The following is a 576,716-nucleotide window of genomic DNA, read 5'->3' as shown; positions in this document are numbered from 1 at the left end:
ATGAGCTGAACACACAGCATGAACTTTTCTGATTCCTAGTTCTGGTGGTATTAACACTTTGTTTTAACATAACATATAAATGTCAGGGCTTCTTGTTATATGCAGAAATCTACAGAATTTAATTTGTTTTTAGGAAACTGCTTAGTGTAAATTAATTTTTTTTAACCTGTTAGTCTAATTTTAAAACTAAAAGCTTCCTATAAAAGAGATGGTGGGAACTACATGTTCTTCTATCAGTCTCGTGAAAACAAGCTTATCAGGGAAACAAAATTGTTATCTAAAAAACCAGATACACAAAGGAAACAGTAACATAGAAGTGTATAGAAGAAAAGGTAATTTAATCTTTTTCCGTACGGCTGAAGAGCAGGTTTTAGCACAAACTCAAATGGAGAAGAAGGTTTGGAGGGTAATCAGTATTCAAAAGCGACTTTTATTTTTACATTGGGCCACTGAACTCAGCCAAGAGGCAGCTGAAGCTGGAACAGAGCCCATACTTCCCTTAACTAGAGATAAAGTGATCGGTCCCTGTTGCAGACTTCCTACTGGGCTGCTAGCTGTGTCAGATAATTTTGGGGAAGCAGATGTACTGTCATCAAGCAAAACAAGCTTGTAACCTTCAGCAACTTATAGTACCCTGACTTTGAGGAAGCACTGTTTACAGAAGGGCTGTAAGGGGGATAGTTTATTTCCCATTAGTTTATCAGACTCCTGCTTCCACAAATTAAACACTTTCAAATGTTCTAGTAATGAGTTTCCCTTTTCATGTTTCTTGAGCAACAAATTACTAGGTAACACACTACCTGTCTTATTTCATTGAAAAAAAGGATCCTTTTCACTTAGCTTAACCCAGTTCTCACTGTATAATCTCTCTCTGTTCCTCTGGATTTGTTACACAAACAGTCTCTAATGGAGGAAATCATACTGATAAACTTCTAAGCTCAAAGAAGAGCAAAATAGCTTATAATAAAGACTAGAAATATGTATAGTTTGCACCTTTTCATGGCCTTTATGATATACAACCCGCTGCAGTAAAAGGGAGCCTCAGTGAACTTCGAAAACACGCGCTGATGCCAGTGCAGGCCCCCTTTTGCCACAGCTTACTAAAAAGGACCACAAAGTTTTGGGGGTTTTTGAGTGCAAAGAAAGGAAGCACCTTAAAGGGTAACTTTGACCCAACCACACACATATCATTTACATCTGAGGCAGCTGTATGTCAGGTTGCTGCTGCTTGCTGCTGCTGCTTGGAAAGAGAAATCACAAAGAGCAAGTTTTATTCTGTGTGCTGCACTGATGAGTATTTACTTTTTGTATACTTTTTTGTCATATTGGGGTATCTTCTAATTGTTTTGGCTTTTTTATGGGATCCTATTATTCTTTAATTATTTATATTTTTAGCACTGACAACATTGGATTACTCCTGCTAGGTATCTAATTTGGTTTCTGAATGAATGGGGTAAGTTGTAATTTTTTTGTGTAAATCATATTAAATGAATAGCCTTTATGTACTTATTTAGTGTTTTATGTTAAGCCCCTGATGCAGCCCCTTGTGTTTTACATTTTAGTGGGATGGCATCATAGCAGTTAATGACTATATATATATTTTTTTTTAATTTAATAACTTTTAATCCCTATATGCAGATGATTTACTTAGATCTTACTTTTATGCTTGTATATTGTATAATAGTTCTTATTCTCATTTCAGTTTTACGCCGTTTACTAAGCCTCGGTAGTGGCTGCCGAGTGGCAATGCCGACACAGCCCTTTCAAAGTGAATGGGCTGTGTCAGCATCAGTACATGGCAGTCACTAGTGTGGCTTAGTAAACAGGGGGGTTAATGTGTATGTATTTGTTTTCAATTTATTTCACATCAGTTTGGTTTATAGATCTCAGTTATAATTTTATATGCTTTTATTGGTTCAATTGTTTTTTGTTTTTTTTCATTGCCTGTAATTATTTACCCCCCCCCCCCCTGTTACTAAGCTGCACCGCATGCCGACACAGGTCATTCAAGTGAATGGGCTGTGTGGCATTAGGCGCACAGCAGCTGCTAGCCAGCTTAGTAAACGTGGGTTACAGTTATATTTTTACTTGGGCCCTTTTACTAAGCCGTGTAAGCATCTATACGTGCCCAATGCGCAAAATGGAGTTACACATGGCTACCACATGGCTCTTGCGGTCATTCATTTTGGCATGTGTCTGATACGCACATCCGAAAAATCATTTTTTATTTTTGGGATATGTGTATCGGTATGCGCGCCAAGTGGCACTGATTCACGTAGATCATTATTGCCGGTTACCGCGTGAGTCTTACACTAGGTCAATGGCTGGCGGTAAGGTCTCAGACCCCAAAATGGACGCGTGGCAATTTTGATTTTGCCGAACGCCCATTTTCGGTAAAAATTTAAAACAGGCCTTTTTTACAGGCGTCCTGAAAAATGGATTGGCACGCGCCCAAAACCCGTGCCTACACTACCGGAAGCCATTTTTCATTGCACCTTAGTAAGAGACCCGTTATTTTTTTGTGTACAGTTTGTGACCCTTGAGGCAGGTGGTCTTATCTGCTGAAACATGGTCCAATGTTGTGTCCTTTCTTGGTGCTTGTTTAATAAAGTTTGCATTTTCATCTACCCACTGACCGGAAGTCTTTGAGTCATCCCCTACTTGTGCACCAGTGATAAGGTGTCCTAGTGGAAGCTATGGAAAATAGCGCTAGGGCAAATAAACTTAGGCTTTTGAATTTTCCTTTAACTCATTTTCTTTCTCTCCTCAACTCTTGAAAAGTATGTTAAAGAAGTATTACAATTGAATTTTGAAGACTTGTGTGTGAAAGCTGCTTCCAAAGCTTGAGGAATGGACCAATATTTGTCAACTAATATTTAATGCTAAAAAATGAAGGTTCATGTACGTGGGTCACAAGAATCCGAGGGAATGGTACAATATAGGGGGGTGAAGTGCTTCTGTGCACAAAGGAAGAGCGGGGACTTGGGGGTGATTGTGTCTGATGATCTTAAAGTTTCCAACAGGTAGCAAAAGCGACACCCATAGCCAGAAGGATGCTTGGGTGCATAAGGAGAGAAATAACCAGCAGGAACAAACGGTGATAGTGCCCTTGTATAAGTCTCTGGTAAGACACCATTTAGAGAACTGGTGCAATTCTGGAGACCGCACCTACAGAAGTATATAAACAGGATGAGTCAGTCCAGAGGGTGGCTACAACATTGGTAAGTGGGCTTGGACATAAACAATAGGGACAGCCTTACGAACCTCCCACATGTATACACTGGAAGACAGGCGGGAGAGAGGAGATATGATAGAGATGTAAATATCTCAGGGGCATTAATTGTACAAGAAGTGAGCCTTTTCAAACGAAGGAAAACTCTGGAATGAGGGGGCCATACGATGAAGAGGAAATAGGCTTAGGAGGAATCTAAGAAAGTATTTGTTCATGGAAAGGGTGGTGGAAGCATGGAATGGCCTCCCAGTGGAGATTGTGGAGACGAGGACTGTGTCAGAATTTAAGAAAGCGTGGGACAAGCACATGGGATCCCTTAGGAAAAGGAAGAGTTAGTGGTTATGGAGGATGGGCAGACTGGATGGGTCATTTGGCCTTTATCTGCCATCGTGTTTCTACTTGCCTAGGGCAGTGAAATCTCAAGGACAAGAAGGGGAATTAGATCAATTGACCTCACCTGATAGTTTGGATCTTTCTAACTTTTTGGAATATTCTTGTGATAATATACCAAAAAGGGCTACTCTTTTGATTAATTTGGGTTCATCTGAACAGAAAATGATAATCCTTAAATCTTTAAAAAAAGAAAATCAGTTCCTTTTTGTGGACAATTCGTATGTTTCCTGATGTTACCAGGGCTACTCAGTTATGCCATAAGGCTTTTCTTCAATTAACGTTGAAGGTTCTAGGTATTGGAGGAGCTGTTTTCTTAAATTTCTTTGTAAACACCTGGTGACAATGAGAATAATTCATAGATTTTTTCCTGATCCTAGTCATTTGGAAACTTCTATTTAAACCAAGATTGTAACTAAAGTTTAATGTTATAGAGTCAGGCTGTCCTAGTAGGGTGTAGAATTGTTATCCTGCCATTTTTCTCTCTATATTTTTTTTTTTTTGGGGGGGGGGGGTTCCATAGGCGGTCGGTGGCCCAACTGTTTGGAGAGGCTAAAGGGGGCAGGGTCATGGGCGGGGCTTACATCCATAATTGTCTGACAACACACAGAAATAAAGTAAAATAAAATAGTCACAATTAATACCTTTTATTAATTTAGATATTAGATATGTATCATATGTCAAAGAATAAAGTGGTTGCTCAAAGCATATACTAACCACAATCGCTCAACTGCAAAACAGTAAGCACAACTTTGTGCAAAAACACACTCAGAACCTTATTGTACAATAAATATTACACTGGGCAGACCTAGTACACCAATATACCACCCAAATGGACAACATCACAGACCGTCAACACTATGAAACAAGGATCATATCACAATTCTCATGTACAGCCACAAAACATCCTTTTAGGGTGGATAGTATTCACAATGAGCTCCTGTTATTAACGACCAGATAGAGATAACAGTTCTTCAATTTCAATTTTGGCACACAGTATTAGTCATCACAAACAAAATATAAGAAAACCAAAAGCATTAGGGGCTTATAGCCCATTTAATTATGTTTAAACAAAAGAGATCTGCATGAAACAAAATATTTATTTTTTTTATTTTGACTTATAATATAAAACCTGCCTCAGAGTCAGCACCTCTCCTGAAATCCAATGTGCAGCATGCCACAATTTAGGTCTGGGAACACTAGTATACAAGCTCAGACACAGCCACACTGGGTGGATTAGTATTCACAACAATGAGCTCCTTCCTTTATTAACGACCAGATAGAGATCATAGATGATTCAAATTTCAATTTTGGCACAGCAGTATACTGTAAGTCATCACAAACAAAATATAAGAAAACCAATGGACTGCATTAGGGGCTTATAGTTATAGCCCATTAGTTATGTAAGACTAAGAGACTCAAATGGGCTGAGATCTGCATTCTGCATGAAATAAAATATTTATTTTTTTATTTTGACTTAAAACCTGCCTCAGAGTCAGCACTTACCTCTCCTGAAATCCAACGTGCGCTGCGTGCCACAATTTCCTTTTCTGGTCTGGGAAAGAAGTGGGAACACCTCAGACAGCCACTCTTAGCCAGCCTTGAGCCTTCCCTACTCAGTAATGGCCCCGCCCGCGCGTTCCCGCCTTTGCAGGAAGTTGCATCATGACGGGTCGGGAGTCCTTGTAGGGAAGGCTGACTCTGACTGGCTGAGCCTGAGGCGAAGCAGATGACGACGATCGCTATTCACTACAGTACCGCTAGCGATTAAGGCGGGACTCAGGAGCACTCAGCAGGACTCGATCATGCAGCGCAGCCCTGAAGGCTGAAGTGACTGTGAGAGTCACGCATTGGCGCGAGGGAGGGAAAGAGGAGAAACCACGACGGGGTGCAGGCAGCAAGAACGGAAAGAACAAAGACGGCGATGGAGAATGAGAAACTGCGGATCCAAGAGCTATCCTGCTGCTGTTTGTAACTTGTGGCTGGGGAGGCTTAGCCTCCCCAAGCCTCTTATACCGGGCGCCTATGGGGGGGGTTCTTCTTCTTAGTATTTCTTTATTATTTTTTTTAAATTTTATGTTTATTAGATTTCTGTAATACCAACAAGTCAAAATGCAAAAGTGGAGAGGAAGTCACATCACCGGTGAAGGATGGCTGCCTAGAAGCGGAGCTCCACGGTAGCCCAGATAAAGACGGGGGAAAATCCGGGTTAAATGAGATTCATCTGAAAAAACACTCACGAACCGCCTCTGCTAAAGAATGGCTGCCCGAAAAAAAATGGCGAAGTATAAATTTGTAGCGGGAGCTGTGGAAACAGCGAAGCGAGGGAGCGTGAGTACACCAACACGAGGGGCCAAGATGGCGCCGGAGGACTCCGAGTCCGAAATTGATCATGAGGAGCAGAGTGCAGGGGAGGAGGAGGTCGGCAATGAGTGAAATAGCTAGGTGGTTCAAAGAATTAAAAGCAGAAATGGTTGCGACCAGAAAAAGCATACATCCTCAGTGGCAGCATTACGAGAGGAGGTGAAGGAAATCGGGACTAGAGTGGCGGGAGAACAGAAGAGCAAATGGATACTATGGAGGTAGAATGGTGGGTTGGCAACCAGTAGTGCGGAGGACAGGAGATTGAGAACAGAACTGGAGCAGCCAATTGGAAAGACCTTGAGAACAGGTCGAGGCGCTGCAACTTGCGCTTTAAGGGCATTCCGGAGGAAGAGAATTATAAAGATGCACGAAAGACAGCGCAAGAGTTAAGTGCCTCATTTTACAACATGGACACGAGGACCTGGCACAGGTGGAGAAGATGGAGATACAGATTGCTAGAGCACACCGTAGTATGGGGCCAGAAAGAGGGGACATTCCTAGAGATATAGTGGTTTGTTTCCACGAATACCAGCTGAAGGAAGGAAACCATCCAGTTTATTTTCGAAAGACAAAGATGCCCATATTTCGACCCAAATTGGGAGATGGGCGTCTGTTTGCCGTGGGCGCCCAAATCGGTATAATGAAACCCGATTTTTGGCGTCCTCAACTGCAGTCCGTCACAGAGACAAACAAAGATCACGGGGGGCGTGGCGGAGGCGTGGCGAAGGTGGGACTGGGGCATGGTTATCGGCCAAGAAGAGATGGGCGTCTTTAGCTGATAATCGAAACAAGAAGGGCGTTTTTGACAAGAATTTGGTCTGCTTATTTGGACCCCTTTTTTTTCAGGTCCAGTCCCAAAAAAGTGCCCAACTGACCAGATGACCACCAGAGGGAATCGGGGATCACCTCCCTGACTCCCCAGTGGTCACTAACCCCCTCCCACCAAAAAACCCACTTTACAAACTATTTTCCCAGCCTGTATGCCAGCCTCAAATGCCATACCCACCTCCATGACAGCAGAATGTGTTCTATTCTGTGACAGCCTTTCCCTGGTTCTGATGTGGGTCTCGGGTGAGTGTGGACACCTTTTCTGTTAAGGGCACTGCAGAGTCCCATCAGCAATGCATTGTGGTGGGTGTAGGGTATGGGCTCCATGATTCACTAGCTTGTGTTAAATGCTCCCGATGTTGGTAGTTGGTAGGCTCTACTCCCATGGTGCTTTTTTCCCTCTGCCTTACTGGGTCAGAGTGTGCCCTGTTTTGTTTCCGGTAGTCCATGAGGTAATGGCCATTTTCGTAAGCCAGTTTTAGATCCCGTTCATGTGTTAGCCACGTTACAGCACTTAGCTCTTACCTTGAATGTGCTGAAAGAGGTCATTGTACACCATTCTGCCAGCTGGGACCTACTGCTAATCTCAGTACCAGCGAGACTCGTTGCAAGTGGGGCACAACCTCTGATCTGCAGTTAACTGTGAGTAAACGTGCTTATTCAAATAAAGGACGTTTTCTGCGAGATTAGTCTTCAGGTGTGAACTGCTGTGCCAAGGATATACAGCAGCAACAAGTCCTGTCCCTGGAGCACTTTTAGTGGATACTTAAGGGCACTTCAGGCAGGCAAACCCCGGCCCCCCCCCCCCCCCCCACCTGTACCACTTGTGGTGGTAAATGGGAGGCCTCTAAAACCCACTGTACCCACATGTAGTTGCTCCCTTCACCCCCAAGAGCTATGGTAGTGTTGTAACATTTGTCCCTTCCACGACCCAAATGGCTTGGATTAGGACGTTTCTGAGCTGGGCGTTTTTTTTAGTTTCCATTATCGCTAAAAAAAACCCGCCCATCTCAGAAAGGACCAAATCCATGGCATTTGGCCCGTCCAAACGTATTTTCGAAACGAAAGATGGACGCCCATCTTTTTCGATAATACGGTCTGTCCCGCCTCGTCACATACCCGTTTTCGGATATAAACGCCCATGGAGATGGGCGTTCACGTTCAATTATGCCCCTCCAAATGGCGCAAAGCCCTGCGCAATGGGAGAGATTATCTGGAATAATGCTAAAGTACACGTGTTCCAGGATTTGGCAAAATGAACCCTTCAAAAGCGGAGAGAATTTAAAGAAATAACATCCTATTTGCAAAGACCAAGGACTGCGATACAGATGGCTGTTTCCCATGGACTGCAAATTACAGTGGGCAGTAAATCACAAAGAATACAGCAGCCAGACAGAGCATGGAAAGTTCTGGCTGCACTAGGATGTACAGATTTACCTTCTGTGTCAACAGTCTCACCAACAAGGCTGTCAAATGGAGAACAAAAGCAGCAAAATGGATGGATTAAACCGAGAAGAGAACGCAGGAAGAGCACACATGCGATGGATCTGAGCAGCTCTGGTGGAGACAGGGAAAACTTGAGGAGAGACATCTGTGGCATATTTATTGTGTGTGAACTGATTTAAATAGTAGGGGATTGTTATATATCTCAGTAAAGGACTGAGTGCGAGGGTGAGTGAGTAATGCACGGAGGGGGGAGGGGGGAGGAAAGAAATATACCCAGGCAAAAGAATAGTAAAGGAGCAAAGGGCCTTCAGCGGCAAATCACTTCCTCAGGGAATTAACTGGCGGGAGAGCAACGAAGCCAGACATGGGGGGAGGGGATGCCCGAACAGGATGAAGGTGGGGACATGGAATGTTAATGGCTTGACTACCCTGGGAAACATAGCATCATTTTTAGAGAACTCTATAAAATGCAATGGATGTAGTAAGCTTCAGGAAAACATATACAGAAGAAAGGATGTCAGGATGCTTCAGCATAAGAAATTAGGAAATAGTTTACCGTATGGGGCCCTGGGGGGGGGGGGGAAGGGAGGATTGGCAATTTATATTAAGGACTGGGTACGCTTTGAGCAAGAGCCTGCCATGAGTGGGAAAGCGTGGGGCACAAATGTAACAAAAAAAATAAAAAATATATGGAGGGTCAGGGCAGATGCCTCGCAGTGTAGGGAAGGATACAAAATACACCAATTACCTTTGTAAACATCTATGCACCTAATGAGGGGCAAGGGGCTTTTTTTGAGACAGTACGGAAAGAGTTAACAAGTTTCGTCACAGGGAAGATTATTATTGGGGGGGGGGGGATTTCAATTTGACAGCGATTGATTTAGATCATTCAAAGGAGGCACCCGGAGGAACATGAGTGGGTAGGACAAAACTTATACGCTTATTTAATGATTTAGATTTGATAGATGTCTAGCAGTTACAACACCCAAGACAAAAAACGTATTCATTTTTTTCACATGCCCAACAATTTTATACGAGATTAGATGCAGTGTGGTGTTCTAGAACCTTATGGGTAGAGCTTGTAGAATCTGAAATTGGGAGTATTCACGCATCCGACCATGCCCCAGCTTGGATAAGGTTAAGGGGCTTGATGGGGGAACGAAACTTAAAAGTATGGCGGTTAAATGAGTCTTTGTTAGATGAAAAGCAGGAGTGTGATAAGCTGCGAGCAAACATAAGGGAATATCTGACCCACAATAATAGAGGAGATGTGTCAGATGGGCTGGTTTGGGATGCGCTCAAAGGAATGTTAAGAGGACATTTGATACAAAAAGGAGCACAAAAAAAGAGGGAGGCTCAGCAAAAGGAATTAGGGTTAAGACAGAAGTTAGCACATTTAGAGGCACAACATCAAGGGGGCAGGGATGGGTCAATCCCGCAGGAGCTTCTGGCCTGTAGAAAAGAGTACATAAGTAATGCCATACTGGGAAAAGACCAAGGGTCCATCGAGCCCAGCATCTTGTCCACAACAGCGGCCAATCCAGGCCAAGGGCACCTGGCAAGCTTCCCAAACATACAAACATTCTATACATGTTATTCCTGGAATTTTGGATTTTTCCCAAGTCCGTTTAGTAGCGGTTTATGGACTTGTCCTTTAGGAAACCGTCCAACCCCTTTTTAAACTCTGCTAAGCTAACCGCCTTCACCACATTTTCCGGCAATGAATTCCAGAGTTTAATTACACGTTGGGCGAAGAAAAATTTTCTCCGATTTGTTTTAAATTTACTACACTGTAGTTTAATCGCATGCCCCCTAGTCCTAGTATTTTTGGAAAGCGTGAACAGACGCTTCACATCCACCTGTTCCACTCCACTCATTATTTTATATACTTCTATCATGTCTCCCCTCAGCCGTCTCTTCTCCAAGCTGAATAGCCCTAGCCTCCTTAGTCTTTCTCATAGGGAAGTCGTCCCATCCCGCTATCATTTTAGTCGCCCTTCGCTGCACCTTTTCCAATTCTACTATATCTTTCTTGAGATGCGGCAACCAGAATTGAACACAATACTCAAGGTGCGGTCACACCATGGAGCGATACAACGGCATTATAACATCCTCACACCTGTTTTCCATACCTTTCCTAATAATACCCAACATTCTATTCGCTTTCCTAGCCGCAGCAGCAAACTGAGCAGAAGGCTTCAGTGTGTTATCGAAGACGACACCCAGATCCCTTTCTTGGTCCGTAACTCCTAACGTGGAACCTTGCATGACGTAGCTATAAATCGGGTTCTTTTTTCCCACATGCATCACCTTGCACTTGCTCACATTAAACGTCATCTGCCATTTAGCCGCCCAGTCTCCCAGTCTCGTAAGGTCCTCTTGTAATTTTCACAATCCTGTCGCGAGTTAACAACTTTGAATAACTTTGTGTCATCAGCAAATTTAATTACCTCGCTAGTTACTCCCATCTCTAAACTATTTATAAATATATTAAAAAGCAGCGGTCCTAGCACCGACCCCTGAGGAACCCCACTAACTACCTTCTCCATTGTGAATACTGCCCATTTAACCCACTCTCTGTTTCCTATCCTTTAACCAGTTTTTAATCCACAATAGGACATTTCCTCCTAGCCCATGACCCTCCAATTTCCTCTGTAGCCTTTCATGAGGTACCTTGTCAAACGCCTTTTGAAATCCAGATACACAATATCAACCGGCTCCCTTTGTCCACATGTTGTTTACTCATTCAAAGAATTGAAGTAAATTGGTCAGGCAAGATTCCCCACACAAAAGCCGTGCTGACTCGGTCTCAGTAATCCATGTCCTCGGATGTGCTCTGTAATTTTGTTTTTAATAATAGCCTCTACCATTTTCCCCGGCACCGACGTCAGACTCACCGGTCTATAATTTCCCCGATCTCCCCTGGAGCCTTTTTTAAAAATGGGCATTACATTGGCCACCCTCCAATCTTCCGGTACCACGCTCGATTTTAAGGATAAGTTGCATATCACTAGCAGTAGCTCCGCAAGCTCATTTTTCAGTTCTATCAGTACTCTAGGATGAATACCATCCGGTCCAGGAGATTTGCTACTCTTCAGTTTGCCGAACTGCCCCATTACGTCCTCCAGGTTTACCGTGAAGTCAGTAAGTTTCTCCGACTCGTCCGCTTGAAATACCATTTCCGACACCGGTATCTCACCCAAATCTTCCTCGGTGAAGACCGAAGCAAGAATTCATTCAGTCTCTCCACTACCTTTTGGCCGGCTTCCTGCTTTTAATATACCGAAAAAAAAATGTTACTATGTTTTTTTTGCCTCTAATGCTATCTTTTTTTCGTAATCCCTCTTGGCCTTCTTTATCTGCGCCTTGCATTTTTGGTTTGACACTCCTTATGCTGCTTCTTGTTATTTTCAGACGGTTCCTTCTTCCATTTTCTGAAGGCGTTTCTTTTAGCCCTAATAGCTTCCTTCACCTCACTTTTCAACCAGGCCGGCTGTCTTTTGGAGTCCCGTCTTTCTTTTCTAATTCGTGGAATATGTATGGCCTGGGCCTCCAGGATGGTATTTTTGAACAGCGTCCACGCCTGTTGTACAGTTTTTACTCTCTCAGTTGCTCTCAGAGCTACAACAACTTCAGATTAGGCAGATGGAATTTCATAGAAAAATGTTACAACAAAAGTTTTTGAATATGGTAATAAAAATAGTAGAATGCTGGCTCGCAACTTACATCAGAGACAAATGAATAACACCATTACAAAACTAAAAAGGGCAGGGGATAAATTAGTTCATCAAGATAGGGAGATTAGAGACCAATTTGTTCGATACTATACAAAGCTGTACTCAAAGGAGACCACTGTTACCAGATCAGATATACAGGGGTACCTTGCACAATTAGGCCTTAAAAAGTTAACAGAAGAACAGAAGAAGAGATTGGAAACACCTATTACATTAGATGAAATATTAGGAGTAATCAAAAGCTTGAAAGGGGGCAAAGTACGGGCAATGGATGGGTATGCGGCAAAATTTTATAAAGTGCTGGGACAGGAATTGGGACCTCTCTAAAGAGAGTGGGGAATGAGTGCTACAAAACTGGGGGGCTCCCACCTAGCATGCATATGGCAGGTATCTCAGTCATCCTAAAGCCCTGGCGAGATCCCACACTCTGCAGTTCAAATAGGCCCATATCTTTAATTAATGTTGATGTAAAAATACTAGCTAAGGTCATGACAGACAGAATGAAAAAGATCTTACCCCTTCTAATACATGTAGACCAATCGGGTTTCATATATCAACAGCAAGTGGCAGATAATATTAGACGATCACTTAATGTAGCATGGGGAGCCCAACAACATGAAGAAGCATTGCATTCTTAACAACTGATGCAGAGAAAGCATTCGATAGAGTGGAATGGGAGTATCTATGGGAAGTGCTGAATAGAATGGGGTTTGGTTCAGGAATTATAGGTTGGTTGAAGGGCTTTTATGTGGCTCCTGTAGCAAAGATTAAAGTGAATGGGGGATATTCAGAGCAGTTTAACATTCAAAGAGGCACTCGGCAGGACTGCCCACTTTCTCCCTTACTATTCGCATTGGCAATTGAGCCTTTAGCACAGAAGGTCAGGGAAACACCTAATATTAAGGGATTTCAAGCAGGGGGAAGGGAACATAAAATCGCATTGTTCGCTGATGATATTCTCTTTTACTACTACTACTTAACATTTCTAAAGTGCTACCAGGGTCACGCAGCGCTGTACAATTTTAAACAAAGAAGGACAGTCCCTGCTCAAAGGAGCTTACAATCTAAAGGACAAGTATGCAGTCAATCCAAAGGAGTCATTGCCCAAAGTGTGTAACGAGCTTCAGACCTTTGGAGCATTATCTGGCTTTAAAATAAATTATGAGAAATCTGAGTTAATGGGGATAACGTTGACTGAGCAGGAACTTGATAATTTGATGCATTCCTTACCCTTTAAAAAGCAAGTAATAGTTTTAAATATTTAGGCATACAACTTCCCAAAGACCTCACACAGTTATATGTGCTGAATTATGTCCCTTTGATGAGAGCGTTAAGAATGGATTTGAGCAGATGGAAAAATGGATGGCTGTCCTGATGAGGAAGACTAGCAGTGATAAAAATTAATATTGTTCCTAGACTATTATTTTTATTCCAGACTTTGCCAGTGCGGGTCCCTAAGGGGGATTTAAATAGACTACAAACAGACATATTAAAGTTTACATGGGGAGGGAAGAGGGCACGGATCTCGAAAAAGATTCTATGGGGAGGGGTGGAACAAGGGGGGAGAGGAATGCCAAATATTATATGGTATTACCACGCTGCCCACCTTAAACAGATAGCAGAATGGACTAAGGGGGAGAATTCCCTAGTGAAGCAACTAGATCAGGAGCTCACACCAGGTAGGAATTTAGATGGGAGTCTGTGGGCATCGAGGATAAAGGAGGATACCAAACAACTAAAAATCTGCAACCCCTTTGTTGCTCATTTAACATACATATGGGACACAATGAAACCTAGATTTCAGAAAGGCAGGAAATATCAACTCTAGCTCAGATAACGCAAGAACCAGAATTCCTGCAGGGGGGGAAGGAGGGGTGTTCCAGGAATGGAAGCGGAAAGGCCTACAGTGATTTCGGGATCTACTTGAGGATGGGAGGATGAGGGAGTTTTGGAGAACTCCAACGGGCATATGAGTTACCAGTAAGGACTAATTTGCATATTGCAGATCAGAACCTTTATGAGAGAGGACAAGGCTCGCATAAGGAAGACCCCTTAGAAAGGGAGGTGGTGGAAAATCTGTGGGTAACCCTTAGTACAGGAGGGAGGGACATTTCAAGGCTATATAGATATTTTAGTGGGAGTCTGATACAGAAATTATCATTTATGAGATCTTGGGAGAAAGACCTGCAGACTGAGTTTAGCTTGGAAAAAATGGGAAATGATGTGTGTTGAAGTGAAAAAAGCGTCAGTTTGCATGTTAATAAAAGAAAATGCTTATAAGGTGATAAGCAGGTGGTATTGTACGCCTGATAAAGTGAAGAGAATGTTTCCTACTGCCACAGATATATGTTGGCGATGTGGAGTAGAGCAAGGCAACTATTTTCATGTTTGGTGGTCCTGTGACAATCTTAAACCCTTTTGGGAGGACATTACGAATTATTTGACTCAGTCTTGGATACTAAATTCCCCATGGACCCGAAAACGACTGTGTTGAGTCAACCTGTTAAAATAAACATTATACCTTTTTCAAATATGTCTCCCTTATTGATTGGAAAGAGCCTATCTTCCCTCACTCTTCTCTTTTTTCTTCCTGTATTGTTTCGTGGGGATTAAATGCACCTCCACACTTTGTGTGGCTTCCTTTTTTAGTTAACAGATAAGTAAAATGAACATACTACTACTACTACTACTACTACTACTACTTATCATTTCTATAGTGCTACCGGACGTACGCAGCGCTTCACACTTGAACATAGAGAGACAGTCCCTGCTCAATAGAGCTTACAATCTAATTATGACAGACAGACAGGACAAGTAAGGGATAAGGGTTAGGACAGACAGGACATATCAGAGATAGGGGGCAGTTGAAGGTTTAGGAGTTAAAAGCATCATCGAAGAGGTGGGTTTTTAGCCTAGATTTAAAGATGGCCGGAGATGAGGCTTGGCGTACCAGCTCAAGAAGTTTATTCCAGGCATACGGTGCAGCAAGATAGAAGGAACGGAGTCTGGAGTTAGCGGTGGAGGAGAAGGATGCAGATAAGAGAGATTTGCCCAGTGAGCGGAGTTCCCGGGGAGGAGTGTAGGAGAGAGAGAGTGGAGAGGTATTGAGGAGCTGCAGAGTGAATGCATTTGTAAGTCAGTAAGAGGAGTTTTGAACTGAATGCAGAAACGGATAGGGAGCCAATGAAGTGACTTGAGGAGAGGGCTAATATGAGCATAACGACACTTGCAGAATATTAGTCGTGCAGCAGAATTTTGAACAGATTGAAGAGGAGAGAGATGGCTCAGTGGGAGACCTATGAGAAGCAAGTTGCAGTAGTCTAAGCAGGAGATGATAAGAGTGTGGATGAGGGTTCTGGTTGCATACTCAGAAAGGAAAGGGCGAATTTTGGTGATGTTATAGAGGAAAAAACAACAGGTTTTAGCAGTCTGTTGAATATGTGAAGCGAAGGAGAGGGAGGAGTCGAAGATGACCCCAAGGTTACGTGCTGATGAGACGGGAAGGATGAGCGTATTACCCACAGAAATAGAGAAAGGGGGGAGAGGAGAGGTCGGTTTAGGTGGAAAGATAAGAAGCTCAGTCTTGGTCATGTTTAGCTTCAGATGGCGGTGAAACATCCAGGCAGCAATGTCAGACAGACATGCTGAAACTTTGGCCTGGATGCCTGCTGAGATTTCTGGTGTAGAGAGGTAGATCTGGGAGTCGTCGGTGTAAAGATGATACTGAAAACCATGGGATGAGATCAGAGTACCAAGCGAAGAAGTATAGATGGAGAAGAGTAGAGGTCCCAGGACAGATCCCTGAGGTAACTGACAGCGGGATAGAAGAAGAGGAGGATCCACCAGAGTATACACTAAAAGTACGTTTGGAGAGATAAGAAGAAAACCAAGAAAGAACAGAGCCTGGAAAACAAAGCAAGGATAGCATATCGAGGAGTAAGCTGTGATCGACTGTGTCAAAAGCAGCAGATAGATCAATAAGGATGAGGATAGAATAATACCCTTTGGATCTGGCCTGCAGCAGGTTGTTGGAGACTTTAGTAAGCGCCGTTTCGGTTGAATGACGGGAGCGAAAGCCAGATTGAAGTGGATCAAGAATTGCTTTAGATGATAGGAAGTCGAGGCAACGATGGTGAACAGCACGTTCAAGCATCTTGGATAGGAAAGGGAGGAAGGAGATGGGGCGATAGTTGGAGGGACAGGTAGGATCCAATGAGGGTTTCTTTAGGAGTGGTGTTACTACGGCATATTTGAAGGCATCGGGAACAGTCGCAGTGGAAAGTGAAAGATTGAGGATATGACAGATGAAAGGGATGACAGTGGGTGAGATAGTGTTGAGTAGATGAGTGGGAATAGGGTCAGAGGAGCAGGTGGTTAGTTTTGAGGAGGAGAGAAGGAGTGTAGTTTTGTCTTCAGTGATTTCAGGAAAGGAAGAAAAGGAGGCGGGGGTTGGGGGGTTGAGAGAATAGACTAAGGGAGGGAGAGGTGGGGGTGAACTGGTTGAGAATTCAAGTTTAATCTTGTGGACCTTATCGTGGAAGTACTCAACTAGAGTCTTGGGAGAAAGTGAGGGGGAGTTGGAGGAGAAGGCACTTTGAGGAGAGAGTTGAGAGTGGCGAAGAGGCATCAAGGGTTTGAGCCAAGAGAGTTTGTCAACTGGATGTAATAGTCCTGATTGGCGAGGAAAAGAGCAGACTGGAAGGAGGTCAGCAAGAATTTGAAATATATGAAGTCAGCATGGGCACGAGATTTTAGCCAGAGGCGTTCGGCAGAGCGGGCGCAGGAACGTAAGTAGCGGATTGTAGATGTCAGCCAAGGCTGGGGTTTGGTGCGTTTTACAGGACAAGGCATGGGAGGAGCGAGAGTGTCCAACGCAGAGGAGAGAATAGTGTTATAGGCCGAGACAGCCTCATTGGCGGACTTGCATACCATAGCGGTAGAGAAGAGATTTGAGACGTTGGAGGATAGGGTCGAAGGGTTGATAGCCTGAAGATTCCTAAATGTGTTGCTTAGGATTGGACGTGCCTGGGGAGGAGGGTGTTTAAGTGTGAAAGTTATCAGATGATGGTCGGAGAGGGGAAGAGGTGAGGCGCAGAAATGGGAGAGTGAGCAGTTTGAGGAGAGAATAAGATCGAGACAGTGTAGTATCTTGTAAATCATTATGTGAACTTTAAAATTAATTCTTTCTCTGATGGGGAGCCAGTGAAGCTTCTCTTGAAGAGGTGTTGTGCTATTGAATCTTGACCTGCCGAAAATAAGTCTGGCTGCCGTGTTTTGGGTAGTCTGGAGCTTTTTCAGTATTAGGGACTTACATCCTAAAAGGACACTGTTGCAGTAATCTGCATGTGTGAGTACAGTGGATTGTACCCATACTATGGGGGCAATTCTATAACAGAATACCCACAATTAGGCACCCAAAAGGAGCTTGGGAGGAGCCTATTCTACAAAAGAATGTAGGTGCCTACTCACCTTTATGGAATATTAGCCTTGCAGGATACTAACACACCTAACTTTTAGTCATGAGCACTTATGCGGCTGGCATAAGCGCTAGTATCTAAATGCCGCAGATGCATGTGTAACTTATGGTATTCTATAAGTTACACGTATCAGGTTGGGTGCTGCCCATGCCCCTCCCCTGTGTACATCCCCCTTGCAAATACGCATTATGTAAGTTAAGTGGGTATTTGCAGAATAGCATTTAGACAGCATGTTGGCATATATGCTAGTATTCTAAAGATTTGTTAGCGCCTATTTTACAAAATTGCCCTAGCAGTGTGCAATTGGCAGGAAACTAAAAAGGAGAAATTTATATGAAGATCCTGTAGAATATAACCAAGAAGCAGAGTGGCAACACAGCATACGAGAGAATTTGGGAAAGGTAAACATGTAAGCTATGGAATAGCCTAAAATAAAAACAAAAAATTTGGAAAGCAGGTTAAAAAGAGCCACAAACTAGAAGAGTCCTGAGCCACATGGAAATACCCAGTTTCTGTCTCAAACAGTGAAAATCACTCCACCAAGTCCTGGTAAGCTGAAAAAGATCAGACTTAACACCATAATGGTTTATATCAGGAAGGATATTTCGCCGACCAAGAGAACCAAATAATGTTTGGAGTATACCAACTATGTGGGTTTAATTTACCTATCCCTGGAAGCCTCCCACTTACCTGAAGCATTCTTTGGCTGCCTTTAATTTAAAGGTTTGTCTATGTGCAGGAGGATCACAGAAGATTTGCGTGACTCTGCAATTCCCAGTGTTTCTCTGTGGTATTTTTTATCACAGAGATAAGAACAGTGGCTTTATACTGCAGTGGAGTTTTTTCTTTCTTCACTTGAGAACTTGTTGGATACAAAGATTAGCAATGTTCAATATCTGCTACAATTATTAAGAACTGGGTTTTGTGTGCCCTTGTGTTTTTTTAGGGCTCACTGACTGATCTTTATTGAGATTGTGCTCTGATGATACACAGAGACTGAAGAAACTGCAGTTTAGGGTTTATGTGCAATGTTCTTTGTGGGATTTACATATGTGATCGGGGTATAAGTCTGGTGTGGATGGCAGTGTGAGTGAGTTGCAGGGATACTATTTGGTAATTCTTTTAATGCACTGGTTTGTTTTCACTAATAAAGATTTTGTAATTTATATAGAACAGGAGTACTGTTTGTTGTTAATGTTTTAGGTACCTCCTATTATATATATATTCCCTATTAGGATTAAGAACCCAAAAATTACAGACCAATAACTCGTCAAACAGATCAGCAAAACAAAAGAGAAGAAACAGCCAGGAAAGGTAGCAGTCAATTATCCAAACAGAACTGTTTGGCGATGTGCCATGAAAGAGGTATTACTGCTTCCTTGAATTTCTTCAATACTCGAGTAGTCTTGGAGATCACTGGATGACATCACTGCCATTAGTACCTCAGTGAGGAGCCAAAGTTCTGTTTGGATATTCAACCACAGTTGCAGGGACATCTTGCTGAAACATAGCCATGTCAGGTCTCCACTTATAAATCCTTGGGTTTATACTATCTCTGTCAGCTGGTTCCATTCCTTTATTTTGCTGTTTCATACAGTGGATTTGCTCCTTCTCTTCCTTGCCTCACTGCAATAGTTACCAACAGAATGGTAGTGCTATATAAATGCTAATAGTAGTAGTAGTAATATATTCCAATAAGAGGGGAGTATATGCAGAAGCATAGCCAAGTTAAAGGCGCCAGGGGAGTGGAAAGCGGACTTCTGACAGCGCTGGCGCATGCTTCAAACGTGACAGATCACATAAAAAATAGGCGCCGTCGCAAGTCCGTTTGGGGAGTGATTGCTCCCCTGGCGCCCCCCAGCTATGCCACTGAATATATATGGGACCAATGACCAGTTAATGCTAAATAAGCTATTATGGTCAGGGCTAAGGAAAGCTGAAATTTCAGTATACCACTGATTTATTATACTACTACTACTTAGCATTTCTATAGCGCTGCTAGGGTTACGCAGCGCTGTACAAGTTTAGCATGGGGAAGGACAGTCCCTGCTCAAGAGAGCTTACAATCTAAAGGTTACAAACTATGTAGTCAGTGTAGGTAACTTACAACTTAGGTAGTCAATGTAGGTAGCTTACAATCTAAAGGTTTTAAACTATGTAGACAGTGGAGGTGACATGAATGGGGAAGGTGGTTAGGCGCCAAAAGCAAGGGAGAAGAGATGGGCTTTGAGTAAGGACTTGAAGATGGGCAGGAAGGGCGCATGGCGTACGGGCTCGGGAAGTCTGTTCCAGGCATAAGGTGATGCGAGGCAGAAGGGGCGGAGTCTGGAGTTAGCGGTGGTAGAGAAGGGTACAGATAGTAGTGATTTGTCCTGAGAGCGGAGGTTATGGGTGGGAACATACGGGGAGAGGAGGGTAGAGAGGTAAAGGGGGGCTGCAGATTGAGTGCACTTGAAGGTCAATAGGAGAAGCTTGAACTGTATACGGTAGCAGATCGGGAGCCAGTGAAGCGACTTGAGGAGAGGGGTGATATGAGAGTATCGATTCAAGCGGTAGATAAGACGTGCGGCGGAATTTTGAACAGATTGAAGGGGGGATAGATGGCTAAGCGGGAGGCCAGTGAGAAGAAGGTTGCAATAGTCAAGACGAGAGGTAACGAGCGAGTGGACGAGGGTTCGGGTGGTCTGTTCAGAGAGGAATGGGCGAATTTTGCTAATATTAAAGAGGAAGAAGCGACAGGTTTTAGCTGTCTGCTGGATATGGGCAGAGAAGGAGAGGGAGGAGTCGAAGATGACTCCGAGATTGCGGGCTGAAGAGACAGGGAGGATGAGGGTGTTGTCAACAGAGACGGAAAGTGGGGAAAGAAGAGAGGAGGGTTTGGGTGGAAAGACAAGGAGCTCAGTCTTTGCCATGTTCAGTTTCAGATGCCGGTTGGACATCCAGGCAGCGATGTCAGAGAGACAGGCCGAAACTTTGGCCTGGGTTTCGACTGTGATGTCAGGAGTGGAGAGATAAAGCTGGGTGTCATCAGCATAGAGATGGTACTGGAAACCATGTGATGAGATCAGCGAGCCCAGGGAAGAGGTGTAGATCGAGAAAAGAAGCGGTCCAAGGACAGATCCTTGAGGAACCCCAACAGAAAGCGGGATGGGGGTGGAAGAAGAGCCATTAGAAAATACTCTGAAGGTGCGTTGGGAAAGGTATGAAGATAACCAGGAGAGGACGGAGCCCTGGAACCCGAATGAGGACAGTGTGTCAAGAAGTAAATTATGATTAACGGTGTCAAAGGCGGCCGATAGGTCGAGGAGGATGAGGATGGAATAGTGACCTTTGGATTTGGCAAGGAACAGGTCATTGCAGACTTTAGAGAGTGCTGTTTCTGTCGAGTGTAGTGGGCGAAAGCCAGATTGAAGCGGATCGAGGACGGCCTGAGAGGAGAGGAAATCGAGGCAGTGGCTGTGGACAGCGCGTTCAAGTAATTTGGAGAGGAAGGGTAGAAGAGAGATGGGGCGGTAGTTGGAGGGACAGGTGGGGTCAAGTGAAGGTTTTTTGAGAAGTGGTGTGACTACAGTATGCTTGAAGGTGTCAGGGACAGTAGCAGTGGAGAGAGAGAGGTTGATGATGTGACAGATTGAGGGGATAACTGTAGGAGAGATGTTGTTAAGCAGGTTGGTGGGAATGGGATCAGAGGAACAGGTGGTGCACTTAGAGGAAGAAAGAAGGCGAGCAGTGTCCTCTTCGGTGATCTCAGGGAAGGAGGAGAAGGAGGCCAGGTTGGGTTGGTTGAGGGAGTGGGTTAAGAAGTCACAGGGAGGAGAAGGCTTGGAAGTGAATTCAAGGTTTATCTTCTGCACTTTATCGCGGAAGTAATCAGCTAGTGTTTGAGGAGAGAGTGAAGGGGGGGGTGGGAGCGGAGGGCACTTTAAGTAGGGAGTTGAGGGTGGCGAAGAGGCGACGAGGGTTGGAGCCAAGAGAATTGGTTAGTTGAGAGTAATATTCCTGTTTGGCAAGGAATAGGGAGGACTGGAAGGAGGAAAGCATGAATTTGTAATGGGTGAAGTCTGGCAGGGTGCGAGATTTCCTCCAGAGTCGTTCAGCAGATCGGGAGCAGGAGCGAAGGTGACGGATGCAAGGGGTTAACCAGGGCTGAGGATTAATGCGCTTAGTGGGGCGAGAGACAGAAGGTGCTAGGGTGTCCAGGGCAGTGGAGAGAATTTCATTGTAGGTAGAGACAGCCGTGTCGACAGATTCAGAAGATGAGATGGAAGGGAAGAGATTGGAGATGTGAGAGGATAGGGTAGGGGGGTTGACAGCTTGGAGATTCCTGAAGGCAGTGGTTATAGTTGGGCGAGGTTGAGGGGGAGGGTGGTGAAGTGTGAGGGTGATTAGGTGTTGATCTGAGATTGGAAGGACTGAGGCACAGAAGTTGGAAGGTGAGCAGGAAGAGAAGAGAACGAGGTCAAGACAATGGCCATTATGGTGAGTAGGGGTGGTAGAGCATAGTTGGAGGTTAAAGGAGGATGTCAGAGAGAGGAATTTAGAAGCGTAGGAGTTGGATGGGTTGTCAACGTGAATATTAAAATCACCAAGAATGAGGGATGGAGATGAGGGATCAAGAAAGACGGTGAGCCAAGCGTCAAAGTCAGTAAGGAATGAAGATAGGGGCTTATCAGGGGGGGCGGTAGATGACTGCAACTCTGAGTGGAGTCGGGTAAATAGCCAGATGGCATGAGTTTCGAAGGATGAGAAGCAGTGAGACTGTAGCAGGAGGAGGGGTTGGAAACTACAGGAGGGTGAGAGAAGAAACCCAACGCCTCCACCGCGTGCATCTGGGCGGGGAGTGTGGGAGAAAAGATATCCTCCATGGCATAGGGCTGCGATTGAGGCAGTGTCGTTAGGGGTTATCCAGGTTTCAGTTAAAGCAAGCAGTTGAAGGGAACGGGAGATGAATAAATCGTGGGTGAAGGAGAGTTTGTTGCATACTGAGTGGGCATTCCATAGGGCACACGAGAAGGGGAGGGAAGTGGGGGGGAGAAGGGGAATAGGGATGAGATTGGAGGCATTCTGGGACCGGTTACGTGGATATGGAGAGGAGAGGTGAGGGGGACCTGGATTGGGATTGATGTCCCCTGCGGAAAGTAGAAGAAGGAGTAAGAGAGTGCGGAGGAGGGTGGGGGAGGAGGGTCAACGAAGATGACGAAGACGGGATGTGTTAAGGAGGAATGGGGATGGGTTAATGGTGGGGAGGAAGTGTAGAAGGTTGAGAGCTAGGAATGATGAGGGGGGCAGGAGAGCTGGGGAGTGGATGGGAGGGGACAAGGGTGGACAATGAGTTCCTGAGGTAGACAGTGGAGGGGGAGGGGGGAAGATGTTAGGAAGGGACAGGGCGATGAAGAGGATGTGTATAGGGGCCATATATAGGGCTAAGGTGGATGCGGATAAATGTGAAGTGGCTAGGAAGGCAGGAAGGCTAGGACTGGGACAGCAGGCAACAGCTAAGGTGTAGGGAGTGATAGTGTCTAGAGGAATTCAATCAGCAGTTGGGATAGAGTAAAGGAATTCAGTCAACAGTTAAAGTAGGTGTACAATATGCATCAGAAGTCGAGGTAACAACTTCCAATAAAAAAAAAGCTTCCAATAGCACCCCATTTTTCTGAAAAATGAATTACCTGAAAATGTACAAAATAAACTTTATATTTATTGAGTACATCAAGTTCACCATGAAAACGTAGCAACCCACTCTCCAACTTATTATAATAATAGTTTGTCATTCCTAACACCAAGATCAAGCAAGACATATTTCAGGGAGACCCCCTGTTGCCACTCTTGTTTTGTATAGCAATTAATCCATTGAGTACCATTATTAACTTTTTGGGCTGTGAGTTAGATTTAAACCTAAAGACTGTACAGTCCAGCAGTAATATCACTTTTACTGTTTGTAGGTGAGTTGAAGTGCTAAAGTCCCAGTGATCAACACCTAGTAGAACGCCTCGGTTTAGTAAAAAGCTTTACAGATGACATTTGGTCTGGACAAATGTGCTATACCAACACTTCTTAGAGGAAAATTGAGCAAAAGTGAAAACATCTCTTTGACTGATGAATGTAACATAAAGGAACTTGGACAGGAAGGCATATATAAATATCTAGGAGAATAAGAATGAGCAACAATCAAGCGTAAAAAATCAGAACAGAATATTGCAGGAGATTAAAATTCAAACTGAAAAGTGTTTTAACATCATGGAATAAGATATATCATCAATCAGCTTGCCATTCCTATATTTTCACATGGCTTTGTAATTGCAGACTCACTACCTAAATATGTAGATAAATGAACAAAAATACTTCTCCTTGTTCACATAATCTATAAGAATCAATGTATGCTGAGACTGTACATTCTTGAGTCAAAGGAGGAAAGGTTCTTATAGAAGTATATATATATATATATATATATATATATATATATATATATATATATATATATATATATATATATATATATATATCCCTTCATTCTATAATCTTGCATGCAAAGTTTTATGCAAAATCCATAGCGCAAGATATGGTACCAAGATCCAACTGGCATGTAACTGCAAAGGGCATGGATATGGGTGGGTCAGGATCATGGCCTGCACTTATGCGCTAAGATTCTAGAATATTGTCAGTTATATGCACAGCTGCAACATTTAATTGCAATCATTTATACCAAAAATATATAACTGCATAGAGCAATTCCAATCATAAACTAAACCATATATTTGCTCTAATTGTTAGATCTTAATTCTGCATTTAGAACAATTAATGTTATTTAATTTTTAACAAATAGCCTCATAAGCCCAGGGTACCATTTAAGTTTAGGACACCAACTGTGTGGCTACATCATTGGCTCCACCCCCAGCCAAAAAAACTACAGAGAAAAACTTTCAGGCTAAACACTAACTGAGAGAAAAGTCTGTAGTCAAAAAAGGCATATAGGGTGTATTTTACAATTAATTTTGAATCAAATACTAGAACTATATCTAACTACAACCGCTGAAACTCTAAAGCTAGTTAGAAGATAAGAGGTCAAAAAGTATCAAATACAAATATCAAAAAACGGAATTGAAAAAATACTTAGCTCCTCATGTGGTCTCACATGATGCCTCTATAGTCTTTATTTTCAATACATCCGTTAACTCCAATGGTGTAGTGTATTCGATTGAGATCAATTTTCACTCCGACTCAACAAAATTCCACACCATAATCTTTCATTTCTCATTTCTCTTTCTCGACAGTTATAGGACTCCCACTGTTTCGCTACTTCATCAGGAGAAAAACAAAAGAGAGCAGAAAAACAATTTCCCTTCTTATCAATGCGAGCAAATGGCTACAAGATGGCGACTGATTATATAGGACGCCCTCAGGTATGGCTCCTCCCTAAAATGACATAATCTTGTACTTGTAGATATTCCACCAACCACAGTCAATAAAATGCTTCCCATTCTAATTGTCCATTTAAACCTTTGGGACTTACTGTTTGTAAACAATATATCCACCTTTGTTCTTTTTTGGTGGAGAACTCTTGAAATGTCTCCTCATCTCCCATTGTTGATCAGCTGTTCGATCACTATGCATCATAATTGGTTGAATGAATGTTTCATAGTAACACGGTGTTTAGACAGAGGCATATGTAGTTTCTCAGATTGTATACCGTGCTTGTGCTCAATTAATCGTGTCTTTAACATGCGTATTGTCTGCCCTATATATCTAAGGCCACAGGGACATGTGATCATATAGACTACAGCTTTCGAGGTACAATTCATGCAGCACTTTATATAAATCCATTTGTTGTTGATCAGGTCCCAAAATTTATCATTTACTTCCATGATATCACACATAATACACATATTACATTTATCAAGACCAATATGAGATATTTTTCCGTTTGTCCATATGTCAGAATGACATTATATGTCCGCCAAATTTGCACGTCTAGAATATGATACCATACATTTCTGATCAGCAAAAACCTTATAGTTGTAAGAATATTCCAGTGTTTATAAATGATGTTAGCGATTTTAGGAGATAAGGAGGTGTATTGCATAATACATGGAGTGTTTTGTGTTGCTGCTTTATATTGTTTGGGCTCTAATAGAAATTCTCTATGATTAAATAATGCCCTTTTATACGCATGTTTAACAATTTTTTTCGGATATCCCCTTTCTTCTAATATACCAGCCATAAGAAGCCACACCTAAATGTTGGCGCATTAATGCCCACTTACACTAGTATTCTATAATGGCAATTACGCATGTAGTTGCTGATTTTTAATTCATGCTTAACAAGCACCATCCTAGCATCTAAATTTCAGTGACCTTTTCAGAATGAACCCCACAGTACACTAAAGTCTCCAAGCCGACTTAACCACATTGATCTACATGTGCAAACAGTGTTGACGTATGAAAGAAAACGACCAGAATCCAATCATTAAACTTGGACAAGCATTCCAGTGAGCAGAAGGAACAAGTGAAGATCCACCATAAGAAAGGAAACAACATAATTTGCAAAACAAGAGAAAAAGCTATTTAAAGAACTAGATAACAAATAAGTGGAAAATACACAAATACAGTGGGAAATACAAAGTGTTACCCCAGGAACCATACGTGGATCAAAACCAGACACATGAATGATTATGGAAAGGAGAAGTGAAACGTAAGAATAAGAGATTAATAGCCTCAGGCTAGGACAATGAATTATGGATGAGATGGCTCACATCAAGCATAGAAAAATAATGGAAAAACAGACGTGTAGATTCTGTAAGAAAAAGTTGGAAGTGATTATTTTGTAGCTGGCTGCGCAGTTCTAATGGGAGATAATTTATATACAGAAAGGCACAATAAGGTGGCATGTCTCATCCATTGTAAACTGTAAAAACTACAATATTGCTGTACTGTAAAAGCACTGGGATACAACGCAAAGAGAATTATGGAGAATGAAGAGGGTGTTCCCATTCCAACCAATAAAAAGCTTGATGAAAGAAAATCAGACAGTGATAAAGCAGAAAAACACAAGAACAACATTGATAGTAGAGGTGTCAGTACCAAGCAATTATTCTGCGCATTAAGTGGAGAAAGTGAAGATACTCAAGTACCATGCAATGCAATCAGAGATCAAGAAAATGTGGCAGAAATATACAAATTATTCCCATTGTATTGTGAGTCACAGGCTTGATGAAATACAATTTCCAAGCACACTTTGATAGGTTGCCTTTACATATTATAACCTATGAAATCCACAAGGAAGCTCTCTTTGGGCTGTTACGAGTATCACATTCAGCATTAGTAGTAAATTTGAGAGATTGAGATCATATTCTGCATACTCTGCCTTAAGAGCGAGGTTCATTAGTGCCACAGTATGCACAAAACAGTCCCATCTGAAGACGTCCCCTAAAGATTGACAAGACTTCCTCCTACTCTAGACATTATACCCTCAATTAATTGTGCTAATAACGTCCACTGCCAACACTGCTCTATTCATTGTTGTCCTCCATCTACTCCTTCAATATGAATATACCTTTCTCTAACTTACATTGCTTTTACATTTAGATCTTGTTTGTTCTATGTCTCATTTTAATGACACATAGAACAAACAAAAGCTGAAGACAATTATAGACCAGACCCAGAAGCAGGTTCCCAAAACATGGACCATGTCGGTGTGGGTACATTCATGCTTCATTAAAACTGCTAACAAAGCTAAGTAGCTTTTCATTTATATAAAAATTTAAAACTACAAAAAGTTTCTTAGTAATTATTAAATTTGGTAGACCGATGATGACTAAAGTGAGCCACTGGGCAGTGTCTCAGTTTGAAACGAGTAACGGCTGAAGTCTGATGGATAACGTTGAGAACTTTAATATCCTTAACACTATTTAACATACTAGTGCTGGGCTTTACTACTTTTGGACTGTTTGCCCCATTGTGTAATTTCGTACTAATTAAATTGATTTACATTATACATCACGCATCTGACAAAATAGACCTGCCCTTAAAAGATCACATCTCAACAAGTTTGTATTGTTCTACAAGTTTCTGTGGGGGTTTTGTCACACAGGGACACCAGTTAACTTATGGAGATTACATTCCTGCCTCTTCATAAAGTGAAGATACTTACCTGTAGAAGGTATTCTCCGAGGACAGCAGGCTGATTGTTCTCACATGTGGGTCGACATCCGCATCGGCCCAGAAATCAGCATTTTGCAAGCAAAATATATAAAAAAAATTTGCCAGTCTTCTGGCGCGCGTGCAGCACATATCGCGCATGCGTGGACTGATTTCCAGCCTGTCGCGTGAACGCGTTCCCTCAGTTAAATCAAAAAGCATAAAAAGAAGCAAATAACTCCAAAGGGGAGGTGGGCGGGTTTGTGAGAACAATCAGCTTGCTATCCTCGGAGAACACCTGCTACAGGTAAGTATCTTCGCTTTCTCCGAGGACAAGCAGGCTGCTTGTTCTCACATGTGGGGTATCCCTAGTAACCAGGCTCACTCAAAACAATGAACATTGGTCAAATGGGCCTCGCAACGACGAGGACATAACACAGATTGACCTGAAACCATAAACAACTAACTGAGAGTGCAGCCTGGAACAGAACAAAAATGGGTCTAGGGGGGTGGAGTTGGATTCTAAACCCCTAACATATTCTGCAGCACCAACTGCCCAAACCGACTGTTGCATCGGGTATCCTGCTGAAGGCAGTAGTGAGATGTGAATGTGTGGACTGATGACCACGTTGCAGCCTTGCAAATCTCTTCAATGGAGGCTGACTTTAAGTGAGCCACTGACGCAGTCATGGCTCTAACATTATGAGCCGTGACATGGCCCTCTAGAGTCAGCCCAGTTTGGGCATAAGTGAAGGAAATGCAATCTGCTAGCCAATTGGAGATTGTGTGTTTTCTGATGGTGACTCCCCTCCTGTTGGGATCGAAAGAAACAAACAACTGGGCGGACTGTCTAAAGGGCTTTGTCCGCTCCACGTAAAAGGCCAATGCTCTCTTGCAGTCCAAGGTATGCAAACTGCTTTTGCCAGGGCGGGTATGAGGATGGGGAAAGAAAGTTGGCAAGACAATTGACTAGTTTAGATAAAACTCCGACACCACCTTTGGCAGGAACTTAGGGTGCATGCAGAGGACTACTCTGTTGTGATGAAATATGATATAAGGTGCATATACTACCAAGGCCTGAAGCTCACTGACCCTACAAGCTGAAGTAACAGCCACCAAGAAAATGACCTTCCAGCTGGGTGAGAATGACGTTGAGATCTCATGACACTGGTGGAGGTTTGAAAGGGGGCTTTGACAAAAGCAAACCTATCATGAAGCGAACAACTAAAGGCTGTCCAGACATAGGCTTACCCTCCACACGGCGATGAAAAGCACTAATCGCACTAAGGTGAACTCTTACAGAGTTGGTCTTGAGACCAGACTCTGACAAGTATAGAAGGTATTCAAGCAGAGTCTGGGCCTAGCTGTCACACCAGACAGCAAACTTACTCCATTTGAAAGAGTAACAGCTCTTCGTGGAATCTTTTCTGGAAGCAAGCAAGCAAGACTCGGGAGACACCCTCTGAAAGTCCCAAGGAGGCAAATTCTAAGCTTTCAACATCCAGGCCATGAGAGCCAGAGACTGGAGGTTGGGATGTAGAAGCGACCCCTAGTTCTGAGAGATGAGGGTTGGAAAACACTCCAATCTCCACGGTTCTTCGGAGGACAATTCCAGAAGAAGAGGGAACCAAATCTGACATGGCCAGAAGGGCGCAATCAGGATTATTGTTCTGTGGTCTTGCTTGAGTTTCAGTAAAGTCTTCCCTACTAGAGGTATGGGAGGATACGCATACAGAAGGCCTGTCTCCCAATGTAGGAGAAAGGCATTTGATGCTAGTCTGTCATGGGCCTGAAGCTTGGAACAGAACTGAGGGACCTTGTGATTGATCTGAGTAGCAAAAAGATCCACCGAGGGGGTGCCCCATGCTCGGAAGATCTTGCGGACTATGCCCATATTCAGTGACCACTCGTGAGGTTGCATTATCCTGCTCAACCTGTCGGCCAGACTGTTGTTTACGCCTGCCAGATAAGTGGCTTGGAGAAACATGCCGTGACGGCGAGCCCAAAGCCACATCTGGATGGCTTCCTGATACAGAGGGCGAGATCCGGTACCCCCCTGCTTGTTTGTATAAAACATGGCAACCTGATTGTCTGTCTGAATTAAGATTACTCGGTTGGACAGCCGATCTCTGAAAGCCTTTAGAGGGTTCCAGATCACTCTTAATTCCAGGAGGTTGATCTGAAGACCTTTTTCCTTAAAGGACCATGCTCCCTGAGTGCGGAGCCCATATACATGAGCTCCCCACTCCAGGAGAGATGCATCTGTTGTCAGCACTTTTCGTGGCTGAGGAACTTGGAATGGTCGCCTGAAAGTCAAATTGGATCGAATCGTCCACCACTGAAGATAATTCCGAAAGTCGGAGGACAGCTGGATTACATCCTCTAGATCCCCCGCAGCTTGAAACTACTGGGAAGCTAGGGTCCATTGAGCTTATCTCATACGTAGACGTGCCATGGGAGTTACATGAACTGTGGAGGCCATGTGCCCCAGAAATCTCAACATTTGCCGAGCCATGACCTGCTGAGACACTCGAACCATGGACACCAGGGACAGAAGGTTGTCCGCCTTTGCCTCGGGGAGATAAGCTCGAGCTGTCTGAGTGTTCAGCAGAGTTCCAATGAATTCCAATTTTTGGACTGGGATGAGATGGGACTTGGGATAATTTATGACGAACCCCAGTAGCTCCAGCACCTGAACAGTCATTCGCATGGACTCCAGAGCACCTTCCTTCGAGGTGCTCTTCACCAGCCAATCATTGAGATAAGGAAACACATGCACTCCCAGTCTGCGTAGAGATGCTGCAACTACAGCTAGGCATTTTGTAAACACTCTGGGCGCAGACGCCAGGCCAAAAGGCAGTACACGGTACTGAAAGTGCTGTGTTCCCAGCCGAAATCGAAGATACTTCCTGTGAGCTGGAAGTATCAAAATGTGTGTGTAAACATCCTTTAAGTCCAGAGAGCATAGCCAATCATTTTCCTGAATCATGGGAAGAAGGGTGCTAGGGAAACCATCCTGAACTTTTCTCAGATAAGACATTTGTTCAGGGCCCTTAGGATGGGACGCATCCCCCCTGTTTTCCTTTGCACAAGGAAGTACCTGGAATAGAATCCCAGCCCTTCTTCCCCTGGTGGAACGGGTTCAACCGCTTAGGCCTGTAGAAGGGCGGAGAGTTCCTCTGCAAGTACCTGCTTGTGCTGGGAGCTGTAGGACTGAGCTCCCGGTGGGCAATTTGGAGGCTTGGATTCCAGACTGAGGGTGTATCCTAACTGGACTATTTGAAGAACCCACTGGTTGGAGGTTATAAGAGGTCACCTTTGGTGAAAAAACATTAACCTCCCCCCAACTGGCAAGTCGTCCGGTATGGACACGTTTACTGAGGCTATGCTGAACTGGAGCCAGTCAAAAGCCTGTCCCTTGCTTTTGCTGGGGAGCCGTATTGGCCTTAGGTGCATGCGGTTGACGAGAACGAGCGCGCTGGGACTGAGCCTGGGCAGGTTGCCGAGAAGCAGAAGTGTACCTATGCCTAGGATAGGAATAGGGAGCACTCCTCTTCCCTCCAAAAAACCTCCTAGATGAGGAGGCAGTAGCAGAAGACGTCTGGCGGGCGAGAGAATCCATAGCATCATTGTGCTTCTTGATCTGGTCAACTAGATCCTCTACTTTCTCACCAAAAAGGTTATCCCCCCGGCAAGGAACATCTGCCATCCGCTGCTGGACTGAATGATCCAGGTCAGAGACACACAGCCATGAGAGTCTGCGCATCACTATACCTTGGGCAGTGATCCTGGATGCTACATCAAAAGTGTCTAACGTACCCCTGGCCAGGAATTTTTGACATGCCTTCTGCTGCCTGACCACTTCGTGAAAAGGCTCGGCCTGCTCCAGAGGGAGTGCATCAACCAAGCTGGACAGTTGCCTCACCGAGTTCTGCAAGTGGACGCTCGTGAAGAGCTGGTAATTCTGGATCTTGGCAGCGAGCAAAGTGGCCTGATACGTCTTCCTCCCAAAAGAGTACAAGGTTCTAGATTCTCTGCCTGGGGGTGCCGAGGCATAGTCCCTAGTGCTCTTGTCTCTTTTGAGGGTGGAGTCCAACACCATGGAATTGTGAGGTAGCTGAGACCTCATAAAACCAGGTTCACCGTGGATCCGATATTGGGATTCAGCTTTTTTCGAGGTCACAGGATTAGACAGAGGGAACTACCAGTTTCGAATAAGCACTTCCCTCAGTACATTATGCAAAGGAGCCGTTGCAGCCTCTCTAGGATGAGAAGGATAATCCAGGACCTTGAGCATCTCAGCCCTGGGTTCATCCTGAACCTCCATAGGGAAGGGAATAGCCGCTGCCATATCCCGGACAAAGGAGGTAAAGGATAGATTCTCCGGTGGAGAAAGTCTCCTTTCTGGTGGAGGGGAAGGTTCAGAGGGAATCCCATAGGACTCGTCAGAAGAAAAGTACCTGGGATCTTCCTCCTCCTCCCATGAACGCTCATCTTCAGTATCGGACAAGACATCCCTTGCAGCAGTCCGAAACTGAGCCTGCCTCAACGCTGAGGAGCGATGTCCTCGATGGCGGTGCTGAGAAGTCGACACCCGCCTGGACTGCGGTGAAGCTTCCTCCACCGATGTCGAAGGGAAGTCAACCTGGGTGGCAGCCAACACCGATGCTGCAGGCGGCACCGAGGTCGGGAACCTCACCACAGGCGAAGGACCAGATGCCGCTGCAGCAGACAGTACTGATGTCGATGTCGAAGGACCGGACCGAGCCCCAAAAAGCTTTTCTCATTGGGCTTCTCGAGACGCTTGGGTCCGTTTCTTCATACGAAGACACAGACTTCAAGCGGCTGGGATATGGTCGAGCCCAAGGCACTGGATACACCAGGCGTGGGTATCGGTACCTGAGATGGTCCGGTTGCACCGAGTACAACGTTTGAAGCCGCTGGGTGTCTTTGATGACAGGGAAGGAAAAATGGCTTCGGCAAAATCAAAGACACGATTGTGCCTATAAACCGAAAAAGGGCACAAAAAAGAAAGAAGATAACCCAACCGCGCGGCCTAAGCCAGCTGCATCGAAAAACAAAGGAAACTTGAAAAGGAGACAAACTAAAAGACACTATGGGAACTTTTTTTTTTAACTGACAATTGTAAGTAAATAAAGAAATGATTAGCAACAAATAGCGGAAAAAAAGTCGAAGACTCTTTTCCTGGGCCTGAAAGGAGCGGAGATCAAAACCTACTGCACCTCAACGCGGAAAAAGAAAAACTGAGGGAACACGTTCACACAACGGGTGGGAAATCGGTGCGCGCTGCACGCGCACCAGAAGACTCTGTCAAAATTATATTTTGCTTGCAAAATGCCGATTTCTGGGCCAACGTGGACTTCGACCCATATGTGAGAACAAGCAGAACAAGCAGCCTGCTTTTCCTCTGAGAAATATAGAGTATATATCAGTGGTTCTTAAACCTGTACTGGGGGACCATCAGACAAATCAGACTTTTAGGATATCCATAATGAATATACTTGAGGAAAATACACATGCAATGGAGGCTGTGCATGTAAATCTCTCTCTCTCTCTCTCTCTCTCTCTCTCTCTCTCTCTCAATTAATATTCATTGCAGATGTTATGAAAACCTAACTGGCTGGAGGTCCAGTTAGGTTTCGGAACCACTGGGATATCTTATCCAATGCAGAAAATCTGAAGAAGGCTACTATTTTGGAGAAACAAGATGGAAATTTGAAGAAAAGAAAGAGCCTAGACAGACGCAAGATAACACATCACAGAAAAAAAAAAAAACCCAAGGTGACACTCTAAAGGGAAATGTTTTTCCAGACCAAATCACTGCACTGACCTTACATTCAAGATACTAAAAATGAAATCTTCACAACTACGCAAAAATGTAAGACACTGAAAATGAAAATGATCAAACACATTGAAACAAAGGTGCTTAACAAGGATATTGATTTCCTCACTCATTGCCTGATACAGTTCTCCTGTTGTTATATATTCAACTGTTTGTCTTCCTCACTTTTCTTTCTCCATCCTTTTACTTTTCCAGCTGTGGAAACAAACACCATCATACCACCACAACCCTTAATTTACAGTAGTTGTGTAATTGGGCAATATTGGCAGAAGCACATTATATACTGACCTAAAGAAGGGAGTTTAGTTCTTGAAAGTTAGTCACAAATCTATTAATTAGTCCAATAAACAATGGATCTCAACTCAGGTCTTAGGACACACTCAGTTAGTTAGGTTTACAGGATACCTATAACGAATATGCATGAGGTGAATCTACAAATAATGGAGGCACTGCATACAAATTTTGTTTTGTCAAATCTTGTTTATAAACATTTTATCAAATTACAAATAACTCCTTGCATTAAAAGACTTATAAGTGATACAAGGAAACAGTTCTCTTACTCGACTAACACATGGTATGATATCCCTCTTCTTCAACCCCCTCCTTCCCCCAACAATGTTTGAAGCCACTGGGAGTCTTCGATGACATGGAAGGGAAGACCACATTGCTTTGTGCTTTGGGAACTTAAAGATTGGGGTTTAAAGGAGGAATTGTAGGTTAGTGTTAGGCAAAATAAAAATATAAAAAGCAAATTTTAATGACTAATCTCCATAGTCTTTTCCACTTAGTTTTAAAAGCTTTGTACCACAGCATCAATAGAATCTAACAGGCACTGTAGGATCTAGTATTAAGGAGGAATAAAAAGAGAGAGAGAGGGAAAAGCAAGCAGGACCTAGTTTAGTATTAAGAGGGGAATAAAAAGAGAGAGAGAGAGAAAAGCAAGCATCATTAACTAGTTGCCGTGGAGGGGCATAATCGAACGAAAACGTCTATCTCCATGGGCGTTTATCTCCGAGATTGGGTCCGTGAAGGGGCGGACCGAACCGTATTTTGGGAAAAAATAGACGTCCATGTTTTATTCGACAATTTGTGAGTTGGGCGTTTTTGTTTTTCAGCGATAATGGAAAATGAAAGCGCCCAGCTCAAAAACGAATAAATCCAAGGCATTTGTTCATGGGAGGGGCCAGGAGTCGTAGTGCACTGGTCCCCCTCACGTGCCAGGACACCAACCGGGCACCCTAGGGGGCACTTTTACAAAAAAAAACAAAAAGGTAAAAGAGCTCCCAGGTGCATAGCACCCTTCCGTTGGGTGTTGAGCCCCCCCAAATCCCCCTCAAAACCCACCATCCACAAGTCTACACCATTACTATAGCCCTAAGGGGTGAAGGGGGGCACGTACATGTGGGTACAGTGGGTTTGGGGGGCGGTGTGGAGGGCTCCCATTTACCAGCACAAGTGTAACAGGTGGGGGGGGTGGGCCTGGGTCTACCTGCCTGAAGTCCACTGCACCCCCTAATAACTGCTCCAGTGACCTGCATACTGCTGCCAGGGAGGTGGGTATGACATTAGAGGGTGAACATAAAAAGTTGTGAAACGGCATATTTTTGTGGTGGGAGGGGGTTTGTGACCACTGGGGGAGTCAGGGGAGGTCATCCCCGATCCCTCCAGTGGTCATCTGGTCATTTAGGGCACATTTTGAGGCCCTATTCGTGGAAAAACAGGGTCCAGGAAAAGTGCCCTAAATTCTCGCTAAAGACGCATATTTTTTTTCCATTATCGGCGAAAGGCGCCTATCTCTGATCGGCCGATAACCACGCCCCAGTTCCGCCTTCACCACGCCTTCGACACGCCCCCATCAACTTTGTCCGCATCCGCGACGGAGTGCAGTTGAAAACGTCCAAATTCGGCTTTCGATTATACCGCTTTATTCGTTTTTGTGAGATAAACGTCTATCTCCCGATTTGGGTCGCAATATAGGCGTTTTTCTTCTTCAATTATAAGCTGGATAGTGTACAAATCCCTTTTCCCATAGTTTTAAACTGAAATTTGCTCTAGAAATAGGCATTATTCCCATAGTTTTAAACTGAAACCTTTTCTAGAAGTAGAAACTAAACAGCCAAAAACTCTTGTTCTAAAAGGCAGTTATTTTCTGTTCCTTGGCTGCTGGAGAGGTAGCTCATCCAGCGACCTCAATTAAGTGTTAATTGTTAATTGTTCTAAAAGGTAGTTATTTTCTGTTCCTTGGCTGCTGGAGAGGTAGCTCATCCAGCGACCTCAATTAAGTGTTAATTAAGGTGTGGGGAAGTAGAATACTTGCATAGGTTGCTGAGTCAGCTTCAAAGAGCCTGTTTAAAAGAGGCCCCTTAGATTCAAAACTATATAAAGAGGAAAGGTCCCACTGAACTTTCTTTCTGAGAAGTTCTGAGAGAAGAGGAACGCTACTTTGCTTTGTGCTTTGGGAACTTAAAGATTGGGGTTTAAAGGAGGAATTGTAGGTTAGTGTTAGGCAAAATAAAAATATAAAAAGCAAATTTTAACAACTAATCTCCATAGTCTTTTCCACTTAATTTTAAAAGCTTTGTACCACAGCATTAACAGATAGAATCTAACAGGCACTGCAGGATCGAACTGGTGGAGGAGTAGCATTGTATATTAAGGACAGCCTTGAATCAAATAGATTGAAAATTCTGCATGAAACAAAACACATCTTGGGATTACTATTGATTGAAATTCCATGTGTAAAGGGGAAAAGGATAGTGGTAGGAGTGTACTATCGTCCGCTGGGCCAGGATGAACAGACGGATTCAGAAATGTTAAAGGAAATTAGGGACGCAAACAGACTGGGCAACACAATAATAATGGGTGATTTCAAATACCCCGATATTGACTGGGTAAATGTAACATCAGGGCATTCTAGGGAGGTAAAATTCCTTGACAAAATCAAAGACTGCTTTATGGAGCAGCTGGTACAGGAGCCAACAAGAGAAGGAAAAATTCTAGACCTAGTCCTTAGTGAAGCGCATGATCTGGTGCGGAAAGTAATGATGCTGGGGCTGCTTGATAACAGTGATCATAATATCATCGGATTTGATATTAGCTCTGAAGTAAGTGTACAAAGGATATCAAATATGTTAGCGTTTAACTTTAAAAATGAGAACGGTGAAAGGAAAACTTAGAGGACCAGCTGTGAGGGTCAAAAATGTACATCAGGCATGAATGCTGTTCAAAAACACCATCCTGGAAGCCCAGGCTTTATGTTTGTGCAGCGCTGCGTATGCCTTGTAGCGCTATAGAAATGCTAAATAGTAGTAGTAGTAGTAGCAGGCTAAATATGTTCCACGTATTAAAAAAGGAGGACGGAAGACCAAATGACAGACGGCATGGTTAAAAAGTGAGGTGCAGGAAGCTATTAGAGCTAAAAGAAAATCCTTCAGAAAATGGAAGAAGGAACCGACTGAAAAATAATAAGAAACAGCATAAGGAATGTCAAGTCAAATGGAAGCGCTGATAAGGAAGGCTAAGAGGGGCTTTGAAATTTTTTCAGTTATATTAAAAGCAGGAAGTCGGCAAAAGAATCGGTTGGACCGCTAGATGACGGAGGGGTAAAAGGGGCAATCAGGGAAGACAGAGCCATAGCGGAGAGATTAAATGAATTCTTTCCTTCGGTCTTCAACGAGGAAGATTTGGGAGAAATACTGGTGCCAGAAATGGTATTCGAAGCTGACAAGTTGGAGAAAGTGAATGAATTCTCTATAAACCTGGAGGATGTAATGGGGCAGTTCTACAAATTGAAAAGTAGCACATCTCCTGGACCGGATGGTATTCATCCAAGAGTACTGATAGAACTTGTGGAGCTATTGTTAGTAATATGTAATTTATCCTTAAAATCGAGCGTGTGATCCAAGATAGCCACTGACTGAGACAGACTTGTTTCAGAGCTCCTCCAGATTTTACTGTTACTCTCTAATTACCTTGTAATGCCGAAGAGAAGGGGCAGAGCTGCTGCTACTGCAGCCCAGCAGCAAAGACCTTTGATATCTTCTGGCTTGATTGAATCTTATCTGCAACGAGCTCAGGTTTCGACAGCAGCGTCAGTGAGCGGTTCGCTGGAACAGCCCAGGATAGGAGACCAGGAGCTGAACCTTGAACTGGAAGTTTCTTTGAGCCCCGACACAAGGGCCCCTCCTCCCCAGCCTGTGAGAAGTAGTTCTCCGGTGGCGGCATCCTTAGCCCTGAATACCGAAGTGTTACAGAGTGGAACTGGACGGGAGGCAGTGTTAGTCTTAACGGAGAACGTGGGAGATTTGTCAGCTTCTTCCCTGTTATCTCACACTGCCGGAAAAACACAGGAGGAGTTGCAAGGGACATTGGAAGGTGAGAAACATGTTTCACAGGAAGAGAGTGAGAGCATTGCATTTGCTAAACTTTTTCAGAAACCAGATGAAGTGACATTGGACAATCTATGGCAGTTGATTGCAGAAATAGGGAAGTTTTTGTGCCCCCAGATGAGGAAAATAAGAAATGAAGTTGTGATATTAGATGGGAAGGTAACAGAAATTGAGAATGAGGTGAAAATAGTTAAAGCAGATTTGACTAAACAGGAAAAGGATGTTTTAGAGTTGAAATCACAGCAAACAACAATGCTTAAAGACTTGGTTAATTTAAGGAGAAAATCAGAAATGCTGGAAAATTTTTCAAAATCTAATAATCTGCATTTTATAAATTTTCCGCAACAACCACTTATCTCCCCTCGGGAGATGCTAAAAAATTACCTCAGAGAAATTCTAGAGATAGAAGATAAAGATATGCCACCCTTTTCACAGGTTTTTTATATACCTGTGAAGGGTTTGGATCCTTTACAAAGGAATAATATTCAGAATGCACAACCATTGGATGTTTCTGCCCTTCTTGAAATGTTGGATTCAGAACAGATAACACCAACTACTATGTTGGCCACAGTAGCGTTACCTTCGGACAGGATCTGGATTTTAAAGAAGTTTTTTCAGAATAAAGAAAAAACCTTTCGTGGTTTGCAAACTCGTGTTTTTCCAGATCTAGCGAGGGAAACGCAAAGGCGACAACAAAAGTTTTTACAGATGAGACAGGAGACACTTCAACTTGGCGCAACTTTTTACCTTAAATATCCTTGCAAATGTTTAATCTCCTATCAAGCCGTGAAATATGTTTATTTTGATCCTGACCAATTGTCATCTTTTTTAACATCTAAGAGAGCTCCTAGTTAAGTAAAGTTGAATAGAAACTCGTCTGTATCTCAAAATTTGATTTATAAAGTTTTTTACCTGATTTCTCCTATTTAGGAATCTTGGACTCCTGTTGTGGACTTTATTTTTAAATCAGTTTATTAAGTTTTACAAAGTGAACATAGAAGGAACATTTCTACTACATAGAAAAATCTATGACAAAATCTCCACGACAAATCAAATCAGTACATTGCGAAGGGCAAAGGGCCTTGTGTCTGATAGCCCCGTACCTATAGTACCTCCTTCTATATTTAATCATTTGTATTAAAGATCATACAAACATTAAAACCTTAAATAACACATTTACATTATCATGGCAGATACTCCAAAAACATTCCAGAATGCTAACCACCATTGTATGCAAACCATATTAACCTTTATTCCCCCCCCTTTCCCCCCCCCCCCCAATCCCTCCCCCCCTTTCCCCAGTCCTCCCTACCCCTTCCTACCCTCCCACCCAGATATCTTTGTTACGTTTACCTCCCCTCAACCGGCTCTAACCTATCATGTGAGTGAGTTGACCAATAAGCTACGAGCTCTACCCGAGAGCGCCTGCACGTATGGTTCCCAGACCTCCCAAAAGCGGCGTCTACTTTTTGGACTATTGTGCACACTTCGTGCCTCCATTGTCACCAGTGAATGTAACATATTTCTCCATAGCCAGTATGAGGGCCCCACGTCCTGGGTCCAATGTTGCAATATGCTTTGTTTCCCAATCAAAATAGCCTTATAGAGGAATAATCTCTCCATAGGTCTCAAGTCTTTCCCACTCCCACCTAGTCCTAGCACTATGCTTTGTGGCAGCAAACTTATCTTTTTATATATCAGGGACTCACAGAATTCCATAATCTTACCCCAAAACTTCCTAATTTCAGGACATTCCCATAGCATATGATATAGGGACGCTCTCTGAAAATTACATTTAATACACTTAGGCTCTTGTATATTTCCAGTATAGTATGCCTGTATGGGGGAGAAATACCCTCTCAAGATTATCCTAAATTGTATCTCCCTGTGTCTAGCACTGGTCACCTTGTATGCAATCTCCTTCAGAAACTGGGCAATGTCACCGCTCCTAATCTCCACCCTCATATCTGCTGACCACCTCCTGGCCACCTCTCCGAAATCTCGCTGCATCATTACCATACCCAGTTGTCTATAAAGCACAGACACCGAGGTCTGCTCTCTGCCCGGAGGCAAGAATAAGTTCGACAATAAGTCATATATCCCTCTATCACACTTGTTCCTTTGCAAGTGCGATATATAGCTATGGAGCTGAAGATAGTCATACCAACTCACATGCTCAGTTCCCACCATATCTACTAGGGCCTCCCGAGTGATTATCTCCCCCGAATCCTGTATCACATCCGCCACCAACACTACTCCTTCCCGTGTCCAACTCATTAACCTCTTTTGGTTCCCCCCTTGCCCAAAGTCCACATTCCCCGCTAACGGAAGCATATCCGTACTATATGGGTTCTTATTCAAACGTTGCAATATATACTGCCATGTGCATCTCATGGGTTGTAATAATACGTGCTGGCTCCACCCCTTAGGGAGCACTTCACTCTTAGCATGCAGCATATAATACGGATGATATGGCCTGAACAATTCTTTCTCATAGCTCCATGCTGTATACTCCTCTGTTTCTAATATCCAGTCTGCCAAATGTCTCGACAAACAGGCCCAGTTATATTGTTTAATGTCTGGCAATCCGAGGCCCCCCTCTGCTCTTCTCCCATACAAAAATTCCAACTTAACTTTAGCCTTCTTCCCTCCCCAGCAGAACCGGGACACCATCCTACGGAGTTTCTTAAGATCTTTTGTTAGTAACAGAATTGGCAGCTGTCGCAGAACATATAGCCATTTTGGAAAAATCATCATGGCAAACAGCCCTACCCTACCGCTCAACGATAGAGGCAATCCCTCCCACAAAGTCAACTGGTGTTTCGTATGATGTAACAGTTCATCCACATTCCTTCTATATAATCGACTCAAATCCCCTGTTAGAATGATACCCAGATATTTAAACTCATTATCCGCCCATCTCAACGGGAACTCTCCTCTCCATTGCTCTCTTACTATATTAGAGGTGGGCAATCCCTCCGACTTCTGGGTGTTCAATTTGAATCCTGAAAATGCCCCATATTCGGCAAAAACCTCCATCAACACCGTCAACGACTGCTCAGGTCGAGCCAGATGGACCAAAAGATCGTCCGCAAAGGCCGAGTTCTTAAATTCCCTGCTACCCAATTTCACTCCTTCAATCTCTGGGTTCCCTAAAATTTCCCGAATCAAGGGATCCAATGTGATGGCAAAAAGTAATGGGGACAGGGGGCATCCCTGTCTAGTTCCTCGATTAATCACAAAACTTTGAGAGTACGACCCATTAACCAACACTCTCGCCGCCAGATTCTTATACAATATTGATATCGCTTGAGTGAAATATCCCTCAAATCCATACGCTCGCAGTGAGGCAAATAAAAATTCCCACTCAACCCTATCGAATGCCTTTTCGGCATCGAAACTAATCAATAATGAATCCCCTCCTTCCCTACGCATCCTGTCCATTGTGGCTAAAATCAGTCTAATATTTTTCACACTCTGTCTCCCCTGAACAAACCCGACTTGAGGGGCTGCCACTATCTTAGATAACACTCTGGCCAATCTCGATGCTAGTATCTTCGCCAATAATTTAGCCTCGTAGCTAATTAAAGATATTGGTCTATAGGAGTCGGGGAATATCGGATCCTTCTCTGGTTTCAGAAAAACCATAATATCCGCAAGACGCAAGGACTGCGGGAGCTCCCCCGATTCAACCGAAGTATTGAAAGCATTGACAAGGGATTCTCCTATATCTAACCCTAGTATTTTATATAGCTCTGCCCTTAAGCCATCCGGCCCTGCTGCCTTATGTAGTGCACTACCTCTGATTTCTCTAAGCACCTCATCCACTTCTATCTGTTTGTTTAGCTCCATCCTCTGTTGCTCCGTAATTCTAGGCAGAGTGACATTCTCAAGATACATATCTGGGTCTAGATCATCAGCATCATTCTTTGCATACAACCTCTCATAATAATCATGAAACACTTTCTGAATCTCTGCATCGGTGTGTACTAGTGCCCCCCCTTGATTCTTGATCGCCATCACTCTTCTCTGTCCCCTCGCTCTTTTCACTAATCTTGCCATCATTTTCCCTGGCTTATTGCCGAACTTATGTAATTGAAATTTATAATAAACAGCAGATTTACTTGCTCTCTGATGCAGCAACTCATTCAAGGACGCTTGTGTGGCCAGGAGTTGATCCCCGACCCGACCTCCAGAATGTTGCCCATATGCCCTTCTTAAATGTACTAACTGTTTCCTCAATCTTATGATTGCTTGATATCTCTGTTTCTTCTTCCTGGCACTAAACGCAATTATTTCACCCCTTAAGACAGCCTTCCCCGCTTCCCAGTAAAGGGTCAGTGTGTTTACATGGGGGGCATTATGAATTGTATATTCTTTCCATCTCCCCCTGATATATGTCCAAAATTCTGGATCGTAATACAGATTCAGAGGGAAGATCCAGCGATACTGTTTGCTTTGTAGCTGCTGATCCCTGTATTTGATATATATAGCCGCATGATCCGATATTATCGTCGGATCAATATCGGCCTCCAATATCTCTGCAAAACTCTCTTCATCTATCAGCAAATAATCGATTCGTGATTGTGTGTTGTGAGCTCTAGAATAATGTGTATAATCTTTAAGGTTTGGATGTAATACCCTCCACACATCTACCACCCCCAATGCGCCACATATCAGGTTTATGCCTTTGTTAGCTCCAACAGCCTTGCCCGCACTAGTATGAGATCTATCCATCTTGTGATCCGCTACCATATTGAAGTCTCCCCCTATTATTTTATGCTGTATATTAAAGCATTGAATTTTACTTATGAGGGTCTGATAAAATTGTTTACTGTACACGTTAGGAGCATATACATTCACTATTAGAAATGAATTACCATTCACCTTTACCTGAGCCAGTATATATCTCCCTTCCTCATCAAGACATGATTCTTCTATCACCACCTGCAAAGATTTATGGAATAATATCGCCACTCCTGCTTTTTTCCCTACCGCTGGGGCTTCTAGCATGATCCCCACCCACCAGGTTTGAAGCTTTGCATGCTCCTGGGACGTTAAGTGTGTTTCTTGTAGGAGCGCTACATCAGCCCCTTTCTTTTTGAGGCTATGAAGTATTTTCTTGCTTTTTATAGGAGAAGATATACCCCCCACATTCCAGGAGTAAACTTTAAGTCCCATTACGTTATACCTGTTGATGCTGGCCTTATCAAGTATACTACGTCTAGTGCCCAGCAGGCCCGGCGTCCCAGCAGCGCCGCTCCCGCTGTTCTTCCCCACAAATGCTCATTAATCCGCTCCCTCACCTCCATTTGTATACACTGTATTGCCCGTTGAGATTCAACTACCCAAGACCTTCCCCTCCCTATCCCCCCCAATCCCTCCCTCCTCCCAGCTCCCCTTCCCCTTCCCCCCCCTCCCGTTCCAAATGGTAATCACGATATAACACCCACACTCTCCCAATCAACATATCCCCCCTACCCATCAGCTCCCCCTCTCATTCCCAGCATATTATACAGGCTCATCTACCTCATATTATCCATCATACTGATCGTTGGCTATCTGTCTCCCTCTCGGGAGGCAGAAGCCTATTCCAGATACAGTTAACTATATAAACCCCTTCAAATAAAGTCCCAACAGAAACTTTAGGCATTTTTATAATCCCATATACACATACAACCTCGAGACTCCTGCATATGAGCTTACAGAGAGTCCACTGTGCAAACTGCGGATTCTCACGTTTGCATATAATCTCGATCAGACTCGTGCTCACTCCGGAGATCTACTCCAATCCGGCTCATCTACTTAAACTCTTCAACTGCCCATTTTCAGTCTTTGGGGCTGTCTCTCCAAGTTCGTTTGCCATACTCTGATCAAAATTGTCCCCAGTTACTATATCCAATTTTATCTGTCCTTCCCTCTAAGGGAATACTGGAATCTGGATCATAGTTCTGTACTTGCTTCCAATTTATAAACATAACTGAAACCTTAACCTCAAAACCTGGTATTATCCCATATGCTCGTTCAGCCACGAACCGCCATCCGGTGCGCAGTCCAAATGTCCGCAAACCAGTCTCCCAAGGCTCTATTCACTTTTATTGCAAACTGATCTTCACTCTTCCCAGCTTTCAATATCTCCCTTCTAGGTATTTTCATGGCGTATCCTGCGCATTCCCGTGTTGCTGCACATATTCTCTCGCTGCCTCCACTTTATCAAAAAATTTTGTAACTCCATTAATAGAGATACGCAGTCTTGCAGGGTATAGAAGTGCAAACTTTATCTTTTTCTGGAACAGGTCCGTGCACAATGGCGTAAAAGTTTTTCTCAATGCTTGCACCTGTTGAGAATAATCCTGAAAGCACAGGATTTTCTTACTTTGATAAGTCAGGGTGTCCCCTCCTCGTATCGCTTCCAATATAGCTTGCTTATGTCGGAAATTGAGGATTTTCAAAATCACCACTCGTGCCCTGGTCTCTGATGGGCGTAAGGGCCCCACTCTATGTGCCCTCTCCACACAGAAATTATGTATTTTATCCTCTATATGCAGGGACTGTGGCAGCCACCCCTCCAAGAATGCTGGTAATTCTTTATCTATTAGTGACTCTGGGAGCCCGACTAACCTCAAGTTATTTCGCCTGCTGCGATTCTCTAAGTCGTCGAGCTTAGCCTCCAGGCTCTGCACCCTTTTCTCCATTTTCGCGGTGATCTCCTTCTGGGCCTCAGCTGCCTCCTCGACCTCTGATACTCGCTGCAGCCCTTCGTCCAGCTCCAAACTCATGCTATCGATGCGCTCGTGAGCTTCTTCCGCTCTATCATAAAGTTGTTGTAAATTTTTATCTAGGGCCGCCTCAACCGCCGCTGTGATCTCGGCAGTGATCTCCGTCATCCATACAGAGCCTGCTGTAAGTTCTCCGATATCACGCTGGTCGGCCATTTTGTTGTCAGCCTGCTTAAGTCTATCTCGCTCCTTTCTGACTGTTTTTGTCGCCATTCCGCTTCTTCTCTCGGTCTTTCCGATCGCGAGTCAATTCCCCCAGCTGAGGAGTGCGAAGCTGTGCCTTTTTCCGCCGTGGGCTCGCCAATTCAGCCGATTATTGGGTTAAGTGGGCACAGAGCTGAGCTTACCAGCGTCTGCCCTGCACCATGGCGTCACGTGATCCCCTGTTGTGGACTTTAAATGAAGCTATAATATTTAATTTGTGTTATGAATAATATCTTTAGATTTAATTGTAATAGTGGATTTTTCTTTACAAGTTTATACTTGTTTACTATGTATAAAAACGATAAATAAAATATAAAAAAAAATAAAATTGAGCGTGGAGGGTGGCCAATGTAACACCGATTTTTTTAAAAGGTTCCAGAGGAGATCCAGGAAATTATAGACCAGTGAGCCTGACGTCGGTGCCGGGCAAAATGGTAGAGACTATAAAGAACAAAATTACGGAGCATATTCAAAAGCATGGATTACTGAGACAAAGCGAACATGGATTTAGTGAACATAGTAACATAGTAGATGACGGCAGAAAAAGACCTGCATGGTCCTTCTAGTCTGCCCAAGATAAACTCATATGTGTATACCTTACCTTGAATTTGTACCTGTCTTTTTCAGGGCACAGACCGTATAAGTCTGCCCAGCAGTATTTCCCGCCTCCCAACCACCAGTCCCGCCTCCCATCACCGGCTCTGGTACAGACCGTATAAGTCTGCCCTCCCCTATCCTAGCCTCCCAACCACCAACCCCTCTTCCCCCCACCTGCTCCGCCACCCAATTTCAGCTAAGCTTCTGAGGATCCATTCCTTCTGCACAGGATCCCTTTATGCATATCCCACGCATGAAGGGAAATCTTGTCTCATCAATCTATTACATTTCTTTGAAGGGGTGAACAAACATGTGGATAACGATGAGCCAGTTGATATTCTGTATCTGGATTTTCAGAAAGCGTTTGACAAAGTACCTCATGAAAGACTCCAGAGGAAATTGGAGAATCATGGGATAGGAGATAGTGTCCTATTGTGGATTAAAAACTGGTTAAAAGATAGAAAACAGAGAATAGGATTAAATGGTCCATAGTCTCAATCGAGAAGGGTAGTTAGTGGGGTTCCCCCAAAGGTCTGTGATGGGACCGCTGCTTTTTAACATATTTATAAATGACCTAGAGATGTAAGTAACTAGTGAGGTAATTAAATTTGCTGACGACACAAAGTTATTCAATCGTGAGAAGTTTGCGAAAAATCACAAGAGGACCTTATGAGACTGGGAGACTGGGCGTCTAAATGGCAGTGCAAAGTGATGCATGTGGGAAATAGGAACCCATATTATAGCTAAGTCATTCAATTTTCAACTTTAGGTGTCACTGACCAAGAAAGGGATCTAGGTGTCGTCGTTGATGTTACTTTGAAACTTCTGCTCAGTGTGCTGCTGCAGCTAATTATGAAAGCAAATAGAATGTTAGGTACTATTAGGAAAGGAATGGAAAACAAAAATGAGGATGTTATAATGCCTTTGTATCGCTCCATGGTGCGATCGCACCTTGAATATTGTGTTCAATTCTGGTCGCTGCATCTCAAAAAAGATATAGTGGAATTAGAAAAGGTGCAGAGAAGGGCGACGAAAATGATAAAGGGGATGGGACAACTTCCCTATGAGGAAAGGCTAAAGTAACTAGGGCTCTTCAGCTTGGAGAAAAGGTGGCTGAGGGGAGATTTGATAGAGGTCTATAAAATAATGAATGGAATGGAAAGGGTAGACGTGAAGCGTCTGTTTACGCTTTCCAAAAATACTAGGACCAGGGGGCATGCGATGAAGCAACAAAGTAGTACATTTAAAATGAATTGGAGAAAGATTTTCTCCACACAACGTGTAATTAAACTCTGTAATTCGTTGCCAGAGAATGTGGTAAAGGTGGTTATCTTAGCACAGTTTAAAAAAGGTTTGGACGACTTCCTAAAGGAAAAGTCCATAGACCATTATTAAATTAAACTTGGGGAGGAGGTCACGTGATGCCACGGTGAAAAGCAAACGTGGGTGAGAAGAGCTCCTAGGCCCTGACCGACCAAACAGCTGCTAAAAAGCTGCAAATTCCGACCTTTATAATCTGAAGAAGATATAAGCCCGCGCTGGAGACACGGTGATCGGCGGGGCGACCTCAACTTCAATGGCAGCGAAAACAGCACGGAAACAAAGAGAGAAACAAAAAGCACTGGAAACCTCCAAAATGGCGGAGATAGAGAGCGGAGGCCCTAGTTCGGTGAGCTCAGCATGGGTCGCGGAGATAATAACGGAAGTGACTCAAGCGCTGAACCAAAATCTTGATCATAAATTTGATAAGATAACGGGTAAATTGGAAGCACTGGATGGTAAAATGGAGGCCCTAAAGGGAGAATTCGCAATGTCGTGCCAAAGAGTGTCCGATTTAGAAGATCAAATGCAACAGATCACGGCGGATAAGGACTCGTTAAAAACTAAAGTGGCAGAATTGGAGTCTAAGCTAGACGATATTGAGAATAGATCCCGGAGAGGAAACCTTCGCCTGGTGGGCCTGCCAGAGACAATTTCGGAAGGAGAGCTGAGGACATTTCTAGAAGATTGGCTCACTAACACTCTCAATCTACAATCAACAGCAGGCCCGTTAAGAATTGAGCAGGCACACAGGCTAGGACCCAAACGTCAAGGAGAATCCCGCCCGAGAATTGTCATAATTAAACTTCTTAATTATGTTCACAAAGTGGACATTCTCAGAGCAATTAGAGTAAAAGGATCCCTAACATATGAAAATAGGTCGATCCTTTGCTTTCAAGACTTCTCGGTGAGAGTCTCACTCCTTCGACGGGCATATTCGCAGATCTGTTCGGCCATGCACAAGAGGCAGATTCAATTTGCATTCAATTTGCCGTCTGAAGGTATTCTCCGACGGCAAAGCAATTTTTTTCGAAACTCCGGAGGCAGCTAAAGAATACTTGAACCAGCTGCCACAGTTACAACAAGCACACTGAATTAGACAAACAGGGAGAGAGGAGTAAGAAGAGACAAATCAATATGGTGAGACAAGGAGTTGACGGCTATAATTGGGATGGCTTGGTCTTAATTGGAGGGATCTGATGTTGCTTTCTGTGGAACGATGATCTGACCAATACAACCACAATACACAGACACCTCGACCTGCGCCAGACCTGATCTGACCTGTGTTTTGATGGCTCATATGCAATCAGAAAGAGGAGATTGGGTAAGATACTGTCAACATGGATCCTCACACTTATGCATCTCAGTGGCCATCTCTTGTAATGGATAATCAGATAATGAGCAGATTAACATTTGGGACATACCAGTTACAGCTGATTTATCCTGATTCGTCATAAACTATGAATACTGACTTATTAATGGTTCATCTTTAATAAAGGGTATACCTCTAGAGGCAATAACGAACTGATAATAAGAGGGGTGGAATGTAATAATTCAAGAGGGCTTGTGGGATACTGGAGGGAGAGGTTGCGTGTTTAAGAATAAGTGGTTATTCCCGAAGTTAAGCATTGTTGTTTTCAGTTGCTGGCAAAACAAACAAAACAAGCAAAGAAAGTTGATTGAACGGCTGTTTAAGGGGCTGTCTCTTTTGAAAAGAAAATGGGTTACATTGCTTTAGAGTTAAATATAATTCGTGTTGGAACAGTTATTATATGTATGAGTAGAAACAGGGGTGATTAAGGAGGTAATAGGAAAACATGGGCTACGATGCCTTAGCGTTAAATATAATTCATGTTAGAACTGTTATATGTATGAGTAGAAACACGGGGTAACCAAGGAGGTTAACAGAAAGAACATGGGCTACGTTGCTTTAGTGTCAAATATAATTCATGTTGAAGCTGTTATTATGCATATAAGAGAACCATGGGTAATCAAGGAGGTTAATAGAACGGGGATTGAGCTAGGAAGGAGATAGATTGGCTGCTTTGGAAGGGAGGGGAGGAGTCTTACTCTTGAGGTGATCTACTAGGAGTAGCCCGTCACAGGCAAGCTGTGGATGGGCAGTCCTCGCAAGAGGATGTATAAGATCACATGGGATACTAGAGGGGGAGGGCAGGGGAGGGAGGGGTTGGGAGGGAAGGGTGAGGAGTTAGATAGAGGGCTAGAGGGAGGGTGTCAGTGGGTGGGAAGGGGGGGAGGGTGGAAGACAGGGCTGACTTCGACTCTGTGCGGTCACACACTGAGATACAAGCAAAAACAGGGGGTCTTTCAACCCCCCAGGGCGATGAGATCTATTAATAGGAGTTCCAGGGTGGGGTTAGAGGCTGGGCTGACCCCTCCCACAACAGATAAGTTGAAGAACCTAAGAGAGAAAGGCTCAGAGGAAAAGGGATGAGACCACTAAAATTTATATCATGGAATGTGGGAGGGGTTACGTCCCCGATTAAACGGCAAAAAATTTTACAGCTCTTGAATAGACAAAAGGCCGATATAGTGTTTCTCCAGGAGACCCACCTGTCATCGGTGGAACATGCCAAATTTAAGAGATGGTGGGTGGGCCAGATACTAGAAGCGCCAGCCCAAAACCGGAAAGCAGGAATGTTAATACTTTTTAGGAAAACCTTGGAGATCCAACCACAGGGCTGCTGGCGGGCGGGAGATGGTAGATTTATCATAGCGAAAATTAAGATCAACCAACAGGAATTGTTACTTGCAAATGTCTATGCCCCGAATGTTTATGATGGGGCCTTCTTTCGGTCGCTGGTCCATGCAATTGGCAAACATGAGGGTGTTCCAGTAGTTATGGGAGGAGACTTCAACACGGTTCAAGACCCCAACCTGGATACATCAACAGGCCGTAGAGCTGAGAAAGGAGTGAGAGCAAGAGGTATATCTATGCTCTGTGAATCTCTGGACTTAATTGACGTGTGGAGATTGTTACATTCTGATGAACGAGATTACACACATATATCAAGGGCTCACTCATCTCAAGCGAGGATTGACTACTGGTTGTTGTCTAGAGATCTTTTTTCCATGGTCCGGGACGCGGGCATAGGCTCTTATGGAGTATCCGACCACGCTTATGTGTGGTGGACTATGCAGACCCAGGGGGGTCCTCAATTTGCCTGGCGGTTCCCCACATATTTAATGCATGATAACAAATTTCGGGAACATATTGCCAAGCAATGGTTGGATTTTCAAAATAATAACGCAGCACACAGGATAGACCCAGTATTATTTTGGGAAACAGCAAAGGCGGTTTTAAGGGGGGTAATTATAGCCTACACGAGTCATAAGAAAAAAATGAGGGATAAAGAGATTATTCGGTTAGAACAGCAGATCAGAGAGGCTCGCAGGTACTGGGGAACTCAACCCACGATAGAAAATAGAGAACATGTTCTGGCGTTGCAGTTGGCTTTAAACAGCTTGCTGCACACCCGAGCAATGAAATCCTTACAGTACTATAAATACCAACTTTATCTGCATGGCAACAAACAGGGGAAGATGTTAGCTGGCTTGCTTAAACGCAAACAAGGGAAACAAAAGATATTACAACTTAAAAACCCGGAGGGAGATTTGGTGAGATCGGATAAGGAAATAGCAGCCACTTTTCGCCATTACTATCGGGAGTTGTATTCCAACCCACAAACAGATGAGCTAGAAGGTAAACTTTACTTGGAGGGGAGGGATCTACCATCTTTAACGATCGCACAAAAGTCGGGGCTAAACCAAGAAATTACAGAAGATGAAGTACATAGAGTGATACAACAGGGGTCTTTATTCAAGGCTCCAGGACAAGACGGCTTTCGCTATGAATTCTATAAAATACTGGGTCCTCAGATAGTGCCCGCTCTGACAGCCCTTTACAATAAATTTGTGGAGAAGGGAGAGTTATCGGATACACTAAGAGCAGTTCAGATGGTAGTGCTACTGAAGCCAGGCCGGGATCCACAACACCCGTCGTCCTATAGACCGATCTCTCTACTAAACGTGGAAGCCAAGATGTTTGCTAAAATTCTGGCTAACAGATTGGCGGTGATATTACCGTCCTTGGTGGAAGAGAGCCAGGTGGGTTTTGTGAGAGGTTGGACTATAGCAAAGAATATGAGAAAAATAATTGCTTCTATGATGTGGGTGGAGAGGAACGAAGCGCCTTCTCTCCTCATAAGTTTTGATGCAGAGAAGGCGTTTGATAGGGTCAACTGGGATTTTCTATTTTCGGTTTTAGAGAGTTATGGGTTTGATGGATTCTGGGTCAAAGCAGTGCGGGCCTTATACGAAGCTCCAAGAGCAACGGTTTGGGTGAACGGAGTAACCTCAGAGCCCATCAATATTCAACGGGGAACGAGGCAAGGCTGTCCATTGTCGCCTTTGCTATTTGTCTTAAGCATCGACCCCCTGATAAGAGAAATAATGTCAAACCCGGATATTACGGGGGTGGCGGTGGGTAGACAAGAGTTTAAGATTTCAGCTTTTGCTGATGATCTCCTAGTCCACCTGACAGATCCAGAGCGATCTTTACCAGCTTTGATGGATAGCATCGCTGAATTTGGGGATTTCTCGGGATTTAAATTAAACCTTGATAAATCTCTGGCTTTACCAACGATTCCCTCGATGCGGCGAAGATGGGTAGGACCGTTTCCCTTGAACTGGGCCTCAAGATATTTTAGATATTTGGGCATTAAACTCCCTTATAAGACTTTCCTGATCCACGATCTAAATGTCTCACATTTGTTGGAATACAGCGAGCAGAGCCTGTCTCGGTGGAAGTTACTCCCGATCTCTTTGAGTGGCCGAATTCAGCTATTCCGTATGATTTTATTTCCTAAATGGCTGTATACCTTACAAATATTACCGATCAGACTTTTGAAGAAAAATATCAAGGCTTTGCATAGGCTGATCTCCAAATTCTGCTGGCAGGGGAAGAAACCAAGAACTTTGTTCAGACATTTGACAGGGACATGGCGACAAGGAGGTTTGGGCCTACCAGACATACAAATATATAATTGGGCCTGTTTGCTACGACATCTGGGAGACTGGGTATTGGGGAAACAAATTTATACACCTATACATATGGAACAAGCAGTGCTGGGCAAATGGAGTATTTTCTCAGTGATTCACTGCCCTACTGTGCAAATCCCGGTAGAATTGAGAGGGAATGTTCTGGTGCAGACGATCAGGGCAGCATGGATATACCTGGTGACCTTGCTTGGAGGGAATCCACAACAAACAGATCACATTCCTTTGGTTGGAAATAGGGAATTCCTTCCGGGCAATCATAATATATCTTTTAAACGTTGGGAGAAGACTGGGATACGGTATGTTAAGGACCTGTTAGATGCCGAAGGACGATTACAAACCTGGGAGGTATTGTTGGCTTCAGAGAAAGTAGAATATAGAGATCTGTTCGCATATAGGCAAGTGCAACATTATATTAACAATTTTGATACAGGAAATCTGCAATTCTCCATACGACAGAAGATACTAGATTTCTATGAACCCATTCAGGACCGGGGAATATCGGTGTCTAATTTAAAGGCAGCATTAGATGTGATACAGCCAAGGCAAGATAAAAGTGAACTGCAAACTAGGTGGAGTCGGGAGTTGGGCATACCAGCCGCATCATTGGATATGGTTCGATTGGTGGGACGTATCCCATCAGGCTCGATCAGTGCAGAGCTCCGGGAATGTAATTTCCGGGTGCTGCACAGAGCATATCTAACACAGGACCGACTCTTTAAAATAGGAGGGGTAGACTCCCCGACTTGTCCAAAATGTAAGATGGGTATAAACTCCTTTCTACATGCATTTTGGGAGTGCATCCATACTCAGGCTTTCTGGAACGAGGTGACAGCATACTTGGAGGGTTTAGGAGGTGGGCCTCTGAATAGATCAGCAACAGGGTTTTTGTTAGATAAATATGAGGATTTTGGGCCCCAGGATAAGCATTTTAAAATGTTGCTTCGAAAGGCAGGAATGCTGGGGAAACAGGTAGTGCTGGGTGTGTGGACCAGCGACCAAGTCCCATCATATTGGCAATGGAGGAACAGGTTACATGGCTTGCTTTTGCTGGAATTGCAATATGCTCGTTTGACATTTAAGCGACGGAAGTTATTCCTGGAAATATGGGATAGGTATATCCAGTCCCTGCCTCACAGAGCCCGCAGCCTTGTGTTGAACTCCCTTTCGGGATAACGGCGGAGATAAAACTGAGGATATGCTATAACTTCAGAAGTCTGGGACTTACACGCCCTGGGGGGGGGGGGGAGTCGAGATTGTCCATGCGCCTAGGACGCACTGAGTCGAGGAGGTGGGGGGGGAAGGGGGGGAGGAAGGTTGGGGGGGGAGGGAGGCAAAGAGGGGGTTTGATTTGTGATAAAGGATAACGAAAAGGCTAGCGACAAACTGACTTGTGTTAACAACCCATTTGATGGACCGGGAAACAAGGAAGGGGGGGACCCCCGGGGGGGGGGGGGGAAGGGAGGGAGGGCTCAAAAGGGTAGAGACATTCCCGAATAACAAGGGTAAGGAAGGGGGGGAGGGGTGGAAAAAGGGGGGAAAAAACCTATTGATGACTGTTTAATGCAGGATAATGTATGAACAAAACTTGTACCGCTGTATATTTGGATATTGTATGGTTTGTTCGGTTTCATCACCTTCATCAATAAAATTGTTGAAACATAAATTAAACTTGGGGAAAATCCACTATTTCTGGGATAAGCAGTATAAAATGTTTTGTACTTTTTTGGGATCTTGCTAGGTATTTGTGACCTGGATTGGCCACTGTTGGAAACAGGATGCTGGGTTTGATGGACCTTTGGTATGTCCCAGTATGGCAATATTTATGTACTTATGTACGTGCGATTGTTTAAGACAACGCTCATGCTTGGTTAGGAATAAGTCAATGTCGAAAGTGTGCTGCAAAGCCACTTCACTGATCTTGAGAGTATAAATAGCATTGTAACATCTCCAAGGTGTCAGACCTGTGAGTTCTTGTACCAAGTAGAGCGCTGCCGAGCCCGGTACTCAGACCAGGTTCTGCTTGGCGGCCAGACAACCCCGGGTTTCACCTGCGCTGACCGCCATTCCCCAGAGGTTGAGCCCCTAGGTGCGGGTGGCCTGAAGGGCTTACGAGATGGAGCAGGAAGCGGGGTGATGAATGTGACGGCCAGACAGGCAGCAGGCAAGAGAGTGATCCAGGTACAGGCAGAGTCAGTAGGCAGGCAGCAGGTACGAGAGTAATCCAGGTACAGGCAAGGTCAGTAGGCAGGTAGCAGACACAAGAGTAATCCAGGTACAGGCAAGGTCAGTAGGTAGGCAGCAGACACGAGAGTAATCCAGGTACAGGCAAGGTCAGTAGGCAGGCAGCAGACACAAGAGTAATCCAGGTACAGGCAGAGTCAGTAGGCAGGCAGCAGATATGAGAGTAATCCAGGTACAGGCAAGGCCAGTAGGCAGGTAGCAGACACAAGAGTAATCCAGATACAGGCAGAGTCAGCAACGAAGAACAAAGTAGAGAAGAAGAACACTACTGAGCAAGTAACACCTACCAAAGTAGAAGCCGAAGCAAGGAGTCTAGGGAGAGCTCAGCTGATAAAGTGCTAGCGTCTGATGTTAGCAGGGAGAAGGGGCACAACCACAGGACAAGAGCAGGGGAAGGAGGAACCAGAAGACCAGTAGGAGAGAAGCAAGGGAAGCCAGGCAGAGGAAGAGCAGACCCAGGTGGGTGGAAGCAAAGCAATCAAGGAGCCTGGAAGCCAGGCAGAGAGAGAGCAGAGCCAGGTGGATGGAAGCAAAGCAATCAAGGAGCCTGCAGCCAGAGAAGAACTACACACACATGGCTCAGGGCTGTGCTAGTCAAGTGTGTGTGTCGACTGGACCCTGCGCAGCCCAAGGATGCCACTTGCATTGAGTTAGGGGACATGACACAAGGTTGATACAGCATTCAGAAAAATAGGAATGGCTTCCACTTCTCCTCCATTAGTCTCAGTCGTATCATCATCTGATTCTTCCTTTGCTGACGATGTCGTCATCAGTTGGTTGTTCACAAGTCTCTACAGCGTCATCCACAGTGACAAAATCCATGAATGTGCTGTTCCAATACAAGAAACTGCATAGAGGAAAGTCATCTTTACTGTCGCCAACAGTTTCTGCACTAGTAGAATTTTCAGTTTGAGGTGCATCGTAAGTGGCACACAAAGTATTATGAAAGTAAGCTTTACTAAAACAATTTGCAATCGTCTGCTGGGTAACAGAGCTCCAAGCTGAACACAGCATTTGCATTGCATCAAGAATATCGATTTCAGACTTAGTTTTATTTTCAACACTCTAAATTAAATGCTTTGCCACAAATCACTTGTACTTCACCTTGAGGTTCTTTATTACTCCCATATCACATGGTTATAAGAATGACATAGCATTCGGTGGCAGAAATGCTAGTGTTACAGTGTCCATATTGTCTATCTTTGGATGTGCAGGGCAGTTGTCCACAATAGTCAATACATGCTGTTTCTGTGCTTTAAATCATCTGTTCAGTTTCAATAGCTAATAGGTGAAAATTTCTGAAAGTATACTCGGTCAGTAGCGTTTTAGCGTTCTTAAAGCAGCAAGGTCGCTTGAACTTGCCAGTGATTAACAGTGGCAGTTTTTTACTGCCATCCATATTTGCACAAACCATTGCAGTCAGGCATTCTTTACTTTGTTTGCCACCATGACATGCGTTACCTTTGAAGCACATGTTCTTATCAGTAAGTAGGTGGGAAAAAAATGCATGTCTCATCAGCATTCTCAACCACCTCTCCTTCCCTTAGGTCAATCTCTCAACCGTCCTTAAACCCCCGCCTCCTTTTCTGAAATTACTGAAGAGGAAACTGCACATTTTCTTTCCTCCTCTGATCCTATTCCCACCCATCTACTCAGCACTATCTCTCCTACTGTCATCCCTTTTATCTGTCATATCCTTAATCTTTCACTTTCCACTGCGACTGTTCCTGATGCCTTCAAACATGCCGTAGTCACAACAGTGATCAAAAAACCTTCATTGGACCCTACTTGTCCTTCCACCTATTGCCCTATCTCCCTCCTCCCTTTCCTGTCCAAGATACTTGAATGTGCTGTTCACCGCCGTTGTCTTGACTTTCTTTCAACCCAAGCTATTCTTGATTCACTTTAATCTGGCTTTCGCCCTCATCACTCAACTGAAACAGCACCCAACGGTCTCTATTCTATCTCATCCTTCTTGATCTATCTGCTGCTTTTGACACTGTTGATTACCGCCTACTCCTTGATACGCTGTTCTCATTTGGATTTCATGGCTCTGTTGTTTCCTGGTTTTCTTCTCATCTCTCCAGGAAATTTGTTTGTGAGTGATTACTTCTGGTTACTCACGCCTTGATACAGCACTTCTCTAGCGAAACTATGGCCAGAGTCGGTGTGCTGAACCAATGACTCACACATTTCCCTGCACTCGCACTTGAAAGCTAAGTTTGGATCTGATTCTTTCATGTTTTATTTGGATCCCTCATATACTCTGTGGAGATAGCATTTATGTATATCAAAGGGATTTTTGCCTATGACGAAAAATATACCCAACATTTACATACATAAAAACTCCACTCTTGTTATTAACCTATAACTATTGGGTTGGAGGTTGGGCTTGAATCAGAGGCTTTTTCCCTTACCCTTTCAAACAATACAAATGCACCTCACAGAGTTATAGTTGTTGTGTTCTTTTGAGAGTTTTCTTTTGCCAATTACCTTGAGAGTTATATTTATATGACTGGATTTGGTACTCTCTTCCCTTTCATTGGTGATATATAACTATCTTTCTTCTCATCTCTGCCATCGTACTTTTAGTGTACACTCTGGTGGATCCTTATCCACTTCTATCCCACTATCAGTTGGTGTACCTCAGGGATTTGTCCTGGGACCTCTTCTTTTCTCCATCTATACTTCTTCCCTTGGTACTCTGATCTCATCCCATGGTTTTCAGTATCACCTTTATGCTGATGACTCCCAGATCTACCTTTCCACACCAGAAATTTCAGCGGGAATCCAGGCCAAAGTATCAGCCTGCCTGTCTGACATTGCTGCCTGGATGTCTCAACGGTACTCCATCTGAAACTAAACATGACTAAGACTGAGCTTCTTATCTTTCCCCCTAAACCAACCTCTCCTCTTCCCCCATTCTCTATTTCTGTGGATAACACTCTCATCCTCCTTGTCTCATCAGCTCGTAACCTTGGGGTCATCTTCGACTCCTCTCTCTCCTTCCCTGCACATATTCAACAGACTGCTAAAACCTGTCATTTCTTTCTCTATAATATCACCAAAATTCGTCCTTTCCTTTCTGAGCACACTACCTGAATCCTTATCCACACTCTTATCACCTCTTGCTTAGACTATTGCAACTTGTTTCTCATAGGTCTCCCACTAAGCCATCTCTCTTGTCTTCAATCTGTTCAAAATTCAGGTACACGACTTATATTCTGCCAGTCTCACCCTCTCCTCAAGTCACTTCATTGGCTCCCTATCCATTTCCAAATGCAGTTCAAACTCCTCTTATTGACTTACAAGTGCATTCACTCTGCAGCTCCTCAGTACCTCTCCACTCTTATCTCTCCCTGCACTCCTCCCCGGGAACTCTGTTCACTGGGTAAATCTCTCTTATCTGCACCCTTCTCCTCCATTGCTAACTCCAGACTCCGTTCCTTTTATCTTGCTGCACCATATGCCTGGAATAGACTTTCTGAGTCTACATCAAGCTCCATCTCTGGCTGTCTTCAAATCTAGGCTAAAAGCCCACCTTTTTTATGTCACTTTTAACTCCTAACCCTTACTCACTTGTTCAGCACCCACTTTTATCATTCCCACCTTTGTAACTCCCTTATACCTTATTTGTCCTGTTTGTCTGTCCTAGTTCGATTTTAAGCTCTTTCGAGCAGGGATTGTCTCTTTATGTCCAGTGTACAGCGCTGCGTACATCTAGTAGCACTATAGAAATGATAAGTAGTAGTAGTAGTAGTAATATCACGTGGTTGGTATGATGACAAGAGATTTGGGAGACTTGATGTCGTTGATTTGCTGATGATGTCCTCATCCACTGCTGCCACTTCACCACACACCTCACGAAACACATTTCCATGTCTGTCCTTGAATCTGTCAAAGCAACCACAAGAAGAGCGGAAGAAACCAAAAGGACCAGACTGAAAACCGATAGTAAGAGCACCAAAATAGTTTTATTAGGACCCTACACAGTCCGTGTTTCAGCCGGAAAGGCCTTCCTCAGGGGTCTTCAAATTGACGTATACAAATGTTGCCTCCAAAGTTGCATGGAATAAAAACAACTGAGTGCAAAAACGCTGGTGCTATCTAGAACGGAGCCTAGATACAAAATGCATTTCTTGGATAACATGTCGGATTTTTCATGCAGCAGTGGGCCATTAACTGGAACGTTCCATGATCACGCCAAATGAAACCACTTTAACAGCACTGATTCGACATCTTTGAATGCTACCATATGCAAATACTTTCTATTAGCAGTCGCTGACACGTCTTTCTCTTTCCTGCCATATCTGATTTACTGTTTGTTTTGCAAGATTTAGTATGGAACACATGACTGACTGTTTTTGACCATTTTCAATGTCATTTATATTTTCGCTTTCAAATCCAATGCCGTCTGTTTACATTAAGACCAGCTGTCAGTTAGTTCACTCTTAGCTCTACCGCCGTGCCTGTCTCTTGTATACATGATACAAAAAAGCTTCGGAACTGTAAAAAGGTCTCTCATAACTGGAAGTCCATTATAACCAAGTCCACTATAACCGAACTGAAATACATTGGATGTCCTATTCTCTCAGCTGGGACTAAAATTTTAGTCCACTATATCCAAGTGCCCCTTATATCAGGGTCTACTGTATTTATTTATTATTAAGCACTAATCATACTAAGATGAACCCTTACTGAGTTGATTTTAAGACCAGACTCTGAAAAGTGTAGAAGGTATTCAAGCAGGGTCTGTGTAGGTCAAGCGCAAGGATCTAAGGCCTTGCTGTCACACCAGACGGCAAACCTCCTCCATTTGAAAAAGTAACTCTTTTTCATGGAATCTTTCCTGGAAGCAAGCAAGACTCGGGAGACACCCTCAGAGAGACCCAAGGAAGTGATTTCTAAACTCTCAACATCCAGGCCATGAGAGCCAGAGACTGGAGGTTGGGATGCAGAAGCTGGCCGCTGTCGTGGACAAGATGCTGGGCTCGATGGACCCTTGGTCTTTTCCCAGTATGGCATTACTTATGTACTTATGACCCCTGGTTCTGAGTGATGAGGGTTGGAAAACACTCTAATCTCCATGGTTCTTCGGAGGACAAGTCCAGAAGAAGAGGGAACCAGGTCTGACGCGGCCAAAAAGGCGCAATCAGAATCATGGTTCCGCAGTCTTGCTTGAGTTTCAGCAAAGTCTTCCCCACCAGAGGTATGGGAGGATATTCATTCAGAAGGCCCTTCCCCCAATGAAGGAGAAAGGCATCCGACGCTAGTCTGTCATGGGCCTGAAGTCTGGAACAGAACTGAGAGACCTTGTGATTGATCTGAGTGGCAAAAAGATCCACCAAGGGGGTGCCCCACGCTTGGAAAATCTTGCGAACTACACTCGAGTTGAGCGACCACTTGTGAGGTTGCATTATCCTGCTCAATCTGTCGGTCAGACTGTTGTTTACGCCTGCCAGATACGTGGCTTGGAGAAGCATGCCATGAGCGCGAGCCCATAGCCACATCTGGACAGCCTCCGGACACAGGGGGCGAGATCCGGTGCCCCCCTGCTTGTTGATGTAATACATGGCAACCTGATTGTCTGTCTGAATTTGAATAATTTGATTGGACAGCCGATCTCTGAAAGCCTTTAGAGCGTTCCAGACCGCTCACAACTCCAGGAGATTGATCTGAAGACGTGATTCCCGCAGGGACCAAGCTCCTTGAGTTTGGAGCCCATCTACATGCACTCCCCACCCCAGGAGAGATGCATCCATTGTCAGCACTGTTAGAGGCTGAGGAATTTGGAAGGGGCGTCCCAAGGTCAAATTGGATCAAATTGTCCACCACTGAAGGGAATTGTGAAAGTTGGTGGACAGCTGGATTGCATCTTCTAGATTCCCTGCAGCTTGATACCACTGGAAAGCTAGGGTCCATTGAGCAGATCTCATGTGAAGGCGGGCCATAGGCGTCACATGAACTGTGGAGGCCATATGGCCTAGAAGTCTCAACATCTGCCAAGCTGTGATCTGCTGAGATGCTCTGGCCATGGAAACTAGAGACAGAAGATTGTCTGCTCTCGCCTCAGGAAGATAGGCACGAGCCGTCTGTGAATCCAGCAGAGTGTCGAGGGTGGTTTCCCGCTGGTGGAGCTGCTCGACCACTTGCTTGACTTTCTTGCCATAAATAGGAACATCCGCAAGCCACTGCTGGACTTGATTATCCAGGTCAAGAGTCTGCGCATCACTACACCTTGAGCAGCGGATCTGGATGCAACATCAAAAGAGTCGTAAGCACCCCTGGACAGTAATTTACGACATGCCTTCAACTGCCTGACCACCTCCTGAAAAGTGCTCTGGAGGGAGCTTATCCACCAAGTCTGCCAGTTGCTTCACATTGTTCCGCATGTGGATGCTCGTGTAGAGCTGGTATGATTGAATCTTGGAGACGAGCATAGAGGACTGATAGGCCTTCCTCCCAAAAGAGTCCAGGGTTCTAGATTCTCGTCCCGGGGGCACCGAGGCGAAATCTCTAGAACTCCTGGCTCTCTTGAGAGCGGAATCCACAACCATAGAGTCGTGAGGTAACTGCGACTTCATCAACTCAGGTTCTCCATGAATCCAATATTGGGACTCAGCTTTTGGGGGGATGGTGGGATTAGTTAGTGGTTTCATCCAGTTCCTAAGCAACGTCTCCTTAAGGACATTATGCAAAGGGACAGTGGATAACTTCTTAGGTGGCGAAGGATAGTCAAGGACCTCGAGCATCTCAGTCCTGGGCTCATCCTCAGATACCACAGGGAAGGGAATAGCCTCAGACATTTCCTGCACAAATTAAGAGAAATAAAGGCTCTCCGGGGGGGGGGGGGAAGCTTTCTTTCTGGTGAAGGAGTAGGATCAGAGGGAAGACCACAAGACTCCTCAGATGAGAAATATCTGGGATCCTCCTCTTCATCCCACGAGGCATCCTCCTCGGTGTCGGACAAGAGTTCTCTGACTGCAGTCCGAAACCAGGCCCATCTCGACTCCGAGGAACCACGTCCTCGATGGCGACTTCAAGAGGTCGACTCCCGTGCCGGCAGCGATGAAGCTCCCTCCAGCGATGTCGACGGGGAGTCGACCTGGGTGGCAGCTGAAGCCGATGCTGCAAGCGGCTCCGGTGGCGAAGACCTCACCACAGGCGGAGAGCCAGCTGCCACTTCCATCAACGGTACCGAGGGCGCAACCACCCCTGGTACCGGAACAGACTGACGCAGCAGCCCTTCCAGAAGACCTGGGAGAATGGCTTGGATGCACTCATCCAGAGTCTGTGCCGGGAAAGGCTGTGGGGCCGGTGCAGGAGTCGGAAGCAGAACCTGCGAAGAGTGAGGAGGCGGTACCGGGCTGTCCGAAGACCGACGCACCGACACCTCTTGAATGGAGGGTGAGCGGTCCTCCCGGCATCGACGCTTCACGGTTGCCGAATCCTTAGACGCCCTGGAGCTCCTGGTACCGTGCGTGGAAGGAGACCGATGACGATGCTTCTTAGCCTTCGCTCGATGCATGTCATCGGCACTCCTCAGTACCGACGAGGACGTGGAATCCACATGCCTCCTCGGGGTCGGGTCTGAAAGTGGTCGGTCCCGGTGGGCCTGCACAGCAGGAGTCATCGAGGCAGGTGGAGACCCACTTGATGGCTCACTGCTCCCAGAGTGTGGTAGTCTCCAGACAGCCATTACCTGCGCTCCCGATGTTGATGCCATCTCCGGTGCCAAAATCGACAACGCCAGCCTAGGTACCAACGTCAATGCCGAAGAACCGGGCAATACTCCAAATATACGATCCCGCTGAGCTTGTCTCGACACCTGTGTACGCTTTTTAAGGCTAAGACACACCTTACATGTGTCTGGGCAATGGTCGGGCCCAAGGCACTGAAGACAGCATGCGTGGGGGTCGGTACCTGAGATCGCCCGGCTGCACCGAGAACACTTCTTGAAGCCGCTGAGAGTCCTCGATGACATGGACGGAAAAATAGCGGCGGCAGTGTCAAAATTCTCGACTGTGCCAAAAAAGGAGGGCACAAAAATGAGAAACCGCAACGAAAACGAAAGGAAACTTAACAGGGAAAAACTAAGAAATATAGGTTAGTTTTTTTCAGGTTTTTTTTTTAAAGAAGAGAAACAGCTCAGACAAGAGCAAAAAACGATAAAGAAAGCGAAAATTCACGAAAACAAAGGCTCTTCTCGAGGCAAAACGGAGAGACCGCAAGCAGCCACTCCCTCACCAAGGAAAGAAAAGAACTGATCGGGGCTCTTGCGCGACAGGTGGGAAGATGGCCGCGCCTGCGTGCTCAAAGGCTTTAGCAAACTTTTGTTGCTAGAAAGATTTCCCTTCCTGGGGCTGCCGTGGACGTCACCCATCAGTGAGAACAAGCAGCCTGCTTGTCCTCGGAGAAACCAGATACTATTCAGCAGTTTTCACTAAATGGTACAGCAAGATTAAAACATCAGGCCAAAAGATCAAAGGGTCTCTGATGTGCCATATATCATAAGTCTGTGGCTCAATTATCTGTTGTATGGATTTCCTCTGGAAGTAGATAGAAATATAAATGTAAACTCACAGGGTATAGCTATGACTACTTTGCAGTCTACTTTGCAGTCTTTGGTTCTGGTGTCCCTGGAGGATCCAACCGACATGTTCTGATAAAAGAAGTCCAGCAATGCAAATCCCTTTTTGAAAATCCCTTATAAGTGGTCCATTCATGGCTGTATACACTTTTTTTTAAAGGTTGCACTGCACTTAACCTCAGCTTGTAAGAGACAAGATGCCTCTTCTTACAGGCTATTTTTGCCAGTGGTCTCATCCAGCAGCTCCTGCTGTAAAGTTGTAGATTCCAATGGAAACAGATGGGCAGCCACCAGCAACTCTTTTACATTATGTGGTGCCAACCACACATACTGCAGATTTACAGTGGCCTGAAGGTTACCTGTTTTCAAGGTTTCCCTCATGCACTACTCTTTTTCAACTTCCTGTACATCCCATTTTTTTTTACCTTTGCAAAATTTCATCTTTACATAACCTTTTTTGATCTGATGCTTGAACTGCAACATGTCAGTAGTCTTTTCTTCAGCACTGCCTCCAGAAGCTCACAACTTATCACTCATTTTTAAAGCTCTTAGACTTACAAAGTTCCATAGATTACTATGAAACTTTATAAGTCTAAGTGCTTTGAAAATACACCTCACAACATAATAGTCACTTGCATAAGTGTTTATGTATGGGTTTAGTTTAAAGATTCAGTATCACAATGCAGCTCTGCTACTCTCAGAATAAACAAAAAGACTTAGAACGGCTTTAATTATGATCTTATTTATGTTTTTTTTCCCATATCTATCCATCCACTGTTAAATTTACAGAGTGAATTTACATCCACATTGTAATTTAACTACTGGTTCTACTCATGCATACCCACTGTTTCTCAGGTATGTTTAACTAATATTCGGCCTGCAGGCTTCTGTTTAACAAACCATCTGCCTATTAATACGGAAAAAGTGATGTCACATTAGTGAATAATACATTTTACTCTGACTGTGGAATTTGTATGAGTTGAAAGTAATTGCTTCTCAAATGTTCTCTGAACCTTAGAAATAGGTAAGTTAGCTCTAGCAAACTGTTAGCTCCATCTAATGGTAAATCAATGAAGAGCTGTCTAACAAACCTTTTCCACAAGGCAGTGTGACAATATAATGCACAAGGAACATACAAAAGGAAGGACAGTAACTGACAAGCTGCGGGGCAGATAAAATTAAAAACTCTTCAATTGACCTGGTATATAAGGAATATCAGAAATATGCATATTATTAAAATGAAAGATATATGTTGTAATAGGTAACAGATTCCTGTCTCGCCATAATGAAGTATGGGACTGAATTCTAATTGGGCAAACCCTCAGCACTCAGCCGTAGTGTGGATTTTCAATTTACATGAGCAGTGAGCTTGACAGCGGTATATTCCTACAGATATACAGATGGATTTCCCTTCATGAGGAAGCCCCATACAATGACCTACTTGTGTCTGCAAAGTCAGAATTAATCAAGACCTTCGTTACTCAGCAGAGATTTCCGTGCCCCAGAGAAATGCCCTGTAACTTGCGTAAATATCCTCTTTCTCTGTTACAGATGGCTCTGACAACACAAGAATGGTGTAGACACCACAGTATTCTAAATTATTGGATGTTCATAGCGTTTGATGAAAGGAAGCAATAACTATTCTTGCTAGAGAATAAATGCATTGCAGTGTTGTATTTTATATTTACTCTGAATATACATAGTGCCTAGAAACCAATTAGAGATACTAATGACAGTCACAGATCCTTCAATGCATTTTCAGTTTTAGTAGATCAATAATGCCCCCCCCCCCCCCCCAAACACACATGCACTTTTTTTAAACTCTGGGCTTGGTGATTCTGGGCAGAGTGAGAATGCGGTGGAAACCTACGCCTTTGAGAGTAGTTTGGTCGTGGCCCAGGCCAATTCAAAAACCACCTAGAAGAACAGGCTGCAGCAGGAGGCTTCCAAGACAGGGTCTGGATGGTATCAGTATGATTCTTTATGAGTTCAGCAACCTCCTCCAACCTTGTCCCAAAAAAGACTGTCTCCTTGGAAAGGGACATCCACCAACTTCTCCTGAACCTCTGGCTCTAGGTCAGAGACATGTAGCCATGCAAGTCTGAGCATCCCCAAACCCATGGCGGAGAGAGCCTGGATGCAATATCAAAAGAATCATAAGTGCCTCTGGCCAGATACTTCCTGCACTCCAGCTGCTTACTGGATCAGCAAGACAAAGTGTACTACGTATCAAAGATTGCAAGTCAAGGCTCGTATACAGCTAGTAGGACTGGATCCTCCCCATCAAGTCTAGTGTCCGAGCCTCTCTACCTGGGGGTGCTGAGGCATGAGTCCGGGGGCTCCATGCTCGTTTGAGGGTGGATTTGACAACCACTGGTGAGGCAATTGTGCCCCCTCGAATCCGGGAGCCTTCTGGATATGATACTGCGTATCCACTTTCTTAGGCATGACCTGCACGGAGAGAGGAGAGTCCCAGTTCTTTGTCAGCACATCTTTAAGGGTAGGGTGCAATGGTATTCTGACCTTTTCCTTAGGAGGCAACTCCATAGTCTAGAACAACCATCATCTCTGCCCTGGGCTCCTCCTCTGTCTCCACCTTAAATCGCATGGGAGAAGCCATCTCCTTGACGAAACTGGTGAAAGAGAGACCCTCAGGTGGAGATTTACGCCTCTCGTGAGGTGGGGAGGGATCATAAGTTACCTCAAATGACTCCTCATCAGAGAAGTAATGAGGGACTTCTTTTAAGTTCCATGAGTGGTCCCAGTCATACTCCTCACTATACTCAGACCGGACTGAGTCTATGCCTGCCCCAGCTCAGTGGAACCACATCCACGCCCCAGAGTGCTGAGGTACAGCCCTATCCTCAAACTCTGGGGAAGCTTCCTCCCCTGACATCGAGAGTAGTACTGCATGAGTCGATGTCGCCATCAACACCCTTCAAGGTGCCAGAACCAAGGATCTCTCTACAGGCGTGGATGGATCCTCAGAAAGAATCTGGGGCTGATCCACTCCGCAGTTGGCACAAGTGCCCTCAATGCCTGAGCAGACTGTAACTACAGTATCTGTGCCAGTTCCTCCCTGAGGAAATGCACTAGCAAAGGCGGGGGTGCTGGGATAGAGGGAACCTAAGAAGGTGTCAGTGCTGAACTGGAAGTGGGAACCTGGCTGCTCGGAAACTTGTGCACCGGCACCTCTACCAAAGAGGGAGAGTGCTCCTCCCAGTGCTGGCATTTCTCGGGTATTGGCAATGCTGATCCCCCCGGCACAGTACATCAAAGAGGACCGATGCTTATGCTTCTTGGACTTCCCACCGACGTTCAGGATTTTGGTCCTTTGGTGCTGATGAGGACAATGTCGAACCCATACGTGCCCTTGGTGATGGGTTTGATGCTGACCATTCCTGGCAACCTCCTCAATGCCGGTGCTCTCCCAGTGGTAGTTGAATTCTTAGCAGCCATAGAAGTCGATACTTCTGGTGCCAATGTCGATGGATCGGCCTTCGAAGAGCCAAAAAGTCTCTCCTGTTAGACCTGCCACACCCTCTGTGTCCTCAACTGTATTTATAAACAGAAAGAACAAGAGTTAGGCTCATAGTCAGACCCAAGGCACCTGATGCACCAAGAGTGTGGCTCTGTCATGCAAATCACCCGATTACACTGGGTGCAGCTTTTGAAGGCACTGGGGGGTTTCGTGGGCATTGAGAAAAGAGTTGCGGGAAATTAAACTCCTCAATTGTGAACTGTAAAAAGGGGCAGCGTCCAAACTGAGGTCGGTGCTCCAGCCCAAGTGGGCCTAGCAACTTGTGAAAAAGAAAGGAAACTTGAAGAGCCAAAAATACTTAAAAAAATTAAAGGGTTACAGAATAAAATAAAGAGGAAGGATATAATAGCTGTGAAAGAGACAAAAATACTCACATGGGAAGGCACTGTTAAACATGAGAAAAAACGTACTGAGAGGCATGTCAGGCAGGAAGACACCAGCGCCTGTGTGGTGGGAAACTGCTGGAAATTTCTACACTCATCTCACTAGTCAGCGTCCGCACCAGACTCTCAGATGATGTCACTCAGCTGTGAGACTAGTACTGGCCTGCATGTCCTCTGAGAAAATCTTGTTCTGTTTCTGGTCCGATTTTACTCATATTTTATTTATTTATTTAATATACTTACACTGCTATTCTGCCTAACCTTTACAACTTTTTAAGTTATATCTAAGTATTACGTTGATTAAGGTGATTACAAATATAGTTTGAGGCATTGGCAGGAAAACATTGAAATGGCTTTGAACCTCCAAAAGCACAAGTTAACTTCCCCACACTGTAGTTCAGTTATTTTGTGTATTTTAATTCACATCAGGTTCATGAGCTGGATTTACTGCACATGCAAGAAAGGTTCTGTAGAGATGTAGAGCTAAATTATAATAATTACAATAATACACTTTCAAAGAAAACAGATCTGTACAAGAGAATCACCTGGTTACATGGTTCCTGCCCAAATTGCTTACAATCTTGGTGCAAGCCCAGAGAAATTAATTGTCTTATTCAAAGTTACACAAAGAATTAAAGGGAGGGAGGGAGGGAGGGAGGGACTGAAGCTAAGACTCCAAAATTCACAGCTGTAATCTGACCAAAGAATTTCACTAGTAATAATATTGCAGCATTTTTTATTTGTGGTCCTCTGTAATACCTCTCCTTATTCCTTTCCATCTAGCTCTTATAGAAATCCTGTAGCTTTCTTCTCTGTAGTTATCTCCCAGTGCCTCCCCTGCTATATGGAGCCTATTTTTGGTAAAGCATTTCTCTACCACCTCTGAAGAATTACAGTATTTCCAGTCTTGCTCTCTACATAAAGAAAGTGGTATTTGGCGCAGTAATCCCCTCAAGGGCTTGTGAGCACCACCACTACAGCCATCTCTACCCTGCCTGAGGAGCAGGAGTTGATACCAGGCAGTGGCGTTCCTAGGGGCGCTGACACCCGGGGTGGTCGCCGATGCACCCCACCCCTCCCCTCGGTGCAGCGCGAACCCCCTCGTCACCCCCCCACCCCGGCGAAAGAACCCCCCACCGGGTGCATGCCGCCGCTGGGGGGGTGCTGCGCGCCGGTCAGCTTCGTTGTTTCCATGCTCCCTCTGCCCCGGAACAGGAAGTAACCTGTTCCGGGGCAGAGGGAACATGGAAACAACGAAGCTGACTGGCGCACGGCACCCCCCCTGCGGCGTGCAGCCGGGGCGGGCCACACCCACCGCCCCCCCCTTAGTACATCACTGATACCAGGATATTTATTTATTTATTTATTTGGATTTAGCTCACACTTTTTCCAGTAGCTTAAGATGAGTTAAATTCAGATACACTAGGTACTTTCCTATCCCTGGAGGGCTCACAATCAAAGGGGTACTTTTACTAAACTGTGGTAAAAAGTGGCATTAGTGCATGTTTATGTGGGTCATTCTCATGCACTAAGGTCATCTGTACTGCATGGGTAAAATAGTCGAATTCCAGCTTTTTTCTATTAATAGCCACGTGCTAATTTTCCCATTATGTATGCGGTAAGGACTCATGCTCTAACCAAATGCTAATCAGTCAGCACGTGAAAATGTACTGCTACATTAATACCTGTTTCCGCCAGTCATGCTAGAAAGATATTGTGATTCACAGTGTCAAAAGCTGCTGAGAAATCTAGCAGTAATAACAATGAGGCAAATCCCATGGTTTCTGTGAAGATCGTCTAGTAGGGATATAAAGAACGTTTCTGTTCCACAACCGGGTCTGAATCCAGATTGACATGGATCTAGCCAGTTTCTCTCTTCTACCCAATCACTGAGTTAAACACAGACTGTTTGTTCTATCAGTTTTCCTAGAAATGGGATGTTAGATACTGGCTGGTAACTTTCAAGTTTGTCAGAAGGAATGGATCCTAAGGAGCTTAGCCGAGATTGGGTGGCAGAGCCGGTGGCGGGAGGCGGGGATGGTGCTGGGCAGACTTATACGGTCTGTGCCCTGAAAAGGACAGGTACAAATCAAGGTAAGGTATACACAAAAAGTAGCACATATGAGTTTATCTTGTTGGGCAGACTGGATGGACTGTGCAGGTCTTTTTCTGCCGTCATCTACTATATGTCCTGGTCAATGTTGTTCTTCTTTAGCAAAGGATGCACCAGTACCCTTTTTAATGCTATTGGTAGTTGCCCATTAGAAAGTATACATATGTGATACATATGTATACTTGATCACGATAGTATCACATCATACCTTATGCTATGAGTTTATCTTGCTGGGCAGAATGGATGGACCATACAAGTCTTTATCTGCCATCACTTCCTATATTATGTATGTTATTTTTATGGTACCTTCTATGAGGCCCCTGCTTGCCTGCTGTACTATCTTTGATGATCAGGTAGTTGGTCGAAGATCTCTTAGGATTTTGCCAAGGCCCTCCTCTGCTTTGGGTTAAAAGAGTCTCCATATGTCTGTGTCATAAGAGGGCGAATTTGTGTGCTCCTAGCTGACTGAAGGCTGGGTGAGACTGCATGTAAATCCTGGTAGAGACTTTTAATTTTGTTGGCAAAGTATGCAGCAAAATCATTGCAGTTCTATTTTGACTGGGCAAGCTGGTTCTGTTGTGGAGGTTGCAGTAGGCTGTTAACTATACTATTACTATTGTCTCTAAGAAGCAAGAGAAGGAAAAAAATAGATAGGCTGAAGCTGAATTGTTGATTATACTAAATTCAGAAAGTCAATTGAAAAATGTTTACAAGAGCTGTTTCTCAGCAAGTTAAAGTACAAACAATTCTGACTACTGGAAGGTGAAACAGGCTATAAGAATTTTTTCCATGAGAGCCTCAATGCCACAGTGACTGTGTTTAATGTCACCAATGGTTTGTGGTAAGATACTTTAAAACCATACAAGAACGTAAGACCTTTGAAGTCAGAATGATTGAATATTTTAACACCCAACAGAAAGGACTTAACAAGGATCTGGGGTTCATAGCCCATTATAAACCATAAAGCTGTATGTCTCTGTTGATCACCCTCCCCTCACCTATCCACACCCACCCTGTTAGAATATCAATGATATGCTTTGATGTCCCCATGCATACTTCCTACCCACCCCCTCCTCCCACCCTGTCAGACTGTCACAGTAATGCTTGAATGTTTTCACTTATAAACACTGTCAGCTAGCACATTTGCTTATTTCCGATCTGAGGAAGAAGGGCAACCTTCGAAAGCTAATCAAGAAATGTATTAAGTTATGTCCAATAAAAAAGGTATCATCTTATTTTCTTTTCCATGTTTTATTTTGTTTGATTTCTATTGATAATGGTAAGATACCATAAAGCAAAGAAAAAATAATATGGTTTACCTTTTAACATGAACTGGGTCAACCACTCAGAATCAAAATGGTGAGCTACCTTTTCTATGATTGTCATGCAATCTCATGAAGAATATAGACTGGCACTCATGAGCATTTTATTGTTTGACCAAAAATCATACAGATGGCTATGAATGGTTGGGACAATGTTGAGGTGGAATGTAGGGAGAAAGATTTGCAGAAATGTTCAGGTAATGGCTCACAGAGCTACATTTAGTTAAGTCTGAAAGCATCTCATTGAAACCAATCAGAGACACAGACATCTTTCTGTGTAACACTAATCTGTAAATCACAGCCCACATGCAAAAATGCTGAGCTTCACCTCAGATTTGCAAGGAGTAGCAGGAACAAAGATCATTGCTTTGGGAACAAAGAGACACACTTCTGGTCATAGGGATCCCTGACTGATTATGAATGAGAAGATATCTGTATTGTGCTGTAGGAGTGCACCACTGGACCTTGGACGCAAGTGGGCCATCAGGACAAGCTCAAGCTTTACGGATGATACAGATGGACTTTGCTTTCTGCAGAATACCTCTGCTTTTGCCTTTTATGGCATGCTCTATACTTAATGAACTGAACTTTAACTGTGCCTTAACCACAAGCTGTCAGCTACTGCTGTTTTTGTTCCTTTCTGTATGAGACAGGATGCAGGTGCTTTAGATAAGCTGCTTGTAACCGTTAGATGCCAAGGCTTGCACACAGACAATCAGCATGCATGTAGGAGCCACATGAATAGATAGCCTTGGAGGTTGTTGCCAACCCCCACCCTGCATCTCTGAGCCTAACGGACCTTATCTCCTCAGCCATAAAGAAGCATTGTGCTATGTGTGTGTGTAGAGAAGAATGTTAAGTTTCGTTTCCCTGGCCAGTACCGTTTCAGTATTATGACGTGTGTATGTACTGTGAACTACAAATGTGTACTGTAAGAACTACTCAGGTTTACTGCGCATGCCAAGTGTGATGCATAAGGTGCCTAGTGCGCAGGCCCAGCAGGGACGTATAAATGTGAGTGTCAGATGATTTCTGACACACAGTATTCTGAGATTGTACTCGGGGCTGTGCATTGCTAGCAATAAAAGTTGCTTTGTTTTGGAACCAGTTTGCCTCTTGTCTCCTGATTACTTTGCCGAGGGACCTGTTTCATTGGCGACCCAGATGGGACTGGCATCGGCGTGAAGCCAGGAGCACAACAGGGAAATGGATTGTACTCTTTCCCCTCCCACTGCCGGCGGATTGGATCACCGAGTGTGTGCGCTCAGTGCGTCACCGTGTAGAAGGAGGCTATCGTCTGGTCTCCACCCTCATCCACCAATCCCAACCACTGGAAGGCGGTTGTAGGCCCCTTCCGGCCTGCACCATTACGACCCCGACTGGACTCCAACAGTTCCACAGATGCCTCCAGGGCAACCTCACTGTCTGCCATAGCCCCGCTAGACCAAGGTACTACAATGTCACCCTCAGTGTAGGGCTCCCTGCGTATGTCGCCGGGCCCCCGGGAGTCGAGGGAGATGGTATCCTGTATTACATAAATTCCACCCGCATTCTTGCCGGTGGTATTCAAACCGTGGCTACTCTCACTTTCGACGTTTGTGCCGCCATGGACAAACACCCTTGGTCCCGTAAGTGTGGAAGCCAGAGTTGGCGTAAGGCATATATAAACGATCACAAGTATGTCTGTCCCTTTAGTCCAGACATGAGATGCTGCTCCCCTTGGGTTTGGCTCCCATGTGCCGGCGACACTCGGGCCTCGGGCTGGGAACGAGTATGCGCTTATACGGGTGGAGGATATCCCGGGTGTACCGGCCTGGGCGAATTTCGTCGAGGCTCTTGTAACTATGTGTCCCTAGACTGGCCCATCCGAGGCCACGACATGCCCTGGAGAGGAACGTGGGGCCTCGGCATTGACGGCGGCGGAATGGATCCGATGACTTATATTACTATATACCAAAGCCTTGAAGCAAAGTCTCCCACGCACTATCAGACCACTGTTGTTGGGTACCAGGAGGTATTCGATGAAATCGCTCGCGCTGAGGAGGCGGCGACTAAGTTCCCCATCTCCCCCGAAGCTCGGAACATGTTCCTCAACCTGGCCGAGAACGTCGCTCTCTCTCTAGGGATTGCTAATTGTTTCGTCTGTGGTGGAACCGATATGGGCGAACAATGGCCCTGGGAAGCAAAAGAAATTCATCAGCACATGTGGGACGCTCTGAACGTCACCAACATCACCTTTCCTCGGCGCCCGAAGCCCTACGAATGGGGCCTGAGAACCAATATCATAGGCACCCTCTGCGCTAGCCGAGCGCCATCGAACCGTTATTCTGTACCAGTGGGAGATTCCGCTTGCACGGGGGTCCTTCAGTTTAATGGAAGCCGAAACACCTGGTGGCAGACGGACAACCTGCCCGCCCCGGAGCCCATCTGGACTGAACCCACCTTGAACACAACATGGACATACGGGGGAAACGTTTCCCTCAAGTGGATAGCCCCGGAGGGCTACTACTACATCTGCGGTCGCAGGGCATATGAGCAACTCCCAAACCGCTGGTACGGCACCTGTCTTCTGGGTACCGTCCGACCTAGTTTCTTCCTCCTGCCCCTGCGTGTAGGCGAGACGTTAGGTATACCTCTCTACATGGAGCAAGGGCCTGGAAACGTTGACAGACGAAAACGATCCCTTTGGGACAGTAAGCCTAAAGTCCAGATAGGCGCCTGGAAGGACAACGAGTGGCCACCAGAACGTATCATTCATTATTATGGACCCGCCACATGGGCCGAAGATGGCACGTATGGCTACCGCACCCCCATCTATATGCTAAACCGTATCATCCGCCTACAGGCCATGCTGGAAATACTCACCAACGACTCGGCCTTTGCTCTCAACGTCTTGGCACGACAGAACACCAAATTGATCACCGCGGTCTACCAGAACCGCCTCGCGTTGGACTATCTATTGGCCCAGGAGGGCGGGGTGTGCGGAAAATTCAATCTCAGCAACTGCTGCCTTCAGATCGATGACCAGAGTCACGTCATCAAGGAGGTCACTGACCGCATGGTGAAGTTGGCCCATGTCCCTGTCCAAACATGGAACAGCGCTTGGGATTGGACGTCTTCACTGACCGACTGGCTCCCGAACCCCGGGAGCCTCAAAAGTATCCTTATCATGGGTGGCCTGTTCTTATTATCCTGCTTAATAATACCCTTGTCTCTTCCCCTTGCTTTCAGGTGTCTCCGCACTACCATGGAAAACATTGCCGATCGTAGGGCGGCGGCCCAGCTTATGGCCCTCCAGATGCATTCCCCCGAATCACAAGACGACGCTGACGAAGCAGAACCCTGTTCTTTGCAGGCAATAGGTGGGCCAGTGCCCTTGTGACAGCACAAGTCCGGCTACAAAGGGGGGGGGCTCCCCTAGGGACCCCTCGTCTCAACCCCGGCGAAGCAATCAACGGCTGCGCAAGGGCTTAGGGCTCGGGTGTTGCCTTCCCCACTAATGACCCCTGTCTTTTCTTTTCTTTCCAGGGTTCGTGGAGGTGATACTCTCCACCAGAATGGATGTTCAAGTATCAAAAGGGGGGAATTGTAGGAGTGCACCACTGGACCTTGGACGCAAGTGGGCCATCAGGACAAGCTCAAGCTTTACGGATGATACAGATGGACTTTGCTTTCTGCAGAATACCTCTGCTTTTGCCTTTTATGGCATGCTCTATACTTAATGAACTGAACTTTAACTGTGCCTTAACCACAAGCTGTCAGCTACTGCTGTTTTTGTTCCTTTCTGTATGAGACAGGATGCAGGTGCTTTAGATAAGCTGCTTGTAACCGTTAGATGCCAAGGCTTGCACACAGACAATCAGCATGCATGTAGGAGCCACATGAATAGATAGCCTTGGAGGTTGTTGCCAACCCCCACCCTGCATCTCTGAGCCTAACGGACCTTATCTCCTCAGCCATAAAGAAGCATTGTGCTATGTGTGTGTGTAGAGAAGAATGTTAAGTTTCGTTTCCCTGGCCAGTACCGTTTCAGTATTATGACGTGTGTATGTACTGTGAACTACAAATGTGTACTGTAAGAACTACTCAGGTTTACTGTGCATGCCAAGTGTGATGCATAAGGTGCCTAGTGCGCAGGCCCAGCAGGGACGTATAAATGTGAGTGTCAGATGATTTCTGACACACAGTATTCTGAGATTGTACTCGGGGCTGTGCATTGCTAGCAATAAAAGTTGCTTTGTTTTGGAACCAGTTTGCCTCTTGTCTCCTGATTACTTTGCCGAGGGACCTGTTTCAGTGCTACAAGACAAAGCTAAATAAATATTTCTTTTTACCTCATACTTCGCTGTGACTATTTGAGTTGTTTATTTCTATACTGCCAGTATAAAAAGAGTTCCACAAAGGAAGGAAGGAAACTTCCAAGCTGTTCAAGCAACTGCCCTCAGAGAAAAACTGAGGGGACAGAAAAGTCTGTAAATAAAAACACTAAATAGGCCCTTTCAGAGGCCCAACAAACAAGGAGCCCAGCGCCAATGCTGTTCACTGTTTCCCACACCACCAACAGACTTTAGCCAACACAGGAACTATAAGAAAATCTTAACTCAACACAGTCAGGCAGTGGTGTGCTGGTAAATTTTTAACAACAGGCTCTCTCCCCCATCCACCTCTGCGCCCCCCCCCCCCCCCACACCCCACCCCACACACACAAATTGCAGAGCTGGCTATTCCCAGGGAGAGAGTCAGCTGGTAAAGTATTAACAACAGGCTCTCTCTGCGGGCAAAGCCTGCCCTGCAATTTGGATGGGAGGGGGAGACCCAGGGGTGGACTTGGGGGGGACACAACACATTTATCTCCCCCCCTACCCGTGTAGGCATGCTAGGCATTCCTTTACTGGCAGGGATACTGAGCCCCACAACCTAATAAATTGACTGCCACCGATCCCCACTGCTTGTTTCTGGCTTTGTGCAGCATGCTGGGACTTTTTGCGCATTCTCAGAGCATGTACAAGAAGTCCCGACTGCCTGGCATGCTGCTCTGCGCAGGAAACAAGCAGCGGAGAGTGGCAGAAGTCTATTTGGCTGGTGGGACATAGCAAAAACAAAAAACTGTACATATGTATGTTGTAAACATATGTATGTTGAAGACTAACTCAAAATAACCTGGCTGTTCCTTAACTGTTCCTTGAAAATGCGACCATACCAAGCCTCTGTGGTAATGCTCCACTAATAACTTAAAAAATTAACTGGATTTCTTGAAGGATTATATAAACTTAGGATGCATCATGACTAGGGACACACACACACACACATATGCTTATTTATTCAATATCACAATTCTTCATACAGTGTCCCGTCTTCCGCCGGGACCAACACTCACCTGCTCGCCGCCGGAACCAGTGGGCCGTGGGGCCCGGGGCCGCCACGGATGGCCGGCCATTGCCGCAGGTCCTCCGGTGCCCGGCTATCGACGGCCAGGGGGGAGGGACGGCTATTGCCTTCAGTCCGGCCACAGAGGATCGCCGGTTGTTCCCGCCGTTGACCGGCTTTCCACTTCCGGTATGGAACCCCTGCAACATGGCGCTGGCGAAGGATAGCCGGCATCTCTTCCGGTTGCGGGGCCAAGCAGGGGAAGCAGTGACTAGCGTCACCTTGGATTGGTTACGTGAAGGCTCAACCGCAGGAAGCACCAGCTGGGGTCCTGCGCTAATGAGAAGGCCTACTTAAGGAGCCCCACTCGTCCTAGCCAGTGTTTCGGCTTCTCGTTCCTGAGAGCTCCGCATCGTTGGATGGAACTCTGTACCTTGCTAGCTGCTATTGCCTGCCTTGACCATTGCCTGCTACTGACTCGTCTTGACCGCTGCCTGCCTTGACCATTGCCTGCTACTGACTCGTCTTGACCGCTGCCCGCCTTGACCATTGTTTGCCTCTGACTCACCCTGACCGCTGCCTGCCTCTACCTCTGCTGCTGTTGTCCGCTACGCCTGCTGCCCAGTCCACCCAGGACCTCGGACCAGTTGGCTCCCGGGAATCCAGAGCCTGCGCTGTCCACTCGGCCTGTCCGCCCCCTATTCCAGAAGCCTTGTAGGCTGCCCGCACCTGGAGGCTCAACTTCCAGGGAACAGCGGCCTTCCCAGGCGAAGAGTGGGGGTGGGTCGGTTGTCCTCTGGAGAAGGAGGGGTTAATCACTCCACCATCTCCGGCCGGATCCAAGGGCTCACACCAGCGAAGCTGCTCCTCCTTTGGCGGAGCAAGACAGTAAGCCGAAGCCATGAGCTCGCCGACTCCACCCGACTTGAGGGACCTGGCGAGGATCCTGCAGCAGCAGCAGGAACAACTGAATGCCCTGTCAGGGGCTCTCCAGAATGTGTGCTCACAGCTCAACTCCAGGCAAGCCCAGGCGCAGGCTCCACCAGCGGGTCCCCGCTTGAGTGCCACATTTGCGGGTCCCCGCTTTCCTGAGCCTAGCCGGTTCGACGGGACCCCAGAGAGCTGCCGGGGATTCCTGAACCAATGCAATCTCTACTTCGAGATGCAATCGGAGGCCTTCGCCTCGGACCGAACGAAGGTCTCCTATGTGCTCTCCCTCCTCACCGGGTCGGCCTTGGCCTGGGCCTCACCCCTCTGCGAACAGCGGGACCCTATGCTCACGGACTTTGAGGAGTTCCAGCGCTGATTCCGGCTCGTCTTTGATGTTCCTGGAAGACCATCCTCCGCGTCCTCGGAGCACCTGCGGATTCAGCAGGGGTCCGGGACCATGGGCGAATACGCCGTGCGGTTCCACACCTTAGCCTCAGAGCTGCGTTGGAACTCTGAGGCCCTGTCTGCGATCTTCTGGCAGGGACTACAGGGCCGCATCAAAGACGAACTGGCCGGCCAGGACCTTCCCCCAATCTTGGATGCCTTGATCACGCTCTGTACCCGGATCGATACGTGCTTCCGGGAGAAGGCCCGGGAATGGGCCGAACAGCACAGGACCGCGGGGCCTGGGCCGCGGCCACGGAAGGTTCCCTCACCTCGAGAGACTCCCGTTGGGCAGGGCAGTATCCCGGAGGAGCCCATGATCGTGGGTCGGCAGCGATTGGCTGCCTCAGAGCGAACCCGTCAACGCTGGAATAACCTGTGTTTCTACTGTGGGGAAGCTGGACACTTGATTGAGGCATGTCCTACTCGACCGGCGGGAAACGCCGAACCCAAGGCCCCAGCAAGAAGGACGGAACCCTCAGGCCCTGTATCGATTACCGGGCCCTGAACACCATTACGGTTAAGGACCGGTACTCGTTGCCCTTAATTCCAGAGCTATTTGACAAACTTCAGGGGGCCCGGGTATTCACTAAGCTGGACCTGAGAGGAGCGTACAATCTCATCCGGATTTGACAGGGCGATGAGTGGAAAACCGCGTTCAATACTCACGAGGGGCATTTCGAGTACTTGGTCATGCCCTTCGGATTATGCAATGCCCCGGCGGTTTTCCAAAAGTTTATCAACCACGTGTTTCAGGATCTCCTCTACTCATTCGTCATTGTCTACCTAGACGACATCCTGGTATTTTCCCGGTCCCCACAGGAACATGTGGACCATGTAACCAAGGTCCTCAGGCGCCTAAGGCAACACCGACTATATGCCAAGCTAAGCAAGTGCGTATTTCACCAGTTGGTGGTGCCCTTCCTGGGCTATATCATTTCCGGGCATGGGCTTCAAATGGACCCGGACAAAGTGAGAGCAATTCGGGACTGGCCGCAGCCTCGGAATTTAAAGGCCCTACAGAGATTTCTGGGCTTTGCAAACTATTACCGCCAATTCATCCAGCACTACTCCCTAGTCACGGCTCCCTTGACCGCTCTCACCCGGAAGGGAGCGGATGTGCAGCACTGGCCAGGCCCGGCGCTGGAGGCGTTTGTCGCCCTAAAGAAGGCTTTCTTGTCGGCTCCCATCCTCCAAAGCCCAGACCCTAGTAAACCTTTCGTGGTGGAGGTGGACGCCTCGGCCGTGGGGGCCGGGGCCATTCTCTCTCAGGTCACCTCCTCTGGGAAACGACTGCGGTGCTTTTTTTTTCTCACGGAAGTTCTCCCCCGCCGAGAGGAACTACACGGTGGGGGATCGGGAGCTCCTGGCCCTCAAGCCTGCCCTGCAAGAATGGAGGTACCTGCTGGAAGGCGCCGAACACGTTTTCACAGTAGTAACAGACCACAAGAACCTGCTGTATCTCCAAGGAGCCAAGAGGCTAAATCCACGACAGGCTCGGTGGTCCTTATTTTTTGCCAGATTCCAGTTTCGTCTGGTGTTCCGGCCCACAGAAAAAAACATTCTTGCCGACGGCCTGTCCCGGTGTTGGAGGCCCCCCGAGGAGCCTGAGGACTCGCAGCCTATGTTGAACCCGGAGTGCCTGCCAGCAATGCCTACGTCACTGGTACCTACCCCGCTGGTACCTCGCCAGGACCGGAGGAGAGCGATGCACTGGGCCCACTCGTCAGCGTTTGCGGGGCATTTTGGGTTCCATAAGACGTTGCACCTGGCCACGGATGGCACAGGACGTGCTTCACTTTGTGTCTTCCTGCCCCGTTTGCGCCAGGACCAAGTCAACGGTAGGGCGGCCGTGGGGGGAACTCCAGCCCATGCCACAAGGCCCCTGGGAGGAACTCTCCATGGACTTCATCACCGATTTACCTCGCTCCCAGGGGCATACGGTAATCTGGGTGATAGTGGACCGGTTTTCCAGGATGGCCCACTTTATTCCCCTGAAGGGACTCCCCTTGGCAGCCACGCTGGCCACTTGTTTCGTCCAGCACATCTTCCGCCTGCACGGGCTCCCCATACGGATCATCAGCGACCGGGGAACCCAATTCACCTCACGGTTCTGGAAGGCGTTATGTGCCGCCTTAGGAGTCAAGGCCCACTTCTCGTCCGCCTACCATCCTCAGACAAATGGGATGGTGGAACGTATTAACCAGACCCTGAAGGGGTTCCTCCGAGCCTTCGTGAACAACCGCCAGGACAACTGGGTGTCACTCCCTCCATGGGCAGAGTTCGCCTACAACAATAGCCTACACTCGGCCTCTCAGCAGTCCCCGTTCTCTTTGGTGTTCGGCCGGCACCCCCGGCTTCCTCCGGCTATCTCCTCGGAACCAGATATTCCTCAGGTACAGCGGGTCCTGAACAGTATGCAGGACACCTGGAAGACGGTCCGCGAACAGCTGCGGAGGGCAGCTGCCAAATACAAACTATACGCGGACCGCTGCCAACGCCCCGCGCCTGTGTTCCAACCTGGGCAAAAGGTCTGGCTAAGCACCAAACACCTACGGCTCCGGCTGCTGTCTCGACGGCTAGCGCCAGCTTCATCGGACCCTTTTCCATTCAGGAACGAATTGGGACCGTCACCTACCGGCTTCATTTGCCCAGGTCCCTGCGGGTGCACAACGCACTCCACGTATCCCTCCTGAAACCGTTTCAGAGGTCCCGCTGGCATCCACGAGGGGAGGCATCGGTGATTCCGAATTCCGAACCAGATCCAGAGTTCGAGGTTCAGGAGATTGTAGACTCCAAGTGGAAAAGAGGGAGGCTGTATTACCTCATCTCTTGGAAACACTTTGGTCCAGAGGATAACTCATGGGAGCCAGACTCCAATGTACACGCTCCGGACCTAGTACACGAATTTCATCTATGCTATCCACAGAAACCCGGACCACGGGAAGGAAGGGGGTCTTCCGGGGGGGATACTGTCCCGTCTTCCGCCGGGACAGTACACATTTGTAGTTCACAGTACATACACACGTCATAATACTGAAACGGTACTGGCCAGGGAAACGAAACTTAACATTCTTCTCTACACACACACATAGCACAATGCTTCTTTATGGCTGAGGAGATAAGGTCCGTTAGGCTCAGAGATGCAGGGTGGGGGTTGGCAACAACCTCCAAGGCTATCTATTCATGTGGCTCCTACATGCATGCTGATTGTCTGTGTGCAAGCCTTGGCATCTAACGGTTACAAGCAGCTTATCTAACACTCACCTGCTCGCCGCCGGAACCAGTGGGCCATGGGGCCCGGGGCCGCCACAGATGGCCGGCTATCGCCGCAGGTCCTCCGGTGGCCGGCTATCGACGGCCAGGGAGGAGGGACGGCTATTGCCTTCAGTCCAGCCACAGAGGATCGCCGGTTGTTCCCGCCGATGGCCGGCTTTCCACTTCCGGTATGGAATCCCTGCAACATGGCGCTGGCAAAGGATAGCCGGCGTCTCTTCCGGTTGTGGGGCCAAGCAGGGGAAGCGGTGACTAGCGTCACCTCGGATTGGTTACGTGAAGGCTCAACCACAGGAAGCACCAGCTGGGGTCCCGCTCTAATGAGAAGGCCTACTTAAGGAGCCCCACTCCTCCTAGCCAGTGTTTCGGCTTCTCGTTCCTGAGAGCTCCACATCGTTGGATGGAACTCTGTACCTTGCTAGCTGCTATTGCCTGCCTTGACCATTGCCTGCTGCTGACTCGTCTTGACCGCTGCCTGCCTTGACCATTGCCTGCTACTGACTCGTCTTGACCGCTGCCCGCCTTGACCATTGTTTGCCTCTGACTCGCCCTGACCGCTGCCTGCCACTACCTCTGCTGCTGTTGTCCGCCACGCCTGCTGCCCAGTCCACCCGGGACCTCGGACCAGTTGGCTCCCGGGAATCCAGAGCCTGCGCTGTACGCTCGGCCTGTCCGTCCCCTGTTCCAGAAGCCCTGTAGGCTGCCCGCACCTGGAGGCTCAACTTCCAGGGAACGGCGGCCTTCCCAGGTGAAGAGTGGGGGTGGGTCGGTTATCCTCTGGAGAAGGAGGGGTTAATCACTCCAGCGTCTCCGGCCGGATCCAAGGGCTCACACCAGCGAAGCTGCTCATCCTTTGGCGGAGCAAGACATACAGCCACAAAACAATCTTTTAGGGTAGATAGTGTTCACAATGAGCTCCTTTTATTACCAACCAGATAGAGATAAGAGTTTTCAGTTTTGGCACAGTATAAGTTATCACAAGAACAAAATATAAGAAAACCAATATGGGCTGCATTAGGGGCTTATATAGCCCATTTATATAAACAAAAGAAATCTGCAAACAAAATATTTATTTTGACTAATAAAACCACTTCCCCCTGAAACATGTTCAAAACAGAATAATCCATTTGCGTATCTAAAAGGTAAACTTCTACAAAACAGATGAAGTTCTGATTCCATGTGTGCCCCAATGAAAGGAGAGTTTAATTCTACTTCCATTTAATTTCAATATATTCTATCAAACTTTATAACACCAGGCTTCCCATGGTAGATTACAACAACAACAACAATTAAGAGTGACCCATCAAGAAACAGGATATCCTCACTGAAATTTGGCCATTCATGCCCATTGCCATTGCCCTCTTTCTCTCCCATCCAGAGTAGTGTTCCATCTTGCCCCCCCCCCCCCCCCCGTCCTTCCTTTTCACATTTTATGATCCCCCCCCCCTGGCTGCAGCTTGCTGCTCTTGTCAAACTAGCACTAGCAGCAGCAGAAAATGCAATGAAAAATGTCAATTTAAATAAATAAATATTAGATCGCGCCGCGGGGCCTACCTGGCTGGAATGGAAGTGGTGATCCAACCCAAGATTCTTCTACCGACGAGGAGGACGACGATAGACTAGTGGCCGGCGGCAGGGGTGTGTGGAGGAGTGCACCAGCAGTGCAGCAGAAGGCGCTACTACCTCGTGGCCAATGAAGAGTACAGTCAAATACGAGCTGCCTGGGACGGAGAGGAGCCAAACTAACACCTGCAGGAGCCGAAGCAGGAAGGACACGTACTCACTGACAGGCAGGGTGCCGCAGGGGCGTCGTGACGTTGACAGGGCGGGACTCGGAGAGGCAGAGAGAGAGCAAGAGGAGCCGCTGGGAGGAGGACGGCGTCCTGACGTCGACAGATGGGCCGCTGGGCAAGACTGGGAGACACAGGAGAGGCGGAGAGAGAGCAAGAGGAGCCACTGGGAGGAGGTAGGAGTCGTGACGTCGACTCGGAGACTGGAGAGGTGGGGAGAGAGAGCTGACAGCTGAACAACCGGCTCGCTAAATTCCTGAAAAAGTGCGAGCCAGCTCCAGCACACCACTGCAGTCAGGCCTACTCGAGCCTGCTGCCATCAATGCACCCACTTAGGCAAACATGGCTTTCCAGCTCAGGAGATTCTTGCTGCCTTTGTGCAGAATGGGACTGCCCTGAAAAGACTACCTCTGAATAGAGGAAGACAGGGGAGAAATGGACCCTACTGCTGAACTGAAGAGAAAACATCCCCTCTTTGGGGCAGAGTCCATCAGAAGAGACAGACAGGGAACAAGCCAGAAAACTCCAAAGGCTGAACTAAAAAGAAACTGTTAGCTCCCCTACCAGACTTCTGCAACATGTGGAGGGGCATAATCGAACGCAAACGCCTATCTCCATGGGTGTTTATCTCCGAGAATGGGTCCGTGAAGGGGCGGGCCGAACCGTATTTTCAAAAAAATGGACGTTTTTGAGCTGGGCATTTGTTTTTTTTAGCGATAATGGAAACTAAAAACGCCCAGCTCAAAAACGTCCTAATCCGAGCCATTTGGTCGTGGGAGGGGCCACGATTCGTAGTACGCTCGCCCCCCTGACATGCCAGGACACCAACTGGGCACCCTAGAGGTCAGTGCGGTGGACTTCAGACAACGCTCCCACATGCATAGCTCCCTTACCACTGGTGCTGAGCACCCAACCCCCCTCCCCCAAAACCCACTACCCACAAATGTACAACACTACCATAGCTCTTAGGGGTGAAGGGGGCACCTACATGTGGGTACAGTGGGTTTTGGAGGCCTCCCATTTACCAGCATAAGTGTTACAGGTGGGGGGGGATGGGCCTGGGGCCACCTGGCTGAAGTGCACTGCGGTACCCACTAAAAGTGCTCCATGGACCTGCATACACGCAGGCCTCTAGGACTTGTTGCTGCTGTATAACATTGGCACACCAGTTGACATCTGAAGACTAATCTCTCCAAAAACGTCTTTTATTGGAATAACCGCGTTTACTCACAGTTAACTGCAGATCAGAGGTTGTGCCCCACTGGCAACGAGTCTCCCTGGTACTGAGATTAGCAGTAGGTCAGAGCTGGCAGAATGCTGTACAATGCCCTCTTTCAGCCACATTCAATGTAAGAACTAAGTTCTCTAACGTGGCTAACACAGGAAAGGGAACTAAAACTGGCTTACAAAAATGGCCACTACCGCATGGACTACAACAGGAAACACAACAGGGCACACTCTGACCCAGTAGGCAGGGGGGAAAGCACCATGGGAGAAGAGCCTACCAACTACCAACATCATGAGACTAACACAAGCTAATGAAATTACGGAGCCCAATACCCTACACCCACCACAATGCAATGCTGATGTGACCCTGTACTGCACCCAAGAGCCACATCTGACCCAGGGAAAGGCTGTGTGTGACAGGATCGAACACATTCTGCTGTCATGGAGGTGGGTACGGCATTTGAGGCTGGCATATAAAAAAAGTTTTTAAAGTGGGTTTTTTTTTGGTGGGAGGGGGTTAGTGACCACTGGGGGAGTCCGGGGAGGTCATCCCCGATTCCCTCCAGTGGTCATCTGGGCAGTTGGGGCACTTTTTTGGGACTTGTTCGTGAGAAAAAAGGGTCCAAAAAAAGTGACCCAAAATCGCAGTCAAAACGCCTTTTTTTTCCCGATTATCAGCTAAGGACGCTCATCTCTCCTCGGCTGATAACCACTCCCCAGCCCCGCCTCCACCACGCCTCCGACACGCCCCCATCAACTTTGTTCATTCCCGCGACGGAGTGCAGTTGGAAACGCCCAAAATCGGCTTTCGATTATACTGATTTGGGCGCCTTTGCGAGAAAAACGCCCATCTCCCGATTTGGGTCTAAATATGAGCGTTTTTAACTTTCGATTATGAGGCAGATAGGCATACAGAGCAGCAGAATAAGCTTTGGAGGGGGAGGGGCGGAGGTCAGAAATCCCCTGCCCCAAAGAAGCCCCCAGTGGCTGACATGCATCCTGAAAAAGCAAGGCACATCGCAGGACCATCAGATTCCTTCTGGAAAACTTAGCCCTCTAGAACCCATCTGCCCGAGATGGGCATAAAAACTCCCCCAATCAAGAAAAGTACTGAGACCAAGCTCTCTTAAGAAGAAAGGTTCAAATTAAGGGTCCCAGAGCTGAGGAGATCCTGCTCAGACGATATAGAAACAGCTTAAAGTAGTTCTGTTCTTCCCTTGGATCCTCTTGCATAGTGGGGGGGGGGGGGGGGGGCAGTTTGAGAAGAATTTGTGCCACTGCCCCAGCTACATGCAAACAGTTTCTGACTCAACAGTGATTTTGGTAAAAGAAACCAAAGGCTGGAGAAAATAAAGGGGAATCCCCTGTATCAGCAGTCTCTAATGGAACACAAGGTCCTATAGGAGAAGCCGCCCCTCCCCCTGCCCACATCAAGGCCGCAGGGCGGGAAAGGATCAGAGCTGATATCAGGAGAAAAGAAAGGGCCGCGCCAGCAAAAAGGCATGCGTTACCGCCATTTTAGCGTGGGAAAAGCTGCTCGGGGAAGGGGAACTACAGCACTTCCCTCCTCAGCGTTCAAACACGCCACCACACAGAGTCCCGCTGCGGAGCATCTGCTACAGCAGCGGGAACAGCTTTCAAATGCCAGCGTCACCCACATTAAAGCACAGTACCCCCGTGCCAAAAAGAGAAAGACAGGGACTCAATGAACAGCAGGTGTCTCCGGAGGAGAAGCAGAGTCCCACAGACACAGCTGCCTAACCAGCACACAGACTGAAAGCACAGCACTAAGACAAGGAAACCCTGTATTGCCCGGTCCTGTCAGAAATCTTCTGGGTTTTTTTTTAAACACTAAATGAAGGCAAAGGAGCTCTCTTGGTTTTGTTTTTTTTTTACTGGTGAGGAAGGCTAGAGCTCTAAAGACCGGGAGGCAGGTACCCAGAAGACTGAGTATGCCCCCAAAGTCGGCACCAGCCAGACACCCCTAAACTCAACTGGCCCACAGGACCTAGGAGTATCCCCAACAGACAAATCCAGGAGCTGCTGAAGCGTCGTCCACCACCTGCTGGAGATAGATATGTACTGAGGTGAAGGAGGAACTGGCCGTCTGGTATCACTGCCTTCAGCTTTGTAATCTCTATCTCTACCTGCTGGTAGATGGACACAACCCACCAGTTCTTGGATTCATCTGCTGCATACGCTAAGGAAAGACTATTATAAAGAACAAAATTAGAGAGTATATACATAAGCATGGATTAATGAGACAAACCCAAAATTGATTTAGTCAAGGGAAACCTTGCCTCACCAATCTACATTTCTTTGAAGGGGTGAATAAACATGTGGATAAAGTGAGCCAGTTAATATTGTGTATCTGGATTTTCAATTTGCATTTGACAAAGTACCTCATGAAAGACTCCTGAGGAAATTAAAAAGTCATGGGATAGGAGGTAATGTCCTATTCTGGATTAAAAACTGATTAAAAGATAGAAAACAGAGAGTACGGTTAAATGGTCAGTATTCTCAGTGGAGAAGGATAGATAGTTGGGTTCCTCAGGAGTCTGTGCTGGGGCCGCTACTTTTTAACATATTTATAAATGATCTCGAGATGGGAATAACTAGTGAGGTAATTCAATTTGCTGATGACACAAAAGTATTCAAAGTTGTCAAATTACAAGAGGAGGAGTGGCCTAGTGGTTAGAGCACCAGTCTTGCAATCCACTGGTGGCCAGTTCAAATCTCAATGCTGCTCCTTGTGATCTTGGGCAAGTCACTTAACCCTCCATTGCCTCAGGTACAAATTTAGATTGTGAGCCCTCCTGGGACAGAGAAATATCCAGAGTACCTGAATGTAACCCACCTTGAGCTACTACTGAAAAAGGTGTGAGCAAAATTTAAATAAATAAAATAAGAAACTGGGAAACTGTAAAAAGTCAAAAGCTGCTCCAGTTGGATAGGCAGCAGAAGCATAGCCAGGTTATGATGTCAGAGGGAGCAGACCTTCTGTTAAATAGGCATCTGTGTGAAAGCTGAAGGGCTGATCCACATAGGCATCATTTTATTCAAAATGTGTTTGTGGGAGCGGCTGCTCCCCTTGCACCCCACCTAGCTATGCCTCTGATAGGCAGTGCCATAAAAGGTGGCGGACAAAAGATTATTTTGTTATTTATTTGACAGCCTTTTAATTTATTTGAAAGGTTCCCATATGTAGATATAAATATCTTGAAATAAAAACTGAGTATCTCTAAAACAGCTTCAAAAATTATTGTAGCTGGTGGAAACAGCACTAATAAAGGCTGTATTTTGTGCTCATTTTTCTACACTGTTGTATACAATACAGTAATACATGGCCAAATTTCATTGAGGATAACCTGTTTACTGATGGATTCACCTTAACTGTTGTAATCTACCTTGGGAAGCCTGGAAGTAAAATTAAACTCTCCTTTCAATGGGGCACATGGAATCACATCTTCACCTCATCTCTTTTGTACAAATGGATTATTCTGTTTTGAGCATGTTTCAGGGACAAGTGGTTTTCATAAATCAAAATAATAAAAATAAATATTTTCTTTCATTTCATCTTTGAGTTGTTTAAACATAACTAAATGGGCTATAAGCCCCTAATGCAGTTCATTGGTTTTCTTATATTTTGTCTTTGTGATGAGTTTTATTGTACAAAACTGGAAATACGAGGATAATAGAATTCAGTAACATTCAAAACATATTAATTAACATTATAATTGTGTTCGCATTTGGGTAATAACTGAGAAAGTGCTGTTGAGAAATGACTTGAAGAACAAATAAATATATATCACAGAACTGGAAAATGTTGGCACATTTAGACGGACTCAGGACTTCTGCATGAAGATATATTCAATAATGAGGGCAAAGCTCTCTCTTTTAAACTGTAGCAATAAACAATATTATGTGCATTTTTATAATATACCACTGCAGTCCACAAAACAAAAGGAGCAAGTTCCCACAAACCATTTTTATCTTTTGATCTAGGCACAGGAAAAAAATGTTTTTAAATGCTCCCAGGTTTTAACCTAATTCATGTTTGATGTGGGATATACATGTCATAAACAGCATGATATTGAATAGCGTTGGAGAAAGGGGCGAACCTTGGGGAACCCCACAAGAAGCTTTCCAAGGTGCAGAATGATCTGGAGTGCCTTTGACCTGGTATGTTCTTGTTGACAGAAAACCCTTAAGCCAGTGTAACACGCACTCAGTTTAGCACGGAAATGGTTCTGGTCACAGCCCTGTCGGATTTTAAAAGGGACATTTCTGTTGGTATGAAAATTTTACTGATGCAGTTCAACATGTCCAGCGCGTTTGATATGGTGGACCACACCATCTTACTACATCTACTGGACACCCTAGGCATCGGAGGGTGCGTGTTACACTGGTTTAAGGGTTTTCTGTCAACAAGAACATACCAGGTCAAAGGCACTCCAGATCATTCTGCACCTTGGAAAGCTTCTTGTGGGGTTTCCCAAGGTTCGCCCCTTTCTTCAACGCTATTCAATATCATGCTGTTTCCCCTTGCAAACCTAGGCCTGAAACCATTTATCTACGCAGATGACTTAACCATCTCCATCCCCTTCCATACCTCATTAGATGAAATCACAGATTTGATCGAAGCGAGTTTTTCCGTCTTGGAACATTGGGCCGAGGTATTCCGGTTTAAGATCAACAAAGACAAAACTCAGTGTCTTGTGCTTTCGTCCGTCCATGCCAGATTTTCCACCAACTCCCTTGTCATTAAAGACCAGACCCTCCCTATTTCACAGAGCCTTAGACTTCTGGGTGTTGAGCTGGACCCTCACCTGCACCTGGATCCGCAATGTGGAGGCTGTAGCGTGTTAGGTTTTGTCTCACCAGAGAGCTCTTCCGCACTCTCGTTCACTGGCTAGTTCTGTCTCGCCTGGACTACTGCAGTGGGATTTATGCAGGCTGCCAGGAGCATCTACTGAGGAAATTCCAGACTGCCCAGAATACTGCTGCAAGACTCATCTTGGGCAAACCGCGCTTGGTTTCTGCGCAGCCCCTACGTTTCAATCTACACTGGCTACCTGTGAGAGAACGAATCGCATTCAAGATCTGCACTCTGACACATAAAATAATCTACGGCTTAGCTCCGGAATATATGATTCCTCTAATAGATCTCCCACATAGAAATGCCATCACAACAGCACGCACCTTTTTACAACTACATTATCCATCTTGCAGGGGTGTTAAATATAAGCTTCTTTTTGCCTCTACTTTCCACTTCTCCAGCCCGAAGACTAGGAACGCTCTTCCCCTGTACCTAAAATCGCAAGCTGACCACCTTCTTTTCAAGAAGCTGCTGAAAACGTACCTTTTTGAACAAGTGTATTCTATTAGTAATTCTGCTGTTTAGCCATCCTAATTGCTGCTAACGTTTTATCCTTATTCTACTGCTAAATTCATGTGTTGTACCTTTTTAACTTTTGTAATTCAAGGAAGCCACATTGTGTCTGCATTTGTGGGAAAATGTGGGGTAGAAATGAACCGTAAATAAATAAATAGAAACTCTGAATGTTGAGCACCCGATTCTCATAACATGAGGTCTGTTTTAGTGGTGCTTTACCAGGAGAAAAAATGCACCAAGACAACACATGCTAGGGAGTCCCTAAAACCAGCCCCTCCAAATGACACACTGATTATGATTTACAACATATTACTACTCTACCAATGAAAAGTTATTCCATTATTATACTTCCTCTGTGAACATCTGTGTGCTGCACAATCTGGCATTTTGAAAATATAGGTGAGATTAACAGTAGAATACCAAGGGTGGGGCAGTGGGTGCAGGTTATTTAGGGGGTGCTGCCATGGGCATCTTTCCCTCCCTCGACTGGTGCAGTGCTGCCATGGACGTCTTCATCCCCCCCCTCCCCCCGACTGGTGCGGTGCTGCCATTGGTGTCCCGTCCCCGTTCCCCCAACTAGAGTGGTATCGCTCTCCCCTTCCTCTCTCCACGCCCGCACCACCAAAGGTCTTTAGAGGCCTCCGGCAGCATCAGCAATGTAAGTGCTGCCTTCAGCCAGTCCCGGAAGCCTTCTCTGTACAGCATCCTGCCTACGCGGGACGCTGTATAGCTGAGGCTTCCAGGGCAGGCCAAAGGCAGCACTTTTATCGTGGACGCTGCTGGCGGGCCTGAAAGCTTGGAGGCCTGCAGGATCGGAGCGGGGTGGGGGTGGAGGTTGGAGGGAGAGTGATGCCAGACAGCCCATAGGGAAAGGGGGGGGGGGGTGGAGAGAGGAGGATGTGATGCCAGACCTAAGGGGAAGAGGGAGTAGAGAGAGGAAGGAGAGCCATGCCAGACCTCAGGGGAAGGTGAAAGGGTGGTAGAGAGAGGAAGGAAAGCGATGACAGACCACAGGGGAATAGGAAAAGGAGGGTGGAGAAAGAAGGGAGAGTGATGCCAGACCAAAGGGAAAGGAGGAAGCGAGAGCAAGGATGAAGAGTTGGAGAAGAGGGGGAGGAGAAAGGTGAGACACATGAGGGAGGTGAGACTGGGAAAAAGATGGATCTGGGGAGGGGAGAACGAAATGCAGTACTATGAAGAAGGGGAGAGAAGAGGAAGAGATACCAGTCCTGGGGTGGGAGTGCAGGAAAGAAGGGCGATGAAAATGATAAAGGGGATGGGACAACTTCCCTATAAGGAAAGGATAAAGCGGCTAGGGCTCTTCAGCTTGAAGAAAAGATGGCTGAGGGGAGATATTACAGAGGTCTATAAAATAATGAGTGGAGTGGAACGGGTGAACGTGAATCGCTTGTTTACTGTTTCCAAAAATACTAGGACTACAAAGTAGTAAATTTAAAATGAATCTGAGAAACTATTTCTTCACTCAACATGTAATTAAACTCTGGAATTCATTGCCAGAGAATGTATTAAAAGCTGTTAGCTTAGCAGGGTTTAAACAAGGTTTGGTCGGCTTTTGCGGATGACTTGCTAGTTCATCTCACACAGCCTTTTCGGTCCCTTCCCGCATTGTTGGAGCTTTTCAGGAATTTGGAGATTTTGCGGGGTTTAAGCTTAATTATACTAAATCTTTAGCATTGGCTTCCGGAGAGGATCAGAGAGGGGAATGCGGTATGGACTTTCCGCTTCAATGGGCAAAGGTTCTTTTAGTTATTTGGGGCTCAGGCTGTCTATGAAAGTATCGGATATATATCATCTGAATGTTAAGAGACTATTATGAGCTACAGAGGAAAGATTACGTAGTTGGGTGTCTTTGCCACTTACATTATATGGGCGTATACAGCTGTTCTGCATGGTGGCATTTCCCAGATGGTTATATTGCTTACGATTATTACCTGTCTTTATATGTCAACAGGATCTTAAATGGCTTTATTGTCTAGTTAGGCGTTATTGCTGGGGAGGGAAGAAAGCTAAGCTCCCGTTATCTTTGCTGATGGGACATTGGAGAGACGGGGGTTTGGGCTTGCCAGACTTGAAGCGGTACAATAGGGCCTGTTTGTTGAGGCATTTGGGAGATTGTTTTTTTGATCAGGAAGATTACACGCCTAGGCAGTTGGAGGGCCAGTATTTTGCCCCTTGTCATTTTTATTTTTTGTTGCAGGCACCCAGGGATAGGGTCCCAGAATATCTACGGACTAGTCTGTTACTGTCTTCTTTGCGTATTTTATGGAGAGATTTGATGCGTATTTGGGGTTTGCACCTGGGTACATCGGATTTGTTACCAATATGGGGGAATTTGTTTGTTTAGACCAGGGATGGATAATAGGACATTCTGAACCTGGGAGCGGATGGGTATCAGTCGATTGGAACATCTTTTGAGTGCTAAGGGAAAGTTATTAAGTTTAGGGGTCTAAACTTTACATATAATCAAATAGTGCATTATGTGAGGACCTTAGACACGGAGGCTTTGAGTTCTAAGCATTGTTATTGGGTGAGACAGTTTTTTCACTGGGGCGGAGAAGATCGGTTGTCGGTCTCGGGCCTTTATAAAACGCTGGGGAAATGACCACATACTAAGGATCGGGAATAGATACGAGAGCGCTGGGCACGGGATATGGATAGACCTAGCTTGTTATTGGATTTTGATATACTGACTTCTAGGATTCCGGAGTTAAATGATAATGCGGGCCTCTGGGAGTGTCAGTTTCGCATCTTACATAGAGCATATCTTACGAAGGCCCAGATTTTAAGATGGGTGGAGTGGCAAATTCTTTGTGGCGGGTGCCTGGGTCGTTGTTTCATTGCTTATGGGAGTGTTTTCAGGTGCAGAAATTTTGGACCGCTATTTTGAGTTATTTGACTTCTTTGTTGGGTTCTAGAATTGTGTGTTCCCCAGTTGGAATATTATTGGATAAATACGAGATCTTTGCGTTGCACAGCAAATCGGAAAAGCAATTGATTCGTAAGACTTGCATGGTTGGTAAACGGCTGCTTTTAAGTCAATGGGTAGGGGATTCTCTCCCGGACTTCTGGCACTGGAGAAATAGATTACACGAGTTGATGTTGTTTGAGCTACGGGCGGTAAGAGGTTCTCCCAAAAGGAGAAGAGGATTTTTGGACATTTGGGGCCCATATATTCAATCGCTACATACTCGGGGTAGAAGTATGGTAGTTAATTCACTTTCATATGGGCTAGGATAGGTTGTGGACTCCCGGTAGATTATGGATAAGGACGACACCTTCATGGGGGGGAGGAGTTGGAAGAGGGGGAGGGGAGTAAAGGGGGGGTTGTAGGTTTATGTATAGGGGGGAGGAGTATATGTTAGGTAGTGGTAACATTGAATTTGTCTTCAAGTAGCCTTTGGGAGCATTTTTTAGTTTTAGAAATATTCAAATAGCATGGGAGGGAAAATCTTTAAACACTCGTCCCATACCCTTTTATGCTTTTTTTTTTGGCCATGTTAACCTTGTCTCTTAGTGTAGATACCTTAATAGTGCACACTGTTATTGATGTTTACATATTGTGAATCAGATCTAGATTTTTAAGTGGGAACGCCATATGACTAGGAGGAGGGCTGTGGCGGGGGGAGGTGTAGTTATGTTGAGCAATGAGGATAATACCCTCAGGTCATAAGAGTTCGGACCCTGCAGGGTAATGTTCTTCGTTTGGGGGGAGAGCATAGTTTAGGTTGTATAGGGGGTGGAAGTGAGATTGTTATATTACTTGGAATTAAGATGTGGGTAGGATATGAGGGGAGGGGGGGAAATGTAAAATGTAGGATGGTCGATCGGGATATCTCGTTACTTTCTGGTTTGTTTTGATTTGGTGTTTGGTAATACATTGGAATGATGATTGTTACGATGCCTTTAGCATCAATAAAAACGTTGGAAATAGATGAGGGGTGGGTGGGAGAAAATGTAAAATCTTAATAATACAGTTGAATGATTTTATCTATGTGTATAAACATGGTAGGATACTCAAATGATTATCAGAGCAATATTACGGTTTTAATGTTAATCATCAATAAAAATTATTGAAACATAAAAAAGGTTTGGATAGCTTCCTAATTAATAAAATGGACTTGGGGAAAATCCACTGCTTATTTCTAGAATAAGCAGCATAAAATGTATTGTACTGTTTTGGGATCTTGCCAGGTACTTGTGACCTGGATTTGCCACTATTGGAAACAGGATGATGGGCTTGATAGACCTTTGGTCTGTCCCACTATGGCAATACTTATGCACTTATGAGAAAGAAAGGTGAGGGACATGGGAAGGGAAGGGGACACAGAAAGCAGATGCTGAATATGGAGGGAGGGATGGGGCACCGAGGGCAGATGCTGACCATGGGGGGGGGGGGGGGGTGGGTGAATAGGGACAGGGACACAGAGGGGAGGTTATGGACAGCAGAGATAGGGAGCCAGAGGGAATGATGATGGGCATGAAGAGAGAAAAAAGTCAAATAGATTCTGGAAAGCAGAAGATGGATATGGATGGGGAACAGAGAGAGCAGAGATAAAGATGGAGAGAGGGGGAGACACTGGAATGCATCATTATATATTTATAAATGAGTTAGAGATGGGAGTAACTAGCAAGGTAATTAAATTTGCTGATGACACAAAGTTATTCAAAGTCGTTAAATCGCGATAGGATTGTGAAAAATTACAGAAGGACCTTACGAGACTGGGCGGCTAAATGGCAGATGACGTTTAATGTGAGCAAGTGCAAGGTGATGCATGTGGGAAAAAGAACCCGAATTATAGCTACATCATGCAAGGTTCCACGTTAGGAGTTACGGACCAAGAAAGGGATCTGGGTGCCATCGTCGATAATAAACTGACACCTTCTGCTCACTGTGCTGCTGCGGCTAGGAAAGCGAATAGAATGTTGGGAATTATTAGGAAAGGTGTGGAAAACAGGTGTGAGGATGTTATAATGCCATTGTATCGCTCCATGGTGCGACCGCACCTTGAGTATTGTGTTCAATTCTGGTCACCGCATCTCAAGAAAGATATAGTAGAATTGGAAAAGGTGCAGCGAAGAGCGACTAAAATGATAGCGGGGATGGGACGATTTCCCTATGAAGAAAGACTAAGGAGGCTAGGGCTTTTCAGCTTGGAGAAGAGACGGCTGAGGGGAGACATGATAGAGGTATATAAAATAATGAGTGGAGTGGAACAGGTGGATGTGAAGCGTCTGTTGACGCTTGCGATGAAACTACAGTGTAGTAAATTTAAAACAAATTGGAGAAAATCTTTCTTCACCCAACGCATAATTAAACTCTGGAATTCGTTGCCGGAAAACATGGTGAAAGTGGTTAGCTTGTCAGAGTTTAAAAAGGGGTTAGTTTCCTAAAGGACAAGTCCATAAACCACTACCTAAATGGACTTGGGAAAAATCCACAATTCCAGGAATAACATGTATAGAATGTTGTACGTTTGGGAAGCTTGCCAGGTGCCCTTGGCCTGGATTGGCTGCTGTCGTGGACAGGATGCTGGGCTCGATGGACCCTTGGTCTTTTCCCAGTGTGGTATTACTTATGTACTTTTGTACTTATCATTTTAAAAGGAGAGAGGGGGCACAGGCTGGATAGAAGAGAAAGAAAAGGCAGGCAGTGGATGGAAGGGGCAGAGAAAGTGGGCAGACACCATATGGAAAGGGGGAGAGGGCAGACGCAGGATGGAAGAAAAAGAGGGCAGAGAGTAGATGTAAGGGGCAGAGAAAGCAGACAGACGCTAGATAAAAGGGAAAGAGAAAGAGAGCAGATGCTGGATGGAAAGGAGAGAGTAAAGAGAAGATGAGGAAAGCAGAAACCAGAGACAACAAAGATATTATTTATTTTTGCTATAGAATAAAGTAGTATTGAAGCTGTGGTGATAAACAGAAAATGAAAGTAAGGTGATCTTTTTATTGGACTAATTTTAATACATTTTTTTACTAACTTTCAGAGACCAATACCTCCATCCTTAGGTCAGGACAGGACTGTAATAGCAGTATACTGCACTGACCTGAAGAAGAAGGTTTTGGTCTCTGAAAGCTAATTGAAAAATGTATCAGTCTAATAAAATGGTATTATCTTATTTTCCATTTTTTGCTTTATTTCTGTTTGTTGTAAAGTGGTGATTGGTATTTGTCAGTTTTTTTAAATGTACGTCTGCTATCTTTATATTTTTCACAGTACTAGGGGACACGCATTACTGTTTCTGTGCTGTTGCATTGTATGCAGAATCTGGCCTCTTGGGGGTTCAGTTTAATTTTTGTCTACATATTTCTATTTTAGTTTGTGGTTACTTATTCTAAACTGGGTGAGGATGTATCTGTTTTTCTATGTTTGTGAAAAAGACATGGTTTTCTGTTGCAGGATCATTTTTACTAATCTGGCTTGTTTAGTTTTACAATGGGTGTATTGATGTTCTAGTGCTCACTGAAGAGTTTAAGATGCTGCCTTGCTGCCTTTCCTAGGTACACCCTTGTTGTGTGATTTATGGATTATTACATAAGCACATAAGCACCACCACGCTGGGAAAAGACCCCAAGTTCCTCAAGCCCAGCACTCATCTCCGACAGCGGCCAATCCAGGCCCCAAAACTGCAAAACCCCAAAATTTAATAACGATCAATGGACTGTTTCCTGTCAGAAATCTATCCAGGCCCCCCTGTAGAACTCAGCAAGGCTAGCTGCCGTCACTACCTTCTCTGGCAATGAGTCCAGAGTCTAACTAACGACCTGAGTAAGAGAAAAACTTCTTCTCCGATTCATTTTAACCTACCACATTCTAAGTTCATCTTGTGTCCCCTGGTTTCTATTATTGTGTAGAAAGTGTAAACAAACGCTTCACATCTGTCCGCGTCTAACCCCACGTATTATCTTGTAAACCTCTATCATATCACCCCTGCAGGCCGCCTTTTGCTTCCAGGCTAGAGTCCTAGCCGTCTTAACCTCTCCTCATAGGTAGTCGTCCCATCCCTTTTATCATTTTTGTTGCCCTTCTCTGCATCTTCTCCAATTCATTTATATCTTTTTGAGATGAGGTGACCAGAACTGAACAAAATACTCCAGTGCGGTCCGCACCATGGAGCGATATAACGGCATTATAACATCCTCATGTTTGTTTCCATCCCTTTTCTAATAATACTCAACATTCTGTTCGCCTTCTTAGCCGCCGTCAGCACATTGAGCTGAAGATTTCACAACGTCCTAATCCACAATGACTCCCAGATCCCTTTCTTGGTCCGTAACTCCTAAAGCGGAACCTTGCATAACATAGCTGTAATTCAGGTTCCTCCTTCCACATGCATCACTTTGCACTTGTCACGTTGAACTTCATCTGCATTTGGACGCCCAATCCCCCAGATCTATGAGGTCTTCTGGTAATCTTTCACACTCCTCCCGCGACGAGACGACCCTGGATAACTTGTGTCATCTGCGAATTTAATTACCTCACTAGTTACTCCCATCTCAAGGGCATTATAAATATGTTAAAAAGCAGCGGTCCCAGCACAGACCCCTGAGGGACCCACTAACTACCCTTCTCCATCGAGAATAATGACCATTCAACCCTACTCTCTGCTTCCTATCTTTTAACCAGCTCTTAATCCATAATAATACACTGCCTCCGATCCCATGACTCTCCAGTTTACTTTGGAGTCTTTCATGCGGCATTTTGTGAAAATATAGATACAACAACATCCACTAACATTATTTCATATAGAGGAGGGGGTATTAAAAAAATGATTGTCCCCAGGTGTCAAATACGCTGTTACGCTCCTCACCTGGTTCCAGGCCTGCGCAGCCGATTGGCTGGCGAGGCACGGTCCGGCAGAGATAGCCGGCTATTTTGGATGTGGTTTCTCCAGGATAGGTCTGTTTCTGTTTCCTATTTCTGGCAGCCGTCATCTTGGTTGGATCAATGTCCGCAGCCATCTTGGATAGCTCAAGAGTCAGCCATCTTGGATAGATCTTATCCTAGGAAGCCATCTTGGTGTTGATTAGCTTCAGTCAGGAAGCCCATATTTGGACGTAGGCATCTCTGCTGATGGGGCAGCCATCTTGAATCAGCTGCACATGTTTGAGATTGATTCCAACACTATTTAAAGCCCTGCCTTCAGTCCTTCATTGCTTTGGCCTCAATTGTTCTGAGGAGTTGCTGTCGATTCTGTTCGCAGACTATCTTCTGTTCCTGGTTTCCTGTGTACTGGACCTTGGCTAGTTTTCTTAGATTTCGCTTGTTTGCTGCCTGCCTTGACCCTGGACTGATTTTGACTATTCTTGCCTATCGGAGTACTGGTTCTGGACTGTGTCTGTTCTCTGCCATCCTGGTCAGCGGCTGTGCAAACCACCGCCGGTTCCAGAAGTCCTGGTGGCCAGGGCCGGGCCAACACGGTAGAGCGGGGTAAGCATGCAGGGAGCGGCGCCCCCCACCTTGCTCACCTCGCTCGCCCTCCGCTCCCCACTGTTCAACTGCCCCGCACTCTTCTCCCCCCCCCCCCAACATCCCTTTTCTTTTCTTTTTCTTTTAAATTAACCTCCGTGGCGGTCCAGTAGCACAGCGTCAGTGGAGGCGGCGCTCGCGCCGACGTCTCTAGCCTTCCCTTCGCTGTGTTCCGCCTTCTTCTTGTTTTTTTTAAATGTTTATTTATATATTTTAACATACATTTCAAAGTATATTGCCTGTAGTTTACATTTAAACATCCCATATCCCCTCCCCCCTCCCTCCCTTCCCCAACTCCCTGCCCATATGTCTCTTCTATTTCATTTTCAATAGTCCTAACACTGCTGCACCCGTGGTTAAGTTTATGATGTATTTCGGTCTTTGCACTTTAGTGGCGTTCAGAGCCGCGGTGTCATCAGCTGGGGCGCATCAAGGTCGATCCCGGCTCGATGCCTCCACTCTTTGTACTTATCCCATATTTTTAAGAACTGGGCTACTTGTCCATTCTTTATTGCTGTCAGTTTAGACATTTGGTAGAAGTAGTCCATTTTATATATCACCTTCATTACTGGGGGAGTCGATTGTTGCTTCCATGCGGATGCCACCGCTATCTTGCTCGCTGCCAAAAACATGGAGGCCAATCGATGTAGAGGTTTCGAAAGTCCTGTAGGTCGAAAGTGTAGTATGCAATGGTCCACTGTTAGTGGATACTCTTTGCCCAGTATTTGTTTAAGCATGTCCAACAGTTCTCTCCAGTATCTTTGTATTTTTGGGGCACGTCCACCAGAGTGTGTAGCATGTCTCCCTTCATTGTACATCCTCTCCAGCATTGATTCGACGCTTCTGGTATCATTTTGGCTAGTCTGTCCGGGGTGTAGTACCAGCGATATAGTATTTTATATCCATTCTCTATAATGGCACTACTCACAGAGCTACTTAACAAAAAACCCCATGCCTTCTCCCAACTGTGTATATCATGTCTAGTATCTGTGTCTTGTTCCCATCTCTGTGTGTATTTCAATATGGGGGTTCTATGTGCTAATAGTGCTGCATATATTCGTGTTATACATCCCTTGGTGCTACTCCCACCCATTGCCCGTTCCAACTCTGTTTCCTCCCCCTGCAACTCTGCCCTCGCTTTTCGAAGAATGTAATTTCTAATTCTGGAGTAGTAAATTAAATGTTGTTGAAGATCATATTCCTCCTGCAGCTCCTCATAGGAACGTACTAACCCCCTCTTCCCATATTTGTCCTAGCTGTTTTAGCCCTCTCTGTTCCCATTGTTTATACACTGTATCTCCCTCTTCCCATGCAAAACCTGGTGCTCCCCTAATGTGCATCTTTCGGAAATATGTTCTATTTGGGCAATACTGTTGACGTATCGTGTTCCAGGTCAGGAGTGGTGATTGTATTGCTATTGGCAGAAGTGCCGCCATTGCTCTAATGCGCTTTCTAGGTTGCCAGAGCAGCATGGCTGGTTGATGCATACCCACCCACTGTTTTTCTATCTGAAGCCATGGTTTTGTTTCAGTGTTGACCCAAGTTACCAGTATCCTCAGCTGTGCTGCTTGATAATATCGATAATAATCTGGTACTCCCATACCCCCTTTTTTTTTTGATTGATAGAGCATTTCCGCTCGAACTCGCGGCGGCTTATGCTTCCATATATATGCAAATGTTTTACGCTTTAGTTGTCGGAAAAATTTATTGGGGATCGGTAGTGGCAGTGCTATGAAAAGATATAATATCTTGGGTAAGATCATCATTTTTATCACTTGTATTCTGCCTATCCATGATAGCTCCAATCCCTCCCATCGATCTAGGTCTTTGAATAGCTCCCGCATTTTAGGGGGAAAGTTCGCTTCATATATATCCGTTAATTTGGGTGTAAGATTGACCCCCAGATATCGCAATGAGCGAGTTGCCCATCGCAGTGGGTATTGCTGTTTTATGGCCTTGGTAGCTTCTCCGGACAGGTTCAGGCCCATTAATTCTGATTTAGTCATATTTATTTTAAACCCTGCTATTTTCCCAAATTGCTGCAGAGTTTGTGTTATGCCCTCCATGGAACCCTGGGGATTTGTCACAGTAAGCAAGATATCATCTGCGAATAACATGATTTTATGTGTCTTTTGTCCGATGCGGACGCCTTGTATCTTGGGGTGTAATCGAATATCCTGGGCTAGGGGTTCCAGTGTTAGGGCAAAAAGCAGAGGTGACAGGGCGCATCCCTATCATGTCCCTCTCTCCAGTGTAAAGGTTTCAGAGCATTCCCCATTAATAATCAGAGCCGCTAGTGGTTGTTTATATAATTGTCTTATCCATGCTATAAAGCTGCCTGTTATCCCCATTTTCTTTAGTACTTCAAACATGTAGGGCCAGTGAACTCTATCGAACGCTTTTTCGGCGTCAAGTGACAGAAGTACCGCTGGTTGCTGCGTGCTATTGATCTCCTGTATAAGATGTATGGCTCTTCTTATGTTATCAAATGTCTGTCTACCCTCTATAAACCCCGTTTGGTCATCTCGTACTAATTGCTGCATAAACATCTGTAGGCGCTTGGCCAGAATCTTCGTAAAGATTTTATAATTTGTGTTTAATAACGATATTGGGCGGTATGAACCGCAGTGTTTCGGGTCTTTCCCCGGCTTTAGCAGTATAATTATATGTGCCAGCCTCCACGAGTAGGGCAATTTTTCCTGATGCTCAATCCCATTTAAAACTCGGGCCAGTAAGGGGGCTAATAGATTTCTAAAGCTCTTATAAAATTTATTCGTAAACCCGTCTGGCCCTGGCGCTTTTCCGTTTGGTAGGTTACTGATGGCCCACTCTATCTCTTTTAGTTCTATCGGCGCCGAGAGTATGGCGCTTTGGTCTGGGGTGATTTGGGGAAGCTCTACCTTTTCCAGGTAAGTCTGTGTTGTTTGAGGGCCTACGTGAATCTCATCTCTATACAAGTGTTTATAGAAATCCAGAAAGGCCCGGCTAATTTCCTTAGTTGTGGTTAATCTTTGCCCTGTGCTTTCTTCTTAAGTATGGATATGATTTTTGCTTTTATGCTGCTTCAGTTTATATGCTAATAATCGGGACGCTTTATTACCAAATTCAAAATGGCTTTGTTGAGTTTTTTGCAATGTTTCCGCCACTTCTGCTAGCTGGAGTTCCCTAAGTTCCAGTTGTACCTGGTGGCATCTCTCCGCTGCGTTAGTGGGCGGATTTCCATTGGCCATTGTTGTTTTGCAGTGTTTCTAATTCTACATGTAGTTTGTGTTTTTGCTTGCCTTCTGTCGATTCTATGGGCCTGCAGTGAGTATAATTTGACCTCTTAGGACTGCTTTTAGGCCTCCCATACTATCTCATCTCCTACTTCCCCCGTATCATTTTCGCTAATGTATGGGTTTATATCTTCTTCTAATTGTTTTATAAAATTTTGGTCTGCTAGCATACTATCATCCATGCACCATGTCGGGGGGGGGGGGGGGTGGGGGGCAGTCTATTAGTTGCACTTTTTTAGTTGTAAGGTTAGTGGGGCATGATCCGACCATGTTCTATTCTGTATTTGAATTGTTTGCACCTGTTGCAGTACAGCTCGCCCTCCTAGCCATAAATCTATTCTGGAGTATGATGCATATACTGCTGAATAATATGTGTAGCTACGAGATGTGGGGTTATAATGCCTCCATATATCTATCATCTGCCATTTGGATAAAAACGTATGTAGTTTAGCTCGATCTGTTCGTGCATATCGTATCCCCTGTGTGGAATTATCCATTGATTGGTGGGGCGTTAGGTTAAAATCCCCTCCAATCAGTAATTCTCCCTCTATGTATTTTGCTATAAGTTCCGATAGTTCCTCATAGAAGGAGCCCTGATGTTCATTTGGGGCATAGATGTTTAGCAAGGTAAAGACCTCTGTCCCCAAGCTTATTATCAGTAATATATATCGGCCATCTCTATCTCTCACCACTCTCCGCACCTGCCACATGTATCTGTGTGTCAGTGCTATCAGTACCCCCTTTTTTTTGTTCTCTTTGTGACTAGATGCAAAATATATATCCTTATACCGTCCATGTCTACATAGCTTTTCATGCCTTGGCAGCAAATGCGTTTCTTGCGCAAAAATTATATCTGCCCTGAGACGCATTGCCTCCTTAAAAAGGAGTTGGCGTTTTGCCGGGGAGTTTAAGCCCTTCACATTGATAGTGAGTAAGTCAACAGTGCCCATCATGTCCTTCTTTGTTAGTTTCTGCCATATCCTCTCCTTCTCTGTTACTCTCGCAACCCCTCTGCCTCAAAAGACCATATCTATCTTGGTGCAGCAGTATCAGTGAATATTACCCCCCTCTATCCCCATGTATCCCACTCCCATGACCGTTATCACCTGTCATATTTGGATCAGGTGTGCTGGGGTAAAATGTGACCGTCCCGTGTCCCTCTGCTTACCAGTTAGCTATTTCGTATACTGTTTAAACATAGTTGAACATTTTAAACTCTTCTCTAATGCAACATTAACACATTAACCTTTATATTCCTGCTTTAACTTAACAGTGGCATTACAGTTCACTTACTACCTCTCAGTCCTTAGTAGTAGCTATTCTGTGTGCGCCATCGTGCATCTTCCATTGCAATGCTTTTTGGTCGCTAGATTCTGTGTTATCGATTTAAGTTCAAGTAGTCACCCGATCTCCACTTCTCAGTGCAGTATCCGATTGCTGACGCTGTAGCCGTCCTTTTCCTTTTGTCACTCTCTGCCATCTGGGTCTCTCTCTGCGCGTTGCCCCCATTTCCCGCCTTGGCGCCATCGTGGAGTGCAACTCTTTGTCTGGAAATATCAATGCCGCTTCTGCCACCTCTCTGATTTGGTGTAATTTTCCTTCTTTATAGAAGCGCAGGGCGAAGGGGTGACTCCATCTATATTGAATGTTCTGCGTGCGTAATGTAACAGGGGGTAGAAAGAGGGAAAAAAAATATAAAAGTTTTTTTTATTTATTTTTACCTGGGAAGGTCCGGGTAGGGGGGCTTCTGGCGTCGATGACTGGGAGCTGAAGAGAAGGGGGGGCGCTACTGGAGGAACAGCGCCGTTTTTGAACTCCCGGGGACGCTTGGACATGTCCCCGGGAGTGAAGAGGGATGTCCTAGAAAATGAGGTGATGCAGGGTAGGCCGTTACTCCGGTTGTTTGCGGGGCTGCGCTGATGGAGGTAGCATCGGGCCGATTTTGGGCCCGTTGTTGTGTTCGGGGCTGGCCGTCGAATCGAGCGCTGGAGCGAGAGCGCTGGAGCGATGCACTGTGGGGAGCGCGTCGGGGTTTTGCGGGCCAATTTCGGCCGAGGAGGGGGCCATTTCGTGACTGGAGCCAGAGGAAGATGGCCGGCGATTCGCGGGAGTCGTGCGTGAGCGTGCATGAGGCAGCGTGCCTCATGCACGAATCGGCGGCATGAGTCTTCGCGTGTAGGCCAAAGCCGCGGCCTAAATTTTGGGCCGGCTTCGGAGCTTTTTTTTGTTTTGGCTCCGTTTTCGCGTTGGGACGTCGTGGACCGGAATGGAGGGAAGTCATCGAGTAAGGAGAAAATCCCGGATCAGGTAAGGGGTCACTTGACCCAAAATGTTAATCGGTTGATTTTAAATTTGCATAAATAGCGTTTTTATTTTTAAAAATTCGGGGTTTCTAGTTATTTAAATTTAGTTTTCAGATTTGGGTTCTGGGAATTTTTAGGATTTTTGTGTGTGATTTAGTTTTCAATTTTAATTTTTAAATAGGGGTTTTGGGCGAGCGTGGGTTTAACAGGGTTAGGAAGGGTTAAATTGATAAATTTGATAGGGCAAGTTAAGGAAGTATTTATTGAATTTTTGGAAGGGTTTTACTGAGTTTGGGATTTTTGGAAGGGGTTTAGGTGGAATAATGGCGGGCGAACGTTAAATTGTGGTATATTTAAATTCTAAAAATACAGTTTAGTAGGGAATGGGAAGTTTAGTGGGCATAGTAAATTTGGGGTGATTTAACAAATTTATTGTCATTTTTAAATAATTTAGGAATTTCCCATTGATTTCTATGGGGATTTTTTATTTAAAATGGAGATTTAGTTGTGCTGCTCAGCATTCCGTTTGTCAGCAGGCAGCTGCGGAATGTTGAGCAGGACTTAGGATTGGCTACTAGGGTTTGGAACCCCAAGCTGAAGGGTCCGTTTCCTAGGAAACGGCTTGGTGGACAGTTGGTCAGAGTGGTTTTGACCTTCAGAGAGTGAGGAAGCGCTGTGGTGTTGTGAGTGTGGAAAAGTGATTTTGAGTGAAAAGAGGAGAACAAATAATTACAGGGTAATAGAATTATTAAGGATAGTTAGGAAGTATGTATGTGTGATTAAAATTTAGAGTGAAGAGTGTTCCATTAAATTGATTTTGAGTTTGCATGTCCTGGGTGAGTAAAAGGTGATTGAGAGTGAAAGTTAGGTTAGATAAGGTGAGGGGGGAGGTTAAGTAGTTGAGTTAAGTATTTTTTTTAGGTTGGGTTTTGGGGTTTTAGGTGAGGTAAAGGAAAGTATCTTGAAAGGCTGTATATGAGTGCAGGGAAGATGAAGGAGCGGAATGTTGGGAAGTAAGGCTGGCTGTGGAATGTTGAGCTGCACTGCTCTGCTGCAAGTGATCAGACACTCTGTTTAGCCTAGGGCATATATAAAAGAAAGCCTAGAAATTGACATAGAAGGGTGTTTAAGTTAATTTTTGTTTAATTTTAGCTAGTGTGCCCAGTTTATGATTATAAATTCCCAGAAATAGAATATTCTAAAACATTTAAAATAAGAAGGTAGGGTTTTGCTCCCATTTTATTTATTAAGAGAGAGGTGTAGCACAAAGACGTCACGGAGGGAAGAGTGGACATCCGAAGTTTGGGCCCCACCGCAAGAAAGATCCTGTGTACAAATTTGGCGACAGCTAAGTACAATTGAATAACAAAGAGAGTTAAAGAATACAGATAACAGAAATAGACAAAAGTAATTACTTACCTTAAGTCTCCCGGGAGTAAAGATCCTTGACACCTGTAAAAGAAAAGAATAACAAAGAATCAAATTCTAAAAAAAGGTGGGTCGCTGAGTATAGGGGTTTTTCTTAAACATATACATTTTCTTGTCTAAAAAAGGGGTAGGGTGAATGTTATAGTACTTATCTGATTTGTTCTTGTCTGCAATGGTAAAGTTGAGAAACCTGTAAAGAAAGGAAAAGTTAAAAGGTTAATGTTGTGTAAATGTATTGATTCAACTAAGGAAACTGATAATAGAAATTATAGTTCAATTATTACAAAACTGTTTACTATTTTCATGCACTGAAACTGTTGATGTTATTAAATAAATATCAAATTATTACATCTTACAAGCTAGTCTGGTTTTCCTCAGAATCAGGAGTAATCCAATTTTTAGTTTTTTTTCCCCCTTTAATTCTAGGAAGTAAAGGGCGGGGTTAGTGACCTGTGCAGCTTTCTGACGCTCAGTGGTGTGAAAGCTGGGAGTTGGCCACGACTAATACCATCAGACTTCCAGCCTAACACTGTTAACTGAGCGTGAGCAAAGCTGATTACAGTAAGTATTGAGTGATCGGGCGTAGTTCTGCCCGTCGTCGCAGCGTAGAAGCCGCCAGATCTTGATAAAGTTGAATCTGGTGTGTATCCCATTTGAAATTCGGCTTTTTACTCAGTGCTGCCTGCATTATTTTCTCTTTCAGCTTATAGTCCACAAAGCCGGCTATCATATCTTTCGGCGGATTATTTCTGGGTGCTCCAAGCGATCGCTGTGCCCTCGTCTTTGTATCACCGAGGGATCTTTATCTATTTGTATTTCCTTTAGGATGGCGCTTGCTATTTCTGCACTGTATATTCACAATCCGCATATAGGGGAATCTCAGAATACCATCGAGTTCTGATGTTGTGACGTCTACTGCGGTTTTCTATATCCTCCATTTTGTCCCATATTTGTTGGATGTTTTCCTTTCCTCCGCTTGTTGCTCCGTTACAGATTGCAGCAGTTCGCTTTGGTCATCTAAGCGCTCTTCCGTTTCTGCTACTCGCGTTCCTAATGCAGCAATATCTCCTCTGAGATCCGCTCCCAACGTGATTAAATCAGAGCATAAGGCTTTCAATTCTCCTGTTATTTCTTTTAGCCAGTCTTGAATCTCTAGGATTGGTTCATTTTCGCCCGTTAGCGATTCCTCTTGTGTAAAGAAGATCTGGGATTCCTGCGGTATCTGTTCTTGTTGAACCGGCCGCTCCTCCGCTGGGCCTTCCGCCATGCTGTTTTTCTTTTTTGGTACCGCGGCCTGCTATGTCGACGCGCTGGATCCCGTGTACGCGAAACCCGCCAGCGAGTGCTTTATTGTTCGAGCTGCCATGCGTTTTACGATCACCTGATGTTCCGCTATTGTCCGCGATCGCTGATTTTATTGTAGCTTCGCGCTAACTGCTTGTATTTTCCACTTTTCTTCGTGGGACAGCCAGAGCTCTTTGCTCAAGCAGCCATCTTGGCTCGGTGACGTCACTTCCCCCCTGTTCCGCCTTCTTCTGACGTCAAGGAAATGACATCAGAAGAAGGCGGAACACAGCGAAGGGAAGGCTAGAGACGTCGGGAGCGCCGCCTCCTTCACTGACGCTGCGCTGCTGGACTGCCACGGAGGTAAATTTAAAAAGAAAAAAAAGAAAAGGGATGTTGGGGGGAGAGAAGAGGGCGGGCAGTTGAACAATGGTGAGCGGGAGGGGCAGGGGAGAGACGAGCATGGATGGGGAGGGGAGAAGAGGGCGGGCCAGGCCAACTGGGACATGATGGGAGCGGGAGGACAGAGGAGAGAGGGAGCATGGATGCGAGGGGGGGTTCATGGAAGGGGAGAGAGGGGAATTGCTGGATAGGGATTAATGGAGGGGTGACAGAGGAGCATGGATGGGAGGGGCATGGGCTCAGGGAGAGAGGGGAATTGCTGGATAGAGGGATGAATGGAGGGGGCAGGTGACAGGCAGCATGGATGGAGGGCAGGGCTCAGGGAGAGAGGAGAAATTGCTGGACATAGAGGGGAGGGAAGAGAGATGAAGGAGATGAAATGAGGGAAACGGAAGAGAGGAGAAAAACTGCACATGGATGAAGAAAATAGGCAGAAGCTGAGGACCAGACATGAAGAAGAAAGGAGGAAAGGAAGAAATAAATGGAAAGGAAGCCCTGGAAACGGAGTTAAGAGGACAGATAGCAGCAGACTCAGATACTGGGCCAGCATGATCATAAAAAGAAAGTCACCAGACAACAAAGGTAGAAAAAATCATTTTATTTTCATTTTAGTGTTTGGAATATGTCCACTTTGAGAATTTACATCTGCTATCTTATTTTGCAATGTATAGCCATTTGTTTCTAAGAATATTGCTGACAATTCCTGTCAGTGTGGTGAGCGGTCATTTTCATGGGGGGGGGGGGGGGGGCCGCCGCCGCCAACTGATAGTCTGCAGGGGAGCGCCAGAGACCCTAGGCACGGCCCTGCTGGTGGCCACCTGCAGCTGGGAGCTCAACTCTCGGTGAATAGTGGTCGCTTCCCAGGGATTGTCTGGCTGCCTGACTGAATGCGGCATCACTCCATCTCAGCCGTGCTCAGTCGGGGCACAGGGGCTCACTACTACCGGGTCATAACATACGCTAGGTATGCAACTGGAGATTAAATAAAAATGCTACCAACAATAAACGACGACAATGTTGATGCAGCTGCTCATAAGTTTGTTTGCTTGTTTTGAATGTACACAGAACGATGGCTGTGTGGGGAAGGGGAAACAGAGACAAATCTAAGTGGCTTCAACTTTTTGGCATCACGCTGTCTCCTGTGCTCAATCAAACCTCCTTACTCCTAATACTAGTACCCATTGATATCAGTAAAGTTGTCAATTCTGCAGTAAAACCGTGGAATTGGGCTATTTCCAGCTCCTCCCCACGGGATTTTTTTGGGCTATTTTTGTCTTTTTGGGCTAATTTTTTGCGGGTTGCGTGATTTTGTTTTTATTGCTGCGGTCTGGCTGCTTCTTAACTGCTCGACCAATAGAAGGTGAGATCTGGTCCTCTTTAAAATGCTGCCTGTGCACACCTTTTTTTTCTCTCTCTCAAAGCCATAAACTCTTTCTGCGTGGCCTGCTCTGCCCTTATGCAGCTGCGCTTCTCAACCAGAGGAGGCAACTGCGAGGACTGAGGTGTTGGCTCTGGTAGCGGGTCCCCTCCTGATCCGCTCTCCGAGTCAGACAGCAGATCATCAGGAGGGGGGCCATGGCCGCCACCAGAGAGGAGGAGGCAGAAGACAGCAGTGAGTGAGTCAGGTCGTGACTCGGAGGGGAAGAGATCCCAGCCATGAGCAGCTGCATCCACCTTGTCATGCTTTATTGTTGGTAGCATTTTTATTTAATCTCACTTATATTTTCAAACACGCTAGCTTGTGCAGCATATGGATGTACACAGAGGAAGTATAATAACGGAATAACTTTTCATAGAGTAGTAATCTCACTATATAAATGACAAGTGACCGTCTCACCCGCAAATGCGCAGTAGAGACTTCCCTCTCTGTCCTGCCCTTCCGTCAAGACGTGATGACGTCAGAGGGCGGAACAGAGAGGGAAACGGCCGCTGCCGCCTGGAGAAGAAGCAACATTGCCGGCGCACCAACCTCCATCTCCAGTGTCACTGCTGCCGCCACTCCCACCCCCCTCCATATTTGACCCCCTGTACTGACATGACAGCGCCTCTCACCTCTGTGTGGAGCAGCGCTTTCACATGGAGATGAGAGGCGCTCTCAAGTCTGTGCAGGGGGCCCGGCACGGAGGGGGGAGGGAGCGGCGGCGAAGAGGGTAGCTGGAGATGGGGGGAGGGCAGGGGGAGAGAGGAGGATTGCTGGACATGGGGAGAGAGCAGGTCAGAGAGGAGGGTTGCTGGACATGTGGGGAGGGCAGGGGAGAGAGCAGGGCTGGTGGACAGGGGGGGAGGCCAAGGGAAAGAGCAGGGTTGCTGGATATGGGGGGAGGGCAGGGGAGAGAGGAGGGCTGCTGGACATGGGGGGGAGGGCAGGGGAGAGAGCAGGGTTGCTGGACATGGATCGATGGAGGGGAGGGGAGGGCAGGGGAGAGAGGAGGGTTGCTGGACCTGGGGGGGGGGGCAGCAGAGAGAGGGAGGGTTGCTGGACATGGGGGGAGGGCAGCAGAGAGAGCAGGGGTGGTGGACAGGGGGAGGCCAAGGGAAAGAGGAGGGTTGCTGGATATGGGGGGGGGGGGAGGGCAGGGGAGACAGGATGGTTGGTGGATGGGGGGAGGCCAGGGGATTCAGGAGGGCTGCTGGACATGGGGGAGAGGGCAGGGAGAGAGCAGGGTTGCTGGACATGGATAGGGGGAGGGCAGGGCAGGGGAGAGAGGAGGTTTTCTGGACATTGATGGATGGAGGTGAGAATTATTACATTTTACAAAACACAAATCCCGCCCGTTTTAACGGGCTTAACGGCTAGTTTGTTATAAATCGTAATCAGTGTGTCATTTGGAGGGGCTGGTTTTAGGGACTCCCTAGCATGTGTTACATTTATGCAGAGATTTTTTTCACCTGGTAAAGGGCCACTAAAACAGACATCATGTTATGAGAATCAGGTGCTCAACATTCAGTTTCTATCTATTTATTTACTTATTTATAACATTTATTTACCACATTAAACATGATTTAGGTTTAAACTGGGGGCATGTAAAATCTTTTTCTCCTGTGTCTAGATCAAAAGAGAGCGATGGTTTGTGGGAACTTGCTCCTTTTGTTTTGTGGGTGGATGGATGAATTATGAATTTGTGCTAATTATGATGATGCTGCTGATTATGGTTCTGATTGTGCTAATTATGCTGCTGCTGATGCCAATTATGCTTATGCAGATTATGACTCTGTTTATGATTATGCTGCTGATTATGCTTATACTGATTCTGCTGATTACAATTATGCTGCTGATTACGATGATTACAATATTCATATTGACCTTATTAATATTCATATTAATCTTATCAATATTTATATTGTGCTATTTTGGGGCTACTTTTGGGTGTTTTCAGCATCTGGCAACACTATGCAGGTCCCATAATCCACCAGGATGGAGAATGTAAAAGTGTAGGATCGATTGGCCTCAAATATCCCACTCCTTCCTGGAAGCTCTGAAAAAGGGTTCTGAGAGAGACTGGGATGGGCTGGGGGACAGAGAAAGAGAGTAAAGTTGCCAAGTTGGTGTGAATACCGCCAAATTGGGCAATTTCCTGCAACTGCCTGCGGGATTTCTGAGATAGCCACATGTTGCTGGTTTTTGGGTGCTTTTTAGCTCATGGTCGCAGGCTGGGTGCTGTTTTTCGCTGCCTCTGCAGCCATGGGTTAAGAATGTGTCACTAGTCTGTGCAGCAGTGCAGCTCGTCCCGGACTCTCTCCCCTGAGCTCCCCATGCTCTTATTGGTCCTAATTGGACCAAAAGGAGGGTGAGGGAGGCAGGATCCATGATCAATTGATCATCCGGCGCCATTTCAGCTGATGTGCTGTGCTTCTGTCCTGTCATCGTGGTGTCTTGTGGTGGTGGCGTGTGTGCTCTGCGTGCCTTTTTTCTCTCACAGTCTCATAACTCATCTTGACTCACTCTGTCAGTGCCAGTGGTGGTTAGGTGGTCTCTGTGCCCCCCAGGCCCCTTCCCCCTGACCACAGGTCCTCCACGTGGCCTGTGCCTTTGCTTCGCCCCAGCCATGGCGTGGACACAGACGCCAGTCATGGTGTGGCTGTGGAGATGGGTCCCCTTCTGATCTGCTCTCAGAATCAAAGCAGATCATCACGAGAGAGGAACCTGCAGCCGCCACCAGAGAGGAGGATGGAGCCGGAGCGAGGAGGCAGATGAAAGCGTGTGAATCCGGGTCTGGGACAGAGGAGGAGGGGGAGGGAGCTGGAGCAGAGTTATGAGCTGCTGCAAGCCTGCAACCAGTGCACGTTGTTGTGATTTATTTGTTGGTAACATTTTTAGCTATTCTCACTTATATTTTCAAACATGCCAGCTTGTGCAGCATACGGATGTACACAGAGAAAGTATAACTTTTCATAGATAGAGTAGTAATTTGTTATAAATTGTAAAAAGTGTGTCATTTGCATGAGCTGGTTATAGGGCCTCCCTAGCACGTGTTATATTCCTGCAGAGGTTTTTTTTCCCCTCCAGGTAAGGGCTACTAAAACAGACATCATGTTATGTGCTCAACATTCAGAGTTTAAATCTATTTATTTACTTATTTACAACATTTATAAGCCACATTCAACATGGTTTAGGTTGAAACCCAGAAGTAAAATCTTTTTTTTCTCCTGTGCCTTGATCAAAACAGATAGATGGTTTGTGGTGGGAACTTACTTGCTTCTTTTGTTTTGTGGGTGGATGGATGGATGATGAATTTGTGCTAATTGTTATAATTATGATGATGCTACAGACTGTGGTGCTGATTATGCTAATTATGCTGTGCTGATTATGATTCTGATTGATTATGCTGCTGCTGCTGCTTCTGTTTATGATGATTATGGTTACCTTATTCATATTGACCTTATCAATATTTATATTAATATTGTGCTGCTTTGGGGCTGGAAACATTTTCGCCATCTGGCAACAGTGATTTGCATTGAATAGTGTGTGTGATTGGTGGGGGTGGGGAGTTAGGCTGAGTTTCTGTGGATCTTTGCTCAAAAAAGGCTCCTAAAAGTATCAAAAAGCTACAATTTAAAGGGAGAACTACGGTGGAAAGAAGTTTATGTTGTTTAATGTGCATATATTTAGTTTCAACAAACAAACAAAAAGACTACCCCACTTTACTTAAGGGACTCTCGGCTAACAGGAAAGGCGGGAAAGAAAGCCGCTTGCCCTGTGAACGGTAATTGGCCGCCGCGGCATCAAACTCTTCGCAGTTTTACGTCACGCGTGCTTCAAGATTCTGTTTCTTTACCTATTCCCCACCTCACACGCGTTAAAAAAAAAAAAACACAAAACAGTAAAGTGGCTCAGCCTCTCGAAAGCGAGACGTGTACCTCGTATCGAGCTGCTTTAAGTGGTTTGCCAATTGATTAATTTCTCCTTGGCTAATTTGCAGGAATATGGCTGAAGGTGAAGACAGCTGTTTGGACTCAGGGAGAACGTCGTCGGCTTTATCTGTTCCTTGGAGCAAGGGTGTACATCGAGATGAGAACAATGGCTTCGGCTCTTCTCTTAGGCCTGCGAGCTTCGAATGGTCTCTGAAACGATACGGTCGCTTTATACCTAAAGGTGCCGCGCGCTTGGGCTCCGAGGGGGATGATCCCGCGTCCTCTTGGAAGGTGAGAATCAAAGGCACGGTTACCCCTTAGTGATATTTGAGGGAACAACATGTACTAGCCGTTTTAGCACTGAGAGTTTTGGAAAATAAGCGCGATGTCGAATGCAAGTAGAAGCTGTGGTTCTTAGTGGGGTTGAAAAAACACGAAATAAACGTGGATTTCCGTTTCATTGTTCAGTATGGTCTCGTTTTAAAAGCAAGAATAAATAACCATCTGCAGCTGAATGAACAAGATATATTAGGACAGTCACAAATCATCTTCAAGATCAGCTTTCTGACCTGTTATGGAAGCCTTCATTATTGTACTTTCTCATTATTTTTTGGAATATTGTTCACAAAGATAGTTGAACAGAGGCTATAGGGACAGGTGCTGGTTTCATTAAATATCTTTGCGATACAGGTTTGTTTGTAAAGGACTCAAACATCCATAAGAATAGAGGTGGCAGAAGGGGTAGATGGTGTCTACATAATAGAAGAGAGACTTAAGTGTGGTTATAGTCAAAGATTTTAGTGTAGTGATGTGATACAGTGTGACAAGGCCCTGTACAAGTTGTTGGTGAGCAAGTGAGGCCTCATATAAAAGAGGAGGGATAACTGTATAGGTCATGAAACACTTATCATCCCTGACAGCAGAAGGAGCTCAAGAAAAACAGCTCAGTTGACTTCACTCCCCATATAGAGAGCTAATGCAACATTTATCTGGTTCTTGTGTAGCTTGGTGGAGCAACTTGGAGTAATTTGCTCCCCAGGCCCTTTGGGGACAGACTAGAGAGCTAGGATTGTCTGAGGCAGGTCCACAGAGTCCAGGGGTGCTAAACCCGGTGGTGCAGGTCCCTCCCCTGTTAGCCCATCTCCCTCACAAGGTTTGTGCTGCAGTTCCTACTGTCCTCCCCTGTTTTTGGGAGGGGGCCAGAAATGACTTCTTAAGTGTCAGTCAATTTCATTTTTTGGAAGAAGAAAAAAAGCCTTCAGTGCAGCCTCTGCCCAGACTGTCTCCAGGTTTCCTATGGTGCTGTCATACTGGGGCTTGGTCAGGGTGTAGTGTCTGAACTGATCACACTCCTCCCTCCCCCTCCCCCAACACCTTTAATCCACTTGTTTCCAGAATGCTGGGGGAGGGGTAGGGAAATGACATGCTGCAGGTAAGCTATGACAGTTCATTGTGTTGGCTGATTTCATTTGGCCTGTCTTGGAGCATGTAGATATCAGATGGGCAGGTGTGATCTGTGGAAGTTTAGTACCAAGCCAAAAATGAAGCTGGAGAGTACTGAGCCATGGCCTATGGTGTATGTGTGGAAAAAGACCTGGTCAGCAGCCCTGTATTAGGATCAGAAGCATTTTTGTTGCTACTTTGCACCATAAATATATATGTAAAACATGATGGGCTCTTTATCTCTGATAGAGAAATGGGGGCTTTTTTTGAAAGCTACATGGCGGAGCCTGCATAGCTCCAGTTTTCTACGGAGTTAATATTTTAGCAGGCAACTTCATATGCCTGTGTTATGGACTTTTCAGCAGCCTCCCTTTGAGCCTTTGTCTCAGTTATCGTTAAAGGATCTCACTTTGAAGTCTGTGTTCTTAGTGGCTATAGTTTCGGCATGGAGTGTCTCCGAGTTACAGGCCTTATCCTGTAGGGATCCTTTTCTGCATTTTACCGAGGCGGGGTATCGCTTCGAACAGTGCCTGCGTTCTTGCCCAAGATTGTATCTCATTTTCATATGAATCAACAGGTTCACCTTCCGACCTTTCGTAAGGAGGATTATCCCTCGGATTTTAGAGCGTGAGGTGTTTGGATGTTCGTCGTATTCTCCTTCAGTACATGGAGGTAACGAATGAATTTTGGAGTTCTGATCATCTGATTGTCTTGTTCGCCGGATGTAAAAAAGGTCAACAGGCTTCTAAAGCCACAGTTGCACGTTGGTTGAGAGAGGCGATTACTTCTGCTTACATTTCTTCTGGGAAAGATCCGCCGCCTCAGGTTTGAGCTCATTTGACTAGAGCGCTAGCAACTTCCTTGGCGGAATCAAGTCTAGTATGCCTGGAGATTTGCAGATCGGTGACTTTGTCGTCATTCCATACATTTTCCAAACATTATCGTCTGGATGTGGTGGCTAGAGCGGACGCCGTGTTTGGGGCGTCTGTGATAGCAGCTGAAGTCTCGGGGTCTCACCCTGAGTAATGACTGCTTGGGTACATCCCTCCAGTCTCTCTGGATTGATCTCTGGGACACTATGGAAGGTAAAATTAGTTCTTACCTGATAATTTTCTTTCCATTAGTCCTGACAGATCAATCCAGAGGCCCGCCCTGTGAGTTGATGTACTGTTATTGTTTCAGAATGTTTAAGTTTTTTTGGTTACATGGTTCGTTTGATTCAGCATTGGTTGGAACGAATATTTTACTTCCTGTGAGCTGCATGAGTTCCTCTTGCTTTTGCGGTTGTAGGGTATCATTTAAGCAATTGGATTGGCCCTGGGAGCGGGGTGTCTCTTTTACCTTATGCTTTGGTAGCGACAATACTGAGGTTTGGGTGGCTGTGTATGACCACATATAGTGAGCCTCAGAAGTTCTCTCTATCTCCGCCTGCTGGCAGAGGGATAACCCACCAGTCTCTGGATTGATTTGTCGGGACTAATGGAAAGAAAATTATCAGGTAAGAACTAATTTTACCTTATTTTCTAAGGCTTTTCTGGGTAGCTTTCAGATGGTCCATGAGAGAAAGTAATCTGTAAGAGAATCCTGTATTCATGTGTGTTCATTGGCCTCCCCTCCCATCCCTTACCGCCACTCTATGTGCTTTCTAATATATCTGATAGCTGGAGTTGGGACCTCCTCAGGCTAAGACAGCTGATTTAGCCTTAAAGTGACCCTGGCTCAGGGTTTTATATTCTCTTCCTAGTCAAGAGACGGATAAATTCTTGGGAGAGTTATGAGATAAGGACAAACCAATTGAAGGGAAGTACAGTAGGGCTTTCATGATGAAAGATCGAGTCTCTTCTAGTCTCTCTTGTCCCAGGTACCTATATGCAGTGCTCCATGATTCATTCCATTTTGGGCCCAGCATCCCCAAACTGAGGCCATAGTGACCTGCAGGTAAGTGTGCAGAGGTTTTGAGCATCCATAAGTGGGAGCTAACAGCTCCTGGATAGGTTAACAGCTTGCATGACGGAGGTGTATACTTGAAACTCCTTTGGTTGGATCCTCAACATTGCAGAAAGTCCACAGAAGATTTCATAGGGGTTCATTCGATCCTTTAAAGCGTGCATCTTGAAAATATTTTTCTTTAAATACAGTTTTCGTGGTTTCAATATGTTTCTCTAAGACACATTATGAAGCTATAGGCCTTGGCATGCAGAGATCCCTATCTGTCTTTTAAGGACGCCTCCTCCCTACAGACAATTCCAGCTTTTTGTATAAGGTACTATCCCCTTGTCATCTCAGTCAGCCAATCTGTTTGTCCGCTGTTTAATGCCATCAGAGATTTAGAATAGTCTTTACAAGCTGCATGACTGAAGAGTTCTGCTTTATTTGAAGCTACCTAATTTCTTCTGGAAGTCAGATTGCTTGTTCATTTTATTTAGCTGCTAGTGCAAATTTGATGCATAGTCTAAATCCTCCTGGTGTAGGTGAATTAAGGAAGTACTAAAGCACTGCGTTAGCTTCATTCTACAAGGGCTCAGGCAGCTTCATGGCCAGAGATCAAGGCAGTCACTCGGGGACATTTGTAAGGCAGTGACTTGACTTTCTGCATACCTTTATCAAACTTTATAGACTGGATGTGCATGTTAGAAAGGTTGGCACCTTTGGTAGGGCAGTTTGGGGGAGGGGGATGGGCCACATTTTCAGATTCCTCCTGGGTCCCAAAGCTTTGAGACATCCCATGCATCTGGACTAGTCTAGCACGATGAAAGAAAGGCAAAACTTTGTTCTTATTTGATGATTTCCTTTCCTCAAATTATGCTAGCTAGACCAACCCAGTTCTTAGGAAGACTGCAACTTTGAAGGTAACCCTTGATGATCTGTTTCAGTCTGCTGAGTTAGCTTATTGGTACATATTATGCTGCAAGAATAAATCGTTGTTGGGAAATCACTTGTTGCTAGTGTGCTGGGTGTTTCTCATGTTTGGTTTAATTCCTGTTTTTTTTTTTAAGTTACATTTGTACCCCGCGCTTTCCCACTCATGGCAGGCTCAATGCGGCTTACATGTACAGGTACTTATTTGTACCTGGGGCAATGGAGGGTTAAGTGACTTGCCCAGAATCACAAGGAGCTGTGCCTGAAGTGGGAATCGAACTCAGTTCCTCACTTCCCCAGGACCAGAGTCCACCACCCTAACCACTAGGACACTTCTCCACTTCTGTTAGTCCTTTCCTTCAACAGCTTTCTCAACTGTATGGTTTTCAAGATTCATTGTTGCACATTATACCTTATCCTATATAATAATTTGCACCTCCAACGTTCCATGTCTGGCTGTCTGGGTTCGGAACATCTCCTGATGTCAGCCAGCCTCCAGCGTTCCATTCCCCCTCACTGTCCTGCCCTCGCGTCAAAACGTAATGACGTCAGAGGGCAGAACAGTGAGAGGGAAGGGAACACTGGAGGCGAGCTGACATCAGGAGGGATGTTACGAACGGGACGGAAGCCAGTGCCAGCCAGCCAGAGAACATTCAGGTACAAATCAAGGGGAGGAGAGAATCGCGGGACATCGACGGGAGGGAGGGAGGGAGGAAGGAGAGGGAAGGGCAGGGCAGAGGAGAATTGATGGACATGGATGGGATGGGAGAACAGTAGAGGAGAAAATCGCGAGACACGGATGGGAGGGCAGGGAAGAGGAGAATCGCTGGACATGGAGGGGAGGGAAGAATTGCTGGACATGGAGGGGAGGGCAGGGGAGAGAGAAAAAAAAAGCTTACATGACAGCCTTCCTAGGGCCCATTTCATTGTTGAGGAAATGGGCATGGTTCCACTACTAGTATAAGGTTACTAACAAGAGCCAGGTCTTTGCCTCTATCTGCTGGCAAGTGGACATAAGCCACACATCCTGGACTGGACTAACATGATTCAAGGAAAGGAAAGAACATTATCAAAGATGATCAAAATTTTGCCATTTTTAATTGATAAGGATAGTGTAATGGCTTATTCTCTGCTTTTTTGGTTCTTAGATGGTGCACTTTTCTTTTATTCCATATTTCATCATAGATGGAAAACAAGGATGACTACATCTAGTAGCGCTATAGAAATGATTAGTAGTAGTAGTAGTACATCCACATTGAACTGGCACAATGGCTACAGGGGGCTAGAAGCTCTCCATAAATCAATGCATCATTACTGTTCTGCTACGCAGGCGTGCTATAGTTCAGATGCCAATGGGGAAAATGTCTTGCTTGGCAAGTGCTGAGCATGATGCAAATCTGGGTACCTTGTACAGTACATGTTGCAAAGGTTTAACAGATTTTACGTGTAATCTCTGACTGTTTTTTTGTGTTGGGGGGGGGGGGGGGGGTTGTTTTTGTTTTTTTTTTTGCAACAAGTACTATGCCTGATTTTATTTATTTTAGGAATGGATTTATTTGAATTCTAATTTTATATTTCTGGAAAAACTGTTGCTTTATTTTTCTTATCTTCATATAGAGGACTTAATTTAATTTTCTCTTTAAGGAGCTTCTTTGCTTGCTTGCTTGCTCTAGGAGTTTTGTTTTTAATTTATAGAAGGCGTTTATTGAAAGCCTCAATATGCAAAAGTACAACAAGCAAGCAAAAAGTATAATAAATGTAAAATACAAGCATTTATCGAACTCGGGGGGGAAATACCAAGAGGAAGCTAGCAAATACACAATCTTCCAGATTTTTATATTGTTTGAAAAATAAGAAAGCATCCCCCTCATAAAGGGACCAGGTCTTTGATATGTGGAGTACCTCAAGGATCACCATTATCACCAATACTCTTCAACATGATGATGATCCCACTGGCAAAGTCCCTATCCAACTGAGGCCTCAAGCAGATGACGCCACAATCTGTATTCCCTTCAGTCATGACTTAACAGAAATAACCAATGAAATCAATGACGGCCTGAACATCATGGACTCCTGGGCAAACTCATTCCAATTGAAACACTCAAAAAACACACTGCCTCATCCTCTCATCTCAACATAACAAGTACAAACCCACATCCATAAACACCCCAGAACACACCCTCCCTACCTCAAACAGCCTAAAATTACTCGGCGTCATAATCGACCGTAACCTTACCCTTGAGAGCCAAGTAAACTCCGTAATAAAGAAAATGTTTTACTCAATGTGGAAACTCAAACGAATAAAACCTTTCTTCCCAAGGGAAATTTTTTTGAAACCTAATACAGTCAATGGTCCTAAGCCATACAGACTGCTGCAACGGAATCTACGCGGGATGTAAAGAAGAACTCGCAAAAAATCTCCAGACTGCCCAATACACAGCTGCCAGGCTGATATTTGGTAAAACACGCTTTGAAAATGCTAAACCCCTCTGAGAAAAGCTACACTGGCTCCTAATCAAAGAATGGATCATCTTCAAAATCTGCACCTTGGTCCACAAAATTATCTATGGCATAGTCCCAGGATACATGATAGACCTCATAGATCTACCTACCAGAAACAGATTTGGATCATCACGATCATACCAAAACCTACATTACCCAAATTGCAAAGGACTGAAATACAAAACAATGTATGCATCCAGCTTCTCCTACCTAAGCGCACAACTATGTAATGGACTCCCTAAAGCTGTGAAAATAGTCCATGACCATCTAAACTTCAGGATCACTAAAAACCACCCTCTTCAAAAAGGCCTACTCCACTGATCCAACGTAATGCAACACAACCAATGATCATACTGGACAATATACAATCTTCACCCCTCCCATCCTCATGGTGCCTGATACACAAGTACCTCAATTCGACCACAATATAACCTGTATTTGTTAACAACCGACTGGTGAACGCCTGTACGGTACTATGTAAGCCACATTGAGCCTGCAAATAGGTGGGAAAATGTGGGGTACAAATGTAACAAATATATAACAGAAGTTATGCCAGGGAATGCCAAAAAAATAAGAGGGACAGTCGGCACTGCTTCCAAGAAAGGGGCCCAAATGCGCTCCTACTTAGCAGCCGACGCCTCTCCGCACCTAAACACTCCATGTCACAAATATACCACAACTTAGTAATCCAGTGAGACACCAAGGGCACTGCTTTGTCCTTCCAGTGGCGAGCCAAAGTGAGACTAGCAGTGTGGGCCACCTGGTAGTCCAGCAAAGATTGCAAATAAGTGAGTCCCGGTGATTTTTTTTTTACCAAATAAAGGTAATGAGTAGAAATAAAATCCTACTATATAAATGAGGAGTGACCGACGTGCTGCGCATACACAGAACAGCGCAGCACATCACAAATCTCTTCCGAGTTCTGACGTTGACCGGCGAGCACCAGGCGGGGATCGTCCGACAGCAGCACCGAGGTGCACTCCGTCTCCGACAGGTATGATGAGCTGCTGCTGCCGCCACCGCTGCTGTAACCCGGGCGCTTTCCTCTGCCACCATCCCCCGGGGCGGCTTTCCTGGGCGGGGGCTTGGCTGCACCCGTTGTTGCTCCGACCGCTTTTTTGCCCATTTTAATGGGCTCAACGGCTTGTAAAACATAGAAAAGAAAATAAGATGATACCTTTTTTTCTCCGAGGATAAGCAGGCTGCTTGTTCTCATATGTGGGTGATGTCCACGGCAGCCCCAGGTCCGGAAAATCTTCCTAGCAACAAAGCTTGCTAGAGCCTTTGTGTGTGCGGGTATGAGTATTGTCGCGTGAGAGTCCCACTTCAGTCTTCTTTTTTGTGCGGTCAGAGCGGCTGTTTTTTGGTTGCTCTGTTGCCCCAGAGAAGAGCCTTCACTTCGGCGGGTTTTTTTTTTTTGCCAAGTTTCTTCATTCATTTGTGTCAGCTCGCGTTTGAGCTGTTTTTCCTTAAAAAAAAAAAAAAAAAAGACAACATTTTCCTTTATTTCTTTTTTTTTTTTTAATTATTTATTTATAATTTGCAATAATATTCAAGACATACAATCTTTTCAAGACACACCAATAAGTGAAACATAATAAAGAAAAATTATAACAAGGAAAACACAAAGTTACATTTGGTGACTTTAGCCCACATTATGGGGATCCAAGATTCAAAGTTAAACCAAAGGGACTTGGCATAATAGGAAACAATTTCTGATAACATCTCAGGCTCTACATTATCTATTTTCTGCTAAGACGTATGGACTTATCTAGTTGCCTTCTGGGCTTTAAGAAAATCGTTCAATTGTTTATCATCATAGAAAATATATTTCCGATCTTTAAACATTACTAAGCATTTACATGGAAAACGAAGCTGAAAACGTGCCTGTAAAGAAAGCACTTCCGTTTTCATTTCTAGAAATTTCTTTCTGCGTTGTTGAGTCCATTTCGATATGTCAGGAAATACAGAAATTTTACCACCAAGAAAATCTACATTTGCTTTCTGAAAATAATTCTTTAACAGCATTTCTTTGTCTTGCAAGAAGACAAATGTCACAAGTAATGTTGATCTCAGTTTTATCTCTTCCCTGGATTGCTCCAGGAAAGCCATTAAGTCTAGCGTGGGCATTTCTCCTTTCAATTGAGGCTCTTGTAAAGTTTCTGTAGTATTTTTCACCGGTAAATAGAATACTTTTTGTAATGGAGGTAACATCTTTTCAGAATATTTTAATTGTTCCTTCAAAAGTCTGAAGAACATCTCTTTCGGCGAGATCATGGCACACACCGGGAAATTGAGTATCCGTAAATTCAAATTTCTCATGTTATTCTCTAAATTCTCAATTTTTCTAGAGATCAACAATTTTTCAGCCACCAATTGCGATTGAGTAGCTTGTATTTTAGAAATATTCTGTTCATTATTCAGTTTAGTGGAAAAAAGTTCCATTTTGCTTTTCATGTCTTTAATCTGAGAAGAATTGTTCAATGATACTGTAATAAAGGATGTACAAACCTTATGAAGGTTTTCCAGAGCAGTCCATATCGCCTCCAGTGATATTTTGGCCGGTCGTTTCAGGGGCTGAAGCGCTTCCGCGCAAAGCAGAGATTCTGCTTGCTGGTCGGCGTCAGTCTCTGGGGCTTGCATTAGCTGGCTGTCCTCCCAATTCTCTCCCATAGCTGCTGTTTCCATCGGAGCCTGCCTCCCCTTCAGGGGCGCTATACTTCCAGCCTCTGGAAACAATGCTCCGGTAGCTTATGGGATTGGTGGGGTAGCAGGACCCAGCGGACTGAGCGAAAAATCGCTCTCCAAGCCAGTATTGTCCCTCGTACTGGCAGTGGATACGCCCGCAGGTGTAGACGCCAAGAAAGCTGAGATAGATGTTTGCCTCAGTCCTGGGGTCTCCGTCCGAGGGAGAGGAGGTCCCCTCGGTTTCCCCTTTCGCTTAGGCATGCTCTCTCAGAATTATGGGTAAGAATAAAAGGAGGTAACGCTGAAATTTGAAAGTAGTTCTAGGGAGCAAAAAATCTCTGCTTCCTGTCTATTCGGCCATCTTGGATCCACTATTTCCCATCCTTTCCTTTATTTCTTAGTTGGCCCCTATAAGTTTCCTTTCGTTTGCATGTGCGGCCTTTTTGGCTGCCCGTACAGGTTTTCTCCCTTTTTGTGCCCTTCTTTTGGCACCATCGCGAGTTTTGATTTCGCTGCTGCTATTTTTCCGTCGATGACATCGAAGATCGCCAGCGGCTTCAAGAAGCGCACTCAGTGCAACCAGGCAGTCTCAGGCACCGACCCACACGCATGGTGTATTCAGTGCCTTGGGGCCGAGCATTGCCCCGACGTGTGTAAGTTGTGTCTTAGCCTTAAAAAGCGGACACAGGCTTCGAGACAAGCTCAACGGGAACGTCTGTTTGGATCTTTGCCCGGTACTTCGACGTCGACAGCGGTACTGAGGTCGTTGTCGATGTCGGCACCGGAGAGTGCATCGATGTCAGGAGCGCAGGTAATGGCTGTCCAGAGACCATCACACACTGGCAGCAGTGAGCCATCGAGTGGATCTCCACCTGCCTCGAGGCCCATCGGGACCGTCCTCTTTCAGACCCGACCCCGAGGAGATGTGTAAATTCCACGTCCTCCTCGTCGGTACCGAGGGGTACCGGTGACGTGCCTCGAGCGAAGGCGAAGAAGCACCGTCATTGGTCTCCTTCTCGTCACGGTACCTAGAGCTCCGGGGCGTCGAGAGATTCGGCACCCGTGAAGCGTCGACACCGGGAGGACCGCTCACCCTCCATACAAGAGATGTCGATGCGCCGGTCTCCGTTCAGCCCGGTACCGCCTCCTCGGCAGATTCTGGCTTCGACTCCTGCACTGACCCCACAACCTTTCTCGACAGACACTCTTGACGAGCACCTTCGAGCCATTCCGGGGATTCTGGAAGGGCTGCTTCGACCGTCTGTTCCGGTACAGGGGGTGCTTCCGCCCATGGTACCGTTGATAGATGCGGCGGCTGGCTCCCCGCCTGTGGTGAGCTTTCCGATGTCTGTCCCGCCGGCACGGGAGTCGACTTCTTGACATAGCCATCGAGGACATGGTTCCTCGGCGTCGAGACGGGCCCGGTTTCGGACTGCACTTAGCTCATGTCCGACACCGAGGGAGAGGCCTCGTGGGAAGCAGAGGAGGACCCAAGATATTTCTCTTCTGAGGACTCTTGTGGTCTTCCCTCTGACCCTACTCCTCTAGAGAGAAAGCTTTCTCCCCCGGAGAGTCTGTCTTTCTCTTCCTTTGTTCAGGAAATGTCTACGGCCATTCCGTTCCCTGTGGTATCTGAGGATGAGCCCAGGGCTGAGATGTTCGAGGTCCTGGACTCTCCTTTGCCACCTAAGGAGTCTTCCACTGTTCCTCTGCATAATGTCCTCAAGCAGACATTGCTCTGAACTGGATGAAACCATTATCTAATCCCACTATCCCTAAGAAAGCGGAGTCCCAGTATCGGATCCATGGAGAACCTGGGTTGATGAAGTCCCAGTTACCTCATGACTCTGCGGTTGTGGATTCCGCTCTTGAGAGCTAAGAGTTCTAGAGACTATGCCTCGGCGCCCCAGGGTGGGAATGTCGAACTCTGGATTCTTTTGGAAGGAAGGCCTATCACTCCTCTATGCTCGTGTCCAAGATTCAGTCGTAGCAGCTCTACACGAGCATCCACTTGCGGAATAATGTGAAGCAACTGGCGGACTTGGTCGATCAGCTTCCTTCGGAGCAGGCCAAGCCTTTTCAGGAGGTGGTCAGGCAGCGAAGGCGTGTCATAAATTCTTGTCCAGGGGTGCTTACGACTCTTTTGATGTGGCATCCGGGGCCGCTGCTCAGGGTATAGTGATGCGCAGACTCTCATGGCTGCGTGCCTCTGACCTGGATAATCGAGTCTAGCAGCGGCTTGCGGATGTTCCTTGCCGGGGGGGGGGGGGGGGGGGGGGGGGGGGGGGGGGGGATAATATTTTTGGTGAGAAAGCCGAGCAGGTGGTAGAGCAGCTCCAGCAGCGGGAAACCGCACTCGACAAACTCTCCCACCGGGCGCCTTCAGCATCTACCTCATCAGGTAGATGGTTTTTACAGGAGAAGGAGGAATGCTTCTTATACTTATAATAAGCGTAGGTACAATCCACCTTCCAGACAGCCTGCTCAGGCTCAACCCCAGCGCACTCATTCACGTCAACAGCGTGCGCCTCGACAGGCCCCTGCAGCTCCCCAGCAAAAGCAAGGGACGGGCTTTTGACTGGCTCCAGGCGAGCATAGCCGCAATAAAAGTGTCCGTGCCGGACGATCTACCGGTTGGGGGGAGGTTAGCATTTTTCCGCCAAAGGTGGCCTCTTATAACCTCCAATCTCCAAATAGTCTGGTTAGGATACTCCTTCAATTTGGTCTCCAAACCTCCAAATTGCCCACCGGGAGCTCAGTACTTCAGCTTCAAGCACAGGCAGGTACTTGCAGAGGAATTCTCTGCTCTTCTCAGTGCCAATGCGGTCGAGCCCGTGCCACCGGGGCAAGAAGGGCTGGGATTCCATTCCAGGTACTTCCTTGTGCAAAAGAAAACGGGGGATGCGTCCCATCCTACACCTAAGGGCCCTGAACAAATATCTGATCTGAGAAAAGTTTAGGATGCTTTCCCTGGGCACCCTTCTTCCCATGATTCAGAAAAACGACTGGCTATGTTCTCTGGACTTAAAGGATGCTTATACACACATCCCGATACTGCCAGCTCACAGGCAGTATCTTCGATTCCGTCTGGGAACACAGCACTTTCAGTATTGTGTGCTGCCCTTTGGGCTCACCTCTTTCCCTCGGGTGTTCACCAAATGCCTGGCGGTTGTTGCAGCGTCGCTACGCAGGCTGGGAGTGCATGTGTTCCCTTATCTCGACGATTGGCTGGTGAAGAACACCTCGGAGGCAGGAGCTCTACAGTCCATGCAGGTGACTATTCAACTCCTGGAGCTACTGGGGTTTGTCATAAATTACCCAAAGTCCCACTTTCTTTCAGTTCAGAGACTAGAATTCATAGGAGCCCTGCTGGACTCGCAGACTGCTCAGGTCTACCTCCCTGAAGCGAGGGCAAACAATCTTCTGTCGCTGGTTTCCTTGGTCAGAGCGTCTCAGCAGATCACAGCTCGGCAGATGTTGAGGCTCTTGGGCCATATGGCCTCCACAGTTCATGTGACTCCCATGACCCGTCTTCACATGAGATCAGCTCAGTGGACCCTAGCTTCTCAGTGGTATCAAGCTGCAGGGGATCTAGAGGATGCAATCCAGTTGTCCACCGCATTTCACAATTCCCTGCTATGGTGGACAATTCGATCCAATTTGACCTTGGGGCGTCTCTTTCAAATTCCTCAGCCACAAAAAGTGCTGACAACGGATGCATCCCTCCTGGGGTGGGCAGCTCATGTCGATGGGCTTCAAACTCAAGGAGTTTGGTCCCTCCAGGAGAAGCGTCTTCAGGTCAATCTTCTGGAGTTACGAGCGGTCTGGAACGCTCTAAAGGCTTTTAGAGATTGGCTGTGCTATCAAATTATTCAAATTCGGACAGACAATCAGGTTGCTATGTATTACACCAACAAGCAGGGGGGCACCGGATCTCGCCCCCCTGTGTCAGGAAGCTGTCCAGATGTGGCTTTGGTCGCGCCATCACGGCATGTTTCTGCAAGTCACTTATCTGGCAGGCGTAAACAACAGTCTGGCCGACAGGTTGAGCAGGATAATGCAACCTCACGAGTGGTCGCTCAACTCAGGCGTAGTTCGCAAGTGGGGCACCCCCTCGGTAGATCTTTTTGCCAGTCAGATCAATCACAAGGTCCCTCAGTTCTGTTCCAGGCTTCAGGCCCATGACAGACTAGCGTCAGAAGCCTTTCTCCTTCATTGGGGGAGGGGCCTTCTGTATGCATATCCTCCCATACCTCTGGTGAGGAAGACTTTGCTGAAACTCAAGCAAGACCGTGGAACCATGATTCTGATTGCACCCTTTTGGCTGCGTCAGATTTGGTTCCCTCTTCTTCTGGAGTTATCCTCCGAAGAACCGTGGAGATTGAAGTGTTTTCCAACCCTCAGAACGAGGGGATGCTTCTGCATCCCAACCTCCAGTCTCTGGCTCTCACAGTCTGGATGTTGAGAGCGTAGATTTCCCTTCCTTTGGTCTTTCTGAGGGTGTCTCCCGAGTCTTGCTTGCTTCCAGGAAAGATTCCACAAAGAGATGTTACTCTTTTAAATGGAGGAGGTTTGCCGTCTGGTGTGATAGCAAGGCCCAAGATCCTCGTTCTTGTCCTACACAGACCCTGCTTGAATACCTTCTACACTTATCAGAGTCTAGTCTCAAGACCAACTCTGTAAGAGTTCATCTTAGTGCTATTAGTGTTTATCATTATTGTGTGGCAGGTAAGCCTATCTCTGGACAGCCTTTAGTTGTTCGATTCATGAGAGGTTTGCTTTTGTCAAAGCCCCCTGTCTGTCAAACCTTCTACGGTGTCATGGGATCTCAATGTCGTTCTCAACCAGCTGATGAAGCCTCCTTTGAGCCACTGAATTCCTGCCATCTGAAGTACTTGACCTGGAAGGTCATTTTCTTGGTGGCGGTTACTTCAGCTCGTAAGGTCAGTGAGCTTCAAGCCTTGGTAGTCCATGTTCCCTATACTAAATTTCATCCTAACAGAGTAGTCCTCCGCACTCCCCCTATGTTCTTGCCAAAGGTGGTGTCGGAGTTCTATCTGAACCAGTCAATTGTCTTGCCAACATTCTTTCCCCTCCTCATACCCGTCCTGCTGAACGTCAGTTGCACATATTGGACTGCAAGAGAGCATTGGCCTTCTATGTGGAGCGGACAAGCCCCTTCAGACAGTCCGCAAAAATGTTTTTCTTTCGACCTGAACAGAAGGGGAGTGGCTGTCGGGAAGCGCACCATTTCCAATTGGCTAGCAGATTGCATTTCCTTCACTTCCACCCAAGCTGGGCTGACTCTTGAGGGTGATGTCACGGCTCATAGTGTTAGAGCCATGGCAGCGTCAGTGGCCCACTTGAAGTCAGCCACTATCAAAGAGATTTGTAAGGCTGCGACGTGGTCATCAGTCCACACATTCTGTCTCATTACTGCCTTCAGCAGGATACCCGACGTGACAGTCGGTTTGGGCAGTCGGTGCTGCAGAATCTGTTCGGGGTTTATAATCCAACTTCACCCCCCTAGGCCCATTTTTGTTCTGTTCCAGGCTGCACTCTCAGATGTTTCTTTGTAGGTCGATCTCTGTTACGTCCTCACCGTTGTGAGGTCCAATTGACCACTGTTTATTGTTTTGAGTGAGTCTTGGGGCTAGGGATACCCCACATGTGAGAGCAAGCAGCCTGCTTGTCCTCGGAGAAAGCGAAGTTACTTACCTGTAGCACTTATTCTCCGAGGACAGCAGGCTGATTGTTCTCACAAACCCGCCCACCTCCCCTTTGGAGTTGTACCTTTTCTTTGGTTTTGCTTTCTAAGTTGAGTGAAGCGGGACTCTCTAAGTTGACTGAAGATTGCCGCACATGCGAGGTGTGCGTGCCCGCACGCTCGAAGGCTCTAGCAAGCTTTGTTGCTAGGAAGATTTTCCGGACCTGGGACTGCCGTGGACGTCACCCACATGTGAGAACAATCAACCCGCTGTCCTCGGAGAATACCTGCTACAGGTAAGTAACTTCGCTTTATTGGACTAACAATAAATTTTTTTATTAGCTTTCGAAGGTAACCCTTTATCAGATCAGAAATAAGCAAATGATGATAAATAACAGTGTATATAAGTGAAACATCAAAGCAGTCTCACAGGATGAGTGTGGGGTTGGTTAGGTGAAAGACGGGGAGAGCCAGGTGGATGAGGGACAGGAGTTATGCATGGTGATAAGAGGGTGACAAAACAGTAGAATTTTATGGTTTATAATGGGCTAGAAAACCCCTTTGTTAAGCCCTGTCTGGTGGGTGTCAAAATATTTAATCATTCTGACTTCAAAGGTCTTATGTTTCTGGATTGCCTTAAAGATTTCTTTTAGCATTCTCACCATAAAATCATTGATACAGTGTACTGGTTTTGTAAAATGCTGCCCCACAGAAGTGACATCCTGGTTTGCACTGGCATTTTTTATATTATGTCTATATAAATTAAATCTTTTCTTTAGCATCTGGCTTGTTTCTTCAATATAGCACCCTTTGATCACACTTTTTGCATTGAATAATATATACCTCATTGGAAGATGAACATGGGAAGGATTCCTTTATGTTGAATATTTTTCCTTTCTGAATGACTGTGGGATCCTGTGAAATGTTTTGGCAAAGTTTGCAGCTGGATATATTGCAAGGATGTGTGCCACTCTCTTTTTTTTGAGTTTCTATCGGGAGGTTGCCTTTCACTAATTTGTGTTTTAAGTTGGGTGACTGTCGGAAGGCCAGCACTGGTGGGGATGGGAATATCTCTCTCAGTAGTTCATCCTTCTGGAGTAGTGGCTGTAGATCTTTTATGATTTTCTCAAATTTCCTAGTTCTGGGCTGTATGTCACTACAAGGGGGAATTCTGTCTGTGGCTTTCTTCTTGTACTGTAGCAGATTCTCCCTGGGTGTTTTCAGGGAGGAGGCAACATTCTTGGATATTATTTTGGAGTTGTAGCCTTTTTGTTTGAAGGATTCAGTCAGGATTTTGAGGTGTTTTTCACTGTCCCCTGTGTCAGAGGAGATATGGTGGTATCTTGTGGCTTGGCTGTGACTAATGGATTTTTGTGAGGAGTGGAAGCTGGAGTTGTGGAGGTAACTGCATTTGTCTGTAGGTTTCTTGTATATAGATGTTTGCATGTAGCCATTGCTGATTGAAATTGTGGTGTCCAAAAAATTGACTGTTTCTGGGGAGTAGTCAATTTTGAATTTGATTGTAGGATGGTATGTATTGAAAGAACTGTAAAATTGTTTTAGAGTTTCTTCCTCCTGAGTCCAAATTATAAAAATGTCATTGATTATTCCGGTAGTATTTTAGGGGTTTAGTCTGATATGTATTCAAAAATGTCTCTTCCAGTTCAGCCATAAAGAGGTTAGCATATTGCGGTGCCATCCTGGTGCCCATCGCAGTGCCCATGATTTGTAGATAGATATTGTTAAAGCGGAAATAGTTGTGAGTTAGAATAAATTTGATTAATTTTGTAATAGTTTCCGGTGAGTATTGATGGCCCAAGGTGGATGTTTTTAGGAGTTTCTCACAAGCAGCTATGCCATCTGCATGGGAAATGTTGCTGTATAGTGATTCCACATCCATTGTGACCAGAAGGGTACCCGGTGGTAACTGATATTTATTTTTTAATTTATTTAGGAAGTTTTGTATGAAGCTGTTTTCTTGTGCACAAAAGGTTTCAGAATCCCCTCTAAGTCCAGATATTTCCTCCGTGAGTGTGCCAGTACCAGATATGATTGGTCTGCCAGGGTTTCCAGGTTTGTGGATTTTGAGTAGCATGTAGAATGTGCCCGCAGAAGAATGGTTTGGTATGAGTTTATTCAGATGTGGCGGTACTTGTTTTGGAAGTGTTTTGATAAGGTCTTTCAGCTGTTTTGTATAATCCTGCGTGGATCCCAGGTCCTCCAAATAAGAGTCCTCACTTCACAACACAGTTCTTAATGGCTGGGCTAGTTAAAAAGTAAAAAGTGCTTAGTTTGGATACAAGCATAACTATCAGAAGGCAAAAGCTGATAGGAGTCAGAGAGGGATTGAAAAGATATAAAAATTAATCATCATCAAAAAAACTGATCCCACATGGACAAGCCCAATTGAACTCATTGGGAAAAAAACACCTCTCCATCCCCCGGCGGTAACAACTGGTTTACCCGCCAGCGGGTATGATGCAAAAGAAAGCTGTGAGGAGTTGCAAAAAAAAAAAAAAAAAAAAAGAATCCCAATAAGAAAAAAGTAGCAGTAATGTTAGGACAGAATTGTTGGTGGTAATTGCTATTTCCATATCATCATGCTGATCAATCCATAGACTGGTGGGTTGTGTCCATCTACCAGCAGGTGGAGATAGAGAGCAAACTTTTGCCTCCCTATATGTGGTCATGTGCTGCCGGAAACTCCCCAGTATGTTCTCTATCTCAGCAGGTGGTGGTCACACACAGCAGCAGCTCTGGCTAGGCCTCCAAGCCTAATTTTTAGGTTTTGTTGAGTGCCTGGGGTTGAGGGCTCTTCTTGAGCAAGTGCAAACCTGGTGGCGCCAGGTCCCTCCTTTTCTCCCCCCTCCCGCTGGCTCCGTAAAAAAAAAAAAAAAAAAAAAAATTTTTTTGAACGTCCTTAAAGGCGTTTATTTCGACGTTTATTTAAACGTTTATTGCAGCTACTCACTGGGACACCAGGTCGTTACAGCTCGGAGCGGAAAGCAGGTAATTTTTACCTTTTTATAGCGGGCAGGGGGTTCCCCGATTGATCTCCTCGTGGCCTATGGCGTCGGAGGGCGAGGGCGCAAAGAGTCGCTCCCCGGATCGCTTGTGCGCTTCTAGAGGGGATGCGGGGGTCTTAAAGTCTGATTCGCCCTTGTTGGGTGACAGTTTCGTGACCGATGAGTGTCCCGGTCCTTCCTCCGGTGTGGCGGTTTTTCCCGCCATAAATGCCCATCCTCCGCTGCTCGCCTCCGCCATCTTGGCCGGCCACGCGGCTCGGACGGCTTCTTCTTGGGCCGCCCTTGAGGTGGGAGACGTTAATGCCATGAACGCCCTTAATTTGGGCGACGGCACAAAAGCGGCTAAACTTAAGCGCTGTTCTTCCCGTGTGGCTCCTTCGCGGAGTGTCGCACCGGACGCCATTTTGGATGCGCAGCATGTCTCTCCCCCGCTCTTGCGAGCGCCGGTTGAGAGTGCGTCTAGGGCTGTAGCCCAGGCTGCGGAAGTGCACAGTCTGGGGGGTTTCTCCCCCGAGTTTGTTTTGCTGCTGCATCAGGCCTTCCTTATGCAAAACGCTGCCCCTGCTCCCTCGTCTGGTAAAGAGGTTGAGGCCCCCAGAGGTAAACGCCCTCGGGTTGATTCCCAGGCCTTGGAGGACTTTGTCTCCTCCGATGTAGATGAGGGCAGCGTTTCTGAGTTCTCCCAATGGTCCTTTGCGGATTCCTTGGAGGAGACGGATCCCCGCTCGGATGGAGCGGATGACCCCTCTGCAGCGCGGCTCTTTAGCTCAGAGGATTTGCCCAACCTGTTAGTGCAGGCCATGGGCATTTTGAAGATTTCCTCTCCGGAGGACGTCTCTCCCTCAGCCCCTGTTGGTTCTGCCATTATGCTGGGGACGAAGCGCCCGCCTAGAACCTTCCACGTGCATGATGCTATGCACACCTTAATTTCGGCTCAGTGGGATGTCCCGGAAGCGAGCCTTAAAGTGGCTAGGGCTATGTCCCGCCTCTATCCTTTGCCTGAAAGTGAACGTGAGGCCTATCTGTGGCCTACCGTGGATTCTTTAATCACTGCGGTGACTAAGAAAACGGCGTTGCCGGTGGAAGGTGGCACGGCCCTAAAGGACGCCCAAGACAGAAGATTGGAGGCGGCCTTAAGGTCGTCCTTTGAGGCGGCTGCTTTAAGTGTGCAGGCCTCAGTTTGCGGCTCCTATGTGGCCAGGGCGTGCCTGACTATGGTGCAGCGGGCTTCCCCCTCGGATCATTCCTTGAGGGCTGATTGGCCGGCCCTGGAATCGGGCTTGGCCTATTTGGCAGACTTGCTGTATGATGTCTTGAGGGCCTCAGCTAAAGGCATGGCTCAGACAGTCTCTGCGCGGCGGTGGCTTTGGCTGAAACATTGGTCTGCTGACCACGCCTCTAAATCCCGCCTGGCTAAATTGCCTTTTAAAGGCAAGCTGCTCTTTGGGGTCGAGCTGGACAAAATCGTGACCGATCTCGGCACGTCTAAGGGCAAGAAGTTACCAGAGGTCAGGGCTCGGGCTAGTACTCGCCCCGGTACCTCCAGAGGACGGTTTCAGGAAGCCCGTCGGTACTGCCCGGGCAGGTCGGGCTCTTCTGCCTCCTCTTCCTTCAAGAGGAACTTCTCCCCCAAGCAGCATTCCTTTCGCAGAGACCGCCGTCCCGGAGGTGCTCCCTCCGGTCCTCCCCCAGGGTCTCGTACCCAATGACGGGGCCTTGGTCCACCCCCCAGTGCAGATTGGAGGACGGCTGTCCTCGTTTCTGGGCGAGTGGACCACAATAACTTCAGACGCTTGGGTGCTGGAAGTCATCAGACACGGCTACAAGCTAGAGTTCTGCCGACCCTTAAGAGACGGGTTTGTACTCTCTCCCTGCAAGTCTCCGGTCAAAGCTGTGGCAGTGCAGCAGACCTTGGACAATCTGATCCGCCTGGGTGCGGTCGTTCCGGTGCCAGAAAATCAGCTTGGCAAGGGACGTTACTCCATTTACTTTGTGGTACCAAAGAAAGGAGGTTCTGTACGGCCTATCCTCGACCTCAAAGGGGTCAATCGGGCCTTGAAAGTTCGGCACTTTCGCATGGAGACTCTTCGCTCTGTTATAGCGGCAGTGAAGGCAGGGGAGTACCTGGCATCCTTGGACATCAAGGAAGCGTACTTGCATATTCCCATCTGGCCTCCTCATCAACTCTTTCTGCGTTTTGCAGTACTGGGCCGACACTTACAGTTCAGAGCCCTCCCGTTCGGGTTGGCTACTGCTCCGCGGACCTTCTCCAAAGTAATGGTGGTCATCGCGGCCTTCCTGAGGAAGGAAGGAGTACAAGTCCATCCTTATCTGGACGACTGGTTGATCCGAGCCCCCTCTTATGCAGAGTGCGGCAAAGCTGTGAACCGGGTGGTTGCTCTTTTGAGCTCCCTGGGGTGGATCATCAACTGGGAGAAAAGCCAGCTGCGCCCAACTCAGTCCCTGGAGTATCTGGGAGTTCGATTCGACACCCAAGTGGGCAGAGTGTTCTTGCCAGACAATCGGATTGTCAAGCTTCAGGCTCAGGTGGACCAGTTCCTAGTAGCCTCTCCTCTTCGGGCTTGGGACTATGTGCAGCTGTTGGGCTCTATGACGGCCACGATGGAAGTAGTGCCCTGGGCCAGGGCTCATATGAGACCACTACAACACTCTCTGCTGCAGCGCTGGACTCCGATGTCGGAGGATTATGCTGTGCGCCTTCCCTTGGACCCAGCAGTGCGCAAGGCGCTGAGCTGGTGGACGCAGACGGACAAGTTGTCTGCAGGAATGCCTCTGGTGACCCCGGAGTGGATTGTCGTCACGACGGACGCCTCTTTGTCGGGCTGGGGAGCCCACTGCTTGGGAAGGACAGCGCAGGGGCTCTGGTCTCCTGCAGAGGCAAAGTGGTCTATCAACCTCCTGGAACTCAGAGCCATTCGGTTGGCGCTTTTGGAGTTCATCCCGGTACTGGCGTTGAAGCCAGTACGGGTCCTGTCGGACAATGCCACGGCTGTGGCCTATGTCAACCGCCAGGGAGGTACCAAGAGCGCCCCTCTAGCCAAGGAGGCCATGAATCTATGCCAGTGGGCGGAAGCGAACCTGGAACAGCTGTCAGCGGCCCACATTGCCGGAGTCATGAATGTCAAGGCGGACTTTCTCAGTCGCCATACCTTGGAGCCCGGAGAGTGGCAGCTATCTGCTCAGGCGTTCTTGGGCATCACGAAGCGCTGGGGCCAGCCGAGCCTAGATCTGATGGCGTCATCGGCCAATTGCCAAGTGCCGCGCTTTTTCAGCAGAGGACGGGACCCTCGATCCCTGGGAGTAGATGCTCTTCTCCAACAGTGGCCGACACAAGAGCTCCTCTATGTGTTCCCGCCCTGGCCCATGTTGGGCAGGGTGCTAGACCGGGTGGCAAAGCATCCGGGCCAGGTAATCCTGGTGGGTCCGGATTGGCCCAGACGTCCCTGGTATGCGGACTTGATCAGGCTCTCAGTCGACGATCCTCTGCGGCTGCCAGTGGAGCAGGGTCTGTTACATCAGGGTCCCGTGGTGATGGAGGATCCCTCCCCCTTTGGTCTTACGGCCTGGCTTTTGAGCGGCAGCGTCTGAGGAAGAAGGGCTTCTCAGACAAGGTCATCGCCACTATGCTGAGAGCGAGGAAGCGCTCTACTTCTACTGCTTACGCCAGGGTTTGGCGTACCTTTGCAGCGTGGTGTGAAGCAGGCTCATGTTCTCCATTCACTGCTCCAATTTCTTCAGTGTTGGCATTCCTGCAAGAAGGTCTGGAGAAAGGCCTGTCGCTCAGTTCCCTTAAAGTCCAGGTAGCGGCCCTGGCTTGCTTCAGGGGCCGCCTGAATGGTGCTTCCCTGGCTTCGCAGCCAGATGTGGTGCGTTTTCTCAAGGGAGTTAATCACCTGCGCCCTCCTCTGCACTCGGTGGTGCCTGCGTGGAATCTCAACCTGGTGCTAAGAGCATTACAGAAGCCGCCTTTTGAACCCTTGTCGAGGGCATCTCTGAAAGACCTGACGTTGAAAGCAGTCTTTTTGGTGGCTAACACTTCAGCCAGAAGAGTTTCCGAGCTCCAGGCACTCTCATGTCGAGAGCCTTTTCTGCAGTTCACTGAGGCAGGAGTGACTATTCGCACAGTGCCTTCCTTCCTGCCCAAGATTGTTTCTCGCTTCCATGTGAATCAGCAGCTCTGTCTCCCTTCCTTTCGTAGGGAGGACTACCCAAAGGAATACTCTGCTCTTAAATATCTGGATGTGAGACGAGTCATCATCAGATATTTGGAAGTGACCAATGATTTCCGGAAGTCGGATCATCTGTTTGTCCTGTTTGCAGGTGCCCTCGTAAGGGTCTGCAGGCTGCTAAGCCTACAGTGGCAAGATGGGTCAAGGAAGCCATTGCAGCGGCTTATGTGGCCGCGGGGAAGGTGCCGCCTATCCAGCTGAAGGCTCACTCCACTAGAGCTCAGGCGGCCTCGATGGCAGAGGCCGGCTCCGTCTCCTTGGAAGAGATATGCAAGGCGGCAACTTGGGCATCGGCCCATACATTCTCCAAGCATTACCGCTTGACTGTGACGGCACGGGCGGAGGCCCGGTTTGGAGCTTCAGTGTTGAGGTCAGGGATTTCAATGTCCCGCCCTGGGTGAGTACTGCTTCGGTACATCCCACCAGTCTATGGATTGATCAGCATGATGATATGGAAGGTAAAATTATGTATCATACCTGATAATTTTCTTTCCATTAATCATAGCTGATCAATCCATAGTCCCTCCCAGATATCTGTATTGTTTATATTCTGGTTGCATTTCAGGTTCAAGTTTAGTCTTCAGTTCCTGTTCAGGAGGACTTCGTGTTCAAGTTTTTCAATGGATTCTTCAAGAGTTGAGACGAATTTGTGTTACAGTGAGCTGCTGCATTCCTCTCCCCTCCGTTTTACGGGGCTGGATTGAGACTTAAATTCTGCCAGCACTCCCTCCCGCTTCGTGCGGCTGTAGGGCAGCTTTGTACCCTTCCCGCTTCGGCGGTGTTAGGGTCAGTCAGCTCCTCCCGCGGTTGCGGTTGCAGGATAAGCCAGATCCCCCCCGCATCGGCGGGTGTGGTGTCCCTCCCCCGCTCCGCGGGGATGAGCTGGACGGATTCCCCTCCCCCATGTGTGGGGATGAGCTGGGTTAATTCCCCTCCCCCGTTTCGGCGGTGGTGAGCTGGGCAGAGTGTCCCTTTGTGGGTGTAATTCTCTTAAGTGCTGAGTCCTGCGGATGGAGCTTTGATATCGACATACTGAGGAGTTTCCGGCAGCACATGACCACATATAGGGAGGCAAAAGTTTGCTCTCTATCTCCACCTGCTGGTAGATGGACACAACCCACCAGTCTATGGATTGATCAGCTATGATTAATGGAAAGAAAATTAACAGGTATGATACATAATTTTACCTTGTGTAGAAGCCAAATAAGGTGCTTCAAAAGGAGATGGCCCAACAGACTCTGTTCCAAATGAACCCGCAGCTTGGAGGGGAAAGCCTGAAACCATTCGATCACTGCCTGTGGTGCGAGATACTACCCAAACAAATTTGGGACACCCATCCCACCAAGCCTGTGCCCTTGTACAAAAATGCATCAGGGAGTCGAGGTCGCTTATTTTGCCACACAAAACAAATAAAATGGTCCTGAAGACCAGACAGAAAAGCCCACGAAAGATGTAGCAGTATCACTTGAAAAAGGTATAATAAATGAGGGACAACATTCATTTTCGGGACACCCAGCCCACCAAGCCTGTGCCCTTGTACAAAAATGCACCAGTGAGTTGAGGTCGCTTTATTTGCTACACAAAATGAATAAGACAGTCCTGAAAACCAGACAGAAAAGCCCATGAAAGAGACAGCGTATAATAAAACGTATAATAAACTATAATAAAACGTATAATAAACTAGGGACAACGTTCATTTTGAAAGTAGCAATTCGCCCAAACTATGAAAGCTCTAAGGGAGCCCAACGTTCCAGGTCTCGATCCAACTCCTGAACCAAAGCTGGGTAATTGCCTGAAACAGAGCAATGATGACATCAGGAATCTGCACTCCCAAATAACAGATTTTCTTAGAGGCTCGCTTAAATGTAAAAGAAATCCGTAACGACTCCATCAGAGAGGAGCCAAACCGACCAGGAGGCCCACAGGTTTAGAAGCATTCAGTTTGTAACCTGAGACTGCAGAGTTTGCCTCGATTTCCTGCAACAGAGAGGACAGGGAGACCAGGGACCAAGTGAATGATAATATAACACATCATCAGCAAACAGTGTGACCTTGAACTCCCGCTTCCTCCCCCTGTACCACCCCATAAATGTTGGTTCAGTCGGATAGCCTCCGCGAAGGGTTCCATGACGAGCAAACAGAAGGGACCAGGGACCAAGTCAGCGTTTCCCAAACTGTGTGCTGCAGTGAACTCTCGGGGGTGCAGTGGCACATCTTGACCTCCCTCCCACCGCCCACAATCCAGCATTGCTCCCTACTTCCCCTTTCGCAGGTCCGGAATCTGCGGCTTCTTGCTTCTTCCCCCGCTGACACTGCAGTGCTTGCAGCTTACATTTTCGGGTCTCCACAATTCACATAGGCACTGTGTGGACTTTCCTCTGCCGGCTCTGGCCCTCATAATAGGAAGTAGCATCAGAGAGGGCCGGACACGGCAAACTGGGAAGGCCCTGGAGTGCCTGCCTGTGTGAATCGTGGATGGCCCAAAAATGTAAGCTGCAAGCACTGCAGTAGTGGTGGGGGGAAGAAGGAAATGGCAGTGATCCTGGACCTGAAGGAAGGTAGCTAGCGATGCTAGATTTGGAGAAGGCAGAGGTGTGCTGGATTTATGGGAGGAGAGGGGCTGCAGGGAAAGGGAGACCCATGTGGCCTGGGGGGGGGGGGAGGTGCGGAGACCCATGTGGCTAGGGGGAGGGGTGCTGCGAAGATTTGCTCAGTCACTAAGGGTGCTGTGAGCCAAAAAGGTTTGGGAACCCCTGGACCAAGTCAATGACAGCACTGTTTGCTGATGACGTGTTATACTATCTTGAACTCCCGATCCCTCTGTACCACCCCACAAATGTCAGGGTTCAGTTGGATAGTCTCTGTGAAGGGTTCCATGACAAGAGCAGACAAAGAGGGACAATGGACACCCCTATCAGGCACCCTGCAATTAGAGGAACCACCCTAGTTACCCCCATTGACCCGCACACAAACTTTGTGTGAAGCATAAAAGCCTTGAATCTAAGAATGATAAAAGGGGACCACCTCGAACTTTGCCAGGATTTTATCAAGAAAGACACAATTAACCCTGTCAAGGCCAAGAAGGCACATAGGGAGAGGCCTGCTTTGAGCACCGTATAACAAATCAACCGTTCTCCAGACATTATCCATTGCTTGACACTACAGCACAAACCCAACCTGGTTTGGATGAATAAGTGAAGAGAGAACCGAGGCCAACCTATTTGCCAAGTTTTTAACATCGGTGTTCAAGATAGAGATGGGGCGATAAAATGTGCATTCCATCTGGTCTTTGTTGGGCTTTGGAAGGACCTCCAACCAAGCTTCTATCATAGGTGTTAAAAAGGGGGCTAGATCGACAGCAAAGGCCTGGTAAAACTCGGTGGTAATGCAAACATAAAACAACTTTCATAAGTGCAGAAGCATGACAGAATACAAAAAGTAAATGTCCATGGAAGTAGAATGTCATCTTATGCAAGTCCAGTACTTGCAGGATTGACGACTTGTAGTTTCATGGATGACAAGTCACTTTGTTAGTGCAGTTCAGATAGTAGCTGTAGCAAGCAAGCAAAACACAGAATGCTGAATGTAGTGCACAGAACATCTTTAGCATGTAGATTGCATGTAGCTGCAAGCTTATTGTTGCAGATTTGGTACAGTGCATCAGGATAGCAGTTTCCTGAATCTGCAGCACGTGAGTCAATGCATACGTGTGGTTGTTCATATAACATGGTTGATGCACATCAAATCATGTGCATGATAGATAATATATAACAAATAGCACCGCAATGAACAAAAGCAATAATAGACAAGTAAGCAAGTGCAGTATGATATGGAAGATTGCTTTTACATAACACACCCATCTGATACAAGTTAAGTGACCTTTATTACATATATATTACATATATGCAGACGATGTCACAATTTATATCCCATTCAAACATGATCTAAATTAAGTCACTAGCGAAATCAACCAAAACCTCTAAATCGTGTACAACTGGGCGGATGCATTCCAACTAAAACTTAACGCAGAAAAAACACAATGTCTTGTACTCACCTCACTACACAACACAAAAAACTTCTCCACAATAATCACACCATATTTCTCCCTGTCTCACAAAACTTGAAAATTCTTGGAGTTACCATCGATCGAAACCTCACTCTCGACGCCCATGTGAAGAATACGACGAAAAAGAAGTTCCACGCCATGTGGAAACTCAAAACGAGTAAACCCCCTTCTTCCCGAGATACATCTTCCGCACCCTGGTACAGTCATTGCTAATAAGCCATCTGGATTACTGCAACGCACTGTACGCTGGTTGCAAAGAACAGACTATCAAAAAACTCCAAACAGCCCAGAATACTGCTGCCAGACTCCTATTTGGAAAAACAAAATATGAAAGCGCAAAACCACTAAGAGAGAAACTTCACTGGCTTCCACTGAAGGAACGCATTGCATTCAAGATCTGCACGATTATATACAAAATCATTCACGCAGACGCCCCAATCTACATGCTAAACCTCGTGGACCTACCTCCCAGAAATGCCATAAGATCATCTCGCAAATTTCTCAATCTGCACTTCCCCAGCTGTAAAGGACTAAAATACAAGCTGATGCATGCCACTACCTTCTCATACACGAGCACGCAGCTATGGAACACACTACCTACAGACCTGAAAACAATCGACGAAATAACTAATTTTCGCAAATCTCTGAAGACATATTTCTTCAACAAGGCCTACAAAGAGAACCTATAACCTCATTAATCCACTTCACCAACCCACCCAGCATTGAAAGTCCACCTTCTATACTCCACCCCTAATCACTTCCTTCTTTCTTCCCTTACTTAATCTCTGCACATCACTTATTGTATCTGATATCCTGGAATGTCAATGTCATAACAAAACTATGTAAGCCACATTGAGCCTGCAAATAGGTGGGAAAATGTGGGATACAAGTGCAATAAAATAAATAAATAAATAAATAAATAAATACAGGCAGTAACTAACATATATGTGACGTATCAGTGAAGACAAATTCTCAGAAAGGGAAAGTGAGAAATAGGTAGAGAGATACTTTGAGGGGCATAATGGAAAGATCGTCCAAATACGAATTAGGACGTTCTTACGAAAGCGTCCAAAAATAGACATGTAAAACCGAAAAATAATATGTGCGTTTTTCGATAAACGATTATCCCTGTAGCAAAACAATCAAATGAGGAGCGCATAAGCGTGACAAAATTGGGCACCCTAACACGGTCGATTATTGCAGGTGCAAACGACCAAATCAGAAAGTGTGTAAAAGAATGCACATAGGTGTACCGCAAGTACAGTACATGTTGTTCTGGCCATCATACTGGAAAATATGAGGAACGCGTATATGTGTCAACTACAGAAATATCTTGCTGCTCCACCCATACTTTCATCATATGTGCCCATCTGCATGTCTGGATCTGCATGCACTGTACACCTACTGAACATGCAGCTATATGCATATTGTGTATATGTGAAAAGGGTCGGGTGGGGTGCGTCATACTCATCTATATAAGGCACGTTCCACACACGTGCAGGCATGTGCACGTCAAAGACGTCTATGCTTACGAGGGCGTCCACGTGCTGATAGGGGCCATATATGGAATGGTCATCCATATATGGAGCTGTGCATGAAACGACGTCCCTCACGCAAGGTCGTCTATATAAGGCACTTGTTTTCCAACACGTGGAAAAATGGCGCAGCGACGGGAGCCGAACTTCGGGCAGGAGGAGAGCCTGTTGCTGGTGCGCCTGTGCCTAAGGCACAGGCTCTTTGTCCAACACCACCACCTGCCCCCCAGGCTCCAGGCCATGCGAGCCTGGTCCCGCATCAGGGACAGGCTGGAAAGGTAAGGTTATGGGCCAACCCCCCTCCCCTCCTGTACCTACACATATAACAGCTCCGTCATCAATGTTACCACCAGTAACTGGAGTATCCATGCAAGGATCATGAGTAATATAGGAACATGCACAATCACTAATAAATTGTATGTTATTGAAACGACGACCATTCCCACATCCCTACAAGAATGTATTTCGTTACTTATGTGACAATTATGTTAGTGTTATGTGACAATTTCGTTAGTTATGTGAAGGCCACATTTTCCAACCTCTCTTTGCAGCCTCTATGTGGCTTACAACGTATCCGAATAGTGGAAACATGAGACCAGTGAAACGTATACCATACTGTATAACATGGTCATGATAACACATATAAAGTAGTTTAACAAGCATACATTATAATGTATACAAACGGTACTTTCTGGCCTCATGCTCACCTCTCTGGCATCATCTGCATAGGAACCAACTCGGTGGCTGCTGTGGGTGCTTGACCACCCCCAATATAAAAGAAATGCCTTGTATGTATGGAGGGAGGGGTAATCTCCACTGGGGGTTCCACCCCCAAAATGGTAAAAAGGTGGCTCCTATGATTCAGTACCAATGGAGGTGTTCCCCCCCCCCCCCCCCCCCAACACCATTGACCCTCTCCTCTCTGGTATTTGAATACCAAATGAATGTGTGCAGAGGACACAAAGGATCATCCCCCCCCTTACCCCTGCTCTACAAATTTATATCTTACAGACGGTTTGGAGTGCACCGGGACCTGGAGTCCCTTAGGAGGCGGTTCCGCCGTGTGAGGCGAGAGAGGCCCGACCTCATCCGGGCGGTGCGAAGGCACCTCAGGGCTCGCCGTAAGTATTCAAAAACAGGACACCTGTACAGATTTGTAAATACACTTCTTGAATAATGCGAATGTGTTGTACAATATCAATTCCCATGTGCCTAATAGCCAACTAGTAAGTAATAACATATCTGTCCCAGATCAAGGATGCAGGTTGCAGGGGTTCTCCCGTGAGTGTGGCTGCAACTTCCGACCATCCCCCTGAGATGATATGCCTCACTTTACTATTCCCCTTTCTGTGGTGGCTGATTAGTGTGTCCTGGTAGACCTGCCTGAGGCCCTACTTTTACTGCATGTCATGGCCTAGCTCACATAAAAGTTTTGTGCTCAACACCCTTCCCACTGCCCCCCCCCCCAATAAATCCTACAACAACTGCCCATCAACCCCTTGTTGCATCTCACAATGCAAACATGCTGGTCAGCAATGAATTTGGTATGGCAACATGTCCTGTGTGGTGTGTGTCAGAGGAGGTTCCAGGGTTCTTTGTCATGTCATCTGATGCAGCTCATTCCCCATGGGCATAGGCTACGCCGTACCACACCCTGCCCCATCTCCTGCCTCACACCACCCAGCTACTGCACTATGCAAGCCATGTTGTATGCGCTGATCTCAATCACACTCCTTTTACATACACAGGGCTCCACCACCAGCAAGCCGAGCGGGAAGATGAGGAGGGCCACCACCTCCAGGAGGAGGAGAAGCAGGAGGAGCTGGAAAGCCACGAGGAGGAGGAGGAGCAGGAAAGCCAAGAGGAGGAGGAGGAGCAGGAAAGCCAAGAGGAGGAGGAGGATGAGGAGGCGGCGGCGGCGGCGCCTGCACAGGAGGCGGAGGAGGAGGAGTCGTCGGGCTCGGAGGAGGGGGTCCTCGTCATAGATGAGGACTATATGGAGGCCCCCTCCCCACCTGTACCAGCAGCAGAGCCCTCTCCCTCCCCTCGCCCATCCAGATCTCCTGCGGCAGCACCATCACCTGCCCCACTGCCTTCCCCAGGGTCTGCTCCGTCCCCTGGGTCTGCTCCATCCCCTGGGCCTGCTCCAAGCCCTGGGCCTGCTCCAGCCCGTGCCCCACCTCCAGCAGCCCTAGGCGCAGGGGCCACGATGCGCCTCCTGCAGCAGCTGGTAGATGGCCAGCAGCAGCTAGTAGTTGGCCAGCACCAGCTGCTGCAGGAGGTGAAAGCCCTACGGCAGGGCAATGAGCAGCTCCAGGGCCCACTAAGGGTACTGCTGGGCCTGCTCATTGCCCTGCTACAGAGGGCCTTAGAGGGCGTGCCCGCTCTTGATTTAAATTGGGGGGGGGGAGACTGTTGGGGGTGTAGGGAGTGGGTGGGGGAGGGAATTGTTGGGGTTGTGTGTGTGGGGGGAGGGAAATGTTGGGGTTGTGTGTGTGGGGGGGAGGGAAATGGGGTTGTGTGTGGGGGGGAGGGAAGTGGTGGGGTTGTGGGGAGTTGGGGGGGAGGAGGGCATTGTTGGGGGTTATTTTGTAGGGGTGGGGGTGGGGGGAAATAAATGTTTTTCTTACACTATAACTATCAGGGTGTGTGTGTGTTTGTCTCCCTTGTGCATTACATATAAGCAAATGGTGCTGTTGAGTTGAGAGGAAGGAGGCAGCAATATGCATAGCATTAAATGTGCTGTGTGAATGAGAAGGTGATGTATGTCTGAGAATGTTGGCCATACAGAAGGCCACCTGTTCATTCCAACCTGCATGGCCATATGTGCAGGGGGGTTGGGCCGGGGAGCCTGGATGGATATTTGTGTTCATGAATACAAATGGCCAGCCAGCATCTCTCCCTCCCTCCCTCCCCTCCACCATACTGACCCACAACACAGAGTGCCATCAATAAGAGATTAATAGTGTACCACGTGTGATCTGCCAAGTAGACACTTCCACATAACCCCAGGTAGCACATACACAGTGTTTGCTGTCTGATGGTCACATATCCTTACCCACAAGCCACATTGGTGGGGGGGGGGGGGGGGGCAAGAAGGACCTACAAACAGCTGGCTCATATTTTCACATTCAATACATCAGCTACATAAGTACATAAGTACATAAGTAGTGCCATACTGGGAAAGACCAAAGGTCCATCTAGCCCAGCATCCTGTCACCGACAGTGGCCAATCCAGGTCAAGGGCACCTGGCACGCTCCCCAAACGTAAAAACATTCCAGACAAGTTATACCTAAAAATGCGGAATTTTTCCAAGTCCATTTAATAGCGGTCTATGGACTTGTCCTTTAGGAATCTATCTAACCCCTTTTTAAACTCCGTCAAGCTAACCGCCCGTACCACGTTCTCCGGCAACGAATTCCAGAGTCTAATTACACGTTGGGTGAAGAAAAATTTTCTCCGATTCGTTTTAAATTTACCACACTGTAGCTTCAACTCATGCCCTCTAGTCCTAGTATTTTTGGATAGCGTGAACAGTCGCTTCACATCCACCCGATCCATTCCACTCATTATTTTATACACTTCTATCATATCTCCCCTCAGCCGTCTCTTCTCCAAGCTGAAAAGCCCTAGCCTTCTCAGCCTCTCTTCATAGGAAAGTCGTCCCATCCCCACTATCATTTTCGTCGCCCTTCGCTGTACCTTTTCCAATTCTACTATATCTTTTTTGAGATACGGAGACCAGTACTGAACACAATACTCCAGGTGCGGTCGCACCATGGAGCGATACAACGGCATTATAACATCCGCACACCTGGACTCCATACCCTTCCTAATAACACCCAACATTCTATTCGCTTTCCTAGCCGCAGCAGCACACTGAGCAGAAGGTTTCAGCGTATCATCGACGACGACACCCAGATCCCTTTCTTGATCCGTAACTCCTAACGCGGAACCTTGCAAGACGTAGCTATAATTCGGGTTCCTCTTACCCACATGCATCACTTTGCACTTGTCAACATTGAACTTCATCTGCCACTTGCACGCCCATTCTCCCAGTCTCGCAAGGTCCTCCTGTAATCGTTCACATTCCTCCTGCGACTTGACGACCCTGAATAATTTTGTGTCATCGGCGAATTTAATTACCTCACTAGTTATTCCCATCTCTAGGTCATTTATAAATACATTAAAAAGCAACGGACCCAGCACAGACCCCTGCGGGACCCCACTAACTACCCTCCTCCACTGAGAATACTGGCCACGCAATCCTACTCTCTGCTTCCTATCTTTCAACCAGTTCTTAATCCATAATAATACCCTACCTCCGATTCCATGACTCTGCAATTTCTTCAGGAGTCTTTCGTGCGGCACTTTGTCAAACGCCTTCTGAAAATCCAGATATACAATATCAACCGGCTCCCCATTGTCCACATGTTTGCTTACCCCCTCAAAAAAATGCATTAGATTGGTGAGGCAAGACTTCCCTTCACTAAATCCGTGCTGACTTTGTCTCATCAGTCCATGTTTTTGTATATGCTCTGCAATTTTATTCTTAATAATAGCCTCCACCATCTTGCCCGGCACCGACGTCAGACTCACCGGTCTATAGTTTCCCGGATCTCCTCTGGAACCCTTCTTAAAAATCGGAGTAACATTGGCTACCCTCCAGTCTTCCGGTACTACACTCGATTTTAGGGACAGATTGCATATTTCTAACAGTAGCTCCGCAAGTTCATTTTTTAGTTCTATTAATACTCTGGGATGAATACCATCAGGTCCCGGTGATTTACTACTCTTCAGCTTGCTGAACTGACCCATTACATCCTCCAAGGTTACAGAGAATTTGTTTAGTTTCTCCGACTCCCCCGCTTCAAATATTCTTTCCGGCACTGGTGTCCCCCCCAAATCCTCCTCGGTGAAGACCGAAGCAAAGAATTCATTTAATTTCTCCGCTACGGCTTTGTCCTCCTTGATCGCCCCTTTAACACCATTTTCGTCCAGCGGCCCAACCGACTCTTTGGCCGGTTTCCTGCTTTTAATGTATCTAAAAAATTTTTTACTATGTATTTTTGCTTCCAACGCTAATTTCTTCTCAAAGTCCTTTTTTGTCCTCCTTATCTCCGCTTTGCATTTGGCTTGGCATTCCTTATGATCTATCCTGTTACTTTCAGTTGGTTCTCTTCTCCACTTTCTGAAGGATTGTTTTTTGGCTCTAATGATTTCCTTTATCTTACTGTTTAGCCACGCCGGCTGACGTTTAGTCTTTTTTCCCTTTTTTCTAATACGTGGAATATATTTGTCCTGAACCTCCAGGATGGTGTTTTTAAACAGCATCCACGCCTGATGCAAGTTTTTTACTCTGCGAGCTGCTCCTTTCAGTCTTTTTTTCACCATTTTTCTCATTTTGTCGTAATCACCTTTTCTATAGTTAAACGCTAGCGTACTTGATTTCCTAGTTTCACTTCCTTCAATGCCAATATCAAAACCGATCATATTATGATCACTGTTATCAAGCGGCCCTCGTATCGTTACCCCCTGCACTAGATCATGAGCACCACTAAGGACTAAGTCTAGTATTTTTCCTTCTCTTGTCGGCTCCTGAACTAGCTGTTCCATGAAGCTGTCCTTGATTTCATCAAGAAATCTTATGTCCCTTGCGTGTACAGATGTTACATTAACCCAGTCTATATGCGGGTAATTGAAATCCCCCATTATTATTGTGTTGCCCAGTTTGTTTGCGTCCCTGATTTCCTTTAACATTTCCGCATCTGTCTGTTCGTCCTGGCCAGGCGGACGGTAGTACACTCCTATCACTATCCTTTTCCCCTTTGCACATGGAATTTCAATCCACAGTGATTCCAAGGAGTGTTTTGTTTCCTGCAGAATTTTCAATCTATTTGATTCAAGGCTCTCGTTAATATACAATGCTACCCCTCCACCAATCCGATTCACCCTATCACTACGATATAATTTGTACCCCGGTATGACAGTGTCCCACTGGTTATCCTCCTTCCACCAGGTCTCAGAGATGCCTATTATATCTAATTTTTCATTTAGTGCAATATATTCCAACTCCCCCATCTTATTTCTTAGGCTCCTGGCATTCGCATATAGACATTTCAAACTATGTTTGTTGTTCCTAAGTACATCATGCTTAGTACTTGACAGTATTAATTGGCAATCTTTGGTATATAATGCTGAGGAGAAAAGGGGAAACAATGGGAAACCCAATAGATGGATGGTTACTTCATCACAGTTGCAATGTAATACTTGTGTTAGAGAAGGGCACAAATAAAAATGGTGCTCATTATTTGCAGCTGTGATCACACTTTCTCCAGTAGTAGATCAAGGTGTGTTACATTCAGGTATTCTGGGTTTGTCTCAAAGTTTGTCCCTGAAGTGACTTGCCTTAGGTGGGATTTGAACCAGCAACCTTATGATTATAAGGCTGGTGCTCTAACCACTAGGCCACAGCAGCCACCAGGCTTTAGCCACCTGCAGGTACTTTGGGTTGGGACCTGAACACACAGCCCTCTCCCTCACCACCACGTCTTAGGCCTCAGTGGCAGTACCTGTAGCCACCTTGAGCATTTTGTCCAGGCTACCGATTAAAAAAAATGTTCATGTTCCCTACTACCTATGGAGGAATTTAGGAAGGTGTTCCATAATGTCCTAAACACATCCATTGCATAAATCATTCTCCCCTCCCCCGCCTATGGACCTTGAGAATGGGTGGCCACTTCATAAATGGGGACTGGGGTACACCACATAAACAAGGAAGATGGAACCTACCGGGAACCAATACAGCAGTTCCAACAGCTGGGCCACACCACTGAGGACCTGCCAACCCCACAGTACAGTGCACAGGAACCTGGTGAAAAGAGAGCTACCTAAGATCTGACTCCAGACTACATACAGTGAATGCACACTCCTTGACTATGAGCACAAAGAGAAGAGGTGGCAGACAAATGAGAGCTTACCATGGACGTCTGTTTCAAGACTGTGTAGTGCGCCTTTTATCTTCTGGAACATTAGCTGCACATCTCCCTGATTGAAATGACCCTTACCGAGGGGTGCTTGATTTGGGGCGAGTGTAGCAAATTCGTGGCCCCCACACACTGCCTGCTACAACCAGGCAGAGAGAATGGGAGAAAGGAAGGGAGCATCAGGGGATGTGGAAGAGAGGAAACGGAAGGCGTGGTAGCTGAGGGCCAGCAATAATCCCCCCCCCCCTAAATACACAGGTGTACCCAAGCATACATTGCTAAACACAAACCTTAATATAAGTGAGGGTAAAACCCTGTAAATGATTATTCTCCGAGGACAAGCAGGCTGCTTGTTCTCACTGATGGGTGACGTCCACGGCAGCCCCTCCAATCGGAATCTTCACTAGCAAAGTCCTTTGCTAGCCGCACCGCGCATGCGCGGCCGTCTTCCCGCCCGAAACCGGCTCGAGCCGGAAAGTCTTCTTTCGTCCGCACTCGGTACGGTCGTGTTTTCGCCGTGTCGAGCCCCGGAGAGTCGACCTCGCGCGTCCTTTTTCGACGTGTTTTCTTCGGAAAATCCAAACTGCTTGGGAAGTGCTCCGGAAGCCCTCTCGGGTTTCGTTTGCCCCTTCCCGTATTTTTTCAGATTTTGCCCCGGTAAGTTTTCTTTCGTCGTCGGGGTAGGCCTCTTTTCGGCCTCGGTCGAGAATTTTTCTCCCTTAAAGTTTTGGTGCTCACTTTCGACATTTCGGATTTTGATTTCGCCAGCGTGATTTTTCCGCCCATGACATCGAAGCCTTCCAGCGGCTTCAAGAAGTGCACCCAGTGCGCCCGGGTAATCTCGCTCACTGATAGGCACTCATCGTGTCTTCAGTGTCTGGGGGCCGAGCACCGTCCTCAGAACTGTAGTCTGTGTTCCCTGTTACAAAGGCGGACTCAGGTAGCGAGATTGGCCCAGTGGAACGTTTTGTTCTCGGGCTCTTCGTCGGCATCGACACCAGGGTCATCGAGTGCATCGACGTCGTCAGCGTCCAGACCTTCATCCTCGGCCGCCAGTGCATCGAGTGCATCGAGGCATCGGCCCTCTGCATCGGCGCCGAGACATCGGATAGCTGCATCGACGTCGGTGGTACCGGGACCTCGTCTGCTGATGTCGTCGGACGGTGGTGCATCGTCAGGAGTGCAGGTGAGGGCTGTCCATTCCCCTGCTGGTGGCGGTGAGCCTTCGGGTGGGTCTCCCCCTACCCTGAGGGCTCCTGCGGTACAGCCCCCCCCGAGATCGACCTCCTTCGACCTCGGCCCCGAGGAAGCGACGGCTGGATTCTACGTCCTCCTCGTCGGTGCCGGGGAGCTCCGGTGACATGCTTCGGAAGAAGTCGAAGAAGCATCGACACCGGTCTCCTCCCCGCGTCGGCACCGAGAGCTCTGGGTCGCCGAGGGAGTCGGCACCCAGCAGGCATCGGCACCGAGAGGACCGCTCACCCTCTGTTCAGGAGGTGTCGATGCGCTCCACTCTGGACAGCCCGGAACAGGTTCTGACGTCGACGCCTGCATCGACCTCCATGCCTTTCTCTGCAGCCGCTCTGAACGAGAGCCTCCGGGCCGTTCTCCCAGAGATTCTGGGAGAGTTGTTGCGCCCTACCCCTCCGGTACCGGCGGTGCTTGCGCCTCCGGTACCGTCGAGCGTGGCGCCGGCTGGCCCATCGCCCGGGGTGAGGTCCCCGACGTCGGTACCGCGTGCGGTGCCGACTGCGGCCACCTCCCAGGAAGGCTCCCCGACTACGTCGGCGGAGGGAGCTTCGCCGATGCGCGCAAGGGAGTCTACCTCTCGACGCCCCCATCGTGGACGTGGCTCCACTGAGTCGAGCCGGGCGAAGTTGCAGACACAGGTTCGTGAACTTGTGTCTGACACCGAAGGTGAGGCCTCGTGGGAGGAAGAGGAAGACCCCAGATATTTCTCTGACGAGGAGTCTGAGGGTCTTCCTTCTGATCCCACTCCCTCCCCTGAAAGACAGCTTTCTCCTCCTGAGAGTCTGTCTTTCGCTTCCTTTGTCCGGGAGATGTCTACGGCCATCCCCTTCCCGGTGGTTGTGGAGGACGAGCCCAGGGCTGAAATGTTTGAGCTCCTGGACTATCCTTCTCCACCTAAGGAAGCGTCCACTGTTCCCTTGCACCATGTCCTGAAAAAGACATTGCTTGCGAACTGGACCAAGCCATTAAGTAATCCCCACATTCCCAAGAAGATCGAGTCCCAGTACCGGATCCATGGGGACCCAGAGCTGATGCGCACTCAGTTGCCTCACGACTCTGGAGTTGTGGATCTGGCCCTAAAGAAGGCTAAGAGTTCTAGGGAGCATGCTTCGGCGCCCCCGGGCAAAGACTCTAGAACCTTAGACTCCTTTGGGAGGAAGGCCTACCATTCTTCTATGCTCGTGGCCAAAATCCAGTCTTACCAGCTCTACACGAGCATACACATGCGGAACAATGTGCGGCAGTTGGCGGGCTTGGTTGATGCGCTCCCCCCTGAGCAAGCCAAGCCTTTTCAGGAGGTGGTCAGGCAGCTGAAGGCGTGCAGAAAATTCCTGGCCAGAGGGGTGTATGACACCTTTGATGTTGCGTCCAGGGCCGCTGCTCAAGGTGTGGTGATGCGCAGGCTCTCATGGCTGCGTGCCTCCGACCTGGAGAATAGACTCCAGCAGCGGATTGCGGACTCGCCTTGCCGTGCGGACAATATTTTTGGAGAGAAGGTCGAGCAGGTGGTAGAGCATCTCCACCAGCGGGACACCGCATTCGACAAGTTCTCCCGCCGGCAGCCTTCAGCCTCTACCTCTACAGGTAGAAGATTTTTTGGGGGAAGGAGGACTGTTCCCTACTCTTCTGGCAAGCGTAGGTACAATCCCCCTTCTCGACAGCCTGCGGCCCAGGCTAAGCCCCAGCGCGCTCGCTCTCGTCAGCAGCGTGCGCCTCAGCAAGGCCCCGCGGCTCCCCAGCAAAAGCAAGGGGCGAGCTTTTGACTGGCTCCAGCAGAGCATAGCCGACATCCAAGTGTCAGTGCCGGGCGACCTGCCGGTCGGGGGGAGGTTGAAAGCTTTTCACCAAAGGTGGCCTCTCATAACCTCCGATCAGTGGGTTCTGCAAATAGTCTGGCAATAGTCCCTCAATTTGGCCTCAAAACCTCCAAATTGTCCACCGGGAGCTCAGTCTTACAGCTTCCAACACAAGCAGGTACTTGCAGAGGAACTCTCCGCCCTTCTCAGCGCCAATGCGGTCGAGCCCGTGCCATCCGGGCAAGAAGGGCTGGGATTCTATTCCAGGTACTTCCTTGTGGAAAAGAAAACAGGGGGGATGCGTCCCATCCTAGACCTAAGGGCCCTGAACAAATATCTCGTAAAAGAAAAGTTCAGGATGCTTTCCCTGGGCACCCTCCTCCCCATGATTCAGGAAAACGATTGGCTATGCTCTCTGGACTTGAAGGATGCCTACACACACATCCCGATACTGCCAGCTCACAGACAGTATCTGCGATTTCAGCTGGGCACACGTCACTTCCAGTACTGTGTGCTACCCTTTGGGCTCGCCTCTGCGCCCAGGGTGTTCACAAAGTGCCTGGCTGTAGTAGCAGCGGCACTTCGCAGGCTGGGGGTGCACGTGTTCCCATATCTCGACGATTGGCTGGTGAAGAACACGTCCGAGGCAGGAGCCCTGCAGTCCATGCAGATGACTATTCGCCTCCTGGAGCTACTGGGGTTTGTGATAAATTACCCAAAGTCCCATCTTCTCCCAGCACAGAGACTCGAATTCATAGGAGCTCTGTTGGATTCTCGGACGGCTCGCGCCTATCTCCCAGAGACGAGAGCCAACAACTTGTTGTCCCTCGTCTCGCGGGTGCGAGCATCCCAGCAGATATCAGCTCGGCAGATGTTGAGATTGCTAGGCCACATGGCCTCCACAGTTCATGTGACTCCCATGGCCCGCCTTCACATGAGATCTGCTCAATGGACCCTAGCTTCCCAGTGGTTTCAGGCTGCTGGGGATCTAGAAGACGTGATCCACCTGTCCACGAGTTTTCTCGAATCCCTGTATTGGTGGACGATTTGGTCCAATTTGACTCTGGGACGCCCTTTCCAAATTCCTCAGCCACAAAAAGTGCTGACCACGGATGCGTCTCTCCTGGGATGGGGAGCTCATGTCGATGGGCTTCACACCCAAGGAAGCTGGTCCCTCCAGGAACGCGGTCTACAGATCAATCTCCTGGAGTTGCGAGCGATCTGGAACGCTCTGAAGGCTTTCAGAGATCGGCTGTCCCACCAAATTATCCTAATTCAGACAGACAACCAGGTTGCCATGTACTATGTCAACAAGCAGGGGGGCACCGGATCTCGCCCCCTGTGTCAGGAAGCCGTCAGCATGTGGCTCTGGGCTCGCCGTCTCGGCATGGTGCTCCAAGCCACATATCTGGCAGGCGTAAACAACAGTCTGGCCGACAGACTGAGCAGGATTATGCAACCTCACGAATGGTCGCTCAACTCCCGAGTGGTGCGCCAGATCTTCCAAGCGTGGGGCACCCCCTTGGTGGATCTCTTCGCATCTCGAGCGAACCACAAAGTCCCTCAGTTCTGTTCCAGGCTTCAGGCCCCCGGCAGACTGGCATCGGATGCCTTCCTCCTGGATTGGGGGGAGGGCCTGCTGTATGCTTATCCTCCCATTCCTCTGGTGGGGAAGACTTTGTTGAAACTCAAGCAAGACCGAGGCACCATGATTCTGATTGCTCCTTTTTGGCCGCGTCAGATCTGGTTCCCTCTTCTTCTGGAGTTATCCTCCGAAGAACCGTGGAGATTGGAGTGTTTTCCGACCCTCATCACGCAGGACGAAGGGGCTCTTCTGCATCCCAGCCTCCGGTCCCTGGCTCTCACGGCCTGGATGTTGAGAGCGTAGACTTTGCCTCTTTGGGCCTGTCAGAGGGTGTCTCCCGTATCTTGCTTGCTTCCAGGAAAGATTCCACTAAGAGGAGTTACTTCTTTCTATGGAGGAGGTTTGCCGTCTGGTGTGACAGCAAGGCCCTAGATCCTCGCTCTTGTCCTACACAGACCCTGCTTGAATACCTTCTGCACTTGTCTGAGTCTGGTCTCAAGACCAACTCTGTAAGAGTTCACCTTAGCGCAATCAGTGCATACCATTACCATGTGGAAGGTAAACCGATCTCAGGACAGCCTTTAGTTGTTCGCTTCATGAGAGGTTTGCTTTTGTCAAAGCCCCCTGTCAAGCCTCCTACAGTGTCATGGGATCTCAATGTCGTTCTCACCCAGCTGATGAAACCTCCTTTTGAGCCACTGAATTCCTGCCATCTGAAGTACTTGACCTGGAAGGTCATTTTCTTGGTGGCAGTTACTTCAGCTCGTAGAGTCAGTGAGCTTCAGGCCCTGGTAGCCCAGGCCCCTTACACCAAATTTCATCATAACAGAGTAGTCCTCCGCACTCACCCTAAGTTCTTGCCAAAGGTCGTGTCGGAGTTCCATCTGAACCAGTCAATTGTCTTGCCAACATTCTTTCCCCGTCCTCATTCCTGCCCTGCTGAACGTCAGCTGCACACATTGGACTGCAAGAGAGCATTGGCCTTCTATCTGGAGCGGACACAGCCCCACAGACAGTCCGCCCAATTGTTTGTTTCTTTTGATCCCAATAGGAGGGGAGTGGCTGTAGGGAAACGCACCATATCCAATTGGCTAGCAGATTGCATTTCCTTCACTTACGCCCAGGCGGGGCTGGCTCTTGAGGGTCATGTCACGGCTCATAATGTTAGAGCCATGGCTGCGTCGGTAGCCCACTTGAAGTCAGCCTCCATTGAAGAAATTTGCAAAGCTGCGACGTGGTCATCTGTCCACACATTCACATCTCATTACTGCCTGCAGCAGGATACCCGACGCGACAGTCGGTTCGGGCAGTCAGTTCTTCAGAACCTGTTTGGGCTTTAGGATCCAACTCCACCCCCCGAGGGCCCTGTTTTGTTCTGTTCCAGGCTACACTCTCAGTTAGTTGGTAAATTTTTTTAGGTCAATCTCAGTTACGTCCTCGCCGTTGCGAGGCCCAATTGACCATGGTTGTTGTTTTGAGTGAGCCTGGGGGCTAGGGATACCCCATCAGTGAGAACAAGCAGCCTGCTTGTCCTCGGAGAAAGCGAATGCTACATACCTGTAGAAGGTATTCTCCGAGGACAGCAGGCTGATTGTTCTCACAAACCCGCCCGCCTCCCCTTTGGAGTTGTCTTCCCTTGTTTCTCTTTTGCTACATACGAGACTGGCCGGCTCGAGCCGGTTTCGGGCGGGAAGACGGCCGCGGTGCGCGCGGGCGCGCGAGGGCTAGCAAAGGACTTTGCTAGTGAAGATTCCGATTGGAGGGGCTGCCGTGGACGTCACCCATCAGTGAGAACAATCAGCCTGCTGTCCTCGGAGAATACCTTCTACAGGTATGTAGCATTCGCTTTACGAACAACCGGCAAGGTCTCAGTGCAGGAAATGGCAGGTTAAATGGCAATGAAGAAAGGGAAGGCAGGTGGAGACGCCCTTACTTATCTACTCATAATCGAAATCATGTGCTCCTAATTGCTATCTCAGCTGGGCACGCTTAGGAATTATGTGTATAATTGAAAAACAAACGCCCATGTCAGAAACGCCTATTCCCCCGTCTCAATGGGCGTTCTTGGCGACTATATAAACGCCCACTCCGTATTTTCGATAACCCCATTGGTACAATGCCGCCGTGTATGCCCCTGACCCAGAAGGGTAATTTTTCAGAAGGTGAGGTGGAGCTCCTGGTGCAGGAGATACAACAGAGGCACCGGAGTCTGTTTGCTCCCACAGGGCAGAGGCTGGCTGCAACCACAAAGCAGCGCGAATGGGAGGCAGTACGGGACAGCCTGAATGCTGTGTACCATTCTGGGAGAGACGTGGAGGATTGCAAGAGAAAGTGGCGGAAGCTGAGGAGGGATGTCAGGAGGAAGGCGGGGGCCAATCCCCCAGGCCATGACACAGCCAACCTCACCCCCATGGAGCTGATGGTGCACTCCCTCCTACCCCAGGAGGGCATCCACGGAATTGGCTCCCTCGACACCTCGGCCCAGGCTGAGGACTCAGGTAGGTGTTTCATTATGCAGTTGGGGTATCTGTTGTGCTGCAGTACACTTGTGTTATAGAATTTGGGGCCAGGGGGAGGGAGGTGAGGAGTGGGGGGCAGGGGGAGGGAGGTGGGGGGGGGAGTGTCTCTGGCTGTCTTTATGTACATTAACAGGCCACCTTTATGATGCTGTTGTGACCTGGTAACCCCTACTCACTAGCTGTGTACCCTTACTCCCTATCCCTACCGTTGTCATTGGGTTTCCTCTTACTTGTCCTGTGTGCGCATCTTAATTGAATTGTAAGCTCTATTTGAGTAGTGGTAGTGTTCATGTTATCTCCTCGGGCCCAATTTCTGCTGCTCTTACTTGGGGAAACACTCTACGATCTACCAGAATGTAATCTATGCGCGATAGGGTGCCATGCGCTCGCGAGAGATGGGTAAAATCACGCTCCGGGTGTAAAGTCCGCCATGCGTCTATTACGTTGAGCGAATGCATAAACTGAGTAAGGGCTCGTAACCCCGGCCCTCCCCTGATAGCTCGTCTGGGCGAGGAGCAGTCCAATAAGGGTTCTGATACTAGATTAAAGTCTCCCATTATTAGAAGTGGCAAAGACTTATAGGGAAGGCATACTTGTATTATGTGGTCATAAAAGGATCTATCATAGAGATTGGGCCCATACATTGCCACCACCAGGTATTCTTTATGCTTTAGCCAGAGATGAACAATCGCGTATCTCCCCTGGGGATCCCCTTCTATTAGTTGTGATTTAGCCGCAAGGCCCTTCCTAACCAAAATGGCCACCCCACTCCGCCTCTCCCCCGCCGAAGCTCCATGCACCTCGCCTACCCAAGTGCGTTTCAATTTTTGATGTTCTTCTGTGGACAATCTAGTTTCTTGGAGACAGACCACATCTGCCCTATGCCTCTTTAACGCCAGCAGGATCTTGGCCCTTTTTATTGGAGATGTTATGCCCCCCACATTCCACGTTATGAACCTAACTGGGTTCCCCCTCACCATTAACATAGTTTGTTACCTCATAGTGCAGTGATTCATAATGGGGGGGGGGGGGGGGGGCCTCCGGTGCCCAGCTCCACCCGGGTCCCAAACTCCTTGCTAAGATTGTACGTCCCTCCTTCAAGCCCCGATTCCTCAGACTGCTCCATCCTCGCTATCCTCACCGCTTCTCCCGTGTAGTTCTTTCCTTATCGTTGCTCCCACCCCTTCATTCATCCCATAGCAATACCCAAGCCACCTCCCGCCCCCTTTCGCCCTCCACCTCTCCCTCCCTTCTTTCTCCCTTCGTAACATCTGCTAGGAGACTGTGGATCTGGCAATGGCAGGACTTTCCCCTCCCCGCCTCCTGCTCCCTCTGACCCTCCGTTATATAACCTGTGAAACCACAATGCTCTTTATCAACAATAACATACAACCTTATAACGTTTTCACACTCTAGGACTTCCATTAATTTCCAGGGTAACCCAGAGATGTCCAGCTTGACACCTAGATTCCTTCTGAGTGTCATACCTCCATCAGCAGCTGTTGTAGGGAATAGTCTTGAAAGATCCTTACCGGCGCTCCTTCGTAGAATAGGTTGTTCCATTTTGCTCAGGCTCCCATTCAATATCTCTGTTTTGTGAATAATGTTATGCACTTTTACAATCACTATTCGGGGCCTCGTCTCTCTTTCCTGCCTCTTCCCCAGTCTATGTGCACATTCCAAACAAACTGGGCCCAGGCTATCCGACAACGCAAACTCGTCTTCATCCACTGCTCCAGCTGGTGTACCTTCTCCGGGATGCCCACTATTCTAAGGTTTGACCTTCTGGATCTATTTTCCAGGTCATCTAATAGGCTGTCCTGGGCTTGCAGCTTCTGCCGTAGTGTAGCTATTTGGTTCGCCATTTCTTTTCCCGCTTCTTCTGCGTCCGAGAGCCTCTGTTCGATCTCCCCCGTGCGCTGCACCGTCTCATCTACCATGCCTTCTAAACCGGCAATTTGCTCTGAGAGCTGTTTTAATTGTGGCTCCAGTGCCGTTTTCACTGCTTCTGTTAGTTGCTGCATTTGGGATGTAGAGAATAAATGCACAGGCGGGGTCGGGCTCGCCACCATCTTAAGCTCTGCGGCTCCTCTAGTTTTCTCCAGCTCTTTTTTCGCTGTTTTCGCCGGCATTCCTGCAGCGCCCCTCACCACGAATTTGTCCATACACTGGGGGTCTTCCGGTGGGAGTTTTTGCTGGTTTTGGCTTGCTTCCTACGTGGGATCTGGCTGAGCGGAGGAGGGTTGCCCGGAGAAGAGAGCTCCTGCTTCCTCTCTCCTCAGATCATCACGTGATCTCCCCAGCTATGTACTTTTTATATTCCAGATATTGCATGGACTGACTCCAGATTAACAGAAATATCTTCACATAAAGCCTTCATTGGAGCCAGGGACCCTCTGATACTTTGTCCACCAAATTAAAAAAATGTCATATACAGTGGGGGAAATAAGTATTTGATCCCTTGCTGATTTTGTAAGTTTGCCCACTGACAAAGACATGAGCAGCCCATAATTGAAGGGTAGGTTATTGGTAACAGTGAGAGATAGCACATCACAAATTAAATCCGGAAAATCACATTGTGGAAAGTATATGAATTTACTGTCTCCTATATTGGAGACAAATGTTGGAACTCTCTCTCCCAAAATCTATTAGATTTCATCCTAACTACTTACAGTTCTGAAAATTGCTAAAAACTCATTTCTTCACCAGTTCATTCCAGAATTCATTACATTAGTTAATGTAACAATAACCAGTTGATAATCTTGTCTCTCTTGTTTTGTAAATCAGTGTGTACACTATTTTTAGTTTATTTGCTAATCTGTTACTCTCCGCCATTTTATCATACTACTTCACTATTTGTTGAAATTCAAACTCTGTATTTTTAATCTAAACTGTAAGCCACATTGAACTTGAGCTTGTCTTCGGGATAATGTGGGACATAAATATCATAAATAGTAGTTTTCTTCCTTTAGTCCCAACAGATAAACCCAGAGGCCCTCTGTTCAGTGTTCAGTGTCTGTATATATGTTTTTCTTGTATGAGGTTTTTAGGTCTATTTGTTTGCCGATGCTGTCTTAACAAAATTGAAGAACAGTAGCAATGGTGCATAAAAGGACAGGTGAAAAACAGAAGGCTGTCTTTTCATTGCTGAATGTGTAGCCGTCCGGCTATGTTGCTTTCTACTGTTTCGTGTTTTCCAGTTTCCATTGGTCCCCCCCCCCCCCCCCCCGGCAGATTTTCATCTTTGTTCCATTCTTTCGTTACTGCTTTATCGCAAATTCTGGAATTGAAACTGCTGCACAGTATTCTTTATGGTAGAGCTGTAGTGTTCTCTCTATCTCCACCTGCTGGTAAATGGACATAACCTATAAGTCTTTGGATTGAGCTGTTGGGACTAAAGGAAAAAAAATTATCAGATAAGGACTAATTTTTTCTTCCTTGAGTTCTGCCCTTGAAGACTTAAAAGGACTCATTGAGTTCTCTCTGCTCTGTTCTTCTCTCTCTAGTGGTGTATCTAGTTAGTTGATTGGTTTAAATTTATAAGGTAAGTGGTCAGATGGGGTTCTGGATCCAATACAATGGACTTAATTTTGCTTTAGAAGTAGCATACTGGAGAATTCCAGGAGGCGCCAGCCCATATATCTGTGATGTCACTACTGGTAGGAAGGAGAAATAATGGTACAGACTGGTCTAGCTGGACTCAAGGAAAGGAAATACAGGTATGACTAAAATTTCAGCTTCCTTAGCGTCCCTCCGGACCGGTCCAGTAACTGACTCGTGTGGTTATGTACTCCTTCCTTCCAGCTGGTGGAGACTGAGAATTCTGAATCTCTAGAGCCCATAAGAGTCCTACACAACTAGCCTTAGATTCAGTAAACTCAGTCTCCAGCAGGTGGAAGGAGGTGAGTCTTTAGTCTCTCTCTTTTCTCTTTATTAGGTTTTTCTATTTAAATCTTTTAAAGGGGATTTGGTTGAGGCTGTGTTTATTCTTCTTTTTTGCTGTGCCCTGGGTAGGCTTTCTTGTGACTGGGTGCAGTGCACACCGCAGTCAGCCTTGGGGTGTTACACCTGGGGGGAGGGGGGTACCCGGGTCCCTCCCTATCAATACCTCCTGGTCCCGATATTTTATTATTTTCTTGGGGGACTGCTCAGTCTCTTCGGAGGAAGAGCACTGCAGCATCAGGAGAGGCAGCCTGTTCTAATTTGAAAAAAAAAAAAGGAACGATTTTCAGAATCGGCAGAGGGCCAGTTTCTAGTGGCAAACGGCACAACAGCTCTAGGACTGGGTAGTTTTAGGCTGTTGCCAGTTGGAACACGGTTGCTGTGGGTACTTAAGGTCTGGACCCGCGGCATGGCCGAGAAGCTGCGCCGGTGTCAGGTGTGTCAGTGCTGGGGTGTGGGCTCCTCCGGCGCTTGCAAGTACTGCACCGCCATTCAAACAGCTGATCACCAGTTCTGGTGGTTCTTTCAGTTTCGGCGGGTTCGGGGAGGCTTCGGGTGCGGCGGTGGCGGTCCGGCCCCGTTCCTCAGACTCGGTTCGCGCTCCCGTTTAAGCGGGAATGGCGACCATTTTGAATGATTCAACTGCTGGGGAGGAACGCCTGTAGTTACTTCTGAGGGACACTTGGCTGCAGGACTTCAGTGTTCTGGTTTTCAGGAGGGAGGTTTTCCTCCAGAATTTGTTGTTCAAATGTACCAGGCCTTCCTTCTCAAGCAGTCTGGTGATCATTTGCTGCCTTCTGCTTCTCCAGGGAATCCTCCACCTATCCGTATCCCTGTTTGAGAGGTAGAGAGGCACTACGGAGTAGGTTTGGGGGTCTCTAGGAAGATCAGATCTCGGACCAGGATTTGGATATGCCTGCTTTAGAGGATATGGAGTTTTTAGAGGAGTCGCAGTTGGAGGATTCTAGTCCTGCAAAGGCAGAGTCAGATTCTTTTTTTCCAGGAGAAGATCCTTCGGTGGTCTGTATTTTTCATAAAGAGGACCTTCAGGAGTTAATTTCTTTGGTGGCGGACACTCTACATTTTGAGGAAGATCTCCCCGCTGTTCCTGAGGTGCGTAAGGTTGATTTATTGGTTAAGGGCATTAGACGCTCGGGGAAGATTTTCCCTATGCATCAGGATATTAGGGATATTATCCAGGCTCAGTGGGATTCCTGGATGCTCCATTTCGCTTGGCTAGGTCAATGGTTCAGCTTTATCCAGTTTCTGAAGAGGATAGATCCCTTCTGAAGGTGCCTGTGGTAGATGCTGTAGTATCGGCGGTGACTAAGCGCAATACTGTTCCGGTTGATGGTGGTACTGCTCTTCGGGATGTGCAAGAGCGTAGGCTTGACGCGCTTTTGAAGACTTCTTTTGATGTCTCCTCTCTGGCTGTGCAGGTGGCCATTTGTGGTTCTTTGGTAGCTAGAGGCTGTTTTCGTTGGGCTGAGCGAGTTTTGGACAGATATTCTGATGACTTCTCGGCAATTGATTTGGAAGTGGCTAAGATTGAGACGGGTTCAGCATTTTTGGCGGATGCTTTGTATGATTTGTTGAGGGCATCATCTAAGTCTATGGCCCTTTCAGTGGCGGCTCGTAGGTCTTTGTGGCTGAGAGGCTGGTCTGCGGATGTAGCATCTAAGTCCAAGTTAAGTAAGTTCCCGTTTCGGGGTTCTTTTCTGTTTGGCCCTGATTTAGATAAGCTGGTCAATAGTTAGGGAGATACTAAGGTCCCTCATCTGCCAGAGGATTGTTCTAGGGCTTTTCAGCGTTATTCTGGATTTAGTCGGGGTCGAGGACGAGATTTCCGTCGCCTTAGGGCTGTCAGAGCTGTACAGCCGCAGCGATCTCTTTTCTTTCAGAGGAATCAGTCCTTTCGTGGGATCCGTAGGGGAGATAAGGATTCCTTCTCTTCCTCTCAGTCCTTTTCCCATCCAGCCCAATGAAGGTGCGAGGGCCTTGCCTCTGGTTCCAGTGGGAGCTCGTTTAGCTCTCTTCTTTCAGAGGTGGGTCCAAATCACTTCAGATCAGTGGGTCTTAGAGGTTATTCGAAACGGGTACGCCTTAGAATTTGCTCGTTGTCTCCCTGCCGTTCTCGGCTAAAATCAGAGGTGGTGCAGGACACACTGTTAAGGCTTCTCCAGCTGCAGGCAGTTTGCCCAGTACCTCCATCCGAACTCAAGCAAGGTCGTTATTCGATTTATTTTGTAGTCCCAAAGAAAGAAGGTTCCTTCCGGCCAATTTTGGATCTCAAGGCGGTCATTCGATCACTTCGGGTTCCCAGTTTTTGGATGGAAACTTTGTGCTCAGTGATAGTGGCAGTCAGGACGGGAGAGTTCCTTACCGCTTTGGATCTGACGGAGATTTATCTGCATATTCCCATTCGGGCAGCGCATCAGCGGTTTCTCCAATTTTCAATTCTGGGAAAGCACTTTCAGTTCCGCGCCATTCCCTTCGGTTTAGCCACGGCATGGCGTACTTTCACCAAGGTCGTGGTAGTTGTCGCAGCGGCACTCAGAAGGGAGGGCATTTTGGTTCATCCTTATCTGGACGACTGGTTGATTCGCACAAAATCAAATCAAGGTAAGTTATACACAAAAAGTAGCACATATGAGTTTATTTTGTTGGGCAGACTGGATGGACCATGCAGGTCTTTTTCTGCCGTCATCTACTATGTTACTGTGTATCAAGAGAGCCTTCAGGTCACGAATCAAGTGGTCCAGCTTCTGCAATCTCTTGGTTGGGTGGTCAATTCTGCCAAGAGCCGGTTGGTGCCATCGCAAACCCTGGAATATTTGGGAGTCGTGTTCGATACAGCGCAGGGTCGGGTTTTTCTTCCGCAAGATCCAGTCTCAGATTTCAGCCTTGTTGCACAGCCAGATTCCATGTGCTCGAGATTATTTGCAGGTGTTGGGCTCCATGTCAGCATTGATACAGGCTGCTCCTTGGGCCAGGGCGCACATGCGCAGTCTTCAGTCATCCCTCCTGTCCCGGTGGTCTCCTCAGACGGAGTCAGTACACGTGAGGTTACCTTTGTGAATGCCAGAGCGCAGCAGCTTGTACTGGTGGTTGAGGACGTCCAATTTGATCAAGGGCATGCCATTAGATCAGCCCAGCTGGACATTGCTAACTACGGATGCCAGTCTCAAAGGCTGGGGTGCCCATTGCCCAAGGTCAATGGTCTTAGTCGGAGACATCCTTGTTGATCAATCTCCTGGAAACCAGGGCGATCATGCTAGCTCTGGTGGCGTTCTCTTCCCTACTGAAGGGCAGGTCGGGTCACGTTCTTTTGGACAATACGACCGCCGTAGCTTATGACAATCGACAGGGAGGAATGAGAAGTCGCATGCTACATCTGGAATCATGTCCTGGGCGGAGGCTCATCTAAGTGCTCTGTCGGCGTCTCATGTGGCAGGAACGGAAAACATGTAAGCAGATTTTCTCAGTCGAAATCTTCTAGATCCCAGAGAGTGGGTTCTGGGATTGCTGGCCTTTCAGGCAATAGTAGATCAGTGAAGGTGGCCAGTAATGAGTAGCCAGTAATCTACTGGCTACTCAACTCAACGCCAAAGTAAGTCATTTCTTCAGTCGCAGAAGGGATCCACGGTAATGAGTAGCCAGTAATCTACTGGCTACTCAACGCCAAAGTAAGTTGTTTCTTCAGTCTCAGAAGGGATCCATGGGCGGGGGGCGGAGGGGATGGATGCTTTTCTTCAGCCATGGCCCCACGGGCTTCTACACGCGTTTCCTCCATGGTCTCTGTTGGGGAGAATTCTACAGCGAATCGATGCACACAAGGGAAAGGTGATTCTGGTAGCTCCAGATTGGCCTTGCCGACCTTGGTACGTGGATCTTCTGCGTCTTTTGGTTGCCGGATCCTCCTCCTCTTTGGTTGCCGGATCATCCCGGTATACTTGTTCAGGGGCCGATTCTTCATCCAGATCCGGCTTGATTTTGTCTTACGGCCTGGCTTTTGAAAGGGCGCGTTTGACAAAAAGAGGTTATTCTTCCAAAGTCATTTCTACTATGCTTCATTCGAGTCGTCGTTCCACTTCTCTTAATTATATCAGAATTTGGCGAATATTTGAAGCCTGGTGTGTGGATCGAGATATTTGTCCTTTATGTGCTTCGGTCCCGCAGATGTTGGATTTTTTTACAGCATGGTTTTGATAAAGGTTTGGCCCTGGCTTCCCTAAAGGTTCAAGTGGCGGCCTTATCGTGTTTTCGAGGGCGTGTACAGGGCAAATCTTTGGCGTGCCTTCCTGATGTGTCTCGTTTTTTGAAAGGAGTTGGTCTTCTGCGGCCACCTTCGAGAGTGTTGTTTCCGGCTTGGGATCTTAATTTGGTCTTGTCAGCTCTTACTAGGCCTCCGTTTGAGCCCGTTGGTTTGTTCTCTTAAGGATTTAACACTTAAGACTCTGTTTTTGGTGACCATTGCTTCGGCCTGACGGGTATTGGAGTTGCAGGCTCTTTCGTGTAGATCGCCGTTTTTGGAGTTTTCAAAGGAGTGTGTTGCGTTGCCGCCTGTTCCTTCATTTCTTCCTAAAGTGGTCTCTCAATTTCATCTTTCTCAGTCTCTGGTTTTGCCAGTCTTAGGTTTGTCCTTGGGTTCGGAAGCTGAACGCAGATTGCGGTTTCTCGATGTTAGACGAGTTCTTAGACATTATTTGAAAGTGTCAGAGCATTTCAGACGTTCAGATCATTTGTTCTTATTAGGGGTTCCCGTAAAGGTCTAGCAGCTTCTAAACCAACTCTGTCTAGGTGGTTGAAGGAGATGATTCAGTCTGCGTACATTATTTCTGGTAAACAGGTTCTGTGGAGAATCAAGGCTCATTCTACTAGAGGGCAGGCGACCTCTTGGGCCGAACGTTGTTTGGTCCCTCCGTTAGAGATTTGTAAGGCGGCTACTTGGTCTTCTTTGCATTCTTTTTCGAAGCATTACAGATTGGATGTCCAGTGCCATCAGGAAGCGGTTTTCGGGGCAAGGGTTCTCACGGCAGGTTTGCTAGGGTCCCTCCCTTAAATTGTACTGCTTTGTTACTTCCCACTAGTCAGTTACTGGACCAGTCCAGAGGGACGCTAAGCAAGGAGAAATTAGGTCTTACCTGCTAATTTGCTTTCCTTTAGTCCCTCCAGACCGGTCCAGATCCCTTCCAGATAAATCATCAGTGTATATAGGAGTTAGTTGTGGCATATGGTTTTTAGTTTTTGGTTTCCACTAAGAGCTGTTTTGTAGTTTGTATTTTAAAATTAAGTAATACTAAGTTTATTATGACAAGGAATTTTCCATTGAGCAGTTCGGCACGGAGGTGTTGCTATCTTGCTCGGAATGGTTTGGCTGCTGACATTCCCAGTGGCAAAGTGGAAGACGTGTTTATACTTTATTCTTCTTCTGCTTTACTTGTTTACTGAATCTATGGCTAGTTGTGTAGTACTCTTATGGGCTCTAGAGATTCAGAATTCTCAGTCTCCACCTGCTGGAAGGAAGGAGTACATAACCCACGAGTCAGTTACTAGACTGGTCCGGAGGGACTAAAGGAAAGCAAATTAGCAGGTAAGACCTAATTTCTCCTTACTGCAAATATGAGGAGAATGGCATACTTTATCAAAATGAGTAAGGGGGCTGGACAATTAGATTATTCATCAAGTATTTTGAAATGTGGACTCTCTCATTTCAAACCCGCATCTCCTTTTCTAAATTTTCTGTAGGTTTTGGAGTCGGATGAAAAATCTGGTTTACTTACACTTAATGTAGTTGGATCGGGTCACTTCTTCATATCCCAGGGACAAACATTACTGGTATGTTTTCAGTTCCAGGTACAGATATTTGAACACGTCTTTTTACATATAATTAGGAGCCCATACTGTGATTTTTCCTTAATCTGATTTCTTGCTAATTGAGATTTGAAAATGATTATCTTGTGAGGTTAACTGATTTATGGAAACATTTTTGGGTTGCATCTGTTTCTTGTTATACTTTCAGGTACATGAAAACAGTGAAAACTAATGACACATTTCTTGTCATTCTACTCACAGCATCATCAGCAAGCTGTTAATTTTTTGGTGACTAAAGTTTAAGAAATTAAATATATAACGAGACATGGAAAAAGCAGACAAGCTGCTAGTTAACTGGAAAAGCCAATATGGTGTTTTGAGGAGAGGTCTGGTCTATATTTCCTTCCAGTGTCCCCTAGGTCAGGGGTCTCCATTAGCCATCTCCCAGTCAGGTTTTCAGGATTTTCCCAATGAATATGCATGAGATTTATTTGCATACATTGCCTGCTGAAACACCAACTGGGTGAGGGCCGATTGTTGGAAACCTGTGCCTTAGGTGTTTGTTTTTTGGGGGGAAGTTCAAGGGGAAAATGTGTCATCCCCTCCCGAGTTACAGAAGACACCCTTGTTGCCACAGGCATCTACAGTGATGTGGACAATTTTTTGCCCCCTCCTCATTTCCCCCTATTTCATATATGTCACATGGAATATTTTCTAATAATTAAATAAAATGCAATGTTAGGGGAAAAAACTGAGTAAGCACATACAATTTTTACCTTATTATATTATTTAAGGAACAAAGTTGTCCAAAACCTATATCACACGTGAGAAAAAGTAACTCACTCTCTTACTCAAAACAGTTGACCAAATTTAATTGATAATTAGATTTAGCTGATTGAACACAGCAGGATTGATTGCAGCCAGCCCTGTTGAATCAAAACCTCACCATATCAACATCACGAGAGTGAGATAATCACAAGAACACTATACCATGATCAAAGGTAATTTCAGAAGAAATTAGGAAATCTTTGTTGAAAGATGTGCCTGGAAAGGGTTAAAAAGCCATTTCTAAGTCCTTGGACTCCACCAAACCACAGGGAGAACCATTACCTCTAAATAGAAGACTTAGACCAGTGGTGAATCTTCCGGAAGTAACTAGCCTGCCAAATAATCCAAGGGTTCTGTGACAACTCAATGGGAAGTCACAAAACATCCCAGAAGAACATCCAAAGAATTGCAGACCTCTCTAGCCTCATCCAAGGTTGGTGTGCATGAATCCACAATAAGAGTTGGCAAAAATGGGATTCATGGGAGAGTAAGAAGGCAGAAATCATTGTTATCCATGCATCAATGCTCATCTCATATTTGCAATAACACACCGTGGATGATCCCTAAGCTTTTTGGGATAGTGTTCTATGGACAGATGAGTCAAAAGTGGAACTCTATTTTTTCTCCAAGGACAAGCAGGCTTACATATTCTCACACATGGGTAGACACCAATCTGCATCACCCGGGTCCAGCATTTATGCCAAAATAAAAAACAGCTTCGTGAAGCAGGAGCCACGCTCCACTGCACATGCACGAGTGCCTTCCCGCCCGCCGCGAGAATGCAGCTCTCTGTTTCTTTTTTCTGTGTGAAGAGAAGCTGCACTTTTTGGTTTTTCTTCACACGTCCGGTAAAGAGCTGTTTTTGAGTGCCTTCGGCCTTTCTTTTTTCTTTTTATTTCAGCTTTGTTTCTCTTTAAATCCCCCCCCCCCCCCCCCCCCCCCCAAACCCTTATTCTATTAGTCTAGTTTTGCCCACGTGTAAGTTTTTAAATTTTTCATTATGGGCTGCTTTTTAGCCCTGACTCTGGTCAGGTACTCCCTTTTTTTTTTCTTGCCTTTGCCTTTTTTTTCAGACATCATCAAGTTGTTTGATTTGGCTGGTGAGGTCTTCCCGTCCATGCCCATGAAGATTCCCAGTGGCTTCAAGCGTTGTACCCGGTGCAACCGGATTATTTCGGGAAAGGATACCCATTCTTGGTGTCTGCAGTGTCTTGGGCCCGACCACAGCCCTGCTAACTGTGTTCTCTGTCTTCGTATGAAAAACAGGACCCAGGTTTCCCGGGAGGCTCATCTCGAGAAGAGTTTTGGAACAAAAATCTGGTTCCTTGACATTGGCATCAGCATCGAGGTTGGAGGCGTCGGAATCAATGTAGAGTGTCACACCAGCATTGGGAGCATCAGTAAGCGTGGCTGCTTCGAGACCTCAGGACGCTGGGAGCAGTGAGGCATCTAATGGGTCTCCACCTATCTCAAGGCTTCCTGCTATGCAGGCCCCCTTGGGTCCGTCCATTGTCGGACCTGACCCCAAGGTGGCAGGAGGATTCAATTTCGTCCTTGTTGGCACCGAGGAGTATGGGTGACATGCTTTGGGCAAAGGCCAAGAAGCACTGTCATTGGTCACCCTCGATACACGGTGCTGGGAGCTCCGGGGCAGTGAGGGATTTGGCACCTGAGAAGCGTCGGCACTTGGAGGACTGCTCTCTCTCCATACAGGAGGTGCTGATACAATTGTCTCCAAGCAGTCGAGGTCCTGCTCCCATATCGGCCCCAGCGGTTCTGCAACCTGTGCCTCAGCCAACACCCCAGCTTTTCTCGATGTTGACTCTCTCGATGAGCGCATCCGGGCCTTGCTCCCTGAGCTGCTGGATGGCCTCAAGTGGCGATGTGCTTTGATGTTGGGGGTGCTTGCGCTTGCCATACCTCCTGCTGTGGCCCCGCCTGGCCCTCCGTCTATAGTGCGACCTCTGATTCCAGCGCTGCTTCCGGCCTCGGTGTCGACTGCCACCCAGGCCAGTACCCCCTCGATGTCGATGGAGGAAGTTTTGCCGGAGTGAAAGCGGGAGCCAGGCTCTCGAGGACATGGCTCCTCGGCATAGAGAAGAGCTCGGTAAAGAAACATCTCTTAGGGAGATTTTATCCAGCACCGAGGAGGAGTGCTCATGGGAATCGGAGGAGGATCCCAGATACTTTTCCTCGGACGATTCTTAATGGAATTCCTTCTGAGTCTTCCCCACCACCTGAGAGAAGACAGGCTCTCTGGCAGAGACTTTCTTTCCCATCTTTTGTGAAGGGAATGACTGATGCCATTCCATTTCCTTTAGACGTGGAGGTTGAGCCCAGGGCCAAGATGCTCAAGGTCCTGGGCTATACATATCCTAAAGAGGCTGTGACGGCTCCTCTCCAGAAGGTACTCAAGGCAGTCATTGTGAGGAACTGGGCGTCCCCTCTGTCGGTCCCTGTTGATCCCAAGAAGATTGACACCCAGTATCAGATTCACGGTGAGCCTGGTTTTGTAATGACTCAGTTGCCTCACGACTCTATGGTGGTGGAATCTGCTCTCAAAAGAGCCAGGAGTACTAGGGACTATGCCTCGGCTCCCCCAGGCAGAGAAGCTAGGACCCTGGATTCTTTTGGGAGGAAGATGTATTAGGCCTCAATTCTGATCTCCCGTATTCAGTCATTCCAGCTCTTCACGAGCGTTTACTTGCGAAACTCGGTGAGACAGCTGTCAGATTTGGTCGCTATGCTCCCTCCTGAGCAGGCCAAGCCTTTTCACCACGTGGTCAAGCAGCAGAAGGCGTGTCGCAAGTTCTTGGACAGGGGCACTTATGACACTTTTGATGTGGCAACAAAACAGCAGATACAAAACAGAAGAATGTTCAAAAGTTTGTTGATGATGTCAAACACCAGACTTATTGCCCGACACAGGCCGTGTTTCGCCCAAGAAGGGCTGCGTCAGGGGCAAAAATCTCAGAGATATCATTCGTCGTAATAAATGTTCTCCGAGGACAAGCAGGCTGCTTGTTCTCACGACTGGGTTGACGTCCACGGCAGCCCCCACCAACCGGAACAAAACTTTGCGGGCGGTCCCACACGCAGGGTACGCCCACCGCGCATGCGCGGCCGTCTTCCCGCCCGTGCGCGACCGTTCCCGCTCAGTCTTTTCTTTTCCGTGCTGGAGAGAGCCGCGTTCGTCTCTCTCTCTGTCAGCCCCGGAAACCGGATCGCACTTTTGCCGCGAGATTTTTCTTCGTTGTTTTTTTCTTCGTCGCTTCTCCGTTTTATTTTTTGTTTAAAAAAAAAAAAAACCGAGAAGAACTTTGTTTTCCCTCGTCTTTTTAGCGGGGGCGTCTCATTGCGGCCTTCTGGCCGCGCGGTCGATTTATTTTTCGAGGTGTGAATTTTACCGCCACCATCGACGACTTTGACTTCGCCGACGTGATTTTTCCGTCGATGTCTTCGAAGGTCCTGAGAGGATTTAAGAAGTGTGGTCGGTGCGGCCGGCATATCTCGCAGACCGACACTCACGCTTGGTGCCTCCAGTGCCTCGGGCCGGAGCACGATACCAAGACGTACACCTTGTGTCTCGGTTTACGGAAACGGACACAGGTGGCGAGGCAAGTTCTACGGGACCGTCTTTTTGGAACTTGCGCCGGCCCCTCGAAGTCGACGGCATCGGTATCGACGGCTGGATCTTCGGTACCGGTACCGATGTCCGCGAAATCGGCACCGACGGCACCGACCCCAGGAGCACAGGTCCCGTCGGCCCGCCGGTCTTCCGGAGACGGCAGGGGTGAGCGGCCGCGTGGGCAATCGGCCCCGGTTACTCCCTCTACCCAGGGCCCTCGGGACCGAACCCTGTCGGACCCGATCCCTCAAGGCCGAGGGGGATCTACCTCCTCCTCTTCACTACCGCCGAGCGCCGATGACGGGCATCAGAAAAAGACAAAAAAGCACCGTCATCGGTCGCCCACGGCGCATGTGGCTCCCGGCTCCAGAGACGATTCGACGCCGAGGAAGCGGCAGCGCCGGGAGGAGCGGTCCCCCTCTGTGGTAGAGGTATCGTTACGTCAGGGCGCCAGCACTTCGGTGCCGTCTCCTGGACCCGAACAGCTTCCGGCACCGACACCTCTACCGGCCCCCTCGCCTATCCCGACAGCGGGCCTGGACGAGTGCCTCCGAGCCATCCTTCCGGGGATCCTGGAAGGGGTGATGCGCCAGACTGTGCCGGCGCCGGGGGTGCTTGCGTGCTCTAGCCCGGTGCCGAGGCCTTCGACGCCGACGCCGCTTGCGCCGCTGGTCTCGACCGCCACGCGGGTGGAGTCCCTGTCGACGTCGATGGAGGGAGCTTCATCCCCGCCGGTGCGGGAGTCCACCGCACGATGCCGCCACCGAGGACTCGGTGCCTCGAAGTCGAGCCGGGCCCAGTTGAGGTCTGAGCTACAGGAGCTCATGTCCGACACCGAGGAAGAGGCCTCGTGGGGGGAGGAGGAGGACCCCAGATATTTCTCCTCAGAGGAGTCTGTGGGCCTTCCCTCCGACCCCACTCCTTCACCAGAGAGAAAGCTCTCGCCACCTGAGAGCCTCTCCTTTGCCTCCTTCGTCAGGGACATGTCGATTTGCATTCCCTTCCCTGTGGTCTCTGTGGATGAGCCGAGGACTGAGATGCTCGAGGTCCTCGACTATCCATCACCACCTAGAGAGTCCTCCACGGTACCGTTGCACAATGTCCTCAAAGAGACACTGCTTCGGAACTGGTTGAGACCTTTATCTAATCCCACCATCCCCAAGAAAGCGGAGTCCCAATACAGGATCCACTCAGACCCAGAGTTGATGCGGCCTCAATTTCCTCATGACTCGGCGGTCGTGGACTCTGCTCTCAAGAGGGCACGGAGTTCGAGGGATACCGCCTCGGCGCCCCCGGGGCGGGAGTCTCGCACTCTGGACTCGTTTGGGAGGAAGGCCTACCAATCTTCAATGCTCGTGACCCGCATCCAGTCCTACCAGCTCTACACGAGCATACACATGCGGAATAATGTGAAGCAACTGGCGGACCTGGTCGACAAGCTCCCCCCGGAGCAGTTCAGGCCTTTTCAGGAGGTGGTCAGGCAGCTGAAGGCGTGCAGAAAGTTCCTGTCCAGGGGTATATATGACACCTGTGATGTGGCATCTTGTGCTGCGGCCCAAGGTATAGTGATGCGCAGGCTCTCATGGCTGCATGCCTCTGACCTGGACAACCGCACCCAGCAGAGGCTGGCCGATGTCCCTTGCCGGGGGGATAATATTTTTGGTGAGAAAGTCGAGCAGTTGGTGGACCAACTACATCAGCGGGAAACCGCCCTCGACAAACTCTCCCACCGGGCGCCTTCAGCATCCACCTCAGCAGGTGGACGTTTTTCTTGGGCCGGGCAGGCTGCGCCCTACGCCTACAACAAGCGTAGGTACAGCCAGCCGGCCCGAAGGCCTCCTCAGGCACAGGGACAGTCCCAGCGCGCTCGTTCCCGTCAACAGCGTGCGCCTAAGCAGCCCCCGGCGCCTCCACAGCAAAAACCGGGGACGGGTTTTTGACTGGATCCATGGGAACATAGCCGCCATCAAAGTGTCCGTGCCGGACGATCTGCCAGACGGGGGGAGGTTAAAACTTTTTCACCAAAGGTGGCCTCTAATAACCTCCGACCAGTGGGTTCTCCAAATAGTGCGGTGCGGATACGCCCTGAATTTGGTTTCCCCTCCACCAAATTGTCCTCCGGGAGCCCAATCCTTCAGCTCCCAGCACAAGCAGGTACTTGCAGAGGAACTCTCCGCCCTTCTCAGCGCCAATGCGGTCGAGCCCGTGCCACCCGGGCAGGAAGGGCAGGGATTCTATTCCAGGTACTTCCTTGTGGAAAAGAAAACAGGGGGGATGCGCCCCATCCTAGACCTGAGAGGCCTGAACAAATACCTGGTCAAAGAGAAGTTCAGGATGCTTTCCTTGGGCACTCTTCTACCAATGATTCAGAAAAACGATTGGCTATGTTCCCTGGATTTAAAGGACGCATACACTCACATCCCGATACTGCCAGCTCACAGACAGTATCTCAGATTCCGCCTGGGCACACGGCACTTTCAGTATTGTGTGCTGCCCTTTGGGCTCGTCTCTGCCCCACGGGTGTTCACGAAGTGCCTCGTGGTGGTCGCGGCGTATCTACGCAAGCTGGGAGTGCACGTGTTCCCATATCTCGACGATTGGCTGGTCAAGAACACCTCGGAGGCAGGAGCTCTCCGGTCCATGCAGTGCACTATTCACCTCCTGGAGCTGCTGGGGTTTGTGATAAATTACCCAAAGTCCCATCTCCAGCCAGTCCAATCTCTGGAATTCATAGGAGCTCTGCTGAATTCTCAGACGGCTCAGGCCTTTCTTCCCGAAGCGAGGGCCCACAACCTCCTGTCCCTCACTTCCCAGACCAGAGCGTCTCAGCAGGTCACAGCTCGGCAGATGTTGAGACTCCTAGGTCATATGGCCTCTACAGTTCATGTGACTCCCATGGCTCGTCTTCACATGAGATCTGCTCAATGGACCCTAGCTTCCCAGTGGTGCCAGGCCACCAGGAATCTAGAAGATGTCATCCGCCTCTCCATCAGTTGCTGCACTTCACTGCACTGGTGGACCATTCGGACCAATTTGACCCTGGGACGCCCATTCCAAATTCCACAGCCCACGAAAGTGCTAACGACGGATGCATCTCGCCTGGGGTGGGGAGCTCATGTCGATGGGCTTCACACCCAGGGTCTGTGGTCCCTCCAGGAAAAAGATCTTCAGATCAACCTCCTGGAGCTCCGAGCGGTCTGGAACGCACTGAAGGCTTTCAGAGATCGGCTGTTCTGTCAAATTATCCAAATTCGGACAGACAATCAGGTTGCAATGTATTACATCAACAAGCAAGGGGGCACCGGATCTCGCCCCCTGTGTCAGGAAGGCGTTGGGCTTGCCAGTTCGGCATGCTTCTCCAAGCCACATACCTGGCAGGTGTAAACAACAGTCTGGCCGACAGACTGAGCAGAGTCATGCAACCGCACGAGTGGTCGCTCCATTCCAGAGTGGTACGCAAGATCTTCCGAGAGTGGGGCACTCCCTCGGTGGACCTTTTCGCCTCTCAGACCAACCACAAGCTGCCTCTGTTCTGTTCCAGACTACAGGCACACGGCAGACTAGCGTCGGATGCCTTTCTCCTCCATTGGGGGACCGGCCTCCTGTATGCTTATCCTCCCATACCTTTGGTGGGGAAGACCTTACTGAAGCTCAAGCAAGACCACGGCACCATGATTCTGATAGCGCCTTTTTGGCCCCGTCAGATCTGGTTCCCTCTTCTTCTGGAGTTGTCCTCCGAAGAACCGTGGAGATTGGAGTGTTTTCCGACTCTCATTTCGCAGAACGATGGAGCGCTTCTGCACCCCAACCTTCAGTCTCTGGCTCTCACGGCCTGGATGTTGAGGGCGTAGACTTCGCTTCGTTGGGTCTGTCTGAGGGTGTCTCCCATGTCTTGCTTGCCTCTAGAAAGGATTCCACTAAAAAGAGTTACTTTTTCAAGTGGAGGAGGTTTGTCGTTTGGTGTGAGAGCAAGGCCCTAGAACCTCGTTCTTGTCCTGCACAGAACCTGCTTGAATACCTTCTGCACTTATCAGAGTCTGGCCTCAAGACCAACTCAGTAAGGAATCACCTTAGTGCGATTAGTGCTTACCATCATCGTGTAGAGGGTAAAGCCATCTCTGGAGAGCCTTTAGTCGTTCGATTCATGAGAGGCTTGCTTTTGTCAAAGCCCCCTGTCAAGCCTCCTGCAGTGTCATGGGATCTCAACATCGTCCTCACCCAGCTGATGAAACCTCCTTTTGAGCCACTGAATTCCTGCCATCTGAAGTACTTGACCTGGAAGGTCATTTTCTTGGTGGCAGTTACTTCAGCTCGTAGGGTCAGTGAGCTTCAAGCCCTGGTAGCTCATGCTCCGTATACTAAATTTCATCATAACAGAGTAGTACTCCGCACTCACCCTAAGTTCCTGCCAAAGGTGGTGTCGGAGTTCCATCTTAACCAGTCAATTGTCTTGCCAACATTCTTTCCCAGACCGCATACCCGCCCTGCTGAACGTCAGTTGCACACATTGGACTGCAAGCGAGCGTTGGCCTTCTATCTGGAGCGGACACAGCCCCATAGACAGTCCGCCCAATTGTTTATTTCTTTCGACCCCAATAGGAAAGGGGTCGCTGTCGGGAAACGCACCATCTCAAATTGGCTAGCAGATTGCATTTCCTTCACTTACGCCCAGGCTGGGCTGACTCTTGAGGGTCATGTCACGGCTCATAGTGTCAGAGCCATGGCAGCGTCGGTGGCTCACTTGAAGTCAGCCACTATTGAAGAGATTTGCAAGGCTGCGACGTGGTCATCTGTCCACACATTCACATCACATTACTGCCTCCAGCAGGATACCCGACGCGACAGTCGGTTCGGGCAGTCGGTGCTGCAGAATCTGTTTGGGGTTTGAATCCAACTCCACCCTCCAGGACCCGAATTTATTCTGGTCAGGCTGCACTTTCAGTTAGTTGTTCTTCGTAGGTCAGTTTCTGTTATGCCCTCGCCGTTGCGAGGTTCAATTGACCTGTGTTCTTGTTTTGAGTGAGCCTGAGAGCTAGGGATACCCCAGTCGTGAGAACAAGCAGCCTGCTTGTCCTCGGAGAAAGCGAATGATACATACCTGTAGCAGGTGTTCTCCGAGGACAGCAGGCTGATTGTTCTCACCTACCCTCCCTCCTCCCCTTTGGAGTTGCGTTTTTACTCATTTTGCTTGTCATTCAACTGAGCGGGAACGGTCGCGCACGGGCTGGAAGACGGCCGCGCATGCGCGGTGGGCGTACCCTGCGTGCGGGACCGCCCGCTAAGTTTTGTTCCGGTTGGTGGGGGCTGCCGTGAACTTCAACCCAATCGTGAGAACAATCAGCCTGCTGTCCTCGGAGAACACCTGCTACAGGTATGTATCATTCGCTTTATTCACATGAACCTTGAAATGCTAGGTTCTTGATAGAATAATGAGTTCTTGAAAAAACAGCAGGAAGGATATACTAATGACGATCATCACATGCCTTTCCTCCAGTGCAGACTCTCATGGCTATGTGTTTCTGACTTGAAACACAGGGGATTGCAAAGTCACATAAATCCTCTGTGATCCTACACACAGTCAAACCTTTAATTTAAAGGCAGCCATGAAGTGTTTCAGGCAAGTGGGAGGCTTCCAGGGATAGATTAATTAAACCCACACCGTTGGTATACTCCAAAGTTCCCCAATGCGAGACCGCATTTCGTAGCTCTTCCTCAGGGGGAACCACCCCTTATAGCCTATAACATATCAACAAAATAGCATAACTAACAATCGCTCTTCAAATAAATACAATACATATAAATATACATTGTAACAGCTACTCACCAATGGGACCAACGTCCAGGCAGGGAATCCTAGCCCCGCCTCCAAGCTTCCAGCTCATAAACTGCAACAAAGAATGACAGGCTAAATACCAAACAGTGAAAAGGAAACGCCCTTAACTTAAAGGAACAGAGTCTCAAATCCATTCAGTTTCCAGATTAAACCCTCTAGGGGTCACAGTATCCCACTGAAAAATATAACGCTGCTCAATAGCCAACAACCGAGCAGTGATATCCCCACCTTCCCCCTCAGGGGTGGGCAGCTGTACTAGCACAACACATTTCAAATCTTCTAAAGTGTGTTTACATGAAGCCCAATGAGCTACTAGAGGAACATCCTTTTTACAGATTCTAAGATTATTACTAACATGCTCTGCAAGCCTCTGCTTTAAACGTCGCTTAGTACGCCCGATGTAATATAAGGGGCAAGGGCATATAATACAATATACAACCCTTTCACTATTACAAGTGGTGTTGCTATGCAGATAGAATCTTTTTGTAGTATGTGGGATAGTGACCCAACTAGTGGGGATAGAATGCTTACAGTAAACACATTTCCCACAAGGGGAATGCTGACCAGCACTCTTATCTGAAAAAGGGCGTTTCTACAATTCACCGAGGTTAGCCTGTCTACTGTACGCAATTTTAGGGCGTTCCTGAATTCAGAATGAAATGACAGAACGTGGTTGTCCAATTTTTGAAGCCCGGTGAGACAAGGGAAGTATACATGCCAAAGCCCTCCCTTGCATAACTTGTCTAGGCAAGAATAACCACTCTCTCTGCGCATATAAAGCTCTTTTATACGCCTTTCTGACCACCTTTAACGGATAACCCCTTTCTATAAATCTGACCCACGTTTCTTGCCCGGGTTTTGAATTCTAAGACAGAAGAACAAAGTCGACGCAGCCTAAGGAACTGACCCACAGGAACACCCTTTCTCAATGCTACATGATGATGACTAGAATAGTGCAAAAGGGTGTTCCTGTCGGTCGGCTTCCTAAAGATTGTAGTCTGAAAACCCCCATTATCGGACTTGACAATATTAATATCAAGGAACGCAATCATCTTTTTATCTACCCTGGCAGTAAACTGAATGTGAGGATCAGGAAAATTGAGGTCTGCAATGAACGACATAACTCACTCTCTGGCCCGTCCCAAAACAGGATCACATTGTCAATATATCTTTTCCATAAGACAATATGATCACACCAAGGGGAAGCGTATACAAAGTTATTTTCAAATTGTGTCATGTAGATACAGGCCAGAGAGGGAGCAACCGTGGCCCCCATAGCGACCCCACTAACTTGAATGTAGAATTTATCCAGAAACTGAAAATAATTGTGACAAATAACCAGCGTTAACAATTGGCACAAAACTGACACCTTAGCATCTGAGATCGCAGATTTAATGAAATATTCACATGCTAGTTGTATTCACCTGGCGTTGTGGTATACAGGTATTCAGAGAGACCACATCCAGTCCAACCATAAGGAGATAAGTACATAAGTACATAAGTAGTGCCATACTGGGAAAGACCAAAGGTCCATCTAGCCCAGCATCCTGTCACCGACAGTGGCCAATCCAGGTCAAGGGCACCTGGCACGCTCCCCAAACGTAAAAACATTCCAGACAAGTTATACCTAAAAATGCGGAATTTTTCCAAGTCCATTTAATAGCGGTCTATGGACTTGTCCTTTAGGAATCTATCTAACCCCTTTTTAAACTCCGTCAAGCTAACCGCCCGTACCACGTTCTCCGGCAACGAATTCCAGAGTCTAATTACACGTTGGGTGAAGAAAAATTTTCTCCGATTCGTTTTAAATTTACCACACTGTAGCTTCAACTCATGCCCTCTAGTCCTAGTATTTTTGGATAGCGTGAACAGTCGCTTCACATCCACCCGATCCATTCCACTCATTATTTTATACACTTCTATCATATCTCCCCTCCTCCTCTGACCTCCCCGTCAAATTCAGAGAGTCCAGGATCTGTATAAAGTGACTGGAATCACGTACATAAGACTCCGCTCGGCTAACAAAAAGGCTCAGAAACATTTCCAAGTACTTAGTAACGGGCTCCAACACTGAATCACATGTAGACACAATAGGACGACCAGGCGGGTTCTCAACAGACTTATGGACTTTAGGCAAAAAATATATATAAGGGGTCCTAGGGTGTCACGATTGTGCCCATGTTTCATGCTCTCATGCATCTCGCCTCCTGGTGTTTAGACCTGGTGGCTGCGATGGACTGTCTGTTTGCTGTTTCCCATGGTCCAGAAGTCTTGCCGGTCCGGTCCGGATCTTCCAGCCTTCCAGACTGTCTTGGGATGTTTGGAACTTAGCACACCCTTACCTGGTGAACTCCCTTGTAATGTTGCCTTTATTAAGCACCTGGGAACTTTCAGGCTTGGCCTTGGCAACAGAGGTCTTCAGTTGTGTTCTTGTCCTTGTTGGTCTGTTGTGGTTCCTGCCCTGAAAGCTTGCTTTGCCTGCCTTTGACCCTGATGGTTTCCTGGTTTATTCTGCTTTGCTGCCTGCCGGTAAGACTCTGCTGTTTTCCTGGATTATTCTACTGATTGCCGCCTACCTTTGACCCTGCTGGTTTCCTGGTTTATTCTACTGTCTGCTGCCTGCCCAAGACTCTGCTGGTTTCCTGGTTTATTCTACTGTCTGCTGCCTGCCCAAGACTCTGCTGGTTTCCTGGTTTATTCTACTGTCTGCTGCCTGCCCAAGACTCTGCTGGTTTCCTGGTTTATTCTACTGTCTGCTGTCTGCCCAAGACTCTGCTGGTTTCCTGGTTTATTCTACTGTCTGCTGCCTGCCCAAGACTCTGCTGGTTTCCTGGTTTATTCTATTGTCTGCTGCCTGCCCAAGACTCTGCTGGTTTCCTGGTTTATTCTATTGTCTGCTGCCTGCCCAAGACTCTGCTGGTTTCCTGGTTTATTCTATTGTCTGCGGCCTGCCCAAGACTCTGCTTGTTTCCTGGTTTATTCTACTGTCTGCTGTCTGCCCAAGACTCTGCTTGTTTCCTGGTTTTTTTCTTCTGTCTGCGGCCTGCCCAAGTCCCTGCTTGATTCTTGGGTTACTACTGATTGCCGTCAGCCTATAGACTCTGTTGGGTTCCTGGTTTCCCTTCTGCTTTGCTTTCCAGTAAGACTCTGCTTGTTTCATGGACTATTCTCCTGCTTTTGCTTAGTGCTTCTGTTCCAGTCCAGCTGCTCCAGTCCGGCCTATGCCCGTCTGTCTGTGGTCTGCCTTGCCTCCTGTTTGGGTGATTTGCCTGCCGCTCCTCGGCAGTGGCCCAAGGGCTCACTTTTCCTCATCAGCGTGACATAGGGTTAGAATAACATAAAAATCGTTGTTCTTTAGTGGTAAACATACCCTCAACCACAGCAGCATGCACTAAGGTCTTAATATGCTGTTGCAATGATGTAGTTGGATCACTTTCTATAAGCCTATAGTGCTCTATTTGCTGAAGTTGACGTAAAGCCTCAACGTCATACTTCTGTCTGTCCATTATGACTGTAGAACCCCCCTTTGTTGGCCCGTGTGATCAAAATCTGATTATTATTGGCTAGTTCCTGTATCCCCTGCCGATGTTCAGAGGTAACATAAGGGAAATGTTTTTGTTCCACCCGTTCCAAATCAGAGAGAACCAATCTCTGAAATGCTAAGATGGAAGCATCAATCGGGCCCGGGGGGACCCATCTGGATCTGACACCAGACCTTGGAAGATGTATCTCATCAGTGCTCTTATCTGAAGAATTACCAAAAAAACAGGCGTAGTCTCAAGTCCCTAAAGAACCGAAACAAGCCCCTACGGGTGGAGAAAGCGTCGTAAGAATTAGAAGGGACAAAGGAGAGGCCTTTACCCAGGATCTCCCTTTGCCCAGGGCTCAAAACGGCCCCGGAAATATTAATTATGTTGTTTTCTTGATTCCCTTCCGTAATTTCCCTCCCGCCTTTGTTACCTCTTGCCTGGGTTCGGCAGGAGTCTCTTGCATTTCTTGTAGCTGTTCGGGCAGGCGTAAAAAAGAACGATAAAGAGTTAGATAAAGAACCACCCGCCCCAGGTGCCTGCATATAGGCAATGGTACCACATTTATTATTTCTGCCCTTAGCAGCTTCATCTTCGCCAGAAGAGTCACTAGAAGACATTTTGAAGTGAACACGTCTACTTTTAGGGCACCCTTTACGACCCCTATTTCTCCTGTCCATCCAACCGTAGACGTATCCTTTCGTATAATCATATTCGTCTCGTGTGTACTTGGATATTTTCAGAGCCCTTTGTTCAAGCCGGTATTGCTCCACTTTTTGATTATGCTCATCAAGTTGTTTCTGATATAACCCAGCATCCTGAACGCTCTTAATACTATCCTGTTTAGACTGAAGGTCTTCTCTGTATCCCGTAATTTCTTCCTGCAGTGCATCGATTGTAATCAACATAAGATCAAGCGAACATTGTGTTATAACGGAGTTCCATTTGGCAACGTATTGCTCATTTCCAAGGAACCGAGGTTCCTTGTTCATGCGCAGACCGCGAGGAATGCTCTGCACATGACAATATTCTATTAACGCTGCCGAATGCAACTCCGCTCGTATCAGGGCTTTATGCACCTGATACACCTCATCCCAATCACTGGCCCATTCTGACTGGACATCCGAGAACAGGTGAACGCCACCTAGAAGCTCGGAGATACGATCCCTGGAAAGCCCCGCCTTAGACTCCCAGTTAGCAAAAGCTATGCCCCTAATCACAGATAAAATAGTCCTAATAGGGGATATGCATACAATAGGAAGTACCTAAAACATTAATAGCAAACAGTACTCCTGTTCAATATAAATTACAAAATCTTTATTAGTGAAGATAAATCAGTGCATTAAAAAACTACTAAATAACATCCCTGCAACTCACTCGCATTACCATCCACACCACACTTATACCCTGATCACATATGCAAATCCCACAGAGAGCATTAAACATAAACCCTGAATTGCAGTTTCTTCAGTCTCTATATATCATCAGAGCGCAGGCTCAATGAAGATCAGTCAGTTAGCCATAGATAATAATGGCATTCAAAACCCAGTTCTTAGTAGTGGTAGTAGATATCGCTGATCTTTGTATCCAACAAATTCTCAGGTGAAGAGAGGAACAAAATCCTCACTGCAAACAATGTAAAACCACTGTTCTTGTTCCTATGATAAAAAAAACACACAGAGAAACACTGGGGATTGCAAAGTCACATAAATCCTCTGTGATCCTACACACAGTCAAACCTTTAATTTAAAGGCAGCCATGAAGTGTTTCAGGCAAGTGGGAGGCGTCCAGGGATAGATTAATTAAACCCACACTGTTGGTATACTCCAGAGTTCCCCAATGCGAGACCGCATATCGTAGCTCTTCCTCAGGGGGAACCACCCCTTATAGCCTATAACATATCAACAAAATAGCATAACTAACAATCGCTCTTCAAATAAATGCAATACATATAAATATACATTGTAACAGCTACTCACCAATGAGACCAACGTCCAGGCAAGGAATCCCAGCCCCGCCTCCAAACCTTCCAGCTCATAAACCGCAACAAAGAACGACAGGCTAAATACCAAACAGTGAAAGGAAAACGCCCTTAACTTAAAGGAACAGAGGGCTAGATGCATCAACCCTGAATTGCAGTTTCTTCAGTCTCTATATATCATCAGAGCGCAGGCTCAATGAAGACCAGTCAGTTAGCCATAGATAATAATGGCATTCAAAACCCAGTTCTTAGTAGTGGAAGTAGATATCGCTGATCTTTGTATCCAACAAATTCTCAGGTGAAGAGAGGAACCTACACTGGCTACCTGTGAGAGAACGAATTGCATTCAAGATCTGTACTTTGACACATAAAATAATCTATGGCTTAGCTCCGGAATATATGATTCCTCTAATAGATTTCCCATCTAGAAATGCCATCACTACAGCACGCACCTTTTTACAACTCCATTATCCATCTTGCCGGGGTGTTAAATACAAGCTTCTTTTTGCTTCCACTTTCCCCTACTCCAGCCCGAAGACCTGGAACGCTCTTCCCCTGTACCTAAAGTTGCAAGCTGACCACCCTCTTTTCAAGAAGCTGCTGAAAACGTACCTTTGTGAACAAGTGTATTCCATTAGTGACTCTGCTGTTTAATCATCCTAATTGCTGTTAACGTTTTATCCTTATTCTACTGCTAAATTCATGTGCTGTATCTCTTAACTTTTGTAATTCATGGAAGCCACATTGTGTCTGCATTTGTCGGAAAATATGGGGTAGAAATGAACCGTAAATAAATAAATAAAATAAATAACCAAACGTTAAAAAATCTAAATCGTAAAAGTGCTTAACGAATTTGAAACAACGAAGAATGCACAAAACAAACAGCTCAGAAATGTTCGGTGCAGTATTGAAAAGTACAATGTATCAAGCGTTCGTAATCCCCGTCGTTAATTTGTCCCTTAAGCATGCGCAGAGCAGCCACAAACGTATTAAACCTACGTAGGTTGCTTACGTCAGACTGGGGCGTGCGAGGGGGGGATCCCGACCTGCAAGCCTTTTAGCTGTCTGATCTAGTAGTTGAAGATAACTAAAAAGAACGACCCTCGTAAATCCCCTTTTGTAACAAAAGACCTCTTTGCAGCTTGTTTACAGTACTGAGAAAATTGGCTTCAGGGGCTAGCAGAGCGTGTTAATTTTCAAAGCTGTGGGAGAAGGGGAGAGACAGGATTTTTAAGCTGCAGGGAGAAGCAGTATGTTTTGTTTTGTAATGATGCAGGGGAAAGTGGAGAGCCACGTGTTTGTATCTCACTTTTCTTTTTAAACATGCTGGCTTGGATTTTTATGGTGCAGGGGGCAGCGGGGAGATGATAGCTCAGGTGTTAATGACAGGTCTGAGCGCATGTAAAATTTCTGACAGTAAATGATTCGTTGCAATCGTCGGTATGGTTAGTGCATTCCGAATTGTCCACATTTCAATGGTAGTTTCTCCTTTGCATTCCGTTTTCGTTAGCTGCTTGCTTCATAGGAAAAAGGCCTTTAATGCATGCAACGGTTAGGAATTTCCTTCGTTAAAGGGTTGTTAGAGGGTCGTTAAGGCTTAGTTCATCTAGCCCAGAGTTTCAAATCCATTCAATTTCCAGATTAAGCCCTCTACTACCACTACTAAGAACTGAGTTTTGTATGCCATTATTATCTATGGCAAACTGACTGATCTTTATTGAGCATGTGCTCTCATGATATATAGAGACTGAAGAAACTGCAATTCAGGGTTTATGTTTAATGCTCTCTGTGGGATTTGCATATGTGATCAGGGTATAAGTGTGGTGTGGATGGTAATGCGAGTAAGTTGCAGGGATGTTATTTAGTAGTTTTTTAATGCACTGAATTATCTTCACTAATAAAGATTTTGTAATTTATATTGAACAGGAGTACTGTTTGCTATTAAATTTTTACTGCCAGACCCTCGACCATTCTTCTAACTTTTGGAGATCCCTTTTCATCGTTTCTACTCTATTGGCTATCTTCGTGTCATATGCAAAAAGGCAAACCTTTCCTTCCAACCCTTCATCAATATCTCTCACAAATATATTAAACAAAATGGGCCCCAGCACCGACCCCTGAGGAACCCCACTGCTCACCATCCTTTCCTCCGAGTGGATTCCATTTACCACCACCCTCTACCACCTGTCGGTCAACCAGTTTTCTATCCAGTTCACCACTTTCAGTCCTAAGTTCAGCCCTTTCAACTTATTCACGAGTCTTCTGTGGGGGACCGTATCAAAGGCTTTGCTGAAATCCAAGTAAATTACATCTAGTGCACGGCCTTCATCCATTTCTTTTGTCACCCAGTCAAAGAACTCAATGAGATTCGTTTGGCAGGATTTTCCTTTGGTAAAGCCATGTTGCCTCAGGTCCTGTAACCTGTTGTTTTCTAGAAAGTTAACTATCCTTTCTTTCAGCAGTGACTCCATTATTTTTCCTACCACCGTCGTGAGACTTACCTGTCTATAGTTTCCCACTTGTTCCCTGTGTCCACTTTTGTGAAGAGGGACCACATCCGCTTGTCTCCAATCTCGCGGAACCTCTCCCATCTCTAAACATCTATTAAATAAATCTTTAAGAGGTCCCGCCAGAACCTCCCTGAGCTCCCTGAGTATCCTGGGATGTAATCCCATCTGGCCCCATAGCTTTGTCCACCTTCAGATTCTCCAGCTGTTTATAAACTCTTTCTTCCGTAAAGGGCGCAGTATCTACTCCATTCCCAAATATTCCTTCAGCAGCCAACTGCGGTCCTTCACCAGGATTTTCTTCCGTGAACACCGAAGAGAAGTAATTATTTAGCACATTCGCTTTATCCTCCTCAATTTCAACATAACCATTCTCATTATCTTTCATTCTCGCAATTCCATTCCTATCTTTTGTCCTTTCTCCAATATATCTGAAAAAGGTCTTGTCACCTCTCTCTACATCTTTAGCCTTTTTATCTTCCACTCGAGCTTTCTCTAGCCGTATTTCCCTCTTCGCTTCTTCGAGTTTAATCCGATAATCTTTTCCGTGATCCTCTCGTTGCGTTCTTTTGTATTTCTTGAACAAAGCTTCTATTTCTCTTGGTTTTGTTTACTTTCCTCGCGTAAAGATCAGTCGCGTTATTTATAGCAGCCTTCAGCTTTGACCACTGTTCCACTTCTCCTATGCCTTCCCACTTCAAACAGCTCCTTTTTCAGGTATTCCCCCATTTTATAAAAATCAGTACGTCTGAAATCCAGTACTTTTAGTTTTGTGCGTTCACACTCCGCCTTTGCCCTTATATCAAACCATATTGTGTGATGATCACTATTACATAGGTGGGCACCCACCCAGATATTTTGAAACGCTTCCTCCATTCGTGAGCACTAGATCCAGCATCGACCCTTCCCTCGTGGGTTCCGTCACCATTTGTCTGAGCAAGGCACTTTGACAGGCGTCTACAATCTCCCTACTTCTTTCCGATTCTGCAGATGGGACATTCCAATCCACATCAGACAAGTTGAAATCTCCCAAAAGTAGCTTCTTCCTTTTCATACCAATCTTTTGAATATCCTCTATCAGATCCTTGTCTAGCTTCTCTATTTGTGTTGGAGGTCTGTACATAACCCCTGTGTGGATACAGGTTCCATCCTCTTTCCAGGACGATCCATAAAGCTGCTTCCTTTCCCCAGGTGCCCCGCATTTCAGCCGCTCTGATATTGTCTCTAACATACAGCGCCACTCCTCCACCCCTTCGACCCTCTCTATCCTTTCTAAAAAGATTATAGCCCGGTATAGTCACATCCCATTCATGGGAATCATTGAACCACGTCTCTGTAATAGCAACAATAGCCAAGTTTTCTTCAAATATCAGGGCTTGCAAGTATTGAATCTTTTTACCTAGACTACGAGCATTTGTGCTCATTGCTTTCCATCTGCGTAGAGAATTTAGGTGGTTTTCTGTATTTAGATGACCTTTCCCTCTGCCATCAAGTTTATTCTGGGGGTGACTTTCCGAATTCCCTTGTTTCCTTTTGTCACCCCCGCCTTCTATTTTTAATGTCTAGAAACATACTGTCTGAATTTCTCCCCAAGGATCCTTTTTCCCATCACCGAAAGATGTAGCCCATCATTACAGTACAGCCTGTTATTTTTCCACGTATTACCCCACCCCCCCTTTGTGACTAAAACCTTCTTTACACCAAGATTCAAGCCACTTATTGAACTCCACTGTTTTGCGTAGTCTTTCTTCTCCCTTCCCCCACGTGGGAATTACTTCAGAAAAAGCCACAGTCCGAACCAAAGATTTCAGTCCCTCCCCAAGCTTCTGGAATGCTCTCTGTGTTGTAAATTTGCTATTGTTGGCCAGGCCATTTGTCCCCATGTGAATTACATCATCAATATTCGAAGCCTCACTCTCTTCTTGGATCACTTTCAGAATTTGGTCTGTACATAATGATGCAGCACAGCAAAAGAATGACAGGGACAAAGGTTGGGAAGGTGAGAGCTTCTGTGTCACTGTCACGGTTGTGTCCAGGTTCCTGGCTTGCAATCACCTCGGGCCCCGGGAGTTAGACCCGGGGAATGCTGCGAATTGATGGTTTACCGTTTCCCATGTTCCAGAAGATATGGTGGTCTGGTCCGGATCTTCCAGCCCTCCAGATTGTTTTGGGAGTTTTTTGGAACTAAGCAGTATCCGTACCTGGTGAACTCCCTTGTGGGCTGCCTTTATTAACCACCTGGAAAGGTTCCTAGTTGCCTTGCAACAGAGGTCCTCAGAGGAGTTTCCTTTGGTGGAAGTCATTTGCAGTGCTGCTGAGTTTTTCCTGTTTTAGGTTTTGACCCTGCTTGTTTGCTGACTTATTCTACTGACTGCTGCCTGCCCAGACCCGGCTTGTCTTCTGACCTACTCTTCTGACTGCTGCCTGCCCAGACCAGGCTTGTCTCCTGGCTTGCTCTGCTACCGGCGGCCTGCTCTGCTCCAGCTGGGTTCCTGGAGCCTTTATCCTGCTGGTCCCTGCAGTTCTGCTTTCCTGCCCTGCCCGGTAAGTCCTGCCGACCGCCTGCACTCTGGGGCTCAACCCCAGAGGAACGGTGGTTAAGTGCAGGTGAAGTTTTGGGCTATTGCCGGTGCAGTTGGTGCCTGCCTGCGCTGCCTCAGCGGCAGTCTTTGCTGGAGAGTTCCGACCCGGGGTGCCGGGAGGTCTGTTCTGTCTGTCCTGTGTTCAGGTGATTCTCCTGCTGCTGCAGCTCCTCGGCAGTGGCCCAAGGGCTCACTAAACCTAGAAGTACCGCTAGAAGCGTGACAATCACAGATCTTAGTCTACCTGAGTCTACTGTGACCCCATCTATTCCTCTGTTGTTGCATTCTCTGTGGCAGTGGTGGTGGTAAATTGGCAGGGAATTGAGTAATCCTGGATGCTTTTTTAGTTGAAGCCAATTCTTTCTTTAATTTGTTGATCTCATCTTTCAAAGCTGATAATTGGAGACAGATAGGACAAGCGCTAAGACTCCAGATAGTTTGCCTTAGGATTAAAGCATAACATGTATTGCATTGAATAAAGGACATATTGATGTGATTCACCTATGATAGGGGTAACAAGGTATAAGATTGACCAATTATAGTGTAATGAAGATACTTGTCCCTTGACTGCCCTATATAAACGGAGTTCAGCTAGAGGAGGATGGGAGAGGGGAGGGAGGGTGGGACTAGGACACAGGTAACCTCAGTTATCAATCAAACCAATTCTGAAAATGCCCAGCGTAGCTCACAGCTCCCAAGGTAAAGTGAAGTTCTGTTTTTTTTTCCTCTACACAGTTGTACATAAATTGCCCCTCCTTCCAAGGTGTGAGTCACTAGGTGCTATGTAACCAAATTGATGTAATTAGGTCTCTGGCACTGAAGATTCAAAACCTAATTCTAATAAACACAACTTTGAGACACCAGAACCAGAGTCACCAAATTTTGTTTAACCAAGTTAATTGGATTAAGTCGCTTGGCACAGGTAGAAAACACAGTTCTAGTAGAGCACCTTTAAGACAATTGCGGCATAAAAATATGAAATCACTGGCACAGAAGTTCAACACAGTTCAAATAAGAAACTACCAGCATAAAATTATGAAATCACAATGCAACAACAATTGTAAGTTATAGGCAATAGGATAGAAAGGTTTAGAGAGGACAGACCCTCAACAAGTGAAAGGACAGGTTTTTTCGGTTTGCTTTTTTTGTTAGATGAGATATAAGAGTCAAGGGTTTTATCAGAAAGATTTTAGGACACAGGTAATCTCAGTTACCAATCAAACCAATTCTGAAAATGCCCAGCGTAGCTCACAGCTCCCAAGGTAAAGTTTTCCTTGTGCAGTTACTTCCTTGTGCAGAAGAAGACAGGGGAGATGTGTCCCATCCTAGACCTAAGGGCCCTGAACAAATATAGTCTGAGAAAAGTTCAGGATGATTTCCCTGGACGCCCTTCTCCCAATGATTCAGAAGAATGATTGGTTATGCTATCTGGACTTAAAGGATGCACATACACGTATCCCAAAGCTTCCTGCCCACCAGTAGTATCTTTGATTTTGGCTGGGAACACATCACTTTCACTACCATGTGTTGCCTTTTGGCCTCGTGTCAGCTCCCAGGGTCTTCACCAAGTGTTTAGCAGTAGTTGCATCATCACTACGCAGACTGGGAGTCCATGTGTTCCCATATCTCAACAATTGGCTGGTGAAGAGCACCTCAGAGGACAGTGCTCGGGAGTCCATGCAGATGACTGTTCGGGCGCTTGAATTACTAGGCTTTGTTTTAAACTACCCCAAGTCATAAGTACATAAGTAATGCCATACTGGGAAAAGACCAAGGGTCCATCAAGCCCAGCATCTTGTCCACGACAGCGGCCAATCCAGGCCAAGGGCACCTGGCAAGCTTCCCAAACGTACAAACATTCTATACATGTTATTCCTGGAATTGTGGATTTTTCCCAAGTCCATTTAGTAGCGGTTTATGGACTTGTCCTTTAGGAAACTAACCCCTTTTTAAACTCTGACAAGCTAACCACTTTCACCATGTTTTCCGGCAACGAATTCCAGAGTTTAATTATGCGTTGGGTGAAGAAAGATTTTCTCCAATTTGTTTTAAATTTACTACACTGTAGTTTCATCGCATGCCCCCTAGTCCTAGTATTTTTGGAAAGCGTGAACAGACGCTTCACATCCACCTGTTCCACTCCACTCATTATTTTATATACCTCTATCATGTCTCCCCTCAGCCATCTCTTCTCCAAGCTGAATAGCCCTAGCCTCCTTAATCTTTCTTCATAGGGAAGTCGTCCCATTCCCGCTATCATTTTAGTCGCCCTTCGCTGCACCTTTTCCAATTCTACTATATCTTTCTTGAGATGCGGCGACCAGAATTGAACACAATACTCAAGGTGCGGTCGCACCATGGAGCGATACAACGGCATTATAACATCCTCACACCTGTTTTCCATACCTTTCCTAATAATACCCAACATTCTATTCGCTTTCCTAGTCGCAGCAGCACACTGAGCAGAAGGTTTCAGGGTATTATCGACGACGACACCCAGATCCCTTTCTTGGTCTGTAACTCCTAACGTGGAACCTTGCATGACGTAGCTATAATTCGAGTTTTTTTTCCCACATGCATCACCTTGCACTTGCTCACATTAAACGTCATCTGCCATTTAGCCGCCCAGTCTCCCAGTCTCGTAAGGTCCTCTTGTAATTTTTCACAATCCTGTCGCGATTTAACAACTTTGAATAACTTTGTGTCATCAGCAAATTTAATTACCTCTCTAGTTACTCCCATCTCTAAATCATTTATAAATATATTAAAAAGCAGCGGTCCTAGCACAGACCCCTGAGGAACCCCACTAACTACCCTTTCTCCATTGTGAATACTGACCATTTAACCCCACTCTCTGTTTCCTATCCTTCAACCAGTTTTTAATCCACAATAGGACATTTCCTCCTATCCCATGACCCTCCAATTTCCTCTGTAGCCTTTCATGAGGTACCTTGTCAAACGCTTTTTGAAAATCCAGACACACAATATCAACCGGTTCCCCTTTGTCCACATGTTTGTTTACTCCTTCAAAGAATTGAAGTAAATTGGTCAGGCAAGATTTCCCCACACAAAAGCCGTGCTGACTCGGTCTCAGTAATCCATGTCCTCGGATGTGCTCTGTAATTTTGTTTTTAATAATAGCCTCTACCATTTCCCCCGGCACTGACGTCAGACTCACCGGTCTATAATTTTCCGGATCTCCCCTGGAGCCTTTTTAAAAAATCAGCGTTACATTGGCCACCCTCCAGTCTTCCGGTACCACGCTCGATTTTAAGGATAAGTTGCATATCACTAGCAGTAGCTCCGCAAGCTCATTTTTCAGTTCTATCAGTACTCTAGGATGAATACCATCCGGTCCAGGAGATTTGCTACTCTTCAGTTTGCTGAACTGCCCCCATTATGTCCTCCAGGTTTACCGTGAAGTCAGTAAGTTTCGCCGACTCTTCCGCTTGAAATACCATTTCCGACACCGGTATCCCACCCAAATCTTCCTCGGTGAAGACCGAAGCAAAGAATTAATTCAGTCTCTCCGCTACGTCTTTGTCTTCCTTGATCGCCCCGTTTACCCCTCAGTCATCCAGCGGCCCAACCGATTCTTTTGCCGGCTTCCTGCTTTTAATATACCGAAAAAATTTTTACTATGTTTTTTTTTGCCTCTAATGCTATCTTTTTTTCATAATCCCTCTTGGCCTTCTTTATCTGCGCCTTGCATTTGCTTTGACACTCCTTATGCTGCTTCTTGTTATTTTCAGACGGTTCCTTCTTCCATTTTCTGAAGGCGTTTCTTTTAGCCCTAATAGCTTCCTTCACCTCACTTTTCAACCAGGCCGGCTGTCTTTTGGACTTCCGTCTTTCTTTTCTAATTCGCGGAATATGTATGGCCTGGGCCTCCAGGATGGTATTTTTGAACAGCGTCCACGCCTGTTGTACAGTTTTTACTCTCAGTTGCCCCCCTAAGTTTTTTTTTTACCGTTCTTCTCATTTTATCATAGTCTCCTTTTTTAAAGTTAAATGCTAACGTATTTGACTTTCTGTGTACAGTTACTTCAAGGTCGATATCAAAACTGATCATATTATGATCACTGTTATCAAGCGGCCCCAGTACCATAACGTTTCTCACCAGATCATGCGCTCCACTAAGGACCAAGTCTAGAATTTTTCCTTCTCTCGTCGGCTCCTGTACCAGCTGCTCCATAAAGCTGTGCTTGATTTCATCAAGGAATTGTACCTCTGTAGCGTGTCCCGATGTTACATTTACCCAGTCTATATTTGGATAATTGAAGTCACCCATTATTAAAACATTGCCCATTTTGTTCGCGTCTCTGATTTCTTTTATCATTTCTGCGTCTACCTGCTCATCCTGGCGAGACGGACGGTAGTACACTCCTATCACTGTTTTTTTCCCTTTTATACATGGCATTTCAACCCACAATGATTCAAAGGTGTGATTTGTGTCCTGCTGAATTTGTATTCTATCTGAGTCAAGGCTCTCATTAATATACAATGCTACCCCTCCACCAGTCCGGTCCACCCTATCACTACTTTGTACCCCGGTATGACAGTGTCCTACTGGTTATCCTCCTTCCACCAGGTCTCAGTAATGCCTATTATATCCAATTTTTCATTTAGTGCAATATATTCCAACTCTCCTATCTTATTTCTTAGACTCCTAGCATTTGCATATAGACATTTCAGAGTATGTTTGTTGTTCCTATTTGCATGATGCTTAGTACCTGACACTATTGATTTGCCATCTTTTGTCTGATCTTTGGTTGTATTTAAGGGCACCTGGCCTACCACGGTCTGTTGTGCAACCTCAGTATCCAGAAACCCTATCTTCCCTGTTTGTGAAGTATCTTTGCAAGATACCTTTTCCCGAACCATGCGCTTTTGAGCGACTGTCGGCCTTCCCCCCATTTCTAGTTTAAAAGCTGCTCTATCTCCTTTTTAAATGCCGACGCCAGCAGCCTGGTCCCACCCTGGTTAAGGTAGAGCCCATCCTTTCAGAATAGGCTCCCCTTCCCCAGAATGTTGCCCTGTTCCTAACAAATCTAAAACCCTCCTCCCTGCACCATTGTCTCATCCACGCATTGAGACTCCGGAGCTCTGCCTGTCTCTTGGGCCCTGCGCGTGGAACAGGTAGCATTTCAGAAAATGCTACCCTAGAGGATCTGGATTTGATCTTTCTACCTAAGAGCCTAAATTTGGCTTCCAGAACCTCTCTCCCACATTTTCCTATGTCATTGGTACCCACATGTACCAAGACAGCGGACTCCTCCCCAGCACTATCTAGAATCCTATCTAGGTGACGCGTGAGGTCCTCCACCTTCGCACCAGGCAGGCAAGTCACCAGGTGATCCTCACGTCCACCAGCCACCCAGCTATCTATATGCCTAATGATCGAATCACCAACTACAACAGCTGTCCTAACCTTTCCCTCCCGGGCAGCACTTGGAGACATATCCTCGGTGCGAGAGGATAGTACATCCCCTGGTGGGCAGGTCCTGGCTACAGGAGTACTTCCTACTTCACCAGGGTGATGCTCTCCTTCTAGGAGACCTCCCTCCTCCAAGGTAGCACAAGGGCTACTAGACTGGAAGTGGTACTTCTCTACAACATCCCTGTAGGTCTCCTCTATGTACCTCTCTGTCTCCCTCAGCTCCACCAAGTCTGCTACTCTAGCCTCAAGAGAACGGACACGTTCTCTAAGAGCTAGGAGCTCTTTGCATCGGGCGCAAACATATGACATCTCACCAACTGGGAGATAATCATACATGTGACACTCAATGCAAAAGACTGGATAGCACCCCCATCTACATCCTGTCCAGCAACTGGAGTTCATAAGAGCCCGGCTCGACACACAGAAAGTTCGAGTCTATCTCCTGGAAGCCAGAGCATACAATCTTGTCTTGCTAGTGTCCAAGGTTCGAGCCTCTCAGCAGGTCACAGCTCGGCAGATGTTGAGGTTGCTGGGCCACATGGCTTCCACAGTGTACGTTACACCCATGACACATCTTCACATCACACCAGCTCAATGGACCTGGGCTTCTCAGTGGTATCAAGTCATGGGGAATTTGGAGGATGTCATCCAAGTGTCCCCAGAGCTTGCTCGCTCTCTTCAGTGGTGGACCATTTGATCCAATTTGACTCTGGGACTTCCAACCAAATTCCTCAGCCACAAAAGATGCTGACGATGGTTGCCTTTCTCCTGGGATGGGCTTCACACTCAAGGAACTTGGTCCCTTCCAGGAAAGAAATCTTCAGATCAACCTCCTGGAGCTTCAAGCAGTCTGAAACGCTCTAAAGGCTTTCAGAGATCGGCTGTCCCATCAAATTATTTTCATTGAAACAGACAATCAGTTTGCAGTGTATTACATCAACAAGCAGGGGGGCACTGGATTACACCCTCTGTGTTAGGAGACTGTCCGGATGTGGCATTGGGCTCACCATGGCATGTTCCTTCGAGCCACTTATCCGGGGGGGCGCAAACAACACCCTGGCCAACAGGCTGAGCAGGATAATGCAACCACATGAGTGGTCTCTTCATATTGGCATGGCCTGCAAGAGCTTCCGAGCGTGGGGCACCCCTTTGGTGGATTGTTTTGCCACTCAGATCAGCCACAAGGTCCCTCAGTTCTGTTCCAGGCTTTAGGCCCAAGACAGACTAACATCAGATACCTTCCTCCTCAATTGGGGGACAGGTCTTCTGTATGCGTATCTTCCCATACCTCTAGTGGGAAAAACTTTGTTGAAACTCAAGACCGTGGAACTCTGATTGTGACTGCTCCATATTGGCCGTGGCAGATTTGGTTCCCTCTTCTTCTGGAATTATCCTCCGAAGAACTGTGGAGATTGGAGCATTTTCGGACCCTCATCACTCAACGAGGGGTTGCTTCTACATCCCAACCTCCAGTCTCTGGCTCTCACAGCTTGGATGTTGAGAGCTTAGAATTTACTTTCTTGGGTCATTCAGAGGGTGACTTCCGGGTCTTGCTTGCTTCCACTAAGAGGTGGTGTTCTTTTAAAAGTAGGAGGTTTGCTGTCTGGTGTGAGAGCAGGCCCTAGATCCTCTTACTTGTCCTACACAGACCCTGCTGAGCACATTTTACACTTGTCAGAGTCTTGGTTTCAAGACCAACTCTGTAAGGGTTCATCTTAGTTCAGTCAGTGCTTATCATCAGTGTGTAGAAGGTAAGCCTATCTCTGAACAGCCTTTAGTGCAGTCCGTACTTATCATCAGTGTGTAGAAGGTAAGCCTATCTCTGGACAGCCTTTAGTTGTTTGCTTCATGAGAGGTTTGCTTTTGTCAAAGTCCCCTGTCAGACCTCCACCAGTGTCATGGGATCTGTGCCCCACAAATAAGACAAATAGACTGGAGTGGGCTTCGACAGCAACTCCAGCAGTTAGAACATAAGGATAGGGCCGGATAGACTTCTATGGTCTTTGTCCCAGAAACACCAAAAAAGAACATACTCAAGTGTATAATATCACACTCATGAATAGATAATGAGTGTGACTATTGGGCAGACTGAATGGACTGCTCAGGTCTTTATTTGCCATCATTTACTATGTTACTATTAATTCTCTTTGCTTCTGGGCTGATGGGCAGACTGAATAGACTGCTCAGGTCTTTATTTGCCATCACTTACTATGTTACTATTAATTCTCTTTGCTTCTGAGCTGATGCGCAGACCTTAGCTCTGACACAGGAACGAGCATCAGATGTCACCTGACCTACTGGCATATGCATGTGGCGACCTGTCATCACACAGTGCCAGTGAATCAGAGACAAATCTTACATGTGTGCACCAGAGTGTTCCAAGTTCCAACTTCCATTTCTTCCTTGCCTGCAGTGCCGAGGCTCAAATCCAGAGAGAGACTGAGAGAGCTGATCGGAATTTTTATGTACCATTAAATTCTTGCGTATCCATACCAAAGGGACTAATATATCAGTTTTTTATACCAATAAAGAACTTAATATATACTTGTTCAACGATTCAATAATCATATTTTATCAATGTTGCATATTCATACAAAACATTGCAAATACAATAAATCACAGTTACAAAAAGCCACAAAAATAAAAAATAAAAATATATTCAAAGCATACAAACATTCAAAGCAGATGATGTCCGATTTTATCTTTTAGCAGTCCCAAGCATAGTAATGTAAATTACCACTTCTTATAAGAGCCAAAAGATGAATCATTAATTGTTGTAATAGTTCATTCCAAGCTTTATATATGTAGACGAGACTCTTTAATGTGGAAACAAACTTTCACTTGCGACTGATCAAATTCTCAAACACTCCATTTCCGGAGCTAAAGTATTCACAGCTGAATCAGAAGATCAAATTCAAACCGATATCTCGACGTCACACATCACATAAGTGAGTGTTCAGACATGCTACCCAGCATATCTTCAAGAGTATATCTGGTACCAACTGAAATGTTCACCGTTGAATTGGAAAGCTGCTTTCAAGCTGCTAACTCAATGCCACACCTCATCTGAATTAATGTGCCACGCATTCTGACAGACGAAACTCTAATATTCTGGTCCCAACACTGGCCGTGTTTCCTTCTTTACTTCATCAGGAGACCTTATATATTGAACACTAGTAAAAAAGCCCCGTTTCTGATGCAAATGAAACGGGGGCTAGCAAGGTTTTCTTCTGTGTGCATGTGGGAGTGTGTGTGTCCCTGCCCTCTCTCCCCTCCCCTCTCTGAGTCCTTCACTGTTACAGAGAGAGCGATTTGATGTGTTTTCCTTCACTGTTTGTGTTACAGAGAGAGCGAGGGCGGGGCAGACACTCATGGGGAAAACGGATATCTCTGTCCCTGCCCTCTGCGCCCTCTGCCCTCTCTCCCCTCCCCCTCTGAGTCCTTCACTGTTACAGAGAGAGTGATTTGATTTAGTGCTTTGCTGTGTTTTCCTTCACTGTTTGTGTTACAGAGAGAGCGAGGGTGGGGCAGACACTCATGGGGACACCGGATATCTCTCCCCCTTCACACTTCCGGCTTGAGGCTTCATAGAACATTGGTGGTGCCTTTTATATAGAGAGCTTATACATGATTACTTCACTATACATACATACATACATACTAAACATACAATCAAACTGAAAAAATCACAATACCTTAAGCAGCCTCATATCGTAATTAGATACACCAGAGTTAGCAGTAGCTCCCGCTATACGGACATCATATCCTGTGTGATACAAGCTGATGGAAAAACTATTTCCTTTTATGCTGTCAACAATAATGGCCAATCAACCTCTTTGTCCATTGGGTTCAACTGTGTTCCAATTAAATATCAAACGCTGTTATTTTCTAATCAACTGCTTTTCAACACAGCCTCTACCCTTGAGGACATGGACAAGTACTATAAACGGCAAATCTTGAACCAGATGCCCATGTTGCAGCCAGTGATTACAAGGGGGGTGTCAATTTTTTGCAATCTAATATTGCTTAAGTGTTGTGCTATGCGCATTTTAATTTTGCGCGTAGTCTCACCAATGTACCAGAGCTGGCATGGACAACGTATCCCATACACAACATTTTATGTATTACAATCTGTTTTTGATTTTAAGTAAAATTCACGGTTGATGTTCTTAACCCATATTTTATCAGCACAAATTGCATGTCTACAATATACACATTTATCACATTTACTGTGACCCCCTTCTCCACTAACTCGTGTCTGGATGCATGATTTATTACACAGAGTCTCACCCACATTTCTGTCCCGTGTACATGAAAATCTAGTTTTTTCAACTAACCCTGCATTTAGCGATAATATATTCCAGTGTTTCAAAATTATATTCTGAACCAATCGCTTTTGTTTGGAGTATGGCAATATACAATTAATATGCTCACTTTGTATTTTCCATTGTCTGTGCATAAGCCAACATCGCTGAGTGTGTTTCGCTCGTTTATATGCTGAGCGAACAATCCTCGAGGGATATCCTCGCTGACATTATTTGTGCTTGATGCACAAAATCAGGTTCTTGCAAACACAATCTTTTTATCCTTAAAAATTGTCCAAAGGGTATACTTTCTTTTAAACGTCTGGGATGATGACTATTGAAATGAAGGATAGTATTTCTATCTGTAGGTTTGCGATAGACACTGCTAATAAATTTCGTTTGTTCATACTTAATATCCATATCCAAAAATTGTACCTGATTCCCTAATGATTGTTTTTAAAATTGAATGTTCGAATCACAATTATTTAGATTGTCCACAAAAAAGCCCAATTCATCTTGTGAACCAGACCATATGAGCAACACGTCGTCTATGTAGTTTTCCATGCAAGAATTTTATGAGCATTTTCAGAGCTATATACATATTGTGTTTCATAATCTGCTATATAAAGACACGCTACTGTTGGACAGGTGGGAATAGATTGTGACGGGTTAAATTCTTGTGGGGATGGGTGAGATTCCAGTGGGGACGGGTAAGATTCCAGCAGGGACGGGCGGGGATGAGTAAGATTTCTGTCCCTGTGCAACTCTCTAGTTGGAAGCATAGGAGCCAACTTTTCAAAATTATTGGGGGTGCTAGGCCCAATGAAAATAACCCCTCCCTAGACATATACATAGAATTTTCTCACTATTGGGGGTGCTCAAGCACCCACATCACCCACAGAGCTGGCTCTTATGGCTTGGAAGGCCTAAAGTGGATCCTGTTTAGGTACGCTCTGGTTATTCGCCTATGGGGTATTTAAGCATGGAGTCCTTGAGGGGACCGTCTGGTTTTTCTCCTATCTTGGGTTTTGGCACAGTGTCTTTGTGGAGACCCTCTAGTTGTTCTCCTGTTGGGTGTGAGGGTCCTTGTGGGGACCCTGTGTTGTTTCCCCTTTTTTTTTTTTTTAGCACATGGTTGCGTGTGTGTGTGTAGTGTAGGAGTTCCCCCTGGTGTTGTGTTTTTATGCATGTAGGAGTCCCATTTCAGCCCTTACTTGGATTTCTTGGTGCCTTTCTGTTTTTTTTTCTGCTTCTGTTCTCTGTTGTTCAGTCCTATCTGCCAGTAGCCTAACCCTCTGTGGGGGAGGGATTTATTTATTTTTTGCATTTATACCCCGCTCTTTCCCACTTGATAGCAGGTTCAGTGCGGCTTACATAATCTCCGAGGACAAGCAAGCTGCTTGTTGTCACGACTGGGTTGACGTCCACGGCAGCCCCCACCAACCGGAACAAAACTTTGCGGGCGGTCCCGCACACAGGGCACGCCCACCGCGCATGCGTGGCCGTCTTCCCGCCTGTGCGCGACCGTTCCCGCTCAGTTTTTTTCTATTCTGCACTGGAGAGAGACGTATCGCCGTTTCTCTCTCTGTCAGCCCCGGAAACCGGATCGCGGCCTAGCCACGAGCTTTTTCTCACTTCGTACGCGTTCGCGTATTTCTTTTCTTTTTCATTGTGTAAAAAAAAAAAAAAGTGTCCCCTCGTCGTTTTTAGTCGCGAGGGCGCTTCGTTGCAGCCTTGTAGCTGCATGGTCGTTTCTTTTTCGGGTGTGCTTTTTCACCGCCACCATCGACGACTTTGACTTCGCCGACGCGATTTTTCCGTCGATGTCCTCGAAGGGCCTGAGCGGATTCAAGAAGTGTGGTCGGTGCGGCCGGCAGATCTCGCAGACCGATACCCACGCTTGGTGTCTCCAGTGCCTCGGGCCGGAGCATAATACCAAGACGTCCACCTTGTGTCTCGGCTTACGGAAGTGGACACAGGTGGCGAGGCAAGTTCTTCGGGACTGTCTTTTCGGAACTTGCGCCGGCCCCTCGACGTCTACCTCGACGGCATCGGTGTCGACGGCCGGATCTTCGGTACCGGTACCGATGTTGGCACCGACCCCAGGAGTACAGGTACCGTTGGCCCGCCGGCGATGGCGGGGGTGAGCGGGCGCGCGGGCAATCGACCCCGGCCACTCCCTCTACCCAGGGCCATTGGGACCGAACCCTGTCAGACCCGATTCCTCGAGGCCGGGGGGGTTCTACCTCCTCTTCATCTCTACCGCCAAGCGCCGATGACGGGCACCGAAAGAAAACCAAGAAGCACCGTCATCGGTCGCCCACGGCGCACGGGACTGCCAGCTCCGGCACCTCGAAGGGATGACTCGACGCCGAGGAAGCGGCAGTGCCGAGAGGAGCGTTCCCCCTCGGTTGAAGAGGTGTCGCTGCGTCAGTCCGCGGGTGCTTCGGTACCGTCTCCTGGACCTGAGCAGCTTCTGGCACCGACACCTACACCGGCCCCCCTGCCTTTCCCGACAGCGGGCCTTGACGAGTGCCTCTGAGCCATCCTTCCGGGGATTCTGGAAGGGCTGATGCGCCAGGCTCTGCCGGCACCGGGGGTGCTTGCGCCCCCGGTGCCGTTGATGGAGGCGCCGGCGTGCTCTAGCCTGATGCCGAGGCCTTAGATGGCGACGCCGCTTGCGGCGCCGACCACCATGCAGGTGGAGTCCCCGTCGATGGAGGGAGCTTCGTCCCCGCCGGCGCGGGAGTCCACTGCTCGACGCCATCACCGAGGACGTGGTTCCTCGCAGTCAAGACGGGCCCGGTTGAGGTCTGAGCTGCAAGAGCTCATGTCCGATACCGAGGAAGAGGCCTCGTGGGGGGAGGAGGAGGACCCCAGATATTTCTCCTCAGAGGAGTCTGTGGGCCTTCCCTCCGACCCCACTCTGTCACCGGAGAGGAAGCTCTCACCCCCTGAGAGCCTCTCCTTTGCCTCCTTCGTCAGGGACATGTCTATTTGCATTCCCTTTCCCGTGGTCTCTGTGGATGAGCCGAGGGCTGAGATGCGCGAGGTCCTCGACTATCCATCACCACCTAGAGAGTCTTCCACGGTGCCGTTGCACAATGTCCTCAGCTTTGGAACTGGCTGAAGCCATTATCTAACCCCACCATCCCCAAGAAAGCGGAGTCCCAATACAGGATCCACTCTGACCCAGAGTTGATGCGGCCTCAATTGCCTCATGACTCGGCGGTCGTGGACTCTGCTCTCAAGAGGGCACGGAGTTTGAGGGATACCGCCTCGGCGCCCCCTGGGCGGGAGTCTCGCACTCTGGACTCGTTTGGGAGGAAGGCCTACCAATCTTCCATGCTCGTGACCCGCATCCAATCATACCAGCTCTACACGAGCATTCACATGCGGAACAATGTGAGGCAACTGGCGGACCTGGTCGACAAGCTCCCTCCGGAGCAGTCCAGGCCTTTTCAGGAGGTGGTCAGGCAGCTGAAGGCGTGCAGAAAGTTCCTGTCCAGGGGTATTTATGACACCTGTGATGTGGCATCCCGAGCTGCGGCCCAAGGTATAGTGATGCGCAGACTCTCCTGGCTGCATGCCTCTGACCTGGACAACCGCACCCAGCAACGACTGGCGGATGTCCCTTGCCGGGGGGGATAACATTTTCGGCGAGAAGGTCAAGCAGTTGGTGGACCAACTACACCAGCGGGAAACCGCTCTCGACAAGCTCTCCCACCGGGCGCCTTCAGCATCCACCTCAGCAGGTGGACATTTTTCCCGGGCCCGGCAGGCTGCACCCTACGCCTACAACAAGTGTAGGTACAGCCAGCCGGCCCAAAGGCCTCCTTAGGCACAGGGACATGCCCAGCATGCTCGTTCCCGTCAACAGCGTGCGCCTAAGCAGCCCCCTGCGCCTCCACAGCAAAAGCCGGGGACGGGCTTTTGCCTGGATCCATGGGAACATAGCCGCCATCAAAGTGCCCTTGCCGGACGGCCTGCTGGTCGGAGGGAGGTTGAAAGTTTTTCACCAACGGTGGCCTCTGATAACCTCCGACCAGTGGGTTCTCCAAATAGTGCGGTGCGGGTACACCCTGAATTTGGCCTCCACTCCACCAAATTGCCCACCGGGAGCCCAATCCTTCAGCTTCCATCACAGGCAGGTACTTGCAGAGGAACTCTCCGCCCTTCTCAGCGCCAATGCGGTCGAGCCCGTGCCACCCGGGCAGGAAGGGCAGGGATTCTATTCCAGGTACTTCCTTGTGGAAAAGAAAACAGGGGGGATGCGCCCCATCCTAGACCTGAGAGGCCTGAACAAATACCTGGTCAAAGAGAAGTTCAGGATGTTTTCCTTGGGCACCCTTCTACCAATGATTCAGAAAGATGATTGGCTATGTTCCCTGGATTTAAAGGACGCTTACACTCACATCCCGATACTACCAGCTCACAGACTATCTCCGATTCCGTCTGGGGACACGGCACTTTCAGTATTGTGTGCTGCCCTTTGGGCTCGCCTCTGCACCACGGGTGTTCACGAAGTGTCTCGTGGTGGTTGCGGCGTATCTATGCAGGCTGGGAGTGCATGTGTTTCCGTATCTCGACGATTGGCTGGTCAAGAGCACCTCAGAGGCAGGAGCTCTTCGGTCCATGCAGTGCACTATCCACCTTCTGGAGCTGCTGGGGTTTGTGATAAATTACCCAAAGTCCCATCTCCAGCCAGTCCAATCTCTGGAATTCATAGGAGCGCTGCTGAATTCTCAGATGGCTCAGGCCTTTATTCCCGAAGTAAGGGCGCAGAACCTTCTATCCCTTGCCTTTCAGACCAGAGCGTCTCAACAGGTCACAGCTCGGCAGATGTTGAGACTCCTGGGTCATATGGCCTCCACGGTTCATGTGACTCCCATGGCTCGCCTTCACATGAGACCTGCTCAATGGACCCTAGCTTCCCAGTGGTGTCAAGCTACCGGGAATCTAGAAGATGTCATCCGTCTGTTCCTCAGTTGCCGCAATTCGCTGCACTGGTGGACCATTCGGACCAATTTGACCCTGGGACGTCCATTCCAAATTCTGCAGCCCACGAAAGTGCTGACGGATGCATCTCGCCTGGGGTGGGGAGCTCATGTCGATGGACTCCACACCCAAGGTCTGTTGTCCCTCCATGAACAAGATCTTCAGATCAACCTCCTGGAGCTCCGAGCGGTCTGGAACGCGCTGAAGGCCTTCAGAGATCGGCTGTCTTGCCAAATCATCCAAATTCGGACAGACAACCAGGTTGCAATGTATTACATCAACAAGCAGGGGGGCACCGAATCCCGCCCCCTGTGTCAGGAAGCCGTCGGGATGTGGCGTTGGGCTTGCCAGTTCGGCATGCTTCTCCAAGCCACATACCTGGCAGGCGTAAACAACAGTCTGGCCGACAGACTGAGCAGAGTCATGCAACCGCACGAGTGGTCGCTCCATTCCAGAGTGGTACGCAAGATCTTCCGAGAGTGGGGCACTCCCTCGGTGGACCTTTTCGCCTCTCAGACCAACCACAAGCTGCCTCTGTTCTGTTCCAGACTACAGGCACACGGCAGACTGGCGTCGGATGCCTTTCTTCTCCATTGGGGGACCGGCCTCCTGTATGCTTATCTTCCCATACCTTTGGTGGGGAAGACCTTACTGAAGCTCAAGCAAGACCACGGCACCATGATTCTGATAGCGCCTTTTTGGCCCCGTCAGATCTACTTCTGGAGTTGTCCTCCGAAGAACCGTGGAGATTGGAGTGTTTTCCGACTCTCATTTTGCAGAACGATGGAGCGCTTCTGCACCCCAACCTTCAGCCTCTGGCTCTCATGGCCTGGATGTTGAGGGCGTAGACTTTGCTTCGTTGGGTCTGTCTGAGGGTGTCTCCCGCGTCTTGCTTGACTCTAGAAAGGATTCCACCAAAAAGAGTTACTTTTTCAAGTGGAGGAGGTTTGTCGTCTGGTGTGAGAGCAAGGCCCTAGAACCTCGTTCTTGTCCTGCACAGAACCTGCTTGAATACCTTCTGCACTTATCAGAGTCTGGTCTCAAGACCAACTCAGTAAGGAATCACCTTAGTGCGATTAGTGCTTTCCATCATCGCGTAGAGGTAAAGCCATCTCTGGAGAGCCTTTAGTCGTTCGATTCATGAGAGGCTTGCTTTTGTCAAGGCCCCCTGTCAAGCCTTCTGCAGTGTCATGGGATCTCAACGTCGTCCTCACCCAGCTGATGAAACCTCCTTTTGAGCCACTAAATTCATGCCATCTGAAGTACTTGACCTGGAAGGTCATTTTCTTGGTGGCAGTTACTTCAGCTCGTAGAGTCAGTGAGCTTCAAGCCCTGGTAGCTCATGCTCCTTATACCAAATTTCATCATAACAGGGTAGTACTCCGCACTCACCCTAAGTTCCTGCCAAAGGTGGTGTCAGAGTTCCATCTTAACCAGTCAATTGTCTTGCCAACATTCTTTCCCAGACCGCATACCCGCCCTGCTGAACGTCAGTTGCACACATTGGACTGCAAGCGAGCGTTGGCCTTCTATCTGGAGCGGACACAGCCCCACAGAGAGTCCGCCCAATTGTTTGTTTCTTTCGACCCCAATAGGAAGGGGGTCGCAGTCGGGAAACGCACCATCTCCAATTGGCTAGCAGATTGCATTTCCTTCACTTACGCCCAGGCTGGGCTGGCTCTTGAGGGTTATGTCACGGATCATAGTGTTAGAGCCATGGCAGCGTCAGTGGCCCACTTGAAGTCAGCCACTATTGAAGAGATTTGCAAGGCTGCGACGTGGTCATCTGTCTACACATTCACATCACATTACTGCCTCCAGCAGGATACCCGACGTGACAGTCGGTTCGGGCAGTCAGTGCTGCAGAATCTGTTTGGGGTTTGAATCCAACTCCACCCTCCAGGACCCGATTTTATTCTGTTCAGGCTGCACTCTCAGTTAGTTGTTCTTCGTAGGTCAATTTCTGTTATGCCCTCGGCGTTGCGAGGTTTAATTGACCTGGGTTCTTGTTTTGAGTGAGCCTGAGAGCTAGGGATACCCCAGTCGTGAGAACAAGCAGCCTGCTTGTCCTCGGAGAAAGCGAATGATACATACCTGTAGCAGGTGTTCTCCGAGGACAGCAGGCTGATTGTTCTCACCTACCCTCCCTCCTCCCCTTTGGAGTTGCGTTTTTTCCTCATTCCTTTGCTTGTCATTCAACTGAGCGGGAACGGTCGCGCACGGGCGGGAAGACGGCCGCGCATGCGCGGTGGGCGTGCCCTGCGTGTGGGACCGCCCGCGAAGTTTTGTTCCGGTTGGTGGGGGCTGCTGTGGACGTCAACCCAGTCGTGAGAACAATCAGCCTGCTGTCCTCGGAGAACACCTGCTACAGGTATGTATCATTCGCTGTATGGGTTACAAGGTATCACAGAAGTAACATATTTGTAGGATATTAGAATTATGGTGTGGTTGTATAGAGTAGGACAAGAGGAAGAGATGTGGAGGGGAGGATTGAGGTATAGGTAATATTAGTGGTGTGGATTGGGTCGTTAGAGTAGGCTTGTTTGAAGAGGTACGTTTTCAGCAGCTTTCGGAAGGGCAGATGTTTGTTGGTTGCTCAGATGGATCTTGGTATGGCATTCCAGAGTTGGCTGCCCATGACGGAGAAGTTGGATGCGTAGTAGGTTTTGTATTTGAGACCTTTGCAGGTGAGAAGGTGAAGGTTGAGATATGTTCGAGAAGATTTGTAAACGTTCCTGGCTGGAAGGTCGATCAGATTGGTCATGTAACTTGGAGATTCTCTGTGGATGATCTTGTGGATCAGTGTGTGAACTTTGAAGTTTATTCGTTCTTTGATAGGGAGCCAGTGGAGTTTTTCCCGGAGTGGTGTTGCGCTTTCGAATCATGATTTACCAAAAATGAGTCTGGCTGCCGTGTTTTGGGCGGTTTGGAGTTTTTTCAGGATTTGGGTTTTACATCCAATAAAGATGCTGTTGCAATAGTCAGCGTGGGTGAGTACAGTGGATTGTACCAAATTGCGGAAAGTTTTTAGGGGGAGGAATGGTTTCACTTTTCAGTACCCACATCATCTTAAACATCTTCGTCATGGCTTTTGCATGAGTTTCTAGAGTTAGGTGGTTGTCTAAAGTTACTCCTAGGATTTTTAGATTGTCGGATATTGGGATTGTGACATCAGGGGTAATCAGGGTAGTTGAGAGTAGAGCGTTGTGATGAGAGGATGAGAGGATTAAGCATTACGTTTTTTCTTCATTTTCATCTTGAAAGTGTTAGCCCAGGAGGTTAAAACGTTCATGCCAGTGTTTATTTTATCAGAAATTTCTGCTAGGTTGGATTGGAAAGGAATGAATATGGTAATGTCATCTGCATAGGTGAAGGGGTTTAGACCAGATTTGGATAGGGATTTGGCCAGAGGAATCATCATAAGATTGAAGAGGATCGGGGATAGAGGCGATCCTTGGGTAACTCCGCATTTTGATGACCACGCAGACGATATTGATGTGGTTGATTTGACTTGGTAGGATCTAGTGGTGATGAAACATTTTATGCATTTAATGATGTTTCCGCGGATCCCTAGTTTGTCCAGTAGCTTTGTAAGAATATCGTGGTTTACCATGTCAAATGCGCTGGATAGGTCGAATTGCAGAAGAAGTATGTTGTTTCCAATTGAAATTTCTTGTTTGAACTTGGATATTAAAGTAGTACTGTTTCTGTGCTGTGTGCAGGTCGAAAACCCAATTGTGACTCATGTAGTGTGGAGAATTTTTGTATAAATTCGTTAAGTTGGGAGGTCACTCTGTTTTCCATTAGTTTGGTCAAAAGAGGGATGGAGGCCACAGGTCGGTAATTAGTGATGTCGTTTGCTGGTTTCTTGGGGTTTTTTGGTATTGGTGTGAGTAGTATATTGCCGTGTTCAGAGGGGAAGGAGCCTTGTTGAAGTAGGAAATTTAAATGGGTGGTGAGGTCTGTAATGAATCATGCTGGGGCATTTTTCATTAGGTAATTGGGGCATGGGTCCAGGTGGCAGTAAGACTTGGAGAGTTTGGATACTGCTGTGGAGATTTCTTCAGTGCCGAGGGGGGTGAAGTTTGTCCAGGATCGATCTTCCTGGATCCTCTCTTTAGGTCTCTCAGCTGTCTCTTCGGACGCAAAATCCAATCAGCTGATGGATGCTTCGTTCGCCATGCTGCTCGGTGTTTTGTGCTTGCTGTCTGGTCCACATTGCTGCCCAGTCCACGTTGCAGTACCCCCAGGTACGTGGTCCATGCTCTCAGTGCTGCCGACTTCGTCTGCTGGCTCTGCTGTAAAGGACTCCCCTGTCAAGGCCAGTCCGTCTCCCTCAGCCCTCTGGGGGCTTGAGCGTGGACTTTTTGTGCTGTGGTCCGGCTGGCAGGCCATTGCCGGTGCTACGACCCGGGTCCCATGTGGGTTAGAAGGTTGGGAGGCTTCATTGCCCTTCTCCACCCCTCGCCGGCTCTCTGTATAGCCTCGGGGTCAGCGAGGTCAGGACAGAACCTAGGCCTCCGTGCAGGGCAGTAGGGAGCTACCCTCAATCGTGCTGTGCCGATGTTGTGGGCGCCCGCCGGTTCTCCTAGAAGTCTGGTGAGAAGCCGGGTGTCTGGGCACCTCTGTCTAGCTGAAACAAGCGGCTAGGTGACCAGTCTTGGGGCCAAGCGGGAAGGCAGTTTCGAAGCTCACCTCACTGGCACCCGTATAGCTAACCAGGTAATGTTATGACTGCTTTTGATGCAATCCTAACCATGCCTGTTAACTATGTGGGCCTCAGCACTGAATATTGCCGATGCTCACATGGCTCCCAGCTTCACCACCTGCCTACTTTAAAAGTCTGGTAGGTGCTGATGTTCATCGGCACTGTCTGGTTAAGGCTCTCCAGCCCATTTAAATCGCTTTGACTAATTGACCCAGTATGTGTACGCGTATCTGTTTTGCATATTTACTTGTGAATGTTCTCTTTTTTTTCATTAGTGGCAGATTTTGTGCAATTTTGTTGAATTATTTTTGCCCCGACATGCAGACATTCTTGACCAGTGGTTAGCCATCGGTGGCTTGTGGGGGCCTGCTGCCCCCTCAGTTTAAAATTGGGTCCCTTGAAATTTGGCTGGCAGAGTCCCCCAAGCTGAAATTTTATAAATATTGCAGTTGTATGATTTGAAGAGCAGATCAGTGAATTAATAATAAGTCTGTTTCATTTTATTTTTTTTTAAGTTAGGATTTCTGCTAACTGTACAAAATTATCATTACTATTTCAGGAGGGCTTCTCATTAATTGATGCTCATAAATGGTTAAAGATAGGAAGACTAGGTGACTGTCTATTGTTTGGCTCAAAAATAAAGGTAAGGTGGAGTTAATGATTTACTTATCTCCTTTTGCATGGTTTTCATTTTACTTGCATTAGGCATCCATAAAGTAAGTTTTCCAGTATTTTTCTAGATCACAGCTGAAAAAGCAATGTGTATAAATACTAACGAGAGAGCATATTTTTAAAGAAGCTGAAGATCTGGTTCTTTGAACAAGTATTATTGGAGTTAAAAAGAAAACCAAAGAAAATCCCACGTGGAATGTGGTCAGCAAAAGATAGTGGGAAGTGGAGCAGGTTCCAAGATGGCGTCTTGAGCTGATGTGCGTGAAGCAGTCTCCTTCGCCCGGTGAAACGCTGCACATTCGAGTTCCACAGACCCGTAATGGGGAAGAGGAAAGGGAAACCCAATTTGTCTATCTCCACAGGCAGGGTGAATCCCACTCCCATGCGCCAGACGACACTCGAGGAATCGGGACTGCGAGCGTGGGGAACTGAAGCGGCCACTTTGGGAGGTCCGGAAGACCTGTTTGACCAAAGCGCCGAAGGAGTTTCGCTGAGCCCTCCTTCATTAACAGTGCCCCCAAGACCAGGAATGGATAGACTGGCAGTGAGTGAGCAGCGCGCAGAACCCGGAAATCGGACCCCTGCGGCTGAATGTGGAGACTCCGCAGCCTCGTCGACGCCAGAGGGAACATCAGGCCAGGCAGGTTCTCTGTCGGAAAGAAGCTCAGGCGTGCCTTCCTTAAGTTTTGAGGCCTTGAGAAAACCAATGTCTGTTACACTGGAAACAGTATGGGAAGCAATTCAAGCTGTGAACAACACCTTGCAGCAAATCTCTAGTACTTTAAGGGGAGAAGTGGCTGAACTAAAACAGGCTCAAGTAGGGGTGACAAACAAACTTGCAGAGCAAACAAACAAGATGGTAATTTTTGACAAGGATTTGAAATCAGTAAATTCCTCAACCTTAATGTTAATTAAAGACAGTAACCTCCAACAGCGCAAGATAGAATATTTAGAGAACCAGATTAGAGGTAATAGTCTGTGTTTTCTAAACGTTCCTAAATCTCCTCTTATTCCAGCTCTAGAGATAATAAAAAAATATGTCAGAGAAATATTGGGAGTCCCCGCTGAGGGTTTCCCACCTATTACTAGGCTACAATATATCTCTGGTACTGGGGGGGAGAGAATTACTAAATGAGCCATAAGCCGCTTTAAATCTAACTGATTTCTTAGAGAACTCTATGGAGGTTATCACAGAGAGAACAACACTGCTGGTCACATTTGCTCTGCAACTTGACCACAACAACATATTCAAGCTTTATTTCCGCCACATGAACTCTCCTTTCCTTGGATCAAAAGTGCAGATTTTTCCAGATCTTTCTAGAGACACTTGAAGAAAAAAAAATTTTTTCTTTTGTTAAAAGAGAGAGTTCTTCGAGTTGGAGGGACTTTCTTGTTAAGATTTCCTTGTAAATGTTATGTTTCTTTTAATTCCACGAATTATATTTTCTTTGATCCAGGAAAATTAATTGAATTTATTTCCTCTAAAGAATAATGCTGTAATAGTTTAGGATTGCTAGGCGCTTATTACCCGGCTATGACTTCACCAGCTCCTTCAGCTCATGTTTTTTTTTTCCCTTTTATTGAGTATAGTATTACCTAGATCTTGGATCCATTATTGTAGACTAAATAATTTGAAATTTTCCTGTTTACTTATTTTGATATATTTCTTTGATATCTGAATTTATGTTATATTACATAAATGTAAATGCATATAATCTATAAAAAAAAAAAAAAAGATAGTGGGAAGTTCGAGAAGGCTTGAGAAAGACCAGGTACACAAGGGGATCATCACCAATCTATTACTTTGAAGGGGTGAACATACATTGAAACCCTCTGCTCAGTTTGTGGCTGCAGCTAAGAAAGCAAGTAGAATGTTATTAGGAAAGGAATGGAAAACAAAAATGAAGGTGTTATAATGCCTTTGTATTGCTCCATGGTGTGACTGCACCTCGAATATTGTGTTCAATTCTGGTCACTGCATCTTAAAAAAGATATAGTAGAATTAGAAAAGGTACAGAGAAGAGATCACGTGACGCTGGGCTAGATAGTGGATGTCACTGAGCTGAGCTCCCGGACCCCCTCACTTAAAATCTAATCCCATGCTGCCTCAGCCTCTTTATTTCAATTTAATACTTGCAATACTACTTGTTGGAGTCTTCGGCTAGCAGACAGGTGTGCTTGCTCCCCAGCCCTGCTCTGCGATGTCATCCAAACCGCCAAAAAAAGATGGAGCCTGAAGGTGTGCAGGAGAATCCAAGATGGTGGATGAGGACTCTTCAAGCCCGAAATTGGTGGGCTGCAGAGATCATGGCAGAAGTCTCACTTCTGCTGGAATCTTCGGTAGACACTAAACTGCAAAAAATCTCGGACAAACTTGAAGCGATGGATGGTAAATTGGAAAACATATTCTCAGATCTCTCCACTTACCAATAGCATCTCTCTAATGCGGAGGGTAACAACAGGATACACGACCACATGCCATCCCGTTGCGAAGCCCAATTGACCAATGTGTGTTGTTTTTCGGTGAGTCTGGATGCTAGGGATTCCCCACTTGTGAGAAGATAGAAGCCTGCTTGTCTTCAGAGAAAGCGAAGATACTTACCTGTAGCAGGTATTCTCCAAGGACAGCAGGCTTCATATTCTCACAACCCCTCCCACCTCCTTTTGGAGTTGTCATGCGGTGGGTGGGAAGGCACTCGCGCTTGCATAGTGGAGCACAGCTCACGCTCCACAAAGCTCTTGTCCTCTGAGAATACCTGCTACAATTAAGTATCTTCGCTTTATTGTTAATGTATGTGCCCCCTCTGAAGGGCATAGCAAAATTTTGGGACGTTAAGGGAAAAAAAAAAGAGAGCTATGGGTGAGTTGTCCAATAAGTATCAGATGTGACTTCAACGTCACAAACTAGGCAATATCCCAACCTCTTCATTTCACCGGAGGAGGAAAAGGGGGCAGAGGGCAGCTGCACAGGGTACAAGAGAAAGTGATATGCAGGAAATTTATGAATTTTCTAAGGGTACCTTTGGCACATTCTCCTTCCTAGGTTTGTCTTCCTTTAATTTTTCCCTATTGTAATTCTCTTTTTTCCAAGGCTTTCGTGCCCAGGACATAGGATAAATAATCTAAAACATCGCCATGAAACTCATTGCTGGCGCTGAAAAATGGGACCATGTAACACAGTTGTTGGGGAATTTTTGGCTGGCGGGCCTTGGGGATCCCCGTCAGCCACATCATGCTACTAGGTGGTCTTGAGCCCACCCATGGCTATTCCACTGCCTCAAAATACTCTGAGAGGGTTACGTCCTTCCTTGGTGAGAACTTTCTCCAAATAGTTCACCGAGGGGGTTAAAATTCAGTTCTGAGCACCAGGCTGTGCTTGCAGAGGAAGTCTTTTTCAGGCCCGCACAGTTGAACCCATGCCATCAGAATATGAAGGGAAGGGATTCTACTCCAAGTACTTCTTCATGCTGAAAAAGATTGGGGGAGGGGGGATTTCATTCCATTCCATCTTAGACATAAGGACCCTGAACAAATATTTGGTCAAAGAAAAGTTCAAGATGGTTTCCATGGACATTCTCTAATTCCCATTATTCAGGAAAAACAATTGACTATGCTCTCTGGACTTGAAGGATGCTTACACCCACAAGCAGATATATCCTTGTCATAGGAAGTATCTCAGAGTAGGAAAACACCATTACCAGTACAATGTCCTCCTGCCTTTTGGTCTTGCGTCCACTCCCAGAATATTCACAAAGTGTCTTGCCAAAGTTACAGTGTCAGTACACAGATTGGAAATGCATGTGTTTTCTACTACTAATCATTTCTATAGAGCTACTAGATGTACGCAGCACTGTACACATTATATACAGGTACTTTCTCTGTCCTTAGAGGGCTCACAATCTAAGTTTTTTGTACCTGCGGCAGTGGAGGGTTAAGTGACTTGCCCAAGGTCACAAGGAACTGCAGTGGGAATTGAACCAAGGTTGCCAGGATCAAAGCCCGCTGAACTAACCATTAGGCCACTCCTCCACCTGGACGATTGGCTGGTCATGAACACATCCCTCAAGAATCAATGCAGAGAACCATTCGGGTGTTGGAGCTACTATGGTTCATCATCAACTACCTAGTTCAACAATTGGAATTCATAGGAGCCGTGCTAGGCACAGTTGCATAGAGCCTTCCCTCCCCCTTCCAGAACTGATGCCATATCCAGCATCATGAATTAGGTTTGACACAGCCAGGAGTTTATAGCTTGGCAGTTGTTGAAGATGTTGGGCCATATGGCCTTTACTATGCATGTCTTGCTTTTATTTAAGGCAGACCCAGTGGACTCTAGCTTCTCAATGGTGTCAAGCCAAGGGGAACTTAGCAGATGCCATCTCTGTCACTCCAGATCTTGCGGAGTCACTCTTGTGGACAATTTGGTCCAGGGAATGCTATCCCAAATTCTTCCTCCACACAAAATGCTAATGGCAGATGTGTCTAACATGGGCTGGGGAGCTCATGGCGCTGGGCTTCACACTTGGTGTCATTGGTCCACTCAGGAGACCCACTTTCATATCAGTCTCCTGGAGCTCAGGACCATTTTGAATGTTCTAAAGGCTTTCAGAGATTAGTTGGTGCACCAAATTATTCTCATTGACTTCCACTGTGGCGGTCATTCTGAGTAGACGCGCTTAAATGCGCTTTCTGCTCCCTCACCAAAAATTACCCCCCCCCCCCCCCCCCCCCGATACCTGCCTTTGAAATCTTCTGAGTTGGATTCTGTGAAGTGTTAGATAAATCTGAGATGTGATGCTTGTGTTTCTAATTCGGGATGCCTCAAGTGCTGAAGCAAATATCCACTCCCAGCATTAAAGATCTTTACGCTGGTAAGGCCGCCAAACCCCAGGTGAGCGAAGATTTGGCTGGGACAGGAAGTGGAAGCCTTCTAGGGGATGCATCCGGCTCTCCAGGTTCTTTGTTGAGTGCCGGTCATAATGATGTGCTGGAATGGGTTTTGGTGGAGTTGCATGCAGCAAATTCAGATATTGCAGAGGCTGTTGTGCTTAAGTTAGAAGAGACATTTGCTACACTACAAAACTATTTAGAGGAGGTTGAGAGTCATCTGCACATGATGTAGGGGGCACAGGAGTGATCGGATGCCATGTCTATCTAACAGAAATGGCAAGTGGATCAACTATGAGATAAAACTTGAGGATTATGAGAATCGTGCACGGAGATCGAACTTGAGAATTGTGGAGATGCTGGAGGGGCAGGAGGGCTCGAGGGGATGAGAGCTCATCCATCATTTCTGCTTAAAAGCTTTCTGGACCCTCGGACCCAGCCCCCATATGAGATTGAGCTCATCGGGAACTTCGCCCTAAGCCAGACTGGCAGATGCCTCCTCGAGAGCCTTCATCATTAAAATGTCACATTTTATTGATGTAAGATTCTTTGAGATGGAAATAAAGTTGGGAATAGTGGTTAGGGTGGTGGACTTTGGCCCTGGGGAACTGAGGAACTGAGTTCAATTCCCGGCACAGGCAGCTCCTTGTGACTCTGGGCAAGTCACTTAACCCTCCATTGCCCGCCGCATTGACCCTGCCATGAGTGGGAAAGCGCAGGGTACAAATGTAATTTAAAAAAAAAAGGTCAATTTTCTGTTGGGATATGAGGGATGAGTCAGTCAGATGAACTTATGGTAGCCACCTGGAATGCAGATGGCCTTAATCCAGTCAAGAGAAAGCGGGTTTTGAGACACTTGAGATCCCTTAAGGTTGATATTGCTGTTACAAGAAACTAAACTAACCCAAGTCTATCTTCAAGGAAGGGACTGGGTGGAGCCCCAATCCTCTACTGCTACTTTTAAAAAGAGAAGGGTAATAATTCTCGTTAGAAAGCATATTCCATTTGTAATTTATGTTCAGGGAGGGGATACTGTGGGTCGTATGGCATGGGTGACAGGTAAAATAGATACCTGGGAATGTATTATTGTAAATTTATATGTTCCTAATGGAGTGAAGGATTTTTTTTTTGTAAAGCTTTGAGATGCATTCATTCAAATATAGTGGGTGACTTAATTTTAGTGGGTGATATGAATTGTACACTAGGCAAAGCAGGTAGATTGCAGGGTTCAAGTTGGGTAGCATACAGGGAAGGGAAAGATCTTAGAGATACTCTAAATATTATTTGGAAGATGTTTGGAGGCTTCATAATCTAGGCAGCAAAAAATATACATTTTACTCAGGTAAATATCACACCTGCTTTTGTTTGGATTATTTCTTTACAGAGTGTTGTTTTGTCTTGCTGGTCTGACTTGGTAATTCACCCTATTCTGATATCAGATCATTCTTTGGTTACGTGGGTTGTACAGATGGCATCGCCTTATCAATCTCCTAGGGCATTACTTGCGAATATATAACTATTGCAATCGTTGGAGGTACAAAACGTCCCGAGGACAAATTGGTCAGAATATTTGGCTATAAACAGAATAAATAAAACAAACTTGGCTATGGTATGGAAAGCATGCAAGGCATACATGAGAGGGGTGCTTATTAAGTTGGCAGTTCAACATAAACGAGAGAGGGATAAAAAAAAAAGGCAGACCCTATTAGACAAAATTGCTCAAGTGCACAGCCTTCATATAAGTAATCTATCTTCTGTGTCTTATACTAAACAATTAAATCTGAAAAAGCAACTGGATGCCCTGGATATTAATATAATCCAATATTTATTACATCATACTAAACAAGATTACATACAGGGGGGTAATAAGATGGGTAAATTCCTGGCCTGGCAATTATGAGAGCAACAGAATGCTCGTTGGGTGAAGAAAATCATGAGGTTGCCGGGGATGGGTAAATTTTCTCATCGGGATATAGTGGAAGAATTTATATATATTTTTTTTTTTTACAAAACTTTATACTCCTCTGAATTGACATGTTTTGATGCAGCTATTTCGCAATATATTCAGGAAGTTGAACTTCCAAGGGTGGCAAATTTAGATAAACTTCGGCTTAACCTCAGCTACCTCTGGGAGTGTTATCTGTCACCTGCGTAAGGGGAAGTCACCTGGGCCTGATGGGTTTCTTGGAGAATATTACAAATTGATATCCAATGATGTGGCTGGGGTTTTAGCAGATATCTTTAATCAAATTCTGGATAGTGGCACTTTAACCTCCCTTTCTGTATAAGGCTAATGTTGTGGTCTTGCCCAAAGCGGGCAAAGATTTAACGTTATATGCAAGTTTTAGACCTATAGCACTTTTTAACTTGACATGAAAAGTTTTGCTAAAATACTGGCTTCCTGGCTGGAGAATATTTTGCCTACTCCTATACACTGTGCTCAAACAGGTTTTGTCGAGGGGAGACAGATAGGGGATAATGTGCAAAGGGCACTTGACTTGATTGACTATCTCCACCAGAAAAAAATCAAAGGCTTTTGTGGCGCTTTACATGCTGAGACGGCATTCAATTGAGTCGAATGGCAGTTCTTGTTTGAGGTAATGGATCAGATAGGATTGGATGGGGCTTTTGGTACATGGGTTTGGGCTTTGTATGCCCATCCTATGAGTTCCATTATGATGAATGGGATTTCATCTTCAGAATTTTAAATTCACAGGGGAACAAGATAGGGCTGCCCAATGTCCCCTTTACTTTTTGCTCTTGCACTAGAACCCCTAGTTCAGAAAATTTGAAAGAATTCTAATATATAATCAATTCACATAGCAGGTGAGGAACATAAACTTCTGCTATATGCTGATGATGCATTAGTATTTATGGAAAATCCAGTTGCTTCCTTACATCATTTACTATACGAGATCCACTCATTTGGGGCTATTTCAGGCTTTAACGTAAACATTGATAAAACTGAAGCATTATGTTTTAATCTTTCAGCCCAGGAGCAACATCTGATCCCATTTACGATAGCTACCACTGGTGCTAGGTATTTGGGAATCAATACAGTGGCAGATCTGAAACAGTTGTATGCCCTAAATTATGATAAACTTACCATGCAAGTTCAATCCTTATTTGCTAGATGGGATCGTTTGTGTTTGATATGGTGTGGTATAGTGGCTGTGACCCAAATTTTTATTCTTTTTTTTTTTTCTCATTTACCCATTGCCATCCCAAAGACTCAATTTTGAATTTGTGTTGAGCAGGGACTGGCTTTTCATGTTAATTTGTACAGCGCTGCGTAAGTCTAGTAGCGCTATAGAAATATTTAATAGTAGTAGTAGTAATTTGGGACAGGCTGTTTCAGGGCTTTATCTGGAAGGGCCAAAAACTAAGGTTTTGGCTCTCTACCCTCACCTTGCCGAGGGGGGGGCGGGGGTTGGACTTCCTGGTCTGCATTTATATGAGGCTGCAGTGCTGAAAGCTCTCCGGGAGTTTTATGTTGAACATCCACATATTCATTGGGTTAGACAGGAAGCTGCATTATTGACTCCTACCTCGATTTTTGATCTGGGAATCCCTCCATTCATCTATAGTACATCCCCCACACTTGTTTTTGGATCCTCTGAGATGAGTGTGGGCGGGGTATGGGCTCAGTGGCGGGTGCTAGTAAATTTAGTTCCATATCATCAAGCTGATCAATCCATGGACTGGTGGGTTGTGTCCATCTACCAGCAGGTGGAGATAGAGAGCAAACTTTTGCCTCCCTATATGTGGTCATGTGCTGCCGGAAACTCCTCAGTATGTTCTCTATCTCAGCAGGTGGTGGTCACACACAGCAGCAGCTCTGGCTAGGCCTCCAAGCCTAATCCTTAGGTTTTGTTGAGGCCTGGGGTTGAGGGCTCTTTTGAGCAAGTGCAAACCTGGTGGTGCCAGGTCCCTCCTTTTCTCCCCCCTCCCGCTGGCTCCGTTTAAAAAAAAAAAAAAAAAAATATTTTTAAACGTCTTTAAAGGCGTTTAATTCGACGTTTCTTTAAACGTTCATTGCAGCTACTCACTGGGACACCAGTTCGTTACAGCTCGGAGCGGCAAGCAGGTAATTTTACCTTTTTATAGCGGGCAGGGGGTTCCCCGATTCTTCTCCTCGTGGCAATGGCGTCGGAGGGCGAGGGCGCAAAGGGTCGCTCCCCGGATCGCTGGAGCGCTTCTAGAGGGGATGCGGGGGTTTTACAACCTGATTCGCCCTTGATGGGTGATAGTTTAGTGACCGATGAATGTCTCGGTCGTTCCTCCGGCGTGGCGGTTTTTTCCCGCCATAAACGCCCATCCCCCGCTCCTCGCCTCCGCCATCTTGGCCGGCCACGCGGCTCGGACGGCTTCTTCGGGGCCGCCCTTGAGGTTGGAGACATTAATGCCATGAACGCCCTTAATTTGGGCGACAGCACAAAAGCGGCTAAAGTTAAGCGCCGTTCTTCCCGCGCGGCTCCTTCACGGAGTTTCGCGCCGGACGCCATTTTGGATGCGCAGCATGTCTCTCCCCCGCTATTGCGAGCGCCGGTTGAGAGTGCGTCTAGGGCTGTTGCCCAGGCTGCGGAAGTGCACAGTCTGGGGGGTTTCTCCCCCGAGTTTGTTTTGCTGCTGCATCAGGCTTTCCTCATGCAAAACGCTGCCCCTGCTCCCTCTTCTGATAAAGAGGTTGAGGTTCCCAGAGGTAAACGCCCTCGGGTTGATTTCCAGGCCTTGGAGGACTTTTGTCTCCTCCGATGTAGATGAGGGCAGCGTGTCTGAGGTCTCCCAACGATCCTTTGCGGATTCCTTGGAGGAGATAGATCCCCGCTCGGATGGAGCGGATGACCCCTCTGCAGCGCGGCTTTTTAGCCCAGAGGATTTGCCCAACCTGTTGTTACAGGCCATGGACACTTTGAAGATTTCCTCTCCGGAGGACGTCTCTCCCTCAGCCCCTGTTGGCTCTGCCATTATGCTGGGGACGAAGCGCCCGCCTAGAACCTTCCACGTGCATGATGCCATGCACACCTTAATTGCGGCTCAATGGGATGTCCCGGAAACGAGCCTTAAAGTGGCTAGGGCTATGTCCCGCCTCTATCCTTTGGCTGTGAGTGAACGTGAGGCCTATCTGTGGCCTACCGTGGATTCTTTAATCACTGCGGTGACTAAGAAAACGGCGTTGCCGGTGGAAGGTGGCACGGCCCTAAAGGACGCCCAAGACAGAAGATTGGAGGCGGCCTTAAGGTCATCCTTGGAGGCAGCTGCTTTAAGTTTGCAGGCCTCAGTTTGCGGCTCCTATGTGGCCAGGGCGTGCCGGACTATGGTGCAGCGGGCTTCCCCCTCGGATCATTCCTTGAGGGCTGATTGGCCGGCCCTGGAATCGGGCTTAGCCTATTTGGCAGACTTGCTGTATGATGTCTGGAGAGCCTCAGCTAAAGGCATGGCTCAGACAGTCTCTGCGCGGCGGTGGCTTTGGCTGAAACATTGGTCTGCTGACCACGCCTCTAAATCCCGCCTGGCTAGATTGCCTTTTAAAGGCAAGCTGCTCTTTGGGGTCGAGCTGGACAAAATCGTGACCGATCTCGGCACGTCTAAGGGCAAGAAATTACCAGAGGTCAGGGCTCGGGTTAGTACTCGTCCCGATCCCTCCATACCGCCCGGGCAAGTCGGGTTCCTCTGCCCCCTCTTCCTTCAAGAGGAATTTCTCCCCCAAGCAGCATTCCTTTCGCAGAGACCGCCGTCCCGGAGGTGCTCCCTCCGGTCCTCCCCCAGGGTCTCGTACCCAATGACGGGGCCTTGGTCCACGCCCCAGTGCAGATTGGAGGACGGCTGTCCTCGTTTCTGGGCGAGTGGACCACTATAACTTCAGACGCGTGGGTGCTGGAAGTCATCAGAGATGGCTACAAGCTAGAGTTCTGCCAATCCTTAAGAGACGGGTTTGTACTCTCTCCCTGCAAGTCTCCGGTCAAGCTGTGGTAGTGCAGCAGACCTTGGACAACCTGATCCGCCTGGGTGCGGTCGTTCCGGTGCCAAAAAATCAGATTGGCAAGGGACGTTACTCCATTTACTTTGTGGTTCCAAAGAAAGGAGGTTCTGTCCGGCCTATCCTCGACCTCAAAGGGGTCAATCGGGCCTGGAAAGTGAGGCACTTTCGCATGGAGACTCTCCGCTCTGTTATAGCGGCAGTGAAGGCAGGAGAGTTCTTGGCTTCCTTGGACATCAAGGAAGCGTACCTGCATATTCCCATCTGGCCTCCTCTCCAACGCTTTCTGCGTTTTACAGTCCTGAGACGACACTTCCAGTTCAGAGCCCTCCCTTTCGGGTTGGCTACTGCTCCGCGGACCTTTTCCAAAGTAATGGGGGTCATAGCGGCCTTCCTGCTAAAGGAAGGAGTACAAGTCCATCCTTATCTGGACGACTGGTTGATCCGAGCCCCCTCTTATGCAGAGTGCGGCAAAGCTATGGACCGGGTAGTTGCTCTTTTGAGCTCCCTGGGATGGATCATCAACTGGAAGAAGAGCCAGCTGCGCCCGACTCAGTCCCTGGTGTATCTGGGAGTTCGATTCGACACCCAAGTGGGCAGAGTGTTCCTGCCAGACAATCGGATTGTCAAGCTTCAGGCTCAGGTGGACTAGTTCCTAGTAGCCTCTCCTATTCGGGCTTGGGACTACGTGCAGCTGTTGGGCTCTATGACGGCCACGATGGAAGTAGTGCCCTGGGCCAGGGCTCATATGAGACCACTACAGCTATCTCTGCTGCTGCGCTGGACTCCGATGTCGGAGGATTATGCTGTGCGCCTTCCCGTGGACCCAGCAGTGCGCAAGGCGCTGAGCTGGTGGACGCAGACAGACAAGTTGTCTGCAGGATTGCCTCTGGTGACCCCGGAGTGGATTGTCGTCACGACAGACGCCTCTTTGATGGGCTGGGGAGCCCACTGCTTGGGAAGGACAGCGCAGGGGCTCTAGTCTCCTGCAGAGGCAAGTGGTCTATCAACCTCCTGGAACTCAGAGCCATTCGCTTGGTGTTATTGGAGTTCATCCCGGTACTCGTGTTGAAGCCTGTACGGGTCCTGTCGGACAATGCCACGGCTGTGGCCTATATCAACCGCCAGGGAGGTACCAGAGCGCCCCTCTAGCCAAGGAGGCTATGAGTCTTTGCCAGTGGGCGGAAGCGAACCTGGAGCAGCTTTCAGCGGCCCACATTGCCGGAGTCATGAATGTCAAGGCGGACTTTATCAGTCGCCATACCTTGGAGCCCGGAGAGTGGCAACTATCTGCTCAGGCGTTCTTGGACATCACGAAGCGCTGGGGCCAGCCGAGCCTAGATCTGATGGCGTCATCGGCCAATGGCCAAGTGCCGCGCTTTTTCAGCAGAGGACGGGACCCTCGATCCCTGGGAGTAGATGCTCTTCTCCAACAGTGGCCGACACAAGAGCTCCTCTATGTGTTCCCGCCCTGGCCCATGTTGGGCAGGGTGCTAGACCGGGTGGCAAAGCATCCCGGCAGGGTAATCCTGGTGGGTCCGGATTGGCCCAGACGTCCCTGGTATGCGGACTTGTTCAGGCTCTCAGTCGACGATCCTCTGCGGCTGTCAGTGGAGCAGGGCCTGTTACATCAGGGTCCCGTGGTGATGGAGGATCCCTCTCCCTTTGGTCTTAGGGCCTGGCTATTGAGCGGCAGCGTCTGAGGAAGAAGGGCTTCTCAGACAAGGTCATCGCCACTATGATGAGAGCGAGGAAGCGCTCTACTTCTACTGCTTACGCCAGGGTTTGGCGTATCTTTGCAGCATGGTGTGAAGCAGGCTCACTTTCTCCCTTCACTGCTCCAATTTCTTCAGTGTTGGCATTCCTGCAAGAAGGTCTGGAGAAAGGCCTGTCGCTCAGTTCCCTTAAAGTCCAGGTAGCGGCTCTGGCTTGCTTCAGGGGCCGCCTGAAGGGTGCTTCCCTGGCTTCGCAGCCAGATGTGGTGCGCTTTCTCAAGGGAGTTAATCACCTGCGCCCTCCTCTGCACTCAGTGGTGCCTGCGTGGAATCTCAACCTGGTGCTAAGAGCATTGCAGAAGCCGCCTTTGGAACCCTTGTCGAGGGCATCTCTGAAAGACCTGACGTTGAAAGCAGTCTTTTTGGTGGCTATCACTTCAGCCAGAAGAGTTTCCGAGCTCCAGGCGCTCTCATGTCGAGAGCCTTTTCTGCAGTGCACTGAGGCAGGAGTGACTATTCGCACAGTGCTTTCCTTCCTGCCCAAGATTGGTTCTCGCTTCCATGTGAATCAGCAGCTCTGTCTCCCTTCCTTTCGTAGGGAGGACTACCCAGAGGAGTACTCCGCTCTTGAATATCTGGATGTGAGACGAGTCATCATCAGATACTTGGAAGTGACCAATGATTTCCGGAAATCGGATCATCTGTTTGTCCTGTTTGCAGGTCCTCGTAAGGGTCTGCAGGCTGCTAAGCCTACAGTGGCAAGATGGGTCCAGGAAGCCATTGCAGTGGCTTATGTGGCCGCGGGGAAGGTGCCGCCTATCCAGCTGAAGGCTCACTCCACGAGAGCTCAGGCGGCCTCGATGGCAGAGGCCGGATCCGTCTCCTTGGAAGAGATATGCAAGGCGGCAACGTGGGCTTCGGCTCATACATTCTCCAAGCATTACCGTTTGACTGTGGCTGCACGGGCGGAGGCCCGGTTTGGAGCTTCAGTGTTGAGGTCAGGGATTTCTATGTCCCGCCCTGGGTGAGTACTGCTTCGGTACATCCCACCAGTCTATGGATTGATCAGCTTGATGATATGGAAGGTAAAATTATGTATAATCATACCTGATAATTTTCTTTCCATTAATCATAGCTGATCAATCCACAGCCCCTCCCAGATATCTGTACTGTTTATATTCTGGTTGAATTTTAGGTTCAAGTTTAGCCTTCAGTTACTTCAGGAGGACTTCGTGTTCAAGTTCTTCTTTCACTTGGATTCTTCAAGAGTTGAGACGACTTTGTGTTACAGTGAGCTGCTGCATTCCTCTCCCCTCCGTTTCACGGGGCTGGATTGAGACATAAATTCTGCCGGCACTCCCTCCCGCTTCGTGCGGCTGTAGGGCAGCTTTGTACCCCTCCCGCTTCGGCGGTGTTAGGGTCAGTCAGCTCCTCCCGCGGTTGCGGTTGCAGGATAAGCCAGATCCCCCCGCATCGGCGGGTGTGGTGTCCCTCCCCCGCTCCGCGGGGATGAGCTGGACGGATTCCCCTCCCCCACTTGTGTGGGGATGAGCTGGGTTAATTCCCCTCCCCCGTTTCGGCGGTGGTGAGCTGGGCAGAGTGTCCCTTCGTGGGTGTAATTCTCTAAGTGCTGAGTCCTGCGGATGGAGCTTTGATATCGACATACTGAGGAGTTTCCGGCAGCACATGACCACATATAGGGAGGCAAAAGTTTGCTCTCTATCTCCACCTGCTGGTAGATGGACACAACCCACCAGTCTATGGATTGATCAGCTATGATTAATGGAAAGAAAATTATCAGGTATGATTATACATAATTTTACCATGCTATAGTCCTAGTTCTACTGATTATTTTAGTTCTCTCAGGGAGGGGATTGGCATTACTTGACTGGGATCTTTGTTCTGAGATGTTTTGTGAGGGATCTCTAGTGCAACTACAGGAGTGGACTGATTTCAAAATTCTTTCAACTTCGTGATCTCTTATTAGGAGCAGATTCTCATAATAATTTAAATAGTGCTTCTACTCCATTGGAGACAGTACTTTTTAAAATTCTGAGTAGGAAAGGCATACTGTCTTGAATATATATATATATATATATATATATACAGTGGGGGAAATAAGTATTTGATCCCTTGCTGATTTTGTAAGTTTGCCCACTGACAAAGACATGAGCAGCCCATAATTGAAGGGTAGGTTATTGGTAACAGTGAGAGATAGCACATCACAAATTAAATCCGGAAAATCACATTGTGGAAAGTATATGAATTTATTTGTATTCTGCAGAGGGAAATAAGTATTTGATCCCCCACCAACCAGTAAGAGATCTGGCCCCTACAGACCAGGTAGATGCTCCAAATCAACTCGTTACCTGCATGACAGACAGCTGTCGGCAATGGTCACCTGTATGAAAGACACCTGTCCACAGACTCAGTGAATCAGTCAGACTCTAACCTCTACAAAATGGCCAAGAGCAAGGAGCTGTCTAAGGATGTCAGGGACAAGATCATACACCTGCACAAGGCTGGAATGGGCTACAAAACCATCAGTAAGACGCTGGGCGAGAAGGAGACAACTGTTGGTGCCATAGTAAGAAAATGGAAGAAGTACAAAATGACTGTCAATCGACAAAGATCTGGGGCTCCACGCAAAATCTCACCTCGTGGGGTATCCTTGATCATGAGGAAGGTTAGAAATCAGCCTACAACTACAAGGGGGGAACTTGTCAATGATCTCAAGGCAGCTGGGACCACTGTCACCACGAAAACCATTGGTAACACATTACGACATAACGGATTGCAATCCTGCAGTGCCCGCAAGGTCCCCCTGCTCCGGAAGGCACATGTGACGGCCCGTCTGAAGTTTGCCAGTGAACACCTGGATGATGCCGAGAGTGATTGGGAGAAGGTGCTGTGGTCAGATGAGACAAAAATTGAGCTCTTTGGCATGAACTCAACTCGCCGTGTTTGGAGGAAGAGAAATGCTGCCTATGACCCAAAGAACACCGTCCCCACTGTCAAGCATGGAGGTGGAAATGTTATGTTTTGGGGGTGTTTCTCTGCTAAGGGCACAGGACTACTTCACCGCATCAATGGGAGAATGGATGGGGCCATGTACCGTACAATTCTGAGTGACAACCTCCTTCCCTCCGCCAGGGCCTTAAAAATGGGTCGTGGCTGGGTCTTCCAGCACGACAATGACCCAAAACATACAGCCAAGGCAACAAAGGAGTGGCTCAGGAAGAAGCACATTAGGGTCATGGAGTGGCCTAGCCAGTCACCAGACCTTAATCCCATTGAAAACTTATGGAGGGAGCTGAAGCTGCGAGTTGCCAAGCGACAGCCCAGAACTCTTAATGATTTAGAGATGATCTGCAAAGAGGAGTGGACCAAAATTCCTCCTGACATGTGTGCAAACCTCATCATCAACTACAGAAGACGTCTGACCGCTGTGCTTGCCAACAAGGGTTTTGCCACCAAGTATTAGGTCTTGTTTGCCAGAGGGATCAAATACTTATTTCCCTCTGCAGAATGCAAATAAATTCATATACTTTCCATAATGTGATTTTCCGGATTTAATTTGTGATGTGCTATCTCTCACTGTTACCAATAACCTACCCTTCAATTATGGGCTGCTCATGTCTTTGTCAGTGGGCAAACTTACAAAATCAGCAAGGGATCAAATACTTATTTCCCCCACTGTATATATATATATATATATATATATATATATATATATATATATATATATATATATATATATATGTGTGTGTGTGTGTGTGTGTGTATACACACACACACACAGTGCAATCCACTTAAGTGCAAGGGTCTGGGACCAAAGAAATGCATGCAGTTAACCAGAGCGTGCACTTAACCGTTGTGACCCAAAGAAGCTTGACATCTGATAAACATATGTACAGTACTGTTTATTATTATACGTACAGTGTACAGTCTCAGTTAACTGACATTAGGCTGGCTTGAAGTAATCAGTTGTAGTCCTCTGTACACTCTTGGGTCTGTGAGTTCCATAGACTACGTCTGCCAGACGATAAAAACTGTCATAGCACTGACATCCAGTGGCCTCCAGATAGGCCCGCACAGTGTTGAGACTCTCCAGCACTCTTGCAAAAGTGACAGGAGGAGGTTGTTGAATTTCGTCAGCATGTGCCTCGCTGCTCATTTCTTCATCTGTTCCATCATCAGCTGTTGTTGCCGGCGTGCAGGTGCTTATCTCAACATCAGTGCTGTCTTCAGCTGTTTGTAGATTGTAATCAACAGCTACATAGCGATGGAACTCCTCTTCAGTAACACTGGCTGGGATGTCAATAACCTCTTCATCTGACGCATTTGCAACAGCTGCATCTGTTTTGTCCCTCTCCACATCCTTAACAAAGCTTGCCTGCTTGTAGCAGTTCACAATGGTTGCCTATGTAACATGATTCCAGGCTTCTTTCTGCATATGTAGGGAATCCAAAAGTGATAGATTACGAGCCAGTTCAATAGCACGTTTATCCTTGCCAGTCTGGTCATCCATAACGCTCATCAGACAACATAGCACAAGAGCCCGATAATGTTGTTTGAAATTGGGTATTATGCCCTGATCCATAGGTTGGATCAGAGAGGTAGTGTTTGGTGGCAGGAAGACCATCTTGACGTTAGACAGCCTGACATCGTCCCTGTGTACAGCACAATTATCACAAAGCAGTAAAATCTGATGGTTTTGTGCCCGCATTCTAGTGTCTAACTTCTTTTAGCCACTGCTTCCAAATTTCCCCAGTCATCCATGAATTTGCATTAGCCTCGTATGACACATGAAATCACTTAACTTTCTTGAAGCAACGGAGCTGTTTTGCTCTTTCCAGTGACGAGGGGTTCCAACTTCTCACTCCCATCCATATTGCAGCAAAGGAGGATTGTCAGTCAGTCCTTTGATGTTTTACCTCCAGTAGTTTTGGCATGTTTGAATGCAAGTGTTCCATCAGGAATCGCTCACCAGTAGAGAGCATTTTCGTCAGCATTGAAAATGTCACGAGGTGCAGACTCATTCAAGATGGTAGGAAGAACTGAAACAACCCAATTTTCAGTACCAAAAAGTCATCAGCGTCTTGTTTCTCACCATACTGTTTCTTGAATTTTATGCTGTTCTTTTCCTTCCATCTTTCCAACCATCCAACAGTGGCTTTGAATTCAGTCAGTCCAAGACTTTCTGCTACCTGGTTAGCTTTCTTCATAAGCAGTGGACCAGGAAACTGCTCCTGACTCGAGAAAACCACTGAAGAAGAGCATCTTCTACCTCCTCAGCTTTTCCCGCCCGTTTTCTTTTCCGTTGTGGATTTGTGTTGTTTTGCCAGTCTTCCAGAAGCTGCCTGTGTGTGGCTGAGCAGTAAAGTTAATCTTACACACTGTTAACCCCATCATAGCATATCTGTCATACCCATTCCAACAAAACAGGATGACTCTTTTTCTCTGTAATAATTGTGGTGCTTTGGTTTCAAGGCCAATCATCTGGAGACTTAAGGCTTGTCCTATCTGTCATCAGCTCGCTAGTTTAAAACAGGAGCTCAGTAAAGTAAAGCAGGAGTTAGATGCACTTAAAGCAACTTCTAAGACTGCACAACATCATACTGCACAGAATCAAGCCAAATTCACACCAATGCCTCAAAGGATACAACCACCTAAAAATAGATGGTTCATGGTAGGTTCAGGCAGACTTCGATATGTGACACAGAAGCATCCGCCCTCACAAGTGTTGCCCCTACAGAATTCTTTTGCTCCATTACAGCACTGTGATGCTCCTGAAAACAGAACTGAGGCGGAAGAAAAAGCAATGACGGTGGAACAAAAAGATATGAAGGTACCCAAAGAGAAAAAACACCCCCAAATCAAAACTGTTGAAACACACACCAGAAAATGTAGATGGAAAGCAATGATCATAAATGCTCGCAGTCTAAGCAATAAAGTTCATGACCTTCAAGCCCTGATGTTGGAGGCAGATTTAGATGTTGTTGCAATCACAGAGACATGGCTAAATGGTTCCCATGAGTGGGATGCAAACATACCAGGCTATAATCTATTTAGGAAGGATAGAGAAGGTCGTAAAGGTGGAGGAGTAGCTCTGTATGTGAGAAATGACATCAAGGCAACTGAAATGACAGGGACCTGAGGAAAGGAAGAAGCGATATGGATCACCTTAAAAAGAGATGATAAAACCTCTGTCCACGACACAGTTGGATGAACTAGATAAAGATCTGGTCACAGATATCTATAAGTTGGTAAAGAAGAGAGAGGTGCTGTTGCTGGGAGATTTCAATCTGCCGGATGTAGATTGGAAGGTTCCGTCTGTGGAATTAGAAAGAAGTAGAGAGATCGTGGATGCTTTTCAAAGTGCTCTGCTCAGACAAATGGTGAAGGAACCCACAAGGGAGGAAGCGATGCTGGATCTGGTGCTCACAAATGGGGATAGTGTGTCAAATGTCAGAGTGGGTGCCCACCTGGGCAGCAGTGACCATCAAACAGTTTGGTTTGCTATGACAGCTGAAGTGGAGGCGGCCACTCAAAACTCAAAGTCCTGGATTTCAAGCGTGCTGACTTTTAGTAAAATGGGGGAATACCTGAGGGGCTGGGAGGACGAACGAGAAGTGGAAGGACAGTGGTCCAGGCTGAAAGAAGCTATAAATAGAGCCACAAACCTTTTATGTAAAGAGAGTAAATAAAAGCAAGAGAAAAAGGAAATCGATAATGGTTCTCCAAGTAAGTGGCTGAAAAAACAAAGGCTGAAGAGTTAGCATTCCTGAAGTACAAAAAAACTCAAGAAGAGGAACACGGAGAGGAATACCGGATAAAACTGAAAGACGGCAAGAGAGAGATACGTCTGGCGAAAGCGGAAGAACAAATGGCTAGAAAGGTAAGGAGGGGTGACAAAAATTTCTTCAGGTATATTAGTGAAAGGAGGAAGACTAAAAAGGAAATTGAGACTGAAAGATGCTGCAAACCTCTATGTAGAAACTGATGAAGAAAAAGCAAATTTGCTAAACAGATACTTTTGTTCTGTTTTCACAGAAGAAAATCCTGGAGAAGGACCGCGATGGACTGACAAAAGTATATATGAAAATGGAGTAGATATAGCACTGTTCACGGAAGAGAGTGTGTATGAACAACTTCAAATCTAAAGGTGGACAAAGCCATGGGACTGGACGGGATCCACCCCAGGATATTGAGGGAGCTCAGAGAGGTTCTGGCGGGTCCTCTTAAAGATTTGTTTAATAAATCTTTAGAGATGGGAGAGGTTCCGTGGGAGTGGAGAATGGCAGATGTGGTCCCTCTTCACAAAAGTGGTGATAGGGAAGAAGCTGGAAACTGCAGGCCGGTAAGCCTCACTTTGGTTATTGGAAAAGTAATGGAAGCGATGCTGAAGGAAAGGATAGTGAATTTCCTGGAAGACAATAAGTTGCAAGAGACAACATGGTTTTACCAAAGGGAAATCGTGTCAAACGAATCTCATTGAATTCTTTGACTGGGTGACCGGAGAATTGAATTGAATCAGGGACGTGCTATGGAAGTAATCTACTTAGATTTCAGCAACGCTTTTGACACTGTTCCCCACAGGAGGCTCTTGAATAAACTAACCTGGCTGAAGATAGGACCCGAAGTGGTGAACTGGATTAGGAACTGGTTGACGGACAGACACCAGAGGGTGGTGGTAAATGGAATTCGCTCAGATGAGGGAAAGGTGAGTAGTGGAGTGCCTCAGGGATCGGTGCTGGGGCTGATTCTGTTCAATATATTTGTGAGTGACATTGCCGAAGGGTTAGAAGGTAAAGTTTGCCTTTTTGCAGATGATACTAAGATTTGTAACAGAGTGGACACCCGGGAGGGAGTGGAAAACATGAAAAAGGATCTGCGGAAGCTAGAAGAATGGTCTAAGGTTTGGTAATTAAAATTCAATGCGAAGAAATGCAAAGTGATGCACTTAGGGAGTAGAAATCCAAGGGAGATGTATGTGTTAGGCGGGGAGAGACTGATATGTACGGACGGGGAGAGGGATCTTGGGATGATAGTATCTGAGAATCTGAAGGCGACGAAACAGTGTGACAAGGCGGTGGCCGTAGCGAGAAGGTTGCTAGGCTGTATAGAGAGAGGTGTGACCAGCAGAAAAAGGAGGTGTTGATGCCCCTGTATAAGTCGTTGGTGAGGCCCCACCTGGAGTATTGTGTTCAGTTTTGGAGGCTGTATCTTGCGAAGGATGTAAAAAAAAAATTGAAGCGGTGCAAAGGAAAGCAACAAAAATGGTATGGGATTTGCGTTACAAGACGTATGAGGAGAGACTTGCAGACCTGAACATGTATACCCTGGAGGAAAGGAGAAACAGGGGTGATATGATACAGATTTTCAAATATTTGAAAGGTATAAATCCGCAAAGGAACCTTTTCCGGAGATGGGAAGGCGGTAGAACTAGAGGGCATGAAATGAGATTGAAGGGGGACAGACTCAAGAAAAATGTTAGGAAGTATTTTTTCATGGAGAGAGTTGTGGATACTTGCAATGCCCTTCCTCGGGAGGTGGTGGAGATAAAAACGGTAACGGAATTCAAACGTGTGGGATAAACATAAAGGAATCCTGTTCGGAAGAAATGGATCCTCAGAAGCTTAGCCGAGATTGGGTGGCAGAGGCGGTGGGGGGAGGCGGGGATGGTGGTTGGGAGGCGGGGCTAGTGCTGGGCAAGACTTCTACGGTATGTGACCTGAAAATGGCAGATACAAATCAAGGTAAGGTCTACACAAAAAGTAGCACATATGAGTATCTTGTTGGACAGACTGGATGGACCATGCAGGTCTTTTTCTGCCATCATCTACTATGTTACTGAGGTCTTTCTGCTTCGTGAAATTTGACTGGGATTGACATCATATTGTTTAGCAATAGATGCTTGACTTTGTTTTCTAATTTTTTAAGAACTTCTATTCGTTCAGCCAGTGTTAAAGTCTTACAGTTCCGCCGCGCCGACGACCCCGATGTACGCCCTAACAACATTCTTTCGCTTATTCTGCCTGTGGCAGTTAAAGAAGCAGTAAACTTGAAATCTCGTTGGTTGTCATGCGCCAATCGGTTCCATATTCCATGCGTGTGCTTATGCGGAGTCTTTCCTGCAGAGGAATGGTCTTGAACCATGCATATAAGCGAATCTTGCACTTATCAGTGGTGCGGTATACCAAACTTTGTTCCCATAGAAATTGATGGTGCCAAAAACGGGTCCGAAGTACGGCATGCAGTTAAACAGAGCATGTGCTTATCCGACGTGCACTTAAATGGAGTGCACTGTATATCCCTAATGGACCGTGGGGCTGTTTCATCTTTTTCATTTCAGCAAGCTTGGGAAAAATGGTTGGGGAAATCATTGAGAGAGGAAGTTTGGAAGCAGATCTGTTGGTATGTTCATAAATTTCATTAATTACTAATTGTGGCAAAACATTGGGTTTCTGTGCCTATGAACTGTATCGTTTTGTTGATGACGTGTTTTTCTCATTGTTTTGCTGCTGATATGTGTATCTCCTGGTTGGCCAGCAGATGGCGATTGTTTTCTTTAAAGCTGTTCCAGAAGCGACAGTTTTTTCTTTTTCCTGCCTGTGAGGTAATTAGTCTCAGTTTGGAAGTAGAAGGATAAAGACTTCTCTGCTGAGACCCTGTGATCAGTTATATTCTGTAACTGACGAGCAGCTATATTTCCTGTACTTTCCAGACACTATTCAGGTAGGGATAAAATGTTTAGATAGTTTATAATTAATCCTTTTCCAGTTACCTGTTATTGTATTCTGTTTTCCCATCTATCTGTTTTATAGTTCACTTTTCAATATTTTATGAGAATAAACATAATTGTTCACTTTGCTTGTCTGGACTCACTAAGTATCCTGGTGGTTTGGGTTTGTGGGTGCTTTCTGGGAACTGCTGGCTATCACTATTGCTCTCATTTGTTTTTCATTTTTCAGTATATTACAGTTGCTTTTATCATCTTACTCCTCCTTTGGTAGTGGAGAAACATTGAGTAGGTGGGTGTCTTATGCATTCCATTCAGTTCTTGTTTGTATTTACACGCATAACAGAATTATGATAGTATTATTTGGAACACTGATTCTAAAAATACATTGTTTTTGACTTTTTAATGTGATATTTTACTATATATATATATGTATATTTTGATTTATGTGATATTTTACCATATATATATGTATGTTTTGATTTACCTGTTCTTTCATATATATGTTAATTCTGTGGGATTTAGATTGAATTTTTTAATTTTAATTTCATGTTCTGATTATTTATTACTTATTATATATTATTTTGTTTTGTAGCCCCTGAAGCAGCCCAGTAGGGCCAAACAAGGCCTGTGTCGGGCTATTGTATGCATATTTTAATATATTATTAAAATCATTTTTATCCATCAACGATCTGCTTTGTATATTTTCCATCTTGGAGTTTGCAGATCGTCTGCCCCTTTGTTTCCTTGAATCCAAGCTTTCTGGTCAGAAGTGTAGTCAGAGGTGGACTTCAGAAAATTGGGAGGATGATCCTTTGTGTTTATTGGGATCCCATTCAGAGGTCTCTCTTACATGGTACCAGCATTAACTTTAGCTCTTGCTGCCATAATGGCCATAGCTTGTCATTGGAACTCTGTACAAGGACCTTCTAACTCCACATGGCTGGCTGTTTGTATGGAACTGTATAGTTTTGAACAACTCACATTTTCACAAAGGCAGGACAGCACTGTTTGCCTCAAAATGAGCTCCATTTCTGCTGGTTTCAGGGTGATTTCTTTCCTTGCTAATGTGTACTTGGGATTTCCTGCTGTCCTATTAGTTAGTCTTAATTATTTTTGGACTTTATTTCATCTCTCATGTCTCTCTGTTAAGTCAAAACTAATTTATGTTAATGCATGTTGTTACTATTGGGATCACTGTTTGGGTCCCGTTGCGAGTAAGGAATTCTAGGGTGGGTTGAGAGGGAGGGGGAAGAGTGTAGGGGAATTTTAAGTGCCACTTCTGTACCGATATTGGTTTGAGACATTGTATTGTTTCTTGCTTTGTGGTGTTTATAAAAATTATCCTCATTCAAACGGACAATCAGGTTGCAATGTACTGTGCAAGCAGGCAGGCACAGGTTCGTACTTTGTGTGTCAGGAAGCAGTTGGGTTGTGGCAGTGGACCTCCAGCCATGACATTGTGCTGAGGACCCCATACCTAGAGGGGAAAAACAACAGCATGGCAGACAGACCGAGATGGTTGATGCAACCACCCGAGCAGTCTCAGTATGGACATTGCCCAAGAGATCTTCTGAGAGTAGGGCACCCTCTTGGTGGATCACTTTGCCACTCATCTCAACAACAGTTGTGCTCCAGACTGAGATCACATAGCAGACCAGCACTGGATGTCCTTTCTCCTTGATCGGAGGAAAGGCCTTCTGTACACGTTGCCTTCCATATCTCTTGTGGGGAAGACTTTGCTGAAACTCAAGCAGGACTAGGGAACCACAGTCCTCATTGTACCTTTACTGGCTGAGGTAGATATGGTTCCTTCTATTTCTGCAGTTATCCTCTGAAGATCCAAGGAGACTGAAGTGCTTTACGATGCTCATCACTCAGATTGATGAGCATCATAAAGTCTCTTCTGCATCTCAACTCCAATCCCTAGCCCTCACAGCCTGGATTTTGAAAATTAGGACTTGCTTCTTTTCATCTATCTGAGGGTATTTCCAGGGTCCTGCTTGCTTTCAGAAAAAAATTCCACTAAGAGAACATAATTTTAAGTGGAAGAGGTTTGCCATCTTGTGTGAGGCCTAGGCCTTAGATTCTTTTTCCTGCCCTACAAAAGCTGTTTGAATACCTGCTGCATCTGTCTGAGTCTGGTCTCAAAACCAACTCCGTAAGGGTTCACTTCAGTGCAACTGGAGCTTACCATCACCGTGTGGAAGGTAAACCCATCTCTGTACAGGCTTTAGGTATCCAATTTATGAGAGGTTTGCTTTTGCTTAAGCCTTCAGTGAAACTTCCTATGTTGTCATGGGATCTCAACTTCATTCTCACCCAGCTGATGAAAGCTCCTTTTGAGTGGCTTGACACTTGCCATGTAAAGTTCTTTACATGAAAAGTTGAATTTCTGATGGCAGTCACGTCAGCATGTAGGGTGGTGTCAGATTTCCATCAGTCAATTGTCTAACATTTTTTCCAAAACCTTTTATCCGTCCTGGTGAACATGCACTGCACAGTTGGGCTGTCAGCAAGTCTTTGCTGTCTATCTGGAGTGGACTAAAGCACACAGAGAGTCCACACAGTTTTTTTTTTCTTTTGACCTTAACAGGATGAGGCATTTTATCCAGTTGGCTAGCTAGCAGATTTCATCTCCTTCATTTATGTCTAGGCTGGGCTGATACTGGAGGGTCATATCACAGCTCACAGCATTAGTCATGGCTGCAATTGGTCCACTTGATGTCAGCCTCCATTGAGAAGATCTGCGAAGCAGCAACATGGTCTTCTGTGCACACATTAATATCTTAATCCTTGAGCAGGATTGCCGACACAACAGTCAGATTGGTGAGACAAATTTGTTTAGAGTCCAACTCCGCCCTCCTAGGTCCATTTTTAGTCTCTGCCAGGCTTCATCTACATGATAGGACTGTATATAAGTTTTAGATTAATTGGTTGCAAGTCTCTATTGTCCATTGTTTGTTGTTTTCAGTGAGTTGGTAGCTAGGGATTCCCATCTGTGGAAATATGACTGCCAGTGTCCTCTGAGAAAGTGAAGTTACTCATCTATAGCAGATGTTCTCCAAGGAGAGCAGAACACATTATCATATACCACTCCCACCTCCCATAAGAGTGGTATGCCTTAACCTTTTATACTCAACTGCTGGTCCAGCATGATTGAGAAGAGCGGGAAGGTACCCGAGTATGCTAGTATGGGGCTGCCAAAGACTTCGTTACTGAATGCTGGGCAACATCCGTGCCGGGCTGCTTTAGAGGACGTCACTCATGTGAGTAATAAGTGTCCTGCTGTCCTTGGAGAACACATGCTATAGGTAGCATTGCTTTTTATGAAGGCCGTACAAATTGTGTAAAATGTAGCAGCTAGATTAATGACGGGTGTAAAGTTTAGGGACCATATAACACCTTCATTGATGAATTTTCACTTGTTTCCAGTGGTCCTATGTGCCAGAGTTCGCTAGTCTAGGTATTTAAAACACTGTACGTGGTTAAACTGTCATGTTTGGGCCTTTCTATTGATGAGTATATACCAACAAGATCACTGTGTTCATATTTGAAAAGATCTAGAAAACCAAGGACTCGCACTCAGCCATGCCTGTTTGTGGGCACCTATTCTTGGAAGCAGCTGCCAGTTGGACTAATATTCCTGAAAGATTTGATGGATTTCCATAGAATCATCAACCTTGGTGACTTCTAATATCCGCTACCTACGTTCCTGTACCCGCTCCGCCGAACGCCTCTGGCGGAAATCTCGGGCCCTTACTGATTTCTTACACTTTAAGTTCATGCTGACCTCCTTCCAATCTGCTCTTTTACGCACCAAACAGGATTATTATATCCAACTGACCAACTCTCTTGGCTCTAACCCTCGACTTCTCTTCACCACATTGAACTCTCTCCTCAAGGTGTCCCCTCCCCCAACTCCCCCTTCATTATCTCCTCAGACCCTTGCTGAATTCTTTCACGACAAGGTTCAAAAGATAAACCTTGAATTCTCTACCTCGCCACCTCTCCCTCCATTAGTCCGTTCCCCTCTCTCTCCTTCCCTTCATTCCTTTTCCTCCTTTCCTGAAGTTACTATAGAGGAAACTACTCTTCTCCTTTCTTCCTCAAAATGTACCACCTGTTCCTCTGATCCCATTTCCACCCACTTTCTTAATGCCATCTCACCTGCTCTTATTCCTTTTATCTGTCACATTCTCAACCTCTCACTTTCCACTGCAACTGTCCCTACTGCCTTTAAACATGCTGTGGTCACACCTTTCCTTAAGAAGCCTTCACTCGACCCATCTCCCTCCTCCCTTTTCTCTCCAAATTACTTGAGCGTGCTTGTTCACCACCGCTGCCTTGATTTTCTCTCCTCACATGCTATTCTTGACCCACTACAATCTGGTTTTTGCCCTCTCCACTCAACCGAAACTGCGCTTACTAAAGTCTCCAATGACCTATTACTGGCTAAATCCAGAGGTCTCTATTCCATCCTCATTCTTCTTGATCTTTCCGCTGCTTTTGACACTGTCGATCACAGCATACTCCTCAATACCCTGTCCTCACTTGGATTCCAGGGCTCTGTCCTTTCCTGGTTCTCTTCCTACCTCTCCCTCCGCACCTTCAGTGTTCACTCTGGTGGATCCTCTTCTACTTCTATCCCTCTGCCTGTCGGCGTACCTCAGGGTTCTGTTCTTGGTCCCTTCCTCTTTTCTATCTACACTTCTTTCATTAATTTCATCCCATGGCTTTCCTACCATCTCTATGCTGATGACTCCCAAATCTACCTTTCTACCCCTGATATCTCACCTTGCATCCAAACCAAAGTTTCAGCGTGCTTGTCTGACATTGCTGTCTGGATGTCTCAACGCCACCTGAAATTAAACATGACCAAAACCGAGCTTGTCATTTCCCCCCCCCAAACCCACCTCCCCATTCCCCCCGTTTTCTATTTCTGTTGATGGCTCTCTCATTCTCCCTGTCTCCTCAGCTCGAAACCTTGGGGTCATCTTTGACTCTTCTCTCTCCTTCTCTGCTCATATCCAGCAGATTGCCAAGACCTGTCGTTTCTTTCTTTACAACATCCATAAAATCTGCCCCTTTCTTTCTGAGCACTCTACCAAAACCCTCATCCACACCCTTGTCACCTCTTGTTTAGACTACTGCAATATGCTTCTTGCTGGCCTCCCACTTAGTCACCTCTCCCCTCTCCAATCGGTTCAAACCTCTGCTGCCCGTCTCGTCTTCCGCCAGGGTCGCTTTACTCATACTACCCCTCTCCTCAAGTTGCTTCACTGGCTCCCTATCCGTTTTCGCATCCTGTTCAAACTTCTTCTACTAACCTATAAATGTACTCAACTCTGCTGCTCCCCAGTATCTCTCCACACTCGTCCTTCCCTACACCCCTTCCCGTGCACTCCGCTCCATGGATAAATCCTTCTTATCTGTTCCCTTCTCTACTACTGCTCCTGACTCGAGAAAACCACTGAAGAAGAGCATCTTCTACCTCCTCAGCTTTTCCCGCCCGTTTTCTTTTCCGTTGTGGATTTGTGTTGTTTTGCCAGTCTTCCAGAAGCTGCCTGTGTGTGGCTGAGCAGTAAAGTTAATCTTACACACTGTTAACCCCATCATAGCATATCTGTCATACCCATTCCAACAAAACAGGATGACTCTTTTTCTCTGTAATAATTGTGGTGCTTTGGTTTCAAGGCCAATCATCTGGAGACTTAAGGCTTGTCCTATCTGTCATCAGCTCGCTAGTTTAAAACAGGAGCTCAGTAAAGTAAAGCAGGAGTTAGATGCACTTAAAGCAACTTCTAAGACTGCACAACATCATACTGCACAGAATCAAGCCAAATTCACACCAATGCCTCAAAGGATACAACCACCTAAAAATAGATGGTTCATGGTAGGTTCAGGCAGACTTCGATATGTGACACAGAAGCATCCGCCCTCACAAGTGTTGCCCCTACAGAATTCTTTTGCTCCATTACAGCACTGTGATGCTCCTGAAAACAGAACTGAGGCGGAAGAAAAAGCAATGACGGTGGAACAAAAGATATGAAGGTACCCAAAGAGAAAAAACACCCCCAAATCAAAACTGTTGAAACACACACCAGAAAATGTAGATGGAAAGCAATGATCATAAATGCTCGCAGTCTAAGCAATAAAGTTCATGACCTTCAAGCCCTGATGTTGGAGGCAGATTTAGATGTTGTTGCAATCACAGAGACATGGCTAATGGTTCCCATGAGTGGGATGCAAACATACCAGGCTATAATCTATTTAGGAAGGATAGAGAAGGTCGTAAAGGTGGAGGAGTAGCTCTGTATGTGAGAAATGACATCAAGGCAACTGAAATGACAGGGACCTGAGGAAAGGAAGAAGCGATATGGATCACCTTAAAAAGAGATGATAAAACCTCTGTCCACGACACAGTTGGATGAACTAGATAAAGATCTGGTCACAGATATCTATAAGTTGGTAAAGAAGAGAGAGGTGCTGTTGCTGGGAGATTTCAATCTGCCGGATGTAGATTGGAAGGTTCCGTCTGTGGAATTAGAAAGAAGTAGAGAGATCGTGGATGCTTTTCAAAGTGCTCTGCTCAGACAAATGGTGAAGGAACCCACAAGGGAGGAAGCGATGCTGGATCTGGTGCTCACAAATGGGGATAGTGTGTCAAATGTCAGAGTGGGTGCCCACCTGGGCAGCAGTGACCATCAAACAGTTTGGTTTGCTATGACAGCTGAAGTGGAGGCGGCCACTCAAAACTCAAAGTCCTGGATTTCAAGCGTGCTGACTTTTAGTAAAATGGGGGAATACCTGAGGGGCTGGGAGGACGAACGAGAAGTGGAAGGACAGTGGTCCAGGCTGAAAGAAGCTATAAATAGAGCCACAAACCTTTATGTAAAGAGAGTAAATAAAAGCAAGAGAAAAAGGAAATAGATAATGGTTCTCCAAGTAAGTGGCTGAAAAAACAAAGGCTGAAGAGTTAGCATTCCTGAAGTACAAAAAAACTCAAGAAGAGGAACACGGAGAGGAATACCGGATAAAACTGAAAGACGGCAAGAGAGAGATACGTCTGGCGAAAGCGGAAGAACAAATGGCTAGAAAGGTAAGGAGGGGTGACAAAAATTTCTTCAGGTATATTAGTGAAAGGAGGAAGACTAAAAAGGAAATTGAGACTGAAAGATGCTGCAAACCTCTATGTAGAAACTGATGAAGAAAAAGCAAATTTGCTAAACAGATACTTTTGTTCTGTTTTCACAGAAGAAAATCCTGGAGAAGGACCGCGATGGACTGACAAAAGTATATATGAAAATGGAGTAGATATAGCACTGTTCACGGAAGAGAGTGTGTATGAACAACTTCAAAATCTAAAGGTGGACAAAGCCATGGGACTGGACGGGATCCACCCCAGGATATTGAGGGAGCTCAGAGAGGTTCTGGCGGGTCCTCTTAAAGATTTGTTTAATAAATCTTTAGAGATGGGAGAGGTTCCGTGGGAGTGGAGAATGGCAGATGTGGTCCCTCTTCACAAAAGTGGTGATAGGGAAGAAGCTGGAAACTGCAGGCCGGTAAGCCTCACTTTGGTTATTGGAAAAGTAATGGAAGCGATGCTGAAGGAAAGGATAGTGAATTTCCTGGAAGACAATAAGTTGCAAGAGACACATGGTTTTACCAAAGGGAAATCGTGTCAAACGAATCTCATTGAATTCTTTGACTGGGTGACCGGAGAAATTGAATTGAATCAGGGACGTGCTATGGAAGTAATCTACTTAGATTTCAGCAACGCTTTTGACACTGTTCCCCACAGGAGGCTCTTGAATAAACTAACCTGGCTGAAGATAGGACCCGAAGTGGTGAACTGGATTAGGAACTGGTTGACGGACAGACACCAGAGGGTGGTGGTAAATGGAATTCGCTCAGATGAGGAAAGGTGAGTAGTGGAGTGCCTCAGGGATCGGTGCTGGGGCTGATTCTGTTCAATATATTTGTGAGTGACATTGCCGAAGGGTTAGAAAGGTAAAGTTTGCCTTTTTGCAGATGATACTAAGATTTGTAACAGAGTGGACACCCGGGAGGGAGTGGAAAACATGAAAAAGGATCTGCGGAAGCTAGAAGAATGGTCTAAGGTTTGGTAATTAAAATTCAATGCGAAGAAATGCAAAGTGATGCACTTAGGGAGTAGAAATCCAAGGGAGATGTATGTGTTAGGCGGGGAGAGACTGATATGTACGGACGGGGAGAGGGATCTTGGGATGATAGTATCTGAGAATCTGAAGGCGACGAAACAGTGTGACAAGGCGGTGGCCGTAGCGAGAAGGTTGCTAGGCTGTATAGAGAGAGGTGTGACCAGCAGAAAAAGGAGGTGTTGATGCCCCTGTATAAGTCGTTGGTGAGGCCCCACCTGGAGTATTGTGTTCAGTTTTGGAGGCTGTATCTTGCGAAGGATGTAAAAAAAAAATTGAAGCGGTGCAAAGGAAAGCAACAAAAATGGTATGGGATTTGCGTTACAAGACGTATGAGGAGAGACTTGCAGACCTGAACATGTATACCCTGGAGGAAAGGAGAAACAGGGGTGATATGATACAGATTTTCAAATATTTGAAAGGTATAAATCCGCAAAGGAACCTTTTCCGGAGATGGAAGGCGGTAGAACTAGAGGGCATGAAATGAGATTGAAGGGGGACAGACTCAAGAAAAATGTTAGGAAGTATTTTTTCATGGAGAGAGTTGTGGATACTTGCAATGCCCTTCCTCGGGAGGTGGTGGAGATAAAAACGGTAACGGAATTCAAACGTGTGGGATAAACATAAAGGAATCCTGTTCGGAAGAAATGGATCCTCAGAAGCTTAGCCGAGATTGGGTGGCAGAGGCGGTGGGGGGAGGCGGGGATGGTGGTTGGGAGGCGGGGCTAGTGCTGGGCAAGACTTCTACGGTATGTGACCTGAAAATGGCAGATACAAATCAAGGTAAGGTCTACACAAAAAGTAGCACATATGAGTATCTTGTTGGACAGACTGGATGGACCATGCAGGTCTTTTTCTGCCATCATCTACTATGTTACTGAGGTCTTTCTGCTTCGTGAAATTTGACTGGGATTGACATCATATTGTTTAGCAATAGATGCTTGACTTTGTTTTCTAATTTTTTAAGAACTTCTATTCGTTCAGCCAGTGTTAAAGTCTTACAGTTCCGCCGCGCCGACGACCCCGATGTACGCCCTAACAACATTCTTTCGCATCCCTCCTGGGGTGGGGAGCTCTTGTAGATGGACTTCACACTCAAGGAGCTTGGTCCTTTCAGGAAAAAGATCTTCAGATCAACCTCCTGGAACTGCGAGCGATCTGGAACTCTCTAAAGGCTTTCAGAGATCGGCTGTCCAAACAAATCATTTTAATTCAGACAGACAATCAGGTTGCTATGTATTACACCAACAAGCAGGGGGGCACCGGATCTCGCCCTCTGTGTCAGGAAGCTGTCCAGATGTGGCTTTGGGCGCACAGTCATGGCATGTTTCTGCAAGCCACTTATCTGGCAGGTGTAAACAACAGTCTGGCCATCAGACTGAGCAGGATAATGCAGCCTCACGAGTGGTCACTGAATATGGGAGGAGCCACCAAGATCTTCCGAGCGTGGGGCACCCCCTCGGTGGATCTTTTTGCTACTCAGATCAATCACAAGGTCCCTCAGTTCTGTTCCAGGCTTCAGGCCCATGACAGACTAACGTCAGATGCCTTTCTCCTACATTGGGGAGCAGGCCTTCTGTATGCGTATCCTCCCATACCTCTAGTAGGGAAGACGTTGCTGAAACTCAAGCAAGACCGTGGAACCATGATTCTGATTGCGCCCTCTGGGCCGCGTCAGATTTGGTTCCTTCTTCTTCTGGAGTTGTCCTCTGAAAAACCGTGGAGATTGGACTGTTTTCCGACCCTCATCACCCAGAACGAAGGGTTGCTTCTTCATTCCAACCTCCAGTCTCTGGCTCTCATGGCCTGGATGTTGAGAGCTTAGAAATTGCCTCCTTAGGTCTTTCAGAGGGTGTCTCCCGAGTCTTGCTTGCTTCCAGGAAAGATTCTACAAAAAAAGTGTTATTCTTTCAAATGGAGGAGGTTTGCCATCTGGTGTGACAGCAAGGCCCTAGATCCTTTTTCTTGTCCTACACGGACCCTGCTTGAATACCTTCTACACTTATCAGAATCTGGTCTCAAGACCAACTCTGTAAGAGTTCACCTTAGTGCGATTAGTGCTTATCATCGCCATGTAAAGGGTAAGCCTATCTCTGGACAGCCTTTAGTTGTTCGCGTCATGAGAGGTTTGCTTTTGTCAAAGCCCCCAGTCAAACCGCCACCAGTGTCATGGGATCTCAACGTCGTTCTCACCCAGCTGATGAAAGCTCCTTTTGAGCCACTGAATTCCTTCCATCTGAAGTACTTGACCTGGAAGGTAATTTTCTTGGTGGCTGTTACTTCAACTTGTAGGATCAGTGAGCTTCAGGCCTTAGTAGTGCATGCACCTTTTATTAAGTTCCATTACAACAGAGTTGTCCTCTGCACCCACCCTAAGTTCCTGCCAAAGGTGGTGTCGGAGTTCCATCTGAACCAGTCAATTGTCTTGCAAACATTTTTTCCCCATCCTCATACCCACCCTGGCGAAAGCAGTTTGCATACCTTGGACTGCAAGAGAGCATTGGCCTTTTACGTGGAGCAGACAAAGTCCTTCAGACAGTCCGCCCATTTGTACAGCGCTGCGTAACCCTAGTAGCGCTCTAGAAATGTTAAGTAGTAGTAGTAGTTTGTTTCTTTTGACCGCAACAGGAGGGGATTTGCCATCGGAAAACGCACCATCTCCAATTGGCTAACAGATTGCATTTCTTCACTTATGCCCAGGCTGGGTTGACTCTAGAGGGCCATGTCACAGCTCATAATATTAGTCAAGGCTGCGTCAGTGGCTCACTTAAAGTCAGCCTCCATTGAAGACATTTGCAAGGCTGCAACGTGGTCATCAGTCCACACATTCACATCTCACTACTGCCTCCATAGGATACCCGACACGACAGTCGGTTTGGGCAGTCGGTGTGTTGCAGAATATGTTCGGGGTTTAGAATCCAACTCCACCCCCTAGACCCATTTTTGTCCTGTTCTAGGCTGCACTCTCAGTTAGTTGTTTATGGTTTCAGGTCAATCTATGTTGTGTCCTCACCATTGCGAGGCCCAATTGACCAATGTTCATTGTTTTGAGTGAGCCTGGTTGCTAGGGATACCTCACATGTGAGAATAAGCAGCCTGCTTGTCCTCAGAGAAAGTGAAGATACTTAACTGTAGCAGGTATTCTCCGAGGACATCAGGCTGTTTGTTTGTTTATATGCTTTTTGATTAAACTGAGGAGGCACGCTCACACGACGGGCGGGAAGTCATCTGCGCATGTGCGGTGAGCGCGTTAGGAGGCTCTGGCAAAACTTTTTATTTTTGCTGGTGAAAAATTTACCATTTCCTGGGCCGACACTGACGTCGACCCACATGTGAGAACAATCAGCCTGCTGTCCTCAGAGAATACCTGCTACAGGTAAGTATCTTCGCTGTTCTCTTAGGCTTTGCAGCTGGCATCACAATTGTTGCAGTTATCGGATCTCGCTGCATCTGAGTAAGTGGAACAGAGATTTCAGCCATCATGTGACTAAAATGTCGGTTCTGCTTACTCAGATGCGGCAAGATCCAGACAACTGGAACAATTATGTGATTATTTTTTTAAAGTTTTTATCTTGTTTTGATGAGATTGATGTTCTATTGGAATCTGCTTGAAACTTTGAAGTTGGGGGCTAAACATATCCTATATAATAATTCTCACCTCCAACGTTCTATGTGTCTGGCTGCCTGTGTCCGTGGCTTTCTTGGTCTGCTAGGCTCTGAAGCCCAGGCTGACGTCACACGCAGCACTGACCAACCGCACGACAGCAGCACGAGACCCCACCCTCACCGCCACGCCCCTCCCCCAATGGTCGCCGCCGCTCACCCCTCCCCTCCGCCAAGGTCGCTATCGCTCCCCCCTCCACCTCCCCAGGTCGCTACCCCCCCTCCCGAGGTCACCGCAGCCACTGCTATCCCCCCACCCACTGAGGTCACCTCTCTCCCCTGCCCCCCTCCAGCCACCCAGGTTGTCCAGCGAATTCTTCAGGGCAGGCAGGAAAGATCCTCAGTCTTGCCTGCCCGCTGCTGGCGCTGACCCTCCCCCACTGCCGGTTCGCTCTTCAAAATGGCCACCGAGACTTCAGTAGAAATCTCGGCAGCCATTTTGAAGAGTGATCCGGCAGCGGGGGAGGGTCAGCACCGACAGCGGGCAGGCAGGCAAGACTGGGGATTTTTCCTTCCTGCCCCGAAGCATTTGCTGGACAACCTAGGTGGCAGGAGGGGGAGGCAGGGGAGAGAGGAGAGTCGCTGGACATGGGTGGCTGGGGGGGGGGGCAGGGGAGAGAGGAGAGATGCTGGAAATGGGTGGCTGGAGGGGGGCAGGAGAGAGGAGGGTTGCTGGACATGGGTGGCTGCTCACATAGAGTCTATGTATCGCGCACACACTCTCTCACACTCTGTCTCACACACACTCTCACACACACTCTCTCTCACACTCATGGTGTCTCAGATACGCAATCGCACACACTGCCTCACAGACACACTCGCAACCAGTCTCACTCTCTCTCTGTCACACACACACACACTTGCACATTCACTCTCTCTCTCACACAGTCACTCTCACACACACTCTCTCAAACATACACACTCCGAGCAAATCCTTGCTAGCGCCCGTTCCCTTTGTGTCAGAAACAGGCCTTTTTTTTACTAGTATATAAATAAGTGAAGATACAATGTATGCTCAGAAGTTGTTTTTTATCTAGTAATTTCTGAACTCTAGAGTTACTTTTCCTAGATGCATCATCCACTTGTGTGGATGATTCACCCTGCTAGTTAATAGAGAATACTTTTATTTCTTCCTACTAATTAAAACAGATAATCTTCTAGGATTTTGCTTCGTTCAACTTCCTTAAAATTTCAAGTTTTTAAGAGTGCTAAATTCTCTTTTAGAAAAGCTTAAACAACTATATTAAATACTAGTATAAATAAAAATTTGTATAATTAAAAAAGAATTTAGTGGGATGCATGCTAAAATAACACTTATTTTTGTAACAGAATGAGAGCCGTATGTTCCGTGTACAGTTCAATGGAGAATCAAAAGAGCGAGCACTGGAATGTTGCAGTAACTGTGTACAAAAGTTGGAGTTATATGTATCTGTCCAGGTATCTAATGGGCAAAGTCATGAGCTTCCTGAGAAAAGCTACAGTCAGACTTCTCAAGAAAACAACCAGGGAATAAACTCACAAGATGCAACAGGGCAAAATAGGGTAAGTGTGATACAAAATGCAAAGTCAAGAGAAAATTTAGCAGCATTGTATGTTAATATAAAGCAGGTGGATAAGAAAAGCTGAGAAAAAGTATTAAAATTACTACAGTCTGAGAAATCAGGAAATATTATATAAATGGGAAGTAGATTTTGTAGGGCATCAATGGCCACAAGCACAGTATTAGTACTAGGCTAAATAGTGGAACTACTAGTACTACTACTTAACATTTCTAGAGCGCTACTAGGGTTACGCAGCGCTGTACAATTTAACAAAGAGAGACAGTCCCTGCTCAAAGAGCTTACAATCTAATAGAACCTATAGCTTTTGGTTTGGAATGGAATGATTTTGAAATGTTCACATAATTATGTTAACCCCCCCCCACCCCCACCACCAAAAAACCAAGAATACTGTTTAAAACCTTGTTAAATTATCTTAAAAGGTACTATACAAAACCCTGGAACACAGGAGAGGGAAGCTGAAGTACACTCAACACAGGAGCAAAAAATAGTACAAGGAGCCTTTAAGGGTAGAAGCGCCAACTCAAAATTTTAATTGATTAGACCAGACACTGTCCATGTTTCAGTGAAAACTGCCTGTGTCAGAGATGTATCGGTATGGATGATGTTCAATTTTGTCAAATCTGTAAAAAAACAAAATCTGGGGTGGTAGTCTCCTTTCACTATTTTGAGACACCCCAGGAGGTTGTGGGGGGGGGTTGACCGATTTTACAAAATTGATCATCATCCGTACCGAAACAGCCCTGACGCAGGTGGTTTCGTCAAAACACAGACTGCGTCTCTGGTCTGATCAATTAAAATTGAGTTGACCCACGCCCCCTTTTCTTCCTCCAAATGCTGGCATGATCCGCCGTAGTGTTTGAAGGACCAGCGGGGGGGGGGGGGGGGGGTAGGGGGGGGGAGGGGAGTTCGGGTAGACAGATTCCAGACCCATGGGTGGAGAGGAGAGAGTGAAGAGACAGCCAGACCCAGACATGAGGGAGAGAGGGGGAAGAGGAGAGTGCAGTTTCAGGCGGCTCCTATTATTGGCAGCCCTGGGTATTTTACCAGGCTTGCTCAATGGTAGTTATGTCCCAGACCTTGGATCTGATTGCTGCCATTGCATCTCAATTGTTAACTTTTGCAGTTGGTCTCTAATTCATTGGTCAGATCATTATTTTTGTAATGTTTACTTTGAATTATAATATCTCTTGTCCTTGTGACTCTGCTATCCAAACCTCACTACAGTCTATTCAAGCCTCATTTTAAGTTGTGACATCATCAGCAAAGTCCTTTATAAAGCACCTTGGAACTCTCATGCTTTGCTTTTGCAAGAGGTCTGTTAACCTTGTCTTTGTGTTCCCTATTTGGATCCAGTTCCTGCTTGGCTTTGTTCCTGCATGCCTTGATTCCTGCCTAGCTTTGTTCCTGTGAGTCTTGTCCCTGAACCATGTTCCTGAAAGCCTTGCTTTTGTAAACCTTGTTCCTGAATCGTTACTCCTATGTAGTCTTGTCTCTGTCTACCTGTGTTTCTGTGAGTCTTGTACCTGAAAGCCTTGCCTCTCTACACCTTGTTCCTGATGCTTTACTCCTGTGTAGTCTTGCCCCTACCTACCTGTGTTTCTATGAGTCTTGTACCTGAAAGCCTGGTTTCTGTAAACCATGTTCTTGAAGCTTCACTCTCGTTCCTACTTAACTGTGTTTCAATGAGAATTGTACCTGAAAGCCTTGTTTCCATGTGTTTTGCTTTTGAATCCTGTTCCTGAAAGCCTGGCACTTGTTGTAGCCAAACCCTGCTCTTGGTTTCTGTTACAGTTTGACTCCACTTCTGACTCCTGCTTTAGTCTAGCCCTGCTCTTGACTCTTGCTACAGTCTTTCCTGATCCTTTCAAGCCAAGTCTGTTCCTGGTTCCTGATCCTAAGTCTGTTCCTGGTTCCTGATCTTGCCAAGCTAAGTCTGGCTATTGCCTTGTCTATAGTATTGCTTCTGTTCTCCGAGGACAAGCAGGCTGCTTGTTCTCACTGATGGGTGACGTCCATGGCAGCCCCTCCAATCGGAACACTTTCTAGCAAAGTCCTTTGCTAGTCCTCGCGCGCCGATGCGCACCGTGCATGCGCGGCCGTCTTCCCGCCCGAACCGGCTCGTGCCGGCCAGTCTTCTTTTGTCCGAGCTCGGTATGGTCGTGTTTCGCCGTTCGCGCCCCAAAGTTGACCTCGCGCGTCGTTTATCGACTTCGTTCTGAAAAAAAAAAAAGGTGTCGGAAGGAGACCTTTCTGGTTTTCTCCCTTCCCGTGCTTCCAGTCTTTGCCCCGGTAAATTTTCTTTCGTCGTCGGGGTAGGCCCTGTTTAGGCCTCGGTCGAAGTTTTTCTTCCCCCTATTTTTGCGGTGCCATTTTCGCCATTTCGAGTTTTGATCTCGCCGGCGCGATTTTTCCGCCCATGACATCGAAGTCTTCCAGCGGCTTCAAGAAGTGCACCCAGTGCGCCCGGGTAATCTCGCTCACTGACAGGCATGCGTCGTGTCTTCAGTGTCTGGGGGCTGGGCACCGCCCTCAGGCCTGTAGTCTGTGTTCCCTTTTACAAAAGCGGACTCAGGTAGCGAGATTAGCCCAGTGGAACATTTTGTTCTCGGGCTCTTCGTCGGCATCGGCACCGGGAGTATCGACTGCTTCGACGTCGTCGGCGCCTGGACCTTCATCTTCGCCCCCGATTGCATCGAGTGCATCAAGGCATCGGCCCTCTGCATCGGGGCGACATCGAAAGGCCGCGTCGGCGTCGGAGGTATCGAGACTTCCTCGTCTGCTGATGTCGTCGGACGGTGGTGCTTCGTCTGGAGTGCAGGTGAGGGCTGTCCATTCCCCTGTTGGTGGCGGTGAGCCTTCGGGTGGGTCTCCCCCCATTCCGAGGGCTCTTGCGGTACAGCCCCCCCCGAGACCGACCTCCTTCGGTCTCGGCCCCGAGGAAGCGACGGCTGGATTCTACGTCCTCCTCGTCGGTGCCGGGAAGCTCCGGTGACATGCTTCGTCCCAATGCGAAGAAATGCAAAGTGATGCACTTAGGGAGTAGAAATCCAAGGGAGACGTATGGGTTAGGCGGGGAGAATCTAATAGGCACGGACGGGGAGAGGGATCTTGGGGTGATAGTATCTGAGGATCTGAAGGCGACGAAACAGTGTGACAAGGCGGTGACCGTAAGTAGAAGGTTGCTAGGCTGTATAGAGAGGGGACTGACCAGCAGAAGAAAAGAGGTTTTAATGCCCCTGTATAAGTCGTTGGTGAGGCCCCACTTGGAGTATTGTGTTCAGTTCTGGAGGCCGTATCTTGCTAAGGATGTAAAAAGAATTGAAGCGGTGCAAAGAAAAGCTACGAGAATGGTATGGGATTTGCGTTACAAGACGTATGAGGAGAGACTTGCTGACCTGAACATGTATACCCTGGAGGAAAGGAGAAACAAGGGTGATATGATACAGACGTTCAAATATTTGAAAGGTATTAATCCGCAAACGAACCTTTTCCGGAGATGGGAAGGAGGTGTAGAACTAGAGGGCATGAAATGAGATTGAAGGGGGGCAGACTCAAGAAAAATGTCAGTAAGTATTTTTTCACGGAGAGAGTAGTGGATGCTTGGAATGCCCTCCCACGGGAGGTGGTGGAGAGGAAAACGGTAACGGAATTCAAACATGTGTGGGATAAACATAAAGGAATCCTGTTCCAAGGTGATGGATCCTCAGAAGCTTAGCTGAGATTGGGTGGCATAGCTGGTGGTGGGAGGCGGGGCTGGTGGTTGGGAGGCGGGGATAGTGCTGGGCAGACTTATATGGTCTGTGCCAGAGCCGATGGTGGGGAAGTGGGGCTGGTGGTTGGGAGGCAGGAATAGTGCTGGGCAGACTTATACGGTCTGTGCCCTGAAAATGACAGATACAAATCAAAGTAAGGTGTACACAAAAAGTAGCACATATGAGTTTATCTTGTTGGGCAGACTGGATGGACCATGCAGGTCTTTATCTACCGTCATCTACTATGTTACTATAACTCTATTAACTATATTCTTTGTTTGCATATGCAGAAAAACCCACAGAAGCCCAGAGAGGCTCAAAAAGAGTACATTTTGTTAGCCAGGTTCTAATTGTCTACATCTGCACAGGGCCACCGAGAGACTGAGTCGGACCCAGGGCAAGGCCCCCCCAAAGGATCGCTGCTGCTGCCCCCCTAATTGCTACTGCTGTCGCCTCCCTCTCCTGCTCCCAGGCCGCTGGCGCCACAGTCCACCAGCTACCTACCCTCAGCTCCCTTCTGTCTGCCATCCTACCACCTTCATTTAAAAAAATAAATAAATAAAATCTCAGTCGGCAGTGCAGCGCCTTCTGTATGAAAGCGGCAGATCGCCTCGGGCGGGCCTTCCCTCACTGTGTCCCGCTGTCACGGAAATAGGAAGTTACATCAGAGGAGGGCAGGACACAGTGAGGGAAGGCCCGCCCGAGGCGATCTGCCGCTTTTACACAGAAGGCGCTGTGCTGCTGATTTCGAGATTTTATTTCGTTTTTTTAAATGAAGGTGGTCGGATGGCAGACAGAAGGGAGCTGAGGGTAGGTAGGTGAAGACTGGGGACTGCTGCGCCGGTGGCCTGGGAGCAGGAGAGGGCGAGAGACCCCGGCACCGGGCCCTCCTTGGAGTCCCGGGCCCGGGGATTTTTGCCCCCCTGTCCCCCATCTCAGCGGCCCTGCATCTGCACTTGCACCAACATCAGGTTCATTGGTCTGCATGGCTACTAGACCTATGTCCTGACACTGGTAATGGATGTGCATCAAGTAGGTCTCCATTTGTCTCAACGCCAACCACTGTACAGGGCCCCCAGGACAGGTCAGCATCGGATCCAACACTGAAAAGATGGGAGAATTCGACATTGTTCTCGTCGGTACCAAGGGGTGTCGATGGTCGGCATCAGGCAAAGGCCAAGAAGCACAAACAATCTCCCTCAATGCATGGTGCCAGGAGCACCACTGCGCTGAGGGATCCAGTACCTGAGAAGCATTGGCACTAACAAGAGCACTCCCCCCTCCATCAAAGAGGTGCCTGCACAGAGGTCTCCAAGTAGCTGGGACCAGCTACCTGAGTTGACACTGACTGTTCAGCAGGCTGTCTCTGATCTGCCAACCCTTGATGAGCAGATCCGAGCCATGCTCTAAGAGAACTTGGCAGGGCTTCTACGGCACAGTGTATTGGCTTCAGGGGTGCTTGTGCCAGCCATGCCTTTACCATCTGCCTTGCAGGGCCCTCAGCCTGTGGTGAGGTCACAGATGCCGGTGCCGTATTCGGTATTGGAGTCAACAGCTGCCCATGCGGGTTATCCCTCAGCATCGGTGGAGGAAGCTTCACCGGAGTCAAGCGTGAAGCCTGCATCTCATTCCAGGCAGAGACATAGTTCCTCCTGCTTGAGGCAGGCACAGTCTCAGTCCTCCCAAGAGGAGCTCTTTTGCTGATTCTGATACGGACCGCTCAGGAGCGTCTGGTGATGATCCAAGGTATTTCTCAAAGGAGGAGTCCTATGGGATTCCATCAGACCCCTCTCTGGCAGAGGAAAGGAGCAAGCCTCCACCAGAGAGTCTCTCCTTCCCTGCTTTTGTGAAGGAGATTGCGGCTGCCATCCCAATTCAGGTGGAGATGGAGGACAAGCCCAGGGCAGAGATGTTTGAGGTCCTGGACTATGACTCTCTATCTAGAGAGGCCATAAGTGTCCCACTTCACTAGATCTTATGTGATGTTCAGATGAAGAATTGGGAGTCTCCTCTGTCCTTGTCCTCCCCCCCAAAATTGGCACCACATATCAGATTCACAGTTCACCTGGATTTGATAAGCCACAGCTGCCTAATCATTTTCTGGTGGTGGAAGCCATATTCAAAACAGGCCAGAAGTTCTAGAGACTTTGCTTTGGCAACCCCAGGCAGAGAAGCTCGAACTCTGGACTCTTGTAGGCGTAAGATGTATCAGGCCTCAATTCTCATATCCAGTCATACCAGGTCTACACAAGCCTTTACTTGTGGAACCTAGTGTGCAGTATGACTGATTTGTTAGATTCTCTTGCACTGGAGTAGATCAAACCTCTTGGCCAACTGGCCAAGCAGGAGAAGGCTTGTTGCAAGTTCCTGGCCAGGGGCACATATACTTTTGATGTGGCGTCCAGGATTTCTTCTCAAAGTACAGTGATGCACAGACTCTCATGGCTGCATCTGCCTTGGACCCAGCGGTCCAGCAGGGGTTGACGGATGCCACTTGCTGCGGAGATAACCTTTTTGGAGAGAAAGTAGAGGAGATCACAGAGCTCATCAAGAAACACACTGATACCATCAACACTCTACTGGCGAGCGCCTTCTGCATCCTTCTCTACTAGGTTTCAGAGCAAGTTGAAGAAAGGTCCCTACTACTCTGAGGCGTGGGTAAGCTGCTTCTTTCTCCACTCAGCAAGCTGAGCCCCAGCGTTCTCATTTTCATCAACAGCATGCGCCTAAGACCCAGCCAGCTCCCCAGTCAAAACGAGTTTTTGACTGGCTCCAGCACAGCATAGCTGCAGCCAAAGTAACTGTTCTGGATGACCTACCAGTAGGAGGGCTGATGAGATTTTTCCAAGAAAGGTGGCCCCCTTGTAATCTCTGGCCAGTGGGTTTTTCATATAGTCCATCTCGGTTTCGCCCTATATTGGCAACAGAGACCACCAAATTGTCCTCAGAGCATTTTTCTTCAGCTGTCTGCACAAGGAAGTACTTGCAGAGGAACTCTCCATCCTTCGGAAGGCCCATGTTGTCGAATCCATTCCTTGGGGGAAGAAGGGAAGCGATTCTATTCTAAGTACTTCCTTGTGCCAAAGAAAACAGGGGGATGCATCTCATCCTAGACCTCAGGGCCCTGAACAAATTCCTGGTCAAAGAAATGTTCAGGATGGTTCCCTTGAGCACCCTTCTCCCAATGATTTAGGAACAAGATTGGCTATGCTGTTTGGACTTCAGACCACAAGAGGTATCTTCAGTTTTGGGTAGGAACATATCACTTTCAGTACCGCATCATGCCATTTGACCTCACGTCGGCTCCCAGGGTTTTCACACTATATATAGAGGTAGTCATAGCATCGGTACGCAGACTGGGAGTCCATGTAGCTCCCTACCTGGAGATTGTCTAGTGAAGAGCATGTCTAAGGAAGGTGCTCAAGAGTCTATGTGGGGAACTATTCGGGTGCTAGAGCTACTAGGGTTCATTTTAAACTACCCAAAGTCCCATCTGCTCCCGGTTCAACAAATGGAGTTCATTGAAGCCCTGCTAGATTAACGGCAGGCGCATACTTTTCTACCTGTGCCAAGAGCTCATGCCAGCCAGCAGGTCACGGCTCGGCAGATGTTGAGATTATTAGGTCACATGGCTTCCACTGTGCATGTCACTCGCTTGGTACGTCTTCACATGAGAACCACCCAGTGGACCTAAGCCTCGGGGGAACCTAGTGGATGTTATCTCAGTGACTCTAGAGTTGGTTTAATTCCTACTCTGGTGGGCAATTCGATCTAATTTGATCATGGAACTTCCATTCCAAATTCCTCAGCCCCAGAAGATGCTGATGATGGATGCATCCCACCTGGGGTTGGAAGCATCACTTTAGATGGGCTTCACACTCAGGGTGCTTGATCAGTTCAGGAGACAGATCTTCACATCAACCTCTTGGAGCTCTGGGCAATCTGGAATGCTCTAAAGGCTTTCAGAAATCAGCTGTTCAACCAAATTGTGCTCATTCAAACAGTCAGGTTGCGATGTGTTACACCAACAAGCAGAGGGGTACAGTATCACACTCTGTGTCAGGTGGCTCTCCGGATGTGGCAATGAGCTGTCCAGAACAGGATAGTTCTTAGAACTACATACCTGGCGGGCAAATCCAACAGCCTGGCAGACTGAGCAGGGTCGTGCAACCGCACAAGTGGTCACTCGGCATGAGTGTTGCCCATGAACTTTTCAGAGAGTGGGGGCACCCCCTCAGTGGATCTCTTTGCTACTCCTTTACAACCCAGAGTCCCCCAGTACTGCTTCAGGCTCACAACATACGACAGACTAATGTCAGATGCCTTCCTCTTCCTTTGGGGGAATGGCCTTCTGTATGTGTATCCTTCCATCCTTCTCATGGGGAAGACTTTGCTGAAACTCAGGCAAGACCAGGGAACCATGATCCTGATCATCCCATATTGGTCCAGACAGAACTGGTTTCCTTTTCTCTATTATCCTCCGAAGAACCTTGGAGTGTTTTCTGACCCTCATAACACAGAATGAGGGATCTCTTCTACATCCCATCCTTTAGTCTCTGGCCCTCACAGACTGGATATTGAGAGCTTAAAATTTGTTTCCTTGCATCTTCCAGAGGTTGTGCCTAGGGTTTGTTGGCTTCCAGGAAAGATTCCACTAAGAGGTGTTATTCTGTGAAAATGGAGGTGGTTTGCAGTCTGGTGTGAGAGCAAGGCCCTAGATCCTCTTTTTCTTGCCCTACACAGACCCTGTTTGAATACCTTCTGTACCTCACTGAGTCTGGTCTTTAAAACCAACTCTGTAAGGGTTCTCATCAGTGCAATTTATGTTTATGACCATGTAGAAGATAAGCCCATCTCTGGACAGCCTGTAGTTGTTCACTTCATGAGAGGTTTGTTTTTGACAAAGCCCCCTGTCAAACCTCCACCTGTGTCATTGGACCTAAACATCATCCTTACAAAGCTGATAAAAGCTCTTTTTGAGCCACTCTATTCCTGTACTTGACCTGGAAGATCTTGTTTTTTGTGGAAGTTACTTCAGCTCACAGGGTCAGTGAGCTTCAGGCCTTAATCGTGGATCCACCTTACCCAAAATTGCATCATAACAGAGTAGTTCTCCACACATACCCTAAGTTCCTGCCTTATGGTAGTGTTGGAGTTCCATCTAAATCAGTCTGTCGTCATTCCAACAGTTTTTCCCAAACCTCATGCCCATCCTGGCGAAAGCACTTCACACTTTGGTCTGCAAGCAAGCACGCCACGTAAAAGGCCATGAACTAGGCCATTTAGACAGTCCACCCAGCTTTTTGTTTGTTTTGATCCCAACAGGACAGGGGTTGCTATCGGGAAATGCACAATTTCTAATTGGCTGACAGATTGCATATCTTTTACTCATGCCCAGGTTGGGCTAACTCTTGAGGGTCATGTCAAGTCTATGAAAGAGATTTGCAAGGCTACAACATGGTTTTCAGTCCACACATTTACATCCCACTATTACCTTGAGCAGAATACCCTATGAAAGTCGGTTTGGACAGTTCTACAGAATTTGTTTGGGATCTAGAATCCAACTCCACCCTCCTAGGCACATTTCATTCTGTTCAAGGCTGCATTCTCACAACCAGTATGTATATAGTTTCAGGTTAATTGACTTTTTTGAACTTGCTGTTGTGAGTTCCAATTGTCCCAGTGCTGTTTTCTGTGAGCCTGGTAGCTATGGATTCCCACATGTGGGAATTGACTGACCTGCTTGTCCTTGGAGAAAGCGAAGCTACTTACCTGAGTATTTCGCATACAACTGAAGACATGTCTTCTGTACATATCTTTCATCTTTGCACTGTTTTTGATGTTATCCTCCCGATTTGTTATATGGGATCAGTTTCTTAATTTTGTTAACCCGCTCTGAACCTGTTTTGGGGATAAAGCAGACTATTAAAGCACAACATAACATAATTCCTTCGAATGACATGGTACTCTGTACACACCCCCAAGGTTGTGTCAATTTTATCAACTCGATCATGCTCTTTCAGTGTTTTTGCCAAAACCTCACTGATCTAGAGGATATTCTCGTCTGCTCATTTGACAAAGGCGGCCATTAATATTTTGCTTGTCAGGATTCAGTGGGTAAGAATATGTTCACAACTGTTCATCTCTTTCAACCTGAACAATCTAAACTCTCGGGTTTTCAAACATAACTAACTGCATATTCGTTACTGTTCACATGGCTTATGAAAACAGTAGGTGCCTCATTCTAGGCTGCACAACAATTTATTGTTTGCAAACAGTCCACACCTGTTGCTATCCTGAGGGGGATTTCACACTATCCCTGTTTAGGCTCTCTCTAGAAATAGTTTATTCAGTATGTTATAAATAATTCAGGACTTAAGTGAGTGCGTATTACAGTGGTGCCTTTTCACTTGCTGTACCGGGGGACCAGATTGATATATTGTCTTATAGTTTTAATGGAAGTAGTTGTAAAGTTCATTAACATTTGTTTGAATAGTAACAGTTTTTTTAATAAGATGTTGAATATCCCTGTTTAATGGCACAAGTTATTGATTTTAGATGTCAAGTGTCATTCTCACAGCAAAGTGATGTATTAAGAACATAATGAGCCACAGGCCCATGAAGATATGTCATTTTTCTGATTGCCTTTGAAGAGCATACCTCTCAATTTCTGCCTTAAAAAACCCATAAAATAAAAAAAAAAATACATTGCAATAACCTTTGAAACTTATTTGTTGTTCTGTTGTGATATATCTTCTCTTTTGGCATTGAACTTGCTCTGCTTCTCCAGTTAGGTGCTAGATCTTTTTGTGAAATATAACCCCACTGTAAGACTAGTGTAAAAAGCTAACAAAGTTATAATGCTCAAACAGTATAAATTATTACAATAAAGACATTTATTTGGATTCTGTTTATTTTTCCTAGCAAAGTCAACATGCAGCAAATTCTGATGAACCTGTGCCGCTAATAGCTAAAGATGGCTATATATCTGTAAAACAGATATTAAAGGTACTGAAGAATGCTTTGCAAATGGGGTTGGCTAAAGGTTGGGTTTAAGGCAGAAAATCTGGTAATTTATGTTTAACTACTAACAGCTGTGAGCTGTTAACTCTGAGTCTTTGTTGGTAAAGTATTATTGTTGCTGTAAACTCTACACTTACTACTGAATAAATATAATGGATTCAGCCTCAAATTCTAAAGAAATATCAAACAGATTTGGAATATAGCCATCACAGTATTACCTGAATTACCAGTTTCAACTCGATCAATTCAGGTTAGCTAGGCTGATGTTTACTACTACTAATCATTTCTGTAGTGCTATTAGATGTACACAGTGCTGTACACATTATATTTAGGTACTTTCTCTGTCTTAGAGGGCTCACAATCTACATTTTTTTTGTATCTGGGGTAATGGAAGGTTAAGTGACTTGCCCAAAGTCACAAGGAGCTGTAGTGGGAATCAAACCGAGGACACCTTGATGAAAGCCCGCTGCACTAACCATTAAGCTACTCTTTTCAGCTTGCCTGAAAGCTCAACAAATCCTAGGTGCAAGAACACCATACCAATTGGGATTTGTTAGTCAACATCAGTGTTTGAATATGTATACCTTAGAGATGCGGTGATAGAGTCCTTCGAGTCTCTTCTCATACATCTTCTGACATAGACTCCATACCATTTTAGTTAACTTCCTCAGAACCACTTCGGTTTTTTTTTTTTTTTTTTTTTTAAATCCTTCTAGACCATATTTTGCTAAGGTATTAAAAAAAAGGCCGTTCAGAAAGAAGTGACCAAAATGGTGTGGGGTCTGTACCAGAAGACAAGAATATGTATATGCTAGAGGAGAGAAGAGAGGGGGGGGGGGGGGCAATATGATACAGATGTTTAAATAGTTGAACAGTATTCATGATTAAATGGAGAAATTAGATCTTTTTTGCTAATTTTCTTTCCTTTAGTCCCACCGAATCATTCCAGGACTTGTGAATGTTGTTCCTCTTGACCAGCACATAGAGAGAGTATAGAATTGTGCTATGCCTTAATAGGAATCTAGAACAATAACCAGATGCTCCTTAAAAAGCTTAACGCAGGTTTAGAAAAATCACTATCCCTTTAACCTAACTACTAAATTATATGCTAAACTTTCTAAAAAAGGGAGCATTAGAAGGTAATCAGCAGTTTGAAACTTCTATGATCATTTTTAACCTTTCTTCTTCATAAGTCCAAAGTTCTTCATATATATTTTAATTTGTTCTATATTAATATCTTTCATTTCAAGATAAATCAACAAGAAATCCAAAAATGCATCTGTCCATATGACCATCTCTGGGAAAAGGTAACTAAAGTCACCAGAAACAAAATAATGAAGTTTTAATAAATTGTTAGACAAACAATTTGTAATACAACAGTCCAAACACCATCCTTTTATGTAAAAAAAAATAGTTACAGAAGTTCAAACATGTAACTTTTGCAGACTGCTTATGGACCCATGACATGAAAAATTGACCATTCTCAACATATTGGATCTGCTACTTTAGTCACCTTTTCCCAGAGACGGTCACATATCGATTAGTTCTCACAGATATCTGAAAATATACCAGAAACCAGCAACCAATATGGATACATATTTCGACCAATTATGTCAGAAGATGGGGACCTAAAATTCTCAAAATATGGAGTCATTATCGTCATTTGAAAGAAAGGTCTATTACTAATGGTTAAAAAAAAAATTATATATATATATATATATATTTCACATTCTTATGGGGAATAACCTCCTCATGTTCTCAGTGAGCATTACAGATTCAGTATTATAAAAGTGATGATTGATATAATTAAAAACTGATTAGCTGATTATTGAAGTCCAAGCCCATTGTTTCTATAATACCAAAGTTCATCGATTCAAACCATACAATGAAGAGTGTTTGATGCTTAAATACAATTTTGTTCCTTATAATGTAGTAAATATTCATAATAATCCTTCTAAAACCATTTCCAGAACTCTAATTTCAATATTGTGATTTTTAACATGCCAGTGTTCCACCTAAGGAGGTTTAATTGACAGGAGATGGCATCACGTAATAAGGCTGAAGCCGTAGCCACCATCTTGATACATTCATAACAAAGCAAACTATTGGTCCATGCCAAGCCACACATAGTCCTTATTTCTAATAAGCGTTTGGTATTGTTTTGGGTGACTCAGAACGGTGGCAAGCTCCACTTACTACTGGCTTCAGGCCAGATAATGAGCCAAGCACACTCCCGCCATCCCATGTCAATTAAACCTCCTTGGTTCCACCAAATTGCAGACTCCACATTATTCAAAATGTGGAGTAATGTGCTCAGACCTTGAGATTCCAGTGATCAGTTATACTGCTGCGCATTGGATGACCTGCAAAGCTTGGATTTGGGATGATGATATTCTCCGCTATGTCTTCATTTGATGCGGGCATAACTAGCTTATCAGATTCTGAGTTTGACATTTTGGTGGTGTTTCTGATGTAGCCAAATCACATAATCCTGAGAGTCAGCATTTTGTGCCAATTCCTCTTTCCTTCCTTCAATTAAGTAGTTCACTGTATGAAATAATTCTCTGGGTTTATTTAGGGAGGTTTTAATCTTATCTTTGAAGTACGTTTATATTCAAATCATTTTGATCTTATATATTTTTTCCATATTCTCTTCACAGCTCTTAGATTTTTTTCTTGCTGTGTTAGTGTTGGTGTGAACCAGTAACAGGTCTATCCTGAGCTCTTCACTTTTACCTTTTTCTTTGGTGCTGCTTGATCTAAGGCATCTGTTACTGATTTTGTCCAGTGATAACCATATCATTTTGACTCTTTCTGTATCTGTTGAGAACTTATCTGCTAGACAAGCTTTTAGGTCTGCTAGCTCAAAGTTGGACATTGTCAGTAACGTTTTGACTTCTCTGACTTTTACTCTTAAAATCTTTCACTGAGAGTTTGAACATTACTAGAGCATGATCAGATCATGCAATTTCTTGAACACAGGATACAATCAGGAACTGAAATAGAGCAGGTGATAAATATATTAGATCTAAGACGTGGCCTGTTGAGTGTGTAGAGTCTTTCACGATTTGTCTAAATTGAAATTGTGGCAATAGCTAGATTGATGTGTTTCCAGCGTTGCGCTGGTGCGATGTGAAATCGCCGTTCAGTTAAGTAAAAGGGCTGCTGTTTCTTGTTTTCTGTTTTTTCCATACAATTTTCCTTTTAATTGAAGTTTAAATACAATTGAAATCAGTATATTCCCTAATTTTAATTTCAAAAGTTTAAAAATCCCAAAAAATGCATTCCAGCTCAAGAGGCAGATGATTATTTCAGATTTTTTTTATATTTAATTTCTTTTATTGATTTTCATCAAACATAAGAGCTCACAACATAGCAACAAGTAGCATTTTACAAAACATGGCAATACCGGAGCTCACAATGAAGAGGAAACTATCCACAGCTAAGTACAAAGTGAGTGAAAAAAAAAGAGAGAGATAGAAAAGAGGGGGGAAAAAGGGAGGGGGGCTGGAGGAAACAAATCATAGAATAAAGCATACATAGGCCATAAGACATCTAATTTAGTGCTTAGTTCTGTACAGTGCCAAAGTAAGATACAAGTGGTAGCCATTTCTCCCTATATAAAGCAAAGCAAGAAGATTTCTTTGCGAGGTGTAATTCGAATTTGTAAATTTGAAGCACTAAGTTCCAGCATTCCTGGTAGGTAGCTTGGTGTAATGATTTCCAATGTAAGAAGATTACCTTCAGCGCTAAAGGTATCATGGTGCTAACTAGAGTCCCTTCACTGTGAGTCAGCAACCCCTTGTAGTACTGATCCCTGAGAATCACAAATTTATAAGTAATTGAGCCAGGAAGGTGAAAAATGGCTACCAGTTGTGACCAGATTTCAAGCCAGTAGCTACGAAGGCACACACAGTCAAATACAAGGTGTTTTATGTTACCCACTTGAGACTGGCAAGACCAGCATACACTAGAGTTAGAAGGAGCAATAACATGCAACTTATATGGCGTCCATAGAGATCTATGCATGAAGAAATACATAGACTGTGCTGTAGTTGAAGAGTTAGAGCATCTGAAGAGGGACTGCCAAAGCTGCTCCCACAGATTATCTGATATAGGTTGCTGTAGGTCTTCCTCCCAACATCTACGCAAACCTGTGCATTTGGTGCGGGACTTGCTAAGAAGGTACTTGTAAATGTGGGAAGCAGCGTGACCAGTATGCTGCAGCTTCACGTTAAAATCCTTAAGCTCTGGGGTTTGGGCCAGGAACTGCGTTTGTAAACTACCTCTAGTTTTCTTTTTTAACATGGAGGTAAGCTGAAGCCATTGGTAAAATTGGGTGTCTGGGAGTGCAAACTCAGTTTTCAGATCTGAGAAGGTTTTCCATGTCTGCCTACTCACATGAATCAAATTTTTCAAGGACCAAATTCCTATACACTGCCACTGAGACCACGAAACTTGCTTATTGTCAATTTTAAAGTTAGGGTTATTCCATATAGGGGTGAGTGGCGTATCAGACCAAGGGATATCCATCAATTTATCTAAGGATACCATTAATTTATGGGCGGTGTTAATGATCAGATTAGAAACAATGCCCTTAGTAAGACGCATGCCAATGATATGGCAATGCGCTAACTAGGTCACTAAGGGCTTGTTCAAAGATTGTCTAGACCCAGACCCGGGTGTTTACCCAGCAGACAGAACCTGGACCAACTTCGAGACACTATCAGAGGATATTATCTCCCAAATGCTCAAAAAATATGCCAAATCTCACTGCAAACTAGACATATGTCCAAACATCCTCATGACATCTGCTCCTCAACAATTTATAACAGACATTATGAAACACTTGAACTATATGTTACAAAATGGACTCTTCCCGAAGGAGAAAGGAAACATTCTACTCACCCCCATACCCAAAGACGCAAAGAAAAGTGCCAGCAAACTAACCAACTACAGGCCAGTAGCTTCCATTCCCTTAATAACTAAACTAACGGAAGGATTAGTGACCAAACAACTCACAAACTATCTAAACAAATACTCGATACTCCACGACTCCCAGTCAGGATTTCGGTCTAACCACAGTACTGAAACAGTACTAGTTACTCTCATGACCAAATTCAAACAAATGATCGCAACTGGAAAGAACATACTACTTCTACAATTTGACATGCCAAGCGCTTTCGACACGGTTGATCATGGAATACTACTACATATCCTTGAGTACTTTGGAATTGGAGGTAAAGTTCTCAATTGGTTCAAAGGTTTCCTAACCACACGATCATACCAAGTGACGTCTAATTTGATTACTTCAGCCACATGGACACCTGAATGCGGAGTCCCACAGGGATCCCCCCTCTCGCCGATTCTATTCAACCTAATGATGATACCTTTAGCCAAACTACTATCAAACCAAAACCTCAACCCATACATATATGCAGACGACGTAACGATCTACATCCCATTTAATCAAGATCTAAAGGAAATTTCCAATGACATCAACCAAAGTCTCCAGATCATGCATTCATGGGCGGATGCATTTCGGCTGAAACTTAATGCCTAATACTCTCCTCTCATCATAACAAGAACAAATTCACCGCCATCAACACACCAAATCTGAAACTTCCAATATCGAACACCCTAAAAATTCTTGGAGTCATCATCGATCGACACCTAACACTTGAGAGCCACGCGAAAAACACAACCAAGAAGATGTTCCACTCAATGTGGAAACTAAAAAGAATAAGACCTTTCTTCCCAAGGACTGTTTTCCGTAACCTGGTACAATCATTGGTGCTCAGTCATCTAGACTACTGCAACGCGCTCTACGCTGACTGTAAAGAGCAAATAATCAAAAAACTTCAGACAGCCCAGAACACTGCAGCTAGACTCATATTCAGTAAAACAAAATATGAAAGCGCTAAACCTCTACGAGAGAAACTACATTGGCTCCCACTTAAAGAACGCATCACGTTCAAAGTATGCTCCCTAGTCCACAAAATTATTCACGGAGTTGCACCTGCCTACATGTCAGACCTGATAAACTTACCACCCAGGAATGCCAAGAGATCATCCCGCACATTCCTCAATCTGCACTTCCCTAACTGCAAAGGTCTAAAATACAAATTAATGCACGCATCAAACTTTACCTACTTGAGCATACAGCTATGGAACGCATTGCCACGCAACCTAAAAACTATTTACGAATTAACGAACTTTCGCAAACTGCTGAAGACCCATCTCTTCAACAAGGCATACCACAAAAATTAACAAATGTGAACATATATAACTCCTACACATATATTCAGAATTGTATTACAAAATCTGCTTGTTATACTACTATAATGTTTCTTCGTTATCATGTTGCCCAAGATCCTACTGTAATACTAAATGTATATTTTCTAATACATTTCCATTATTCATGGTGTATTGTAAGCCACATTGTGCCTGCAAAGAGTGGAAAATGTGGATACAAAGGCAATAAATAATAATAATAAAATACAATAAATAAATAAATAATCAAACTGACACACCTGGGTGGGGGAAATTACATTTACAGGAGCTATCCATTCCATGCCCTGCCGCATATGAAGGCTTTATGGTAAAGCAGTAGATCAGAATTTCACTCCTCCATCCGTTTTGGAAGCTTAAGTTTACTCAGAGAGAGATCGTTGGCAACCCAAGGCTCCATAAAAAGTTTGAAAGCATCTTTTCCAAACGCTTATAAAAGGCCAAGGAATAAAGAGGGATCATGCCAAGGTGTATGTATTTTAGGGACTATCATCAGTTTAATAGTATCCAGTCTGCCCCAGTGAGGTTTAAGGGGGGCCAGGCCGCCAGTGAGGCCTCAAACCTTCGAAGTTACTTTGTCAGAGTTAAGTTTAATGGTGTTGGAGAGGTCTCTACAAGAGGACACCAAGATACTTTATAGAAGAGGATACCCATTTACAGGGCAGCTCTGGAGCGGTAAAAGGAGTACAGATGTCATTCAAAGGCATCATTTCTGTTTTATCCCAATTAACTTTATATCCAGAAATTTTTGAGAATCTAGATATAAGGTTAAAGAGGGCTTTCAGAGATGACTGAGGGTTGGTGAGATATAACATGTTATCATCCGCATATGCTGAGAGTTTGAACTCCTCCGAGCCTAGATGGATATCATAAATATCAGATGATTTTCGGATTGCCATTAGGAGAGGTTCAAGAGCCATATTGAATAACAAGGGGGAGTTGGGACAACCTTGCCTAGTACCTCTATGCAAATCAAATGAGTTAGAGATTTCACCATTAGCTACTATACGGGCCAAGGGCCAGGAGTATAGCAGCTGCACCATATGGCTAAATGGGTCAGGGAAACCAAATTGCTTAAGCACAAAAACAAATATTTCCACTCTACCCAGTCAAAGGCCTTTTCCACATCAAAGAAACCGACAATATGGTATAGCCCTTGACCGAGCAAAATGTGTAACATGACAGAGCAATCTGGTGTTGTCAGCACATTTCTGGCTTAACAAACCCAAGCTTGATCCCTTGTGACGAGAGACGGCATAATGTTCTCAATCCTGCAGCACAAGATCTTTGCATATATTTTATAGTCCGTATTTAAGAGCGAAATGGGTCTGTAATTCTGTACGAGGGTGCTGTCTCTGTTGGGCTTGGGCCGCACTATTAGATTGGCATCCAGAAAGCATCCTGAAGAAGCAGTCTCCAGCAACTCGTGAAAATAAGCCAGCAAGTGAATTGATATAGAGGAAGAAAAGGCCTTTAAAATTCCGCTGGTTTGCCATCTGGGCCTGGCGCTTTACCTAAAGGTAGCTTATTAATTGCAGAAATTATTTCATCCAGGGAGATAGGTTTGCTAAGTTGCCTGATGCGACTGTCTGAGACACGTGGTAACTGTAGTGGTGATAGAAAACGATGAACATCACTGTCTTGTACTGCAGAGTCTGAAGAGTACAGGGACCTATAGAAGGATTCGAAAGCTGCCAGAATTTGAGGAGAGGAGGTTAGAGATAATCCTGCAGGGGACTTGACCATTGCAATTCTCTGACTTGTTTTCATGCCCTTTAGATAGGTTGCCAGCAGTTTACCAACTTTATTTGCTTCCGAATAATATACGGCACTCTGTTTAAAGGCGATCACAGTAGAAATATTTGACAGCAGTGAGTTGTACTGCAGTTTGAGCGACTGAAGATGATGTAGAGAAGACTTGGACGATGAGGTGTAGAGCGACACTTCAAGTGCATGAATTTCCGCTTCCAGATCAGTAATTTTAGCACTATTAACTTTGCGGGCATGAGAAGAATAGCTGATTACTTCCCCCCTAAGCCAGGATTTATACGCCTCCCAGACTACTATAAAAGAGGGTACAGAGTCTTTATTGTCACTGAAAAATACAGCCGTATTTTGAGAGATATGCTGTAGAAATAGAGTCTCCGACAACAGGGTGACATTAAGTCTCCATAGTAAAGAGCTAGGCTTGCTGGCTGTCCAAGCAAAGTCACAAGATATGGCCGTGTGATCGGAAACTGAGATTTCATGTATTTTTGTAGCTGTCAGCATAGGAATCAAGTCCTTAGATCCCAAAAGGTAGTCTATTCTGGAGTAAGTGCAATGAGGTGCTGAGAAAAAAGTATAGTCTCTGGTCTTCGGGTACATCAACCTCCAAAGATCAGCCCAACCATTAGCTTGCATGAGGTTATTGAGTTGCATCTAATCCGGAGCTTGGCAGGTCTGCAGTTTGAAGATCTATCCAAAAAAGGATCAAGTGGAAAGTTGAAGTCACCCCCTATGATGGTGTGACAGGTAAGTGCTTGCTGCCTTGATGTGTTACAGTATGGAAGAACTTGGGGTCGTCTGTGTTTGGGGCATAGACATTTATCAAAACAATGGGGATGCCCTCCAGAGTTCCTTCAAGATGGGACCATCTACCATCACTATCGCTGACATGAGAAATTAACTGAAAAGATAAGGACTTTTTGAGGAGAGTAATAACACCATTCTTCTGCCCGGATGCAGGACTGAAGAAACCCTTGTCAAACCATTTACCCAAAAGTTTAGAGCTTTCCTTAGCATCAAGATGAGACTCCAGCAAAAAACAGATATCTGCTTTTTTATTCCTCAGATATACCAGTAGTTTTTTTCCTTTTCATGGGGTATGAGAGACCCTTTACATTAAGGGATAGGATACACAGATTTACCATTGAGATAATGATTTATCAAATCAAATTTGCCAATCCTTACAAACAGGCAAGTTCTCATAGGAAATACATAAGGCAACAGGTAAGGATAGTAACCTCCAGCAAGGTTGGACAAAAATAGAGGGATACAAGGAACACAAATAAAGAAGGAAAGTATGCTCCATTGAGGAAAAAATAGAGTACAAATAAAATATATCAGACCATGGCACATAAGACCAGTGCAGACACGCTAGGAGGCTGTAGCCAGTTTATAATCCAAGCAGAACAAAAATCACTTAGCAGCTGCAATGACAGACCCTGAGGAGCAGGGAAAGGCTGCAGACAAGTTGGACCACAAAGAGTTAATGTTTTAGACTATCCTCACTGTTATGGAAGCTCTGCAACTCTGCAGAATCAGTGTAGTGCTTTGTGCTGTTTTGCAGTGATACCCGCAAAGCTGCAGGGTATAGGAGACTGTACTGAGCCCCCACTGCTTTGTTTCGGGCGCATGTCTAGAAACAGCTTCCGCTTTTTAACAGTCTCTTTTGAAAAATCTGGAACCAGCAAGAGCCTTGCCCCTCCATGATACACTGAGGATTTGGCTCTGAAAGCCTTAAGGATTAGCATCACCTGGTCGTGACGTAAGAACTTCGCTAAAATTGGGCGGGGGTAGTTTTTCCCATGGATCGGCTGTTGCGATATGCGATGAGCACTTTCCAAATCAATTGTGGACTCTGCTGGTATTGTAGCGATATTTCCAAAGAGGGTTCGCAAAAAGAGAAGCAAATCTTTCCCCTCTGCCTTCTCAGGGAGCCCCAGAAGCCGAACATGGTTCCTCCGCAATCCATTAGAGAGATTTTCAATCTTCTTCTGCAGCAGATCCAGCTTACTCAGCTTACGTGCAGCTTCCAACTGAAGAGAATCATGGGCTGACATCCGGTCTTCGAGGAACTCGATCTGAGCATTAAATTGAACCAGCTGGGTGGAAATCGCTGCTAGCTCGTTTTTGATTTCAGTAGTGGAGGTAAGGCTTTGCTGCATTAATGCTCGTAAAACTTTTACATAGTCAGCGATGGTCTCAGGCATTCCCGGGGGTAATGGCGTCTGAAGGGCCTTATCGGAGGCCAGAGCAACGTCCGATTTGTTGCGCTTTGAGGCAGGGTGGTGAGAATTATCAACCCTATTTGTTTTTGATGCCATCTCAGCAGAGGTCCCAACGCAAGGCAGCAACTTACTGAAACTGAATTGCTGGCTGCTACGGGTCAAAACGGTAAAGCTGGCGAGGAGAACCACCTTAGGCATCCATGCCGGTTAAGGTCGCGGTCTAGAACCGATTATTTCAGAATTTTTGCTGCAGATCTGAAATAGCTTGAAAACCTGACTGGCAAGGGATACTCCAGGACCGACTTAGGAAACACTGCCCTAAAATACTGAAAGAACTCAAAACATAAAATTGCAGATCTGCTGTTAGTGATCTGTAACCTCTCATTAAAATCATCTGTAGTACCTGAACACTAGAAAGCAACCAATGTAATGCCAATTTTTTAAAAAAGGGTTCCAGGGGTGATCTGGGAAATTACAGAGCCTGATATCAGTCTCAGGCAAAATAGTGGAAACTATTATAAAGAATAAAATTACTGACCACAGAGACAAACGTGATTTAATGGGACATAGTCAATGTGGATTCAGCCAAGGGACGTCTTGCCTCACCAATTTGCTTCATTGTTTTGAAGGTGTGAATACTTGTGGATAAAGGTGCGCCATTTGATATAGTGTATCTGGATTGCCAGAAAGCTTTTGACAAAGTCCTTCACAAGAGACTCGAGAGAAAATTAAAGAGTCATGAGTTAGGAAGCAGCATTCTGTTGTAGATTAAGAACTGGTTAATGGATAGGAAACAGAGGGTAGGGTTAAATAGCCATTTCTCTCTCTGGAGGAGGGTGAATAGTAGAGTGCCCCAGGGATCTGTATTGGGACCAGTGCTGTTTAACATATTTATAAATGATCTAGAAATAGGAATGACAAGCAATTAAATTTGCAGATGACACAAACTATTCAAAGTTGTTAAAACGCATGCAGACTGAAAAGACCTTAGGAAATTGGAAGACTGGGCATCCAAATGCAGATGAAATTGAATGTGGACAAATGCAAAGTGATGCACATTTGGAAAAATAATCCAAATAATTAGTTACCTAATGTTGGTTTAGGAGTCAGCACCCTAGAAAAAGAGCTAGGAGTAAATGAGGACAATACGCTGAATCTTCCACACAGTGTGTGGCAGCAGAAAAAGAAAAGGCAAAACAATGCTAGGAATTCTTAGGACCTTACCTTGAGTATTATGCAGGATTAGAAAAGGTTTAAAGAAGAGCAACCAAAATGATATGTGGAAGGAATGCCTCTCATATGAGGAAAAGCTTAAGAGGTTAGGGCTCTTAAGCTTGGAAAAAGATGGCGAGTGTGTTGTGTGTTGTGTGTGGTGGGGGGGGGGGGGGGGGTGGATATGATAGAGGTCTTCAAAATCCTGAGTGGTGTAGAACGGGTACATGTGAATTAAATGTTTATTTCAGAAAGTACTAAGGCTAGGGGACACTCAATGAAGTTACATGGTAATACTTAAGTAGAGGAGTGTGGTAACCGTGTTAGTCCACTCTTAAGGTTATCAATAGAAATCAAACAAAATAAAACATGGAAAAGAAAATAAGATGATACCTTTTTTATTGGACATAACTTATCTTATTTTCTTTTCCATGTTTTATTTTGTTTGATTTCTAATGGTAATACTTAAAACAAATAGGAGGAAATTTTTTTTCACTCAATGAATAGTTAAGCTCTGGAACTCATTACCAGAGGATGTGGTATCTGGGTTTAAAAAAATGTTTGGACAAGTTCCTGAAGGAAAAGTCTATAGTCTGCTATTGAAATAGAAATGGGGAAAGCCACTACTGTCCCTGGGAATAGTAGCATGGAATCTTGCTACTGTTTGGGATTTGGCCAGGTACGTGTGACCTGGATTGGCCATTGCTGGAAGCAGGATACTGGGTTAGATAGACCATCTGCCTGCCCCAGTAAGGCTATTCTTATGTATGTTCTTATGATAAGCAGCAGTTACACTAAAGTGAACCCTAATAGAATTGGTCTTGAAACTGACTCACATGTAGAAGATACTCAAACAGTTTTTATGTAGGACAGGAAAAAGAATCCAGGGACTCACCCTCACACTAGATGACAAACCTCTTCTGTTTAAAAGACTTCCTAGTATATACTTTTCTGGAAGCTAACAAAACCTGAGACACATTCAGGCTCATTTTCGAAAATGAAGGATGCCCATCTTCCGGCACAAATCGGAAGATGGGTGTCCTTCTCTCAGGGTCGCCCAAATCGGCATAATCAAAAGCCGATTTTGGGCATCCCCAACTGCTTTCTGTCACGGGGATGACCAAAGTTCACGGCAGCATGTCAGAGGTGTAGCGAAGGAGGGACTTCGGCGTGCCTAACACATGGGCGTCCTCGACCCATAATGGAAAGAAAATGGGCGTCCCTGATGAGCACTTGGATGACTTTACCTGGTCCTGTTTTTCTTACGACCAAGCCACAAAAAGGTGCCTGAACTGACCAGATGACCACCGGAGAGAATATTTTGAGCCAGCCTCAAATGTCATACTCAGGTCCATCACAGCAGTATGCAGGTCCCTGGAGCAGTTTTAGTGGGTTTAGTGCACTTCAGGCAGGTAGACCCAGGCCCATTCCCCCCTACCTGTTACACTTGTGGTGGTAAATGTGAGCCCTCCAAAACCCACTGTATCCACATCTAGGTGCCCCACTTCACCCGTAATGGCTATGGAAGTGTTGTACAGTTGTGGGTAGTGGGGATTTGGGGGGGGGGGGGGGCTCACCACACAAAGTAAGGGAGCTATGTACCTGGGAGCAATTTCTGAAGTCCACTGCAGTGCCCCCTAGGGTGCCCGGTTGGTGTCCTGGCATGTGAGGGGGACCAGTGCACTACAAATGCTGGCTCCTCCCATGACCAAAAGGCTTGCATTTGGTCGTTTCTGAGATGAGCGTCCTTGGTTTCCGTTATCGCCGAAAATCAGAAACGACTAAGTCTAGGGATGACCATCTCTAAGGACGACCTAAATGTCAAGATTTGGGCGTCCCCGGCCATATTATTGAAACGAAAGATGGATGTTCATCTTGTTTTGATAATACAGGTTTTCCTGCCCCTCCACCGGGGCGTTTTGCGAGGACATCCTCAGCAAAACTTGGGCGTCCCTTTCGATTATGCCCCTCATCATATAAGTTGAAGGAATCCACCAGTTCCCTATCAATATCCAAAATACTATAATAAAAGGACTCAAATTGTAATTAGTCTCTAAGGGTCCTTTTACAAAGGTGCGCTGAAAAATCGCTTGCGGTAGTGTAGGCGTGGGTTTTGGGCGCACGCCGATCAATTTTTTAGCGTGTCTGTAAAAAAGGCCTTTTTTTTTTTTTGCCAAAAATGAACATGCGGCAAAATGAAATTTGTTGTGTATTCATTTTGGGTCTGAGACCTTACCGCCAGCCATTGACCTAGCAGTAAAGCGAAGTTACATACCTGTAGCAGGTATTCTCCGAGGACAGCAGGCTGATTGTTCTCACACGTGGGTCGGCGTCCATGGCGGCCCCCAGGAACGGAATTCTTCCATAGCAACAAAACATTTGCTAGAGCCTTCAAGCGCGCGAGCGCGGCTATCTTCCTGCCCGTTGCGCAAAAGCCCCATTCAGTTAGATCAAAAAGCAATAACAAGGAAAAGGACAACTCCAAAGGGGAGGTGAGCAGGTGTATGAGAACAATCAGCCTGCTGTCCTCGGCGAATACCTGCTACAGGTATGTATCTTCGCTTTCTCCGAGGACAAGCAGGCTGCTTGTTCTCACATGTGGGGTATCCCTAGCAGCCAGGCTCACTCAAAACAACAAAAAAGGTCAGTTGGGCCTCGTAACGGCGAAGACATAACAAGGATTGACCTACGAAGCATAACTGAGAGTGCAGCCTGGAAAAGAATAAAAATGGGCCTAGGGGGGTGGAATTGGATTCTAAACCCCGAACAGATTCTGCAGCACTGACTGCCCAAACTGACTGTCGCGTCGGGTGTCCTGCTGAAGGCAGTAGTGAGATGTGAATGTGTGGATTGATGACACGTCGCAGCCTTGCTAATCTCTTCTATAGTGGCTGAATTCAAGTGAGCCACCGACGCCGCCATGGCTCTAACACTATGAGCCGTGACATGACCCTCAAGAGTCAGCCCAGCTTGGGCATAAGTGAAGGAAATGCAATCTGCTAGCCAATTGGAAAAAGTGCGTTTCCTGACTGTGACTCCCCTTCTGTTGGGATCAAAAGAAACAAACATTTGGGTGGACTGTCTGAAGGGCTTGTCCGCTCCACGTAAAAGGCCAATGCTCTCTTGTAGTCCAAGGTGTGCAACTGACGTTCAGCAGGGTGAGTATGAGGACGGGGAAAAAATGTTGGCAAGACAATTGACTGGTTCAAATGGAACTCCGACACCACCTTCGGCAAGAACTTAGGGTGCGTGTGGAGGACTACTCTGTTATGATGAAACTTGAGATAAGGAGCATGTACTACCAAGGCTTGAAGCTCACTGACCCTACGAACTGAAGTAACAGCCACCAAGAAAATGACCTTCCAGGTCAAATACTTAAGATGGCAGGAATTCAGTGGCTCAAAAGGAGGCTTCATCAGCTGGGTGAGAACGATATTGAGATCCCATGACACTGGAGGAGGTTTGACAGGGGGCTTTGACAGAAGCAAACCTCTCATGAAGCGAACTACTAAAGGCTGTCCAGAGATCGGCTTACCTTCCACACAACAATGAAAAGCACTAATTGCGCTAAGGTGAACTCTTACGGAGTTGGTCTTTAGACCAGACTCTGACAAGTGTAGAAGGTATTCCAGCAGGGTCTGTGAAGGACAAGAGTGAGGATCTAGGGCCTTGCTATCACACCAGATGGCAAACCTCCTCCATTTGAAAAAGTAACACTTCTTCGTGGAACCTTTCCTGGAAGCAAGCAAAACATCCAGGCCGTGAGAGCCAGAGACTGGAGGTTGGCATGCAGAAGTGCCCCCTTCGTTCGTTCTGAGTTATGAGGGTTGGAAAACAGTCCAATTTCCACGGTTCTTCGGCGGACAACTCCAGAAGAAGAGGGAACCAAATCTGATGCGGCGGTCTTGCTTGAGTTTCAGCAAAGTCTTCCCCACCAGAGGTATGGGAGGATATGCATACAGAAGGCCCTTCCCCCAATAAAGGAGAAAGGCATCCGACGCTAGTCTGTGGTGGGCCTGAAGTCTGGAACAGAACTGAGGGACCTTGTGATTGATCTGAGTGGCAAAAGATCCACCAAGGGGTGCCCCACTCTCGGAAGATCTTGCGAACCACACCCGAGTTGAGCGACCACTCGTGAGGTTGCATAATCCTGCTCAATCTGATGGCCAGACTGTTGTTTACGCCTGCCAGATACGTGGCTTGAAGAACCATACTGTGACGGCGAGCCCAAAGCCACATCAGGATGGCTTCCCGACACCGGGGGTGAGATCCGGTGCTCCCCTGCTTGTTGATATAGTACATCGCAACCTGATTGTCTGTCTGAATTTGGATAATTTGATTGGAGTCGATCTCTGAAAGCCTTTAGAGCGTTCCAGACCGCTCTTAACTCCAGAAGATTGATCTGAAGGCGCTTCTCCTGGAGGGACCAAACTCCTTGAGTGGGAAGCCCATCGACATGAGCTCCCCACCTCAGGAGGGATGCATCCGTTGTCAGCACTTTTTGTGGCTGAGGAATTTGAAATGGACGTCCCAAGGTCAAATTGGATCGAATTGTCCACCACTGAAGGGAATTGTGAAAATCGGTGGACAGCTGGATTGCATTCTCTAGATTCCTTGCAGCTTGATACCACTGGGAAGCTAGGGTCCATTGAGCTGATCTCATGTGAAGACGGGCCATGGGTGTCACGTGAACTGTGGAGGCCATATGGCCTAGAAGTCTTAACATCTGCCGAGCTGTGATCTGCTGAGACACTCTGGCCATGGAAACTAGGGACAGAAGATGGTCTGCTCTCGCCTTGGGAAGATAGGCATGAGCCGTCTGTGAGTTCAGCAGAGCTCCTATGAATTCTAGTTTTTGAACTGGAAGAAGATGGGACTTTGGGATAATTTATAACAAACCCGAGTAGCTGCAGGAGTTGAATAGTCATCTGCATGGACTGTAGAACTCCTGCCTCTGATGTGTTCTTAACCAGCCAATCATCGAGTTAAGGGAACACATGCACTCCCAGTCTGCATAGAGACACTGCAACTACTGCCAGGCATTTTGTAAAGACCCTGGGCGCAGACGCCAGACCAAAGGGCAGCACACAATACTGGAAGTGCTGCGCTCCCAGACGGAATCAAAGATACCTCCTGTGGGCTGGAAGTATCGGGATGTGTGTATAAGCATCCTTTAAGTCCAGAGAGCATAGCCAATAGTTCTCCTGAATCATGGGAAGAAGGGTGCCCAGGGAAACCATCCTGAACTTCTCTCGGACCAGGAATTTGTTCAGGGCCCTTAGGTCTAGGATGGGACGCATCCCCCCTGTTTTCTTTTGCACAAGTAAGTACCTGGAATAGAATCCCAGCCCTTCTTGCCCTGGTGGCACGGGCTCGACCGCACTGGTGCTGAGAAGGGCGGAGAGTTCCTTTGCAAGTACCTGCCTGTGCTGGAAGTTGAAGGACTGAGCTCCTGGTGGGCAATTTGGAGGTGTGGAGATCAAATTGAGGGAGTATCCTAGCCGGACTATTTGAAGAACTCACCGATTGGAGGTTATGAGAGGCCACCTTCGGTGAAAAAAGTTTAACCTCCCTCCGACCGGCAGGTCGTCCGGCACGGACACTTTTATGGTGGCTATGCTCAGCTGGAGCCAGTCAAAAGCCTGTCCCTTGCTTTTGCTGGGGAGCCACAGGGGCCTGCCTTGGTGCACGCTGTTGACGTGAACGAGCGCGCTGGGGATGAGCCTGAGAAGGCTGCCGAGAAGGAGGATTGTACCTACGCCTATTATAGGCATAGGCAGCATTCTTCCTTCCCCGTTAAAAAATGTCTACCAGTTGAGGTAGAAGCAAAAGGCGCTCGGTGGGAGAGATTGTCCATAGCGGTTTCCCGCTGTGTGATCTGATCAACCACCTGCTCGACTTTCTCGCCAAAAATGTTATCCCCTGGCAAGGGACATCCGCAATCCGCTGCTGTACTCGATTGTCCAGGTCAGAGGCACGCAGCCATGAGAGTCTGCGCATCACTATACCTTGGGCAGTGGCTCTGGATGCAACATCAAAAGAATCGTAAGCACCCCTGGACAGGAATTTACGATACGCCTTCTGCTGCCTGACCTCCTCCTGAAAAGGCCTGGCCTTCTCCGGAGGGAGCTTATCGACTAAGTCCGCCAGTTGCTTCACTGTGTTTCTCAAGTGAATGCTCGTGTAGAGCTGGTAGGATTCAATTTTGGCCACGAGCAGAGAGGACTGATACGCCTTTCTTCAAAAAGAGTCCAGGGTTCTAGATTCCCTCCCCGGGGGCGCCGAGGCAAAATCTCTAGAACTCCTGGCTCCCTTGAGAGTGGAATCCACAACCATAGAGTCGCGAGGTAAGTGCAACTTCATCAACTCAGGTTCTCCGTGAATCCGATATTGGGACTCAGCTTTCTTGGGAATGGTGGGATTACTTAACGGTTTCATCCAGTTCCGCATAAGAGTCTCCTTGAGCACATTATTCAGAGGAACTGTGGATGACTCCTTAGGTGGCGGATAGTCAAGGACCTCGAGCATCTCAGTCCTGGGCTCATCCTCCGATACCACTGGGAAGGGAATAGCCACAGACGTTTCCCAGGCAAATGAAGAGAAAGACAGACTCTCTGGGAGAGAAAGCTTCCTTTCTGGTGAAGGCGTAGGATCAGAGGGAAGACCACAAGACTCCTCAGAAGAGAAATATCTGGGATCCTCCTCTTCATCCCGCAAGGCATCCTCATCGGTGTCGGACAAGAGTTCCCTGACTGCAGTCTGAAACCGGGCCTGTCTCGACACCGAGGAGCCATGTCCTCGATGGCGATGTCGAGAAGTCGACTCCCGTGCCGGCGGCGATGAAGCTCCCTCCAGTGGTCGATGAGGAATCGACCTGGGTGGCAGCTGAGGCCGATGCCGCAGGCGGCACCGGCATCAGAGACCTCACCACAGGCGGAGAGCCAGCTACCGCTTCCATCGACGGTACGGAGGGCGCAAGCAGCCCCGGTACCAGAGCAGACTGACGCAGCAACCCTTCCAGGAGACCTGGAAGAATGGCTCGGATGCGCTCGTCAAGAGTCGGTGTCAGAACCCATGGAGGTTGAGGAGGCGGTACCGGGCTGCCCAAAGACTGACACCTCTTGAGTGGAGAGTGAGCGCTTCTTCCAGCGTCAGTGCTTCACGGGTGCCAAATCCTTCAATGCCCCAGAGCTCCCGGTACCGTGTCTGGAAGGAGACCGATGATGATGCTTCTTAGCCTTCGCTCGATGCATGTCATCGATACTCGGTATCGTCGAGGACGTGGAATCCACACGCCTCCTCGGGGTCAGGTCCGAAAGTGGTCGGTCCTGGTGGGCCTGCACAGCAGGAGTCTTCGAGGAAGGTGGAGACCCACGCAACGGCTCACTGCTCCCAGCGTGTGGTGGTCTCCAGACAGCCATTACCTGAACTCACGAAGTCGATGCCATCTCCGGTGCCGATATTGACACCGCTGACCTCGGTACCGATGTTGACATTGACGCCGAAGAACCGGGCGAAGCTCCAAACAGATGATCTCGAAGAGCTTTTCACGACGCCTGTGTCCGCTTTTTAAGGCTAAGAGACAACTTACATGCGTCTGGGCGATGGTTGGGCCCAAGGCACTGAAGACACCACGCGTGGGGGTCGGTACCTGAGATCACCCGGTTGCACTGAGTACACTTCTTGAAGCCGCTGGGAATCCTCGATGTCCTGGGTGGAAATATAGCGGCAGCGAAGTCAAAATTCTCGATTGTGCCAAAAGTTAAGGGCACAAAAATGAGAAGCCGCGACGGAAGCAAAAAGAAACTTAAAAGGGCAAAAAACTAGGGAATAAAGGGTCGTCTTTTTTTTTTTTTTTTTTTTTTAAGTTTTAAAGGGAACAGGCTTAAACAAAAGAAATAAGCAAAGGAAGGCAAAAAAATTTCTGAAAAACAAAGACTCTTTTTGGGCCGAAACAGAGAGAGACCACAAGCAGTCACTCCCTAACAGCGGAAAGAAAAGAACTGAATGGGGCTGTTGCGCGACGGGCAGAAAGATGGCCGCACACCCGCACGCTCGAAGGCTCTAGCAATTGTTTTGTTGCTATGGAAGAATTCCTTTCCTGGGGGTCGCCGTGGGTGCCGACCCACGTGAGAGAAGAAGCAGCCTGCTTGTCCTCGGAAAAAGACTTACACAGTAACTGGGTGGTAATGACCTACGTGCGCCAAATGCCACTTGGTGCGCGTCTGTCACGTGTGCTCTAAAATAAAAAAAATTTTCAGATGCGCATATCGAACATGTGCCAAAACTGAAATTACTGCAAAAGCCACAGCGGTAACTCCATTTTGGCATGCGTTGGGTGCACGTAGATGCTTACGCGGCTTAGTAAAAGGGCCCCTAAATGTCTGTAATCATAAATCACTATACAGACTTCTCTAGTTATATACCAAATATTTAAAAGCATAAAACTTTATTTTGAAAAAATAGATATTAAAATCTCTTATCATACCACCCTTTGAGAAACAGAATTTTTTCTAATCACCAAACCCACTGATTACATGAGAGGCATTATTATTCAATATTTGGTATATAAATAGAAAAGCCTTTATAGTGATTTATGACTATCAATATCCAAGCCAAGAGGGTTAGGGACTAAAGGTCAGGAGGCGGTAGGGATCCCAGATCCTGTTTGAAAACATTCCAGTCTCTATGGATCTCTGGAGGAAAGCTCCAGAAGAGGAACAAACCATATCTGTCTCAGCCAATGGGGGGTGATCAGAATCATGGTTCCTTGATCCTGAATTTTAGAAGAGTTTTCACTGTGAGTGAGAACTCTTCCTGTAACTATTAGATCTTTTGCAGTTCAGAAAGTTTTTTTTTAAAACAAGGTTATTGGAAAATTTCCTGAATTGAGTGTCTAAATATGAGATATATTGTGTTTTGTTTCAATTATTGTCTGCTTTTGATTGTAGCTTCCCAGGTATGCCTAGTTTTCCTTTAATTTATGAACCGCATAGAACCCACAAGATTATTTCAGTATAAAAGTTTTTTTTTTTTTTTTTAGTTTTGTTTAGAAGCTGCCTCCTGCAAATGAGTGAGGAAGGCATCTGAGGTTGGTCTACCATGTGATCCTAGCCTAGAGAAGACCTGAGGGACTTTCTTGTTGAACTGAATGACAAAAAGATCTATTGAAGTAGTGCCCCATTCTTGAACGATCTGGGTTCTTCCCTCATCCAGAAACCACTCGTGAGGTTGCATAATCTGACTCATTCTGTCTGCCAGACTGGCCCCGAGGACCATCCCTTGTGAGATGGTCCACTACCACTTTCTGACTGCTTCCTGTCATGGCAGGTATAATTCTGTTTCTCCATGCATGCCAAATGTAATCCATTGCAACCTGGCTGGCTGAATTAGAGTAATTTGATTTGATAACCAATCTCTGAAAGCCCTTAGAGTATTCCAGATTGTTCTTAGCTCCATGAAGCATTTTCTGAGCAGACCACAGACCCTTAGGGTGAAGCCTATCTACTTGTGCTCCCCATTCCAGGTTGGACACATCCATCATTAGTATCTTTTGAATTTGAGGAATTGAGAAGGGGATATCTTTTGCCATATTGAATTGCATTATTCACCAGGACATTGAGCCTATGAGTGGAGTGGAGTGATGACAGGTATGGCGTGGTAACAGATACCTGAACTTGAGGTATGTAATGGGAGTTACATGAACTGTGGAGGCAATGTGGCCTAGCATCCTCAACATCAGAACAGCTGATACCTGCTAATACTCATGCATTTGTGCTACTACTGCTATGAGTCAAGATTCAGTGTTGGAAGAAATGCAGACACCAAAGTCAAGTATAGTAACACTCCGATTAATTCCAGTTTCTGTGAAGGGCTTAGATATGGTTTGGGATAGTTTATAATGAACCAGTACAAAAAATAGAGCAATTAGAATCAGTAAACTATCAATACAAAATAGAAATTCCAATAATACCATGAAGCAAACAATTCTTAGAATGCTTCCCCCATACTTCAGAGTGTCTTAAAGAAATTTAATAGGGAGGAAATAGCCTCAAAACCCACACCAGAGCTAAAGCATTGCTCCCGGCTCAAATGGGTAAAGTTATCTCACCAGCTGAAAAAAAACCTCCCATTATAGCACACAGGCTTAACAAATGTTTAAACATTCAGTACTCGGTGCTTTAGTGTTCAATCTCTTATACATTAGAACACTTATCTGTATAAACTTCTTTCAGCTGGTTATATGGCCCCACTGATGGTGGCCAGTGTTTCACATAGGAGCTGTTTCAGAGTATTAGGACCATATTTCTAGAAAAACAATACAAAACTCGTCGGTATTACAACAAAATACTTCTGCTCCCAGAAGGTGAAAGCTTAGGTTTTTTTCCCCTTTCACAAGAGATATGTTTAGGGCTGCATAGTATTTTGATTTCAGTTTTTCAGTGATATTTTCTTATTACTGTTTGGCTTTTTTGTTTTTGCTAACGATGATGGTAGTTGTCTTTATAATTTGGTTAATAGTATATTTTGTTATCATTGATATTTTATATTTTAAATTCTGCATACTATTTTAGGCAATTTTAAGTCAGGGAAGGCATTTTAGAAATCTTTTAAACAAATACTTTCAACACTGTATCCAACACTGATAAAAACAAGCTATATACCATGGACTAACTTTTAAGATACCCATTTGTGACTAAAGTAGCAGAGAATGGCCAATTTTTCATGTCATGGGTCTATAAGCAGTCTGAAAATATATTTGAACCTGTAATGTTTTTTTATTTTTTTCATATAAAAGGATGGGTTTGCATTGTTGTATTACAAATTGTTTGCTCTAACATAATTCATTAAAACGTCTTTTTTGTGTTGCTGGAGAGTTTAGTCACCTTTTCTCAGAGTTGGTCATATTTAGTGAAAGAGCTGTAAATAGAGAAAAGATTAAATCTTTCTGAAACCACAGCAACTTTCAAAATCTACATAGTTCAATTCAATATCTTTCATTGGGTGACTGATAAAAGATTTACTCATACTGCTCACAAAAGGCTGACATAGAAACATTGAAAAAAATGAAAGCAAATAAAGACCATTTGGCCTATCCAGTCTGCTCATCCATGCCATCTACTATTCCTTTCTCTCCCTTAGAGATCCTATGTATCTTGCTAAGGATGTAAAAAGACTTGAAGTGGTCCAGAGGAAGGTGACAAAAATAGTATGAGGCTAGTGCCAAAAGACATACGAGAAGAAACTGGAAGACCTGAATATGTATACCATAGAGGAGAGGAGTATTCGGGACTGTCGGGGTTGGGTCATAGAACCAGGACACAGCTTCTCCCAAAATAAATACGCTTAGCTGCACATTCTTGAGACACCAGCCTGGGCAAGCACAAAAAAAGAAAACTATACACAAAATCTTATCACATTAGCAAATATTTATTCTTACAAAATTAGCAGCAAAGCAGAAACTAGGTTCTTAGAAAGAATAAGGGGGAAATTGGATACATAAGTGAAAGGTAAAACAGCAGGTGGAACACCTACTAAGTCCCTGGTTCCCCAGAGACTCAGGACTGTCGGAGCCCAACCTGCCTGTAGTTTCTGAGTCATAGTAACATAGTAGATAACGGCAGAAAAAGACCTGCACGGTCCATCCAGTCTACCCAACAAGATAACTCATATGTGCCACATTGTGTATACCTTACCTTGATTTGTACCTGTCTTTTTCAGGGCACAGACCGTATAAGTCTGCCCAGCACTATCGCCGCCTCCCACTACCGGCTCTTGCCACCCAATATCGGCTAAGCGCCTGAGGATTCATTCCTTCTGAACAGGATTTCTTTATGTTTATCCCACGCATGCTTGAATTCCGTTACAGTTTTCATGAAGCTAATAAATTTAAAACAAACCGGAGAAAATATTTCTTCACCCAACATGCAACTAAATTGAAATTCTTTGCCAGAGAATGTGGTAAAAGCAGTTAGCTTAGCAGGGTTTAGAAAAGGTTTGAATAATTTCCTAAAAGAAAAGTCCATAAAAATTTAACATGGACTTGGGAAAATCCACTGCATATTTCTAGGACTCTGCACCATAAAATCTGTTTTACTGTTCTGGGGATCTTGCCAAGCACCTTGTAACCTGGATTGACCACTGTTGGAAACTGGATACTAGGCTTGATGGGCCTTCAGCCTGTCCTAGTATGGCAACACTTATGTTCTTATGAAAACCAGAACGGCTGGGTGTGTCCTGAGGACTGGGTTGAAAACCTGTCTAAGTATTGCAGTGCATTTGGTCAACAACTGTGACAACACAATATCCCTTTCAAGAGCATACTTTATCCATTAAAACAGAAGCTTTCCTATACAGCATTCTTAGGAGCCATATGTACAACCCTTTACCCCATAGCTTTAAAACTTAAATTTTCTGCCACAGCATTAACAGAGTCTCCAGAAGGCACAGTAGGGCCTAGTTCAGTCTTAGAAAATAAAAATAAAAGAGAAGCAAGCATTAACTAGTTAGTGTACAACCCTTTACCCCATAGTTTTTAATTTTCTGCCACAGCATTAACTGATAGTCTCTAGAAGGCACAGTAGGACCTAGTTCAGTCCTCAATTTCACCCACTCCCCAACTCCCACCCACCCCTAGCTCAAATCTTCATTTATAGTCAATTCTAATTAGGACAAGAAGTTTTCATTAGAGTTTTAATTGTTTAATTTCAAAGAAGCAAAGACTAAATAAATTACACAAATCTTAAGGCTCTTTATATTCATCTGACATCCCTAATACCTTAAGAAGTTTTAATTGAACTCTATAATACTAAGATGCAGACATCCCAGCAGTGAGAGGGGTGCTATCCAGTCTTTTGCACTGAGTGTCACATGTATGATTATCTCCCAGTTGGTGAAAGGTTATGTGTGTGTACTTGATGCAAAGAGCTCGTAGCTCTCAGAGAACAAGTCTGTTCTCTTGAGGCTAGAGTAGCAGACTTGGAGGAGCTGAGGGAGAAAGATACATAGAAGAGGCCTACAGGGACGTTGTAGAGAAGTTCCACCTCCAATCTGGCAGCCCCTATGCTGCCTTGAAGGAGGGAGGACTTCTAAAAGGAGAGCATCACCCTGGTGCAGCTGGAAGTAATCCTATAGCCAGGACCAGCACACCAGGGGATGCAATGTCCTCTCGCACCAAGAATGTGTCTTCAGGAGCTACTGCCCAGGAGGGAAGGGTTAGGATGGCTGTTGTAGTTGGTGATTCAATTATCAGGCATGTTGATAGCTGGGTGGCTGGTGGACGAGAGAATCGCCTGGTCACTTGCCTGCCTGGTGCGAAGGTGGAGAGCCTCATGTCACCTAGATAGGATTTTAGATAGTGCTGGGGAGGAGCCGGCTGTCTTGGTACATGTGGGTACCAATGACATACAAAAATGTGGAAGAGCGGTTCTGGAAGCCAAATATAGGCTCTTAGGTAGAAAGCTCAAATCCAGAACCTCTAGGGTAGCATTTTCCGAAGTGCTACCCGTTCCACGTGCAGGGCCCAAGAGACAGGCAGAGCTCCGGAGTCTCAATGCGTGGATGAGGAGATGGTGCAAGGAGGAGGGTTTTAGATTTCTAAGAAACTGGGCAACAATCTTGGGAAGGGGGAGCCTATTCCGGAAGGATTGGCTCCTTTTGGAAACAGGATGCTGGGCTTGATGGACCTTTGGTCTGTCCCAGTATGGCAATACTTATGTACTTATGATGGGCTCCATCTTAACCAGGGTGGGACCAGGCTGCTAGCATCGGCATTTAAAAAGGAGATAGAGCAGCTTTTAAACTAGAACCTGGGAGAAGGCAAACAATCATTTATTTATTACATTTGTACCCTGCGCTTTCACATAATGCAGACTCAATGCAGCTTACATAGTAATTTGAAATACGAAGTCATATAATAGAAATTTCAAAACATTATAAGTTGAGCTTGATAGTGTATATGCTAAGTTGAGCTTGATAATGTATGATTAGGATAAGAGAGGGTAGACAGGATAGGATAGTATAATTTGGGAGAAAAGGGGGAAGGAGGGATAAAATAAAGGGGAGATGGAGAAGAGAAGGATAGGTTGAGTAGAGGGGGAATGGGGAGGTGGGGTAAATAAAACCAATGATGAGGTCATCATCTAAGTCAGAACAGAATTGGGAGTGGAGGTTGATGAGATTAGGTTGGGACATTAGGATAGGCTTGCTTAAAGAGATGAGCTTTCAGCATTTTTCTAAAGGGCAAGTAGTCATTCAAAAACAACAAGGTGTCTTTCAAAGATATCACCAAAACAGGGAAGATAGGGTATCCCGATAGTGAGGATGCAAAAGAGACCATAGCAGATCAGGTGACCTTAAGTAAAAATTCTTATATATCTTCTTTCAGCTGGTTCTGTAATATGTCATTGTCTTTATTACATGGCTGAGGAGGCACATAAAAGTTGCATTTCCTGGGTCCTCATTGGGCACATTCTTCGTTAGAAACTTATTACAGTTATACAAAGTAAGGGTCATAGTCCTGGGGAAAAGGTCACATTCTCAGGAACCAGTTTGTTTTCCTGTTCCATCTTTTCTCCCTCACCTTAGCGCCAAGGTCTCATCACCTGTCCTATATTCTTTCTTCCTATACCATTCCAGCCATAAATACAGTGCTGATGAACACTGGCCCCTATCTCCAGCTGGCTTCCTCTTTGATGCACACATAGTCGTGGACATAATTATACAGTAGCAGAGTTCCTCTCCTCAGGAAAAAGGTGGGTTTTCTGAGGTAATTGTTTAATTGCTTTGGCCTGAGCCATGCAGAGAAGTGAATGTTTTTGATCCACAGAGAAATGTATTCAATATCTCACCACTTGTAGATCTGTACTGGGCCTTCATATTTACTAGGCTATATTTTCAACAGGAGGTACAGGGGAAATGGGATACAGATGTTTAAATACCTGAAAGGTATTAGTATAGAAACAAATTTTCGAGAGAAGGGAAAATGGTAAAACTATAAGATATGAATTGAGGTTGTGGGGTGGTAGACTTAGGAGTAATGTCAGGAAATTCTTTTTCACAGAGAGGGTGGTTGATGCCTGGAATGACCGCACGAAAATCTTCACTTGAAATCATAAAATAAACTAAATTGTCACATGTAATACATAAAATAAAAGTTTTCCTGTCAAGAAATCTCTGAAACAATAGTCTTTCGCTTCTTTCAAAAAGAGAGGCTAATTTTCAAAGCACTTAGAGCCCTGTTTACTAAGCTGCGTTGCATCTTTATTGTGCATTAACCATGTACGCACCTACATGGTTAGTGCATGCGCTAATTGCAGGCGCGTTAAAAACACTAATGCACCTTAGTAAGCAGGACCCTTAGACTTACAAAGTTCCATAGGTTACTATGTAACTTTATAGGTCTGTGTTTTGAAAATACGCCTATTAGTCTGTTAAAAAAAACCCCAAAACCCACATCATTGGGGAAGGCATTCCAAAGTATCACCATCTGATATAGAAGGGACCTTTCAAATAGCTTCCCATATTTTAACCCCTTTGGATTAGGGAAGTAGAGCCTCATAGAAGGTCTTAAAGTTCCCTGTCCCTGACCCAACAGTGCAGGCAAGAGTGGGACCATGTAAGAAGGTGCCTGACCATACAATTGTCACAACTGTCAGGAAGTCCAGCGTACTGAGCCCTTGGATCACTGCCAGTGACCGGCGGCAGCAGCAGGTGAACCACTCAAACAGGAAGAGAGGCTGAACACAGATAGGCTGGTACAAGCAGGACCAGAGCTAGCAAGATTGGAACTGAAGCTGTTGGTAGGCAGGGCTGGAATAAGCAGGACTGGAACAGGATTCTCGAACAGGTTTGGCTGGAACTGGATGCTGGAACGGGCTTGGCCTGGCTGGAACTGGATGCTGGAACGGGCTTGGCTGAAACGGACTTGGCTTGGCTGGAACCAGATGCTGGAACGGGCTTGGCTGAAACGGACTTGGCTTGGCTGGAACCGGATTCAGGATTCTCAAACAGGGTGGACACAAGCAGGGTCAGAACTAAAGCTGAAGGCTTGCAGGGCAGACACAAGCAGGATGGGCACTGAAGCTAAAGACAAACAGGGCAGATACAAGCAGGATGGACACTGAAGCTAAAGACAAACAGGGCAGACACAAGCAGGATGGACACTGAAGCTAAAGACAAACAGGGCAGACACAAGCAGAATGGGAATTGAAGCTGAAGGCAAGAAGACAAGAACTAGCAGAGCTGGGACTGCAACAAGCACACACAGACGAAAACTCAACTGAAGACCTCTGTTGCAAAGGCAAGTCTGAAAGTTCCCAGGTGCTTAATAAAGGCAATTACAGATGAGGTCACAGGTGAGGCTTGGCAGCAGAAACTCCAGGGCAAGTCTTGAGTGCTGGAACATCAGGACTGGAATGAATTCTGGAACATGAATAGGAAATAAGAAGACACACAGCAGCCATAGGGCCCGGCCACCAGGAGGTGAGGTGAGGTGAGTGCAGTCACAACTGCGACAGTACCTCTCCCTCAAGGCTCCCCTGGTCCCCCTGGGAGGTCTGGGCTTCCAGGGATATTTTCGGTGGAACTTGCTGGTGAGTTTAGGTGTACGAACAGGAACCACAGAACTGGAAGTTGATAGCAAGTCTATATAGGTTGAAGACAAGGCTGGATCCTGCAAACAGTGCTAGAGTAGTACTACAAGCCACGGACTGCCATGGGCTGTCCTTGAGACCATAAGCTCCCCTGACAACAGGAACGTCCTGAACCCTATAACTCGGGTCCAGTTCTACAGGCATGGTATGAGATAAGTCTTGAGGAGTCTTTTTAGAACCTCTGTTGGAGGGAATCTTAATCTTGGATGTAGTGCAGGTTTCTACCTGAAGCTGACTGGTCCAGGGCAAAACACAAGCGGTGGCCAGAAAAACCGCAGCGGCATCAGAGTCCTGAGACTGAGAGTCAGTAATATCAGTCCAAGCGTCAGAATCTAGGTACGGCTGTTCGCCTATCATACTGCAAGCATTGGGGACGAGACAAAGTTTTCTGCAAGAATTGCTCCAGTCCGTGATCTCACCTTTTCCCCAATTTAGGGTCGGATTGTGTCTCTGTAGCCAAGGTAGACCCAGTACGATGGGTTGCACTGCTGTCTAGAGGACATATAACTACTACTACTACTTAACATTTCTAGAGCGCTACAAGGGTTACGCAGCGCTGTACAAATTAACGAATAAGGACGGTCCCTGCTCAGAAGAGCTTACAATCTAAAAGACGAAATGTCAAGTTGGGGTAGATGAGATTTCCTGAGAAGAGATGAAGTGATTAGGTGCCGAAGGCGACATTGAAGAGGTGGGCTTTGAGCAATGATTTGAAGATGGGTAGGGAGGGGGCCCGGCGTATGGGCTCAGGGAGTTTGTTCCAAGCATGGGGTGAGGCGAGGCAGAAAGGGCGAAGCCTAGAGTTGGCGGTGGTGGAGAAGGGTACTGAAAGGAGGGATTTGTCTTGAGAGCGGAGGTTACGGGTAGGGACGTAAGGGGAGATGAGGGTAGAGGGGTAAGGAGGGGCTGCAGATCGAGTGCATTTGTAGGTGAGTAGGAGAAGCTTGAACTGTATTCGGTATATAAGGTGATGTCTTCCTTGTGGTCACCAATACACAAGCGCATCGGAACCGTTTGTGTGCTTACATATCCTTGAATGCGCTCATAGACTGAAAAGAGCGGAATGGTTTTAGGTAAGTCTTGTGTAGGAATGTTAAATTGGTGGACCAGGGATTCATCTATAAAGTTTCCCCCAGCCCCAGAAAAACTTCAGTATGCTGCTCTCTTTGACCTAGATCAAGCACTGCTGGAATTAAAAATTGAGTATGAAGAAAACCAGAAGATAAGCTTACTATGGTGCCTGCGGTCAGACCCTGATCTAGGGACCCTGGTTTATTTGGGCACCTGCCTGCATAGTGTCCAGTATCACCACAATACAGACATAGGTTGAGGCTCCGACGCCTCTGCTTCTCGTGCATCGAGATTGGAGTATGACCCAATTGCATGGGCTCTACAGGTTCCAGGGGAGAGGCCTCCCTAGGACTAGGATCCTGTGACGCATACCGATAACTCAGTCTCTTAATGCCTATTTTTTCAGGGGAGCGCTGTTCTCGGCTATGCTCCTGAAATTGAATATCTGTCATATTGTAGAGCCCAGTCAGGTCGTCTAGTCTGTTGGAAGCTCACGTCCGGCCAACTCATCCTTAATTTGGGGTGTCAACCCCTGCCAGATCGCGACCAGACTCTCGTTCCAAGCCAGTTCAGAAGCCAGAGTGCGGAACCTAATGGCATAATCGCCCAGCGTCCGCATACCCTGCTTTAATCTCAGGAGCACAGAAGCTGCAGATGTAACCTTTCCAGGCTCTTCAAAGATTTGTTTAAACTGTTCCAGGGAACTATGGAGGTCATGAAGCACCGGGTTATCCCTTTCCCAGAGAGGAGAGGCCCATGCTAAAGCTTGACCGGACAGCAGGGAAATAATATAAGCTACCCGGGTTCTATCAGAGAGAAAGTCTCAGGACTGAAGCTCAAAAATGATTTTACACTGGTTGAGAAAACCTCTACAGTCTTTGGGATTACCGTCATATCTTGGTGGTGCCTTAAGATGGATACCTGACATTACAGGAGCCAATGCCGGTACTGAGTCCGAGCTCAGAGGAACTGAAGCTTGAGAAACTGCTGATTTCAGGTAGTGGTCCTGGAATGCCTCCATAAATTTATGTAGCTGGTCTATGCGTGTCTCCATGCCTTGCTGGAGCAGGTCCATGTGTGTGGACAAACCTTGGATGAGTTCATGATAATGTAAAAGCTGAAGAGAGTGCTCCTGGAGCCTTTGCAAAGCGGATGGTTTTAGGGTATTATTATGGATTAAGAACTGGTTGAAAGATAGGAAGCAGAGAGTAGGATTGCGTGGCCAGTATTCTCAGTGGAGGAGGGTAGTTAGTGGGGTCCCACAGGGGTCTGTGCTGGGTCCGTTGCTTTTTAATGTATTTATAAATGACCTAGAGATGGGAATAACTAGTGAGGTAATTAAATTTTCCGATGACACAAAATTATTCAGGGTCGTCAAGTCGCAGGAGGAATGTGAACGATTACAGGAGGACCTTGCGAGACTGGGAGAATGGGCGTGCAAGTGGCAGATGAAGTTCAATGTTGACAAGTGCAAAGTGATGCATGTGGGTAAGAGGAACCCGAATTATAGCTACGTCTTGCAAGGTTCCGCGTTAGGAGTTACGGATCAAGAAAGGGATCTGGGTGTCGTCGTCGATGATACGCTGAAACCTTCTGCTCAGTGTGCTGCTGCGGCTAGGAAAGCGAATAGAATGTTGGGTGTTATTAGGAAGGGTATGGAGTCCAGGTGTGCGGATGTTATAATGCCGTTGTATCGCTCCATGGTGCGACCGCACCTGGAGTATTGTGTTCAGTACTGGTCTCCGTATCTCAAAAAAGATATAGTAGAATTGGAAAAGGTACAGCGAAGGGCGACGAAAATGATAGTGGGGATGGGACGACTTTCCTATGAAGAGAGGCTGAGAAGGCTAGGGCTTTTCAGCTTGGAGAAGAGACGGCTGAGGGGAGATATGATAGAAGTGTATAAAATAATGAGTGGAATGGATCGGGTGGATGTGAAGCGACTGTTCACGCTATCCAAAATACTAGGACTAGAGGGCATGAGTTGAAGCTACAGTGTGGTAAATTTAAAACGAATCGGAGAAAAGTTTTCTTCACCCAACGTGTAATTAGACTCTGGAATTCGTTGCCGGAGAACGTGGTACGGGCGGTTAGCTTGACGGAGTTTAAAAAGGGGTTAGATAGATTCCTAAAGGACAAGTCCATAGACCGCTATTAAATGGACTTGGAAAAATTCCGCATTTTTAGGTATAACTTGTCTGGAATGTTTTTACGTTTGGGGAGCGTGCCAGGTGCCCTTGACCTGGATTGGCCACTGTCGGTGACAGGATGCTGGGCTAGATGGACCTTTGGTCTTTCCCAGTATGGCACTACTTATGTACTTATGTACTTATGGTTCTACCAAGCTCATGGCCTTTGCAATCTGTCACAACTGTCAGGAAGTCCAGAGTAGTGAGCCCTTGGACCACTGCCAGTGACCGGCAGCAGCAGATGAACCACCCAAACAGGAAGCGAGGCTGAACACAGACAGGCTGGTACAAGCAGGACTGGAGCTAGCAAGATTGGAACTGAAGCTGTTGGTAGGCAGGGCTGGAATAAGCAGGACTGGAACAGGATTCAGGATTCTTGAACAGGCTTGTCTGGAACCGGATGCTGGAATGGACTTGGCTTGGCTGGAACCAGATGCTGGAACGGACTTGGCTTGGCTAGAACCGGATTCAGGATTCTCACACATGCTTGGCTGGAACACGATTCAGGATTCTCAAACAGGACGGACACAAGCAGGGTCAGAACTAAAGCTGAAGGCTTGCAGGGCAGACACAAGCAGGATGGGCACTGAAGCTAAAGACAAACAGGGCAGACACAAGCAGGATGGGGACTGAAGCTAAAGACAAACAGGGAAGACACAAGCAGGATGGGGACTGAAGCTAAAGACAAACAGGGCAGACACAAACAGGATGGGAACTGAAGCTGAAAAGAACTAGCAGGGCGGGACTGCAACAAGCACACACAGACGAAAACTTAACTGAAGACCTCTGTTGCAAAGGCAAGTCTGAAAGTTCCCAGGTGCTTAATAAAGGCAATTACAGATGAGGTCACAGGTGAGGCTTGGCAGCAGAAACACCAGGGCAAGTCTCGAATGCTGGAACATCAGGACTGGAATGAACTCTGGAACATGTCTGGGAAATAAGAAGACAGTCCACAGCAGCCATAGGACCCGGCCACCAGGAGGTGAGGTGAGTGTAGGCATGGGATACAGTCACAACCATGACAACGACTTAAGTCATTGTAAGCTTTTTAAACATTACTCTTTCCTCAATGGGAAGCCAGTACAAACTCATACCTTGTCATAGAACATAATCGTACAGCTAAATTCTGTATTTTTTGGTCTCTTAAACAATTATAAATATTACAGTAACCTAGCTGTGTTAATAATAAAGCCTGTACCAGTATCCTAAATTGTTCAAAATTAAGAACATTTTTCTAAGTTTCCTCAGTGTCAAACACTTTCCTTGCTACCTGAAGTAGTAAGGGTAATGTAGATTCAATAGTGATATCTTCAATGATACTTTCAATTGAAAGTTTAACCCATTTAACATAATGGATTTACAAGAGGTATCGATCTTAGGAAGTATTAGCCATAAAAACTTGGTTTTCTCCTTGTTTAGTTTTAAAAGGTGGATATCCAACCTTCAACTTTTAAGATAAAACTTAATTTAGCTTCAATGTCAGGCATTAAATCTGCTAAGGACAAAGAATAATCTCATCGGCATAAATGTAGACTTCCAAAGAAAACATCATAATATTTAATAGAGTGGGAGATAGTGGGGATCCTTAAACAATCCTACAGGACATTGTCCATGTTTCTCATAATATACCTGATATTTTAACCTTATACGTTTCTAATTTTTTAAACTTATTTTTGTTCACACATAGGAATTCAAGTAATAACTTCAGAAAACCACCTAAAACTTATGCAGGAAAGACGGGCAGTCCACACAAAAAAAATAGGATGATAATTATTTACTAACTTGAAGATCCTGCTTGTTTAGACATGCTCCCTTCAGCATCTTCAAAGCAGGGACAATTTTCACAACACAGTTTCATTCATGAAACAAGACCATCTATTTTGTTGGTGCACTGTTTGCATTTTGCATGCCTGTCTTACCCATAGGTACAGGAACATAATTCTTGCAAATGGGGTCTCTTATGTTTTCCCTTCTATAGTTTCCTCAGTAGATCTCAAATATCAGAGCCAGGTTCATTTAGCATCAGAAACTTCTGCTTCACATTTTTTTGTTGCACTTTCTATTTCTCACCCCAGTCACTTTGCATATGTATAACTAGATTACTTTCTGTTCCCAGATGTACTCTGTCTCCTGAAATCATATATTCATTGGCCTTCTTTATCTTTACTCTTTTAGAAAAAAGGACTGAAACCATGTGTTGACTACGAATTTCATAGAATATAACTAAAACTCTAACAACTAAAGGAGAACACAAACTCTATAGAAATAATTCCAACCTAATAAAAGGAGTTTGAGTTATAAGGTTGGTTTAAAGGTGTCCCAATCAATTGTAAGGGAAAAGAACTTCCACCTTAAGTATAACATGTATATCAAAAGGAACCTCAAACCTCCACACAAGGGACCATCCCAACGGAATTTATCACACCTTGTATAATTCAGAGTCCATTACTATCATAGGTTCCACCCAAGAAGGAAAAGGAGAAAAAAACCCCAGACGTAAAAACTCAAACTACATGAGAAAAAAAACGAATGGGATGAAAAAACTCTCTTTCCTTCTTGTATCTACCAATTGAATGGACACCTCACCCAAACCAACCCAACCTAGGCTGTTCCCTCTCTCAAAGGACTATGCAAAGAACACTCCTGAGAGGAATATCTAAGTCCTTGTAAGATAGGAGGAAAAACTAAGGGGCAACAGTCTAACCACCCCCTACACCTTAAATGTAATCCCCCTAAAGACCCAACTTACTAGAAACATACCAGCCAATATGTCTAAAAAATTACTTAGCTTAGTCCAAACAGGGCTATTTCATTGAAAAAATACCCCTCAGAAGGTCTCCGGAGCCTTTCAAAAAATCTTCAACTGAAAAAGATGCCAGCCCTCTAAATCTTCGGCCGACGACAAACGCCAGCCCTCCAACAAGAGCGCCTTGTTTCACCAACCTTATGGCTGCCTCAGGAAGGGCACTTACAATTCATCTAACATTGGAGGCTTGGTTTTCAGCGTTATTTTTCACAATGTTTCTATTTTCTACCGCAGGAGGCATTCCCGGCAGTAATCAGCAGTGCAGCCACATTGCTGCACACTGCCTGAGTAGCGCGTATACCCTTACCACCAAGTAAAATAGGTGGTGGTAAAGACTTGGGCAGTAAATAGCTGCACGCTACTTTTAATATTAGTGCACAGCCTTTTACTGCCCCATTTAAAAAAGGCCTTTTTACCCATCGTGGTAAAAAAATGGCCCAGCGTGCTCCAATTTCACACGCCCACACTAGCACAGACCACTTTTTACCACAGCATAGTAAAAAGGCCAAGTTCGTCTTTAGCAAAATTTGTCTTCTGAACATATAAAACTTATGTATGTGGGTGTGGGTGAGCAGGTATAACTTTAAACAGATAAAAATATGATTTTTAGCAATGGCACTTATATTTTGTCACAAAGAGGCCCTTTTATTAAATTGCTTTAAAACACTAACAAACATGTAATTTCACTTATCTCAAAACATGTTAAAGCATTTTGTGGTAATTTGCCCATACGCACGTTAAGTGCATGCTATTTAATTTAAAAAAAATGTTTTTGGGATGGGGCACGTGGTGGGTGGGGAAAGGACTTTCTGATTAGCATGCACTAACTAGATAATGCAGACTTAATATGGGAGCAATTAGCACCTCCTAAATAGGTGGTAAGTGTTCCTATGTTCTTTTGTTTTGTTTTGCAAATCTTGCACATGAATGGAAAAATTAGCACAGGTCCTGCAAAAAACCAAAATGATAAAAAGTGCTACATTAGTACGTGCTATGCCCAGATTTTGGACCCTCAAAAATCTGTATAACTTTAAATGGATTTCTTATCCATTTAGTTGGATTTTGCTCATACCTTTTTCAGTAGTAGCTCAAGGTGAGTTACATTCAGGTACACTGGGTATTCTGTGTCCCTGGAGAGCTCACAATCTAATTTTTTTTACCTGAGGCAATGGAGGGTTAAGTGACTTACCCAAGATCAGAAGGAGCGGCAGTGGGACTTGAACCAGCCAACTCTGGATGTCATCAAGACTGGTACTCTAACCACTAGGCTGCTCCTCCACTCCAATTAATGCATATTACCTGCATTACCTGTTACATTAATAGCTAAGGTGGAGAGGGGCAGACACTGTGCTTTAGTTAACACAAAGGTCACTGCTGTGTATTAACATAATGCAGTTTACACAGTGTTAATGTATCTATATAGTAATCACATTTCTTCTGCATTAACTGAATGGGAAACCAGGGAACACACCCAAACAGTTAACACTGAAGTTTTCCAGTCATTACTGCACCTATTTTGGCCATTAACATAGTGATTGTAAATTCTTACTGCACTTTAGTTTATAGAGCTCTCAAAATAATAAACAAAATGAGGAGCAAGAGGCCCATCTAGACTGTCCAGTTTCATACCTGGCACAAGGTTACTTGTGCCTCAATTATTCACCACTGACCCATGCATCTTTCACAGACATTAGCCTCTGAAAAGCCCCCACACCAGGCAGGCAATAGGACAGTGCCTCAGTGCTCCTGGGGAGAATAACACAATTTACGAGGCTGATTCCAAGGTGCAGCATTCATGCATCATGAGGGGGTCACTAACCCGAGGTACTGCGTTATTGCAGGTTAGTAACTCCCACAGTAAATTAAAATCTGATATTTTACCAGAGACTAGTAAACTGCCCCCTCAGGCAGTGATTCTATAACAAAGGTGCAGCAGTCCTATCTTTTTCTTTACTAATTGTAATTTCTTTTCTTACTCTGACTCACATTAAAACATTTTTGGAAATGTAAATCACGGATTTCCAAATGACAGTATATAAAATATCAACTAAACTGTAAACGTTACACACCAAATACAAATGTAAATTATTTGAATATCAGCATATGTGCATGTGTATGCCAAAATACACCTAAGCGCACATTTTACAGAGCGGGTGTACACATGCATGGAGTGCAGGTTGAACTCACAGGTGCTTAACTTCTGGAATATTTTAGGTTACACACAGAGCTCTGGCAGTCAGGCATGAGCATTTACACTAGCTGCATGACTAATGTAAGTGCTGGTGAAACAAGCGAATACATCCAGTTGCACTAATATTTTATCAAGGAATGTAGATGCCTTTGCTCCTTTATGGAACTGGCTCAAGACATTCTGACATCCACATGTGGCAGCAAAGCCTAACACTGAAAACTGACTTCAGTATTGTTTTATTTGACATTTATTATACTGTAAAATCAGTCGGAGGGTTTTTTCAGGGTAGCTATAAATAAAATTACTATTCATATTATCTTTAAGCTAGGCTCATTTTTTAACAAATTTAAAGAGAACATTTAAAAATCTAGTTTTTTTTTTAAACATAAGTAAACAATTTTTATTCAATCTGTCACTCCCTTTGTGATAAAACCGACCACTGTAAAATAACTGAATGCTGTGCACCAGAATAACAGTGGTTGTTTTGCACCTTTCAAATTCCAAGTATTGCTTCACTGCCAGTTATTAATTAAGGGGGTCTTTTACAAAGCCGCACTAGCATTTTTAGCTTGCAGTAAAATCAGCTGGCGGTAAACGCCGAGTTGTCCGTAGAAATATAATGGGCATCTCGGCATTTACCGCCAGCTGATTTTTACCGTGAGCTAAAAACGCTAACGTGGCTTTGTAAATGGCCCCCCAAATTTACAAAGTGGTTTCTGGATGCTTAATGATTTTTCAAAAAGAAGTCTTTAAAAGATAGTTATGTAGCCTCTCTCTCTTGCGCTTCTTGTAAAGCCCAATACAATCTAAATAAAGCACTTAGTTTATAAACATGGACAGAGGAATTTTATGTTTATAAATAAGGTGCTTTAGAAAAGCGATGTAGCAGCTGTTCTCTGAGGACAGCAGGCTAAGTATTCTCACATCTGGGTGACATCTGATGGAACCCAGTACGGATAATAACTAGCGAGATGATTGTAGAAATTTCTAGTAGCATCCCACCGTGCATGCGCAAGTCCCTCAGTCATGTAAAATAGCTAAAGAACACAACTATTGTCCTTAGAGAACACCTGCTATAGGTGAGAAACCTCGTTTTCTCCAAGGACAAGCAGGCCAGTTGTATTCTCACATCTGGGAATTCCTAGCCTCACCAAAAAACAACAATGCTAGGAGAATAGGAACTCCAAATGTCAAGGCCTGAAAGTCAAGTAACCTGAAACTATTTACATACTAGCTGTGAAGGTGCAGCCTGGAACCTAAGAAAACTGGGCCTAGGAAGTGAAGTTGGATGCTAGAGAACAAAAGATAGAAGGCTAAGGCTCACCTGGCAAGCTAAGGTATGCAGTACACGTTCGCCAGGATGGGCATGTGGTTTTGAGAAAAGTGTTGGCAGAACGAGTGACTGATTAAGATGGAACTCCGACACTACCTTAGGAACGAACTTAGGGTGCGTGTGAAGAACTACTCTGGTCTAACGTAGTGTAAGGTGGATCTGCTACTAGGGCCTGAAGCTCACCGACTCTGTGAGCTGAAGTTACCGCGACCACAACTTTCCAGATCAAATACTTCAGATGATAAGGAGTCAAGTGGCTCAAAAGGAGCTTTCATCAGCTGGGTGAGGACAATGCTGAAATCCTGTGACACAGTTGGAGGTATGACAGGGGGCTTTGTCAATAGCAAACAAGTAGAGGCCGTACAGAGATAGACTTACCATCTACACAGAGATAAGCACTAATTGCACTGAGATGAACTATTACAGAGTTTGTTTTCAAACCAGACTCTTAAGTGCAGGAGGTATTCAAGCAGTTTTTGTGTAGGACAAGTGAGGAGATCTAAGGTCTTGCCCTCACACCAGACCTCCTCCACTTAAATGAGTAATGCCTGTTAGTGGAGCCTTTCCAGGAAGCCAGCAGACTGCAAGACACACCCTCTGGCAATCTAAGGATTCAAGTTCTATGCTCTCAACATCCAAGCTGTAAGGGCCAGGGATTGGAGTTGGGATGTAGAAGGGATCCCTTGTTCTGCTTGATGAGGGTTGGGAAAACATTCTGATCTCAACAGATCTTCGGAGAACAACTCCAGAAGAAGAGGAGACCAGATCTGCCTCAGCCAATAAGGTCGATTAGGATCATGTTTCTGGTCTTGCTTCAGTTTTGGCAAAATCTGCTCTATGAGAGGTATTCAAAGATATGAAAATAGCATCCAATGCTAGTGTGACCTGAGCCTGGAACATAATTGGGGGACATGTATTTGAGATGAGTGTCAAAAAGATCCACCAAAGGGGTGCCCCACTCTTGGAAGACCTTGCGGTCTACGTCCATGTTGAACGACAACTTTTGCGTCTGCAAAACCCTGCTCAGTCTGTCCAGAAGACAGTTGTCTTTTCCTGCTAGGTATGTGGCTTGGAGGACCATTCTGTGAAGGACTGCCCACTGCCACATCCCCATTGCCTCCTGACAAGGAGTAGGATCCTGTACTCCCCTGCTTGTTCACAAAGAACATTGCAACCTGGTTGTCCATTTGAATGAGAATAATTTGGTTCTGTAGCTGATCTCTCAAAGCATTTAGGGCATTTCAGATGGCCCTGAGCTCAAGGAAGTTGATATAGTAAGCTGTTTCCTGAGCAGACCAAGTACCCTGGGTGTGAAGCCCATATCTACATGAGCTCCCCCATCCCAAATTGGATGCATCCATTATCACCACCTTCTGAGGTGGAATTTAGAATGGCAATCCCACAGTCAAATTTGACAGAATTGTCCATCAGAGAAGGGCATGAGTCAACTCTGGAGGAAAGATTACATCCACTAGATTCCCTACCACCTGAGACAACTGGGAAGCTAGGGTCCACTGGGCCTCTCTCGAATGGAGACAAGCCATGGAGGTTACATGCACTGTTGATGCCATGTAGCCCATTAATCTCAACATTTGACAAGCTGTGACTTGCTTGTAGCTTCAGACTTGCGAGGCAAGTGTTACCAAGGCCTCTGCTTTCACTTGGGGAAGAAAAGCCTGAGCCTCCAATTTATCGAGCAGGGCTCCTATGTATTCCAATCACTGAACTGGGAGAAGCTGGGATTTGGGGTAGTTTATAACGAACCCTAGTAACTCCAACACCCGAATAGTTAGGTGCACTGACTCTGTTGCTCCCTTCTGTGATGGGCTCTTGATCAGCCAATTGTCCAGTTAGGGAAACACCCAGTTTGTGCAAACATTCTGCAGCTACCGCTAGACACTTGATGAATACCCTAGGAGCTGACATGAGGCCAAATAGTAGAATGCGATACTGGTAGTGGTGTTTCCCTATTTGGAATCTGAGAAACTTCCTGTGACTGGGAAGTATCGAAACATGGGTATAGGCATCCTTTAAGTCCAGAGAGCACAGCCAATCATTTTCCTGAATTAAGGGAAGTAGGGTGCCCAGGGAAATCATCCTAAACTTTTCTTTGACAATGAATTTGTTCAGCACCTTTAGGTCTAGAATGGGACAAAATCTCATTTTTCTGGGCACAAAGAAGTACCTGGAATAGAATCTCTTCTCTGGTGGCATGGGTTTGGCCTGTAGAAGGGTGAAAATTTCCTCTACAAGTACCTGCTTGTGCCAAGGGTTGATAAACAATGCTCTCGCGGCACAATTTGGTGGTCTTTGATGTCAATGCAGGGCGTAACCAAAATGGACTATTTGAAGAACCTACTGTCAGAGGTTACAAGGGGCCATCTTTGCTGGAAAAAATTCAGCCTCTCCCTACAGGTAGGCCATCCAAGACAGTAGCTTGGACTCCAGCTGTGCTCTCCTGGAGCCAGTCAAAAGCTCATCCCTTGCTTCAACTGGGAAGCCAGCTGAGACTTCCAAGGATGGGACTGGCGAGGCTGAGAGTTCTGGGCCTGCTGGGCAAAGCGAGAAGGCAGCAGAAACCTACACCTTTGTGAGTAGGGTCACTGCCTAGTCCTGCTAGAAAACCTTCTAGATGAGGAGGCTGCAGCTGGGAGCTGCCGAGACAGGGACTGGTTGTTTCTTTGAGGTCAGCTTGTCTCCTTGGCAATGTATGTCCGCCAACTTCCAAGCCACTGGCTCTAGGTCAGAGACACGCAGCCATAATAGTGTGCGCATCCCCACACCCATGGCAGAGAGTCTGGATGCAATGTCAAAAGAATTAAGTGGTTATGACTATACTTTTTGCACTCCAGTTGCTTACAGGCCAACTGGCAAAGCTCTGCGGCCTGCTCCTGAGGGAGAGACTCTACTAGACTAAGTGTACTGCGTAGCAAAGATTTCAAATAAAGGCTCATGTAGAGCTGGTAGGACTGGATGCGAGCAATAAGTATCGAGGCCTGATAAGCTTTCCTCCCAAACGAGTCTGAGCCTTTCTACCTGGGGGAGCCGAGGCATGAGTCCTGGAGCTCCTAGGTTGAGGGCAGATTCAAAAACCAGAGTGTGCTGAGGCAGTTGTGCCTTCTTGAGTCTGGGATCCTTCTGGATACGATACTGCATATCCACTGTATTAAGTGCGACCTGCACCAAGAGGGGAGATACCCAGTTCTTCGTTAGTGCATCTAAGGATAGGGTACGATGGTACTGTGATCCCTTCCTTCAGAGAGGCAACTCATAGGCCAAAACAGATAACAATTCTGCCCTGGGCTCCTCCTCTATATCCAACATAAATGGGATGGCCGAAGTCATCTTCTTGATAGAACCAGTAAAAGAGTCCCTGTAAGTCTCCTCCAAGAAGAAATGAGGGTCTTCTGAGTACCATGAGTGGTCCTAGTCATACTCCTCACTGTACTCAGACTGGATTGAGTCTGTGCCTGCCCCAGCTCAGTGGAACCATGTAAGCTCCTTGAGCAGGAACTGTCCTTCCATGTTAAATTGTACAGCGCTGCATAACCCTAGTAGCGCTTTAGAAATGTTAAGTAGTAGTAGTACAGCGCCAAAGTACAGACTTACCCTCAACATCGATAGTAGTACTGCATAGGTTGATGTCGACCCCCCTTTGAATTAAGGGTGATGTCTCCACAGGCATGGTAGGAGCCTCAGAAAGAATCTGGGTCTAATCTGCAGTTGGTACAAGTGCCCTCGATGCCTGAGCGGAGTGCAACTGCAGTATCTGTGCCAGCTCCTCCTTGAGCATGGTTCGGTACCACTCATCAAAGGAAGGCAGCAGCAAAGGCGAGGGAGCCGGACAGAGGCAGCTTCAGAAAGAGTTGGCACTGAACTGGAAGTGGGAATCTGGTTGCTCAGAGACTTGCACACCGGCACCTCTACCAACAAGGGGGGCACTCCCCCCAGTGCTGCTTGTGGTGCCATGCATTGAAGAGGACCAAAGCTTATGCTTCTTGGGCTTCCTCCAACACTCAGCATCGCGGTCCTTCTGTGCCGAGAATGACGACGAACTCATTAGTGTCCTCCTGTGTCGGGTCTGATGCTAACCGATCCCAGGTCCTACTTTGGGCACCTGATGTCGAGAGAGGTGTAAACCTCCTTGACGCCAGTGCACTTTCAGTGAAGTCTGACCAGCCATAGAGGTTGATGCATCCGGTGCCAATGTCAATGGGTAATCCTTCGAGGAGTCAAAAAAATCTTTCTTGCTGGGCCTTCCGCGCCCTCTGTGTCCTCAACTATTTGCAAATAGAGAGAAGAAGTTAGGCTCATGTCCTGGCACAAGGCACCCAATGCATCAAGAGTGTGGGTCCATCACAGATATCATCCCGGTTACATTGGGCGTACCTTTTGAAGCCACTGGGGAGCTTTCGACATCAGAAAAAGAATTGTGGCTAAATTAAACTCAATTTTGAACTTTAAAAAGGAGCAGTGTTCAAATTGAGGTTGGTGCTGTTGCCTGAGGGGCTCATTTTTGAAAGAGAAGGACGTCCAAATCGGTATAATCGAAACCCGATTTAGGACATCTCCAACTGCACTCCGTCGCAAGGATGGCCAAAGTTCTAGGTGGTGTGTCGGAGGCGTAGTGAAGGTTGGACTTGGGCGTGCCTAACACTTGGACGTCCTTGACCCATAATCAAAAAAACCAAGGACGTCCCTGACGAACACTTGGACGTTGTCACCTGGACCTGTTTTTCTTACGACTAAGGCACAAAAAGGTGCCTGAAATGACCAGATGACCACCGGAGAGAATCAGGGACGACCTCCTGTTACTCCCCCAGTGGTCACTAACCCCCCTCCCACCCTCAAAAAACATCTTTCAAAATATGTCATGCCAGCCTCAGATGTCATACTCGGGTCCATGACAGTGCATGCAGGTCCCTGGAGCAGTTTTAGTGGGTACTGCAGTGCACTTCAGACAGGCAGACCCAGGCCCACCCCCCCCCCCCAACCTGTTACATTTGTGGAGGAAACAGCGAGCCCTCCAAAACCCACCAAAAACCCACTGTACCCACATCTAGGTGCCTTCCTTCACCCATAACGGCTATGATAGTGGTGTACAGTTGTGGGTTTTGGGGGGCTCAGCACACAAAGTAAGGAAGCTATGTACCTGGGAGCAATGTATGAAGTCCACTGCAGTGTCCCCTAGGGTGCCCAGTTGGTGTTCTGGCATGTCAGGGGGACCAGTGCACTACAAATGCCGGCTCCTCCCACAACCAAATGGCTTGCATTTGCTCGTTTTTGACATGGACGCCTTTGGTTTTGCAAAATCGCCGAAAGTCAGAAACCTCCTTGTCTAGGGACATTCAAATTTAAGGATTTAGACGTCCCTGACGGTATTTTCGAAATGAAAGATGGATGTCCATCTTGCTTCAAAAATACGGATTTCCCCACCCCTGGATTTCGCCGTTTTGCAAGGACGTCCAAATTGGAACTTGGACGTCCCTTTTCGAAAATGCCTCTTCACGTGAACTTAACAACTCAAGAAAGGAAACTTGAAAATCCAAAAATACTAAAAGGAAACAAAATAATATAAAGACTATAGGTAAAAGATTTGCAAAAGGGAGAATACCACCCATATGAGAAGGCACTGCAATATGAGAAAGGGAAAAAATGCACTGTGAGAACACGAAGATGCATCCTCTCTGCTCTGCGAAAAAACGAAGATTGAGGGACCTGGGCATGTCAGGCTGGAAGGCACCAGCGCATGGGTAGTGGGACGCTACTAGAAATTTCTACAATCATCTTGCTAGTCAGCATCCACACCAGGCTCTGTCGGATGATGTCACCCAGATGTGAGAATACAACTGGTCTGCTTTCCTTGGAGAATCTTTGTTTCACCTTTTCAGATAGTAACAAAGCTGAAGGTGACATTTATCTATGTTTACTAGCATTATTCAAGAAAGGCTTGCACATTCTTTGCCTATAAGTCATCTTTATTGACTCAAGACCCTATATCTGCATTATTATGCACGTTAAAATCATGCCCTCTTTTCTCCACAGTCAGTACTGAAAACTGGATTTGAGCTGCCCATTGCCTATCAATATTCTGCATGGAGTGCTGAGGAACTGGAGCCCTTTCTGCGGTTGTGCCTTTTGGATAAGAACTTTCCTGCTTTTGTGGAAGAGGTAGAAAAGAAACTGCAGAAGCTTGCTGAAGACTGATGTAACTGACAAAAAAATAATATTCTGTGAAAAATAAATGCAGAACTATAGAAGTATATGAAATATGTTTTTCAGTCATTTGTGTTTTATTTTTTAAAAACAGGTGAATCAACTTTTCATACATCATTGCATTTCAACAAATACACAGAAAGCACAAGTTCATGCATCTAGAATTAACACACCACATAAAACCCCTGCATTCATTATATTGTTCTACATTCTCTAAAATCAACTCAAAATATTAGATTTGGTATACATAACAGTATTATATCTATATCTCTATATATAGACATATAAATATAGATACATAGATATATATATATATATCTTGCATAGAATAGAACCATGCGTGTGGATATTTTCAATAACTTTAAAAAAAAACCCACTAAATTATAAAGTTTGTCTGAATTGAATGTACAAGTCTAGAATTTTTCAACACATCAGTGCAAAAAACAATCTAAGATATTTACATGATTTAACAAAAATGGACTTAAATATATCTAGATCATATAGATATATATATAGACATTCTGAAGTACTTTTTCCAATAACAGTACCAGGCTATAGAAAGTTGTTTTCAAGTCTCTAGTAAGATAACCCAGCTCTTTTCTAAGGGTTAAGCCCTCGCTACAATTCAGTTTACTTTCTTTGGGCCTCTTATCAAACCCTGCTATCAGTCCCCAGTGTGGCAATGCCGACAAAGCCCATTCACTTTGAATGGGTTTCATTGGCATTGCTACGCAGGAACCACTAGAACAGCTTGATAAAAAAAAAAGGCGCTTTGTTAGGTACTTAACACATTATTCATTAAATGAACAAAGCAAAATGCAAAGGAATGAAAATCAGCAACTTACAGATGAATAAAAAAAAAACAAAACACCCAGTATTTACCATACTTTGATTCCCCACACATTTAACTTTCACCCTACACCTAAAAATACATGTATGTACATAAAATGTGTATATATATATATATATATTTTTTTTTTTAAAGTTTTGATATCCTTTAGAAAATGTATCACTAGATGGCAGCAGTGCAACATTTTTAATAGATTTCGCATTTGAAGGTATTCTACATTCTTGTCCTCGAGTTACAGGGACAGAGAGGAAATGGCTTAAAAATAAACATAAATGACTGATGCATGTTTAAATGTGGATATACCTACAACTGCTCAGGCTTGCTGCTATTGACTGCAAAAATATCCCCATTTAAAACTATCATAAAATACCTATTCACTGTCACAGAACATTTAAAAATTAACCAGTAAACAAATATTTTTCATTTGTTACTTGAAAGTTAACCATCAAATCAATATTGAAAGCCACTTATGCCGTCAGTACTAGGTGCTAACTGCATAGTTGGGTTTTTTTTTTTTTTTGTTTGTTTTTAATTCAGTGCCGGCAAATGAATAAATTTTGATGGACAACTTGATCTACAGCCAAACTTTGGCCATATAAAATGAGCAGGGGAAGATGTATTACATGGGTGGGGGTCAAGATATTAGTTGATAGTAGTGATATTCAGCTGCTATACAGATAAATAGATCTGTTTAGGAGGAACCACACAAATAGCAGTCCTAACTTTAAGCAAAAAGACTGCCTATTTTTCAGTGGAGGCCTGCATATTAAGTAGTACCTCAATGGATAGAGCCATTGAATATCATACACAAAAATAAGCAGATAAATCAAATCTTTATGTGGCTGCCATGCCTTTGAATATTCCTCCCACTCCCCATATTTTTCATCATTAGACCAAAATATATCACAAAACAAATGATAAAATGCTAAATGTATTTAGCTCCTTCCTTACAACAGCAATGACTGTAAAACCAAGAATTTAACAGCCAGTTAAGTGAAGTGTCAGAAATTTGGGGCATAGAATACTTATGACCTCTTCAATAAAAGGGGAGAAAAAACAGTTCATGCACATGATCTGGCCCTTATAGGTCTTTACTTTTCTAATAGTTAAAATACTTTTAATTTAAAAATAAAAAAGCAAAATCCACAGCACATCAAGACTGAAAAAAAACCCTGAAACTATCTAAACAGCAGCACGGTTAAAACGTGTCTAAGTCACCCTTACAGAAGGGTCTAAATAAGGCATGCTTTAGACAGTTTATCCGGGCTCACTTTAAAAAAGATAAAAAGGAATATTTAAATACGACTGAAGCCTGATGCAAGAATTCCAGCCGTTTGGTAGGTCAGTTTGTAGTCAGTCTTTCAAGAAACCTAGATCTCTGTGGGGAAAGAAAAGGGGCGAGAAGAAAGAAGAAATCAAGTTAGCTCTCAATTTCCACAACAAAAGCCACACTGAAAAGAAAAGGATGAACCTATACATGAAGGCCCATTTTACAGAAGAGTGCCAAGACAGAAATTGAAATGGCCAAATTGAGGACATTCAATATTCTGGCAGTATTTTACAAAACCAATAAGCAGTGTTTATGTGTAAACGAGGGAAAAGTCTCAACTGCTACGGCAATATTCAAAAATTGTATTTGTTTAATTGCACGTAGAAAAAGTCATCACTGACTGAAAAACCCTCGGTGATTTTTTTCAATTTTTCCAATTAATATTTTTTGAATTTTGTATTAATACTTGCAGTTTGAGGGTTCATATCCCTTTAAAACACGAACATTCAATGTCCTAAAAAAACAGAGTACATCAATTGCACTTATTTCGCCATGTTGTCCTCCTAATAATGCGCTGATTCCTACGGTCCCGTTTCGGTTGTCTTCGTCAGGGAACCAAGCAGCACAGAGGTCTCAATAACTTAGATACTTTGTCTTTATCACAAACGTTCCTCAAAAATTGTCGTCAATTTTTGAGGAACATTTGTGATAAAGACAAAGTTTCTACATTGTTGAGACCTCTATGCTGCTTGGTTCCCTGATGAAGACAACCGAAACGGGACCGTAGGAATCAGCGCATTATTAGGAGGACAACATGGCGAGATAAGTGTAATTGATGTACTCTGTTTTTTAGGACATTAAATGTTTCATGTTTTAAAGGGAAATGAACCCTCAAACTGCAAGTATTAATAAAAAATTCAAAAAATATTAATTGGAAAAATTGAAAAAAAAAATCACAGAGGGTTTTTCAGTCAGTGATGACTTTTTCTACGTGCAATTAAACAAATACAATTGCCTACATGTATTCCATATAAGATGGGGAATAAATCTATAAATTTACATTCCGTCAGGGGTCTCCATGCATAGCATCTTTCTGAAATTGCCATTTATATATGTACGTGGTACACATATAAATACTGCTATTTATACATGGAGAAGCTTTCAAAATGACCTCTTAAATATGCTGCCAGCTACAACTCAGAAGGACAGGGGATGTTAGTCTAATAAATGTATCCTATTGTATGAAACTGTAAATTTGGAAGTTGTGTCCATTTTAATGTTTAACACGGTTGCTGTGTTGACCAATGGAAGACAAAGAAAAAAAAACAACAACACATAAGGGGTATGTTTACTAAGGCATGTTAACATTTTTAATGCGCCTATAAGTTAAGGTGTGTTAAATGCTAACATGCCAATACATTCCTATAGGTGCGTTAGCGTTTAACATGCATTAAAAATGCTAACGTGCTTATAGCGTGCCTTTGTAAACACAAGCTTAAATTTCCAAATTCTATGTTATATTTATGCTGCCCTGGAGTAATTGGGGAGAACGCAAGAGTGCTTTCTCTAAAAGAAAATAAAACATTTTTTAAAAGGGATTCTTGTGATACTTTGAAATTTTGCAGCACCATATAGCTATTTCCTGATGCAGAGCTTCGGCTCAAAACCTGATCGTGCTGGCTTTTCTGTCTAATTGTGTGCACTTTACCACATTTATAAGGAACAGTGATTGCCAGATAAATCCTTTTTTTTTTTTAAAGGTTCTTTGCACAAAATAATATTGGATGATAATTAATGAAATACTTAAGGGCTTATTTTCAAAGCACTTAGACTTACAAAGTTCCATAGGTTACTATGAGGCGTATTTTCAAAGAACTTAGACTTAGAAAGTTACGTGGAGGGCCATTTTCGATATGATGTCTAAGTCCGACTTTGGACGTTTTTCTGAATAGGAAAGGTCATTTGCAAAAAAGAAAAATGTCTTCCCCCCCCCCCCCCCCCCCCCCCAAAATACTGTTTTGAACAAGGTTTTGTGATTTGGACATTTTGTTAAGTACATAAGTATTGCCATACTGGGAAAGACCAAAGGTCCATCAAGCCCAGCATCCTGTTTCCAACAGAGGCCAATCCAAGTCCATTTTTGAGAAGAAAGAAAACAAAACACATCCAAGTGCAAAACACACAAAATCAAGCCATTTGGACATAGGAGCCAGCATTTTTAGTAGATTGGTTCCCCAGACATCCCAGGAAAGCAATAGGGCACCCTAGGGGGCACTACAGTGAACTTCATAAAATGCTCCCAGGTACACATTTCACCAATGCTCCCTTATCTTGTCTGCTGAGCACCCTAAAAACCCACCATCAACAACTGTACACTACTACCATAGCCCTTACGGGTGAAGGGGGCATCTATATGTGGGTACAGTGGGTTTTGGGAGGGCTCACAGTTTTCTCCACAAGTGTAACAGGTAGGGGGAAGTATGGGCTTGGGTCCACCTGTATACAGTGTAATGCACCCACTACTAGACTACTCCAGGGACCTGCATGCAATGCTGTAATGGACGAGTATAACATCTGAGGCTGGCATGTAATGTTTTAAATCACATTTCTGGGAGGTGGGAGGGGGTTAGTGACCACTGGGGGAGTAAGAAGAGGTCATCCCTGTTTCCCTCCAGTGGTCATTTAGAGCATCTTTTTGTACCTGATTCGTTACGAAAACAGATCTAGCTCAAAACGTCTTAGTTTTAGCCCTGGACGGTTTTGTTTTGTTCCATTATGGCTGAAAAACGTCCAAGTGCTATAAATGCGCAGATCCCGCACTTAACATGCCCCCTTGTGATTTGAATGCACGTCTGCCGGACCTCATAGAAAAACGTCTTAAAATTGGTTTTCAAAATACCAATTTGGACATTTTTGTGAGAAAAACGTCCAAATGCAGATTTATGGCAGTTTTTGGACCTTTTTCTCTTTTGAAAATTAGCTCCATAGTAACCTATGGAACTTTGTAAGTCTAAGTGCTTTGAAAATGAGCCCCTATTTAACTTTGTTCTTTGAAAATACGCCTCTATTTTAACAAGCATTTATATAAAAATTGGGACTTATGATTATAATAAGATAAACAGTAAGTGAAAGTGCTGCATTTATTGGGCATAATTTATTGCCCTATATATGATGGTGCCACCACAATATAAAGATGAAATAATTTGTATAAGGATTAATATGATTTTCCTGAAAAGCATCTGCTTTCTGGGAACTTTAATATGGCTGGAGTGTTTTAGGGGTTTTTGCAGAAGGCATGTTTCTTATTCCTTCAATATAAATGTTGAGAAAGCAGGGACTAGCTGCCCTGCATCTGTAGACATTCATAGGTTTGGAGAGTAGAAACCTAGTTTTCTACTAATTGTGTATGTGAGCTTTGTATGGCAAACAGTACTTTCCAGAAGGAGAACCTTCCCAGTGGGGGTAATGGTAAGAGACATTATTTTGGAGGAAAAACTGAAATTGTATAAATACTAAGCCAAAAGGCAGTTTCCTGTCTTCTATCAGTAAAACCACTGCACCACCGCATGTGCTGTGCCATTGTACAAATATACTGTATTTGGCTGACCAAGTCAAGACACCCATACTAATTAAACACATCACTCGAGTACAGTAAGGAGTCAGAGGTAAGAGGAAGAGAGTAAAAGATTTCCATTGATGAAGAGGAAGATTCAGAGGACAACCCCAGGAGTTAAGATAAGGAGTTTCAAACAGAAGTGACTACATGCAGTCACATCTGAGCAAAATATCCAGAAACTACAAGTAAACATAGTGGATGACATCAGATAAAGGCTGCATGGCCCATCCAATCTGCCCAACAAGGTGGTCAGAGCTGTGTAATGGAAAGATTTTAAAAAATGCTTTTCAACTCTGTCTGAGTGACCGACAGTGCACTCTGGATCTGTATTTTTGATTAAAAGTAATTCTGTTTGTGTGAAAATGATTTGGAATGTGGAAGAAGATAAGACACGGCTCTATATATTTCAATATTTTTTTTTTATTAAGAACATAGTACAAAGACAGTAAACCATAAGTGTAAACTTAACATTGCGGCAATAACCTCTCATATGACAGGGTTAAAGATATTGCAAAATAGCTATCAGATTTATGATTTAGTAACTTTTCTCCCCCCTATTCCCTTTTACCCCCCGTCCCCCCCTTCTCAAGTTGGTATGCTTTACTAACTTCATAATGATATTAGCCTATATCATCTAAAAACTTCTCTGTAACAAAAGTTAACCATGATACATATTGAAACTCAGTTAACATATACCATAAGAGATCCTGATAAACAGGGCCAAAACTAGTCTTTAATCTTCCTAACCTAAATCTCTTCTTCCTTATCTCCCCAAACTTCCCCCCTCCCTTCCCCTCCCCGTGCATTGCTTACAGGCAAATTCTCTTTACTGGTTCCAGGGAAGTCTATTCAAAATATGACTTCTCGCCTTAGGTGATATAGTGTTTATGTATGCCCCCCATATTGCTAGGAACCTCCGCTGCCTTCCCGGCGACAGTCCTGCCCCTCTAGATTCCCATGTCAGCAATTCTTGAAGTCGATTCCTCCAGTGCCAAAAGGAGGGTGGGCAATCATTAGTCCAATGAAGTAGGATGCATTTTTTTCCCAAGATGCAGGCCTTGCTAAGAAACAATTTCTCCCCCTTTGTGGTTCCTATCCAGTGAATACAGCCCTTTCAAAAGTTAAAGTTATTGTGCGCCCCAACACCTTGGTCAAGTATTTGCCAATAGCCGACCAAAATAGTGATATTGACCTACATTGCCAGATTCCATGAAAGAAGTTTGCCTCCAACCTAAAGCATTTCCTACAGTGCTGTGTAGTCGATACTCCTGCTCTAAAAGCTTGTCTCTGAGAGAAATACGCCCGATGGATAGTGCGAAAGTGACACTCCTGTAATTCTGCATTGTGTACTATGGCTACCCCACTCTGAAGAGCTGACGATATTAACTGTGTAGAGATGTTTTTGCCCGACTCTATGCTCCATCTATTTGCTACCTCTGTCAGATCCCGTTCCATTGCGAGTCTACCCAATTTACCATAAAACCAGGACACTGAGATTTGCCCCGTTGCATCTCCTTCTAATAATTCTCTTAATTGTCTCCCAAACCGTGGGTGCAGGCTATCTGGCGGGAGGGTGTTCACATAATGAGACAACTGCCTGTACGCCAACCAGGCAGCCATCCCCTGCCCACATTTCTCCAAAAAGTCAGTATACGAGAGCAAGGATCCGTCTTCCATTACCAGCTCATCCATCGAATGGATTCCCTTATTCTCTAACAGTCGGAAAATCCTATTTTCATCTCCCGGCCTAAATGACACATTCCCCCTCAAAGGTAGCCATACACTTCCTCTACTATCCTGCCCCCAATACATGAGCACTGTTTTCCACACATGTCTCATTGACTTTAACAGTACACTTCCTCTTACTTTTTCTGGCAAATCTCTCCTTGGAGAATGCACTAGGGAAACCAGGTGCCAAGGCCTGAAGAGGTCTCGCTCAAGTTCCACATGTGTATAAATATCTGAATCCATCAACCAATCTCTCAAATGCCTTAAGACACGGCTCTAATTAATCTGGTATGTGCAGGGGGAGGTGAAGCATGTTTCAAGTTCAGGCTGGCCACTTGGACAGAGAAACATGTGACCACATTCCTACATTTTCAAGCATATTTTGTATGGCTTGTTCACCTAAACAGAGAAATCCTTAAGCATTCTGTGATTTTCCTTAGCTCTGAAAATGAGTTTTAGCTTAATAGAAAGGGAAGCTTTTGGCAGCGAAATTAGAAACTCACCTATGAGCAGACGTGCTGCAAAGGAAGATCGCCTGGTCACAAGGCTTCAGGTTTTCGCTGAACGGGCTTCCCAGCTGACGACAAAAGCCTGAATGTAGTGATGTGAGACCAGTGATGTATGTATATTATAGTCCTTTATTATTGCTTCTCCTGGTCAAGAGACTCCTGGCTTTGCTTGGATGTAGTGATGCATGACCAGTGAGGTGATATGTCTTTATTATTGTTTATCTTCAGTTATATAGCTTAATCATTGTGTATCTTAGACAATAATGACTTATACACGCTCCGTTTGAAATGAACCTCTAATAAAACTCTTGTTTACCTAATACAAATTCAAAAGAACTCACAGTAATTGTTGAGTAGTCTGTGTTAGTGAGGCAGGCTGTAAAACTAGAGCAGAACAAGCTGTGACTGCAACTCCGTGTAGATTACACTCATAAGAATATAAGAGTAGCCATACTGGGTCAGATCAATGGTCCATCTAGCCCAGTATTCTGTTTTCCAAACAGTGGTCAAGCCAGGTCACAAGTATCTGGCAGAAACCCAGATCGTGGCAACACTCCATATTACAAATCCCAGGGCATGTTCAGATACTGGCATCACAAATAGGGCAGTCAGCAATTCACCACAATGCCAACCACATAAAGGCAGTTTCCATACTCAACTATAAATCCATCTAAATATAAACATTTTTCTCCAGTTTTGTAGCCCATGCTGGTTCTAATCTCAAAATGGCTACTGCGACCTCCAGCGGTAAGCTCGCGAGACTGCCACTTGAAGTCATGGCAGCCAGTTTTACTATGCAGATGGCATGGTCAGAAGCAAGTGAGGATTCACTAGACCACCATGGCAGTATGGTAGGCCTGGGGGGAGGGGGGCTCATCTGTTCGAGGGAGGGTAAAAGTAAGTGGGAGGTCTGCCAGTTTGGAGAGGCAGGGCAGGCAGTGGGAGGAAATGGGAACAATGATGGACACCCAGACACCACAGAGGTGGGCGGGAGGGAGGTCTCAAATACAAACATTCAATTTTTGATACCTTTTCTTTGACCAAAACATTTCAATTTATATTTGAGTATAAATGGTATATTTGATGTAATCCTGGAAGAGTGGTTTTATAATTTTGGCTGCAGCATAACATTTATTGTCAATCATTGATTAAACCAACAATCCAACAAAAGTTGGTTTTCTGCCAGGTACTTGTAACCTGGATTGGCCACTGTTGGAAAACAGGATACTGGGCTAGATGGTCCATTGGCCTGACCTAGTATGGCCATGTTCTTATGACAACATTTTACTATTGTAACTCCCATCCTTAAAAAATACTCAGTTCTACCAGTTGGGATTTAATATAACACAAATCTTTAGCCAATCCCCTACCTCCTCTCTTTCAGTGTGTATATATTTAGGTTAAGTTTCAGTTCACAGTAGCTCTTCTCAGAATTGCTTCTAAATCAGTCGTTATTTGGATATACTGACTCTGGAATGGGACACAATAAGGATAGTTTTCAAAGGGATTTGTTCAAGTAACCAAACACATATGCGGGTAAATTTTAACAGGCTAAATATATACATGCTGTTTCATGGTGCATGTACTTTTAGCTGTAGGAATGAGAGATACGGCAAAGTACACATTGGAATTTCAATTTGAAATCCCCTCACATAACCTTACTATGCATACATTCATTTAAAATAGGTGCAAAGTTCATGTGTGCAGCTCTACATATAGTCCACAAATTTTCAAACTCTTTGGTGAGTTTACCTTTGAATATTAGCTTGCAGATCGCACCTGCAAGCTATATGTAGGGCTTAAGGTTATATCAATAACTCATACAAAAGCACTTCTTTTTTCCTCTTTTTGACTGAGCTGTTTCTTCTGTTCCTATGAGCTTCTAACTCAATTAGAATCAGCCTATTCTGGACTATAGTACCATGAGCCTTCATTTGCAATTACCTGGGGTTTCCTATCCTTATTGTCTCTTGCACCCAATTCATTTACCCCAATCATTTCTAAGACAATCCTTGGTTAAGCCAGGCACCATGGCTTAACTCCATTAGGTTTAACTGTTTTATGATAATTGATACTTCCTCACACTAGGTGCTGTGAACAGTGTTTCCACAAAGTGGCCAGTATACGGAATGGAAGATCTAAGACAGGAGTTAGATCTAGGGTTCTGCACAGGTGCAAATTTAAGACTGCAAGTCCTCCGGGGACAGAGAAATTCCTAGTGTACCTGAAGGTAACGCACCTTGAGCAACTACTGGAGGATTAGAGGTAATGAAGGTTGAAATGGGGCAGACTCAGGAATATTGTCAGGAAGTATTTTTTCACCGATAGGGTGGTAGATAACTGGAATGTCCTCCCGTGGAAGGTGGTAGAGATGGAAACAGTAAAGGAAGTCAAAAATGAATGGGACAAATACAAACAAATCCTGTTTAGAAGGAATGGATCCAAAGAAGCTTAGTGGATTAGGTAGGGAAGCCAGAGCTGGGCAGATTTCTGCGGTCTGTGCCCTGATAGAGGATGAACAGATTTGGATGGGCTGGAGTGCAGCTTTTCAGGGGCTTTGACAACAACTTCAGAAATTTTAGAACAAGGCCAGTGCCGGACAGATTTCTATGGTCTATGCCCTAAAAATGGCAATGACAAATACCATATGTGATACATATGGTATCACATCATACCATATGTAATGAGTTTATCTTGTTGGGCAGACTGGATGGACTGTACAGGTCTTTATCTGTCGTCATCCACTATGTTACTGAAAAAGGTATGAGCTAAACACAAAACTCATATAACAGCACTGCCATTGAGCCATCTGGCTTACTTAACAGCTTTTTCTCTACTTTTAATACCTACCTTATTGCAGCTTCTCTGCTTAGGGGTGTGGACTTGGATCCCTTTAATAGGGGAAACTGCTTTTGGCATAGAGTTCTTGGCCCAACAGTAGGCTAAAGACCAGGGTTGGCTGACTAATGTAGGAGGGGGTACCTTCAGCTTGGTGGGAACTGTTTCTAGTTTCTAGCTAATAATGCTAACTGCTGTGCCTTTTGACAAGGGGGGGGGGGGGGGGGGAGATCCACAGTGCAGTGATATTGCTGAAGATCAACTGGCTCTATCATTGGGTAGAGCACCAAGATGGAGGTGGAGGCGGATGGGATTTGATATACCGCCTTTCTATGGTTACAATCAAAGCAGTTTGCATATTATATACAGGTAATTATTTTGTATCTGGGGCAATAGAGGTTAAGTGACTTGCCCAGAAGCACAAGCAGTATTTGAACGATTTTCACTCTCTCTCTGTGATGATTTATCTGAACCATATTGGTATGAGTTGGCATACTTATTATAAATATTTTTTCTTTCATCATTCTCCATTTTCAGGTACAGTCATTTCACTTCCAATTGTCACTTGTCTTATAACTTTCTGTAACTTCGCACCAGGGGCGTATCTGCGTGGGGCCACAGGGGCCTGGGCCCCCGCAGATTTCGCCCTGGCCCCCCTCCCGCCGCCAACCCTCCCCCGCTGACGTTGTTTACCTTTGCTGGCGGGGACCCCAACCCCCACCAGCCGAGGTCCGCTTCCGCCTGCTTTTAAAAATAATTCTTCAGCTGGCGGGGGACCCCAACCCCCGCCAGCCGCCGAGGTCTTCAAAGTTCTTGTTCGTCGTCCTCCTCCGTGGCCATGCTGTACGCTGCTGATTCGGAGTCTGTCTGACGTCGCACCACGTTGTACGCGCGTACAACGTGGTGCGACGTCAGACAGATTCCGAATCAGCAGCGTACAGCATGGCCACGGAGGAGGACGACAAACAAGAACTTTGAAGACCTCGGCGGCTGGCGGGGGTTGGGGTCCCCCGCCAGCTGAAGAATTATTTTTAAAAGCAGGCGGAAGCGGACCTCGGCTGGTGGGGGTTGGGGTCCCCGCCAGCAAAGGTAAACAACGTCAGCGGGGGAGGGTTGGCGGCGGGAGAGGAGGTGGAGAGAGTCGTTGGTGGCAGGGGGGGCTCTGGCAATGGCGGGGGGGGGGGCGGTGGTGCCGGGGGGGGGGGGCTAAATGTGCCCCCTCCCTCTGGCCCTGGCACCCCCTACTGCCAGAGTCCAGATACGCCCCTGCTTCGCACCAGATATACTTCTCTCCATATCACTACCTAATCATACATCTCCCAATGTCTGTGTTTCATTGTGATGGTGTCCATATTATAATTTCAGTATCATTTTTTTTTAATCTTTTATTGATGATTATATACCTGAAACCAAGGTTTTACCTGTATCATTATTTGATTGTTTACGTTTTGCTGTGATTTTTAAATACCACTTTTGATTTTAATGTTTTAGACCTCTGAAAAAGGTTTGTTGCCGAAACACAGCCCATGTAGGGTCCTTTGGGTCATTTTACTTTGGTGAATAAACTTTTTGGATGCTTTTACTCTTTGTTTGCATTTGTCATTTGGATTTTTCTCCACTTTCATCCCTGTCAATTTGTCCAGTGATATGGAGGGACAGTGGATTACTACCCATCTATTCAAACAAGCCTATCCAAAAGACCCAGATTAATCTCATGAACCCATCTACCTTACATATACTGAAGAGAAAACGACATTGACCCAGAATCTATCTCCCACCTTACCCTCCTCTCTCTATCACCTGTCTCTACTTACCTACCCATCCATTTACTACCCATCCATCCTTTTATTATGTTATACTTAATTTCCTACTTTACATAACAAAATTCTGTGTTACCTATTACTATGTAAGCCACATTGAGCCTGCTTTTAGTGGGAAAGTGCGGGATACAAATATAATAAATAAACACCTTCTTTTTGGTCACAGGTGGTGTGCTCTGATTCCCCCCCCCCCCCCCCCCGGCCTTTCTATGGCCCAGTGCTATGAGGGACAGTGGATTACTTCCTCCTTTTTAGTCACCATGGGGGGACCCATGGCAGGCAGTTGACAGGACCCCGTTGCAGCTCACTTGGGCTCAGGTCAGCTCCATCACAATCTTCTCTTCCTGGAAGCCCCAGACCCTTTTTAGGGTTGTGGCCTGGCCCCAATGAAGGGACGTTTTTTCATGTAAGGCTATTTGGTGCTGGTGCTTGTCGCACATTTAACTTTGCACATGGCATTCTCCTCTCTGGCTTACATGAGTTAGCATACTTGAGATTGAATGTGATGATCATCATTTATTTGTATGTTGGGTGGCTACTCCTTCTTTTATGACCCTTTGACAGAGAAGCTCAACTGTGGCCTAGTCCTCCATACTCTTCGCATATGTTAGCTGTTACAGCCCTGTGCTGAGGAACAGGTATTTCCTTGGCACTGCACCCAGGGACCTTATGTTTTCCTATATTGTTTGGGGGAGGGAGGATTAGATGTTTTTGTTTCTCCCATCCAGCCAGTAGTTTCACAGTAAGACTTATGTGGGTCCAATTTGCCTTCTTAGGTCCGCCCTTCGAGCCATTCTTTCCAGGAAGTCTCTCTGAGAAAGCTATCTAGAAAAGCCTATCTGGTCACCACGGTCATATTTGCGTAGGAATCCATTTTAACATCTTGTTGAAATTCGCTCTTGCTGAACAGTTTTGCACTGTGGTCCAAGGTTGCTTTGCTGTTCTTCTCAAGCAAGCAATTGACTCCAGCCTTCACCCACATTATGCAAATTAATTCTTCTGTGGCCCATTGTGCCTTGGTCTTTCTTGGGGCTTTACTCAGGTACCCAAGGGTAACAGATTCCTTTCACTTGAAAAAAACAAACAAACTGTTTTTGGATTTCACTCTACTTTACAGGCCACATAGAGGTGTAGCATTTCAAAATCCAAGATATCCAGACGAGTTAAAGAGGACAGAGCTGAGTCCCCTTTCCACCTTCAAGGACCCCTGCCCAGAGCGGCTACTTTTACAATCAATTGGTGGTTTGGGGGGGGGGGGGGGGTCATAGGGTCTTCGGGCAAAAGCAATGTCCAGTCTCTCCTGCCTTCAGAATAGTGCAACTACCACTAGGGGTCATATTTCCTTATAATGAATTATCATCTGTGTGAGACTACCTCCTAGGGGCGCCTCTGAAGGCAGCACAAGACTGGGCATCACTCCTAACATAGTAATATATTAAGTGACACAGATAAAGACCTGAATGGCCCATCCAGTCTGCCCAACAGTCACAATCATTCTCAATTCTAGATTAAATCCACAATGAACGCAATATTATACACTTGATAATGGTCCTTCTTTGTTGTTTCTGGGACATAGACCATAGAAGTCCGCCCAGCTTTGTCCTTATGTTCCAACTACTAGAGCTGCCATCAAAGCCTATCTGAATCAGTCTTGTCATTTGTGGGACACAGACTATAAAAGTCTGCTTGGCACTGTCCTTACATTCCAAATTACTGGAGTTTCTGTCAAAGCTCTCTTCAGCCCATCCTAAACCAGATTGCTATATGCGGGACTCAGACCATACAATCCAGGCCAGGACCGGCCTTAGTTGATACAGCCAGAGTTGCCATCTAAGCACCACTTGACATGCAAACACATATGTAACCCAAGTTTTGGGTTTTTTTTATACCATTCATTTTTTAATTAGAGATCCTCTGTGTTCATCCCACGCCATTTTGAATTCCACCTCAGTTTTTTTCTCCACCTCTTCCCCCGGAAGGGCATTCCAGGTATCAACCACCCTCTCTGTGAAAAAGAATTTTATGGTATTACTCCTAGGTCTACCACCCCATAATCTCAATTAATTTCCTCTAGTTTTGCCATTTTCCCTTCTCTGAAAAATATTTGTTTCTATATTAATACCTTTCAAGTATTTAAACGTCTGTATCATATCTCCCCCTCTCGCCGCTTCTCTAGGTTATACATATTCAGGTCTTTCAGTCTCTTCTCATGTGTCTTTTGGTGCAGTCTCCATATCATTTTTGTCACCTTCCTTTGAACCGCTTCAAGCCATCTTACATCTTTAGCAAGATACTCCAAAACTGAACACAATACTCCAGGTAGGGCCACACCAACGACTTGTACATGGGCATCAACACCTCCTTTCTTCTGCTGGTTACACCTCTCTCTATACAGCCTAGCATCCTTCTGGCTACAGCCACCGCCTTGTCACACTCTTTTGTCTCCTTCAGATCCTCAGATATTATCACCCCAAGGTCCCTCTCCCTGTCTGTGCATATCAGCCTCTCACTGCCTAACACACACTTCTCCCTTAGATTTCTACTTCCTAAGTGCATCACTCTGCACTTCTTTGCATTGAATTTTAATTGCCAAGCATTAAACCATTCTCCTAACTTTTGCAGATCCTTTTTCATGATTTCCACTCACTCTGGGGTGTCCACTCTGTTACAAATCTTGGTATCATCCGCAAAAAGGCAAACCTTACCTTCTAAACCTTCAGCAATGATGCTCACAAATATACTGAACAGAATCAGCCCCAGCACCGATCCTAGAGACACACCAGTACTCACATTTCCTTCCTCTGAGTGAATTCCATTAACCATTCCTGCCTAAAGACTCCCTGGATTCTAACCCCCAGACCACCAATGATTTTAAAGGTAGCCCTAGTGGGGGCAGAGGGTGTCTTGAAGCCAGGAGGGTGTTTGAGACCAGATGGAGGACCCAGCTCTGTTGACCCGATGTTCCCAGGCTGTGGGAATAAGGCTGCTTGCAAGCAGCATTATTTTCTCGCTCCATGATTCAGCAACTGGGATCCCACAGGTTGCTGAATCCCATGGGGAATCATGGTGCAGTACAAGATTAATTTTTACATCACCTTGATGAATTCCTCCCTAAATCCACTTGTTTCTTTTAATACTTAACTGCCTGAAACAGAAAGGGAATTTTTCTCACCCTTTGGCAAAGAAAACCGATCTTGAGCTGAGTAGGTACTGAAGATAAAATAGCTGAAAAGGTCACTCTAGCAAACTAATTACAGAGTTAAAGATCAAAGGAGCTTGTTGGAAGCATTTCCCCTTAAAAATAATACATTGCAAGAGCACACAATCTCTGAGTAAATGAACTTTGCTGGAAAATTTGGTGACAAAGCTTGGTGGTAGAAGAGGCATAGTAGATTTATGGATAAACCCACTGAAGAACAAAAAGTTATTCGCTTATTTAGAATCTAAAATTCATTTGCCTTAGCTTTATTTAGTCATCTTTCTAACCTACCCTCCCCAATTCCAAACCCCCCCAGGCACATCTCTTATAGTCAATTATCTCAGTTAAGAGGACAAGAGTAAAATTTGTTAGCATAGGCTATCAGCAAGTGATTAACTCTAAACATCAGTTTACCTGAAGTTCATTTTATTTACTTATTTATTTATGACATTTATATCCTGCATTATCCCAAACAAGTTCGGAATTAACTTGGCTAACAATAAACATTTGCAAAAAGTACAATACAATTAGTATTAGAATACATAGTAATAATATACAAACTTCCCTACTATTGAACAACAAGAGCAGGGTTCCAAGCATGCCCCAGAGCTAACAATTACAAATGGGAGTAAGGGACTTACTAAATAAAAATGCTTTCAACAGCTTACAAAATAAGAGGTAATCGGTAACATCTTAATGGATTAGGCAGAGAATTCCATATGTTCGTACCTTAATAGATAAAGCCTGCATTATGAATAGATTTATAATGAAGTTTCATAGAACTTGGGTAATGAAGGTTGACATAGTCCCTAGATATAGTAAAAGCATTTTGTAAAGGCAGTTATCATCAGGTTTTGCATGTAGCAAGGTAATAAACCATACAAAATTTGCTAAACAAGTATACAAAGTTTAAAGGTAATCTGAGAATTTATTGGAAGCCAATGTAATTTAGCCAAGAAAGAAGTTGCCTTGGTATAACGAGGAACTCTACAAACAAGATGAGCAGCGGTGTTCTGCGCTGATTGTAACTAAAGAGTACTTTAAACCTGAGTAAATAGCATTACAATAGTCAAACTTAGAGAATACTAGTGTTTGGACTACAGAACGGAAGACTGAATTCAGAAAGAAAGGTCTCAATCGCTTTAGCCTCCACAATGTATTAAAAACACTGGATATCACCTTAGACACTTGAGGTTTAAATGACAGATACTGGTCAATAGTTATACCTAAGATTTTCATAGTGGTAACTAATAGGTAAGTCATTATCGATAGTGAAGTTCCTAATAGCCACAGGGATTAGTCAGGATTAGGAACTTGGTTTTGTCTTTGTTTAGAATTAATATGAACTCAGCAGCCCAGGTTTCCATCAGATTCAAACCGGATTTGATAGTAGGCAAGATTTAAACTATATTATCTATACATGGGATGTAAGTGGTGATATCATCGTCATACATAAAGGTATTAAAAGATCTAGATTCCAGTAAACTACCTAGTGGAGTCATCATTAAACTGAACAGAATGGGGGAAAGAGGGGAGCCCTGGGGACCACCACAGAGGACCAAGGTGGAGGCATACGATCAGTCTGCTTTACTTGATATTGTCATTGAGACACAAGCACCAAATAATAGCATAACATACACCAAATAATTTTAAGGGCCTTTTTATTTCTTTAAGTATCTTTAGTCCCTTAGCAAATATAACTAAATTCACCAATAATAAGATACAAACAGCAGCAGTTCAGCAGTGAGATGGGTGCTATCCAGTCTTTTAAACTGAGTGGCACATGTATGATCTGTCAGATGGTACAAGAAGCTCCTGGCTCTCAGAGAATGAGTTCGATCTCTGGAGGCTAAAGTAGCAGACGCAGATAAAAGGTATCTAGAGTAGACTCCAGTCTAGTAGCTTCTATGCAGCTCTGAAGAAGAGAGATCACCTGGAAGGAGAGCATCTTCTGCCCTCCAGGGGATGCAATATGCTCTCATACTGAGAATATCTCTTCTCTGAGGTCTTGTGCCCAGGAGAGAAGAGTTACGACAGCTGTTTGTAGTTCACGATTCAGTTACTAATATGTAAATAGCTGCGTAGATGGTGGGTATGAAGATCATTTGGTTATTTGCTTGTCTATTGCAAATGTGGCAGATCTGATGCATCACCTAGATAAGAGTTTAAACAATGCTAGGGAGTAGATGGTTATCTTGGTACATGTAGGTACCAATGGCATTGGAAATGTTGAAGAGAATCTCTAGAAGCCAAATTTAAGCTCTTAGGAAGAAAGCTAAAATGCAGAACATCCAAGGTAGTATTCTCCCAAATGTTACCTCTTCCATTGGCAGAAACCAAGAGGCATGCAGAACTTTGGAATCACAATGCATGGATAAGATGAGAGTGCAACATGAGGGATTTAGATTAGAAACTGAGCAACATTCTGGGGAAGGGGGAGTCTATTTCTAAAAAGATGGGCTCCGCCTTATCCAGAATGGAATGAGGCTGCTGGCACTAACATTTGAAAAGGAGATAGAGCAGTTTTCAAATAGAACTTGGTAAATAATTGCTCAGGAGCAGGTTACAAGATACAAATCAATATGGTTGTATTATAGAAAGACCAGGTCAAACGGTCTTTTTTTTTTTTTTTTTTTTACTGTTACTGAAGAATTAGCTTAAGTTGAATGGCAAACAGTTAAATGGCAAACAGTTGCTTAGGAGCACATGGTTCAGAGTAAGGTATTTTTGAAAGATACTGCAGAGAAGTTAGGCCACCTAATAGAGCTGTAAGAAAGAGAAAAGTGGCCCAGATTGCAAACTATCACCTTCTAAATACGTTGTAGATACAAACAAAAATAACACTTTGAAATATCTCTATACAAATGCTAGAAGCCTAAAAAATAAGATAGGAGAGAGAATATAACACTGAAATTTTGTTAGTCGCAATGGAGTTATCGACTGAATTTTCTACTATGATTTTTCTGATATGGAGATTCCAGTCCTACGTGTAGTGAATAATTTAGGAGTGTTGTTTGATTTAGTATTGTCTTTAAGGCCTCACATTCCGTCTGTAGTGAAGACGTTTTATTTTAAGTTGAGGCTGTTGAGCAAACTATGACCATTAATATCAGAAACAGATTTTCAGAAAGTGTTATAGAGCCTCGTATAGACTGGGCTTGATTACTGCAGCATTAGATACATTGGTTTGCCAGCTACTTGTATCCAGTCCTTGCAAATTGTACAAAATTCTGTTATTCAATTATTGTATGGGTTGGCTAAGAATGAGCATGTTTCACCTTATCACAGGAAAATGCAGTGGTTTCCTGTGTTAGAGAGAATTAAGTTTAAACTGTTGACATTAATTCATAACAGTTTATATCAGGAGTCATCATGTTATTTAATTGTTTGTGCTGGTATAAGCCTGCATGAGCAGTTCACTCGGACACTTCCTATTTGTTGGATTCAAGAGACGCTACAGCTCCCTTACAAAATCTACAATTGAAAGACGAATACAAGATTTAATATATCTGATAGAGAAAGATATAAGAACCAAAATATCTGATGGTGAAAGACTCCTGATGCAGGCCCTGTATGCCGAAACACAGCTCTTGCTCACCAAACATTTAAATTCTATTTTTTATCTTGTTCATTGACCATTAAAATTGTATTTTTTAACTGGATTTTTATCTGAAGCGTCATATTTTTTATTTTTTAGTCATCTTCACTGTTTTGATAAAGTAGTTTTCAACATAGCCATCAAGCCAGAATTGGTCACAGGAATCAAGGCCCCCACCAAAATTTAGAGCCAAAGCTAGTTCATCACTCTAGGGTGGCAGCAGTTGGGGTTTGGTGGCGGTGGGAAGTGGTGCATCTTACCTCCTCCTCTTTCCTTCCTGCCTCTGCCACCACACTCCGAGGAAAGTGGATGCACTGTCTGTGCGAGGACTTGAAGTAAGGCCTGAGCTCATGCACTGTTGTACCAACCCACCCCCAGAAAGGAAGTCCTGCATTGGAAGGGGATGGGATGAGACAGCACTTGAGCATGTGCCTCTACTTCGAGGCCCTATGCCCAGCGCTCAATCCTCTTGCCTCTTATGCTCCAGAAGAGGGGATGGCAGCAACAGACTTGGTAAGCAGAAGGGAAAAGGAAAAATACTGTATCTAGAGGGTGAGTGGGAGAAGGAAAAAAGATATGCCGGACTGGGGGGGGGGGGGGGGGTGTAGAGTGGGAAAAGGGAGATACCGGACTGTTTTTTTTTTTTTGGGGGGGGGGGGGGTAAGGGGGAAAAGGGAGATGCCAACTGTTGGGGGTAGTGTGAGAAAAGGGAGACACTGGACTGCTGGGGGGGTGAGAGTAGGAAGAGGGAGATGCTGGACTGTTGGGGGGGTAGATTGGGAAAAGGGAGATGCTGGACTGTTGGGGGAGGGGGAAGGGTAGATAAAGGGAGGTAATGGACTGTTTTGTTCAGCTTCTTGCATCCAGCCACTCCATTCAGGTCTGTAGAGGGACAAAGGTTGAAGTAGGCAGAATGACTGAGCATGGGGTGGAGGCCTGGGGCCTGCAGGAGAAAGTATTTTGATGTAACAGAACTGTTGTAATAGTCATATTGCTACCTCTTGCTAGGTAGAGTTGTTGCTCCCAGGGGTACAGTCTCCAAATGGGTTAGTTTTGAACATACCATGATATGTGGAGTATTATCTCAGTCTCAGATTTAATATTACCACTCATCATAGTACTTCCACCATGCCAAAGAGTTTTCTTCTGGAGTTTATAAGATGTAACACGTACAGAGTATCAACATGTGCTTGGAAATTGCTTTCAATCAAGCCTGTGGAACCAAATACAATAGGAAATATTTCTGTATTTTTCTGCAATATTTTCTTGGTTTTTGACTGCATTTCTTGGTACTTGAGGATCTCCCTCTACACAATGGACAGAATAATCACTTGGCACTGGTAGTTCTATTATCAATGATCTCAGGTTTTTTTCCTTTACCACAATGATTTTCTTGCATCAAGCTTATGAGTTAGACAGGAATGTCCCAGGTGATCACAACCTCTTCATTCTCCATAGTTCTGTTAGGGATGTGATCCCACTATGGAGACTGGGCGTCTAAATGGCAGAGTACATTTAATGTGAGCAACGTGTATCATTTAAAGTGATACACGTGGGAAAGAGGAACCTGAATTATAGCTAGGTCATGCAAGGTTCCACATTAGGAGACACCGACCAAGAAAGGGATCTATCTAGGTATCGTCGTTGATGATATCCTTTATAGCCTTCTCCGGGGTGACTCCCAGGTCCACTCAGGGCCTCCGCTCTAGGTGCCTTGCGCCATTAGGCGTGCGGGGCATTTTTCTCTTTACATTTATTTTTCTCTCAGTTATTACTTATGGCTCCAGTACACTTTTTCTTCTTGGTACTGTCCCTTCCTAATCTGTTTCTCCATCTGAAACCACTGTACACTGCAGGAACACATTGTCCACCCTCTGTACTCATCATCTCACCATCTCTTTTTTCCTCTTCCTTTTTCTCAGCTCTCAACCTTCAACATTTCCTTCCTTCCATTCATCCATCTCCTTTCTATCTGAGTACATCTCGCCTTCGTCGCTGTCGTCATACCTCTCCTACTCTTCTCCATACTCGCTTGCTCTTTCTCCTGCTCTCCGCTGGGGACATTAATCCCAGTCCTGGTCCTCCACATCAGCTCTCATCCTATTTGTGCAGGTCACACCGTAATATCTCCAATCTAATTTTTATTCCTCTCCTCCCCCCTTCTTCCCTGCCTTTCTCTTGCGCTCTGTGGAATGCCTGCTCTGTCTGTAACAAACTTTCCTACATCCATGACCTCTTTATCTCTTGTACTCTCCATCTGCTTGCCCTAACTGAAACTTGGCTTTACCCTGAAGACTCTGCTTCAGTCGTGGCCCTATGCCATGGAGGATATCTTTTCTCCCATACTCCTCGCCCGGTTGGCCATGGAGGTGGTGTCGGGCTACTACTTTCACCCTCTTGTAGATTTCAACCTCTTCTTCCACCTCAGTCTCACTGTTTTTCTTCCTTCGAAGTCCACTGTATCTGTCTATTTGCTCCTCTGCCTCTCCGAGTAGCAGTCATTTATTGACCCCCTGATAAGTCCCCTTCTTCCTTTCTCACTGACTTTGATACCTGGCTTTCCTTCTTTCTTGAACCTTCATCTCCTTCCCTCATTCTTGGGGATTTTAACATTCATGCTAATGATCCCTCTGACTCTTATGCTTCTCAGTTTCTTGCTTTAACATCCTCTTTCAATCTTCAACTGTGCTCCACTGCCCCCACTCACCAGAATGGCCACTGTCTCGATCTTATCCTCTTCTCAAACTGCTCACTCTCCAGTTTCTGTGCCTCAACTCTTCCCCTCTCTGACCATCATCTGATAACTTTCACACTTAAACACCCTCCTCCCTAGTCCCGTCCAATCTTAACCACTACATTTAGGAACCTTCAGGCTATTGACCCTTCTACTCTGTCAAGTGTTTCAAATCTCTTCTCTACCACTATGTTATCCAAGTCTGTCAATGAGGCTGTCTCTTCCTATAATACTATTCTCTCCTCTGCTCTGGATACTCTCGCTCCTCCCATTCCCCATTCTGTAAAACGTACCAAACCCCAGCCCTGGCTGACCTCTATAATCCGCTACCTACATTCCTGTGCCCGCTCTGCCGAACGCCTTTGGCTGAAATCCCGTGCCCATGCTGACTTCATACATTTCAAATTCTTGCTGACCTCCTTCCAATCTGCTCTTTTACTTGCCAAACAGGACTATTACATCCAGTTGACAAATTCTCTTGGCTCAAACCCTCGACATCTCTTTGCCACACTGAACTCTCTCCTCAAAGTGCCTTCACCTCCAACCCCCACTTCACTTTTCCCCCAGACTCTGGCTGAGCACTTTCATGATAAGGTTCATAAGATTAAACTTGAATTCTCAACCAGGTCACCTCCACCTCTCCTTCCCTTAGTCCATTCTCTCAACCCTCCAACCCCTGCCTCCTTTTCTTCCTTTTCTGAAATAACTGAAGAGGAAACTACACGACTTATTTCCTCCTCGAAACTACCTGTTCCTCTGATCCTATTCCCACCCATCTACTTAACACTATCTCTCCTACTGTCATCCCTTTTATCTGTTATATCCTCTATCTTTCACTGTGCACTGCAACTGTTCCTGATTACTACTACTACTACTATTTAGCATTTCTATAGCGCTGCAAGGCATACACAGCGCTGCACAAACATAGAAGAAAGACAGTCCCTGCTCAAAGAGCTTACAATCTAATAGACAAAAAATAAATAAAGTAAGCAAATCAAATCAATTAATGTGAACGGGAAGGAAGAGAGGAGGGTAGGTGGAGGCGAGTGGTTACAAGTGGTTACGAGTCAAAAGCAATATTAAAGAGGTGGGCTTTCAGTCTAGATTTAAAGGTGGCCAAGGATGGGGCAAGACGTAGGGGCTCAGGAAGTTTATTCCAGACGTAGGGTGCAGCGAGACAGAAGGCACGAAGTCTGGAGTTGGCAGTAGTGGAGAAGGGAACAGATAAGAAGGATTTATCCATGGAGCGGAGTGCACGGGAAGGGGTGTAGGGAAGGACGAGTGTGGAGAGATACTGGGGAGCAGCAGAGTGAGTACATTTATAGGTTAGTAGAAGAAGTTTGAACAGGATGCGAAAACGGATAGGGAGCCAGTGAAGGGTCTTGAGGAGAGGGGTAGTATGAGTAAAGCGACCCTGGCGGAAGATGAGACGGGCAGCAGAGTTTTGAACCGACTGGAGAGGGGAGAGGTGACTAAGTGGGAGGCCAGCAAGAAGCAGATTGCAGTAGTCTAAACGAGAGGTGACAAGGGTGTGGATGAGGGTTTTGGTAGAGTGCTCGGAAAGAAAGGGGCGGATTTTACGGATGTTGTAAAGAAACGACAGGTCTTGGCAATCTGCTGGATATGAGCAGAGAAGGAGAGAGAAGAGTCAAAGATGACCCCAAGGTTTCGAGCTGAGGAGACAGGGAGAATGAGAGAGCCATCAACAGAAATAGAAAACGGGGGGAGCGGGGAGGTGGGTTGGGGGGGGGGGGGAATGAGAAGCTCGGTTTTGGTCATATTTAATTTCAGGTGGCGTTGAGACATCCAGACAGCAATGTCAGACAAGCACGCTGAAACTTTGGTTTGGATGCAAGGTGAGATATCAGGGGTAGAAAGGTAGATTTGGGAGTCATCAGCATAGAGATGGTAGGAAAAACCATGGGATGAGATTAATGAACCAAGGGAAGAAGTGTAGATAGAAAAGAGGAGGGGACCAAGAACAGAACCCTGAGGTACACTGACAGGCAGAGGAATAGAAGTAGAAGAAGATCCACCAGAGTGAACACTAAAGGTGCGGAGGGAGAGGTAGGAAGAGAACCAGGAAAGGACAGAGCCCTGGAATCCAAGTGAGGACAGGGTATTGAGAAGTATGCTGTGATCGACAGTGTCAAAAGCAGCGGAAAGATCAAGAAGAATGAGGATGCAATATTGACCTCTGGATTTAGCCAGTAATAGGTCATTGGAGACTTTAGTAAGCGCAGTTTCGGTTGAGTGGAGAGGGCGAAAACCAGATTGTAGTGGGTCAAGAATAGCATGTGAGGAGAGAAAATCAAGGCAGCGGCGGTGAACAGCACGCTCAAGTAATTTGGAGAGAAAAGGAAGGAGGGAGATGGGTCGGTAATTAGAGGGACAAGTAGGGTCGAGTGAAGGCTTCTTAAGAAGAGGTGTGACCACAGCATGTTTAAAGGCAGTAGGGACAGTTGCAGTGGAAAGTGAGAGGTTGAGAATGTGACAGATAAAAGGAATAAGAGCAGGTGAGATGGCATTAAGAAGGTGGGTGGGAATGGGATCAGAGGAACAGGTGGTACATTTTGAGGAAGAAAGGAGAAGTGTAGTTTCCTCAATAGTAACTTCAGGAAAGGAGGAAAGGGAATGAGGGGAAGGAGAGAGAGGGGAACGGACTAGTGGAGGGAGAGGTGGTGAGGTAGAGAAAGCAAGGTTTATCTTTTGAACCTTGTTGTGAAAGAATTCAGCAAGGGTCTGAGGAGATAATGAAGGGGGAGTTGGGGGAGGGGGCACCTTGAGGAGAGAGTTCAATGTGGTGAAGAGAAGTCGAGGATTAGAGCCAAGAGAGTTGGTCAGTTGGATATAATAATCCTGTTTGGCACGTAAAAGAGCAGATTGGAAGGAGGTCAGCATGAACTTAAAGTGTAAGAAATCAGCAAGGGCCCGAGATTTCCGCCAGAGGCGTTCGGCGGAGCGGGTACAGGAACGTAGGTAGCGGATATTAGAAGTCAGCCAAGGTTGGGGTTTTGTACGCCTTACAGGGCGGGTCATCAAAGGTGCAAGAGTGTCTAAGGCAGAGGATAGAGTATTGTTGTAAGAAGAAACAGCCTCGTTGACAGACATGGATGGTGCCACAGTAGAGAGGAGGTTTGAAACATGGGAGGATAGAGATGAAGGGTCAATATCGTGAAGATTCCTAGATAAATTAGATAAGATAGGACGGGACTGGGAGGGAGGAGATTTAAGTGTGAAAGTTATAAGATGGTGATCAGAGGAGGGAAGATCAGAGGCAAGGAAACTAGAAGGTGAACAGTTGGAGGAGAAGATGAGATCAAGACAGTGACCATTTTGATGAGTGGGGGAGGTGGGGCATAGTTGGAGATTAAAGGAGGACGTTAAAGCGAGTAACTTGGAAATATAAGAGTTGGAAGGATCATTAGCCGGAATATTAAAGTCACCAAGGATGAGAGAGGGGGAGGAAGGATCATGGAAGAAGGCAAGCCAGGCATCAAAGTCACTGAGAAAGGATGAAAGGGACTTATCAGGGGGACGATAAATGACCGCTATTCGAAGAGGCAGAGGAGAGAAAAGGCGGATAGAGTGGACTTCAAAGGAGGAAAAACAGTGAGATTGAGGTGGAAGAAGGGGTTGAAATCTGGAGGAGGGAGAGAGAAGTAGTCCAACACCACCCCCATGGCCAGCAGGGCGAGGAGTATGTGAAAATAGATAACCGCCATGACACAGGGCTGCGACTGAAGCAGAGTCATCAGGGCAGAGCCAGATTTCTGTTAGGGCGAGCAGATGGAGGTGGCGCGACATAAAGAGGTCCTGGATATAGGCGAGTTTGTTACAGATAGAGCGGGCATTCCAAAGGGCGCAAGAGAAGGGCAGAGAAGAGGAGGGGAGTAGAGAAATAAAGATGAGGTTAGAGAGGTCGCGGTGAGATCTGTAGAGTTGGGATAATAGTTGGTGATGCATGTTTGATGCCTTCAAACATGCCATAGTCACACCACTCCTTAAAAAACCTTCATTGGACCCAACTATTGACCCATCTCCCTCCTCCCTTTCCTATCCAAGATACTTGAACGTGCTGTTTACCGCCATTGCCTTGACTTTCTTTCATCTCAAGCTATTTTTGATCCACTTCAATCTGGCTTTCGCTTGCTAAAGTCTCCAATGATCTGTTCCTGGCCAGATCCAAAGGTCTCTATTCTATCCTCATTCTTCTCGATCTATCTGCTGCTTTTGACACTGTTGATCACAGCCTACTCCTTGATACGCTGTCCTCACTTGGATTTCAGGGCTCTGTTCTTTCCTGGTTTTCTTCTTATCTCTCCCAGCCTACCTTTAGTGTATACTCTAATGGATCCTCCTCTACTTCTATCCCACTGTCAGTTGGTGTACCTCAGGGATCTGTCCTGGGATCTCTTCTTTTCTTCATCTATACTTCTTCCCTTGGTACTCTGATCTCATCCCATGGTTTTCAGTATCATCTTTACGTTGATGACTCCCAGATCTACCTCTCCACACCAGAAATCTCAGCCGAAATCCAGGCCAAAGAATCAGCCTGCCTGTCTGACATTGCTGTCTGGATGTCTCAGTGCCATCTAAAACTAAACATGACCAAGACTGAGCTTCTTATCTTTCCCCCTAAACCAACCTCTCCTCCTCCCACATTCTCAGTGGTATCAAGCTGTTGGGGATCTAGAGGATGCAATCCAGCTGTCCACCGATTTTCACAATTCCCTTCAGTGGTGGACAACTCGATCCAATTTGACCTTGGGACGTCCTTTTCTAATTTCTCAGCCACAAAAAGTGCTGACAATGGATGCATCCCTCCTGGGGTTGGGAGCTCATGTACATGGGCTTCACACTCAAGGAGTTTGGTCCCTCCAGGAAACAGGTCTTCAGATCAATCTCCTGGAGTTGCGAGCGGTCTGGAACGCTCTCAAGGCTTTCAGAGATCAGCTGTCCAATCAAATTATCCATATTCAGACAGACAATCAGATTGCCATGTACTACATCAACAAGCAAGGGGGCACCAGATCTTGCCCCGTGTCGGGAAGCCGTCAGGATGTGGCTTTGGCCTCACCGTTACGGCATGTCTCTCCAAGCCACGTATCTGGCAGGCATAAACAACAGTCTGGCCGACAGGTTGAGCAGGATTACGCAACCTCATGAGTGGTCACTCAATTCGGGTGTCGTTCGCAAGATCTTCCGAGAGTGGGGCACCCCCTCGGTGGATCTTTTTTGCCACTCAAATCAATCACAAAGTTCCTCAGTTCTGTTCCAGGCTTCAGGCCCACGACAGACTAGCATCAGATGCTTTTCTCCTGCATTGGGGGACAGGCCTTCTGTATGCGTATCCTCCCATACCTCTGGTGGGGAAGACTTTGCTGAAACTCAAGCAAGACCGCGGAACCATGATTATAATTGCTCCCTTCTGGCGCATCAGATTTGGTTCCCTCTTCTTCTGGAGTTGTCCTCCAAAGAACCATGGAGATTGGAGTGTTTTCCAACCCTCATAACTCCGAATGAAGGAGCGCTTCTGCATCCCAACCTCCAGTCTCTGGCATTCACGGCCTGGATGTTGAGACTGTAACTTCGCTTCTTTGGGTCTTTCTGAGGGTGTCTCCCTGGTTTTGCTTGCTTCCAGGAAAGATTCCACGAAGAAGTGTTACATTTTCAAATGGAGGAGGTTTGCCGCCTGGTGTGATAGCAAGGCCCTAGATCCTCACTCTTGTCCTACACAGACCCTGCTTGAATACCTTCTACACTTGTCAGAGTCTGGTCTCAAGACCAGTTCTGAAAGGCTTCATCTTAGTGCAATTAGTGCTTTTCATTGTCGTGTGGAAGGTAAGCCTATCTCTGGAAAGCCTTTAGTTGTTTGCTTCATGAGAGGTTTGCTTTTGTCAAAGCCCCCTGTCAAACCTCCACCAATGTCATGGGATCTCAACATCGTTCTCACCCAGCTGATGAAGCCTCCTTTTGAACCACTGAATTCCTGCCATCTGAAGTACTTGACCTGGAAGGTCATTTTCTTGGTGGCTGTTACTTCAGCTCGTAGAGTCAGTGAGCTTCAAGCCTTAGTAGTGCATGCTCCTTAGCTCAAATTTCATCATAACAGAGTAGTCCTCCGCACGCACCCTAAGTTCTTGCCGAAGGTGGTGTCGGAGTTACATCTGAACCAGTCAATTGTCTTGCCAACATTTTTTCCACGTCCTCATACCCGCCCCGCTGAACGTCAGTTGCACAACTTGGACTGCAAGAGAGCATTGGCCTTCTATGTGGAGCGGACAAGCCCCTTCAGACAGTCCGCCCAAATGTTTATTTCTTTTGATCCCAACAGAAGGGGAGTTGCAGTCAGGAAACGCACCATTTCCTATTGGCTAGCAGATTGCATTTCCTTCACTTATGCTCAAGCTGGGCTGACTCTTGAGGGTCATGTCACGGCTCATAGTGTTAGAGCCATGGCAGCGTTGATGGCCCACTTGAAGTCAGTCACTATTGAAGAGATTCGCAAGGCTGCGACATGGTCATCAATCCACACATTCACATCTCACTACTGCCTTCAGCAGGATACCCAATGCGACAGTCGGTTTGGGACGTCTGTGCTGCAGAATCTGTTTGGGGTTTAGAATCCAACTCCACCCCCCAGGCCCATTTTTATTCTGGCTGCACTCTCAGTTAGATGTTCTGTTTCGTAGGTCAATCCTTGTTATGTCCTCGCCGTTGTGAGGCCCAATTGACCTTCTTTGTTGTTTTGAGTGAGCCTGGGTGCTAGGGATACCCCAGTCGTGAGAACAAGCAGCCTGCTTGTCCTCGGAGAAAGTGAAAGATACATACCTGTAGCAGGTATTCTCAGAGGACAGCAGGCTGATTGTTCTCATAAACCCGCCCACCTCCCCTTTGGAGTTGTCCTTTTCCTTGTTATTGCTTTATAATTTAACTAAGAGGGACTCTCGCACGACAGGTGGGAAAGATGGCTGCATGCGCGGTGCGCGCACCCACGCGCTCAAAGGCTCTAGCAAACGTTTTGTTGCTAGGGAAGATTTCCGTTCCTGGGGCAGCCGTGGACGTCACAATCAGCCTGCTGTCCTCGGAGAATACCTGCTACAGGTATGTATCTTTCGCTTTCTTGGTGGCTGTTACTTCAGCTCGTACAGTCAGGGCGCTCCAAGCCTTGGTAGTGCATGCACCGTATATCAAGTTTCATCATAACAGAGTAGTTCTCTGTACTCACCCTAAGTTCTTGCCGAAGGTGGTGTCGGAGTTCCATCTGAACCAGTCAATTGTCTGGCCAACATTTTTTCCCCGTCCACATACCTGCCCTGGCGAAGACAAGTTGCACACCTTGGACTATAAGAGAGCATTGGCCTTTTACATGGAGCGGACAAAGCCCTATAGACAGTCTGCCCAATTGTTTGTTTCTTTTAATCCCAACAGTAGGGGAGTCGCCATCGGAAAACGCACAATCTCCAATTGGCTAGCAGATTGCATTTCCTTCACTTACGCCCAAGCTGGGCTGACTCTGGAGGGCCATGTCACGGCTCATAATGTTAGAGCCATGGCTGTGTCAGTGGCTCACTTAAAGTCAGCCTCCATTGAGGAGATTTGCAAGGCTGCAATGTGGTCGTCAGTCCACACATTCACATCTCACTACTGCCTTCAGCAGGATACCCGACATGACAGTCGGTTTGGGCAGTCGATGCTGCAGAATCTGTTTGGGGTTTAGAATCCAACTCCACCCTCCTAGGCCCATTTCTGTTCTGTTCCAGGCTGCACTGTCACTTAGTTGTATTTCTTTTCAGGTCCATCTCTGTTATGTCCTCGCCGTTGCGAAGCCCAATTGACCAATGTTCATTGTTTTGAGTGAGCCTGGCAGCTAGGGATACCCCAAGTGTGAGAACAAGCAGCCTGCTTGTCCTCGGAGAAAGCGAAGATACTTACCTGTAGCAGGTATTCTCTGAGGACAGCAGGCTGATTGATCTCACAAATCCGCCCTCCTCCCCTTTGGAGTTCTTCATTGTTTTTTTGCTTTGGACTACACTGAGGGACTTACTCACGCAACGGGTGGGAAACCGGTCCACGCAGTGCGTGCTGCTCACGCGCCAGAAGACTCTGGAAGATTTTTTGACATTTTGTTAGCAAAACTTTTGATCCTGGGTCGACGTCCACATCGACCGAAGTGTGAGATCAGCCTGCTGTCCTCGGAGAATACCTGCTACAGGTAAGTATCTTTGCTTAATGGCTCAAAGTTGGCAGAGAGGTTTGGCCTTTTCTGATATTCACTGTTCTGAAATATTGCAGACACCATCTCTTCATCAGTCTTCAGGACATAATGTTTCAACTGATATGCTGAAGTTAACTGAAATTCATTGAAGGTTACTGCAATTAGAATTACACACTGCCACATTAGTAGATTATTGTACACAAGTTTATTCCTCAAGGATTGCGAATGCAAAAGCATCTGACACTTTTTGATGACCATGAAAAATCTGTTGAAAATTTAATGGTATTTTAAGCAAATATACATTGGATTTGATGTTGTTATTAATTCAAACTGGTCGGGAAAAGTTAGTTGATGAGAAATGTTTATCAACAGTTATCAATAAGTGTATAGATTCTACTCAACTACAGGAATAGGATATTAAAATTAAGAAATATTGACAGGAGTTAAGACTATAAAAATGAAAAACACTAACAGGATGAGAAAGAAGTGTTACAAGAAGGTATGTATATCCCTAGATGAACAAAGGATAAAGATATGTCTAATGCCAAACAAGTTACTTTTAATGTCCTGATATTCATCCAGCGATACTGAAAATGGAGAGTACTTTTTTTTTTTTTTTTTACAGAAAGGGTCTTGACGTGACGGGGGAGACAATGCAGGAGGAAGCAGGCCATCTCACAGGTTCGCTCTCAGATTCAATCTCAACATGTTGTAATATTACCTGGAGGCATATTTTCAAAGCACTTAGCCTTCCAAAGTTCCATAGAAACCTATGGAACTTTGGAAGGCTAAGTGCTTTGAAAATATGCATCCTGGTGATCAATTAAGTTCCATGGAAATGTCTTCTTTCTAAAGGTTTGTCTTTTGTTCCCTCTCAACCACATGATACGATTCAGTTTTGTGTCAATTTGGATGGGACAATCAATCTATGGTGTATGAGCAGTTGACAGACACCTCCATGACCTATTGATTCGGCATTGTTGACATTTAAACATGGTTTTACAGGAGATGGCTTCTTAGGAATCTAATCCTCAATATATACAACATTTTTCTGCAAAGGAACATTGTGCTTTGAAAACTTAAAGCAGATAAAGGTGGGGCAATTGTGGTGTTAGATAATCTTGACTATGTTAAAGAAGTCAAGTGACAATTGTCAAATGTGGCTGTATAAAAATGCCAGATGGTATGACCGATATGTTGAAGAATAAGATTCTAGATAAAGAAATCCTCGGTGATCCATGATGCCATAAATGAACAGCATCTTGACATCCTAGAAATAAGTGAAACCTGGCTAGATGAAAGTGGGGGTTTACCACTGGCTGAACTATGCCCAACAGGTTTCAACATCCAACATCAACCAAGACCAGGAAGACAGGGTGGAGGGGTAGCAGTATTGATTTGGTACACAATCAAACTGCGCAGAATATCCATCCCCCAGCTACATGGATCAGAATCTCTTTTAATCCAACTTGAAGAGAAGCCAATCTGGCTGCTCATGATTTACAAAGCACCTCGTAACAACACATTATCGTGCAAGAACGCCTAGACCTGATTACTCAAGTGACCCTGAATTACCCTAGGCTGGTGATCATGGGAGACTTCAATCTACACATCAAAACCCCAGACAAAACCACAGCTGCCTTTCTGGACACAATGACAGCACTAGGATTTACATAGGTGATCAATTCCCCACGAAAAGGGTCACATACTAGACCTGGTATTCTACAAAGGGGTGGATATCCCAGAATTCTGGGATAACAGTATTGAAATAATATCCCTATCTTATGGTCAGTCCATTTTCTAATTAAATTCTCCCTAAGTGACCACCTGAAACAAATGGCACCTCCCAGAGTTTGGAAGGAGATCAGAGAAAAAAAAGCTGACCAATGAGAATTTCCTAGAGGCCTTGGACTATCCACATATAGATGAAAAGACAACAGTGGCAGAACAAATTGACATCTGGAATACACACCTAGCCAAGACCTTAGAGAAAGCAGCACCACTAAAAAAGGTCTTAAGCCCCACTCACAAACGCTCACCTTGGTTTTCTCCAGAACTTCGGATCCTTAAACACGAAGGACGAAAACTGAAAAGGAGATGGCGCAAATCTCACCTGGATGAAGACAGGCTAAACTGCAGGAAGCACATGGCAAAGTACAGCCAAGCCTTAACAGCAACCAAAAAACAGTATTTCTCTCAATGCACTGCACAGACTGCCAATTCAAGCAAGCAGCTGTTCAGTAAACAGCCTACTGCAACCCCCACAACAAAACCAGCCTGCCCAGTCTAAACTGAACTGCAATGATTTTGCTGCACACTTTGCCAACAAAATTAAAAGTCTTCACCAGGATTTACAGGCAATCCCACCCAGTGCCCAACCAGTCAACCAGGGGTGCACAAACTCGCCCCCTCCTAACAGAGACAGATGGAACACTTTTAACCTAATGACAGAGGAGAGCCTTGACAAAATCCTAAAAGTCCTTCGACCAACTACCTGCTCCCTCGATCCCTGCCCATCAAAGATAGTGCAGCAGGCAAGTATGGGCCTTATAGAAGGTGCCACAAAAATTGTGAACACCTCTCTGTCTAATGGGCAACTACCAACAGCATTAAAAAGGGCAGTGGTTCGCCCTCTGCTGAAGAAAAATAACCTTGACCAGGACAAACTTGAAAGTTACAGGCCAGTATCTAACATCCCGTGTTCAACTTAATGAATGGCTAGAAAAGAGTAACTGGCTAGATCCATGTCAATCTGGATTCAGACCTGGTTATGGAACAGAAACGGTCCTCGTATCCCTGCTAGATGATCTTCACAGAAACCGAGACAAGGGATTTGCCTCAATGTTAGTACTGCTAGATTTCTCAGCAGCTTTTGACACTGTGGACTGGCAGAAACAGGTATCAATGGAACTGTACTTGCCTGGTTCAGATCCTATCTATCAGACAGGCAACAATCCATAATGATTGGTAGCAACTCATCACCACCATGGACACTGACCTGCTGAACAGAAAAAAAGCAATAAATGTTTTCAAACCTCAAACGCGGCACCGTAGACAGCCATCAGGCATTGGCTGTCGGCTCTGCAGCCGCTCCTCCTCTCACCTCCACGTCACTGCCCCTGGAGTAAGATCCCGGAGGAGCGCAGCGATGTGAGAGGCGAGAGGAGGAGCGGCTGCAGAGCCGACAGCCAATGCCTGATGGCTGTCTACGGTGCTGCATTTGAGGTTTGAAAACATTTATTGCTTTTTTTCTTTTCGTAGCGGCCGCTGCTGCTCAACAGGAGAAGCAGCAGCGGCTGGACAGCGTTACCAGTGGCAGCTGCGGGTGGCGAGGGGGTTTGATGCGCCTGGGGGGGGGGGGGTCACTGGACATGGGTGGCTTGAGGGGGGGGAGGGGAGGGTCACTGGACATGGGTGGCTGGAGGGGGGCAGGGGGGAATAGGAGGAGGGAGGGATGCTGGACATGGGTGGCTGGAGAGGGGGCAGGGGAGGGTCGCTGGACTTGGATGGCTGGAGGGGGGGCACACACTCACTCTCACATACACTCTCTCTGACACACTCTGTCTATCACACTATCTCTCTGTCACACACACACACAGTCTCACACACACTCTCTCGCACACATACTATGTCTCTCTCTCATTCTCTCTCTGACACACACACTCCATCTCTCAAACATACACACTCTGAGGAAAACCTTGCTAGCGCCCGTTTCATTTCTGTCAGAAACGGGCCTTTTTTTACTAGTAACAAATAATAAAAGAAGCAACGTGAAATCAGAGATCAAGCGTATATTTCAGTAGGACTTAGCACAGTAGAGCCCCGGATTATTCATATTTGAATTTTAATCACTATTCAGCCGAATACGAATAACATATCTGGGGCACTATTTGGAATCGAAATGAACATGACTAATCAGTACAGCCCTAATATATAGATAAAGTTTTACAGCCAATGATAAAAAATATTTAAGTCTTATGCGTGGGATATGACTTATTTTTTGAACATCATACAGGACTTGGATAATATTGTACAAACAGCTCTACTGGCAACTGTGGATGTGCAAGCCCTTTATACAAATATTCCACAATGTGAAGCTTTGGGAATTATACAACATCAGCTGGCATTACATCCACATACTTTCTTTGTTCCTACAATATATGTCATAGAGCTTTCTTCAATTGCCCATCACTCTAATCATTTCATATTTGAGGATTGAATCCACTTACAAAAATCCAGTATTCCCATGGGTGACTCTTTTGCTCCAGCCTTAGCTAGTTTATATATGGGTGATTTTTTAGTAACAATGGGTGTATCCTTCTGTGTTTTTTTCAATGTGTTTTGGGTTGATTTCAGTATATGGTTGATATATATATATATATATATATATATATATATATTAATCTGAAGTGGCTCTAAGTTCCATTATCACAATTTGAGGTTTATATATGTTTATGTTTATTCACGTGTTAGATATACCGCTTGCCAAACGCTGATCAAAGTGGTTTACAATTATAATAAAAGGTCAACAAATTACAAAGGAACACCAATTTATGGACAGGACAGATAACACAGTTATTCAAGGAAAGCCAAATGAAAGATCAAGGACAGGACACAGCATAGGAAACTGACAAGCAGAGTGCTTTCAAGACTTCCAAACTTACTAGATTCAACTGTCAGGATTTGACAACCCACAGGCCAATTCACAAAAATATGTTTTTAAACTGGACTTAAAAGATCAAAAAAGGTGGTTATAATCTGATGAATTTTGGTAGTTCATTCCACAGCCTTGGGGCTAAATAAAAGAAAGCTGAAGATCTTGTGCTTACATAATGGGCTATTTATTTAACAGGGGAAGCGTCAATCGACAACAGTCTAATGAACAGAGACCATGTTGGAGTGTAGTTGCCATTCTACTATTAAGTTTGGCACCATCAAGTCATTATATATTTGGATGTATAACTAACATTGGAGGAAGCCACTTCACTAAACCTATGGATAGGAATACTATTTTACATTTTGACAGTATGCATTCCAGAGCTTTAAAATCCAGTTTGCTGTTTGTCCAGTTTTTGAGATATCATAGAATTTGTCATTCTTTTGCAGAATATTGTCATGCATTAATAATGTTGACAGAAAAGTTGATAGCAAGGGGTTACCATAGACAATTCATTAAGCAGGCAAGAAACCCAGCATTGTACAATAATCAGGATTGTTTATTCCAGGCAAGGACACTGAAGAACAACCATTTATCTAAGTGATGTGCTTGTATTATTGAAAAATGCTTGACGATACTACAAGTGCATACTTGTTTTTCAACATAGAGATAGATGATTGTTTATGCCAGGAATAAACATTTAAAAGATGTATTATATAAATCTGATTATCAGGTCCTTCGCTGCAGCATACTCACTGTGGACATTGATATACGAGATTACTCTGGAAGGATCACAGTGGAAGGACCACAACACAGGTCAAACCATTTGGTTTAGATATGCCAGTATTTGTAATTTGCTATAGTTGAAATAGGGATTTTTAGGAGGAAAAATATTTACCCTGACAAAACTACATTATCTCCCCCCCACCCACCCGAGTATATTAACAGCAAAGTTACGGAGTTCTTGCTGTCATCATTAACTGAAAAAGCCTCCCAAAGCACCAACATTTTTAACTAAATATTTTTCAAAGTTGCAAACACATTTAAAGTGCTATGACGCCTTCTGCTGCTGTTCCATGGCCACAATAGCTAGCATTTCCACTTGCTACATCAGGGTCCATGGAGCTAATAAGGAACTCCAAACTTGTTGCTGTTCAACAGGATTTCCAACTTTGAAAAATATTTAATTACATATTTTGGTGCTTTGGGAGTTTTTTTGTCAGTCAACGGTGACAGCGAGAACTCGGTTGCTATTATAAGAGTGTTTATTGGAGTCTGTTGAGGCTTTTTCCTTCCATTTGTGCATTTTTTAAATATATAAGCTTTGTATTAATATACTCACGTGCATGGGGGAAGAGACTGTATTTAAGGGCCACTATTTGTAATTTGCCCTTGTGACTTATGTTATACTGGGCAGACCTCTTACTGGTTTAAGGTTAGATTGAGTGAATATGAATATTGCATTTCACGACAAAAGCTTAAAAAGCCTATGGTTTGTTATTGCATTCAACAGCACACTTCTGATCAACTGAAATGCTGCAGGGAGCTCCGGAGGCTGGAATTTGGCAAGCGATTTTCCGTTTGGATGTGAATGTAAGTAGGAATTTTAGACAAGTGGAGTCTAATCTGACCTCGTTGGTCACTAAAGTGTCTACACTGGATAAAGACACTGAAACTGGAGTACAAAGAATTGATAGCATTGAGAAAAACCTGAAAGATATGCAGGAGGTGCAAAATAAGGTCATTTGTGATTGTATTTTATTACACTGAAGATATGAACAGATGCACAATAATATGAAGAAATGTAATTTGCGATTTTTGAACTTCCTTAATATGGTAGCAATGTCACTTAGGGCTTCTTTTACAACACAGCAAATGAGAGGAAGCCCATAGGAATTAAATAGACTTCTTCTCATTTGCTGCACCAAGTCGGTAGTGCGACTTTGTAAAGGAGGCCCTTAGAGAGCTACTTAAGAAGTATATGATAGAATTCTTAACATACCTGCAGAAGCTTTTCCACCTATTAGTAAAGTCTATTATTTGCCATCCAAAAGGCTGGTTTCTGGTAGTCAGCATTTGAGTGGGGACCCTTTGCCTGAATTTCCAGATAGTTTGGACATGGCAGAGTTACTGGAGACATCTATGGATTATGTGGACTGTTAGCTACTTTTGCATTTGAAATGGATAGAAATCATGCACTGACATTTTTTTTCAACACAGGTCTGAGCTGTTTTGTCAGAATATTAGGTGTTTTCCAGATGTTTGCAGAGAAACTCAGGTGGAAAAAATGGTGGAATATTTTTTTCTTCATTTTCCTGTAAAATGTTTGGTGAAATTTGATACTATGTTTTCTTTGACCTTAAATACCTACAGAACCTAAATTTTCGATGCAAGTGGGTGATCCTGATCAGAATGAAGAAGCTGTTAGAATGCGGTTAAGAGTTTCCACAGCTCCATTTACCAGTTTATTTTTGTAGTTTTCTTAGTACTACATCCCTTCTTGATTTTTCTTGCTCTCTCCCTTCCTTTTCTTGGGGACTAAGGGATTTCATTTTTGTTTGTAATGTAAGTTTGGGGTTTTCTGTTTTTTTTTTTTTTGTAATTACTTTTGTATCCTGTTTTCTGTTCTAGGGAGGAATTTTCTTGAATTGTAATTCTGAAATTTCAGTAAATACAAAGTAAAAGATTTTAAAAATGCTTTGTAATCCTAGATATTTCGCCAGTGTTGTAATTTTATTGAATAGACTGCAATCGATTGATATTACAGATAAAGTGTTGAGTTGGTTTACTCTCTTTTTGCAAAATAGTTTCTGGTTTCTCAAAAAACTAAGGTATCTGATTTGAGAAGTATAAAAACGAGTGTTCCACAGGGTTCTTGTTTACTGATTGTTTTATTTAATATTTTTTGCCGCCATTATGTTGATTATTGAATTGCTATACATTTTAGATTCTATGCTGATGATATTCAGTTATTGTTACCTGTTGATGGCTCTTAAAAATACATTTGACAAGTAAAAGTTAGTGATGCAAGCCGTTTATAGCTGGATGAGAGTGGACAGTCTGAATGTCAATAAAACAAAAATCCTATGGTTATCAACTTATGTCTCAACAGAAATACCCACATTGTTTCATTTTGAGGGTGAAGATATACTCGTTGCACATAATCTACAGAATCTGGGGGGTGATGGTGGGCTCTGGTCTTACAATGAAATTACAAGTACATAAAAATGAGAGAGATGTTTTCTTTAAATTGAGATTAGTTAGGCAATTGAAGAATTTGCTGACCCCTTATAATTTTTGATCAGTGGTTCAAAGTCTGACAGCCGGTATGAACATATTTCACCGGTGCTGAAGAGTTTACATTGGCTTCCTATAGAATACCATATATAGTACAAGATTATTTGTTTGGTGTTCAAGATTGTAATGGGTCAGGTCACCAAAAGTACTTGCTGCAAAGCTGCAAGTGCATCAACTAAGAAGATCTTTAAGAACTGTTCAGTAGTTAATACTGGATATACCATCATATCGTGTGATAAGGTTAAATGAGTTCAGGTCATCCATTTTTTATACAGCAGGTCCACTCACTGTGGAATAATTTACCAATGAGGCTAAGAAAGATTCAAGATGTAAAACAGTTCAAATGGGATTTAAAAACTTTTCTCTTTATACAGGTATATGAGGAGGTGAAAGAATTGAATTAAGATGACAGGAATTGTGCTATTACTGTATTTAACATGCTGCTTGTATTAGATAGTTTCATGTGTGATTTATATGAAGAATGTGTAGGACGCATTTTGTACATTTAAATCTCTTATCTATGTGTTATATATCGACCATTATTCCAGAACAGATTCACAGCAGTTCACAATCTAAAAAATTCTCAAGAGACAGGTTATAAAAAACACACTCAAGAACATTAAGGGCCCTGCTTACTAAGCCATGCTGTAGGCGCGTGCTAAAAATTAGCACACACTAAAGCTAGAGACACCCATATATTCCTATATATTACAGAGCCCCTAACAGTATTATAATTTAATACTGATCAATTATATAAATATGTTTTCAGCCCCTTCCTAAAAACTAAATAAGATGGTAGTGTTTTCAAGCTCACAGATAAGGCATTCCAATAATGTGCACCCAAGAAAGGAAAGGAACCCTCAAATTGATTTTACTCTAACACTCTTCAAAGACGGGAAACCCAAATCTAGGGTCTGTTGAAAACACAAATTTCTCCCAGAAGACAGAATTACCAACAGATCGCTCAATTCTGCTGAATTCAGCCCCAAAAATTGACTTATAAATTAGACATAAAATTTTAAACCTAATATGTTGTTCAATAGGAAACCAGTGGAGATCTTTCAAGACAGAGGACACACTTTTAACACGACTCAATCCAAAAATTAATCTTGCAGCAGAGTTCTGCAAAAGATGTAAATGCTTACTCAATTTACTAGTTACCTGAGAGTACAGTGAATTACAATACTGCAACTAAGGTAACAGAATTGGCTAAAGACAGAAGATAAATTAAGTGAACTAGACTACCTTGTTAGCATTGATCAATGGATTTACATTTCTGAGGCAATATTAAATGACATAGCTCTAAAAAGGAGGAGAAAAATTAGACAAGGGAAAGAAAACCTGCAGAAAGCTGGAGAGAATTTGAAGAAAAACTCAAAGTATATCAGATAGAGAAGCATGGAGAAAAGCAATAAATGTTCATAAATTTCAAATCAAGATAGCTAAACAAAACTACTTTTCAGAGAAGATAGGGAAGGGCAAATCGGACGTGAAGAAACTCTACCAGATATTAGATCAGCTAGCGAAACCATTAAGCTGTACGACCACTCTCCCCTCAGTGATGGCCTTGGCACATTGTTTTGAAAAGAAGATTACAGATGCAAGCTTAGCAATTAAAGGAAAAATAGTGGGTCAACCAGATTATGAAGAAATTCTCTCAAGTGGGGATATGAAGAGAGGGATGAAAATGGAATATGCAGCAGATAAGTACTAGACTGGATTTCTTCCAGTCTCGGAAGAAGAATTCAGAAGAGCAGTGCTAAAATATTCCAAATCTCAATGCATGTTAGACAGCTGTCCAATCTATTTACTAAGACACCCTTGGAAAGCAATGGATAACTTTAAATAAAGGCATCTTCCCCAAACAGCTAGGCATGATATTACTCACACCCATCCCAAAAAACCCAAAGTGAGACTTGGGAGATGTTACCAACTACAGACCAGTGGCCTCTACCTCTGCATATCAAGGTCCTAGAAAGTATAGTAGCTTCGCAACTCACCAAACATTAGCGAAGTTTAACTTTTTACACCAAAATCAATCAGGGTTTAGGAAAGGCTTACCGAGACACTGTTGGGTACATTATTCAGTGATCTTAGAAAGTTCATGAGCTATGGTCAACAAGTGGTGATTATGCAATTTGACCTTTCCAGCACGTTGGACGAAGTTAATCATCAAGTGCTACTCCTCTGGCATAGGGGGCCAGGTTCTAGATTGGGTAAGGATTCCTAGGTTTCAGATCTTACAGTGTGAAGATGAATGGGATTTTGTCAGATGAATGGCTGGCTGGCTCACAGTGGAGTGCCACAAGGATCCCCCCTCTCCCAATATTATTTAATGCTCTGATGGCCCCATTAGTTGTTTTTTTTAATGGAAAGAGAGGGAATAAACTGTTTCTCCTGTGCAGATGACATTACATTATACTTTCCTTTTTTCAAGAATAAGGATGATGTTAATTTAATATCTCATGGTTTCACCTTAGTGGAGAAATGGTCGATGAATTTCTGCCTCAAATTAAACCGTGAGAAAACCAAGTACTTAATTGTCTCAGCACCCAACATTGATTTGTCAGATATACAGCTGAGCCTCAATGGCACCTCCCTGAAAACCGTATCAGAACTAAGAATATTAGGGATCCTAGTGGACAGACATCTGAACCTGGAAAATCACTGTCAAAAGGTAATAAAAGCATTTAATGTCCTTAGAAAACTCAGACGAGTACGTTACCACTTTAGTGTAGATAATTTCAGGCTGATGGTACAATCCCTCATCCTAGCACAGATTGACTACTGCAATGTGCTACACGTCGTTTGCTCCACGTCAGTTACGAAAACTGCAATCGGTACAAAACATAGCTGCAAGATTAATCTTCACCAGGCCACTATAATATCAAATTTGAATTGTATAGTTATTAATATCTCCTACTCAACAATATTACTCTGCACAGCTGTACTGTATTTAATCACCATACAGTTTTTAATTTTATGGACCATCAGAGGTATGCTTCCACAAGTCCCTATTTTTTAAATAAATAATCTCTAGTGAGGAAATCAGGTAAGTGGAAATAGGCTTCCTTGAGATCCAGAGCCATAAGAAACTCACCTGTGCAAACAGAAGCTATAGCAGATAGTGTTTCCATCCTGAAGTGGGATAACTCAGAAACCAACTGACGTCTCTGAGGTCCAGAACTGAACGGAAGGACTCCTCTTTCTTGGATATGATGAATACACGGAATACTTGCCTTTTCTCCAGTCCTTCTTGGGGATGGGAACCACAACTCCTAGGTGGAGAAGGTTGGACAGGGTGGCTTCTACAGCCCGTCGCTTTTAAGAAGCCCTGCTACAGAGGGATATAAAAATGGAATCTACAATGGGGCAGGAGAACTCTAGCTTGTAACCTTCCTTGATGATACTCAGCACCCACTAGTCAAATGAAAAAGTGGCCAGACAGCCGATGATTTATATTCCCAGGAAACAGACTGAGACAGAATCCATTTAATTACTTTCTGAGAAGAAAACACTAAATAAATCACACAATATACCATATAATCGTAAGGTTACATAGTAACATAGAGGCATAGTTTCAAAGCACTTAGCCTTCCAAAGTTCCATAGAAACCTATGGAACTTTGGAAGGCTAAGTGCTTTGAAAATATGCCACATATTAACATAGTAGATGACAGCAGAAAAAGACCTGCACGGTTCATCCAGTCTGCCCAACAAGATAAACTCATATGTGTATACCTTACCTTGATTTGTACCTGTCTTTTTCAGGGCACAGCCCGTATAAGTCTGCCCAGAACTATCCCCTCCTCCCAACCACCAGCCCCGCCTCTCACCACCGGCTCTGGCACAGACCGTATAAGTCTGCCCAGCACTATTCCCCGCCTCCCAACCACCAGTACTGCCTCCCACCACTGGCTCTGGCACAGACCGTATAAAAGTCTGCCAACCACTATCCTCGCCTCCCAACCACCAACCCCTCTTCCCCCCACCGGCTCCGCCACCCAATTTCAGCTAAGCTCCTGAGGATCCATTCCTTCTGCACAGGATTCCTTTATGTATATCCCATGCATGTTTGAATTCCGTTACCATTTTCATCTCCACCACCTCCCGCGGGAGGGCATTCCAAGCATCCACTCTCTCTGTGAAAAAATACTTCCTGACATCTTTTTTGAGTCTGCCCTCCTTCAATCTCATTTCATGTCCTCTCGTTCTACCGCTTTCCCATCTCCGGAAAAGATTTGTTTGCGGATTAATACCTTTCAAATATTTGAACATCTGTATCATATCACCCCTGTTCCTCCTTTCCTCCAGGGTATACATGTTCAGGTCAGCAAGTCTCTCCTCATACGTCTTGGAACACAAATCCCATACCAATCTCGTAGCTTTTCTTTGCACCGCATCAATTGTTTTTACATCCTTAGCAAGGTACGGCCTCCAAAACTGAACACAATACTCCAGGTGGGGCCTCACCAACGACTTGTACAGGGGCATCAACACTTCCTTTCTTCTGCTGGTCACACCTCTCTCTATACAGCCTAGCAACCTTCTCGCTACGGCCACCGCCTTGTCACACTGTTTTGTCGCCTTCAGATCCTCGGATACTATCACCCCAAGATCCCTCTCCCCCTCAGAACATATCAGACTCTCACCGCCTAACACATAAGTCTTTCGTGGGTTTCTACTCCCTAAGTGCATCACTTTGCATTTCTTCGCATTGAATTTTAATTGCCAAACCTTAGACCATTCTTGTAGCTTCCGCAGATCCTTTTTCATGTTTTCCACTCCCTCCCGGGTGTCCACTCTGTTACAAATCTTTGTATCATCCGCAAATAGGCAAACTTTACCTTCTAACCCTTCAGCAATGTCACTCACAAATATATTGAACAGAATCGGCCCCAGCACCGATCCCTGAGGCACTCCACTACTCACCTTTCCCTCCTCCGAGCGAACTCCATTTACCACCACCCTCTGTCGTCTGTCTGTCAACCAGTTCCTAATCCAGTTCACCACTTCGGAACCTATCTTCAGCCCATCGAGTTTATTTAAAAGCCTCCTGTGGGGAACCGTGTCAAAAGCTTTGCTAAAATCTAAGTAGATTACGTCTATAGCATGTCGATGATTCAATTCTCCAGTTACCCAATCAAAGAATTCAATGAGATTCGTTTGGCACGATTTCCCTCTGGTAAAACCACGTTGTCTCGCATCTTGCAACTTATTGGCTTCCAAGAAATTAACTATCCTTTCCTTCAGCATCGCTTCCATTACTTTTCCAATAACCGAAGTGAGGCTTACCGGCCTGTAGTTTCCAGCTTCTTCCCTATTACTACTACTACTATTTAGCATTTCTATAGCGCTACAAGGCATACGCAGCGCTGCACAAACATAGAAAAAAGACAGTCCCTGCTCAAAGAGCTTACAATCTAATAGACAAAAAATAAAAAATAAGTAAGCAAATCAAATCAATTAATGTGAACGGGAACTTTTGTGAAGAGGGACCACATCTGCCATTCTCCAATCCCTCGGAACCTCTCCTGTCTCCAAGGATTTATTAAACAAATCTTTAAGAGGACCTGCCAGAACCTCTCTGAGCTCCCTCAATATCCTGGGGTGGATCCTGTCCGGTCCCATGGCTTTGTCCACCTTTAGCTTTCCAAGTTGTTCATACACACTCTCTTCTGTGAACGGTGCTATATCCACTCCATTCTCAAATGTACTTTTGCCAGTCCCTCGTGGTCCTTCTCTAGGATTTTCTTCAGTGAAAACAGAACAAAAGTATCTATTTAACAAATTGGCTTTTTCTTCATCATTACCTACATAGCGGTTTGCTGTATCTTTTAGTCTCACAATTCCCTTTTTAGTCATTCTCCTTTCACTAATATACCTGAAGAAATTTTTGTCGCCCCTCCTTACATTTCTAGCCATTTGTTCTTCTGCTTGCGCCTTTGCCAGACGTACCTCTCTCTTGGCTTCTTTCAGTTTCATCTGGTATTCCTCCCCGTGTTCCTCTTCTTGAGTTTTTCTATATTTCAGGAACGCCAACTCTTTAGCCTTTATTTTCTCAGCCACTTGCTTGGAGAACCATATCGGTTTCCTTTTTCTCTTGCTTTTATTTACTCTCCTTACATACAGGTCTGTGGCCCTATTTATTACTTCTTTCAGCCTGGACCAATGTCCTTCCATTTCTTGTACGTCCTCCCAGCCCATCAGCTCCTTCCTCAGGTATTCCCCCATTTTACTAAAGTCAGCACGCTTGAAATCTAGGACTTTGAGTTTTGAGTGGCCACTCTCCACTTTAGCTGTTATATCAAACCAAACCGTTTGATGGTCACTGCTTCCCAGGTGTGCACCCACTCGGACATTTGACACACTATCCCCATTTGTGAGCACCAGATCCAGCGTCACTCCCTCCCTCGTGGGTTCCGTCACCATTTGTCTGAGTAGAGCACTTTGGAAAGCATCCACGATCTACTTCTTTCCGATTCCACAGACGGAACCTTCCAATCTACATCCGGCAGATTGAAATATCCCAGCAACAGCACCTCTCTCTTGTTTCCCAACTTTTGAATATCCACGATCAGGTCTTTATCTAATTTCTCTGTGTCGGAGGTCTGTAAACAACACCCACGTGGACAGAGGTTCTATCATCTCTCTTTAAGGTGATCCATATTGCTTCTTCCTTTCCCCAGGTCCCTATCAGTTCAGTTGCTGCGATCTCATTTCTCACATATAGAGCTACTCCTCCACCTTTACGACCCTCTCTATCCTTCCTGAATAGATTATAGCCTGGTATGTTTGCATCCCATTCATGGGAACCATTGAGCCACGTCTCTGTGATTGCAACAACATCTAAGTCTGCCTCCAACATCAGGGCTTGAAGGTCATGAACTTTATTGCTTAGACTACGAGCATTTGTGGCCATCGCTTTCCATCTATATTTCCTGGTATGTGTTTCAACATTAGTGATTAGTCTTTTCACTTTGGGTACCTTCATATCTTTTTGTTTCAACTTCATTGCTTTTTCCTCTGCCTCAGTTCTCTTTTCAGGAACATCACAGTGCTGTAATGGAGCAAAAGAATTCTTTAGGGGCAACACTTGTGCGGGCGGATGCTTCTGTGTCACATGACGAAGTCTGCCTGAGCCTACCGTGAACCATCTATTGTTAGGTGGTTTTATTCTTTGAGGCAGTGGTGAGAAGTTATGATTCTGTGCAGTTCTAGAAGCTGCTTTAATTGCATCCAATTCTTGCATTACTTTACTGAGCTCCTGTTTTAAACTAGATAGCTGAAGACAGATAGGACAAGCCTTAAGTCTCCAGATGATTGGCCTTGAAACTAAAGCACCACAATTATTGCAGAGAATAAAAGTCATCCTGATTGGTTGAAATGGGTATGAACAGGTGTACTATTCACTCCCTTCCTTCTTCTTTCTTCCCTCACAAAATTTCTACACAATACTAAATGTATCTGCTATCCTGTAACGACAATGTTTACAAAACTATGTAAGCCACATTAAGCCTGCAAATAGGTGGGATAATGTGGGATACAAATGCAATAAATAAATAAATATCCCTAATACTTTAAGAAGTACATAATAATACTAAGATGCAAACAGCAGTCCAGCTGTAAAGGGGTGCTATCCAGTCTTTTGCACTGAGTATCACATGTATGATTATTTCCCAGTTGGCGAGAGGTTATAGGTTGATGCAGAGACCCCCTAGCTATCAGAGAATGAGTCCAATCTCTTGAGGTGGAGTAGCAGACTTGGAGGTGCTGAGGGAGACACAGCAGTAGAGGAGGCCTATAGGGGAACTGTAAAGGAGGCCTATAGGGGAATTGTAGAGGAGGCCCACTTCCAGTCTGGTAGCCCCTGTGCTGCCTTGGAGGAGGGAGGTCTCCTAGAAGGACAGCATCATTTTGGCGAAATAGGAAGTAATCCTGTAGCCAGGACCTGCTCATCAGGGGATGCAATATCCTCTTACACCAAGGATTTGTCTCCAGGAGCTTCTGCCCAGGAGCGAAGGATTAGGACAGGTGTTGTAGTTGGTGATTCAATCATTAGGCATGTAGATATCTGGGTGGCTGGTGGGTGTGAGGTTTGCATGGTCACTTGTCTGCCTGGTGCGAAGGTGTAGACCTCACGCATCACCTAGATAAGATTTTAGATAGTAAATGAGTGCACCAATGACACAGGAAAATGTGGGAGGGAGGTTCTGGAAGCCAAATTTAGGCTCTTAGGTAGAAAGCTGAAATCCAGATCCTCCAGGGTAGCATTTTCAGAAATGCTTCCCATTCTACACGCAGGACCCAAGAGGCAGGCAGAGATCCACAGTCAACGCATGGTTGAGATGATGGTGCAAGGATGAGGGATTTGAATTTGTTAGGAAATGGATAACATTCTGGAGAGGGGGGGGGGGGGGCCCTGATCCGAAAGGATGGACTCCACCTTAACCTGGATGGAACCACGCTGCTGGCACTAACTTTTAAAAAGGAGATTGAGCAGCTTTTTAAACTAAAATGGGGGTAAAGCCGAAAGTGGCCCAGGAGCACATGGTTTGGTGTGGAGTATCCTTGAAGAATACTATTGAAACAGGACATTTAGGGAATCCCAATTAAGAGAGATTTCAATAATGATGAAAGTGTATAATGGGAGAACAGAACAAAGGAGGCAAATTAATCTCATCAACTTCATAGCAGCTTACAGATGCTAGGAAAAAACATAATTTGAAGTATCTATATATAAATACTGGAAGCCTAAAAAATAAGATGGGAGATTTGGAATATATAGAACTAAATGAAGAGATAGACGATATAGGCATCTCAGAGATCTTGTGGAAGGAGGACAATCAACAGGACACCTAAGAACATAATACCACCCATACTGGGTCATATTAACGGTCCATCTAGCCCAGTATCCTGCTTCCAGCACTGGCCAATTCAGGTTACAAGTACATGGCAGAAACCCAAATAGTAGCAACATTCTTTGCTACCAATCCCAGAGCAAGCAGTGGCTTCCTTCATGTCTGTCTCAATAACAGACTATAGACTTTTCCTCCAGGAACCCGGATACACTAACTGCTATCACATCCTCTGGCAACGAGTTCCAGAGCTGATCTATTCTTTGAGTGAAAAAATATTTCCTCCTATTTGTTTTAAAAGTATTTCCATGTAATTTCATTGAGAGTCCCCTGGTCTTTGTACTTTTTGAAAGAATGAAAAAGCGATTCACTCTAATTCGCTCTCCACCACTCAGGATTTTGTAGATCTCAATCATATCCCCCCTCAGCCATCTCACTTCCAAGCTGAAGAGCCCTACCCTCTTCAACCTTTCCTCATATGAGAGACATTCCATCCGCTATCATTTTGGTCGTTCTTCTTTGAACCCTCTCTAATTCCACTATATCCTCTTTGAGATATGGCGACCAAAATTGAACACAATAATCAAGGAGAGGTTGCACCATGGAGTGATATAATGGCATTATAATATTCTTGGTCTTATTTACCATCCCTTTCCTAATAATTCCTAGCATCCTATTTGCTTTTTTCACCGCCTTCGCACACTGAGCATATTCAAAAGAATGGATTAATGAGACAAAGCCAACATGGATTTAGTGATGGGAATTCTTGCCTCACCAATCTATTACATTTCTTTGAAGGGGTGAACAAACATGTGGATAAAGGTGAGCTGGTCAATATTGTTTATCTGGGTTTTCAAAAGGCATTTGACAAAGTATCTCATGAAAGACTCTAGAGGAAATTGGAAAGTCATGGAATAGGAGGCAGTGTCCTGCTGTGGATTAAAAACTTGTTAAAAGATAGAAAACAGAAAGTAGGGTTAAATAGTCAGTATTCTCAATGGAGAAGGGTAGATAGTGGGGTTCCCCAAGGGTCTGTGCTGAGACCACTGCTTTTTAACATATTTATAAATGATCTAGAGATGGGAGTAACTAGTTAGGTAATTAAATTTGCTGATGACAAGGTAAAATTATGTATCATACCTGATAATTTTCTTTCCCTTAATCATAGCCGATCAATCCATAGACTGGTGGGTTGTGACCATCTACCAGCAGGTGGAGATAGAGAGCAATCTTTTGCCTCCCTATACGTGGTCATGTGCTGCCGGAAATTCCCCAGTATGTCGATATCAAAGCTCCATCCACAGGACTCAGCACTTAGAGAATTACACCCACAAAGGGACACTCTGCCCAGCTCACCACCGCCGAAGCGGGGGAGGGAAAATATTCCAGCGCACCACCGCCGGGGCGGTGGGCGGGAAACCACACCCGCCGACGCGGGGGGAACTGGCTTATCCTGCTACCGCAACCGCGGGAGGAGCTGGCTTACCCTAACACCGCCGAAGCGGGAGGGATACAAAGCTACCCTACAGCCGCACGAAGCGGGAGGGATCACTGGCATAATTTAGTTATTAATCCAGCCACCGCCGAAACGGGGGGAGAGGAAGCAGTAGCTCACTGTAACACAAAATCATCTCAACTCGAAGAGACTTCAATTGGAAGAACTTGAACACGAAGTCCTCGTGAACAGGAAATGAAGACTGAACTTGAACCTGAAATATAACCAGAACAAAAATCAATACAGATATCTGGGAGGGGCTATGGATTGATCGGCTATGATTAAGGGAAAGAAAATTATCAGGTATGATACATAATTTTACCTTCCCTATCATCAAGCTGATCAATCCATAGACTGGTGGGATGTACCGAAGCAGTACTCACCCAGGGCGGGACATGGAAATTCCTGAACGCAACACTGAAGCCCCAAACTAGGCCTCGGCCCGAGCAGCCACATCCAAGCGGTAATGTCGTGAGAAGGTATGAGCCGACGACCAAGTAGCCGCTCTGCAAATCTCTTCCAAGGAGACAGATCTGGACTCCGCCATCGAGGCTGCTTGTGCTCTAGTAGAGTGTGCCTTCAGCTGAATGGGCGGAATCTTCCCTGCCGCCACATAAGCTGCCGCGATCGTCTCCTTGACCCAACGTGCCACTGTAGGCTTAGATGCCTGCAGACCCTTAAGAGGGCCTGCGAACAGCACGAACAGGTGATCCGACTTCCGGAAATCATTGGTCACTTCCAAGTATCTGATGATGACCCGTCTAACATCCAGGTATTTGAGCGCAGGGTACTCCTCTGGGTAATCCTCCCTACGAAAGGAGGGTAGGTAAAGCTGCTGATTCACATGGAATCGAGAAACAATCTTGGGCAGGAAGGAGGGCACTGGGCGAATCGATACTCCTGCCTCAGTGAATCGCAGGATCGGCTCTCTACACGAGAGAGCCTGGAGCTCGGAAACTCTTCTGGCTGATGTGATAGCCACCAGGAAGACCGCTTTCAGCGTCAGGTCCTTCAGCGATGCCCTTGGCAAGGGCTCGAAGGGAGGCTTCTGCAAGGTCCGTAGTACCAGACTGAGATTCCACATAGGCACTATAGAGTGCAGAGGGGGGCGCAGGTGATTAACTCCTTTGAGAAAGCCTACCACATCTGGTTGTGAAGCCCCCTTCAGGCGACTCCTGAAGCAAGCTAGAGCCGCCACCTGGACTTTCAGTGAACTGAGCGACAGGCCTTTCTTCAGCCCCACTTGCAGGAACGCCAACACTGAAGAAATTGGAGCCGTGAAGGGCGATACAGAGCCTGCCTCGCACCACGACGCAAAGGTACGCCAAACCCTGGCGTAGGTGGTAGAAGTAGAGCGCTTCCTCGCTCTCAGCATAGTGGCAATGACCTTGTCTGAGAAGCCCTTCTTCCTCAGCCGCTTCCGCTCAAGAGCCAGGCCGTAAGACCAAAGGGGGAGGGATCCTCCATCACCACGGAACCCTGATGTAAAAGGCCCCGCTCCGCTGGCAGCCGCAGAGGGCCGCCCACCGAGAGTCTGACTAAGTCCGCATACCAGGGACGTCTGGGCCAATCCGGACCCACCAGGATCACCCGGCCCGGATGCTTTGCCACCCGGCCTAGCACCCTGCCCATCATGGGCCATGGCGGGAACACGTAGAGAAGCTCCTGTGCAGGCCACTGCTGGAAAAGAGCATTGACTCCCAGAGATGGAGGGTTCCGTCCTCTGCTGAAAAAACGCGGCACTTGGCAATTGGCCGAGGACACCATCAGATCCAGGCTCGGTCGGCCCCAGCGTTTCGTGATGTCCAAGAACGCCCGAGCAGACAGTTGCCACTCTCCGGGATCCAAGGTATGGCGACTGAGAAAGTCCGCCTTGACATTCATGACTCCTGCAATGTGGGCCGCCGACAGTTGTTCCAGATTCGCTTCCGCCCACAGGCATAGCTTCATGGCCTCCTTGGCTAGAGGGGCGCTCCTGGTACCTCCCTGGCAATTGACATAGGCCACAGCCGTGGCATTGTCCGACAGGACCCGCACAGGCCTCCGCACCAGTGCCGGGAGAAACTCTAGAAGCACCAACCGAATGGCTCGGAGTTCCAGGAGGTTGATGGACCATTTTGTTTCTGCAGGAGACCAGAGCCCCTGCGCTGTCCATCCCAGGCAGTGGGCTCCCCAGCCCATCAAACAGGCGTCCGTCGTGACAACAACCCACTCCGGGGTCGTAAGAGGCATTCCTGCGGACAGCTTGCCTGGCCTCAGCCACCAGCTCAGCGCCTTTCGCACCGCTGGATCCAAAGGAAGGCGTACGGCGTAGTCCTCCGCCACAGAAGAGAGTGCTGTAGTGGTCTCATATGAGCCCTGGCCCAGGGCACTACCTCCATCATGGCCGTCATGGAGCCCAACAGCTGCACATAGTCCCAAGCCCGAACAGTAGAGGAGGCTAGGTACTGGTCCACCTGGGTCCAAAGCTTGACGCTCCAGTTGTCCGGCAGGAACACTCTGCCCACTTGGGTGTCGAATCGAACTCCCAGATAATCCAGGGACTGAGTCGGGCGCAGCTGGCTTTTCTCCCAGTTGATGACCCATCCCAGGGAGCTCAGAAGAGCAATGACCCTGTCTGTAGCTCTCCCGCACTCCGCATAGGAAGGGGCTCGGATCAGCCAGTCGTCCAGATAGGGATGGACTCGCACTCCCTCCTTGCGGAGTTGGGCCGCGATGACCACCAATACCTTGGAGAAGGTCCGCGGAGCCGTAGCCAACCCGAACGGGAGGGCTCTGAACTGGAAGTGTCGGCCCAGCACTGCAAAACGCAGAAAGCGCTGATGAGGCGGCCAGATGGGAATATGTAGGTAAGCTTCCTTGATGTCCAGGGAGGCCAGGAATTCTCCCTTTTTCACCGCAGCTATTACTGAGCGGAGGGTCTCCATCCGGAAGTGCCGAAGTTTCAAGGCCCGATTGACTCCCATGAGATCGAGAATAGGCCAAGCAGAGCCTTCTTTCTTTGGCACCACAAAGTAAATGGAGTAGCGCCCCTTGCCAAGCTGATCTACTGGCACCGGGACCACCGCGCCCAGGCGGATCAGGTTGTTCAAGGTCTGCTGCACAGCAGCTGCTTTGACCTGAGACTTGCAAGGAGAGTTTACAAACCCGTCTCTTAGGGGTCGGCAGAACTCTAGCTTATAACCGTCTCTGATGACTTCCAGAACCCAAGCGTCTGAAGTTATCCTGGTCCACTCGCCCAGAAACGAGGACAACCTTCCTCCTATCTGCACTGGGCCATGGACCAGGTCCCCGTCATTGGGTACGCGACCCTGGGGGCGGGCCGGAGGACGAACCTCTTGGACGGCGGTCCCTACGAAAGGAATGCTGCTTGGGGGAGAAGTTCCGTTTGAAGGAAGCAGAGGCAGAGGAGGCCGACTTGCCCGGGCGATACCGACGGGCTTCCTGGAATCGGCCCTTAGAGGAACCAGGACAGGCACTGCCGGCCCGAGTCCTGACCTCCGGCAACCTCTTGCCCTTAGACGTGCCCAGCTCCGTCACGATCTTGTCCAGCTCATCCCCAAAGAGCAGCTTGCCTTTAAAAGGCAGCTTGGCTAGGCGAGATTTAGAGGCATGGTCAGCAGACCAATGCTTAAGCCAGAGCCACCGCCGCGCAGAGACTGTCTGAGCCATACCCTTGTCCGAGGCTCTCAAAACATCATACAGCAAGTCTGCCAAGTAGGCCAAACCCGACTCCAGGGTTGGCCATTCCGCCCTCCAGGAAGGGTCCGAGGGGGAAGCCCGCTGCAAAACAGTCAGACACGCCCTAGCCACGTAGGAGCCGCAAACCGAGGCTTGCAAACTCAGAGCGGCCGCCTCAAAGGACGACTTTAAGGCTGCCTCCATTCTCCTGTCCTGGGCGTCCTTCAGGGCAATGCCACCTTCCACCAGCAGCGCCGTTTTCTTAGTCACGGCAGTGATTAAGGAATCTACCGTGGGCCAGACAAAGGCTTCCCGTTCCCCCTCAGGTAAGGGGTACAGACGGGACATAGCCCTGGCTACTTTCAGGCTCACCTCAGGGGCATCCCATTGCGCTGAAATTAAGGTCTGTATGGCTTCTTGAACGTGGAAGGTTCTAGGCGGGCACTTCGTTCCCAGCGTAATGGCGGAGCCAGTAGAGGTTGAGAGAGAGCCTTCCTCCGGAGAGGCAATCTTCAAAATGCTCATGGCCTGCACAAGCAGATTGGGCAAATCCTCTGAGCGAAAAAGCCGCGCTGCAGAGGGGTCGTCTGCTCCATCCGAGCGAGGATCAGTCTCCTCCATAGATTCCGCTAAGGATCTCTGGGAGAACTCAGACACGCTGCCGTCATCCACATCAGAGGAGACAGAGTCCCCCGAGGGTGGAAGATCCACCCTAGGGCGCTTAAGCATAGAGGCCTCATCACCCCGATCAGAGAGGTGAGCAGGGGCAGTGTTCTGCATAAGAAAGGCCTGATGCAGCAGCAAAATGAACTCAGGGGAGAAACCCCCCAGTCTGTGCATTTCTGCAGCCTGTGCCGTGGCCCTAGAGGCGCCCTCCATCTGCGCTCCCAGTAGCGGGGGAGAGGCGTGTTGCGCGTCCAAAATGGCGTCCGGCGTGAAAAATCCGAGAAGGAGCCGCGAGGGAAGAAGGGCGTTTTAATTTTGCCGACTTCTTACTGTCGCCCGATTCAAGGGTGACCAAGCTGTTAACGTCTCCCATCTCGAGGGCGGCCCAAGAAGAAGCAGACCGAGCCGCGTGGCCGGTCACGACCGGGAGAGCGGCCAGCGGGGGATGGGTGCCTAAGGCGGGAAAGGCCGCAGCGCCGGAGGAAAAACCGGTGAACTCTCCTGGCTCCGAAAGCGCGCCCAAAAAGGGCGACTCTACCTTCGAGCCCCCCGCTTCCCCGCAAACGCGTTCCGGGGAGCGTCTTTTCACGCCCTTGCCATCCGAGGCCATAGCCACGTGGAGACCGTTCGGGGAACTCCCTGCCCGCTAGTAAAAGGTAAAAATTACCTGCTTCTTGCTCCGAGCAGCGACGACTTGTTCCAGTGAGCAGCTGCAAATGGATGTCCTTTTTGAAAGTTTAAAAATTTTTTTTTTTTTTTTTACGGAGCCAGCGGGAGGGGGGAGAAAAGGAGGGACCTGGCACCACCAGGTTTGCACTTGCTCACGAAGAGCCCTCAACCCCAGGTACTCAACAAAACCTAAACAATTAGGCTTGGAGACCTAGCCAGCGCTGCTGCTGTGTGACCACACACCTGCTGAGATAGAGAACATACTGGGGAATTTCCGGCAGCACATGACCACATATAGGGAGGCAAAAGATTGCTCTCTATCTCCACCTGCTGGTAGATGGACACAACCCACCAGTCTATGGATTGATCGGCTTGATGACAGGGAAAGTTTATTCAAAGTTGTTAAATCGCAAGAGGATTGTGAAAAATTACAAGAGGACCTTACGAGACTGGGCATCCAAATAGCAGATAACATTTAATGTGAGCAAGTTCAAAATGATGAATGTGGGAAAAAGGAACCTGAACTATAGCTATGTGACGAAAGGTTCCACATTAGGAGTCACCTACCACAAAAAGGATCTAGGTGTCATTGATGATATGTTGAAACCCTCTGCTCAGCGTGCAGTGGCAGTGAAGAAAGCAAATAGAATGCTACGTATTATTAGGAAAGGAAAGGAATGGAAAACAAAAATGAGGATGTTATAATGCCTTTGTATCGCTCCATGGTGTGACCACACCTTCAATACTGTGTGCAATTCTGGTCCCTGCATCTCAATAAAAGATATAGTGGAAATAGAAAAGGTACAGAGAAGGGCGACAAAAATGACAAAGGGGATTGGATGACTTCCCTATGAGGAAATGTTGAAGTGGCTAGGGCTCTTCAGCTTGGAGAAAAGATGGTTGAGGGGAGATATGATAGAGGTATATAAAATAATGTATGGAGTGGAATGGGTAGACGTGAATCACTTGTTTACTCTTTCCAAAGATATTAGGACTAGGGGGCATGCAATGAAGCTACAAAGTAGTAAATTTAAAACAAATCAGAGAAAATACTTCTTCAATCAACGTGTAATTAAACTCTGAAATTCGCTGCCAGAGAATGTGGTAAAAGCAGTTACCTTGGCACGGTTTAAAAAAAAGGTTTGGATATCTTCCTAAAAGAAAAATCCATAAGCCATTATTAAAATGGACTTGTGAAAATCCACTGCTTATTTCTAGGATAAGCAGCATAAAATGTATTGTACTGTTTTGGGATCTTACCAGGTACATGTGAACTGAATTGTCCACTGTTGGAAACAGGATACTGAGCTTGATGGACCTTCAGTCTGTCCCAGTATGACAACGCTTATGTTCTTATGACTGCTTCTTGGAGCAACTGGTCCAAAAACCAACAAGAAGGGGAGCTATTTTGATCTAGACTCTAGTGGAATGCAGAACGAGGTACGAGAGGTAATGGTGTTGGATCTGCTGGGAAACGGTGATCATAAAATGATCAAATCTGAGCTGATACCTAGAATGAAGTCACTAAAAAAATCTACTGTAGCAGCAATCAATTTTCGAAAGGGTGACTGACAAAATGGTTAAAAAAGCTGAAAGGGTTGGTTGCAAAGGTTAACTTTAAAGGGAAACTTGGCAAAATGATCCATTGACGCAGTATTTGCCGATCAATTCCTCAGCCATGAAAACCACCTTGCAAATATAGACAATGAAAGCGACCAAGAGAGTACCCTGTATCGATGCTGTCTTGTATATTTGGGTATATGGGACAAAAGTTGTGGAAGGAGATTCCTTTGGAGTTGAGGGTGACATATTTTATTACTTTTAAGAAACATCTGAAAGGCTGGTGCTTTCAGAAATATTACTGCTCTTAAGTGTTTGAAATGATTATCTAGTCTCATCTTGAGAACTGATTAGATACTATATTTTTTTATTTTAATTTTTGAATGTTTAATTTGTAATTATTGCATTTTGTGTTTTAATTTTATTCTGTAACTCAAGCTAATTTGGTGAGGTGTACCATCAAATAAAGTCAAGTCTGAAAACAACAAATTCAGTAGTTTTTTTGTTGTTTTTTAGTGCTGCAGAATTGGAGGAATGAAGATCCACCGGGGGGGGGGGGGGAGGGAGGACACTGGTATACCCCTCCCCTGTGGCTTATAGACCATGCTTCCCCAGGGCACCTCCTAACTCAACTGGGTTCCAACTGCCTAACTGGCCAAGAGCTGCACTGCTGCTGGTGATATAAAAATACTGAAGTGTAAGAGCTGCACAAGGTCCTTATAGGAGAGAACACACTTCTGTACTCAACCTGGTGAATGGACACAATATCTACACTTCCTGGACTGATCTGGCACTAAGGAATAAAACATTTTAAATGATCTGTTTCATGAAGTTGCCTCAGCAGAACACTGTTTACAACTCATATCAAAATTAAATACTTTGGGCCGTATGACATTTGAAATCAACTGATTAGAACTTGCAAAATAAGAAATGCTGCAATCGGGCCTCTTGAAAAACCTAAAACCGTCAAAACCTTCTAACTAGCATTTTATTTAAAGACTTGTTTTCCTGACTGAACTGTTGCGTTTCCACAAGATGGTACTGCATTAACAGATTAGATGTCAACACAGTCCTCCACTCCAGCATAGAGGTGCAGCTTAGTGGTTAAGAAAGCAAGCTAGCGCCAGCTGCCATATAACCTTGAGCACGTCAGTTCACCCTCCGCTGCCTCAGTTATCAAGCCTACATTGTGAGGCTTCTGTCTGGGAACAGATAGCTACCCACCATATCTGAATATAACTTGCCTTGAGCTAACAATGAAAAGATATAATCTGAATCCAAATAAATACAAGCGGTGAAAGCAAGCAGAGCATGGCTCATGGAATTCTTTGGCTTTGGTCATGGGGATGCAGGGGTGGTTTTGGAGGGATGGAATAGGTAAGGGGTTGAAGAGTAAGTGGGGCAGAGTTACAGGGCATATCGGTGGATAAGTGGGATAGTTTTTGGGGTGCGGCAGTTATAGGGGATTGTTCTTGGGAGTGAAGGCATTAGGGGTGGGTAGTTGGAAGGCAAATGATTTGGAGAAAGTGGGGAGACTGAAGGATAGCTTTGGTGTTAGGGGATAATGCATGGGATACTTTGTAGGATGGTGGAGTAGTTGCAGGGAGTAATTTTAAGGGATGGGGCCATTTGGGGGTAGTGGGGCAGTTGCAGGGTTGTAATTTTAGAGACTGGTATGGCAGTTGCTGGGAGGCTGAAAAGATAGTTTTGGGGTAGGGGCACTTACAGAAGGGATAGTTTTTTTGTGTGTGTGTGTGGGGGGGGGGGGGGCAAACCCAAGTGAGAAACAGTATGCAAGTTTCTATGCTGCAGAGGTTTATATTGCTTCTCTCACAGAAATGCTCTGGACCATTTTTTAGGAACTTATTTCTCTGGAACTTTCAGTTCAATGGCCTATTTTCGACTCTGATGTGTCAATTCACAGGTTTCATCCCAATCTATTAAATTTTCAGAGAATCATTTTGGTCCCAGAATTCTCAAACTCTTCTGTATAATTCTCTCCTACTTCCTTTAGGTTGGAAAGAATAAAAATCAAAATTAAGTGTACTTCACAGTACTACAGCCACAGAAGACAAAAGCAATGAAGACAAAGCATGTATAGAAACAAACAAAATGAAGGGAACCAGAAAAGAAGTTAATGATCCACAGAAACAAAGTATGTATATTAGCGATCAAAACCAATTTAAGTATTGAAATTTATTTCAGAAATAGGCTTGGGATATAGGAGTCATCAGTATGTGTAAGTTCAAGGAGAGCTGTCCACAACAACACACTATTCAACTTACTGTATTCACTTTGTTAGGCAAATGGACCATAACAAACCTTATTTTTATTTTAAAGTTTAGAGCAATAAAGAATAAAATGTAGCCAAAACTTAATTTGTCTCGTGCAGGGGTTCCCGACCCAGTCCTGGGGACACACCTAGCCAGTCAGGTTTTCAGGATACCCTCAATGAATATGCATGAGATAAATTTGCATAAAGTGGAGTTAGTGCATTTAAATCAGTCTCATGCATATTCATTATGGATATCTTGAAAACCTGACTGGCTAGATGTGTCCCAAGGACACCCTGGTCTAGTGTAAAAAAAAAATGGGTATGTGAACAGCAAAGTTGCTTACCTGTAAAGCTTTATTGAGTGAGAAATTGGTTTACAAACCTATATATATTAGGAAGGCTGAGATGGTAAGTGGTTGGAAAACACAAACCCATATCACACATGTTGCACTTAGAAAGCATGCAAGTTACCAGGCTCCTTAAGATGTACATACTTACATCACAAGCAGTGTTTTTTAATTTGTGTTTCTCTGTCGCAAGTTTTTATCTTTGTGATTGTTAGTAGAGTTGGTTTTCCTTAGGATAAAAGAAAAATAACTACATTTAAATACTACAGTACAGTAGTACAGTGAATTTTCCAGTTGGTCATATATTAATCCATAAAAATTAGAACACTCTACAAGAGGGAGAGCAAATTTCTTTCAAATCTCCCTTCGATACCTGCATATAGTGACATTAAGACCAGTCTTCCAAGAACTAAGGGCTCCTTTTACAAAGTGCCACTACTGATTAGCATGCGCTAAATGTGAAGAAGCCCACTGGAACAGAATGAGCTTCTTTGCTTTGTAAAAGGAGCCCTTCGAAAGCTAATCAAGAAATGTATTAAGTTATGTCCAATAAAAAAAGGTATCATCTTATTTTCTTTTCCATGTTTTATTTTGTTTGATTTCTATTGATAACCTAAAAGGAGCCCTAAATTTTTAATGAACTTACATCCACCTCAAAATAAGAAAAATACGAGGGATCATTTTTTTTCCTAATATATATGTTCCCAAAATATAGAGAAAACATACTGCATGGAAGAAAGATACATTTATACCACTAACAAACATGTATTACTAGGCAATTCTGAATTATAGTCTGCCCAGGGGATTGCAGCAAAGAAGTGGGAGGGGAAGAATAATGAACCTGAAACAGAGGCTTTATACAGACAGAACAAATCACACATACAAAATAGATTATGCCATGGACTAGCTCTCAGAACCCAGAAAGATTTGTCTTTCTGAGCATGTGTAGGAGTTCCCACTCAGTCCTTTTCCTGCCCATGTTTCTCAGCTGGGTTTCATGCTTTGAGGTCAACTCTCTGGGGACAGGGGATAGGTATGCATGTCTGAATTATCCTGCTATCCATACAGAACTCCCATTACAAGATGCAACTTTCTCAGTTGACAGGTAAGATGAATAAACCAAACAAGCAGGGACTCCCAGAGCTATGGATTCTGCTCTATTATTGTCCTTTCTCTGGCACAAGCCCTGCAGACACTGAAAAGGTGAGGAGTTGAGTCAATTGAATAAATTATGCAGCATAGCTTGCTCAAATAAACTGTCCATTCTGGGTAGTTTGTCTAGTAGGTGGAGCACATTGCTGCTTTCTCTGTGTTCTGTCACAATGGAAAAGATTTGTATGTGATCAATGCTGTCATGGTTCTGGTTTGGCGAGTTTTCACTGCCCCTGAACCTTGCTGCCCTACTAGATTGTAGCAATGAGAGATCCAAGCTATGAGGTACACTCCGTCACAGAGGAACCCTAATCATTTGAATCATAAGAGTTGAACAATGCAACTTTTCTTTTATGTAGTAATCCAGTGCTCTGCTACAGTCCAGCATATACACTGGTTCCTCCCCTTTAGTGTTCCGAGGCTTGAGGAAGGTTAGGAGCACTAATGACTAATTGATGCGCATGGGGGGATGGGGGACTTGGTGACTGCAGACCACTACTCTTATTATAAAACTAGGTGTAAAGGCAAGTAGGAAACTAGCCAACAGAGTGACTGAGTTGTAGATGCTCAAGTCACAAAAAGGGACAAGGTCTTTCAGGTTAGAAATTTCAGGTATGGTGTTGCCATGGGCTCACAGGGAAGTCTCATGAGCTCTGCAATGACCACACTCAAATAACGGACTGGCAATTTCTTAGCTGCTAACAGTGTACCATGGGCCTTCATAAATCTGGCACTAAGGGGTGAAAGGAAACAAGGTTTCTTTATATATACAAAAAAACTGGCTGCAATGTGCCAAGGAAAACCTTTAGGGATGAAATGGGTGAGATCTGACAGTAGGCATGTTTTACATTTTTTTGTAATTCCTGGGTATTAACCAGAATCTTATTCCTTAAGCCGCTCTGAACTAGTGCAAGTTATAAGGTTTGGTATTATTATTATTATAGACGTCAAACTCACCAAGATGAAAACCTCCATTTAAAGCTGTAGATCGTCTTTGTTTATCACTGCACCATTTACAGTGAGAACTTCAAGGGCCACAGAGGAAGGCATTCAACATTCAAGCTTTTAGTGCCAGGGAACACAGGTTAGCTGACTAGCTGATTTGGCCCCTGTGGCTCTCTATAAAGATCTTCACATGCCATGGTACGCTGTCTTATGTCAAAAGGGGCATGACCAAAGGGGTATGCCTCTTCAGACACAGGAGCCAAATTATGACAATTGGGGGTGCTGAATTCATGAATTCAACACAAATTCCTCCCCAGGTCAAGAAAGAAAAAAAATGGCCAACTGTGACTATCAGTGACCAGCCTGTATCTAAATGTCAGGAGGAGGGCAGGAAATGTGGATTTCAGGAAGACTCATGTAGCTAAAACAAAGACTAGGGAAGTACTCAAATTCCTTCTAGTCTCTCCCTTCAACCCATCCACACCACACATTACCCCCTAAACAGTGCTTACCAGTCTCTCTCTTCCCTCAATCCATCTACATTCATACTCTCACCCCCACCTCCACTGTTTCATATTCCCCACCAATTTCTTCCTTCTTCCTCCTTATCCACCTCTTCCCCCTCCTTACTCCCTTCACACTGTTTTTAAAAAAGTTTCCCTTCCCAGAGAGGCATAATTTAATTGCTTAAATTTGGAGATGGGGGTTTAATAGCTCTTTGCCTATTCCACTTCTTACATCCTCTGCTCCTCTTTTATCCTTGATCCAGCATTCTCTTTCCCTCAGCTCTCCAGTAAGTTCCAAAGCATCTCTCCTTAGCTAGTCTCCCCTTCCATAAAGGTTTTGCTCTCCCATCCCTTTACTGCTTCTCACTTCTCACGCTTCTCTGCAGGTGATACTTCCTTTCATTATCAGGTTCTAACTCATTTCTCAGTTTGTGACTCTCCATGTCCCACTGGCTTGGAGCATTTCCCTACTCTGCTCTCCCTAACCGCAGGCACATCCCTGTTTTCTGGGACTGGACCTGCTTCCCCATTGCCCGCAGGACTTCTTCTGGGACTCACAAATTCCAGGTCAGTGTCAACCCCATGCCTACAGAGTCCACTTGAGCTTCTCTGCCATATGCCCACCCTGAGCCCTGGAAGCAAACTAAGGGTCACAGATGGAAATCTCAGATTACATGCTGGGTGGGACAGCATGTTCAGCCTACATGATGCTGCTCTAACACCCACAAAACTGGCACCTATGCCTACAGAGCAATCCTGTACTGACTGAAGCATGGCCATGTACAAAGTGGGGGAGCTAAGATCAAGACATAGAAGTCTATGTTGACTCATCCCCTTACTCAGCTGAAATCCTTTAGATGAAAAGCTCAAGGATTCATGGGAGATGAAAGGGCAGGGATTTAAGGTCATATGGACTCCTTTGTAATAACTGGCTCAGGACCTATGCTGGTAGAGACATCATTGAGCCCAGCTCCTACTCCCTATTATGCTAGACTTGGACTCTCCTGGTCAAAGCCCAGGGAGGTTGAGCTTTGTAAAGGAGGAGATTTATAAACCAATCCAGATGGATTTAAACAAGACTGAGGGGATTAAGGCTAACATTTCAAAGGATAACCTGGGGAAAGCGATGGCCTATGCTGTAGTGATGAAGATGCTGATTAATGCTCTAATGCAGCTCATCAGTCAGACAGGGCAGTGTCTTCAAATAAGTTAGGTTTGCGCATAGCATTGATAGTAATGAACCTCACTTTTAAGCCAAGGAGTAAGTGGCGTATAATCTCAACTTCTCAAATTTACCGCCTATGCTCACTGTAGTACTTGCATCATGACAAAGAAAGCTTCTTTCTGGAGTTTATAAGGTGTAAAACATATAGGCAACATATCAAGTTGTGCTTGAAAATTCCTTTTAATCAAGCCTGTGGGATCAATGTAATATGAAATTTCTGTATTCTGCCACATTTTCTTGGTCTCTGACAGCATTGCTTGGAATTTGAATATCTTTAAGCTGCTCATGGTACTCATCACAGACAAAATCTCCATTGCACTCTTGCCTTTCAATTCCTGAGTATCACTAAACCTGAATATCATTCACCTAAAATGACAACATGCATCAATTATATGCAATTTTACCTCTACTTTTTTAAAACAAAAAAATTGTATAAAGAGAAAACATTCTTGGGAGAAAAACATAATATTTACAAAGTGGGGTGACCTATAAAACTAAACTGGGGATAAGAGACTTCATTTCTAATGAAGGCTTCAAGGCATGGCTACTCCCCTTCTCTTTGTCCACTTGATGCACAAAATAATCCTTTGGGACTGACATCTATTATCAGTACCACTCACGTTTTTCTCTTTTAGCACAATGTCTGGTTTTCTTGAATTAAGCATCTTATCGATTGGAATGGAATGTTCTAGGTGATCATAACCTCTGTTTTCTATAATTCTCTTATGGTCATGATTCCAATGCTTTTCTAGTACAGTGATTTTGTCATGTTTACAAAGTTTCCACTGGATGAGACATGCCAACTTAATATACTTTTCATTAGTTAAACCTTCTCTCATCAGAACACTGCATCCAACTACAACATGTATAACCATTTCCAACTATTCTTTACAATATTTATATATGTCAATATTACTAGCTTTTCTTTCTCTTACAGTTGCTGTGAATCAACTTGTCTGTAATCCAATCTCCTCACTATCAATCTCTAATTCTTTGGTTTTAGTTCACATCTCCATAACCATTCAACTGTCCAGTTTTGACAGACATATGGCTCCTGAAGTAACACTTTATATTCCCACTGTATTTGTGCATTTGCCACTTGCTATTTCTTGTTTAATGATCTAATTCTTTAATTTTTTTTTCTCTTGCTTTGCAAACTCTTGCTTCCTTCCCTGTGTGTACTTGTGGATTCTCTACTCGTTGGAATGCTTGTTCAAGTTTAATATTGACAATGGATTATGGACATTTACTTTCATAATTTAATACTTTTTAAGTACTGGGGATCAGTTGAAGTTATTAAATAAACTAGCAGGCCTATGACAGAATTTTCTCTTTGAGGCTCAAGGAGTGAACAAGTCTTGGCACACACCGACTCTTACAAATTACCTCACGAGGATGGAAAAATTTTCTTGTTTGCACATCCAGCTTCTCAAGATCTTTAGGAAACCACTCAAATTCCAAAGTTGCAGGGACTGCCAGCTGATTAATAACTTTTCTTACATTTTTCCATGATGTTAATGCACTTTCAATATCAATTTTAGTCTCCTGTAATATTCTTTACTGATCTATTATTTCAGTGATTTAAGCTTCATTGTTGCTCCTCCTCCACTCCTAGATTTTTGTATAAACCATCCTATTCAAACTCCTTTAGCTCACAGTAAGTCAGAGGGATGCTTTCAGTTTAGCTCAATTTTCCTCTAAGATTGCCTTAGCACATTTATCCAAGCCAAAAGCCATCTGAAAGTCACCCGAGCAGCTTTTCATTACATGGAGCTGTTCCACTAATTGTTGGTCACTGGAACTGAAGAGCTTCAAGTCATCTTCAAACAGTTAAGTGTGATGTAACCTCTGAATCATTACCATCTTCAGGATTCTGTATCCCAAGCAGTTAATGAGTACTCAGTGGATTAAGTGCCAGTGGGGTCCTTTGAAGCTGGTGATATTTTCTTTGTACCTCTGGTTCTCAGATTTCCTTTTCTCTGAAATCTTCTAAGGAAGTTTTCTATTTGGAGATTGATGGCTAAGATGGAGATGGAGCTGTCTCTCACAAGTGTGCAGTTTCTCCAATGCAACAGTAGATAAACTGACCTCTTTGGAAGGAGATTCTGGGGAATGTGCTATTACATGTGAAAGCCATCTTAAAAGAAACGAGGCCTTGAAAATATCCAATAGTGGGTTGAGCAAGGACAACACAGTACTCAAGAACAAACAAAAAAAAAAATGAAAATGTGATACATTGTGATTACAGAATTTTCCATTTTCTAGTATGGTTGCTCCCTAAAACAATATTTTCTTGAGGTTTTTTGTTTAAACAGTTATACTCTGTTAAGAGGGCTAAGAGTAATGGGAGATTTGATTATTTAGAACAAGATAATTTACTTTACTATAGCCTTCTTTGAAGGAGGCCAACAGAGCCACTTGATACTTCAAATAAATTAAATCAGAAACGTTAAGTAGCTAAGTCTCCAGCCAATACAGTTTTGGTATTAACAGAAGATCAAACTGTATCTTTTAAGAAGTTATACTATAAGTAGGGCTGCACATCGATTATAAATTTTAATCGCTTAATTAATTCCCCTTGCATGTCTTCCTCTACAGTGCAAAATATAGACAGCAATTCTCAAAGCTGACCTACTTCAATTACTAAACTGAAAATAAGTCATTTTTCAAAACTTTGTTGTCTGGTGATTTTATTTTTCTAATCATCTTGCTCCCCATCTCTGGTTCTGCTTCCCTCTATCTGTGTTCTGAACCCTGTTTCCAGGAATTCCTTTCCTTTCACTATTTCTTTTCTCTCCTCCTTTCTTCACTTGCTGCCCTATATCCATCTTTCATGTTCAATCTTCCTTCTCTCTTCCCTTCCATTCTATCCATAGGCAGCATTTATTTCCTCTCGTCACTTCAATCTATGTGCCAACAATTCCTCCCTTTCTTCCCATCCATATGCATTTCACTATTTTATTCCCTTCTGTCCCCTCAAATCATATCGAGCATCTCCTTTCTTTCTTCCATTCTCTATTTCCAGCATATGTCCCTCTGAAGCCCCTCCCTCAGGTCAATGCAGTCCCACATCTCTCTTCCTCCTTCTCCCGTTGGTCCCGGCATCTCTGCCTGCCCATCTTTCTCCTTCCCCACGACCCTGTAAACTTGCAGTACTAAAGACACACTGCTTCTGTCCAGCCTAGAGACCTCCCCTCTGTATCATCCCACCTACCAGAAACAGGAAGTTTCAAAGGAGGCAGGACACTACAGAGGGAGGGGCTCAGGACTGGAAAGAAACAACGTGTCTTTAGCGCTGCTGGCCTTAAGGGCAGCTTTGGAGGGCTGCCAGGGGGAAGGAGAAAGAAGGAGAACGAGAGTTGCCGGAACGCATGGGGGGAAGAGGCAGAGTAGCCAGACCACAGGAGGGAAAGGAAAGGGAGGGAGCGAGAGGAGAACCTAATGCATTAATTGCATTATATTTAACATTAATTAAAATTTTAACACATTAAATGTGCAGCCCTAACTATACGACAGTGTTGTGTTATACCACAGGACAGGGTACATGAAAGGGTTGTGATATGTATGTGTGTATATCTATATAAACACATATACACACACACCAACCTTGTACAAAACTTTGTTTTAACATGCTTTAATAAGACAAAATCCTTTATTAAAATTAAGTAAACTTCAAGAAGTTGAGCAATGTAACTGGTTTTTAATGTTCATTAGGAAACAGGCAGTTTACTTACATAGGTCCAGCTGGCTCATCATCTGCACGAAGAATTTGATGGCAACCCAGGGAGAAAGGAGAGAGAAATTACAAAAGAGAGTTAGGAGAGTTTTCATTCAAGCATGACCAATGAGCTACAAACTGATCTCTCTACAGCATTAACTAGCCATTCTCTTGTTAAGTGCAGAGGTTCATGGAGTTACTTGTTCTGTATTTGAGTTTAATGGCAGATATGTTGTTTCAATGGGTTTTCTGTTAACACTTTGAATGCTCTGACATGAAGAACTGCAACTGTAGCGGACAGATTGTTGCAACATCCAACTATGAAAAATTATCTTGTCCTCAAGTTCCAGTGGTTCACTCTGGTAAATAGATGAGAAGACAAACCAACATCAGTTGTAAAATCCTGCTGCTTGTTTTCTTGTACTGGAAACATTCCGTTTGGGCATGATGGCTATATGGCATACCATTACCCCCCTACAGAGACATACTACCCTTTAATATACTACTTTTCTAGATGTTTTACAACTACAGCGATTTTCATTTGCCAGAACTATATGTGAAACTTCCAGTTATTCATACACTTATTACATGGATTAAAGTATCTGCCCTCCTCCAACAGAAGACTTCAGCTACTCACAAATTAACCAGAAAGCTCTAACCTGCTTCTTCTAGCAAAACAAAAGAAATACGCAAAATAAAATAATGCATTTTTTCTTGTTTTCTTTTGTTTTGGGCAATGTTATTTTCCTGCCAATTTGAAAATTAAGACCAATTAGACATTTTCAAATTTATTATACTATTTGAACTTCAATGTTTTAGTACTCTACAGAAAACATAATTAGTACTGTAAGCCACACAAATTTAGCTCCACTTTAAATGTGCATGTACTAAAACTACTGGGAACCAATTGCACTGCCTAAGATTTTTTTTTTTTCAAAACTACAAGCACATGACCTATTGCTTTTTGATTTTCACTGAAGTCTATAAGAAACTCTCAGCAGGATTCCACAAGAGGACTAGTGCACATGAAGCAGTTAAATGGAGAAAATTACAGTCTTTTACAAGTGTTGGCGTCGGCATGAGCACAAACTAGGAGTAATGTCTTTCCTCTCCTTCAAAAAAGGGACATTACTCCACCTGTATCTCGAGGCAACGGGTAGGCAAAGCCGCCGCCAGCACAAACAGTGACCAAGAACAAAAAAATATAATATTCATAAAATCAAATACAAAAATAAAACAAAAAAACTACTAACCACAAGCCCACAATTTCAAAAACACAGCCAAAAAGGAACACATCAGCGACACACCAGTGTCCACAAAATTCCATTACTGATAATGTGCTGCCAGCCAGGGAACAGAGAACTGGGGAAGACAACCAGATGGGTTGGTGTGCTGTATATACAGAAAAGATATACAGTGACACAGCAGGATCTGGGACACACAGCACACAGCAAATTAGAGTCTTCCCTGCACACAGTTTAGACTTCCAAATAGATATAAAGCCTAAGCTGCATTCCTTAAATTTAAACTACAATTATGGGAACCCAATCACAGGATTAGTTTAGTAAGACAGATATTATAATAGCAATGTCCTGGTTAAAACAGACAAATTCAACACAAGATAGTAACTTGGCTACAAAATAAGTACTTTATGGAAGTAAAAACGGGCACAAGATGTTATGTTTTGCTAATTTCCTACAGATAAGAACTGATTAGCTCTGGAAGGGTGTTAAAAATACATTTATATATAGCTGAAGTGTATATTTTCAGAGAAAGTTAATTCTATTGGGTTATTCTATATTGTTTCACTTGGAAACTGCCTCATGCTTGCATAGTGATGTTAAATAGGTGTGATGGCAGTTAGTATTATTTGCTGCCCAATGTAAAAATGGACAATGTACCCACTTCCCCATGGATTAAACGGAATTTATAAAATGAGTAATACAAACTGCTTGAAATGTAAATAGGCGGTTTGTCTGAACTACCGCAAAAGCCCGCAGTACAGAACAATACAGAACAAACAGAACAGACCAAGGTCCTTATGAAGGAGTCAGGGTGTGGGAGAACAAAACAAATATTAGAACAAAAAAATTAAGGATTAAATGGAAAACTAAAATAAAAATTAGTTGTGAAACGTGAATGAAGAAACTTGAAGTAAAGTGTTAACATCATGAACTGTGCATCTTATAGACTGAAGCGGAGATTAGACAAACTCGAAAGCATGCAGATCTCTCACTTACCACCATTTTTTAAGGGTATGATGCAATTGAGGGGGAAAAAAAAAAGAAGTCACAATAACCGACAAATATCAGTAATAACTCCTCCCTCCAAAAAAAATAAAAAAATCCCTCTGAGTGAAAAAGATGGGAAGCTTGTATAATTGCCTACTCCACAAGCACACTGGTAAAATCAATTAATACTGATGGAAACTGAAGCCACAGTAAATCTCTGGACTGGATGATGTGCAGTATGTGAGTGTAAGTGACTACCGCTGTTCCAGGCCAGTTAATATTCAGATTGACATACTAGAAGAAATGCAAAAATTCTTAAATATCTTAAATTTGGGAAAGGATCTGCACACTGAGGGTACATGATTTTTTATTTATCTATTAAATTAGATTACTAACAGTTATTTTATGGTTAATACATGGTTAGCTACTTAGGGGGCAATTCTGTAAAGGTCGGCAAAAATTAGGCAAGATGCAGTGCACTAAGCGCTAATTCTATAATGGCATTTGGGCACCAAGAATGCTAGCTTGTTGGCATTTACATGTCAACATTTAAGCATGCCCACTTACAACCACATCAATAGCAGGCGTAAATGTGCATCCCAAAATGCACCTCCCTTTGTGCACGCTACTTGCATTTACACACGAAAGCGAGTTGCACTCTAAAGATATAGAACAGTGCTTAGCGCTCAGCTAGCACATATGTACCTAAGTGATGATATTCTACATACAACTTACACATGCCATTGGTGCCTAACTTTAGGCAACTGGTTATAGAATGAGGGAGGTTATGTCTTTCTAGAGTATGTGTGCCTATTTATATTACAAGCTATTTTCAAGAGATATAGTTGTAAAACAAAATTCATATGTATTACTTTTTTGGTTCTGCACTTTCCTCCAGCTGTGGCCTCCATTGGGTTACGGTGCCATAAGCCTTCCATTCACAATTACCTGGTTTCCCTCCTCCAATTTTACAACCTTATCTAGACCAGTCATTACAGTAACAGGCTTTGTAGCGTCCTCCAAAACCAGGTATATGGGCATCTTAAGTCTGGCCCCTAGATGCTGCTGTGAATAGTCATTGTAGCAACCTGTAGTCCCAGCCAGCCTTGAAAACAGAAGCTGTGCCTGGGAACTGAACCACGGTCTTCTAGACAGTATTGTACATCAGTGAGTCAGCCCAAATGTAACACTATTTGAACAAAGGTGTACTTTACTATTAAACAGTAGCACTAGCTCACGAAACTGGTATTATACTTGCACACTTCTATGAAAAAAGGATGCTCACTTGAAATAGTTAAATAAGGGAAATTAGAAAGGCTTTTTTCTTTTATGCTGCAAAGCCATTAAATAGCTATAATTAGACTGGTATAGTGTGGGATCTATCTTCAGTTTTATTTATTAAATCTCTATGGTGATGAAAGTCATTTAGTAAAATTAGGGTGACAAGCTTAAGACTTCAAGATTTGTTCATTATGAGCCTAATTTTAAATCGTGGTGAACTTATGTGAAAGGAACAGAAAGGTGCCTATTTTAAGGTTATTTTACAAAGTCAATACAGACTCCTTTTTTTCTGTTATAAAATAGGCTCCAACAGTATGCAAATGCTGACCTACAACATTTTCAAGATCTCCAAACCTGATCTATATTAGGTTTGGCGATGCTATACATGTGTGCTTGTCCGTTATTATGTACCCAAGTATTTCATAAAACACACGTACACATCACAACTCCACCTCTGCTCTGCCCAAACTATGCCCCCTGGAATGCCTATATATGGATCATATAAAATTAGGTGCACACTTTCTATGCAGGTACTTTTTATATATGTGGTCATACCATTCATTATATGAAAGCTTTTTTTTCCGTGTGTAAAACAGAATTTACATGCAGAAAAAAAGCTTCATTAAAATTACCCCCTCCAAGGGTAAGTTTCAAAAGTCTTTTATCTGAGTAACAATCTGAGTAAACTGACTTGTCTGAAAATTGCCCCCCGAGTAGCTAAAAGTATGTGTGATGTTCACAATATGTGTTTTTTCAGCTGCATTAAAACAGACATCCCTTGGGCATTTTCTATGGCACATGTATGATTTCATTCTCTTCAATATGCAGAGGCTCATTTAATACACAATCTATATTGGCTAATTTTTAATCTGAAACTATCTGCATGGTTTCTTTTTGAAAATCAGCATCAGTGTCTGCATGGTAGTCACAAGCCACTCAAAACTGACCCCTTCTGATTGAAACATTCTTTTTATTTGCATTTTGGTCACTGCACAGCCAAAGCAGTTTTTAGGCTGGTATTTATAGCATGAAATATATCTTGTAGCACTATAGAAATATATGGTAATAGCACTAGAATATTCTTTATAGCTCCTTATAAATCAAACATTTCTTAGCAGGAATGCTGATTTTCAATGAAGAGAACATTTCTGATTGTTCATAAACCAAGAACTCTCTTAAATTCATACTTGCTTAGCTTACTGAAGTCTAACAGGTCTACAACAACCAACATAGCCACAGTGAAGAAGATGGTTAGCACAATCACTATTTAGTTGGCAAACTTCTCTCACTTGCTTTTGAAGCTGCTGAATGCCACTGTCTCATAAAATGTGATTTGGATAGGATCCTGTGTTTTAGCAAGAAGCATTACCATTCTTTTCAGGAAGATTCATAGTTTTACTGGATTTAGATAAAAGGCTATAAAATACTACATCAGACATCCATACACATTTCCATTTTTCCACAGAAAATGTGTGTCCTGATATTCAAACACTGTGGTTGGCCTTTAATTTGAACACTGTGGCTAGTGTTTTATTTATTTACAGTTTCCTTGATATCCTGCTCAGTCAACGAGGCCCACTGATAAGCACACAATTCAATAAAATACCACATACACTACATAAAACACATGAAAATTCTCCTCCCCTATCTGAATCATAGCCAGCACTGAACATTTGCAATATTCAGCCTGCTCTATAAATAAACATTAGGACAATTCTTTTTTATGTCCTAAAGTTATTCAATTAGCTTATGCAGACAGCATAATTAATATCATCACTTTTCAGAAAACTTCCAGATCCACCTTTGAACTGCCCTGGCACCAACTGGGTACTGCTTAGGCAGAAAGGATTTTTAATGCCGCTATCCAGACAGTGCCACTGAATATCCATAGATAGCAGTGCCTAAGCTATTTATCTGGATACTGGCTGACATTATCCAAACAAATAACTATCAGACCTTAGAGCCTGATACTCAGCGCTGCGTACGCCTTGTAGCGCTATAGAAATGCTAAATAGTAGTAGTAGTAGTAGTACTTAACTAGGGAGGAAAGGCTCTTACTCATTTAAGTAGCGATGAGAAGTTCTGAGAGGAGAGGACATTTCTGTGTGTAAGTGACATTATTTTATTCTGTGCTTGGTAACAAAGATTGGGTTTAAAAGAGAAATTGTAGGATACTGATAAACACAGTTAAAATTAAAAAAAAAGCAAACTTTATTAGCTAGTCTCCATACCCTTTTCCCCATACTTTTTAAAACTTAAATTTTCTGCCACAGTATTAACAGATAGTCTCTAGAAGGTACAGTAGAGCATACTTCAGTCTTAGAAAAAAAATTAAAAGAGAAGCAAGCAGTATTAACTAGTTTCCATAGTGTACAACCCTTTTCTCCATAGTTTTAAAACTTAAATTTTCTGCCACAGCATTAACAGATATCTAGAAGACACAGTAGGACCTAGTTCAGCCCTCATTCCTACCCACCCCTAGCTCAACTCTTCATTTATAGTCAATTATTCTAATTAGGACAACAAGAGGGGAGTTTTCATTAGAGTTTTAATTATTTAGTTTCTGAGAAGCAAACACTAAACAAATTACACCAATCTTAAGGTTCTTTATATTCATCTGATATCCCTCGTACCTTAAGAAGTTTAAATTTTATACAACTCTAAAATACTAAGATGCAGACAGTAGTCCAGCAGCGAGAGGGGTGCTATCTAGTCTTTTGCATTGAGCGTCACATGTATGAGTATCTCCCAGCTGGTGAGAGGTCATATGTGTGTGCTCAATACAAAGAGCTCCTAGCTCTCAGAGAACGAGTCCGTTCTCTTGAGGCTAGAGTAGCAGACTTGGAGGAGCTGAGGGAGACAGAGATACATAGAGGAGGCCTACAGGGACGTTGTAGAGAAATCCCACCTCCAATCTGGCAGCCCCTATGCTGCCTTGGAGAAGGGAGGTCTTCCAAAAGAACAGCATCACCCTGATGTAGCTGGAATTCATCCTGTAGCCAGGTACCAGCACACCAGGGGATGCAATATCCTCTCGCACCGAGGATATGTCTCCAGGAGCTACTGCCTAGGAGGGAAGGGTTAGGACAGCTGCTGTAGTTGGTGATTGGATTCTAAAGGCTTGTAGATAGTTGGGTGGCTGGTGGACATGAGGATCACCTGGTCACTTGCCTGACTGGTACGAAGGTAGCAGACCTCACGCATCACCTAGATAGGATTTTAGATAGTGCTGGGGAGGAGCTGGCTATCTTGGTACCTGTGGGTACCAATGACATAGGAAAAAGTGGAAGAAAGGTTTTGGAAGTCAAATTTAGGCTCTTAGGTAGAAAGCTCAAATCCAGAACCTCTAGGGTTGCATTTTCCGAAGTGCTACCTGTTCCACACACAGGGCGCAAGAGAAAGGCAGAACTCTGGAGTCTCAATGCGTGGATGAGACGATGGTGCAGGGAGGAGGGTTTTAGATTTCTAAGGAACTGGGCAACATTCTGGGGAAGGGGAAGCCTATTCCGGAAGGACGGGCTCCATCTTAACCAGGATGGGACCAGGCAGCTGGCATTGGCATTTAAAAAGGAGATAGAGCAACTTTTAAACTAGAACCTGGGGGAAGGCCAACAGTCGTTCAAAAACGCACAGTTCAGAACAAGGTATCTTTCAAAGACATCACCAAAACAGGGAAGATAGGTTGCAAAAGAGACCATAATAGATCAGGTGACCTTACATAAAAATCAGACAAAATATTGCAAATTAACACTGTCAACTAATGAGCAAGATGTAAATAGGAACAAACAACATAGTTTGAAATGTCTATATGCAAATACCAGAAGCTTAAGAATAAGATGAGAGAGTTAGAATATATTGAACTAAATGAAAAATTAGATATAATAGGTACCTATGAGACTTGGTGGAAGGATAACAACAAGTGGACAGTGTCATACCAGGGTACAAATTATATCGTAGTGATAGGGTGGATCGAATTGGCGGAGGGGTAGCTTTGTATGTTAAGGAAGGCCTTGAATCAAATAGACTGAAAATTCTGCAGGATAAAAACACATCTTGGAATCCCTATGGATTGAAATTTAATGCGTAAAGGTGAAGAGGACAGTGATATGAGTGTGTTACCGTCCACCTGGCCAGGATAAACAGACGGAGATAGAAATGTTATCAGAATTTAGGGAGGCTAACAAACTGGGCAACACAATAATAATGGGCGATTTCAAATACCCCGATATTGACTGGGTAAATGTAACATCAGGGCATGCTAAAGAGGTAAAATTCCTATACGAAAGCAAGGACTGCTTTATGGAGCAGCTGGTACAGAAGCCAAAAAGAGAATGAAAAATTCTAGACCTAGTCGTAAGTAGAGCGCATGATCTGGTGGAGGTAATGGTACTGTGGCTGCTTGATAATAGTGATCATAATATGATAAGATTTGATATTGGCTTTGGAGTAAGTAAACATAGAAAATCCAATACGTTAGCATTTAACTTTCAAAAAGGAGAATATGACAAAATGAGAAGAATTGTGAAAAAAAATTAGAGGAGCAGCTGCGAAAGTCAAAAATTTACATCAGGCTTGGATGCTGTTCAAAATTACCATCCTTGAAGACCAGTCCAAATATATTCCGTGTATTAAAAAAGGAGGAAGACCAAACAACAGCTGGCATGGTTAAAAAGTGAGGTGAAGGAAGCTATTAGAGCTAAAAGAAAATCCTTCAGAAAATGGAACACGGAACTGACTGAAAATAGTAAGAAACAGCATAAGGAATGTCAAGTCAAATGCAAAGCGCTGATAAGGAAGGCAAAGAGAGACTTTGAAAAAACCAATGCGCTGGAGGCAAAAACACATAGTAAAAAAAAATTTGTTTTACTTATATTAAAAGCAAGAAGCCAGCAAAAGAATCTGTGGGACGACTAGATAACCAAGGGGTAAAAGGGGCAATCAGGAAGATAAAACCATAGCGGACAGATTAAATGAATTCTTTGCTTCATCGAGGAAGATTTGGGAGAGATGCTGGTGCCAGAAATGGTATTCAAAGCTGACAAGTCAGAGAAACTGAATGAAATATAAATCTGGAGGATATAATGGTGCAATTTGACAAATTAAAGAGTAGCAAATATCCTGGACCAAATGGTATTCAACCCAGAGTACTTCATAGAATTGAAAAATTAACTTGCGGAACTATTGTTAGTAATATGTAATTTATCTTTTAAAATCAAGAATGGTTCCAGAAGATTGGAAGGTGGCCAATATAATGTAGATTTTTTAAAAAGGTTCCAGAGGTGATCCTTGGAAATTATAGACCAATGAGCCTGACGTCGATGCCGAGCAAAATGGTAGAGACTATTATAAAGAACAAAATTACTGAGCATATTCAAAAGAATGGATTAATGAGGCAAAGCCAACGTGGATTTAGTGAAGGGAATTCTTGCCTCACCAATCTATTACATTTCTTTGAAGGGGTGAACAAACATGTGGATAAAGGTGCGCTGGTCAATACTGTGTATCTGGGTTTTCAAAAGGAATTTGACAAAGTACCTCATGAAAGACTCTAAGAGGAAATTGGAAAGTCATGGAATAAGAGGCAGTGTCCTATTGTGGATTAAAAACTTGTTAAAAGATAGAAAACAGAAAGTAGGGTTAAATAGTCAGTATTCTCCATGGAGAAGGGTAGATAGTGGGGTTCCCCAGGGGTCTGTGCTGGGACCGCAGATTTTAACATGTTTATAAATGATCTAGAGATGGGAGTAACTAGTTAGGTAATTAAATTTGCTGATGCCACAAAGTTATTCAAAGTTGTTAAATCGCAAGAGGATTGTGAAAAATTACAAGAGGACCTTACGAGACTGGAAGACTGGACATCTAAATGGCACATGATGTTTAATGTGAGCAAATGCAAAGTGATGCATGTGGGGAAAAGGAACCCGAATTATAGTTATGTAATGCAAGGTTCCACATTAGAAGTCACTGACCAGGAAAGGGATCTAGGCATCAACATTGATGATACATTGAAACCCTCTGCTCAGTGTGCAGCACCCACTAAGTAAGCAAATAGAATGTTAGGTATTATTAGGACAGGAAAACAAAAATGAGGCTGTTATAATGCCTTTGTATCGCTCCATGGTGCGACCGCATCTCGAATATTGTGTTCAATTCTGGTCATTACATCTCAAAAAAGATATAGTGGAATTAGCAAAGGTATACAGAAGGGTGACAAAAATGATAAAGGGGATGGGATGACTTCCCTATGAGGAAAGGCTAAAGCGGCTAGGGCTCTTCAGCTTGGAGAAAAGATGGCTGAGGGGGAGATACAATAGAGGTCTATAAAATAACGAGTGGAGTGGAACGGGTAGATGTTAATCGCTTGATTACTCTTTTGAAAAATACTAGGACTAGGAAGCACACAATGAAGCCACAAAGTAGTAAATTTAAAATGAATTGGAGAAAATATTTCTTCACTCAATGTGTAATTAAACTCTGGAATGTATTGCCTGAGAATGTAGTAAAATCAGTTAGCTTAGCGGGGTTTAAAAAAAGGTTTGAATGACTTCCTAAAGGAAAAGTCCATAGACCATTATTAAAATGAACTTGGGGAAAATCCACTGCTTATTTCTAGAATAAGCAGCATAAAATGTATTGTACTGTTTTTGATCTTGCCAGGTACTTGTGACCTGCATTGGCCAAAGTTAGAAATAGGATGCTGGACTCGATCGACCTTCGGTCTGTCCCAGTATGGCAATACTTATGTACTTATATGTACTTATGACCAGGTCATACCTCAGTTTTCGGTGGCACATAACTTGATAGTGTCACTGAAAGTCTGGACAGATGTTGATAGCACTATCTGGTTATTGCTAGGTTAGTCTGAGGGTTGAGTCTGGCGGAGCTGGGAGCTACCCAGTTAGTGGCTATTTTCAAAAAGGCTGTCCTAACTTTATCCAGGTAGCAATCTGGGTACTGGTCTGAATATCACCAGTACCTGGATCAGTGCTGGCAGCTGTTGAATAACTGGATATTGAGCACCAGTATCTGGGTGCATCCTGGCCCTGAATATGTATAGAAAAGCCCAAAGTGACCAGTGTTTAAAAAAATAAAAAAAACAGACTGACCACCAGAGTTCCAATATTGCCCCCTTAAATTTTTAGCTGCACAGGAGACCAAGTACAATATGCATGCACCATAACCGTCAGGCTGAGTTTGCTACTGCCACTCCCCTGACAGGGATCTAAATGAGATTGTAGTGGGCCATTATCACAAACACCAGGCTTGTCTGTAAATCAGCAGCTGTTCTGGAATTTAAAGTGCCATTTTTCAAGTGCTCCAAGGGCAGATATGTTTGCTCCTGTGAAGACAAGCCCCTGTTGGCAAAACCACTGCACACCACCACTTGCAACCCCAGGACCGTCCATTCAAATGCTTATTTGCCTCTATGCTCCAGTCCTGAAGATAGTTAAGAACTATTTCCTCTTTCAAACTGGAAAGTAGACCTTTTGGACACTGCTGTAACCAAAAGGACTCTCAGTTGCTTTTCTTTGTGCACCCAAGCGTACAGTCTAACCATGGCACTGTTCTCCCTTCAGAGTGTTACTATGCAAAGATTGGAGTTATAAACTTAGCAGGCCTATGTAGACTATCCATAAAGAGCCTCTAGAGACATGCACCTCCTTCCTCAATCCCTTCAAACTCCCTAGCACATCTTGTGTCTGTGTTAATAGAGTAGTTCTTCCTGATGTAGGATCTTTCAAACTGCTGAACAATCTTTCTAGTCCCCTGAGCACCAAATGGACACTCTTAGATAGGCCTGCTTGTACTGCAGCCAGAGATGGGTTCGCTAGGTCCATCTCATAAGCATGACACTGACTCAGCCTGAAAGTCCTGTGTTACCAAAAGGATGAACTTAGGAAGATGACTCTTGGCTTCAGGAGAGTCCTGAGCCAACGGTCCCAAGAACAGACCCAAAATTCCCTCTAGGGTACATACAGGTGGTGCAAGTGATCTCTGCCCAAAACCCTCTCTGGAGTAAGTGCAGGTGGTACAGGAGGAATGAAGATTGTAAGCTCCTTGAGCAGGGACTGTCCTTCCATGTTAAAATTGTACAGCGCTGCGTAACCCTAGTAGCACTTTAGAAATGTTAAGTAGTAGTAGTAGTAGTAGTAGTAGTAGTGAATGATGTCCAAAATGGCTATCATTCCCATCATTTCAGTGCTGCTCTGGATTCCAATGACTTATGAGGAACTACCATGGCTCCCCAGATCCTCCTCAAAGGGCATTCAAACCTCCCCAACTATGGGGCTGACACCACCTTCCTTTGGCTGTAGCTTTATTGGCAAACCTTCGCTGCTCAGTATTATTACAGCTGCTGCCAGAGTAGGAATTGTGCTCCACTCTTCTTAAAGTACTGACATTTCAGAAGGTAGCAGAACTGTCTTCCAAACTAGATCACCACTGTGGGCAGCTTATGACAGAGCCAGCCGACATATGAAGCTTTTTCATCAATGGCATTTACTGTTCTGCCACTCCTTGCAGGACTAACTCCAGGCTCTCTCAGTTCTCATTTGGCCGACATTGGATCTGTGGCTGCATGCACACACACCTGCCATAATCAAAAAGTCTTCCTGATGCACCTACCCTTTCCTTCTACTCCACTCATCTTTAGCACATTTATATTTTTTTTAAATAAAAACTGGAATGGATGGGGGAGGAGGTAAAGGCTGAGCCACAAAGGAAGGCTAAGAGTGGGGAAAAAAATCTGGACTCTTCCCCGAGACAGTGGTTCCCAAACTTTCTTGGTTCTCTGCACCCTTAGTGTTAAGGAATTTAGTCATGGTGCCCCTAGGCCACACAATGCCTCAGGTCTTCTTCTCCCCCTACCCCCTTTGTAAACCACCCAGGTGTTACAGTGTTTTATGTATAAAGTCAACAAAATAGATGGAGACACTCAACCTAATCATAGGATAACGAAGACTAAACTGTATCTAACTGCATCTCATGCCCAGTCTGTCCCAGTTGCAATTATTGTGAAGCAGCAACACAAGACATACACAGACTTTGAAGACCAAGAGGTACAATACAGATTAGCCTACCTAAAACAACCCTTTTAATAAATATATTTGATTTCTGTTTCTTTAAAATTGTTTTTTTCTAGTTTATCATTCTTTTTGGTCAGTCCCACTCACCTTCCTGATGCTCTCAGCCACAGAAGCAGGAACATCCAGGTTCTGGTACCACCACCAAACCCCACTGGCCTCTTGGTGGCGGGTTCTCTGGAGCTTCCAACCTCTGACCTGTCACTGCTGCTGCATTGTGGGCACCACAGCAGCAGCTAGCTCCTAGAGGCTCTCTGGCCTATGGTAAGCCCCACAGCTCTGAGAAGATGGGGAAGAGCAGCAGCCTGGTGAGGAAAGAACCTGAATAAGAGCAACGGCGCACCCTCTGTCAGCCACAGACAGAACAAGGGAAGGAGGCAGCAGTGGCTAGGTCTGCCCAGGAGTGAGCACTGCTGCCAGCTTTCACTGGCTTAGTGTTTTCATTAGGTGGGGGAGGGGGAGGAGGAACACAAAACTTGAGTCCACGGATGCCACAATTTTAAAGGGGGTTCACAGCTCCACTGCGAGTTTCCTATAGTGCAGAGTTTGGGAACAATGACAGAAACAAAGGGCCAGGATGCCCCAGCTGTCCAAACTTAGCCAAGAGACCAGTTCTCCAATAGAGCTCAGAAGTATACCTTCAGATCCATGGATTGTGTTTTCCATCGCTGAATACAGAGACAAACTGAAAAGTAATTCAATGGAGACAGGGGAAAAACTAGAGAGAAGCTGACTGACAGGAAGGCCACACATATGAGAAAAGCAATTCTTTAATTTACTTACCAAGAGAAAGTTACAATTTACAAATGCTAGTTTCTCTTTTTTTTTTTTTTTATTTGAAAAATAATTTTTATTAAACACTCCATCAATGATATCATACATACACTCAGCTAACCAGCTGCGCAGTTGTACAAACAAAGTGAACTTCAATTCAACCAGTTTCAAAACATAAGTGATTTTCTCCCCTACCTCCCCCCCTCCCCCCCTTCTCTTTCATGGCTGAGCATTAATAGCAGTGGTCCATAAATGTTCTAAATGCGTCCACTCCGTCGCAGCAGGCTCATATCTGCCCATCCTTCTGTCAGTTAGTTGCTCTAGTCCCACTATGTTCCGGAGTCTCGTTTTCCACTCTATAATTGTAGGACCCCCTCTCTGTTTCCAGTGGGCGGCTATCTCCAGCTTTGCAGCTGCCAAACATAGTCTTTTTAGCCGCTTCTGCCACTTCTTGCCCCTTTTATTTCCCCACCCCAACAAACACCACTTCGGCTCTGCAGGGAATTGGGTATCCAAGATAGATGTCAAGCACATAGCTATTTCTTCCCAGAAAGTGCGTACAGGGGTACATGTCCACCACACATGCAAAAAACTACCCAATTCTTCTTAACACCGCCAACACTGGTCTGAAGCAGTGGGGTACATTCGTTTTAGCCTATCCGGTGTGTAATACCATCTACTTAGAACTTTGTAGGCGTTTTCTTTAATTAGCACACATACAGATGCCTTTTTCACCTCCATGCACACCCGTTCCCATTCCTTCACACTCAATTCACTATTCAAATCACGCTCCCATGCTTTCATATAAGGTAATTTAATCAAAGTGCTTCCCCTAATATACCTATAAAGTCTAGAAATACCTCTCCTCCCAGAGTGACCCATATATTTCCCAAGGGCTCCTGTTCCCTCGGGTCTACTTGTAGCCACCCGTCTGCTCATATAGTGCTTAACCTGCAGGTATGCATAATAATCAGACTCCTGCAGGTCAAACTTCCTCCGTAGTGCCCCAAATGCTCTCAGTGTCCCATCTGACAGTAAATCCTAGAATCTCCACAGGCCCTTTCTATGCCACTCACGAAGTGTACCCCCCGCCCTGCCCAGCTGGGAACTCAGCTTCATGGACGATATGAGCCAATGTTGAGGTTTTAACTCCCTTCTTAAGTTTACTTTTCAGCCCATCTCATGTACGCTGCAAATGCACTATGAAAGGATTTGCAGTTCCTCTGTGGGAGGTATACATCTTCCTAGACCCCCACAATCCCCTTTCAAGGTTACACCTGGGCTCCAAATGTTGTTCTAGGGTAGCTACTGGTGCCCTTTCTCCCTTACTCCATTTCGCCACCTGCTTTAATTGTGCTGCTTGGTAGTACCATATGATGTTGGGCATCCCCCTCCCCCCTTCCTCCACTCCTCCCCACATAATTCGCTTGGATAACCTTGCCCGTCTCCCCCCCACCCCCCCATGCAAATACAAATGCTAGTTTCTCATATGGAGAGCAGGAAACACAAACATGTGGTCTGCCACTGCCTCTCCAACGTAATGCTCTGGTTCAATTGTTTATATATGTTTTGTGTTAAGCACGGCTTCACATTACTTCAGCACTTATCTTCCTCAGAGACCATTCTGTTCTCTATACTCACCATCTATTTTCCCTTAAGTTGCTAAATCACATTCTTCTGTCCATCCATAATTGCACCTTTCCCATGTCAGCTTGCCCGTAAGGGTATAAATTCCTGAGTTTACACAGGCTCATGTTCTTTAATAAATTACACGCTTCTTTATTATGCGTTACTATATACTGCGGTTTCCTCCGCTCTCTTCAACAATGCTTAAAAAAATGCATGTACACTTTGCTTCTTTCAAATCTGTGAGAATTTTCTCTCTCTTCACCACTATTGTCCTGTTTACGCACTGAATGTGTTTCGCTTACTGCGTCTTCAGGGGTTTAACTTCCCTCTCAATATTTCACCCCCAGTGCGTTTCTTTCAAGCGTCTTCAAAGATTTAACTTTTCTCAAATTGTAGGTTGCATATGCACAATGGGGCTCCTCCAGATGTAAGGAGCAGAGGTGGACGGGATGGGTGCAGAGGTGGACTGGGGGAGACAGCCTGTTAAAAATGTACCAGCACATCACTGCCTACAGCTATTACTGAGAAAGATGCCAGCTAAATCCAGAAAAAAAAGCAAAAAACATATTCAAGGCAATCACTTTTGGTGCTTAATTGATGCACGTCTCTCTATGCACAAGCTTATTGAATTGACTTTCAGATACTTGAAGAAACTGTGTTCTTTTAAGGAAACTGGAATCAAAGTTATTGGTTGAATGTTTAGGATCAATAAAAAATGTAAACAACTATGTGTACATGCTACATTTATTTTACACCTGGACCATGAGATCAACCATGCAATCCAAAAACGTAATCGTGTTTGATTGTGCGATTAAAACCTTTAATCGATGAGCAGCCCTAGTATATAAAAACTAAATACTTAAAGTATGTTGTTGAATCGCACAAAGGGGCCCTTTTACCAAGCTCTGGCAAAAGAGGGCTAGGGCTGGCGTGTGTTTTACACGTGCGCTGAGGCCCCCTTTTACCACAGCTGGTAAAAGGGAAGGTCTCACTTTCCTGCAGGAAATGGTCAGGCAGCAAGTACAGCATTTGCTCAGCGGCCATTCCGGGGGGGGGGGGGGGGGGGAGCCCTTACCGCCACCCATTGAGCAGCACTGCCCGATTACTGCCAGGTACAATCCGGTGCTACAAAAATAAATACATTTTGTAGCGCCGGAAATGACGATGCAGTAGAGGTGGGAAGTACCGCTGGGCTGCTGCAGTAGCCTGGTGGTACTTCCATTATAGCGAGCGGTAAAGCCCTCGTTGGGCTTACTACCGCTTAAGAAAAAGGAGCCCAGAATGTCTAATGCCTGCACATTTGTCCTGGCTACAGTACTAAGGAGTTGGGGGGCTATGTCTTGGTACATAGGAATGAATCTTGGCATAGCATGTCCAGCTGGACACAAAACTGCTATAGTCAAATGTGTGTCTAGACAAAAGTTGGGTTTAGATTGTAAGCTCTTTGAGCAGGGACTGTCTTTCTTCTATGTTTGTGCAGCGCTGCGTACGCCTTGTAGCGCTATAGAAATGCTAAATGGTAGTAGTAGTAGTTTACCAGTAAAATTTCATGCACTGACAACCCTGCTATATTGTGTCAGAGCAAACTGTTGCTGTCTCTCGCATTTCTATTTCTAAAATACAGTGACTCCCACAGCAGAATATAAGAAAACTTAAAATGCTTAATAAAAAAAAAAAAAAATATATATATATATATATATATATATATATATGAAAAGGAAGAAAGGCAAATGCTGAAAAATTTCCTAGCGTCAACCTTTACTTTTCAAACCAGGTTTAAAGCTGAAAGCAATGCACAAAAGCAACTACTGATAAGCAAAAGATACTGTAAGAACAGTTCTATTTTGGAAGATAGATCCAGCCAAAAAAACATACCATTCAAAGTTCTCCTTCATACCTTTTTTCTGTGATCATTCCCTACATCCCCACCCGTTCCCATCCGCTCCCTTGTGGCTCACCATTCTGCTGCTTTTTTTCCCTTGCTCCTAAACTCTAGAATGAACTCGCTTCTTCTATTAGGTCTGAGTTATCACTCCACGAATTTAAAGCAATCCTTAAGGCACACTTCTTTAGACTGGCATTTAATGTTTCTTTAGATTAATTCCTCCAGTGGGTGCCTGCTTGGTGACTTGGTACTCAGTTTTGGTATTCTCCTTCCACCACCTGCTGTCTGTTATGCATGTGCTCTGTATGCTTGCCTTACCAGTACAGCTACAAACCAGTCACTCCAAAACAGAACAGTACCAAAAACTAATACAGAGCTCGTTGATATCTTCCTCTACCCCATCCTCTTCCCATGAAGGAACCCCCTCCCCCCCCGAAAACTAATGAGTAAGCAAAGAAGAGGCAGGGTGAGAGGTCCAACGTACATATGGGTCCCAAATCTTACGGTATGTTAATAAGTGTCCTGTACGCAAAGCTGTTAATTTAGACATCAGATGAATATAGTCCAACTTGCGCAGAATCATCCAAAGGCCAGGAAGCGTGGGGCACTTCCATGCCGCTGCTAAGACAAGTTTGCTGGCCATAAACACTTGCATGGCTAAACAGCGAGTAGGCCTTTTCATTCCTCAAGGTTTAAAGTGCAAAAGGCAACAGTCCATTTTCATAGGGTAGGAAACTTTGGTTACACTAAAGACAAATTTCAATACCATAGTCCAAAACGCCTGGGCCATGAGGGAAGGCCCACCAAATGTGAAACATATCTCCCTCCAGCCCACACTGGTGCCAGCACAAAACTGACCCCAAGTGAAACATCCTGGCCAGTCATTGTAGAGTATAGTACCAACAATACAGTATTAATATCCGTTTCCTACTAAAGTGCTAGATATAGACACCTGAATTAGAGATTTAAACATCTGTTCCCATTGTACATATTTATAGGATATGCCCAATGCCCTCTTCTATTTCGACAAATAGTACAAAATAGGTTTGCGATATGAAAGGAGAGCTCTATTAATCCTGGAAACACCACCCCTTCTTCCCCCACCAGCCAGCGTTCGTTCAAGGAAAGTCTCTGCTAAACCCAGATCGCCCTTCGCATAATAAAGTCTTGGAGTTGACAATATTGGAAGACATTGGACGGAGGGAGTCCATATTCCTCGATAGTATTTCTCCCTCCTCCCATATCTGACCAAGTTCACAAAGGCCCAAGCCCTCCCAAGAGCAATAACAGGAGTCCAAAGTCCCTGGAGCAAACTGTGCGGCGAAGTGGATAAATATGTGTGTGAAATACATGCGGTCCGGAAAAAAATTGTCGCAGATCTTGCGCCAAATGGCTAGAGGCCACTGAAGCAGAGAAGGTGCCCCCCCAAATGATCTCCTTGAGAAGTCGAAAAAGGTAGCCAAGGCACTGCTCTCAAAGGATAGGGGTCCAACCACGTCTGCTCAACCAATTTCCATGCCTTACTCATACCCTGAAGTCAGTCAGCTAGAATTCTAAGGTGTGTCGCCTGATAATATAAAAGGAAGGAACGAAGGAATTCCCATCCCTTCCTGTGTACGCATTTGATGCATTACCTCACTACGTACCTGTGGTAGCCTCTTCTTCCAGATGAAGGAAAAACCCTACACTGTAGGTCTCGGAAAAATTTCTCAAGTAGGGAAATAGGAGTGCCATAAATAGGTTTAGTATTTTGGGGAGCAAAATCATTTTGACTGCATTAATACGCCCAAGCCAGGAGATTGTCAGTCCCTCCCATCGATCTAATTCCAAAAATAACTCACGCACCTTGGCGGGGAAATTAGCCCCATACAGATTATCTAAACAACGAGTAAGATAGATTCCCAGGTAACGGATATATTGCGGTGCCCAGCAGAATGGAAAACAGGATTGCAGCAAGGCCACTTGCTGGCCATGGATATTTATATCAAGGGCCCCCGACTTATTTAGATTGATTTAGAAACCAGAAACCGCACCGTACTCCTGTAATATATCTGACACCAGTGGAAAAGATATGTTTGAGTCCACCAAAGTGAGAAGTATATCATCAGCAAAAAGAAGAGCCCGGGATTCAGTGTCTCCATGCCAAGGACCCTTGACATCTGGGTGTGCGCAAATATTGATGGCTAAAGGCTCAATAGCTAGTGCAAAGAGCAGAAGGGACAAAGCACACCCCTGTTGCGTACCCCAGAAAAAGGACGGGAGCAGTGGCCATTAACTCAGACAGCTGCACATGGTGCTGTATAGATAAGGTGACGCCAATGAGAAAATCGACCAGAGATACCAATCTTGTCTAAAACAGCAAAGGGGAACGGGCAATGCACCCTCTCAAATGCTTTTTCAGCATCAAGTGACAATAGGTACAGAGGGGTCCCGGTGACTTGGGCACTATGTATATTAAAGGTTTGTCACCCCTGAATGAAACCAGCTTGGTCTTCGTAAATCAAAATTGGGCGTTGGCGCTGTAGATGGGAGGCCAAAATCTTGGTAAAGATTTTATAATCAACTCTCAGAAGCGAAATAGGTCTATAAGAGCTGCATAGTTGAGGATCTTTGCCTGGTTTGGATATGACCATTATGTTGGCTAAGTTCCAGGTCCCGGAGTGGTTAGCCCTCATCGGAGGAATTAAACACTTGTAAGAGCAATGGAGCAAAGATTTTAGTATCCTGCTTACCCTCTGAGAAAGATATTTACAAAATAGGATTAAAAGTGATTGCAGTCACTGTAATTACATGTAGAGAAGCTTCTACTTTGAACTTATTCTAAAACTTTGTTGAATTGTTTTTATAACTTGGTGCTAAATATATACCATGCAGTCAATTCCTCTTATTGAATGTTTCTAAGGGTAGAAGATGGGAAAGAGCAACACCATATTTGATTCAGATGCACTGGTTATCTATATAGGCACAAATCAAATTGAATATATTGATGCTAGCCTTTAAGATCTTATATGGGCTAGCACAGGAGATACGTGTGACCGGATGACTATATTCCAGATTTAAATTTGTATTCTATAGAGGCATGCAGATTATGTGTTCCCCCAAACTGCTTTGTTTGAAAGGTTTGTAAGAAGTAACAATAGGAGTTTGGCACTGGGTAGACAGCAACTATCCTTTCATGTGAATTGTTTGCAGAGGTTTTGAGGATTTCATATATATACAATACATAGATTTCTGTTAAATAGGGATCTTGCTTTTATGTAACTTTGTAATTTTATGGTAAATGTTTAATGACATTTGTTTTATACTATATGTGATCGGTCTTTGACCCTTTTTTTAGGTGATAAATGGCATAAAAATGACAAATTATTCCTTAAATTATATCTGTTATAAAAAAGGAAAAGAAAATTATACTTAAATATCAGCATACTAAAATAAACCAAAATAAAAACTTATTTTATCTAAACAAAGAAACATGTTAATATGCAGAAACAGAAAATGACGACGCAAGTGTTTGATTCAAACAGCTATTTTCTAAAAAGAGAACAATCAGACCCAAAGACTGAAAGACTGTTCCAGCCTCCCCAGTTTCACTACTGATGTTAACCTTATAGACTACTTAAAATTCAAACTTTACTTTCACTTTCCCAAGCATAAAGTCCCTCTGTGGTTATCTCAATCTCAAATTCCAATTCTTTTGGTGGAGTCACTGGGAGGCTTTCAATCAATCCACTACCGTTTCTGTGAAGAAATATAAACACTGAACATGAGATAAAGACAATGGGGCCGATATTGAGACTGTGGGAGGGAGCCCGGCTAACTCCCATGGTCAGCAGCGAACCCAGAAATTCCATGCCTGGGCTGTATCCAGCAACTGGCACTGAATTTCTGAGGGGCTCTTTTGCCACTAATAACATATCTGATTAAGTCGATATTCATTGGCTGACCTGCTAAATTATAGCGGCCAAAGACAGACCTGCTATTTACAAGGGTCTATCTGGCCACTAATCTTAGCTGGTCAGCCAATGAATATTAGCGCTAACCGGCTATGTTGCATTATATAGCCAGTGACTGGGCTAGTTGCTAAGTGGCAATATTCAGGTGAGATAGCTGGCTATATCATGTTGAATATTGGCGCTTAGCCAGCTTAAGGCTATGTAACCAGCCAGGAGACGTTCCTGGTTGGTTAAATAGTTTTAAATATCAGCCAGAATATGGTCAATTAAGTGTGGCCATCAGCACCTCCTGCTTAGCTTCAGAATCCAAAATGAGAAAGGGGATAGAATGGACTCCCATAAAAACAAAGTCTAAACAACTTACAACAGGACTACTTGTGGGTCATGACCGCAAATGGAGTCACAAAACCTGCATCATTTGGAAGGCTGCACATAGAACTGTCAATAACCCATGCAACAGTGTGTGTGTGTGTGGGGGGGGGGGGGGGTCATGTGCTTTCTGTGGTCATTGGCATATGGCTATTCAGCTTGGAAAAGAGACAGCTGAGAGTTGGAGGTGAAGAGGTAAATAGACAATGATTATTTGCCCTTTCAAATAGTGCTAAGACTAGGGGATATTCTGTATGAGCAAAACAAGCACTATGAAGCACTAAATGTATTCCTATATAACAAAGATATATGGGACTATAATACACGGCATTATCCAGCATTAATAACCTGACTTCAAAATGCAGACTCAAGCTTCTTCCATCTTTCAATGCAAAGCCTATCTGCTGAAGCTGTGACGTTACATACAGACGAAGACTGCTGACAAGGGTCTCGATGTGCTCAAACAAGATTGTTATCAGCATTGATGTCATGGCCAGAACAGCCAAGGAATTACCCTTGTAGTTGGAGAGCCACTGTGGCTGGCAAATTGCACACTGTTTATGAAACTTCGGCTTCTTGTCAAGGTGAATCCTTCAATGTGGTGCCAGTGAGACAATCAGGTGTCCCTTGAAGCCACAATACTTGAGGTAAACAAAGTTATGTATTCGTCATCCCAAAGGCCAGAATATACATCATTAGCACTGCCGCAGCCCAGGATTTCTGTATAAAAAAGGGGCTCTTATCTGAGGCAAAGAGCTGCTGTGTTGACATTTCACACAAGGAGCAGACTGCACTGAAGCTGACTGAACATCTGAGGAACATGTTGCCACCTGCTAGAAGTCTGCATCAGGCAGTATGTGTGCCATGTACCTTCGTATAAATGCGGTGGGTTGGGTTCAGTGTGACTTTTACTTAAGAGTCTAGTTAGGGATTTATGTGTGATTACTCTGAGCTGATTTTAGGATAGGACTTCCTGTGTCTTTATTTTTGCCTTCTTTGCACATTATCTTTGCTGCTTTTGTAAATAAACGCACACTCTATTTTTATAATACTTGGTTGTGGAGTTAGTTATTTCTATTATTTAGGGCATAGTGAGCTTGAATCTAAGGACAAGAGGGAAGACATTTGCTTCTGACACTTCACTCACTAAGGATGGTATTACCAGAGACCTATTCCTTTTAGAATTTATGCTGTCAGATACCCCAATAACATCCCAAAAAGGGTTGTAGCTTTATGTGCCCAACAATTCTATGCAATAAGAGCAGTTTTAAAGCAAATTGGAAAACATATGTTTTCATTCAATCTGCAAACAAATTGCGAACTTTGTTGCCAAGGCAGTTCGTACAACTGGGTTTAAAAAGGGTTTGGACAAGTTCCTGGAGGAAATGCTTGTTTATAGAGAATGTCCTAGGAATATAGTTAAGAACTGCCTATAGGAAAGCATTATATAATAGCCAGGAGCTGTTGTGCTCTATTACCATGGAGAGGAGAAATGAAGTGAAAACCGGTGTGCTGCAATACAGTAGAGGGAGTAGACAACTGGTGGAGATCTTGAAAGACCACTGGTTTAGAGGCTTAATAGTATTTCAGAATAAGAGAATACGTCTGACATACAGAAGAGGCAAGAATTTTAAGGAGCTTTTGTCACCTAGTATGTTACCCTATGGGAGAGCACGAGAGAGTATTGTGGCTGACATTCACCCTGTAAGAAACGCTTAGTATGTGATGTTATATTGGACACTACAAAGTTTGGAAATCATAGAGAACACAAGGAATATAAATTACAGTTTACCACATTGAATATGTGGTTTATATCATTCAGTGCCCTTGTCCTCTGATATATGTAGGGCAGATGTCTAGAAAATTAAAAAATAGACTGATTGAGCATCGTAGTGCTTTGCATAGGAAAGTGTTAACTGCATTACTTGACCACATTAGTTTGTTGATCTGAAATGCTGTGTCATTGATCATGTGGAAAGCAATGTCAGAGGAGGAGATTTAAAACTGCATCTTTTGAGATGTGAACAACATTGGATATACAGACTGGGATCTGTGCAACCTAGAGGTTTAAATATGAACATTGAATGGATTCATTTTTTCTAAAACAGAAGTAAAATCTGGCGTGGATTGGGAGCAATAATTCCAGTAATGCGTTCCTTGATGAAGATCTGAGTGTTTGATTTTGGCCAATCAACTGTTTTTGAAAGAAGAAAATTTAACCATATGAGTTTCTGACTAAAGAAAATTTATCCAATCCAGGACTGGGCTCTGGGAAGTAGTCTTGATTGAAAGCAGTTTAACCATCTGGGTACTTCTTTTTTCAACCAAGGTTTTAAATGGATGGTGCTTGAGCCAATATGTTTTTTTTTTTTTTTTTTGGGGGGGGGGAGGTGGGGACAGAGGTTTGCAAGATGGCTGTTGAGCCAATTAAAACGGCTTTTTGTGTGTGTGTGTGTGGGGGGGGGGGGGGGTAAATTTTTTATATTTGAATCTGATTGGCAGGGAAAGTTTTCTTTTAATGCTCAACCATGTATGCTAAGTAGCCATCTTGAAAGTGCTCAGTTTGGAAAGAATTTCAAGCAGCAAGTGTGTTTACACTGGTGAAAGGTTGCTGTTTTTACTATGTTTTCCTAATGATATGTTTTGTTTTTTTCAGCAGTTTCTCTTTCTCACAGCACTAACCTGCTTTTCAAATGAAAGAGTAGAATCCAAAATGACTTCAATACTCTAGAGAAGAAATTCTCAAAATTTCTCCTGAACCTAGAAACCACAAAGCTATTTGGAATATTTTCACCGAATCAGAGTATCTTAGTCTTTTGTTTATTCAAACATAAAAAAATGTTTAGTTACCCAATTATCAATATAAGAAATATAATATTTAGTAGCACTCAAAGTACTATCCAAAGTCTCCATCACCGGACAGAGAAGGAATATATCATCCACATAAGATAATACTGTAATTTCTCACTCAGAAAATAAATTACCCAAGGAACCGAGATAAGCCCGTGACCATAACACAACCTCAAATTTGTTATCAACCGTAATGGCAATTGCCACTAAGATACTTTGTAAGCCACATTGAGCCTGCAAATAGGTGGGAAAATGTGGGGTATAAATGTAATAAATAAACATTAAAAAGTGAAGGGGATTAGCGAGCAAGATGGCCGCTGCCATGGACGCGTAGAGCAGGGCTTCACCTGATGTTTCCATATTACCTCCTTATCTGGTTCTTTCTTACGTGGAACGATGAAAAAACAGAAAGGGAAGCCTTGTGTGGCCAGAGATGTGCCACAGAGGAGTCTACTGGACTGAAGCCACCATGACATACTGCTCTGTGCCTGAGGAAGCCACACTAGCCATAGGTTGTAGTCATGAGTCACTGGCTCTGGCCTATGGCATCACATTCAATACTGATGGCATGGAGCCCAGAACCTGGACATAATCCCATATGCAAGAACTCGTCATTTGAATCAAGAGGCACATTTGGTTCTGCAGTGTGATCCTTCTTTGATCTGGCAAGAACACTTTGCCCTAAGCCATGTTGAAACAAACTCCCAGATAGTCCATAACTTGTGTTGAAACTAGGTGATTATCCATACTAAGCACTGCAAGAGGAAAATCATCTTGGCAGTGGCTCAATGACTCTCCTGAGCAGAAGCAGCACATACCAGGCATTCTTCTAAATAGGGATGCACTCTGATCCCTTCCTTCCTCAGAAATACTGCTGCTACTACTACTACCATAACATTGGAAACGGTTCTGGGAGGTGTTGCAAGGCCAAAGGGCACTGCCTGAAACTGAAAATGCTGACCCAAAATCGCAAACCTGAGAAAACACTGATAAGGCAGCCAAATGGGAATATGTAAGTATATTTCCTTTAGATCTAGTGCAGCAAGATACTCCCCAGGCTGAACCAGTGCCATAACCGAGCGTAAGGTCTCAGTTTCCAAATACCTGACCTTTAGAAACTTGTTGACCTTCTTGAGGTCAAGCACAGGACGTAGAGTCCCTCTTTTCTTTGGCATCACAAAGTAAATGCAGTAGCGGCCTTGGTTGTGCTCATAAAAGGGCACTGGAACCACCACTCCGATGTCCTTTAAGAAGAGGAGTGGAGAGAACGCTGCCCCCTTGCAAGAACTCTTGCATGGTGATTCAAAGAAAAAAAATCTATGATGGGAGTGGAGAATTCTAATTTATAGCCTTCTTTAATAAGTTCTAATACCTATTGGTCTGTGGTAATATTGATCCACTCCTCAAAGAATTGGGACAACCGCCCTCCAATCATCTGCTGTGAATAGTGAACTCGGACTCCATCATTGTGAGGGACAAGCAACTGAGGAGGACTTGGAACCTTAACTGGAAGCTCATTTGTCTAAACAAAAAGAACTGCTTCTGTTGATACCTGAGCTTCTGAAAGGAAGATGACCTACCAGGCCAATAGCTCTTGGTATCCTTAAGTCTGGAGCAAGCTTGCAGAGATCTAAAGGAGCTCCTACGCTTGTCTTCAGGCAGACACTGAGTTTTAGAGTCACCCAGGTCCCTGACCAACTTTCTCAGATCCATTCCAAAAGAAGCATTCCCTTAAAGGGAAGTTTTGTAAGGTGATGCTTGTAAGCAGCATCTGCAGACCAGTGCCTCAGCCACAATAAATTTTTCAATGTTACAGTTAATGCCATCTCTTTGGCACATGCGGGGATAAGATCATACAAGGAGTCCCACAAGGTAAGCTAAGCCATTTCAGTGTAAGGAAACTCACAAGATAATTGTGAAAAATAGAGCAGATACTTCAAAGGAGAGCTTTAAAGAAGACTCCAGTTTCCTATCCTGAACATCCTTTAAGGTTACTCTGCCCTCTAAAGGAAGGGTGATCTTTTGGTCACCACTGTTACACCACATGTAGCAATTTTAGCTTAAGCTATTCCTGAGAAATGGGATGAAGACATGCCATATCCCTGGCTACATTAAGGCTGGCATCCAGACTAGACTATTGAGCAGAAATCAATTCCTGCAAAGCCTCATGAACAGGGAAAGCTTTAGGCAGCATTTTGGTGCTAGTCATCTTAGGATTACAGTCAGAGGAAGCCTGAGAATCAGGAGCAGAAACATTAAGAACTTCCAGGGCCTTTGTAATAAAGGAAGGTGATTCCTCCCTATGGAAGACCTTAACCACTGTAGGATCATCAGCTTCGTTACTCAAAATTTCTCCCTCTTCCAGCACTTCTGGAACATGAGCCAGCTGAGATGCTGCTGACAAGCCCCCTTCAGACAGAGAAAGAGATGGAAGAGAAACAGATTCCACCTCAAAAATAGCCTCTAAATGTCTTCTTCAGGAGGAAGGGTCCAGTTGCAAAAGTTGTGAAGCTTGCAGAGACCCTGTACAGCTGACGTGCAGAGGCTGTGCAGAAGAAAGAGGTTCAGAGTGCTGAGAAGAGCACTTAAGTAAAAAAAAAAAAAAAAAGCCCTGTAAAGCAACAAAATAAACTTTTGAGAAAAGGTTCCTGGGAAAGTCATGGGAGACTTCAAATATGGCAGAAAAATCAGCAGCATAGTAGGAAGGTAAAGTAATATTAGAAGCTTGAATCGGCAGAGAAGTCCCTTCCACGTGGGAGATACATCGCGCTGAGGCAAGATGGCCACAGGCATCAAAGAAATCACCGCAGAAGGCAGCGAATGCTGCCACGCGTCTCCTGCACAGGAAGTTGATGTCTCCAATAGCGGGAAATCATTCTCAGACAAATTAACCCCCAACAACCCGCCAGATGTTGCTCTAATGGTGCTCTGTGCTTACCAAAGTGAAAGCAGCGTTTTACAGTCTCAGCCACCTCCAGGAAGAATTGAAAGTAAAACCATATAAAAATTTATCGGTGTACTCACCAAAATAGTGAGAGTATTATGGAGTAATTTTTCTGCTAAAACAAGTGATAGACAGAAGCATAGCCAAAAGTCCCCCTTTGAGCTGCCTCAAATACCCCTTAGTTCCTTTTATTAGGGGTTTTTTTTGTTTGTTTTTTTAATCTGTGAGGAAGGAGAACAGGGGAAGCAGCTGAAGGGGAGGTTTTGGGGGGGGGGGGGGGGCGGAAGGGACCTGGCACCCACCAGGTCTAGCACCGCTTAGCCTAGTTTCCCCAAAGCTCAACTGAACCAGGAGACCCAGAACAGAAGACAAATGCAAGATGAGACCAGGAGCTTGACAAAGAGCATTCACTGCCTGCTGGAAATAGAGATATACTTGCAAACTGACCAAGGAGCATACCATCCCATGAGAGTTCAGTTTAGTGCTCTATCTCCACCAGCTGGTAGATGGTCATAATCCACAAGTCTCTGGATTGATCTGCCGCTGATGACAAGGAAATAGCATATTCAACAAAGCCCCACAGTTAGACACAAGACTTCGGTGAAAACAAAAGAACATTTAAACACAGATATTATCACTAAATGGAAAACTCCTGACAAACATACTAATGACAATACCCTGCAGCAAATTAACCTGAAAAAAAAAAAAAACAGGATCAGTATTCTTCTCCTGAATACCATGATTTGTATATATACAAGTATGTATACAACCCAATGTCCTCTTTCTTCTGTGGCAGTGATTTTCAACTCAGTCCTTAGGACATACCTAGTCAATCAAATTTTCAGGATACCCACATGCACAAGATAAATTTGCATGCACTACTTCCATTGTGTGAAAATCTCTCTCATGCAGATTCACTGTTAATATACTGAAAATCTTACTGGTTGGGTGGGTCCACATGAAACATTTCTCTAGTATAAAAGGGGAATGACAGAAGTTATTGTATGAAGGTTTTCTAGTGATTACAGAAGTTATCATTGAAAGTCCATCTACCACCCATGTTGACATTCCACTGAACCACCAAAGTAAAAAAAAAAAAGTGGTTTACTAGATCTCTTTCCCACCCCATTTTTATTTTTAATTGTACAAAGGAAAACACACTCAAAAAAAAAACTGTAAGGGCAAGACCCAGAAGACCTTAGGCCAATATTCCTGTATTATCAAATATCTGATACCTAGAATTCTTGCTACAACAAAAAAGAAAAGAAAAAAATACAAAGCATACAAATCACAGATGCTAATCAAAATTACCTTATACTTGCTGATTTTTATTTTATTTTTTTACTTCAGAGGGGTCATCCTGCAACATACTTACCCTACTACCAATAAGATCCTGATCCACCACTATCCCCCCCATCTTCCCAATATTCTTGCACAGGCCCTGCAGCCAGCAATCCTGACCACTGATCTTCTGATAATACCAGAGGTGCTGGCCCATGAGTTTTCAACATTTTCACAAAGTCTCACAAGTCCTGAAGTATGTGGATTATAAGAAGCTGTATGTCAGAGGACTAAATATGTGTGGTCAACCTTATGCCCAGCATAGCTGTAACACTGCAGGAAGTGAACGGGAAATATACCTCCAAATTAAAATCTGTTAGATATTTTTTCCAAGTGACCTATGTTGCCACCATTGGAGAGAGAGGATTCTAGGCTTGAAAAGTGACTAGAAATATCACACCCATTCAGATCAATGTTGTTTCCTATAGAGGCAGACCAAAACTGCTTTTTTTCAGTTTTGGCTGAAACCAAAACCACTACCTACACTGTCTAAACACTTTCGGCCAAAGCAAAAACCAAAAACTAAAATTTGGTTGTGTGAATGTGAACCAATGAGGCCCACTGGGGATTGTCAAAGTTTGCAGTCAGCAGCCTTCTGCTAAACTCACAAGAGATTATTACCCTCCAGTCCCAGGAACTGCAAGCACAAGCTGAAAACTTAGAAAGCCATTTTAACAAGGACTTCTCAACAAGTTTGGCACTTTTAGGTTCCCAAGTCAATGCAGATGTAGCTAAATATCCTTCGAGTCAGGACCATTATAAGAACGTGTAAAAAAAAAAATCATGATTACCAGCTTCTTATGCTTACCCAAACTGTGCGCAAATAACAAAAGAAAGTAGCACCAAAGTGCCCGTTTTGTATTTAGTTATAAAACTGAGTATGAACAAGCAGGATATAAATTTTTACTAAAATAGAGTAATAAGTCCAGATACTGATCTACATGGTGGACATTATACTAGCCTAATGCACTATCCAAAATAAAGAAAAAAAAAACACACACTGTGATGAATATATGCTCTGAAAAATTATGATCAAGAGCAATACATTTCTCAAATTATTTTCTAATACATAAACTTCATTTTAATATAACATTTCCCTACTAACACTATAAACTTACTAGTACTTGTGCTTGAAAACAATCACTGCAGGTTCCTTTCTCATAGAATGTACCATCTGTTCCTCTGATCCCATTCCCACCCACCTTCTTAATGCCATCTCACCTGCTCTTATTCCTTTTATCTGTCACATTCTCAACCTCTCACTTTCCACTGCAACTGTCCCTACTGCCTTTAAACATGCTGTGGTCACACCTCTCCTTAAGAAGCCTTCACTCGACCCTACTTGTCCCTCTAATTACCGACCCATCTCCCTCCTCCATTTTCTCTCCAAATTACTTGAGCGTGCTGTTCACCACCGCTGCCTTGATTTTCTCTCCTCACATGCTATTCTTGACCCAGTACAATCTGGTTTTCGCCCTCTCCACTCAACCGAAACTGCGCTTACTAAAGTCTCCAATGACCTATTACCGGCTAAATCCAGAGGTCTCTATTCCAGCCTCATTCTTCTTGATCTTTCCGCTGCTTTGACACTGTTGATCACAGCATACTCCTCTATACCCTGTCCTCACTTGGATTCCAGGGCTCTGTCCTTTCCTGGTTCTCTTCCTACCTCTCCCTCCGCACCTTCAGTGTTCACTCTGGTGGATCCTCTTCTACTTCGATCCCTCTGCCTGTCGGCATACCTCAGGGTTCTGTTCTTGGTCTCCTCCTCTTTTCTATCTACACTTCTTCCCTTGGTTCATTAATCTCATCCCATGGCTGTTTCTACCATCTCTATGCTGATGACTCCCAAATCTACCTTTCTACCCCTGATATCTCACCTTGCATCCAAACCAAAGTTTCAGCGTGCGTGTCTGACATTGCTGTCTGGATGTCTCAAAGCCACCTGAAATTAAACATGACCAAAACCGAGCTTCTCATTTTTCCCCCCAAACCCACCTCCCCCCCCCCCACCCCCCGTTTTCTATTTCTGTTGATGGCTCTCTCATTCTCCCTGTCTCCTCAGCTCGAAACATTGGGGTCCTCTTTGACTCTTCTCTCTCCTTCTCTGATCATATCCAGCAGATTGCCAAGACCTGTCGTTTCTTTCTTTACAACATCCGTAAAATCCGCCCCTTTCTTTCTGAGCACTCTACCAAAACCCTCATCCACACCCTTGTCACCTCTCGTTTAGACTACTGCAATCTGCTTCTTGCTGGCCTCCCACTTAGTCACCTCTCCCCTCTCCAATCGGTTCAAAACTCTGCTGCCCGTCTCGTCTTCCGCCAGGGTCGCTTTACTCATACTACCCCTCTCCTCAAGACCCTTCACTGGCTCCCTATCCGTTTTCGCATCCTGTTCAAACTTCTGCTACTAACCTATAAATGTACTCACTCTGCTGCTCCCCAGTATCTCTCCACACTCGTCCTTCCCTACACCCTTCCCCGTGCACTCCGCTCCATGGATAAATCCTTCTTATCTGTTCCCTTCTCCACTACTGCCAACTCCAGACTTCATGCCTTCTGTCTCGCTGCACCCTACGTCTGGAATAAACTTCCTGAGCCAGTACATCTTGCCCCATCCTTGGCCACCTTTAAATCTAGACTGAAAGCCCACCTCTTTAACATTGCTTTTGACTCGTAACCACTTGTAACCACTCGCCTTCACCTACCCTCCTCTCCTCCTTCCTGTACACATTGATTTGATTACTTAATTTTTTAACTATTAGATTGTAAGCTCTTTGAGCAGGGACTGTCTTTCTTCTCTGTTTGTGCAGCGTTGCGTATGCCTTGTAGCGCTATAAAAATGCTAAATAGTAGTAGTAGAACCTAGCTTTTGCACGCTGCAAGTTTTAATTAAAATGCTGCATCTTCATTATACACAACAGTGTCTGGAAATTCTTTAGGATCATACAAATATCATCCAAGCCAAAATATATATAATTAAAAAAATGAAAGATCATATTTTATCTCCAAGCAAAATAGCCTCCACACTCATGGACCTGTGCTAATGACAACTAACTAAAAACCACCTCAATTTGAACTACTTCAACTGCACTATTCCAGGCTTCACTGGCTTCCTGTCACTGAGCAAATACAGTTCAAGCTGAGCATTACTACTTCTAAAATTCTCAATGGGGAAATTCCAAACTATATGCTAAATTTAACATCTTTGTTATGTGGCCCCTCTTCTAAACATGATACTTGTAACCTGTTTCACCTTGCACTTGCTCAGATGACGTTTAATGTGAGCAAGTGCAAGGTGATGCATGTGGGAAAAAAGAACCCGAATTATAGCTACGTCATGCAAGGTTCCACGTTAGGAGTTACGGACCAAGAAAGGGATCTGGGTGTCGTCGTCGATAACACACTGAAACCTTCTGCTCAGTGTGCTGCTGCGGCTAGGAAAGCGAATAGAATGTTGGGTATTATTAGGAAAGGTATGGAAAACAGGTGTGAGGATGTTATAATGCCGTTGTATCGCTCCATGGTGCGACCGCACCTTGAGTATTGTGTTCAATTCTGGTCGCCGCATCTCAAGAAAGATATAGTAGAATTGGAAAAGGTGCAGCGAAGGGCGACTAGGAGGCTAGGGCTATTCAGCTTGGAGAAGAGACGGCTGAGGGGAGACATGATAGAGGTATATAAAATAATGAGTGGAGTGGAACAGGTGGATGTGAAGCGTCTGTTTACGCTTTCCAAAAATACTAGGACTAGGGGGCATGCGATTAAACTACAGTGTAGTAAATTTAAAACAAATCGGAGAAAATTTTTCTTCACCCAACGTGTAATTAAACTCTGGAATTCATTGCCGGAAAATGTGGTGAAGGCGGTTAGCTTAGCAGAGTTTAAAAGGGGTTGGACGGTTTCCTAAAGGACAAGTCCATAAACCGCTACTAAACGGACTTGGAAAAATCCAAAATCCCAGGAATAACATGTATAGAATGTTTGTACGTTTGGGAAGCTTGCCAGGTGCCCTTGGCCTGGATTGGCCGCTGTCGTGGACAAGATGCTGGGCTCGATGGACCCTTGGTCTTTTCCCAGTATGGCATCACTGATGTACTTATGTAAATTTCCAGTGTTTAAGAACTTAAAATCAGTTAAACGTCTCATTCTGTCTATTCAGTACTCACTACCTTTACCTTCAGAAAGCATCTAAAGGCTTTCCTATTCAATAAAGCGAAGATACATAACTGTAGAGAGTATTCTCCGAGGACGAAAGGCTGATTGTTCTCACAGTTGGATCAACGTCCACGGCGGCCCCAGGAATGGCAATTTTTCAAAGCAAAAATTTAAAAAAAAACTCTGCCAGAGCCTTCTGGCGCGCGCACCGCGCATGCGCGACCGTCTTCCCGCCCGTCGCGTGAGTTCTCCCGCTCAGTTATATCCAAAAGCAACAAACAACAAGAACAACAACTACAAAGGGGAGGTGGGCAGGTTTGTAAGAACAATCAGCCTGCTGTCCTCAGAGAATACCTGCTACAGGTATGTATCTTCGCTTTCTCCGAGGACAAGCAGGCTGCTTGTTCTCATAGTTGGGGTACTCCTAGCAACCAGGCTCACGCAAAACAATAAAGAAAGGTCAATTGGGCCTCGCAACGGCGAGGACATAACATAGATTGACCTACAAACCAGAACATCTAACTCAGAGTGCAACCTGGAACAGAATAAAAATGGGCCTAGGGGGGGTGGAGTTGGATTCTAAACCCCAAACAGATTCTGCAGCATTGACTGCCCAAACCGACTGTCGTGTCGGGTATCCTACTGAAGGCAGTAGTGAGATGTGAATGTGTGGATTGATGACCATATCGCAGCCTTGTAAATAACTTCTATAGTGGCTGACTTCAAGTGAGCCACTGACACCGCCATGGCTCTAACACTATGAGCCATGACATGACCCTCAAGAGTCAGCCCAGCTTGGGCATAAGTGAAGGAAATGCAATCTGCTAGCCAATTGGATATGGTACGTTTCCCGACTCCCCTTCTGTTGGGATCAAAAGAAACAAACATTTGGGCGGACTGTCTGAAGGGGCTTGTCCGCTCTGCATAAAAGGCCAATGCTCTCTTGCAGTCCAAGGTGTGCAACTGACGTTCAGCAGGGCGGGTATGATGACGGGGAAAAAATGTTGGCAAGACAATTGACTGGTTCAGATGGAACTCCGACACCACCTTTGGCAATAGCTTAGGGTGCGTACAGAGAACTACTCTAGGCTTGAAGCTCACTGACTCTATGAGCTGAAGTAACAGCCACCAAGAAAATGACCTTCCAGGTCAAGTACTTCAGATGGCAGGAATTCAGTGGCTCAAAAGGAGGCTTCATCAGCTGGGTGAAAATGACGTTGAGATCCCATGACACTGGTGGAGGTTTGAAAGGGGGCTTTGACAAAAGCAAACCTCTCATAAAATGAACAACTAAAGGCTGTTCAGAGATAGGTTTACCTTCTACACGACAATGAAAAGCACTAATTGCACTAAGATGAACCCTTACGGAGTTCGTATTGAGACCAGACTCTGACAAGTGTAGAAGGTATTCAAGCAGGTTCTGTGTAGGACAAGAGCAAGGATCTAGGGCCTTGCTATCACACCAGACATCAAACTTCCTCCATTTGAAAAAATAACACCGCTTCGTGGAACCGTTTCTGGAAGCAAGCAAAACCCGGGAAACACACTCAGAGAGACCCAAGGAAGCGAATTCTACAATCTCAACATCCAGGCCGTGAGAGCCAGAGACTGGAGGTTAGAATGCAGAAGCGACCCCTCGTTCTGAGTTATGAGGGTTGGAAAACACTCCAATCTCCATGGTTCTTTGGAGGACAACTCCAGAAGAGGGAACCAAATCTGACGCGGCCAGAAAGGAGCAATCAGAATCATGGTTCCGCGGTCTTGCTTGAGTTTCAGCAAAGTCTTCCCTACTAGAGGTATGGGAGGATACGCATACAGAAGACCTGTCCCCCAATGTAGGAGAAAGGCATGTGACGTTAGTCTGTCGTGAGCCTGAAGCCTGGAACGAAACTGAGGGACTTTGTGATTAGTCTGAGTGGCAAAAAGATCCACTGAGGGGGTGCCCCATGCTTGGAAGATCTTGCGGACTATGTCCATGTTCAATGACCACTCGTGAGGTTGCATGATCCTGCTCAACCTTTCAGCCAGACTGTTTACGCCTGCCTGATACGTGGCTTGGAGAAACATGCCGTGACAGCGAGCCCAAAGCCACATCTGGACGGCTTCCTGACACAAGGGGCAAGATCCGGTGCCCCCCTGCTTGTTGATGTAGTACATCGCAACCTGATTGTCTGTCTGAATTAGGATGATTCGATTTGACAGCCGATCTCTGAAAGCCTTTAGAGCATTCCAGACCGCTCGCCGCTCCAGGATCTGAAGACCTTTTTCCTGGAGGGACCAAACTCCCTGAGTGTGAAGCCAATCGACGAGCTCCCCACCCCAGGAGGGATGCATCCGTTGTCAGCACTTTTTGTGGCTCAGGAATTTGAAAGTCGAATTGTCCACCACTGAAGGGAATTGTTAAAATCAATGGATAGCTGGATTGCATCCTCTAGATCCCCCGCAGCCTGATACCACTGGGAAGCTAGGGTCCATTGAGCTGATCTCATGTGAAGATGCGCCATGGGAGTCACATGAACTGTGGAGGCCATATGGCCTAGAAGTCTCAACATCTGCCAAGCTGTGATCCGCTGAGACGCTTTGGCCATGAAAACTAGACACAGAAGATTGTCTGCTCTCACTTCAGGAAGATAGGCACGAGCCATCTGTGAGTTCAGCAGAGCTCCTATAAATTCCAGTTGCTGAACAGGGAAAAGATGGGACTTGGGGTAATTTATAACAAACCTGAGGAGCTCCAGCAGGTAAATAAGTCATCTGCATGGACTGTAGAGCCCCTGCCTCTGAAGTGTTCTTCACCAGCCAATTGTCGAGATAAGGGAACACATGCACTACCATCTGCGTTGCGACGCTGCAACTACTGCCAGGCATTTTGTGAAGACCCTGGGTGCAGACGCCAGACCAAAGGGCAGTACACAGTACTGAAAGTGCTGAGTTCCCAGTCGAAACCGAAGATACTTCCTGTGAGCTGGAAGTATCGGGATGTGTGTATAAGCATCCTTTAAGTCCAGAGAGCATAGCCAATCGTTTTTCTGAATCATGGGAAGAAGGGTGACCAGGGAAACCATCCTGAACTTTTCTCGGACTAGGAATTTGTTCAGGGCCCTTAGGTCTAGGATGGGACGCATCCCCCCTGTTTTCTTTTGCACAAGGAAGTACCTGGAATAGAATCCCAGCCCTTCTTGCCCTGGTGGAACGGGCTCGACCGCATTGGCCTTGAGAAGGGCGGAGAGTTCCTCTGCAACCACCTGCCTGTGCTGGAAGCTGAAGCACTGAGCTCCCGGTGGGTAATTTGGAGGCCTGGATATCAAATTGAGGGAGTATCCTAACCGGACTATTTGAAGAACCCACCGATCAAAGGTTATGAGAGGCCACCTTTGGTGAAAAAATTTTAACCTCCCTCCGACTGGTAAGTCGTCCGGCACGGACACTTGTACAGCGGCTATACTCAGCTGGAGCCAGTCAAAAGCCTGTCCCTTGCTTTTGCTGGGGAGCCACAAGGGCCTGCCTTGGCGCACGCTGTTGACGAGAACGAGCTCGCTGGGGATGAGCCTGAAAAGGCTGTCGAGAAGGAGGATTGTACCTACGCTTGTTATAGGCATAGGGTGCATTCTTCCTTACCCGGAAAAAACGTCTACCAGATGAGGTAGAAGCAGAAGGCACCCGGCGGGAGAGATTGTCCATAGTGGTTTCCTGCTGCGTGATCTGATCAACCACTTGCTCAACCTTCTCACCAAAAATGTTATCCCCCCAGCAAGGGACATCCGCAATCCGCTGCTGGACCGAATGATCCAGGTCAGAGACACGCAGCCATGAGAGTCTGAGCATCACTATATCTTGGGCAGCGATTCTGGATGCAACATCAAAAGTATCGTAAGCACCCCTGGACAGGAATTTACAACACGCCTTCTGCTGCCTGACCATCTCCTGAAAAGGTTTGGCCTGCTCCAGAGGGAGCTTATCCACCAAGCCCGCCAGTTGCTTCACCGTGTTCCTCAAGTGAATGCTTGTGTAGAGCTGGTAGGATTGAATTTTGGCCATGAGCATAGAGTCCTGATATGCCTTCCTCCCAAAAGTGTCCAGGGCTCTAGAGTCTCTTCCCGGGGGCGCCAAGGCAAAGTCTCTAGAACTCCTGGCTCTCTTGAGAGCAGAATCCACAACCATAGAGTCATGAGGTATCTGTGACTTCATCAACTCAGGTTCTCCGTGAATCCGATATTGGGACTCAGCTTTCTTGGGAATGGTGGGATTACTTAATGGTTTCATCTAGTTCCGCATAAGTGTCTCCTTGAGCACATTATGCAAGGTAACCGTGTATGACTCCTTAGGTGGCGAAGGATAGTTCAGGACCTCGAGCATCTCAGTCCTGGGCTCATCCTCAGATATCCCGGGAAGGGAATGGCCACAGACATTTCCCGGACAAATGAAGAGAAAGAAAGACTCTCCAGGGGAGAAAGCTTTCTTTCTGGTGAAGGAGTAGGATCAGAGGGAAGACCACAAGAATCCTCAGAAGAGAAATACCTGGGATCCTCCCCTTCATCCCATGAGACATCCTCATCGGTGTGGGACAGAAGTTCCTTAACTGCAGTCCTAAACCGGGCCCATCTCGACACCAAGGAACCATGTCCTCGATGGCGATGTCGAGAAGTCGACTCCCATGCCGGCGGCGATGAAGCTCCCTCCATCGATGTCGACGGGGAACCGACCTGGGTGGAAGCCGATGCTGATGCCAGAGATGGCACCAGCGGCGAGGACCTCACCACAGGCATAGAACCAGCTGCCGCTTCCACCGACGGCGTGGAGGGCGCAAGCACCCCCGGCACCGGAGCAGACTGATGCAGCAACCCCTCCAGAAAACCTGGAAGAAGGGCTTGGATGCACTTGTCTAGAGCCGCTGTCAAGCAAGGCTGCGGGGTCGGTACAGGAATCGGGGTCAGAAACTATGGAGGTCAAGGAGGTGGTACCGGGCTGCCCGAAGACCGACACCTCTTGAATGGAAGGTGAGCGTTCCTCCTGGCACCGATGCTTCACGGGTGCCGAATCCTTCGACGCCCCGGAGCTCTCGGTACCGTGCTTGGAAGAGACCGATGACGATGCTTCTTCGCCTTTGCTCGATGCACGTCATGCAGACTCCTTGGTACAGACGAGGACATGGAATCCACACGCCTCCTCGAGGTCGGGTCCGAATCTGGTCGGTCCCATGGGGCCTGTACAGCAGGAGGCTTCAAGACAGGTGGAGACCCACTCGACGCCTCACTGCTCCCAGCGTGTGATGGTCTCCAGACAGCCATTACCTGCGCTCCTGAATTCGATGCCATCCCCGGTGCCGATGTCGAGGAACCAGTCGAAGCTCTGAAAAGTCGGTCTTGAAGAGCTTTTCTCGACGCTTGTGTCCGCTTTTTCAGGCTAAGACACAACTCACACATGCGTCTAGCTTTTCCTATATGAGTACGAAGATGTGGAATGCACTACCAACTCACCTGAAAATGATCAACGAATTAAATAGCTTTCACAAAGCTTTAAAAACCTCTCTCTTTAATAAAGCCTACCAAGAGAACCCATAACGACTTGAACACAACCCTCACACTCCATTATTCAGAATCTCTCACTGTACAGCTGCATAACCAGATCCTCTTGTTCTTTGCTATCTCTTTGTAATCACCAATTGTATTTCTTCCCTGTTGTGGCAATGCCATAACAGATCTTTGTAAGCCACATTGAGCCTGCAAATAGGTGGGAAAATGTGGGATACAAGTGCAATAAATAAATAATAAATAAATAAACTTACATGCGTCTGGGCGATGGTCGGGCTCAAGGCACTGAAGACACCATGCTTGGGGGTCGGTACCCGAGATTGACCAGCTGCACCGAGTACACTTCTTGAAGCTGCTGGGAGTCCTCGATGACATGGACGGAAAAATAGAGGCGGTGAAATCAAAATCCGCGATTGTGGCTCAAGGAAGCACACAAAAAGGAGAAAACGCGTATGCGCGGCCTAAGAGGGCCGTGATGGAGGCGAACGGAAACTTACCAGGGTAAAAACTAAGAGGTAAGGGAAAGTTTTTCTTTTTCTTTTTAAAAAGAACAGAGGGAAAAGAAATAAAAGAAGAAGAAAAAACAAAGTAAAACTTCGAAATTCGGCAAAGGCTCGTTCCCAGGGCTGAAAAGAGAGACTACAAACGCAGCCTCTCTCTACCGCAGAAAAAGGGAAACTGAGCGGGAGCACTCACGCAACGGGCAGGAAGACGGCTGCGCATGCGCGCACCCTGCGCACCAGAAGGCTCTGGCAGAGTTTTTTGATTTTTGCTTTGAAAAATTGCTGTTCCTGGGGCCGCCGTGGACGTCGACCCAACTGTGAGAACAAGCAGCCTGCTTGTCCTCAGAGAAAACAGGTTATCAAATGGATAATTTAAAGCTTGACAGGTATGTCAAAGTAAGTGGTTATTGTAAGTTCTCTCTCTCTGTTTGTGCTTACTGTAACTCCTAGACAACTGGTCTAGCCTAGCCTAGTCTATCTAACTTTTGTAATCCATCCTTGAACTCTATAGGTAAAGGCAGAATATAAATACAGGTGTAACATAATATATCAAGTTTTCAATAAACATACATAAGGGAAGATCAGAAGAGATGCTGGGTGAGAGTGAAGGTGGAAGGGAAGAACAAGGAAAGTTGATGGAAATGGGGTGGGGTGGGAGGGAGACGGAAGAGAGGAGAGATGCTCAGCTGATAAAAAGCTACAGAAAACAGCAGTAAAGAGAGAGCTTGGAGACTGGATGGTGAGGAGGTATGAAACTTGAGAGGCAGAAATGTCAAATGAATGCAGGGGAGGAAGTAAAGAAGACAGGAGCAGAGAAGAGAAATGACAAGACAAAAGGAGCCCTGGACAGTGAGCAAAGTTAAAAGAAAGAAGAACCAGAGTGGGACCAGTAAGATTTGAAAAATAAAATCAGACAACAAAGGTAGAAAAATTAATTTTATTTTCCCATTTACTGACTGGAATATGTCAGCTTTGGGAATTGACATCTACTAGCTTTATATTTTGTGCAGTACAGGAAGAAATGCATCTTTCAATTTTCTGGTGGTGTTTGGTTTTTCAGGTTAATTTTTATCTGCATATTTCTAATTTGTGGTCAATTATCCTGGGTCCATTTGTGTTCTGCATGTGTGAAAAAGGCCTGATACTCAGTTTTCAGAGGCTCTCTGTTTTTGGGTGCCTTGGGCGTGGAGGGGGGAGAGAGAGCATCATCTTATTCTTCACCTCAGGTAGCAAACTGCCTTAAGCCGCCCCTGAGCAGTGGTGGCGCTGAAAGGAGGCAAGCGTGGTACACACTCTAGCTGTGCTGCCAAACCATCTACCAATCAGTCCTTAAACTTTTCCCCATGCAACCTTGCAGCAAGTAAAGCACTAAAGCTCTCATTTATTGCTGCAGTGGTGCCTGCCCCCAGTCCCCACTTTCTTGGGAAGTATATGGTGCTATAGGAGCCCATCATAATTCTTCTGCCTGAGGCCCATTCAGTCCTAGCTACGCCACTGACTGATGTGTGACCTTGGGCAAGTCACTTCATCTCCTGTTGCCTCAATACCTACTTGGATTGTAAGCTCTTTGAAGCAAGGACATAGCTAATTTGTATAATTATCACCACTGTACAGTGCCAAGTATGTCAGTAGTGCTATAACATAAGTGTTTTAGAGTCATTTTTTTCAAGGAGATTGAACTACAGCACCATCATCTTTGCTATGTTTTGTAATGTATGCTAATGATTTTAAATCACTTTGTTCCACCCTGAACGGGATTGTGCTTTCAAAATATCATTTTTCTTTTTATTTGAAAGTTATGTAGCTGCATTAAAAAAAAAAAAAAAAACAAAGCAAAAGAAGCCTTTGAAGAATTGCAAATAAGCCTGAATGAAAAAAAGTGACAATGCTTAGAATTTTACCAACCCCCCCCCCCCCCCCCCCCCCCATGTTTTAGCTGGAATGCTTAATTAGGTCTGACCAACTTGATCTAAATAGAAGAATGGGATCCTGTTGCTGGCTAATACACAATGATGCAAATCAAATTACGCTCTGCATTAGATCGGTATATAAACCACAGATACCCATCAGTCATTTAAAAAAGAAACTTCAACATTCTTTGCTTCAGTGCTGATTTTCTTAAAAAGTACCAGACCAGTGCTAGCAATAGGCTCTACCTTCCACTCCAAGTACTACATGAAAAATGAAGAAATGTGCTCTGGCAGAAAATCAGCCATGTTTAAGTCACATCCAAAAAGAGAAAAATTCATCTTCGATGAACTTGAGCTTTGGCTAGTTGATTTGAGCTAATCTCTGCATTTTCATTATGTATTTTACTCTTTAAGAACATTGCCTGTGCTTTTTCTTATTGCTTTTCAGAGTAAAGTGCCTATGAAACCTTTAAGTTGAGAGACTCCTTAGTGTATGAAAAGCAGAGTGACAGATGTGGTTTGTTAAGAAACTCATTTTAACAACTTCATCATGGTGCCCAAGATCCAGTGAAGCCAGTGGCGTACCAAGGGGGGGGGGGGGGGGGGGCAGTGGGGGCAGTCCGCCCTGGGTGCACGCTGCTGGGGGGTGTCGCGCGATTGTTGGCTCCGAGTCCGCTCGTTCCCTCCCTGCTGTTCCTTCTGCGCGGAACAGGTTACTTCTTGTTCCGGGGCAGAGGGAGCAGCAGGGAGGGAACTAGCGGACTCGGAGCTAACAGGCGCATGGCACCCCCCCCCCCAGCAGGTAAAAATGCACCCGGGGGGGGGGGGGTCCCGCTGCACCGGGGGGGGGGGGGGTGTAGTTTCGCCGGGGGGGGGGGGGGGGGGGGCACATCCGTGATCCACCCCGGGTGTCAGCCAGGCTAGGAACGCCACTGAGTGAAGCAAAGACTTCAGAACTAAAGACACCAATAAAACTTTCCAGTTGGTTGCCATGCTATCCATGTGTTACTCAATCTCCAGAAACACATAAATGAATTAATCAATGTGAATCCACAACCATTTACATTTCACAAGCATAATGGGTACAGGTTTTTCTTAATCTTTGATTTAAAATATTTCAGATGTGCAATAATTCTGACAACATACTTATTTTCACATCAGGTTCAATCAAGGAAATAAAGTATGTCTAAAACACTAGACTGCGACAATTTAACACTAGTGACTAAAATGGGTTTTCATTAACCCTCTCTTACATAGTAACATAGCAGAGAAGTTTTCCAATTCACTTCTTTACAGCCTGTTACAAATAATTTTATGAACACTTACCATCTGGAACTTCATCTGGTCTCTTCCGTTTCTCATAGACGACTATGATAATGACAAGAATGATGATTTCAGCCAATATGCCAAGGAAAGGCCACAGTGGGGCGAGGTGGCTGCGTACTCGTAGAATGGTGACAGATGCAGTGGAGTTGACTGTGTTAGAGGCATTGCACTGGTACTTGCCAGGGTCCTCACTGATCTGGAGATCTATAATGCTAAGTTCTGTTGAGCTCTCTTTGTTTGAAATAAAGAAGCGTCCAGAAGAATTATTAATATCCTGTCACAAACAGCAGATAGGGAGAATGTGAGGAAGAATTCTTTATGAGAAAAAAAACATTGCTCACTTCATTACAAACAACTAAACTGGTATTCATACTGTGATGCTACATGTGAACTGTGCCAATATAATTTTTGGTATATGCTACCAGCTGTGCTGGGAAACTTAAATTTTGAGATGATATGTTGAAATATGCTTTTAAAGAACATGCCATTAGCATCAAAACCAGGTGAAATAAATACACACTAGCAGCAAAGGATATATTCCTTAGTAATCTTATATTGGTTCAGAATAGATTTTGGTGTTACAAAAAGTTCAGGATCTTTCCATTGGACTGGGCCAATATTTAAACCTCATAGTTAGCAGTTTTTTCTTTTGTTTGTTTACGTCAGCTGTGGCATTTAATCATCCATATATATTTGGCACCACTATACATACAGTCAGTGACACTGGTTATACGTAAGGCCAACATTATCCATATAGCTAAATGGTTTAAATTAGGACAGCCTTTTTTTTTGGCCTAAATTAAAACACTCAGCTATAAAGGATAGCGGCTGAGTATCACTGGTTAAGTATAGTTGAGTGGAATGCCCTTGCTCTGCCCAGATATTATGTAGACAGTGCCTGGAAGGTCTAAGAATTTTCAGCAGCACTGTCCATAAAATGCCACTGAAAATTTACATTCAGGGCATTTAAATATTAAGTGGCTGCCACTAAACATGCAAGTGCTTTTGAAAATCTGGTCCAATATATCTATAGAGACTAAGAGTTATGACTTTTCTCCCTTTATAGTAAGCCAGTCCAAATGAACCCCAACTAAACACAAATCACGCATGTACTCTCTGTACAGGTCCTTCCTGTCCCACTTCAGGCCAGTAAGTGGCAGTGCACCTGTGATGGCAGAATGCCTTGTACTACTGAGAAGTTTTGACCAGTAGGTTATGACGAGGTATAAATACAGCAAAACAAAAACAGAAATAAATTGGAAGAGCAATAAAATATTGGCACACACCACACAGCTATTCTTCCTCTTTATCCACTTCCTGTCTAAACAGGAAGCATGCAAGAACAAAGACATTAAGGAAATTTAGTTGGGAGTGAGCTCTTGCTCTATCCTTGAGCTGCCAGCCTTCCAACTCTGTTCCTACCATGGCATAAGGGAGGTTAGATGGGGAGGAAACATAAGAAAATGGCTCTGGAAAATTCCTCCTGTTGTTTTTGAAAGTAATATTTTTCCAAGCTTTGTTTTCTTTTTGGTTTTTTTTTTACTTTTTTTTTTTAAATACATTTAACTATGATAATGAATAGGAAAAGCAAATGTGTGGTCAATGAGCTGCATCTCATAAATGGCTCAACATGACAACCAGAGAATGACTGAAGAGACAAGCAGTGCTAGCAAAGAACACAACTGCAGTTCATAGCAATGTAGTGAAAAGAAAAACTCTGTGCTCAGTGGTAAGCAACCTCAGTTCCTAATGTCCTTACAGTGCATGCTTCCTGTTTGAATGGAAGCATGAGCTAATGGGAAAATAGGTGGCAGGATTACAGGAGCAATTGAGTACGCACGCAGTGCCTTTATTGCCCCAGCCATTGCCAGAAGGATTTGATTGTCTAGAAGGAGGTGTAGAGACGTCATAGAGGCTGGGAATGGGAAAGAACCAGAAAGGGAGCAACTGGGAGCAGAGAGAATGAGAGTCAGATGAGAGAGAAGGGGCTACTAAAGGTCAATAGCTGTATTCATTCTGCTAGCACTTCTGTGTCCCCTCCCTCAAAAAAAAAAAAAACAACAACAACATAGCAACTCATTCTGAAACAATTCTTACCCTGTGAATCTATGACTACGGTTATACATTCAATACACACAAATATCTATATAATCTATATCTATATATGTGCACTGCCTCCATTGTGAGTGAACCTCTTTCATGCATATTCATTGTAGATATTTTGAAAGCTCGACTGGCTGGGTGTCCCCCAAAGTCTGGGCTGAGAACCACTGACTGATACATACACATATTTACTTTCCAGAAATATTTGAAAACTATTTTTAATTGTGCCCTCCAAGTTTCCAAGTTTATTAAAGTCTTGTCATACCGATCAAGGACCATCTGAGTGGTCTATATTTAACTATTATAGAAAAGTATAGATAACACACAAAAAGAGCAACAAAAGAAAAAGAAAGGAAAGCAGGAACTCCATTTAATAAATAGGAAAGGAATAGAAAAAGATGTAAAAAGGAACAATACTGCACATCTCAGTCTTTTCTCCCATCCAACAGCATATTCTGTGATTTAGAAAGGGAAAGGAGGTGAGGATTTGGTGACAACGTCCTTGAAGAAGAAAGCTTTAGATTATCTTCGAATTTCAATATGGAATTTTACAAATCTTAAATTATTTGGGAGGGCGTTCCAAAGACTGAGACCCATCACAATGAAAAATTTGGTTCTGATTAGAGACTTGCACGGGAACGGGGTTTGCGGGAATCCCGCGGGGACGGAAGCAGTTCTCGTGGGGAACATATCTATAGAATGATCCCCTAACAGCTTGCATCAAGGCACCAAAGCTCAACTTTGGGCCACAGACCTTAACCTGCACCACAGAAAGCCAGGCCACATGACAATCCTGCTGCACCAATCCACACTGGAAGCATAAAGTTTCAGGACTTATTTTTTTGCCTCCTCCTGCTGTTTGGGGAGCACAACCAACTGGTCTAGCAAGATACGGACTAAAGAATGAAAAAGAAGAGGGAAGCAGAGAGAGATCAACTGAAATGGAAAACAAGACATGCTGCTGAATTTTGAAAATGTTTTGTACAGTTAGATGACTCTCAAAATAATCTACATGAAGAACAAACAGGGCATTAAGAGTTGGCAGACATCAAGGAGCGATAAGGACAAATTTTACAAATACTGTAAAAGAGAAAACAAAGGTGCAGACAGCAGAATTATGAGCACATGAACAGAAAGGACAAGAGTATTTGCTCTGTTATTGACCAGGCCACAAGAGCACTGTTATACAATCAAGAACAATTGGTTGCAGAATTTCAGTTTTATGAAACCAATTACCAGTAGATATTAGACAAGCTGGAGTATTATATAACTTAAAAAAAAAAGGGCATGGCAGCTCATGAGCATTTATGTAAATGACAAAAAAAAAACCAGCTGCAAATTATTGGAAAGCATAGGAGGGGGACAGTAACAATGTTATGACTGGGGATGTGAGCCCTTGTGCCCCGATTGAGCATGGCGAAGATGGAGTGCACCGCACTCGGTCAGGCAGCCAGACAACCCCTAGCTTCACCTGCACTTAGCCACTATTCCCCAGGAGTTGAGCCCCTGGGTTCAAGCGGCCAGCAGGACTTCCGGAACCGGCGGGGTTGCAGGACCACCGACCAGACAGGTAGCCAACAGACACAGTCCAAGAGCCAGGAAAACAGTAGAGCTGAGAATAGTCAAAATACAGTCCAGGGTCAGAGGCAGGCAGCAACACAACGCATGGTCAGGAAACAAGCCAAGGTCTGGAACACCGAAAATACTGGAAACAGGATAACCGACCAGGAACACGAATGTGGACCACGACCTCTACGCAGCAGAAGCCGAAGCAACGAAGGGCTGGAGGCAGTGCCTTAAGTAGGGAAGGAATTAGGCTCAAGCATGTGCAGCTGATTCAAGATGGCTGCCCCCATCAGCAGAGTAGCACAACGCCCAAATATGGGCTTCCTTCCTGTTCTTGTATACAAGATGGCTGCCCCCTCCTGAGCTAGCCAAGATGGCAGCTGTCCTTGATCCAACCAAGATGACGGCTGCCAGAAATAGGAAACAGAAACAGACCCATCCTGGAGAAACCACATCCAAAATAGCCGGCTATCTCTGCCAGACCGCGCCTCGCCGGCGAATCGGCCGCACAGGCCTGGAACCAGATGAGGAACGTAACACATAACAGATGGCAAAATACAGGCTAGCAGGGTCCATCATCTGCCCAGTAAGGTGGCTACAGTCATACCTAACATTCCAGGCAGAACATGAAGGCTACCTCCTCTATGCCTTTGTTTAGGATTGTACCTTCTGCTCTGTGCAGATGATACTCCTCTATATCATTTGGTTTGCTTTGATCTCATCCTCTTACTAGATAGGAATCCTGTGTGTTTATCCTACACCTTTTTCAATTCTGTCATTGTCTTTGTCCCAACCACCTATACTGGGAAGGTGTTCCAGGCATCCACCACCCTTTCAATGAAAAAGCATTTCCTGATATTACTCCTTTGGATTTCTCTACCCAAAATATATCACACTGCATTTCTTTACATTAAAGTTTAACTGCACAGCTTTTGCTCACGCTTCTAATTTTTGTAGATCACGTCTCAAATGTTGTCTACTCCTCCTAGGGTTTCTACTCTGCAAATTTTTGTGTCATCTGTAAAGGCTAACTTTCTTCTAACTCTTCAGCCATGTCGCTTACAAAAACATCAATCCCAGGACCGATCCCTGAGGCACTCAACTGCTTAACTTTCTTCTGAGTGAATTCTATTCACCATCACCCTCTGTCAGTCAATCAACTTCTTATCCACCACCTTGGGACCCGTATCCAGGGCACACAGTTTACTTATAAGCCTCCTATGAGAACAGTATCAAACACTTTGTGAAATCTAAGGAGACCAAATGCCCTCAATCTAGTTCTCTGTCACCCACTCAAAATTTAAAAAAAAATCAGATTTGATTGGCACGATCTTCCTTTACTAAAACCATGTTGCCTTGAATCTTGCAACCCTCTTGATTCTAGTTCACTATCCTTTTCTTTAGCAGCATCTCCATGACTTTTCCCACCACAGAGGTAAGACTTGCCTGCTAGTGGTTTCCCCACCTCTTCTGTAATACCACTTTAATAGAGACCACATCAGCCCTCCTCCAATCCCATGGAATCCCTCCTATCTCCAAGGATTTATTAAATATATCCTTTATAGCGGTATTTTCCAAGTCCAGTCCTAGAGTACCCTTCGCAAGTCAGGTTTTCAGGATATCCACAATGAATATGCATGAATTTGATTTCCATGCACTGCCTCCATTATATGCAAATCTCTTTAATGCATACCCATTGTGGGTATCTTGAAAACCTGACTGGCAAGGGGTACTCCAGGACTGGACTTGGGAAACACTGCTTTAGAGGACCTGACATAATTTCTTGGAGCTCCCTCAGTATCCTAGAATGTATTTCATCCTGTCCCATGGCTTTATCCACTTTTATTTTTGCAAGTTGTTCATAAACGCTCCTCTGTGAATGGCATAATATCTACTTCATTCCCACATGTGCCTTTGGTCAATCATTTGCAGTCCTTCTCCAGGATTTTCTTTTATGAACACTAAAGGGAAGTATTTGTTTAATATTTCCACATCACTCTCTATACATGGTGCCTCACAATCTTCAGGTTTTGTAATTCCACCTCTGGTCTTCCTCTTCTCCCCAATATACCTGCAAAAAGTCTTTTCACACACATCCCTCCCTTTTATATGTTTAGCCATTTTGTTTTTTAACACTTATACATTTGCCACCCTGATTTCTCCATCTTTCAGCTCTGTCTGGTATTCTTTTCTGTGTTATTCTTGTGATCTTCTCTATTTTATAAACATGGATGAAGAAGCTAAGCTAGAAGTTGTTTTGGATACTGTTTTGAGGATTTAATCACATATTTGTAATGTTTCATTTTTTAACCACATTCAATGTGGTTGGTTTTATGTTGTTTTTAACAAGGAATGTTTTAAATCTATGATTCATTCAGATGACTTATCTGAAATGTCAAGTGGCTGAATTTAAAGGAGAAAGGAATGCCATTACTGCTAATGAATCCTGTAGTAGCACTGGGCATATGCTCATTAGTAAGAAAGAAAAGAAGCTGTGTAGCCCCCTGGATGAGTGTATGTTATTTTCTAATCTCTTCGAGAGATTAGAAAATAACATGCACTCATCCAGGGGGCTACAGTAGTAAGAGACTTGGGTACCTGTGAAATAGTGGTAAGAACATCCAAAGAGGTACTTTGCATGTCAAGAATAAAGTGTAGATGAAAAAGAAGGAAAAACCCAAAATGAAACCCTGAGGGGAAAGTAACATAAGGATGACAGAGTGGAACTGGAGTTATAGATCAGAAATTTAAATAGCCTGGAAAGTTATAAAGTGAATCATGTTTGGAAGTCACTAAACAGGCAGAGCACAGTAAGGGGGTTGAGGAAAATAGTAAGGGTTTTGAGGAAAATAGAATAGCCTATCACAGAGGTGGATAAGGGGGCCTTACAGGTACGAGGGCTGAGGACTGGACACGAGCAAGAGCATTAAGAAGTCTATGACAATAATCAATGTAAAAATCCTGCTGGTGCCATACAACCATTGACAATGCCCAGAAAACTTGAAAAGCTTTAGTACCCCAAAATAAACTACTGAAGTGAGTTTAGGTAATAAGACTTGTAGGAAAAACCTAAACAAAAAGCCAGCAGACCTAAAGATCACTAACATTATTAATTCTATGAAAATGTCAGTAGCTGAAAACAAGATAAAAACATGTATCATTTTTTTAAACTTGTTTTAACAGCAAGTACAGCTTCATTAAGCATACATTCTCAACAATTAGCAATATACAGAATCATTCCAACAGCAAGCCACTAGTGACAGCATTCTCATTAGTCCCAATGCAAGTTAAACCTTACTCATGATTTAACAAGATGCAAATTGATTACACCAAGAGAGTGTGGATAGTATCTGTGTATTTGAGGTCAGCAACCTCTTCCACTTTCTCTCTAAACAAGTTATCCCCTTGGCACAGCATGTCAGACTTCTCTTGAACTGCTGGCTCTAGGTCAGAGACATGCAGCCATGAGAGTCTACGCATCCCCACACCTGTTCTAGAACGTCTGGATGCTACATCAAATGTATCATAGGTACTACTAGCCAGATGTCTACTCTCCATCTGCTTACTGGCCAGCTGGTGAACTTCTGCGGCCTGCTCTGAAGGAAGCAAATCCACCAGAATCAGTGCAACATTTACCAAACACTCCAAGTACAGGCTTGTGTACAGCTGGTAGGACTAGATGCAGGAAATGAGCAATGAGGCCTGAAAAGTCTTTCTCCCAAAATGAATCCAAAGTTCTGGGCGCCGAAGCACAAGTCCAAGAACTCTTGGCCCGCTTAAGAGCGGATTTGACCATCATGGAGGTGTGGTGCAACTGTGCCTTCTCAAATCTGTGAGCCTTCTGGATATGATACTGCATACCCACCTTTTTGGGTGTGACCCGCACCATGAGGGGAGACTCCCAGTTCTTCATCAGTGTGTCCTTAAGGACAAGGTGCAATGGTACAGTGACCCCTTCCTTATGGGGAGACTGATAGCCCAGGACATACATCTCTGCCCTGGGCTCCTCCTCCATCTCCAACTTAAATGGGACAGCTGCAGTCATCTCCCTTACAAAACTGGTGAAAGAGTGCCTCTGGAGAAGATTTCAGTCTCTCTTGAGGAGGAGAGGGATCAGATGGAATTCCATATGACTCCTCCTCCGAGAAGTAATATGGATCCTTATCTGACTCCCATGAGCGGTCCCAATCAGACTGCTCACCATACTCAGGAGCAGGTGAATGAGTACATACCAACCTTGCTGGGGTGGAACATGTCCACGCTCCAAGGAGCTTTGAGGAGCAGCTCTACCTCCAGACTCCGGGGGAGGCACTGCCTGCCCAGGCATCGACACCGACGACCAGCGAAGCCTATGGGCGGGACCAGAGCTTGAGAGACAGGAAGGCCGAAGGCGCATCGAGCGAAGAACACGCGCTTCGCTGCCGCTGCACGCCGCCTTAACCCCGACTCAGAGGACGGTACGCTTTTTAAATTTCAGGAGGAGGGGGGTCCCTGGTGCTGGGAGGGAGGGAGGGAGGACGGGCGGGCTGATGCTTGTTGGGTTAGAGGGAGGGAGGGCGGGAGGGAGGCCGAACTGGTACTTGGAGGGAGGGAGGGAGAGTGGGCGGACCAGCGATGGCGACGGCGCACTTGCCAAGGGAGAGGGCTCTGCGTGCCCTCTCTGGCACGCGTGCCATAGGTTCGCCATCACTGTTACAGGGGAAGAAAGTGAAGAAGGGAGGAGGAGAGAAAAGATATTGTGAAGAGAGAGGAGGCCCTGAAAATAGAGTTCAGAGCACAGACAGAGGAACAGAACCAGAGAAAGGGAATAAGATAATTAGAAAAATAAAATCACCGGACAACAAAGGCAAGAAAAATAATCAATATGTCAGTTTTGAGAATTGACATCTGCAATCTATATTTCACACTATATGGGTGAAAATGCAAGGGGGACACTTCATGCGACAAATCAAGCGATCAAAACTTTTGATCGCGATTGATCGTGCGCTTGTGCCTTTTGATCGATGGACAGCCCTAATAAATGAATAGCTAAATAAATAAATACATTTTACGCCTACATAAATTTTTACAACAGATAACATTCCCACTTAAGCCTACAATCTGCCTGCTGATGTATGATGTTCATCATTAAATAGGCCTAATGTAAACAAACTTAAACTGGTATAGCACACTCACATGGGGTTGTAAGAATGCATAAAATGCAAAAATACAGTACTTAACTTTCTGTTCAATAGATATTTATCCATTTGCCAATTCAGAACAAACACAATATAATGAGAATTTATACCTCCAAATTTATGAAGAAAACAAGTTGGCTTTTTGTATATTTTGAAATTCTTCTTTCATTTCATACTCCAGTATATACTGTACCCTTTTGAATTTTCCCAAAGCGATAGAATACCTTTTCTTAGACAAAATACTCTTTTCAAAAAATAAAACAAAATTTCTCCAATTGCAATATAAATAAAATACCCAAGAAACTTTCCCCCATCCCCCAAAAGATGAAATGTATTCATACCTGTTAATTTCATTGCTTGAGTCCTACTAGACCAGTCCAGACACGTGGGTTGTGTCCCTTTACTAGCAGATGGAGATAGGGAAACTAAACTGTCCCAATGACACCACTGGTACAAGGGCTGGTGCAAGAAGGAATCCTTCAATATGCTAATGACAAAGCAAACCGGGAAATAAAAAAGGAGACATGAGAGGGGTTATTTTAAACCCCCTTCAGGAACCTAACCAGAACTAAACAATCTTGCAGCAAGCTCTTCAATATTTCCTGAACTAGACAGGCTGCAGGCTAAATCCCAGTGGATCTCAAACCAGTCTTCCATGGTGGGTCCTAGACTGTCCAGTAGGACTCAAGGAATGGAGATTAACATGTACGAATACATTTCACCTTCCTTATTGTCGAATTAGACCAGTCCAGACAAGCAGGATGAACCACAGCTGTCCCTGGGGTGGGGGGTGGGGGGGGTGGGGGGGGGAGACCAAGCCCATTGAAGAACAGCCCTGCCAAAAGCCATATTGCCCTTAAGTGCTTAACAAATGAGCACAGTGACAATCAGGTCGACGCTCTGCAGATATCTACTGGTGAAACTGCTCCAGCCTCAGCTCAGAAAGGTGCCTGTACCTGAGATGGGTGCAACAGCAGTCCCTTGGGAACCACTTTGCGCTGCGGAATATACGCATCCCTATGAACATCTTAATCCAGTGTACTATGGAGGATTTAGAAACGATTTCTCTCTTACCCGGCACCTGAACAACCAACCTATCCAACCTGCAGAAGTAATTTTGACCTCTAATTATAGCAAAATGACTAACATCCAGCTTGCTAATCTTTCTAACATTTTCAGAATCCCTGCTATCCACGAAGACAGAGAGAACAATTGCCTTGTTCAGATTAAAGGGAGAGACTACTTTGGTTAGAAATGACAAGATTGACCAAGTTGAAGTGTCATTCACATGTCGAGCGCATTCGACATGGTAAACCATAATATACTGCTAAGACTACTTAGCCACTTCGGGATTGTAGGAAACGTACTCAATTGGATCAAAGGCTTTTTAACCACCAGAACATACCAAGTAAAATCAAATTCAAACATATCATCACCGTGGAAAGCAGACTGCAAAGTACCTCAAGGATCACCATTATCACCAATACTCTTCAACATGATGATGATCCCACTGGCAAAGTCCTTATCCAATCGAGGCCTTAACCCATTCATCTATGCAGATGATGTTACAATCTACATTCCCTTCAGACATGCCTTGACTGAAATAACTAATGAAATCAATGAGGGCCTGAACATCATGGACTCATGGGCAAACTCATTCCAACTGAAACTGAACACCGAAAAAACACACTGCCTTATCCTCTCATCCCAACATAACAACTACAAACCTGCAACAATAAACACCCCAGGACACGCACTCCCTATTTCAGACACCCTAAAAAATACTCGGAGTCACAATCGCCCGCAACCTCACTCTCGAGAGCCAAGTAAAAACCGTAATAAAGAAAATGTTCTAAGCAATGTGGAAACAAACGAATAAAACCTTTCTTCCCGAGGGACACCCGTAAACTAATACAATCAATGAACCTAAGCCATGCAGATTACTGCAACAGAATCTATGCGGGATGTAAAGAACAACTCACAAAAAATCTCCAGACCGCCCAAAACACAGCAGCCAGACTGATATATGGTAAAGAGTCATTCCATGCCAAGTGGTCTAAAATTAAAAAAAGTTCCCACCATCATGTTCTCCAATTTTGTTCAAGTTTTATCTGTTGTGCGAGTCAGGTGTTAAACGAAGTTTCCCAAAATTTGAGGTCTCTAACTGCAATAGTTGCAGATCTAGACCCCCTTTTCTGAAAGGTTGTCAGTCCATGAGCACGAAACATTTACCAAAATGCCATTTTTGGGATCTAATAAAATCCAAACACATTTATAAGAATGGCTAAAAAATTCAAATCCTACTTAATGGCTACTTAATGGTGAAGAAGGGAGCTTCTGGAGGACTCAATAAGTCCATGCAATACAGACAAAGCAAGTTTAGGGCTACAATCACTAACAAAGGATGGCAACCCAGGATGGAAAGATATAGGGGGCCTCCTGGCAGAGCTAGGGTTGCTGCAGGGTGTTGATTCCTGTCGAATTGGCTCCCTTCTTGAAAACAAAGGCCACTTTGTGCTTTTTCCTGATGCCACCAGATCAAAGTGGGATACTTCCTACCCCCCTCTCCACCCAGCCCAGAAACTGGGAGGCTTCTGAACACAGTTCCAATTCCCCTGGGTTCAGTGCCTGATGACTCATGAAGTCTGCTTGCACATCTTAAGCATCCAAGAAGCCCCTGCGGCATTCCTGGTTTCTCCTTGTTTGCTGATCACCACCAGTGTGATATTGTCCGACATCACCGGACCACATTCCCACCAAAAAAGGGAGGAAGTGCTGCAGAACCAAAATGGATAGCTCTCATCTCCAGGAGGTTAATGGACTACAACACTTCTAGCTAGGGCCATCTTCCCTGGGCTAGGTTGCTGCAGCAATAAGCACCTCGGGCAAAGACGACATCTGTGATCACTACTATCCAACTGGAAGGATCAAGCAGACCACCTCCCCAGAGTAGGCGACTTATCTTTACCCACCAAGCTAATTCCCACATCTGGATGGGAATACCGATTTTGAAATCCTCAGAATGAATGGCCCACTGAGACAATAGCAGTTGCTAAAGGGTCTCTTGTGAGTGCGTGCTAAGAACCCACCTTGAGGGTCACTGCAATGGACTCCAAGAGACTATAGGTACTTCCAGACTCATAAAGGTGGCCTGAATGCAAAGAGTCCTCTTCTGAGCCTGGAATTTGTGCAACCTCTCTTCCTGGAAGAAAACCATCCCTACCCTTGTGGGGGAAAAAAAATCACCAGAAGTACAGTACTCCAAAATCTGTGAATGGATCAGCTGACTCTTGGCATAAATCAACACCTAACCAAGGTGCTCCACAAAACACAGCCAAGGTAGCTTGCCTGGAGTTGGACTCCAAGTCCACCTGGATCAGCCAGTTAACCAACTAAGAGTGGGCTTAAATGTCCTGCTGTTGGAGGAATGCACCATCACTTCCATGAACTTGGAAAAGGTCCAAAATGCTGTGGCCAGATCAAATGGAAGGGCTCTAACTGAAGTTGGCTGCCCAGTATGCAGAAGTGCAGAAAGCATTGTGGTACTCTCTTATCAAAGGAGGTATGATTCTGTCAGATCCATGGAAGTAAGAAACTCTCCCAGTCAAACTGCAGCAACCATGAACCACAAGGTCTCCATCCGGAAGTGAGATCGTAGGACAGCACTGACTCTTCCAAGTCCGGGACAGGATGGAAGGAACCCCCCCCCCACCCCTTTCTTTGAGACCACAATGTAGACAAAGCAGCAGCTGTGACCCCTCTGCTGGTTAGGAGGAGGACACTAGTTCCATGGCTTCTAACTGAAACAAGCAGTTCATTGTCCCTCTCAACACCTCTCCTCAGGCATGGAAGCCACACAAGGATACCATAAGGTATCAAAGGAGTTCAGCAAATTCCAGGGTGCAACCCTGCTTTACAGCTTCCAAGAATAATGAATCTGATGTGAACAAGGCCCATATGGGATAAAAAGAACTGAGCCTGCAGCCTACCACTACCTCAGAGGGACCCTGCCTAACAGGTACCCTTGATGGTAATGGCAGTGGAGGAGCAGCCAGAGTACCAAGCCCCTTTTACATAAGTATTGCCATACTGGGACAGACCAAAGGTCCATCAAGCCCAGCATCCTGTTTCAAACAGTGGCCAATCCAGGTCACAACTACCTGGCAAGATCCTAAAACAGTACAATACATTTTATGCTGCTTATCCTAGAAATAAGCAGTGGATTTTCCCAAAGTCATTTTAATAATGGCTTAAGGACTTTTCTTATAGTATAATTATACAATATCCAAACCTTTTTTTAAACCCCGCTAAGCTAACCGCTTTAAGCACATTTTCTGGCAATGAATTCCAGAGTTTAATTACATGTTGAGTGAAGAAAAATTTCTCCAATTCGTTTTAAATTTACTACTTTGTAGCTTCATTGCATGCACCCTAGTCCTAGTATTTTTGGAAAGAGTAAACAAACGATTTACGTCTACCTGTTCTATTCCATTCATTATTTTATAGACCTCTCTCATATCTCCTTTCAACCATCTCATCTCAAAACTGAACAGCCCTAGCTACTTTATCCTTTCCTCATTGGGAAGTCATCCCATCTCCTTTATCATTTTCATCGCCCTTCTCTGTACCATTCTAATTCCACTATATCTTTTTTGGGATGCGGTGACTAGAATTGCACGCAATATTTGAGGTGTGGTCACACCATGGAGCGATACAAAGGCATTATAATGGCATTATAATGTCCTCATTTTTGTTTTCCATCCCTTTCCTAATAACACCTAACATTCTACTTGCTTTCGTAGCTGGGACCATAGCTTTCGCCGCACAATAAGCATAGGGTTTCAACATATCATCAACGATGACACCTAGATCCCTTTCTTGGTCGGTGACTCCTAATGTGCAAACTTGCATGACGTAGCTATAGTTCTGGTTCACCTTTCCCACATACATCACTTTGCACTTGCTCATGTTAAACGTCATCTGCCATTTGGATGCCCAGTCTTCCAGTCTTGTAAGGTCCTCTTGTGATTTGTCACAATCCTCTTGCGATTTAACAACTTTGAATAACTTTGTGTCGTCTGCAAATTTAATTACCTCTCTAGTTACGCCCATCTCTAGATCATTTATAAATATGTTAAAAAGCAATGGTCCCAGCACAGACCCCCTAGGGAACCCCACTATCTACCCTTCTCCACTGAGGATACTGACCATTTAACCCTACTCTCTGTTTTCTATCTTTTAACAAGCTTTAAATCCACATTGAGTACACTACCTCCTATCCCATGACTCTCCAATTTCCTCTGGAGTCTTTTGAACACTGAAAGGATAGCCCTATGTGGTCTGTAGACCTAGTGGGCAATCTAATAGGCTGTTTCTCTTGCCAAAAGAGTACCCAGTCTCTAGGGCAGGACTTGCTCCCAGCTGACTGCAAGGAAATCTGCGAACAGTCCTCCATCAACCACTGGGGTTTGACTTTGTCAAGGTACCCATGAGTTTCTCCAAGTCCCCACCAAAGTGGAGTCGGCCCAGACAAGCAATTTGCTTAGGCATGACTTGGAGGTTGAATCCATTGCCCAATAGTGAAGCAACAGCCATCTGTGAGCAACCATAATCAATGCCATGGACTGGGAGGAGATGTGGATGGAATCTTACAATGCATCAGCCTGGAATTTGACAGCTGCACGGGAGAGAGGATGGCATGATTCCCGTGGGGATCCCCTCTAGGTCTGCGGGAATCCCACAGGGATTGACCCAGGTCTGTGGGGATCACATGGGGATGGACACAGGTCTTGCAGGATCCCCGTGGAAATGCATGCCAATCCGAGCTTTGCCTCCCCTCCCCTGAGCCGCAGACTGCCCTCCCGGCACATATCTCAAGCTATCCAGGTGGTCTAGTGGATTCTTCAAGGCAGGAAAGATCCCTACTCTTTTCTGCCTGCTGCCACTGATCCTCTCGCAGCTGCCATTTTCTTAGAAATGGCTGCTGAAACTTCCAGCCTCACGAGACTTGTTCTTTATTGTTGGTAGCATTTTTATTTAATCTCACTTATAGCATGGAGGGGTATAATCGAACGTCGCCAGCGATCTATTTTGGCGGCGGCACAACAGCTGGCCGGAACCAGATGGCCGGCCATCTATATTTTCGATAATACGGTTTAGCCCGGCCAAATGCCAGAGTTCGCCGGGATTGAGATCGCCGGTTTTGTTTTTCAGCGATAATGGAAATAAATGCCGGCCATCTCAAACCCGGCGAAATCCAAGGCATTTGGTCGTGGGAGGAGCCAACATTTGTAGTGCACTGGTCCCCCTGACATGCCAGGATACCAACCGGGCACCCTAGGGGGCACTTCTAAAAATATTTTAAAAAATACAAAAAAAGCTCCCAGGTGCATAGCTCCCTTACCTTGGGTGCTGAGCCCCCCAAAACCCACTCCCCACAACTCTATACCATTACCATAGCCCTTATGGGTGAAGGGGGGGCACCTACATGTGGGTACAGTGGGTTTTGGGGGGGTTTGGAGGGCTTAACATTTACCACCACAAGTGTAACAGGTAAGGGGGGGATGGACCTGGGTCTGCCTGCCTGAAGTGCACTGCACACATTAAAAACTGCTCCAGGGACTTGCATACTGTAGTCAGGGAGCTGGGTATGACATTTGAGGCTGGCATACAGGCTGGTAAAAAAAGGTTTTTATTTTTTTAGTGTGGGAGGGGGTTGGTGACCACTGGGGGACTACGGGGAGGTCATCCCCCATTCCCTCCGGTGGTCATCTGGTGCGTTGGGGCACCTTTTTGAGGCTTGGTCGTGAAAATAAAAGGACCAAGTAAACCCGGCGAAATACTGATTAACGCCGCTTTTTTTTTTTCCATTATCCGTGAAAGCCGGCCATCTTGTAGCTACGCCCATGCCTGGCCTTTGCTACGCCGCCGACACGCCCCCATGAACTTTCGCCGGTGAGGCGACGGGAAAGCGGCGATGCTGTCAAAAAAGCCGCTTTCAATTATACCGATTTCACCGCTTTTCAGAGATCGCCGGCCATCTCCCGATTTATGTTGGGAGATGGCCGGTGATCACTTTCAAAAATAAGCCTGATAGTAACATAGTAGATGACGGCAGAGAAAGACCTGTACGGTCCATCCAGTCTGCCCAACAAGATATTTTCAAACATGCTGGCTTGTGCAAATGGATGTACACAGAGAAAGTAAGTATAATAATGGAATAACTTCTCATAGGCACAGAAGTAATTTATTATAAATCGTAATCAGTGTGTCATTTGGAGGGGCTGGTTAAAGGGACACCCTAGTACTATTATATTCGTAAAAAGATTTTTTTTGTTCCGGTAAAGAGCCCGATGCAGTCTGCAAATTACATGGACCTACTCAGGTCCTAAGGTCCCAGAGGATCCACAGAAAGAGCCTTCAACTAAGCCATATCCAAAAAATAGAAGAAGGCCCCTCTGACCTCAGAACATCCCTCTATGGGTCCCCCTGAATAGGCATCAAAATGGCTGCCATTCCTGCCAAAGACAGGAGAGCCATGGCTGCCACGCTGAACTCCCGACACAATAGCTCCCTTGCTGCTGGTGCTTTCCAGAGCTAGCAGGAGCACCTCATAAATGGCACCAACAAAGCAGGGCAGAAGGGGCTGGCAGCAATATAAAGACGTTCAGGGTATGAGGCATCCAGACTGGACTCCAGTGGCAACCCTCCCATAGAAACAAACCTTGGACCAATCCAATATCAGGACTGAGACCAGATTGCCCACCCTGAAATTGCCTTCCTGCCCCCTCCCCACCTCTCCCCAGCACTGCCTCTGTACCTACCATGCTGCACCGACTGGTAGGCTCTTCCTCCCCCCTCCAAAAAAAATAAAATAAGATGAGAGAATAAAGCACACAAAATTAAACCCTTGTTAAGTACCTTTTTTTTAAAACAAGGTTTGGGGGCAGGGGAAGGGAGACACACTTGGATGTGACTTTGCCCAGGTCCCCAAGAGTTCCTCCACGTCCTCACACCAAAAAGGAGGCAGCCCAAACAGGCAAATACTTAGGTCTGCTCCTCTGGCAGGGGCCCCCCTAGGGACCTGTGCCAGCTCAGCCAGCAAACAAGAGCATATGATCTAAAGCTCAGGGATGAAGACTTCAAAAGCTCTCCTGGCTCAACTGGTATAAGGACTGTGACCCAAACCCCAGGAGCAACAGCTCAAGGACCAGGAACCAAGATATAACCGCCAAATCCTAAGAAGGTCCAAGGCAGTGTACTAGAAGTAAAATAAATAAATCATATAGTTTAAACAAAAATTACAGCTACATATTCATTAAACAGATACAGGCTGTGGACTGTAACCCAGGGAGTCAGACCTAGCTCACCTAGACCTCATTGCACCAGTCCAAATAGGATTCCAGCCTGTACCAGTCCTTATACCGGTGATATCACTCAATAGTTCAGTTTCTGTAGCTCCATCTACTTCTACTACTAACTAGGGTTAGATAGACATTCCTCTCAACGGAGGAGGGTAAATAGTGGAGTGCAGCAGGGATCACTACTGGGACCGGTGCTATTTAACATATTTATAAATAATATGGAAATCAGAACGATGAGTGAGGTGGTTAAATTTGAAGATGACACAAAACTATTCAAGGTTGTTAAAGTACATGCAAGACTGTCAAAAACTGCAGGAAGGCCTTAGGAAAAATGCAAACTGATGCATATTGGAAAGAATAATCCGAATCATAGTTACCTGATGCTACGGTCCACTTTGGGGGTCAGCACTCAAGAAAAAGATCTTCTGCTCAATGTGCGGCAGAGGCCAAAAAAAGTAAACAGGATGATAGGAATTATTAGGAAAGAGAGGAATAAGAGCAAAAATACTATAAAGCCTCTGTATTGCTCCACGGTGCGACCACACCTTCAGTATTAAATTCAGTTCTGGTCGCCACATCTCAAAAAAGATATAGTGGAATTAGAAAAGGTTCAAAGAAGAGCAACCAAAATGATAAAAGGGATGGAATTCCTCTCATATGAGGAAAGGCTAAAGAGGTTAGGGCTCTTCAGCTTGGAAAAGAGACGGATGAGGGGAGATATGATTGAGGTCTACAAAATCCTGTGTGGTGTAAAATGAGACGCGTATCGACTTTTTTACTTGTTCCAAAAGTACAAAGCCTAGGGGACACTCAAAGAAGGTACATGGAAATACTTTTAAAACAAATAGGAGGAAATATTTTTCACTCAACAAATAGTTAAGCTCTTTGCCGGAGGATGTAGTAACAGCAGTTAGTGTATCTGGGTTTAAAATAGGTTTTGACAAGTTCCTGGAGGAAATGTCCATAGCCTGCTACTGAGACAGATATGGGGAAACTACTGCTTGACCTGGGATTGGTAGCATGGAATGCTACCACTATTTGGGCTTCTGCCAGGTACTTGTAACCTGGTTTGGCCACTGCTGAATACAGAATACTGGGCTAGATGGACCATTGGTCTGACCCAGTATGGCTATTCTTATGATCTTAACCATGTTAGCTGGTTAACACAGGATTGACAGCTAATACGGAAGGAGGAATGAAATGGGCAAGGAATGCAAGTTACAGTGTGTAGCAACTACTGCCACATTAACTAACATGCAGGTGTTTCATTGCATTATCTACAAAAGAAAGGAGTGAGGCGGATCCAAAGGGGATGTCAAAATAAGAGTATTTATTGTGAAAATCGTAAAAACGACCCGACACGGCCGTGTTTCGGCACAAGGGCCTGCCTCAGGGGTCAAACAAATCTGTCAAATTGTAATAAAAAATGTTTGACTTAAAAATGATGTCAAGATCCTGGATGTATAAAACACTACATCTTTTATTTCTGTACATCCAAGAGGACTACCGAGGCAACCACAGTACTTCGTCCTGTGACCTAAATGTTTGTAAGAGAGCAAAATCTTCCTCAAAACAACAGTTTGAACATTGAAGATTGTATAGTGATTGCCACATTAGAAATGAGTTTAAGTAATCCAGGCCAGGCCTGCATTCTAAGGTTGACCTTCCAGCACTGACCTTGGTGGTAGGAAGTTCAAGGTCAGTGCTGGAAGGTCTGCTTTGAGGAAGATTTCACTATTACAAACATTTATGTCACAGGACAAAGTACTGTGGTTGCTGCGGTAGTTCGATCTTGACATCATCTTTAAATCAGACATTTTTTTTTATTACAATTTGACAGATTTGTTTGACCCCTGAGGCAGGCCCTTATGCCGAAACACGGCCGTGTCGGGTCGTTTTTACGATTTTCACAATAAATACTTTTATTTTGACATCCCCTTTGGATCTTCCTCACTCCTTTCTTTTGTTGCTCACATGCATTTCCTCCTCTTTTGTTACCCTCATGGCATTATCTGCCATTCCGTTAATGCAGTGTAAAAACATTTGTCCTATATTAACAAAATGGCAAAATTCTGGGAACACTCCCTAAAGTTAAAACCAAAGTCTTGAAGTTATTACATACTAGGTGAATCTCTTCCTAAAGGCAATTAATAAATCTTAATAAAGTTTGATTAACCCAGGGTAATCACAAAACCTTACAGCACTTTAGCAGACAAGCCCAAAAATTAATTGGTTATATGCTAGCACTTCCTTCCACTCTTCTTTAATCATGTTCTAATAATAAAAGGTGAAATAAAACAAAGATGAGTTCTGCATTAAAAAAAAACCCAAATACTCACTACAAAGATGTTGTTCATCTCCTTACGCCAAATCCACGCAGGTTGCGGGTAGCCTACTGACTTGCAGTATAAAACAGCTTTTTGTCCTTCATTTTTATTTTCACTTCTTTTATGGCCAATAATTTCAGGGGATGCTACAAACACAAAGGTAAACAGCAAAATTCCATTACAGGAAATAAAAAAACCCTGAATATTTTGCTACGTGTCCTTCAGCAAGCTCTAGAAATTTAAAATAAAGAAATGCATAATATTTGTGATCTGAAAATGGGCTATGCTAAAAAAATTCCATCTACCTCAATCACTTAGCTGTACAGCATTAGTTTGTCATGCTATATACATTTACAGAGAAACACTGTAAAATTAAGAGAAATATTATTTATATCTATATAGTGTAAAGCAATGATTCTCAAAATTGTTCTGGGGGAACCTCACCTGATCAGGTTTTCAGGATATCCACAATAAATAGCATAAGACCTTTGAATACCAAGGAAGCAGTGTATGTAAATCTCTCTCATGCATATTAATTGTGGATATCCTGAAACCTGACTAGATGGGGTTCCTCCAGGACAGATTTAGGAATCAGTGATGTAGAGAGTCGGATAATCTTAATATTTGCTTTAAAAAAATCCAAGGAATAAGTTCACATTATCCAAATTCCTCCCATTACAATCTAAGAGAATATGCATTAAAGAATTCAGACACCTTAATGTGTGTTATTGCTCTGGCAAATTGTTTTGGAATTATTTTTGCTATGGTGTATCTGGAAATTTGCTCGTTAGCAGATTAGTGGAACAAAATCTAGCTAATTCAGATCCTCATGAGTTCATAAAAACAAATAAGAAGGGGTAAAGGTAAGGGAAATGGGATTTGATATACCGCATTTTTATGGTACAATCAAAGCAGTTTACATAGTAAGCTTACAATCTAAGTATTGTACCTGGGGCAGTGGATGATTAAGTGACTTGCCAGACACCCCACTCCTACCAAACTCTTGAGCCATCAAAAATCCACCTCTCAGAAGCTCCCCTTGCCATCACTAGACCTCAGCCCTCAAAACTAATCCAGCTTTCACAGCTGCGATCTTCCCGTCCCACCCAAATGCTTTGATGCTTTAAAAATAAATAAATCTATCTCTAGCCCTGGCAGATTGTAATCTGCCCCTTCCACCACTACAAACCTACTCACTTTCTTCCACCCCTACCCCTCACATACTATGTGGAGGCAACAAATCCCTCTATTCCATTTGTTAAATCCTTATGGTGTACTGCCTCTCTCTACAATGTAAATCCATGTTATCTAATGGGTCGCCCCCTCCCCCCCCCCCCAATACACTGCTTACAGTAAACAGGTCACCGCAGAAAGGTTATCCGCAAATGAAAGATGCAGTGCCTTTGAGTCTTCACATCCTTGAGCATTTTTTCACCTTTTGCTGTCTAAAAAATAGATAATGGAAGAACTAAATGATTCATGTCAACAGCAGCCGCCATAAGAAATTCTGGATAAATGTCTACCAACTTTGCACAGAAGTTTTTGCCCATTCTTCTTGGCAGAGTAGCACAGGCATAGAACAAGCATCAGGGATCATCTTTTGACTGCAGTCAAAAGCAACAGACTTTCCATTGAATTTAGGTCTGGGCTTTGGGCCACTCAAGAATAGTCACTTTCTTCCTAAGTAATAGTGTTAGCATGGTGATGTGATGTTTGTTTCATGCTACATGTCACTTATCATCAAAACCAAAATGGTCCTCTTTGGTCTCATTAGATCATGAAAGGTCATGATCTATACCACATTGGAATGTGGTATACATCATTCAGTGTAAAAAATGTGACGAAGGGTGCTATATTGGAGAAACAAGCCAGATGCTAAAGACAAGATTTAATTAACATAGACATCATATGAAAAATGCCAGTGCCAGCCAGGATGTCATGCCTGTGGAACAGTACTGAGGGACCTTGTGTTTGAGTTGAGTGGCAAAAAGATCCACCGAGGGGGTGCCCAATGTTCGTAAGATGTTGCGGGCTATGCCCATATTCAGAGACCACTTCTGAGGTTGCATTATCCTGTTCAGTCTGTCGACCAGGCCGTTGTTTGCACCTGCCAGATAAGTGGCTTGTAGAAACATGCTGTGATGGAATGCCCAGAGCCACATCTGGATAACTTCCTAACACAGACAGCGAGATCCGATGTCCTCCTGCTTGTTGGTGTAATATATCACAACATGATTATCTGTCTGAATGAGGATAATTTGATTGGACAGCCAATCTCTGAAAGCCTTTAGAGCGTTCCAGATCACTCGGCGCTCCAGTAGAACACTGCATTGCCTATAAGCATAAATTTGAAGATCTTAAATGCTGTATTGTGGATAGGATATAAGGAAATATCAGAGGGGGAAATAGAAAATTAATGTTGCAAAGAAGGGAGGCTAAATGGACTTTTATGTTGAAATCTTTAGAACCCGGTGGCCTGAACAATAAAATCGATTGGCATACGTTTTATTAAAGAGAATGCCAATCATCAATACCACGTCTCCGGATGTAGTCAGAGTTGCAGACAGCTGATTTCAATGTTCTATTTAAAGTCCAGACTCAGCTTGTGACGTGTAAGCGCCATGTTCTGAAGAAAGTAATCTAGAAGTTAGTATTTCAGCGGTTTACTTTATATCCGTGTTTTGTTTAAAATGTACTGAAACATTGACTGAATCTTTTTTGTTTTAGAAGCAAACAGCTCGAAAAATTAAAGTTTATCGGCAACATGAGTCCCTGAGGAAGCCTCGAGATGGTGAAACGGTGGCGCCGTTGGACCATAAGTGTTGCTCTGATATACTTTCGGGCGCTTTCATTTAAAAGTCATGTAAAAGTTTTTGGATTCAAGTCATATGAAGCATTTTGTGTAAATCACAGCATTGAGCACTGTAAAAATATAAAAAAGGAAGGTTTATATGCATCCCTATGATAGAGACTCATCGACAGGAAAATATACCTGCCGTTAACCTAGGACTATTTTTTGTCCAATAGGTTTCTGAGGGATTCCCTTCCAAATATTAAGTACACCTTAGCGGTCTAGCCATATACTAGTGTTATTTTCTTGTTTTGTATAGTTTTACCTTATTACGACACTAATCCTGCTGTATTGATCTGATTTAGCATTGATCTGAAGGTTCGTTTCCTGGAGAGAGAGAGATGCATCCGTCATCAGCACTTTTTGTGGCTGAGGAATTTGGAATGGGAGTCCCAAAGTCAGATTGGACCGAATTGTCCATCATTGTAGAGAGTGCACAAGCTCCGGGGAGACTCAGATGACATCCCGTGGCTTGATACCTCTAAGAAGCCAGGGTCCATTGAGCAGATCTCATGTGTTTTTCTTTATTCAACGCGTAGTTAGACTCTGGAACTCGTTGCAGGAGAATGTACTGACAGCAGTTGGCCTTGCTGAGTTTAAAGGGGGTTTAGAAAGATTCCTGAAGGAAAAGTCCATTGAACATTATTAATTTAAATTTTTCTTTTGTTTTTGGGTTTTTGCCAGGTTCTTGAGGCCTGGATTGGCCACTGTCAGAGACAAGACGCTGGGCTTGATGGACCCTTGGTCTTTTCCCAGTATGGCGGTGCTTATGTACTTATGAAGACGTGCCATGGGTATAACATACACTGTGGAAGCCATGTGGCCCAACAATTTCAACATCTGCTGAGCTGTGACCTGCTGATATGTTCAAACCTTGGAAAAGGAAGAGAAGGTTGTCCGCACATGCCTCTAGGAGGAAGTCTCGGACATTCTTTGTATCGAGCAGGGCTCCTATAAATTCCAATTGTTGAACAGGATGGAGATGGGACTTGGGGTAGTTTATTACGAACCCTAGTAGCTCCAGCACCTGAATAGTCTTCTGCATGGATTCCTGAGCACCTACCTCCGAGGTGCTCTTCACCAGCCAATCGTCGAGATAAAGGAACACATGAACCCCCAGTCTGAGTAGCAACGCTGCAACTACCACTAGACATTCTGTAAACACCCTGGGAGCTGACGCGAGGCCAAAGGGCAACACGCAGTACTGAAAGTGATGTGTTCCCAGCTGAAACCAAAGATACTTCCTGTGAGGTGGAAGTATCAGGATGTGTGTATATGCATCCTTCAAATCCAGAGAGCATACCAATTGTTCTCCTGAATCATGGGAAGAAGGGTGCCCAGGGAAACCATCCTGAACTTTTCTCAGATTAGAAATTTGTTCAGGGCCCTTAGATCTAGGATGGGAAGCATCCCCCCTGTCTTCTTCTGCACAGGAAAGTACCTGGAATAGAATTTCTGTCCTTCTTCCCCTGGTGGAACAGGTTTAGAAGGGTAGAGAGTTTCTCTGCAAGTACCTGCTTGTGCTGAGAACTGAATGAATGTGCTCTCGGTGGGCAAGTTGGATGTTTGGATATCAAATTGAGGGTGTATGCTAGCCAAATTATTTGAAGAACCCACCGGTCGGAAGTTATGAAAGGGCACCTTTGGTGAAAAAAACTTTAACCTCCCCCCAACCAGTAAGTCATCCGGCATGGACACTTTTATGGAGGCTATGCTCTGCTGGAGTCAGTCAAAAGCCTGTCCTTTGCTTTTGCTGGTGAGCAGCAGGGGCCTTGGTGGCATGCTGTTGATGAGAATGAGCGCGCTGGGGTGTAGCCTGAGCAGGCTGGTGAGCCGCAGCAGCGTACCTACGCCTAGCATAGGCATTAGAAGCACTCCGTGGCCCATGAAAATACCTCCAACATGAGGAGGTGGTGGCAGAAGGCACCCGGCGGGAGAGGGAAGACATAGCATCAGTGTGCTTCTTGATCTGGTCAGCCATCTCCTCAACCTTCTCTCTGAAAAGATTATCCCCCCCGGCAAGGGGCATCCACCATTCTCTGCTGGACCGAATAGTCCAGGTCAGAGACACGCAACCGTGAGATTCTGCGCATCACTATACCCTGGGCAGAGATCCTCAATGACACGTCAAAAGTGTCTTAAGTGCCCCTGGCCAAGAACCTGCGACACACCTTCTGCTGTTTGACCAGCTGGCCAAAAGGCTCGGCCTGCTCCGGAGGGAGAGCAATAACCAAGTCAAACAGCTTCCTCACCGAGTTCTGCAAGTAGACGCTCATGAAGAGCTATGATTGAATATGGGCAATAAGCATAGCGACCTGAAACATTTTCCTCCAAAAAGAGTCCAAAGTTCTAGCTTCTCTGCCTGGGGGAGCTGAAGCATAGTCCCTAGTACTCTTGGCTCTCTTAAGAGCGGCTTCTACCACCATGGAGTAACTGAGACCTCACCAACCCAGGTTCCCAGTGGATCAGATACTGGGTATCTATCTTCTTGGGGACCACAGGGACAGAGGGGACGCCCAGTTCCACACAAGGACTTCCATGAGTACCTCGTGCAGAGGAGCCATCACTGCCAGGTGGAGAGGTGTAGCCAGGACCTTCAGCATCTAAGCCCTGGGCTCATCCTCCACTTCTACGGGGAATGGTATGGCCTCAGCCATTTCCAGCACAAACAAGGTGAACGAGAGGCTCTCAGGTGGAGGGGAAGGTTCAGAAGGGATTCCATAGGATTCATCAGAGGAAAAGTACCTGGGATCCTCCTCTGACTCCCACGAGCGTTCCTCCTTGGTATTGGACAGCACTTTCAGGGACGTCCGAGACCATGCCCACCTCGAGAAATCGGTTCTTGCCTTGAGTCCGGCGAAGCTTCCTCCACCGATGCCGAAGGAGAGTTGGCCTGGGTGGCAATCAACACCGGGGACGTAGGTGACACTAGTCCCGAGGGGCCTGTACAGCAGGAAGCCTCGAAACAGGTGGAGACTCACTCAATGTCTCACTGCTCCTAGTGTCTCTAGGCCTCGCAGCAGCCATCTGTACCTCGATTCCCGATGTCTATGCCTTTCTCGACGCTGATGTCGCCGACCTCGAAGGACCGGGCCAAGTTCCAAAAAGTTTCTCTCTCTGAGCTTCTTAGGAATTTTGTGTCCTTTTCTTCATACGAAGACAAAGGACACAATTTGCCAGGATATGGTCGGGACCAAGACACTGAATACACCAAGAATGTGTATCAGTACCCGAGATGGTCCGGTTGCACCGAGTACGTTTGAAGCCACTGGGAGTCTTCGATGACATGGAAGGGAAAACGGCTTCAGCACAATTAAAACACTTAATTGTGCATAAAAATAAAAGCACAAAAATGGGAAGCCCGACCGAGCAGGCCTAAGTGTGGCCATGTGAGAAAAAATAAAGAAAACTTATACTCGAGCTAAAAAAACTAATTAAGTATAACTGTGTGTGTGTGTGTGTGAAAGAATAGTAAAGGGAAAGAAGAAAAAAAAATTGTTGTGAAAAAAAGCACGAAAAGGCTCTTTGCCAGGCGCAAGGAAGAAGCAATGGCAAAAAGACCGCTGCTCCTGACGCAGAGAAAAACTAAGGAGCGTGGTCGCACGGCAGGCGGGAAGGCACTGCACACATGCGCGGTGCAGCACGCGCACCAGAAGGCTCTAGCAAAGTTTGTTCTTTTTGCTATGCATTATGGCAATTCCCGGGCCGATGTGGATTGTTGACCCACTTGTGAGAATAAGCCTGCGTGTCCTCGGAGAACTGATGCTGCGGGTGAATGCTACATACTAGCCACCAATGCATCCCCAGCATCCAATAGAGCTCCAGGGCCCTTGGAGAACAATGTTTAAATCAATGGACTTGACTTCTCAGCACAAAGCTTTACATGTCTTCAAAGACCTCTCCTGCCCATTGGCAGAGTCCCCTGCATTGCAGGCATCAGCTATGAGTATCTGTAACAGACATAGTCCTTCTGCACAGGATGCACTTTTGAAAACCAATGGAGGCTTTATTCTCGGACATCTTATCTGGTAAATAATATATCTGCTGCAAAAGAGTCAATTTTGAATGTAGGTAACCCTGACTGGGAGTCCAAGGTCGTCAAACCAAGGCCTACATTGGGCTGTGTGGGGAAAAAAAAAAAGAAAATATAAACAATGACTGAAAAACCTAGTTAAGATACTAACTAGATGTTGACACTGCACCATAGCAGGGATTCAATCCCAACACCCCCCCCCCCCCCCCCCACCTCCACCGGAGGTTTTGAATGTTGGTTCCGTAATATCTCCAGCTCCAACTGCTCTGGGGAGTGGAAGAACTGATCCAGAAATCAAGTCCAGGTTTTCTTCAAGAGAGGCTCCAAGCCAGCCCCAGTTTTTTATACCTTATAAACATTATGGTATGCTGTTTCTAATATGAACATATGTCAGGAAGTATTTTTTCACCGAGAGCGTGGTGGATGCTTGGAATGCCCTCCCGCGGGAGGTGGTGGAGATGAAAACAGTAAAGGAATTCAAACATACATGGGATAAACAAAAAAGAATCCTGTTCGGAAGGAAGGGATCCTCAGGAGCTTAGCGGAGGATTGGATGGCAGAGGCGGGGCTGGTGGTTGGGAGGCAAGGTTAGTGCTGGGCAGACTTATACAGTCTGTGCCCTGAAAAAGACAGATACAAATCAAGGGGCTGGTGTTTGGGAGGTGGAGCTAGTGCTGGGCAGACTTATACGGTCTGTGCCCTGAAAAAGACAGATACAAATCAAGGGGCTGGTGGTTGGGAGGTGGGGCTAGTGCTGGGCAGACTTATACGGTCTGTGCCCTGAAAAAGACAAAATACAAATCAAGGTAAGGTATACACAAAAAGTAGCACATATGAGTTATCTTGTTGGGCAGACTGGACGGACCGTGCAGGTCTTTTTCTGCCGTCATCTACTATGTTACAATCCTGCTTATAATCGAAAGAGAAAAACGCCTATATTGCGACCTAAATCGGGAGATGGGCGTCTTTCTCCCGTGGGCGCCCAAATCGGTATAATCGAAAGCCGATTTTGGGTGTTTCCAACTGCAATCCGTCGCGGAAATGGGTAAAGTTGACGGGGGCGTGGTGAAGGCGGAACTGGGGCGTGGTTATCGGCCGAGTAGAGATGGGCGTCTTTAGCTGATAATCGAAAAAAAGGCGTTTTTACCGCGATTTTGGGTCACTTTTTTTGGACCTTTTTTTTTTTCACTAACAAGTCCCAAAAAAGTGTACCAACTGCCCAGATGACCACCGGAGGGAATCGGGGATGACCTCACCGGACTCCCCCAGTGGTCACTAACCCCCTCCCACCAAATATAACCACTTAACTTTTTTTCCAGTCTCTATGCCAGCCTCAAATGCCGTACCCACCTCTATAACAGCAGAATGTGTTCTATCCTGTGACAGCCTTTCCCTGGTTCTGATGTGGTTCTCGGGTGAGTGTGACAAGTTTTCTGTTATGCGCACTGCAGAGTCACATCAGCAATGCATTGTGGTGGGTGTAGGGTATTGGGCTCCATGATTCCAGTAGCTTGTGGCAAATGCTCACGATGTTGGTAGACTCTACTCCCATGGTGCTTTTCTCCCTGCTTACTGGGTCAGAGTGTGCCCTGTTTTGTTTCCGGCAGTCCATGAGGTAGTGGCCATTTTTGTAAGCCAGTTTTAGATCCCTTTCACGTGTTAGCCACATTACAGAACTTAGTTCTTACCTTGAATGTGGCTGAAAGAGGGCATTGTGCCAGCTCTGACCTACTGCTAATCTCAGTGGCGTAGCTACATGGGGCCTGAGGGGGCCTGGGTCCCCGTAGATTTCAGTCGGGACCCCCCTCCAGACGTCAGCATGCAAGGAAGAAGACTTTTCTCTGCAGCAGAACGGTCGGACAGGACGTCGGCTGGTGGGGAGTGGGGTCCCCCGCCAGCAAAACGGAAGGTAGGCGGCGGCGGGGGAGGGTTCGCGGCGGGAGGGGGGTCGGCAGAGACGGGGGACGACAATGGCGGCGGGAGGGGGGCGGCGGGGGGGGGGGGCTAAAATGTGCCCCCTCCCCTCGAGCTCTGGACCTCCCTCCCACGGAAGTCTGGCTACGCCCCTGCTCAGTACCAGGGAGACTCGTTGCCAGTGGGGCACAACCTCTGATCTGCAGTTAACTGTGAGTAAGCGTGCTTATTCCAATAAAGGACATTTTCGGAGAGATTAGTCTTCAGGTGTCAACTGGTGTGCCAATGTTATATAGCAGCAACAACTCCTAGAGGCCTGCGTGTATGCAGGTCCATGGAGCACTTTTAGTGGGTACCGCAGTGCACTTCAGCCAGGTGGCCCCAGGCCCATCCCCCCTACCTAACACTTGTGCTGGTAAATGGGAGGCCTCCAAAACCCACTGTACCCACATGTAGGTGCCCCCTTCACCCCTAAGAGCTATGGTAGTGTTGTACATTTGTGGGTAGTGGGTTTTGGGGGAGGGGGGTTGGGTGCTCAGCACCCGTGGTAAGGGAGCTATGCTTGTGGGAGCGTTGTCTGAAGTCCACCGCACTGACCTCTAGGGTGCCCAGTTGGTGTCCTGGCATGTCAGGGGGACGAGTGTACTACGAATCGTGGCCCCTCCCACGACCAAATGGCTCGGATTAGGACGTTTTTGAGCTGAGCGTTTTTAGTTTCCATTATCGCTAAAAAAAAAAAAACAAACGCCCAGCTGAAAAACGTCCATTTTTTCAAAAATACGGTCTGTCCCGCCTCTTCAGGTACCCGTTTTCAGACATAGATGTCCATGGAGATAGGTGTTCGCGTTCGATTATGCCCCTCCACGAGGCATGTTTTCAAAGCACTTAGCCTTCCAAAGTTCCATAGGTTTCTATGGAACTTTGGAAGGCTAAGTGCTTTGAAAATATGCCTCTATGTTACTTCGTTTCTGATGTCCACAAAAAAAAAAAACCAAAAAAAAACAATATTTTCCAAAATGTTTGGTCTTCAAATATATTGCCTAGCAAGCATATATAGTACTCTGACAGGACAGAAATGAAATTATTGCTTATCACAAATTTTATCAATAAAAAATCACATCATACCTTTTACTTCAATGGTAGAATTGGCTGAAGGATGGAAGGTGAGAAAGGTAAACACACAAATGTACTCTCCCGAATCATCCGTTTTGGCTTTTGAAATCCTATAGACATGAGATCAAAGCTGATCAGTATGTACATGGGTGGGGCACACTAAACAGAAAACATAATAAGGATGTCAACTACTAGTCACACTACAGAATTGCAGCTTACTTGTGTTCAGTATTGGTGGCATTTTTCCTACTGCCAGGAATCTCTTCCCCATTCTTTTCCCAATAGCTGGAGTTGAGAGGGCTGGGATTAGTGGTCAGGTTACACTGAAGGATGAAAGTGCCAAGTGGGTGAAGGATCACATTCTCACTTGCATTAATCTTAGGTTCTGAAACAAAGTGCACAAGACAAAATTTTAAATCTGTAACAAAGCCAGAAAGTACCCAGCTCTACCTGGAGCCTGCAGTGGAGCTTGCACATATAACCAGGCCTGCTTTAGAACATACAGCAGAGCCAAACTGCATCCAAATCTACTTAGTCTGCTCTAGAGATAAGACAGAACCAGTCCAGTGTTAAGGCCAAACACACATACCTTTTCACAGAATATAATAGAGTCAAACAGTTAGCCCCTTAACATCTAAGGCTTTATGCAGGTAAAAACAAATACTCAAATATAATGTACTTACAACTGAGACATGCATTAAAGGAATGTTATTAACAATGATAAAACAGGAAGAAGAATAAATATTCAGAAGAAAAATGCAGTCACTCTAAGATTTATATTTTAGTAATGTCTTCATTTTTTAAAAAATTGTCTTAACGGAGTCCTGATACCTCAGTGAAATGGCCGACCTTTGTTTACAGCTTTAGAGTGTTAATGGAGCTCAGCAGGATAGGCCAATCCTGTTTCAATATTTGTATGTCTTTGTTAAAGCACAAGAGAAGAAAATGGCAGTAAGAACAAAAAAAAAATTGCTAACTTGAGAAAATCTTTGAATTATAATTTAAATGACAAGTGTTTAGAAAAAAAGGGAATTTACTATTTTATGTGGCTGATTGAATCTTTTAGCACTAATTTTCTTTTGTGATACAGCAACAGAAGCAACGGGATTGGTCCACCATGGTAAGTTTCTTCCCAATCAGCTGCAGATGAGTGTTACTTCAATCAGCTGCACAGAGGATGTAAAACCAGGGTCATTCCCCACCTCACCAGCCCTGATAGCATTTCTGTTGATAGTTACCATAAACATGCTAGGCATTGCATCAAGATCAGTTACGGTGAACAAAAGTTGTGAAGGTTCCTAAAATGTTAGTTTTAGAATAAAATTTGCATTTTGGGGAAGAATTTGCTAGCATGGGCTTTGGAGTTCCAAAGCAAATTCATAATATATAGCTGTTTTAATTACCAGTAATTCATGACTACGAAATATCAGAAAAGGATTTTAGTTAATTTTGTTCAGTGATGACTATTGGAGCTGTTGAGCAAACTTTTCTAACATACAAAAGGATCTGAATCACTAAACCGGAAAAATAAAAAAGCTGTCACAGCATCACATTTATCTTGTTTACTAAGCTGCACTAGCGGCTGCCTCATGTCAATGCCGGCACAACCCGTTCAAAGTGAATGGGCTGTGTAGGAATTTGCACACAGAAACCACCTGCATGGCTTAGTAAATAGAGGGGAGGGGGTTAATGTTTGGTTCATGGCTTCCAGGCCATAATATATAATTCAAATTATTTTTCTACCAGTTTTCTGATTAAATTATCCTCAATATCTCAGCAATCTTGTGTTTCTCTCACCTGTGATACCAGGTTGTTGGATGGCTACTTACACCACACATGGTAAGAGCACACCATAATTTTTCTAGGCCATTGTCACTTCACAGTAAAAACTACTTTCAACTAGCAATTTAAGTAGTGTTGTTCTAAATCTTATACATCAAATACTTATAGTCAAGTATTTCAATTTTTCATCATTGGGATAAATAAGCAAGCTAATACTTATAGCTAAAATTAAAACACACAGTATTCAGAATAAGCTGGTATATAACCTATTGCATTTGTCAACACTAGGAAAAATCCATTAGCAAGCAACAGTTATAAAAATTAAACTGTATCTATGCAGTCAAACATATCACCAAGAAAAATATACAGAATAAAATGGCATGTTCTGTTTTACTCTACACTGTGCATGCCTGGGGTACACAATAGGTTTAAAAAAAAACAAAAAGAACAAGAAAATAAAGCCTACTGAATCACAATAAAATCAGAAGATCGATAGGATGAAGTCTGCAGTCAGCCTGAAAAATCAAGGTTACTAGGGAAAAGGCACCAGACAAATGATTCACAAGGTTAGGACTACATCTGTGGATAAAGACAAAATTTGTACACCAGGTCATCGGAGCTCCTGACTTCACAAATAACTTCAGTTCTTTAGTGCAATTCTGGTAGGCTTACTGTATCTGAAGGCTGCAATATCTTTTGCTGAACCAACATTTACACTCTACATCATGCTTGGTTGAGCAAGACTGCACACATCTCTTTTCAGAGTGAACTGAACGAGAGACCTATGTGGTCTCAAAAGTTCACACATTATATTGTTTTTGGAAAACACTTACCCCCTTGTTTACAAAGCTGCGCAGCAATGCCAATACAGCTCATTTAATGAGCTGTGTCGGCATTACCGTGCGGCTTTATAAACAGGGGGTTTACTTTGGTTCAATAAACGATATCAAAACCTGCAAAGAAATCTAAACAAAACATTTAAAGGCTTTTATACTGGATTCAAAACACAAAATTTAGCCATCTGGGTAAAAAGTACAAGATGACGAAGGAAGGAAACCAAGAGAAAAAGTATCACAGGTAGACATAAAACACAGGAAAAGAAAAACTGTTTACATCATTTGATCATAAAAAGCAAAAGTGAACAATGACATGACAGACATGTCAACAAGTGGCCAAACCTGTGGTAAAACTATATAAATGTGAAATGAAGGCATGTGGAAATATACTGGTATAAAGTTCTCATTAAATGGTTTAAGTGTAATAAGCAGTCCTTGGAAAGGTTTCCAAGAACATTTCTAAAAGCAAGCAAATATAAACAGAGTAAAAGAAAATCTTTTCTTTCATTTTTCATCACATCACACTTTCAGAATACTAACCAAAAATAAAGATGCTTATGCCACAAGCTGCTGCCCCTGCAGTTAATGCAATGGCAGTTATATGTCATTATCAAGAGAACAGAGCTGACCTAGAAAATCATACATCTTTGCTTTCTACCAACACAACATTCATCTCTTCTACAGGTTCTTCTATGCACTTTTTTTTGATACAGTAGAAACGCCAACAAAAATCAGAGCCACAGTGAAACTGGGCCACAGTTTCTTCTCTCTCTCCAGTTTTGAAAATGCACTAGCCATGCCCTATAGACATAATCAAGGCAGCTTTCTCACACCATACCCTTAGAAGACAGGACTTCAGAGGCTGTGCTCGGTACCTTCCAGAAGGAAAAATTGCAGAGCAGAATATGCTGTTTTCCGTGCAACAATTTTAGCCCTTGTCTCTGCACAGTCCATTAAGAACATGAAGTCATTTGAAATAAAATTCCTATGTCATTTCATGACATCTTCTACTGGTAACAACAAAAAAAAAACACACCTTGAAATTTCACATTTCATCTAGAAATTCACCCTATGAAAATTAACAAAACCAAAATAAAATGAAAACTCTTGAAAACACAAGAAACGAAACAAAATGAAATATTCTGCCATACACACACCTAGGGGTATGTTTACTAAGATGTGTTAGCGTTTTTTACGTGCCTGTTAATTTAAGGCGGGTTAAACACTAATGTGCCTATACATTTCTACGGGTGCGTTAGCATTTAACATGCGCAAACCATTTACACGCGTTAAAAACGCTAACACACCCATAGTGCCACTTAGTAAACCTAGCTCCTAGTGTCCATTACACAGTCAAATAGGGAACTGGACAATCACATAAGCATACACCAGTGGTTCCCAAGTCTGATCTTGCAGGAACCCCTGTCAGTCAGGTGTTCAGGATATCCAAAATGAATATTCATGAGGGATTTGCAATCCCTCTCATGAATATTCATTGTGGATAGCTTGAAAACTTAAGTGGCTGGGGTGCCTCCAGGACCAGGTTTGGGAACTACTGGCATATACCACAGCTCATGTTAATATGTTACAATTGTTCTTTTCCTCCCCCACTCCTTTATTCAAAGTCGTTAAATCGCAGGAGAATTGTGAAAAATTACAAGAGGACCTTACGAGACTGGGAGTCTAAATGGCAGATGATGTTTAATGTGAGCAAGTGCAAAGTGATGCATGTGGGAAAGAGGAACCCGAATTATAGCTACGTCATGCAAGGTTCCACATTAGGAGTCAGTGACCAAGAAAGGGATCTAGGTGTCGTCATTGATACGTTGAAACCTTCTGCTCAGTGTGCTGCTGCAGCAAAGAAAGCAAATAGAATGTTAGGTATTATTAGAAAACTAGTAAAAAAGGCCCGTTTCTGACACAAATGAAACGGGCGCTAGCAAGGTTTTCCTCGGAGTGTGTATGTTTGGGAGAGTGTATGTGAGAGTGTCTGTTTGAGAGTCAGAGTGAAAGTGTGATTGTGTGAGAGAGAGCGTGAGTCTGGGTGTGAGTGTGTTTGTGAGAGAGTGTGTGTGTGAGAATGAGAGTGTGTGCAAGTGTGTATGTGAGACACAGTGTGAGTGAGAGTGTGTGTGTGTGGGCGAGAGAGAGAGTGTGTGTGAGACACAGATTCTCTGTTTGAGTGAGTGTATGAGACCAAGCGAGTGTGTGAGTGACTGTGTGGCACATAGAGAGTGAATGTGATACAGTGTGAGACAGAGTGTGTGAGAGTGAGAGTCAGAAAGACATTGTATATGAGAGAGAGAGTGTGAGCCGTGCCCTCCCAATCCATGGCCATCTGTCCCCTGCCCCCTCCATTCATCCTTTTCCAGCAATTCCCCTCTGTCCCTGAGCCCTGCCCTCCCAATCCATGGCCATCCATGTTTGTCTGTCACCTGCCCCCTCCATTCATCGCTATCCTGCATTTCCCCTCTCTGCCTGAGGCCTGCTCTGCAATCCATATCCATCCATGCCCATCTGTCCCCTCCATTCATCCCTATCCAGCAATTCCCCTCTCCCTGAGTCCTGCCCTTCCAATCCATGCCCATCCATGCTCATCTGTCACCTGGCCCCTCCATTTTTCCCTATCCAGCATTTCCCCTCTCTGCCTGAGGCCTGCTCTGCAATCCATATCCATCCATGCCCATCTGTCCCCTCCATTCATCCCTATCCAGCAATTCCCCTCTCCCTGAGTCCTGCCCTTCCAATCCATGCCCATCCATGCTCCTCTGTCACCTGGCCCCTCCATTTTTCCCTATCCAGCATTTTCCCTCTCTGCCTGAGGCCTGCTCTGCAATCCATATCCATCCATGCCCATCTGTCCCCTCCATTCATCCCTATCCAGCAATTCCCCTCTCCCTGAGTCCTGCCCTTCCAATCCATGGCCATCCATGCTCATCTGTCACCTGGCCCCTCCATTTTTCCCTATCCAGCATTTCCCCTCTCTGCCTGAGGCCTGCTCTGCAATCCATATCCATCCATGCCCATCTGTCCCCTCCATTCATCCCTATCCAGCAATTCCCCTCTCCCTGAGTCCTGCCCTTCCAATCCATGCCCATCCATGCTCCTCTGTCCCCTGCCCCCTCCATTCATCCATTTCCAGTAATTCCCCTCTCTCCCTGTGCCCTGCCCTCCCAATCCATGCCCATCCATGCTCCTCTGTCCCCTGCCCCCTCCATTCATCCATTTCCAGTAATTCCCCTCTCTCCCTGTGTCCTGCCCTTCCAATCCATGCCCATCCATGCTCCTCTGTCCCCTGCCGCCTCCATTCATCCTTTTCCAGCAAGTCCCCTCTCGCCCTTCCATGTCCCCCCCCCCCCCCCGCATCCATGCTACGCTCTCTCCCATGTCCCAGCCTGGCCCGCCCTCTTCTCCCCCCCCCCCCCCCTTCGCATCCATGCCCCTCCCCCCTTCGCATCCATGCATCTTTTTTTTTTTTTTTTATTCTTTTTAACTTTACCTCCGTGGCGGTTCGTGCAGCGAAGCGTCAGGGAAGGAGGCGGCGCTCCCGACGTGTAGCTTTCCCTTCGCTGTGTTCCGCCTTATTTTGAAGGCGGAACACAGCGAAGGGAAGGCTAGACGTCGGGAGCGCCGCCTCCTTCCCTGACGTTTCGCTTCCGGATTTGTTTGTTTTGTCGCGAGGGCGGGGCAGAGACGGCAGGCTGAACCCTTCAGCCTCAGCCTGGGAGTGACGTCAGATGGCTTCAAGGCTTCAAGGCTTCAGGGTTTCAGGGTTTGAAGCTTCCGGCTTCAAGTTTCCGGCTTCACAGAACGTTGGCTTCAGAACGTTCACGGTGCGTTTTATTATATTAGATGAATGGAAAACAAAAATGAGGACGTTATAATGCCTTTGTATTGCTCCATGGTGTGACCGCACCTTGAATACTGTGTTCAATTCTGGTAGCCACATCTCAAAAAAGATATAGTGGAATTAGAAAAGGTGCAGAGAAAGGTGACAAAAATGATAAAGGAGATGGGACGACTTCCCTATGAGGAAAGGATAAAACAGCTAGGGCTCTTCAGCTTGGAGAAAAGATGGCTGAGGGGAAATATGATAAAGGTCTATAAAATAATGAGTGGAGTTGAACTGGTAGACTTGAAGCGTCCACTTTCCAAAAATACTAGGACTAGGGGGCATGCGATGAAGTTACAAAGTACTACATTTAAAACGAATCTGAGAAAACTTTTCTTCACTCAATGTGTAATTAAACTCTGGAATTTGTTGCCAGACAATGTGGTAAAGGTGGTTAGCTTTGCAGAGTTTAAAAAAGGTTTGGACGGCTTCCTAAAGGAAAAGTCCATAGACCATTATTAAATTGGACTTGGGGAAAATCCACTATTTCTGGGATAAGCAGTTTTAAAATGTTTTGTACTTTTTTGGGATCTTGCCAGCATTTGTGACCTGGATTAGCCACTATTGGGAAGAGGATGCTGGGCTTGATGGACCTTTGGTCTGTCCCAGTATGGCAATACTTAAGTACTTTCTTGAGCCAAAGTATGTCAATACTTATGTACTTTCTTGAGCCAAAACCTATCACTACCTTCTCCTCCCTCTAAAACCCATTTATTATTAAACTAGTAAAAAAGCCCCGTTTCTGATGCAAATGAAACGGGGGCTAGCAAGGTTTTCTTCAGAGTGTGCATGTGGGAGTGTGTGTCCCTGCCCTCTCTCCCTCCCCCTCCCCCCTCCGAGTCCAGTCCTTCAGTGTTAAGTTTCCTGCTGTTCTGTGTTTTTGTTACAGAGAGAGTGAGGGCATCTCTCTCCCCTCCCCCCTCTGAGTCCTTCACTGTGTGAGATTTCGTGCTGTGCTGTTTTCCTTCACTCATGGGGAAACCGGATATCTCTGGCGCTTCACACTTCCGGCTGGAGGCTTCATAGAACGTTGGTCTTGCCTTTTATATATATATAGATAGTTCCTTTAGTGAAGTATCAAACCAGTAGTCTATACCCTACCCCTGAGAATCTATGAAATGCTAATAAATACTTATCACAATGTTATCATCATCAACTAACAGCATAACCTTCCATTGTTTGGTGTCTCCTGTACCACTCAATGGTACCCATTAGCATAGCTGGTATTAATAAGAACATGTTCCCGTAGGAAAAAGTTAACAACATCCTATAACATACAGTATTTGCCAGAATAGTTAAGAAAAAAAAAAGAAAAACATAGTAACATAGTAAGGGACGGCATACAAATACCTGAATGGTCCATTCAGTCTGCCCAGCAGTCACATTCATTAGCAATTCAATACTTAAATCAACAATGAACGTGATATTATTGATCTTTCTTTGGTGTTTCTGGGACACAGACCATAGAAGTCAGCCTGGCTCTGTCCTTGTTCCAGCTACTGGAGTTGCTGTCAAACCCCATCCAGCCTATCCAAATCAGTCTTGACATTTGTGGGACACAGACCGTAAAAGTCTGCATGACACTGTCCTCACGTTCCAAATTACTGGAGTTTCCGTCGAAGCTCTCTCCAGCCCATCCTAAACTGGATTGCTATATGTGGGACTCACACTGTACAAGCCAGCCCAGCACCGGCCTTAGCTGATGCAGCCAGAGTCGCCATCTAAGCACCACTTGACATATGCAACCCTGTGACAAAACAAATAGCCACCCTCCTGACACTCAGAGGGTCTATCCTCAGCACAGCTCAGGTCTGCTTGTACCTGCCACTTGTGCTCTACACTAGCACCCTCCTCCCACCGACTGGGTCATAATCCCCTGTAGGCGAGTCTCCCGTTCCCAAATTATCCCCAGTGATTTCTAGGTTACTGGAGGCCACACTTCCAGTGGTTCCTCAATTCCCAGAAATCACTCACAGACCTAACACACAAACCACCAGGATTCTTTATCAGTCCAGACAGGCAGAACAAACAAACGTGTTTATTCTCATAAAATTATTGAACAGTGGACAAAAATGTGCAAACAGTAACAAGTAATTGAAAAATGGATCAATTGTAACACTAACTAAATATTTGCATACTGGCTAAACAGTACCTGGGAAGATCAGGACATATAATTCAACGAGCCTCCGCAAAGAGAGATGTCTCTCTCTTCTTCCTGTGCTAAGACTGAAGCAACAACCAGCCACTGCTGGATAATTTCAAAACTCCAGGTCAATCAGAGCCCAGAACAGTCAAGTTTCAAATAAAAACTGGTTACATCACTACAGGCTCTTCCTATTATCTGTGTGACAACTAAAAGAAAGAGAAGTCCTCTGTATCAGCTTTAAGCATAAACAAGCACCATCTGCTGGCCAAACAGGAGAAAAGAATTAGGCCAACCCATAAAGGGGAGCCGCCCACAACCGGGCTGAAGGCCGACAAAGACAAGGGGGGAGGGGTGGGGAGGTTGAGTTAAGAGAAGGGAAGGGAGTGAGTGGGGAGGAAGGAGTTAAAGAAGAAAGGGGTGGGAGATAGGTATTGGAAGAAGGGAGCAGCGTCTGGAGAGGGTGTCATTTTGTGTGCAACAGGCAGGAGAAGAGCAACGCTGGCCCACCCACCCGCCCATGTGTTCTAGTGTGTGTTGTCGCAGCAGCAGGCTACTAGAGTTATGCAATGGCAGTGCCGGGTACACAGCACCTTAGCAGGTAACATTGCGAAGTGATGTAGTAAATACGTGTTGAAATTAGTTGTTGGAAGTTGCAAAAAGCAAATTTTATGGCTGCATGTTAGCAGGTTTGGGAAGAACAATGGCACACAGCTTGTCTCCTGGCTTACACGGCAAGGGGGGCCCAGAGCTGTGACTTGGAGAATTGGAGGTGCATCCTTACATGGGATGCATCAAGAGACATCGTGTGCTATGACAGACAGCACTGAGGAGGAGCAGGGTGCTTGGACACTGAGGAGGAGCAGGGTGCTTGGACAGCACAGCCTGTGGAGCAATAATAAAGAATAGGAGGTAGCTGTGTACCCAGGAGAAGGTTATTATAAGTGGTATTATATGTTTATGGTTGAAAAAATGCAATGTTAAAGGCCTGGCTGCGGCCTAAATAAATCCAAATTTATCAAAGAAATGGTTTCTGGTGCAGTATTGTGTATCAGAAAATTGGTATGTCTGAGTGAGTGCCGAATGCCCGAGTTGTGTACTTCAGACATGTTTAAGACAGGAAAATATCCAATATATTTTACAGGCTTAAAACACAGTTTCTTCACAAACCCTTTAAGTTTTGTTTTTAATAATATCATTCATTTTCTAGAGATCCTCTTGTGTTCATACCACGCCTTTTTGAATTCCGCCACTGTTTTTTTTCCACCACCTCCCTCAGGAGGGCATTCCAGGCATCAACCACCCTTCTCTGTGAAAAAGATTTTTCTGTCATTACTCCTAAGTGTACCACCCCGCAACAACTCATATCCTCTAGTTTTACCACATTCCCTTCTCTGGAAAAACCCACGGGAAATAAAATACCTCAGAATTAATAGCTGACATGTTAAGCTGTCTGAAAAAACACATTTTACCAAACCTTTCCAAAAAAAGAAAAAAAAACCTCGCTCTGCAGTTCTCTCAAACTATCAGTTTTTTCTGCTCTCATCTCTAGTGTGGACAACCTCCAGTTTCTCTCTCTTTGAGGCAGATGCAGCAACCAAACGTAAAAAAATCAAAATCGTTAAAGTCCCTAACGATTTTTAAAAAACGAAAAATGCACCAAAAAAAAAAGTCACACATGCTCAGATCGGTATTGAAACTTACAATGTATCAAAGAATCACAATACACATCGGTAATCGGCCCCTAAATCATGCGCAGAGCAGCCAAGCGTTTTGCTGGCTGCTCTGCGCATGCTGCAAACGTAAAAACAAACAAAAAAAAAAGCCACAACACATACACGTGGCTACCCGGTCAGCAAAATCCAAAAACAAAGGATCAGGAGGGGGCAAGGGCGCTCGTCCGAGGCGTCCTGTATGGACGGCCTTGCCCCCCCCCCCCCCCCGCTGCTCCCCACTTTCCGCCGCTTTCCCACCCACCATGAAAAAGCAAAATGCTAGCTGCCCCGGTCCCCCTCCCTTCCTGTTCTTGTGTTCTGCAGAGCTAACTCCGCCTCCCGTCATTCTTCCGCCCCGCCCCCGCTGCCCCCCCTGAGGTCGACTACATCGCTCCCCCCCTCCACCGAGACCCCCCTCCCTATTAACGACCCGAGCAGCGCCTCTCACCTCTTTCTGAAGCGCTGCACGGGCAGGAAGATCTGTTGTGTTGGTTGTAGAGTCTCCATGACGTCTCTTCTTCCCTGGCCTAGGCCCCGCCTCCTTCTGACGTAAATAACCTACGTCAGAAGGAGGCGGGGCCTAGGCCAGGGAAGAAGAGACGTCATGGAGACTCTACAACCAACACAACAGATCTTCCTGCCCGTGCAGCGCTTCAGAAAGAGGTGAGAGGCGCTGCTTGGGTCGTTAATAGGGAGGGGGGTCTCGGTGGAGGGGGGGAGCGGCGTAGTCAACCTCAGGGGGGGCAGCGGGGGCGGGGCACGGGGCGGAAGAATGACGGGAGGCGGAGTTAGCTCTGCAGAACACAAGAACAGGAAGGGAGGGGGACCGGGGCTGCTAGAATTTTGCTTTTTAGGGGGGGGGGGCCGCGGAAAGTGGGGAGCAGCGGAGGGGGGGGGGCAAGGCCGTCCATACAGGACGCCTCGGACGAGCGCCCTTGCCCCCTCCCGACCCTTTTTTAATTTTTTTTATTTGATGTGTTTTCTGACGTCCTTTGGACCAATCACAGCGCTTTTAGCTCTGCTAATGCGCTGGGATTGGCTCAAAGTTTGTTTATTTTTTCACTTAATGATTTTTCCTGGCACAGAGCTGTCCTAACGAGAGGTCCAGACCTCTCGTTAGATTTCCTGCCTTTTTCCTGCGTAAAGGCAATCGGAAAAGGTTTGTGCATCTCGTTTCAATGGGGTTTTTACACTAATTGCTCATCTCCATTCCGTTTTCGTTAGCTGCTAGCTTCCTCGGTAAAAGCCCTTTGATGCATGCAACGGATCAAATTTTCCTCGTTGGAGGGTCATTAAAGGCTCATTTAGCTTTAGTGCATCTGCCTCTAAATCTCTCTCTCTCCATCCCAGCAGGAGCCCTCAGTTTTGTCTCCATCTCTCTCTCTTAAATCCCTCCCTGGGTACACACATCCCCCATAGTTTTCTCTTAACTCCCATCCCCAGACAGATACACATAGTTCTTCTCACAACCCCCGCTCACATATCTCCTTGCTCTCTTTCTAAAACCTTTCTTGTCAGATCCAGCACACACATACAAGCTGTATTTCTGAAATCCCTCTTGCGTTCCCCTTCTTTCTCCCCCTTCCCACATATACTCCTATATCTATCTCTGGGCCTCCTTTCCCAACTTACCCCACCACAACTCCCTTTCAATGCTCAACCCTCCTCAGAACTGACAGCTCTCTCTTAAGCCCGCCCCTCCTCCATGCACAATCTCCCCAAAGCTTTCTATAAATCTTCCCTGTATAATTTCTGTTCAGTCTCCTTGTCCCACTTCACCTGAGGTATTCCCAGCATGTGGTGCACACCTCACCTATAGAACCCCCTGGCTTCTCCTTCTCTTCTACCCTTCCCCTCAGCAGCACACATATACAAGCATGCAGCTCACTCACCTTATGGTACCCTCACGCAACCCCCACCCCCCAGCTTATAAGCTATCTTTTCTCTCTCCCCTCCTATTTGTGCTGAAAATCAAGAGCAGGAGGAGAGTGGATACATACTGGGCTGCATCAACCTCCATTGCCACACTGGCTTAAACTGCTAAATGTGAGCACATGGGATACAACAGAGGCTTGCAGTTCAAATTCAGCAGTCGGAACCAGCGCAGCATGAAGCTGATCTCACATGAGAGGGAGGTGAGACCGAGGAAATATGAAGAATAAGCTAGGGGATGTTATGAGAGGAGGGCGAGCACACCAGGGGTACTGGTGAGGTTGGTGGGGGAAGCTGTAGGCCTCTGTGTGTGCAAGGGGGGTAGGGGATTTCCAATAGTGCCAGTTGCCATGTCTGCTTGGGAACTCTGCACAAAATCTGCATTCTGTAAAGTTGGCAGACAATTCCCCCAGATGTATTGCTTGAATGTTAATATACTGCTATGTATATGTGTCTGTACAAAGTATCGGATAATTCAACATAAAATAATGAAAGCATATAACTCAGGTTTAGCTTGAATATCCATCATTAGAAACACATGCATTTGGCATTGCACTGGATGAAACCAGGAGGGAGGGGGACGTTATCAATATGGGCTACTGTTAAGACTGGTTATTTACTGTTAACCTGGGTTATTAGTAACTAGATCTCATTACATAAAACAAGGCCTGTTATAAAATTGAACAAGTTAGTGGTAAAATAACCCATCTTTACAGAAGCCCACATTGAAAAAAAGTTCATTGAAGGGAGAAGTTAAGTGTCTTAAAATCTATACATAAAATAGAAAGGAAAGAGCACCTACAATAGCAAATAAACTAGAAAATTCAAATTCTGATTACAAAAGGTGATCAGTTCTATAAACAGGACTTTTGATTTTAGGTTTTCAATTGACAGATAAAACAGTTCTTATGAAATAAATATATATAAAAAATAAGAGAGATTTTATTAATAAACACTACATCCCTTAGCATTCTCTCCAACACCCCCCCCCCCCAAAAAAAAAAAAAGTGTGACTTGTATCCTCTAATTCCACTGGAAAAGGTATCCAGAAATAACAGCTGTGGTGCAAAAACACAGATTTCTGTACCCTCAAAGAACCCCTAATTAGCTGGAAAATGAACACTGAAATTTACAAGTTATAAACACCTAAGAACAGAGGGCCCTAATTATATTCTTCTTCTTCCATGGCTTTTCCACTGTTGTCTTGACATTCAAAAAGGTTGCTTTGGTATTTTAGCACTGTGTGTCAGATAACACAATTGCCTACCAGGTTCCCAGCTTGCAATTCCAAGAAATATTCTTGTTTTTCTTGCTATACAACACCTTTCTCATAGCTGACAGTATGCTGTAAACAGCACAAGTTTCCATCAATTGAGTAAGATGGCAGAGCTTTGGCGTTTTTAATAAACAAGTTACTGGGTATCCTCAGAACTGGGGGGGGGGGGGGGGGGAGATTCTTATACTATTCAATTTAAAAACAAATATGGGGAAGATTTAGCAATGAATAGATATAAAAAGTTGACAGCATTTCAACCGTCCAATTTAAGGCTACAAATTAAAAGGCCCCTTTACTAATGTGTGCTTATCACATGCAAAAATGCACTACAATGAGACACGCTCAGGATCCCACATTAATTCTGGGATCGGCACACACTAAAAAATTGGTTTTATTTTTTAGAGCAGGGGGCATGTTTAGAGGCAGAGAGTAGGCGTGCCCTGTGCTAATCGGATAAAACAAGTAAATTGCCACACACTGCCTGATTAGTACAGGGTTAGAATGCGAGTCCTTAGTGCCTAGTAAATAAGTGGCTGTAAGCCTCACGTGCTAATTGGAAAATTGACGCATGGCCATCAATGAAGAAATAGAAATTGTGGCCATTTTACAGCCACACTAAAAGTGGCCTCAGCGCACGGGGAAGTCCCACGCTACTGATACCATAGGCCACTTTTTAGCACAGCTTAGTAAAAGAGCCCCTAAGTGACATAATACCAGCACTATGTAACTTTTAGCCACAAAACAAGATCATCTATGGCACAGTTCCAGAATACATGCTAGATTTAGTTGACTTACCACCCAGAAACAGATCTAATTCCTCCCAATCTTATTTAAATCTACACTATCCGGATTGTTTTGGCATCAAATACAAATCTATATACGCCTCCAACTTTCCTTTTTTGGGTATTCAACTGTGGAATGCCTTACCCAAATTAGTTAAATCAACCCAGAACTATCTAAAGTTTAGAAAATTATTAAAGTCCATCCTATTCAAAAAGGTCTACTCTCCAGATGCAACTTAAACTGATCAATTTCTTTGGTTTCAAATAATCCAGTGACACTTAAACCTATTTTCTTTACTATTCTGTTGTTTAATATAATGCCAATCTTTAATTTACTGTTTGTACTGTTTAAATTTACTATTTGTACTGTAGTCCTGATATGCTTTTGTAAGCCACATGGAGCCTATAACCAGTGGGTTAATGTGGGATATAAATGCTTTAAAAATAAATAAATATACTTTTTTATACTCCTTTGTCCCACTAGTGTTTTGTAACCACACTGCAAGGTTCACAGAGCTCTAACCCAGTAATGCACCTTTACAAAGAAATGTATTCTTAGAGGAATATAACCTGAGAATTAACTGAAAAATATAAAAAGTTTAATGTCCTATATTAATCCAAGCCAAACAACTGTAGTTAAGGTTTATTTTGACATACTTCTGCTTCAGAATCAAACATGCTCAAAATCAAGACATTACGTGGAAAATACCTCACAACAGGCCAACACATCATGGCAATTCATCCTAATTCACTGATTTGCTATTAATCACCACAAAAATACAAGTCATCCAAAATACTTTATTTTGGTAAATCAACACTTATTTACATATACACTACACATTATTATATGCACTAGACATTATTTTGGTTATTTATGAAAGACCATACTAAACAAAAATATAGGCGACAATCTATAAATTGTTGCCTCCTTTTTGGCACCCCAAAGCAGCACAGGGAGCACAAACTCTATAACAGCATCAGGGCACCCTGATGCCGTTACTGAACACTACTGTAAAACCTGCATTGGTACACCAAAAAGAAGGCACACTCGCTTATGCCAAGTCAATGGCAAGTGTAGGAGGGTACACCTAGAATTGTCAATCAATGCGTGCATCTGGATAGTAGTACTCTATAAGATGTTCACATTGATGGGTGGCACTCCTGCATCCCATCCTTGTTCCTCCCACATGAACACACTCCTTTCAATTAAATGCTGTGCCACTTACACACAAGATTACGAAATAGCACTTTGGACAAGCACGTGCATGGTGCCTATTCTACATTTAGGTGTGCTTTATATAGAATAGCTCTCCACATTCCTAGAATTCAACAATAATAATTTAGTAAAATCGGTTCATAAAATTTTGTGGAGCAAAAATAAAACCTATCAAATTAAGGGCCTGGTTTACTAAGCTGCTCTGTAGACGTGCACACTTTTTAGCACGGGCTAATGATAGAGACACCCACTATATTCCTATGGGTGTCTCTAGCATTAGCGCGCGCTAAGAAGTGTGCGTGCCTACAGCGTGGCTTAGTAAAACAGAGCCCTGGGTTTTGAACCATATATCTTAACCTACATATATATATAAACTTCCCTGGCAACTGCAACTTCACTATTTCAGTACTTACAGTTTCTGATCCTTCCTGTCAAAGACAATTTTTTTACAGTGGAGTTACTGCGGTACTTTGAGGTTGTATGCTTTTTCATGTTCATAATGGCATTAGTTCAACATCCTAAGGCAGCTACTTCGAGCAGAGCTTTAATGTGATTGTTGTTTATTATTACCAGCTGCTATAAAACGAGATCCCTGACGCAGGACATATCAGGTCATCAGCTACTTACTGTATATGCTGGTTGGAATAACGACTGCCTGATTCCATAAAGTGTTTCCATCACCTCACTACATCTGTTGATCTTAATCTTCCTTGTGAGGTTTTAGTCCTTCTCTGTTGATGTGTGAAAGTCTTTTAAAAGCCATGATTCCACAGGCTGAGTTTTGTTTAACATACCAAATATAATAAAACAACTCCCGACTAATAATTTTCAAGAGATAAGACATTTTTTAAATCACATATGGATGCCAATTTAAAGCATGCTTCAACGCAAATACTTAAAACACGATCATTTAAACCAAACATGCTTATAGCTTCCAGAAATACCTGGCATACCTTAAATTAACCTTGACAACTGGCACTACTGCTCATTTTAGTCTAAACCATTTATGTACATGAAAATCTGTGATAAACTCCCATCTCTCTCTGTACACCACGTTCATCAGAAAAACGTCCCAAATCTCAGCCTGTTTGCCTGACATCATTGCCTTCTTTCTGTGTCTGTGGATGGTGAAGTCAGCCATCCTCCCAGTTTCCTCAACTTATAAACCCAGAGACATCTTTAATACCTCTCAACACAAATCCAAAACTATGTGCAATTTCTTCCTTTTTTTTCAGCATGCTACCAAAATATTCATTCACTCATCAACTTTTGAAAAGACTACTGCAAGCTGCTTTTTGCAGCTCTCTATCTACTACAACCCAGGGGCGTAGCCAGACAACAGATTTTGGGTGGGCCAAGGCAAGAAGTGGGTGGGCACTGAGTGTTCTCCACACCACCACCACCAAAAAAGTATCTAAACTGGCAGGAACACGCGTCTTTCCACCTTGGCAATCTGCAGAAGGCATGCGCTGAAAACTGAGAATGCGCAGGTTCCGGTATCGTTGAGAGTAGCGTTTTTGTTACCACTAGGCGGAAGTCTTCAGCTGATGGAGCTTTGGATCCCCACCAGCTACCACTAAATGTGTACTACCGTTGGGTGGGCCTGAGCCCTAAGTGGGTCGGCCCTGGCCCACCCAGGCCCACCTGTGGCTACTGTGAAAAGGAAGAGGCTGTCCTACCCTGGTTAGGCCCCTAGAGGGCGCTGTTCCCCTAAAATGTCCAGGGAGAAGGGCTGGGTGAGTCAGTAAGGGGATGTATAGCAGGAGGTCGCTAGGACCGAGGAGAGTCCTGGAGAAGGAAACAGGTGCAGCAGGTTATGGGCTGGGTCCTGTTTGGCCATTAAGCACTTAATACCCCACCTGAGTTGTGAGGGGGAGGGGAGAGCTAGCAGCTAAAGAAGAGAGCTGGTAGCTGAAGCAAGAGGATCCCCATGAGAAGTACTGGCTGAGCCCTTTGGACTGGTGGTGAACTGTGTGCAAAGCAAGGAAGCTGGCTGGGGTAAGAAGGCCCTAGAGTGTCAGGTATAAGAACTGTGTGTTACAAGGAAGAACTGTGTGTCCAGGTTACAAGGAAGGACTGGGTGTCCATGTTACAAGGAAGGACTGTGTGTCCAGGTGCTTAAGCTGGAAGATTGAACTGAGTAGGAAGAAATGTTTAAGCTGGAAGAACTGTTTAAGCTTGTAAAAGTGTTTTAAGCTGGAAGAGGTGTGCCCCAGGAAGTGGGAATAAAAGATTTGTATGAGAAATATCCTGTTGGTGAGACCTGATTATGTTTGCCTTTTGAGAAGCAGGTCACCCTGAGCAGAAAGGGGTAGTAGACTATTTTGCATAAAATCTGCATACTGAGAACCAGCTCACCCTGAGTGAAAGAGGGACCTGGGATCCTGAGGTGGGAGCTTCAGCTTCACAATAGCCTCATCTTCACACTACACCACTGCTACAACCTATTCAAAATTCAGCTGAAACACTCATCCTCCAACATCACTACAACCACCTCAGTGATAACTTTGGCTGGGCATCCACTTCTGTGTACAATTCAAGCATCAACAAACTACGATCACTCTGCAGCTCTCCTCACTGCCAATCTCTCTCTACAGCACTCTTCATGAGCTCCGTTTATCAAGCAAGTTGTACCTACCTGTGTCCTTCTCCATTGGCTAATTCTGACTCTGCTCCTTCTATCCTACTCCACCATATAAAAAAAATCCTAACCTTTTTGAGGTTGATTTTAAAATGGTAACGATTTCTCCGTAACACATGTAACTCATGTAAATTTGTCTTGACTAAACTGTAAGCTTCGGGAAGTAGGAACTGTCTCTTATGTGTATCTCTGCACAGTGTGGCATATACCTAGTAGCACTTTAGACATAATTCACAGAACAACTGATTTTATTTTATGCTCGAACATGTACAGTAGCTTCCAAGAAAACTGCTTAAAGTTCTGAGAGAGAAATTTTGTTCATTTTAACAGCTGCTTTGACTAGTAGCATTTCCATTCCTCAGTGTACAGAAAAAAAAGATATTGGTATGTATCCATTTTTAAAGATGGTAAAATGTGACAAATACGGTCTCTCTCAGTTTGGCTGAAAATCATTCTTATCAATTTGTTTCCAGACCCATTGCTATCTACGGGGTACAGGGGGCCTGCTTTGAAGGTGTAGAGGAGAATAGAGGAGTTGTCATTTGGCCAATCGCATTGGAAATATTTTGACAAGAATTCAAACAAGCCTGTCTGCTCCTCACTTCTCCCATATCCTATGGTTGATCTCAGCAACTTGGCAGGAAACAAAGCACAAGCAGTTTAAAATTCTAGCACAGAAAGTGCTGGTTTCAAACTTACTGTATCAAAAAAGGGGTAGAATAGAAAAAACATCCAAAGAGCACAAAGCAAGTCTCCAAGGGAGAAGCAGCATTGTTTTAGTGTCAGAGAAGCTAGTTTGAAAAATCCGTCAGACTCTGCGTTCAGAGAGACTGCATAAACAAGTCTGAGAGAAAATGAATCCAAAGAGTACAAAATGTCAGTCATCTATTACTACTACTTATTTCTAAAGTTCTATCAGGTGTTTGCAGTGCTGTACAGAAACAAGACAGTTCTTTAAAAAGCTTATAATCTAGTCCTGAATCATGCCTGGAAGGCATAGGTGTAGAAATTGTGGCTTAAGCAGAAGGAAAGTAGCTGATGATCCTGAGAGATCTAGGGTCAGCAATAGCACAGGCAGACAAGGAGAGAGAGAGAGAGGACATCTTCAATTCCCTAAAGTCCAAAGCCAAGCTAGAGATTTATAAGGAATATTCCAAGGTGGCAGCTAGCTGGAGAGTCACAAGAAGAGCTCCAAAATGTGATCTAAAATGGAAGGATTCTGTTTCCTGCAGAGCTGCCACATTCAAGCCAGCACTTGTGCTGACATTAAAATTGTGCGCAGAGATGCACAGATAAGCAGCAGCTTGGGCTATGGCAATGTGGCCACAGGTATGAGGCCAAAGGGCATGACCAAAGGGGTAAGTCCCTTTGAAGCAAGAGAGCAGCCATGTGAGGCTAGATATAGTAGACTGGTGATGTATTATTTGAAGACTAAGATTACTATGGGTAAATGAAAGGGTTACAGACATTATGTGGTTACAAGCCTTATGGATTCACGTGTAGTAATGAGATTGCAATCAGCGCCCCCCCCCCCCCCCAAAAAAAAAAAAACCCTGGACTCACATATTACCCACAATGGGATTTTTATAAATATGGGATCAGAGACCTCCCTAAGCCCTATTCCTCACTCCCCAACTCCATCACCAGCCAGTACACACTCTCCATCCAATTGTGTGAAATGCATTGGGGAAGAACGGATAATAAGGCACCCTAAATGTGTTGGTAAGCATGGATTGTAAAGGAGATGAGACTTCTAAGTCAGTGATTATCAGCCCAGTCCTCAACACACCTAACCAGTCAGGTTTTCAGGATGGAAATGATGCATTGTAAATAACTGTCACAAATTGAATGCAGTGAAAAACAGGTTCAGGCTTTTTAAGCAAACTAGGCCTGTAAAATCATAGCATCTCTCAGTCCTGATACTTCACTGAAGAAATGTGACAGTCTGATTAAGTTAATGAAGCTTGGCAGAGTTACAAGGTTGGCAAGGGTTGTGTACATCTGGACATATAGGCATGCTGAGAAAATATAAAAAAAATAATTGGGCCAGGTGCAGAAATGTTAAATTTAAGGATGAGCAAAGCTTGGAGATAAGAAAACGTACTATGGTTGAAACTTGGTCATAATTGGATAAGAGATAAGAAAGTTGGAACTTGGGCATAATTGGATGTATGTGCAGATTATGATGAAATTGCAGGTGGTCAAATGCATAGGCTAATAGAAAATAATGGTAGAAGAAAAGTATAAATACTGGCAAACTTGATAAGCCAGTCGGAGAAGCCAGTAACCTGTGAAGGCACAAGCCATGTGTCACGACGTGCTGCTCTCCCAACAGCTAGCTGAATGCCTGAACTGCAATGCCTTTCTCTGTTAAAGTTTGCTTTTGGTGAGTATGAAATAAACTTATAAATCTATCCCAGTGTGTCCTTCTGATTATGGAGCTCAAGGTCAGAGTAATTAGTGGGAACATGCTGATTATTAACAGCATGCAAATTTATAGTAGAAACAGAAGAACAGTCCTCCACAAATCTGAAACCAGAGCAACAGGTGACGAGATGCAACCCACTTCTACATGTGCACATTCTTTACTATAGATATAACCAGACTCGACGTGGGACGAGTTTCAGCCATTAGGCCTGCGTCTGAAATCCGACCAAGAATAATCACACCAATGAAAAGATGTAGTCCAACTAAGCAGACACTTTTCAAATTATTTATTTTATTTATTACATTTGTACCCCATGCTTTCCCACACATGGCAGGCTCAATGCGGTTCAGTTTGTTCAAAGTGCATATTTAGACTGGTTACATAACAGAGGGTTTGTTGCAATAACATCCTCTGCATCTGCTTAGTTGGACTATATCTTTTCATTGGTGTGCAATTTAATCACATCTTAGATACTTCATGTGATATTTCTTGGTCAGACTCCTGACACAGACCTATTGGCCGAAACATGGCCCCTGTCGAGTCTACTTATATCCATAATAAAGAATCTGTCCACACCTATAGAAATGAGTTGTGTCTTGTATCAACTCCGCTGTTCTGTTGCTCTGGCATGAAAATTTATCTCTTGCATATCCTGAAAACCTGACTGACCAGGTATGTCCCAATGACTGGTTTGAGAACCCCTGCTCTAAGCTGATGGATCTTGAATGCTAATATTGCTGGGGAAAAGGAGGATGGTAAGGTGGGTTTAGATGTGGATTCCTCTTCCTCCTCAATGGATCAGAATTTATTTCAAATGGTGGTAGTCAAGCCTGTTTTCCTGGGAGAAATTGAGGGCAGAGTAGGAATCCATCTATCCCAAACAGGAAAAGTCTCCATTTTAGAACTATAGAGGCTAATTTATTGGATAAAAAATACCTTGACCAGCTGTTTTACACAGTTATACAAATTCTCTGTGGATATGGCATCTACATTTGCAACTTATGATGCCTTGATTGAAAACTGCCATTTTCAGATTCAGGATCATAAAAACAAGATAAGGAAATGAAATCCATTAATGCAGCCTCAGCCAAGGGAAATCAAGCGTTGTGTAATAAGGCTGAGATTTTAGAAATCAAGTACTACAATAATTTGAGATTTAATTCCCTTCTTAATATGTTTAAGGATTATTTTCTTAATGTATTGAGTTATTTTACCTTCTTCCCTCCTGGCTACATCTAATGCTCATTATATTCCTGGTTCTTATCTTAGACTCGGGGGGGGGGGGGGGGGGGGGGAGGGGAGAGAGGAGAACTTGACCATTTTTTCTTCACGTAATTAGTTTATTTTGATTTATTAACCTCATGTATGAAGAGATTCAACCAAAGCAATGTACAAACGATACAGCTTGACAAACAACCTACATGTATTTACAGGACAACAATAGTAAAATGACCAAATATCAGCATAACACAGAAAAATAAATTAAACTTGTAGATAAATTCTAGTAATAGCAATACTGATACAAAATCGGCAATGTACATCTTATAACAGCACAGTAAAACATTGATATAACAGAACTATGATAAATGTCAGCAGAATACAAATGATACACCACCCCAGGCAACACATTAGAAACATTAATGTAAAACAGATGTATGATGTCAGCACAATACAAATGAAGCATCTTAATTGGCAACACATTAGAACTCTCACCTAACTGATATGATGCTCACAATTTCAGCAAAATACAATGAAACATCTAAATAGGCAACAGGGAGAACAAGTGAAGTTTGGAGGTGGACAAAACAGGTAAAACAAAGCACTGGGCTAAGTAGGTGACTAGACTGAAGGCAAATTGTATGTACAGATACAGTGTGTGCAGCAAACTAGTCCAGAAGCACAGTGAAAAAGATAGTTGCAACAGCTATTAAAGATTTCTGAAGAGGCAAGCTTTCACCTGCTTACTGAAATAGAGGTAGACTTCAGTTAGGCATAGCCCCTGTGGGAGTGAGTTGCAGACTGTGGGAGGTACTCCTGAGAAGGCTCATTGGAGGGTCTCACATTTGTATGATTTCCTTGACAAAGGTACAGTTAAGTATGATCCTTGAGAGACACTTGGCGCCTCAAATGAGTGTATGGGACTAAATTATTATTATACTCTGGTCCATTTGTATGGAGGCCTTAAAATGAGAGTGTTTTAAATTAGACCCTGTAGGGTACCTGGTAGCCAAAGCAGTTTTGGGGGAAAGGGTATGATGTGGCTATGCTGCTTGCAACCCTCTCATTAGTCATGCTACAGAATTCTGAATTAACTGTTTTCTGATCAATATACAGGCCATTACAATAGCCTAGCTATATTATCACCACAGCTTGGAACACTAAGACCAGACTTGTTTTCTCAATGTACAGGAAAAGATTTTGTAGTTGCCGCAAGTGAGAGAAGCAGTTTCTAAAAGTTGCCTGAATTTGTGGGATCAAAGTAAGCGATGACTCCAGCAATATCCCAAGATTGCTGGCCTATAATTTTATGGGAAGCTTGTAGTTTCCAAAAGGGATTTTTATCTAAAAGGTACCTGTCCTCATGTGTTAGGAACCCACAGAATCTCTGTTTTATTTGGGTTCAGGCAAAGTTTGTTGGGTTTTTTTTGTTTGTTTTTGCCCATTCTTGAGTTGCTGTTAGGCAGACAATTTATTCAAAGCTGTGGGTAGATATGGTTTAAAGAGCTGTATAACACTGATATCAATACAGAAATATGTCCACCAAATAAAACAGCTCAGCTAGAGGATTGAAAGTACATATTAAATAGGGGACAATATGGATCCCTGGGGTACCCTTCCGTTCAGTGCCTAAGGTCATATTATGTTAAGGAACAGAACTGATAAATGTCTGACAGCATTTGAACCATGCAAATATTGTGCCACTGATACCTATTTCTGCCAGCTATTCAAGCGTCATTTGTGGTTGTGTCAAAGGCTGTTGAGAAATCCTGCAACTCTAGTATTGAGGCAGATCCCCTGTCATGATTTATATGGAAATAGTAAGGCAGGGATACAAAATTTCCTCTGTTCCATACTGAGTTTCCTTCCGTTTTTGAGTTGAATGCAGACTGTTCCCCAAAGTTTTTCTAGAAAAGAGATGTTAGATACTAGCTGATAGTCTGAGATCATGCTGGTCAAGGGAGATTTTTGCTTTTTTAGTGCTGTTTGCAGTTGCCCTTCCATAGAAGAGTTAATTTTATGGCCGCTTCAATGGCGCCTTTGTTTGCCAGCTGTGTTATCTTTTCTGGGTAAGGATCAAAGCAGAAGAATGCATGCCTACATTAGTTCTTACCTGGGTTGTCTCTTGAAATAGTCACTCATTTTTCTTTAGTGACTTCTGTCATTTCCCTCATCCACACTGATGTTAGGAGCTATCAAAAATGGGGCCTTCCTCTCCCTCTGGACACTTTAGTAAGTATCTGCATAACATTTTTGGTTAGTTTCCCCTCCCCCCGCCCTCTTCCCCTTTCATCTTAGAAATGTGGTAATACTGTATTTGAAGATACTTCAGCAGCTGCCAATTTGGAATATCCTACTTATCCTTTGCTCCCTTTCCTAGCCCCATTAGCTGTTCTAAATATCACCCCATTCTTAGTAGTGCAATCTACCCAACCCTGCTAGAAACTCAAGATTTCCCACTATCTAAATGGATGAGGTTATCAATAGAAATCAAACAAAATAAAACATGGAAAAGAAAATAAGATGATACCTTTTTTTATTGGACATAACTTAATACATTTCTTGATTAGCTTTCGAAGGTTGCCCTTCTTCGTCAGATTGGAAATAAGCAAATGTGCTAGCTGACAGTGTATATAAGTGAAAACATTCAAGCATTACTATGACAGTCTGACAGGGTGGGAGGATGGGGGTGGGTAGGAGGTATGCATGGGGACATCAAAGCATATCATTGATGTCCCCATGCATACCTCCTACCCACCCCCATCCTCCCACCCTGTCAGACTGTCATAGTAATGCTTGAATGTTTTCACTTCTTTCAATTCTTCTTCCACCAGTCCCAAGCTTTTCAAAGGAGAAATTAGGTCTTACCTAATAATTTTCTTTTCATTAGTTCTTCACACTATTCCAGGACGTTTGGGTTAGATATGTCCATCGACCAGCAGGTGGAAATAGAGAATACAGAACTGAGCTCCACTATAGAGACCCCTACCACCAGCCCTGTTCTTCAATATAAGTCATCAAGCAGGAGATAAAGAGAATGAGACCAGGAGCATGTTCTGCAACATAAACACCAAAAATCACTTAACAACCTGAAGGCCTGGCCCCTTGAAAACAGACTCAAAAGGAAAGTGTACAGAGCTGCCAAGTACAGCGTTGAAACATGAGTGGGCTCTTGGAATAGTGTGAAGAACTAATGGAAAGAAAATTATCAGGTAAGACCTAATTTCTCCTTCCATTATGTTACTTTCCACTATTCCAATATGTATGAGAAGTTCACAAGCTAGCCCCCAAACACGGCCTCCGACTGCACAGCAATACCAACTCGATAGTGTTTACTAAAGGTATTTAGCGACTCCCATGCCACCACCTTACAGATATCCACCAGAGAGGAGAACGAATTTTCTGTCCAAGAAGTCACTGTACGCCTGGTAGAGTGTGCCTTCAATACCTGAGGGGGAGACTTCCCCTCCAGAACATAGGCCAGGGCCACAGCCTCCTTCAACTAATGAGCAATAGAAACATCGGGCATCATGAAACCCAACTTAAGAGGACAAAAAGCCTACCTGAATGATGAAAGTCATTCATTACCTCAAGATAGTGCATAAGCGCCCTACAAACGTTCAGAAGCCTCAGAGGCATACTGCGCCCCCACATCTTCTACTGGCAAGGTAGTCTTATTGTGACCATCATCACTGAGTCCACCTTAGGCAAGCCAAACTTCTCCTAACATAGTAACATAGTAAATGACGGCAGATAAAGACCCTGTATGGTCCATCCAGTCTGCCCAACAAGATACTTTATATATACCCGAGTTTGATTTGTCTTTGCCTTTCTCAGGGCACAGACCGTAGAAGTCTGCCCAGCACTGTTCTTGTACTAAGTTCTGAAGCTAACGTCGAAGCCCCTTAAAATTTACAATCAAGCCCATCCCTATCTATTCAGTTACGATCAGGGCATAGACCGTAGAAGTCTGCCCAGCTCCTGTTTTGATTTCCAATGACCGCCATCGCCACCCAATCTCCACTAAGATTCCGCTGAACCATTCCTTCTAAACAGGATTCCTTTGTGTTTATCCCTTATATCCATATTAGATTAAAATGCTTAAAAACAGAAAACAATAACGTTCATATTTAAGAGAATGATCTAATGTATGAGGTCTGCTACCTTCACATAAAGCAGTCAGTTTACATGGTGATCTACATATCCACCAGCTACCAAGCTATCTACGTTTTTGATGTACAGCACTGTGTATGCCTTGTAGCGCTATAGAAATGATAAATAGATAGATAGATAGATAGATAGATAGATAGATAGATAGATAGATAGATAGATTTTATCCCACAAATGTTTGAATTCCAATACCATTTTCATCTCCACCACCTCCCGCGGGAGAGCATTCCACATATCCACCACCCTCTCCATTAAAAGAATACTTCCTCACATTAGTCCTGAGTCTGCCACCCTTCAACCTCCATTCATGTTCTCTAGTTCTACCGCCTTCCCGTCTCCGAAAAAGGTTCGTTTGCAGATTAATATCTTTCAAATATTTGAACATCTGTATTATGTCACCCCTGTTTCTCCTTTCCTCCAAGGTATATATGTTCAGGTCAGCAAGTCTCTCCTCATACAGTTTGCAATGCAAATCCCATACCATTTTTGTAGCTTTTCTTTGCACCGCTGCCAGTCTTTTTACGTCTTTAGATGTGGCCTCCAAAACTGAACACAATACTCCAAGTGGGGCCTCACCAACGACTTGTAGAGGGGCATCAACACTAGGAGTATCCTAGTGGTTAGTGCAGTGGACTTTGATCCTGGGGAACTGAGCTCAATTCCCACTGCAGCTCCTTGTGACTCTGGGCAAGTCACTTAACCCTCCATTGCCCCTGGTACAAAACTAAATACCTGAATATATGTAAACCACTTTGAATGTAGTTGCAAAAACCTCAGAAAGGCAGTCTATCAAGACCCATTTCCCTTTCCTCTGCTGGTTATGCCCCTCTCTACGCAGCCTAGCATCCTTCTGGCCACGGCCGTCGCCTTGTCGCACTGTTTCTCCACCTTCAGATCCTCAGACATCAACACCCCAAGGTCTCTCTCCTGAGTCAAGCTTACTAATTTCTCTCCTCCTATTTGGTATCTCTCTTTTTGGTTTCTGCACCCCAAGTGCATCACTCTACACTTCTTGGCATTAAATTTTAACTGTCAGACCCTCGACCATTCTTCTAAGGTTCAGAGAGCCCTTCTCATCGTCTCTACTCCCTCCAGGGTATCCACTCTATTGGCTATTTTTGTGTCATCTACAAAATGGCACAGCTTTCCTTCCAATCCTTCAGCAATATCTCCCACAAATATATTGAACAGAATAGGCCCCAGCACTGACCCCTGAGAAACTCCACTGCTCACCTTTCTTTCCTCTGAGCGGATTCCTCAGACACTAAAAGATAGAATAGGGCCATGACTCTCCCTACCTTCAGGCCTTTGTCCGGCACGCTCTACTCTGCAGTAATCAGATCTTGAATATACGGATGCATAGGGAACACTTATGATGGACCCCTGAGGCTTTTCATAAGGCCCATGGACTGCCCCCCCCCCCCCATGGAACCCCTGAGGGTTCCTCTATAGAGTGCTGCCAAAGCCTCAGAAATCAGGGAGCCTAACTCCTTCCTGTGGAATAAGTGAAGCATCCTTGGGTCATCACCTTCCTCCAGAGGGAGCTCACCCTCCTCCAAGGGCTCCTTCAGCGAGGGCCCCTCAGAGCACAGATGCCACCTCCAACAGATTAGAAGTCCGAGACCAGGTCTCCTCAGGGTCCTCTGAAACCTCCTTTCTGGGCCTCTTGGAAGCAGGGAGAGCCACCCTAGCATCCACAACCATAGGAGCAGAAGAGCCAGACTGAGGAGAAGCACCTTGCTTCAACAAATAGGCCTGGTAGAGCAAGAGGATGAACTCCAGAGAGAAGAGCAGGCCCTGACCCAGAGCCCCCCCCCCCCCCCCCCCCACGATGCAGCAGTTAAATGGCACTGCCCCAGGGATCCAGAGCCTGAAAACAATTGCTGCGAGGGACCACTCACCACAGCCGTCGGCTCTGTGTCTCCCCCTCCACTCAGAACCACTGGTCTGCACATTGTCCAGTGGCCCAAAGAGGAACAGCAACCCCCACACACACAAAGAGCACCTCCATGGGAGCTACCATCGCTGACACCCATCAGCTGCGCGGGGAATCCCTTCTTTGCTCTGTTTTTTGTTGTTACTGCCAGATAAGCCTTGTTTTGTTGTTTTAATATTCCACTCCACAGCATCAATAAGGGATTCCGAGGCCCCACTCACCAGAGGAAAATCACAGTACATTGCCCACCGATCCAAGGGCCAAAGCCACCCCCTGCTCGCACCCCCAGGCTCAGCACCTGGCCCGCCTCTCAGTTTCTTCTTGTTTTTGTTTTTTTGTTGTTGGTTTTTTTTTAATTTTTTTAGAAACCTGCAATGCAGGTTGCTGAACAGGCTCCACACCAGGAGAGCAGAAGAAAAAAAGGGGAAATGCAGAAGTACCCCAGGCAGGAAAAACAACAAGGACCCAACACCACCAGGTATGTCACCACTACCACTGCCCACTACGCTCACCTGGGATCCAGCTAACTAGACTAGGAGCCTAGGCCTCAGAATCAGAGACAGAGGAGTCTTGTCCATCCACCTGCTGGAGATAGAAAATACTGAAGAATTGGGCTGTTGGTAGGGGTCTATATAGTGGAGCTCAGTTCTGTATAATCTATCTCCACCTGCTGGTCGATGGACATGACTAACCCATACGTTCTGGAATAGTGGGACGTAATGTAATAGAAAAGACTTTAGGAAGCCCACCCAATAATCCAAGTCCTTCTATTGACTAATCCCCAATTGCAATACATTTTAAAATCCATACAGAGTACATCCCTCCAGCAGTACTTCCAGTGAATACCTTGCTTCTCCTGTATGCAGCTCATGTCTCCACTTCATTAGAGATTAAGCACATCCCTCCAAACAGTACTTCCAGTGAATACCTTGCCTCTCCTGTATCTCATGTATCCACTTCAATAGAGATTAAGCATACAGTTGTATATCAGATTAACTCACTCCCCCTTTCTCTTTATCTAAGATCAATTTGACATAACGTACTTAGCATTTCCAGACCGCTATATTTGAGTTTTATATAACTGAGAATTATCCTCTCCTATCTGCACACCCAAATTGGTATCATCTGCATAGAGTACTATTTCCAGCAAGGAGATTAGTAACTCCTTTCACTTTGTGTAATGGGTTTTGATCTGTTCCAGTATCTCTGTTAGATTTTTCTGATATGACCTGTTGTTCAGTAAAGTACTTAGGTATACCCTAAGACATTTTATCCCTCCTTTAGCCCATGGCAAGGGGAAATCAATTAACCTTTGACATTTGCATCACAAGGTTACTGCAAGCACTTACAACTTCTATAACCCAGAGAATGACCCAAATTGTTGAATTAGTTGATCACTTTCCCCATATCGCTAGATTCAAGATCACTCTATTTAACCTATTGGCCAATAATGAAGCTATGGTTTTTCCACCTTAATGAGATGGGCCTATACATACATACACAGGGCTTAATTTGGACTGGTCATCATTAATTTGAATATTATATTGCAATTGTGGCTGCATTTCTAACAAAATAGCATTGTGTCTGTCCAAATGGAAAGCATGATCCAAGGTGAAGGACTGGTTCCATGTGCAAGATGGCTGTAACTTGAACTCTTCATGAAGAAAGTGGCAAGGTTGAGAAATATACATGATAGTGAGAAATACATCAGACTGGAGGAAGAAGGGGAGGAATATGTAGAAGCTGATAAGGATAAGGCAGAATTGCTTAACATATATTTCTATTCTATGTTCACAGATTAAGGGGCAGGAAAAGACTGTGCAGTCAGAGTTGGAATCGATAAAAAATGTACCAAATCTGAATCCATCTTCAAAATAAAAACTAACAGTTACATACTGTACGGTCTGTGCCAGAGCCGGTGGTTGGGAGGCAGGGCTGGTGGTTGGGAGGTGAGGATAGTGCTGGGCAGACTTATACGGTCTGTGCCAGAGCCTGTGGTTGGGAGGCGGGGCTAGTGCTGGGCAGACTTATACGGTCTGTGCCAGAGCCTGTGGTTGGGAGGCGGGGCTAGTGCTGGGCAGACTTATACGGTCTGTGCCCTGAAGAGCACAGGTACAAATCAAAGTAGGGTATACACAAAAAGCAGCAAATATGAGTTATCTTGTTGGGCAGACTGGATGGACTGTGCAGGTCTTTTTCTGCCGTCATCTACTATGTTACTATGTTACATGGTTAAATTTATCACTTTATACTTGCATATTTTTTGTCCTGTGAATATCTAATATCAACATCCATAATGTCAAAGAAGCTTTCCATGAAGTCAGCTGTTATTTGAGCATTATACCATAACTCCAGATGGAAAATAATTTTGGGTAACAATGTATGACACAGGACCCAGATGCTGTGGTGCCAATGTCAGTCCATATTCAGGCAGTGATAAAAAATGCTCCTACAAGAGCTTCCAATCTCGAAAAACATTTACAGTGCTTTCATCCAGAAGTATTGAAAGCTGAGAGAGAAACATGACAGCAAAAGCATGGAACCAATACCCAGTACTTCCAGCCAGGAAAAGGACCAGAAAACTTCAGACATCACACACCCTGTGTTGTGAACACTCTGCAGCTGGCAATAAGAGAGAGTCTGCAAGAAGGACATGCTGCTACTCTGATTAGCAAGGTGAGGAAAGTAGTTATTGCTGCCAGAACATCTAAAGTTGATGCTATTTTGAAGAGATAAGCCAGAAAAGGGGCAATTATTGATAAAGCCATATGATGGGGCAGTACCTATTTACTGATTTGGTGCTTGCTTGATCTGAAACCCGATCTGAAACCCTTTTCTGTGGACATACCAACACTCAAGTGATGCTAAGTGAAAAATCAGTGGACAAAGGTAAGAGAATTGGAAGAGTTCCTTCGTCACCCATTTACAGTGACTAAAAAATTACAAACTGAGGATTTAACTACAGGTATATTCTTGAAGGAGTGGAAGAACCTGATGTTTCATCTGTCCCAAAAAGGAGAATTAATTGCAGATGGCATTTCTGCTTGAATGAAGAAAGGCACAATTATTATAAAATAAGTTTCCCTTGGCAGCTGTTTATGTAGACCCAATGAACCGGCTTCTTCTGGATGATTAACAGCTGACCAAAGGAAAAGGTGCTCTGTGTGAGGTTGCAGTTAGAATGAATGGGTTGCATGTAATGAATGTAACTAGTGAGGTAATTAAATTTGCTGATGACACAAAGTTATTCAAAGTCATTAAATCACGGGAGGATTGTGAAAATTACAAGAGGACCTTACGAGACTGTGAGACTGGGCGTCTAAATGGCAGATGGCGTTTAATGTGAGCAAGTGCAAAGTGATGCATGTGGGAAAGAGGAACCCGAATCATAGCTACATCATGCAAGGTTCCACGTTAGGAGTCACGGACCAAGAAAGGGATCAAGGTGTCTTCGTTGATGATACGTTGAAACCTTCCGCTCAGTGTGCTGCTGCGGCTAAGAAAGCAGATAGAATGTTAGGTATTATTAGGAAAGGAATGGAAAACAAAAATAAGGATGTTATAATGCCTTTGTATCGCTCCATGGTACGACCGCAGTTCAAATATTGTGTTCAATTCTGGTCGCCACATCTCAAAAAAGATATAGTGGAATTAGAAAAGGTGCAGAGAAGGGCGACGAAAATGATAAAGGGGATGGGATGACTTCCTTTTGAGGAAAGGCTAAAGCGGCTAGGGCTCTTCAGCTTGGAGAAAAGGTGGCTGAGGGGAGATATGATAGAGGTCTATAAAATAATGAGTGGAGTTGAACGGGTAGATGTGAAGCGTCTGTTCACGCTTTCCAAAAATACTAGGACTAGGGGGATTGCGATGAAGCTACAATGTAGTAAATTTAAAAAGAATCGAAGAAAATGTTTCTTCAACTCATCATGTAATTAAATTCTGGAATTCGTTGCCAGAGAATGTGTTAAAGGCGGTTAGTTTAGCGGAGTTTTAAAAAAGGTTTGGATGGCTTCCTAAAGGAGAAGTCCATAGACCGTTATTAAATGGACTTGGGGAAAATCCACTATTTCTGGGATAAGCAGTGTAAAATGTTTTGTACTTTTTGGGATCTTGCCAGGTATTTGTGATCTGGATTAGCCACTGTTGGAAAACAGGATGCTGGGCTTGATAGACCTTTGGTCTTTCCCAGTATGGCAATACTTATGTACTTATGTAATGTCAGGAGGAAAAAGTTAAGGAGGCTGAAGACATTGCAGCACTAACATCAACTAAGGATGAATTTTGATAAATATCTGGATCAGAAAGAGAAACTGAAAAGAGTGATATTCATCAAAACTAATAGTGCAAAAAGTAATTCTTTATATCCTGAAATTGTTAGAGATAATGCTCTGGTGGTTACTGCTTCTTTACCACCGACCCAAGTTAGCGTTGAGAGGTTATTCTCTGCTCTAAGAATAATTAGATCAGATTTGAGGGCCTCCATAAATGAGGATCTGACTAAGGCAATTCTTTCTCTGAGGACAAATTCTTCAAACATTTATTACAAAATGTCTCCTGTGTGCTATCGGATTCCTCAATTTGTGAACTTGCGCTGGATATATTACAATAAAGTAAAATTTTTGAGAGTTATAAATAATTTTTCCTTATATATCAGCTTTTCTGTAGAAGTTCATTTTTATTATTTTGAATTATTTATAAATAAAAAATATTAAGTGTGTAACAGTGTATTGCATATTTTCATTTGACAGCATTTTTTTGTTCAGGTTCTTTGTCCAACCTTCAAATAAATATATGTTGTGGTGTATTAGGATATTTTTTATATACAAAATTAGGACTATGTTTCTGTAATTAATAGAAGTTGTCTTAGATTTACTATGCATGGTAGAAGTTGGAGTCGGAGTCAGAGTGCAAAAACAAAACAAAACAAAAAGCCAGACGAGTCAGAGTCAAAGGTTTGGTGTACCAACTCCACAGCCCTGACAGGAATACAATCACAGAAGAAAAAACAATTAGGAATGTAAGTGTGGTAAATGATTTTCAGAGGACTGTGTTTATGAAGATCTAGGTAGGCAAAGCGATTGGGCTGGATGGCATACATCTGAGGGCACTGAAGGAAAGGTTCTGATGGCTCCAATATCTGACCTTTCCAATGCTTTTCTAGAGTCAGGAGCAGAAAAATGGAGAAGGGCGGATATGGTCTCCCTCCACAAAAGTGGAAATAAGGGGGAGGATGGGAACTACAGGCCAGTCAGTCAGACCTCTGTGGTAAATAAATTAATAAAAATGCTTTTAAAACGGAAAATAGTGAGCTTTTTTTGGAATTAAATGGACTGCAGAAACCAAGGCAACATGTCTTGTCGGACTAATCTGATTAATTTCTTTGGGTAACCAGACAGTTGGATAAAGGGAGAGCACTAGATATGGTGCTCTTAGATTTTATCGAAGTTTTTGTCACAATTCCGCACAGATGACATAAATAAACTGAGTGCCCTTGGTATGAGCTCTAAAAAGACTGACAAGGTTAGGAACTGGTTGACAAAAGACAAAGGAACTCTGAGGAAGGGAAAATTAGGTTTTTACCATGATAATTTTCTTTCCTTTAGTCATAGCAGATGAAGCCATTACGTATGGGTTGTGTCCATCAACCAGCAGGGGGAGATAGAGAGCACTCAACTTTTCACAGTGCCTCATGGCCAGCTAGCTCCACTGCGTCTTCAGTATTTGAAGCTTCCAAAGCAGTATGGCATACCGCAATGGGAATAACATGAACTTTCCTCACAGCGAACGATGGCCCCTAAACAAGGGCATGAACTCAAAAAAGGAGGGAATGAACTCATCCTCCTGGAGGGAATAAACTCGTCCTCCACTTTGTATAAACGGAGGGAATACTTGCATCCTCCTGGATGGAATAAACTCATCCTCCCAAAACATGAACTGGAGGGAATGAACTCATCCTCCTATAACTGTAACAAGAATCCTGAAGACTGTTTTCCGACTCCCCAAAAAAGGAATATAAATTCAGGAAACAAGAACAGCAACTAAAATCAGAATCACTGCAATACAGACAATCATACAGGGAGGGCTCATGGCTTCATCTGCTATGACTAAAGGAAAGAAAATTATCATGGTAAGAACCTAATTTTCCCTTCCTTGTCATCAAGCAGATGAAGCCATTACGTATGGGATGTAACAAAGCAATCCCTAAATAGGGTGGGAACAAGCCACACCACGCGCTAGCACCTGTGCTCCAAAACGCGCATCCCTCCTGGCAGCCACATCCAGCCTGTAATGTCGGGCGAAAGAGAGCTTAGAAGCCCATGTTGCAGCACTGCAAATCTCATGAAGAGATAGTGCTCCAGTTTCCGCCCAGGAAATCGCTCTTGTGGAATGTGCCTTAAAGGCTTCAGGCGGAGCCCGGCCAGACAGCAGATATGCTGAAAAGATAGCTTCTTTGAGCCAACGGGCAATAGTGGGTTTAGACGCTGAAGACCCTCTGTGAGGACCTGCAAACAGCACAAAAAGATGATCAGAGGTCCTGAAAGAATTTGTAATTCGTAGATACTGCAACAGAGTCCTGTGCACATCCAAAAGCTGCAACTGCCCAAATGAATCTGGAAACTCCTCCTCAACAAAGGAGGGAAGAAAAACAGGCTGGTTTAGGTGAAACGCTGAAACCACCTTAGGCATGAAGGAAGGCACGGTCCGAACCGTGACCCCTGACTCTGAGAATTGCAGAAAAGTGTCTCTACAGGACAGCGCCTGGAGCTCTGACACCCGTCTCGCCGAGGTAATTGCCACTAAAAAGACGGCCTTCAGTGTCAAATCTTTCTCTGAAGCACGCCGAAGTGGTTCAAAGGAAGCCCCCTGAAGGGCCTTCAATACTAACCCCAGGTTCCAAGCTGGACAAGGTGCCCGCACGAGAGGATGGAGCCGAAGCACCCCTCTAAGAAACCGTGCCACATCTGGATGAGCAGCTAAGGACACACCTTCAACCTTGCCAAGCAGGGAGGCCAATGCTGCCACTTGCACCCGCAGGGAATTATAGGCCAAGCCTTTGTGTACACCATCCTGCAAAAAGTCCAGAATCGGCGAGACAGGAGCCCGCAACGGAGAAAGCGCTCTTGAAACACGCCAGACTTCAAACTGGCGCCAAATCCTGGCATAAGCCACGGAAGTGGAGCGCTTACAGGCCTGCAGGAGAGTGGAAATTACCTTATTTGAGTAGCCTTTATCTCTCAATTGCGCCCTCTCAATCGCCATGCCATGAGACCAAAGCGGCAGGCGTCCTCCATGGCCACCGGACCCTGTGACAACAGGTGCGGAACCAGAGGTAACGGAAAGGGAGCCTCCAACAGCATCTGTCGGAGGTCCGCATACCAAGGCCTCCTGTGCCAATCCGGGGCGATGAGCACCACTTCTCCTGGATGCAGCCGAATCCACAGGAGCACTCGCCCTATCAAGGGCCAAGGAGGGAAGACATACAGCAAGCCCAGGGGACAGGGTTGAGCCAAGGCATCCAACCCAGCAGAGCGAGGATCCCTCCGTCTGCTGAAGAAGCAAGGGACTTTGGCATTGGAACTGGTCGCCATAAGATCCATGACTGGCTTGCCCCATTTGGCACATATCTGCAGGAATACATCGTCTGCTAGTTCCCACTCCACTGGATCAATCTGATGCCTGCTTAGATAGTCGGCTTGCACGTTGCTCTGACCTGCAATGTGAGCTGCTGACAGGGACTGTAGATGCAGCTCGGCCCAGTGGCAAATTTGTTCGGCCTGCGCAGCTAGAGCTCTGCACTGAGTGCCGCCTTGTCGATTTATGTAGGACACTGCTGTCGTGTTGTCCGACATCACTCGGACAGACAACCCTTCCAGGGTCACTTGAAAGGCCAGAAGAGCCAGAAACACTGCTTTCAACTCCAGGCGGTTGATAGACCACTCCGTCTCGTTGGGCGTCCACAGACCCTGGGCATGCTTCCCCTGGCAATGTGCGCCCCAGCCCTTCAGGCTGGTCACCACTAGGCATCAATCGGGGAGCGCCAGCGGCATTCCCCGCTGTAACATGCTGTCCGAGAGCCACCACTCCATACTGAGGCGGGCCGCAGGGAGCCAAGAAAGTCTGCACTGATAATCCTGAGATACTGGAGACCATCGTTGAAGTAGAGAATACTGTAGAGGTCTCAGGTGCGCTCTCGCCCATGGCACCACTTCCAAGGTGGCCGTCATCGATCCCAACAGCTGGACAATGTCCCAAGCTCGCGGGCGGGGCATCCTCAGGAGCAGACGGACCTGATTCTGAAGCTTGCACCGCCTTTGCTTGGGAAGAAACACATAGCCCGAGGCTGTGTCGAACCTGACCCCCAAATCTTCTAGAGATTGCGAGGGGGTCAGCTAACTTTTGGCCATATTGGCGACCCAGCCCAGAGATTGAAGGACTGAAACCACTCTGGCTGTAGCTAGATGACACTCTTTTTCTGAGTCTGCTCTGATGAGCCAGTCGTCTAGGTACGGGTGAACCTGGATACCCTCTCGCCTGACAAAGGCAGCTACTACCACCATTACCTTGGAGAAGGTTCGGGAAGCTGTGGCGAGGCCAAAAGGCAAGGCCCGAAACTGGAAATGTTTTCCCAACACCGCAAACTGCAGAAACTTCTGGTGCGGGGGCAAAATTGGAATGTGCAAGTAAGCTTCTTTCAGGTCCACAGACGTGAGAAACTCTCCTGGCTGTACCGCCACAATGACGGAGCGCAGGGTTTCCATGTGAAAATGCCGCACTCCTAAGGACTTGTTTAGCTCTTTTAAGTCCAGGATTGGGCGAAAAGACCCGCCTTTTCGTGGCACCACAAAGTAAATGGAGTAGCGGCCTAGACCTTGTTCGGCGGGAGGCACCGGGGTCACTGCCCCTATCTGGCACAGATTGTGCAAAGTCTCCTCTACCGCCGCCCGTTTGGCGGCAGAACCGCATCGGGACTCCACAAACACGTCTCTCACCGGGGCATCGAATTCTATTCGGTATCCGTCTCTGATCAGGTCCAAGACCCACTGATCTGCGGAGATTTTGGCCCACTCCTCGAAAAAGAGGGAAAGTCTTCCTCCGATGACAGGAAACGAGGAGGGGGCCGGCGCACCATCATTGAGAGGGTTGCCCCTAAACTCCTGGCCTTGAACCGGCAGCTGCGGAACGTTTGTCCGAGCTAAAGTAGTTTCTTTGCTGAAAGCGGGCACGAGAAGTGAACCCAGCAGCACGCCCCGGGCGGTACCTTCTAGCTTCACGGAAGCGAGGTCTGTAAGAGGAGAGGACCACCTGACCCTTAGAGGAAGGCTTCGGCCTATCTTCGGGCAAGCGCTGAGGTTTGGAATCCCCCAGGCCTTTAACAAAGTTTTCCAGCTCCTCACCAAACAGGAGAAGGCCTTGAAAGGGCAACTTCACAAACCTTTGCTTAGAGGCCATGTCCGCCGCCCAATGTCGTAACCAAAGAGTGCGGCGACCCACCAATGCTACAGCCATTTGTTTAGCCGAAACTCTGACCATATCATAAAGGGCGTCAGCCAAAAAGGACAAGGCCGACTCCATCCGCGGAGCCACTTCAGATAAGGTCTCTGCTCCATCACCGGGCTGTTCCACTGCCTGCTGTAACCAAGCCAGGCAGGCTCTAGCAGCATAACAACTGCAAGCAGACGCCCGAACAGTGAGACCTGCCAAATCAAAGGACCGCTTCAGAGCTGAATCAAGCCTGCGGTCTTGAATATCCTTCAGGGCAACACCTCCTTCAACAGGGAGGGTAGTTCTCTTTGTCACAGCCGTGACCAGGGCATCCACTTTAGGCATTGCAAAGCGAGCCAAATGTTCCTCACTCAGAGGGTATAATTGCCCCATAGCCCTGGCAACCTTCAAAGGTCCCTCGGGGTCAGCCCATTGAGCCCAAATAAGCTCTTGGATGGAGTCATGCAAACGAAAGGCTCGAGCAGGCTTTCTGGTACTAGCCATCCTTGGATTAACAGAGGAGGCTGTGCCACTCCCAGGATCTTCAATCGAGAGGGCTTGTAAGGCATCTGAAATAAGCGTGGCAGCTCCTCGCAGTGGAAAATCCTCACCAAAGACGGATCATCAAGCTCCTGTGGCAATTCTGCACCCAATTCTGGCTCCTCAGCCCAAGAAGTTCTGCCAGACTCCTCAGAATCCTCATAGCCCGACCACGGGGGGGAAAAGGGAGGTGCGCCACACTCAGAAGGGGAATTAGCCCTTCTGCGTTTATCAGGAGGATAAGAAACAGGCAAAGCCAACTCCAAAAGGCCAGGATCCAGCGGGGGGGGGGGGGGGGGGGGGGGGGGGGGGCAGGCAGAGGGTCCGAAGATCCCTGTGGAAGAGCTCTTTTAAGCATGTATGCCCTATGCAGCATTAAAACAAAATCAGGGGAGAAAACCTCTCCCTGACCGCCCAGATCCTGCCCAGGGCTATCAGCTCTATTATTAGCCTCACTCAGAGAACCCCCCCCCCCCCCCCCGGATTCAGGGCTCTCTGTCGCAACGGAGGCCGCGCCATGTGGAAAATCCAAAATGGCGTCCGCTGCCAGCTCAGAGCGTGAAAGATCGCTGCTCGCCATGCTCGGGTCGGCTCTACCGTCTGTACAGCATGAATTACAGAGCCCCGCTGCTGATTTGCGCTTGCCACATTTAGAACAGTGCTTTACAGTCTCCGCAGCCATCGCCGAAAACGGCAGTAAAATTCAAAAATGGCGGTTCGCGCCAAAAACGTCCCGATCGCGGGCCCACCCCGGAGTCAGAAAACACTCTTACCTCACTAGACCGAGTATCACAGCTCCAGTCCTGCAGAAGAATCTCAAGAAAAAAAAAACCTCTTTTCCAAAATCGCTGCGCTAAAGCGCGACGTGACTAATTATTTATTTACTTTTTTTACTTTTTTTTTTCTTTTTCTTTTTTTAACGTTGTGAGGAAAGCAGAGGCAAAAGAGGTAAATAAAATCACTCCAGAGGCTCAGATAAGTGGGAAAGGCGAACCAATGTGCCTGCATCCACTGAGTGGGAAAGGACAGGGAAAAGCAAGCTAATATGTCCACATCCACGGGGGCATGGGTAAGGCAGGGAAAGGGCTGACCTATGTGCCTTCAAAGTGAAGCTGCTATAGCCTCTAACACCCCGGCTAACAACTGGCAAGCCAGGAGCCACCCCCAGGCAGATTTTTGATGAAGCTCGAAGAAGCTGCAGCCACCCTGCTTGGGGAGCTAGCTGGCCATGAGGCACTGTGAAAAGTTGAGTGCTCTCTATCTCTCCCTGCTGGTTGATGGACACAACCCATACGTAATGGCTTCATCTGCTTGATGACAAGGAAAAGGGAGATTAAAAGTGGTGCGCCAGAAAGATCACTGCTTGCCCTGGTTCCTTTCAACATTTTTTTGTGAGATATCTGGTAAGGTTTCCCTCTTTGCAGATGATACCAAAATATGCAATAGGATAGACACCCATGATGACATAGATAACATGAGGAGGGACCCAGTGAAGCTTCAGAAATGATCCAGAATGTGATGGCTAAAATTTAATACTAAAAATGTAGGGTGATGCTTTTGGATTTAAAAAAAAAGAAAAAAAACTGAGGGAGTGGTAAAGTATAAGAGAAGTATTTCTATGCACTAAAAAAGCAAAACTTGGGTGTTATCATAAGTGATGACCTTAAGGTGGCCAAACAGGTAGAATAAACACACAGGAGTGGCAGAATGCTGGTGACAGGCTGGGAAGATGAGAAAAAAGTGACCAAAAAATAGAGGCAGAATCAAATCAAATGGCACAAATGGTGAGTGAATAGGACTGGAGTTGAATATCAAAACACCATCCCCCACAGTATGGTAAAAGTAACTTTAAAAAAAAGCCAGATGCAGACACATTTTGACTTACGCCTGCATCAGGGGCATGAAATACAAATATAAATATTTCAACATACAAATCAAATACACAGAAAATTGCCACACTACACAAAAAGAGATAAATACTGTCTATCAAATACTGTATTTGACTGAATCATCATGAATTTAAAGAAACTCACAAACTTACAAAATAAAAAGCAATAATACATTACTACTTTTCTGAACTACATCTAAATCAATACTACAAATTAATTATAAGAACAAATGATACTGTGATATAACTAAAACTAAAGGTGCTAAACCAAATGTTACAAACCTTATCCTGAAATACGTGAACACACTGTTACTATAACTCAGCATACAAAAGCTGAGTGCAAATATCATCATGTATCTTGGCATCTTATTGACACTGTGGTCCTTTTACTAAGCTGCGGTATGCGCTAGTATGCACTTAATGAACGGTGCTTGAGCATGAGCTGCAGTAAATTCCCAATCACTGTGAACTAAAAAATATTTTTAATTTTAGCGTGGATGGGGCTTGACTGGGGGGGCAGAGAGCAGGCATTCCAGCACTAATCATTCCGTGCATTCACATTGCTGGGCACTAACAGATTAGCGCAGGGTTACTGCGGAAGCCCTTACCAGCCACAAAATAGATGTCAGTAAGTACTCTCACAATATTTTTTTTAATGGCTGCTCACTAATGGCAACATTAGCGCATGGCCATTAACTGAAAATTTTTTTTTAAAAATCTGCCATTTTCCAGCTACATTAAAAATGGCTTTAGCACAAGGGAAGAGCGTACTAAGGCCAACTTTTACTGCAGCTTGGTAAAAATGACCCCACTGTTTCCAACATGAATTTTTTAAAAATTCCCTAGCTCATCTAATTCATTTCTATCTTACCATACCATAGATCCTCAATAAAAATATTCACTGAAATTCAAGGCTGCAAGGCATAAAATTAATGAAAGGACCATCACAGACCTTTCATGATTTTTGCCCCACATTTGTAACATATTTGTTTTTTTGAAGTTGAAAAGTCTCAGATGATAAACTAATCAAGAAATTTGGGTATGTGTATATTTATATTATTCACTTGTGACTTGGTTGATCTGCAGAACCCATAGAAAATGAAATGAGTCTTATTTATATAGGGGCCCTTTTACCAAGCTACGGGAAAAAAGGCCCTGCGCTGGCAGCAGGGGACATTTTTTCCGTGCGCCAGAGCCCTTTTTACCGCAGCAGGTAAAAAGACCCCAGGCACACAGGTCATGCAACAGGGAGCCCTTACTGCCACCCACTGAGGTGGCAATAAGGGCTCCCGTGCTAACTCGGCAGTAACTGAGCAGCGTGCGGTGATGCCCGATTACTGCCGGGTTATCGCCGCACAAAACATTTCCGGGGGGGGGGGGGGGGTCTTCTCCCCCCCCAGAAATGGCGCACACTGGGAGCGGAAGTACCGCCGGTGACCGCATTGGGCCAGAGGTAGTCCTGAAAAAGCGAGTGGTGAGCCCGCATTGGGCTTACCGCTGCTCTGTAAAAGGGCCCAACGGTATCATATGGCTGAATTCTTGCAAGTCCTGGGGTGACACTCCTCCCCCTTTCAAGCATGTTCAATTATAAAATTAGATGGCAGATTCCTTTCAAAATCTCACTCCCTATGACATCCTTAGACTTATAGAAGCTTCCATACTTTAAAGTTCTTCATCAGGCCCCCTCCAAATATTTTGAGACCCCAGTAAACCTAACATGCTGTGTAGATTACTTATTATCAAAGTCTGTTTTATATTTTATATACGAATGTACATATACATTTATATATATACCCATGCATATATCAGACCTCGACAAATTTTCATTAAATCTGGGATTCAATCCAAAATATTTGGAGCCAGAAGCTGAGACCTGTCTCGCTTCTCATCCTCCACTCCTCCAACATTGCCCACAGTGATTTTTTTTTTTTTTTTTGGGGGGGGGGGGGGAGATGGGCTGGAATTCCCTGCCAGATCAGCAGTACCTCTTTCAGAAACTAATCTACTAAGGCTTTTTTTCCTATTCTCTATCCCTGGGCAAAGGAACTTTAGTAAATCAATATCTTAAGGTGCTTTGGCAAGATACTGACAAAAGCTACCAGTCTCACATCCCAAAGTATACTGTCAGCTGTGTGACAGCAATGCCTTGATGACAAGAGAAACAGAGAGACAACTGCCTCTGTTTCACATATCACCATGGTCTAAGTCCCCCCTCCCATGCGCTCTATACCACCCCCCCCCCCAATCTTCACCCAGTCTCTCTCGTGCCCTCACCCCAACAGCCTTCACCTGGTCTCTTTGTGCAGTGGTGTCTCTAGACAGAAATATTTAGGGAGGCAGGAGAAGGGGTGCAAACCAAAGTGACATTTCTGGACATCACAGCCTTCCTTGCCCCACATTTAAAATTAGCTATAAGAGATACCACAACAAAAAGGATCCAGTAGTATTTATGCATAAATAACCCCCAAGTCAGTTTCCGCCACCCAGTACAATTATCGATCAATGGATTCTTCTACCTGAAAGCGATATGAGGTGTATATTGAATCGGACAAAATATCAATTGAACTTTGTAGCTCTCATTTCTGTAATATACCCATCACATTTCTCCAACAGTGGAATAAAGACATTTCCCCTTATACCTCACTGTACAAAACATATAAATATTAAAACTGTTATTCCTGCCAGACATTTTCTGAACACACAAACCTGCAAAAGAGGTACTCAGAACCTGTATAGTAAACACCCTACCAAAAGAGCACTAACTCATAGAAGTGCAAGAACTCTACCCATGAAAAGGCAACACTACAAATATTACACCAGGTTCTAGAATACCTATACTCCTTAAATTGGGGAAACAGAACAAATGAAACTGCTCAAATCCTTACACAAGAACTATTTGCTAGAAGAATTCCACACTTCAATCACACAGGCAAACAACAGACCCTCAGCAAATACAGAACAAGGTGCCATAAGTTAGTGATAGATATGAAGGCAATAAATGAACTGGAGTCACTAAAGTCAGACAGCATATACAGCAAAACTGGATAAATAAAAATGCATTTCCACATGTATTGAGCAAAATAGAAAGATATCAGAGATGCACATTTCACAAAGCTAACATATTCCCCAATTAATATAGTCAAAGTAAAATGTTTGTTTCTACCTTTGTTGCCCGGGCATTTTATTTTTTGATTTGGATTTGTTTACACCTTTTCAGTAGTAGCACTGAGTTGATCCCCAGTCTCTCTTTTCTACTTTCCTCTGTCTCTCTTCTAACTCTCATTCCAAGATCTGCTATTATTTGATATTTCTTCTCTCATCCTGACTTCCATTCTTCCCCTACATTTGTCTGACACTAAACTTTCAGTTTTTTCCTCCATTTCTTTCTTTGAATCCTTACTATCCACTCAAAATTCAGCTTCCTTCTCACCCTCTAGTTCTAAATCTCTCTTGATTTTTCAGCTATCAGCTTTCCTCCCTCTTAGCCAATCTTCATTCTTACCCCTTTCCCTAAACTTCACATCTCCCCGTCTCACTTTTTCCTCAGGTACTTATTCCTTTTTTTCACCCTTTCTGAACAGCTAAGGTATTTAACTGTAGCAGGTGTTCTGCGAGGGCAACAGGCTTTATTATTCACACAAGTGGGCAACGCCAACCCGCATTGCCAGGTCCGGCACTTATAAAAGTATAAATAGAGTTTGTGGAGCGCGAGACACGTTCCACAGTGCATGTGTGAGTGCCTTCCTGTCCGCCACGAGAACACGGTCTCCTCAGTTTTATACTACAGCAAAAATAAAGTAAAAATAACAAAGGAGACAACTCCAAGAAGAGGTGGAAGGGATTGTGAGAATATAAAGCCTGCTGTCCTCGGAGAACACCTGCTACAGGTAAGTACCTTAGCTTTCTCCAAGGACAAGCAGGTTTATCAATTCTCACAAGTGGGGAATCCCTAGCATCCAGCTCACCAAAAACAACAAACACTGGTAAATTAGGTCTCGCAACGGCGAGGATACAACACAGATTAACCTAAAACTTTATACAATCTGAATGAGAGTACAGCCTGGAATAGAATAAAATGGACCTAGGAGGGTGGAGTTGGATTCTAGAAGATTCTGCAACACTGACTGCCCGAACCGAATATCGCATCAAGTATCCTGCTCAAGGCAGTAGTGTGATGTGAATGTGTGGATTGAAGACCACGTTGCAGCCTTGCAAATTTCTTCAATGGAGGCTGACCTCAAATGGACTACCGATGTGGCCATGGCTCTGACATTATGAGCTGTGACATAAGCCTCCAAAGGCCAGGCCAGCTTGGCCGAAAGTGAAGGGATGCAATCTAACAGTCAAATTGAGATGGTGCATTTCCCGCTGGCAACCCCCATCCTGTTGGGATCAAAAGAAACAAAAAGCAGGGCAGACTGTCTGTGGGGCCTGATCTGCTCCACGTAAAAGGCCAATGCTCTCTTGTAATACAAGGTGTGCAAGCTGCTTTCGCCAGAATGGGCATGAGGTCAGGGAAAGAATGTTGGTAAGACAATCGACTGGTTCAGATGGAACTCAGACACCACCTCTGGCAGGAACCTAGGGTGAGTGCAGAGGACTACTCTGTTGTGAAGAAACTTAGTATAAGGTGCATCAGCGAATACTACAAACCTGTAGAAGGTATTCTCCGAGGACAGCAGGCTGATTGTTCTCACTGATGGGTGACGTCCACGGCAGCCCCTCCAATCGGAATCTTCACTAGCAAAATCCTTTGCTAGCCCTCGCGCACCGATGCGCACCGCGCATGCGCAGCCGTCTTCCCGCCCGAAACCGGCTCGTGCCGGCCAGTCTCATATGTAGCAAGACAAAGAGAAGGGAAGACACAACTCCAAAGGGGAGGCGGGCGGGTTTGTGAGAACAATCAGCCTGCTGTCCTCGGAGAATACCTTCTACAGGTATGTAGCATTCGCTTTCTCCGAGGACAAGCAGGCTGCTTGTTCTCACTGATGGGGTATCCCTAGCCCCCAGGCTCACTCAAAACAACAACCATGGTCAATTGGGCCTCGCAACGGCGAGGACATAACTGAGATTGACCTAACAATTTATCCAACTAACTGAGAGTGCAGCCTGGAACAGAATAAACATGGGCCTAGGGGGGTGGAGTTGGATTCTAAACCCCGAACAGATTCTGAAGCACTGACTGCCCGAACCGACTGTCGCGTCGGGTATCCTGCTGCAGGCAGTAATGAGATGTGAATGTGTGGACAGATGACCACGTCGCAGCTTTGCAAATCTCTTCAATAGTGGCTGACTTCAAGTGGGCTACCGACGCTGCCATGGCCCTAACATTATGAGCCGTGACATGACCCTCAAGAGCCAGCCCAGCCTGGGCGTAAGTGAAGGAAATGCAATCTGCTAGCCAATTGGATATGGTGCGTTTCCCCACAGCCACTCCCCTCCTGTTGGGACAAAAGAAACAAATAATTGGGCGGACTGTCTGTTGGGCTGTGTCCGCTCCAGATAGAAGGCCAATGCTCTCTTGCAGTCCAATGTGTGCAGCTGACGTTCAGCAGGGCAGGAATGAGGACGGGGAAAGAATGTTGGCAAGACAATTGACTGGTTCAGATGGAACTCCGACACAACCTTTGGCAAGAACTTAGGGTGAGTGCGGAGGACTACTCTGTTATGATGGAATTTGGTGTAAGGGGCCTGGGCTACCAGGGCCTGAAGCTCACTGACTCTACGAGCTGAAGTAACTGCCACCAAGAAAATGACCTTCCAGGTCAAGTACTTCAGATGGCAGGAATTCAGTGGCTCAAAAGGAGGTTTCATCAGCTGGGTGAGAACGACATTGAGATCCCATGACACTGTAGGAGGCTTGACAGGGGGCTTTGACAAAAGCAAACCTCTCATGAAGCGAACAACTAAAGGCTGTCCTGAGATCGGCTTACCTTCCACACGGTAATGGTATGCACTGATTGCACTAAGGTGAACCCTTACAGAGTTGGTCTTGAGACCAGACTCAGACAAGTGCAGAAGGTATTCAAGCAGGGTCTGTGTAGGACAAGAGCGAGGATCTAGGGCCTTGCTGTCACACCAGACGGCAAACCTCCTCCATAGAAAGAAGTAACTCCTCTTAGTGGAATCTTTCCTGGAAGCAAGCAAGATGCGGGAGACACCCTCTGACAGACCCAAAGAGGCAAAGTCTACGCTCTCAACATCCAGGCCGTGAGAGCCAGGGACCGGAGGTTGGGATGCAGAAGCGCCCCTTCATCCTGTGTGATGAGGGTCGGAAAACACTCCAATCTCCACAGTTCTTCGGAGGACAACTCCAGAAGAAGAGGGAACCAGATCTGACGCGGCCAAAAAGGAGCAGTCAGAATCATGGTGCCTCAGTCTTGCTTGAGTTTCAACAAAGTCTTCCCCACCAGAGGTATGGGAGGATAAGCATACAGCAGACCCTCCCCCCAGTCCAGGAGGAAGGCATCCGATGCCAGTCTGCCGTGGGCCTGAAGCCTGGAACAGAACTGAGGGACTTTGTGGTTGGGCTTGAGATGCGAAGAGATCTACCAAGGGGGTGCCCCACACCTGGAAGATCTGTCGCACTACACGGGAATTGAGCGACCACTCGTGAGGTTGCATAATCCTGCTCAACCTGTCGGCCAGACTGTTGTTTACGCCTGCCAGATATGTGGCTTGGAGCACCATGCCGTGACGGCGAGCCCAGAGCCACATGCTGGTGGCTTCCTGACACAGGGGGCGAGATCCGGTGCCCCCCCTGCTTGTTGATGTAATACATGGCAACCTGATTGTCTGTCTGAATTTGGATAATTTGGTGGGGCAGCCGATCTCTGAAAGCCTTCAGAGCGTTCCAGACCGCTCGTAACTCCAGAAGATTGATCTGCAGATCGCGTTCCTGGAGGGACCAGCTTCCTTGAATGTGAAGCCCATCGACATGAGCTCCCCACCCCAGGAGAGACGCATCCGTGGTCAGCACTTTTTGTGGCTGAGGAATTTGGAAAGGACGTCCCAGAGTCAAATTGGACCAAATCGTCCACCAATACAGGGATTTGAGAAAACTCGTGGACAGGTGGATCACGTCTTCTAGATCCCCAGCAACCTGAAACCACTGGGAAGCTAGGGTCCATTGGGCAGATCTCATGTGAAGGCGGGCCATGGGAGTCACATGAACTGTGGAGGCCATGTGGCCCAGCAATCTCAACATCTGCCGAGCTGTGATCTGCTGGGACGCTCGCACTCGCAAGACGAGGGACAACAAGTTGTTGGCTCTCGTCTCTGGGAGATAGGCGCGAGCCGTCCGAGAATCCAGCAGAGCTCCTATGAATTCGAGTTTCTGCACTGGGAGAAGGTGGGACTTTGGATAATTTATCACAAACTCCAGTAGCTCCAGGAGGCGAATAGTCATCTGCATGGACTGTAGAGCTCCTGCCTCGGATGTGTTCTTCACCAGCCAATCGTCAAGATATGGGAACACGTGTACCCCCAGTCTGCGAAGTGCCGCTGCTACTACAGCCAAGCACTTCATGAACACTCTGGGCGCAGAGGCGAGCCCAAAGGGTAGCACACAGTACTGGAAGTGACGTGTGCCCAGCTGAAATCGCAGATACTGTCTGTGAGCTGGCAGTATCGGGATGTGTGTGTAGGCGTCCTTCAAGTCCAGAGAGCATAGCCAATCGTTTTCCTGAATCATGGGGAGAAGGGTGCCCAGGGAAAGCATCCTGAACTTTTCCTTGACCAGATATTTGTTCAGGGCCCTTAGGTCTAGGATGGGACGCATCCCCCCTGTTTTCTTTTCCAGAAGGAAGTACCTGGAATAGAATCCCAGCCCTTCTTGCCCGGATGGCACGGGCTCGACCGCATTGGCGCTGAGAAGGGCGGAGAGTTCCTCTGCAAGTACCTGCTTGTGTTGGAAGCTGTAAGACTGAGCTCCCGGTGGACAATTTGGAGGTTTTGAGGCCAAATTGAGGGTGTATCCTTGCCGGACTATTTGGAGAACCCACTGATCGGAGGTTATGAGAGGCCACCTTTGGTGAAAAGCTTTCAACCTCCCTCCGACTGGCAGGTCGCCCGGCACTGACACTTGGATGTCGGCTATGCTCTGCTGGAGCCAGTCAAAAGCTCGTCCCTTGCTTTTGCTGGGGAGCCGAGGGGCCTTGCTGAGGCGCACGCTGCTGACGAGAGCGAGCGCGCTGGGGCTTAGCCTGGGCCGCAGGCTGTCGAGAAGGAGGATTGTACCTACGCTTACCAGAAGAGTAGGGAACAGTTCTCTTTCCCCCAAAAAATCGTCTACCTGTAGAGATAGAAGCTGAAGGCTGCCGGCGGGAGAACTTGTCGAAAGCGGTATCCCGCTGGTGGAGCTGCTCTACCACCTGCTCGACTTTTTCTCCAAAAATGTTATCCGCACGGCAAGACGAGTCCGCAATCCGCTGCTGGAGTCTATTCTCCAGGTCGGAGGCACGCAGCCATGAGAGTCTGAGCATCAGCACATCTTGAGCAGCGGCCCTGGACGCAACATCAAAGGTGTCATACACCCCTCTGGCCAGGAATTTTCTGCACGCCTTCAGCTGCCTGGCCACCTCCTGAAAAGGCTTGGCTTGCTCAGGGGGGAGCTTGTCCACCAAGCCCGCCAACTGCCGCACATTGTTCCGCATGTGTATGCTCGTGTAGAGCTGGTACGACTGAATTTTGGCCACGAGCATAGAGGAATGGTAGGCCTTCCTCCCAAAGGAGTCTAAGGTTCTAGAGTCCTTGCCCAGGGGCGCCGAAGCATGCTCCCTAGAACTCTTAGCCTTCTTTAGGGCCAAATCCACAACTCCAGAGTCGTGAGGCAACTGAGTGCGCATCAGCTCTGGGTCCCCATGGATCTGGTACTGGGACTCGATCTTCTTGGGAATGTGGGGATTACTTAGAGGCTTGGTCCAGTTCGCCAGCAATGTCTTTTTGAGGACATGATGCATGGGTACTGTGGACGCTTCCTTAGGTGGAGAAGGATAGTCCAGGAGCTCAAACATTTCAGCCCTGGGCTCATCCTCCACAACCACCGGGAAGGGGATGGCCGTAGACATCTCCCGGACAAAGGAAGCGAAAGACAGACTCTCGGGCGGAGAGAGCTGCCTTTCAGGAGAGGGAGTGGGATCCGAAGGAAGGCCATCAGACTCCTCGTCAGAGAAATATCTGATGTCCTCCTCCTCTTCCCACGAGGCCTCACCATCGGTATCAGACACAAGTTCACGAACCTGTGTCTGAAGCCGTGCCCGGCTCGACTCCGTGGAACCACGTCCACGATGGGAGCGTCGAGAGGTAGACTCCCTCGCCCGCACCGGCGAAGCTCCCTCCGCCGACGTCGTCGGAGAGCCTTCCTGGGAGGCTACCGCAGTCGGTACCGCAAGCGGCACCGATGTCGGAGACCTCACCCCGGGCAAGGGGCAAGCCGGCGCCTCACTCGACGGTACCGGAGGCGCAAGCACCCCCGGTACCGGAGGGGAAGGGTGCAACAGCTCTCCCAGGATCTCTGGGAGAACGGCCCGGAGACTCTCGTGCAGAGCGGCTGTGGAGAAAGACATGGAAGCCGATGCAGGTGTCGATGTCAGAGTCTGTTCCGGGCGTGGAGGCTGTTCCGGGCTGTCCAGAGTGGAGCGCATCGACACCTCTTGAACAGAGGGTGAGCGGTCCTCTTTGTGCCGATGCCTGCTGGGTGCCGACTCCCTCAGCGACCCAGAGCTCTCGGTGCCGACACGGGAAGGGGACCAGTGTCGATGCTTCTTCGACTTCTTGGGACGAAGCACGTCACCGGAGCTTCCCGGCACCGACGAGGAGGACGTAGAATCCAGCCGTCGCTTCCTCGGGGCCGAGGCTGAAGAAGGTCGGTCTCAGGGGAGCTGTACCGCAGGAGCCCTCAGGGTAGGGGGAGACCCACCCGAAGGCTCACCGCCACCAGCAGGGGAATGGACAGCCCTCACCTGCACTCCAGACGAAGCACCACCGTCCGACGACATCAGCAGACGAGGAGGTCCCGGTACCACCGACGCCGACGCAGCCTTCCGATGTCTCAGCCCCGATGCAGAGGGTCGATGCCTCGATGCACTCGATGCAATCGCGGCCGAGGATGAAGGTCTGGACGCTGGCGACATCGATGCACTCGATACTCCCGGTGCCGATGCCGACGAAGAGCCCGAGAACAAAACGTTCCACTGGGCCAATCTCGCTACCCAAGTCCGCTTTTGTAAAAGAGAGCACAGACTACAGGCCTGCGGGCGGTGCCCAGCCCCCAGACACTAAAGACACGACGCGTGTCTGTCAGTGAGCGAGATTACCCGGGCGCACTGGGTGCACTTCTTGAAGCCGCTGGGAGACTTCGATGACATGGGTGGAAAAATCTCGCCGGTGAAATCGAAACTCGTAATTGCGGTAGGCACCAAAAACGAGGGGAAGAAAAATCGACCCGAGGCCTGAAAAAGGCCTACCCCGAAGACGAAAGAAAACTTACCGCGGCAAAAACTGGAAGTAGCGGAAAAGGAAAAAAGACCGAAAAGGTCCTCTTCCAAAATCCTTTTTTTTTTTTTTTTTTAGTAGCGAAACCAAAAAGGAGACGCGCGAGGTCAACTTAAGGGGCGTGAACGGCGAAACACGACCGTACCGAGCGCGGACAAAAGAAGACTGGCCGGCACGAGCCGGTTTCGGGCGGGAAGACGGCCGCGCATGCGCGGTGCGCATCGGCGCGCGAGGGCTAGCAAAGGATTTTGCTAGTGAAGATTCCGATTGGAGGGGCTGCCGTGGACGTCACCCATCAGTGAGAACAAGCAGCCTGCTTGTCCTCGGAGAATACCACTAAGGCCTGAAGCTCACTGATTCTACGAGCTAAAGTAACAGCCACCAAGAAAACGACCTTCCAGGTCAAGTACTTCAGAAGGCAGGAATTCAGTGGCTCGAAAGGAGCTTTCATCAGCTGGGTGAGAACGTTGAGATCTCGTAACATTGGTGGAGGTTTGACAGAGGGCTTTGATGAAATCAAACCACTACAGGCTGTCCAGAGATGGGCTTACCTTCTACACATTGATGATATGCACTAATTGCACTAAGATGAACCCTTACAGAGCTGGCCTTTAGACTGAACTCTGATAGGTGTAGAAGGTATTCAAGAAGGGTCTGGGTAGGACAAGCAAGGGGATCTAGGTCCTTGTTCTCACACCAGACGGCAAACCTCCAACATTAGAAAGAATAACACTTCTTAGTGGAGTCTTTCCAGGAAGCCAGCAAAACCCAGGAAACACCCTCCGAAAGACCCAAAGAAACAAACTCTAAGTTCTCAACATCCAAGCTGTGAGAGTCAGAGACTGGAAGTTGGGATGTAGAAGTGTTTTCTTGTTCTGCATGATGAGGGTTGGAAAACACTCCAATCTCTACAGTTCTTCAGAGGAGAACTCCAGAAGAGGGAACCATACCTGCCACAGCCAGTGTGGCGCAATCAGAATCATGGTTCCACAGTCTTGCTTCAGTTTCAACAAAGTTTTCCCCACTAGAGGTATGGGAGAATATGCATACAGAAGACCTGTCCTCAAATTGAGGAAGAAGGCATCAGACACTAGTCTGTCCAGGGCCTGAAGCCTGGAACAGAACTGAGGGACCATGTGGTTGATCTGAGTTGCAAAATGATCAACCTAGGGGGTGCCCACGCTCGGAAGATCTTGCGGGCTATGCCCATATTGAGAGGCCACTCATGTGGTTGCATTATCCTGCTCAGTCTGTCAGCCAGGGTATTGTTTTTGCTCACCAGATAAGTGGCTTGAAGGAACATGCCATGCTGGCAAGCCCAGTACCACATCTGGCAAAGGATCACGCCTTCCTGACACAGAGGGCATGATCCGGTGCTCCCCTGCTTGTTGATGTAATTCATTGCAACCTGATTGTCTGTTTAAATGAGTACAATCTGAAGAGACAGCCTTTACAGCATTTCAGATCACTTGCAGCTCCAGGAAATTGATTTGAAGATTTGATTTCTGGGTGAACCAAACACCTCGAATGTGAAGGCCATCTACGTGAGCTCCCCATCCCAGGAGAGATGCATCCATCATCAGCACTTTTTGTGGCTGAGGAATTTGGAATGGAAGTCCCAGATTCAAACTGGATTGAATTGTCCACCACTGAAGAGAGCTTACAAGCTGTGGAGACACTTGGATGACATCTTCCAGGCTCCCCATAGCTTGATACCACTGAGAAACCAGAGTCCATTGAGCAGATCTCATGTGAAGACGTATCATGGGTGTAACATACACTGTGGAAGCCATGTGGCCCAACAATCTCAACATCTGCCAAGCTGTAACCTCTGAGAGGCTCGAATCTTGGAAGCGAGTGTGTCAAGTGTCCGCTCTCGTCTCCAGAAGGTCACCTTGAACCTTCTGTGTATCAGGCGGGGCTCCTATGAATTCCAATCGCTTGGCAGAGCAAAAATAGGACTTGGGGTAATTTAAAACAAACCCGAGTAGCTTGAGCACCCGAATATTCATTCGCATGGACTCCTGAGCGCCGTCCAGAGAGGTGCTCTTTACCAGCCAATCGTCGAGATATGGGAACACATTGGATCTCAGTCTCTGTAGCGATGCTGCAACTACCACTAGACATTTGGTGAAGACCCTGGGAGCTGACGTGAGGCCAAAAGGCAACATGCAGTACTGAAAGTGATATGTTCCCAGCCAAAATCAAAGATACTTCCATAGAGCTGGAAGTATCGGGATGTATGTGTGTCCTTTAAGTCTAGAGAACGTAGCAAATTGTTTTTCTGAATCATTGGAAGATGCCCAGGGAAACCATCCTGAACTTTTCATGGACTAGGAATTTGTTCACGGCCCTTGGGTCTAGGATGGGACGCATCCCCCCTGCTTTTTTCTGCACAAGTACCTGGAATAGAATTGCTGCCCTTCTTCCCCTGGTGGAACAAGTTTGACTGCATGGGCCTTCAGAAGGACAAAGAGTTCCTATGCAAGTACTTGCCTGTGCTGAGAGCTAAATGAATGAGCTCTCAGTGGGCAATTTGAAGTTCTGTGATACCAATTGAGTTACTATTTAAAGAAACCACCAGTCTGAGGATATAAGGGGCCACCTTTTGTGGAAAATTTTCAGCCTCCCCCCAACCGGAAAGTCATCCGGGTCGGACACTGTTACTGCGGCTGTGCTCTGCTGGAGCCAGTCAAAAAGTCATCCCTTTCTTTGACTGGAGAGCAGCAGAGGCCTTTGGTTCACACTGTTGAAATGAACAAGCACGCTGGGGTTGAGCCTGAGCAGGCTAGCAAGCAGAAGGGTTGTACCTACGCCTCTGATAGTAATAGGTACTCCTCCTTGGTTTGCCAAAAGTCCTCCTAGCAGAAGGCATCAGGCGGGAGAGAGAAGAGAGAGTATCAGTATGTTTTTTGATTTGGTCAGTGACATCCTCCACCTTCAATCCAAAAAGGTTATCCCCCCCAGGATGGGGCTTCCGCCATCCTCTGCTGAGCAGAATGTTCCAAGTCAGAAATACGCAGCCGTGAGAGTCTGTGCAGTGCTATACTATGAACAGAGATATTGGATGCCACATCAGAAGTGTCGTAAGTGCTCCAGCCAAGAACTTTCGACACGCCTTCTGCTGCTTGACCAACTAGTGAAGTGACTCAGCCTGCTCCGGAGGGAGCATCTCAGCTAGGTACCACAACTTGCACACCGAATTTCGCAAGTGGATGCTCGTGAAGAGTTGGTACGATTGTATATGGGAGACTAGCATTGACGCCTGGTACATCTTCCTCACAAAAGAATCCAGGGTTCTAGCTTCTCTGCCTGTGGGCGAAAACAGGCATAGTCCCTGGAACTCCTGGTCCTTTTGAGAATGGATTCCACCACCATGGAATTGTGAGGCAACTGAAGGTTATCAAAACTAGGTGTGCTGTGGATCTGATACTGGGTGTCGATCTTCTTGGGCATAACCGGGACCAAAAGAGGGGACTCCCAGTTTCTAATGAGGACTTCCTGGAGTACCTCATAGAGAGGGCTAATCACAGCCTCCCTAGGAGGTGACGTGTAGTCCAGGACCTCGAGCATCTTGGCCCAGGTCTCATCCTCCACTTCCAAAGGAATGGGAATAGAATCAGACATTTCATTAATGAAAGAAGAGAGTGAAAGGCTCTCAAGAGGAGACTTTCAGAGGAAAAGTACTTTGGATCCTCCTCTGAATCCCATGAGTGCTCCTCTTCAGTGTCAATAGAGTGTCGAGTCCAAACCTGCCTCAACGTGGAGGAACCATGCCCTCAAGAACGGTGTTGAGAAGTCTGTTCCCGCCTCGACTCCGGCGAGGCTTCCTCCACTGATGTCAAGTGCCAGCTTTGGTGGCAGTCGACACCAGAGCTGCATGCAGCCACACTGCAGGCTGAGAGCCAATCGAGGCTGCAACGGTAGGAAAGGCAGGCGTAAACACCCCCAATGCCGATGCAACCCGTTGCATGAGGCCATCCAACAGCTCAGGAAGCAAGACCCAGATGTGCTCATCGAGGGCTGACACAGGGAAAGGCTGGGGTGCCGGTTCAGGAGCAGGTTGAAGAACTGCTGGTGTCAATGCGGGAGCAGGGTCTTGGCTGCTGGGAGCCTGGCGTATCAGCACCTCCTTTATGGAGGGGGAGCGGTTCTTCCGGCGTCAATGCTTCTTGGGTGCTGAATACATCGACGCCCCAGAGATCCCGGCACCATGCATTGAGGATGACCAATGACGATGCTTCTTGGCCTTCGCCTGAAGCATGTCACGGAGGCTCCTCAGTGCCAACAAGGATGACATCAAAGCCACATATCGCCTCAGGGTCGTGTCCAACGATGGGATGGTCCTGGAGGACCTACACAGCACAAAGCCTTGAGGCAGGTAGAAACCCACTTGATGCTTCACTGCTCCCAGTATCTAAGAACCTAGTGCAGGCATGCTTACTGACACTCCCGATGTAACGCTCAACATAGATGCCGACACCTCTGACCTCAATGCTGACATCAAGGACCGGACTTGGTTCCAAAAATCTTCTCACGCTGAGCCTCTCTGGAAATCTGGGTCCTCTTCTTCATGAGAAGACAGAGAACACAGTTAGTGGGGCTATGGTCAAGCCCAAGACATTGTAGACACCAAAAATGGGAGTCTGTCAGGAATTGTCCAGTTGCACCAAGTACAGGCGTGTAAAGGCACTGGGAACTTTCGTGTACATGGAAGAAAAAGCTTCCTCAGCTAAATTAAACAAATCGATGGTGCCTGAAAAAGGGGCACGGCATGATAAAAAAAGAAAGGGAAAGTTTTCAGCCAAAGTCAAGGCCTAAAAGCTGACTGATGACGACGAAAAAGGAAAAGAAACTTAAACCCGGAGAAAATAAACTAAAAACTTAATGGAAACAAAGAAAGGAGGTTCCACAACAGAAACACAATAATGGGAGAAAAAAGGAATGACAAATAGTCGAAAGGCACCAAAAAACTTCTTTAGGACCGAGCAATTATTATTATTATTTATTGCATTTGTATCCCACATTTTCCCACCTATTTGCAGGCTCCATGTGGCTTACAAAAACCTGTTATGGCATCGCCATTCCAGGAGATAGATACAATTGGTGTTATAACAGATTCATGGATGAGGAAAAAGATCTAAACAAAGTTATAGAAAGATAGTTAATAGAATAGGGTGAGGTGGTGAGGTGTTATAATTAAGCTATGGATTCCCATTGTAGGCCTTGTTGAAGAAGTGGGTTTTCAGAGATTTACGAAAGCTAGTTATGTCGTTTATCGTTTTCAGATCAGTTGGTAGTGCATTCCATAACTGTGTGCCCATGTAGGAGAAGCTAGTGGCATGTGTTAGTTTGTATTTTAATCCTTTGCAGTTGGGGAAATGCAGATTGAGGAATTTGCGGGCTGATCTGTTAGCATTTCTAGGAGGTAGGTCCACGAGGTCTTGCATGTAGCTCGGGGCATCTCCATGGATGATTTTGTGGACAATCGTGCAGATCTTAAACGCGATACGTTCTTTGAGTGGGAGCCAGTGCAGTCTTTCTCGTAGGGGTCTCGCACTTTCATATTTTGATTTGCCAAATATGAGTCTGGCTGCGGTATTCTGGGCTGTTTGAAGTTTCTTGATAATTTGTTCTTTGCAACCGGCGTATAGTGCATTGCAGTAGTCTAAGTGACTCAGCACCATTGATTGTACCAAGTTACGGAAAATGGATCTCGGGAAGAAAGGTTTTACTCGTTTGAGTTTCCACACGGAGACAGCAAAAAAAACAATCATATCCTCTCCTCCCCGAACTAGAAAAAAAACTGGAGACCGTATTCTCGCAGAAGACAAGAAGGCACATGTGCTCCACAAAGCTCTATTTATACTATTAGAAATCCCGGACCAGGCAATGCGGGTCGGCGTCACCCACTTGTAATAATTAATAAGCCTGTGTGTTCTCGGAGAATACTACATTTCCATCCTCTGTACTCACCCATAACCATGCTCTCATTTATTTTCTTCTGTCTCTCACCCCCTCACTGTCAACAGATCCTTCCCTACTGGTCAACCCTTTCTAGTCACTTTCTCCTGTCTCTTACCTTCACCCAATTTCTACCTACCCCAAATTTAATAACTTCTCCAGCACTATTTCCATCCACCTTTCATTCAACTCCTTGCCAAGCCCACATGGTTTCTCCATCATGGTTCCCATCTCTCCTAATCCAGCTATCTCCCCTTTCTTTCTCTACCCTCACAGCCTAACATCTCCCCATCGTCTCTGCTTTCCCTTCCACCAGCATAGTCCAGCATCTATTTCCCTTTTACCTCTCTTCTTTGCCCCTCCCCCAGTCCAGCATTACCCATTCCTCTCTTCCCCCATAGTCCAAAATATTTGTTCATCTTCCCCGATCCAGCATTTCCTTTCTTTCTTCTTATATCTCTCCCCCCAACACACACACACACAGAGTCTAGCATATCCCTATCCCTTTTTACTAGGACAGTCTACATCTCCCCTCATCTCTCCTCTTCCTTCTTTCTCTGGTAGTCTGACATTTTCCATTTAGTCCCCCACTTCCCCTTCCCCCCATCCTAGGGGGGTCCAGCATCTCCCACTCAATCCCTCCCTCCCCAAAGAGGTCTATCATATTCCCTTTCACTCACCTTAACAACACCGAATGGGATAGGAGAAACAGCTGCAAATCAGCAGGAAGGTCGGCAGTTAAAACAAGAACACAGTGTGAGACCTCAGACTTTGTGTGTGCTTAAGGCAGGCTGCACATCCCTGCCCAGTCTAACAGAAAGTATGCATTGAGTGGGAGGGGACACAACCTGCCTTTAGCACAGATAAAGGCTAAGACCCCCTGCATTACTGGCCCCAATAGGAGTACCTATTACTATCAGAGGCGTAGGTACAACCTTTCTGCTTGCTAGCCTGCTCAGGCTCAACCCCAGCGTGCTTGTTCACGTCAACAGTGTGAACCAAAGGCCTCTGCTGCTCCCCAGTAGGGTGGGATCTCTATAGCCAAAGGCTCGAGGACAGACTCGAACCAACTCCCAAATTGGAGGTCGGAGTACAACTCAACAACCTCAGAGGAAATGAAAGACATACCCAGCACGGGTAAAACAGGAAAACACATCCCACGTTATTCAAGAACAGGGAACCAGACTCCTCCAACAGAAAAGCTCGCCCATCCACAGACTGAGAAAAGGCGAAATTCGGCGAGAAGGGGATGGAACCCCCCCAACACCGAAAACAATCTATATATCTCCAAGCCGCAACACATAGATCGATAGCTGATACCTCTCGAAGAAGAGACAGCAATACACAGAACAAAGGTAGAGCCCAGCAGGACCCCAAAAGTTCCTGAAACCGTACCAGCCAGAAAGAAAGAAGCATCTATTGCCACGCCAATCTGCTACGGAACCAGGAACGCGGTCCGAGCTGAGAAACCTGCCTGTATGAAAGAACATCATTCTCGAAAACCAAGAATGCCTGGTTCCTCACCAGAGTAAGAGAGCCATCTAGCAGCCACAGCAGCAAAACAGAGAAAACTGCCAGCCCGACTCCCGCAAGGCGTCAAAGCTGAACCTGCACAACCAGAGCACCAAACTAGATGTCCACCGAGTGACTCGTTGCAAACGAGAGGCCCATTCCCCAAAGAAGAGCAACAGACCACCGAGGAAACCTGCCCAACAGCCAACAAGGGAGTCAACCGAACGAAAGAGATAAGCCAAGCTAGCATCAATTGCCACCTATTGAAATGGTGTCAGGCCACAGCGGAGCGAGATGATTCCAGCTACCCTTCCAGAGGAGAGAAATAACCGTCCCTGACGACAGAAGAAAGTCTACTTGCCGGCCCGACTATACCTGTCAAAGAAAGAACCATATGCCCCGCAAAGAGAAGCAGTAAAGTACAGCAGAGAAATACTGCCATACTCCCTTCCAGCTCGTAGCCAATACCGAGAAGTCTCAACAGCAGCTCAATAGTAGTAGCTCGGCTGACCCATAAAGCAGTCCAACACTCAAAGGCATGGACCAACACACTACACCGAGAAGGGGAGAAATGGCCGCGCATTATTGTCCTCGATGGAACAGACAAAGATCTGCCATGGTCCCCATGTTTTTTGCGGGATATTTAGACTCTCTTTTTGTTGGTTTGGCCCCGAACAGGCACCACCACCAGCATAGAGCGTGCTAGCTCCGCCACTCAGAATTAGAGGAATATTACTCATCCAACGAAGGAGGAGAAAACGAGCGACAGGCACATATTCCGAGCTTGACTAAGGAAAGCTCGACCGCCCCCTGGAAGACAATTCTGGGCGTTTCGAGAAACGCAGATCCCACCGTCCCGAAACAGCACAAGGCCTGACATACAGAACAACCAGAACCAGACCAAAGCCAGATGGTTTCAGTAGAAACAAGACTCGAGGTGTAATGATGACAAACAATGACAACTTCAGCCGAAGCTAGGCTCGTCAGCTCCGCCAGGGCCAGGCCCGACGGCCTCCATCGAAGCAAGGCCCTATGGCCTCCGCCGAAGGAAGCAAGGTCCGACGGCCTCAGCCGGAGTCAAGCTCGATGGCCTCAGCCGGAGTCAAGCTCGATGGCCTCAGTCGAAGCCAAGCTGTCCGGCCTCCGCCCGAACAAGGCTGTCCGACCTCAGCCGGAACAAGGCCGACCGTCCACGGCTAGATAAGACTGTCCTAAGCCAGAACAAGACCAACCGGCTTCATCCGGAACAATGCTCTCTGGCCTGAGCTGGATCAAGCTCGATGGCATGAGCCGGAGCAAGGCCCGACGGCCTCAGCCGGGTTCTACGATCTCAACCGGAGCCGGACTACAGCCTCCACTGGAACGAGCTTCAATGCCTCTCACATATCCCGGTCTAACGTCCACGACAGCACCATGTGGAAAGCCGTGGACCAGGGCCCCCGAGCCACAAAACAGCGAAATCATCAGATGGTGAATCCCAACAAAAACTGGGTTAACGCTGGCAGACAGGAGAAAATCCCGACGCCCTAAGACTGGGCAACGACCAACACCCGTAGCCGGAGCAAAAAACGAGGACTACCCATGTCACACCCAAAATGGAACAAAAGTCTGCACAGTTCAAGACTGGCCATAGACAGCAGCATGGGCACAGAGGGGAACAAACCCCTCTTCCATGCCATACAGACACCCAGCTTCTCTGTGCAGTCCAGACCACCCCTACAGGCAGAAACAAAGGAAGGCAGAAGTCTGCTGCACAGAAGAAAACTGCAAGATGCTGCTTGCCAAAAATGCTGTCCAAGGACAGCTTCAGGAAACTAGCCCAAAGCCTGCCCAAGCCATTCCTAATACTGGAAAAGCGGCAAACTCCACGGTAACCAAAAAACCTGCCTACTGCAGACACAGGAACAGCAGCACGTCACCTGCGGCGAAGTCTGGCAAAGGCGAAAACCAACAGCGCACCACGTCCGTAGACTGAAGCCAAGCCTATCCAAAAACACCCGGAACACCCTCAGAGACCTAACCGGGCTCAGTGCTGGAGAAGGAGCAGGCCTCCACCTCTAGAGGCTTAACAGCCATAAAAAGAAAATAATAACCACCGCTTAAGGGGAAACACACAGAAAAAAAATCTGAAAAAGCAAATGAGCCCATGCCTTCCTCTAGAAAGATGCATAACAGGGCAACCGGGAGAGCTCCGATAGAGTCTAGCTGCCGCCAACAACCCTGGTCTTCCAGTACCATAGGCTAGATGGAAACTGAAAACCAAAGACAGTGCTAGCAGGACCCAGGGTGTCCCAGAATGGCACTAACTAAGCAAAAATGCAGCAAACCATCCACTAGCAACAAAAGCCCTTCTAACCGTAGGAGAGGTATACCACACTGTGAGAAGGACCGGAACCTCAGAGCCTGGCACAGGGAAACCCAGACAGACAAAAAGAACATTCCATTGCTGCAAAACAATGCTGCCTAAACCAGCTAAGAGACGAGAGACGCAAGCCATCTCGTGAAAGAGCGAACTCAGTCCTAGAAAATCTCTCACCACATCAGAGGACAGCAGACAAGAAAAACCATGAGGAAGAACAAAGTTCCCTTATCCCTCGCTGGAATCAGCCGACGAAAAGAAGTCGGGTCGGACAAAGGCCCTACCGCCTCGCGCCCAACACCTCCGCTAGCCCTCTGAGCGCACTCCCGAGAAAAGAACCGCGAAACTGCAGGGAGCCTGAAAGCGTCTCGCTAAACAGTCAGCAGCCCAAAATGGCGTCCGCGACGGCAAGATCCCGCCAAAACTACAGCGCTGTCTAGCAATACCAACGGAGCACTAATAATGTTCTCCCTGCCAGCGCCCAAACAGCAAAACAAAACCCAGCTGCATTCAGAGTCCCGGAAGCCTGACGAACCGTTCAGAACGGTAAAGAAAGAAAATTACACTTACCCCATAGGAAAGTAGTAATAGAGCCCCAAAGGAAGGAAATACCAGCTGAAACCTTTTTTTTTTTTTTTTTTAAAGAGGCAGGAGTTGCAGGGAACATCAGAAGCGTAGTTCCAAAGAAGGCCACCAAGCCTGCTGACAGGGAAGGGGAGGGACCTGGCACCATCAGGTGTACCCCTTACTGGCTCAGCATGGCCACGAACCCCTAGCTCAACTAATCCTGATGGAACAGGCTAGGAGCAAATCCCCATAAGCTCAACTAATCCTGAGGGAACAGGCTAGGAGCAAATTTCCATCTGCTCAACTAAACCTGAGGGAACAGGCTAGGAGCACATCTCAATCCAGAGATCTGCACAGGATATGTCTATCCACCTGCTGAGATAGAGAGAATAAGAGAGTAAGATGGCTGCACATGCCTACATATAGTAAGACTCTGAAGTTCTCTCTATCTCCACCTGCTGGTAGAGGGACACAACCCACTTGTCTCTGGATTGATCTGTGGGACGCTATGGAATGAAAGTTTTCTGCATTTGCATGCCCAATACACAGTGGCTGCGAACTCCTTTTTTTGGTGGTGGGGACAAAAACAAACCAATCTTCAGCCACACCCCCAAACTCTCTAATTGCTGATACTGTGTTGGGCAAAATATTAATAAGATCATGGCCGCAGGGGCTCACCTCATTCTAATGCCTATACCAAAACATACACACACCCCTTTCCCCACAAAATACCTGTAGAAGCCTCAAGAATTGTTCCCGCTCTACTGTGCTCCTATAGACATCCAACATATATGCATATATAGAGGTAAATATATACACATTCAGCCATAGGCGTACACACATTTTCTTTCAACAACCTATCCAAAGCTGAACATTTCTTTTTTTTAATTGACCAAGGGCAAACACAAAACTCTAAGACTTCTAAATGTATTGACACAAGAAAGACAATTCTATAAGCTGGCACCTAATTTATACAATAGTAACATTTATGCGCATGACTGGCTCTAATAATTGATAGCTACATACATAAGTTCCAAATGCTAATCTATAAACAGTGTGCCTGAATCACACTCTGCATGCAGCTGTCGGAGGGGAGGGTGTATGTGTCCACATGCAAGTTATAGAATGCTATCAGTTGCATGTATTACATGGGGCACTTAGACACGCCAACTTACGCCAGCCACTGACCTGTTGTAAGTAGAAGTGCAGACACGCAACTTACGCCAGCCACTGACCTGTTGTAAGTAGGAGTGCTTAACTTTTGATGCACCATTGTGGCTTTGCGCTAATATTCTATAATGGTTTTGGCGCACTCTTAAGCCGTTATAGAATTGGCACTATACATGCACCTAAAATGAGGCACCAATTTATAGAACTGCCACCATGGTGTCCAGTTTCAGAAATAAAGCATAATGCAATTGATTCCCAATTCAGCACACCCCATACATCACCACAAAATAATTAGCTCATGCTAATCAATTAAAATTGTTAGACAACGCAAATACAACACAGCTCCACTCTACCTACAATCAGAACTGTTTTTCTCTTATATCTGCTGTTTAAATTCCTGTTTAATCCAATTGGTTATCTATATTATGTCATCCATGCTCTCTATGCAATACTAATTGTTATCTTCCAATCTAGTATTTACCAATCGATACATTGTAAGCCACATTGAGCCTGTAAATAGGTGGGAAAATGTGGGATACAAATGCAACAGATAAATAACTAAATCTCTGCTGCAAACGTCAGAAGACAAGTGTCAACTTTCAACTGAACCAGCTTAATCCCTTCAGTAATGGCAGTTAAGTCTCCTATATCAAAACACAACAATACTATCACCCAGAAATTATGCTTGTTGCATATTTCAAAAAATCACTACCTAGTATTTAGCTGTAAAAATCATCACATTTCAAAAAGTGTGCCATCAAGGCTGTCTACTACAATCCAAACACTAAAGTTTCTGTGGGACTGAAAAACCCCCTCACACAAAGGAATGAAGGAATTCAGAGAGCTCCGATGAAAGGACAGAAGAAATGGAAGAAATGGGTTAGCTCCAAGCAAGAATCACATTTAAAAAACAAATAGAAAGGCATGCATGAAGAATGCAAGAAACAAAGATGGCAGGAAACCACCTGCAAACAAAGGAGGAGGAGGAGGACAAACACAAACACAAATTGGGGGGGGGGGGGGGGGCAGTGTTGGGTATATAATGTCATAATAAAGAAGCTCTGAATCAATTCCAGATTTCCAAGGTCCTTGGATCCTAGGGGGAAAGAGAAAAAGAAAAGCAGCAGAGAGAATCTTTCACTTACCATAATGGGAGGAAGAATCAGGAGTTCAAAAAATGAGACAATAGGATGGTTATCAAGGGTCTTGGGTGCAGGTGGGGAGAGTGGATGGGCGGGCAAGGAGGGACAGGGGTCACTGGACCGCATCTAGTTACTACAGTACCACTACTGTAGGGGTGATGATGAACTCACTCTGAAGGACGCTTATGGTGGCCTGGGCTCGAATCCATGTAATGGAAGGATTTTGCCTCAAGTCATGCCGCCTGGGATCGTTGCTCGCCCTGCACTCGTATGTTCCCGAGTCTTCCAAGGTCAGACGAATTATTCTCAGGACACTCACTCCATTTGTGCCATAGGCGGTGTTAATGGTAACACGGTGCTTCCAGGCACCATCCGACAGCTGTTTGAAAGTGTCGACCCGGTTGACTTCGGCGTACCACCACTGGATCTCTGGGGTAGGGATCCCGACCACATCACAGTACAGTTCAAAGGCATCCCCCGTGAGTTTTGTCTCTGACATGGGCGACTTGACAAACCCAGCTAAAGAAGGAGGGGCAGCAGAAATGCAGTGACAAGCGAGTCAGAAAATAACAGATCGCAGAAGAATAAAAATAAACAAGAATGTAGAAAACAGAAGTCAATAAGAAAAAAACCAAACATTCTGCCTACTGTGACAGCAAGTAATAGGTTATTAAATAGCAAGCAAAGCAGAAATATATACACACACTCCTTCCACAATGTATGGTTTCTACATTTTAACTATTTTTGTTAATACTAGAACCAATGAGCGAGTTATGAAGTCCCACAGAATAGCACCTGAGTTTTACAAATTTATACGGATGATGAAAAATAACACTGAACTTGTTCAAAAAATCATTGTGGAACAAAAATAATATTAAAAAAATTCTCATGTAGGGATGGGGGAAAGGAGTGATTCCAGAATAAAGCGCCTATGAGCAATGTCCATAAAGGCAATATAGGCACCTGTGAACCTTTATAAAATAAATTCTCAGAGCTAGTCCTAATAGTGTTCAAATTCCCTTGTACGAATTTACACTTGCTTCAAAATACACATGTACATCACACATCTGCCCCATCTCTGTCTGAACTACTCACACCAGGAACGCCTACAGGCAGATCATGTAAAAGTACTATGCTCTTGTTTATACACACATTTGTATGCATGTCCCCACATCCTATATAATAATTCTCACCTCCAACGTTCTTGACAGTGCCTGGAACCGTGGCTCCGTGGTCTGCTTCCGTCGGTAGATCAGTGACGTCATCAGCTTCACACAGCCTCTTCTTTGGCTTCTGTTTCTGCTGTTCCTGTGGTCCCGCGACCACAGGAACAGCTGAAACAGAAGCCAAAGAAGAGGCTGTGTCAAGCAGCGTCCCTGCGTGTAGGAGGTAAAACCTTTAAAGCAACAGACGGCTCTTAGGGACAGAGAGGTGGGGAGGGGGTCCTGAAACGACGGGGAGGTAAGGGGGGGTCATGAAGGGCCGCTTCTGCTTCTGCTGTTCCTGTGGTCCCGCGACCACAGGAACAGCTGAAACAGGAGCCAAAGAAGAGGCTGTGTGCAGCGTCCCTGCGTGCAGGAGGTAAAACCTTTAAAACAAAAGACGGCTCTTAGGGACAGAGAGGTGGGGAGGGGGGTCCTGAAACGACAGGGGGTCATGAATGACACGGGGGAGAGGGGCGCTTCTGCTTCTGCTGTTCCTGTGGTCCTGACCACAGGAACAGCTGAAACAGAAGCGAAAGAAGAGGCTGTGTGAAGCGGATGACGTCCCTGCGTGCAGGAGGTAAAAACGAGGGGGGTCATGAAACGACAGAGGGGGAGAAGGGGAGTGGGGAACGGCGGCGGGGGTTCAGATGTGAAGGGGAGGGCAAGAGGGTCCCGGCAGGGGGGACCAGGGGTCAGTAACGCGGAGGGTGTTGAAATCTGAAGAAGGGGGGAGTCTGGAACTCAGTGAGGGAGCCTGGAACTGGAAGGGAGGGAGGAAGGAAGGAAGGGGGGGCCGGAACACAAAAGGAAGGGAGGGAGGGGGCGTGGCTCTCGGAGGGGACAGAGCGACACAGCGAGGGAGAGTGGGGGACTGCCTTGCTAGCGCCCGTTTCATTGTCTACCGAAACGGGACTTTTTTACTAGTACTTTTATAATATCCATTATCTGCATGTAAAATATGGTTTACACACAGAAAATGCTTTATAAAAACTTACCCCCTTCATGTCTTAAGAATCCAGGAAAGTCAGTTATCAAGTTTCGTTGACTCTGCCAATATGGTAATACAGGGCTACTATGCACCAATTCACACTGCATTTAAATCCATTTACATACTACCTGAATAAAGTGTTCTGAGCTTTTTGGGAAACTTAAAACAGAATAGGTTTTCTTTCCATGTTTCAGGCTATTCTGAAAGGAATCGGTGACAGTGAGCCATGTTCAAATTTGTCAAATACAGCACTGTTAAGCTGGGGAAAAATAGTCACAATAATACCAACTGCTGCTTAACCTGCTTTGAGCTGCTTTGAGATGCAGTAGTTTTAATGCTAGCAAAGTGTGTCTATACCTTGGAAAGTTTCCACTGGTCAGTTTCATTATCATACAATATGATTTAAAAAGTCTGATAGCATAGGAACTCTATCTTATTGTATGGTGTTCACTTCTAGTAATGATTAATTTGTTATTTTTTGTAAACTGTCTGGAACTACTTGCCAAATAAGGTGGTATATCAACTTTGCAATAAACAATATTTGCTGATCTGTTAACTGAGAGTAATAAAAGTAGAAAACCAAAAGGAAGCCCACAAAAAGTACACAGTGGGAAATACCAGACAGATGAGCAAGTAGTTCAAATGTAGCAGCTCTATTTATTGAAGAAACTTGAAAAAGGTCTCAACACGAGTTGTGTTTCAGCGCAGCTGCCTTCCTTCGAAGTCCATAAACCAGACAGTACTATAGCACTAAGGCCACAGCATTGAATGCCAAACATATGTTATTTTGCTATTTGACACAGTTCTCCATTTGCAGATCAATATAACTCTTCATCTATACACATCCCTATAGTACTGTATGGTTTATCGACTCCTGAGGAAGGCGGTTGTGCCAAAACACAACTTGTGTTGAGTCCTTTTTCAAGTTTCTACAATAAAGAGCTGCAACATTTGTACTACTTGCTCATCTGTCTGGTATTTCCCACTGTGTATTGTTACTCTCAGTTACCTACAGTGGTGGAAATAAGTATTTGATCCCTTGCTGATTTTGTAAGTTTGCCCACTGACAAAGACATGAGCAGCCCATAATTGAAGGGTAGGTTATTGGTAACAGTGAGAGATAGCACATCACAAATTAAATCCGGAAAATCACATTGTGGAAAGTATATGAATTTATTTGCATTCTGCAGAGGGAAATAAGTATTTGATCCCCCACCAACCAGTAAGAGATCTGGCCCCTACAGACCAGGTAGATGCTCCAAATCAACTCGTTACCTGCATGACAGACAGCTGTCGGCAATGGTCACCTGTATGAAAGACACCTGTCTACAGACTCAGTGAATCAGTCAGACTCTAACCTCTACAAAATGGCCAAGAGCAAGGAGCTGTCTAAGGATGTCAGGGACAAGATCATACACCTGCACAAGGCTGGAATGGGCTACAAAACCATCAGTAAGACGCTGGGCGAGAAGGAGACAACTGTTGGTGCCATAGTAAGAAAATGGAAGAAGTACAAAATGACTGTCAATCGACAAAGATCTGGGGCTCCACGCAAAATCTCACCTCGTGGGGTATCCTTGATCATGAGGAAGGTTAGAAATCAGCCTACAACTACAAGGGGGGAACTTGTCAATGATCTCAAGGCAGCTGGGACCACTGTCACCACGAAAACCATTGGTAACACATTACGACATAACGGATTGCAATCCTGCAGTGCCCGCAAGGTCCCCCTGCTCCGGAAGGCACATGTGACGGCCCGTCTGAAGTTTGCCAGTGAACACCTGGATGATGCCGAGAGTGATTGGGAGAAGGTGCTGTGGTCAGATGAGACAAAAATTGAGCTCTTTGGCATGAACTCAACTCGCCGTGTTTGGAGGAAGAGAAATGCTGCCTATGACCCAAAGAACACCGTCCCCACTGTCAAGCATGGAGGTGGAAATGTTATGTTTTGGGGGTGTTTCTCTGCTAAGGGCACAGGACTACTTCACCGCATCAATGGGAGAATGGATGGGGCCATGTACCGTACAATTCTGAGTGACAACCTCCTTCCCTCCGCCAGGGCCTTAAAAATGGGTCGTGGCTGGGTCTTCCAGCACGACAATGACCCAAAACATACAGCCAAGGCAACAAAGGAGTGGCTCAGGAAGAAGCACATTAGGGTCATGGAGTGGCCTAGCCAGTCACCAGACCTTAATCCCATTGAAAACTTATGGAGGGAGCTGAAGCTGCGAGTTGCCAAGCGACAGCCCAGAACTCTTAATGATTTAGAGATGATCTGCAAAGAGGAGTGGACCAAAATTCCTCCTGACATGTGTGCAAACCTCATCATCAACTACAGAAGACGTCTGACCGCTGTGCTTGCCAACAAGGGTTTTGCCACCAAGTATTAGGTCTTGTTTGCCAGAGGGATTAAATACTTATTTCCCTCTGCAGAATGCAAATAAATTCATATACTTTCCACAATGTGATTTTCCGGATTTAATTTGTGATGTGCTATCTCTCACTGTTACCAATAACCTACCCTTCAATTATGGGCTGCTCATGTCTTTGTCAGTGGGCAAACTTACAAAATCAGCAAGGGATCAAATACTTATTTCCACCACTGTACATCTGAAACAGTAGAATTTATTAATTCACACGTAACATAGTAAATGAAGGTAAAACTGGGACAATTTATCAAGTGTTTTCCCCCAATAGTGTTAATGGAAAAATACCAGGCTCAGAGACTCCCAGTCCAATAGCTATAACTACATATTAGTATAGTGTTTTTATCCCGCTCTTTCCCCACTACAATTAACTCACATTTTTAATATTTATCAGTTTTGAAGCCTTGGTAACAAATCCCTCCAACAACAAATATAGAATCTTGAAGACAGATGAAAGGGCTCCATACTGATTATCAACCTCATCTTGATATCCCCTTTTATACATTCATAACTAGATTCCTATGCAAATATATATACATATATATATATATATAAAATGCAGATTATTTTACTGCAGATCCTAACCATGTTAAGACTAACATGCATACTGACACTTTAGTGAGCAACTCTAGGCTTTAGTTTATAAGTATGATTAAAAACTATTAATCTGTTTCATAAATATGCTTTTTGCAAATCAAATTTTGTATGGTGTTCCTGAATATTGCTCTTTTCTATCCCGCCTCCCCAGCACCTAGCAAAAGGCTGGAGGGAGCACGGTATAGCAGGAGCTGAGGCTCAAGTGGTTTGAGGTTGACCAGGGAGTAATCCCACAGTACACTGGGAGGAATATGCAGATGCATTGGAAAACCTCCACAGCACCCTGCAACTCCGCAGGAGGCAGGAATGATCCCCAGTCACTCCTGTTCCTGACAAGTTCAAAATAGTGCTGACAACCCGTAGTGGCAGTCTCATGGTACTACTGATAAGAGTCAAGCTACAGATTTACTCCTAGCAGTAGTACTGCAAGACTACTGTTAGAGAGGTCACCAGCACTATTTTGAACACGGCATTGGCAGGGGCAGGAACAACTGACCCCATTAGACCCGAGAGTTTGACACGGCAGGCCCAGCGGGGGCCTATGGGAGAGTAGAAGGACTTTGGCGCCAAAGGGGAGGGGGCCGTGTCTGCTGGGGAACATCCTACACTCAGCTTCTTTAAGAAACGGCCCAAGATCATTGGAGAGTGGCTTGAAGCTCCTAAGAAAAATGCCAGCTGTTAGCTGGCATTATTTTTCCAGGAATACACAGCTTGAGGAACTTGAGGAGTTTGGACAGATTCCTGAGGGAAAAGTCCATTGAACATTAGTAAACAAATTATTATTATTAATAATTTTTTTTTGGGGGGGGGGGAGGGGGGTTGCCGGGTTCTTGAAGGCTGGCTTGGCTGCTATCGGATACAGTATGCTGGGCTTGATGGACCCTTGGTCTTTTCCCCAGTATGGCAGTGCTTATATCATAAGCTGCATTAGTCGATTTCCACACTAATTAAGTGTTTTGCATGCATTTACATGCTTTGTACTGTTACTACAGAGCTCAACAACCCAGGTGCCAGGTTGCCATGGCAACTAAAAAATGCTTCAAGAGAAATACTCTAGAAGGTTTACGTGAAGCTTCTTCTCTTAGAGAGACTAGGGATCCTGAATATGAAGTTTATTTGGATGAGCTCCCCAGCCCGGGAATCCATGATTACAACTGAGTGCAGTTGAATTTGGAACCTCATGCCTTTGGCCAGGTAGGAATATACTATGAATACATTGATTTCTTTAGCCTCTCTGGTACACTGACAAGCACTTAAGTGGACTGGTTCCACTGGAATTTCAGTGTCCACTAGGTGCGTCTGATATGGATATGAGCCATAAGATTTATAAGGTGTCTGATATGGATATGAGCCATAAGATTTATAAGGACAGCGGAAGCCATGAAGATCAGCATTCTCAACATGGCCCAGGCTAATGTCTGCTGGCACCACGTCACATCCTCTATTCCAAAAAATGCTATGTTTAAGATTCTGCTGGCAGGGGGGAAAAAATATATGACCTGAGTTTAGTCTAGTAGAGTACCTCTTGCTTTAGCTGAAGCGACAGGCTGATTTTAGATGAATCCTTGCAACTCCATCACCCAGATGGCACTTATTTGCTTTAAATTTATGAATCACTTATGAAAAGAGGCCCTTGCAGTGGGTAACATTAAAATTTCACAAAATTGCAAATCAAGTACAGAAAAATAAACACAACATAATTTTAAAACACATTCCAGTGCACCTCCTTGTGATCTTGGACAAATCACGTAACCATTCATTGTCTCAGGTACTAATTTAGGGCTCCTTTTACAAAGCCGCGCTAGCAATTCTGGCGCAGCAAATGCGACAAAGCCCATAGAAATTGAATGGGTTTCTTCCCATTTGCCGCACGGAAATCACTAGCATGGCTTTGTACAAGATGTCCTTAAGATTGTGAGCCATCCAAGGACAGAAAAATACCTACTGTACCTGAATGCTTCAATAGCTTTCAGGCTTGCAGGTGATATATAAGAAATTAGAATAAACACACACACACACACACACACAGAGGTTAATAAGCAATACCTTTTTTTTTTTTTTGCTCATATCTTTTCAGTAGCAGCTCAAGGGGAGTTACTGTCCTCAGAGGGCTTATCATTGAAGTTTGTACATGAATGGAGTGTACAGTGACAGGCTCAAAGTTGCAAGGAGTGGTAGCAGGATTTGAACACTTGCTTTCCTGGTACCCAGTCTTTTGCTCTATCCATTAGGCTTCTCCTTCATGCCTTATATGCTGGGACCTGGATAGCCATTACACCAGCTATGCTCATCTTAAAAGAAACACAAATGATCATGCCATAGCACAATCAATCTTAGGCCGGCGAAAAAAATACCATCATGCAGGGGAGCAATAAATTTAACATTCAAAAGATTACAGATTACATGGATCTTGCAATTGCCTCAAAGTGGTGATTCACCTTGTTTCAACCAAAAGCCAAGGAGGAAGACACTGAAACCTAGGTGCGATGAGGTTTAAATTGTTTAAAATATTTATCATCCTACTATGTGCATGTATACTGTAAATCTGCTATACTTTTTGATCCAATATCCCCGCAAAGCAAAATTCTGAAGTGTCTGGCTACTTCCTCTGGACTTTTTTTTTTTTAATCATACCACTTACCCTAGCCTTTCCCCAGTTACCCAAAGTGAATTGTAAACCAAAAAGTTATCTGAACATCTTGTGTTAAACCAGTATTCCTTTTGAACAAGATAAAATGCTTCCTGGCTATTGGAACACTATGAAAGGTGTGTAACATTTCTGTAGAGAAAATATTTAATTTTCTATATTAATTTTGAAGATTTCCTCCAGATGATTTGCTCACAGCTGAAGAGGAGGAGACAACAACAAAGACTGAAGCATTTTGACTCAGCCAGGCTGAAATGCTGCTTTACGTCTCTGCTGCTGGTAAAAGGAATAAATAAATGCAGCTGTCATATTCATGCAAATTTGTTTACTCAAGTCATCTCTCACTCTACTACTGCCAGACTTCAGTGTAGTCAAGATCTATGGAAAATTATTCAAAAACCTTTGATCTCTCTCTATGTGAATGCAAATTATGTTCTATAATTTACCTGTCAAAGATAACAGAAATTTTCTCATTACACTTGAATGCTCACACATCTGTGTCTTTAATACAACCTTGTGCAATGTTCTATAGCAGTAATTCCCAACTTTTTGGGGTCAGGACATATCCAATACTGGGCTCACTTGGTTGTGACACACAATTACCTTTTCCTCCCGTCCCCAACCCACAGCCCACCACCCTTTTCTTCTATCCTGCATCACCATCACCCCCTCCACCCCTTGATATCATCACCAACTCCTACCCCCAGCATAACCTTTTCTTGCCCCCTTTCGGCCCGCAAAAGAATTGGGTCATGCATGCTTCTTAGCTGTGGCCTCTTCCTCTGACAGCCTCCCTCTGGAAATAAGAGTTAAAGAGGCCCCAGAGACTCGCAAGATGTATTGGTCCTATGTAGTTTTAACTTCAGAGAGACACCTGCCAAGGAAGAAGCAGGAACAATGCTGCTTGCTGGCTTTTCCATCAGCCAAAGGGAATAGAGATGAACACAGGGAGCAGAGAAACATCAGGAATGTGGCCAGTCCCTCTATTTTCTCCGAACAGCAAACTTTTGTAGCACCCTTGGTTTCCTCTGTTGCACATCAGTTGGGAAACTCTGCTGTAGTGTTACTGTATAAAGGATTTGAACTTCAAGGTGAAATGTAGTCATACCTGTTAATTTCTTTTCCTGTAGTCTGGCTGCATTATCCTAACTAGTGGGTAAAGAAACTGACTCTGGTTTGATGCTCTCTGGAAAACTCCAGTATGCCTCTACCAAAGCAGTTAAAGGTCCCTTAAACCACATCCATGACTAAATTTGAACTTTTTTTTAACACCATTAGAGAGAAAGACAGAGATCCCCATGAGTCCTGGGAACTGAAGTCTGCCGGGGGGGGGGGGGGGGGGGGGGGTTCAGGATGATGAAGTTGAACTAAAAGAAAGAAAGTTAACAGGTATGATTAAATTTCACCTTCCTTAGCATCCTAGGCTGCATCATCCTGACCAGTGGAATATACTCAAGCAGAAACTCAATGGGCGGGGGAAAGACAATGTCCCCTGAATGACAGTTCTACCAAAGTTTGGCTGGACTCTGGCTAGCATAATGTCTGCAATGCTTCACAAAAGAATGAAGATCAAATCTCCACCCTACAGATATTGTCGAGCAAGACTGCTGAGGACTCCAGTCCTACCAAGACATCACCTGAGCAACAGTCGAATGTGATCTCAGACTGGAAGACACTCATTTGTTCCTGCACATATAGGCTGCCTCACTGGCCACTTTTGTCTATGACAATCCCTGAATACAGATCTTCCTACCGATGAACTTATCATTCAAGAGCTACCCAGAGATCGAGTTTTAGCTTCTCTCTTCACATCTCCTCCTCACTGAGGAAGTAATCTTACTGGCTCTCTCCTTCTCTTGCTCTATTCAGTGGAATGATCCAGCACTCCAAATATAGCCAAAGGCAACCTGCAGTTCCTTTCATGCAGAGACACAGATTAGAGCTAGAAAAGGCTCAAAGTGGAATTTTCAGGCTGCAGAATTTTTTTTTCACACATCACAAGCCTAATCCAAGACTTTAAAGGCTTTAAGAAGCATCAGTTGCCCCCTAGCTGTGAGGACAGAAGATTTTGATGTGCATTTATCCCTTACCAAAATATTAATTCAGTAGAGAGCTGAAGCCTTGCAGGCTCTGTCACACCCAACATAGTTATGTAGCTTTCATTAACATTCCCATTTCTGAGAGAGAGAGAGAGAGAGAGAGAGAGAGCGCGAGAGAGCACACAAATGAGCAAGATAAAGAAACCAGCAAGCTTTACTAATGATCACTGGCTCCGCTTTTTTTTTTTTTTTTAATGTGAGGCGCTAAAGGAAAGTTTGAAGAAATAGGTCCTACCACACAGGCCATAGCTTAATGTGGAGAAGCTCTCCAGTTTTACTTTTAGCTGGATGCTGAAGCTCTGCCCCTGCTTTCCTGAAGAGAACAAAACCCGCATGGGGGGGGGGAGGGGAATGGAACTCTTGACTCCCCTGAGTTATCCCCCTCCAGCAAAGCCTGCATCCAGAAGTGTGTCCTGAAAATTATCTAAGTGTGAGGGCTGAATTGACTGGAAAGACTGATGTTCCAGCCTAGTCACTCTGAATAAACACTGCAGAGTTCTTCTTTTGTCTTGAGGTGAGGAAGCAAATTCTTATCTATTTATTTAAACACCCCTTTTAGGGGAAGGAGGCAAACAGAGGTTTGGGGGGGGGGGGGGGGGGCTGAGAGAGAAGAAAACAGACACCTCTGAGTATCATCCCCGCACCAGGACTAATTTAGTTGCTTTATGCCTCTGTCTGCTGGTATGTCCTACCTAGTGGTTGTCCTATGCGCCCATAACCAACTGCAGCCCAGAACTCAGCAGGATTCCATCTCTCTCTCCTCCCCCCCCCCCCCCCCCAATTAATACCAGCTGTCCCTTTTGGGGGGATTATCTTTCTCTCTCATTTAGGAGTCCTTCCCTTGCACTAGCCAATTTTATCTTTCAAGAGGTGCAGGGAGCCTGTTCCTCTGATCCCATTCCCACCCACCTTCTTAATGCCATCTCTCCTGCTCTTATTCCTTTTATCTGTCACATTCTCAACCTCTCACTTTCCACTGCGACTGTCCCTGCTGCCTTTAAACATGCTGTGGTCACACCTTTCCTTAAGAAGCCTTCACTCGACCCTACTTGTCCCTCTAAATACTGACCCATCTCCCTCCTTCCATTTCTCTCCAAATTACTTGAGCGTGCTGTTCACCACCGCTGCCTTGATTTTCTCTCCTCACATGCTATTCTTGACCCACTACAATCTGGTTTTCGCCCTCTCCACTCAACCGAAACTGCACTTACTAAAGTCTCCAATGACCTATTACTGGCTAAATCCAGAGGTCAATATTCCATCCTCATTCTTCTTGATCTTTCCGCTGCTTTTGACACTGTTGATCACAGCATACTTCTCGATACCCTGTCCTCACTTGGATTCCAGGGCTCTGTCCTTTCCTGGTTCTCTTCCTACCTCTCCCTCCACACCTTTAGTGTTCACTCTGGTGGATCCTCTTCTACTTCTATCCCTCTGCCTGTCGGCGTACCTCAGGGTTCTGTTCTTGGTCCCCTCCTCTTTTCTATCTACACTTCGTCCCTTGGTTCATTAATCTCATCCCATGGCTTTTCCTACCATCTCTATGCTGATGACTCCCAAATCTACCTTTCTACCCCTGATATCTCACCTTGCATCCAAACCAAAGTTTCAGCGTGCTTGTCTGACATTGCTGTCTGGATGTCTCAACGCCACCTGAAATTAAACATGACCAAAACCGAGCTTCTCATTTTTCCCCCCAAACCCACCTCCCCACTCCCCCCGTTTTCTATTTCTGTTGATGGCGCTCTCATTCTCCCTGTCTCCTCAGCTTGAAACCTTGGGGTCATCTTTGACTCTTCTCTCTCCTTCTCTGCTCATATCCAGCAGATCGCCAAGACCTGTCGTTTCTTTCTTTACAACATCTGTAAAATCCGCCCCTTTCTTTCCGAGCACTCTACCAAAACCCTCATTCACACCCTTGTCACCTCTCGCCTAGACTACTGCAATCTGCTTCTTGCTGGCCTCCCACTTAGTCACCTCTCCCCTCTCCAATCGGTTCAAAACTCTGCTGCCCGTCTCGTCTTCCGCCAGGGTCGCTTTACTCATACTACCCCTCTCCTCAAGTCGCTTCACTGGCTCCCTATCCGTTTTTGCATCCTGTTCAAATTTCTTCTACTAACCTATAAATGTACTCATTCTGCTGCTCCCCAGTATCTCTCCACACTCGTCCTTCCCTACACCCCTTCCCGTGCACTCCACTCCATGGATAAATCCTTCTTATCTGTTCCCTTCTCCACTACTGCCAACTCCAGACTTCGCGCCTTCTGTCTCGCTGCACCCTACGCCTGGAATAAACTTCCTGAGCCCCTACGTCTTGCCCCATCCTTGGCCACCTTTAAATCTAGACTGAAAGCCCACCTCTTTAACATTGCTTTTGACTCGTAACCACTTGCCTCCACCTACCCTCCTCTCCTCCTTCCTGTACACATTAATTGATTTTGATTTGCTTACTTTATTTTTGTCTATTAGATTGTAAGCTCTTTGAGCAGGGACTGTCTTTCTTCTATGTTTGTGCAGCGCTGCGTACACCTTGTAGCGCTATAGAAATGCTAAATAGTAGTAGTAGTACAGAGGAGTGAGACACATACAAAGGGTACGGGGAACACAGAAAAGGGGGATGGGAACCTACACCCCTTGCAGCAAGGGCCCCATGAGGTCCAAGCTCAAGCCTCACCAACTTAACACCCAAGGGTGACGACTTAAGGCTGCAGAGCCAAGCTCGCCCACTACCAGATCTGGTCTGTGAACTGGGAACCTGGGAGCAAGGCCATTAGGCTTAACCAAGCAGTGCAGCCCTGGCCTACAAAGCTGGGAGCTAGGTCAGAATGCACAACCTATCTATCTGCTGAACGTAGAGAAAATATCGAAGTTTTCCAAAGAACACTAGCCCTTATCCCAGCGATGTCACTGAGAAAAGTTGGTTTCTCTATCACCATCTGCTGGTAGGCAGGAATACAACTCACTAGCCAAGATGATGTACCCTAGGACACTAAAGAAACTTGATTACTTATCTTTCTAAATCTAATCTCGAGGTGAATTACTATCAGGTATAGCAGGTATTTCCACAGGATCCTGTTCTGTGGTTACAATGAACAAAACCCAATCTCGAGGTGAATTACTATCAGGTATAGCAGGTATTTCCACAGGAGCCTGTTCTGTGGTTACAACAAACAAGCTTTCACTCTTTACAGGGAGGGGAAGTATGTTGAGTTTAGCACTCACAAATCAGTACTCCCAATCATACCTCATGTATATGCAATTAACTTGCACAGTTCAATTTAAAAAAGAAATCTTCAAATAACTTCAGAAAAATACAAGTGATACTACAGGTAGTGAAGTCTCTCAAATGTCCTAACCCAGTTTTGCAAGCTCACTTTTGAAGTCTATGAAACAGCAACTGAATATTAAGATCACAAATTAAAATCACATCTTCAGCTTGGAAACTATTCAACAACAGATCATCTCATGGGAATTTCAATACTATGGAACCTGCTTAAGAAAAAATAAATAAATAAAAGTGAAGGTTTCAGTGGACAAAACCCACACTGGAGAAACAATTACAAAGGAGAAATTAGGTCTTACCTGAATTTTCTTCTTTTAGTCCTTCGCTTTATTCCAGAACCTGTGAGATAGTTGGGTCCATCAACCAGCAGGTGGAGAGAGAGAACTGAAAACTGAGCTGAGACATCTCTCTCTTGGCATTCAGTACAGCTCCTCAGTATTTAGACAAGCAGTAAGGAGAAATTCAGAATAAACACATCAACCTTAAACTCCACGCTAACCTAACACTAACCAGATAAGCAAACATGCGTGGACCTCTCTGATCTCTGGACAAGATACATAGGAAGCACCATACAAGGTGAAAGTCTTTATTTGACCCATTACTTCACACTGACTAACCATCTCAGAAACCCTGGGCATGCCTCTGGAATAGTGGGAAGGATAATGGAAAGAAAATTATCAGGTAAGACCTAATTTCTCCTTCCATTATGTAGCTTCCCACTATTCTAGAACCTGTGGTATGCTCAAAAGCAATCCTTGGAGTGGGTGGGATGCTGGGGCAACCGCCCTGAGGACTGAAGCCCCAAAACTGGCTTCTGAGAACACTGCAAATGTCCACTCTGTAATGCTTGGCAAAGGTATGCAGCAATCAAGTTGCCGTCTTGCAAACATCTGCCAGAGACAGTAAAGTGGTCCCAACCCAGAATGCCACTGTACGCCATGTAGCATGATCCTGCAAGGTCTCAGGAGCCTGCTACCCCACAAGCAAATAAGCTGGCATGACAATCAGCTTCAGCCATCAAAAAACTGTGGGCTTGGAAGCCATGAGGCCAAGCCTCTGTTTACCAAAAAGCACAGTCTATCAGATTTGCAAAACTCATTCGTGACTTCCAGATATCTAATGAGGACTCTACAGACATAGAGAAACTGCAAGGAAGAATACTAAGCATCTTCGTCCTCTACACACATAGAGAAACTTCAAGGAAGAATACTAAGCATCTTCGTCCTCTCTGCAAAAAGATGGAAGTTCCACAGACTGGTTGAGATGAAAAGCTGATACCACTTTTAGAAGGAAGCAACCGTGCGCAGGGAGACCCCTGTCTCTGAAAAGCGAAAAAAGGGATCCTGACGAGAAAGCCTGAAGCTCCAAAACCCTATGTGCCAACACAACAGCCACCAAGAACGCTGTCTTTAACGTAAGGTCTTTCAAGGAGACCTTCCAGAGTGGCTCAAAATGAGGCTCCTGAAGAGCCAAAAGGACTAAATTAAGGTTCCACTCTGGACACAGTGTTCAAAAGGGAGGTCACAAGTGGCCTGTTCCCCGCATGAATCTAACAATATCCAGGTGAGCCATAAGAGACGTCTTCTGTAGTCAAGTTTCAATTCTAAGGGTGATTTCATATCCTGCCTACGGAGCTGACTATCTAGGGAGCTTACAATCTAATGCAGGGGAAAGACAGAATTTAGGACAAGGCGATGTACACAACACACAAGTAAAGAGAGGGTAGAACTACAATTGCTGAGTAGAGAGGGGAAAGGGGATGTACAGTAGGGCAGAGAATTTGAGTTCCAGGATTCTACAGCTGGCTCGATCCCAACCTTAAAGAAGCAGGGGATAAAATTATCTAGGAGTTTGCATCCTGAAATAGTTCCCATTCTCTTAGGTCCAAGGAGTGTAGCCTCCACATTCAAGGACCTCACAATGTGAGCTGCTGACAAACAGAGAAGACTTTTCTCTGCCCAACTCATGAGGAAGGCCGCCTCCTCCACCACAATCGGATGACTGAGGGTCCCACCTTGCTTGTTGATATAAGCAACAGCCGTTGCATTGTTGGAGAAAACTTGGTCCCTGCCAAAAAGGAAGCAAAGTCGCATAAGGCATTTTGAACTGCCCTGAGCTCCAAGTAATTTATCGACCACTGAGATTCCTGTTCCATCCAGATGCCCTGTGCCAGATGGAACTTGTAATGAGCTCCCAAACCCAACTTGCTGGCATCTGTTGTCACCACCTCTTATTGTATTATCGGAAAGGGAGCTCCAACTGCCAAATTCCTGGCAACAAACACCACAGCACATCCAGCTGGCAACCAGCGTCCAAGGAAGATGAAAGTCATACTTACGCTGCAGCGGAGAACAGCGTATGAGAAGAGATTCCTGTAATGGCTGCATATGAGCCCTTGCCCATGGTACCACTTCAATCAACACCGTAAATGACCTCAGAACGTGGATGTAGTCCCAGACCCTGGGCCTGCCTTGACTGAGAAGACAAATCTGTCCAACCAGCTTCAACCTCCTGCAATCCGTGAGGAAGATCCTCTCCCGTGCTGTGTCGAATAGAACACCCATATACTCCAGCATCTGCGAAGGAGTTAGTCTGCTCTTCTCAAAATTGATCACTTAACCCAACAACTTGGGAAAATCCACTGCCTATTTCTAGGATAAGCATCACAAAATGCATTTTACTGTTCTAGTTGACCTGGATTGGCCACCGCTGTAAACAAGATAGACCTTCAGTCTGTCCCAGTATAGCAACGCTTATGTTCTTATAACTTTGACTGTCACCGAAATGCTGTCTGAATAGGACGAGACACAAATAAGCCAGCCATTGAGATATAGATGAACTCTGATTCTCTGGCACCAAAGGAAGGATGCTGTCACCACCATCATAACCTTGGTAAACACTCTTGGAGCCATGGGGAGACCTGTTGGGATCAAGAGAGACAAATAACTTAGTGGACTGTGAGAAGGGCTTTGTCCGCTCCATGTAAAAGGCCAATTATCTATTGCAGTCCAAGGTGTGCAAGCTGCTTTCGCCAGGGTGGGCATGGGGTCGGGGAAAAAATGTTGGCAAGACAATTGACTGATTCAGGTGGAACTCCGACACCACCTTCAGCAGGAACTTAGGGTGCGTGTTGTGATGAAACTTAGTATAAGGTACATCTACTACTAAGGCTTGAAGCTCAATGACCCTATGAGCTGACGTAACAGCCACCAAGAAAATGACCTACCTGGTCAAGTACTTCAGATGGCAGGAATTCACTGGCTCAAAAGGAGCTTTCATCAGCTGGGTGAGAACATCGTTGAGATCCCATGACACTGGTGGAAGTTTGACGTGGACTTTGACAAAAGCAAACCTCTCATGAAGCGAACAACTAAAGGCTGTCCAGAGACAGGCTTACCTTCTACACGTTCATGATAAGCACTAATTGCACTAAGGTGAACCCTTACAGAGTTGGTCTTAAGACTAGACTCTGATAAGTGTAGAAGCTATTCAAACAGGGTCTGTGTAGGGCAAGAACGGGGATCTAGGGTCCTGCTCTCACACCAGACGGCAAACCTTCTGCATTTAAAAGAATAACACAGTCACAATTATATTCTAGAAACATATAAAATATTTTGCATGTGATGATTATGTGAAGTACATTTTTCATTTGTGTTTTGATATTGTTGTAAGATTTTTTATATGTTTTTAGAATGTCATCGTGACCTTTGAGATAGGCATTTCACACGCTGAAACACGGACCGTGTTGGGTCCTACTGTACAAATACTGAATAAAGTATCACTCAAGAACCACTCCCAGGTCAAAAACATGCAGCCAGGAGAGTTTGTGCATTGCTATACCTTGGACAGAGATTCTGGATGCCACGTCAAAAGTGTTGTAAGAACCTGTGACATGCCTGCTGTTGCTTGACCTGAGGGAGCGCATCAACCAAGTCGGACAGCTGCCTCACCGAGTACCGCAAGTAGATGCTTGTGAAGAGCTGGTAAGACTGAATATGGGCAATGAGCATAGCGGCCTGATATATTTTTCTCCGAAAAGAGTCCAGGGTCCTAGTTTCTCTGCTTGAGGGAGCCAAGGCATAGTCCCTAGTACTCCTGGCTTTCTTCAGAGCGGCATTTACCACCATGGAGTTGTGGGGTAACTGTGCCCTCACCAACCCAGGTTCCCCTTGGATCCGATACTTGATATCAATTTTCTTGGGGACCACAGGGACAGATGAGACGCCCAGTTCCGTACGAGGACTTCTCCGAGTACATTGTGGAGAGGAGCCGTCACTGCCTCCTTAGGAGGGGAGGTGTAGTCCAGGACCTCGAGCATCTTGGCCCTGGGCTAATCCTCCACTTCTACAGGGAATGGAATGGCCTGTGCCATTTTCCATACAAAGGAAGTGAAGGAGAGACTCTCAAGTGGAGACAGACTCCTCTCAGTTGGAGGGAAGGTTCAGAAGGGAACCCATAGGACTCATCAGAGGAGAAGTACCTGGGATCCTCTTCTAATTCCCATGAGCATTCCTCTTCAGTATCAGACACTACTACTACTACTAAGCATTTCTATAGCGCTGCCAGGGTTACGCAGCGCTGTACAAGTTTAAACATGGGGAAGGACAGTCCCTGCTCTAGAGAGCTTACAATCTAAAGGTAAAAACTATGTAGTCAGTGTAGGTATCAGGAATGGGAAGATGGTTAGGCGCCAAAAGTAAGGGAGAAGAGATGGGCCTTGAGTAAGGACTTGAAAATGATCCTCAGGGATGTCCGAGACTGAGCCCGCCTTGACGTGGCAAACCCATATCCTCCATAACGGCATCGAGGAGTCGGCTCCCTCCTAGACTCCGGAGAAGCTTCCTTCACCAATGTCAAAGGAGAGCTGGCTTGGGTGGCAATGGACACCGGAGCTGCAAGTGGCGCCGGTGACCACAGCATGGGATGAGCGGAAGGAATGGTAGGCGCAGGCACCCCTAATGCTGATACACATCGCTGCATCAATCCCTCCAAGAGGTCTGGGAGGAAGGCCCAGATATGCTCGTCGAGAGCCACCATCGGTAAAGGCTGTGGGGGCCGATGAAGGGTCAAGGTTGTCGAACCACCTGGGGTGCGGGAGCAGGATCTCAGCTGCTGGGAGAAAGATGCATTGCCGATTCTGTTCAATATATTTGTGGGCGACATTGCCGAAGGGTTAGAAGGTAAAGTTTGCCTTTTTGTGGATGATACCAAGATTTCTAACAGAGTGGACACCCCAGAGGGAGTGAAAAACATGAAAAAGGATCTGCAGAATCTAGAAGAATGGTCTAATGTTTGGCAATTAAAATTCAATGCGAAGAAATACAAAGTGATGCACTTAGGGAGTAGAAATCCATGGGAGATGTATGTGTTAGGCAGTGAGAGTCGGATGTGTACAGGCAGGGAGAGGGATCTTGGGGTGATAGTATCTGAGGATCTGAAGGCGACAAAACTGTGACAAGGAGGTGGCCATAGCCAGAAGGATGCTAGGCTGTACGGAGAGGTGTGACCAGCAGAGGAAAAGAGGTGTTGATGCCTCTCTACAAGTTGTTGGTGAGGCCCCACCTGGAGTATTGTGTTCAGTTTTGGAGGCTGTATCTTGCTAAGGATGTAAAAAGAATTGAAGCGGTGCAAAGAAAAGCTACAAAAATGGTATGGGATTTGCGTTACAAGACGTATGAGGAGAGACTTGATGAAATGAGCATGTACACCCTGAGAAAAGGAGAAACAGGGATGACATAATACAGACGTTCAAATATTTGAAAGGTATTAATCCTCAAACGAACCTTTTCCGGAGACTGGAAGGTGGTAGAAATAGAGGACATGAAATGAGGTTAAAGGGGGGCAGATTCAAGAAAAATGTCAGGAAGTATTTTTTCATGGAGTGAGTGGTGGATACTTGTTATGCCCTCCCGAGGGAGGTGGTGGAGATGAAAACAGTAACGGAATTAAAAAATGCGTGGGATAAACATAAAAAAATCCTGTTCAGAAGGAATGGATCCTTGGAAGCTTAGCGGAGATTGGGTGGCAGCACCGGTAGTTGCAAGGCGGGGCAAGTACTGGGAAGACTTCTACTGTCTATACCCCGAAAATGGCAAGTATAAATCAAGAAACCATACAAATCAAAAATCCAAAAGTGCATATTATTAATTATTCTAAGAATCACATTTTTTTTTGCACTTTTGGATTTTTGATTTGTATGGTTTCTGGATTAGTGATTAAGTATAGGAATTGGAACGATCTAATTTTGACACCCAGGGTTTGTTCAGAAGGATAAATCAAGGTCAGGTATACATATAAAGTAGCACATATGAGTTTATCTTGTTGGGCAAACTGGATGGACCATACAGGTCTTTATCTGCCATCATCTACTATGTTACCTCCTGGATGGAGAGAGAGCAGTCCTCCCTGCATCAACACTTTTCGGGTACTGATTCCCTCGGTACCCCGGAGCTCCCAGCACCGTGTGTCGAAGAAAATCGGTGTTGGTGCTTCTTGGCCTTTACCCGATGCACCTCATCCAAACTCATAGGTGTCGGTAAGGATGACGTCGAATCCTTACGTCGCCTGTGTCTGGTCTGACGATGGTCGGTCCTGGGGGGGCCAGCAAAGCAGGAGGCCTCGAGGCAGGTGGAGACCGATTTGACGCCTCACTGCTCCCAGTGTCTCGGGGTTTCGTAGCAGCTATCTCTACCTTGACTCCCAAAGCCGATGCTTCTTTTGATGTTGACGCCAACACCGCTGACGTCGATGCCGATGCAGATGTCAAAGAACCAGACCGAGGTCCAAAAAGTTTTTCACGTTGAGCTTCTCAGGAAATTTGTGTCTTTTTCTTCATACGAAGACAAAGGACACAATTTGCTGGGCTAGGGTCGGTCCCGAGGGACTGAATACGCCAAGAATGTTTATCAGTACCCGAGATGGTCCAGTTGCACCAAGAGCAACGTTTGAAGCCACTAGGAGTCTTCAATGACATGGAAAGGAAAATGGCTCTGGCAAAATCAAAAGTCATGATTGTGCCTAAAAAAGAGAAGGCACACAAAAAGGGTAACCCCGACCGAGCAGGCCTAAATGGGGGCCCGCAACAAAAAAAAAAGTAAACTTAAATGCGGGCCAAAAACTAAGAAGGTAAAGAAAACCTTTTTTTTTTTTGTAAATAATGAGGAAAAAAAGCCAAGAAAAATTAGAAAAAACAAGCAGAAAAAAACTCAGAAAACACGGTAAGGCTCTTCCCGGGCGTGTGAGGAGCGATGTAAAAACACAGCCACTTCCTCTCATGGAAAGAAAAACACTGACAAGATGCAGGGACGCTACAGTTGGGAAGGCACTGCACATGCACGATGGGGTGCATTGTGCGCCCAGAAGGCTCTGGAAGATTTTTTTCTTTGCTATCTATAGCCCAATTTCCCGCGCAACGCAGATCGTCGACCCACTTGTGGGAATTGGAAGCCTGCTTGTCCTCTGAGAAATATTTTTTTCACTCAAAAAATAGTTAAGCTCTGGAACTCATTGCCAGAGAATGTGGTAATGGCAGTTAGCATATCTGGGTTTAAAAAAGGTTTGGACAAGTTCCTGGAAGAAATGTCCATAGTCTGTTATCGAGATGGACATGGGGGAAGTTGCTGCTTGCCATCGGATTGGTAGCATGGAATGGTGCAACTAACTGGGTTTCTGCCAGGTACTTGTGACCTGGATTGGCCATGGCTGGAAGTAGGATACTGGACTAGATGGACCTTTGGTCTGACCCAGTATGGCTATTCGAAAACAAAGATCCCAATGCAGCTGAATGTTCTGTCAGTCCCTGAGGCTGTAAAATGGTGGCTATGCTGCGTGCATGATCAGACAGATTGCTCCTCACTGCCAGTTGGCCCCAACAAAATGGGAAAATTAGGTTCTTACCTTGGTAATTTTCTTTCCTTTAGTCACAGCAGATGAATCCATTAACTGATGGGTTGTATCAGCCTACCAGTAGGTGGAGATAAAGAACACTGAAAGACCATAGTGCCTCTAGGACGGCTAGCCCCAACTGCCTTCAGTATTTGAGATTTCCAAAGCAGAGTGAACCATAAAGGTATAATAACAAACTTTCCTCACAGCGAACAATCGCCCCATAACAGGAGCATCAAAGGAGGGATGATCTCAACCTCCTGTAGTAGAACATCATGTAGAAATTCTGATAACTGTTTTCCAACTTCTCCCAATGAGATTTATATCTGCATGAAAGATCTGAACAAAAAACAAAGTCAGACAGGGAGGGATCATGGATTCATCTGCTGTGACTAAAGGAAAGAAAATTATCAAGGTAAGAACCTAATTTTCCCTTCCTTGTCATCAGCAGCTGATGAATCCATTAACTGATGGGATGTACAAAAGCAATTAGATAACTAAGTCAATAGACAGTATGGACTGTTAATCCTTCCAAGGTAATCTAATACAAAAAAAACTGAAAAACAGGCAAACAATCTCAAAGGGTCATATGAAAAGAGAGATTGCACAGCAATAGCTAACTAGTAGGAAATATCCTCAGAAACCAAGGTCTTTGCCAAGGTCTGAACACCAGGACACTGATATCTACATGAGATTTTTTGTGCCTGTGATCTTGTCTCATTCATAGGGTATAATATCCCACCTGTTTTCAAACAAAACTATTCACAACAAAACTAATAATTTGAAAAACATAATCAAAATTAAAAATTAAACATTCCAAGCTTAGCATGAATAAACTTAGCTGGCTTGGTAAATCCACAATCCAACTGTTAACTTTCATTTGTTCAACGGGGCCCAAAATTTGTAAATGGTTTGTCAGCATATTGTGAGTGATTAAATGGTTTGACTGTTCACAATTTGATACACATCTTTTTAATTTTAGATTTATACCCCTGTAACCATGTAAAAACTGTGGTTCCTGATGAAGCCATGTGGGTGAAACGATTTGGGCCCCGTTGAACAAATGAAAGTTAACAGTTGGATTGTGGGGTTACCAAGCCAGCCTTGAAAAAGCTAAGTTTATTCATGCTAAGCTTGGAATGTTTAATTTTTCATTTTTGATTATGTTTTTCAAATTATCAGTTTGGTTGTGAATAGTTTTGTTTGAAAACAGGTGGGATATTATACCCTATGAATGAGACAAGATCACAGGCACAAAAAAATCTCATGTAGATATCAGTGTCCTGGTGTTCAGACCTTGGCAAAGACCTTGGTTTCTGAGGGTATTTCCCACTAGTTAGCTATTGCTGTGCAATCTCTTTTCATATGACCCTTTGAGATTGTCTTTGGCTGTTTTTCAGTTTTTATGTACAAAAGCAATCCCTACTTAGGGTGGGAACAGGCCACACCATGAGCCAAAACTTGAGCTCCAAAAACAGATTCCTGCTTCGCTGCAACATCCAGCCTGTAATGCCGGGCAAAAGAGAGCTGAGAAGCCCAAGTAGCCGCACTACAAATCTCTTAAAGAGAGAGTGCACCTGTTTCAGCCCATGAGGAGGAGATGGCTCTCGTGGAATGCGCCTTAAACACTTCAGGCGGACACCAACCTGACAGCAGATACGCAGCAAAAATGACTTCCTTGAGCCAACGGGCTATAGAGGCCTTAGACATCCGGCCTCCAAGCCGAGGACCTGACAACAAGACAAAAAGGTGATCAGAAGTCCTGAAGTCATTTGACATCTGTAGATACTGCAACAGCGCCCTGCGGACATCCAGAAGATGTAACTGCCCAAAGGAGTCCGGGAACTCTTCCCTAGAAAAGGAAGGAAGAAAAATGGGCTAGTTCAGGTGAAACCACCTTAGACAGGAAGGAAGGCACTGTACGTACCGTTACTCCAGACTCTGAGAATTGCAGAAAAGGGTCCCGACAGGACAGCGCCTGCAGCTCAGACATGCGTCTAGCCGATGTCATGGCCACCAAAAAGACTGTCTTGAGAGTCACATCCTTCTCCGAAGCTCGCTTAAGCAGTTCGAAGGGTGAACACTGAATAGCCTTCAACATAGCCCCAGGTTCCAGGCCGGACAGAGCAACCGGACAGGAGGACAGAGCCTAAGCACCTCTCTGAGAAATCTGGCAATGTCCGGATGAGCAGCAAGGGACAAGCCAGCGACTTTCCCTCGATAGCATGATAATGCTGCCACTTGCACCCGCAAGGAATTGTAAGCCAGGCCTTTTTGTATGCCCTCCTGCAAAAAGTCCAGTACAGTTGAGACTGTAGCTCGCGTGGGTGTGATTGCCTTTGAAACACCCCACGCCTCAAATTTGTGCCAGATCCGAGCATAAGCTGCGGAGGTGGACCGCTTGCGGGCCTGCAAGAGAGTGGAGATGACCTTGTTAGAGTAGCCCTTGTCTCTCAATTGCACCAAATCGGCAGGGATCCTCCATAGACACCGGACCCTGAACCAACAGGTTCGGCACCAGGGGCAAATGCACCGGAGCGTCCACCAACATCCGGCGTAGATCCGCATACCACGGACTCCTTAGCCAATCTGGAGCAATGAGAATCACCAGACCTCGGTGCTGTCGAATCCGCAGTAGGACTCGCCCTATCAAGGGCCAAGGAGGGAACACATACAGGAGGCCCGAGGGCCAGGGTTGAGCCAGAGCATCCAATCCCGCCGAGTGAGGATCTCTCCTTCTGCTGAAAAAGTGAGGTACTTTGGCATTTGCACTTGACGCCATTAGATCCATACCGGGAGTCCCCCATTTGGCACAAATCTAAAGAAAAACTTCTTCTACCAGTTCCCATTCCGCCGCGTCGATTTGATGCCTGCTGAGAAAATTCGCTTGCACCTTGCTCTGACCTGCTATGTGAGCTGCTGACATAAGCTGCAGGTGGAGCTCGGCCCAGAGGCAAATCTGAGCGGCCTCCGCAGCCACTGCCCTGCACTGAGTGCCGCCCTGACGATTTATGTATGCCACCGCTGTCGTGTTGTCTGACAGAACCCGGACAGCGAGCCCCTTCAGAGTCTTTTGAAAAGCCATAAGAGCCTGGAATATCGCTCTCAGTTCCAAGCGATTGATGGACCACCCCGCTTCCACGGGTGTCCACATACCCTGAGCATAGCTTTCCTGGCAATGCGCTCCCCAGCCTAGGAGACTGGCATCTGTTATCACAGGAAGGCACCAGGAAGGAAGCGCCAGAGGCATTCCTTGGCACAGCATCCTGTCGGAGAGCCACCACTCCATACTGACCCAGGCCGCAGGGAGCAACGTTAGTCTGCGTTGATATTCCTGGAACATCGGAGACCATTGTTGAAGCAGGGCAATCTGCAGAGGCCTCATATGCGCTCTCGCCCAAGGCACCACCTCCAAGGTGGCCGTCATCGACCCCCAGCAGCTGAACAAAGTCCCAAGCACTCGGGCGAGGCATCCGCAGGAGCAGACGGACCTGATTCTGAAGCTTGCACCACTTTTTGTCGGGGAGAAAGACAAACCCCGATGCCGTGTCGAACCGGACCCCCAAATACCCGAGTGACTGAGAGGAGGTCAGGTGACTTTTGGGTATATTGACCACCCAGCCTAGCGCCTGCAGGATCGCCTCCACTCCGGCTGTGGCAAGACGACTCTCGGTTGCCGAGTCCGCTCTGATGAGCCAGTCATCGAGATAAGGGTGAACTCTGATACCCTCTCGCCTGAGACAGGCAGCTACGAGCACCATTACCTTGGAAAAGGTATGGGGAGCTGTGGCTAGGCCGAAAGGCAAGGCCTGAAACTGGAAATGCTTTCCCAACACTGCAAAGCAGAGGAACCGCTAGTGTGGAGGCCAGATAGGAATGTGCAAATAAGCTTCTTTTAGGTCCAGAGACATGAGAAACTCTCCTGGCTGTACCGCTGCAATGACGGAACGCAGGGTTTCCATGCAAAAATGTCATACTCTGAGAGCCTTGTTGACTCTTCGTAAGTCGAGGATCGGCCTGAAAGACCCGCCTTTTCGAGGCACAACAAAATTAATGGAATAGCAGCCGCAGCCACGTTCTGCGGGAGGCACCGGGATCACCGCTCTGAGGTGCAGCAAGACTTGTAAGGTCTCCTCTACCGCCACGCCCGTTTTACGGCAGTGCCGCATCGGGACTCCACAAACACGTCTCTCACCAGGGCACCGAATTCCAGTCGGTAACCTTCTCTGATCAGGTCCAGGACCCACTGATCTGAGGTAATCTTGGTCCACTCCTCTAGAAGGAGGGAAAGACGTACTCCTATTGCAGGCAAGGAGGAGTGGACCGGCGTCCCATCATTGTGGAGGACGCCCCTGAACTCCTGGCCTTGAACTGGCCCCTGCGGAACATTTGTCCGAGTGAAATGAGTTCCTCTGCTGAAAACGGGCACGTTGAGAAAACCCAGCAGAGCGCCCCGGGCGATACCTTCGAGTTTCACGGAAGAGAGGTCTGGAAGAGGAGGGAAACACAGAACCCTTGGAAGAAGGCCTCGGCCTATCCTCAGGTAACCTCTGGGGTTTATATTCCCCCAGGTCTTTCACAATCTTATCCAATTCCTCTCCAAATAACAGGAGGCCCCGAAAGGGTAGCCTCACCAGTCTTTGCTTAGAAGCCATGTCAGCCGCCCAATGCCGCAGCCAAAGAAGGCGGCGGGCGGACACCGCCACAGACATCTGTTTAACCGAAGCTCTGACCAGATCATAAAGGGCGTCAGCCAAAAATGACAGGGCCGACTTCATCCGCGGGGCAACCTCTGAAAGGGGGCCCGCACCATCGGCGGGCTGTTCCACCACCTGCTGTAGTCAGGAAAGACATGCCCAGGCTGCATAGGAACTGCAAATAGACGCCCTCAAGGCAAGGCCCGCAATTTCAAAGGACCGCTTCAGTGCGGACTCAAGCCGCCGGTCCTGCATGTCTTTCAAAGCGACTCCTCCTCCTACTGGGAGAGTGGTCTTTTTTGTCACCGTCGTGACCAATGCATCCACTTTAGGCATCCCCAAAAGGGCCGAGGGCTCCTCACGTAGAGGGTAAAGCTGACCCATAGCCCTGGCCACTTTCAAAGGCCCATCGGGGTCAGACCATTGAGCAGAAATAAGCTCTTGGATGGAGTCATGCATCAGAAAGGCCCGAGAAGGCTTCTTAGTACTAGCCATCCTAAGATTAACAGAGGAGGCCTCGCCTTCAACAGGATCATCAATCGAGAGGGCCTGCAAGGCGTCAGTAATGAGAGCTGGCAGCTCGTCACGGTGGAAAATCCGGACCGCATTGGGATCATCCAAATCCAGTGGCAAACAGGCACCCTCCTCTGGATCATCCGTCCCTGAGGGCCTGCCAGATCCCTCAGACTCTCCACAGCCCGACCACGAGGGGAGGAAAAGGATATGCGCCACTTTCAGATGGGGAATTTTCCCGTCTATGTTTAGCGTGTTTCCAACGATCGGGGGAGGAAATAGCTTCTGCAGTCATCCCCGGGGCATCAACACCTGGAGGTAAGCCAGGATGCAATGCAGTGACAGACACCTGCGGCAGAGCTCTTTCCAGCATGAAAGCCTTATGCATTAACAGCACAAACTCAGGGGAGAAAAATTCACCCTGACCCTCCGCCTCCGAATTAGGAGAAACGGACGTAGTAGCTCCTCTGGCAGCCTCTAAACGAGGCGTCCCCCTGCACTCAGACTCCTCCGCAACCGCGAGGGTCGAGACATGTGGCGCTTCCAAAATGGCGCCCGCTGCCAGCTCCATCGAGCGGGAAGAAACATCGCTCGCCATGCTCATACTAGCCTGAGCATCTAAGGAGCACGTTTTACACAGCCCCGCTGCTGATCTGCGTTTACTACAACGGGAGCAGCGCTTAACTCCTTCAGCAGCCATCATCCGACAGGATGGGAATATAGCAATAAAATGGCGGCTTTGCACCAAAACTTACCCCGATCGGAACGGCGTCCGTGGGACCTTCCCGGAGGATCTGGGCATCACTCTCATCTCAGAGGACCGAGTCTACAAGCTCCGGTCAAGCTGCACTGAACCAGAATCTCTGGAAAAAGCCTCAGAACAGCCATGCAGTAAAAGCACGCTCTTTTCTTTTTTTAATGCTGTGAGGAAAGTTGGAGGCAGGCAGCAACAGAGGGACTCCGGGAAGCGGGGGGGAATGGGTAAGGCAGGGAAAGGGCGAACCTATATGCCTTTAAAGTGGGCACCACCAGCCACAACACCCCTGCTCAACTGGCAAAGCACAGGAGCCACCCCAGGCAGTCTGAAATCCAGGAGCTGATCAAGCTACGTCCACACCTGCTGGGAGACAGAGAAATACTGAAGGCAGTTGGGGCTAGCCGTCCTAGAGGCACTATGGTCTTTCAGTGTTCTCTATCTCCACCTGCTGGTAGGCGGATACAACCCATCAGTTAATGGATTCATCTGCTGCTGATGACAAGGAAGGCACTCATTTCCACGCTCTCCTGCATCAAACTGCGCACCAGCCCTGCCAGAGAGCCCAAAGACCCTGGCATATTCAGATGCTGTGGCAAATTTGAAGACGTGCTGCCACGGACCCTTTTCTCCGTATCCTACAGCATTCCCAGCTTGCATACACTGCAATGCCTCGAAACCAGCCGGTGGGTCCCACAGCAGGGACACCATTTAACTGCCTTCACGGGAGTCGCCTTTCACCCCAACTGTCACAAGCATAGCAAAGGATCTCTCTCCTGCACCAAGTAGAACTTGCGGCCCTTTCAAGTGGTTCTGAATCAAACTTAGGTCACACTTACCACTGCTGGCTGCTCTACCCAAGCTCAGTCTCCACAAGTCTTACCACAGATGAGACAGACTCGGCTTTTTTCCTTACCTTTTTTTTTTTTTAAGGTTGTGGTGGTGGAAAACGAGAGCTTCACATGAAACACAGGAGAGGTGAAGAGATGGAAGAAGTGAAATTTGTGGGGAACAAGGGACAGAAATCTGAAGACCTCCAGATATGACTCTGCAGACTCAAGCCACCCACAAAGCTCATCTGGGAACCAGTACCAGAACCAGAGGCTGAAAAGCATGTAATCCACCTGCTGGAGACAGAAAATACTAAGGAGCTGGACTGGATGACAAGAGATGTCTGACTGAGCTCAGTTTTCAGTTCTGTATCCCCACAGCTATTCCACAGATTCTGGAATAGTGGGAAGCTACGTAGTGGACATTAAGTTTACACAAATTATCATGCTCTCTAAAACACTACTACTTCACGTTTATAAAGTGTGTCAAACATTTTCTCTAATAATGAGATGCTTAACTCTTTATATATTCAGTTAGCATATCTGTTTGAATTACTGTGGCTCTAAACCAATAATAAACTGGTTATCAAATTCTATGATTCTTAACATACATGTATTAGGAAAGATACATCTGCATAAATACAAAACTGTTATACAAGGCATATCTAATGTATTGTTTTTCCACCAATTATGTTTTGAAAGCTTTTTTTCCAGATCTCATCTTTCTTGTTTCAAAACTAGGACACTATTTATATGTTTTCCACTTGGCTTGTAATCCATTGTTTTATCATGCCTTCCTATTTATTTATTTATTCTGTTTGTGACTGATCTATCTGATTCTCATGAGAGGCTCAAAGTGTGGAACTATAAATGCTGACAGATACAAAAGGTGTCTCAGATATGTTAGCTTATGGTATAAAAGTGATATAAATGTAATAAGTAACAATAATGAAGTGGCAACAATGTACAGTTTTTGCCCATTTATAGCACCTCAAGGATATGCCAATCTACCTCTCTTTCCAGACCCAATCTTCTGGAAAAGACACAGGTTATTTAAAGTACCATTCAAAACTTCTTCACAATTTGTTCTGTTGTGCCAGTGTCTTAAAACTGCACCGACAATGGCCACTGTTTTGCCTGTTCAGGCTTCTTCAAGGTATACAACTATTGCATGCAGCAGCACCTACAAAATAAATGTAAATCAGTACAATCCAGAAAAGAAAATCTTTAAAAATCAAAATAGACTCACTTATTAGGTTCCATCTTGGACATATGAAACAAAGTGGTTGTGAAATGGCTTTTAAAGTCTTAAGCAGGTCACATCATTAAAATTCCAATTACTATTGTTCTCAATCAAAGGCTTTAAGACACTGCAACAAAATGGTTTCATTCTAATGTCCAATGGTCACATTTATGAAACTTCAGATTTTCCAAAAATGTATTCATTTTAAGTTTATTCCATTTCTATAATCAGCATGGTATCCTTGGCCAAAGTGATCACCAAACAGCGCTTAAAATTTTCAAATGCTGAAATAGAATCATGTGATTGCATTGAACAATCAAAAATCATCTGTGTAGGAAGTTTCTATTGCACATAAAATTATTTGAATATATTGTAATAAAGAGAAATATATTCACTCTTCTGTCAAAATACTTTTACAAAATTTATCTTAACGTTTGATCAATAAAAATGAACCATGCAGTCATGCTGTTGCATTTCAGACATCCTCCAATATTAGTCATGTGTTCAAAGTAATCTTGTTCCACTTCCATCGGTATAATCTGTCATCATTGCAGATCTTCACAGTTAAGCATTGTGTCCTTCTATATAAGATAAATTCTAAACTGTCACTTAAAGCCTTAAGTAAATCACATCCAATCAATGCTACCCAAATTAAAAGCTTTAAAATACTGCAACAAAATAACTCTAATCTAATGTTTGGTAGCAAATGTTTGAACACAATGACTTGCAAATGTCATCAAGTACTCAGTTACATTTCAAATGTAAAGTTATACACTTGCTCTATTTCAATGTCCAGATGTCCTTGCACACTGTAGTCATCAAGATGGTGCTTTTAAACACTGGAGCAAAAATATATGGTGAAGCGTATTTTCAAATCACTTAGACTTACAAACTCTACAGATTACTATGGAACTTTGTAAGTCTAAGTGCTTTGAAAATGAGCCCTATGGTCACAGTGACCAATCAATACCGCTCTGCATTAGCATTATATGTGAAATTATGCACAGCATACTTTCAAAGAGCAAATCTGATTATATTGCTCTTACCTAAATATTAAATGCAAAGTTCAATATTATTCTTACAAGTGCAATTTGCAAAGTAACAAAGCTCTCAACACTAAGATAAAACCGGGCAGACATAAAAGCATCAAATTGTCAATGATATATTCATTTTGAACTTGCGCCACTTCTTTATCAGCATTATCTTTGCCCATTACAATTGCAAAATAGCACTTAGGAATTTCAAATGCTGAAATAGTCATATGAAATATCACTTAAAAATGTCAAATTCTGAAATAGTCATGTGATTATATTGGCCTTTTCTATTATGGATCACATATCACTTTCCTGTCAAAAATGTTCACACTGAATGCACTTAAATTTTCAGCCACTGAGACTGGATCAGTCATGGCGTCACATTTCAAACATTCTCCAACATCAGTCATGTGTTCATTATAAACTTACTCTACATCTGTGTTGGCATAAGCTTATCATAATTTTGGATTGTAGCATGCTTTTCACAATTTTAACCATTAAATCTTTTCCATATAAAATGATCATGAAAGGTAATTTGAAGCCTTGAACAATCACATTGTTTAAAGTCCAACTGCTGCTATTCCAAATTAATAGATTTTTAAAAACTAAAATGAAATAACTCCATTTTAATGTTTGATAATAACTGATCTCTTAGAATTTGCAAATTATCATTATGCTGATTTCAGTCACATTTCAAACACTATTATGCTAAACGTTATTAACTTACATCATTTTTGTACCCACATACCCCCAGATTCTATATATCATGCTAAGATTTCCGTGCGTAAATCGAAGCATATTCCGTAACAATGCACATAACCTTGGTTAGCATGCCAGTCAGTGCTGAATAATTGCCAATTAACAAGCAGTTACTGACAAACTGGAATTAGAATTTACACGCACAACTGTCTAGGCGTATTTTATAACATACTGTGCGTAAATTCTAAGTTGCATAGTTGAAAAGGGGGCATGGCAATGGGCAGGTCATGAGTGTTTCTAAAATCTATGCGCATTGTTACGGAATACACTCAGTCTGTGCCTAATTTAGGCATTGGAATTTACACAAGGTTTAATTTCACGCAACTGCCTGTGACTAAATTTAGTCGCTTGTATGGGTGTTCAGCGTATTCTATAAACTGCATGGGAATTTAGGCTTATTCTATGAAGTGCATCTAAATTAAGGCGTATAGCCGAATTTCATTTTGGCACCAAACTTTTAGGCACAATATATAGAATCTAGTCCATTTTATTTTTGTTACATTTGTACCCCGCGCTTTCCCACTCATGGCAGGCTCAATGCGGCAGGCAATGGAGGGTTAAGTGACTTGCCCAGAGTCACAAGGAGCTGCCTGTGCCGGGAATAGAACTCAGTTCCTCAGTTCCCCAGGACCAAAGTCCACCACCCTAACCACTAGGCCACTCCTCCACTCGAAGAGTGTCCCTACCCAATATAATTGCAAACTAGTGCCTAAACCCCCGGATTCTATAGCACGCCTAGAAATCCACACCGAAATCCAAGTGTATTCTGTAACGATGCACATAAATTAATTGGCTTAACATGCCAATCAGCGTTAACAGCACTTAATAAGCAATAATGAGAACTAATTGACAATTAAATTTTATACGCACAACGAGTTCTGTAATTCACCTTGCCTAAATTTTAATGCATGCAGGCAAAAAGGGGTATAGTTATCGGTGGAGAACATGGGTATTTCGTGGGCATTTCAAAATTCACACATGTTGTTATAGAATATTGCCCTCTGCAACTAAATCTACACACCTGGATGTACATCACATTTTTGTTGGTAGTTTTAGGTGCTGTGATACTAAGTAAACATATTCTATATACCGTGCCTAAATCTAGGTGTCACTTATAAATACATTTAGATGGAAATGTTTTCCGCGCGGATTTTCTAGGTGCCATATATAGAATATAGCCCAAAAGGTTTAACCCTGAAGCAAAGTTACATGGCCAAAGTAACCAATGGTGCTCTGTTACCCACAACATGCTTTCAATGAGCATATTTGAGTTTATATTGCTCATACCAAGATGTTATGTTTACAAAATGCAGTTTCAAATCTTTCAATCATTTAAACTGAATAATACAACCATATTATCCAACTTGATTATTCCAGTTCAAATATAAAAAAAGTAAACTGAATATCACAGAATTTTCAACATTGCTCCTGCAAGTGCAATTGCCGTCACACTTAAAGATCGCAGCATTAAACATCAATACTTCAATGCCACTCTGTTTGGGCATTCAGACCATAAGGGTACATGCACTTCAATCTATGTATCCAAACTTCTTCCCTCTGACACACTCTTAAATTCCCTTCACCTCCACAACATGATCCAAGAACGTGATCTATGACCCAACATAGTAAAGGCTCAAATGAATGAGAAGCAGTCAGGCAATGCATACTTAAATGTGGATCAGAATGTTGTTGTCAATTATTTCTATGTTCAGCCATTCATTCTCTGAATTTGTGTTTTCCCAATGACTAATTTCTCACATTCATATTTATGGCAAACAACAAATGTAAAAACACAAGTAGTAAAAAGCTTCAGATAATAAAATGTGTTCTACATTTATAACTATCTTCTGTTGTCAAATCCATTCAAGGTCATTTGGGTCTTTCTTAGAGATGGCAAATATATCAGAGGGAAAAATCCACAATTTCGGGAATAACATGTATAAAATGTTTGTACGTTTGGGTATCTTGCCAGGTGCCCTTGACCTGGATTGGCCGCTGTTGGGGACAGGATGCTGGGCTCGATGGACCTTTGGTCTTTTCCCAGTATGGCATTACTTATGTACTTATATATGCACTTCCTTTACATTTTTTCTCCTAGTATATGCTAACTTTAACCCAGAGCTTCCCAAACTACAGGTCAGGACCCCAAAAAGGGTCACAAAACCCATCTTAATTTCCTTTCCTTGAGTCCTACTAGACTAGTGAAGAATCACCGGGGTCATACCTGCCAACCAGCCAATGGGATAATGAGCCACCATGTAAGCTCTGCCCTACAAAGGGCACCATGCAGTCACAACTCAGCAATATTTGTGTAAAAAGGAAATGTAAATCAACAATTCCCCTTTTCCTCGAAGGGAGGCCGGAAGATATCCCATAAGGAAAAAATAATTCTTACCTGATAATTTTCTTTCCATTTGTCCCAACAGATCAATCCAGAGACTTGTGGTTGTGTCCCTCTACCAGCAGGTGAAGATAGAGAGAACCTCTGAGGTTTCCTATATGTGGACCTGTTCAGCCAGCTGAACCTCAGTATGAACGATACCAAAGCAGTGGAATGGAAACAACAGAAAACTCTCCTGACATTGTCAGACCAATTGCCCAACATACTTCCACCACTTCTATATTTCTTTACTTTATTTTTTAATCAAACGAAGGAACATTCAGAACAACGGAACCTGAAAAAAACTAACCAACCGCAATAAAACCACAGACACTAAACCCAGGGGGGGGCCTCTGGATTGATCTGTTGGGACTAATGGAAAGAAAATTATCAGGTAAGAATTCATTTTTCCTTCCATGGCATCCCCACAGATCAATCCAGAGACTTGTGGGATGTACCCAAGCAGTCCTCAAGTAGGGCGGGACAGCCCCAACCCAGCAGAAATCACCGACGAGCCAAACACCGCATCTTGACAAGCTGCCACATCCACCTGATAATGACGAGTGAATGTATGGACCGAAGCCCATGTAGCTGCCCTGCAGGTATCTTCCAGAGAAACCAAACAGGACTCTGCATAGGAGGAAGCTTGAGCTCGCATAGAATGAGCACGAACTTGCAAAGGGGCTTGCTTGCCCAATGCCACATATGCCGAAAAGATGGCCTCCCGCAACCAACAGGCTATGGTGGCCTTGGACGCCATATGACCCTTCTTACTGCCTCCAAAAAAGGACGAAGAGATGGTCAGAAAGACGAAATTCAATCATCATCTCCAAATACCTGAGAAGAGCCCGTCTCACATCGAGGCAGCAAAGAGCCTGGAATTGCTCAGGGTAATCTTCCCGGCGGAAGGCCGGCAAATGCAGGGACTGCTCCAAGTGGAAACGAGAAACCACGTTGGGCAAAAACAAAGGAACTGCCCTACTGCCCTAATCGATACCCCCGCCTCCTTAAAATGCAGGAAGGGGGTCTCTGCAAAAAAGGGCCGGCAACTCTGAAATTCTCTGAGCGGAAGAAATGGCTACTAGGAAAATCGCCTTCAAGGTGAGATTCTTAATCGTAATCCCCGATAAAGGTTCGAAAGGAGGATGCTGAAGCGCTTTGAGAACTAGATTAAGGTTCCAGAATGGCAGAACTGGCACGTGAGGAGGGCGCAAATGATTTATGCCCCTCAAGAAACGAACCACATCCGGGTGGGAGGCTATGGACGCCCCCTGAAGCCGGCCTCTAAAACATGCCAGAACTGCCACCTGCACATTAAGAGAACTCAACGAGAGTGATTTTTGTACAGCCTCTTGAAGAAATGTGAGAACAACCGATACTGAAGCCTCTGACAATCCCAAACTCGCACACCACAAATCGAAGGTACGCCACACCCTAGCTTAAGCTATTGAGGTGGATCTTTTCTGAGCCTACAGCATCGTAGTGATCACCGCGTCCGGATACCCTTTTCTTCTCAACCTCACCCTCTCAAGGGCCAGGCTGTAAGACCAAAGGGGGAGGGATCCTCCATCATGACTGGCCCCTGCAGCAGGAGACCATCCTGCGCCGGTAGCAGAAAAGGATGATCGAACAGAAGCCCGATCGCATCTGCTTACCAGGGTAGTCTGGGCCAATCCGGGGCCACTAGGATCACTCGACCGAGATGACTGGCAGTGCAAGTCAGTAAACTGCCCACCATTTGCCATGGGGCAAAGGCATAGAGCAGGCCCCTGGGCCAAGTTTGAAGAAGGGCATCGATGCCTTCTGAGCCCAGCTCTCGTCCCCTGAAGAAACGGAGAACCTTCGCATCGAATGCGGTGGCCATTAAGTCCATCTCTGGCATCCCCCAACGGGCAGTTATCTGATCAAAGGCCAGAGGGGAGAGCGTCCACTCCCCTAGTCCAACTGGTGGCGACTGAGAAAGTCCGCTTGCACATTCTGTGACCCCACTAAATGAGCCGCTGTCAAGAAAGAGAGATGAGTCTCTGCCCAACAGCAGATTAGAGCCACCTTGCTCGCTAGGGGTGCACTCCTGGTGCCCCCCTGACGGTTTACGTAGGCGACCGCTGTCGCATTGTCCGAAAGAACTCAAACTGGGCAACCGCGGAGAAGAGACAAACTCCCGAAGGGCCAGACGAATCGCCCGTAACTCCAAGCGGTTGATGGACCATGACGCCTCCGTCGAAGTCCAAACGCCCTGGGCCGTCTGTTGCAGGCAATGAGTTCCCCAGCCAGACAGTGACACATCCGTGGTCACTATTTTCCAGTCCGGGGTTGCCAGAGGAATGCCCGACACCAGATTCTTTTGAATGAACCACCAGTGCATGACTGTGTGAAGGCAGGTCGAACATGGCACCCGAGCCTCATAATCCTCCGAGATCAGAGACCAACGGCTCAGAAGGTGCCACTGGAGGGGGCATGTGTGAGCTCTGGCCCACTTTCCCACATCCAAGGTGGAGGCCATGGAACCTATAACTTATAAATAGTCCCAAGCCCGTGGGATCGGAGTTTGAAACAGCGCTCGTAACTAAGCCTGTAACCGCTGTGCTCGAGCTGAAGGAAGAGAAACTATCCCTGTTCGGGTACTGAAGCACACCACCCAAGTATTCCAGCGTTTGGGAAGGCATTAGGCTGCACTTCAGGAAACTGATCACCCAACCAAGCAACTGAAGCAACCCAACCACTTTGTCAGATGCCCGCCGACTCTCCTCGAAAGAAGACGCCCGCAAAAGCCAGTCGTCTAGATAGGGATGAACCTGAATCCCTTCCTTCCTGAGATGGGCTGCCACTACTACCAAGACCTTCCAAAGGTCCGAGGCGCTGTGGCTAGGCCGAAGGGCACCGCTTTGAATTGAAAATGACAAAGCACTGCAAAGCGAAGAAAGCGCCTGTGGGGAGGCCCGATTGCAACGTGTAAATAGGCCTCTGAGATTGAGAGAGGTCAAAAACTCCCCTGGCTGTACCGCTGCGATCACCGATCGGAGGGTTTCCATGAGGAAAAGCAGAACCCGTTAAGGACCTGTTGAAGCACTTGAGATCTAAGACGAGTCGCCAAGAACCGCCCTTTTTTGGCACCACAAAATAAATGGAGTATCGACCGCACATTCTTTCTGCTGGGGGTGCAGGCTGGACGGCACCCGGCCATTGTAAGTTGAGGAGGGTGTGTCGAACGGCCCACACCTTGGCGGGATATTTGCAAGGAGATTCCAGAAAAGAGTCTATTATCAGACGAGCCAATTCTAACTTGTAACCGTCTCTAATAACCTCCAAGACTCATTTGTCGGATGTTACCCTGGGGTCCACTCTACCAGGAAGAGGGACCGTCTGCCCCCAATAACTGGCTAGATATGGACCAGGGCCCCATCACTGGGCGGACCTGGCTGCGGGCTGATTTCTGTTACCGGAAAGGAAGGCCCACTTGTCACCTCGAAGAGGCCCCGCGACCTGGACGGTAACGCCGTGTATCCCTAAACTTAGGTCTAGGTCCCGCAGGTCATACAAACTTGGACCTGTCCTCCGGGAGGCGCTAGCCCTTAGAGTCACCGAGATCCTTCACAATCTGTTCTATGTCCCAAACAAAAGCTTTCCCCTAAAAGGAAACCTTGCCAAACGTCACTTAGAGGCCATGTCTGCAGCCCAATGCCGCAACCACAGCCAGCGGTGACCGCTAGGGAAACCTCCTTCGCTGAAGCCCTCAAAAGATCATAAAGAAGATCCGCAAGGAAGGCTAAACCGGACTTCAAGGCCGGCAAAACAGCCATGAGATCTTCTGGAGAGGAGGCTTTCTGTACCCACAATAAGCATGCCCACGCCGCTACTTCAAGGACAGCTTTTGAGCAAGTCTCAACTTACGATCCTGAGGGTCCTTGAGCGCAGTACCACCCTCCACAGGGAGAGTGGTTTTCTAGTGACCGTTGTGATTAAGGAATCCACGTATGGACCTTCAGCAAATATAAGTCAGGAGCAGGTAGCACGTAAAGGACATGACACAGCTCTAAGCACCTATGCCCACTATCCGGCGTATCCCACTGCGCCGAAATATGGCCTCATGCACATGAAAGGAACGAGGTGGGCATTTGGTGCCAGACATAATAGAGGGCAGCGGACCTGTTCCCCCTGACGATTCAGGGGGGAAATGGCCCAAAACCTCAAAAGCCCTATCAGGGAGGGAAGCTCTTCCCTGCGAAAAAGGCGGGCAGCCGACGGATCATCCTCCTCCTCAGAAGGCAGGGTGACCTCATCTGCCAAATCAAAGATTCTGAGGGAAAGCCTGGAGACAAAACCGGGCCATCTGTGTCAGATAGCTCCTCGGGAACAAAAATCTCCACCTGGGGAACATTTTGGCAGGAAAGACTGAGAGGCTGCAGCAACCGAAGTTTGCGGAGGAAGAGACGGGGCTGCCTGAAGAGAAGCTCCTGACTTCTTCAAAAGAAAGGCATTGTGCATTAATAAAAAATCCGGAGAAAAAGGAAATGCAAGGGACTCCCCTGCACCCTGTACACTGCCTTCCCTCCATCGGAGCCTGTACCACAGAAGCGCGCTGCGCCTCTTGTCTATCCAACCGCCACGTGCAGAGCGGGTCGCACCTGGAGGAAAAACATGGCCGGAGAAACCGCCAAAACTATCCCCAGCACTTCCGACTCACCGGACGCCTGCCACGCTGAACACTCGCTGCGGGCTGACGGCGGCAGGACTCACCTCCCCCGAAGCTGCTCTCCAGCCCCCCACACGGGAGCAGCGCTTTGCACCTTAGAAGGCACTGACATGCTCCACAAATGCATGCCCCAAAACTGACTCGGCAGAACATCTAGTTCCTCCGTATGATTAAACAAAGTCTCTTACCTTTTAAGTACTAGACGTATGCAGCGTTGTACACTTGAACCGAAGAGACAGTCCCTGCTCGACAGAGCTTACAATCTAATTAGGACAGGACAAACAGGACAAACAAGAGATAAGGTTAATTAAAGTGAGGATGATAAATAAGGGTTCTGAACAAGTGAATAAGGGTTAGGAGTTAAAAGCAAGCATCGAAAAGGTGGGCTTTTAGCTTAGATTTGAAGACGGCCGAGATGGAGCTTGACGTACCAGCTCAGGAAGCCTATTCCAGGCATATGGTGCAGCAAGATAAAAGAATGGAGTCTGGAGTTAGCAGTGGAGGAGAAGGGTGCAGATAACAGAGATACACCCAGTGAACGGAGTTCCCGGGGAGGAATGTAGGGAGAGATGAGAGTGGAGAGGTACTGAGGAGCTGCAGAGTGAATGCACTTATAGGTCAATAAGAGGAGTTTGAACTGTATGCGGAAACGGATAGGAAGCCAGTGAAGTGACTTGAGGGAGAGGGCTAATATGAGCATAATGACCACTGGCAGAATATTAGTCGTGCAGCAGAATTTTGAACAGATTAAAGAGGAGAGAGATGGCTAAGTGGGAGACCTGTGGAAGCAAGTTGCAACATTGGTCTAAGCGAGAGGTGATACGAGTGTGGATGAGGGTTCTGGTAGTGTGCTCAGAAAGGAAACGGCGAGTTTTGGTGATATTATAGAGAAAGAAACGACATGTTTTAGCAGTCTGCTGAATATGTGCAGAGAAGGCGAAGAGGAGAGGTTGGTTTAGGGGGAAAGATAAGAAGCTCAGTCTTGGTCATGTTTAGTTTCAGATGGCGCTGAGACATCCAGGCAGCAATGTCAGACAGGCAGGCTGATACTTTGGCCTGGATTTCGGCTGAGATTTCTGGTGTGGAGAGATAGATCTGGGAGTCATCAGCGTAAAGATGACTTTTATCTTATTATCAATTTGTATAACTGTTTTTTCTTGCACTGTACCCTTACTACAGTTTTATGTAAGCCACTTTGAGCCTTCAATCAGTGGGAAACTGTGGGATATAAATGTAATAATAAATAAATAAATAAAGATGGTTAAGATTGGATGGGACTGGGGAGGAGGGTGTTTAAGTGTGAAAGTTATCAGATGATGGTCAGAGAGGGGAAGAGTGAGCAGTTTGAGAAGAGGATAAGATCAAGACAGTGGCCATTCTGGTGAGTGGGGGCAGTGGAGCACAGTTGAGTGGACTTCAAAGGAAGAAAAACAGTGAGACTGAGGTGGAAGAAGAGGTTGAAATCTACAAGAGGGTGAAAGAAGTAGCCCGACACCACCTCCGCAGCCAACCGAGAGAGGAGTATGGGAGAAAAGATAACCTCTGTGGCATAAGGCCGCGACTGAAGCAGTCTTCATGGTAAAGCCAAGTTTCAGTTAGGGCAAGCAGATGGAGAGTACGAGAGATAAAGAGGTCATGGATGTAGGAAAGTTTGTTACTGACAGAGCGGGCATTCCAAAGAGCGCAAGAGAAAGGCAGGGAAGAAGGGGGGAGGAGAGGAACAGAAATTAGATTAGAGATATCACAGTGTGACCTGCACAAATAGGATGAGAGAAGATATGGAGGACCAGGATTGGGATTTATGTCCCCAGCAAAGAGCAGGAGAAGGAGCAAGAGAGTACGGAAAAGAGTAGGAGAGCTATGACAACAGCGACGAAGGTGAGATGTACTCAGATAGAAATGAGATGGATGAATGGAAGGAAGGAAGGAAATGTTGAAGGTTAAGAGCTGAGAAAAAGGAAGAGGAAAAAAAGAGATGGTGAGATGATGAATACAGAGGGTGGACAATGTGTTCCTGAAGTGTACAGTGGTTTCAGATGGAGAAACAGATTAGGAAGGGACAGTACCAAGAAGAAAAAGTGTACTGGAGCCATAAGTAGTAACTGAGAGAAAAATAAATGTAAAGAGAAAAATGCCCTGCGAACCTAACCGCGCACGGCACCAACAGCATAGGCCCTGAATGGATCGCAGTGGACCTCGGAGTCACCCCGGAGAAGGCTGTAAAGGATATGCAGATGAGCTGCAAGTCCTCCACAGCACCTGAAAGGCAGCCGGTGGTAGAGCTGGGCACCTCTCAGCCGAGGAAAGGCTTATCAGGGGTTAGGCCGAAGTCAGCATTCCTCCCCCTGAGGGTTGCCTGATGCAACTGCCAACCTGGAATGTAAAGATATGCTTCCTTGAGATCCAAAAGGACATGAAAAACTCTCCTTTTCACACTGCTGCTAGCTATTACTGCTCACAACATTTCCATTTGGAAATGTAGTACCTTTACTTTTGGTGCTCGATTTCACTACCCTTGATCTAAAAGGTGTCAAATGCAGCTTTCCTTCCAAGGCACAATGAAATAAATAGGTCTCTGGGAGTTGAAATACAGCCCGTAGCTCCAAACATTTCACCTGGGTGTTTCATACCACCTCTACTTTGGCATGTGACCAACAAGGCAACACTAAAAATAAAGGCAGTTGGCCCACTCTTTGGCGGGGAAGTTAGGAGACCAAGTGGGCAATTTTTACAAGGAGTGGACCTAGATATTGTTTGACCAGTGAGTGTTGAAACCTGTCATTAAAATCACCTATAGTACTTGAAGTTTGGAGAGTGGTCAATGTACTGCTGATTTTCAAAAAGGGTTCTAGCGGTGACTGGGAAATTACAGACTGGTAAGCCTGGCAGTGCCAGGTAAAATAGTGAAAACTATTATAAAAAATAAAATTATGGGACACAGCCAGCATGGTTTCAGCCAAGGGAAGTCTTGCCTTACCAATTTGCTTCACTTCTTTGAAGGCGTGAATAAAACATGTCGATAAAGGTGAGCCAATTGATGTAGTGTATCTAACTTTTTCAGAAAGCTTTTGACAAAGTTCCTCATGAGAGACTCCTGAGAAAATTAAAGAGTCATGGAATAGGAGGCAATGTTCTGTTGTGGATTAGGAATTGGTTATTGGACAGAAAACAGAGGGTAGGGTTAAATGGTCATTTCTCTCAATGGAGGAGGGTGCATAGTGGAGTGACAAAGGGATCTGTACTGGGACCGGTGCTAATGATCTGGAAATCAGGACGACGAGTGAGGTGATTAAATTTGCAGTTGACACAAAACTATTCAAGGTTATTAAAACACATATAGACTGTGAAAAATTGCAGGAAGACCTTAGGAAATTGGAAGACTAGGCATCCAAATGGCAGATGAAATTTAATGTGGACAAATGCAAAGTCAAGCATACCTCAAACCAAGAGCTGCCTCAAGGTATACAGCCCACAAAAAGAAACCAAACCATTCTTCTGTGTATCCAGACAGGTGCTGCACTGCCACTGAGTTCCCATGAACAGCACCTGACCATTCTTCTGTGTATCCGGACAGGTGCCACTCTGACGTTTTTCTTGTGAGGACTCCAGGAATTTAAAAGATCTGCATTGCCATGGTGCACAGTCAGGGGCATGTGTCCAAAGGGGTGTGACCAAAGCGGCAGGTCCCACCCCTTTGGAGTCTGCAGGAGCCGGGAGCCAGGATCACTGGTTATTTGGAGGTCTACAACATGGTGAAACAGAAGAACAAATCTGTGGAGAGCTCAGGTGGAAAGACAAGTTTGTGCAATATTAAGGGCCCGGTGGATCAGCATGTCCTGTTGTCGAGTCAACTGACCTCCCATGACCTGAAACTCCTTTCTCCTACTGAGGTTTCTTTATCTTCGGGTGAGCATATCCCACTCTCTCAGCCTGTGTTTATTCTTGAGGAAGGTAAATCCTCATTACCTGAGGATTTTTTGGTCCTTCGCAATAGTAAGAATCTCAACAACAGGTACATATGCATATGTAAAACCTTTGGTTATGGACTCTTACCTTTGAAAGATCTTTGGACTGTAGTCACATGCATGCAACCTTAACCTTACTCAGTTTTCTAATGCTAGATATACTGAAGAAGCTTCTGCAAATATGACTGAACAGGACATATTTGGATCGGAGCGGAGACGTGGTGCGAGGCGCATCCACCGCATGAGCCCCGGAACCGGGTGAGTGTTGACTTCGTCGGCCCACGCTTCCGAGCACCGGCTGATTGAGGTGTACTTCCCCATGACCTGCTGATGGAGGACCGCCACGACGGAGCCCCAGGAGGAGAGCTGACAACACTAGTTCCCTCTCTAACCTGGAAACCAGCTCCTGCTCTTTCATTTTCCTTTTTTTTTTTTTTTTTTTTTTGCTTTTCTTTGCTCCTTTTGCTTTTGTTTTGCTCTTCTGCGACTAAGGCAGGCTTTCACCTGGAAAGTGGTTCTGCTACTGGAGGACCATCACGATGGAGTCCCAAGAGGAGAGGTAACTAGCTCCTTCTCTCACCTGGAAATCGGACTCTGCTTCTGCTTTTCTCTGCTCTTTTTGTTTTGTTTCCTGCCCTCTGCAACCAAGGCAAACCTACACTTGGAAAGAGGTTCTGCTTTCTGTATTCTTCCACTCTTTTATGCCTTTGTTTTTTTAAGACTCAGACAAGGCCAGTGCTAGCCCATGTGGTACATATTGACTCGCACAAGAATATTAAATACGAACTCAGTGAATGGACTCTATTGCAGCCCCAAAACCACCTACAGTGATGGAAATAAGTATTTGATCCCTTGCTGATTTTGTAAGTTTGCCCACTGACAAAGACATGAGCAGCCCATAATTGAAGGGTAGGTTATTGGTAACAGTGAGAGATAGCACATCACAAATTAAATCCGGAAAATCACATTGTGGAAAGTATATGAATTTATTTGCATTCTGCAGAGGGAAATAAGTATTTGATCCCCCACCAACCAGTAAGAGATCTGGCCCCTACAGACCAGGTAGATGCTCCAAATCAACTCGTTACCTGCATGACAGACAGCTGTCGGCAATGGTCACCTGTATGAAAGACACCTGTCTACAGACTCAGTGAATCAGTCAGACTCTAACCTCTACAAAATGGCCAAGAGCAAGGAGCTGTCTAAGGATGTCAGGGACAAGATCATACACCTGCACAAGGCTGGAATGGGCTACAAAACCATCAGTAAGACGCTGGGCGAGAAGGAGACAACTGTTGGTGCCATAGTAAGAAAATGGAAGAAGTACAAAATGACTGTCAATCGACAAAGATCTGGGGCTCCACGCAAAATCTCACCTCGTGGGGTATCCTTGATCATGAGGAAGGTTAGAAATCAGCCTACAACTACAAGGGGGGAACTTGTCAATGATCTCAAGGCAGCTGGGACCACTGTCACCACGAAAACCATTGGTAACACATTACGACATAACGGATTGCAATCCTGCAGTGCCCGCAAGGTCCCCCTGCTCCGGAAGGCACATGTGACGGCCCGTCTGAAGTTTGCCAGTGAACACCTGGATGATGCCGAGAGTGATTGGGAGAAGGTGCTGTGGTCAGATGAGACAAAAATTGAGCTCTTTGGCATGAACTCAACTCGCCGTGTTTGGAGGAAGAGAAATGCTGCCTATGACCCAAAGAACACCGTCCCCACTGTCAAGCATGGAGGTGGAAATGTTATGTTTTGGGGGTGTTTCTCTGCTAAGGGCACAGGACTACTTCACCGCATCAATGGGAGAATGGATGGGGCCATGTACCGTACAATTCTGAGTGACAACCTCCTTCCCTCCGCCAGGGCCTTAAAAATGGGTCGTGGCTGGGTCTTCCAGCACGACAATGACCCAAAACATACAGCCAAGGCAACAAAGGAGTGGCTCAGGAAGAAGCACATTAGGGTCATGGAGTGGCCTAGCCAGTCACCAGACCTTAATCCCATTGAAAACTTATGGAGGGAGCTGAAGCTGCGAGTTGCCAAGCGACAGCCCAGAACTCTTAATGATTTAGAGATGATCTGCAAAGAGGAGTGGACCAAAATTCCTCCTGACATGTGTGCAAACCTCATCATCAACTACAGAAGACGTCTGACCGCTGTGCTTGCCAACAAGGGTTTTGCCACCAAGTATTAGGTCTTGTTTGCCAGAGGGATTAAATACTTATTTCCCTCTGCAGAATGCAAATAAATTCATATACTTTCCACAATGTGATTTTCCGGATTTAATTTGTGATGTGCTATCTCTCACTGTTACCAATAACCTACCCTTCAATTATGGGCTGCTCATGTCTTTGTCAGTGGGCAAACTTACAAAATCAGCAAGGGATCAAATACTTATTTCCACCACTGTATCTTTGTCTATAATATTAATAAGATCTCTAGTCATGCTGATTAGTTTGGGATGAGCTAGGAAAACTGACACCAAAATGAATACAATCAAAACACTTCTGGTAATCTACTCACTTTCACTGATCCACCTAGAGGCATATTTTCAAAGCACTTAGCCTTCCAAAGTTCCATAGGTTTCTATGGAACTTTGGAAGGCTAAGTGCTTTGAAAATATGCCTCCTAGTATTACCCATCCCACTCAGAGAACATTACTCCATACCCATCCTACAAAATCACCAAAGACTGATCAAACATTCCACACTCCAGCAAATTGACACTCACCACACTAAAGGAAGATTGTTTAAACACGGACATCACCAAGAATACGGGAGGAACGACAACACACACACACACCACCCAAAGAACGACAAAAAACAAAAATCAACACCAAACCTAATAGCCCCATACCAAAATATCCAGGTGGGCTACATCAATGCTAGGTCCGTAATTAACAAAACAACAACAATATCAGACTGGATCACCGCAGAAAACCTCGACCTTATATTTATCAATGAAACATGGATCCACAACCAAAATTACCCCATAATCCTTGGACTATGCCCTCCAGGTTTCAAAATCACTCATCGGACCAGATCGGAAAAGGGAGGCGGACGAATAGCACTAATCTACAGAGAACAATTCATCACCGAAACTACTCTCGACTCCATCACCCCAACTAGAAATTGCCTCATTTAGAATGCACAACAATTCCCTGATTGATCACCTGAATTGTGTCATGTTCTACAGACCACCCGGCAACTGGAACGAAAGCCAGCCTATCTTCACGGACTTCATATCAAATAACTGTGTAAACAATTCCAACATACTATTACTAGGCGACATTAACCTTTACCTAGAAGACCCCAATTCCACTAACGTACGGGAATGTAAAGACTTCCTACAGTCCTGGGATCTCAAATGGCCTCACATGCAAACTACCCATATCAAGGGACACACATTGGACCTCCTATCACATAAATTGTCCACAGATCATAACCTACTAATAACAGACATCAAATGGACAGTAACACCTTGGACCGACCATTACAAACTGAAGCTAGATTTAAATTGGCGGAAGAAGGGTTCAAATCACACACCAGAACATACAACTTAGACCACAAGAGGGCAAATCGACCCACATGCATTCTGGCAAAAGATATACGACAACGAATGGACTACATGAACTAATTCCATACTTTATCTCAACCGCTGGGATGACAGATGCAGCAGCGTACTAAACGAAATAGCACCCTTAAAAACAAGAACATCAAAAAGACAGAACACTATACCATGGTTCAATGACAAACTAAAAAAAAATCAAAACACAATCCAGGAAACGTGAACGAGCATGGAGAAAGACAAAAGATGAACATACACTCAATGCATGGAAACAACTACACAGAAAATACGAATATGCAATAAAACAAACCAAAAAGTCCTACTACAAAACCAAATTAGGACCAGATTACAAAGATATGAAGAAACTATACCAACTCGTAAATAAGTTACTAGACACCACCTCTATCACCACTACCAACACAGACATCCCAACCGCAGACAAACTCGCTAACTACTTTAACGAAAAAATAATAAAACTTCACAGCACACTTCCTCATCACAATACCGACATCGAAAACTTCTTCAACGATCTGGACCTAACCTCAGACGGATACCCAGCTGACTGCATATGGACAACATTTAATCTCCTCAACATCGTATCAGTTACACAAGCGACTCACAGGTTCGCCAAGACCCATTACAAACTGGACACATGTCCTAGTCATCTACTAAAATCAGCCCCCGACCGCTTCATAGCAGACCTCACATCCCACCTAAACTTCATGCTACAACAAGGTCTCTTCCCTGAGGAATATGGTAACATCCTACTCACCCCAATACCAAAAGACGCCAAGAAAAGCACAATCTCACCAACTACCGTCCAGTTGCATCTATCCCACTAGTAGTAAAAATGATGGAGAGTTTGGTGACTAAACAGCTTACGGATTACCTGGACAAGTTCTCAATTCACAATCAGGATTCCAATCCCATCATAGTACCGAAACTGTCCTAGTCACCCTCCTGGCCAAATTCTTTTTTAAATTATTTTATTTATTCATTGTATATTACATTTATGTCCAATATATAAATGGGAAAGAAAAGAGAAAATATCAATTAAAACGAACATTAAGGAAAAATATCATCTTTGTTAGTCCACATTATTGTCCACAATTGGGGGATACAAGATCAGGAAAACAATCTCAAAGAAAATAAGAAAAACACGGAATGGTTAATCTTACAATTCATATTTCTGAGGGAGGAAGGTTAATCGGTAATTGCAGCCGGTACAGTGGTAACTTAAAGGAAGTTGCTGCAGAGGGTTCTTCATCTGTTCTTTTAACTCCACAAACTCTTGTAATTTCCTGGGTTCAACAAATAAGTAATCAGGAAATAAAACACTTACAAGGGAATCGCTCTAGGAAGGTCCCACCTAGGGCAATGATTCTTGGCTTAAAAGCCAAGAGTTCACACCTCCTAGTCTGCGATTCCCTTGATATGTCAGGAAATATATTTATCTTTGAACCCAAAAAAACTATCAGCCATATATCGGAAATACAATTTCAAAACATTGTTCCTATCTAAATCAAAGGCAAAAGTCACTAATAATATAACTCTATATATAGGGTATTTTAGGAAAATGTATCTTTCTCAAGTTATTTTTCCTTAATTGGTTCTCCAGACGTTCCAATTTTTTTACAAGAAACATAAATTGTCCTTCATTACCAGATTAACTGATTTTCATAGAGAAACCATTTCCGAAATCAAAGTCTTTATTTTTTTATCTTGGACTTCCACTTTGTTAGATAAGTATTGATATAATCACATATTTATTCCTAAAAAAAATTTTGACATCTGAAGAAGAGAGTTATTCACACTCTGCAGCACTTCCCATAGTGCGTCCATTGTGACATTATTTGGCTTCACCAGGTCCAATTTCTCCACAGAAACTGCTCCAGATATCTTCGGGAGGGAAGAGCTCACTCTCCAATCCCCCAGTTGGTTTATTATCCGGAGTCAATGCTGCGCCAGGACATCCTCGGATCGCGTGAAAATCCTAACCCACTTCAGGCATTTCCACTGTTGACCTCCATAGCGAAGCGTTACTGTTTCTGAGTCTTGGAGAGGTCATGCCAACAGGGGGACTCAAAGTCACTCCCTCTCCACTGAGATTCGGCAATAAAGCCTTGCTGTTCCCCGAAGCAGGAACCGATATCCCCGACGTTATGACCCCGAATCTCTCCAAAGTAGACTGAGAAGTGGTGGGAACCCCAGCCACGTTCGAGGAGGGCAACACCACGGCTTTGCCTTTCTTCTTCCCCATTCTCTGGGGAGCGCGTCTACTTCTTCAGGTATTCTGGTGTAAAACGGAAACTCAACTAACGTACATCCTCCCTCAACGCCATCTTGGATCCTCCAGTTTGGGACACTCTTTGTCTGGTTTCTCCTCAGAGGCCTGTCTGATATGGGTAACCCTTCAGCATAGCCCTCTGAGTCATTGAAACACGGAATCCCCTCCACCACTAACAAGGTGGTGTCCCTTCAGAGGGGCCTCCTGGCCAAATTCAAGCAGAAGATAGCCATAGGTAAAAGCATACTCCTCCTCCAGTTCGACATGTCAAGCACATTCAACATGGTAAACCACAACACACTACTAAGACTACTTGGCCACTTCAGGATTGAAGGAAATGTACTTAACTGGATCAAAGGCTTTCTAACCACCAGAACTTGTCAAGTAATATCAAACTCAAACATATCACCACTGTGGAAAGCTGTCTGCGGAGTACCTCAAGGATCACCATTATCACCAATACTCTTCAACATGATGAGGATTCCACTGGCACAGTCCTTGTCCAATTGAGGCCTTAACCCATTCATTTACGCAGATGATATTACAACCTACATCCCCTTCAGACATGACTTGACAGAAATAACCAATAAAATCAACGATGGCCTGAACATCATGGACTCCTGGGCAAACTCATTCCAACTGAAACTGAACACTGAAAAAACACACTGCCTCACCCTCTCCTCTCAACACAAGTACAAACCCACAACCATAAATACCCCAGGATACACCAACCCTACCTCAGACAGCTTGAAAATACTTGGCGTCACACTCTCAAGAGCCACGTAAACTCTGTAATAAAGAAAATGTTCTATTCAATGTGGAAGCTCAAACGACTAAAACCTTTCTTCCCAAGAGAAACCTTTGGAAACCTAATACAATCAATGGTCCTAAGTCATGCAGACTATTGCAATGGAATCTACGCGGGATGCAAAGAACAACTCACAAAAAAACTCCAGACCGCCCAAAATACAGCAGCCAGATTGATATTCAGCAAAACACGTTTCGAAAGTGACAAACCCCTTCGAGAAAAGCTGCATTGGCTCCCAATCAAAGAACAGATCATCTTCAAAAATCTGCACTTTAGTCCATAAAATTATATACGGCGTAGTCCCAGCATACATGATAGACCTTATAGATCTACCAATACGAAACAGAGTCGGATCGTCAAGATCATACCTAAACCTACACTACCCAAATTGCAAAGGACTGAAATAGAAAACAACTCACGCATCCGACTTCTCCTACATAAGCGCACAACTATGAAATGGCCTCCCAAAAGCGGTGAAAACAATCCATGACCACCTGAACTTCAGGAAATCACTAAAAACCAACCTCTTCAAAAAGGCCTACCCCAACGACCCCATGTAAACCTCTTCACCCAGGAACATAACATGACTAATGATCGTACTGGACATCACACAATCTTCATCCCTTCCGATCCTCCACATATACCTCATTCGATCACTATACAACCTGTATTTGTTATCAACCGACTGGGCAATCGCCTTTGACGGTACTATGTAAGCCACATTGAGCTGCAAATAGGTGGGAAAATGTGGGGTACAAATGCAATAAATAAATAAATAAATTGGTTAGTGTGGCAAGCCGCATGGAAAAACTTGAGAATCAAGCTTCCTTAATGCAGTCGGCTTCTGCTGCAGCCATTAAGGATAATTATGCTATTCAAGTTAGAGAATGCGGTCAGGGCTTCTAATTCACATTTGTTAACTTTTCCTAATCACTCACTATGTTTCTTCTAAGGAACTTTTTCTGAAATATTTGAAAGAGGTGTACAGCTTCGGGAATTGGGAGAAAGTTGTAATAGTTAATTTATCTTCCAAAATCCTCTATGGTTGAAAAAGAAGGCAGCACTCTGGAACCTCTTTCTTCTCTAGAAAGCCTAGACCTTTCTCAATGGAATCTTCTCACAATATCATCAATAAATGAGCTACTTTGATCAGCTATGAGTAAAATAGAAATCCTGAGAGTTTATTTTCCAAAAAAAAAAAAAAAAAAAAACAGCTGCCCTTTTGTGGTCAGATTATTTGTTTCCAGATGTTGAGTTACAATCGAAAAGGAAAGCTCTAAGGTCTTGGCTATTGGAGCTACCTTTTTTCTTAAGCTTCCATGAGTGGCGTAGCCAGATGTGGTATTTCGGGTGTACCCAGAGTTAACTTGGATGGGCCCTTTCACCCCTACCCCCCATCAAACATATAAACGGCGAGTGACCGTACTCACTCGCAAATGCGCAGTAGAGACTTCCCTCTCTGTCCCGCCCCCGTGTCAATATGTGATGACGGGGGCGGGACAGAGAGAGAAACTGCGCGAAGCCGCTGAGGTCGCTACCGCTTCCCCCCCCCCAAGGTCGCCATTACCGCTCCCCCCACCCGGAGTCGCCGCCGCCGCCACCCCTCCACCCGGCCCCAGCCCTCTCTTCGCTACTGAACTTACATCCATTCGCCGGAACGCAGCACGCACATCAGCTGAGCTGCCGTCGGCCTTCCTTCCTTCCCTGCCTGTGTCCCACCCTTGCTGACGTTACGTCAAACGAGGGCGGGGACACAGGCAGAGAAGGAAGGCCGACGGCAGCTCAGCTGATGTGCGTGCTGCGTTCCGGCGAATGGATGTAAGTTCAGCAGCGAAGAGAGGGCCCGGGTGGAGGGATGGCAGCAGCAACTCCGGGGGTGGGGGGGAAGCCAGCGTCGACCTCCGAAAAACCCAATACCAGCCCGTTTTTACGGGCTCAACGGCTAGTAGATATATAAAATACAGGGGGTTTTTTTACCTTCCTCTCAGCCCCTCCCCTTCCCTGCCCACCCACATCCAACATCTCTTCCTTTCTCCCTCCGCCTATGGCCCAATAGCTGTCCCTCTCTTGGTATATCTCAGAAGCATCCCTGGTGGCTGCAGCAACTCATTTTCACTGCCTGCACCGGACCCACAATCTTCCCTTCCTCATGTTCCACCCTCATGATGTCACTTTCTGTTTCCTCACTGGCGAGACACAGTGGAGAGAAGTTTGTGGGGCTGGCTCAGGTGGCAAAAATGAGTTGCTATGGCCATCGGGAATGCCTCTGAGGTACACCACAGAAGAGCAGATACTGGGCCGCTGGTGGAAGACAGGGAGAGAGGGGAGTGAAGTGCCACCACTGGGTGGGCCTAAGCTATGAACGAATGGGCCTTGTCAACCCAGGCCCATCTGTAGATACTTCACTGGTTTCCATGTAAATGTTTAGCTACATATCAGAATGATCATGATGTGTTTTTTTATTCCTGTCAACTAGAGTAATTTTTGAAGGAAAAGAATACCAGAGCAATCAGAATGAGTGTATTCGTTTTTGTTCCAGGTTGAGTAACTATTAATAGGGTACTAGATATAGTGTCTGCTTAATAGATCACGAGTTTTCTTATGTTATTGTAGTTTACTTTCCTATGCTGTTCCCTTAATGTGGACTTGATACTAGATTATGTGGTTTGTATTTGATTTATTTTATGTGAAAATATGTTTATTACATTTTATACCCAAAGCACACAAGAATTACACCTACAAATGTTTATGCAAGAACAAAACAAGAACATTCCCAAGTAAACAGTACTTAAACTATGGTAGTGAACTCATAAAAGCAAAACAAAAATTAACTCCCCCCCCCCCCCCCCCAAAAAAAAAAAAAAATATCCCCCCTTCCCCATACTACCATAAAGAACACTAGACAAAGTGAAACAAAAAACATTAAAACCCTGTAAAAACCTAAGGGCCCTGTTTACTAACCCCTAGAGACACTCATATATTCCTATGGGTGTCTCTAGCATTTAACGTGCGCTAATCATTAGAGCGTGCTAAAACACTAGCGCGCCTCTAGCATGGCTTAGTAAACAGGGCTCTAAATGTTCAAATTATTCAAAACAGTTGAACGAACTCAAGCAGTAAGAGTGTCCATAAATGGTGTCCAAGTCTTAACGAACCACCTCTTAAATGGACGACTGCAATGCTCAACAGACATACATTCCATCCACACCAGTTCGTGCATATAATTGTGCCATTGCGTTAAAGTGAAGGCCTTTCTGGGTGGATCACTGAGCCATAATGCAGCATTTCGCTAACAACGAAGCCTTACGTAAAAAGAGACTTGAAACACAGTTGCCCTCTCCGAGCTTGGTAATGTATTTCATTTAATTTTTATTTTACCTATGGTAGTTCTTGTGTTATTTTTATATAATACAACTTTATAATGCAAAACAAAACAAAAACAGAAAAAAAAATTTTAATCTTTGGTGCCATCTCATAGCTGAGAGTGGGTTACAAGACGTCCATTCAGCTGCAATCACAAAATGAGCTGCATAAATTCCACACTTTAAGATCTTGCATATAGAAAGGTCCAACACCGGAGGATGTGTGTTCAAAAAATCAGTTCTCTGTTTAACTCAACATGTATGCCTAAAATAGTGTCAAGCTCCTCTTGCATATAACTCCAGAACTTTGATGAAGCCGGGCAATCCCACCACATATGTAGTAAAGCTCCTGGAAGACCGCATCGTCTCCAGAATAGAAGGTCTGGCTTCAAGCCTCTGCAATGCAACTGTACACAAGCGTGGCATACCAGTGTATCTAATTTCAGGCCATTTTCCTTAATGCATGCAGAGATCGAATAAGAGTTGGCATTCTGCACTATCTTCTCCCATTGTTGCTCAGTAAAGGTGACGGAAAGTTCTGTTTACCAGTGGTCCATAAACTGAAGCATTTTAAATTCATATAATGTAATTATTTTATAAAGCGCAGGTATCAAACACCTGGTAAGACCAGGCTGAGACCTTAAGTCTTCAAATGGGTGCATCTTCCAGGTCGTGACCTCCTTGCACAACCCAGAGGATAAACTGTACCTAATATGCAAATACAAATAAAAAGCTGAAACTCTGTACATAATAACTCAAAAGATTTCAAATGACCATTAGAAAAGAACTGCAGGGGACATAAGAACATAAGAGCTGCCATACTGGGACAGACTAAAGGTCCATCAAGCCCAGCATCCTGCTTCCAACAGTGGCCAATCCAGGTTACAATCACCTGGCAAGATCACAAAACAGTACGTTTTATGCTGCTTACCTAGAAATAAGCAGTGGATTATCTTAATCAGGGCCGGTCTTAGGCCGAGGCGGCCGCATAGGGCCCCGCGCTTAGGGGGGCCCCGCGCGGCGCGCCTCAGTCAGCCTTGACCTAGTTCCACCCGGGGATCGCCGCCGCTCGTCCGAACTGCCCGCCCTCTTCTCTCCCCACGATCGATCACCGATCCCTTTCCTTTTTTCGCTTTTAATTTACCTCCAGTCTGGCAGCGTCAGTGAAAGCGATTCCAGCCAGTAAAAGCGCTTCTCTTCGCTGTGTCCGCCTTCTTCTGACGTCATGACGTCAGAAGAAGGCGGGACACAGCGAAGAGAAGCGCTTTTTACTGGCGGGGAGCTCTTTCACTGACGCTGCCGGACTGCAGGTAAATTTAAAAGCGAAAAAGGAAAGGGATCGGTGATCGCTCGTGGGGGAGAGAAGAGGGCAGGCAGGGGAAGAGAGACATGGACGGGATGGCAGGCTCAGGGAGAGAGGAGAATTGCTGGATCCATGGGTGAATGAGGGGGGCAGGGGAGAGAAGGAACAGATGGGAGGGCAGGGCCCAGGGATAGGAGAAATTGCTGGAAATGAGGGGAAGGGAGAGGGGACAATTACTGGATGTGGGATGGAGGAGGGAAGGGCAGAGAGGGGCCAAGGATGGACTTGGATGGGATGGCAGGGCCCAGGGAGAGAGGGGAATTGCTGGATACATGGGTGAATGGAGGGGGGCAGGGGAGAGAGGAACAGATGGTAGGGCAGGGCCCGGGAGAGGAGAAATTGCTGGAAATGGAGGGAGGGGGAGAGAGGAGAATTGCTGGATGTGGATGGAGGAGGGAAGGCAGAGAGGGCCAAGGAGGACTTGGATGGGATGGCAGGGCCCAGAGAGAGGAGAAATTGCTGGAAATGGAGGGGAGGGGAGAGAGGAGAATTGCTGGATGTGGATGGAGGAGGGAAGGGTAGAGAGGGCCAAGGATAGACTTGGAGTGGGAGGCAGGGCCCAGGAGAGGAGAAATGCTGGAAATGAGTGGAGGGGAGAGAGGAGAATGCTGGATGTGTATGGAGGGCAAATGTTGAATTTAAGGCTGGATCGGAACACTTTGAAGGCAGATGCTGAAACTGGAGAAAGGATAGGGACAGGGGGCTACAGATGGTAGACAGAACACATAAGGAACACAGGAGGATGGTGGACACGGTGAGAGAAAAAATATCAAACGGAAAGAAGACACTGCATAAAAAGAAGACCACTGGGACCAAAGCGAATAGAAAAACTAAATGATCAGACAACAAAGGTAGAAAAAAAGTATTTTATTCAGACTTTATTAATTGGAATATGTCAGCTTTTAGAAATGTGCATCTGTGATATTTTGCATGTAGTTTCAATTTTTTCTAGTATTGCTGCATGCTGAGTCTGACTTCTTGAGGTAACTTTCCATTCAGTATTTGCTTTCATATTTGTTGTGTCATCTGTTTTTCAATGTGTGATCAAGGTACAGTATCCTGCTAGCGTGTAGTATTTGCAGCCCTTTTTTTTTTCACAAGGTAGTGTATTGGTGTTATAGAGCCTGGTGTAATTACAGTTCTGCTTTCCATGCATAAGGTTGTAGCTCGTCCTGTCCTTGGAATTAGTGTGTTTATGGTTTGGTAAGGTTCTGACTGTGTTTTTGCACAAAGTTTGTGTATATGATTTGCAGGGAGAGATGTGTGTCCGCACCTCTGACCCCCCGGGGTTATGAGAATTGAACTACCCATTGTGGACTTGAATAATTCTTGGGAGGGGGGGGTTTCATGATAGCATTGTGCTTATTATTTCAATCAGTTTTCTGTACAAGTTAGCTCAGTTGTCTTTATTTGAAATTTCATAAATAAAATTTTTTCTAAAAACTGAATAATCTTATCAATGGGCGGGGGCGGGGCTAGGCTGGGGCCCCACCAAATTGGTCTGCATAGGGCCCCGCACTTGCTAAGACTGGCCCTGATCTTAATAATGGCTTATGGACTTTTATTTTAGGAAGTTATTTAAACCTTTTTTTAAATCCCACTAAACTAACTTGAGTGGATTCCTTCAAAAAGGCAGTAAATAAATCCTAATAAATAAAATAACTAACTGCTTTTACCACATTATCTGGCAACAAATTCCAGAGTTTAATTACAAGTTGTAATTACATGTTGAGTGAAGAAATATTTTCTCCAATTTGTTTTAAATTTACTACTTAGTAGCTTCATTGCGTGCACCCTAGTCCTAGTATTTTTGGAAAGAATAAATAAGCGATTCACGTCTACTCGCTCCACACCACTCATTATTTTATAGACATCTATCATATCTCCCCTCAGTCGACTTTTCTCTAAGTTGAAGAGCTCTAGCTGCTTTAGCCTTTCCTCATAGGGAAGTCGTTCAATCCCCTTTATCATTTTCATCACCCTTCTCTGTACCTTTTCTAATTCCACTATATATTTTTTCAGATGTGGTGGCCAGAATTGCACACAGTATTCGAGGCAAGTTCGAAACATGGAGTGATAACAAAAGCATTATACATCCTCATTTTTGTTTTTCATTCCTTTGCTAATAATACCTAACATTCTATTTGCTTTCTTAGCTGCCGCCACCACACACCGAGCAGAGGGTTTCAACGATGGCACTAGATCCCTTTCCTGGGGTCAGTGATTCCTAATGTGGAACCTGCCTCATGTGGCTATAGCTCAGGTCCCTCTTCCCACATGCATCACTTACAATTGCTCACATTAAACGTCATGTGCCATTTGGATGCTCAGTCTCATTAGGTCTTGTAATTTTTTACAATCCTCTTGCGATTTAGCAACTTTGAATAACTTTGTGTCATCGGCCAATTTTATTACCTCACTAGTTACTCCCATCTCTAGATCATTTATAAATGTTAAAAAGAAGCAGTCCCAGTACACACCCCTGCGGAACCCCGCTATCTACCCTTCCCCTTTAGCTGCTCATGGGGGCCAAAGCCATTTCAAATCAAGGCATATTCCTCTTCCCCCCCCCCCCCCAAATAGAAAAGCCAGTGGTGTAAAAAGACCTCTGACTTTTAGCAAACATAGTACGGGTCACTGATTTCCAAATCTGCATGATATGTCTGATAACAGGGTTGGGTAGATCAGTAATCCAGGAAGGGGCCCCAAGATTCCCATGGTATTCCCGAGAGTAATATGGAACCCAAACAGGACTGCTTAATTTGTACATAGGGCTTTGATTTAGTCCCCCCTTCTAGTCCCACATGTGATGAATCTGTGCAGCAAGATAGTAGGATTTAAGATCTGGTACCCCATTCCCCTAGTTCCTTATGTGTCAGTAATACAGTAATACAGAGATTAGAGGTCTCTGACCCCTCCAAATAAATTGGAATAGTAATTTCTGCCAGTGATGTATTATCTTGAAGGGGATAGGAATGGGGAAGGCGAGAAATATAGAAGACTGGGGAATACATTCATCTTTAGTATGGAAATCGTTCCCAGCCATGAGTAAGTACCTCTACTCCATTCCCCGAGGCTAGCCTGAATTTCTCTCAATAATGGGGTGTAATTAGCCTGAAATAAACTGTCCAGTTTAGGAGTAAACTAAACTAGGTACTTCAGATGATTGGTGTTCCATTTGAAGGGAAATTTGCCTTAGTATGCTCTAATTCGGAGGGGCCCAGAGAGATGTTAAGAGCCTCAGTCTTATCTATATTCACCTTAAAGCCCGATACCATTCCATGGCGGAGGAGTAGCCTAGTGGTTAGTGCAGTGGACTTTGATCCTGGGGAACTGAGTTCGATTCCCACTACAGCTTCTTGTGACTCTGGGCAAGTCACTTAATCTTTTTTTTTTTTTTTTTTTGTTACATTTGTACCCCGCGCTTTCCCACTCATGGCAGGCTCAATTGCCCCTGGTACAAAATAAGTACCTGAATATATGTAAACCGCTTTGAATGTAGTTGCAAAAACTCAGAAAGGCGGTATATCAAGTCCCATTTCCCTTTCCCATAGGCCTTTATCCAGTGGTGTGCTGGTAAATGTTTAACACCAGCTCTCTCCCCGGTCCCCCTCTGCGCCCCCGCCCCCAAATTGCAGAGCTGGCTATTGCCGGGGAGAGAGCCCTGGGGGGAGGGGGGGGGTGGCATGCATTACTCCAGAGGAAAAAAATTAAATGATCCCAGGTTCCATCTAATTCATGTTTAAAGTGAGATAAAATGCCATATAATAATGTGAATAATATAAATCTTTTAATGTGAGCACCTGATTCTCAAAGTGAACGTATTCCAAACACTATAATGAAAATAAAATGATTTTTTTTCTACCTTTGTTGTCTGTGAATGTTTTTCTGATCATGCTGGCCCAGTATCCAATTCTGCTGCTATCTGTCCTCTTAACCCGTTTCCAGGGCTTCCTTTCCATTTCTTTCCTTTCCTCCTTTCTTCTTCATTTCTGGTCCTCAGCTTCTGCCTATTTTCTTCATCCATGTGAAGTTTTTCTCCTCTTCCTTTTCCCTCATCTCATCTCCTTCCTCACTCTTCCCTCCCCTCTATGTCCAGCATTTCTTCTCTCTCTCCTCCTCTCCCCTGCCCTCCATCCACCCATGTCCAGTGACCCTTCTCTCCCTCTGCCCTGCATGCACCCATACCCAGCGACCCTCCTCTCCCCTGCTCTGCATGCACCCATACCCAGTGACCCTCCTTTCCCCTTCCCTCCATCCACCCATGTCCAGCAGTGACCCTCCTCTCCCCTACCCTGCATGCACCCATACCCAGCGACCCTTCTCTCCCTTTTTTAAGGGGCTGGAAAATGGACGTTCAGCAAAATAAAAACCAGCGCACGTCAATTTTTGGCCTGAGACCTTACCACCACCCCTTGACTTAGTGGTAAGGTCTCAAGCTCTACCCGGCTGGTAGGCATGCAGCGCACGCCCACTGCAGTTTACTGCTGGATAAGCACCATGCAGTAGAAAATATTTTCTACCATATGTTTTTGGCACACGCCAAATTCAGAATTACCGCCCAGGGCACCTGGTAGCTGGGTGGTAATGCTGATTTGGCACTCGCTGGATGCACACAGGCCCTTACGAGCCTTTGTAAAAGGGCCCCTTAGCAAATTGCAGAAACAAAAATAGTGTCAATAAGCTTAGAAACGAATCCAATTTGAAACCTAAACCCGGTTGGACTTTAGTTCATATATGCCATCCGCACATACTCAAAAGTCAGTCTGAAGCTCGCATAGGAGCGAGAGCAAATCAAGACTTCTTGTCTGTTGAGGCAGCATCCAACAGCCTTGACAGTCTGCGGCCCTTCCTATTACTCTGCAACTTGGATACTATAGGGGATGCCTTGTTACTTCCTTGAGCCACACAGACTCCATCTGGAATGTCTGGTACTTTAGATTCACATATTTTCCATGCATCCTTTACATCTTGAGCATGCCGCTGAGTGCCTTGTAAAGTGATTATAAATACCAGAAGGATAGTTTTATCTGCAGCGAAATCTGTTCCACTCGCAAAAAATTCAATCAACCCTCTGAACTCTTGCCTTTTCCGGTGTGATAGGGGATAGATTTGGATACAGTTCTATTACAGCTCCTTTCCATTTGAGCTGGCCTTTAGAGCGGACCGTAGCAAGTAGCCGCTCTTTCACAGTAAAATTATGCAGACATACAAATATGTCTCATGTTGGTTCTCCCTGCAAGGTCCCAGTATCCTGTGCTTAAGGACCACTCGACATGTCCGCACACTCTAGGCCCAAGATGAATTTAGCCAAGTCCAGTAAAACTGCAGTGAAGTCAGTATAAGCAGATTCTTCTGGGACATTCCACATTTTAATGCTGTTACAGCAGGACCTATTTTCCAGGTCTTCTGCCTTGTCCCGTAGGACATGTATATGTTTGCTCACACTATCACAGGTAGATTTAAGTGTATCCAGCTGATTCTCGCATGAGGCGATGTGGTGCTCCGCTTCTTCCTGTTTCTTGGCTGAGTGTGTCCAAGGACTGGGTTGAGAGACCTTAATCTGTAGCATTCTTACTGTCTACTTTGGAGCAGTGGCATAGCCAGAAGGCAAATTTTTGGGTGGGCCAACAGGTTGTATGGTGGGCATTAAAGAAAAGTTTGCACCTGATATACCTATGCCCCACCCCTATCCTGCTACCAGTAACCAATGAAGGTAGCAGTGCAGGCTTGAGTGGCTGCAGGCCATGTTGAGGGCTAAGAGAAGTACAAGAGGCTGCACTCTTCATCCCCCATTGAGCCATGATCCCCCAAAACACACATGCTTCCCCCAAATATTCTGCATCCACAGAACCCCCTGGCCTTCCCCTACAGGGGATGCAGAGCTAGGACATTTCCCCTTAAAACTCACCATACAAACATTTTTGTTTTTAGTGTTATCTCAATTACAGGCATACTCTAAAGTAATACAAAAACCTATAAAACAAAAAGTCACTCAAAACCTAGAGCAAATCTACCATGCCAGCACTAATAAAAGAACAGCCATACTGAGTCGGACCAGTGGTCCATCTAGTCCAGTATCCTACTTCCAATATGGCCAATCCAGGTTAAAAGTACCTGGCAGAAACCCAATTAGTAACATTCCATGCTACCAATCCTGGGGCAAGCAGTGGTTTCCTCCATGTTGCTAGGCTGTATAGAGAGAGGTGTGACCAGCAGAAGAAAGGAGGTGTTGATGCCCCTGTATAAGTCGTTGGTGAGGCCCCACCTGGAGTATTGTGTTCAGTTCTGGAGGCCGTACCTTGCTAAGAATGTAAAAAGAATTGAAGCGGTACAAAGAAAAGCTACGAGAATGGTATGGGATTTGCGTTACAAGAAGTATGAGGAGAGACTTGCGGACCTGAACATGTATACCTTGGAGGAAAGCAGAAACAGGGGTGATATGATACAGACGTTCAAATATTTGAAAGGTATTAATCCACAAACGAACCTTTTCCGTAGATGGGAAGGCGGTAGAACTAGAGGATTGAAGGGGGGCAGACTCAGGAAAAATGTCAGGAAGTATTTTTTCACGGAGAGAGTGGTGGATGCTTGGAATGCCCTCCAGCGGGAGGTGGTGGAGATGAAAACGGTAGCGGAATTCAAGCATGCGTGGGATAAACAAAGGAGTCCTGTTCAGAAAGAATGGATCCTCAGAAGCTTAGCTGAGATTGGGAGGCGGGACTGCTGTTTAGGAGGTGGGGCTAGTGCTGGGCAAGACTTCTACGGTCTGTGTCCTGAAAACGGCTGATACAAATCAAGGTAAGGTATACACAAGAAGTAGCACATATGAGTTTATCTTGTTGGGCAGACTGGATGGACCATGCAGGTCTTTTTCTGCCATCATATGTTACTATGTTGTGGAGATCCAATCTCCTGTCTGATGTCATTCAGGGCAGTCTTAATGTCCTGTTGCACTAAAGAAAACTTTAAGCCTTCAAATTCACTTGTCAATGTGACAAGAGCCGTGGGTGAGAATGGATCTCTCTGCACCTGTGTTGCAGTCATCCTCCGACTCCTCAGAGTGGACTGGCGCCATCTTGGATTACACGAATTGCCAGACAGAGGAGCACAACCTTTTGTCACTTGTATGAACGTTGCAGACACTACATGCTTTTGTTCAACATTTTATTTTAGGTCTTTTAAAGACCTGATTGTTTAATCTTTATTCCAACATACTACATTCTGGACTATTAGCACACTAAATCCAGTCAAGCAGACTCCTGAAGAAGGTCATTGACCAAAACACAGTACTGTGTAGAGTCTGTTTAATAAAACCCGTTTGAGAAGATTGTCAGTGCTGTCCTTGTCTCTTGAGCTCATGGTCAACTTCCCACTGCTCGTCTACTTCAGTTTTCCTCTGCTATCAATATCCAACAATAGCCTCTCTAATCTCTTCTCTCTCCCCTCCCCCTAGGCCCTTGTATTGTCTCTATTGGGCCCCTCTCCACCTCTCTCAGAGGCCCAATACAGAGAGATAGCTACAGCAAGTTCAGTCACATGGATACCATGAGGTATATGCTGGCAAGCAATGCAGGATGGGATTCAGCATGGGTTTATCTCGATGTGGAAAACAAGGTTGCACACTGAATTCAAATGAATGAATATGAAACCATAAAAGTATGCTGCGCAGATGCAAAAAACAAAAACATTGCCTTTACTGCATGGTTACCACATGAATTCTTTTCACCAGGTCCAAGCTGCCATAGGCCGATCTGAACTCCCTGCCAGTTAGCTTTCTGCACTACCACCCTCCCCCGACCAACTCACTCCCTCCACAAATTCTCTGGTGTCCAGTGGCCATCACCCCAGCATCTATGGGCCCACCCAAATCCCTCAGCAATACTTTTTTTTTTTTAAATCCCTGATGTATAGGGCACTCCCCCATCCATCACCTCTTAACCCCGACTTTAAAAAAAAAAACAACAGCAAATTCCCTGGTGTCTTGTGGCACCCTTTCCTTCCACCCCCACTCAACCTGTTTTCAAAAATTGAAAGAAAAAAAATCCCTGGTTATAGCAAGGATGCCCCCTCCCCCAAAGGCCCCTGTACCTTATATGAGGTAGGAGAAAACTCCACTTGCTCCTCCGTTCGGGTGCCTTTATCTGCAAAACAGCGGAGCCCTACACTGCAAGGTGCATCTCAGGATGCACCACTTGGAGATGGGTACCACCATTTTGCAGATGACAGCTTTGCTCTCGCCTCATGTAAGGTGCAGGGCCTGGGGGGCACCTACTAGCCACAAGGGCCTTTTCTTAGTTAGTTGTGAAGGGGGGGGGTGGGAGGGAAGAAGGAGTGCCACTAGACACAGGGGATGTGGTTCGCATCTTGGGACAGTAGGGGGCCAGTCATGCCTGGGAGGGGATGCACTATACACCAGGGATTGTTTGGGGGTCATGATGGGGTAAGAGGGGTCTCATACAAAAAGCTGAAGTATGCTTTTTTTTTTTTTTTCGAATTAACTTTGTCAGTGCCCAAGCCAATCACCACTCAGATACTGACAGGAAAGGTGACATTTTATCAATAAGCTCACTGATGCCATGCCATGGTATTTTCAAATTTTTTTGGCAGTATTTTGTGGTTGAATGTGGGCTCTATCGCAAAGCTTTTTGCATTGGCCTCTTTGCGGAAGTTTTAAAATGCATTTAATATTAGAGGAAGGGCCCATTGTGCTAGTTTGCCTAGGGCCAAGGAAAATATTAATTCTGCCCTGCAAAGGCATTTTTAAAAACCTCTGAAACCCCAACAGATGAGACCTCCATAACCTGACAAAAGAAATCCATACTGTTCCAATGGGGTCACCATCCAGAATGCCTAATTCTCTAATCAGAAGTCACTGTAACTGTGTTAGCAGCTTCTTGGAATCCTCTCTCACTGCCCCACCCCTAATACAAAATGGTGCTGCCAGATTGGTATCACTTGCAATTTCCTAGTTAATATCTTTGGCAGTCCTGGATTCAATACATTCCAGTAATGGTACTAATCATTAGTGGCTGAACCACCATACACAATGCATTTTCCTCTTGCCAACTTCAGTATATTTTTTGGAAAGGAAAGTGCTAGTCTGCCTTCTTTTAGGCTTTCAATTCACTTGGAACTGGGACCCAGAACTATAAGCATTTACTGCTTCTATATCTCCTCCCAATTCATGCAGTTCAGCCATCTCAGCATTAGTCCTCAGCTAGCAATGTGCACTAGCATTACTTCCAGAACTCTAATTTCACTCTCTAGCTGTTACCACTGCATGACTGGGACTTGGAACACAAGACTGGGCCCTGGAATTGAACCTCCTCCATGCTACAGCATTTCTTTTTAATAGAATGTGGAGAAATAAGCTCACAAAAGCCAAACAGCAGAGAAGAAAAAAAAAGAAACCACAGAGCAGTGTGCCAAGAATTAAGAGAGTTCTTCATTCACGTAACCAAAGACCCAACATAGTAACATAGTAAATGACGGCAGAAAAAGACCTGCATGGTCCATCCAGTCTGCCCAACAAGATAAACTCATGTGTGCTACTTTTTGTGTATACCCTACTTTGATTTGTACCTGTCCTCTTCAGGGCACAGACCGTATAAGTCTGCCCAGCACTATCCACGCCTTCCAACCACCAGCCCCGCCTCCCACCACCGGCTCTGGCACAGACCGTATAAGTCTGCCCAGCACTATCCCCGCCTCCCGCCACCGCCACCCAATCTCGGCTAAGCTCCTTAGGATCCAAAGACCCAACATGGGCAGTGTTTTGGCCTAACGGCCTACACCATGGGTTCATAATGTCTACAGAGAGATCAAAAAACTTGTAAATCAAAATAATAAAAATACACAAATCGCTAAAGAATACATAAAAAATACATATAATTTGAAAACGAGCTCCATAAACATAACTTGATCACATATAAAATGAGGATACAAAAGAATTAACAGATCTCACAATGTTCAACATGATAAATATAAAAATACATATAAACAAAAGTATTCAAACAACAAATACATATTATAAGTATCCTAACGACATCTAAAAGTATAGGTTCCCACCATATTACAACCACTAAGCCCAGTCCAGATGCATTCCACGTGTTTGCAAAGGTGGAAAGAAGAAAAAAATGTCAGCCAGCATGGTTAAAAGGGACTTAAAAGAGGCCATTACAGCCAAAAGATTGTCCTTTAAAGAATGAAAAAAGGATCCAAATGAAGATAAGAAGGAACATAAGCACTGGCAAGTCAGATGCGAAGAGTTAATAAGAATAAAAGAGTAGCCATACTAGGTCAGACCAATGGTCCATCTAGCCCAGTATCTTGTTTTCCAAAAAATGGTCAAGCCAGGTCACAAGAACCTTGCAGAAACCCAATCGTGGCAACACTCCATATTACAAATGCCAGGGCAATCAGTTGCTTCCTATGTCTGTCTCAATAGCAGACAATGGACTTTTCCTCCAGGAATTTGTCCAAACCTTTTTTAAACCCAGATACACTAACTGCTGTTACCACATCCTCTGGCAAAGAGTTCCAGAGCTTAACTATTCGTTGAGTGAAAACATATTTCCTCCTATTTGTTTTAAAGGTATTTCCATGTAACGTCCTCTAGTGTTCCCTAGTCTCTGTACTTTTGCAATGAGTAAAAAACTGATTTACTTCTACTTGTTCTACATCACTCAGGATTTTGTAGACCTCAATCATATCTCATCTTATCCGTCTCTTCTCCAAGCTGAAGAGCCCTAACTTCTTTAGCCTTTCCTCATACGAGAGGAGTTCCATCCCGTTTATCATTTTGGTCGCTCTTCCTTGAACCATTTCTAATTCTACTATATCTTTTCTGAGATACAGCAACCAGAACTGAATTCAATACTCAAGGTGCGGACGCACCATGGAGTGATACAAAGGCATTACAGTAATTTCGGACTTATTCACCATCCCTTTCCTAATAATTCCTAGCATCCCGTTTGCTTTTTTGGCCGCTGCTGCCGAACACTAAGCAAAAGATTTCAGCGTATTATCTACGACGACACCCAGATCTTCTTCTTCAGTGCTGACCCCCAAGGTGGACCCTAGCATCAGGTAACTATGATTCGGCTTATTCTTTCTAATGTGCATCACCTTGCATTTGTCCACATTAAATTTCATCTGCCATTTGGATGCCCTGTCTTCCAATTTCCTATGGTCTTCCTGCAATATTTCACAGTCTGAACATTGTTTTAGCATGTTTTCAAAGGCTAAAAGAGACTATGTTTGAAACAGACTCCTTAGAATCCAAACTATATAGAGAGGAAAGGTCGCACTTAACTTTCTTTCTGAGAAGTTCTGAGAGAAGTGGACATCTCTGTGGGTAAGTGACATTATTTTATGCTGTGCTTGGTAACTTAAAGATTAGGGTTTAAAAGAGAAATTGTAGGGTATTGATAAACAAAGTTAGAATTAAAAAAAAAAAAAAGCAGCAGCAGCCAACTTTATTAGTCTCCATACCCTTTTCCACATAGTTGTAAAATTTCAATTTTCTGCAACAGCATTAACAGTTACTAGAAGGCACAGAAGGGCCCAATTCAGTCTCCAGGAGCTAATGCCCAGGTGGGAAGGGTTAGGATGGCTGTTGTAGTTGGTGATTCAATTATTAGGCATGTAGATAGATGGGTGGCTGGAGGACGTGAGGATCGCCTGGTCACTTGCCTGCCTGGTGCAAAGGTGGCAGGACCTCACGTGTCACCTAGATAGGATTTTAGATAGTGCTGGGGAGGAGCCGGCTGTCTTGGTACATGTGGCTACCAATGACAAAGGAAAATGTGAAAGAGAGGTTCTGGAAGCCAAATTTAGGCTCCGAGGTAGAAAGCTCAAATCCAGAACTTCTAGGTTAGCATTTTCCGAACTGCTACCCGTTCCAGGCGAAGGCCCAAGAGACAGGCAGAGCTCCAGAGATTCAATACGTGGATTGAGCGATGGTGCAGGGAGGAGAGTTTTAGATTTGTAACAAATTGGGCAACATTCTGGGGAAGGGGAAGCCTGTTCCGGAAGGATGGGCTCCACCTTAACCAGGGTGGGACCAGGCTGCTAGCATCCGCATTTAAAAAGGAGATAGAGCAGCTTTTAAACTAGAACCTGGGAGAAGGCAGACAGTCATTCAAAAATGCATGGTTCGGAACAAGTTATCTTTCAAAGATATCACCAAAATAGGGAAAATAGCATATTCCGATAGCAAGGTTGCAAAAGAGACCATAGTAGATCGGGTGTCCTTAAATAAAAATCAGACAAAAGATTGCAAATTAACACTGTCAACTACTAATACCCTTCCCACTGCTAAGTGGCATGCAAGCATGCTACAAATGGGGATGTGGGAGAGGGAGGGGTCCCTGGATCATACTCGAAAACGCGTCCAAGCCTATATCAGCATATGGCGGAGATGTCAGGAATGCTTGTTGCATATGGCTAATAATTAAGGTGTGGCTTTATTGATTAGTTGTGGCTCAGCCTCAGGGGAATGAAGGGGGGGAGGAGGAAGGGAGGGTGCAAGGGTGGGGGGTTTGTAAGTCACTTCTAAAAAGGAAAAAGAGGGGGAGAGTTTGTCATGACTGTTATATTTTGCTTGAGTTCTGTGTGGCACGGATAGCTTGGTATTTGTAATAGATGCTCATCACCTCTTTGTTTCACGTTTTATCACCTTATCTGTACGGTTTGGATAAGAGATGTGGTTCTCTTGTTGCCTGTTTTCTATTATTCACACATCTCTCCTGTCAATAAAAACAGTTTAAAAAAAAAACCAGTCAACTACTGAGCAAGATGTAAATAGGAACAGCAAACATAGTTTGAAACGTCTATATGCAAATATCAGAAGCCTAGAAATAAGATGGGAGAGTTAGAATATATTTAACTAAATGAAAAATTTATATATAATAGGCATCTCTGAGACCTGGTGGAAGGAGGATAACCAGTGGGACACTGTCAAATTGAGGCACAAATTATATCATAGTGATAGGGTAGATCAAATTGGTGGAGGGGTAGCATTGTATGTTAAGGAGGGCCTTGAATCAAATAGATTGAAAATTCTGCAAGAAACAAAACACATCTTGGAATCCCTTTGGATTGAAATTCCATGTGTTAAGAGGAAAAGGATAGTGATAGGAGTGCACTACCGTCCACCTGACCAGGATGAACAGACGGATGCAGAAATGTTAAAGGAAATTAGGAAGGCTAACAAACTGGGCAGCACAATAATAATGGGTGATTTCAATTACCCTGATATATAATAAAGGAATTAGTAGAATATAAATCAACTAATGACACAATCAAATTCTACTAAAAATATCCGTGTATTGAAGGTGTTTTAATCCATTTAATCATGAAAATGTGGAGAAAAAAAAGACTTCAGAAACCATGGAGAAATCTCTTAAAGGAAAACCTTTTCAAATAGTCAGAGAAACTCCTCTTCAATCAATAGTCTTCACAAAAAAAACTCCACTCTTCATTCATGAAATGCTTGTACAAACACCTTTTACAATACACTAGGGTAGAGGCATTATTTCAACCACATATATCCGGTGAGCAAACATTCATTTATAACTTAGCTTGAATGATGATGATGCCACTGATCCACATTAATTTTCACAATCCTCAATGTCCATAAAGCCCAACAGGAGACCCTGTTTCGCCACCATCGGGCTGTTTCAAGGGCTAGACACTGCATCCAAATTTACAAGCTTATCACATTCACCACACACTGAGCCTCTTAATGGCGTCTTTAAATCCAGGACGGCTTCCCCTCATTATATATACGTCATTTCCTTCCTCATTGCTTGCTGACGTCAGCATGCACAGACTCAATCTCCCATGATCCATTCACAGAAACACTTTCCACTCAATTGATATGTTTAACCCTATAGGGATTACGGTTTGCAGACAGTATATCCATCTTTCTTCTTTCTGTCTTAATATTCTCCTCACATCTCCTCTTCGCTCAGTCACACGGACTTGTTCCAAAACTATACATTGTAAGTTGACACCAATTTAGGGTGTACCCGCAACGGACTATTTGAACTATTGGACTATTACTGATTAGAGATTTTAAGGGGCCATCTGTGGTGGTAAAAAGTCAACCTCCCTCTGACCAGTAAGTCATGCGGAAGGGAATACTCTTTGCACGGCTATGCTCTGCTGGAGCCAATGAAAAACCCATGCCCTGCTTTGACTAGGGAGCCGGCTGGGATTTCTGGGGATGGGGCTGGCGAGGTCTGGTTCGGGAGCCCCGAGTCGCCTGAGTAGACTGAGTGGAAGGCTGGTACCTACACCTCTGAGATTAGTAGGACCTGCGCCTCTGCCCAGTCAAAAATCTTTTTCTTGAAGATGCAGATGGAGGTTGACGAGAGAGAGAGTGTGGATAGTATCAGTGTGCTTTTAATGAGGTCAGCAATCTCTTCCACATTCTCTCCAAACAAGTTGTCCCCTCAGCAAGGCACGTCCACCAACCTCTCCTGAACAGTCTGTTCCAGGTCAGAGACAAGCAGCCATGAGAGTCTGCGCATCCCCACATCCATTCAAGAGAGTCTGGATGCAATATCAAAAATGTTGTAAGCACCCCTGGCCAAATAATGCCGACATGCTATCTGCTTATTGGCCAACTGGCGAAGTTTGATGGTCTATTCCACAGGGAGAGAGTCCACCAGATTAAGTGTATTATTAACTAGGGACTCCAAGTAAAGGCTTGTGTAGAGCTAGTAGGACTGGATGCGGGCAACGAGTACTGAGGCCTGAAAAGGTTTCCTCCCAAATGAGTGAACCTCTGGCATCTTGCCTCGGGGTGCCGAGGCATTAGGCCGAGAGCTCTTCGCTTGTTTAAGAGTGAATTTGACTAGCAAAGAGTGGTGAGGCAACTGAACCCTCTCAAATCTGGGAGCCTTCTGGGTACGATATTGCATATCCACCTTCTTAGGTGTTACCTGCACTGAGAGGGGAGATTCCCAGTTATTCATTAGTAAATCATTAAGGATAGGGTGCAATGGCACAGTGGCCCCTTCCTCAGGATGAGACTTATCCTAAGACAGATAACATCTCTGCCCCAAGCTCCTCCTCGGTCTCCAACTTAAATGAAATAGCTGCAGCAATCTCCTTGACAAAACTAGTAAAAGAGCGCCTTTGGAAATGATTTTCATCTCTCTTGAGGCGGCAAGGGATCAAAAAGGGATACCATACAACTTCTCCTCTGAGAAGTAATGTGGACTTTCCTCTGATACCCATGAGTCTGCACCAGCTTCGATCTAGTGGAACGATGTCCACGCTCTGAAGAACATCAAGGCACAGCCCCTCTCTCAGACTGCAGGGAAGCTTCCTCCCCCAATGTCAGAGGGGGTGCTGCCTCCTCAGGCCTCAGCTCCAACACCCTGCAAGATGCCAGTGTTAATGTTCTGGGCACCAGCATCGGTGGAGCCTCAGAGAGGGCCTGGGGCTGTTCCGCTGAGGATGCAAGCACCCTCGATATCAAAGCAGAAGCTCCCTGCAGTAACTGTACCATCTCCTCTTGAAGCATGCTCCGGAACCGCTCATCCAGGGCGGACATTGGCAAACCCATGAGAGCTGGGGCAGAGGCAGTCTGCAAAGTCATTGACGCACCAGCATCTCTTCCAAGGAGGGGGAGCACTCCTCAGGTATCTGAGAGGATGATGCCCGAGTGCTCCCAGCACCATGCATCGAACAGGACCAATGCTTATGTTTCCTGGGCTTCCCCCAATGCATAAAGCCTCAATCCTCCAGTGCCGACAAAGACAATGCCGAATCTGAGCACCTACCTGGTGTTGGGTCTCATGTTCACCGGGGTCTTCTAACAGTGCCCAGTGTCGAGGCAGGTGGTGACCCACTCAATGCCAGTGCACTCCCAGTGGTGACTGGTGTCAGAGCAACCATGGAGATCGATGCCGCCGGTGATGAAGATGCTTGTCTGCCCTTTGAAGAGCCAAAAAGCATCTCCTGTTGAGTCAATCGCACTCTCTGACCTGCTTATGAATACAAAGATCACAGAGGGGTCATGATCTAGCCCAAGGCACCGAATGCACCAGTTGTGCGGATCCATGCATGAAAAAAACGTGGCGATACTTAGTGTACCACTTGAAGCCACTGGGAAATAAAAAATAAAAAATAAAAAAAGAATTTCAGCTAAATTAAACTCCTCAATCCTGAACAAATAAAAAAGGGGAGCACATAGCCACTCGTGAAAAATAAAGGAAACAAAACAAAACAAAAAACCTGGAGAAAAAAACGAAGAAGGGAAAACAAAAGAAACAAATTTAAAAAGCTTTCACGATAGCGAAAAAATGGTTTTGAAAAGTACAGCGTAAGAAGATTATGCGAACGCGTCCTCATAGCTCCATAGGAAAAAAAAAAAGACTAAAAGACCTGCGCTTGAGTATCGGGCAGGAAGGCACCAGCACATGAGTGATGAGACATTGCTAGAACTTTCTTTAGTGCTAGTGATTCAGCGTCCGCATCGGATGATGTCACCCACATGTGAGAATAATGTGGTCTTGCTTCTCCTCAGAGAATCATGCTATACTTCCAAGTGAAATCAAAAATGTTTAACGTAATTAAAAGCCACCATGGTGTACCGTGTTGTTATAAGTAAAAACACACACACACACACAAAAATCACATTCAAGGTAATAATGTCTCTAAAAATAAAGCTGAACGGAAAAGACTTAAAGCTCCTCAGTTCACAAATTGCTCAGACCAAACTTGAGGCATAGAACAGTATCAAGTAAGCTGTTTTCACCCAAACTGGAAATGATTTTTTCCCCCCACTGGTAAAAAATCTATTGCCATCTAGGATGGTGTGGACATGACTGCAATCACAATGCAGTTTATCTTCAGAGATTATTTCATAATGCTAATGCTGCCAATTTAACTACCCACATATGAAAATAATATACAGCAGGCAGAATCAGTCAACCAGGCAGCTTGAGTAGTTGAGCATTTTTTCTAAAGACTGACTCATGCAACTGAATACACAATTCCATGTCTGTGGGGAGGTGGGGAAAAAGAAAGGGAATACAGAGATACAGAACACTGGTTACTGCATAACTTAATTTATGCAGGCACAGGTAAAACAGCGGGTTCACCCTGGATTCCCGATCTTTGGTTTTGATTCCAACACATTAAAAAAAAGATATCTGTACTCCATATTGCTTTACATGCCACATACATACCCTTTTATTCCAGAAAAACATGCACATAATGGAAAAAACAGTTCATACACTCCAAAATACCATGGGACCATTTTCATAATAATTATTTTCTTATCACATTCTAAGAAAAATGTATATAAGAATTCTAGTGGATGTTTCTATGAACAAATTTATATATACACAACCCCAAAAAATTTTAGTAGTATCAAACAGTTATTGGTAAGCCAACATTTAAACATAATGAGTTACAAAGAGAACATAGAAAGAAAAAAAAAAGCACATACATTCCACCAACGTCAACAATTATTTTCAATCCAAATAGGTCTCATCAGTTTTTGTATACAACCCCATCCTCACCACCCATCTACCATCCAAGAAAAACTAAATCACCGTCAGCCTGGGTTACCAAAAGAAAGAATAAAGCAAAGAAAGATAGGAGACAGACTAAGTACCACTGCGTACCTCATCAATTAAACTATAATAGTAACATAGTAACACAGTAACATAGTAGATGACGGCAGAAAAAGACCTGCACGGTCCATGCAGTCTGCCCAACAAGATAAACTCATATGTGCTACTTTTTGTGTATACCCTACTTTGATTTGTACCTGTCCTCTTCAGGGCACAGACCATATAAGTCTGCCCAGCACTATCCCCGCCTCCCAACCACCAGCCCCGCCTCCCAACCACCAGCCCCGCCTCCCAACCACCGGCTCTGGCACAGTCTGTATAAATCTGCCCAGCACTATCCCCGCCTCCCACCACCGGCTCTGGCACAGACCGTTTGTCTGCCCAGCACTATCCCCGCCTCCCAACCACCAGCCCCGCCTCCCACCACTGGCTCTGGCACAGACCGTGTAAGTCTGCACAGCACTATCCCCGCCTCCCAACCACCAGCCTCACCTCCCACCACCGGCTCGGCACAGACCGTATAAGTCTGCCCAGCACTATCCCCGCCTCCCACCACAGACCGTATAAGTCTGCTCAGCACTACCCCCGTCTCTCAAAAGACGACTTCTACCCTGTGGTGTCTTTTGTTGGAATATAGCTTCAATCTTCACCGAGGAAGATTTGGGAGAGATACCGGTGCCAGAAATGGTATTCAAAGCTGACGAGTTGGAGAAACTGAATGAAATCTCTATAAACCTGGAGGATGTAATGGTGACGGAGTAGCAATTCTCCTGGATTCGATAGTATTCATCCCAGAGTACTGATAGAATTGAAAAATTAACTTGCAGAACTACTGTTACTAATATGTAATTTATCTTTAAAATCGAGTGTGTGGTACCGGAAGACTGGAGGATGGCCAATGTAATGCCGATTTTTTAAAAAGGTTCCAGAGGAGATCCGGGAAATTATAGAAAGGAGAGCCTGACGTCGGTGCCACGCAAAGTGGTAGAGACTATTATTAAGAACAAAATTACAGAGCATATTCAAAAGCATGGATTAATAAGTCAAAGCCAACATGGATTCAGTGAAGGGAAATTTTGCCTCACCAATCTATTACAATTCTTTGAAGGGGTGAACAAGCATGTGGATAAAGGTGAGCCGGCTGATATCGTGTATCTGGAATTTCAAAAGGCATATGACAAAGAACCTCATGAAAGACTCCAGAGGAAACTGGAGAGTCATGGGATAGGAGGTAGTGTTCTATTGTGGATTAAAAACTGGTTAAAAAGATAGAAAACAGAGAGCAGGGTTAAATGGTCAGTATTCTCAATGAAGAAGGGTTCCCCATGGGTCTGTGCTGGGACCGCTGACTAACATATTTATAAATGATCTAGAGATGGGAGTAACTAGAGAGGTAATTAAATTTGTTGATGACACAAAGTTATTCAAATTTGTTACATCGCAAGAGGATTGTGAGAAATTACAAGAGGACCTTACGAGACTGGGAGACTGGGCATCTAAATGGCAGATGACGTTTAATGTGAGCAAGTGCAAAGTGATGCATGTGGGAAAGAGGAATCCGAATTATAATTACATAATGCAAGGTTCCATGTTAAGAGTCACCGACCAAGAAAGGGATCTAGGTGTCATCGTTGATGATACGTTGAAACCGTCTGCTCAGTGTGCAGAATTAGTGAAGAAGGCAAAGAGAATGTTAGGTATTATTAGGAAAGGAATGGAAAATAAAAATTAGGATATTATAATGCCTTTATATCGCTCCATGGTGTGACCGCACCTCGAATATTGTGTTCAGTTCTGGTTGCTGCATCTCAAGTTATAGTTGAATTAGAAAAGGTACAGAGAAGGGCGATGAGAATGATAAAGGGGATGAGATGACTTCCCTAAGAGGAAAGGCTGAAGCAGCTAGGGCTCTTCAGCTTGGAGAAAAAATGGCTGAGGGGAGATATGATAGAGGTCTATAAAATAATGAGTGGACTGGAACGGGTAGACATGAATCGTTTGTTTACTCTTTCCAAAAATACTAGGACTAGGGGGCATGTGATGAAGCTACAAAGTAGTATATTTAAAACGAATCAACATGTAATTAAACTTTGGAATTTGTTGCCAGAGAATGTGGTAAAGGCAGTTAGCTTAGTGGGGTTTAAAAAAGGCTTGGACAGCTTCCTAAAGGAAAAGTCCATAGACCATTACTAAAATGGACTTGGGGAAAATCCACTGCTTATGTCTGGGATAAGCAGTATAAAATGCATTGAGCTTTTCTGGGATCTTGCCAGGTATCTGTGACCTGGATTGGTCACTGTTGGAAACAGAATGCTGGACTTGATGGACCTTTGGTCTGTCCCAGTGTGGCAATACTTGTGTACTTATGTAAGCTATCCCAAACCAAGAGCCATGTGCTTCCCATGCTTCTCAAACAAGTAGTTGATGAACTTGATACCACCATTTCCAATAGGAAGGTGGTTCCGTGACCATCCATGACTGTAAAATACATTTTCGGGCTACTAGACAAGTTTGCAAACAAGAAGTGTATCCTCTCTAGTGTTTCCCCTATTAGTCCCTGTTTTATCAAAGAAGATTAACAGGCAAATTCAGTAGGGCTTTACCTGTCAGAGCAGACATATGTTGTACTGTAGTAGTGCAGAATTGCCTAATTTTTGGAGAGGTCCAGAAGGAATGAAAAAGTGTCATCCAAAGTTAAACATTTCTCAAATACTGCGGACTGTGCGTGACCAGATTTATGTAGCTGTACCTATGCAGAGTGCGAAAATAGTATTCTCTAAGATCTGTACTAGAAGTTAATCCTGGAATGCCTCTGATTTTATTCAGTAGCTCCCAATCTCCTAAACCTTGGCCAATATCACATTCCCATCTACAGCTATACTCACCCATGTCTTTAGCAACTTCCAACTTAGCAAGTGCCTTATGTATACCCAAGAACAAGATCTTCTATTTCGCTATATCATGGAAAAAGAATTGTATTTTAGCACCGATGTGGAGGTTAAGAGATTACCAATCCAAAGAGAGTGTACATAATGCTTTAGCTGACAATATGGTATTGAAAAAATAAATTTAAAAAAAACCTGAAATTTAGTCATTTGCTCCTCTGTTGCACCTTATCCAATACTGATACTAAATAAACTCTGTATCATCAATAGACACATGACAGAGCTCATGGCTGACGTGCAAACTACCTCTTTTAAGACATTCACTAAGAAGAAAACTGATCCCAAAGGAACATTATTATTTAACTAGATAACATTAGTTCTTTCATTACATCTCATCAAGAAAAGGTATATGTTTACTTCTTGCTATGAAAGTAATCATGCGATATTGCACCACAACTTTTAACATTTCTATATGTCAGCCTAAATTTAACCATTTTTCAAAAAAAAAAAAAAAAACTCATGCTTTGTTCATATATGCATTTGTAAAGTTGCACAAATGCAAACTAGTCTTACTCCTGAAACATGCCGATAGTGAATACAGTGGTTACTCATCCACTTTTGCTGTATGACCTCATAAAAGCTACATAAAAACTTTCCTTTGCTAACATTGTAACTGTGAGTTATTTTTCACTGCATAGTTTGGAATGGTAACACTACAGACATAATTAGACCTATGAGAATATATGTGCTGCTCTCTAAACTGTGTAAGATAAATGACGGACAGCACAAGGTAACAGAAAAGTTAGTTTTGTTCTTAAAGAAAAAGTTTAAAATAAAGTTTTCAATAGTACATACATCTTTCTTGATGTTACTAGCCATCTGTTTCATATTTACAAGTGATGAATTATTCAACATCCTGTTCCTGACAAAAGGTTTACTGACCCTTGGAAAATGATACTCAAAGAATTAAATTTACATTTATTCATGTCTACCAGAGAAGGAAGAACACACTACACTTATAAAAAGGGAAGAGCTAAATTTAAGGAAGGATTCAAGCAGCAAAGGCTGTTTAGTTTACTGCATGATCCTACTGTTTTTAAACTGGAGCTGCAATTCAAACTGACATCAATATTTTATAACTTACTGCAGATGTTTAATTATTAAGCAGGACTATAAAACATAACAGCATCATAAAAAGTGCAAAGGTGCATAACTACTGGGTCTATTTTGACTATTCCAACTATAGAAGTGATTTTAGCCTATTATTGTAATATATTACAACAAACAAGTGGAGAAATCATGCAAAGCATAACTCAAAATTCTTTCCAAAAAGGGTGTGTGCACCTCTGACCTGAAGGGGAGAGAGCAGTACTCTGAATGGAGCAGTACCCAAATATTGTTGGACTGGAAACACTACAATGAAACTAAGTGGGATAATATATGTAACCATTAGATGTCACTGTTAACATGTTTCAAAGGAAAATTTTTACATTATAACCACAGCATGCTGTCACATGGCAAAAGGTATTACTAAGCTTCTCCACCACTATTTGGCAATACACACAGCAACCAGCAGTAAAGTGCATTCAAAAACCATTACAAAAGCTATATTCCCATCGCCCATCCACCTGCAGGGTATCTGGCAATGGAGAGGGGCTTTAGGCAGTAGTTGCTGGGGTAATGGGGGAGAGACAATTGCAGCAGCTTTTAAGGGTAGGAGGGAAGTGCACACAACCATCTATCATCAGAAGTGCAGCTTTAGCCTCTCTCCATTGTCCACCTTCCCCCAGCATCTGCAGTTTTAGCCTTTCCCCATTGCTTGCCCACCAGCTTCCAAGCAGCTGCAGCCTAAAGGCCTCTCTTCATCACCTACCCAGCCACCCCTGTAACAGCCTCTCTTCCCCAGGCAGTAGCCTCTCGTGATCCCTCTAGCCCTCCTCCCCCAAGGAGCCTTTCATAATTTCTCTTCCCCATCCTCTCTGAAGAAACCCCTCACAATCCTTCTTCCCCCCTCCCCAACCCCACTGCAGAAGCCTCTCATAATATCTGTCTTCCCCCATTCCCCTCCCCCTTGTTGGAGAAACTTTCAATCCCTCTTCCTCCCCTCCCCCACAGAAGCCTCTCTCAATTCTTTTCTTCCTCCCCCCCTCAAAAAAATATAAATAAAAATAAACTTTACAATTTTAAATGTATCCTACAACAGGGCATCTGGAGAATCTACTTCTCAGTAACAATGCTCCTTATGAGCTGCTGCTAGCGCTCCAAAACTCCTCCCGATTAAAAAGGCTCCATGTGAGCTACCTTTCCCCAACTTTTTTTTCTTCTTTCTCCACACCCTCCTACAAAGCCAAACCCCAATTCTCTCTCCATCCCTGCTCCTCAAACACACTCGCATACTACTTCCTCCTCCAGCACACCCCCATATCTGTCTCTCAATCACCACCTCCAAATCCCCTCCCCCCACAGCATATATTCCCCCTAGTTCTCTCTCAATGATCACCGCCCCATATACCCTCGTGTGGTATACACTCCATCCTCATAGCTGCCTCCCAATGACTACCTCCACCCTATAACTGAAACCCTCTACACATCTCTAACTTTTTCTTCTCCCCTGCACATACTTCCTGAGCTCCTGCATCCCAGCACACAGACTGCTCTGCCCTCCTGCTGCATCCCCCCCCCTCCAACCATGGCACATAGACATCCATTAACGTTCCCACTCCTCTCCCCACCACCACCAGAATCCCAGCCTGACAACAATCACAAGCGGAAGGAAAGGGGAGCGGCTGCACATTGGGCCTCACCCCACTCCTCTGGTGCTGAATGGAAAATTTAATCCATGTGGTTCAAATTTTATAGTCAGTAGAAGCAGCAGAAGATGTGGCTGTGGCCTTTGCTGCAGCTGCTCTCCTTTTCTTACACGTGATCAGCTCTGGGCCAGGGATTGGGGTGACGGAAAGAATAGAGAGCTTGCAGCTGATGCTGCCTGCTTTCTGCAGTCCAACAGAGCTGCCTAAAAGTTCAGGCTGCAAAACCTAGGTGCCAGCTCCAATTTTTTTAGTTGTCATGGTGACCTGATGCCTTGGGTTTGTTGAGCCTTGTGCTAAGGGGGTTATTTTAGAAGCATTTCATTTACACATGTAGACTGACCACTATATACATGAGAATATCTGCACCATATACAGATTTCAAGGGATGTGGTTTAGGCAGGCCAATAATCAAGCTCTGTATTCCCCATTTTGCAAGAGGAATACATACAGCGGGGAAAAATTGTGCATGCTGTCTACTCACCTACCCTGAAGCACGCACAAGTGCTAGCTTGAAGGGACAATTGCAAAGGCAGAGCCTTTTGTAAAATACCAGGGGAACTAGCAAGGTCCCAACTTTGAGGTTTCAATTCCCATCTCATTGTTCTATGTAAAATGGGTCTTCATGCGTCAAAGTAGAATTTACAAAACAAAAAAAATTAAATATACATCTGAATCACTAAGGGTACAAAAGAGGGGTGAGGCAGTTTAAAGGCAGCAATTCTCTAACAGCTATCCTTTAGTGAATATGAAGTGGCAGGTACAACCCTAAACAAAAGGCATAAAGGGGGATATTCTATATATGGCACCTAAAAAAAATTTGGTGCTGAAATCAGTGCCAAATACAAGTATTCTATAATTGGCACCTAGATTTAGGCGCTGATTATAGAATATGCTTAGTTGATATTTCAGCGCTTAAATCTACGAGAATGGCGTAAATCCAAGCGCATAGATTTAGGTATACTGGACTATATTCTATAACTAGGCACGTAAATTTTAGAACGCCCACAAAACGCCCATTTCTCCACCCATAACCACACCCCTTGTGCCTACGCGCATTAGAACTTTGATGCACACCATTACAGAATATGCTTAGCAACTTCTGCGCCTAAATTCTAATCAGTGCCAATTAGTGCTTATTATTGCTTGTTAAGTGCAGTTCTCAGCGCTGCTCATTAGCTTAAGTTACGTGCATTGTTATAGAATCCATGCCAATTTTGACGTGGATCTCTAGACGTGCTATATAGAATCTGGGGGGAAGTGAGTAATCTGCACTTTCTGCATGGAGCAGGAGGTACGACTCTAGTCACCTTACTGGGCAGACCAGATGAATCATGCTGGTCTTTATTTTCCATCTGTTACTGTGTTATTATGTATTTTATCAAAATGGATGAATTTAAATACATCAGCTATAAATTTAAAGAAAATTAAAAATGAATTCTTATGGAGCTTTTGACTATTCAACAGTTCATTAATTTGGTGGAATGTTTGATAATTATTGCTGTATGTATACCAGAACACTTCTTCAGATACAAATATAATCTTCTCTCCTGCTACCAGAAATTTTTAGGACTCGTGTGTACCTAGACAATTATTATTTTCTTTTCTTTGTTTTTAGTCAATTTACTCCCCACTTTGTTGGGCAAAGGGGGCTGGTATGGAAAGATTTAAGTTAACGCATATTATTTTGTGAAGGTATGAATAAAACATATGGACAAAGGTGAGCCAGTTGATACAGCATACCTAGATTTTTAGAAAACATTTGGCAAAGGGGTATTTTTCCTAAGGTGCTCTAGCATTTTTAGCTCACACTAAAAATCAGCTTGCGCTGAACGCCCATTATATTCCTACGGGCATCTCGGCGTTTAGCATCAGCTGATTTTTAGCACGAGCTAAAAACACTAGCACACTTTAGTAAAATACCTCCAAAGGGTCTCATGGAAGGCTCTGGTGGAAATTAAAAAGCTATGGGAAAGAAAGCAATGTTCTATTATGATAGGGAACCGGTTTTAAAAGTATGGTTAAATGGCCAATTTTATGCATTGATATCAAAACAACTGATCTCTCAAACGAAAAATATACCACAAACCTCAGCAGTGTCACTCACTGATTCATGTCTTAATTCAGCAAGAATCATACACCCACCTCATCAGTATATGGTAGTGATTTTCTAATATCAAAATTCCCGGAAGCCAGGAAGATGTGTGGATTGATCAATGGTGACATCACTCTAAGCAGGGGGTATGCCTTCGTACAGCTGGAAAGTAAAACAGTCTATGTTGGACAAAAAATCCCTGGCTGGAATACATCTTTGAAATGAGTATTGCAATTTAAGCATCTACTAAATCTATAAGAATGGATTAAAATTGAAATAATTTTGATATTAATCATAAAAAGAAAATATGTAAATAATTAACATTTTGATATTAGAAAATCACTACCATATACCGATCAGGATGTGGGTGTATAATTCTTTCTGAATTAAGAAATGAATTAGTGAGTGACACCGCTGAGGTTTGTGGTTTAGTTATCGTTTATGGGAGATCAGTTGTTTTGATATTTTGAAAGCTCTTTAAAAGAATTCAGTGTCTTTTGGAGGCAATTTTATACGTTGAGGCATATTTTCAAAGCCCTTAGCCTTCCAAAGTTCCATAGGTTTCTATGGAACTTTGGAAGGCTAAGTGCTTTGAAAATATGCCTCATTGTACATCAAACTAATACCTCATGCTTGAACCTAAATATTAACCATAGTCTGGTCATGACACTGCACAAACTCTTCCAAACGGCTAGGATCCAAAAATTCATAATCATGTTCTAGAAACAGAAAAAGATAGAAACACAGAAAAACACAGAAACACAGAAAAATGAAGGCAAATAAAGACCATATAGGCTATCTAGATTGCCCATCCACATCATCTATCCATTCCTCTCCCTTACAGATCCTGTGTACTTGTCCCAAGCTTTCTTGAATTCAGATATAGAGGCAGATGCACTAAAGCTAAATGAGCCTTTAATGACTCTCCAACGAGGAAAATTTGATCCGTTGCATGCATCAAAGGGCTTTTACCGAGGAAGCCAGCAGCTAACGAAAACGGAATGGAGATGAGCAATTAGTGTGAAAACCCCATTGAAACGACATGCACTAACCTTTTCCGATTGCCTTTACGCAGGAAAAAGGCAGGAAATCTAACGAGAGGTCTGGACCTCTCGTTAGGACAGCTCTGTGCCAGGAAAAATCATTAAGTGAAAAAATAAACAAACTTTGAGCCAATCCCAGCGCATTAGCAGAGCTAAAAGCGCTGTGATTGGTCCAAAGGACGTCAGAAAACACACAAAAAAATAAAAATAAAAAAAGGATCGGGAGGGGGCAAGGGCGCTCATCAGGAGCGTCCTGTACAGATGGCCTTGCCCCCCCCCCCCGCTGCTCCCCACTTTCCGCCGCTCCCCCACCCCGAAAAAGCAAAATTCTAGCAGCCCCTGCCCCCCTCCCTTCCTCACTACTCTGTCTCACCTCAGCTCCGCCTCCCGACATCCTCCGCCCTGTGCCCCGCCCCCTCTTGGGGTCGTTGTCGCCATTCCCCTCCTCCATCGGGCCCCCCTCCCTCTTACCGGGCCCGTGCAACGCCTCTCTCCTCTGTCCGAAGGCGCTGCACGGGCAAGAAGAAAGCTGATGCCTGCCTTCGCCCAGCTTCGGTCACGCGTCTCTCTCCTGCTGCGCCCGCCCCTGTCTGACGTCAGTAACCTACGTAGGTTACCGACGTCAGACAGGGGCGGGCCCAGGAGGAGAGAGACGCGCGACAGAAGCTGGGCGAAGGAAGGCATCAGCTTTCTTCTTGCCCGTGCAGCGCCTTCGGACAGAGGAGAGAGGCGCTGCACGGGCCCGGTAAGAGGGAGGGGGGCCCGATGGAAGAGGGGAATGGCGGCGACGACCCCAAAAGGGGGTGGGGCACAGGGCGGAGGATGTCGGGAGGCGGAGCTGAGGTGAGACAGAGTAGTGAGGAAGGGAGGGGGGCAGGGGCTGCTAGAATTTTGCTTTTTTGGGGGGGGGGGAGCGGCGGAAAGTGGGGAGCAGCGGGGGGGGGGCAAGGCCGTCCGTACAGGACGCTCCTGATGAGCGCCCTTGCCCCCTCCCGACCCTTTTTTTTTTATTTTTGTTTTGATTTGGGAGCCATGTGCTTGTGATTTGACTGTGTTTTGACTGTTTGTGGCATGCGCAGAGCAGCCAAGCGTTATGTTAGCTGCTCTGCGCATGATTTGGGGGCCGATTAACGATGTGTATTGTGATTCTTTGATACATTGTACGTTTCAATACCGATCTCAGCATGTGTGACTTTTTTTTTTGGTGCATTTTTCGTTATTTTAAAATCGTTAGGCACTTTAACGATTTAGATTTTTTTACGTTTGGTTGCTGCATCTGCCTCATAGTTTTCATATCCCCACCAGCACTGGGAGGCTGTTCCACAAATTCACAACCCTTTCTGTGAAGTATTTCCTTAGGTTATTCCCGAGTTTGTCCCCTTTCACTTTCATCCTATGCCCCCTATTCTATAGCATCCTTTCAATTGAAAGAGTTTCGCCTTTTATGCATTTATGCCACAGAAGAAATGTATTTAAACGTCTCTGTCATATCCCTCATCTTCCGCCTTTCTTATACCTAGAGTCAATGCCCTAGGATGTAAATGTTTTTCACCTTTTTTTTTTATATGGTCTCTATCTTCTATAAACCTGTATGTTCTATTTCTTTATATTTTCTTGGTAGTTTACATTCGGCCTTATTTTCGAAAGTGATTGGCGCCCATATTTCGACCCAAATCGGGAGATGGGCGCCCATCTTGCAAAGGCGCCCAAATCGGTATAATCGAAAGCCGATTTTGGGCGTCTTCAACTGCACTCCGTCGCGGGAATGAACAAAGTTGATGGGGGGGGGGGGGGGGTGTCGGAGGCGGGACTGGGGCGTGTTTATCGGCCGAGGAAAGATGGGCGCCCTAAGCCGAGAATCGAAAAAAGAAAGAAGTTTTTACCGCGAATTTAGGTCACTTTTTTTTTACCCTTTTTTTTCACAAACAAGTCCCAAAAAAGCGCCCTAAATGACCAGATGACCACCAGCGGAAATCGGGGATCACCACCCCTGACTCCCCCAGTGGTCACTAACCCCCTCTCATACACAAAAAAAACAACTTTAACAACTTTTTTTCCCAGCCTGTATGCCAGCCTCAAATGCCATACCCTGCTCCATCACAGCAGTATGCAGGTCCCTGGAGCAGTTGTTACTGGGTGCAGTGGACTTCACCCAGGTGGACCCAGGCCCATCCCCCCTACCTGTTACACTTGTGGTGGTAAATGGGAGCGCTTCAAACCACCCCCAAAACCCACTGTACCCACATCTAGGTGCCCCCCTTCAGCCATGGTATGGTAATGGTGTAACGTTGTGGGCAGTGGGTTTTGGGGGGCTCAGCACCCAAGGGAAGGGAGCTATGGACTTGGGAGGTATTTAACTTTTTTTACTTGTTACAATTGCCCCCTAGGGTGCCCTGGCATGTGAGGGGGGCCAGTGCACTACGAATCCTGGCTCCTCCCATGACCAAATGCCTTGGATTTGTTCATTTTTGAGCTGGGCGCCTTCAGTTTCCATTATCGCTGAAAAACAAAATCGCTCAGCTCAAATCCGCACAAATCCGATGCATTTGCCCGGCACAAACCATATCATCGAAAAAAAAGATGGACGCCCATTTTTTTCTTTCGAAAATATGGTCTGTCCCGCCCCCTCACGTACCCGTTCTCGGAGATGGACGCCCATGGAGATGGGCGTTCGATTATGCCCCTCATTGTATATTGATTAGGAACACAACTTTTTATTTGCCCTGTAATA

The 576,716-nt window shown here is 45.2% G+C and overlaps 2 protein-coding genes across 2 annotated transcripts; one reads left to right on the top strand and one right to left on the bottom strand.

Annotated features, from left to right (window-relative positions):
* The first annotated feature begins 111,060 nt into the window (after positions 1-111,060).
* On the top strand, positions 111,061-294,417 carry REC114 (REC114 meiotic recombination protein). Its single transcript, XM_030191478.1, has 6 exons — positions 111,061-111,279; positions 162,893-162,982; positions 203,854-203,937; positions 239,466-239,678; positions 250,375-250,458; positions 294,256-294,417. Exons 1-6 carry the CDS (start codon positions 111,061-111,063, stop codon positions 294,415-294,417), a joined length of 852 nt encoding a protein of 283 aa, XP_030047338.1.
* A 54-nt stretch (positions 294,418-294,471) lies between these two features.
* NPTN (neuroplastin) lies at positions 294,472-509,810 on the bottom strand. Its single transcript, XM_030191465.1, has 10 exons — positions 509,746-509,810; positions 509,422-509,474; positions 494,334-494,681; positions 431,296-431,461; positions 431,089-431,186; positions 421,178-421,311; positions 401,630-401,903; positions 359,876-359,897; positions 352,465-352,542; positions 294,472-296,654 (listed from the first exon to the last, which is right to left on the bottom strand). The coding sequence occupies exons 1-9, from the start codon at positions 509,808-509,810 to the stop codon at positions 352,482-352,484; spliced, it is 1,221 nt and encodes a 406-aa protein (XP_030047325.1). The 3' UTR covers positions 294,472-296,654; positions 352,465-352,481.
* Between the last annotated feature and the right edge of the window lie 66,906 nt (positions 509,811-576,716).

The sequence above is a fragment of the Microcaecilia unicolor genome, chromosome 1 (assembly GCF_901765095.1).
Source record: "Microcaecilia unicolor chromosome 1, aMicUni1.1, whole genome shotgun sequence".
In the NCBI taxonomy this organism is placed as follows: domain Eukaryota; kingdom Metazoa; phylum Chordata; class Amphibia; order Gymnophiona; family Siphonopidae; genus Microcaecilia; species Microcaecilia unicolor.
This window is presented reverse-complemented; position numbering and strand designations above follow the sequence as displayed.

Bases quoted from the DNA above. Each gene is read 5' to 3' on its own strand.
- REC114 (XM_030191478.1), top strand. From the start codon at position 111,061: ATGGCTGAAGGTGAAGACAGCTGTTTGGACTCAGGGAGAACGTCGTCG. The intron at 111,280-162,892 runs GTGAGAATCAAA...AATTTTCTGTAG, and splicing joins ATCCCGCGTCCTCTTGGAAG to GTTTTGGAGTCGGATGAAAA. The intron at 203,938-239,465 runs GTAAGGTGGAGT...TTTTTGTAACAG, and splicing joins TGTTTGGCTCAAAAATAAAG to AATGAGAGCCGTATGTTCCG.
- NPTN (XM_030191465.1), bottom strand. From the start codon at position 509,810: ATGGGCAAGGGCTCATATGCAGCCATTACAGGAATCTCTTCTCATACG. The intron at 431,462-494,333 runs GTGAGTTCATCA...ACTTTGTTTCAG, and splicing joins CACCATAAGCGTCCTTCAGA to AACCTAAGATTAATGCAAGT. The intron at 421,312-431,088 runs GTATGATGTGAT...TTGTGTTTGTAG, and splicing joins TTCTACCATTGAAGTAAAAG to CATCCCCTGAAATTATTGGC.